General features: G+C 42.2%; 2 protein-coding genes, 1 long non-coding RNA gene, 1 other non-coding gene and 1 pseudogene across 8 annotated transcripts; 4 read left to right on the forward strand and 1 right to left on the reverse strand.

Annotated features, from left to right (window-relative positions):
* Positions 1-1,241: 1,241 nt before the first annotated feature.
* GRHL2 (grainyhead like transcription factor 2) lies at positions 1,242-171,630 on the forward strand. Of its 4 annotated transcripts, none has more exons than XM_053896592.1 (16): positions 1,242-1,339; positions 51,436-51,631; positions 58,389-58,456; positions 63,383-63,776; positions 75,618-75,673; positions 78,790-78,946; positions 83,210-83,321; positions 108,014-108,108; positions 126,918-127,076; positions 134,249-134,336; positions 134,806-134,945; positions 139,883-139,914; positions 151,712-151,806; positions 155,862-155,947; positions 166,465-166,529; positions 168,645-171,630. In XM_053896592.1, the coding sequence occupies exons 2-16, from the start codon at positions 51,464-51,466 to the stop codon at positions 168,757-168,759; spliced, it is 1,830 nt and encodes a 609-aa protein (XP_053752567.1). In that variant the 5' UTR covers positions 1,242-1,339; positions 51,436-51,463; the 3' UTR covers positions 168,760-171,630. The 4 variants fall into 4 exon arrangements, with proteins under 4 accessions (XP_053752567.1, XP_019323514.2, XP_053752566.1 ...); XM_019467969.2 differs by lacking the exon at positions 1,242-1,339 and adding an exon at positions 1,442-1,542; XM_053896591.1 differs by lacking the exon at positions 1,242-1,339 and adding an exon at positions 1,442-1,542 and having other exon boundaries at positions 151,715-151,806.
* Positions 127,648-133,440, forward strand: LOC109278060 (26S proteasome regulatory subunit 4-like; annotated as a pseudogene).
* Positions 171,631-177,039: 5,409 nt separating the features above from the next.
* On the reverse strand, positions 177,040-449,494 carry NCALD (neurocalcin delta). Of its 2 annotated transcripts, XM_019467962.2 has the most exons (5): positions 449,442-449,494; positions 335,233-335,319; positions 196,029-196,425; positions 182,818-182,923; positions 177,040-179,767 (listed from the first exon to the last, which is right to left on the reverse strand). In XM_019467962.2, the coding sequence occupies exons 3-5, from the start codon at positions 196,404-196,406 to the stop codon at positions 179,670-179,672; spliced, it is 582 nt and encodes a 193-aa protein (XP_019323507.1). In that variant the 5' UTR covers positions 196,407-196,425; positions 335,233-335,319; positions 449,442-449,494; the 3' UTR covers positions 177,040-179,669. The 2 variants fall into 2 exon arrangements, with proteins under 2 accessions (XP_019323507.1, XP_019323508.1); XM_019467963.2 differs by lacking the exons at positions 335,233-335,319; positions 449,442-449,494 and adding an exon at positions 257,186-257,338.
* Positions 200,943-201,027, forward strand: TRNAR-UCG (transfer RNA arginine (anticodon UCG)). Its single transcript has one exon. It is a non-coding gene; the product is annotated as a tRNA-Arg (tRNA).
* LOC109277989 (uncharacterized) lies at positions 287,889-289,979 on the forward strand. The gene is made up of 3 exons (XR_002085440.2): positions 287,889-288,123; positions 289,060-289,190; positions 289,872-289,979. It is a non-coding gene; the product is annotated as an uncharacterized LOC109277989 (long non-coding RNA).
* Positions 449,495-576,716: the final 127,222 nt, after the last annotated feature.

The following is a 576,716-nucleotide window of genomic DNA, read 5'->3' on the forward strand; positions in this document are numbered from 1 at the left end:
TGAAACATGGAACAACCAAACCTTGTCTCATGATGGAATTCTCAGGAAATATCTGACCCATAAAGGTTAAAACAGAAGTTGCGTATCATCTCTGGCAACCTAGTATTAACTTGAAATAAAACAGGATATGCCTTCCATGCCCTCTTTATTTTTACTATTCATATGTATGGACTGGATTTCCTGTCAGAACTTTCACAAATATTTCTTTAGGAACAGTGGTTATAAATTAAACCTTTGGTAATTGGTGTTGTTCCCAAACAGAAACAGCACCACAAAAAAGTCAGTTTCATCCTGAACTGTTTCCATAGCAACCATATTAAGCTGGAAGGATAAAGCACCTTTGTAGTCGCTGCTTCTATTGAATTACAATGTAAATGTTGATGCCTGCCTGGGAACGTCAAATGACAACAGGCTTACAGAAGGGGTTCAGTGGTTGTTTGCAGCTCTGGAATCCCAGACTAGAGTTGCCATCGAAGAGGCAGGCCTGGGCCATCTTGGCGTCTATTCACCCCAAATCTCCTCACCCCATCAAAACCACGCCACTAGCCATCTGGCCAGCTCATGAAAGGATGCTCACCTATGTGAAAATCTGTAATCTACCTGGTATCTTTTACACATCGGGACACGGAAAGTGTTTGCTCTGGATAAGAATGTTAAAAATGCAATTACACAACAGACTCGGCAATCTTTGTGTTTTTCCCCCCTCGGCGCAGAAAGTAAACTTCGGTCCCTCACTCTTCCGACAATGTCAAAAGTCCTCTTCAAGTGTGTGTTAAAAGCCCTGCGGTTGTGCTGCCCATTTGATTCCGGTTCGGCTGGCCTGGGGTACCTGGGTTCAGCTCTCCTTTAGGCCTTCCGTTCGACCCACAATCCCTAGTGGTGGCAAGTGTTTCTTTTTTTCCTGCCCCCTCCCCCCCCCCACCCCCCCGCCCCCACGCGGCCGGCCTCCGGGAAGAAGGAAAGCGTGGCGTGAAGCCTACTCCTAGCAAATGACCCTCAGCTCCCACGGGCTGCAAACGTGCCGCCGCTCCACTCAGGTAAACTACGGAGTGAGTTACCTGCACTTGGAGAAGGGCCTTACCTGAGCGCGCCTCTGCCAATGGCAGCTCACCTGAGGGAGCTTTGCAGCCAATCACGGCGCAGCTCGTCCCTCGGGCTTGTATCCTTTAGTGAAAGAATTCAGCTCCTTGCGAGAAAGTTACCTGTGGCCGCCCAAGTCCGCCACTTTCTGCTCTGTGGCTGCCCATTGCCACCTTCCAGGAGGACTCCGCGCCGCCCGGCCGCCTCCGAGCTCGGGCCCCATGTGAGGGGCCCCCCCTTATCCCACCTTTCCGGCTAGGTGAGGGCGCGAGCGGGCGAGCGAGCGAGAGTGGTGAGGGGGGACGGAAAAGCAGAATTACCTGTAGCTCTTGTTCTGCCATCTCGGGCGCTCTCACACACCTTCACCTGCACAGACTTGAAAGTCCAGTTTCACCAGAGGCTGAGGCTCCAGGAAAAGGGGAGCGAGTTCATTGGATCAAACATGTCACAAGAGTCGGACAAGTAAGTGGATCACACGCGCCGGCTGCTGCTACTACCACTTTGGGCTGATGGCAACTGGTTTGTTATGTTTTTGTTTTTGTTTTTTAAGTTGCTGTTGTTGGTTTTTTTTTTTTCTTTCTTTTTTCTTTTTCTTTTTGGTGTATCCAGACTTCTCCAGATTGTGTTTCTACCCTGGTTAAGGGGAGAAACCCTACAAGAATGTGAATGTTTAATCCCCCCTTGGGGCCTTGATAGTCAAAGTAGGTTTTCCTCTTTTCTTCCTCCCTTGCGAATGGTCTCACCTCCCGTCTCCCAGGGCGAATACTTGCATATTGACAGAGGTTTTGGTAGATGAGGGCGGGAGGCCTGTTATTCCCCCCTCTCTTTAGTTGCTCCTACCGCTTTCAGGCTGCTAAGGCCATTTGGAAATTCAGCCGAGTTCCTGCGAGGTGTGCAAAGGGCCTGCGAGAAGAGCGGGTCTTGGCCGCTTTTGTGTGCGCGCAACAAAGAGCCTTTATCCTGGCGCAGAAACGGCCATCTTCCCGCACTGGGGCAGGAGAGTGCGTGTGTGCGCGCCCGCGTGTGCGCCCCTGGGCCGGGGCGAGGCGCGGGGTCGCGGGGCTCCAGCCCCCGCCCCGTCCCCCTCCCCCACGCTCCCGCGGTGTTTGGCCGCCTCACGCAGGTGCGGGAGGACCGGGCCCTACGGAAATGAGGGGAATTGATTTGAGGCCCCGATGTTGCACTTCCGTGGGGCGGGAAAGGCCGCCTGCGACTTGATTCACCCACGTCCGGACGGCGTGTGCACGCCCCTGCGAGCCCCGGGCCCTGGCGCGGCCCGCCGGGCCCTGGCGCTCCACGCCGGCGGCCGCCACCTCTGGGGTGGCTGGCGGGGCAGCGAGGGTCGCGCCGGGCCTTCCTGGGGGGCTCGGAGGGCTCGGGGCGGCGGGGCCCGGCTTCCCGCGCCTCGAAGGCAGGGCGGGCAAGCGCGTCCTTTCCGTCCGGGACGGGAACTCTGGGCTCGCCCGGGATCGGCGGCCTGCGCGGCCCGCGCCGCGGGTAGCCGGGCCCCGGGCCGCGGTCCAGTCGCGTCCAGGCGGCCTCCCGCAGGCCTGGCCCCCGCTTCGGGGACGGCTTTGTGCTTAGCAGGGGGAGGTGGGGCCGAGGGCGGGAGCGGGAGGGAGCCGGAGGTGGGTCCCGCGGCCTTTCTTGGGATTAAGTGGCGACACTCCCTTCCCCCTCTCGGGCGCGTCCCTGGCTGGGAACTGGCTGAGTCCTCTTGGAAGTGCCTACGGGCCACCTTGCTGCCTGGTAACTTTGCTCTGGTGTCGTGGCCACCCCAAGGAGACCTTCCTGAGGGTGTCTCCGCCGGGGCCAGGGCGCCGGGACGCCGTCGGACCCTCTCCTGACGTGGCCCGGGGCCAGTCCCAAACTGAGGGACCCTGAGTGGGCAACAGGAATGCCCGGAGGACCTGTCCAGAGGTGGAGGGGCGGTCCATCTTCAAAGTAAAGCCGCTGGTAGAGTAGGCGTATCGAACAACACAGGCTGTCATGCTTAAAAATAAAAAATAAGCAAAACCCAAAACAACAACAAAACCCTACCAGATATTGGTACCGCTTTACCCACCAACGAAAAGCGGACTGCTGGCTGCACAGCGGACGGGAAGAACTCCTGGAAACAAACGCTGGAAGAGGGTAGGAGTGGGGGTAGGGATAGGAAGGTGTGTGATTGTGGGAGTATTGCCCACCCCACCCCCGCCACATTTTCTCTGTAGCCTCTGAGAAGTCACTACTCGAGCTTGAAAACTCCAGTAGCCAGAAGTCGGAGATGACAGCAGAACTTTTTGGATTGTTTTGATCTTCGTGTCAAAAAAATGGTTGCAAATCGGAAAAGACTTACTGCAGTTCCTTAATTAAATCACACGATTAACATTTGGTTGCACTGCTTAGTTTTGTATTACAACATGACTCAAAATGAGTTCCTAATGAAAACGGGTCGATGTTTCTTTTGCCCTGTTAGACCTAGCGCCAAGAAACGATGTATTTAGTATTGAGAAAAGTTCAGCACAATGCATTACTTAATTTTTATGGGTAATAACTATTTGGGGTTACTTATATTTAAGGAAAATAGCTTTTATCTAATCCTAGTTTCCAAGACATAATTTTGTAGCCTGGGAAAAGTAATACTAATAAGAATGATACCCATAAAAGACTGCTGCAGCCCAATTGCCTCTCTTTGCCTGGGCTATTGAGAAATGCTTGAAATTAATAAACGATCGTTGGGATCAATTTTGGGAACTATAGCCTTTGTTTTCTTAACGTCCTCCTCTAGCCGAGGACCGGCAGGGGTGGGTCCCGGATTCGCCGGCCTGAAGTTTATGCCATTGTGTGTGTTAGTTACGTGGGGTCGGGGTGTGGGCGCTAAGAAAAAGGACAGAAGAGCCAGTTACTGGGGCTTCCTGCTACAGCAAGCAGAGTCCTGAAGCTTGAGCTTTATCGGCTTCATGGGAAAACCACCTAGGAGGCATGTTTTCTAGAAGTAACCTAAAAGAATACACACAGGATATTTTCCCATAAACCCCATCAAAGTGTAGGTAATCTTTTGGTTAGCAGAGGAAGATAATTCCAGTTAGCAAGTCTGAACTGAAGTAGCATCATCTTTTTTATGGTTGTGGACTTTTCAGATTGAAACGTTCTGCTTTTTATGTTCTGTAATGTTGATGCTATCACTAATTAAAACAAAGTATTTTTAGGACAGCTTGTCTTTGTACATATTTGAAGATTCTCTGTTCCCTCTTAAATTTTATGAAGATTTATGATCTTTGTCAACAAGCTTGTGTATTCTAGCAAGGCAATGATAGATTTAGAAACTTTTTTTGCTGCCAAAACATACAAAATATATTGAGGATATAATATTATATATATATGTATATAATTTTGATATCCACAGGTATTTTTCATTACACAAATGTTTTCTGATTACCAGCTATTTGCAACACATTCAGACAGGCATTATAAGAGAATAAAAAGATGTATAAAGATGAGCCACGTCCTCCAGGGGCTTACATTCCCGTGGAAGGTGAGACGTGAGCAGACATAATTGTAATTAAGGCAATACCTGGTAAGTGCCTAAAAAAATCACAAAGAAAATATAATAATGTATTATCAGATCATGGTATATCAATCCTCCTTCTTACCTCGTTTTTGTCTAGGACAATTACTTTTAGGCATTCAATGTGGTTTAAGGAGTCTGGCCATTATTCCAGAAAAGAAACAGAAATTGCTCAAAGTTATAGATATCTCATGTGGTATAAACTTTCAAGTAATGGGATAAAACATTTTAATTAATTTTTTTACTCTTTAGTTTTATACATGCATGTTTGTTTCCATTTGGCTATATAAAATGTATTTTAAGATCATAAACATTAAGTAATCATATCTTCCTCAAACCACTAAAAACCGTTCATTTATTTGACAAATGTATCTTGAGTGCCAGGCATTGATCCTGGCATTGAGACCCACTAGTGAATAGAACAGAGTCCTTGCCCTCATGATGCTTACATTCTAGTGGGGGGAAAAACAGACCATCAATCAAGAAGGAATACATAACAAAATAGAGGTTGATAAGTGATATGAAGGAAAGCAAAGCAGACCGAAGAGATTAAGAATAATGGGAGTTATTTTATATAAGGTGGTCAGGGATGGCCTCTGATGAGATGCACTGGAGATACCTGGGTCAAGAGTACAGGTCCATGGAAGAGCAAGTGCAAAGGCCCTGAGGTAGGAGAGTCCTTGGCATATTCAGAAAGGAGCCCATAAATCAGAGAGGTAGAGAGATAATGGTAATGAAGTAAACTAACAGTTCTCTCCTTCATAGTCCAGATATCTGTATATTTAAAAAATAGGCAATTATAAATGGTTCTGGCAATGGAGAGGTGAGTAAATAATAAGCTAATAGCATCAGCCTTATCTCTTTCCCCAAGTAGCACCAGTTTAATGGTTAAGCTCTAGTGTTCTCTTCCCTACAATGGATTAAATTCTATATACTCCTTAATTTAGAGATGAATAAGTTCACATATCCTAGAAGATTCCTGGAAACTGGAACAGAAGAAGAGGGACCAAGGACAGCTGGTGCTTGCTCTCTCACCCTGCTTTCCTGCCTTCCTCTTGCCCTAATCCAGTGCAAACTTGTATCCTTTAGGAAACAAGAGTTATCCACTGTGTTTGGAAGTGAGACACTCCAGTCTGCTTTGGTTAGCTTGGTAGCTTCAATGAAGTAAACTAATATACAGGCAAAATTAACATATTGAAAAATAAGAAAATGCTAGACAATAAGAATTTGGATTGACTTAAAAAAAAGTTAAATTACATGTGTGCCTAATAAATACACTATTGTCTTTACGTATATTGTGTTTAATAATAGAAATCTCTGAGAAATCCTTTAAATCACTGCTTTCCAAACTCATCTGATTCCAAAAATATCACCTGAGGCATTTGGTAAAACTACAGATCGCTGGGTCCCACCCCCTAGCTATGGAATCAGAGGGGCCAGGGCATCTGAATTTATAAATTGTCCCAGGTATATTTTATGTACATTTATGATAGTGTCAGTGAAATAATGCTTTAAGTGAGTACTCAACATTACTTTAAATAATAAATTCAGTATATATATATATATATATATATATTTCAGTATATATATATATGCATATATATATACACATATATATACACACACACACATATACACACACACACACACGCACACACTCAGGTGTATATCCACTGTGTCAGTGAAATGAAACCTGGGAGCTTTATTTTACATTCTTTGAGCTACCCTGTTTAAGCAACTTCTGATACTATTTCAATTTGGTTTAAGAATTCTTTGGCCCCCTGTCAATTTTGTTTGCTTTCGTTGTTTTGCTGAACTGCCCCTTCTGGAAGAATGGGATCCTTTTGACAGGTCATATATTTCCAGAGCTGCTAAGGACCTCATTTGGAGTGATGTCACCCATGTGGGTCTCTGCCAGGTTTGTAGCTAAGTGTCAAGCTCAGATTTTAGGCTGGAGTCTACTCACCAGGGAGTTAGGTTAGAGTTAGAAGGTCAACCTTGACCTTCTGCACTTTCACATTAGAACCTGAAACTAGTGCACCTTTTTCTAGGCATAGTCATTGAATTTAGAATCTATTCGGTAGCACAAGGTCAAAGATAACAAGTTCGAATCTGATGTTGTTCCTGGTGAAATGATTTAATGGGATGATGGTTGCAGTTTCATTTCTAGGGCTAAGGGTAGCTTTAAGTATTACCTGATAAGATGGTAGTATACTGTCTATTGTCCTGTAAATAGGTCCTGTTTTAAACTGACCACCAGGATCAGGCCACCCAAATGGGCCCAGTGCCCTCTGATTCAAGGAGGATTAGAGTAAGTGCTGGAGCAGTTGATGAAGCACTATATCTAGCAATTTCTATTAGACTCTGCAGTCAAAAGGAGAATTTAAACAAGTAGTCAGCAAAGTCCAACATACATAGGCACATTTAAATAATAATACTCAGTAACCTAAGAAGTATTTGTTTGAAATCTATAGATAATTTTAAAAAGATTATTATTTTGATGTTAGGTTTTTAAGTCTACTTAAAATTTTTTTAGTATTTATTTACTTATTTATTATTATTTTTTTTTTTTGAGAGAGAGAGAGAGACAGAGAGATAGAGTGCAAACAGAGGAGGGACAGAGAGAGAGGGAGACACAGAATCCAAAAGCAGGCTCCAGGCTCTGAGCTGTCAGCACAGAGCCCGAAGCAGGGCTCAAACCCATGACCTGGGAGATCATGACCTGAACTGAAGTCAGTTGCTCAACCAGGTGCCTCAAGCAAATGCTTTGGTTCCTCTTTGTGACTTTGATATAACTGGGCATACATTTCTGGTTAAAAAATGAACAGTTGGGATAAAGAGTATTTTCCCTCTTACTTCCTCCTCCCTAGTCTGAGCCAAATTTGTACCCCTTCCTTCCCTCCCTTCCTTCCTTTCTTCCTTAATCTGTCTGCTGATACTGCTTTCTTGATTGTTTTTTTCCTCTTATAGTACTTGGTGGAAATGGACACATGTATAGCGTCTATGCATTGAGATACATGTGAATCTGGTTTTAGGTACTATTTTAGTCAGTGAACTTTACTGCATTCTCTTAGCATTCACATGGAGCATAGCATCCCATCCTTGTACCTGAGCCAAGAGTTAAGAAGATGGTAGTAGAAATGATGTTGCCTTATTTAAGTCAACTAAGTTTAACCTTGGAAAATGTTTACTTTTGAGTTATTCTTAGCATAAGAGAAACCTTATCCTAAGTCACTTAGAGTCTCCACTCATGATCCCTGGCTTCATATCAGGATGTGGACCATCTCTTCCTTTTCAAAAGGGATTCAAGGATTCCTGCTCAATTATAACAACTAAGTCTAAGCTAAAATTGAGTAGTGATTGGCTTGGCAAACTTGTTCAGGAAAAATTCCTTAGCAAGCAGCAACAGGTTGAATAGGAATTTTTAGTTTGGCCCAGGAGGACTAGTCGTTGCTCAGTAACAACAACATGTACCTGGGAGTCCCTCAGACAGCTTCACAAGTCTTCAAATTGAGGCCCCCAAAGTTCGGGTTAACCTTCTCCACCTGGCCTGCATATTTCCATCCTTTAGAGAAGTCCCAGCTCCTTGGTTCAGATCTGTGTATCCATCCATCCATCCATCCATCCATCCATCCATCCATCCATCACTAGGAAATTATATTTTATGCTGTAAGTCTTTTAATGGTAAATAGTAAAAAGGACTGGACTAAAATGGATTAAATGGGATAGAAACAAGAAAGTATCTATCTCTTTGAGGATCTACCTCCCAACCCCCACCCCATCCCACCCATTTTTAGTAGGAAGAGGATTAAACAGTGTTTAACTTGATGTGTTTTGGTGACTACCAGGATTAAAGTAACATTATTTCTAAAAACAGCATGTTTAGAATTGCTATATACAACACCATACAAGTACTCATTTTTAGAGTTCTTTGGAGACTCCTGGAAAAGCTGGTACATTTCAGGGGATTTCAATGTACATTTCAACAATAAGTAGGGTTATGGAGATTGTTTATGCATTTGAATGGGCATTCAGTGGAAAGCAATCGCTGCAGGGATGAAGAGCCTTATTTTACTTTGTAATGAACATGGCAATGAACTTTGTGGGGAGCACTTTTAAAGTGATCTGACTTCACATTCACTCGCAAGGAAATGCTTCCTTTACAAGTGTGAATGCAGACACCCTCCAGAGTAGAAAAAGACAGCAAGATTTGCTTGCTGTTTCTCTTTACTTTGGTGCCCGCCTTTCATCTGAACGCTGGATGTACAAGTATAGCTTACCCCCCCCTTCCCGCCCCCACCCCTTGCCACAGTCTTTTTTTTTTTTTAAGGTCTCTGAATTCAGACTGGAGTTTTAGAAAAGACAAGTGCAGTAAATGCAGTAAAGAGAGGAAGAGAAAGAGAGCAGGAAGAAACTGTTCTTTAGTTACTGTTAGAGTTGCCAGCATTTTCTTAGTAGGAGGAAAGTTGCTGCGCTACCTGGCTGAGGTTTACTGTGGGATGGCGTGTGGCTATTTATCCTTCTGGGGAACTGATCCTGACTTTAACTTGAAGCCTGGAATCCTAGAGCTAGGGAGGGCTGTAGAAATCACATAGGGCATGTGAGTACCCAAGATAGGATTTGGAGCTAAAAGTTTGGTGTAAGAAGTAAAGTGCCATACACTCTTAATTCTGTGTTGCATGTTGAGGTTGTAAGTATGGGTTGAAAATTGGACATTTTGATTAATTTGAAAAAAATACGCTGGCTTTTTGGGGAAGGGAGATTGGGAACAGGGGAGGCATTGCCTATTTACTTTTTAAAATAGGAACATGAATACATGAAATGCCTGTTTAAGGTTCTGATAGTATTAGTGTGAGTTAGAATGGACCTCCCTTCCCACACTCACCCCAAATCATTGTTTTTAGTTCTCAGTTCAGTGAGCCCCATAAAATAACTGCTTTTTGTACTTCTTGTATCTAACTTTTCGAAGAAGCGCAAGGAACAAAGGTAGCTCTTTTTTGCCTCTTTCCTGAATTGCCAATAAGATAACATAAGATCCAAGAACTCTTTTTTCATTATTTTTCATCTGTAAAATAAAATTGAAATAAATGAGCTCTGAGGATAATACCTGCTGCAAAATTCTGAGTCTCATTTTCTCCCTGCAGAGGGTTCTGGGCTGGTGGCGACTCACAGGAACTGTAAAGGGTGTTAGCAAGATAGGAAAGTACTGGGCACAATGGGACTTGCTTCCACTCCGAAACCACCCTCACCCCTTTAGCAGAATAAAAGGTGGTCTGACTAAGATGACAAAGACATCCGGCAGGTGGGAGAAATTCAGAGGGACACGTGGAATTCAGATGGGCAGGTAGGAAGTAAAATCAATGGGTTACCTAGAGGAGCCCCGCACAGCTTCGCTAGAATGATAGATAAAAGGTACAAGAAAATCAGATAAAAAGAGCTGGTAGGTACTCTGAGAACTCTTTCCAGAGAGAGTCTAGGAAGTGGGTTCCCCTGGGCAGGTTTGAGTGAGAATGAGGCAATATCAGAACAGATGGAACATTCAGTAAAATGTAGCAAGCTGAGAACCTTAGGCTAATTGGGAGAACCTCTCTCTCCCCTCCTCCCCCTCTTCCCCCTTCTCCTTTCTTCTTCCTTTTTCTTCTCCCCTTCTCCTCCTCTTCCCTACTCTTTTTCCTCCTAACAAAATACAATTCAGGGACACCTATTGCCAGACAATATTACCAAGCCAGTAGTTTAGTCAGTGTTCAGGAAAGGTATTAAATAATAGAAGGATAAGAATAGTATCTGTGGTTTCACTTCAATTATTAGGTAATATATTATTTCACATCAGGCATACATAATGACCATTCATTTAGGTCTGGAATAAAATCTCCTCTGGTATCCTATTGTGTGATATGTAGGATTTAAGGTCTCTGAAGTCAATTTTCTCAGAAGTCAGTAACTGCTAACCAGGACAAAATGGATAATGGATTGTAGCTCTTGGAAGATTTTCATGTTGGAGGACTTTTTCTAGGTTACAAGTCCCTTTACATACATTTTTCTTCCTCTGCAGACCACGATTTTTTTTTTTTTTTTTTTAAGCTGCTTTGGAGTCTTGGTGTCTCCTTTTAAAAATATGTATATCTTACATATCTTTGAAAGCATTTTAATAAAGGACAGATGCTTCAATAGAAATATGGTCAAAGAACATGAGTAGATAATGCACAAAAGTTATAAAAAACTGGGTTTGAGGAAAATACCTTTCTAGGAGGATTATAAATTATTGTAAACTTTCTGGAAGGCAGTGTGGTAAAACCGTTTGAAATGGGCCTACTTGTTGACAGGACACCTGGATTCCAGTTGTAGGGATTTGTCTTAAAGAAATAATCAAGGCTATTAATTGTAGCATTATTTTTGAAAGCAAAACATCAGAAAATCCCTCTAGCGCCTAGCTCCAAAGGATTGGTTTCTGTGCTCAGTGAGATGGTGCGATTCTCTGCAAGCATAATAAATCCTATTAAGAAAAATATTTAATGGCAGGAGAAAATGGTCATGACGCATTGTGTTGGAAAGTTTACAGACAGAGAAAATAAAGCATCAATAATAACAGCAGTAACCCCACAATAGGTTAACAGTGGTTTGCTCTCTGGAGAAATTATAGATACTACTGTCTCTTACTTGTGTTTCTAGTTTGCTTTAGTGAGCTTGCACTGCTTTTGTGATAAAAGAGAAAAATTTAAAGGTTACATTGTAAAATAGTCATTCCACCAGGGAGACATTTGAAAATAACGCTTACCTAGTCTACACAATGGAAAAGCCCGCCTGCTTGCTTGTTCCGGGTAGCATTTATCTGCTCTCCCCCCCCCTCCCCCCAAAGAAGTCCCTGCCTCTCAGTACACTTCACTGCTGCTATGCCTCCCTCACCTGTAGCTTTGTTGGGTTTATGTCTCAACAACCTTGTATTTTTGAATTTGCCCAATTATCGGCTTCCAGCTATTTTTCAAAATAGAACAAATGGGTGTAGGAGTTTCCAACCCTCGTATAATTTGAAGCTGGGGAATGACTAAGAAGGAGAGAAACTCCTTCCACTCAGTAGGCTGTAGGTACCTGCATGGTTTCCCTTGGAGAAAATTCTCTGTAGAGGAGGCAGCCTTGACTCAGACTCTGCCTTGAGTGTTCTTGGGAGAGACTTGGTGATGAGCCCAGTTGTTTTTAAGCTATAGGAGGAACACGGAGAGCACAGAATATGACTTCCTTTAAAAATAAAAAGCAGTTGTCGGCAAGTTTGAGTTTCTGTTACTTTTTAACGACAATTTATTTTTTTCCACAATTTATTTTTTTCCATAACGTAGACTTGCATTTTCCCTGGAGGGCCGAGCGAGTGACTCATCTACCTGCTTCTACAAGCTGGTACATAGATCATGCCAGACGGGCGCTGGAGTCTGTTAGTTAAGCTGTATGAGATTGCATCACTGGATTTCCTGCAGGCTCTTTAATGGAGTCTTTGTAGAAAATATGAAATTATTTGCTTATCAACATACCCGAGAGCATCCACAGTAGGGAACAAAAAGTACACAATATGAACTTGGGGGAGAAAATGGCCTTACAGAATCACTGCAGTTGCCAAACTTCTGTCAAGGAAAGAAAAAAAAAAAAAAAAAAAAAAAAAGGACGGGCGGGGGAAGGGTGGAGGGAGTTTTTTTTGAAAATGGAAATGAAGTCTGTAAATAGGAGCAAACCAAAGCAATGTTTGGCTATGGGAATCAACACAAGAGTTTGAAACAGAAACTCATGGTAAGTGTATCTTTTGGTTGTGGATTCAAAAGTGAAATTTGCAATTGCCCCTTTCTCTCCCATGCCTACCTGGTTTCCCCTCCCCCATATGTTCCTTCTTATAGTGCAGAAATTCATCAGACCTCAAATACTGTATCTTACATTTTCAAAAATCGTTATATTCTTTGAATGTTCAAAGTCTAAATAAAAGCACGTATTCTTACAGGGCTTGTGGGAGCCAGGAGCGAAGGGCTACAGTTTGTCTTTTTATTCGTATTTGTTGTCAATTTTAGTAAACAGCCTAACCGGTGTGGTTTGTATTCTGTTCAGCCACGTGAAACCACAAATTTGCTTTTTGAATTTGCCCGCAAATCTCGGTACACGATTCATTGATCACTTCTAGTATCCTGAGGTTGAAATAGACTGGGGTAGTGATTGTTTCTCTCTTTACTCATTTAAAAGACCCGTATGCTTTTTTTTTGTCTTCCTGATCCTTCCTAAACAATGAAATACCTGTGTGGTAGATACCTGGGATACATTTAATTACAAGTTGCAAGTTTTTCTATTGCAGCATACCCATGCTTGGCCAGGTGAAAATTGAACACACCACTGAGAGCTTTTTGGACTAACTAGATTTTGTTGTTGCACCAGTATTCCTAGACTATGGAGGACATTGAAAGGTTATGATTCTGAGATTTTTGTACTGACCCTAGGCTGGACAATTTTGTAAATCACTGTTTTGCAGCCTTTCTGCATGATAGGCTAAACTGCTTCCAAGGCCATCTCCCAGGCTGACTTTCATCGTAACTATTTTATAGTGTACTTCTGCATTTTCACGTGTGTGTGTGTGTGTGTGTGTGTGTGTGTGTTTAAGTGCCATTTTGGGTGGAGACTTTCTGATTATGAACATAATATATGGTCATTAGGAAAAACTGGAAACTAGAGAAAGTTATAGAGGAAAAATCATTCATAATTCCAGGATCCTAACACTGTATATTTTCTTACAGTGTCTAGTAAGTGCCTGCATATGAATGTGGTTATAAAAGAATATATAAATTATTATCCGCCCTTTTTACAACATTCATGCCATTCAGGGCTTTCCATTTAATGCTCTATTATTAGCATTTTACTTGTTTCTTAAGTATTCTACATAACACTTAAAGATGAAATCAGCCATCTTCTATTTTTATTTAGGCTGTTTTTACTTTTTCATTATTATAAATCATGCTTGTATATAAATCTTTGTATCTCTGGTTATTACTTCAGAATAGGTTTCTGGAAGTATAAAAATGAAAAGACATAAATATTTTTAGGTTCTTGATTTGTAATTTGAAAATGACTGCTAGAAAGAGTGTAGAGCCTTTTCTTCCTCCAGTGGTGGAGAGTGTCTTTTGCACATCATGTCCTCAGTAAATGAGAATTACAATTTTTTTGTCAACTCGAGAGGCAAAATAAAAGGGTACTTTTGTTTTAACTTGCAGTTTGGTAATTAAGGAAGTTAACATTTTCTCAGATGTTTATTGGTCATTTATGTTTCTTTTTATTAAAGATTTGGCTCTTGCCCTAGCTACAGTTGTGTGGTGTCTTGGATGAGGGGACCTTGGGGCTGAGTTCCAGCCATGCTTCCCCTGGGCCTCTGCCCAGGGAAAAGGGCACCTTCCAACATCTGTACAAATGTACCATATGGGTTAGCAGGGCCCTCTTCTTATTTTTTCACTCATTAAAAAAATAAAAAACATCTATGATGCTGACATTTTTATTATTGATTTGTGAGGGCTTTTTACACAGTTATAATTATTAACCCTTTTATCAAAATTCTGGCTATCGTTTCCCCAACTTCCTGTTTGTCATTTAATTTCATGATGTAAACAATGTTCAGAGCTTTACATTTCTCGGTGACAAATAGTACAGCTCTTGTATGTGTGTGAGTACTTTCATGGCTTTCAAATTGTGATTTGGGAGTTTGAGATTAACCTTTAGGGACTTGTTAAAATCTTTTCTTTTGGTTTAGCCTTAGTTTTAAGGTTATTTGAAAGACCCTTGGGGGGGGGAAAAGACCCTTGATAAGGTAATTAATTCATAATTGATTGTAAAATCATTAGAATATACGATTTCTTTCAAAACTACCACTCAGTGGGGCACTTGGATGGCGCAGTCAGTTGAGCATCTGACTCTTGATTTTGGCTCAGGTCATGGGATGAAGCCCTATGTCTGGCTCAGTGCTGAGCTAGAGTCTGCTTGAGATTCTCTCTCTCTCCCTCTGCCCCTCTTGCTCACTCTCTCTCTCTCTTAAAAAACAAAAAAAACCAAAATACTATTACTTGGAGATGTTAACACTGCTAACACTTTGACGTGGATATTTTACTGTCTTTTCCATGTATGTACATACAAATATACTATGTATACAGAGATGAGATAGTAATTTACATACTGTTTAATAACATGTTTTTAATATTGATCGTGGATAGCTTTCTATGATAAATAGTAAAAAAATTTTTTTTAATGTTTATTTATTTTGAGGGACAGAGAGAGACAGGGTTGTGAGCCCAGGAGGGTCAGAGTGAGAGGGAGACACAGAATCGCAAGCAGGCTCCAGGCTCCGAGCTGTCAGCACAGAGCCTGATGCAGGGCTCAAACCCACCAACCACTAGATCATGAACTGAGCTGAAGTCGGAGGCTTAACTGACTGAGCCACCCACACACCCCTCATGATAAATATTTTTAATGGCCCATGGTTTTGCATGGAATGGAGACGTCCAAATTAAGCAGTTCCCTGTCATCATACATTTAGGTTTTTTTTCTCAGTTTTTTACTATTAAAAGCCAATATTTGAATGATTATCCTCAGAGCTAAATCTTCATATACTTCTTAGTTATGTCCTTAAAATATGTTCTAATGAATAGACATTCCTGATCAAAGGTATGCTCTTTTTAAAGACAATTTGGTTCATATTTCCAAATTGCCATCCAGATATTTTCTTCTCATTAACACCCACCAACGGTGTATCTGAGGGAGTCAGATTCCGAGTTCCTTCCCCAACAATGCATATTATCCTCTGTTTAGTATTTGCCAGTTTGATAGGGTAAAAGTGGTAAGTTATTTGGGACTGTGTTTCTTTCCATTTACTCAAATTGTCTTTTTTGTCTCAGGAGAGCTTTATGTTTTGATTTTAATATATATAGTATTTTGATATCTTAAAAGCTCCTGATGGGGTTTTATAAAGAGTTTGGCGCCACTAGGAAGAGTCAGCAGAATGTCCAGCCATGGTCTCTTGTCTCAGGACAAGTCACTGGGCCTGAGAACTGTCCCTAATTCACAGCCCCCATCCCTTGGCAAAGAAAGCAGTGACCCAGGTCTGCGCTCAGTCTCCCTAACCAAAGACCACAAGTTCAGGGAACTGCATCAAGGGATCGGGAGCCTATATCTCCAAGTTGACTGATGATGACTGAATACAGGATGAATATATTCGAACAACAAATAAGTGGTCACCGCACACATCTACTCCAGCTTGTGATTTATTGACTGCTTATAGGCCAGGCACAGAACTGGGCACCATGCCAGGTGCTGAGACCACAGAGATGAAACAGACTGCTAGTTTAAGGTCTGAGAAACTTAAACAATATAATTAGGGGAAAAAAAGTAATTAGAAAAAAAATGCACATTTACCTCCTATTTTGGAGGTAATTAGTTGTGGGAAAATTGGAGGCAGGAAGGGCCAAAATAAGACAAAATATTGCAAATCTTCGAATTTTCTGCTTTATTTTGATTTGAAAAGTCCTCTCACTGTTTTTCATTTCTCAGGCTTTGGTTTGGTCAGGCTTTTATCCATTGACATTTTGGGGGGGTCTATTATTATCGGTTTAAGAAACACTTTGGTTGTTTATCTAAATAGTAGGGCTATTTAAAATGGAGTCACTTTTCAAAGATAAATCTCTAGGGCTCTGTAATTAAACCTTGTATTAAAAAACTCTTCTAGAGCTATGGGGTTAAAACATGTTTCCATTCTCTGTCATGTGCATGTAGCTTGTAGCGTTAAAGGTGACATCTGTAGAAACTGGTAATTTATGGAAGTGACTTGGTACTTTTCTAAACATCTCGGACAATTAGAAATTTATTTTAAAAGTGTTGGGGGCATTATAGCCAGCTGCATTAATAAGGAACTCATGGGGTGCCTGGGTGGCTCCGTCGGTTAAGCGGCCGACTTCGGCTCAGGTCATGATCTCACAGTCCGTGAGTTCGAGCCCCGCGTCGGGCTGTGTGCTGACAGCTCAGAGCCTGGAGCCTGTTTCGGATTCTGTGTCTCCCTCTCTCTGACCCTTCCCCGTTCATTCTCTGTCTCTCTCTGTCTCAAAAATAAATAAACGTTAAAAAAATTTTTTTTTTCAAAAAAAAAATAAGGAACTCATAATCTGGTTTGTGAATTATTGAGGCTTGTTTTCTTCAATCTTCTTATCATTAAACTTTTGGATATGTAATTTTTTCCGCCCTAAAGACCTAACAAAGGCATGAAAAGGAAAATTCAGCTTAATTTGTTTGGCCACTGATTAAGGAGAAAAAAACATTTAATTCCAGTAGACGGTAGAATTCATTATTTTATTTTAATTTTTTACTTATTTTTATTAAAAATTTTTTTTATGTTTATTCAATTTTGAAAGACAGAGATAGAGCACAATCAGGGGTGGGGCAGAGAGAGAGGGGGGCACAGAATCTGAAGCACGCACTAGGCTCTGAGCCATCAGCACAGAGCCCGACACAGGGCTCGAACTCATGAACCGTGAGATCATGACCAGAGCCAAAGTCAGATGCTCAACCAACTGAGCCACCCAGGCATCCCTATTTTATTTTAATTTTTAAAAAATGTTTATTTTTCAGAGAAAGATACTGTGAGTGGAGGAGAGGCAGAGAGAGGGACATAGAGAATCCCAAGCAGGCTCTAGGCTGTCAGCTCAGAGCCTAATGTGGGGCTTGAACTCATGAACTGCGAGATCATGACCTGAGCTGAAATCAGGAATCCAATCAATGCTTCACCGACTGAGCCACCCAGGAGCTCTTAGAATGCGTTAATTTAAATATATTCTTTGATTTTCCAGGATTTCATGTGAACCATGCTGTACTTTCTCTTGTTATTTAAAATTTTCTTAAAGCCATACATTTAAGAATTGTTTTATTAGGAAGTCTACCATTTGCAAGGTACAAATAGTGGCCTTCCCCCATGAAAACTATATAGAACTATGTCATTGAAGGGCAATCTTTAGTCATATTGCATATTTTTCTCTTGTTTCCAGTCTGACCCTGGAATAAGTATTTGTTCATGATTTTATGATTTCTTTGTAAATATTTTAATGGCTACAGAGCATTACCTGTGGATTTACTCATTGACTTAAATTTAGGTTACATGTAGGTTAACATAGTTCTCACTGTATAAAATCATACTTTTATAAAAATTCTCAGACATAAAACCTTTCAAGATTTTTAGATCACTTCCTAGAATAAGTTTGTATGAGTGGAATTTACTGGATTAAAATATGTGAATATTTTTTAAAAATTTCATCACACAATAACTATACGTTTAGGGAGGAAAAAGACAAATACACCTTCTATAATTCTCTCCTACCATTTTCAACAGAATCTTGACAGTTTCTAGATGTGTTTCTAGGTATTATATATTTATTACATATGAATGTGTATGTATTTGAGAATTTTAAAAATTTTCATTTTTTCTACATAAATGATTTTATACATGTTATAATTTTGATTTTTCATGTCAATAATACAGAACACCTTCTTTTTAAATGGTTGTACAATATTCCACAGTATGAATATATGCGTGGCTAAAGGATGAATTCATAGAAGTGGGTTAAAGGCTAAGCATATTGAAATCTTAGAGTGTTCCTCAAAAATGCTACTTTAATATTCCAATCAATAATATTTGGATATACCCATCTGCCTACCATCAACCAATGGATCTTTTCAGTCTCCAAAATTTTTGCTACCAGGAAAATTGTATCTATTCTCTTACTTTACATTTCTTTAATTCTTTTCATATATCTAAAAGCCATTTTTATTTATTTTTTCCCCTGTGGACTGTTAATGTTCTTTGCCTATTCTATTTCATTGTTGGCCTTTTTTTTAAAAAAAATGGCTTTGTTGAGGTATAATTAATGCATAAAGAATTGCATATATTTGATGTGACATATTTTGCACGTGTCTTAATGTACAATTCAGTGAATTTGGAAATACGTAAGCACCTGTGATACCATTACCATAATCAAGATAATAGATATATCCAACACCTACCAGAGTTTCCTGTGTCCCTGTGTGGGTGTGTATGTTAAGAACACAACGTCAGATTTACCTTCTTAGCGAATTTTGAAGTGCATAATACCGTATTGTTAACTACAGGGACTAATGTTGTATAGCAGCTCTCCATAATCTATTCATCTAGTATAACTGAAACTTTAAACCTGTTGTATAACAACTCCCCAGTTCACCCTCTCCCTAGCTGCTGGGGAATACAACCCAATGTTGTATTCTCTCCTTTTATGAGCTTGGCTACTTTAGACAGCTCATATAAGTCCTAGAGTATTTGTCTTTCTGTCTGTATCTGGCATATTTCACTTCACATAATGTCCTCCAGGTTTATGCATGTCGTTGCAAATGGCAGGATTTCTATTTTTTAAAGGTGAAGTAATATTCCCCTGTATGTATACACCAAGGGAATTCCTTATCTATTCCTCTGTTAATGGACACTTGATTATTTGCATATCTTGGCCATTGTGAATAGTGACATGATGCACAGTGAAGCGAAGATATTTCTTCGAGATCCTGATGTTCATTCTTTTGGATATATACCCAGAAGTGAGACTGCTGGTCTTTTAACTATGTTGTGTTTTTGGCTCCGCAGAGATTTTTAATTTTTACGTAGCTGAATTTATCTGTTTTCTTAAATGGCTTCTAGATTTTATCCCTTGCTTAGCAAGCCTTTCTCTATTTTAAAGTTACAAACAACCCCTTCCCCAACACTAATTTCTCCCAAATTTTATTCTGCGTTCTCTGCCTTATGATTTCACATTTCTATTGAAAGCTTTGATCCATCTGGAATTTACTTGATGAAGAAGTGAAGTAGGATTCATACTTAATTGTTTTTCCAGATGGCCACTCTATTGTGCCAATACCACTTATTGAATAACACATACTTCCCCTGCTTTTTGAAATCACATATTAAATATTTATGTGTATTGGGCTGTTTCTTTTTTATTTTTAATAAAATTTTTTAATGTTTTTATTCATTTTTGAGAGACAGAGAGAGAGGGAGACACAGAATCTGAAGCAGGCTCCAGGCTCTGAGCTGTCAGCACAGAGCCCGATGTGGGGCTTGAACTCACAGACCATGACATCATGACCTGAGCCGAAGTTGGACGCTCAATCAACTGAGCCACCCAGGTGCCCCTTATTGGGACTTTTTCTTAACTCTTCATTCCTTTCCATTGATCTATCCATTTATGCTTCAGAAGCAACGATGTACCTATTCACTTATCTTTATAAAATGTTTCCATATCTGAAAGGAATGTGCCATATCATTACTTTTCTTTTAAAACATCTTCCTGGTTATTTTTTCCTTCTTTCTTTTCTATTTTTTTTTTTTTCCATTTTCATATAAACTTCAGAATCAGCTGCTGTAGTTTTCAAGAAATCCTGATTTGGGGTTGGGGAAGAAGGAAGGGAATACATTAAATTTTATGGATACCTTTGGTATAGAGCTGATATTTTATTAATATTATAAATTTTTATTAATTTTGTAACTTTTAGTAATTTTAATTTTATTAATATTGTTAATATTGTATCTTACTATTTAAGAGGAGAGTATGTCTTGCTTCATTTATTTCTTTAATGTTTCTCATCAAAGATGATAGATCTTGCATCTTTACTGTTAAGTTATTTAAAAATAAGTTTTCTGGGATGCCTCGGTGGTTCAGTTGGTTAGCCACCCACTTCGACTCAGGTCATGATCTTGTGGTTCGTGAGTTCGAGTCCCTCATCGGACTCTCTGCTTTCAGCATACAGCCTTCTTTAGATCCTCTGTCCCCTTCTCTCTGCCCCTCACCTGCTTGTACTCTCTTCTCTCTCTTAAAAATAAATAAATATTTAAAATATTTAAATTTTCTCAAAAGTATATTATCTTCTTGGTACTATTTTAAGTGGAGTCTTTTCTTTTTTTACATGTTTTAGCTGTGTTTTTTTTTTACTTAAAAATTTTTTTAACGTTGAAAATATATTCCAGTTAGTTAGCATATAGTGTAACAGTGATTTCAGGAGTAGATTCCTTAATGCCCCTTACCCATTTACCCATCTCCCCTCCCACAACCCCTCTAGTAACCCTCTGTTCTCCACTTTAAGAGTCTCTTATATTTTGTCCCCCTCCCTGTTTTTATATTATTTTTGCTTCCCTTCCCTTGTGTTCATCTGTTTTGTATCTTAAAGTTCTCGTATGAATAAAGTCATATGATATTGTCTTTCTCTGGCTGACTAATTTCACTTAGCATAATACCCTCCATTTCCATCCACATAGTTGCAAATGGCAATATTTCATTCTTTTCGATTGTCAAGTAATAGTCCATTGTATGTGTATACCACATCTTCTTTATCCATTCATCTACCGATGGACATTTGAGCTCTTTCCATACTTTGGCTATTGTCAATCGTGCTGCTGTAAACATTGGGGTGCATGTGTCCCTTTGAAATAGCATACCTGTCTGTATACCTTGGATAAATACCTAGTAGTGCAATTGCTGGGTCATAGGGTAGTTCTATTTTTAATTTTTTGAGGAACCTCCATACTGTGTTCCAGAGTGGCTGCACCAGCTTGCATTCCTACCAGCAGTGCAAAAGAGATCCTCTTTCTCCGCATCCTCGCCAACATCTGTTGTTGCCTGAATTGTTAATGTTAGCCGTTCTGACAGGTGTGAGGTGGTATCTCATTGTGGTTTTGATTTGTATTTCCCTGATGATGAGTCATATTGAGCATTTTTTCATGTGTCGGTTGGCCATCTGGATGTCTTCTTTGGAGAAGTGCCTATTCATGTCTTTTGCCCATTTCTTCACCAGATTATTTGTTTTTTGGGTGTTGAGTTTAATAAGTTCTTTATAGATTTTGGATACTAACCCTTTATCTGATATGTTGTTTGCAAATATCTTCTCCCGTTCCTTCGGTTGCCTTTTAGTTTTGCTGATTGTTTCCTTTGCTGTGCAGAAGATTTTTATTTTGATGAGGTCCCAATAGTGCACTTTTGCTTTTGTTTCCCTTGCCTCTGGAGATGTGTTCAGTTAAGAAGCTGCAGCCAAGGTCAAAGGTTTTTGCCTGCTTTCTCCTCGAGGATTTTGATGGCTTCCTGTCTTACATTTAGGTCTTTCATCCATTTTGAGTTTATTTTTGTGTCTGGTGTAAAAAGTGGTCCAGGTTCATTTTTCTGCATGTCGCTGTCCAGTTTTCCCAGCACCACTTGCTGAAGAGACTGTGTTTATCCCATTGGGTATTCTTTCCTGCTTTGTCAAAGATTAGTTGGCCATACGTTTGTGGGTCCATTTCTGGGTTCTCCATTCTGTTCCATTGATGTGAGTGTCTGTTTTTGTGCCAGTACCATACTGTCTTGGTGGTTACAGCTTTTGTAATACAGCTTGAAGTCTGTAGCTGGTTGTTTTTATATACCATAGGTATTGATTTTTAAATGTTATTTTTCATCCACCTACCTTACTTTATTGCCTTTTGCTTGTAACAGTTGTTCCCCAGATTATTTTGGGTATCAGTAATGAGGTCATATTGTGTGTAAATGATGTTTATTCATCTCTTCCAGTTTTTCCATCTTTTATTTCATTTTTATTTTTAAGTGTATCAGTCTATAACTATAGAACAGTATTAGCTAATACTAATATGTGTGAGAGTGGATATCCTTGTCCAACACCTTCAGGGTTTCAGCATTAAATATTATCTACTCTTTGAAAAGCTCTTGGTTTTATGTGCTCTTGTCTAACTGAACTTCTCTACTCTAGTATCTATCTATCCATTCATCTCCTCTTCTCCTCTCTCTGAGTCTCAAATTGTCTTATGTTATCTACAAATAATGATTATTTTTTCTCCTTTTCAGTTTTTCTGTTTTCTTAAATCTTTCTCTCTTGTTACATTGGTCAGGATGTAATGTATGATGTTGAAAAGCAGGGTAGCAGAGGACATTCTGGAAAGGAAGTGGTTTTAATGTCTCATTTTTAAGCATAATGGGACTATAGTTTTTTGGCTATCAAGAATGATTTTCATATGAAGGTTATTCTCTTACTATTCTGATATCCATTAATAAATTTCCTACTTTTTTGGGGAACAGTGTTGTATTCCTGGGATAAGCCTTTTGTGGCCACAATGTGAAAACATATCAATAGATTCAGTTCATCAATATTACTTTGAGGATTTTATTTTGTATTCACCCCATCCTCAGTACTTACTGGAATTATGGCCTTTGTGACATGGGGAAGTTACTTCATCGCTCCGTGCCTCAGTTTCTCCTCCAGAAAACTGGAATAATAGTAAGAGATCTTGCCTCCCAGCATTGGGGTGAAGTATATAAGTCCATGGTATATGGTAAATCTTCAGTAAATGTCAGCCATCATTAATCATTGACACTGTAACTGATCCTGTTCTCTTGTTACTTGTGTGTGTGTGTGTGTGTGTGTGTGTGTGTGTGTGTGCGCGCACGCGCATGTGTGTGTATGGGTCTGTGCTGTCTTTTGCATTTTGATCTCCATGTTATGCCAGCTGATTAGATTGAGTGGGGAAACTTGCCATGTCTTACTACACTCTGCAATAATTCAACAATGTTAGAATGATGTATTGCTTGAAGGTTGCTTGTGCCTGATGAAAGTCCTTGATGAACTTTTCAATTTCTTGTATGCTTCCTTTGTCTATTCAGGCTTTCTATTCAAGGCCAAGGTTTAGCATTTGTATTTTCCAGGAAATCATCAGTTTCTGATCTCTCTCTCTCTCTCTCTCTCTTTTTTTTTTTTTATCAGTGGTATGTCTTCTCATTTCTCACTCTTTTTTTGTTACTCAGATTTTACCTCTCCTACCATTACCTTCATCCCTGCCCCACGCTCACACACACACACACACACACACACACACACACACACTCACATACATACACAGACGCACACAGAGGACAGCTCATCATTGCTGTTATGGATAATTCAACTAGAAAAAAATGGGGCCACAGGAGAAAAGAGTTGGGCAGTGGTTCATGTAGATAGACTGTTGTAAAATGTAAAAGGAGACTTTTTATCTCACATCAGACAAATATATATGTAAGATTTTGGCTCAGTTTATGTGTAAGTTAATTCAGAGCCTCCAAGAAGCTGTCACTAAGATGAGATTAATTAAGCAAGGACTTTATGAAGGGAATGCTTTATCCCAGGGTCCTGTGAGGAGCGGTAGGGAGGGCACTGGGTAAGGCTGGGAGAGCCCTAAGCCTGGAGGCAAGTGTGGCCCTGAATGTGGAAGAGAGGGGGGGCATTGGGTGGAAGCCTCTTACCTGCCCAGCAGTCTATGGGAGCTTCTTCAGAGCCTTAGGAGTTCGGGTTAGCTCTGCACCTGCTTTAGCACTTGGGCTGAGCTCAGTCATTGGCAGCGGGCCGCTTAAGGGAGGCCTGGCTTCTGTGGCAGCTGTTCCCTGTCAGCTCTGTCTCCGCTGCTGGAGGTCTGCAGGATGCATTTGAGTGACTGTCACAGAGTAAAAGCTTCCCAACAGTGAGAACTTCCTAGCAGTGGAATGACTGCAGAGACTAGCTACTGCAGATGTTTAAGCAGAAGGACGTTGGTTGCAGGGGTGGTGGGGGTGGGTGGGTTACTTAGGTTTGAGGGAGTCTCAACCTTCAAGTACCAGTTCTGTCCTCTTGCCCCCCCCCATCCCCAACCCTTCCTTTTCTCTCTCTGGTTCTTCTCCTCCCCTTCTCTGCTCCCTGCTCTTAACCCCGCCCCCCCATCCTTCCCATCCTCCTTCTTTCCTCTTTCTTCTCATGTCTCTGTCTTTCTCTCTGTCCACATACACACACACACACACACACACACACACACACACTCACATGCACGCGGTTGGGGTGTGTGTTATCACTCTTCCTACTTCTTAAGCTTTGTTTACAAATAAAACATTTCTTTTAATATTGAAATTAAACACCTCAGCACCTCCCTGCCTTCTCCCTTCCCTCAAACTGTCTTTCTCCCTCTCCTCTCTCTCTCCCAGGGCTTTGTCTCTCCATTAAGTTAAAGGATCTTGCAGTTGACTTGGTTTCAGTCCCGGTGTGCAACAGAGTCAGGGAAATAATACTGTGAAATGGGGCCAGGGAGCTTCTGTCCTCCTGTCCTTACGCTCCTGCTGTCCTTCGGAGTCACTGTTGAAAACCAAGGTGTATTGTTCATTGGTGGTTACATTTTCAGGTTTTGATGGGAGGCAGTTGAAGCGTTCTTATGTACACCCTTTTAAAATTTTTATGTAAAAAAATTTTTTAATGTTTATTTATTTTTGAGAGAGAGAGAGAGAGAGCACAAGAGGGAGAGGGAGACACAGAATCTGAAGCAGGCTCCAGGCTCTGAGCTGTCAGTGCAGAGCCCCATGTGGGGCTTGAACTCACGAACTGTGAGATCATGACCTGAGCCGAAGTTGGAATGCTTACACCCAGGTCCCTCAGCTCACATACACCCTTTCTTCCCACCCCCCCCCCCACCCCCAACATGCCGAGGGGCACCCATAGTGCTAGAGGCTGGGGCAGGGGAGACTGCCAATGTCAAGTAGGTAAGGTGTCCAGGAAAAGCTGCGGATTGCACCCAAGGCATCAGCCTGATGGTCCCTTCTGCTGAGGCTTCCATTAGAAACTCCTAGTATCTCTTGCCAGCCCACTGGCGTCCTCCAGGAATGGCTGACTAATTTTGAACCTTAAAATGTTAACGTGACTAGCTAATGTAGGTATACTTACTGTGCCACAGGTAGTGGTCTCAATATGTTACATGTATCAGCTCAATTCTTTCTCAAGTCACACCTCTGAGAGTTGATGAGAAAATGGGGTACAGAAAGGTCAAGTGGTGTGCCCGGGTCCCAGAGCTAACAGGCAGGAGAGCTGGGATTGGAAGCCCTCTGGTCTGATTCTTTCTTCTGAATGTAATCATCATGCTTCCTTGCCTTCGAAAGGGAACAGGCTAGCGGTCCTGATCCCCTTGTCAGGAGATTCCCGCGCCCACCCACCTACTTTATTTCACCAGAAACTTGGTAGTTTAGTGAGTGACAACTGGTAGTCATGGGCTGCCTCTGGGCCGCAGACATGATTCATATGACCTGCATGGTATTTTTGTAATATGTATTTTTATTTGTCTCAAAGAAATGTATTTAGCTTAAAATATCTAATAATACTAAAAAGGTTTGTGAAAAATAGCTGTTTCCTGAGATCCGCCCTGCTCCTTGGATTCTGGTCTCCAGAGGCAGCCGTGCTGAACTCTTTTCCTTGGTAGCCACCTTTGTATGTCTCAGTAATAAATACTGCTATTTCTTCATCTATCCATGTTAGGTATTATCTATTGACTTCCAACCATGGAGGGTTTTGTAGGTTTGTTTGTTTGTTTTGCCAACCAAAATAAAAAATAGTGTTATTCTGGTATCTCTGAAGCACAGGGAGGGAGGAAAGAAGGAAGGAAGGCTGGAAGAGAAAGAAAGAAAGAGAGAAAGAAAGAAAGAAAAAGAAAAAGAGAGGGGGGAAGAAAGGAGGAAAAAGAGGGAAAGAAGGAAGGAAGGAGGAAGAAGAAAGAGAGAGAGGGAAAGGAAGGAAGGAAGGAAGGAATGTAGGAAGGAAGGGGGAAAAAGAAAGGGTGGGGGGGAAGGAAGGAAGGAAGAAAAAAAGGAAAAGAAACTATCCCACATTTTAGCCCCACCTCCAAGTCAAGAGGCTGCCCCTACAGTCAGAGCAGTCCAAGGGCCAGGTCAGTCCTGCCCAGGGCTCCACGGGGGACCAGCCCCTGGGTTTGGTTCCTCAGGCCTGACTGGGAGGCTGTCTGCTTCAGTTTAGAGAACCCAGGCTCTGGACTAGGGAGGAGAGACAGAGGTCAAGGTCAGAGGTCTAGACCACTCAGTTCTGGTGCTCCAGAGGCTGTAGCCAGAAGTCAATGTTAAGATGTGGCAGCCAAAGCCACCCAGTTCCATGGTGCAGCGGAGAGGGCCAGAGGCCAGGGGCCTGAGTACTTCATCCTGGGTTGGCATCCAGAGGGCACTAGACCGCTCAGAAGGGATGCTCCAGCAGGGGCTGGGCTTTGTGCTTCTCGGCAAGGGCAGGCCACTCTCAGGAGCACTGCTGTCTAAGCAAGGACTGTCCTGAGCTGCTCTAGGAGGTGAGGCACTGGTGCAGATACCTGGGCTGAGGCTGAGGGTTAGGGGCGCCTGAGGTTTTGGGGATGCCCCCTATTGGGGCTCTCAAGGTTGGCTCCCCTTCAGATTCTCCCAGCCCCTTCTGACCACTCCTCTCCCCAGGCTCCACTTCCCACTGGGACCCTCAAAACTGAGGAGACCAGGGTCAAGGGCCTTTGAAAGCCGGGGCCCCTCAGTGGGGGCCAGAGAAACGGGGAGCAGTTCAGGGCATCGAGGGGCCGCGCTAGTCACCAGGGCCGTGCAGGGAGGAGCGGTCACGAGGTGGGGTGACTGCAGGCCGTGCACACGCTGCTGCCCTGTGAGTCCTGTGACCCTGGGCCTGCAGCGGCGCCGCTGCCGTGCTCCCGGTTTGGTGCTCCCAGTACAGTCCTCCCGGTATGGCTCTCCTAGTACGGAAGCGGCGCCAATGCCCTGCTCCTGGTGGGGTGACCCCTTTGCGATGCTCCGTTTGCGATGCTCTGTTTGCGATGCTCCATTTGCGGTCCTCCTGGTATGGTGTAGTGCTCCTCGGAAGCGGCGCCGCTGCCGTGCCTCAGGTGGAGTGGTGCTCCTCGGAGGCGGCGCCACCCACTGCCCCTCCCTTCCCCTCCCGCCTCCCCCCCCCCCCCCCCCCCACACACACACACTGTCTCCGGTGGCTGCAGGAGAAGGGGTGCAGGAGTATAGGTAACGTTTGCAAGTCTTGCCTGTCTTAAGATGTAGTTTATCTGCCATCGTAGCTGACTGATAGTTTGGTTAGATACGGAATTCTTTTTCCTCCGAATTTCAAAGGCACTGCTTCATTTGTTGCCAGATTCCAAAGAGGCTGACCCCTTGGCGGGTGACTTTTTTCTCTCTGGAAGCTTTGAAAATCATCTTCATATCCTTGATTTTCTGAAGTTTCATAATAAATGCCTTAGTCTCATTCTCTCTCCCCCTTCTTTTGTAGTAGGCATTCCATGGACGTTTTGATCTGGACATAAAGATCCTTCTGGAGAATCTTATATTATTATTTCTGTGAGAATCACTCTCCATTAAGTTCTCTTTTCTCATTAGGGAATTCATACTATTCTCACGCTGGGCCTGGTAGATTCTCCACTTTGCCCACGTTTTCCCTCCTGTTGTCTATCTCTTTGTCTTTTTGTTCTGGTTTCTGCAGGTGCCCTCGCCTTTATCATCTGACATTTCCATAGAATTTTTGACATTTTGGGGCGCCTGGGTGGCTGAGTTGGTTGGGCATCCAAAATGGCTCAGGTCATGATCTGGTGGTTTGTGATTTCCAGCCCGTGCTGGGCTCTATGCTGACAGCTCAGAGCCTGGAGCCTGTTTCGGATTCTGTGTCCCCCTCTCTCTCTGCTCCTCCCCTGCCCCTGCTCTGTTTCTCTCTCAAAATTAAATAGACATTTTTAAAAAATTAAAAAAAAGAATTTTTGACATTTTAGTCATATATATATGTACACACATATATGTATATATATTTTAGTTGACAAGAGTTCTAACTTTCTTATTTCTAAAACTGTTTTTAAGTGTTTATTTTTGAGAGAGCATGAGTGGGGGAGGGGCAGAGAGAGGGAGACAGAGGATCCCAAGCAGGCTCTGCACTGTGAGTCCACTATGTGGGTCTGGAACTCACCAACCCTGAAATCATGACCTGAGCTGAAGTTGGACGCTTAACCTACTGAGCCACCCAGGCGCCCTGCCTCCCTCCTTCTTACTCCATAGATGCAATAACCTCTTCTTATCACTCTGACGATACTACATTTATTTTTCTCCAGTTTCTGCAGTGTCTCTCTTACCTGAAACTTCTTGTTTGTGTTTTTGTTGTAGCTTACTTTTGTTTTGACCCTCATGATTCTTGTCTCTCTGTGGAGCTGGTCACTGGTTCCATATTGGATGCCTGAGAACAACAGCTATTCAGCAGCTGGCTGGAGGTGTGTGGGGGTGTGGCAGGGAGGGCACCAGTGGGCGGGCTCCTCGATGGGCTCATTTCTCTGGAAGGTGATCAGGCAGTCAGTGCCTTTTCTTTGGGCTACCCCCAGAAGTCAGTGTCTCTAGGCCTTTCCTCTGGGGCCAGTGATTGTTTCCAGAGAAAGCCCTCTGCTTATAAGCAAGGAGATGGGATTTTGGAAACTGGTGGGGTGAGGGGAGTTTCATGGCTTATTTTGTGGTCTTGTCACACAGTCTCTTATTTTCATTCAAGGGTTTTATCTCTCTGTGGTGCTTGGTGCTCCCCAACCCGGGGCCTTTGGGGTGTAATATTACCAGAGAATTAGCCTTCCGTCCACACAAGGATGTGGGAGAAGTAGATGTTGGCTGCTGGGGGTGGGAAAAAGATCTGGGGAGGGAGGTTTCATCTATGTACTTTTGTTTTTTTTGAAGAGTGCAAGCAGGGGAGGGGCAGAGAGAGGGGGACAGAGGATTTGAAGCAGGCTGTGCACTGACAGGCAGACAGCAGTGAGTCCACTGTGGGGCTCGAACTCACAAACCCCAGCCCAAGTCAGATGCTCCACCAACTGAGCCACCCAGGTGCCCCATCTTTTATGTACTTTTAATCAATCTTCCTGTTTTCAGGCATTCCCCACGCTCCACATTCCAAGATCCCTAGTGCTTCCGATTCCTTAGCCTTTCGGGTTCTCTGGTACTATTTGACTTGCTTCTTGACCTGTTTAGCTGCCATTTTAATGGGGTTTCGGATCATGTGCCGAACCTGCCGTATTTAACCGGAACTCTTGCCGTACCTAACTTTCAACACCTTCCCTCTTCTTCATTTGGTGTTCTACTTCTGGGATATTTATTATCTCCACATTTCCTCCTCTTTGCCCCTGATTATCTGTTATCTAGTGACTCTAATTCCTGCTTCCCTTTTGTGTTCCCTGTGATGTCGCAAGCCTTTCCTCCGTCATTAATTCCATTTTCAGTTCTGTTTTTGTTCTACTAATGCTGTTGTTTTGGTCCTCTCTTTTCCTAGCTCTGCAGTTTCCCTTTCTACCTAATTCTGTTGCCATCAATTTCGTACATTTGTTTTACTGAGTTCACGTTCTTATTATGTTTTATAGTAGAAGGCAGCTTCTGGGCACTGTATTCTTTTTGGGGGGAGGGGCTAGTTCAGCTTTCTTATGCATGCTATGTTCTTTCATTATTTATTCAATATCCTGTGGTATTTTTTGCCCTGTTTCTATGCCATTTCTTTTTGACTTGTTCATGCTTGGTATGTTCTATTCATACCTTGTTTTGTTATATTATAGTCAAGATGAATGATTTCTTTAGTGTCTTCCCACCATCTGAGACCGGTTTCAGTGCCGTTTCAAAGCCAGCTTGAAGCCTGGTCATTTGAAGATGGGGCAGGGCGGAAAGGCTCAGCTTGGCCTCGTGTCGCCTGTGAGTGACTTGGTTAAGTGCTGTGTGGTGTTGATTCCACATCTGCAGGAAAGCGTCCTCTTCCTGTCTGTGTGTGGGGGTGTCTTCGGGTTTTAGGTGAGACCCCTACTTGGCCATGGACTGCTGGGGCCTCTACGTCTGATGGAGACAGTCATAGTAGTTGTTCACACCTCTCATTTCCTTTCTCACTTCTGTCCGTCACTTGGGTTAAAAGAAAAGGGTACCTGAGAGTATAGGCACCATCACTAATAATTCACAGTGGAAAATTGTCATGAAACTTCATCTAGACCTTTTAATGGTCTCTCTGCCCCTTCCCCAGTTTTTCCCTCTTTCAAAGAGTCTTACTGAATTTGGCTACCATTTTGTTTTCAGTTCTGCTAAATTCTTCTTCACTGCTGGGAATATTTAGCACTAGCTCCTTCCTCCTCTCGGCCTAGCCTCTGGCTAGACCAGGGCTCCCAGGACAGCCAAGTCGACAGAGAAGGTGTTCAGACAGCAGCCACAATAATGCCAGCAAGTCACAAAAGCCACCAGGACAAAGGGTGGTGCTGATTGGCACTCCAGTGACCTCTTTCTGTCAAAGAAATCAGGGTGTGCACTGTATTTGATTGAGGTCTGCAGGACGCCTTTATTGGGCAATACTCTAACATTTGTTGGGGAATCTGTGTTTTTTTTTTTAAATGCTCACTTTCCTCGGAGACAAGACAGACAAGATGAGGTTTTCTTAGAGGGTCAGATAATATAAAAATCACCACACTGACATTTGTCTTTTCTTCAGACTTTCAAGTGTATTTGAAGTAGTCTGTTACAAGCTTCACAAACATTGTAATTAAGCAGCTACAATTCCTAGAAAGCTTTATGTCTCCTGCAACCCCACCTCTCTGTCTAGCAGGCTTAGCACACGTTTGGCTAGCATCTGCATAATATGACTGAAGTTGGAGACGTTTTCATGCAGCGGGGCTATCAGCTAGAAGAGGCAAGGCAGCTTGGATTCCCCAACGCCTTGGTGTTTTGTTTTCCTTTAAAAAATTTTTAAAATGTTTATTTATTTGTGAGAGCGAAAGAGACAGTGCAAGAGAGGGAGGGGCAGAGAGAGAGAGGGAGACACAGAATCCGAAGCAGGCTCCAGGCTCTGAGCTATCAGCATAGAGCCGGATGCAGGGCTCGAACTCACAAACCGTGAGATCGTGACCTGAGCCGAAGTCGGATGCTTAACCAAATGAGCCACCCAGGAAACCCCACAACACCTTGCTTATACACACTGACCCTATCGCGTGACCAGCAGAAGAGTCGATGTGTCTGCAGAGTCCTAGATGTTCTAGAGCTTCCAGGCTCAAGATGATCCTCTTTATTCCTAATGCAGGTTTATCCCCTGTGATTTCGTGCTTTGTCCGTAATAGAGCAGCATGCCCTCCCTGAGCCCTCTGGTACGTCTTCCTTCCGAATGATCACTTATTAATCTTCGTGTAACTTTTCCCATTATGAAAGCATACTTGCTAGGGCACCTGGGAGTAGTGCCCGCACACTCTTCTCCTCCCTTGGTGGGGCTCCACCGGAATTCTGGTCTCTCCTCATGGGTTTGGTCACAAGCACATTACCATTTTACAGGCTGCTGATCTTTATCTCAGGTATTTCTGCTAGTACCTCCCTCCTAGTTACTGAAACAACTTATCCTTCTCTCCATGTCCCTTCAATACAGAATGATTCACTCTTAGCCAATCACAGTTAACCTATAGATGGCTGAGATCACTCCATTTCTTTTCCTCTTTTCTCCCAGACTAGAAAGACCGCAAGTTCTTTTCATCTCTGCTAAAGTCTGTTGGTGGAGGTAATAATTTATCTCAAAAGGTTTTCCCAAGCTGCTATTCACCTGTCTTTGGGCCATATTGGGGAGATAACTAGTGAGAATGCTCCATAATTAGTTGCTTTAACTTCTGTCTCCTCTATTGCTCTAGGTGAGGCACATATGTGCCAGAACCTTCTGTGTCCTCTGTTTAGCACCATCTGTTGGACTGTATGACATGCAGTGTCCCCCTTCACTGTTTGGTGAATTTTTGAGACATACACACAGACATGCTATTTTTTGTCCATTTGTGTTAGGTCTTCTGGGAAAGAGAGTTTGTATTACAGCCTCACTTTGATATGTTCAACCTGAAACCCCTACACATTTTTACTGCTTCATTTACCAAAGTTATCTCTTTTTTCTTCATAGATTCTTCCATTGTTTCTGTGTTTAACAAACTCTTCCCAAATCCAAGAGCAGATGAAAGGTTCATTTACATACTCTTCTGTATGTTTGTATGTGCAATTGAACACTAAATTGCACTTAAAAATTGTCTGAAATTTATTGTAAAGGTCTCCAGTAAAGGTCTAACTAGACAGACACACAAATGAAATGAAATACCGCACTTGGTTGCCCCAACATTATTGATTGGGAGAGATATTCTTTCAGTCCCCTTCCTTCCTTCTTGCCTCTATCCCTCTTTCCCTTTTTCTTTGACTTTCCGTTTTTATTTTTCTCCCTCCCTTCCTTTAAAATTTCTTTACGTGTATATAATTTTATATACAGACGCAATTTGCATAAATGCACAGTATAATTATTACATAGTATTTTTGGTGCCTTTCTCACTGTCCTTTTCTTGCTGCTTCTTTCGACACTCCTACCCTTGACCCACATCACACACACCCCAACGCTAAGTGTGTGTACGTAAAGATACAGATGTATATATACATGTGTATATTCCTATTCATTCACATGACATGTACAGTTTTAAAATTAGAGTATCTTTACAACTTCAAGCACAGATCTAAGGCAGAGGAATAACTGAGTGAGTGCCTCTGATAATTGTCCAGAAGAGGAAAAACAAGTAATTGGTCTTATTTTTCTGATTGTGTTCTCAGAAGCCCGCCTGAATTCTAAGAAGTCAAACCAGAGTTTCACTGGTTTTTATTTTTTCCAGCATTTTTATTTTAGGTGAATCTTACTACATAGGAAAGCCCACTTATTTTCCCTATTTTGTTTTAGGGGAGGAACATCTTGTGTAATCAGTGCGTTTGGCATGGACTTTGTATGGACTTTCCCATTACTTCCGTGTATAACATTTATGGGTCTGTAATCTTTCCTTATCTATTAGGGATAGAGGTGTATGCTAACGTTTTTACCATTGAATGTTTCTGTTAATTTTGAAGAATATGAACTAATTCACATGCTGTGTGAGATTACAATTTGAGTAAGATGGGATACCCATGTGTGCAAAGCTGGTGAAAGTGAGGACCTGCACCTAAATCAAGAATAAAGCACAGGGGCACCTGGGTGGCTCACTCACCTAAGCGTCCAACTCTTGGTTTCGGTTCAGGTCGTGATCTCACAGTTTGTGGGTTCGAGCCCCATGTCGGGCTCTGTGCTGACAGCTCAGACCCTGGAGCCTGTTTCGGATTCTGTGTCTTTCTTTCTGCCCCTCTGCCACTTTCACTCTGTCTTTCTCTGTCTCTCAAAAGTAAATAAACATTAAAAAAAATTTTTTTTTAATTTAGAAAGATTAAAGCATAAAATATTGAATGCCTTGAGATAAGGAAAAGGGCCATGGAATCTTAAGGGAGACCCTATAAAATGATGTATTTCCCCATTAGATAGAAAATAATTTTTTTATGTATTTATTTATTTTTGAGAGAGAGAGAGAGAGAGAGAGAGAGAGAACGCAAGCGATAGAGGGGCAGAGAGAGAGTGGGAAACACAGAATCTGAAGGCTCCAGGCTCTGAGCTGTCAGCACAGAACCCGATATGGGGCTCAAACTCACAAACCATGAGATCATGAACTGAGTTGAAGTCAGGTGCTTAACTGACTGAGCCACCCAGGCGCCCCGAAAATAATTCTTAATTTATCTCTTTGATGGACCATTTCAGTAGCCTCATTCTTGATTTCCTAGTACCTCTTTTCTTTTCCATCCATTTACTGCAGCCCCAGTGATCTTTGTTAAAATGCACATTTGATAAAGTTGTTCCATTGCTAAAGACCCTGCCTACCTCTTCCATGCACTTAGAAGAAGTCTTAAGATTCTTAAATTAAATTACAGCTCCTTACATAATCTGGGTGTTGCCTGTCTCTTAAGCTTCAGCAGACCTTGCTTTCTTCCTTGTTGAAATGTTGTGGTCCAGCTACACCTCCCTTGATTTAGTTCCTCTGTTGGAGGAAGGTCTTTCCTGCCTCAGAGCCCTCACACATGCAGTTCCTACAACGCCCTCCTTCACCTCCCCTTTTCCTTTTTTTCCCCATCTGATTTTTCCTCCCTCAAGCCTCACTTTGAGTCTCCGTTCCCCAGTAGCCCAGTCCTAAATGGCCCACCTCAGTCTAAAGTAGGTCCTGTGTTAGTCTGTAGTCCCTGAGATGACGACTCTCGGATGGGATTAAACATGCGAGGATTCCATTAGGGCAACCACCCGTGAGAAAAAAAATGGGGAGGGAGCTGGCAAAGATGGGAAGGGCTACCAGACCCCCAAACAAATCCGGCCTCCTGGGAAAGAGAGGGGGAAAGTATGTTGAGCGGAAGCCTGCAAGACTCTCTTGCATTCTCAGGAAGCTTCCCCAAGGCTGCTGGGGGGGGGGGGGGGGAAGGGGGCTTCTAGCCACAGTCAGCCATAAGAGGAACCCCCTGCCTTCCAGGGCCGTGCACCGGGATGGACTGGGAGCAGCCCAGGAGGAAGGTATGGCCTCCACATAATAGATTTCAGATAGATTTCACATGATAGATTTCAGAGCTGACAGCAGCTTCCTTGGTCACTCATGCTTTCTGTAGTTGGAGGACCGTGAAGTGAAGTGTTTGTGGCCACCACAGGATCCACGTGACATAGTCTCTCATTGCACCGCGTGCTTTTTCTTCATTAACACTTGTCACATCTGCAGTTGTGCCAGGGCAGAGACTGGGTCTGTGTTTTTCGTCTCTGTGTCCCAGTAGTCAGGGAAAACCAGCCCCTCATAGACACTCAGTTAAGCCTGTTGATCAATGTAGTCTTCATTTCAAGTTTGTAAGTAGAAGTGACTCTGTATATGAAATACATGCCTTCCACAATCCAATTTTTTGTTACAACTTTATACCTGTTACTCCTGTATCTAAGGGTTGGAGCCAGTTGTGCAAAAAGGGAGCTCAAAGTGTGAGCACTGGGATTAGATTTCTGTTAGCTTCTAGGGGAAGCTCTGGTGATGAGATAGATCTTGGAATGAAGGAAGGAAGGCAGGGGGAGGGAGAGAGGGAAGGAAGGAAGACAGGAGAGAAGGAAGGGAGGGAAGGAGGAAAGAAGGAGGGGAGGAAGAGAGGAGGAGGGGAAGGGAAGGGAAGGGAAGGGAAGGGAAGGAAGGAAGGAAGGAAGGAAGGAAGGAAGGAAGGAAGGAAGGAATAGCAGATATTTTGTCTCACTTGGTCAACACTATGTCCCCTGCACCTAAGTCAGTGCCTGTTGCACAGTAGGAGCTCAGTTAAGGTTTATTCAATGAATTGAGAGAGGGCAGGGTGTGTGTGTGGGGTGAGTGGGTTGATGGAGGAGGGAACCTTTTGCCAAGCATGCATATCATTTTTACTTTATCCTCAAATAGAAGAGTGTTTATGTGTCTACAAAGCACACCTACAAATTAGCCAGTAGTGTATGTATCTTCCTACAACTTGTCCTGTAATCATTTTGATGTTGATAAAGATCCCTGTGTAGTCCCAGAGAAGTGGTATGATCCTTCTGGACCTCAGTTTCCCCATTTGTAAAACGAGAAGTTTGGAGTCGGTAATGATGAAGGATTCTTTCAGCACTTACATGCTATATGATTCTCTTCACAAGCACGGAAACAAGTTGTATGTCAGGCCGTTGTGAAATACACGGACGTATAGAGTATATCTAGTTCCAAGGAGTTTTGGAACACATTTCATAAAATATGAGATGCTTTTCCAATTTTCATTTCTCTTCTAAGTAGGCCTTTTGGTCACAAACTGGGAGGGTTCACAGAGTAGAAATCTGTTCTTGAAAGGAATCAGTGGGAGCTTTTCCATTTATTTGGGTGAGGAGGGAAGGGTGCACAGTCGAAGCCTCATGCTTCGGAGCGACGAATCAAATAAAGGTTGCTGTGACCAGCTTTTATGTGTGAAGCAGAGAAAAGGAAACCAGGAATTCTGAATGCCACAATGAGGAAAATGCCCAACTTATCAGTTCCCTCAAGCTAATTCCTTCAGTCCCGTACTTCTCTCTCCGCTGGATGGTCTTTTCTTCCATCTATATTCAGTTATAAAACAATATTAAATAAAATCTACTAAATCGAGACATCACTCACAGTTCCACCAGCCCATGTTAATTGTTTTTATTTTTCTTTGTTTTGCTGGTTCATAACCTCATTTACTTACTCATTGACTCACGCTTACTTGTTTAAACGCTGTTGATAGGATAGTCAATCAGTAGTCAAGTCCTTAGCAGAATGCCCCTCCATTTGGGTGTGTCTGCTGTTTTTCTCATGATTAGCCTGGGGTTATGGGTTTTAGGAAATAATACCACCGAGGTGAGGCATCTTTCTCATCACATCATGTCAGGCTGGGCATGATGTCACTAGTTATGTCAACCTTCATCACTCGGTTAAGGAGCCGCTGACAGGTTTCTCCCCTGTGAAGTTACTGTTTTTCTCCTTCCAAATGATTGAATCAGTTTTGGTTATATTTTTCTAGAAATGTTTCCATTTTGTCTAAGTTTTCAAATGTATTAGCATTAAGGAATTTGGAAATTCTTATTTATTTGTTTATATTTTTTAATTAAAAAACTTTTTTAAATGTTTATTTTTTTGAGAGAGAGAGACAGAGCATGAGCAGGGGAGGGGTAGAGAGAGAGAGAGAGAGACACACAGAATCTAAAGCAGGCTCCAGGCTTTGAGCTGTAAGCACAGAGCCTGACACGGGGCTCAAACTCACTAACCACAAGATCATGACCTGAGCCGAAGTCTGACCTCAGCTGAAATCTGACTGAGACACTCAGGTGCCCCCAGAAGTTCTTTTTGTACTTTGAACTACATCTGAGCTTATGTCTTCTTTTCTCTTCTAAAATTTGATTATCCTTGCCAGTTTGTTAGTTTTGTCATTTCAAAGAACACACTTTTGATTCAAATTGTCCTTTTTATCATGTCTTCATTAATTTATGTTTTATCTTTAGTAGATCCTTCTTCTTTTTTTGGAGTAGTTCTATTATTTTTATTTTTTTATTTTATTTTATTTTTTAATGTTTATGTATTTGAGAGAGAAAGAGAGAGAGAGAGAGAGAGAGAGAGAGAGAGAGAGAGAGAACGAGTAGGGGAGGGGCAGAGAGAGAAGGAGACAGAATCCAAAGCAGTCTCTAGGCTCTGAGCTGTCAGCACAGAGCCCGACGTGGGACTCGAACTCACAAACCATGAGATCATGACCTGAGCCAAAGTCTGACGCTCAACGACTGAGCCCCCAGGTGCCCCTATTATTATTATTTTTTAATATTGTGTATACTTACTTAGCTCTTTAGCTTTTATTCATGTCTAGTAAAAGCACTCCAAGCTATAAAATATTCACTGTTAGGTGCTGATTTATCTATACTGGCAACATGTAAGATGTATTTTATCATTTAGTTTTGATTTTTGAAAATTTCCCTTAAGAGCTATTTTTTGGCCTCTTAGTATCTGGATGAGTATTTTTAAACTTCTAATTGTAGAGTGTTTAAAATCCATCTTTGTTGTTGTTGATTTAAAATTGGATTATGTGTGGTTAGAGAATTTAGTTTGTGTTGTAAGAATTCTTTGAAATGGGTTGTCTTGCTTAGTGGCCTGATACAGTGTCAATTTTCTTATGAATCATGGGAGCTTAAAAAAATACTGGTTTCTTTTTTAAATTCAGTTTGAAAGCATCTTTTAAAGGCAGGGGTAACTCATTATCACTTACTGTAATTGCTGATGTGTTGTCAGCTTTTATTTTTCCCACATTATGTCATCATTTTTATTCTTATTTTCGTTTCATTGAGGATATATATTTTTAAATGTTTATTTATATTTTTTGAGAGAGAAAGAAAGAGAGAGAGAATCCCAAGCAGGCTCCATGCTGTCAGCGCAGAGCCCGACATGGGCCTCAGTCTCATGAACTGTGAAAATCATGACCAGAGCTGAAATCAAGAATCTGACGTTCAACAGACTGAGCCACGTGGGCACCCCGAGGATATTTTTTTTAAGTAAGCTCCATGTCTAGTGTGGAGCTCAGTGCAGGGCTTGAAATCACGATCCTGAGACCAAGCCCTGAGCTGAGATCAAGAATCAGATGCTTAACAGATTGAGCCACCCAGGCACCCCAACATTGAGGATATTTCTTTTTCTATTATTTTTCTCTAGTGATTTTCTAGAATAGTAGTTCTCAAACTTTTTGTTCTTAGAATCCCTTTACACTCTTAAATTATTGAAGTTCCTGAAAAGCTTGTGTTTGTGTGGACTTAAGTAGATAGATATTGATACTTGCCATATTAGAAATTAAAGATTTATGACTTAATTAAAATCATAGTTGTAAACCCATTGGATATTAACATAAAATGAAAAATAAAATTTTCTGAAACAAAAGGATTTAGTGAGAAGAATGGTATTGTTCTATATTTTGCAATTCTCTTTAATACCTGGCTTAATAGATGAAGGCTGGAGGGGTCCCTGGTCCATCAAATGTGCTATTCTTGATTTCGACTCGGGTCATGGTCTTGTGGTTTGTGAGTTCGAGCCCCGCATGGGGCTCTGTGCTGATGGTGTGAGGCCTGCTTGGGATTCTCTTCCTCCTTCTCTCTCTGCCCTTCTTCCCTCTCCCCAAAATAAATAAATCAGCTTAAAAAAACATTAAAAAATAGATCAAGGCTGGATTCTCATCTGTTTTATTCAGTTTGTTGCAGAATGTTATTTTGGTTGAAGTGTATGAAGAAAATCCTGCTTTACACTGATAGTTGGAAAAGGAAAACATTTTTATGGCCTTTTCAGATAATTGTAGATATTCTTTGATATGGCCTCAAAATTTGACAAGTTAAAGGATAGTTGCAGTGTAGAAACTAAAATGATACAGTGAACTTTCTGTACTCTGTTACATTAAAAATCCTGGGCTTGACTTCTACTGTGAATGGATATTTGACCTGTGTGTGATTTCATAACGTCATGCATTGGCATTTGGAAATATTGGTTGACTGAGTTATTTAGATCTTCCAACTGTTACCGTGTTCATGATACGTTAACAAAAAGTCACATCTATAAATATCTGCACTGATCTCTTTGGAAATCCTTAAGTATTATGAAGTTATCAACAATGGTAGATGCAAGCTTTCAAAAATTATACTTTTTGTTTGAAAGCTCAAATTATACCATTGACAGCAAATACTGCCATTTGTTTTCCTTGAAGTGAGAGTCACACTTGGTTTCTTTTTGAGAAAATGTCGGCCAAACACTCAAATCTGAAAGCGTCGTTTGTCTGTGAAAAACAAAAGCAGCTCCTTCCGTTTCCACTTACCGATTGCACAAAGGCTTCTCCTCGAGGTGATCTTTGTTCTTCAGAACGCAGAAGGGCTTTGTAGGGAATGCCCACTTTGACATACACAATATTGGAAAGATGTGTATCCAGAGTTCGAGATTAATAAAATTAATATTTTATACAGCTTTGTCAAGGACATTCCCAAATAGTACTTTTGTTTGTGTGCTTGGTTGGTTTGTTTTTGTTGTGAGTGTGCATCGGTAAGAGCACAATGGCTCAGGGACAGTTTTATGTCACTGCCCTGATTCAGGTCAGGAATAAGAACTTTCACCCACCATTAGTGGGTACCATCAGTGCAAGTGTTAACATAGTGAAAAAGACAAATAATGTCTTAGAATTATTATGAAAACGATTTTGACCTCATGAGCCTCTGAAATATCTAAGAGACCCCATAATATTCTCATTATGAGAATTGCTGTCCTAAAATTTCTACATCCTATTTTTATCCTAGTAACTATAACCACTGGGTTTTTGATAAACCTATTTGAAGTTAATATTTTATTTTTTTAAAACTTTATTTGTGTGTGTGTGTGTGTGTGTGTGTGTGAGAGAGAGAGAAAGAGAGAGAGAGAGAGAGAGAGAGAGAGAGAGAGAGAGAGAGAGAGAGAGAGAGAGAGAGAAAGTGGGGCAGGGGCAAAGAGAGGGGGGGAGAGAAAATCCCAAGCAGGCTTTGCACGGTCAGCACAGAGCCCGGCGCAGGGCTTTGTCTCACGAACCATGAGATCGTGACCTGAATGGAAATCAAGAGTCGGATGCTTAACTGACTGAGCCACCCAGGCATCCCCTAAAGTTATATTTTCTATTAATACCAAGAATTAATCATTATCCATTACTCTTCCTCCATACAAAGCAAGATTTTCAATACACCTTTTTAAAAAGCCACTCTCCTATTCTCAGATATTTCCTTCTAATTTGGTATTATTCTTTTTTTTTCTTAGCAAAATGAGCACTACCTCAAATAATCCAAAGTGATAAAGTAATAAAATTGAGTTTTCTTACCACAAAGATGTTTTCTCAGATAAACTTTTTTTTTTTAAGTTTTTATTTAATTTCCAGTTAACATACAGTGTAATCTTAATTTCAGGTATACAGTATAGTGATTCAACACTTCCCGACATCGTTTGGTATTATTCTTAACAATCCTTTCTTAGTGGCATAAATTTCATTTCCATGAGCAGAAATTATTTACGGTGAATTTCACGTTTTACTGGCGTATCTGATAACTGATTGCTATGTTACTTTTCTTCCCTCCCCATCAATGTCTTTTTACGCTTCAAATTGAGAAATAATTCTTTCAAAAGGGGCGGGTGAGCAGAAGAGGTTCTGAGTGTTTTCATGGCGAAACAGATCTTGATTTTGCCCTCACACGGAATTGAAGGTTCGCTGTGTTCACAGTTCCACCTTCAGACCCCTTTCTTGTCTTGCAGAATTTACTGATGCAGATGAAAAGTGGACTGGTTGACTGTTTTCTTTGTTTTTTTGTTTTTTTTTAAGTGACTTAGTTCTTTTTCCATTTGTAGAGTTTTTCATTTAATTTTTAACATAGAACTTTTGCAGGATTGGGTAGACATGTTGTTTTTTATTACCCCTTCCAGCTCTCTGGAGCCTTTCGGTCTCAAGACTCAAGTTTTTCTTCAGCTGGAGAGCATTTTCTTCTATGATTTCTCTGATTATTTGCTTTTCCTTGTCATCGTCTTCATTGCTTTCTTCTGTTAACTCTTGCTAATTGAACATTATACCCCTAAATCTATTCTGTGTGCCTTTTACCTATGTCTTGTAGTTTTCTTTTTTTCTTTAAAAGTGGCAAAATTCCTTGGTTCGACCTCCCAGGTTATTTATTTATTTTTTTCTCTTTTCAACTTAACCCTCATACAAAAATTTTTTAAATTTCTGACCTTTTTATTGTGTTCTGTGATGATTTCCTTTTCACAGTAACCTGCATTTTCCTTATAGATGCAGTATCTTGTTTTCAACATTATTTTCTGCGTCCAACATTCATTGTTTTCCTCGTCGGCAAGCCGTTTTATTCATCTCGGGGCTGCTCTTTAATCCTTGTCTCGTTTCCTAAAATACCTAATGATTCTTAGCTGTCCCATCAACAGTGAAGAGTCTGACTACTCGTCTTTTAGAGCTGGCAAGGTTTGTCAGCCGAGCAGCGCACACTCTTCCCCGGGGTGTGCTCTTGTCTTAAGTGGAAGGAGTGGCCACAGGTGCTGAGGGTACCTGGAAGATTCCTTTGCGTTTGTACAAGTGAGGTCCAAGGGAGTAAGGTGGGGATTGAATACCTGAGAAGACTTTCCTGTTTCAAGCTGAATTCTTTTCTTTGTTCTCATTTGGGAGAGTGAAATTAACTCTAGGCATTTCACCAAGTTATTTCCCTCTCTGGTCCTAGGGCCCCCCAAAGACTAACTCCTTGTGTATTTAAGAAGCAAATGCTCTGTCTAGTTCCGCTTGGTCATGGATGCTGAAGACGCTGAGTTTTCTGGGCTCAGTGGGAAAACCAGTTCTCACTCAGTAACCCCTCCTGCACCAGAGCTGGGGTGCAGCCTTCTTGATTTTGGTTTCTCCTCTAATCCAGTCTCTCTTGCTTTCGCACTAATATTTCTGTTCCCATGATTACTTCTCCCACTTCAGGGAAACCTTTGAGATAGAAGTCCACACATAGAAGTCTTCACATAGAGATGGAAGTCTGTCCTGCAGCCTTTAAAGAGGCTTTTGTGGGTTTGTTTTGTTTTGTTTTTGTTTTTTGCTAGAGATTTGAGCCTGTTAAGTTCCTCCGAGGAACTGATTCCCTTTTTAACTTGTAAAGCTAATATGGCTTAAAAATAATTTTTTTCCTGTAGAAATGGGTTATTTTTGGTTGCTGTCTACATACAGTGTTTCTAATATGTTCTAATAATTTAATTTCTATTTTTATCATGTCAATTATTTAATATTTTTCGCAGGCCATTTAAAAACAGATGACGTCTAGCCACGTCAAACTAAAGGTGAATAAGGGGGAATTTCTACCCTTCCCCACACCCCTATTATTTATTTGTGTTGCTTGATAGGATATGCAGCCTGCAGAATATTTTAGCACCTTGGAATTCTACAAATAATTGCAACGTGTTGTCTGTGTTTTCAAGGACTGTGTAGTCTTCCCCTTTTGCACAATTTCTCTAGAACTCTGAATTTGGACATCATCTCATTTACTTCCATGTAAGAAATCCCCTGTCATGTTGCACCCTTGTAACCAGACTGTTTTCTAGTTCCCTCTTTTCAAGTGACTTTTTATTTTCTGATTGTGATAATAGAGCATAGTCGAGAATTGGCAAAAGGGAAGGATGCTTAAGAGCTCAGACTCTGGGATGCGGTTCTGGTCTAAGCTGATGGCCCTGTGACCCTGGGCAGATTACTTAGCACTTTCTGCTCAGTGTGTTCATCTGTGCAAAGGGCATTGTTACCATTCCTGACTTTAAGGCTATTGTAAGAAATAAGTGGTAACCCGTGTTTGGGGCTTAGAAAGCATATCTGGCATATGGTAGGTGCCCAGTAAGTACGTGTGACTCATTATCATTGAACACATTGATCTTTTAGGAACACTATTTGAAAAATGTAAAAATTGAGGGGCTCCTGGGTGGCTCTGTCAGTTAAACGTACAACTTCGGCCCAGGTCATGATCTCACAGTTTGTGAGTTTGAGCCCCGCCTGGGAGACTCTGCTGTCAGCACAGGGCCCACTTCAGATCCTGTCTCCCTTCCTCAACCTCTCCCCAGCTTGATCTCTCTCTTTCTCAAAAATAAATAAACATTAAAAAATATTTTTAAGTATGCAAGCAGAAGAAGCAAATAAAAACTCACCTCCAATTGTTGTTAACATTTTGAATTTTGATTTACATACACACACACAATTACCAATTTTAGTTATACCGTACATTGAGGTCTTTGCAAATTCTTTTCATTTTGTAATTCTTTCTTGTCCTCTTCCTTCCACTTTCCATTGTGATCTCTTTCTCCTTATGGTGGTTTCTAGTGCTCTATGATGTATGTGCCTTTTCTGTTTCATTATTTCCCTTATCCTCTCAGTCTCGTTTCTGGATTACTTAATAAGTGGACTCTGGGCACTAGCAAAACTGGGGCACCAATGAGAGAGAGAGAGAGAGAGAGAGAGAGAATGAGAGAGAGAGTAAAAAGTGTGGGGTGGGGGAGAAAGCAGGGAGGACGTGGGAGGGACAGGTATTATGTGTCAACCAGTTAATCAGCATATTTTGCAATGAGTATATCTAAAACGGCACTATCTTCATTTCAATAAACATAAGTTTTGTTTTATAGTTTATTGTTTTTAAAAACTATGCATTTTATGTGGCGGGAGGCATCATAATATTTTCACTGAATTAGTTGGATCCTCTCTTTTTAAAACATAACAATCATCAGTGTGAAGATTATCAATATCACTCCAGGCTTCTGGATTCATTTCATTTCCCTTGAATTCTATCTGGATTAGGTCAAGAGTAAAGGTTAGTCATTAAGAACAAGTGCTCAGTGTGGAGACTTCCTAATAAATTTCAACTCTTGCTCTAACATGGAAACTCTGTGCTATCTCTTGTGATTTGCCTCTAGCAAGGACCAAAAGGAGGGATTACTGAAGGTGGACAGCAGTGAAATGACTTAACATTGTTGGCATTTAAATCGTGACATTAATGCTGGCTAGGATGATGGGCTCATCAGTTTCCATTTGCAAGTATTACTCTGTTAATGGAGAAAAATGCCAAGACTCCAGAAGAAAGAATAATCATCACTTCTTGAAACTTTGCTCTTAAGTCTAGGGTCTGACTATGGCTAAAGTGATTATATGCCAATAATCAGCTACAAGATATTGAAGTAGATGAAGACTAAACCCTGAGTGCTGAACACTCAGTATAAGACAAGATATTCTATGTGGAGAACAGATAATTCGTATTATCTCAAGATAAAGGCACTGTGTGTGTGTGTGAGAGAGAGAGAGAGAGAGAGAGAACAAGAAAGAGATGTGGATGGGGGGATGGAGGGGGAGATTGAAGTAGAGATTATAACATGAAATCCTGTGAATTATATAAAAACTTCATTTCTTAGAGAAAAGGAAGTGGCTTGTCCAGGGTGGAAAAATTCTTTCGCCTCCAGCTCAAGTCAATGTTGAGAATGATGGACAACAGGTAGGAGTAAAGGCCCGTGAGTTTCGGACCTTTGCTGATTGGGTTGTATCCTTCCTCTTGTTTTGCCTCAGGTCTCCATGTAAATCTGCTTGGTTTCCTAGTGATGTAGCTCACATTTAAGGAGAATAGAAGAATGAATCCTCAATTTGTTTAATTTGAAGGTGAGAATTAGGAGGTGAGAGAAAGATAGTTTAGATATGATCAATAGTTAAATTAGGTTTACAATTAAGGCAGGGTTCCCGGGTGGCTCAGTCCACTGAGCAGCCGGCTTTACAGCTCAGGTCATGATACTATGGTTGGTGAGTTGGGGGGGGGGGGGGCCTGGGGTGGGGGGGCCCGTCAGGCTCCGAGCTGACAGCCCTGAGCCTGGAGCCTGCTTCAGAGTCTGTGTCTCCTTCTCTCCCTATCCCTCCCTTGCTCATGCTCTGTCTCTCAAAAATGAATAAACATTAAAAAAAATTAAATTTACAATTAAGGCAACTTACATTTGTGTAGCACTTTTTTTTTTAATGTTTATTTATTTTTGAGAGAGAGAGAGAGAGTGAGAGAGAGAGAGAGAGAGGGAACATGAATGGGGGAAGGGCAGAGAGAGAGGGAGACACAGAATCTGAAACAGGCTCCAGGCTCTGAGCTGTCAGCACAGAGCCTGACGCGGGTCTCGAACCCACAAACCGTGAGATCATGACCTGAGCCGAAGTCGGGCACCCAACCATCTGAGCCACCCAGACCCCCCTTGTGTAGCACTTTATAGCTCACCATCAACTTTACAAATATGCTATACGTTGATTTTATGAAAACATGAAAAATCCAGCTCCTGTCCTTCCCCCATTCCCTTTATAGTACTTGAAACTACAACTTGTATATACGGAAATGTTCCAGGAAGACGATTCCATGGGGCTGCAATACGGATTGAAGAGGGGAAACTTGAAGGACAGGGAGACTAGCTGGAGGTGTGAAGAGATAGGACTTAAAGCTGGGATGATGGATATGGTAACTGACTCTGTATAAGGGACAAAGAGAATTAACAAGAGCCAGCATGTACATTGCTTTTACCCTGCGTCTGTACTTAATTCTGACAGAAATACTAGGGAATGCAGATTATTTTACTTCATTTGAAGTATATCTCAGTTTTACAGGTGAGGAAACTGATGCCCAGAAAGATGAACTTGTCCAGGGTTATACAGCTAGTAAGTAGTGCAGCCAGGATTCGTACCCAGGCAATATGGTACTGAGTGTATCTTTTCAACCAGTACAAAAGACTTGCTTCTAGACGACCAGGGACAGACGATGGCGAGGAGTGCCCGGCTGAGAAGTGATGATTAGCTTCGTTTTGGACCTGTTGAGTTTAAGTTGACAACAGAGCATCCGAGCAGAAAGTGCAGAACTGGGTCTCTGGCAATACACATGTGTTTGTCATTGAGGTAGAAGATCAGTGAAAGTCAGTAGAATCAACAATGGACATAAAAGAGAGAAGCCTTCAGGATCATATAAAAGGAGAATTGAGGTGGAATACAAACTGGGAAAGAATGGCCGCAGAGGAGAACCACTCTCCCACTGTCTTGGAAACCAGGCAAGGCAGGATTCTACAGATGTAAGAGATGGCTGAGAAAATTCAAGGAGATTAAAAACTGAAAACAGACTGTTGGATTTTGAACAGAGGTCACTGATAGAATCAGTTCTAAAGAGAAGTCATACTAATAATATCATTATATATTATTATATTACTGTTCATAAACTATTATTTCTTGAACTATTTATCTGTAATGTGCCAGGCACTTCATTTATAAATATCCGGGTTATTCCTTTAGAACAGCTTTAAAAGATGGATATCATGTTCCAGACGAAAAAAATGGAAGCTCAAAGAAGGAAACTAACTCATCTAAATTCAATAATTGACAACACTGAAATGAAAACTGAGATTTAGGGACTCCTGGGTGACTCAGGCAATTGAGTGTTGAGCGTCCAACTTCGGCTTAGATCATGGATCCCATGGTTTGTGAGCTCAAGCCCCACTATGGGCTCGCTGCTCTCAGTGCAGAGCCCGCTTCGGATCCCCTGTCCTCCTCTCCCTCCTCCTCCCCCACTCACTCTCTTTCTCTCAAAGATAAATAAACATTAAAAAAAAAAAAAACACAAAAAAACTGAGATTTATTCAAATCTGAGATTTATCCAAAACCATCCTCCCTCTGGATTGAGAACCCCTCCCACAACAAAGTAAACCAAAACAAAAAAGACAAAAATCAGTGTTCTCCAAGAGTTATGAAAGAAATGGAGGGTGAGAAATGGATCAAAAGTGATAATTTGTGTGACTATGTCACGTCCTCAGTTTTGTTTGGGGTCTGAAGTGACATGGGTTTGTGTCTGGATTTATTGGCCATCACTACACATCTTTTTAGAAGGTAAAGATATTCGCTGTTCCGTGTGCTTCTCCCTAGCACGGCATTCCTGCATTAGACTCTTGGTAATGCTTGTGGGGGTTGGTAGATTGCCTCTGGCAGAATGTGATCTGGAGCTTTTCCCGACTCCTCCTTGTGATCTCAGTCTCCGTCGCATGACTGCCCCACCTCTTTCGCTGCTTCCGCTGATGACTCATTTTAACTGTTCTCCCAACATCCACAAAGCAAAGTAGTGGCTTGAAGAAAAAAATGAGCACAGATATATGTGCGATCTAACACTGCCTTTAGCCTGGCTGTGAATGCTGTCAGGTATTAAACTAAACTTCTCTCCAAAGAAGGCCCAGGGATCAAGTTTATAGTTGCTGTTTACAGTTCTGTGTTTGAGGCTACCCAGAACATGCCATACCAACAGCTACAAAGAGACTATTTTCAAAAGTTGACCAGAGCTGCAGGAGAACTGCCCTTCCAAAAGAACAATGAGGAAAGTCAGCTTCAGAGTTACCAAACTTCGGTAAAATCTGCTCTGTGAAACTTTTCCTTTCTTTACGAGTCTGCATCTTTGCTCAGTGTACCAGTGATCTGTTTTTATTAAACCAGGCTTTATTCAACAATGTTCTGTACCAGAGAGATTATAATCTATGAAGCCAAAAAACAAAGTCATTCCTCAGTTATAGGAAAGACCATAAAAAGGCTCCTTTGGCCATCAAAATGTGAAAAGAGCCAGCTAGTAAAGTGCTTTCCCAGGATATTTCTTTCCACGAATCATGTAAGGATTCATCAACCGTTTCATCATAGGGGAAAGGCTGATGAGTCTAAATTTATGAGTGAAAATTTGTGCTAGGAACCAATGAAGTCGGCAATCCAGAAGACCCGGGAGGAGGGAGGAGGGAGGAGGGAGGAGGAAGGAGGGATATTAAGAAGGAAGACTGGAAGAAAAATCTCTCCAGTGAATCAGGACACCACTTAGTGTAAACTAAGAGTTGGCTCTTACCCTTCAGCCTGGCACTTCCTGTTAAGTTTTGGAAATTAGCCAGTGTTGTAATTAACACCTTTCTCCTCCCAGCAATGTATGCTTCTCTCAGTCATCAAAGAGAGTAAGATCCAAATCTTTTTCAATGATGAGGTCACTGCGAATAACATGAAGCTCTTCATTCATTCCTGTAGGACTGAGCATTTTAGGTGTTTAAGCATTTAAGTGAGTGTGATGGCTGGACCCTGCTGGACACAGATTAGGTTTCAGAATTTGCTGCTTCGTCCTCTAAGTGGTGGAATCAGCCAGGGTGGTCCCAGCTGAACAACCTTGGAAGAGGTGATGGTGGCATTGCCACATCTGGGCTCATCACCTCCGCACTCTTGATTCTCCCCAGAGACCTCATTTCCTGTAGTGACAGACCCTTAAGTTGTCACCAACATTTCTGTCCCCAAATCCAACCATATCCTATGTAAGTTAGTAATTTTTGCAACACGAAAATGCTATTTTAGTATTAGATTCGAAAGTATAAATTTTTCTAGCGGACTCCAAAATGAATACAAGTGAGCTCCTTTTGTCAGAAAATTCCATTATATTGAATTACCAAAATATTCTTCACTTTAAAAAATATTTCCCATATCTGCCCATTTCAACATTGACCAACACATTCCCTCCCTTCAGGTCTTTGTAGACACTTTAGTTCCTCCTCGATCCTCCGAATAGGTTGGTCTCCTCTGTCATGCACCCTTTCTCGGGCTCATCGCTATTTTAATGCTGGTATTTTCTCTCCTCCACTGGACTGCAAGCTGTGTGGGCAACGGGACGGGGTCTGTTTTGTTTGTCACTGCATCCTCAACGACTGGCATAAGGCCTGGCATCCACTAAGTTCTCAATAAACACTTCCCTCTAATTAATGATTATCTTTAACACTTTTTTTAAAAAAAGTTTATTTATTTATTTTGCAAGAGAAAGAGCGTGCGAGTGGGTGAAGGACAGAGAGGGAGGGAGAGGGAGAGAGAGAATCCCTCTGACAGCGCAGCTCGATCCCACGACCCTGAGATCGTGACGTGAGCCAAAATCAAGAGTCAGGCGCTTAACAGACCAAGCATCCCAGGTGCTCCTATCTTTAACACTTTTAAATTATAATTGACTTTTCCAAAAATTGGTGCACCTAGAAACTTTACAGGAACAATGAACGGTGCACTGATTGTAGTACGCGTTATTTGTATAGCAGTGTGCTGTTTACAAAGCTCTATTTTATCCATTTTTTATCTGCTTCTCACAGTCACATTGTGCGGTAAGTAGGGTGGGCATTGCTGTCTTTATTTAAGGCACGGAAAGCTGAAACTCAGACGGTTTTCTACCTCTGTAAATGGTGGGCAAGGACTCCCTTCCAGCACCCATGCCAGTCCACGCCACCACACTGCCTGATGGTTAGTAAACCCTTCCACCAGGGTTTTTCTCCTTTACTTCTAGATACACCATTTTACCATTTTAATCCACTTCATTTGCAGTTGGGTCAGTATCCCTTCTTTCTTCCCAGCCAGTTGTTTGGCCAAACCACCAAAGTAGAGTTGAAATCAGGGGCCTGGAGACTATCTAGCCTAGAATTCCACTCTGCTAAATGTGGATTTCCCACCCTTACTCCCCGATAGAGCTTACCAATGACAGTGTCATTTTCTGATCTTACACCAGTGCGCGGCACCACGTCAACACAGAAAGGGCCCTCAGCACAGCCTTTGTCGAGAGTGCGCAACGTTTCTCTCTCACAAAGTGAGCTGAAAGACCATCTACCATTGGAAGGTCCTATAGGAGTGTCAGCCAAAAGGTACACCCTCTTTTCGAATTGAGCGACCATAGAGGACCCACGGTGGCTAAATTTCCATCTATTAATCCAGGTGTTGCCCTCACCAGTCTTGTTGCTTGTCCATGTTATGGTATTATGTGTTACAGCTGTTATTGAAATACAATATGTCATCCTTACATTTTGGTTCTGTTTCAATGAGCAAACGACAGAGGGCCAGAAGACAAGTGCCAAAGCCTTTCTGGGCTCCTGTAGCTTGACAACTGGGGTCCTGGCCCAGGGAGCTGCGGAGGACTGTCATGGTATTTGGGTGTTTGAGTCACTGTCACATCCTCTGTAAGAAATTACCGTGTCAGTTACCAAGTTTGGCTTGGTTAGGGTTGATAAATGAGTCCAATCCCTTTCTGTCTCTGTTGAAAATTCTCCAGGGGCACCGAGGTGGCTCAGTCGGTTAAGTGTCCAATTTCGGCTCAGGTCATGATCTCACGGTTCGTGGATTTGAGCCCCACATCACTCTCTGTGCTGACAGCTTAGAGCCTGGAGCCTGCTTTGACTTCTGTGTCTCCCTCTGTCTCTGCCCCTACCTCACTTGCACTCTGTCTCTCTCGCTCTCAAAAATAAACGTTAAAAAAAATTTTTTTTTTTAATTCTCCATATACTCTACTCACTTTCCATGAGGATTTTATAACCTGGAACTTCTATGTCATCGAAATATAGTAGGATCCTGTGGCCACCCAGGGTTCACATGGAGTCTGTGTCATTACTGTTGCTTCGTATGGGTATTACGCAGCGTGTCTACAATATGTCTTATTTACAAAGTAGCTTATACTGCCATTTCAATGAAGAGATGTGGACTGGTGTATAATTTGCAAGCCATTTCATTTTTTTTAATGTTTAAAAAAAAACTTTTTTAATATGAAATTTATTGTCAAATTGGTGCAAACCATTTCAAATGTAGATTCAACCAGATAAAAGTTTTTAGTCATCGTTAACGTATTGATTCCATTTAATGCATTGCACATATCTATTTACAATTAGAACTCAGAGGTTTAAATGAAACCTGCTTCCTCACACAGTCACATGCATTCTAATATTCCTTAATAAAGAGCAATCAAATAAAAATGATTTGGCTCCTAGAATGCCAGAAGATGAAAAGCCCAAGTGCGAAGAGGCTCAACTTAATCCTCATACAACCTTGTAAAGACCATTATTAGTTCTCAGGGGCCTAGGGGCTTTATAAATGCGATGTGGCAGCCGCTTTAGTGTTAACCTGCCCTTCTCCACTCTGGGGGAGTGCAAATTAACCATGTAATGTATGTAAATTTGGTGGAAAAGGGATCATTTCTCTGATAATGAACCTCACATTTCTCTTGCTTTCAAGTACGAAACGACTGGTGGCCTTAGTGCCCATGCCCAGCGACCCTCCGTTCAATACCCGAAGAGCCTACACCAGTGAAGATGAAGCCTGGAAGTCGTATTTGGAGAATCCCCTGACGGCAGCCACCAAGGCGATGATGAGCATTAATGGTGATGAGGACAGTGCTGCTGCCCTGGGTCTGCTGTACGACTACTACAAGGTAGACCCCGCAGCCCTGCCTGCTCCTCTTCAGGTCCCCAGAGAACGCCCCCCCCCCCCCCCCCCCCCCCCCCCCCCCCCCCCCCCCCGGTTGGTGGGAGGAGTGGAGAGAACTTACTAGTTCCGAGGTCACATTGGAACTCACTCAGCCTGTTCTGTTCTCCTTGCCTCCCTGCTTTCCCATCGCTGGAGCAGAACTTCACCACCCACCCACAGGAAGTTTTCAGTTGGGGATAATGACTTCTGTGGCCTCTGTTCACATGCATGTAACTCCTACTTCATACCATATTGCAAATACTTCCTTGCTGCCATTTTCACTTTATGATTTTTGGTCAATAAAAAGATGACAGGGGCGCCTGGCTGGCTCAGTCTGTAGGGCAAGTGACTCGATCTCAGGGTTGTTAGTTCAAGCCCCACGCTGGGCATAGAGATTACTTAAAAAAAAATTGCATTGAGTGCTCTACTGTAATTTAGTCATCACTCAGTTTTTGGGCCTTTAGGTTGCTTTTAGATTTCTCATTTTTTAAAAATAATAGAAACATTTTCTTTTTTTTTTTTTTTTTTTAATTTTTTTTTCAACGTTTTTTATTTTATTTTTGGGACAGAGAGAGACAGAGCATGAACGGGGGAGGGGCAGAGAGAGAGGGAGACACAGAATCGGAAACAGGCTCCAGGCTCCGAGCCATCAGCCCAGAGCCTGACGCGGGGCTCGAACTCACGGACCGCGAGATCGTGACCTGGCTGAAGTCGGACGCTTAACCGACTGCGCCACCCAGGCGCCCCGAAACATTTTCTTTTTAATTTAAGTTCAAGTTAGTTAACATACAGCGTGGTCTTTGCTTCAGTGATTCATCTCTTACATATGACACCCACTGCTCATCCCAGAAAGTGCCCTCCTTAATGCCCATTTGGAGTTTCTAGATTATTGATAATTTTAGTTTTATGAAAGGAATATTCCAATGAGTGCTTTTGCAGCAATTCCAAAACCCACTTTTGTTATAACCCTTGTTTCCATGTGTTTTGATGGGCACTAAATATTTATTTAGAAAAATCCTTGAAACAAAATGAATGTAATTCACTTACCTTACAAAAATACCTGCCGTGTAATACCTTCAAAATAGGACTATTTCAGGAAACGAAACAGGAAACCGTGGTCTGTTTCTTACGAAGGGATGACCAGTTCCCTTAGCGCTGGTGAAGTGTAAAAAATCAACAAGTATTTACCGAATGAGAAGATTTACTGCCAGCTTTGATTGTAAACACCGTTCCTGTGTAGGCTGGGAATTGGCACAAAGGTGACAATGGCTGTGTTTATGTTGCTAGTCGGGCACAGTGAACGCTTTATTTTTGAACAAGAACTGAATCCCCGCCCCTGCCCCCTCCCATCATGAGATCACCCAAGAGGAACAATTTTCCTTTTAGTTAGCTTTAATCTCTTCCTCTTTTCCTCCCTGTTTCTTGCTCTCTGTGTCCTTCCACCTCTCCACTTTTGTACATTGTGTTGTTTCCTTTCTCTGTCCTAAACCAGAGTTCTCATACTCTCCAAAGATCTCCCACCATGAAGAGTGACCCTGATGTAATCACTTGGGTCATTACAGCTTCCTTTTATAACTATATTAAGTTAACATGTTGATAGTTTGGTAAGACATTGAAGAACTATACTAAGAAATGTCTTGAAGTAATATATTCTCATTTTTTACAAATAGATTTTATTCCATCCCGTTGTGGTGGACGTCATTTCAGATAGCTGTATTAGATGGCAATTCCTTTGTATTGATGAAAAGAGAAATATACCTCAAAACCAAATAATTAGTAATTTATAAAAGCAATGTATTTTATTTCCCATAGGTTCAGAGGATAATTATTAGTAAATGTGGTACCTAGTTACCTCTCCTCTTGCATATTCTTAATATTTAAAGGAAAGTTGAAACATTGCTGTCTGTAAATATGTTGAGATGTAGAGTAAGGATTTTACATAAAACTCAATTTGTTGTCAAGTCTATAACTCTACTGAATTAACATTTTTCCTGATTAATTTATTAATTTAGGATATAAACATTTTTTAAATGTTTTTATTTATTTTTGAGAGAGAGAGAGAGAGTGCATGTGCAAGCGGGGGAGGGGTAGAGACAGAGAAGGAGACACAGAATCTGAAGCAGGTTCCAGACTCTGAGCTGTCAGCGCAGAGCCTGGCGCGGGGCTCGAACTCACGAACCACGAGATCATGACCTGAGCTGAAGTCGGACGCTCAACCGACTCAGCGACCCAGGCGCCCCTAGGATATAAAACTTTGAAATAAAATGGTTTCTGAGACTGTGTGGACAAGTAGAGTTACATGGCTCCCTTTATGTCACACAAGCTTGATTGTTTTTGCTTGAAACATTTTAAACGTTGAAGAATTAGTCTTGTTTCCCAAAACTGTGCCCAAGTGGTTATTTTCAGGCCTGAGATCTCTGACATTCACAACTTATATATGCTGGTATTAAAGATTAACAGAGTTAAATCTACTTTGAGGATAGACCTTCTTTCTGTATAAAGTAAAATATTAATGAAAAAAAAGATTCTGTTTTTTGAGTTGTAAGCTGTGGAAAGTTAAATTATTGTAACAATTGCTGCCGTTTTGTCACTTAAGTTTGATAGATTTTTTTTATACTGTTTTGGAAGTGCTAATAGATTCTTTTTGTAAAATACACCATTTTTCCTCATTGCTAAGGTTGGACCACATCACCCCTCAAGGGACAGTAGTGGGCTTTGTCACAGAGAGGAGTGTGTGATACCCAGCAGGCACTCAAGAAATGGTGATCCCTGTCCTTGGAAACTGCAAAGCCATATCTTGGTATAATAGTTCACACATTTCAAAGTCTTTTCCTGTACATTTTTAAACTGTCACCATAGGATCACTGCAGTGAAGCCCATCAGGTTTTATATTTTATACTTCAAGCAACTAAGTGGGATTTATTCAAGGTCAAAAGACAATCCTGTAAATTTCCTAATATCCATTCTATTACACTGTCTGTATTAGTCTGAGGGGCTGCCATAACAGAATTCCACAGACTGTGTAGCTTAAACAACAGAAACTTATTTTCTCAGTTCCGGGGGCTGGAAGTCCAAGATCAAGGGGCTGGCAGGCTTGATTTCCGGTGAGGCCTCTCTTCCTTCCTGACTTGCAGATGGCTGCCTTCTGGCTGTGTCCTCATATGGCCTTTTCTCTCTGTGTATTTCTTTGTGGTCTCTTCTTTTTCTTATAAGGACATCAGTCTTATTGGTCTAGGGCCCCGCTGTTATGGCCTCATTTAACCTTAATTACCTCCTGCAAAGCCTGTCTCCAAATACAGTCACGTTGAGAGTTAGGGCTTCAACACATAAACTTTGAGGGGAAACCATTCATTCAGTTCCTAACACTGTCCACCACTAGAAATTGCCTTTTTTTTTTTTTAAATGTTAATTTTATTTTTGAGAGAGAGAGAGAGAGAGAGAGAGAGAGAGACAGAGTGCGAGCAGGGGAGAGGCAGAGAGAGAGGGAGACACTGATCCGAAGCAGGCTTCATGCTCTGAGCTGTCAGTGCAGAGCCTGCTGTGGGGCTTGAACTCATGAACCATAAGATAATGACCTGAGCAGAAGTCAGATGTGTAACTGACTGAGCCAACTAGGTGCCCCAGAAATTGCCTTTTTTTTGAACCCCATTTAAACATGGGTTCAAATTTTTAAAAATCCATTCAAAGCTTATTAGATGGGATTTATTAAAAATAACCAAATTGCAGGGCACCTGAATGGCTCAGTCGGTTAAGCATCTGGATTCAGCTCAGGTCATGATCTCACGGTTTGTGGGTTCAAGCCCCACATTGGGCTCTGTGCTGACAGCTTAGAGCCTGGAGTCTCTTTCAGATTGTCTCCCTCTCTCTGCCCCTTCCCTGCTCACACACACTCTCTCTCAAAAATAAATAAACATTAAAAAAAATTTAAAAAAATAACCAAATTGCTAGAATTCTCAAAATTTAGGGGCTCAGATATTAGCCTAGTTTTATATCCAGTTCAAGCTACTTATCAATAGCAGCTCCAAAGTCAAGTGTGAACTTTTGATGAATTTCAGGCATGACAGAAAAACATAACAGATTCCATTAGTTAGTTAATTTTAAAAGTGGTTTGACTCACTTTATCTTCATTCTCCCCTGAAGGAGCTGGTGGTTCATATTTATCTGATTCCAGCTCTATGTAAATAGCTTCTTTGGCTAGTTGGTTCCTAACTGTTCTGTTGACTGTAGAGTGCTGGAAACCAGTCTGTTGACTGGCTTGTTGTCCATTTATATAGCCACCTATTTATCCATCCATCTGCATATCCATTTGTCTGTCCATCCATCCATCCATCCATCCATCCAACAAATTTTCACTAGCTGTGACCATCCAACAATGATGATAACTATGGAGGTAGAATGGGTATCCAAAGGCAGAGAGGACTTTGATGGCTCTGCTGAAAGAAGGAGCATTGCATGTTTGAGATACAGTGTGACTATGTACATGGCAGTGATGGGGCCACCCAAAACTGAGGTGGAATGTTTTTTGCAGCCATGTTCTCAAGAGTAATTGGAAGCATTGGAGAATTTTAAGTAAGAATATAGTGGGATTAGACTTGCTTTTTTTTTTTTTTTTTTAAGTTTATTTATTCATTTTGAGAAAGAGAGAGAGAGAGGGAGAGAGAGAATCCCAAGCCGGCTCCACACCCTCAGCACAGAACCTGATGCGGGGCTCGGACTCATGAACCCGTGAGATCATGACCTGAGCCGAAATCAAGAGCCAGACACTCAACCGACTGAGCCACCCAGGTGCCCCTAGACTTGCATTTTAAAGGCCAGTCTGGATCTTCTTAATGGATCCAGAATGGATTTGCTGGGACTGAGTGACGGAGAAGAGAGACCATTTGGCAGGCTGATGCAGCAGCCTAGGGAAGAGATGTTGGAGGCTGAACCAGGAGGCAAGCGTCCAGAGGAAAGTGGGTGGATTTGAGTCACATGGGATTTAGCATAAATGTCTTCAAGACTCCTATTAGAGCATGTCTCAGAATTTCCTTTCTTTTTAAGGCTGAATAATATTCCATTTTATGTATATACCACATTTTGTTTATTCATTCATCTGTAGATGGACATTTGGGTTGTTTCTAGCTTTTGGCTATTGTGAATAATGTTGCTTGAACGTTTATGTTTTTATGTTATCTGTCATCCTCAGTTGATAATAGGAGATATGTTTCATTCGCCTCATTCCTTCTTTTTTTTTCCTAATATTTATTTATTTTTGAAAGAGTGTGAACGAATGGGGGGAGGGCAGAAAAAGAAGGGGACAGAGGATTAGAAGCAGGCTCTGTGCTGATAGCAGACAGCCCTATGCAAGGCTCAAACTCACCCAACCATGAGATCATGACCTAAGCCGAAGTTGGACGCTTGACCAGCTGAGCCACCCAGTTGCCCCTCATTCACCTCATTTCTATCTACAGTGTAGACTGTAGACCCTTGACAATGGCACGTGAACAGAAGACTTAAAATTGGCTTATTTTTATTTAACAAATATTATAAAATATTAGATACTCCAAGTACTTTGAAAAAAATTAACTCATTTAATTTTCCTGAAAAACGCTCTGAGTTATAGTACTGCCATTGAGCGTGGTTTACCGATGGGGAAAGTGAGGCAGAGCTTAGTTACTGATAGAGCTGAGATTCGAACCCAGACAGGTCTGTGTCTTGACTGGTAGCCACCTTGCTATGCTGTCTCCTTCATCCATCTGACTGGCTTGCGTACGTATCCAGGTGAGTGGAAACTGTAAGAATTTCTAGAAGAATCCAGAAGAGGGATGTTTCTCATAAAAGCTCTTTTATGTCAAAATAGTGAGGGCTGCATTTGAGTGCAAAGGTGTTTGGCTAGCACGAAGGTGTGGAGATGTCGCAAAAGAAAACAAAACAAAATATATAAACAAACAAAACATTCATCCAACCAACCCACCAAATCTAAACCCACTATTCATATGTTTGGAAACTATGGCAGAGATATGTGAATGACCCGTGCTGCAGTAGGGTGATTGGATGGTGGTCAGAAATGCAGCCGGCAGGAGTTTCTTTTCTCTAGTAGTACTTTTCAATAACCTTTCAGGTAATGTGCTGGCATTGTGGTTGCAAAGACAACACTAAAAGTGCATTAGAAGAATTTGGAAGCAAAGCTACAAACTCTATGGGGATGGTGGTTAAAGGCTGGCCCAGGTATATTAGATGCTGCTCTCCCATTAGATAGTGTAGCCCCACGTCTGGTTTGCTGCCCTCCGTGTCAGCACCCAAAGTCCCTCATCAGAGTGGCGGGTCAGCCCCTGTTGTTCAACAGGATGCTTGTTAACGCATGATGATGTGGTTTGTGAGTTCTGTCTGCTTCAGCGTCCAGATTCCCCGTCCACACCTGGTGTTCCTTTCCCTTCATTCACTTCCAAGGTGGGGAGGGCTTGGGCGGTGGTCGGAGTCCAGGCAGAATTGCCCCTGTCAGCAGTGCATAGCAGAATCATGATCATTATGGCCTTCTGTTTATCATCACCCCCGTGTGTCTGATGCATTGTCATTGCCACTCCGGGCTACTCGCCTTTAACCATCACCTGCCTGTAGCAAATTTGCCACCTCTTCCCGGAGAACATTCCACCTCATTTCTTTGCTTCTGCTGGTCTCTAGCTCTGCACATAGGTCACAATTGCATCTACGTGAATCTCACTGATGGTTGGTGATATTTCTAGGTTCCTCGAGACAAGAGGCTGCTATCTGTAAGCAAAGCAAGTGACAGCCAGGAAGAGCCGGATAAAAGGTATGGTATTATGTAAAGGGATATGTCTGGCTCCCCAAATAACTCTTTTTCGGTGTTTTTGAAAACCATAGTATTCAGCTATAATTTTTGTTCTTAAGGGAAGATGGGACCAAAAAGTTTAGCCTCTTCTCTCTGTCTTTGAAGAGTCTTGACCAAAACTGGATCTCTCAGTAGGGACCACAAATTGCATCCAAAGGGTCATCAGCAGGCTCTTGATGTACCCCCTTCCTGGAAGCCTGGATATCCCGAGTTAGAGGTGAAATGCTGGCAAGATAGCGTACTGCCGGGGTCAGCTCTTGTGATCGATCCCATGGCTGGGTAATTACGATCAAGCCCTTGAGGGAGTGAGCCCTGTGGAGATTGCTTTTGATGAGGGGGAGAGGAAGGAGACTGGGCTGTTTCTCACTCCAGGAGGCGGTTGGTAGAGAACCAGGCATGGCAGCACATACTGTGAGGGGGCAGGGGCAAGACAGATGTTAGGAGATCATTATATGACCCCCCCTTTTCCTGCGATCCTGAATTAAGAACCGATTGAAACACAAGACACAGACAGATTGAAAAGGAAAAAAAAAATTCAGTTTTCTTTCTGATTAAGCCAACAGAGAATGCCATTTTTGAATCTGCAGCTTGTAACATGTCAATCCTGACTTAGGTATGTCTACTCACCTAGTCTCAGGCAGGACTGCAAGCCTCCCTGAAGGGACAGGCCACTGTGGTATGGCAGGGGTGACTGGACTCCTCTCTGTATGGCCGGGATGAGCCAGACATAAAGAGGGAACCAGAAGGGACTGAACCACCTTACTCAGCTACTTCTCCCAAACTCATTAATCAGATATATCCCTTTCCTGCAGAGGAATAGGGGAGAAACCACAGTGCTTTTCCTTTGGTGTTTCTTCCTAAAAAAAAAAATTTTTTTAACATTTATTTATCTTTTTGGGAGACAGACACACCTCTCACACACACACACACACACACACACTCACTCACACACACACACACACACACACACACACACACACACACACAATCCAAAGCAGGCTCCAGGCTCTGAGCTGTCAGCACAGAGCCTGATGCAGGGCTCAAACTCAAGAACAGTGAGATCATGACCTGAGCCAAAGTCAACTGCCCGACCAACTGAGCCACCCAGGTGCTCCTGGTGATTTTTTCATATGGAAATATGAAGTCAGGAGAAATGAAATCCCCTGCTAGCTCATATATCCAGATCTTACTTGGCCTTGATGGGACCTGCTTATGACACGAACGGCAGCAGGAACCACCCCACCAGCCAGCAGCCCTGGGCTGTGTATCACCTCCAAAGTACACCCTTAGCAAAGGTTAAGGCTGTCTGCATCTGGTGTGCAGTTTTCAAGGAATCTTCTGATGCTGCACGCTGTCTTGGGGACCCTAGTTGGTAGCAGTGATGACAGGGAGAAGGAGCCTGATACTCTTCAGATCTTGTGACTTTTCCTCCCATTAGCCGGTATTTATTAAGCCAAGCAGGTGCAGTCTGCTAAATCGTATACCAGTATTCATAGAAGGGTCAGGGAAAAACATGTCTAAAGTATGTGCTGCGTCTGCATCATAATAGACAGAAGAGACCATTTGTCGTTACAGCATCTTTTAGAACAACATCGTATTTTCATGGTTATTTTGTGATTTCGGTGGAGCAGCTTCAAAATAACTGGCAGTGGGGTACAGACAAAACTACCTTGTGTAGACTAATTATGACCTCGTAGACTTCAGGTCGAATGTAATTTGGAAGGATGTCATTTGATCTGCAGCATATTCAGGAATTAAGGTGCCATGTGCTTGCATGGTGTCATTATAACTGTCTGTATATAGAAGTTGGTACTTGGAAAAATAACTGAAAGTCCGGCATGACCCAGATTTTTTAAAAAGCATATTTAATGTGCCGTTCGTAAGCCTTGCGTTTTTTCCCTCCTATTGCAATATTTGGTTCAACTTTAAATTCTATTGCGGGTGAGCCAGTAGCTCACGATAATTCTTACTTTGCTATAATCAGCCACTTTTTGGATGTCTTTCTAAAGTTCTCTAGCTTCTAAAACTACCACTGTTCTGCAGAGGCAGTTACACATTCTAGGATGACGCTGTGTCTGTTATTTCCTCATCGTGTGGTAATATCGATGGTTCAATTAGGTTTATAGTTGATAATATAGGTTTATTTATATTTATTTACAATATAGGTTTATACGACTCTGTAGTTCGCTTGTGTTGGCTTCTAAGAATGCCCCAAATATTTTGACTTGTGTCTCTTGTTTGGGATTCGTGTGTCTTGCGTGGATTAGAGAATTAACAAATTTAGCTTGAAATGGACTCTAAGCGCAGAGGAGTTGGTTAGCTTTGAATCTGTTGGCGAAGGCAGTAGGTGTGTGCTTATAAAAGTCCAGAAGAGTAGAAACTGGACACTTGCTTTGGTAGCTAATCAGTGTAGACCAACCAGCCCTTGTACATCCAACTCACAGGACGTTATCCACATGTATTATTAGTTAATCCTCCACAAAAGAGTCTGGGGTAAAATTAGTTTGGGAAATTCCGGGTTATAATTAAACAGGCGAAGGAATGCCTGGGAGCCTTTTCTGTGTTCATGATGTTTGTGACCCACCCAGGCTGGGTTTGTTATGGCAGTTTTTGTTTTTGTTTTTTGTTTTTTTTGAATACTGATTTTATCACAGACTCCTGTCTTTGAGGACCATCTGTTAACATTCCATGCAATATTCTAAACAATGGAGTTTTAGGAAATGCTGACATAAACGGGTGGTCTGGGTTTGGCATCATCTAGCTAACTGGACTCAGATTAAACGTAATTTCTAAATTTCACCGTGTCTTATATGCAGATTCACTGTATTGCTCTGACCACGAAAGCAGGTCAAAGCCAGAATGTAGCCTTGCAATTTTATTTTTTTTAAAGAATTACTTTCTGGAATGATTTCTACAGATTTGTGACAGACTCAGAAAAGTTTAGGTATTTTTCTGGTGTCTTTATTCATGTCGGAGCCATTCTTTCCTCAAGCTTCATTCACTTTGAGGTTTTGTCTGAGAAATCAAAGCCAAAAATGCACAGTCCTGCTGGAGAGCTAGGCAAGCTCAGAGGGGCCAGGAGAGGTCAATTCTGGGAAGAAGCAATTTTATTCAAATAGTTCTCTCTCTATGAGAGATGCCAGTTAGCCCACACTAGTGGGCTAACTAATTTAAAGCACACGCACACACTCATACACACACACACGCTAGTTAAAAACAAAACAAAACACAGACATTGGAGATAGGGCTCCATGCAAAATATGTATTTTTTTTTCCCTCCATATCATTCAGAATAATCTATAAATGAGAGGTGCCCCAAATTTTACTGACCACAGGGACTTTGCTAGTAAAATCACCGTGCTATCCACAATACCCTTCCATTGACGAATTTCTCTTTGCTTCTGCTCTCTCCCAGAATTCTGTAGTATAAGTGGAAAGTATTTTATCCTAGCCTGGTGAGAATTAATTTTCCAAATCCTTTCCTTTCTCTTTGTACCAGTCAGGAGGTCTGAGATCTGAGAGAGCTTGTTTTACATAAGCCCAGTGATGCCACTCTCTGAAGCTCCAAAAGTAATTCAGTGCTAAGGGTATCAATGAGCTCGTGTTGTTTCTCCATTTAGTGAAAATATTTTAATGATAAATTCTCATAGCCTTTTGTCTTTCCTGCAAGGAGGTTAGCCCACAGAACAGTGAAATATATTCTTCCCACTGCCCCCCTTCAAGTTCTTGTCCCGCCCCCACCTTAAAAAATTTTTTTTTTAATGTTTATTTAGTTTTGAGAGAGAGAGAGAGACAGAGCATGAGCGGGGGAGGAGCAGAGAGAGAGGGAGACACAGAATCTGAAACAGGCTCCAGGCTCTGAGCCGTCAGCCCAGAGCCCGACACAGGGCTCGAACTCACGGACCGCGAGATCGTGACCTGAGCCGAAGCCAGACGGACGTTCAACTGACTGAGCCACCCAGGTGCCCCTAAAAAAAGCTATTTTATAACTTTTTCTTTTGAAAGTTTTCAAACATATCCAGGGATAAAGAGGACAGTATAATGAACCCCCAAATACCCACCCCATTCTCCAGGCTCAGCAGTGGTAGCTTTTGGTTACACCTGCTCCATGTCTACCTTTTCTCTTTCTCTCTCTCTCTTTTTTTATTGCAGTAGTCTTTGAAATAAGTTCCTGACATCATGTCATTTCATCTCTAGCTGCTTCTCATTTATATCTCTAAATAAAAAGGACGTTTTATTCCATAATCTCAAAATCATTATCGTAACTAAATGAACAATACTTCCTCAATAATCACCTCACTTGAGGTCCATAGTCAATTGCCTCAAAGATCCCATTGTCTCAAAACGCCTCTTTGGCTTTTCAAATCAGGATCCAAACAAGATCTACTCATCCTGTTTGATTGTTATGCCTTTCAAATCTCTTACTCTAGAACAAGCTTCCCACCCTCCTTTCTTTTTTTCATGCCTCTAACTTATTGAAGAAACCAGGTCAGTAAGATGTGTTACATTCTGTTTGTATGATTGTTTCCTTTTGATTTTGTTTAAGTTATTCTTCCATCCTTCTGTATTCCCTGAGAGAAATATAGAGTTAGATCTAAGGCTTGCCTAAATTCAGGGTCAACTTTTTTTTTTTTTTTTTTTTCTTCCCCTTTTCCCAACTGCACTTTATAGGCGGGGTAATTTGCATGGTTCCGGGAACAACTGTCCTACCTCTAGTCATGCGAAGATCCACTGCATTCCCTTGTAAAGTTCACCATCAGCTTTTTCCCTAATGGCATTAACATCCACTGGTTGTTGCTGGCACCCATTATTTTATTAGGAGTCGCAAAGTGGTGATCTTTCTAATTCTGTTATGTTGGGGGGGGTGGGGGGGGTTTAAACATGCAGAAACTGCCTTGGCACCAGTGAAGCCCAGAGTAATCTGACCGGAGGAGAAAACCGAGTGCAGGTCCTAAAGACTGTTCCAGTGAACCTTTCCCTAAATCAAGACCACCTGGAGAACTCGAAACGGGAACACTACAGCACAAACATCTCCGAGAGCCCGGCCATCATCCCGGTGTCCGGAATCACGGTGGTGAAAGCTGAAGATTTCACACCCGTGTTCATGGCCCCGCCCGTGCACTGTCCCCGGGGAGATGGCGAGGAGCAACGTGTGCTTATCTTTGAACAGACCCAGTATGGTGTGCCCTCCATGGCCAGCCATAGCACCTACCTCAAGGATGACCAGCGCAGCACCCCCGACAGCACTTACAGCGAGAGCTTCAAGGACGGGACCGCAGAGGTGAGTCCCTGGCTGTGTCCGCAGCAGCCAGAACCTCAACCCAGAACCCCCAGCTAGTTTTGTTTCTGTTTGCTTTTGGAGTGGGATCAAGTAATTAAAACTGTGAGTTCAGAGTTTTCAAAACGTGTTTGTATCTGTATAACAAGGTTTTAGTGGCGCCTGGGTGGCTTCGTCAGTTAAGCCTCTGACTTGATTTCCGTTCAGATCACGATGTCATGGTGAGATCATGCCCTGAGACAGGCTCTGCTTAAGATTCTCTCTCTCTCTCTCTCTCTCTCTCTCTCTCTCTCTCTCTCCCTCTCCCTCTCTCCCTCTCTCCCTCTCTCCCTCTCTCCCTCTCTCTCTCCCTCTCTCTCCCTCTCTCTCCCTCTCTCTCTCTCCCCCTTCCTCCCTCCCTCTCTCTGCCCCTCCCCTGCTCGTGCGTTCTCTCTTCCTCTCAAAAAAGTTTTTTTTAAAGTTTTCATTTGATTTTTTATTTTGAGAGAGAGAGAGAGGTAGAGAGAGAGAGAGACAGAGAATAAGTGGGAGAGGGGAGCAGAGAGAGAGAATCCTAAGCAGATTCTGCACCATCAAAGCAGAGCTTTGCATGGGACTTGAACTCACAAACTTTGAGATCACAAACTGAGCCATAGTCAGATGTTTAACCTACCAAGCCACCCAGACACATGTATTTTAATAATTTTCTAGACCTCGTCTAGTTTGTAACCTTCCAAAAGGTAGCTAAAGATGTTGCCTGTGCATTTTTTGAAACAGTGTGACTCTTTAAGACCTAGTATGATTGAATACTCAAGAAAGAATTTGTATTATCAGCAATCAAGTGTGTATATGCATGTACATTTTATACTTTACAAGTAGAGACCACATATTCTTTTCATGTGCCTGTAGAACTTACAGAAACAAGGTTCTTTGCTCATTTGTTTTAAATTCACCAGCTTGAGGGGTGCCTGGGTGGCTCAGTCGGTTAAGCGTCCAACTTCATCTCAGGTCACGATCTCGCGGTTTGTGAGTTCGAGCCCCGCGTCGGGCTCTGTGCTGAGCTTGGAGCCTGGAGCCTGCTTCAGATTATGTGTCTTCCTCTCTCTCTGCCCTTCCCCTGCTTGTGCTCTGTCTCTCTTTGTCTCTCAAAAATGAATAAATGTAAAAAAAAAAATTATTAAATTCACCAGCTTGAAAATTGTGGTAGTTGTATCAGAATCAACGTCAGAATCAATAGGAAAGTTCCCTCACCCTTAAAGTTTTCTTGAGCCCCTGTATTTGAAGCCTTCTCCTCTCTCTTGCTCTGGGCAAGCACTAACCTGCGTTCTGTCACTATAGTTTCAATTTTTCTTTCACTTGAGATTCTTCTATTTTGTTGCTTTTGTTAATCGTTTATTTACTTGCTAAATAGTATTCCATGGTAAGCATATTATCACAATTTGTTTGTGGTATATCTGTTCACCAGTTAATGGACATATTTTGTTGCTTCTGGTTTTGGCTATTATGAGTAAGTAATGCTGCTGTGAACATTCACATGTATGCTTTTTTTTTTTTTTTTTTATGTTTATTTATTTTTGAGACAGAGAGAGACAGAGCATGAGCAGGGGAGGGGCAGAGAGAGAGGGAGACAGAATCCGAAGCAGGCTCCAGGCTCCGAGCTGTCAGCACAGAGCCTGATGCAGGGCTCGAACTCACAGACTGTGAGATCATGATCTGAGCTGAAGTCGGACGCTCAACCAACTGAGCCACCCAGGCACCCCTACGTGTATGCCTTAATGTGGATGTATGCTTTCATTTCCTGGGTAAATACCCAGGACCAGAATTGCTAGGTCATGGGGTAAATATATGTGCAACTTTATAAGATACAGCTGTACAGGATGGCCATGCCATTTTCATTCTCACCAGTAGTAGATGAGGGTTTCCATTTTCCTCATCCTTGCCCAAACTTGGTATTGTCAGTCTTTTTAACATGAGCTATTTTAGTGGATATGTGATGATGTCTCATTGTGGTTTGAGTTTGCTTTTCTCTGATGTCTAGTGGTGTTGAACATCATTCATGTGCTTCTTTGCCCATTCTTACAACTTCTTTTGTGAAAAGTCTGTTCAAATGTTTTGCCCAATTTTTTTTTATTTAAAAAATTTTTAATGTTTATTTATTTTTGAGAGACCGAGAGAGAAAGACAGAGTGTGAGCAGGGGAGGGGTAGAGAGAGAGGGAGACACAGAATCTGAAGCAGGCTTCAGGCTCTGAGCTGTCAGCACAGAGTCCCATGTAGGGCTCGAACTCCTGCACCGTGAGATCATGACCTGAGCTGAAGCCAGCTGCCCAACCGACCAAAACACCCAGGCTCCCCTCACCCAATTTTTAAATGGGGTTACCTGTCTTCTTCTTTTTATTTTTTATTTTTATTTATTTAATTTACATCCAAGTTAGTTAGCTTATAGTGACCTGTCTTCTTTTAATTAAGTTGTTAAGAGTTCCTTAAATAATGTGAAATCAGTTATATGTTTTACAGTCGGTAGGTAGCCTTTTTTGTTGTTGTTGTTTTAACCGTGTCTTTCAACGAGCAACAATATTTAATCTTGATCAATTTTTTCTCTTCTAGTTTATGCTTTTTATGTACTTTTTAAGAAGTCTTGGTATGACCCAATGTCACAAAGATTTTCTTTTGCTTTTTTCCCCTAGGTTTTTAATAGTTTCACCTTTACATATAGGTTTATCATCCATTTTTGAGTTGACTTTTGTAATGGAGTAAGGGAAGTGTTGAGGTCCATTTTTGTTTTTTCTCCATATCACTCTCCAGTTGTTCCAGCACCATTTGTTAAAAAGACATCTTGTCTCCATTTAGTTGCCTTGGGATCTCTGTAGAATGAGTGTAATTGTGGGTTAGTTCTCCAATTTTTGACCCAAGATATTGAATGCATTTTTTTTTTTCCTATTGGTTCAGGTCAGCTTTTCCAACATTTAGGAGCCATGCCCCTGTGTTTGAGATGATGGTCATTGGCTTCCCATTTTTCAGTCTGCCCAGGACAATAAAAGACCGTGGCAGAAGGCGAAACAGACGGTTTCTAATTTCCTAAAGAGGAGTCAATGTCGTGGCAGTGTGCCAGATGCTTGCAGCCTGCTGCCCGTTTAGTTGCCGCTGGGACAAAATGCCACCACCTGAGGCTGAGATTGCACCCTAAATCATAATATTTGAAAATAATAAACATTTGATGGGCCTACTTACTATGTGCTCTGCTCATTTAATCCTCACCCAAAGCCTATGAGGGGTGTACTATTTTTGTCATCTTTGTTTTCCAAGTGAGTAAACTGAGGCACAGGGAGCCGGCCTATGCCCATGGTCATACTGCAGTAAGTGGTAGAGATGGGACTCATCACGGGCTGCCAGGCGTCAGGACCTGTGTGGGGCCTTCCAACCCTCAGTGGTTCCATTCCTAAAGACAGGGAGTGACTCACCCCAACGTTTTTTTCAAAATTCCGTGTCCTCTGTCAGTGTCATTAGCGGTATCTTATCTTTCAGAAGAGCCAAAGGGACTGGCTCTCTGCAGTGTCGATAGGGAGTTAGGTGGGCAAGTTGCTCTGGTGACCCTCTGTCACCACTGAGTCCCTGCTGTACTGTGTGAAATCGGGGAAGAGCAGAGTGAGACATGATAAATCCCCTGCCCTTAAGAGGCTACCATATTTCTTGAGTTCTGGTAGCTTTATAGTCAAACTTTCAATGTCTTTCTAATAAAAAATAATGCCTTAAAGTTAGCTTCCATAGTTTTCTGGGCCATATTGCTTAAAATAGTTAACAGACATTTTTTTTTTTTTAACTGAACAGGGATCTTGTAAGCTTTTTGGCATTATTGAATATTTATGATTTGCCCACAGGCAGTTGGGATGTTTTAGCGAGGAAAGCAAAAGCAGCTTACTTCACATGGGAATGTCGGTCACATGCTTTTTCATTAAAAATTTGCCACTGAGGTTTTTCTCAGCGGGTGTGGAAATCTCCCATTAGTCACATAAGAGTCCACGGAGGTGGCCCAATGTCAACAGAACCATGATGCTGTTTGGGGGTGTATGTTATCAGTTGTGTTTGTGTTGTAGATAAGGAGGCTTGTGAAAGGAAACTATTGTATTTCGGGTTTTATTTGGAAGGGAATGAGAAAGTAACTTACATGAAACTCAATGTGAAGACTATTCTCATGACATTTGGCGTAGCTGCCCTCCTAGTCTTGGAAATCAGTGTTTACATTGTATATTGTATTTAAATATGATGTAAATTAAATGGAGTCAGATCTGTTGTTATCTTTAGTCATGGCATTGCTAACTGGTTCTAAGATTAGGTGAGTAATTTCACCAGGTAAATTTCACTAAGAAAAATTTGTCTAAAATCTGGTACTTCTTTCAGGAAAACTATTACAATGTTTGGGACTCTTGTTGAATTAGCAAATTTTATTTTATTTTTTTATTTTATTTTATTTTATTTTATTTTATTTTATTTTATTTTATTTTATTTTATTTATTTTTTAAAAATGTTATATAACCTAATTGAGAAATTCATAACATATAAGAGAGGGGGTTTACTTTTTTTTTTTTTTTTAAATTTTCTAGCGTTTATTATTGAGAGACAGAGCATGAGCACAGTAGGGGCAGAGAGAGGGGCAGACATAGAATCCAAAGTAGGCTCCAGGCTCTGAGCTGTCTGCACAGGGCCTGACGCGGCACTCGAACTCACAAACCGCAAGATCATGACCTGAGCTGAAGTCGGACACTTAACCGACTGAGCCACCCAGGTGCCCCGCAAATTTTATTTTTTAAAAATGTTTATTTGTTTTGAGAGACAGCACACATGTGAGTCGGGGAGGGGCAGAGAGAGAGAGAGAGAGAGGGAAAGAGAGAATCCCAAGCAGGCTCCATGCTGTCAGCACAGGGCCCCGATGTGGGGCTCCAGCCTACTAATTATGATCGTGACCTAAGCCAAAATCAAGAGTCAGATGCTTAATTGCCTGAGCCAGGTGCCCTACAAATTTCATTTCTTATTAGAGACTGATTCTTCTGTATGTGTGTGTGTGTATGTGTGTGTAGGTGGATATCAGAGAAGTGAGCCGTTTGGCTCAACTGAGGCTGGGAGCTTTTTAAGACAGTGGTAACATTAAAAAGTTCTTCAATGGATTGATTTTAGCTATTTTATTGTGCAGTCCCTTTGTAAGAACATTTGGTAAATATTTACTTCTACTGGTGCTGCTTTGAGTTCTGTCCTGTAGAAGCTTACTATTGGTCTATAAGACATGGAAAGAAGAGTTTTTACAGAAAAATTATATGTACAGTCATAATAAGAATCAAAATGGAAAGAAGAATTTGCTTATTCTGTACTACAATTTTGTGCCAGTTAAAATGAGTCTATCTACCTGTGTGAATAAAGGAGCACCACAGTCTTAGTGATTTAATACACTAAAAGTTTATTTCTTATTAGTAAGAATCCTGATACATGTCTGCAGACCTCTTTCTAATTAATGACTCAGGAATCCAGATTCCCTCCATCTTATGACATTCCTGTCTTCATATGTGGCCTCTGGGCCCCCCTGCTTGGGAAGTGAGATCATGAAGATTGCAGACTGACTTGTAAATACTATGACCTGATAGTGACATGCATCACTCCCGTTCATCTTTCATTGGCTAGAACCAGTCACATGGTCTTAACTAACTGCAAGAGGGCTGGGAAGTTTAGTTCTGCCATGTGCTTAGGAATGAGAAGAACTATATACATGGGCAAGCACCAGATATTTCTACCATGTATTTCATAATTCAGTCCTTGGTATGTTACTTGTCAAATTAACATAGTTTGCAGAGAAATCCTGAAATGAAAGCAAAGAATGATTATTTGTCATACCCAATAGATCTACGATGGTTAGTTAGTGATTTTATATTCATCTGTAGACTGATAACTGGAAGTTATCCTGAATCTAAGCCCTGTCCAGTAGGATTAATTGTTTTTCAGTTTTTTCTTAATATTTATTTATTTTTGAGAGAGAGAGAGAAAGAGCATGAACAGGAGAGGGGGCAGAGGGAGAGGAAGACACAGAATCTGAGGTAAGCTCCAGTCTCTGAGCTGTCAGCACAGAGCCCAACGTGGGGCTCAAATTCATGAACCACGAGAACGTGGCCTGAGCCGAAGTTGGACGCTTAACTGACTGAGCCACCCAGGCGCCCAGCATGATTAATATTTTAACTAGGAGCTCATTTCCTCCCACACATTTAAAGAACAATACTTTAGTAAGAAAGAAAGAGAGAAAGATATGTATATCTTGTATACACACACACACACACACACACACACACACACACACACACACACACCATGGAGTAATAATCCATCACAAAAAAAGATGGGATCTTGCCATTTGCAACAACCTGGATGGACCTAGGGGGTGTAATGCTAAGTGAAATAAGTCAGTCTGAGAACGACAAACACCATATGATTTCACTCATTTTGGAATCTAAAAAACAAAACAAATGAATAAACAAACGAAAAGCAGAATTAGATCTATAAATACAGAGAACAAACTGTTGGTTGCCAGAGGGAAGGAGAGTGGGGGAGATGGGCAAAATGGGTGAAGGGGAGTGGGAGATACAGGCTTCCAGTTATGGAATGAATAAGCCATGGGGATAAAAGGCACAGCATAAGGAATATAGTCAATGATACTGCAAAAGCCTATGGTGACAGATAGCAGCTACACTTGTGGCGACCGTAGCATAATATAGAGAGAAGTTCACTCACTATGTTGGACACCTGAAACTACTTTAGCATTGTGTGTCAACTATACTCAAATAAAAAAAAAATGTTTTTTAAGGATAAAAGTCTTAAAAGTGTTGAATCAAGTACTAAATTGGAACATAGTTTCACTTGTGTTTAATGCACTTGGTTTTACTATGTTTATTTTAGACATATTGATATAATGCATGTGGTACCATCAGATTTCTATCCTTTTATTACATCCATTTGTTTCTGCATCAAGCAACATTTTGGAAAACGCTTAGCATACACATTTTATACTTGAGGAAGATTTCGGTTTCTCTGCGTGTAGTCGAATTTGCTGTGATTGGATGACCCGTTATTCAGATTGATAGCAGTCGTCTTCCCACCTCCCGAACACAATGGCCATGGAAGCCCTTGTCTGTTACACCTGGTACTTTGCAGCACCATTTGATACTTTGATCACTCTTTCCTCTTAAAAATGCTCTTGGCTTCATGCCCGCAGCTTCAGTTGTCACGTATCTCTAAAGGCTTTCACATGTTTTCCTCCAGTCCAGCTCTCTCTTCTTTGCTCTAGACCTTCATATCTAACTGCGTATGACTCTCCATCTGTCCTGAATCTGACCTGTAGTCTTTCCTTGTGTTTTCCACCTTAGTGGGTAGCACCACCATCCTGGTTTCTCAAGAAACTAGGATATTTCTTGATATTTTGCACCCCCCCCCAATCCATTATCAATTCTATCAATATTTCTAAACATTTCTCAAATCCATTTTTCTCCATTCTGCTTCCACCATGCTGGCCCAATCTGTCAGTTTCTCTGGCCTATAATACTGCCTGCTTTTGTACACTGTACCAGGGATAGTGTTTTCAAAATGCTTATCTGATTATGTCACTCCCCGCTTAACCATCGCTTTTAAGATTGAGATATAAATCTTTAACGAGTATACAAGGCATTGCATATTCTGCTTCTCTTCTGCCTTTCCCACCTCGTCTTCTACCTCTTTCCCCCTTGTGCTCTCTGCTGTGGGCTCCATTCGGTTCTGTGAACCTGAAGTACTTCCTCTTCCCCCAGGACCTTTGTGCATGCTGCTCCATGTTCTAGAAGTGTGCCGTGTAATGCCATAGCCACTAGCCACATGTGGCAATGAAAATTAAATAAAATCAAGAATTTAGTTTCTCAGTCCCACTAACTACCATTTTAAGTGTTCAATGTGACTTGTGGCTACTGTATTGGACAAAGAAGATATAGAAGACTTCCATCTTTAAACTAAATTCTCTTGGACAACACTGTTCTAGAACATTCTTTGCCACCTCCCACACCCTTCCTCCTGTGTGGTTTCCTCAGGAAATCCTTCCCTGCCCTCTTCCTTCAGTTTCTAGTAGAGTCAGTTTTCTTTGTATCTAAGTCTACCAGCAACTACCGTGAACACATCTGCAATCAAAGTTACATTTATTTAGCCTGCTTCAGCAGGGGACCCTTAGGAACAACTCTGTAACATAGACTTGGGAGTTGGTCTTCATAGTGTTTGGGATTATACCGGGTAAGTGTAAAGAGGGATTACGGAAGTGACAGCCAGCTCTGGACTGGATATGAGAAGTCACTGAGGCAATCTGGAAATTGGGTAACCATAGTTCAGGAGATGAGATAAGCCAAGCAGGACTGAGGATGCGTTTGCTAAGAAAGCAGCAGTTCCTTAGAAGGAAGACGTGTGATTCACTTTCGTAGCTGTGTTCCTGTCTTCTGGGCTTCTGTTGGAAACGTTGTTGGTCTTGTCCGTGTGCCACCGGAAGTAGTACACAAAGGCCGATTGTCAGTGGGACTGATTTTTACTCTCTCAGTCACGCTGTGCTCTCCTAGAACTCTGCTGCTCTTCTCCAGAGTGCTGGCACCAGTTTGTGATTATTTGAATGCATGGTATTTTTAATGAATATGTTTCCTCTGATAGACCGGAAGTTTCATGAGAGCACACACCTCTTCTCTTTTTGCTCACTTTGGTACCCATAGCATCTAGCACACTGCCTGACACGAAGCAGATGCTCAGTCTTTATTGAAAGAGTGGATAAGTGAATAAATGAATGATAAGACCTAAGAAATTGGTGGCTGGTCAAAGACACGGAGGCAGAAAGTATCTGATTTTCTGACAGTTGACGAATCATTTGTCTTTTTCCAGTAGACTCGTAAGCAGACGTCTCCTTCCTCCCACCTAAAAAAATTGTAGAATTCTAATATCCAAAATTTAAATGTAACATTCTAGTATTGCCTGATATCTTGAGTCCTTTCAGGGTCGTCTTTAAAATATACGTTACCGTACCTTTGTTACTCTCCTTTTTCTCAGTCCAAATGATTAAGAAATGTATAGATGCACACATCAAATCACAGTAAAGTACGGTGTTGTTGGCTGTCTGCTTGCCTTTGGGCATTCTACGAATTATGTGAAAAGATTTCCAAACAGTTGTGGAAACTTGGTAACTATAACCAGAATGACCCAAACATTTTGGGTATGACTCTCCATACTGAATCAGGTAGGGCTGTAATGACCCATCAATGTGATCAGGTCTCATGAAGGATTATGATGTTTTCCAGGTGGACCACACATTTAATTTTTTAATTATAAAGACAATATAAAATAATGAAGGATGAAGTTGTAAGCTTAGACATTTTGGCAACATGTTTACTGTCTTTATTTTTTCATAGTTCTTGTTCACATGTGCCTTATTAGGGTAAGATTCTGTGTTTTAGTCAGCATGCAGTCCCTTTGAGTCTGAACAGTCGTAGTATATCACACCTTCTCACATCACCTGAGGGGTTAGAACCACAGAATTTATAAGTTTAATGTGTTTTAGTAGGCTAGTCTGTCCTCAGGTTTCAGAATTCTGCGGCATGAACAATGAATTCACTGAGGCCTGTGTTTACTAATGCTGGTCCACCAGAATTAGTTGTATTCGTATCGTTATGGGTTACTGCATATTCCTTCAAAGGAGACCTTGGAAATGCATTTCCTCTATCCCTTTTTTAAGTGCCCTTTTCATCATGCTACCCTCCTACTCCAAAATTTTCTAATTCTTAACTATACTAAGTATAAATACCTTTTCGTAGATCAGCCCTGGCCAATAGAACTTCCTACAGTGATGGAAATTTTCCTGTATTCGCTCCAATATGGTAGCTACTAGCCGCATATGGCAATTTTGTACTTAAAATATGGCTGGTTGCCCGAGAAACTAAACGTTTAACCTAGATTTTTAGGTCCTCCCTTCATAATCAAATCAGGCCCGTGTCCTTGTCCCCATGTACACTCCACATTTGTGCCATCATTTTGTCTTGACTCGTGTTGGTCTTCTCTCACCTGGATTACTTTTCCTCAATTCCTTCAATTGATCCAGCTTCTCTTTAGCTTCCATGGGTTAGAATAGTCTCCACAATTTCTACGAAATCGTCCTGTCATCTTGCTGACCTTCCTTTCCTGGCAACGCCCATTATTTGCTTTTCCAGCCAGGACACCTGAATGGATGGATGGATGGATGGATGGATGGATGGATGGATGAATGAATGATTCAAAATAGACTTTCACATTTAGTCATTTGGTCTATTTTACTTTGATTTGTTGTGGTTGCTGTTCATGTGAATTTGCCCATCTCTTCAACCAACTTTCGGTGGAGCCCCAGAAGATTCCCATTGAATGCTTTGTTGATTGATTGATTGATTGATTGATTGATTGCAAAAGAAATGCAAATCTGTATCTTTGATTCTTTGTCACAATTATTGAACCAGTCAACAAGCTCCTAGGATGCACATAAATACACTTTGATGACAAAACCCATTTTCTTGGATCCAGGGAATTTATAAGACAACATAAAAAGAAGTATCCTGTATATTTTACTTATAAATTGTGAATTCTAGAGATGGTGGTTAAGGATCGTGAAGAAAGTTTGGAAAATAGCTGTGAGTAACCCTTTCCTATGAAGGAAACTGGTGAACTGTGGTCAAAGAATGGAAGCTTATGGCTGAGAAAAGAGAGGCAGGAAAGTTGTTATTTTGAAAGAGACACTAGAAAAAAGTCACATTGGGAGGAGCAGGCGTGTGTGGTCAACCAAGTGCTTTTTCATCCTGTTATATTCACTTCAGGATCAAGTGGGGGTGTTTGCACAACTACTTTTGAAAAGGTTTTAAAATGTAACCAAGTGCTTCCAGCTGGCACTAAGTAACAACTGGATATCCTTGGATCCAAGCTTCTTCACGCATAATACTAGGCTTTAGAGTTTCCCTCCAAAATGTACTCTTAAAATATTGTGATAAAGATGATCTTAGAGAAGGGCACTGAATATGGTCAAGTGATTACTATAGAATAGAATTTAATACACATATATTGAGTTCACCATGTACCGAGTACTGTACTTAGTACTTTATATCTATTAACACATTTATCTGTCTAATCACTGTAAATAAGCATTTTGCAGATGCAGGAAACATGGCACTTGCCTCAATTTTATACAGGTAGCCGGTTAAAATGTTAGAATTTGGGACGCCTGGGTGGCTCAGTCAGTTAAGCTTCCAGCTTTGGCTCAGGTCATGATCTTGCGGTTTGTGAGGTCGAGCCCCTTATCAGGCTCTGTGCTGACAGCTCGGAGGCTGGAGCTTGCTTAGGAATCTGTGTCTGCCTCTCTGTCTCTCTCCCTGCCCCTTCCCTGTTCATGCTCTCTCTCTCTCTGTCTCTGTCCTTCCCTTTTAAAATAAGTAAATAAAAAAAGAATTTATGATTTTTGGAATATGCATTGGCAGTGATAGAAAATGGAAGAGATGTTTTTATATGTTTGAAGAAACAGGTTCCAGTACCTGCAGACACTTTTGCAACACCTGTGGACATGTGAATATGGACATGTGAATAATATGCAAAGCACAAATACCCTTTCTGTCCAGCATAATTCTCAGTGTGCAGGTGATATGTGAGTTCTGTGCGCAAATGGCAACTATTTTCATTGTAGTTGAAAACACAGTACTAAAAAATGTGTTACTTTCCTTTCTGAAGTGAGGATTTAACGGTTTGGATACATTTGTCACTTTTTGTTTCTTTTGCATGATGACTTACCTATTTGTTTTAATTTTGATGACTTGTAAATTTTGCAGAAATTCCGGAGTGCTTCCGTTGGCGCTGAGGAGTACATGTACGACCAGGCATCAAGGTAGGCTCCCGGGAGATGCCCCTAGAAACTGATGAACTGCTAACACTTGAAATGTATCCCTACGTTATACTTTTGAACCTTTAAAAGAAAATTATTTTCTCTATTACAATGACTTCTAAATTGCTGTTTCCAGTCTTGACCTACATTCTGAGGCCCGTACCCTTTCTCTGTTCTTTTGGTTACATATCCCCTCTTGGGTGATCCTCTAAAGCTCAGACGCATGGGCTCCAACACAGCATGTGAATAAATGGAACTCTTTGTCTCTTTCTTTGTCTTTTTTTTTTTTCTTTCCTTCCTTCTCTACTTCTTTCATTGGTCTGCTTTTATTTCCTATCCTGGCTAAGGATGGAACCATCCTCCAGCTACCCACTCTAGAGGGGTAAAGATCTGCCTGACCTTTCTTACTACACTTTCATCATACTTGCCAAGTGCCGAATATTCTATTCTCCCTGTCCTGTCCCTTGCAACTTACTCTTATTCGAGTTCTGAACTATAAAAATATAAGTGAGCTTTCTGCCAGCACTTTCTTCTTCCTTCTGTTCCACTTTGCACGTATTTAGCTACCAGGTACCATACACTCTGGTGCCTTCTGTGTACAAGCCATGCGAGAGGGATGGGGATAAGATACACCCTCTCCCTACAAGAGGCCCGTAGACTTGGAGGGGACAAGTGTAGTGATGGACAATTGTAATACAAATTGTCAGTGGTGAGTCCTGCCACGGAGATACATAAACAGAAAGCTGAGAGGACCTACAGGCCTGTGTGTGTGATGCGGGTCGGGAGGAGTGGGGGGTGGGCCAAAGCTTGCAGGAAGGGGCATTTGAGCCACATCTTGAAGGACTGTTAGCAGGAGTTTTCCAGGGAAAGAAGGAGTATTAAGAACATTCTAGGTAGAGGTGCCAGATGTTCAAAGACCTCGGTCGTGATCATGTCTGTAGATAGGAGAAAAGGGCAAGAAATGAATCTCTCTCCCATTTATAAAACGTACCAGTGATTTCTGACAGAATTAAACACAAGTTACTCATGAAGGTAGTCAGAGCCCTCTATCTGCTGGTCCCTTTACTTTAAACCTTGTCCTCTACTGTATTGCTTGCCCCTTTTGCTTTTATGTGTGTGGCTCTCTTCTGTTCTCTCTGTTTCCGCCTAATGTCCTCCTCATCCTTCAGGATCTTGCTTCAACCTCAGACTCCCCATTTGGTCTCCCCAGATCGTCCAAGTCAGAATTTGGGTGTGTGGTGTTCATGAGGGGAAGGGGCATGGTGGGGAAGATAACCAGAGTTCCAAATAACCTTCTAAAATGTGGAAATACATACATAATTTACATGCTATAAGCCCAAATCACCATGTAGTCAGCTGTCTGGTTGGTGAAAAGAACATTGACCTATCAGTCACTTGACCTGTCTTCTCTTTCTGCTGCTGTCGTTGTCCACTGGAGTGAGCAAGTTTCTCAGCCTGTCTTCAGCTGTGAAATGAGGAAGGTGGTTTTTTTTTCTTATGTTATGAATAGACAGGCTTAGGGGGCATGAACTCCCCAAAATTAGATTCAAAACTATTTCTGTTCATATGTGCTTTTTTTCTGGAGAGAGGGTTCACAGCTTTCTTCATTTTTTTTTTTTTTTTTTTTTTTTAAACAAAGTCTGTGCCCTAGACAAGTTGCAAATTGCTGGTCTAGGTGATTCTTAATATCCTGTCCAAGTCTCAAATTTTATGATTCAGTGGCTGTACTGAAATTGCTTTTTCTAAGCAAAATGACAGTGAAATTGGTTCTGTCTTGAATGATTTATTTCCTACCTAATTCTAAGACACATATTCCGGAATTTGCTTAGTTTATCAGTTTAAGCGTAAGGTTTTTACCATGAAATGAGGAATATTGTTTTGCCCTTCACATTTCTTTCTCCTTACAAAACTTACAAAAAATTAAACATTGCCGAAATGTTTAACATAGAAAGTAGGGGTCCCCCATAATCTTGTAAGTAGGTCATTTTAAGAGGTGAACTTTGACACGTTTTTACATCCAGCTTTTCAAAGACTACTGAATTAAAGAGCTAAGAAAATAATAGGCCCAGTGAAGAGCTTTTGATGATTAAAAAAATACACAAAACATTGGTTATTGGATTATCACTATAGGCCATCCAGCAGTGTAGGAGAAAGAAATATTTCTGAATGGACATCTTAAACAAAAGAGATTGTGGTTCATACCTGTTGTTTACTTTAAATAATGGATAAATTCTCCAAATTTGGGAAAATCAGTGTTTTTATTTTATTTTGCTTTTATATATTAGGGAAATGAGTTAGAGCAGCGATCTGCAAACTTTTTCTGCAATGGGTTAGATAGTAAATATTTTAGATTTGGCACACCATATGTCACAAGTACTAAACCCTGCTGTTATGAAAGTAGCCATAGACAAGACATAAATGAATGAATGTAGTCGTGTTCCAATAAAACTTTATTTACAATAATAGGCAGTGAGCTAGATTTGGCCAGGGGACCATTGTTTGCAAACTCCTGATTTACAGCAGTTACCCTTTCATGAGTTCTTTTGCAGTCTTGAAAACAAACAAACAAAAAACCAAAAATAAAAAACCCAGTTTCTGCTATGGAACTAGATTCTCAATAGTGAATGTTTGAGTTTCATTTAGGTTTTCACATTTCAAAATGTTTTCAAGTGGGACATAGCTATTTTGCAACATCTTGGTTGTACAAAAAGAGGTCTAGGTACAGGTATGAATTAAACAAAACCTTTCACACATTTGGCTTGTTGTTGGGATAAAAGTGGCAAATGCTATCAGTTCTTAAGCTTCAGGCATTACTGATTGCCATCCAAGACCTAACAGATTCTTCTGGCACAACCTTACGTAATTGGACAGGCTCTTTATGGACTTTTCTCTCCTTCTAAACCATCTGGTTTATGGGCCACTATTAGAAATGCTCTATACATTGTATTAGCAATGACCTTTGGTCTGGTCTCATCTCTTTGCCATATGTTGTGTTTTGTCTCTGAAATGGAGTAAATATTGGTTAATATTCCTACAAAATGCTGTCAATGTGAAATTGATTAGGAAGGCAGAAATGTCCAAGTGAGTGAATCTGACCACTGTTTGTTTTCTGTTCACAGTGGCACATTTCAATACACCCTGGAAGCTACCAAGTCTCTGCGTCAGAAGCAGGGGGAGGGCCCCATGACCTACCTCAACAAAGGACAGTTCTATGCCATAACGCTCAGCGAGACTGGAGACAACAAATGCTTCCGACACCCAATCAGCAAAGTTAGGGTATGATCCTTATTTCTCAAATAAAGCACAGAGGGATCAGATGAAGGAAATTGCTACCTTCCTTCATCTTGCGGGAGGGTGTGGAAAAAATTCCAAAATAAATAATTCCAGAACAAATGTCAGAGAGTTGGAGCAGGACAGAACTTACTGGCTTACCGTTTATCATTTTAATCAGTAACCAATAAACCCCAGGGAGGGACATGGTTGAGACATGCTCTCTGGCTGTATCCAAGGGATTTTCCCAGTTTCCTTCATTACCTTTATGCTACCTAGTGGTTGTTCTTGTGTTCAATCAATTGATCTTAATTTTTCAAGCAGGTAGCTGTAAGTCAGAGCTTATTTGTGGGCAAGGAAAGAGCTGCGGCTGTCTTCTGTGAGGGAGGCTGCAATTTATTCTGTGTCCCCGGACCCTTTGCGACTTGCTTACAAAGCCCTTCTGCAGCCCATTGCTTCCTCAGGAGTAAAGTGAGGCATGACATGATCCCTACCAGGAGTGACTCGGTGGAGTTTTCACATTCATGAGTATTAGTTCCGTTTGTTGGAAATGGAACTGTGCCGGAAGCCTACCAGCTTCTGGCATTCTCGCCGCAGCCAAGAAGGGAGGAAACTGGTAATCCTTTTCTCCTGAAAAGGAAAATCATAGCAGAGCTCTCTGAAAAGAGGTTGAAGGACTTTCCTGCCCGATTGTAAAATGATTTGTTTTACATGCTTTGTGCAGAGTGCCACCCCACCTTATTTTACCCATAGCTACCACCTCCTAAGCTCTTTAGTACATTGAGAAGAAAGCCACGCTGTCCCTAGAGAGAGCATAGTGACTTTGCCCCCATCCCAGATGCCCGTGCAAAGGTAACAAATGAGGGAGAAGAGAGAGAAGAGTATTTGGGCACCTGCTGGCCAGCTTGTCTGTTACTAGTTTTAGGTAAAATCATTGCAGTGGTGATCTCTGAGTCAGCTGGGTTTTGTGGCTTTGTTTCAGTGAGAAAGATAAGGAAGGTTGCTGGTCATTTCTCAGGCCAGCAGTTCTTCTTCCCTGTAAGCCTGTCCCAGTCCCAGATCAGAGCTGCGGGAGGCAGGGCAGCTGGGAGTGAGAGAAAGATGTGGAGCGAATGTCCTACCCAAGGCTGAGCCCGTTGTAGGCGGAAAGGTGCCTGGTGTGTTCCCTACCCTGTGGTCAAGGCTGTGGCAGAGGGGGGCCATCCTCCTCCTCTTCATAATCATCGTAATGGTGGAGGGATATAATAATAATATTAATGACGACAACAATGACAGAGAGATGCCATGATACTAACAAGCGCCACAACGTCACAACTACTATTTATTGGGTGGATCTTCTATGTGCCGGGCACTGTGTTAAGTACCATATATCTAGCAATCCATTTATTTGAAACTAACAACAACCCTATGATATAGGCACTATTTTTGTAATCTTACAGATGAGGAAACGGAGCCTTTTAGAGACTAGTAACTGGCCAAGGTTACACAGCTAAAATGTGAGGGAACCAGGATATATCCCAGGCAGTCAGATTCCTGAACTCATTCTCTTAACCACTAAGGTACACTGTGTTGAGTCACATGGAGGGCTAAAAGCCATAATAAGCGTTTTAGCCTGGGACCCACCTCTGGATATATATGCTAGGCTTCATACCCTGTTACCCCCACGTGTGGATAAATTTACTCTGGATAAATTTACTTTTTAAAACACAATCTTGTAAATTACCAGCGCACGTGTAACTCTTTTAGATTGTATAACTCTATAACCAGTATGTATATGCACCCTCTTAACAGCACCATTATCTTCACCCTGAAAAGATGGTGGATGGTTCACATTCTAAGGCCATGACTATTGAGTTTATTTATTTATTTTTTTTAAACGTTTATTTATTTTTGAGACAGAGAGAGACAGAGCATGAACAGGGGAGGGTCAGAGAGAGGGAGACACAGAATCCAAAACAGGCTCCAGGCTCTGAGCTGTCAGCACAGAGCCCGACGCGGGGCTCGAACTCACATACCGCGAGATCGTGACCTGAGCCGAAGTCGGACGCCTAACCGACTGAGCCACCCAGGCGCCCCTTGAGTTTTGAGTATAGACACTCTTCCAAGAATTCTACTTCATTGAAACTGTGGAAATTTAATATTTAATTTATTTCCATCTGTTCATTTTGGCTAGAAAGAGCCCTGCTCTCTCACGGACTTCAGTCTAACACCCTTGGAGAGTTAGAATGGTGCCTTTCAGAGGGATCTTTCTTTCTCCTCAGCTCTGGGAGAGCAAGCAACATGGAGGAAAAGAGGGATGCACTTGGAACCCACCAGCATTAATTTTGGAGAACAGTGTCATTCTGAATAGAAGCATGTATGCTTGTTAATAGCATTTTCAAACTGCCTTTCTCTGTATTACTGAAGAAATAAGTTTCCAGACCAAGAATATGCCATTATTTAGGCTAACGTAGTCATTTGCTACAAAAAAAATTACCTGCTATCTTTATCTTGGAACAGAAAGAGATAAACACCAGGAGACCACTCACTGAACTTTTACATATACGGTAGTCCTTGCCCTGTTATGTTTGGGGGACACATTGTAGGTCCTCCCCACCCCCGCAGTGGATGCCTGAAACCATGGATAGTATGTAGCCATTTATATGCTATGGTTTTTCATTTACATACGTACTTATAAGGTTTAATTTATAAATTAGCAGAGTAAGAGATTAACAGGAATAACTAATAATAAGATAGAAGAGTTTTAACAATATACTGTCATAAAGGTTATGTGAATGTGGTATCTCTGTCTCTAAGTATCTTACTATACTCCGCTCACCCTTCTTTTTGTGATGATGGGAGATGATAAAATTCCTACATGAGGAGATGAAGTGACACGAACGATGTGGGCACTGTGACCGTAACGTTACGCTACTGTTGACCCTTGGATGAGCTATCAGAAGACGCTTCTCTGCTTCTAGACTGGGGTGCCCAATTGTGGGTAACGGAAGCCACAGTTAAGGGGGGACTATTGTAAATGGCGAAGTTTCAGGAAGTGGAAGACAGATTCAGGAAGTGGGAGAGAGAAGAATGAAACGCTTGTGGCTCTTAGTTCCACCAGAATGGCCAGGGATGCCCCTTCTTGTCATCTCTCCGGACCTTCGAGGGTCATGCTGCTTGTGAATCCGAATAATATAGATATTTCCGAACTAGTGTTCCTAACAGAGACCTGCTTTCCTGTGTAACCAATGTTCACACATACTTTGGGAATCAGCCCGATTTGGAGTTGACGGTACAGCCGCAAGCATGTATTGTGTATCTCTTATTTGCCAGGCACCAGGACCACTGTCCTTGTCCTCTTTGAGTTGGAAGCCAATGGGAAGACATTGCCATCGACAGAATAGTTATAAATAATTAATGAAATGACTACAAGTGTGCAAAATGCTACAAGGGAGAAGTTATTAAGGAACGAGAATCAATGAAATATTCTGCAATAGTAGGAAAATGTCCAAGAAGTATTTTGGTTATGGAGGGAGGAGAGCACCAGTATCCCTGATATTGCAGTTAAAGGGATTTGGGGTTGTTTGTGTTGGTAGGGTCTCATCTCGTAAGTGGCAGTGAATTAACGTTTATTTAGTTTAATGAGGATTTTTATCATTTAGGACTCAAAGGGGTTTTGGATTCTTATTTCTACAAGATATGATTAGTTTTCCAAGAAAGCCCATCCAAATTGTGTTGAAATAAATAAAACAGTTGGCCTCGTAGCTTTTGGTCTGTAACTTAGACCCCTGTTCATCAGTATGAACTCATCTTGTAGTATTTCTTTCATTACCTTAGTATTTCTCTCATTACTCCACTATTCCAGCCTGAGGCACTTAATTAGGCTAGAAACAGGTGCTTGCTTCTTTATAAATGGTACCAAATTCTATGTTTCAGAATACAGAATTTCAAAAATGTGTTTGTTTTCAGTACCAAATAGACTTTTTTGGTATTCCCACTCACCCCACAAGACAACAAATGTGCTGTTCATTGGTTAATTTGGTTGTTTATGACTCGTGGTGACGAGGAGGTAGGATTCTTTTTTCCTATGTACGGTTCTCATTTCCCAATCACTTTTTGAATAGGCCCATCTGTAAACAAACTAAGCTGCACAGCTGAGCTTGTCTGGGTTTTGTAAAGCAAGAAAAGCAGCCCCATGGGAGCACACCTCTGGCCGGACTGCCAGAACTGGAGGCTGACGCATCAGAGGCCCTGGGCAGAAAGTAAAACCTGTGATTCTCCCCTCTGCAGAGCGTGGTGATGGTGGTCTTCAGTGAAGACAAAAACCGAGATGAGCAGCTGAAATACTGGAAGTACTGGCACTCTCGGCAGCATACGGCGAAGCAGCGGGTCCTTGACATTGGTAAGTTGACCTTGACCTCTCCGTGTGGTCTTTGGTGAACCGCCCTGTTGCCGTGATGCCAAGGAGAGCCTGGCACACAAATCAGAGCTAGGACCCACGCAGCTCTTCAGGAGAAATGCCAAGCACGAGTCTGTGCACTTTGTCAGTACATTTGGTACAAATCAGGCTGAGAAATCAAAATCAGGCTAAGCTGGGTGCAAAGCACTTTTTGTTCTATGGAAGTCAGCTGTGCCTCATATAATAATAGTGATACATTTGGATTTGCAACGACCGTGTCAGTTTCTAAAACGTATTTCCAGGCCCTCCTGTGTTTGGGTCTAACGGCCAGTCGGGCCGACCAGATGAACTCTTATCCTGCTGTGACACGAATAACCTCAGGATCATTTGACTCTAAGGTACTTGTGAAGGTCACATGACTGGAAAGTCAGTTCTGGCTCTCTGATTCTCTGTCTAGTGTCCCTTCAGCTCCAACACATGCCTTCAGCTCCAACACATTAGGTGGTCTGGCAAATGACACCTTTGAGAGAGCTTTTCCAGCAGGAGGAACGAATTTGCCAAGTATATTTCCTGGAGTTTGTGTATTCTTTTTTAATTTTAATGTTTATTTATTTATTTTGAGAGAGAGAGAGGGAGAGAGAGAGAGGGCACGCGTGTAGGGTGGGGGCAGAGCAAGAGAGAGGAAGAGTGAGAGAGAGAATCCCAAGAAGCCTCCGCCCTGTTAGCCCAGAACCCAACACGGGGCTTGATCTCATGAACTGCAAGATCATCACCTGAGCCAAAATCGAGGGTCAGACGCTTAACCAACTGAGCCACCCAGGCGCCCCTGAAACCCGTGTATTCTTAGACACGATGTCTGTTCTCTAGAGACAGGTAGTCCCCTGGGTGGGACTCAGGATTCAGCCAGGAAAGCAGAGTCCATGCCAGATGGTCCCACGGAGGGAATTTGTTGCAAACATTGGGAGGGCTGAAGGCACCGGGAGGCATTCCAGAGATGAGCAACAGCAGGAGTCTGCTGCTGTTACCTGCAGGGCTGGAAGATCAAAGGGAGGAGGTTGTGGGTATTGGGAGAACCACCCAGCAAGAGCTGGAACCATAGTGGGGGCTGCCTCAGCAGGAGCTGGGGCCACAGAGGGAGCAGCTTTGCAAGAGGAGGAACTACGGAGGAGTCACTGCCAGACACACCTCTTCAAAGAATGCCAACTGGGAGGAGGGGACGGAATGCCCTGTCTTCTCCCTGTCTCCCAGCCTCCCACCAGTGCTTCCCAAGGGCCGCACTTACCCTGAAGCCATTGGCACAGCCTAGCAAATGCAGTTTGTGGGAATCGACCTCTGGGATACAGAGTAAGATGGGAAGTCAGGGATCGGATCTTAAAGTTTCTAGAAGGTACTTCAGGATGCAGACAGTAATATATGTGTTTCTAAGTAATTATAACACTGCATATGCTGTTTTTATAAGAAATAAGTAATTTCTCATCTGTGGGCTTTCTTGCCTCATTTTGCAGCAAAGAGGATGCAGTCGCAGTGAGTGTAGGCAAAGTGAAGGTTGCCATTGTGTTGGGTTTCAGAAGGTATTACTGAACCATTGAAAGAAAGGCATTACTGAGCCATGGCTTTGATTTCTTACACACTGCAATGATGGATGTTTAGACATTCCATCTCACCCTTGCTAAGGTCTCATGACCAACGGCAGAAAGGTTAGTGACTAGGTTAGGGTTAGAGACTCACAATAGAACCTATGGAACTACTTGCTGGTTTATCCTGCAAGATGGTTACACCCCTCCTCCCCCCAGTGCACACCAGCATGCCCCCCCCCCCCCCATACGCCTCCTACTAGTCAAATGTATTTATAAATGCTTAATAATAAATAATAAACATAATAACTTTAATGAACCAGGAAACTGAGCCCAGAGAGACCCACTGACCCACTTTACCAAGTGACTTCTCAGATAATTAGTGCAAGAGCTAGGATGAGACAGTGTTCCTCACCCAGCCCTTACATAGAAACTCCAAGAGTGATTGACTAGGACACGGGCTTGGGGATACTTGCCTTAACCTGCTTTGTAGCCAGTCTACATGGAGCAGAGGAACAATTTTATTTTATTTGAAAAGTTAGCCTTATAATTATTACCCAAGAAAATGAGAGGAGCAATTAAACAGAAATATGGACTAAGTCCAAATAAGGCAAATAATAAAAGCATTTTACTGGCTTACCTGCTGGTTCAACTTTGATAGTGTTGCAAGGTTTACTTTTCTTAGACCAGAATGATTTCTCAGCTCTCACAGGACTTCAGATCTTATCTTTCTTCTTATCACCTCTTGCCTGCCTTCAGACTTTTCTCTACAACCCTTTACACACGCATGGGCACACACACGCACACACGTGACTTATCTTTGAGATTTATGACTTTTACTAAGAAGCTTTGTGGCTTACTTGGGCTACTTGCTCTGAACCTGAACCTGAGGGGTGTTAATCAGTCCCTTAGCTTCAAATGGAAAATGGATTTTTCTCGCCACAACCTCAACCTGACAGCTGCTCACATAGGATGAGGAAATATGCAAAAATCTTATATAATTCGTTCTTTTACTAGATTAAAAAAAGATCAAACCGCGCACTCCTCTGCCAGTTGATGGCTAACACCATCTCCAGTATAAAGGGAGGGCCGAAGCCGCGATCACGTGTACGTCTGTGTGTGGTGCCCCGCCATCAGCGGGAGCTCTGGAGTGTGGTGCTGAGAACATTGTGAAGGCTCTACCTTGGTTCCGCCAGGGGAGTGAGCAGTGCCTGCTGAGGGTGAGGGGAGGCTGAGGAGCGCATGTGCCGTGTAGTTGCCAGTTTGGGTCGAGAACCTTCTGGTAGCCTAAAGAAGGAAAGGAAGAATCCAGCGTTTAAAAATGTTTTACTTTGCTTAACCTCCATGAAGCTGGAGGTTATAGTCAGGGCTCCAAGGCTGCCGTTTCTAAATCTCCACCAGCCACCGTGGCCATCAGGTTCCACCGGGCCCTCTGGGTAGTGACCTTGAAGTTGGGAGTTCGAGACTGAGATAAGGCCCCTTTCGCTAAAGCAGAGATTCATAACCTGTGGTCTTCAGAGTCTGTGGATGGACTGAGGGGAACCTCAAACTCCTTAAACACAATTTTGTGTGTAGAGGCATGCAGAGTCTTTCATCTCATTTTTCTGGAGGTTCCCGGGGTAACCAGCCGTCCTCCAGCTCTCTGCCTCTCTACCTCCACTTCAAGCAAAGCCCACTGAAGCCTCCGCCTCTCTTTGTATCTTTCCTTATTCCGCATCCCCTCAGCACTCATACGCAAGGATTTCTCTCTTGTCTCTTGTACCCTGTAATGATGGCTGGCGAACATTCTACATCTTTCCTGACGTACATTGATCTCACTTGGGTTAGAATGTTGGTTGCTCTCCAAGGCTGCTCCTCATCCCCACATACTTCTGGTCCTCTGAGTAGCCCCTCAGTGCTGGTCGCCTGCTGGGGAGAGGACTCTCAGTGTTCCCGATGGAGTCCTTTCTGTGGGTCCATGCAAAGGAGAGTGGGAGCCCGAGGGCCCAGGGCCCAGGGAATGAGGCTGCTCCTCAAAGCACATGATGCCTTGGCTCCCAGGTTCCCTGTGTCCTGATTGGAGTCGCCAGTGGGGCTGCCCTGTATCACACCAGGCACAGCCCTCCTTGGGCGGATACTTGCCCGTTACATGGTTTGTCCCATCACTTTTTGCCTGTTGTCACCTTATCAAAGAGACCTTCCCTGTCACCTTACCTAAACGGCATATCCTCATCGCTCTCCAGCCCCTTCACCTGTATTTTACTGCAGAGCGTTTATCACCCCCCTACATTCTCTTTATGTATATATGTTTCTGTTTCTTCTTGTGTCCCCCCTCCTACTGGAAGGTAAAGCCCATGAGTGCAGACACTTGTCTCTTTTAGCACAGGGCCTGAGACATAGTGAGTCGTCAATAAATATTTCCTGAATGAATGAGTGAATGGACGAATGAATAAAGAAACGTGTGGATTAAACTCTTATTACACTGACAGAAGGCAGGCCTCTGGAAGGACTGAACTATGTCTTAATTATATCTCTCATGTGTTCCCTGTCTTGTGTGTCCCAGGCTCATTCATATATAAACATTTTGCCCTTCATTCCCCAAAACAATTCTAAAAACTGAGGTGGTGAATGGTTGAGAATTTTCCCCAAGGTCATGTGCTTGGTAAGTGGTGTAGGTGAGGTGGAAACTCAAGAATGCTTGAGTTTGCACCACTTGTGGGGTTTTTCTTTATTCTCTGTCCTCACTCCACTGTATATCATCTTTGGATCTCAACCCCTAGGTAGTTCGTGGCCCCAGCAGGCCCTGATTACTTGTAGAGTGACTGCAGACATCCATTGCCTGACCTTGCTGATGTCCTGCTTCCCCTTTCTCAGCCTTCCTCTCCGGACATGAGACTGTTTGGCAGTCTGGGGCATGGGACTCTTGGCTGCTGCTAGTTCTGGTGTTTCTGAAAGCCAGTTCAGATATGTGGTTCTTGTACATTAGGCCATAAACTATTTTGCGGGGGGCGGGCGGGGGGGGAAGGAAACATTAGCAATTAGTTCTTACTTGATAAAAGTAAAACAAACAGACTTCAGCCCAAGCGGCTCCTGCTGCTTTTCAAAGCATGCGAGCAGAGTTCTCTAAGCCTCACAAGTTCTTTCTTGTGAGCTCGTTGAACGAACAATTATTCCAGGTCATAAATGAGTTTACATTCTGCAGCCCAAGGAGCTCTTCTGTGCCAATTATACCTGAGGTCTCCTGTATGGAAGCGGCACTTGGATTGTTTCTGTTGTTTGTTTATCTCTGATTGTGAACGTCCCTTTATAAGGATGCGGAGTTAGTGCTGGCCCCATATTAGTTGCCACTGGCTTGCAGAAAGGCACGGCTATTCCTTATTCATTCAGCAAACATGCCAGACCCTTTGTTAGGAACTAGTGATTTAGAGGTAATTAGGACAGAGCCCCTGTCCTCAAACTGCTCGAGCCTGGGGGCAAGAAGATGAATGGCTAAGATGTCACACAGTGAATGGCATCTTGGAGGAGCACTTCCCGGAGGAGGTGTTTCTGAGACCCCTCAGAGAGGATGACAAGAACATACCAGGTCGACGAGGTGCCATACGAGTGCGTGGCAAGCCAAGGAAACAGCACATGCATACCCAGGAATCAAGGCAGAAGAACCAAAATGAGATTGGCAAATTATTTTATAAAGTCTGATAAAAGTGTTAGCAAAGATGGGAGGGCCGGAAACAGACCTACATACTAGTAAGAGTGTTCATTGATTGAACTAATACAGACAGTAAGGTGAAAGAAGGAAGTCCTGAGGAAATGAGAGAGAAGGGCTTGGGAGCTGGGGAAAGGCTTGCCTTTTAAAGGAGAATCTTAGGGCAACAGGGATGTGTAAGGTAGATGGGTTTGCTCGTCTCTCCGAAAGGAGGCCTGGGTAAAGCGGTTTCCATGTGGTCCAGGCCAAAACTCCAGGCCTCCCGTAGAGGCTCATCAAGCCCGGCAGAGTGTGTGGGGGTCCAGGCCCCGGAAGGCTGTAGGTGTTAGAGGGCCATTGACTCGTGCCACCTGTGTCCCAGTGGCAAACCTGACCTGCAGGGAGAATGTTGGGGAAATGCTACCCCAGGGGCTTTGCAGAAGGGCATCACCGCAGCAGATGTTGAGGGTCATGAAGCTCAGAGTTTTTCATCCTCTGCTGCTTTAACACAGTCTTGGCTTCATAAAGTCTTGTTGCACAGTTTTGTTGGGGAGATATTCAAATGTGTGTTTGTGTGTCTGTGTTTGTACTTTTTTATACTGAACTGTAGCATGCATACCTTATTTTGAGTTTTGCTATTATTGAACAGAGTGGAGTTTAGAGATCCAAGAATATGCAAGAGAGGAATAATAAAAATGATACCTACGTATTGTCATTCATCCAAGTGGGTGCATTCCATTTGTACCTCAGTCGTCCCAGATTGCTGGTAAGGACAGATGGAGGGAAGGGTGCAGAAATAGCAAACAAATAGGATAATGTAATGCCATGACATTTCTCTTTAGTGAGTTGTAGTACTTGAACTCAGAGCCTTTGGATAACCATTGAGTGTTTTTAGCAGCACTGTCATGGGATGATACCTGTATTTCAGACAGTTAATTCCAGGTCAGCATGGAGGATGGGGTGAAGTGAGGGAGAGACCGGTAGTGGGAAGACCAATTATAGCCGGGTGAATGGTGGAGAGCCCCCCGGAGGAGTGAATTGCAAAGGGGAGATGCAAAGTTATCCCAGGACCAAGAGACGGATTCTAGAACTGATAGATCCTCCGTGATGACTGGCTGTGGGGATAAAGGAGAGGGAAAAGATCACAGAAACAAAGCGTGGCTTTGCTAACTAAACGGGTGCCCTGCTTCTAGGTAGGGGTGTCAAGAGGAGCTACGTAGCCAGGAAGTGCAGGCTAGCCAGGTGCTGTGTTCAGCCAGGGGCAAGACGACTTTGAGGCACCGTCTACACGCGGAAGTTCCCCGGGACTCATTTGCACAGTGGCGTCACCCAGTTTTGCGCAGCGCGAGCCATTTAAAAATATTTTACGTGAACCACAAATGACAAAACGAACTGGACTACATCTCAAGCTTACTCAAACCATGGATAATTCCACGACCGCGTTCTGGGGAAGGCACATATTTCTCTTTGCTCCCTTTCATGGAGGGAAGGAAAGTTAGAGGAGGGTCCAGAGCTGAAATTAACTTTACGGAATGAGAGCCAGAAGCTACAATAGATAAATTGAAGCACATTCACATACAGTTTCTCTCTACTGGACAGAATTAAGAATTATTTTACCACCTTACCATGCAGATGTTCCAAAATAAAGAACACCGTGGTTTTTGCATTTTCACAGCGGGTCACGTGGATTGTAATGACAATGACACTGTAGTGCAATGACACTGACTCCACAGGCACATCTAAATATGCCTCATTACTTTGTAGTCACATCCAACAAACCATTATCAATATAACTTAGTGGCTAATTGTGAAACCAACAATTTGTTCTTCGTTCCCTCTCTGTCTTCAATTTCAATCAGCAGTCGTCTTTCCCTGTATCGGGATGTGTCAGTTACATTGTTAATATTAATCCTGTAGTTCTCCATGGTTAATAGCAGCAGGCGGTTGTAGTTCATCTTTGATTATTAGCATGTGATTATGGGATTTTCATCTGTCCCTTATGCAAATCCATCTTTTTAGCGCCAGTTTTTAAATGCCCCTTTTATGTCAAGGTAAAGCTTTCTTGAAAGCTTAAGTCCCGATGAGGTGGAAATATTTCCTGAAGTTTCGTTCTCAATAGTTTTCTTTGCAAGTTGAAGAGAAGCCTTTCGGAAGACTCTCCAGCTCAGAATTATCCTGACCTTGGTGAATTACTCCACTTAAGCTGTTCTTTCCAGGCTTCAGAGCTCTCTTCAATCTGGAATCATATTCCACTTTCAAATAGGAATTGTGATTAAAATTAACGTGATTGTTTTTTTTCTCGGAGTTTTCTAGAGGAAAGACCAATACCATATGATTTCATTCAAATGTGGAATTTAAGAAACAAAACAGAGGAAAGAAAAGTGACAAACCAAAAAACAGACTCTTAACTATAGAGAACAAACAAATGGTTCCCAGAGGGGAGGTCGGTGGGGGATGGGTCAAATAGGTGAAGGAGATTACGAGCACACTTACCTTGTTGAGCACTGAGTAATATATGGAATTGCTCAATCGCTATATTGTACACTTGAAACTCATATAACACTGGATGGATGTTCACTACACTGGAATTAATTTTTTTTTTTTTTTTAATGGAGGTTAATCTTAGTGGAACTTGGGCAGCTGCAGGAATTGGGTTTGTGGTTCAAATTTAATGAAAGACAATTGAAGTAAGGATTGATAGTTCTTGTAATGTGTCTGTGTCCTATACCGCCAGCTACCAAAAAGTCATTTCTTTTGTTTGATCAGAAGGTACTGCCCATTTGATCAGAAGGTACTGCCCACGGTGGCCAGTCTGCTGTAATCACCTCAGACCTGCAAATGGGGCTCCCGTCTCCAGCACGACAGCCCCCAACATTTTCCCACCCTTGATGATACTTCCAGACACTGTTAACTTCCCAGTTAAGCCAACGTTGATTTATAAAAGAGACCTGAACTCTTTGTCAGATGATGGTACTTGATCCTTCGTGAGAGACTTGAGAAGTGCCATTCCATGAGAGGACATTCCAGTCTTCTCTCGAAGACCCATTCTAGTGCCTAGCAGCCTTCATTGTCAGCAATAAGCTTCAAATAGCCAAAGATAAGTACGTACAATTGTACTTTTGAGTTGCAGATTGAAGAAATTCAAACACACGCTTACACGTGTGAGTCACCTTCTGCTTTTAGGGAAGTGCTGTAGCCACAGTTACTGAAAATTCCTCTTCGCCATCAACTTTGGTTAAAAAACATTTATGTGATAAAAGTGTGGTAGGCTGTTAAGGTTATATGTTTTAAAACATTATAAGGGGCGCCTGGGTGATTCATTGTGTTAAGCATCTGACTCTTGGTTTTGGCTCAGGTCATGATCTCACGATTTGTGGGTTCCAGCCCTGCACCAAGCTCTATGCTGACAGCATGGAGTCTGCTCTCTCTCCCGCTCTCTGTGCCCCTCCCCTGCTTGTACTCTCTTTCCCTCTCTCTCTAAGGTAAATAAACATGAAAACATGGTATAATGCAAGTACTCTTTAAAGTTTATTCAGGCAGAGCCTGTTGATTTTCAGTAATCATTGAGCCACTGTGGGTTTTCATTTACTGCATTGCATGTCTCAGCATGCATGCTAGAAGCTCGTTCTGTTGGGGACAACAGCTCTGGGGAGAGTCACTTCCTTCTCAACATGTGTACTTAGTGTGATCCAGCGGTTCCTCCCCCCTTCCCCCAGCAAAGGGTCCAGAACAGAGCCAGAGCTCATATATCCAGGCCCTGATTCTTGGAGACTTCCTTTTAAACTATTGCTGGGTCTTCCTCTTTCCTTCCATTCTGTGTTTCTTCAAAATGGCATCCACTAGCCCATATCCTACACTGCTAGTGTCTCTCCATCCAGTACAGTCTGTCTTTTATTAAAAAATCTTTTTTTTTTTAAGTTTACTCATTAATTTTGAGAGAGAGAAAGAGCGGGGAAGAGGCTGAGAGAGAGGGAGAGGAAGAATCCCAAGCAGGCTCCACACCGGCAGCACGGTGCCCGATGTGGGGCTCGAACCCATGAACTGTGAGATCATGACCTGAGCTGAAGTTGGATGCCTAACCAACTGAGCCACCCAGGCTTCCTTATTAAAAAATCTTAGTGCCAAATCTACAGGTCCTTTTTTGCCCCTCACTAGTTTTCCTAGTTGCTTCCAGCTTCTTCTTTGTTCCTCTCTAGGGCTCTGCTTGCCTAGAGTGTCCCTCCCTCCCTCCTCCACCTGGCAGACATTTCACCCCTTAAGACCTTTTCCTCCATCCCCACTTGGGTGGGATCTTCCTAATCTTTCCAGGCAGAGTCAGCTGCCCCTCTGTGGGTTTTGGTTTATATCTAGTCAATGCCTATGTTTTAAATATTCCTATATTTTAAATATTAATCAATTATACTATAGCCTTTTCGATGAAAGTAGTTTAATAACTAATTACTAACATAAAAATAGAATACATACACTAATACACCAAGGGAAATGACTCATTTTTAACTTAACTAGAAATCATTACTGTTTTGTGGAAGCAAACACATAGGAAATTGTTTCAAAGCAAACTTTCAAAAAAAAAAAAAAACTAGCTAGATTTGGAAATTAAAAATTGTAAGAATGTGGCCCTTAGTTATTTTTCTTCACTGCTCCTGAGAAGTATGTTTACCTGGTTCCAGGATATTATTGTTGACCAAACCTTTCCCTGCGAAGGGTTTCCTTCATGCTGACAATTTAAAAGCCCTGAGTGGTTAACCAGAAGGAATGTTACAGAGGGGATTAAAGCATGGCATGGATGCTTAGAGACCCCTCTCAGAATCTTAATAGACCCTCTATACTTAATACGGTAAAATGCTTTATTTCCTGTTTTATGTCCCCCCTCCCCCCACATTTCGTGGGCACTATACCGTCTTTCCTCTGCTTGATGGGACCTTTTCTGTATCTTTAGCTGTGGAAAACCATGCTTTCGTCTCAAACATGTAATCTGCGCTTTGATTTGATTTCATCTTTTTTGTCTGAGGCTTGTTTCTTTTCTTCAGAGATGCTTTTAATGAGACCCCAGGTAACCTGATAGTCTCACATTTTGTAGTATTCCTTGCTTGGCTTAAGAGTTACAAAAAATATGTGGAGATACACTCTGATAGTTTCGTGAGGCTCGTCTGTTGATGGAACCAAACCGCACAGCCACCATCGTCCGCTGTCCTTCAACATTGACTAGAAGCCTCTCTCTGGCTGCACTTTGCAACAGACACAAACGTGCATCTTTGCCACACCCCCGAGTGCGAAATTAGGCAAATCTAGAGTTTTCCTTCTTCACTTACACAGCCTAAAACTTGCCAAGAGAAAGTCTTTCCAAAATTAAATTAAGCTCTTTGAGGTTGTAGAAACCCAAGTGAGGGAAAGCTGGTCAGAAGAAACGTCTTTGAACAGGCTCCCAGGCATGCAGAGCCACCTCAAACGTTTGTGCTTTTGAAAAGACAAGTATTGAAATAACTGAGTGCTACATAAGTAGCATACATGCTACATAAGAGCATGATCTTGTAGGGTAGGTGCTGCTATTATCTGCATTTCACAGATGGGGAAACCCGCTTAGAGCAGTTATGCAGATTTCCTTAGGTGGCTGCCGATCCTGTTGAACTTATCAGGACAGTCCCCGGATGCCGTGGTCAGCATTACAAATGGAAAATAGAAACAGAAGCAACAGCTTCCCTCCTGTGAGAACAAGTTTGTCTTATGGACGATAAATTTATATTTTTATATATATATATATATATATATATATATATATATATATATATATATACACACACACACACACACACATACACATACATATTTTTTTTTTCTTTTTTAGAGAGGTGGGCGGGGGCAGAGAGAGAGGGAGAGAGAGAATCTTAAGCCGGCTCCACGCTCAAGTGTGCAGCCCGATGTGGGGCTTGATCCCACGAACTGTGAGATCATGACCTGAGCCGAAATCAAGAGTTGGACGTTCCGCCGATTGAGCCCCTCAGGTGCCCCTCGAATAAATATATTTAAGAGAATTAGAATTTCAGTTTTGAAATGTTGTCTAAATCCTCTAATAATTGATAGAAAATAAGTAAACAGGAATGGCAGTGTGAGTAATTCAAGTAGCAGGGAATGTAGAAATCACTCGTGGAACAAACAGGAGTAGCTGGTGCCGTCCCCCCACCCTGCACCCGTCACGTACAGACTCACCTTCCTGTGTCTGTTAATCAATGTGGTGTGTGTGATGGGGCAGCCGGAGGCAACTGGGGAGGTTAAAAGTGGAGGTGAATCCAGAAGAAATGGCAAATGTTGGTGAGGATGTGAGGAAAAAGGAACAGTTGTGCACTGTTGGTGGGAACGCAAACTGGTGCAGCCATTGTGGAAAACAGTAGGGAGGTTTGTCACAAAATTAAAAATGGGACTACACTATGATCCAGTAATTGCACTATTGGGCATTTACCCAAAGCGTACGAGAACACTAATTAAAAAGGATACATGCACTTCCATGTTTATTGCAGCCTTATTTGCAATAGCCAAATAATGGAAACAGCTCAATTGTCCGTTGATAGATGAATGAATAAAGAAGATGTGGCATATATATATATGCATATATATACATGTACATATATGCAATAGAATATTACTCAGCCATAAAAAAGAATGAAATCTTGCCATTTGCAGCAACATGGATGGATCTAGAACAAAATAAGCCAGTGAAAGACAAATACCGTATGATTTCACTCAAATTAAATTCACCGGAATTTAAATTTTTTTTTTTTTTTCAACGTTTTTTATTTATTTTTGGGACAGAGAGAGACAGAGCATGAACGGGGGAGGGGCAGAGAGAGAGGGAGACACAGAATCGGAAACAGGCTCCAGGCTCCGAGCCATCAGCCCAGAGCCTGACGCGGGGCTCGAACTCACGGACCGCGAGATCGTGACCTGGCTGAAGTCGGACGCTTAACCGACTGCGCCACCCAGGCGCCCCAAATTCACCGGAATTTAAAGAACAAACCAAACAGAGGAAAGAAAAGTGACAAAACAGACTCTCCCGGACTTCAAGCTGTATTACAAAGCTATAATCATCAAGACAGTATGGTACTGGCATAAGAACAGACACTCAGATCAATGGAACAGAATAGAGAACCCAGATATGGACCCACAAACATATGACCAACTAATCTTTGACAAAACAGGAAAGAATATCCAATGGAATAAAGGCAGTCTCTTCAGCAAGTGGTGCTGGGAAAACTGAACAGCGACATGCAGAAGAATGAACCTGGACCACTTTCTTACACCATATACAAAAATAAACTCAAAATGGATGAAAGACCTAAATGTAGGAAGCCATCAAAATCCTCGAGGAGAAAGCAGGCAAAAACCTCTTTGACCTTGGCCTCAGCAAACTTCTTACTCAACACGTCTCCGGAGGCAAGAGAAACAAAAGCAAAAATGAACTACTGGGACCTCATCAAAATAAAGAGCCTCTGCACAGCAAAGGAAACAATCAGCAAAACTAAAAGACAACTGACAGAAAGGGAGAAGATAGTTGCAAACAACATATCAGTTAAAGGGTTAGTATCCAAAATCTATAAAGAACTTATCAAACTTAACACCCAAAAAACAAATAATCCAGTGAAGAAATGGGCAAAAGACATGAATAGACACTTCTCCAAAGAAGACATCCAGGTGGCCAACCGACACATGAAAAAATACGCAACATCACTCATCATCAGGGAAATACAAATCAAAACCACAATGAGATACCACCTCACACCTGTCAGAACAGCTAACATTAACAACTCAGGCAACATCAGATGTTGGTGAGGATGTGGAGAAAGAGGATCTCTTTGGCACTGCTGGTAGGAATGCAAGCTGGTGCAGCCACTCTGGAACACAGTATGGAGGCTCCTCAAAAAATAAAAATAGAACTATCCTACGACTCAGCAATTGCACTACTAGGTATTTATCCAAGGGATACAGGTGTGCTGTTTCAAAGGGACACAGGCACCCCAATGTTTATGGCAGCATGATTGACAATAGCCAAAGTATGGAAAGAGCCCAAATGTCCATCGATGGTTGAATGGATAAAGAAGATGTGGTATATATATACAATGGAGTATTCCTCGGCAATCAAAAAGAATGAAATTGTGCCATTTGCAACTACATGGATGGAACTGAAGGGTATTATGCTAAGTAAAATTAGTAAGAGAAAGACAAATACGACTTCACTCATATGAAGACTTTAAGATATAAAACAGATGAACATAAGGGAAGGGAAGCAAAAATAATATAAAGACAGGGAGGGAGACAAAACATAAGACTCTTAAATATGGAGAACAAACAGAGGGTTACTGGAGGGTTTGTGGGAGGGGGGATGGGCTAAATGGGTAAGGGGCATTAAGGAATCTACGCCTGAAATTATTGTTGCACTATATGCTAACTTACTGGGATGTAAATTAAAAAATAAATTAAATTAAAAAAAAAAGGAATAATGGCCCTGCAGGAACTTGGGAGATGTTTTTTTTACAGACTGTACATTACATTAAAGGGGAAAAAAATAAAGGGAGAGACAGAACCAACTTAAAAAGCATTTCTTTGCCAGTTAAAGACTGGATCAAATAAAATCGCATTTTTTTTATAAAGAAGAAAAAAAAAACCAGATTCTTAATTATAGAGAACAAACAGATGGTTCCCAGAGGGGAGGTGGGTGGGGGATGGATGAAAAAGGTAAAGGAGATTACGAGCACACTTAATCTTGCTGAGCACTGAATAGTATATGGAATTGTTCTATCACTATATTGTATACTTGAAACTAATATAACATTGGATGTTCACTACACTGGAATTAATTTTTTTTTTTTTTAACGGTGGTTAATCTTGGAACTTGAGCAGCTGCAGGAATTGGGTTTGTGGTTCAAATTTAGTGAAAGATAATTGACGTGAGGATTGATAGTTCTTGTAATGTGTCTGTGTCCTGCACCACCAGTTACCAAAAAGTCATTTGTTTTGTTTGAATTTTTTCAGTCTGCAACTCAAAAAAGTACAGTTGTAGGTATTTGAAGCTTGTTGCTGACACTGAAGGCTGCTAGGCACTAGAATGGGTCTTCGAGAGAAGACTGGACTGTCCTCACATGGGATTGGCAATTCTCAGGTCTCTTACTAATGATAACGTACCGTCATCTGACAAAGAGTTCAGTGCTCTTTTATAAATCAGAGTTGACTTAACTGGGAAGTTAACAGTGTCTGGAAGTATCATCAAGGGTGGGAAAATGTTGGGCGCTGTTGTGCTGAAGACGGGGGGAGCCCCGTTTGCAGGTCTGAGATGATTACAGCCGATTGGCCACCATGGGCAGTACCTTCTAATCCTGTATACCTATAACTTTTTGTCCCCAAACGTACCCCTAAGAGTGTTGGTAAACTAAGTAATAAGATGAAGGATGGAAAACTAAAGTTGGACAGAAGTAGTTCACACAGGATACAAGAATGAATTACTTACCAAAGCACTATGCATGTCTTCATCATTCATCAAACTGTCAGAATGTACCAGGCACTATTTTTCAAGAGACGAAATAGTTTCATGAAAACATAGACTGAATCTAAATCTCACTGAATAACATAGACTAATGAGAAGAGCTTAATTTCAAGCCCATCCAAGTTTATTTAAATTCAGAGCTAGAAGCCATGGTGCATATAAGGTACCACATGCACATGTGTTTTTGGGTCTGAACAAAGGGTATGACTTATTCTGTATTTGAAATCAAGTTTACAGCCAAGACCAGCATTCTTCAAAAAAAATTAAATCAGAATAAAAAACACTAGCATACACGGAACACCGTAATATGTTACAGTGTAAAATGCTTTTCTTATTTGTTAAGTTTATTGTCACTACAATGGAAAGCTAGAACATTGGCTTATAAATTCCTTTGCTAGAAACAGGAAGGTAAATCAAACACAAATAAAATATTAGGAGAGAATTCCAAGAAAAGGGAGAATTCCAAGAAAGATTCCCTCTTAAATGATGTGTGTGAAGGTAATATATTCAACCATGAATAGTAAATAGGAAAAATATTTATATCCAGCTTTCATATCAAAGTCACTCTATATTGGTCACATCCTATAAGTAAGTCACAAATTATGTCTTCATAATTTCAGCCATTCTTGTTCTAGGTTGTGTATGGAAAGGCACTCATTTGAAAGGTAGTATGTCACAGAAATCAGAGGACTCTGGCTATGTATGTAGGCAGAATTTCTTAGGTTCCAATCCCAACTTGACCACTTAGAAGCTAAGTGATTATCTGGGAGGGGAGGTAGTTAACATTTTTTTGCCTGTTTCTTATTCTACACAGTAAGGATAATTTAAAAAGCTACTGGTTACAATTGTGTGAGGTAATGTTTGGGAAGTATGTATATTTAGCACACATTCGGCTCTCAAAACTGGTGGCTGATTCTATTATTTGCTCAGGGGTCAGGACCAAATGATGGAAATACATTTAGAGCCGTTAAAAAGCAGCTCAAGTGTCAACACACTTAAGAAAAGCCAACCTCCGACTAGGGAAAAGCATGATAATGGATATAATAAACTCATTCACCTTCTTAGGAGTCATCCAGGCTTTAAGAAGCTACTTCTTTGATTTTGAAAAACAAAAAAAAATCTCAAAACCTACTTGGACTAGGGTTTCTTTATTCTACCTATTTTAAGTCAGAGTGAATACTTCTAGAATGACTCTCAAGTGGTTCCTGAATTTGAGCTGATTCTATGTGGTCTTTACAGACAGAGGGAAGCAAATGTTTGAGGACAGGTTGATAGGGGAAGTAGGGGCCAGTGTTGTTCCCCTCACCCACTGAAGGGTCTGTTTTTAGATATTGTTTCCCTTTTGTCGATGAGATAATCACGTTCAAAGAGGTTCTGTAACTTATTCAGAGTCACAGGACTTGTTTAGAGCAGGACAGAAATTAAATTTGGGTCTGTGTGTCTCCACCCCCAATGTCCTTTCTTTCTATGCTTTGGACAGCACCCCATAAATCGACTCCTTGTATGGTCTTTGCCTTTTTTTTTTTTAGAGAGAGAGAGAGCACAAGTGGTAGAGGGAGGGAGAGAGAGAATTTTAAACAGTCTCCACGCTCAGGTTGATGCAGGGCTCAAACTCACAACTGTGAGATCATGACCTCAGCTGAAATCAAGAGTCAGATGCTCAACTGACTGAGCCACCCAGGCGCCCCACGTCTTTGGCTTTTGTTGTTGTTGTTGTTAAAAAAAACAAACAACCTCTTCTTAGGCTGCAGGGGATTCACGCTGAATTGGCAGTGTGCCATTTTCAGCATTCCAGGGCTCATTATTTCACTAGTCCAGACAGAATCCACACCTTTCAGAAGAGAAACAATTTTTATATTAATTATACCATTCCTTTTAATCTCCACAATATATACAAAAAATAATTTAAAAAGATGGTTATAATTTACCAAGCACGTGAAGCTTAATTAAGGTGAGGGAATTAACAGTTCCTTTGACGGCATTCCAGAATCACGCTTACATGTACAGTTTGAGGAAAACTCAGCCTACAAAATCTGCGTCTAAAAACTGATGAACAGACCACCGATTATATGCAAAAAGTAAAAGAATAAGACGGCAAAAAGGACTCACCTCATGCTTTCCACAACAATTAAAATAGAAATGAATCCCATCATTTCTCTGCAGAATGTAACTTGCCAGAATTACATATGAAAAGCACAGCTTGGGTCGCCTGGGTGGCTCAGTCAGTTAAGCGGCAGACTTCGCTCAGGTCATTATCTCACAGTCTGTGAGTTCGAGTTCCACGTCAAGCTCTGTGCTGACAGCTCAGAGCCTGGAGCCTGTTTCAGATTCTGTGTCTCCCTCTCTCTGACCCTCCCCCATTCATGCTCTGTCTCTCTCTGTCTCAAAAATAAATAAACGTTAAAAAAAAAAAATTTTTAAAAAAAGAAAAGCACAGCTCATCTGCCCATGCTCAGAAGTCCTTCGCCAAAACACTGTAGTTGGCCATCATTCTTCCTCAAACCTCTTGTTTTCTCAGAAGGGCTAACTTTTGAACTTTTCTTTCCATCTTCATGGGGCCTCATGGAACTTACCCAAGTGCTTCTCGACTAGCTAGTTGCCATGTATGATGTGCTGTGATTTTTCTCTACAAGGTATTCGTATCTGGTGACAACTTACTGTTTAATTTTGCAGGATAAATGTAGGCAGTGATTAATAGTTTGGCCTTCGGCAACGGCCAGACCCAAATTCAAATCACAGGTTGGCCTGTTACTAGCCATTTGATCTTCTACGAGCCACTTCTCTGTAGGAGGAGGATGCTAAGATCTACCTCACAGAGCAGTTGTGAGGATTAGATGAGCTCGTGTTGGTAAAAGACTTGGCACATGCTTGGCACTCAGTAAGCTCTTGGCTTATGGCAGTTGTTATTATCCCAATAGTATTTGCATTTTAATGTCATGAGATGACAGTATCTGTACCCAAAGGAATGGATGTTTCGGGATGGGATTGCAGGCATGAGAGCAAGCAGACATCTCGGAACGGGTGCTGTTCAGGTCTGACCATTTAGGTAATTGCTTGGTTCTCCTATATGCACGGTTTTCATCCACTTGAGGGGAAATCGTTGTCACGTGGATCACATTGATAATTGGTATAGGACCTCACTGACAGATGTCGCTTTTTCTAAGACCGCACGTGGACTGAATCAGGTGCACCCAAAGGAGTAGTCCTTTCAGTTTGCCACAGAGCAGTACTACCCAAAGTGTAGACCCCAGACCAGCAGCATCAGCCCCGTCTAGTGGGAGCTGATTAGAAAGGCACATTCTTTGTCACATGCCAGACCCACTGAATCATAATCTCTGGCAGTGGGCCTAGACAACTACATTTTACCAAAGCGCTGCAGGCAATTCTGATGCACCCCAACGTTTGAGAAGCACTGTTATGGAACACCAACACAGGCCTTTAAGCTTTGGGAAACCGGAAATCTTCACTCTACATCTTTGGGGAGCCTCCTACAGACCCTAAAGAATGTATATGGCTGTGCATTCCCATACACTTCACTCTGACATTCTAAGGACATACATAGCCTTAGAGAGGACCCTGGAAAGTTTGACTATCACTAGCAACGTGACATTAACAATGAGATCAACTTCATTCTTATTTCATTAGATAGAGTCCCATTTCTTTCATGGTTTCATTCTTTTCTATGCTTCTGATTAGTTGTGTACTTTAGGGTTATTCTTTTGTGTATAAATTATTGAGATTAGTAAGGACGATCTTCAGGGGCACCTGGGTGGCTCCCTCAGTTAAGCGCCCAACTCTTGATCTTAGCTCAGGTCTTGTTCTTAGGGTCATGAGTTCAAGCCCCATGTTGGGCTCCATGCTGGAGTGAAGCCTATTTGAAAAAAAAAATTAGTAAGAACTACCTTTAAATTTCAGATTTAAAAAAAGGGGGGAGGTGCCTGGGTGGCTTAGTCGGTTGAGCATCCAACTTTGGCTCAGGTCATGATCTCACGGTCCGTGAGTTCGAGCCCCGCGATGGGCTCTGTGCTGACAGCTCAGAGCCTGGAGCCTGCTTCAGATTCTGTCCCCGTCTCTCTGCCTCTCCCCCACTCATTCTCTGTCTGTGTCTCTCTCCCTCTCTCTCTCTGTCAAAAATAAATAAACATTAAAAAAAATTTTTAATTCAGATTAAATTTGCATAAAATTTTTTAGGAATCTGTTTCAGCCAATTATAATTTTATTTCAACATGCTGATTTTTGGAAGCATCTAATCCATTTTCCCATTTATATCCTCATTCTTACTAAGTAGATGTTAGTACTCTATAGACATTTGCAACCCAGGTACCAAACATGTAGTTTTTATTTTGCCTTGTCTTCTTTTAGAGAAAAAAATCCATTCAAAATGTAATATGTTCAAAATTAAGTGCTTTATAATTTTTTTTTTTTTTTTGAGTGGGTTGATTACTTTTCAGCTATGGTGGCTATCATGCAAGAACAAGCCATACACTCAAGTCACCTGACTTCTTGTCATAGAAGGGAATTCCAGGTGCAGGAGGTTGAATGGTGACCTTCAAAAACTGCTGTGTCCATGTCCTAACTCCCAGAATCTATAAATAGGACCTTATTTGGGGACAAGGTTTTTACAGATGTAATTAAGTCAAGGTTCTCAAGATGAGACCATGCTGGATTAGGGTGCGCCCTAAACCCAATGACAAGTCCTTAGAAGGTAAGAGAAGAGGGAAACAGACACAGAGACACAGACGAGAACACCATGTGAAGACAGAGGCAGAGATTAGAGGGATATGTCTATAAGTCAAGGGACACTAAGGATTGCCAGCAACCACCACAAGCTAGGAGAGAGCATGGAACCTATCAACCTTCAGAGTCTCCAGAAGGAACCAACACCGCCATCACCTTGATTTGGGTAGTCTGGCCTCCAGCGAATAAATTTCTGTTGTTTCAAATTACCAACATTGTGGAATTTTGTTGTGGCAAGAAACTAAGCTTCTTATGCCAGCTCATTGACAATGCCTTTTACTAATCGCAACTATCAACATTTGCAAAATTTGCATTTAAGAAGCTTTCTTGAGGAAAGGCTTACCAACAGGTTGCTGAGTTTCTATTTCTATACTATGAGCCATAAACCCTTAGGCAAACAACAGTTACACAGTTTTCGGAAATGAGAGATACAGCTATTAGCGTTTTATTCATTGGACCAAAAAAACATGTGGACAAGCCAACATCAATGTGCATAAGCTGTTTAGTCTTAGAAAACTTTCCTAGTCACAAATGATAGCAGAGCTATTTTACCATCTGTAGGAACGGCTTAGAGACTAAAGATAAACAGACATTTCTTATATTGCATAAGGTTAAAGAGGAAGGTGTGAGATCAGTCTCAGTTATATATTTGGTTTAGAATGCTTGTGGATACATTCATTCACTTACTCCATTGTTCAACACATTTATGGAGTGCGTCTTATCTGTATGATGTTAAGCACTGAAAAAACAGCAGCGTTTAAGATAAATTCCTTGCCTGCATAGAACAAATAGCTAATGGGAAATGTTGGTAATAAATAAGTAAACAGATAAATAAAATATTGGCACATGGTATGAAGGAAATAAACAAAGTAATGTAACCACTCAGTAAAAAGCAGCCTTACCAGTGTTTTTGGGTTTTGTTATTGGCATAAAAAAGCATATTAAATGTAACTGTGTTGTTCATTTATTTGTCTACTTATTTATATTCTCTCCTTCTGGACCGTAAAAGCCACATGATCAGGGACCTAGTCTTGTTTCTTGCTGTCTCCCCAGTGTGAAGACACTGGCTGGTACATAGTGGACACACGGTACATATTTGTTCAATATATTTATTTGGTGATGAAGTGAATATGATACAAACTGACAGAGGCCCTATGCACGATTAGGGGATGCAGAAAGCATTGTATTTGTATAGCATTCGTATTTAAGATCCTTAGTCAAAGTGTTTGACCAAACTGCTTTGGTTTGTCTTTATTTCTAAATATGACTTTTGGGTTTTAAACATTACAGTTGACCTAAAGCTGTTAAAAAATGCTAATCAGGGCGCCTGGGTGGCTCAGTTGGTTAAGCGTCCGACTTCAGCTCAGGTCATGATCTTGCAGTCTGTGAGTTCGAGCCCTGTGTTGGGCTCTGTGCTGACAGCTCGGAGCCTGGAGCCTGCTTCAGATTTTGTGTCTCCCTCTCTCTCTGCCTTTCCCCTGCTTGTGCTCTCTCTCTGTCTCTCAAAAATAAACAAACTTAAAAAAAATTATAAAAAAATATATTTGCCTTGGACTTGTTAATTTCACTTCTGAGACTATATCTTATTGAAATAATGAAGTATATGTGAATATTTAGCCATAAAGATAATTACATGAAGTACTATTTATGGTAGCAAAGTATTGGACGTCATTTAAATGACCAACAAGAGCAAAATAAAGTTTTGGCAAAGTTATTTTTAAAATTCAGTATAATAGTATTTTGCAATTACACTGAATTGCATTTTCCACAAGTTTATTTATTGACATGGAAAGATGCTGAAGAAGTATTAAGGGGGAAAAAAGCAAAGTAAAAATAATTGTTACAATACTGTATAAAAATATTTACATACTGTGGAGAAAGGGAGACAGACTGAGGGAGGAAACAGGAAATATTTACACAGACATGTTTTTTGTGGTTGTTTGTGAAGTAGATTGTGGTCTTTATGATGAATGCTTTTGTATTAAAGTGTGTATGCTTTTTTTAAAACGTAAAGATAGGGACGCCTGGGTGGCTCAGTCAGTTAAGCCTCTTGCTCTTGATTTCAGCTCAGATCGTGATCTCTTAGTCATGAGATCAAGCCCTGAGTCAGGCTCCAAACTGGGTGTGGAGCCTGCTTGAGATCCTTTCTTCCTTTCCTTCTGCCCTTCCCCCACTCATGCACACATGTTCTCTCTCTAATAATAATAATAATAATAATAATAATAATAATAAAAATGCAAAGATACATAGTTTTGCTTTAAAGTTTCCCTGGGGGAACCAACAGAAACATGGACAAAGGCCATGAACAGGCAGTTTATATAAGCAAACACCTGTTCAGCTATCCCGGATGTGAAGAGATGCTTGAACTCACAAGTGGAAGAAGAAATGCAAATGTTACGTCAGTAGGATACCACTTTGTACCCATTGGATTGGCAAAAAAAAAAAAAAAAAAAAAAAAAAAAGTTAGAAATTGGGTGAGAAAAAGGGGAAATAGGATTCTGGTGGAATCTAGATTGGCACAACACATTCTAGAGAATGGGTCTGGAGGGCCATTTTGGAGGGCATGTTAAAAAGTAGGTTTTTCTGTGATTAACCCTCAATACATGTCCTGGTAATAAAGAGAAAACCAAATCAAACTGACTTTATTTTATTATGGATTAATACGGACTTATTATTATTATGGACTTTGTTTTATTATAATTTATATCACGGATAGAAAAGGCAAATAGGACCTACTGCTTCTCTCCGCCTGATTCATACAAGCACGATGGGTTGTATTACTGTAAGAAAGTGGTGAAAATCTTGATAAAGGATCACGTGAACTTGGACTTTACAATAAGTGAGGAGGAAATGGATAAAAATGACTGGATATGTGAACTTTAGGAAAGCAGACTTCAAAATGTCACAGCATGAGCACAGGTTGTTAAAGCCTCGAGAAGCCACCAGCCCCGGAGTGACACAGCAACCCAGAAGGACACAGCTTGAAGAGATGACCATTCAGTCAGAATCATGTCCTATTTTGTAGGCAACGAACACTTGACACATCCTGGGAATTCGTCATAACACCCAGCTTCTGTCCTAGTGCAGCAAGAAAAACATTCATAAAGATTTTATTTATTTATTTATTTAAAAACATTTTTCTAGTGGCACCTGGGTGGCTCAGTCAGTTAAACGTCCGACTTCGGCTCAGGTCATGATCTCACGGATTGTGTGTTCGAGCCCCGCGTCGGGCTCTGTGCTGACAGCTCAGAGCCTGGAGCCGGCTTTGGACTCTGGGTCTCCCCTTAGAGAGAGAGAGACAGAGCATGAGCAGGGAAGGGACAGAGAGAGGGGGAGACACAGAGTCCAAAGCCGGCTCCAGTCTCTGAGCTGTCAGCACAGAGCCTGATGCGGGGCTCGAACCCACAAGCCGCGAGATCATGACTTGAGCCGAAGTCGGACGTTTGAGCCGCCCAGGCGCCACTAGATTTTATAAACAAAAAGACGTCTTCTCCTGGCCCCCACTGTGGGCTTGAAGTATGAGGGCACAGAGAAGTGTCCAGTCCCGATTGTGAAGGACATGATAGATCATGGTATAAATTTTAGCCCTGAGAAAAATTAGAAAAAGCACGTGATCTGACTTTCATTTCAGAAGAGTCATGATGAGACCTTTGAGAGAAAGAACATTTGTGATTAGGTGACCACCCTGTGAATGATCCAGACCTCGAAGGAAAGCAGATGGGCCGTGGACCTTGTTGCCATCCAGGCAGGACATGGCCGATGTTTATTTAGTACAGAATCAAAGTAGGACACAAGTAGGGGGAAATCCAGATGGTAAGCATAAGCTCAAACACTCAAGACATAGTGAGGATTAAAACTAGGACTGTTGGGGCACCTGGGTGATGCAGGTGGTTCAAAGTCCGACTGTTGATTTCGGCTTGGGTCCCGATGTCACGGGTCGTGGGTTCCAGCCCCGCATCAAGCTTCAGGCTCTGTGCTGACAGCGTGGGGCCTGCCTGGGATTCTCTGTTTCCCTCTTTCCCTGCCCCTCCCTCCCTCTGTGTCTCTCTCTTTCTCTTTCACTCTCTCAAAAATAAATAAATAAACATAAAAAATTAAACAAACAAAAAAGCAGGAACATCATGTCCAGGCCTTAATGCCAAGTACGACGGTGACAGTGGAGAGCGTGGGTAGTAGGGATCACTTGCAATGTAGTCTGTGTACCAGAAAGCTGGAGACCACTCAAGGGTCCATATCTGGGGAGAGCGGATAAGTAAACAGTGGCTGATGCTTACCACAGAATTCTCTACGGCTGCTGTTAGAAATAGGCATGCCACCAGCAATGTGATTAGAGACCCGAAGAGGTTCCTAGCTAAGGCTGCCAGATAAAATATAGGGTGCCCAGTTCAGTTTGAATTACTGGCAAACAACAGATACTTCTTCAGGATAAGTATATCCCAAATAACTGCTAGATCTGGCAAGTCTAGCCATAGCACAGCACAAGTTCCGGAAATAACAGCTATGCACACAGGCAAATCAACCCAACGTATTTTCTAAGCACACGTAGCAAACACCTCGATAGCTGTTGCGTTTGTGGGAGAGGATAGGGAAGAAAAATGAATACGTAAATATTTACATAAACACAGAAATAAACGAAGAGAAGGCCTCAAATGGACAAGTGGTAATAGGGAGGTGAAAATGATTAACTCAATTCTCTGCACCTAAATCTAAAAGGAAGTTAAAAAAAAAAAAAGTTTCCTTGCACTCTCCTGGAATCTCTCCCCTGGGTTCCCGCAACACTGCCTGGCTGATAACCAGCATATTGTTCTACCAGACCGTCCCTACAGATGACTCTGGCACCTTCCAGCACAACTAAGCTACAGGAATGTGAGAAGGTGAGGGAGTGGATAGGTGTCCAGGGATTCAGGAGGGAAAAACACTAATAATTCTGTAAACCTCGTAAAAAATGAAACCAATAAGCAAATCTCTTAGGAACATTGCTTCACCTAGATTTGCTCTCCTAATAGCAGAACATTCTCATAGAGAAAAATATTAGTAAAAGAAGATGTGCGAGCACAAATCCTTAACTGTTGCTAAGGGGTAGCCGGAAGAGTAGGCAAAGTTTAAATCTCCTCATTGGAAAATGACATTTAAGTACATGTCATCAAGTAACTCTTACTCTCTTAAAACTTTTTCTTTTTTAACGTGACAGCTGATTACAAGGAGAGCTTTAATACGATTGGAAACATCGAGGAGATTGCATATAACGCTGTTTCCTTCACCTGGGACGTGAATGAAGAGGCAAAGGTGAGTGAAAAAGTAGCATTGATTCATTTCTCGTGCCTTTTAAATAACGTCACCGTTCCCTGCAGATGATTCTTTCACAACAGCCTCTATAAGTAGGGAAAGATTTGTTAACTGAAGCCGGGGTAAAAAAAAAAAAAAAAAAAAAAAAAAAAGGAAATGAGCTTGTTATCTTTCTCTAGAAGTTACGCACATTCAGTTACGTGCAGTTAAATTGCCTTTTGGAGGATAAAGGAGAAAAGGGAGTGTGTGTGTTTCTCTGTGGCCTCTCGTGGGATGGGCCAAGCTGCATGCCCCTCCCCCGTCCTCCAGCTCCCTGTGCTTTATTTTAGCACATGATGCTGGCAAGGCTCGTCCATAAAACCTCGTTCACCTATACTGCAGATTCCCCTAAACAGCCCTGACTACTGCCTTCTACAGAGGCAGGAAAGTGTTCAGAGCTAATGTGTCCATCGGTAAGTGACTGGGCAGGCCTTCTGGCCCCATGACTCCTTCCAGACAGAGCCTGCTTGAGGGACGGGTACAGAAAGCACGACTGGGGGTCTCTGACCTTCATTCCCTGTGGTAGAGCTGGCACCGTTGCATTGAATCCTGTCTTTAATCCTTACTGCTTCAACTTTTGGTCTTTTTTCCTGGTCCCAGCATGGTTAGGAAAGGCAATGGTAAAATCTCCGGCGAGTTGTGCCCTGAGGGTAGATGTCCATACTGCACTGATTTGGGTAAAAAAAAGTAAGATGCATGGCTACTCAGGTCTGTCTGCCAGACATGAGTCTCTTTGATTTTATGAAAACTACAGACTCTGCTTATGCTCACTCTTCTTTCTGTGTTGTTTAGCTTCTGATCCTTGATCCTTATTTTGCACTTAAGAGAAGGTTCCAGATGAAACCTAAGCTTGTTTTCTGCCTCAGTTATGTACCATTTAGGAGGGTGTTAGAAGACTGTCTTCAAACTAATGAAAAGATCAATGTAAACAGTTCCCTTCAATGCTTTATTGTCTTCGAGCAGGGGGAAGGCTGGGTGAGAAAGGAAGCTGGATGGGAGTTTGTGGGCATGAGTTATGTACAAGATGAATTGCTCAGTGTCTCATTTCACTCAGGTATGAAGCAATGTAAATGAAATTGGCTTTAGGCCCAAGAAAGGTGACCCAAATGGGTGAGTGGCAACGGAGTGCCAGAACAGCCTGGAGAATGTTCCGGTGGCTCAGTGCATCCAAGGGGAGGAAGTAGGCCTTGCAACAAATGGATGGGAGGTCAGGTCCCACACAGAACTGTGGGGAAAGTTTGTCTTCTACGGTTCACTCCGCCTCCATTTAAAGTTCCTTGCTCAAATCTTGTGCTTCCCGTTCATAACTCCATTCCCTTAGCAGCTACATTGCTGGGGTAGATAATGAAAAGGCCATCTGGGCAATGGCACCATGGAGTGGGGGTTGAAGTCCTCAGAGAGTCATCTGACCTCCCTGGGCCTCAGTTCCCTCCCACATACAAACAACAGCACTTTTCCAGTGGTCTCTGCTGTACCACACATTGTGCTGGGATTATGACGTGGGAAGATCCAGGGCTCAGGCAGAGGCGACAGGGAAACCAATAACCCCACAACAGTGGGAGGGGTGAGAGGCAGGCCAACTATATAGGGAGCACAGGGATCAGGAAGACAGTGGGATCCTATCAGTGACAGTGTCTTGTCAGGGGCGCCTGGGTGGCTCAGTCCGTTAAGTGTCCGACTCTCGAGACTCTTGATTGCGGCTCCGGTCATGATCTCAAGGTTCGTGAGATTGATCCCTGCTCTGGGGTCTGCGCTGACATCACAGAGCCTGCTTGGGATTCTCTCTCTCCCTCTCTCTCTGCCCTTCTCCCCCTCACGCACGCGCGCGCGCACACACACACACAGTCTCTCTCTCTCTCTCTCTCTCGAAATAAATAAACATTAAAAAAAAAAAAGAAAGTGCCTTGTCAGTGTAAAGCAAGCTATAAATGTGAACTGTGATCATAGCCCCAGTTTTCATTATCAGGCGGTCTGTGATAATGAGTGCTAGTGGGTGAATGTGTCAGTAGGGACCTTTTGAAGAACGTGCCTAATCAGAGGCGATGGCTTAAATGATGGAGGCTCTGCAGTGAACTAGCAAGGTAGGTAATTTGGGGTTGAACTGACCTTTCTTTTAGCCTAGTGGAGATGATATCATTCATTTCCCATAGGTAGGAGCTCACTTTTCTTCTTGAAATGTGTGTGGTTGTGCATGTGTGTTGTTATGGGCTGACAAGTTTAAGCTCACATAGACCTTGACAAAGGGCAGTGGAGGATATTTCAGATTGCTTACTGTGGCAAAATGTTTGTTTAACATATATATTTTAGTGACTATAACTTGGTTGTTGCCATTGTATGCAGTCTGGGTTGATCAAATAAGTAATAAAAAAAAAAATAATAATTTTCCCCAAACTACTGGCAGAATTTTCAAAGAAAAACCGTAAAAGTTAAATTCACTTCATTCAGGAGGCTGAGAATATCTTATTGTTCAACCTGTGTACCCTAAGGTATTTCTTTAAAATATTACTGATTTTATAATAAGCAGATTGCAAAACAAAAAACAAAAAGCAAAGTTGTATGACTGTTGAGAAAATGGTTTCCATAAAGCAAGAAGTAAAAACATCCTTCCCACAGCAGAATTGTTTGTGATTTTCATGATGTGGACTTCTCAGGAGCCATTGACCTTGCCTTCAGGTTCCTATTTGTAACATCCACAGAGAAATTTTTTGTAGGTTATGAGGCCGGGGCCCCATTCAGTGTCCTACATTATTTTGGTTTATGTGGCCAGAGGACACAAAATTATGACCTCCAGCCTTTATGTGGGCCACAGAATTATATGCTGTGTTGTACCTCATGCATTTATGTACTCCTATTTCAAATTAAAAAAAAAAAATTTGCCCACATTTCATAACCAGGAGATTATAATTATTATTTTTTTAAATCTAGACTTCTGGATTCTTTTGGATAATTAAAGATTCTGGCACCCATGAGTCTAAGCATTTGCAAGGCCACGAGTGGCTCTTAGGAGATACTGGCTGTTCTTTTTAGTAACATCCTTTTCTCTAGCCTTTTCCATTCTGGAACTTTCCCTGCCTGGTCGTTGGGGACACGTGAGTTCTTAATGCCTCAACCACACCCTCTCAAACTACTGAATATGCAGTTTACATCTTCACTGGCTTTCAGTGTTGGGGAAGGTAGTGACACAGTGGAGGTTGCCAGCATTCCCGGGTGCCTTGGCCAGGCTTTGGCAGCCGGCCAGAGGTCGCCTTGTGTTAGCTCTGTTCAAGAGAGTTGCTGTGACCTTTTGAATGCCCACAGTGGTGGTAAATCTTGATCTTTGAATATGTTTAAAGAAAAATATCAGAAATTGGGGCGCCTGGTGGTGGGGGGGGGGGCTCAGTCTGTTAACTGTCCCTACTTCAGCTCAGGTCATGATCTCACGGTTCGTGAGTTTGAGCCCCGCGTCAGGCTCTGTGCCGACAGCTCGGAGCCTGGAGCCTGCTTCGGGTTCTGTGTCTCTCTCTCTCTCTCTCTGCCCCTCCCCCCCCCCCAAAATAAATAAACATTAAAAAAATTTTAAAAAATAAAAGAAAAACATCAAATCGCCTGGGTCCAAGTCTGAATACGTATCGACACATTTGATAATACCACTTCATGGTTAAAAATGAGATTTCCTTTGTGAAAGACCAGCTTTAAAGACAGCAATGTCAGAAGAGACATTACAAACATACTTTGAGTCACAGCAGCATCATTTGAGAAAACCATATGTCTTCCTACGATAACTATGTTAAAGAAGAGCTTTTATTTGGACGTTTAAGGTTCAGGGCGTTCACTAAAAAAAAAAATAACGGCCTGGTATTTGGTAGTCTTAGCACATATGCATAATCAAGACTCGATGATAAAAAGTTTATGCATTTTTCGAAAGCACAGTTCCTACTCTTTTCTTTTGTTGCTGTCCTACCTTGCATTTCTAGTTCTCCTTTAGCACAAATAGAAGAATGGCAAGGATGTGAAACTCTAATCGTTTAATCTAACGATAGGAAAAAGTTGGGCCAGGGAAGGTGTTAAAACTATTAGTTAGAATGAGGCCTGGGGATTAGCTGCAGATTTTCGGTCTCAGTTGCAGCACGGTTCTGGCAGAACTGTCAGAGTTCTTCTACCCAGAACCGGTTTTGCTGGTTGTGCCACAGCGTCCCTCTGTGCAGTGACACAGGCAGCAGAAACAGTCTGCAATGGGACATTCTTCTCCCCTCAGGGTCTGTGCTGTCTGGAAGCTCATGTAACACGAACTGGTGTCCCTGGGTCCCTGGGAATGACTCGGTGATATCTGGGTGGGTGAGGTCCTGAGTGTCCAAGCTGTCACAGACTGGAGATTGATGGGGGTCTGAGCACAGGGTGCTAGCACCGGAGTTCGGGCAGTCAGACACTCGTCCCGGCCCCAGAACAGCTGGCTTTGTGAATTGCCCCTCCCGAGCTGAGGTTTCCTCAGCTGGCAAATGGCAGGAAGAGGTGACAGAGAATTAAGGTCCAGTCCATGCGATTCTGTTGGGAAGGTCACAGTGCTTCATTCTTTCACATGACTCCCGTTTCCAAGGTCCTTTCACTTTTTCTTTTTTTCCCTTAGCCAAACGCTGGTACCTACAAAGTAGATCTGTTGCTCGCTAATCCCCAAGATGAGGAATTCCCAGGCAAGACCCTATTGAATTATTGAAGAGCGGTGAGCTCAGATTCCTGGCACCGAGCACTGCCTTTCTTCAGGCGATGACATCACCCCCAGAGCCGAAGGGCAGCAAACCCTAATTACAGACTCCCCTTTCTCCCAGATTTCTAAAGAGATTCTTGAAACCGGGCCCCTTGTTTTTGTCCGGTGCCGTTTTCTCTGTTCACAGTGATTTCAAGAAACCGCGATGTGCTACAAACGCCTCTCATGTGACCACAGAGAATTACGTGAGCATTAAGATGCTACTTGGTGCTCTGAGGAACAAGTTTCCTTTCTGTGTATTTTCTACCGGAACACCATAGCACTGTCTCCCCCATTTCTATGCTTCATTCTTTCTGTGGTGTATAAGCTAAGACGAAGGAGGCTTCTTTCCATGAAGCCGTTTTTAATCCCTCTGCATCCAAGCCTTTTGGAATGATCTTGATCCAGTAAAAACGTCCCTCCTCCCTTAACTACCAGCACTGCTAAATAACCAAGCAGTTAGATAAACCCACTACTACTCTGTCTCCCATCCCTGGTTTTTAAAAGAATTTATTATAATTCAATAATAGGAAATTCTGTCACTCCTGGGTTACTCTTGGCTGCCTGTCACCTGTGCCTGTGTGCAGAAGCAGGGATGACCCTCCAGAGCAATGCCTACCCCGTCCCTCCCCTTCTCTGTGCTGAGTTGCAGGAAGGGGCTCTGGGGGGGTCGCTAGTCTAGCTTCTACTCTGCCGTATCAGCAGTGAATGTTCTTCCTGCCTTTGGGGGTTCAGGGAGGAACTTTCCGAAAGGAAGTTGTTGCAATTTTAGAAAGGGTCAAGGACACAGATAAGCCGTATGTTTTTATCCCTGTTAAACTTTTGTGCTGAAATTGGGGGCGGGCAGGGCTGAGACCGGGTCAGGGTGGGGCAGGGAACAGAAGGGTGGTGAGACGTTATAGATCATTTTCTTGTGTATCTCAGATTCTGATTCCATTAAATATCGACTCCTACGTAGCAGGCACTGCAAGATTAGGCAAGTAGACAAGGTGGACTTTAAACATATATCCTCCAGAGTCCATGCTGTTAAACATCCCATGAGAGGGAAATCTGCATTTTTTTTTTAGACAAAAGCATACTGTGATTTTTCTTCTCAAAGCAATTTATGGAGTACAGCTCCAGAGAAAAAGAAAACAAATGGTTGGCCCCATCTCCTTGAGTAAAGCAGTTCAATCAAGCCACCATGATTTTGTCACTCTGTCTCCTTACTGCCCACCAGCAAGATGGGTTCGCTGCTCCAACACAGTCTCTCTCTGTCCACGTCTTTGGTTGCCCTGGTACATTTTCTATTGATATTATGCATATTATTGATTAGAATGAATATGGGAATGAGGACTGTTCAGCTGAGTGTGTGTGTGTGTGTGTATTAGCCTTACATTAGTGATCTCATTTGCACGATTGCTAACTTTGTATTAATTAAAGATCGGTGCATGCTTTGTAATGTAACTCTGAGACATCCCAGTGTTTTCTTCACCACAGTGATATACATTTATACTCCTCACTTCTCTCCAGCTGCTTTCCTTGGTATCCTGAATTTCATTTTCATATTCATGTGCGTTATTTTTGTACACTTTTCTTTTACGCTTTTGTTTCTGTTGTGAACAGTGGTATAATGCTGTTATGAACCGTGAAGACTATTCTTTTCTCTTTTTTGCAATGCCATGAGGGAAGCACAACATGAAAAAAAATTCAAGGCAAGAGTAATGATTATCATTAGAGAAAATAAAGTTTACAGGAGGCACACAACGGTTTTTAGCTTTATGTTTGCAACTTGAGAATAATCCAATAAACGAAAGCCCACATTTACCGATCTAGTAAATTCAAAGTAAATATTTACACATAAGCAATATTCATTTTAGAGATATGTTCCTCTAACTTTGTGGTCCCTTTGGATGCTTTAAATGAGTTGGATTTATGGAAGAGATTCCCATGTAATTTTTTAAATTGTAAGGAAATTCAGGGTGAGGGGGGTACATGTTGATATTTCTTCTGAGCCCTATTTTCCTTAATGTTTGTACCTTTTATTTATTGCATTTATATCTGATTTTGCTCTGATCCCAAGGAGATATTACATGAGAACTGAGACCCGGTTTGAGGGAGAGAAACATGGATGTGCTGAGAAGAGTCAGCTGGCTGGCCTGGAAAATCAAAATGGAAGTTGGGAATAAAAAGTGTCCTATATTTGTAAACCCATTCTTAAAATAGAAAATGGAGGGGCGCCTGGGTGGTTCGATTGGTTGAGCGTCTCACTCTTGGTTTCGGCTCAGGTCATGATCCCAGGGTTGTGGGATCGAGCCCTGCATTGGGCTCCGTGCTGAGTGTAGAGCCTGCTTAGGATTCTCTCACTGTCTCCCTCTGCTTCTCCCCCAATCGCACATGTGCACTCTCTCTCGCTCTCAAAATAAAAAAATAAAAGAAAATGGCGTTTGTTTAATGTCCCAGCATGGCCCTATAGCTGCCTTGGACTAAGGACGTTTGATGTGGCCTGTGTCATGAATTCCTTCACGTTGTGAGATGTGAGGAGAGCTGTCGTGGGGGGTGACTTACTCTGTCCCCATGTACTCCAGGGTGCTTCCTTTTCTCGATGCACGGGTTAACCCTTTCTCTTCCCAGTGCTGTCTTTTCTAGGTACAGCTAGCGGTCGGTAAGCTAAGCTTAGCTTTTTGCTCCATCAGCTGCTAATGGATGGGAAAGACAGCTTTTCTGTCCTCATTATCTCAATTTTAGTAGCTTAACAGACAGGCTGGTGGAAACACCAGTGCTTTGATCAGGGCCTACGTAAAAATACTAAGTTGGCGAAAATGTAAGTGTTCTCACCGCCTTGTACACTGCAAATTATCCAGTCTCTTTTTGTGGGAAATAAGGTTATGCTAATTGAAAGACTGGCTTGAAATTCACCAAATCATGGTGAATCTGTTAAATCATCCCAAATTTATTATATCTCTCATTCCTTCTCTTTCCTTTCCAATACTTCTTTTTGGTCTAAAATAGTTCATCAGTTCTTATTGGGCCACCTCACAGCACTTAGAAAATTATGGTCTCTGTAGTCTTGACAAATCTCACCTTCTGATGGGATGCTTCTAAATGGACTGTGTTCTCTCTCTGCCACACTCCAGTGCTGGATCCCAAGGCAGAAGACAAGATAATGTAAATATTGGTTTTCAGGGTGAAAAAAGAAGCCAAAGTACTGGCTAAGGATAGCCATACTCCTGATGCCCCATGGGCTCATGACCTGGCTCATTACCCCAACCCCCAACTTCCTGCCAGCAGTCTGGGGAGCTCTCCTTTTGCTTATAAGACAGTCTGGGATGAGATGAACTTGATAGCTATTGCTGAGTAAGAAAAAGTTACATCCCAATTTTTCGTCTAAGGAGGGCCCAGTTTTAAACAAGTCATCTTGTGGAAGGTTAGAGAACGTTATAAGGCATCTTTCATGGTCTCAAAGGTATAAGGCATCTTTCGTGGTCTCAAAGGTAAAGAAAGGCTTGGGGGAGGCTCCGGGGTGGGGTCGTGAAAGGTCCAGATACACACTGCGAAGCAGGGCAAATGGCATTTTTATGTGTTTGCTGGGGCGTGGTGTGGGTGAAGGAAGTTTTAGAAGGGAAAGGTAAACATTTGCTGGAGTCTTTGGTATTGAACTTAAACAAAGCCATGCCTTTGTTCCAGTTTTATAAGGTAATGGTTGGTAGGAAAAGCTCTAAAGCTAGAGTTAATTCACATATAGAAGGAATAATCTGTGGAAGGCATCTCACTGAAGATATCAATGGCCTGATCTTTTGTTAGGTTGTGGAGTATCCATGGTTTCTGGACTGAATTCTGCTCAGGGCTCTGTAATTTCCATGCATGAATTACTGTATGTGTGCCGAGAATTAAATTACAGATTTGGATTTCATAGACCGATGGCGGTGCGTGTGTATGTGTGTGCGCGCGTGCGCTCTCATGCACACACATGCACCAAGGTTAATATTTATTCAATGATTACTACATACTGGGCACTCCGCCAGGTGCTTTATGTATATTACGCAATATTCATATCTTAAGTGGATAACACTTTTCATTTAAATAATGAAGACTTTGAAGCCCAGAGAAGTTAGCCAGCTTAATGAAAGTTGCACAGCTAACGCGGAGCAGAGCCAGAACTCCCACCTTGGGCTATCTAAAGCACGTACTCTTTCAGCACTGCCGTTTTGTATTGAGGAGGATCGAGCAGGAACATATCCGACATTATTTCTGGCAAAGGGGCGGTCACTCCTTCGAAGCAGCTTGCCTCTTGCATATCATGCACTAGGCCAGGCAGTGGAAATTCACGGACAGATAAGCCAGGCAAAGTGTCTGCTCTCGGAGAACATTTTGGCCAGGCTGAGAAGTAAGACATAGCTGTAAATAAATGTAATATGAATGGAAGAGTGACAAACATTCTTATGAAAATAGAGGTAAAGTGCCAGGAAAGGTCTGGAAAGGGAGAAAATTCTTTTTTTATTTAAAAATGTCCCCAACTTTTTCCTTAAAGAAGTTAGAGGGGTGCCTGGGTGGCTAGGTCGGTTAAATATCTGACTTCTGCTCAGGTCATGATCTCAGTTAGTGAGTTCAGGCCCCACATCGGGCCCTGTACTGACAGCTCAGAGCCTGGAGGCTGCTTCGGATTCTGTGTCTCCCTCTCTCTCTGCCCCTCCCCCGCTCATGTTCTGTCTGTCTCTCTCAGGGATGAATAAACGTTAACAATTTTTTAAAAAAAATTACAAATGAAAAGTTGAAAGAATAATACAATTATCGCCACATACCCTTCACTGGGATTGACTCATTGTTAATACTTTGCCAGATTTCTTTTATCTTTTCTCTCTCTCTCTCCCTCTGTCTCTGTCTCTGTCTCTCTCTCTCTCTCTCTCTCTCTCACACACACACACACACACACACACACACACACACACACACTTCGCTTCTAAATACTGTAGCATGTAGAGAGATCACCTTTCTGTGGGATCAGGGAAGACATGGGAGGATTTGGCATACGGGCTGTGTCGTAAGGGTCCGTTGTAATGTAAGCACATGGAAGTTGGAAAGAGGAGCACGTCAGGTGGAAGAACAGGATGCTCGAAGGTGTGGCGTGGAGAGCGCAAGAAGAGCAGGGAATTTGGGGCAGGAGAGCTGTTAGGAGTTGTTTGTAAAGAGGGGAGGACAGAAGTCATGGGAAAGGATGAGATTCAGACTCACCCCACTGAGGCATGTTGGAGGAACCAGACAAGAAAGGGGTGGTCAAGAAGGAGACTACAGAAGAAGGCAGAGAGGCAGGGGATGGAGCCGGGGAAGAAGGAAGAACTGGCCAGTGAAGTCAGTGCAGTAGGTCGTGGTTTCTCAAAGCCTGGCCTTCCATGTGTGTCATCCACCTCAACTTGGGTTAGATGTGCAAGTACTTGGATCTCTCACCTCGGACCTACTGATTGGAAACTCTGGGCATGGGGCCCTGTAATGCATATTTTACCCAGACCTCCTGGATGCCTACTAAATAGGAAAACCCTGGCTTATAAATTTGCTATTGAGTCCTCAAAGAAAGCAATTTCAGTCAAATTGTGAGGACAAAAGCCAGATTAAAAGTAGTGACATGGGGGGTCACCTGGGTAGCTCAGTCGGTTAAGCGGCCGACTTCGGCTCAGGTCCTGATCTCGCGGGCCGTGAGTTCGAGCCCCGCGTCGGGCTCTGTGCTGACAGCTCAGAGCCTGGAGCCTGTTTCAGATTCTGTGACTCCCTCTCTCTGACCCTCCCCCGTTCATGCTCTGTCTCTCTCTGTCTCAAAAATAAATAAACGTTAAAAAAAATAAAAAATAAATAAAAATAGTGACATGGCCTTATATACTGTGAAAAATTTATATGTGCATGTGTGTACGAAATCCATGTTGAAAGACACACGTTGCATCCTCGTAAGATGAAAAGACTGCAAACAGCCCAATGGTAAAGAAATTATTACTCCTTATTTCACAGTTCTTTAAAAATGAAAAGGGCTATCTTCAAAATTTATTTAGTAAAGCAAGATGCATAACTATGTTTACTGTGGTACCATTTGTATAAAAAAGAATAATGATATGTATTGCATGGCATATTTCTAGAAGGATACACAAGAAATTATGAAAGATCCTCAAGAGACTGTTGGTTGTTTAGAGAACTATGCAGGGTGGGGGGGAGGTGTTTTCAGTTAACTCTTTTGTGCCTTTTGAATTTTGTGCCATAGCATTACAAACTCAAAGCAAGTTTTAAGTATTAAACATGAGCCAAAAGGATTCATATAACAACAAATGATCAGAAAGTTGAGTCACTGAATCTTTTCAGTCTGTATTTACATCCTTCCTCTGACCGGGAGCTCATTATTTATGAAACAGGCCACCCCACTGTGGTATAAGGTCCAAATTCTTCCTCATCCTGAGATGCTGTTTCACAAGCTGTGTTCAGGTGAGGGGCAGTAAAGGTCCTGCCTGAGAGATTTCTCTCTTGCTCTCTCCCTGTCAAAGCCTGTGACTCCACCCTTCTAGAAGTGTTGTGCAGAGAGTGATTTTCTGTTGTAAAAATCAGTTCACTTCAATTAAATATCTTTTTGCTCAAATTAATGTGAATCCTAATTAACCTGCCTTTGAATCATTTGGCGATAGCGTCTCAAGATGCCTTGAGAGAGAATCGAGGGAGGAAGGAGGGCTTGAACTGGGGGACTGGAGGGGACACAAAGAACTAGCCTTGCAGGGGGAGCAGCTGGGGGTGGGGGGCAAAATGGGCGTGGCTTTGTTGGCTGTGCCATCAAGGTGAGGAAGGGCTTGGGGTCAGAGAAAGGAGCAACCCTAGAGACCACGGTGATGAGGAAACTCCCTTAGATTTTCACAGCACTGTACAGTTTCAGACCTAATCTCATTTTATTTTTTTAAACATCTATTTATTTATTTTGAGAGCGAGAGAGAGAGAGTAGGAGCAAGCAAGCAGGGGAGGGGCAGAGAGAGAGAGGGAGAGAGAATCCCTGCTCTGACAGTGCAGTCCCCGACTCAGAGCTCGAAGTCACATACTGTGAGATCGTGATGAGCGCTGAAATTGAGCTGGATGCTTAGCCAACTGAGCCACTCAGGCGCCCCAGACATAATCTCATTTTAAAGTGGCGCACTACTGAGGTAGAGATTGTTGTGCCTATTGAAAAATGAGGCAAGTGAGGCTTAGAAAGGGCAAACAATTTGTCCAAGGCCACAGGGCTGGGATTTGCATCAAGTACCTGACTCTGAACTTCCTGTACATTTTTTTCCCTCGCTGCACTTTCCCCTCATTTGGCTTCCAGTTTCCAAGAAAGCTCTGTCTTTTTTTCTTACATAACTTCACTTTTGAGTCGATCCTATTTAATCCTTGCTTCCGAGGCTCTTAGGCCCCCCACTCCACCTTTCTGCAGCCTCTGACATTCGCCTTCTCTTAATGTGGGAACACCTCCTCCATCTTAGAAGAACGCCTCTGCGTGGCCGTCCTGTCTGCTACCTGCTTCCCCTATTCCTGTTCATCCCACCTTCCCCCACCACACTCCCCAGCTGAGAAGCCTTCTGTCTGTCTCCAAGTCTTGGCTCACCCCAGCGATCTAGCTTTCTGCCCTTCCCTCCATTAGTCGGGCCTCTCAAAGGGATACAGGACCTCTTTACGTCTGAATCTGGTGGCCTTTGCTCAGCCTTCACTCTCCTTGTCCTCTCTGTGACTTGAATGTTGAGTGCTACGGCTGGAGTTCTATCTGTCTTGGCCCCGATAATACATAACTTGACCTCATTAGGTGTTCATGACTTGATCACAGTGACATACACATCGTGGTTGGCCTCTTCCCTCACCAGGCGCCTTCCTTTGGGCTCCACCTTAACTTCCCCCTACACCCTCCTCTCCCACAAGGCTTGCCTCGTTACTCTTTTCAGAGTCAGCATCCATCTGTCTTCCAACTCGTGACACCTATACCAAATCTTCCCTGGCTGACTTGCCGATTTCTCTCCTTTTCATCAAGTCTTACAGAACTTATAGTCTGGGATAGTCAGTTTAGTATCTAATTCTCTACATTTCACAATAGCAAAAACTGTAACATCTCTCTTCTTTCTTGAGGATAGAACTGTACCAAACACTCCCTTATTTCCCATAGCATACATAAATAGCATCATCCATGGCGCACACACACACACACACACACGTACGTATGTATGTTCATCCAGAGTATATAGTTGGTGCTCACTTTATGTTTGTTGATATGCAAGCAGGTAACAAATTTTGAGGATAAATCTGATCAGAGCAGCTCATTCTGCTGTATTATCTTGATGACTTCAGCTACTCAAAGCAATCTTGGCTCCTAAGAGGTTCGGCTAAAATGAAGGCAAGAGTATGGATAAAGAGGGAAATGTGTTTTTAGAAGGGTAATTTTCTCTTAATGCATTAGACAAATATTTGTTGAGTATTTATCATGGGACTGGCACTAGGATTAGAGTGACCTTGAGGCAGACAAGGGCCTCCTCTTATGGGCTTGCAACCCCGTGGAGCAGACAGGCAATTAGGCACTAAACAGAAAAACAATAAGATAAATCCAAACGATGTCAAGTACTATGAAGAAAATAGAGGAGCAGCGTTATAGAGTTTGCTTCTGGTCCTGGGCTGAGGTGGGAAGAGGAGGAGGAAGATAACTCTAGACGGGGTGGTCAAGGCAGGTATTTGAAGAGTTGGCACTGGACTGAAATCTGAATGAGAAGGAGCTGGCAATGTGCGGGACAGTGTGTGGGGCAGCACTGGAGATCGAGGGCACAACAAATAGCAAAGGCTGTCAACCGGGAACAAGCTTGGTTTGTTGAAATGGAAAACGTTGAAGACTAAAAGAATATGGAAAACTATGGTAGACTCTGTGAATAAACCTAATGTGTACGTATGTATATGCAGACATACCCAGAGTATCTGTAGGAGAAAATAAAGAATTATATTATGAGATTTTAAGTAATTCCCTAAAAGTGCTATATAAATGGAAGTGTCAGAAAATCTAAATTTCTTAGGTTCTCAAGAAAATCACAAATTCTCTCATTTTTTAAAAATGTTTATTTATTTTTGAGAGAGAGAGAGAGTGAGAGAGCAGGGGAGGGGCAGAGAGAGAGGGAGACATAGAATCCGAAGCAGGCTTCAGGCTCCAAGCTGTCAGCACAGAGCCTAACTCGGGGCTCCAACCCATGAACCATGAGATCATGACCTGAACTGAAGTCAGATGCTTAACCAACTGAGCCACCCAGGTGCCCTTATCTCATCATTCTTGAATCCCACCATGTAGCATAATACCAGGCACAGACAGAAGACACATGATAAATATTTGATAAATTAATGCCTGAAGGCAATGAATGAATGAATGCCTAAGACCGAAAGGTTATGTGTTCATATTGTCTACTTTTAGGCTGTCTTTCTGTCTTAATTTGGCATTGCCTCTGCACCCAAATACCATCATATAAAATGGAAGAAAAATGCTGATATTTAAGAAAACCACCCATATGGTCTTTAATAATTCTAAGAACCAAGAGGAAAACAGAGTGGGGAGATTGGCAAGAGCACACTTATGTATTTATATATTGTTTGTGTTTTAGAGGGAGAATGCTGATTTCTTGTTGTACGCTATGTCGCTCTAATCTGGAGGCTAATGCTTCTGCAATTTCTTGGAAAAGAGCTCTTCACGTCCCAAAATAAGGAAATAAGTAGCTGTCTTCATCTTTAATCAGAAAAATCTTAAAATGCAAAATACATTGTTTAAAGAGGAAAAGATAAATGTTTTCCATCAAATCATCGACATTATGATTTTTTAAATCCCAACTTGCGGGGCGCCTGGGTGGCTCAGTCAGTTAAGCCTCCGACTTCAGCTCAGGTCATGATCTCGCGGTCCGTGGGTTGGAGGCCGTGTCGAGCTCTGTGCTGACAGCTCAGAGCCTGGAGCCTGTTTCAGATTCTGTGTTTCCCTCTCTCTCTGACCCTCCCCCATTCATGCTCTGTCTCTCTCTGTCTCAAAAATAAAAATAAATGTTAAAAAAAAAATTAAAAAAAAAATCCCAACTTGCTTTGTAAATCAAAGATAGACCCATTTATTTTAAAAGCAAGCTCTTGAAAAAATCTTAGGGGTTAATAATCGAGTTAATGTGGTAATTCTAAACCTCATTGATTTGTATTTATTTTGAGAAATCTTACTATATGCTTAGTGCACAACTGAGAGTTATTATATTCTGGGCAAAGTCACTTGTCTTTTGTAGGAACTACAAACTGGAAATTGTAATTCACATGTAAAAAAAAAAAAGGGTTTATTAAGAAATGTCAATTGTCATGAGACTGCCTCTGTTTCTGGAAAGGTCTTGGTATATTTAGAACCAATCTTTCTATCTGAATCAATTTTTGAACCAGTGACAAAATTATAATACTATCTATTATCTGCCTAGATACACTTGATTTAATTATTATTTTTCTAAAAAATAAATTACGTACTGTCAGAATTACAGGAATATTAATAGCTGAGGTTTTGAAAGCATTACATGAACGTATATAATATTCATAATTATTGGGTGACATACCCAATTGTTCATGGCATTTATATGCTCTTTACATAATCAGGGCTCCTACTGGAGTGAAAAAGAATTTTCTGTGCTTGACATTTGGATGAACGTTTGGTGGGGAGAAAGCATACCTTTTCCCTAAGTTTCTGTAGCACGCATTTGCAAACAGTACTTTGTAGATAAACTTCCAAGAAAATGGCTTTCACATTTGCCGGCTGTGCGTGGAGCTGGGACATGTTTGGGTTTGCAAGATGAAACAAATAAATGCTTATCAGTTCTCAAGCCAGGGTTTTAGTTAATGTCCTTCCATCCCTTCCCATCCCCTCCAGTCCCCAACTGCAGTTAAAGTTCAACCATTTAGGTTTTAAGTGCAGCACAGTGAGACTATGATTGATACCATGGGGCACTGAAACTGTGCTTTACTATTGGGTTCAGGCAGCCAGGCAAGAGGAGAGCGGTGCCAACTCTATTATAAAATCCCTGTTAAGATAGTTTTGGGAGCTGCCAGCTCAATGTAGCAGAGAAGGCAGAGTCTCATGTCGTTTAGTTTGTATGGGATCAGGAGGCCATGAATCAAAAAGAGCCCATTGGACCTTTACTAAGAATCTCTCCCATTAAAAGGACCTAGTCTAAGTGTGTCCAGGTACAGTCTCGTGTGTTGTAGCTCATTTGACCTTTAAAGACCTTCTCTACCGGGTGGCTGACCGCTACAGCTCCACCAGGGAGGATTTAGTCTATTTATCGTAGTATATTGCCAGCGGATCTGTCCTACTCAAGCGGTCCTTGTAAATATACACATTCCATCAGCCCAGCTCTCTTAGTTGGGACTTGGAGCTGACAAAGGCCACAATTATCATTGCATCCTGCCTGAGTGTGGTCCACTGTATGTGATGTATGGGTTAATTCACTGACCCAAGTGTGAACCCTAATACCTTAGGAAATACACATCAGAACACTTTTCTCTTTTGGATTCTGTAGTACTAGGAAGGTTTTATGAGGGAGTAGAAAAGAACCAGTCTGTACTGAGGCCCCCCGTGAGTTATAGTCACTACAGAAAGATTTCTGTATGAAATCCATGGTCAAAAATAACGGACAATGGCATAGTTCCCCAGAGTGGTCATTGATTTGCTGATAGAAAGCTGTGTTTTATACATTCTGGCCAAGATAAGCCTATTGTCAGTAACAACAATAACAATAGAAGAAGTCAAGTGTTCCCAGGAAAGTATACTTTTATTTGTTGGTTTGACCTAAAGATCAGCATTTGACGACGACGTTGTAGTCTTTAGAGCTCCATCATGTTGCTTCTCTCTCCCCATCTGGCCTCTGACTTCCGTGATTACAGGACTACAATTGGTGCATCTGTCCTAGTCCCTAGCACAGTCTCAGGAACATAGTAGGTATTTAAAAATATTTGTGGCACACATCAATGTTCTCTGCAGTCAGGGCATCTCCAGGAGCAGCAGACTGCATTTGCTGTCTACTTTTACCCTGAAAGTTCAGGAGGAGAGACAGGCCTGGTGTAGTCTTTCTCAGTGGTCTTTATCACTCAGTTCCCCTGAATCACTTGACATTTGAATTTTGAGTCCTTTTTCTCTACCATTACTAAATAATGATAGTCCATAGTCTCATCCCAGTGTCTGTGAGGGCTTTGTTTCACACATGTCCTCCAGGTTCAGTGCCGTGTTCTGTGTTCTCATGACCTCTGTACTTGACCACCCTGTGTTGGTTATTACTGGATTACTCCTCTGTCCTCCCCTTGGACCGTTCACTACATGAGGCAGGGGTCTGGCTTTGTTCTCTGTCCTCAATGTCTAATGTTGTGTTTGACTTACATGGGCTTGTGTTGATGTTTATAGGATGAATAATAAGAATGAATGAATGAATGAATGAATGAATGGAAGATATCCATGGTTACATCATCTCTAGGCACTTGTTTTCATATGATGGCTGGAAAAGTGAGGGTCTGTGGCACAGTGCACAAGGTTGTTGTAATTAGCATGTCACTAAGACATTTCATCTTAGCCTTATTGTTGATGTGGTGCGTTATCGCTGTGTTTCTCATGACCAAGTAAGAGGCTCAGAAATAAAATTAAAAAATGATCTTTGTATCGATATAGCACTAAAAATGAGATATCTGCTTGTATAAATTACCAAAAACCTACAGGTAATAGAGCTTAAAATGATTTAGATCAATCCTGGTAGTAAAATCAAAGATTTGAACGGCCTTTAAAATGCAGCTCATGCCAGCGGCTCTTTGCTTTTGCAGGACTGTTCTTTTTGATGTTGCTGTGACACAAAAGGTCAAGGGTTTGAGAGTGAATGACAATTTTCAGTGGGACCAAATAAAACATGGGTCACATAATGCATCTATGCAGTTGTTTTCAGAATATTTAATAATTTACATTTTCATCCTTCAGGGAAGGATTTTAAAAATAATTTTAGGAAAAAAGTTGAAAACCAAAGACAATAAGTGACTTGTCTGAGGTCTCTTAGCTGGTTAATGTTGGAGCTAGAACTAAAACTTTGGGCTTTTGGGGGGAGCCTGACTGGCTCAATCTGTGGGGCCTGCGACTCTGGATCTCGGGGTCATGAGTTTGATCCCCACATTGGGTGCAGAAATTACTAAAAAAATTAAATAAACTTGGGCCGCCTGGGTGGCTCAGTCGGTTGAGCGTCCAACTTTGGCTCAGGTCATGATCTCGCGGTTGACGAGTTCGAGCCCCGCATTGGGCTCTGTGCTGACAGCTTAGAGCCTGGAGTCTGCTTCCGATTCTGTGTTTCCCTCTCTCTCTGCCTCTCCCCCGCTCATGCTGTCTCTCTCTGTCTGAAAAATAAAGATAAACATTAAAAAAATTTTTTTAATTAAATAAACTTAAATAAAACTTAGGGGTTTTTCTACAGATAAACTTATTGATGGATTCATCACATGTTTATTGAATGCCTATTCTCCACCACACTCTACATTAGGTACGCCTAATACAAAAATAGTAAGAAATGGCCTCAAATCTCAAAATTAATAGTCAAGGAGGAAAAACAGATATATAAACAAATAACTATTTCAATGCAGTAGTGTGCAAGGGGAAATGTTCCCTACTTTTGTTTTTGGTTTTGTTTTATCCCACAGGTCAGAGATTTGAGAAAGTGATGTAATATTAGAAGTGACAGCTTTAATACGTTGAAGAGATAGCTGTTTACACATCTGATTTATGCATGTTTGAAAAATAGGTAAAACTTTGCTGATATGCCTAAAGGAAAGCATCAATTGTCTATTTCAAGATTTAATAGGAAAACAACAGTTTTTATATATTTAAATTATAAATTGCGATATATATAATGTTTCATGTGCTCAGCATGTTCTTATTTCAGCATATCCAAATGTTCTTCACTTGTCCTTATAAGATTGTGTAGTGTTGTGATTCCAAGTCTTAGGCTTATGCATTTTTTAATAGATCCTTTTTATGGTGACTTGTGACCTTTTCCTTTCTTTCTCCCACCCTCAGATTTTCATCACTGTGAATTGCCTGAGTACAGATTTCTCGTCCCAGAAAGGGGTGAAAGGACTTCCTTTGATGATTCAGATTGATACATACAGTTATAATAATCGTAGCAATAAGCCCATTCATAGAGCTTACTGCCAGATCAAGGTCTTCTGCGACAAAGTGAGTAAAGATCATAAAGGTATCTTTGTTATTAGATACTACTTTTAATGACGTTTCCCCCTTGTTACCTTCTCTTGTCTGATGGTGTCAAATTAATTACCTTATCACACTGGGAGTTGTAATCTGTCATTTTCAATTCCTGTTAGATATCTAGGGAGTCATCAGTCAACTCTATTCTTTTATTAGTCAATCAGTTTCACCACTAATTTAATGGCTGATTGATACTGCACTGTACTATCAGTTTAATTCACTTAGATAACTGAAATAATAGATTAATAGTTTTTACCGGGTATAAGCCTGTCCCAGAGCATATCAGTATAAGCTGTATTATTTTATGGGTTAAATGGGGTCTCATTTAGAGCTTTTTGGAATAGAAATGGCACCTATAAAATAAGCTTATTAGTAAACATGCACTCAGGAGGAGATACAGTTTTTTTAATCACTCTGAATCCCACTATAAGAGATACAAGAATTAGAATAGCAAAGCTTAAAACCCTATGATTATGTGACATGAGATCCTTACAAATCCCAAATATGAGTGGCAATAAGCAACAACAGTTTTGAGACCCGTATGGTATCAGCATCACGAGGAAAAACAGTGGGGCTACTTGATAACCAAAGAACCGGTAACCTACAAAATCGCCCCCAGGTACTCACTAGAGAGTGAAGTGTGCCATCTGAGGACTGTATGTGAAACTGGGGTGGGAGGGTACAGATTCTGTAGACTCCAATTTGCTATTGCTGTTGGGTGCAAAGGGATGGAACATTGAAGTGTTTGGGGCTCTATGAACTCCAGAAAGTTATAAATTTAAGTTCCCTTCTAGGGCAAAACTCTGCACTGAGAAAAAGCTGCTAGGAGTAGAATCCAAGTTGAATTGGACTCCTCCCATTCCTCCCCCCCCCCCATAAAAAGGTATAAAGTAAAGAAATTCCAAATAAAAAGGGTGAAGAGAAAGGATATGGAGTAGAAAGATCTCAGGAAATACAAGACTGTTTTTTTTTATCACTTTGTGAACACATCTGAAGAGAGAGCATGAGAGCCATGAAGCTAGCAGAACTATCCGGGTCCATTCATTTCACTTAAAAGTGACCATCAGGAAAGAAAAACAGCTGAATCCCAATGGGTATCTCATGAAAATAGAGACTGAGATCGCACTGACTTCCCTGTGGACCTACCCATGAAACGGGTGAAACCTATAGCTTAATGTTCCAAAATGAGCTAAATGCAATTAAGAAACACACAGAAGTCAAAAAAAAAAAAAAAAAAAAAAAGAAACACACAGAAGTCATGAAGACCAACATAAATCACACACAAAACTCAGGCATGACATGTCTTGAGAATAGAGTGATTTGAAAAGAGTTGTGATAGAATTCAGAAATAAACAATTAAAATATTTCAGAAGTAAAGACTACACTAGAAGCAAAACAAGAGTGAATAAATATACCAGGGGATGCCTTAGGAGAAATATGCAAGTTGGAAAGAGCAAAATTTTAAAAATCAAAAGAAAAAAAAGAGAGATGAGAAAGAAAATAATATAAGAGAGTGGTAAAGAAGATCCAATATACATATAATAGGCGTCTTTGAGGTAGAAAACAAAAACAATGGAACAGGGTTTCAGTGGCAGAAGCAAGATGGGTGAAAGAGTGGTGGTCGTGGCCCTGGAGGTGGTAAGAAGGATGACAAGGACCAGAAAATGAAATACGAACCTCCTGTGTCAACTAGAGTGGGGAAAAAGAAGAAAACAAAGGGACCTGGTGCTGCCAGCAAGCTGCCACTGGTGACCCGTCACACTCAGTGCCGGTTAAAATTACCGAAGTTAGAATTAAAGACTCTCTTCTTGTGGAGGAAGACGTCAGTAGAAATCAGGAACAAATGAAGACTTTAGAAGAAAAGCAAGAGGAGGAAAGATCAAAGGTGGATGATCTGAGGGGGACCCCAATGTTGGTAGGAATGTTGGAAGAGATCACTGATGACAGTCATGCCATCGTGTCTATGTCTGTGGGCTCAGAACACTACGTCAACATTCTTTCAGTTATAAACGAGGATCTGCTGGAACCAGGCTGCTCAGTCTTGCTCAACCACAAGGTGCATGCTGTCATAGGGGTGCTCATCGATGACACGGATCCCTTGGTCACAGTGATGAAGGTAGAAAAGGCTCCCCAGAAAACCTATGCTGATATTGGGGGGGGGGGTGGACAACCAAATCCAGGAAATTAAGGAATCTGTGGAGCTTCCTCTCGCTCATCCTGAATATTATGAAGAGATGGGTATAAAGCCCTCAAAGGGAGTCCTTCTCTACGGTCCACCTGGCACAAGTAAAACCTTATTAGCCAAAGCAGTAGCAAACCAAACCTCAGTCACTTTCTTAAGAGTGGTTGTCTCTGAACTTATTCAGAAATTCCTAGGTGATGAGCCCAAACTGATGCCACTGGAACAAAAACATATGACTCAAATTCTGGTGGTGAGAGAGAAATTCAAAGAACAACGTTGGAACTGTTGGACCAGTTGGATGGATTTGATTCAAGGGGTGATGTGAAAGTGATCATGGCCACAAATTGAATAGAAACTTTGGATCCAGCACTTATCAGCCCAGGCTGCATTGACAGGAAAATTGAGATCCCCCTGCCCGATGAAAAGACTAAACAGCGCATCTTTCAGATCCACACAAGCAGCATGACACCGGCCAATGATGTAACTCTGGACGACTTAATCATGGCTAAAGATGACCTCTCTGGGACTGACATCAAGGCAGTCTGTACAAAAGCTGGTCTGATGGCCTTGAGAGCACGTAGAATGAAAGTAACAAACGAAGACCTCAAAAGTCTAAAGAAAATGTTCTTTATAAAAACCAAAAAGGCACCCCTGAGGGGTTCTATCTGTAGCTACCACATTGGCCTTCAAGGAAATGGTGGGGAGTGTCCCAGCTCGAGGAGGGATGAGGCTGGGGAAGTTGCCCAGAGGGACCCATGTTCCAGTTGCCTTCATGTGTTGGCCACGTGCAGTGCTCTGCCCCCAATAAAGCAGGCTCCTTCTCAATAAATAAATAAGTAAACAAACAATCAAATAAATAAATTAAAAGACAGTTGAACTAAATCAATGCCAAAGATGATACATTGGGAAAACTTAAAATATAAACTATATGTATAAATAAATCTATGTATATTTAAACAGACTACCAGCACGTACTTGGGAAAACTGACGCAGGAAATCAACACCGAATTGTTAATTTATTAGACTTTAAAAATATTCTTGGGGCATATAAGTAGAATAGAATAGAATAGAATAGAATAGAATAGAATAGAATAGAATAATTAAAAAGTCACTATAAGGAAACCTTTGTCATCAAACTTTTCAATACCACTCTCAGGGACATTTAGGTAGCCTCCCCAGTAGAAGGGCCAGTAAGTCAATAGACACGGTTGTATAAATGAGAAAACAGTGGGTCAGCGGCACAGGTAACTTGTCTAAGTCACACAGCGAAAAAGTAGAGAGCTGGATGCAAATCCGGCCTGATTGCAAATCCATATTCCTTGAACTGATAAACAACCATATGCATAAAAAGCCAAAATGACAACTGAGGATTCAAAGCCTCGACAAAGAGCCAAGGTAGCCTGTTAAAAACAAAAGAGAACAAAGAAAAATCAGTACATATCTTTAATTCAGCATACTGAACATGGAAAAAGCACATCCAAACGATGTGCAACAGGGAATTTTTTTAAAGTACAAGTGGGATAGCATTTAAATAATTTGAATTCCCTCACTGTATTCCAGATATTTCAAGGGAGATTGTAGAATTCCCCCCTCTGGGAATCTCCTTCTTAGAGGTGAGGAGTAAGATTAGGGACAAGGAGAAAGGAAGGGAAGGAGTAGAGACACTGGGCAGTCCAGTTACCCTTACATTAGAGCTGGAATTGACAGTGGGAAAGAGAGGCCTCAAGGGATGCTCATATAATTAGTTTTGTCAACAGTGTCGATATGATAAATACTACAACTCAAAACAAAAGAAAAATGAAGGATGAATAGTGTTGTTCACCCATGTCCTAGGACTCTAAGAAACTAGTGATATAAAGAGTTTCCAGGGGTAGTTTTTAGCTTACTTCTCCTGTTGTTAAGGATAAGGAAGAAATCTCAAGCAGAATGTATTAACCTTACCTGCTGGTAATTTTTCTAATAAGCTAGATATAAAATCTTCTGTAGTTTGGCATATATGCAGCTCTAATTTCAAAACCCAGGCAAAACTTACTCCTGGGAGATTGAAAAGAGAAAAAGTTTAATTTTTCCACTTTTCAAATGGGTGCGCAAATGCAAAGGATTCATTTGAATTATCCTCTAAAGCAAAAGAGCTAAGAGCTATTCCATTTTAAAATATGATTCCCAATCACAGTTGAGAACGCTAAACAGATGTAATTCTGCACTATTTATAGTTCTCCGGTTTGATTTATGATTAACACACCTGTGAGATACAAATAAAGACCTTCTCTAATTTATTTTTGATATTATGATACTTCTTTGAAATACATATGTTTATGCATTAAAAAATTCGGGATCTGTCTATATATCTACCTATGTCAATACCTATGTCTCTGTCTTTATATCTGTATTTAATTACTCCCATTATCTTTGCTGAAAAACAAGAATTGTATTACTGTAAACAGTAACTATGCATTGTGTAAAACTTGAGAAATGAAGCCATGTTCTTTTTTTTTTTTTAAGATTTTTTTTCTCTTTATTAATTTTTGTTTGGAAAGATCTTGGAAGTGACAATTGTTGAAGATGATGAAAAGCTAAAGATGCCCCTGCAAACTATCTTGGTACCTTGGCCAACTTTCAATCTGTTAAGGACACATTCTTAAAATAAATTCAGGGGAAACAATTTAAGTGTCAAATAAAACAAGGATAGCCATCACCCCTCAAGAAGTGGCCACAGTGATCACAAAATAATCAGGAAATCTTCAGGCATATTTTTCAAATCTCACACTCCAAAGTGAACATTTAGGCAGGGGAAATTATTTTCAAATGACAAATTTGGTCTTCATAGAAAATTGTACTGTTCTGGAAGTAGACTTTTTGCACTTTGATAAGAGTGGAAAGAATGTCTTAGAAGCTTCGGTCACAGATAATCAAAGGAAGGAAAGGAATTCATGGAAGGTCATGTTCAAGGAAGCTTTCTTCATCTTAATTAAATGTATCTAAGCTTTTCTGGGTCATTGTGAAGTCAACGGTTGATTTTAGAAATGGGAACTAGAAATGTTTGGATGCCATCAGACTTGTTATTTTATCGTGCCGATATCTGGGCGTTCTGGGCAGGAAATTTCTTATATTGACATGGCAGCAAGACTGGGCTCTATGGGGAGCCACTCTTATGTTTTATGTTAATCCATTTGGTTTGGCACATCAAAGAATGCCTGTAAAATAATAAGCAGGTGACTCTATTTCTTAAAAATTGACATTGAACATATATAAGTCTTGAAACAGATTAATTCCAGACCTTTTTCTCATAGTAATAGTACCAAATAAAGCACTAATTTAGAAATACAACTGCCTGACCAACCTTAGGGTCTATCTTCAGTGAGTTGTAATTTATATAAAATTTCACACTTTAATTTATGTTAACTACTATATTGTACATAACTCCAAGTACATAGAAAAATGTCTGATATGCACCTAACAAAAAATGAATAATGGGAGACTTTTGCTTATGTTTCACACCAGTTTTGACAAGGTGAGGTCTGTACATTTAACACTTCATTATCTACATATAAAAACTGTACAAAAACTTAATATATCTTGAAGAAACTTCCAAAGGGTATATTTCTATATTTTATTTCCCTTTTGATGTGAATTTCCATGATGTATAATTATCCATGACAATTCAAAACTTAAAAGTGAAGCACTATAAAACAGTTACTCCCTTTTGGTAGTGAGCAGTTTTTTGACATAAACACATATTTAAAATATCTGGTAAAAAAGGGATGCCTGGGTGGCACAGTCGGTTAAGTGTCCCACTTCGACTCAGGTCATGATCTCACGATTCGTGAGTTCAAGCCCCACATCGGGCTCTGTGCTAACAGCGTGGAGCCTGGAGCCTGCTTTGGATTCTGTGTCTCCCTTTCTCTCTGCCCCCTCCCTCCTCGAGCTCTTTCTCTCTCTCTCAAAAATAAATAAACATAAAAAAGATTTTAAAAATACCTGGTTAAATTATTAAATCTGTCCAGAATCTATGTAAAGCTCTTAGAACTCACCTGGCACAGAGTAAGTGCTATGAAGAATGGAGAGAGGAAGAAAAAGAAAACTGTTGTAGCATCTGTATTTGGAAGAGTGAGAAGAAAATGAGTTGGCAAAGCTGACAAAGAAGAGCGACTAAGAAGAAGAAGAAGAAGAAGAAGAAGAAGAAGAAGAAGAAGAAGAAGAAGAAGAAGAATCAGAATCAGGGAATCTTTGAAGGCCAAGAAGGAAAGAGCTGTAAGGTGATGGTCAACTGGTTAAGCAGGGTGGGATCTGGCAAGAGAAGCCAATGAAAAAGTCAGATTACCAGGAACAGAGGAGCCCCAAGGAGGTGAATAGACCAAACTTTTTTCTGTTTGGTTGAATGAGCACCATCCCCAAGCACTTCTGCACACATTAAAACAAAAACCAAAATCACCCTCGTATGTGCAAAATGATCTTACACTTAGTTTCCTTAGCCCTCCCCTCATTTCCATTACTGTAATGATTTTTAAAAGTTCCATGACAATGGGCAAAGGGGAGGTTTTCTAGGGAATTCACACTCAACTTGAATGCTCTCCCTGTGCCTAGGAACCATATTGATAGGGCAGCGCTTTATCTTAATGACATTTTATTATAATCACTAAAGTTACCTAACTCCCCTCCCTGGGATAGGAACCTGAGTCGGGTCGTTCTGTGTGGATTCAAAATTGAAGTTGTATAGATAGACAGGATTTCAAAAAAGGGGGCAATCTGGAAGAAGTGGGATCACTCAGAGGTGAAAATATGCTACAGACTGAGGATCTGTCTCCGCCTGCAGAACCGAGTCCTGACCTCGCCAGAGGAACAGAAACGGGGCTGCCTGCTCTCCCTTCATCCTCGTTTTGTGTCTTATCCTAGAGGTTTGTATGCTGACAGTATTTTTGCATGCTCTGATAACATGCCTGGCATTGTTTTTCCCTGTCAGGGAGCAGAAAGGAAAATCCGAGACGAAGAGAGGAAGCAGAACAGGAAGAAGGGGAAAGGCCAGCCCTCCCAAACCCAGTGCAACAACTGTGAGTGTTGCTGAGGAGGGGTGGGCTCCAGCCAGGCCAGGTCCACTAGGGGAACAGGTGGAAGGAAGGGGGTGGTGGGCAAAACTGTGGGTATGTGAGGGGTGGCTTGCGTTTCCCTAGCCGTAAAGACTGGGTGAATTTTCTCTGGGAGAAGCAAATGGAATCACATGATCACAGATTGTTTGTGTTGGGAGGGACTTTGTAATATCATGGAGACCAACATCCTCCTCCTCCAGACAAGGAATCTAGGGTGCAGAGAGGAACAGGAGGGCCCGAGAGGTGCGAGCCACCTCAGGAGTGCTCACCCGAAGTTCACGCTCTTTCCGTTAGTTTGGCAATAGGAGAGGGGGAGATGGTAAAGAGTGTTCACCTCTGTGGCTTTTGGGAAGCTTCAAACGAGAAAACAGAGAACTCAGACTAGGGCTCACAGCTAAGAGTTCTTAGTCACGTGTAACCCTCTCACGTCCAGCCTCTGATGGGAAGTTGGCCGCAATACCTTTACAGAAGAAGAGTGACATCACCTACTTCAAAACAATGCCTGATCTGCACTCGCAACCGGTCCTCTTCATACCCGACGTTCACTTTGCAAACCTGCAGAGGACAGGACAGGTAGGACCTATCTGCTAATATCCACCTGCCACCCATCCACGGGGCCGGTGGAGCCTTGAGGCAGAATCACATCAGGCAGTGTTGACCTTGAAAATAACCCCTGCACTCCATGCCTCCCATGAAAAGTCAGTCATTTTGTAAGAAAATGGATTTTTATGGAAAGGAATGTCTCAGGAGAGGAAGCTGAGGGGAAGAAGGGAATGAGCTGATATTAGTGAAGTGTTGACAAAGCAGTGAAAGAGGAAGAACGTAAGGACACTGATAATCTGAGAAAAAGTTGTGTGCTGTCCCTGTGGTCTTGTGAGTTTAGCCTGATGCAACAGAGCTCCACCTCATGGTGGGAAATTAAATTGCACCTATAACTTCAGAAGGTTGCCCAAGAGGAAAACTTTATCGATTAAATAAAACCATATCAACAATTTTTCCCTTAGTAAATGAACAGTTCCCATTGACTAGGTAGATAATTTCACACCAAAAGAAAAAATGAGATTGTAGACATGCCTTTTTAAAAGTAATTTCCGTTTTCTCCTTATATCTACAAGTGAAATTAAAGAACTAGAATTAAAATAGCATAAACACCCAATAATTAACTCATTATGGTAGCTCAAGTTGATGAAATATTATGTGGCCACTAAAATTATAATTACGGAAATTATGTGGCAACAGAAGAACTAGTTATGATACTATTCAGTGCGAGAAAAAATTAGAATACCCATTTGTGTCTATACTGTGATCCTAGGTATGTACCTGATCTTGAAGGTAACAAGAAAATTGCAACCCTTGATGAGGCGGGTTAAGTGATGGATGATTTTTTTCTTTCTTTAATATTTTTAGGATTACTTATTTTATGTGGTAAATTAAAATTGGGTGGAAAAAAAAAAAGGACTTCCCTAGCATTCTGCAGGTTTGTCTTTCACCAAATCAAATAGCTCTTAGTGAATCTTGTGTGGGTTAGTTTTCTTTCAAACTCAAAATCCTCTGACGAAAGGTTTGTTTTGAGAAATAGGGCCATACTGACACACTCAAGTTTTTCTTCCGTTCTGAGTGTTCAGACACTCGGTGGAATTCACCTAGAAGGAGAAATCATTATTAGCTCAACTTTCTCCTTAAGAATCTATTGTCTCCCAACCCCCAACACACATGTTGTTTCATTATAGGTATGAGACAAAGCAGTTATACAGCCGGGGTTCTTTGTTGCTGGTCATGACATAGCATGGTAACAAAACACTTCATAGTTTTTTTCTTAGAGTACATTCCACTAAAAACTAATTTAACATTCTTGTCTGACTTGTTTGATAAGAACAAGGACACAAAGGGGAAGGAAGAATGTTGAGGTTTATCAAGCTATGAGCGCCAGCACCTCATTTCATTCATTTGTTTAATTCCCAAGAACAACGGTGATTTGTATATTTACGGTCTTCGCCCCATGGGACTTTATGAAGCTGGGTATGCACACTTTCCAGAAGAAGGGATAATTGAGTTAAATTGTTCTTACTGTTTACTGTCATGATTCTGGCTTCGGCTCTGTGTCAAAGCTGACAGCGTGACCTGTTCTCTTGGGAACACGTCTCTGAAATAGACAAAGGTATAAATGAATCTTCAGAGGAAAAGACCGAATCTGGCTGCTCACGGCTGTCAGCCCTCTGGCCGCACTTGGGCCTCCGTGTCTGAGCTAGGTTCCTAGCCTGTGACCAAATCAGAAGGGAAATGTCACCTCTAAAGTTTGTTGGTTGTAGCAGATGCAAAGCAGCTCAGCACCCGCAAGTTATTGGCGAAGTTAAGTTCTACAATCTGGGGCCACTTTTGCAGAGCCCTCAGGTTTCCCCTGTGGCCTCGAAGTCAGAGTTAGAGGGGTCAGTGAGGGAGCCTGCCTGAGCTTTGGGCAACAAAGGAACACAGTCAGCTGTGCTCTGGGACAATGCGCGAATATTCCATGGTTGATCAACTTACTTGGCCCAAGGACAAGAGCGCCTACGGTGGCTGCCTAGGGCTTAAAAGCTGCCTTGCCTTGGAACAGCTAGAAAGCAGGAAGATGCATCCAGAGGTAGGAGGGAAGCCGGCAGTGCCAACGCCTGAGAAGTTGGCGTGGTGGGGGTGGAGACCGGCTTTGCCCTGCAAAACAGGATCTAGCAGTGGCCAGTTAAAATATGGACCGGTTTCACCATAAATGGGGACTTGGGTAGGGGAGGAAGGCAGGTGATGGTGTGCAACTCAGGAATCACTGCAGACACAAGCCTTGTCAAAATCAGCCACGTCAAAGCCCTGTGCAGCTGGAAAGTGGGGAGCTCTCCAGCTCTCAGGGTCGGTGAGAGACCCCCAGCCATGTCGAGGGCTCATCAGCTATGGCATAGCAATTCCTAGTCACCCGAGGACACGGACTGGGGAGTGGGTATGTTCACTGTCAGCCTACGTGTCCCCTCCTCCTCCTCCATTACCTCATCGATGCACATGCGGATTGGAATCTTCATCAGACAATTATCAAAAAGTATGAGGGAATGAACCCAGTGTGCAGGCACTATGGAGATCTTCTCCCTCGCCTCACATTAAATACCAAATGGTCACTGTGGCTTTTCTCTGGAATGGCTTTAGAAACAAGCAATAAGGGGAGTTTGGGAGAAATTGTGAGACACAGAGGCATCGTCTTTCCAGATAACGCACACTTTGCAGGCATCAGCCTTCCTCAAGGCACCTGAACCCAAGGATCACTGCACTCCTCCTCCGTACCCTCAAGAACAGTCTTTCCAGTTGTCATTTGTAAACAGCCTTCCTCCAGACCACAAGAGTGCTTGATATGAATTCAGGTTCCCAAATTCCATCCCATGTCTTCTTTTTTTTTTTTAATGTTTATTTATTTATATTAGAGAGAGAGTGAAAGGTAGCATGGGGGAGAGGCAGAGAGAGAGAGAATTCCAAGTAGGCTCCATGCTGTCAGCACAGAGCCTGATGTGGGGCTTGAACCCACGAACTGTGAGGTCATGACCTGAGTGGAAATCAAGAGTCGGACACTTAACCGACCGAGCCACCCAGGCGCCCCTAGTCCAAGTCTTTTGCATTAAAATCTCTGAAGAGGGTTCTGGGAATTTGCCTTTATGACAAAGGCTCCAGATATTTTTTATGCACTCTAAAGTTTGAGAAACACTGTCTAAAAATTAAATCCATGCGATAAGCCCTACAGCCAACAAGGAAGAAACAGCAAGGTCGTTGCGTGAGAGAAGAAGTGACAATTCAAGGACAGTGATAGGGACAGTGTCACAGAGGCTATCCAGGAGGGCAGGAAAACACTTAAGAAAGGCTGCTTCATTTTGGGGTCACCAATCAACTTTTCAGAGAGCTGTCCATGACCCTGTCATATAGACAGACAAGGCACATTTAAAGAAACTAGCAAAAAACAAACAAACAAACAAAAAAAACAGGCCAGCATCAGGAACTTTTTCCCAAAAGTCCAGTTGTGTGGCCAGTGCCATGGCCCAGGCTCCCTCACTTACGTGGGTCGCTCTATATACACCCAAATAGACAGTCTCATTTCTAGAACATCACCGTGACAGATCCTCCAGAGCCACACTGAAACTTGGGGGAGGGAGGAAGAAAACATCTTACCTTTGCTGGTTTCTGTTAAGAAGAAACAAAATATACAACAATAGACATAAAAATTTTTAAGAGGAGGGGCACCTGGGCGACTCAGTGGCTCAGCGGTTAAGCGTATGACTCTTGATCTCAGCTCTGGTCTTGATCTCACGGTTGTGAGTTTGAGCCCCGTGTCGGGCTCTGTGGTGGGCGTGGAGCTTACTTTAAAAAAATTCATAAAAAAAAAAATTAAGAGGAAAAAGTTCCTTGTGGAAATCTAAGTAATGAGTAGAATGACTCGTGCCCAAAGAGTTGCAGGTAACCAGCCTTGTCGTGTAGGAAATCTGGGCGTGGCAGCATCCCAGGAACTGCCAAGAGCCTTTGAGAAAGTTTGTAGGGAAGGCGGCAGTCTAGGCGAAGTGTAGGCGAAGCTGCTTTTCTCCCAGGCAGCTGGGGGAGGGGCGGTGACCAACCCGCATTAGAACCGGAAGTGACTTTTGAAGTTAAACATGTAAATGTCTGATACTAACTGGGGGTATTGTTCTTCACCCAGACACAAATGGTCCTGAAGCACACAAAGAAAGCTCAAGAAAGGCCTGCAATTAATTTTTATAAATAATTGGGCCGAGAGATACATCCCACATCCCCTCTGGATTTCTGTAGTTTCATAAAAGAATATGGATGCTTCATAAATTCTTTAAATCTGATACTGCCTGCCACCATGCTGACCACCTAAAGAAACCTGTTCCCAGAGGTCTTCTGGCCAGGAGCACCTCCTAGAGGCACATGATCTTTCCCCAGCCTGAAGACGGTTGACCGCTAAATGGCTGTGGTTGCGGGACGCCAGAATAACCCAGGCCTTTTCGGGGAGCCAGAAGAGGCCCGGGTGATGTTATGGCTGCGCGGCGTGGGACTCTCTTGCTCCCCTCTCTTTGCCAGAGCGCAGTAGCCGTAGGCAGCTCACCTCTGGACCCTCTGGGATCGGTTACTCACAGGCCTTGCTCCAGAGATCCTGCTAAAATATTAGGTCCTGCTAAAATATTTCTTTAATATCAAAAGCCAGATTTGGCTTAGAGCTGTAGGTAATCTGATCAGAATGACTTGAGCTAATAATAATAATCAGATTTCTAATTTTACTTCCTTAAAATCCAGGAATTAATCCTAGGGAGAATATGAGGTTAAGTCTGTATTTCCTTGGGGACACACACACACACACACACACACACACACACACACACACAGCATCATTAAACAGATTTGTCTTTTGTCTTCTTTAAGAGACAGTGTAAGCCTAGGAAAAGTTCTGTGCATCACGTAATAGATTTCCATTTCTTGTGTCTGACCTATAGTAAGCCTATTGTTTTGTTTCACAGGTGTATTACAACACGGATGATGAACGAGAAGGGTAAGACACTCCGTTCTTTCACTTTACCCCCAAAGTCCGTTCATGTCAGTAGAAATGGCTCTTAGAGCACTGGATAACCATGGGCTCAGCGCTGAGAAAGGCTTGACCCTGGGCACTGAGAGGAAGGCTGGGAAATGCTGCTCTCCTTCTAAGCCTTTCTTTATCTCTCCTTCCTATGATCTGCCTTTGAATAACGAGCTATTTTTCTAAGTGGCACATCTCTTTGATTCCACCTTTTCACTGATAATCCAGTTCCTGAAATCTTTTGCCCCAACACAGGATCGAGGTGAGCTTGAGGTGGCAGCCAGGCAGACATCCTGCCCTGCTGAGTACTGGGGTCCCCACATGTACCTCTTGAAATGGGCCTAGTGTGCTAACGGTGAGGCTGGTGTGAATGAAGCCAGGGAGGCTGAGAACTTAGTCACTGTCCATGGGATTGTAGGTAAGAGAGGGTTTACATGGGGTCCCTAAGGCTCCCAACTGTCTTGCACATCAAGTTTCTGCATGGTTCTTTCTATGCATTTACTCATTGTATAGACTCTAGAATTTTTGAGACAAAAAGGAACCTTCGAGGTCATTTAGCTGACCCTCTCTCCTAGGCAATGTACCAGAATATATCACATTAAAAAATTTTTTTTTAATATTTATTATTTTTGAGAGAGAGACAGACCTTGAGCGGAGGAGGGGGAGAGAGAGAGAGGAGACTGTGTCCAAAGCAGGCTCCAGGTTCCAGGCTCTGAGCTGTCAGCACAGAGCCCGATGCAGGGCTCCAGCTCGCGAGCAGCGAGATTATGACCTGAGCCGAAGTCGGATGCTTAACCGACTGAGCCATCCCGGCGCCCCGAGTATACCACATTTTTGATAGGTGATCAGCCAGCTTCTACCTGAATATTCTCACTGTATGTAAGATAGCTCATGACACCGTGGGACACTGAGAAAGTTAGTTTTGTCTGTTGAACTGATGTCTACCTTCTTTTGACTTCTACCCATTGCCTCTAGTTCTCTCTAGATAAGCCTCATGCTTTCCTCCTCATTCAAACATAGTTTTACCTTTCAGCATCCCCACTCCAGGGGACACCACCGAATTTGTTAATAGTTTCCTTAGAACTGGCTCTCAGAAATAAACATCTGTCCTCAACCACGTGAGTGGGAGGTTATACTGGGATGATTTCTTGTGACCCGGACCCTATTTTCCTCTTCAGTATCTATGTTACATTACATATGTACAACTCAAGTCTTGGTTTGCATTATGCATGTATAACTGGAATCTCTAGATCATTTTTTTCAGAGCTTCCCTATGCTTATGCAGTTTATATATGTACTTAGAAAACATTTCCAGGCAAAGTAAGTGGAGCAGATATTGCTGTGTTCATTTCCTAGAGCGGAGTTGGGCAGACTGCAGTCTGAGGACCAAATCAACCCACCACCTGTCTTTGTATTGTCTCCGAACATTTTTAAATGGAAAGAAAATCCAAAAGAAGCATGATATTGTGCGACACGTGAAAATTCTATGAGATTCAAGTGTCCATAAAGTTTAATTGGAACACAGCCGTGTTAATTCCTTTATGTCTTGTCTGTGGCCGCCTTGTGGCTACACCAGCAGAGCTGAGTCGTTCCAACACAACAGAGCCCCGTGTAGGAGAGCCAGGATGTTTGCTAATCTGGCCCTTTACAGAAAACGTGTGCCATCCTCTGGCCTAAAGGGTAAAGAATCTCAAAGGGGTCATTCCCCAGCTGGTTAGTAGCTGGACCTTGTCCATCCAGGATCTGGCCTCTAAATTCTGAGTTCTGAATTTGCTAAGTACCAAATTAGATTGTTCTTTTTATCTTGGCACATAGGTAATATATTCGCCGTGGCTGGAATGAACAGAAAGATTAGCGCTATCGGTTCTAATCTGTTACTCACATATTTCACAAGGGACAGTGTGGCGTCATGGAAAGAACAGTGACTCTGAGCTTAAGGAAGCCCACATTCTACTCCTGGGCCGTTGCTTACCAGTGTGAGGCCTGGGGCTGGCTCCTTGGTCTCTGGGCTTTGGTTTCTTCAGCCGTAGCCTGAGGATTTCGCATGAGGTGATCTTCGAGGTCTCATCTAGCAGTAACATTCTTCCCTTCTCATGGGAAAAGTTAGCCTCCTAAGTGACAAGTGTCTGAGACCCAAGTGCTGCTTCATGCGCAGACCTCACCTGTGAGTCTACCTCAGCCTACACGGTCCTTCCTTGCAAGTTGGCAGCATTGAGGTGGCCAGTTGACCCACTTCTAACTCGTGTGGCTTGGCTTCTCAGTGAGAGTTACCCTTTGTTATTGTGTAATCGTGAGGCCTGAGGCCCAAGTCCGTGTCTCTCATACATCCAATTAGAGTTCAGTTGAGCAATGCGGGTGGCTTTGGAGCTTCAGCGTTAATACGGAGTTGGTAGTTGCCTATTGTTATATGTAAAAGTAATAAATAACCTTCAGTGGATATGTTGGCTAGGCACCGTACTAAGTGCTTTCTATGCATTGTCTCATTGAACACTCCCCGCATTCCCATGGGGAAGGTGCTGTAATTACCTCCACTTTAGAATGAGCAAACTGGAACTTTCGAATTGAGAAACGTGTTCCAAGCCACACAGCGGGCAGTGGTAGAGGGTTGGAACCCGATCTAGCTGCTCTCCCCCGTGGCCTGCTTTTAGCCATCGTGTCCTGTCACCCAACCCTCTTAATTCTTGATCTGTGACTGCCAAAGAGGCATAGAGACGGGCCCTCACCGTGATAGCTTTCTGGCCGTGGCAAAGGCACATCCTCGGCTCATCTTTTGGGGTACGGGACCCGCGTTGTGACGAGCCCGGATTCGTATACCTGGCAGAGGGGGTCAGCTCACCGAGCCCCGAGGACTGTCACCGTCCCCGGCACTTGCATAGCCTCCGTCAGGGCTGTCTCTGGCCACTTCTACACTCCCTGCCAGGCACAGTCAGTCAGTATGAAGGCATCTGATTAAGAGCAGGATTCACAAAGCCACCAGCGGGAGGAGGCACACCAGAGCCCCTCCCCCAGCAGCTCCGAGGCCAGCGTGCTGGTCAGACACAGGCTCGCTCACCAGTAGAGCCTGTGGCCTGACGTGCTGGTAAACCTGAATGAGATTAAAGAGGGAAACCAGAGAAAACGCAGATGAGGTGGGATGGGAAGCAGTCATCAGCCAAGGGCCTACACAGAACAAAAAGAGGAACACCTGCCTGTTCCTGCCTCCTTGTCCGATGATAAACGATGGTTTGGGGTGACTTCTCGTGTGAGTTTGGCAAGCAACAGACCCCGTGCAGATTTGTTTCATAGGCAAGGGTACAGGTTAGATACAGAGGCTTTGGGTACCACTTCTCAGCAGCAGGCCTCTTGTTGCACTTTGGAATCACCTTGGGAGATGAAAATTATGGGGATTTTTATTTAATTGGTGTGGGATGCAGCTTAGGTACAGAGACCTTTTTTTTTTTTTTTTTTTTTTTTGTAAGTTTATTTGAGAGACAGAGAATCCCAAGCAGAATCCATGTTGTCAGCACAGAGCCTGACACAGGGCTCGATCCCACAAACTGTGAGATCATGACCTGAGCTGAAATCAAGAGTCAGATGCTTAACCGGCTGAGCCACCCAGGCATCCCAGTAGGGAGACCTTTTTAGAGTCCCCAGGTGATTCTAAAACTCAGCAGTGTTTGAGAACCACTGCTCAGGAGCCTGTCGGCCATGATTGGAATCAGGCTTTTACAAGCTCTGTAATTTAATAGAACAACTGTTTGGAGTCTTACCTAAAAGTAGCAAATAATAATACCTAACTGATAGACTTATAAGCATTAGTATCTCAAATGTCCCAGCCTATGGAAGGTGCTTTCAAAAAACAAAACTCATGGCTATTATTATTATTGTTAAGGTTCCTTTTCAGGCCCCCAGTAAATGAAACTTAATTGGGAAATGGAAAAGAGGGAGATGAAGCAGAATGGAAAGAACAAGCCAGACAGGAAGAATTTCCTGTGGAATATGGGCCCTTAACCAGGGATTCATGAATGGCTCTTATGGGGAAGAGGGAAGGGCTTTAAACCCCCTGAAATCATATGTAAATTGCTATGAAATGTCATGCATGGTGGGAAAGTCTATTCCGTTACTTTTGGGGATCTGGCCTCCATCCCCATCTGACCTGTCTAGTTCCTGGAAAACCCTTCTTGCCTTACTCTCTTGTCCACAGTCGTCCGCACAAGAGTGCCCCCTATTCCTTCCTGCCGTGAGGTCCCTTCAATCTAGCAGTTCTGTAGCTTTCGCACTGCATTTGAGGCACAGGAACCCTTGGCTAGTTTGGGTGGTCCTGTGTCTGGAGGAAAGTGATTTTCCTCCATAAATCTTCCATTCGTTGCCTTGGTGCTGCTTAGGATCCTCAGACCACAATCCTCTCCAAAACCTTCTCTTATCTCCTCGCTCATTCTCAAAGAGAAGAAGCCCCATTGTATAATCTCCTCATGAAACTTAGGAAAAGCCAGAAGACAAATGTTGGGCAGGGCAACCCTGTAGATTGGTCCCATACCAGCTCAGAGAGACAGCTCCCAGAGTGACTTCACTCTTCATGCTGAGTGCCGCCAGCAGAGGGCCCTGCCATTCCTCTTGCCAGAAGGAGAGTACTTAGATCTTGCCAAACCAAACCATGAGCTTGGTCACAGTGTTGCTGAGAAAAAGAGGCAATTCTGGTAGTCATCTACCAGCCTGAAAACAAAGGCTTTGAGTAAAACTCAATACCTTTTGGCCTTTGGGGAAATTAGAGATTATTAACCGATCACCAGGGAGTGCATTTAATATTAAATTTGAAAAGTCATCACCATGTGTTCATCAGCACAAAATAAAATTCTTCTAGAATTCTGCAATACAATTTTTTTGAGAGAGAGAGAGAGAAAGGCAGAGCATGAGCATGTGCACCAGCTGGGAGGGGCAGAGGGAGAGGGAGAATCTTAAGCAGGCTCCAAGCCCGGCTCCGAGCCCAAGGCGGGGCTGGATCTTGAGCTGAGACAAAATCAAGAGTTGGAGGCCTAACCAACTGAGCCAGCCAGGCACCCCTGCACTACTTCTTTTAAAGGGGCAGTTTCTCAGAGCTCCAAGTATTTGTCTTCGATAAGGTTCTCTTTGATAAGGGATGCTAAGCAAACCATGAAATGTAGGGTATGATAGGCTTTGTTTTACCACAAAAACATGAATACAAAGGTGATTAAAAGCAGAGGGCAATTGGGGCTCTTGGGTGGCTCAGGTGGTTAAGAGTCCAACTTTTGATTTTGGCTCAGGTCATGACCTCATGGTTTGTGAGATCGAGCCCTGCATCAGGCTCTGTGCTGACCGTGTAAAGCCTCTCCTGTCTCTGCCCCTTCCCAACTCATGTGCTTGCATTCTCTCTCTCTCTCTCTCTCTCTCTCTCTCTCTCTCTCTCTCTCAAAATAAGTAAATAAACTTAAAAAAAAAAATAGAGGACAATTTCCTTAATGTCCCAAAGAGGAAATGAAAACATAAATTAAAGTTTGGGAGCCAGTTTGAGTAGTGAAACTTTTACAGCTATCTCCAGAAGCATCAATGATTTACTGACACTTGCTGTATTGATTTAGTTAACCTACATTTAAAGAATAATATATTATTTAGAAACCTGTCACATTTTATGAAACACTTTTATTCAAATTCTTTTATTTTTATTTTTTTATTAAAATATTTTTGAGTTTATTTATTTTGAGAGAGAGAGAGAGAGAGAAAGAGACTACAAACAGGGTAGGGGCAGAGAGAGAATCCCAAGCTGGCTCTTCACTGTTATGAACCGTGAGATCGTGACCTGAGCCGAGATCTAGAGGCCAACATTTAACCAACTGGGCCAAACAGGCGCCTCTTTAAATTCTTATAATTCATCTTGACGTAGTGTCTTTCTCATTACTAAAGTTACATTTTAGCTCATCTCACACCGTTTCTCAGGGGAATTCTTTGCCACTACCATCAAAGTGGAGATACAGCGCTTTTTAAATCCGTATATGTGAGATTGTCCTTGGAAATTTTATCCCAAGCCATAGATATTGATTCTCATAACATGAGAAATAGCTACACAAGTGACTGCCGCTGTGTTGCCTCCCATTTTCAATTCTGTTTTTAATTGAAATTTTTATTTCAAGGTAATGGCAGATCTGTATGTAGTTGTAAGGAGCCCGCCTGCTTTTTGATTGATACATTTTAATTTTTTAATGTTAGATATTGAATTTAAAAACCCACCCAGTAGTACTCAAATCTGTATCAGATCGGCAAGGGGAGTTTTAAAAAAAATATTTAATATATTTTCATCAGTTTCTTACATTAGTACCAGTTATTCATGCTTGTATACTACTTTGCTGTTTTGCAAACTGGAAGATTTAAACTAAAAACTCCTTTTGTAAATTTAACCTATATTTACCCTTGCCACTGCTCTTCATTTCTTCCTCGATTTCTCTGTTTTGCCTTGGGATTTTTTTTTTCCTGGTGCCTGAAGAACTCTGTTTAATATTTTTCTTGTTGAGCTTTTGGCAAAGAGTTCTCGCATACTGTTTGTTCATTGTTTGCTTGTTGTAAGTGCTTTTCTTTCACAGTCACTTTTGTAGGATAGTTTTGCTAGATACCAAATTCCAAGTTGTCAGTTGCTTTCTTTCAGTTTTGGTTTCCATCATTACTGTTGAGACGTCACAGGTCTGTCTTATTGTTGCTATTTCACATGTAATTGTCCATCCTTCCCTTCCCTTCCCTTCCCTTCCCTTCCCTTCCCTTCCCTTCCCTTCCCTCCCTCCCTCCCTCCCTCCCTCCCTCCCTCCCTCCCTTCCTTCCTTCCTTCCTTCCTTCCTTCCTTCCTTCCCCTTTTCCTTTCTTCCCTTTCTTATTGTTTGAGGAGACTGCTTTAAAATGTTTTTTGGAATTTTCATTAAGATGTTCCTACATGTAGGTTTTCTCTACTTTTTTCCTGCTTGGTATTTTATAGCACTTATTGAATCTGTGGGTTGATGTTTTTCATCAGTTTGGGAACATTATTGGCTATTCTGTCTTCAAATAGTGCTTCTTATGTGTTCCCTCTCTCCACCCCTTTGAGATCATAAATGGGTATTAGAACTTTTTATTGTGTCCCTATGCTTTTTATGTGCTTTTCTCAAACCTCTGTCTTCTTTGCTCACCAAGCATCAGCCTGGATATTTTCTATTGACCTAACTTTCAACTCTGTTAAATTCATCTACTGAGTTCTTAATTTCAGGTATTGTCCTTTTTAGTTCTAGGATTTCCATTCAATTGGTTTATTTGTTTTAATAGATTCCAGCTCTATATGTCTTGTCATTTATTTTCATGAGCACAATAATTACAATTATTTTAATGTTCAAATCTGGTAACTCAAATAATAATATGCTAGAAGTGTGTTTTCTGTGGGCATATTTCTATGGTCTTTTTTTCCCTCGGTCCTTTTTATTAGTATATTTGATAAGCATTAGTTGAATGATGAACAATATATGTAAAAATTACGGAAGATCTGGATGACCATGTTTTTCTCTTGTGAAGGTTTTCCCTGTCCTCTGGTGTGCAGCCTGCGTGAATGCAGAACACTATACCCCAGTCAGGGCAGAACTGACACTAAGCTGGATTGCAGCTTGTATATTAGCCTCAGACTACCTCTAATTTATCCTAACCCCCAGACTGTAGCTCTGAGGAAATTTTCTATGGGCCTTCCTTCTTGGTGGGGTCCGGAATCCGATTTTTGCCTCTCTAGTGTGGGGAGACTACCCAAACATCCTCTATGATTTTCAAAAGCTCTCTGCTTAATTTCCTAGTCTCCTGTCCTGTGCAGTTTAGCGACTTGGCACGTGCCTTGGAAGGAATACTACATTGTCTGGCTCACTTCTCTGTGCTTCCCTACTCTCTGGAAGTTTTCCCATAAGCCTTAGATATCTTTGCAGCACCAAACACCAATTTCCGTTTCTCTAACTTCATAAGATTGCCAAAAGCTGTGCGTATGTGCCTTTGTCCCTGCGTATGTGCCTCTGCTCGGATGATCACCCTCTGCTCCCAGTCGAGAACTAGCTCTGAGGGAACAGTGGCTCACTGATCACCAGCTCACCTTCTTTGTGTTCTCTTCCCTGAGATTTCTGCTCCTGAAGCGCTCGCTGGCTGCCCCATCAGCAGTCTCCAATACCTTCAAGAGGTCTTCTGTTTGTTTTTTTAAATTTTATACAGTTTCACATTGTTCTTGGCTAGAACACTGGCTTGCCACAAGCTATAACATCTTGTCAGAAACAGGAATATCTGTATTTCCGCTTCAAATAATCCTTTGGGGGCCTACCGACCTGGTTTTTCCTTGCATTTTTGAGCTCGTAACTCCAGTAATCATTATGAAATCTAGATGTGGGTTTTGTTTGTGTTTTGCTAATTCGGTCAGATGAATTCTGTCACTGCCCCAAACTAGTATTGATTAAAGTCATTTTGGGATGATTACCCAACAAGTCATGTGTTATTGAAATCAATTGAGATCCTACTCCATCCTGTAGGAGACCTTGTAAGGACTTGAACATAAGAGGGCCTCCTCTTTTCTGAGGGGAGGAAGCTCAATTCATTTGAGGCAGACATGGTAATTAGCACACATAGACCATAAGCAGAGTTGTGAAATAGACAAACTGTGTCTCCATGGTGGCTGCAACTCATTTCTGCACTTTATTTTGCTGCCTCCTCACTAGGGGCAAATGGCTAGTGCACCTCAGCTTGTCAGGTGTGGCCAGAGACCCAGGCCTCAGAGCTGAACACCTTCCCAGATTTTTTCTGATGAGACTTAGCAGTTTGTGTGTACCTCAGCGACTTTCTTTCCCTGAGATTGACCCCACAAGGCAATGGCTTCATGGGCTGCTAAACCTGGGGTCACTCACAGCCACACATTTGCCAGCGAAATAGAGGTTGATGTCAGAGGAAGCACCTTCTTCTGTTTCTCTGGTCCTTCTCTGGTACCGCAGTGGTACAATACAGCGTAATTGGACAAGGCATTAGGAGACCTGGAATTTGTGTCTTTTCGCCTATTAAGTGAGTCTGTCATACCTGGCCCTCTTTTCTTGCCTTTGAAAATAAATGAAACATTTGAATCCAGACCACACAAACTGATTGACTCCTGCTGGGTTTATTGATTCAAAAGTGTGAAAAAGCACTTTTTTTTGCACTCCCAAGAGACATGTGGTTTATCCAAGATGTTATTTTAATGGCAGAGTTTGTCATGGCTCAGAATTGGGTGCTATCAAAAGTCAGCAGAACTGGAGAAACATAAATAGATCTTGCTTGGTGAGAAAAAGAAAATCACTGGTTTAGGAACCCTCACACAGCAGGAGAGCATGTCTGGTGATATTTCAGGCTCTGTACCTGTTACTAAATATCACCAGACTGGAGCTGTGTGAATAGATTTTTAATCATCTGTTCCCAAGGTCACGGTCACTCCATTTCCAAGACAGTGGAATAACATGACCTGCTTTTATGATAACAGAGTGAGGTGAAGACAGAAGAAACAGTGCCCTAACAGTTTATTACTGGCATGAACTGGGACTTGAGTTTGAGTTTTCCCTCTAGTTGTGTTCGCCATTTGGCTTACTAGGGAATAAAAGAGAATGCTGACTCTTAATATCGATTTCTCATACCCTCACTCATCATTACCTCGGATTCTGAGTACCTTTATCATGAGTCGTCCCTCAAAGCCACATTCTCTAAACAGTCTGTTTTGCTTATTAGCTGCATTGCCCTGTACTTATTCACTAAAATAGGGATAAGATTACACCTTGCCCTGGCTGGCTCACACAGGGTTCATGAGACCTAACTGACCAACAAGATGAAAAGTACTTTGTAAAATATGAAGTTATTTAAAAAAATTGATAGGCCTTTTTGGAACACTTAGAGTATACGATGATAAAGTATTGTTGGTTTAATAATTTAAACTATTAGAGTTAATAGAAATACTTACTGAGATGTCCATACTTTTGTACCACTTTGTACCTCTGGACCCCACCACTGGCTTGACTTGAGAACTGATAAATAGCTTCTTAATGACAGCAATGCCAATGGGGAGTTGCCTTTGAAGCAGGGGTTTGTATTATCTTGGAAGTTTGGTATTGATATAATGTCACCCTGCCGTGCAGGAAGCTTTTCCAACATGGGTCCTAAACTTGGACCAAAGTGGACTATTTGTTCTCTGATGGTACATGGAAACTTGGATGTCTTTCAAGGTCTCTGCCATATTTATTCTTCTCCATCTCTCTCTCTCTCTCTCTCTCTCTCTCTCTCTCTCGTCTCTCCACCTTTAATCATCATTGTCCTCATCATCTCTAACAAGTAGCACTTATAGGAGGCAACCTTGTGTGTGCTCTCTGTATGTCGAATTTATTTAATTCTTTCCACAGCCTCCTTTTAAAGACAAGGAATCTGAGACTCAGGGCAGTTGAGGAACTTGTCCATATTCCCATAGCTAGTAAATTGTAGAGCAGGGGTTTAAACCAAAGTAGTCTGGATCCAGAGTTCACTTCTTAACAATTCTACTGAACTGCCTGTCTGACATTGCTTCACGTGCCTGGTTCCAGGCATCTCCAGAGACAGTAGAAATTTCTCAGTGTCTGTCTACTCCCTTGAGGGCTTGAAGAATACCAAGACTCCATTCAGGAGCATTTTCTCCATGTCTGAGCCCGTTCAGGCTGCTATAACAAAATACCATAAACCGGGTGGCTTAAACAACAGAAATGTGTTCTGGAGGCTAGAAGTGTGAGATCAGGTGCCCGTATGGTTGGTGTCTGGTGAGAACCCTCTTCTGGCTTGCAGATGGCCCTCTTCCCGCTGTGTCTTCACAAAGCAGTTCTTTCTTATTAAAACGCTTATCCCATCATAGGGGCTCTGCCTTCATGTCCTAATTACCTTTCAAAGGGCCCACCCCTGAATGTCACCTTACTGGAGAGTGGGGTTTCAGCATATGCATTTGGCACACACCTGCAGCCCGCAGTACCCAGCATCACTGACTTCTCTTCAATGACAGTCTGTCCTTCTAATCTCCATTCCTCTCAAAGAGCTCTCCCTTTCCTTAAAGAGGCCAGAATGGTCAGGAACTTAGGGAGGAAATGCAGAACCACCAGCACGGCTCCAGTGGGGACATGTGGGGACCCAGCACCGTATGGGATCCAGGGAGTGAAGGGAGGGGATCCAGGGGAGGAAACGGCTGGGCAGCCAAGGTCTGGGTCTCTCGAGAACTTCCACCACTGCGGTCCCATCTACTTCAGCCAGACAGAGCCATAGATGGGCAGAAAGTCGGGGCAGCCTCAGAACTGACAGCCAGCCAGGCGAGCCCATATCATCTCCATAGCCCCCCCCCCCCCCCCGCCACCCCGTGCCCTCAGGGGCTGGCAAGAAAGTGCAGGACACTCAGGCCCCAGCTAGATGGGAGGGGTTGATAACTTGGAGACCACAGAGACCCCAGGGCTCACTCCTGCTCTCCCCACCCCAGCCCCGATCTTTTGAGCAGGAAGGAGGTTAGGTGCAGGATGGAGTGGCTGAAACCCAGAGGTCTCATCTTGGGTCCATATTCAGCAATGAGGAGTATGTGTTTGGTCCATGCCCCAAAGACATTGGCACGTGTGTTCTACCCCTGGGACCTGTAGGGGGAGGAGGGAGGTTGCTGAGTGGATCCAGTTGTGGAAAACTAAGGATGACATAAGCAAAAGGAAAAGCCCCAGAAACGCACACGTGAACCTTTCTTTTGGCCCCCTGCATGCTTTACTTAACAATTTCTGCCCATCTTTTCTAGCAGCAGTGTCCTTGTCAAACGGATGTTCAGGCCCATGGAAGAGGAGTTTGGTCCAGCACCTTCTAAGCAGATGAAAGAAGAAGGGATGAAGCGAGGTATCTCCTCACTGGCATTGCCAAGGTTACCCACCCTCCCATCATGAATGGTGGGGGCGCTTCTCGGGGACCCATGCAGCCCTGCCCAGGCCCTGTGCTTCAGGGCTGGCCTGGGGATTGTTTCTTGACACAGGAAAGTCCACAGTCTTTTCCTTCACTTTCAGTCCTATCCTTGTAAGCACCATAAGCAAACATTTATTCTTTCTGGGCACTGGTTCTCTCCTTTGCCTTGGGAGAAACGTAACCAGTGAGGTCAGAGGTTAAAAAGAAACTTGTGCTGCGTATGTGACAATAGCATCTCAGAAGAATCGTTCCGTAGATGCAAAGGATTAACCTCGTACAAATACATGAGTTCTGACCTCACAACTGACTTTCTCGCAGTCAAGGATCTTACTCCACTTCATCAAGAGAGTAAGAAACAAAGCGAGAGTGTGTCAATGTCTTGCTCAGCATGTCGAGGCTCTACGTGACTCACTGGCCTTCCTTGGAGCAAGAGGAAAGTGTGGGGAATGGCCGTTTCCCCCCATATCCTGCTATAGCCAACACCAGGAGCTTCCAGAGATCTTAGACATATGGTACCAGAATTTCAGTGAGTCAGGTTACCAGGTTAAATATGTTCGCCGTCCACACAGGCTTGAGTTGTTTGCTAATGAGACATTTTCTTTTCTGTTTGTTGTAATGGGATTTGCATAATGGTCAAGAGCATCCCCTCTGTAGCCTACCTCAGCCCTTCAGAGTTGTATGACCTTGGGAAGAACCCCCTGCCCCTTCAAGTCCTCATTTGTAAAACAGGGCTGACAAGAGTTCCTACCTTTAGAGTCCCTGTGAGGACCGGTGAACTTTAATGTATGTAAAACACTTAACTCAGGTGCCTAGCACATAGTAAGCACCCCGTTCACTATTGTAGCTGTGAGTTTTATTATTAGGTCTGCATCTAGTTACGGTCTATTCATCGTGAATAAGTAATTCGTGTTTTAAAATGGAAAGAGCATGAATACCTGGGTGGTGTTAATTACATTAGCAACATTTATACCTTTAAAAGACTGGCTGATTTCACAGGCTTACCATCAAACATTCAAGGGCATTTTGAGCACCATTCCCGCGTGCCTTTTATATCGCATACTTCAGAATGAAGGCAGAATTATGTGGAAATGAAGAACCACACAGGCAACAGGAATTGTAGCTCCCATCCATATCTAGTGCATGCTGGCTAGTCCAATGGTTGTGTTTTTCAGATTAGTTTGAGACTGTGAGGTCAGTACAAAAATTGCCACTGGGAATTTTATTGGGCTGTGACAAAAAAGCAAGTCTGCGGCCTTCGAAACATCTAAATCATAGAGACACATGAGGGCGCTGCAACCCACCAGCAATAGAGAAATGCTCTCCTGGGAGTGGCTTTTCTTTGGAAAAAGGACAGTGGAGTTCCTGAGCCCCTCGCCTGGAGCTCCCAGTCTGAGCTGGTCTTTGACAAACAGGAGGAATCAGGGTCAGTGATGGTTGCTATTGTTTATTCCTTGGAAGTTCTCCAAGGAGAGAAAATGATCGTAATTATCACCAGTGCCATTCTTTGTTGTTCTGCCTTGGTAGCTACTTCTCTGGGTGGCTCCGTGGGAGTCACTTGGAGCCTGCCCCTGTGGCCGTCTGCCTCTCCTGTGGTGTCTGGGATGCAAGATGGTCCTTAATGCTGTCGTTAATGGAGTTGATTATTTGAGTGTCCTCCCTCAGATGCACAGTGACAGAAGCGGACGCCCTGGGGCAGGCTGTGGGGGTGTGCTGTGAGCCCAGCGTGCCCTGTGTGACTGTCAGCATGCCCAGCCGGGGTGGGGGTGGGGGGACGGTGGCACGACCCTGTTTCTCCCACAGCCCGTCAACACGCCTCCATCCCGCCTTTAACCCCTTACGGTGACACTTGGGGCAAGAGTATCAGCCATGCTCTTTCAAAGACAATGATTTTAAAAGAAGAAGTTTATAAACCCAATGGAAGCAGTACTCATTTTAATAGAATATGTTTGGGGTTTCCTTAGTGTCAGCCTACATTTTTCTGTTGGTGGCTGCAGGAAGAAGTTATAGAAGGTTCGCTGTAACAGCCGCCATATTTTAGAATTTAATTTTCCTCATCTAGTTGTACCTGGGGGGGGGGGGGGGGCCTGTGGTCTAATTGTTTCTCATTGTACTGCTGACGCTGAGTCCTCTTACACCGCCGTTAGGTCACCAGATCATTTTAGATCATTTTAGCTGAAATGGAAACTATCAAATATTCCTTCCAAAGGACTAAGTTTTGACATCTTTGGAGACACGCTCAATGTGTTTATTTAATTGGTAGTTTATTTTTATACTTGGTAAGGAGAAGAAACTTTGCAATACTTCAGGGTTGTTTTTTTTTTTTTCTTTTTTGTCGTGCACAAACTGAACATCTGCTGTCTACAGAAAGAAAATGTAGGCAGAACCCATGTACATTCACGTAGACTCTGCCTTTATAAAGCAAGCAGCTTTAATGACGTCCTTGGGGACTGGGGAGGGGTGGGAAGAAGGGGCAGGAGTTTGAGTTAGAGTGGGTTTCATTTTCTGGCTCCAGCTTCATTCTTTCTGGTGGTGACCGTAGCTCTCTTGGTATCTGACTATGGCCAGAGGCTCAGCAGAGTTTCTTTTTTCTTTTTCTTTTTTAAAGTTTATTTCTTTATTTTGAGAGAGTGCGTGGGAGGGGCAAAGAGAGAGAGAGAGAGAGAGAGACAGAGCTCTGGTGTGGGGCTTGAACTCCCGAACCATGAGATCGTGACCTGAGCTGACATCGAGTCGGACGCTTAACTGAGTCACCCAGGCGCCCCTCAGCAGGGTTTCTTGACTGTACATTCTTCCTGGAATAGCCAGGTGCAGAGGGCTTCAGTCTTGGCCTTGTCCTTCCCTCTGAAGTTAGAGCCAGAACCCACATCATTGGGAGAAGGAGAGAGAAAGCGCAGTCAGCTCAGGGGGCTGGAGGGTCACATCGGAATGATGTCCCCAGTGTTTCTGGGCCACGCCCCAGGGTAGTGGGTGTAGGGAAGGGTCTGCCGTGGCAGAGTGTCTTCTCCTCTCTGATGGTGTCTGGGGTCCCGACCATCTCTCCTAGTCAGCGCATCAGCAAACTGGGACTGTTCCGTTATAGACAAGTGAACACAAAGCTGTGCTTACCTCCACTGAGGAACCTAGAACCGCGACAGGTGCTTCATCGCGGCATGTGCCGAGGGTGGACCGGTGCTCACTGGGTGCCGGGCATGGTGCTAAGCGCCCCACGTGGGTGCTATGCATTTAAGTCTCATGGCAACATTATTATCCCCGTTTTCCAGGGAAAATCAACGCTTGGAGAGGGTAAGTGAGCAGGGCCCCACAGAAGGCTGAACTGGGGTCAAAGCCAGGCCTGTCATACTCCACGTCCTCCTCTTCTCCCTTGGCTTGCCTCTGACAGGCACTGGCTACCTCCCGGGCCTTTGCACATGCTGGTCTGTCTGCCTGGAGTTGCTCTCCCTGCCCTCTCCCCCCACCTCCCCACCTCCGAGAAAAGCCCAGGCCCTGTAAGCACTCTCTCGTGTCTTTTTCCTTCTGAACTCATCCAACCCCGGATGGCTATCTGCTTATTTGAGGAATGCCTCAAATTCTTGCCTCCCTAAGTGACTACAGATTCCTTAAGGGCAGACCATGCCTTAATTCAGGGCTGCACCTCAGCTCGTAGCACTCAGCCTCATGGGTATTTGCAATATTTGTTGAATGATCAGATGAATACATAGGAGTCAAAGGTCACAGAAAGAGATGTATCATGGACATGTGAATAGTGTGGGACAGCATCACAGCCTGCTAAGTGTAGCCTAGTTGTCAGTATACTCCATTGAGGGGCCTCGGCCCCCTGGCTGCTGATCATCTGTGGAGGTGCGTCAGTCACCCTTGTAGGGGTCATCAGGGTCCGGGGTCCGCGACCTCGCAGATACTGTCAGCCTCTGGCAGGTGTGTGTCAGGAAGTGGCCGGGAGTGGTGGCAGCTGTGTGGGCTCCTGGGTCACCGCCTCGCCTCTGCTTCTCTTTCAGTGCTTTTGTACGTGCGGAAGGAGACAGACGACGTGTTCGACGCTTTGATGTTGAAATCCCCCACGGTGAAGGGCCTGATGGAAGCGGTAAGCAGGGGGACCCGTCAGCCTCTGGGAAACCTGCTTGTGTTCTCCTGAGCTGGAGTCCGTTCATTAAAATGCAGCCTTCCAGATGGCTCCAGAATGAGCTTTATAAAGAAAAAAAAAAAAAAAAAAAAACAGATTTAGGGAAACACTGATCTGATCTCCATCACTGTCAGGGCCTCTTAACATCTTAAGGAGAAGGAAACTTTAGACAAACTGCCAATTCCTGTCAATTTAAGGCTAATCAGAGTAAGATTGCTGTACAGGAAGGTTAATCTGCGAGTTTCCATTGGTCTCTGCATGAAATCAAATTAGATACGTCTAACTTCCAAATATGCACAGAAGAAAAACAATTAGGAAGTGTCTTGCGAGCTGTGATAGTGAAACCCAAAATAAAAATATGACCTCACGTATATATCTGAGGTTACTATCTGAGGTTATCTAAGGTGATGTATGTATATATATCGGAGGTAAGAGATATCTGAAGTCCCTCCCTCCCTTCTCATCCCTAATTTAGTCGATCATGGTGGAACCTGGGCTCAGGAAAAGTTATTTTATGTTTTATCCATCTGAATATGACTTTAATATGACTCTACTTTGAATATGATTTCTCACCGCCACTTTGTTTTTGTTTTGTTTTGTTTTGTTTTTGTTTTTGAGTACAACTGTGTTATAGAGGATCTGGGTTTTCTATGGTGACGGAGACACTGCCAGGGGACCGTCCCAACTCATTTGTCGGTCTGCAAAACGGCTACAGCATCTTGGGTTGTGAGGCAAAACGTTAACATGTATAGGATAGTGGAATCTCTAAGTGGAATCATACAATATGTGGTCTTTTGTGGCTGGTTTCTCACACTCAGCATAATGTTTCAAACATGGTGTAGTACAATTAGGACTCCATTCTTTTTGATGGCCGAATAATATTCCGCTGTATGGATATACCATATTTTGTTTTTCCAAATTCATCAGCTGTTCGATTTTTGGAGTTTTTCCACCCTGTGGCTGTTTGGAATAGTGCTGCTGTGAACATTCATGTGCAAGGTTTTATTTGAACTTTTGTTTTCACCCACTGAGTAACCTCTGCCAACCCTCCCCCACCATAGGAGAGTTGAACTTCTGATATCTCACAGGGGAGTTCATTACACATTCCTTGCTTTGCTTGGCTGGGGGTATGGGGGAGAGTAGTGCACGCAGAGGCAAAAACGATTGGCAAACATGAGTGACTGGGCGCCTATCATGACTGTGCGGTCTCACAAATGGCACTCAGAGTCTTTTGTTTCCTTCCTTGTAAACTGTGGACAGTGCCTACCTTGGAAAATTGTTCTATATGTTTGTACTGCCCTTGACCTCTCACTATCTTAGAAAGAACTCTTGATCACAACAAAGAAGAATGGAATTATTGTTCAACCTGTGTCATATTGGGTCGCTTTTCTTCAGAAGTGGATAATTCTTTTACTCATCCTGAACCTCCCACACCTTCATTTCAATGCCGTGATATCATTATACATACAGATGTAGACACCTGGATAGAAAAAATTAGTTCTCTGTCAGCAGATGTTACTGAATGCCCCCATACTTGGTGTCATTTGGATAAAATAGAATATTCCTCTTTTCATCTGCATATTTGGTATCATGTCAACTAAGCCATCTGTGTAACTTCGGTGATTCACTTGGGCTTCTTTATTCTTACAATTAGGTTTTAAACTTGATTACAGACAGAGATTTTGTGATGACGATGGTGGTAGTGGAGTTGACATGAGTTTTTAAAGTTTTTTGGTTTTTCCAAGTGATTTGACTTAGTAATCCTACAAATGAATCTTCAGCTGCGCAGCCTCCTTGCTGGTCTCTGAGTCCCCTAAGGCCTACTCATACCTCAGGGCCTTTGCACCTGTTGCTCCTTCTGTCAGGAGTGTTCTTCCTCCATGTGGACGACGCTCACTCACTCTCTTTTTTTTAAGTTCATTTATTTATTTTGAGAGAGAGTGTGAGCAGGGGAAGAACAGCGAAAGAAGGAGGATCTCAAGCAGGCTCCATGCTGTCAGTGCAGAGCCCACGTGGGGCTCGAACTCACAAGACCGTGAGATCATGATCTGAAGGCTCACTCTCTTATATTCCTCGGGTCTCTGCTTACATGGCCCTTGCTGAGATGGGCCTGGCCATACCACCTACAGAAATGGCTTTTCTATCGCTGTTCTCTTACCGTGCATTGTTTTACTCCATATTTAACATATTTAACATTTGCTAGACGTTTATTTTTTTTCTCCTCCCCAATAGAGTGTAAAGCTCACGAGCACAGGGACTTTGTGTCTTCTGTGTATCCCCAGATCCTTGAGCATAAATATTTGACTGAACTGAGCACCTACTATATACAGGCCATCATGCTGAGTGCTGTGGGTGGCATGGCTTCACATGCATTGCTTTATTTGGTCCTTGCAATACCCCCTGGGAACTTGGCATCATCACCATCTTACAGAGGTGGGGACTGAGGCCCAGAAAGGGGGTCTCCCAAGGGCTGATAGCTCCACAGAGTGGTGACGCCGACTTAAGCCCTTGAGTGGCTTACGTCCAATTAGAGAGATGTCCACACATGAAAAGCTACTTCCAGAAGAATAAACTTTCCAAGTCATAGCTCACAACAACTGAAGGAAAGAAAAGGAGGCAATAATAAACCATCAAGCAAAAGTACTATGTGTAGGGGTTGACCCCACACAGTCAGGTTCAAATCCTGGCCCTGACACATGTGAGTGATGTGACTTTGGGCAAGTTACTCAACTTCTCTGTACCCCAGTCTCATAATTTCTGAAATAAGAATAATAACGTGGGCCATCGTTATAAGGATAATGATATAAAATGAGATGTAGAGTTGTGCTGAAGATTAAATGAGGCCACATACATGGCACCTAAAAGTAACACATAGGGGGGTGCCTCGGTGGCTCAGTCGGTTGAGCGTCCAACTTCGGCTCAGGTCATGATCTCACAGTCCGTGGGTTTGAGCCCCGCGTCGGGCTCTGTGCTGACCGCTCAGAGCCTGGAGCCTGTTTCAGATTCTGTGTCTCCCTCTCTCTCTGCCCCTCCCCCACTTGCACTCTGTCTCTCTCTGTCTCAAAAATAAATAAACATTTAAAAAAAAAAGTAACACATGGAAATACTCTATAGATAGATAGATGATAGAATAGATAGATAGATAGATAGATAGATAGATAGATAGATAGATAGAGGATAACTGTAAGTACTATAGGGTAGGGAGGTGGACTGAGATTCCTCCAAGCCAAAGGGGCTAGAGAAAGGGGTAGGGATGTTCTCTGTTGTTCAGTTGGCTGATGCACACAAGGGAAGGGGTTGTTCAGTGGACCTGGTGGCACCCTCTTCAATTCAACCGAGTTGTTCACGCATGGCGATAAACGCCACTGCTTCCTGATTCTCTTGACAGGTCGAATGCAGCCACCGAGGAAGTGATCTGCAAGCCAGAGTCTCCTCCTTTTTAAATGTGTTTCTTAGAGCCCACACTGAATAGTTTATAACGCCAAATAGAAGTCACTGCCTTCCAGAGCAGGCTGTCCTGTTGGATGTCTCTAGACAAGGCAGACTGAGTCCTACATTGGTGGAAATCAGTGGGAGTCTCTAAGTTCTGTTTGTCACATACCTGAGGTTTCTGGGCAAAGATAATACTCTACAAATTAAAAGTCTAAAAATTACAGCTCATCAGGCAACCAACCAATAACACATTGATGAGATATGTCCAAGATCTAGAATCCTCCAGGGTGTAAAGGAAGTCTTTGGGGTCTTTAAAAATATTAATGATGGGTTTTTAAAAATTATAGAAGTGGATCATCGTGGGGGCTCCCAGGTAGCTCAGTAGGTTAAGCGTCCAACTTTGGCTCAGGTCACGATCTCACGGCTCGTGATTTTGAGCCCCACGTCAGGCTCTGTGCTGGCAGCTTGGAGCCTGGAGCCTGCTTTGGATTCTGTGTTTCCCCCTCCCTCTGCCCCTCCCTCACTCATGCTCTCTCTCTCTCTCTCTCTCTCTCTCTCTCTCTCTCAAAAATAAACAAACATTAAAAGAATAAAATTAAGAAAAAAAGAAGTGGATCACTGTTGCAGGTAAATTGAAAAGCACAGATTAAAAAGCAAGCACTCTTACTAACTGCTGCCTTCAAGAGAACTGTCGTGCAGCACATCTTTTCCTTGCATAGAGAGTAGAGTTTAGGGGTGACATCATCCAGGGCCTGGGCAGAAGGAATCAATCCTTCTATAACCCACTGACAGATGGCCAGCTTCTTCCACATGATATCCTGCACAGTCCCACTTCTTTCCAGGGTTTCTGAACTTGCCAAAACATGCTTCCTCGCCTGGCATGGAGGCAGAGGACGTTGTGTCACTGTGGCCTATTATCAAGCTGCCACTCCCTCTGCCTGTGACAGTTGTGTGGAGGGCAGACATTTGCCCTTCAGTCTCTCGTATGCCCATTTTCTCTAAGAGTTCAGAATCTGAAACCGGACTGCCAGATTCTTACCTTTGAAACCTGTCTCTGCCACTTATTAGCAGGGCAAATTATTTAATGACTGTCAGCTCGAGTTGCCTCACCTGACCAACAGGGCTCAGAGAGGTACCTATTTACTGTAATGATGGATCTGATCTGTTGGATCAGAGTGTTATGTGCCCCTATGATAGGCACTTAGTAACTACTCAATAAATGCTAGCCGCTGCTGCCACTCCCAGCAGACCCAAGTCCAGACTGGAATTGTGCTGGTTTTATGCAAATTGCCTAGTTCTGATCCTTATCCACTGATTTGTGAGCCGAGGTATTTGCATTCCTGCTCTGGGGCATTGGGAGTCAAACCTCTGAAAAGACCAAGAATCAGAATCACTTTTCTTTCACAAGAGAGGAGTCTGATGGCGTTGGGTAGAAGCATGTCCCTATTTTATTTTAAAAAGAAGTTCCAAACGACACCGACCAAAGTTAAAAAAAAAAAACAAACCCTTTCAGGCCAAGCAAGTCAGAATAATAATCAGGTACAAATAACACATGGTCCAGCCGACAGCAAGTTCTCACGTAGGGAACGCTGATCAGAAATTCTTCCCTTTTTGTGCTGTGGCACGTCTTTGGTAGTGTGATGAAGTCTATGGACCCTGCTCTGAATGAAGTTTTTCAATGTACAAAATAAAAAACACAGGATTACAAAGGAAACCAATTCTATCGATCACATTGAAGTCCTTAATGAAAAATATTTGTGCTACGGGAATATATGCACTCCTTATTCATGCATTATTATTCATGATCTATCCATGATCTATGGGTGGGACTCCTAACTACTGTACTTTCGAAGTCTGATGGATGAACGTAATTGATATTTCGAGATCTGTGCCGTAATTCTAATACGACATGAGAATATCTGTGACTTCCATTGGTAACAAAACTCAGTTACCGCTAAGACTATTGTATGTTCCTGACTGAGGGGAAGGTTAAATTGAAGTCCAAGGTTAGCGAAAATAAAGATGTACGCTTTCCCCACCCCAGTTCATGTGCGTCCTCCGGGCATCTGCAGACCCCAGGTTAGGGAGCGCTGGCTGAGACCAACCCGGAAGTGCTCAGGGAGTGGCGGCTCCAGGACCGATGCCCAGGGGACCCGCTCCTCCAGCACTGGTTCTGTGCACCAGCTCTGTTGACTGGATGGGTTTGGAGCCCCATGGGGTGGGGGCCACGGTGAGCTCACTCCTGAGAAACGGCCACACCTCCATCCCTCAGCAAGGCCCCACTCGCAGCGCTCTGCTCTGGGTGCGAACCAGCGCACGTCAGCGTTTCCTTCTCCGTTGGCAAGTGCAGGTGTGGACGCCAGGACCCGGCAGATAGTGCAGGTGCCGGGCTTGGGAAGATGAGAGGAAGGAAGTAGAAATTCTCCCAAAGGGCAACGGTATTGAGCCTGGGGAGGAGTGACAAAATCTGTGCGCATCCTACCTTATTCAGACTATCTCCCCGCTTTGGAAATAGCATGACGATGCTCAAAGAAACTTGCTGCTGTTAGAGCTTCTTGAGATAGCTATAACATAGCATCTTCCCCAGACGGTTGCTAAAGGAACTGGAGAGTCTGAGGAAGGGGTGCTGAGCTGTTACACAGCCAGGGTTCTGGGGCCCCCTTATTCCCAGTTTCGCTTTTCCGCGGTGTCACTTACCTGTGGTCAGACGTAGTCCAGAAGCAGATGATCCCCTGATGATCTTTGGAGGGTCAATAGCCTGACGCTCAGCTCATTCGTGTGGCTTCATCTCGTCACGTAGGCATCTTACCAGCTCACGTTATCACAAAAAGAAGGGTGTGTCCAATACAGTAAGATATTTTGAGAGAGAGACCACATGCACATAACTTTTATTACAGCATATTGTAATAATTTTTCTGTTTTATTATTAGTTATCAATCTCTTACTGTGCCTAATTTATAAACTTTCTCATAGGTATGTATGTGTACGAAAAAAAACATTTTGTGTGTGTGTGTGTGTGTGTGTGTGTGTGTGTGTGTATACATACAGGGTTTGTTACTGTCTGAGGTTTCAGGCATTCACTGGGATCTTGGAGTGTATCCTTATGGATAAAAGGGGACTGCCCTACTTCCAAATAATTAAGCATTTGTGGCAACTTTGAATTTTGCATTTCTAATGAATTCTGATGTAATTTGGCTTATCTTTGTGACCCAACACATGATAGATTCTCTTTAGGAGATGTGTGTGTGTGTATATGAAATATTAAATCTAGCATAGCGACTATATTATTCCTTTGTTCTTACTTGCCTTAGTTGTGTCCAACTCTTAAAGCAAACCGGGAGTATGGGCGACTCCTGTCCTCCTACCGTACTGTGCTTGTTCATGTGGTGAAGTCTCCCGCGATACTTGTTTTTCTTTCAAATCTGCCCACCATCTTGTACTTTGTGCTCAAGTGCTGTGCTGTTGGAGCCTCAAGTTTAAGATTGCTACACCTTTTCCTACACTGTGTTTTTTATCATTGCATAATATCCTTTGTAACCTCATCAACCTTAACGCTCACCTTGTTGTCTACAAATGTCCTCACCCCTGCTCTCCTTTGTTTGCTAGCCCTCCAGCCATCCCCTCTTTAGCCTTTGCCTCTGGTGTTTTTCTGCTAAACATCCAGCTCGTTCTCTTTCTTTCTCGTCCTTCTTTTAACTTTTCTTTTTTCCCTACTCTGACACTCTGGCTTTCGATGGAAAAAGGCAGTTTGTTCTCATTTGGTATAATGACGGATAGACTGGATTTTCTGTTGTCTGCATTACTTTTTCTTTATTATTGATTTTACTTTGCAGTTTCCTCTTGCTGTCTCTTCTGCTTGGCAGACTTATTAACGTGCTGTTTTCCACCTTTTCTGGAAAGTTACTGTTTACGTTTCCTCAGTTATTTCGGTCCCTCCTCATTTCTCTGTGATTTGAAGATGAAATTCCAGCTATGTTTTGCACCAACGCTGTGTATGTAGCTCCCCCCAGCACGAGGCGAGGCCGTGAGAGCTTTCGTTTCTCCCTCTCCTGCCGCCTTCTCTTGCTTAGCCGGAGTGCGTCGGGGGTGCTCACCCCTCCGTCCCCACAGACTCCCGACTTCTTGGTGTTGCTGAGATAGTTTGATGCTTTCACTCTAACAAACGATGAGATTTGCTCCCTTAGTGTGTCCTTTTTACTTCGAGAATCTTTGTTTGGCCCTTATTTTGCACCCCCATTCCATCTAAGTATGTAAACACCCACACACAGTTACATCCTGATAGATAACTGTCTATCTGTAGTTAAGTATATATCAATATAATATAGATAGATGGAGAGAGGGTGTTTGTAGAGTTTGTATACATTTAAAAATGTATTTATGGCACAATGCTAGTGGTTTGTTGTCTTCCCCCTTCGCCTGGCCGAAATCTCCCTTCTGATGCATTTTCTGTTTAGATAATGTTCTTTTGTGGGTATGTTCCTCCTGGAGTATTTGGGTGAAATGTTCTCTGAACTTTTGCATTTCCTCGATACCATTTTTTTTCACCCTGATGCCTGAGGCATAACTTATTGGTGTACAAGGTTCTTGGGGTGAAGTTCTTTTTTTTCAGTAGTCTATAGAGGTTACTCCGCTATCCTTTGGTTTCTAATGTTGCAGATGGGAAGACCGAAGCCAGGTTTATTCTTCTATTCCTTTTTTTGGAGGGGGGTGGTGGTGGTAACTTGTTCTGGAAGGTTTCAGAATGTTTTTATTACCCTTTGGAGATCTGGCACTTTGTTCAGAATGGCCAGATGCGTGTCTTTCCTCGTTGATTTCTCCCGGGATTCAGGAGCCCCCCCGCTTTGTCCAAAAACCTGGGTCTTTCTTCTATTATTTGTTTAATTATTTCCTCTTCTCCATCAGTTCCTTTTTCTCTGTCTGGGACCCTGGATAGTCACATCTTCTGTGGCCTACCTCTGTTCTTCAAATCTCTCTGTTCGCTCTTGTTTTTTAAAGCTGCCTTTTTTGTTCACGAGTTCCTCTATGCTCCATGTCTTTGCTCTGCTTTTGAACTTGTTTTTCTAATTGATCTTTCCAAATACTGTTGGTTTGCTGTATTGACTACCAGTCTTTCAGTTCATTTACTGAACTTTAGAATGTGTTTAGTTCAGTAATCGTATTTTTGGATCAGAATTTTGCATGTGTGTGCAATCTTCATAAGTGTTTTTTTAATGTTCTGTTCAAATGGATGCCTACAACACAAGCACCGTTCATCCTCTCCGCTGCCCCCAGGCCATGTTATTTTACATACTGGGCACATTTAGGCTCTGCTGTGGGCACAGGGCGGTCCCATCAGTGATGGAGCAGTGACGAGTGGCAGGCAGGCTGCTGGTTCCCCAGGCTCCTGTTGCCCTCTCAGCCTTCTTTTCTGCTCCTCTGGGCTTATTCTGGGGGTGAGGAGTCCTTCCTGTGCAAGTGGAGGGGTAAGAGGTGGGAATGTGTGCTTGTATGTGGGATAAGCTCTTCTGGGGATCCAGAGCTGTCTGCCTGTGCCCTAGGGCTCCTCAGCCTCTTTTCAGAGCCCCCGTTCCACTGCCCAGCTGCCCCTGTCCCAGAACTCACTTATCCTAGCTGGCTGTGAGTCCCCCCCAGCTGCTGGGCTCAGAAGAGGCTGGTGGATTGGATTTGGGACAGAGAAGGCATGACAGACATTGAGGGGAGGTCTCTCCAGAAGCCATCTCCAAACTCTGATTGCTTTATATTTGTAAAAGTGAATCACAATCATTGTCAAAAGGGGGACGGGGGGAGGGCAAGCCACTACAGAATGGTACAAAGTGAAAAGTAAAAGAGTCTCGTTTCTGTCCATTCTCCCAGGGTAGCCGCTGTTAATAGATTAATAGATTGGCAGGTCCTTCACATATTTTCTATTTCCTTACATACTTATTTCTTTAAAAACATGAATGGGGTCACACCATATATACTGTTTTGCAATTTGTTGGCTTTTTCCCCTTCGTGTGTTAAGGACCTTATTTTTCATATAGGCTTGTCACATCTTTAAATGACTGGATGGCTTTCGACTGTGAAGATACCAAAACATACTTAATGAGTGCTTGTTATATACGGTTTTCTCTATTATGAACAACGATGCTTTGAAAAGCTTTGCGTACGTCTGGGCGTATTTCCGTAGACCAAGTTACTAGCGGTGGAATCTGTGGGAATATGCTTTTTAAATTTTAAGACCTTTTCCTAAATTTCCCCTCAAAAATATTCTCTACCTATGGAATACGAGATTTGACGTTTTTCACACTCTAGCTGACACCATATTATCATTCTTCTAGTTTCTGTGAGCCTGATAACATAAAATTCCATCCTACTGGTTTAATTTGAAATTTTAAAGTGAGGAGTGAGGTGGTACATTTTTTCATGTACTTACTGTCCTCTTGTGCTTTTCTCTGTGAGTTACTTCTTCACGCTGGATTCTTCCTTTTCCCATTGACAAGAAAGTTTCATAGTATATTGTCTGTCTTCCGCTTCTTATGGCGGATTTTGCTCTACCAGTATTTGTAATGCTCTGTTGTTTGATCAACTTTTTGACCTTGTTTCTTCAGGTTTCATGTCTTCATTGGAATGATCCTCCCTCCTTGAAGATGACATCAATACAAAGAACTGACCCATGGTTTCTTATACTTTTATGGTTTCAGCCTTCACATGTAAATCTTTGCTCTATCTGAAATTTATTTTGATGTCAGAAGTAGAGAAGGGATCCAGCTTAACTTGTTGAATTTTTTCTATATGGCTACTTATTTAACCCAACATCGGGGCCGGGGTCCATTTTCTTTCCGGCTAATCTGAGATGATACCTTTATTGTAGATTAAATTACCACGTGGCTGAATCTTTTGTTGAATGACTCAAGGTTTAGGCACCTGAGAGCCTTGCAGCTGAGGCATATTGGGAGGATACAGGCACCCAGGAGAATCTCCACGAGACTGAGAGCAGAGGTTTCTCTCTTGCCTCTGCTTAGCCTCCCCTTCCATGCTCATCTGCCTTTCTGTTATTGGTGTTACAGATATCTGAGAAATACGGATTGCCTGTGGAGAAGATCGCAAAGCTTTACAAGAAAAGCAAAAAAGGGTAAGAAAGAAACAACTTAAACTGACTTCCAAATCAGAGAAGTCTACATAGTCCCTTTAAAAAAAAAAAAATGGTGTCTGCCTTTTGTTCTGTTTCCACCTTTTATAAAAACTGTGTGTCATCCTTACAAAGGATTGCTGAGCAGCTTGCAAACGCAGTGCATTTTGAAGATCTTTAATAAGATAGGGAGGGAGGGAGACAGTGCATTGTCATGATGCCGCCTGAGATGTCCTATTGCAATGTCAGAGTGGTGGAATAGAAGGGTCTGGAAGGGGTGAGGACACTGGGGAGAGTGGCAAAGTCAGCTCTGCCAAGTGTGGAGTGTGTAAAGAATCACATGCTACTCTGGGGTTGGTTTCAGGGTGACACATGAAGAACCAGAAGCGCTCAGGGTATAGCGAATTCTTCTGAGGTGATATTAACAAAATGATCTAAATGACCGTTGGACCTGCTTATTCTCAGCGTTAAGAACAATAACTCATTTATGAGGCGTTCAGTAGGTTCTGGGCCCCCTGCAAGTGCTTTATATACACTGCTCTTGTTATTCCTCCCCACGCTACCACCCCCCAGCCTTCCTAGGGCTTCCTGCGTATGAGGGTCTAAGAGTAGAGGCTGCGGGAGCTGGATTTAGTCCCAGGAGAGCGTTTCCACTGAGTCAGCTTCTGGAGTTATTTTCCTACAAAACACAGAAAACGGGTCTTTAAACTCTTCTCTGAGCCTCTGTCATAAAGGAGATTGATTTGCTGAGACGCTCAGGCTTTCTGAGTGATGGGTCTCTTGGTAGAGCAGGAGTCAAATGGGAGACCTTTTCCACTGGAGCCCTGTTGGGACGCTCCCTTAAATGTATGTTACAGTTTTCCTCACAGTCAGTGCAATAGGCTGAGTGTATTCCTTTGAGGATGAGATTTGAGTGGTGTCTCAAGGTCTTACTGCCGAGCAGAAATCCTCAGTGCAGACGTACAGTCTGACGGCGATAATGTTTCACTTCCATCGAGTGCCATGTTAAGCCCTGCGCTAAAAACTTTAATCCTTACGACAACCGTCTAGAGAGGAGTTGTTTTTCTTATTTTTGCAGAAGAATAAACTGAGGCTCCTAAACTTGCCAGATGACACATAGCTGTCAAATGAGTCAGTTCTTCGATGGCAAACTGAGATCTGTCTGATTTCCAAATGAGGGAGAGACCCTGGAGGTTGTTGGTTCTCTTAAAACTAAATCCACTTGGGATAGTTGACCATAGGCCACACGTGGTGAAGGGCGAGCTTCAGAGCCAGGCAAAGCCAATTTCCGATCTAGCTCAGCCAGGAACCAGCTGGATGACCTTGGGGAGCTGATTGACCTTCCCTGCACTCAATTTTCTCATTTGCAAGGTGGTGATGGTCACGCCTACCTTCAAGACTGCTGTGAAGAGTAAACACAAGGTCTCTGAAACCCTGAAACACATTACATTCCCAATGGGGTAGCCACAGTTCTTCATCTTCCTCTTCCTCTGACTATGGAGTACTTTTTTTTTTTTTTTTTTTGAGAGAGAGAGAGAGACCACAAGCAGGGGAGGAACAGAGAGAGAGAATTCCAAGCAGTCTCCACCCTGTCAGCACAGAGCCCAATGTGGGGCTCGAACTCACGAACCCTGAGATCATGACCTGAGCTGAAACCAAGAGTTGGATGCTTAACTGACTGAGCCACCCAGGCGCCCCTGGAGTACTTTTTTAAAGTGTATTTTCAAGAGGCAGTATGGTTTAATGCAAACGGGGGACCCGTGTAGGACCCGGCTCTGTCACTAGCTTACTGTGTGATTTCCGGCTCATCTCTCTGAGCCATAGTTTTCTAATCTATAAAGCAAGAGGGTTGGGTTGAATGCCTCCGGAGACCTGTTTAATAAGGAGTCGTGAGGTTAGTTCTGACCAATCGAGGCTTTGGGTTCTTCAGACTGGTTTCTGTGGGAAGAAAATATTATGAGGGTCTCCTTTTCCTGCCTTACCTCCCCTCTCCTCCACCCTTCCCAGCCTCCCTTGCCAAAGAATGGCTAGGGGAGCCCCCAGCCTGGGTCGGCCCTTGCCCACCGCTTGCTGTTGATGGCATCTTTGTTTCTTACCCCCCACCCTCCTCCCCGACAGCATCTTGGTGAACATGGACGACAACATCATTGAGCACTACTCGAATGAGGACACCTTCATTCTCAACATGGAGAGCATGGTGGAAGGCTTCAAGATCACACTCATGGAAATCTGAGCCCTGGTCTCGGCGTCCCCTCAGCAGGGGCCCTCGGTGCATTCCTCCCTGGGAGAGGTGGAAGCCCCGGCCCAGAGCCCTGCCCCCCCCCCCACCCCCCAACCGCTGTTACAGACTGTGCTGGGAGCCGGGCGAGGCACAGAGCCCCGTCCCTTACCAGTGTGTCTGGCCCATCCCCTGGCTCCTGCTGGAGCTAAATCCTGAGCCCCTCAGGAAGGCGTGCTGGGCCTGTCAGACGCTTATTTATTGTCCACCTGTTTCTGGAGCCCCGGGGTCCAGGCCTGCCAGGACTCTGCAGGACACTGCTGGCCCCAGGTGAGACCGTCCAGAGCCCCCCCTCACCTTTCAAGAGAAACACAGCCAATCTGTTCACCCCGAAGAGCCCGAGAACGCCTCACCTCTGCTTGCCCTGAGTGGCTGGTCAGAGCGAGCTGCCGCCCGCTGCCCGGGCGCGGTCAGAGGTGGACACCCGCGTCCTGGTCACAAGCCTTCAGGTGTCTCTGGGGAAGGCCGTCCTGCTAAACACGTCTGGGGGTTTCCAGCGAATGGCCGCCAGGCCTTGTACAGGAAGACATTCAGCTACCGTGTAATTAGTAACCCAGAAGGTACGCCTGGCTATTATGTACATAGTGTTTATAATATGGCAATAATATATTTTACCTGCGGTATGTGGGCATGTTTACTGCCGCTGGCCTAGGGGAGACGCGTGGCTGAGGCTCCGCTTTCTGCGAGAGGTTTGCAGGGGACGCGCTGGGACAGGGAAGTGGCCTTTGGGCTGTCCGGTGACTGCAGGGGTGCCAGCGGGCACGCCCGCCCTGTGGGCCGCCACGCTTGCCTCCCGGTGATGTGCTTTCCGGCCTCTCTCACTCTCTGAACGGTCTCGTCAGCGGGAAAGGTCGGATCGTCTGAGGCCCCAGCTCCTCCAGCTTCGGTGAGCTTTCCAGAGAGACTGCAGGGGGCTTGCGGCTGGGCCCCGTGCTGGGGCCACTGCAGAACTTGGTGATCATGAGGACCGGGCCTCTGTGCAGCGCCTGACAGTTGACAAGTGCGTCTTTCATCTCAAGTGGCTTCCCCAAAAGCCCAGCTGCAGTTCTGAGAGTGATGCCAACAGCTTAGCTCCGAATTCACAGGCCGGGGGGCTGCTTCCCGTGGCCACCTCTGCTCCGGGCTGCTGGATTCGGGGGGAGGGGGGTGCCCCCAGAGCCTCCTGGCTCTTCCGAAGGGCAGCCCCTGGAGGAGGACTGGGAGAGAGAAGGCCTGGTCCTCCCGTACATGCTCTGGGAGACGAAGAGTAGAAAAAATGCTTCCCTAAACACTCGCGAAATCATGAACCGTCCTGGGCCGCTGTTCTCTCTGAAGGGACAGGTAGGTGGCCTGGGGGTTTGCGTTCGCCCTTGTGGGTTGAAGCACTGGCCTTCAGGTAGCCAGACACGTCCCCAGCCCCAGGTCCTGCACTAGGGCAGGTTCTATGTAAGGGCCCAGATTTGTTTGTAAAGCACTTTGACGTCTCACCCAGGGAGCTCTCTCTCCAAGGGCTCCCTGCCTCGCACCCCACCTGCCCCTGAGGCCCAGAGCAGGACAGAAGGGCTGCTTCCAGCCCAGCTGTTTCTCCTTGAGGCTACAGACGATTTGGATGGAACGGAGAGCAGGTGCCGCGCCGAGGAAGATGTCCGGGTGATGGTAACGGGGCACCTTTCTGTGTCCTCTGGACACGTTATCCCTTCCTGTGGTGCCAAAGGTTTGCATCCCGGATTCAGTTCTGCTCCCATCTGTTCCCTCCTCCCTCGCTCTGGCTGCCATGCCCTGGACCAGCAGCGTGGGGACCCTCCTGGGTCCTGATGAAGCTCTGTTCTGTGACGGACAGATTCAGTGTTGAAAATGTATGACGTACTCTGCACTTCGCGTGCTCTTTGCCTCAGAGGTGGATTGGAACGTGACTGGCAGACGAAACGGCAAATACTGTTGGGCTGGGGCAGAGACTCCAGAGTAGGGAAAAGATAAGATTTGGGGCGTCTGACACAAGTTACCCTACCCTTTTTTCTCTAGTCTCTTTGGGGAAATGTTTGCCGGTCTTCCCCAAGGCAGAGGATGATCAGAGACGCCTTTGCATTTGTTTCCAGTCCCTGAGCCATCAACGTGGTGACCCCCCACCTACCAGAACAAAGAATGTGAGGCCAGTGCCACCGAAGGGTGGTGCAGAGAGAGCATCACCTCCCATCTGATCTGCACCCCCATCCTTCTCCTGCCCCCTCTGCATTCTCAGAGTGTCCATGGTCTAGCTTGGATGTATGTCAGCAGGGCTTTGATGAGCACAATTTTCTGAGCAGAAACACTCTAGAAAGATAGGAAGACTTGCCTCTTCTCTTGTCCCTTCAGTTTATTACACTTAAACAAATCTGCTTCTCTGAAAAAAATCCATGTAAGATGAGGGACACGTAAAACAAGTATTTTTCTTACACATACCCACACTGCTTAGACTTAATGGGTGTCTGGAGATTGGAACCAACAGAAAAACGCAGTCAGATGTCATCTTGGACTTGGATCCTGAAAGACTAAGGCACGTCCCAGCCCAGAAACTTACGAGGCGTGAAATGAATCAAACATTTATTTTCCTTCTTATTTAAAATTAGGAAAATGCAACAGAAACAGAGGATTTGTGCCAAATTCTGTGAACGGCCCTTTCTTAAAAACAAGCAAGGGAGATTGAAAGATGGACAATTTGCTCTCGTGTTTTAAACAAAAGAAAAAGGCAAATGTAACTTAATAGTTTTGTAAATGGGAGAAGGGGAATCTATAAACTATAAATACAGTTATTTTATTTTTTGTACATTTTTAAGAGAAAAAAATAAATATTCATAACGTCAGAGTCAATGACAGTGTCTGGTGCTTTCTGTGAGGTGGGTGTTGGGGCTTCTTTGCCTTGTTGGAAAGAAGCCGCAGTGTGGCCTTGGGAAGATTCTAGGCCCCCTTTGGACACCTTCGGGTCCTAGACTTCAACACAGCAGGCACGTCCTCTGCCTTGTGCTCAACCCCACGGTTACAGGAGAAGAGGGCTGAAGAAATCAAGACGCCTTCACTGTGCCGCGAAGAGCCACCAGGGTGGTTATTCTTGGCCGGCTCCTCAAGGCAGGGAGAGTAGGTCCTGTCCACACGCTTTTACCTTCCTCACCGCCTCGCTCACGATCATCCCCATGTAAGTTATCACAGGAACTTTCTGGCTCTTTAGTTCATTTGTACCAGCCCCTACAGAGGCTGAAACCACATGGCTAAAACTCCAGTTCCATCATGATGGTCTCTTGCCCCCAAACTCCCAGGTCACTAGGATCTGTCAGCTCAGAGGCACACAGCCGGACTCAGGATTCCAGTGTTCGTTAGCGCTTCCTCTGCCTGCCTCCCCACTGGGCCACCGTGCTCTTCAGCCGTCATCCACGCTCGACTCCAGAGAGCCTCTGAACAAGCAGCATTTCTTTCTTTCTTTCACAGTAAGGTAAGTTATGAAGCTACGTTATTTATTCCAGAAAGCCTTAATACTTTGAAGCTTGTAGGGTTTTACAGTTCTTAGGCATCAATCAACTAAATCTGATGAAGAGACCTATGCTGATTTGTTTTTCTATTTCCTGACAGTGAAATATACACACCCTAGATACCCGAATATATATTTTAAGCGCAAATGTTTCTATTTATCTGGAGTCACCAGGATGCTCACAGCCTGGGAGATGTCACATGACGAGCCCTCTTGAAAATAAAGAGCAGCATACAGCTCTCGCTTTAGCTTCTCTCCAGTCTTGCCTGGAAGAACCCAAAGCCACAAGATGGCGAGGCCTAAAATAATCATTGGTGGTCTTTGCAAGTCGGAGGGAGGGGGCAGCGTGAGTGAGGGATACCAGCGCTTCCGGTTCAGCTCTGAAGGGAGGATGGGAGGCCAGGGGCTTTCATCTCTTTCCCCCAAGCAGAAGTCTCATTCTCCAGAGGACCCCTTTGAGTGTGATGACTTGAAGGAAGATTTCACTCGCAGCGTCATGTCGACTCAGCATTTGTTAACTCACACGGAGAAGACACCACAAACTTCTACGGAAGAAATCCGTGTGTGCGACATCCACGCGGCAAAACCTTCAGTCAGTGGTCTGACCACAGATGACGTGAGAGAAGTCACCGGCCGATACTGTCCCTCGTAGTCCCTGGTGTCGCCTAGTCCATCGCTCCCGAGGGCACACGTCCCTGGGCTAGCTCTCCTGTGGACCAGCATTTCTACATCCTTCTGCATTTCACACTGTCCGCATACACAGCTTTCAAATCTTGGCTAAAAATTTGCCTCAAGAAAGTCTTCTCTGATGGCTGCAACCCCAGTGGCACTCCCAGCAGCTGCTATGCCGGGACCAGAAGGCAGGGGAGAGGAGGCTGGGGGAGGAGCTGAGGGAGGAGGCTTCTGGAGGGATTAGCAATGGGCCACAAGGCCTTTTTGCCATGATCCATGGCCTCCATGGGTGGTCAAGTGGACCCACAGGTCTGAGTAGGTCATGTAAAGGATATAGCTGGTCTCCACATCTGTCCTGAGGCAGTCCCTCCCTTGGCCGGTGGCAGCCAAGGTGCTGGGTGTGCCTCGCCATCCCCCCCACCCCCCCCATATGGAACTCTGGTCAGGTAGGTGAGGATGACCAGTTGTCAGGGCCACAGGGTCCCGTCCCGGCTCTTGCCTTTCACTCTGTGCTAATTCAGTTCATTACTTTGCCCCATGCTAGGGACAAAGAGGCAGGTTAGATGTAGTCTGCCCTCCGAGGCAGTGATGTAGGTGCAAAGTGATAGTGGCCTGGCATCAGCACAGTTATAAGGGCTCATCCTGGGAGAGCCAGGGTTCTGTCATCACCCCAGTTCTAAGGCATAATATAACCCCTCCTACCCCGAGCTCTTGTACAATGTAAGGAAAAGTCACCAATGTGAAACTCACTTTGGGAAGGCTGCCAACTCAAGTGTCTGAGCCCATTGTGAACTGAGGGTCAACAGGAATGGGTAAGGGATGGTCACTGTGTCAGTTCAGGTCGTCCAAGAAGCAGAAGCCAGGATGGGATCAGCCATTCAAGAGATTTATTGGGGAAACTCATGTGAAGGCTAAAGGGGTAGTGAGCAGGGGGAGATAGGGAGAGCGTGTGGACTGACCCCTGTGAAAGGAAAGAAAGGAAGGAAGGAAAGAAAGAGGGAAGAGAGAAGGGGGAGGGAAGGAGGAAAGGACGCTTGCATAAGAGGAGCTTCAGACTGCCTCAGCCAGGCCCCTGAGGAGTCCTCGAGTATAGGTCACCTGCAGGAAGAATCTGTGTGGGGCAGGAATGGCCCAGTTCTAACACTCCACCATGTGCGGTCACTGGGAGCAGCCCCAGAGAATGTGGCCTCAGAGTAAAGGCTAAGGTGGTTCCAAAGACTGCAGCCAGAGCCTGTCAATCAGCTAGCAGGGCTCTCAAAAGGTAAGATCTGAACAGCAACCCCCCCTCCGCCCCCGACCCCGCCCCGGTGACCACAGCCAACTCCTTCTAAAAGGTCTCCCATAGAGATTCACTGGGGCTCTATTCTTACAAGTAAACATTCACCGAGTGGGGTTTCTGGTCTACCAACTTAGTATGCTGTACCTTTTTTCCTCAGGGTCCTCCATCCCCACACTTCTCTGAGCTCTGCTAAAGGGGTGCATGGGTTAATTTGGGGGACTCAAATTCTAGGAAACACAGTGGGGGGCCTCTGATCAGCCAGAAGCAGCCAAAGAGAAGGGGATGTTGAAAGGGCACTAAAGGCAAATGTTACCAGCTTGTTCCCTGGGTAGCAAACACCTCTCCTGCACCACTCAAGAAAGAACTTGATGTCTGCTCTGCCATGGACATAGATGTAGGTTACTCTGTGATTGTATTCAGTGTGCTGGACAAAACTTACCAGCTGAACTGTGAGCTTCTTTGCTAATCACTCCTACCCCCACTCTCCCAACATACACACGCCTTCAAGACTATAGTGCCTGGTACTGTGTTGAGTCACCATTGAACACTCAGTGCCAGCTCAGTAATGTGATTAAATACTGGTATTGGGAAGATAGAGTCTGTCCATCTGTCTGTCTACATGTGTATGATATACTGGTGGTAGCTGTTGGTATTTAAGAAGGGTCGGCAGGCTGAGCTGGGCAGAATTTTGAAGTATTTTCACCATCCTCTCTAGAACTCTTAAGATGCCTTCTCTTTCCTGGAATAGTGCTGGGAAAAGAAGGCATGAAATAAGACTCTCTGAGGCTCTTGCCCCTTCTGAGCTGCCTTAGGGGCTTAGCTCCACACCATGGAATGTTCTCAGAGTAACCACTGGTTGCAACCCCAGGGATGTCTGGGACCGTGCATGGCGCATTCACACCCAGTGCAGCAAGCACCTGAGACCTATCTAAGTCTTGGTCAGCATTCAAGTGTAGAGAAACCTGGGGTGCCTGGGTGGCTCAGTCGGTTGAGCGTCTGACTCTTGATGTCGGCTCAGGTCATGATCTCAGGGTCATGGGATCGAGCCCCAGTCCTGGTCCACACTAAGCATGGAGCCTGCTTGGGATTCTCCCTCTCTCTCCCTCTGCCTCCCCCCCACCCCCCATAAACATTTAAAAGACAACAACAAATGTAGAGAACCCTGTTTGACATTAATGTACCATTGGTTACACCCTTGGCCTGAACATCTTTTCACTATGCAACAAACCTTTCTATTTTAGGCAGATTTGGCTGATTCTCTGCTGCCTTGGGAAATACAAGGCTCGATGTTCTTTTTCTTGTTTTTCTTGTAGCTGAAGAGCCACCTCAAAAAACAAGAGTGCTGAGCATACTCAAGCCAAGAGAGGCACGTGTGAAGTATCGACATTTCTTCCAGAGACAGTTCTCGGGATCTCTTTCCCATACTTAGAGAACTCTCAGACGACTCCTCAACGGGCATGCCCCCTCCGTGCCTGGACTAGGCTGTGAGGGGATCCAGTTGAGTTGGGGTGTTAGGACAATGCCCTGAAAACAGGAGCCTTAGTCTTGGAAATTTGCTGGAAAGTGCCAGGTTGGCTCCAGCAGGTGCAGGAGTGCAGGTTCCTGATCTGTTTGGCAGCTGCCAGCCACCTCTCCATCGGTGCCATGAGCAACAGGCTCAAAACTCGAGAGTATCGTGACCATTGCTGGTCCGTAGGGACAAACGGTGAAGACAGAACCCCTGCAGGCCAACTCCATTCCCACAGGAGGTCTGGATGGCCCACGAGGCACCTACTGTAGCTGACACTCGGTCCCTTTTTTCTAGGTTAATGGCCTTCTGTGCTGGAGGCAGGGCCAATGACAACGACAAAACACACACACCCTGATCCGAATTGCGTGGACGGTGTGGGGTCTGCATCACGTCATCTTTTCTACGGACTCTTCTCCAGACTGAAAAGGTTAGAGGGCAGAGAAGAGGAGATCAATCTGCCACTGAAGAGGAAGTTGCCTTCCATTGCACTTAACGTTTGGACTAGAGTTTGCAGCTCCAGTTGTGAGGAAGGAGAGGAGGTGAGAAGAAAGTGAGGGCCAAGAAATGGTGAGTGGAGAGAAGTAAGCCCACGTGCAGACCCAGGATGCTTTCGGACAGGGCTTTGGGCTCGCCACCTCCCCATTCCCCTCTCACAAACCCTGGCTCCCGTGTCTCTAGGGCAGGAGCCACACCCAGTGGGGGGAGGCGGGTATCAGCACCTGGACCCTCAGGCATATTGACCTGAGGCAGCATGGTCAATGAGGCACAAAACTCTTACGTCCTAATCAAGTGCTTGAATGCCAAGCTAGCGAGACAGAAAGTCAACTGATATAGGGGCCTCTCCACATGATGGGATCTATGAATATATATAGATGATCCTTGAACAACATGGGTTCGAACTACATGGGTCTGCTTATATGCAGATTTATGATACTGTAAATGTATTTTCCTGTGACTTTCTTACATTTTCTTCTCTAGCTTGCTTTACTGTAAGAATACAGTGTATAACCTATATACAAAATAGGTGTTAATCAACCGTTTATGTTATCAGTAAGGCTTCTGGTCAACAGTAGGCTATTAGTAGTTATGTTTTGGGGGGTCAAAAGTTATGTGTGGATTTTTGACTGCATAGGGGTCTGTACCCGTAACCCCCCCATTGTTCAAGGATCAACTGTAGATTATTAAATCCATTTGTGGAAAGTGCCCCCTGGGACATAGAGATGGGATGGGACAGCACCCTCCACATCCCTTCCCCACCCTCAACAAGGGTATGAACGGATAGTCGGCCACTCTGTATCATCCTTCAAGTCATAAGCCACTTTATTCCAGTCCCTTGAAATCACAGACTGCCTTGATTTTAGACAGAACAGACCATTTCCAGAGGTCCCTCAACACAGTAATGACAATAAACAGCCCAGCAAAGAAGTGACATAAACTTTTAGGCATTCAACCTTCCGGGTGCTGCAGAGTCCCTTGGCCAAATTTAAGTGCATTGCATTGGACATACAAAGCCCTTCCTGGGAAGGAATAGAAGAGAAAAACAACCATCGAGAAAATACAGACAGGGTCAATGGCAGGCCAGGACGAAGACTATTTCTGTGTATCTCAGGCATGTCGGTGTTCGTCAGCCATGCATCTGGCTCTGTTTTCTCTCCTAAGCAGCTGGAGCCCCTCTCCCCTCCTTCTCACTACAGCTCTCAGTTCTAGGGAACTGGATGAGTCTGGCTCAACAAGATGTCCTGACCGAAGGCAGAGCCCAGGCGGACTTGCCCAAATATTAACTGACTCCCCACCCTCTTTGAAGAACTGAAAGGGAAGAATTTGGTCTTCAGTCCAGAGCAGGAAGGGCTTTCCCCCCCAACCCCCGCGTGGGGGAAGGATGCACCTCCTGAACACGACCAGCAGAGGTGCTAGGTCCCTCACCCCCTCTGCCCTCTGCCTCTTAGGGTAATCCCCTGGCTTTCAGACCCAGATCTTACCACTCGGCCCAAGGAGGAATTTGGCAAGTCTCAGGGCTGACCGACTGGGAGGAGCTGACACTTAGAGGGAGATAAAGATTATTTTACCAAATCTAGGCCTCCAAATTTCATTCTGCAAAGTTGGTTCATTTTGGCCAACCATACAAATTCAGATTTTTGCTACCAGGTAAAATGGACTCAAGTAACACAGAGGAATCTAGAGTTAGAATGGACTCAACATCATCTCCCTCATGGTTATTTCTGTCTTTCTGTGGGTCATGATCTTCAGGAAGTAGCTTCAGTGCAGACAGACCCACTAAGGACCTCTCGGCCTCCTCCTGGGGCAGGGTCTACCATGTACATCCTTGAGGGTTTGGACTTCCCCATGCCTACTGCTTGGGAAAATGTGACGGACTTACCTGTGATCAGCAATTTTTACTCTTAACTTTCAATTCCAATTAGTGTGCGTGAGATCGCCAGACCAAACAGCGACGCAAATTTGCACTGTCACCTCTCAAAATAGAAATCTGCATTCAAAGAACATGGTGATGGAAAATACTTTGGGATTCCCCACAGCAGGCCCTGGAAATCACAGACGCACTGGCCCGTGCCTTCTTCATGATGAGTCAGCCGGCTGCCCGACCTCTGATTGTTTGAAGGGCCACTGGGGGCATGAAAAGGTCAGTATTCCAGATACAGCTCCCTAATCATACATGTGGCTTAAACCACTGGGAAGTCCCAAGAATTTATGGTATATATATTTTTTTCAGGTCTAAGGAATATTGATCTATTCAGAAGAGCACCACACTTCCAATCTAATACCACTGAGCTGCTGGGCTGAGTGAGCTAACCATCACCTCACATCTCTCACAAATATTAACCTTCTGGTGGCTCCCAAGGACGTGTCCCACTTAAACCTGCCCTAGTCTATTCTCCAGGCACAACCACTCTGGAAATGCATTCGAAATTAAGGTTGGGCCCTAGTCATGGTGACTTTGTACTTCTCTGGAATATATAAAATATACCTGTTGATTGGTGCATTTGTGCAAAGACAGATATGACTTTAAAACAAGACATAGACATTCATTATAGTTGGCTTACTTCACATTAAGCTACTAAAAACAGTCTTCTGTAATAAGATTGTATTAGTGCTCACTAAACATGCATTTCATTTAAACAAGGCAAAACACTTAATTTGGTCTGCAATACCCAATAGTTTATGTACAGCAGTCTTTTGTCTTAATCACAATAGGCAACAAGATGGGTCTGGTTTTGTTATATAAGTTACCATTTGTGTTTAATTTCCAAAGAAACTCATCTTAGCTCAGCTAGTGTAAACGCCGTGAGAAAACAGCTGAGCCATCATTTTCCTCTTCTCTACGAATTTACCTTGACACGTTCACAGCTTAGACACTACAACAGCCTGCTGGGGAAGAGGGTGGAGTGGACGCCTCCACGTCCCTTCTATAGCCTGGCCCCAGAGGGTTCCTTGTCCTTGTGGAACCCAGCACATGGCACCATCACCCCGAGGGCACGGGCGACTCCAGACCCGGGTGGGGAGTTTTGTTTTTCCAGCAAGCCCCTGGAAGCTTGTGATTGAATCACTGGACCGAATTGTTTTCCCTTCTCTTGCCTCCCCGAGTCTTCGGTTTCAGAACAGAGACATTGGAATCGGAAGAAAAATGACAATAATAACAGCGATGGAGAAATCATAGAACAACGAACACCACAAGGTCTGTGCAAGACAGCACTGTCCATGCTCGGCCACAAGCGGTTGGGGCTCCGGGCATTCCCACAACAAAGGAAGCTGAAGGCGTCACGGAGGAAGGTGCATCTGACCTCACGGGGGGCAGCATCACCATCAATATTGTTTGGCAAAAAAAAAAAAAAAAAAAAAAAAGACAAACTTGTTAAAAAGGAAGATCGAAAGGGAACACAAGCAGCTCTACGATCCGTAGGGCGCGGGGCTCAGAACTGGCCGGCACTGCTGGGGTCACACTGCAGGAGGCGCACTATGGACGGGTCGCTCTTGGCCCCTCGGATGAATTCCTCCAGGGACAGTTTTCCTAGAAAGCAAGAGGACAGGTGAGCTGGTGGCAGCTGCAGGGCCTTACGGTCATCCCACTGCATCTTGGTGGTGGCGACCGCTCACCTTCTCCCCTGCGGTCGCACCCTCTGCCCTTCCTGCCTGAGACCCATGGGGCAGGGCGAGGCTCATCACCGCAAAGCTAGCACCTAGCACGGCACCCTGCTTCCTGGGAGCCCATCGCTGACCTGGTGGCAGGTGGCCCTGACAGGACCCCTGCCCTCATGGCTCTTCCAGCTCCAGGCTCCCAGGAGGGGGTGGGAGGTTCTCATTCAGTATTGGTGAACAGTTATCTGGCCTTTGTATTATTATTATTATCATTTTAGAGAGAGGGAGAGAGAGAATCCCAAGCAGGCTCAGCGCTGTCAGCACAGAACCCCCGATGCTTAACAGACTGAGCAACCCAGGCGCCCCTGGCCTTTGCATTTTTAGGAGAATGAGCTGTGCTCTAGCAGCACCAAAGCCATCGCGGGGTTCCCACGGTTCCCAGAGCCTGCTGGCCTCCTTCGGGTACACTTAGGTCTGCTGCAAGAGTCCCTCTGCTTGCATGTGAGCAGAGGGGCCCTCGCAGACATCTGGGGGGAGGACCTTCTTTTGGACAACATGGGAGGAGGCCACCCCTCCATCCAAAGTAAGGAGAATAAAGGGGTGTTCGCACGAGGCAGACGGATGCCCTGCCGGGTCCTTTGGGTCAAACAACAGGCTAGAGGAGGGACACCTGGCCTCCTGCGATCCCATTCCTATCTGTGTGTCCCTTTTCTTTCTGAGTAAGCTGGAATATATATTGAATTCCCCTCTGTCATACTGTTGTGCAGGGTGGGGGCGGCACAAAGCTTCTCCACCATTGCTGATGCTTCCAGAAGGGTCCCTCCTTGGGAAGAGCTGCTGGGCCTGCTCTTGATAGGAGCTCCCACAAGGGACCTGCTCCCCCTGCCCCCGAGGACAGCCCATGCCCACTGGGGCTTCCTGTTGCTGTGGGTCTTGTCCAAATGCCCTCAGGCTCTCACACTAGGCTCTAACCCCCCCCCCCCCCAACAAAATCCATCCTCAAGGATTGTCTCTTACTTCTCCACTCATTCCAGACCCAGACAGGAAGGATACTGCCTACGGAAGCCTTCACCACCCCGTACTCAGAGACGTCAACAAATACGTCTTCCCCTTCGTCACAACCCCCTCCCCCAGCACCTAGTTCTCATTTAACCAAATCTACTTTAGCTACGAGGAGGAGAAAGGTGGGCTTTTATGCATCTATTTATTTTTAATATAGAGCAAGCCGCCTCTAGGCTTTGTGTCCTGCCCCTGCTCTGGCAGTGGTTACAATGGTGATGACTTGTTAGGTTTGAAAGGCCGGCGTGAGCAAAGGCAGAGGGCAGTGGCCACTTGAACACTTGAGGATCTCCAAAGGTAAGCTCTGGGAACCTTGGACCGGGAGCAGCGGGGAACACCCAACATTTCACCTCTATGTCTGGGTCTCTTGGATTGACTCCCCGTGTGCTTCTGAGTAGACTCCAGGGCTACGTTGCCTGTGTGTCCTGACTTTTCCAGTCTGAGGCCTGGGGCTCCACGCAAAGAGCCTCCACCAAGAAGAATCTAACAGTGGGGAGACTGTAGGTGAAGCCTCTGCTCCAGGCTCCCACCCCCTCCCCACTTTTGACCCTTAGGAAAGCACCGGGCTTCTGGCAGCGGGATGTGTTCCGCGAGTGCTGCCCCAGTCAGGACCCCGTGACACCATTATAGCGAGCCTCTAACTCCCTGCCTATGAGCTGCACACACGGAAAGTTTTGTCCTCCAGCACCTGCACCTTCGCTCATCCTATAGCTCTCTTCCTGCCAGGGGGCTGGGCCCTAGAGCAGGACACAAACCCACCTGTGCTCCCCTGGAGCACCAGCAAAACGTGCAGTTGAAAATCAGCAAGTTCGTTAACTGTCAAACAATCCCATTTGTTTTGTCTTCGCAAAACAATCTATCTGCCGTGAATTAAGGTGCGTAAGGGGAAATCGGATGTGATAGCACTTTTGTGCAGGAAGCAAAGCAAACAGATTGGTCCGCACCCTGCAAAGCCAGATTCTCGGGCAGCTGGTGCCCCAGAGGCGCGTGGAGTAGAAAGAGAGGCTCCCTGTACTACAAAGCCTCCTGTCATTCTGTCCACCAGCACCATTTGGGGGATACAAGAGCGTTCGCACGTCACGGACAAGATTTGCTGGGGATGCCCAGGGAATCAGGGGAGCTGGTAATAATAGCAAGTGTTAACCCTGCCTGACGCGTGGGTTTCTTATGTACCAGATTCAGCGCTCAGCGCTTTAAATTCAGGTGTCCCATCTAAATAGGGTGGCCAGATTTGGCAGATAAAATACAGGATGCCCAGTTAAACACTGAATTTCAAATAAACAAGAATTCTTCTCATATAAGTATGTCCCATATATTTCACAGGGCATACTTCTGGAAAGAAAATCATTTGTTTACCCAAAATTCAGAGTTGATTAGGCCTCCTATAACTTATGTGGCAACCCAATATCTAAAACCCACTGTCCTTGAGTTTGAAATCCACTCTTCGTTTTCACTTTGGATTGTTCTGATTCCTCTTGTTGGGTCTGAATTGTGGATGAAACCCTCAGGGGGGAAATTGTTGGCCACTTCCCTCCCCTCCTCCCCTTCCCCCACATCGGCTGGGGAAGACCAGACTCCAGGAAACCAACACCTTAGGGCATGCGGAGAAGAGCCCAACCTCACCCCCTGGGCAGGCTGGGGTGAAAGGCCAGGGTCTGAGTGGAGTAGCACCAAGTCCCTCTCTGCTTTCTGATTAGCTGGCCTGCAGGGATCCAGCCTGCTGTGGTTTAGGCCTGTTCCCACCTCGGTCCTTCTCTGTCCTGTACTACCAGGGAGCATGCGGGACGAGCCAGTTTCACAAAGAGCTGAAAGCCACGTCTTTGCGGCCAATATCTTGCCCTCGGGTGGCATTGCCCTGCCTGGGTGGCCCCAGCCCCTCCAGCAGCCCCCACTGAGCAGAGGAAAGCAGCCTTGGCCTCCTACCATCTCTGTTGGTGTCCATCTGGCGGAAGATCTTTTCTGTCCTTTTCTCTGGGGTTGACTCGTCTTCAGGCATTTTCATTACGGAGGAAACCATCTTATAGATCGCCTGGGGACAGAAACAACGTATAAGCCAGAAACATAACAGCCTTATTATTAAACCTCCCAAATGTAGGGGTGAATGGGACGTCCTCCATTAGCCCAGGGAGCTAGTCCCATTCCTGCCGATCTGTTGTAGAAAACTGATGTGCAGTCACTACCGAGGGATGCCTGGCCAGCAGAACTTGCTTGCTCCAGCAGTGAGAACCTGGCAGGAAGACCCACTAGACCCCTGTGTCTCAGACTTTCTTGTGCATATGAATCCCCTGGGGATCTTGTGAAGATGCAGAATCTGATTGATCAGGGCAGGGTGGGGGTAATGGGGGCCTGGGATTCTGCACTTTTTTTTTAAATTTTTTTTAAATGTTTGTTTATTTTTGAGAGAGAGAGAGAGAGAGAGACAGAGTGTAAGCAGGGGAGGGGCAGAGAGAGAGGGTGACACAGAATCCTAAGCAGGATCCAGGCTCTGAGCTGTCAGCACAGAGCCTACCCAACACGGGGCTGGAACTCACAAAGGGCAAGACCATGGCCTGAGCCTAAGTCAACACTTAACTGGATGAACCACCCAGGTGCCCCTGGGATTCTGCATTTCCAACAAGCTCCCGTGTGATGCTGCTCAGCTATCCTGAGAACACCACTTCTAAAAGCAAGGCTGTGGATAACAGTCCTCAGGTCAGAAAGACAGGTGGGTCTCTCCACCTTGGTCCCTCAAGCATAATAAACCCATGATGGCCTGCAAATGTCCGCGCATGTCTTCTCCCAGGCAGACATTACTAATCCATCCCAATCCTCTCCCCTCCCCCTGCCCCCATATGTGGCAATCACCTCACATTCCTTTCCAGCAAGCTCCTGGGCATCCCCAAGATGGAGGCAAGCTGCCATCCAAACTTTGTATTAAATAATTAAGCAGCTCAAGGCTTAAGATAAATTGGGTAAATCTGATGAGCAACAGAGGGTTTGACTGAGTTTCGTATGCAATACTGAAGCTGTCTCCCCCACCATAGTGGAGCCTGCGTGGTACTCCGTAAAGGCTTGGAATGTGGCAGTTGTCAAATGTAGATTTGATTTGGAAATAATGTAAAGTCACTGTTTTTATCCCCAGGCCATGACTTTGCTAATCAGATTCACTCTGGGGACTTTAGTCTGGGGAAGCAGTTTTAGAAAAAGTAGATTTTGCAGGAGGGTGGGCATAAAAAGAATCTGGAAAGTTCTGGAGCTTCAGATGCCATGGGATAGTTGGAGGGAGGGGAGAAAGGAAGCCAGCTGAGAGAAAGTAGTTTTCCAATGAGAAGTGTGTGAGAGAAAACAAATTGATACTAAAGGCTCAACTTAACTTGCTTTACAGTCTTTTTTAGGATAAACTCTGCCTCATTCTGGAGGAAAAGGCGGCGAATGTTCTAATCCCAATCAATAAATTAGGAATGAAAAACTGACTCACCCAGGGTTCACCCTTGGGCGGATTCCACACCATAGGGATCCCTCTGGCCAGGTTCCCTGAGTCTGTCTGAAACCCCCCCAAAGCCCTTGCTCAACTCCAGGGTGGCCTCCACAGTGATTCTGCCTGGGAGAAAAGTCAAGCTCAGAGTTACAGCTCGGTCTCAGATCGTGGGTGTCACTGGGGTAAACTTGGCCATAGTCAGCTCCCTCAGGAAACGTTCACGGAAGTGTGCGGCGAAGGCATGAGACAAACCACACTCTGTCTTCCTCCTGGACCCCTACTTGCTGTCCACTCTAGCCCGGGTCTACACCGCCATCTGTGCTGGGCCTAGAGTGCCAAAATGCCAAGCCTCTGGGGACACCTGACTCCTGGAGGGAACTAGAAAAGCCCATAAAGATAGAGTTCTTTTTACAAACAGGAAGACAGGTGCTGAGAGTTCCTGGACCAGGTGAACATTTGGTAACGGCAGCAGAGAGCAAAAGTCCTGTCCAGAGCTCGACAACCTGCCCAACACCCACCTTGGTTTCCTGGACCAGCAGCAGCTCTGTTTATGCTCTTCCCTTATCTCAGTGCTCACCTGGCCCTCTCCCTCTCCCAAAAATCCTACTCATGTGTTAAGGGCAGGTTGAAATGTTACCCTCCTCCAGGAAGTCTTCCAGGGTCTTCCTTCTATGTGTAATTTCCCTTCCTCTGTGCTAGCAAATGGCTCCATTCAAAGCCTCTCTTGGATCATTCCATCCCATTTACTTGAACTGTAGTTACCAACCACATTCTCCTCTTAGACGGATGGTGGCAGTCTGATCTGGCTATTCATTGAACCCCTGACAGTTCCTAACACAGGGCTTTGCACAGACTTGGGCTCATAAGTTTGAAGGATTCATTCAGGAATAACTGTCCCCAGCCCCCATCGCCTCCTCTCAGGCTCTTCCTCTACTCTCAATGTTCTATTCTGCTTCTCGTTATAAAGTTCCCCTTTCTCCTCTTGTTATGCTTTTCTCAGCTTCCCCTTCTCTTTTCTTCCTCCCTTTCTTTATATAATTAAACATATTCATGTGAAACCCCTTAAAGATTCTGTTGGGGAGGGAGACTTTCCTCTGCCCTTCAAAAGCCCTCTAATTGGACTAAGACTCAAGCTGACAGGAGACAAACAGGAGGAAATCAAATTTAATATTGTGCACATGGGGAATCCACACAGATATCAAAGATTCCAAAGACAGTCGAAATGAGGCATGTGTGTCATCCTGAACTAAGGAGAAGGGGACAGGAGTCTGGGACTTCAAAGGGAAAAATTGTAATTCACAGGAAAATGAAAAGGAGTAAATGTTTGGTAAACAAATGTGTCCTGGGGACACTTGGAAACCATGGGACGTAGAGGACTTTGATCAAACAGGCCTTGCTAGGTTCCTCCCTGTCTACCACACCTTGTTCATACCATAACATAGCTCTTTGTGGTGACAGCTCTCTTCCTGGAGCAGGTCCTCTACCTAAATTCTTTTTAGACAGTTGTGGGGGAGGCAAAGAGCTTTCCTTGAATCTGCTCAGTTTCAAATGCTCATTTAAAAAACTCAAAAATAATCTTCATGCCTAAGTGGCCCATCTTGGGCACCCTGCCCTTGGCCCCCACAATTTTTCAGTCTATCAAAAGCTACGGGCTCTCCGCTCAGGAACCAGGCACACATGCTCGTGGATCTCCACTCACTGTTACAGACAGCTTCAGGGGCTCATGGATTCAGGAGCCCGTCCACGGACTCCAGGTGGGGAAACCCCTGATCTCAATTTACCCCCTCTCCTTTTCTCATTCATCCATTCACTCAGTCATTCCCCAACTATTTGTCAATCAGCTATCACATACCAGGCCTATCTACCCCATCCCCGCCCTCAAAGGTTTACTGTTAAATAAGGCAGACTGACATTATTTGAACAATCAAAGAAATGAGTGTAAAACATTTGTTGAGGGAAGTGCTACAAAGGAGGGTGCATGGTCTTATGAGATGTTGTAACGGGGGAACACTCCTTGCCGGGAGGATGAGGGCAGTCTTCCCCGAGGAGTGAGGAAAGCAAAAAGATGAAGGAAGTGGGCAGCTTACAGAGAAAAGAGACAGAGGAAACAGGTGCATAGACACCCAGGTAGGAAGAATGGCAAGAAGGCTGAGGGAGTGTGGGGGATATGGTACAAGATGTGGCTCTGGAGCAGCTCAGGACAGACCACTGGGGCCCCGATCAGATGAGGGTATTTGTATTTCTCCAATAAGCAATCAAAAGAGAGAAGCGATATTAAATTTGATTCTATTTGCACCTACTCCCCAAATCCATCCCTACTCCCTTACTTGCAGGCAATGGTGTTCAGAGAATTTAAAAACTGTCATTAATAATTTACTCATCATTTATTGAGTGTCTACTAGGTGGTGGCAGTCAACTATCAACACGACCGATATGGTCTTTCTTATTGTGTATCTCACCAGTCCTCTGGTAGAAGGCTAGGGAGACACCATATTGGTGACCCAAAGCACCATTTAGATGGGTGCAATGATTCCAGTGATGTCTTACTGTTACAAAAGCCTTCACTTACACCACCTCTGGTTCCCATGATGGTGAGTAAACTCACTGGTCGGGAGCATTCCTTGGAACTCCCAGCCTCTAAGAGCTGGGGCTCATGAAATTCTTCTCCTTCCTGGAATTCTGATGGGAAGTCAACTGTGCAATAATCCAGAGATTATTCCCTTAATACTCTTGGTTGAACAAACGAAAGATCAAATGAACAGATGAATTTGTGTTAGAAAACAAGGTTCCCACACTCAACAGAAGGTCTTGAAGAGATTTAGCCTTTTGCTATTAGGCCAAAGGAGTGGGGTTGGAACAGAGAAATAAAGATGGGTTAATATAAAAACCAAAATCCAAATCAAAACAAAGCAATGAAGAAAGTCAGGATGCCCTTACCTCAGTATATTTGCAAACAGGACTTCTGGAATTGGGCAAGAGGCACAGTGTCTGAGCATATTGTAAAGTTGAGGAGGAAGTGAGGGCTCCTTCGAGAGGCTCACATTCCAGACAGCTCTTTCATGGCCCTAGATTAGAATTTTTTTTTTTTTTTAATGTGCATCAACTCACAGACAGGGGTTAGTGGATTGTTCACAAAACCAGGTCTCTGATGTGTGTGGCACCAGAGCAGTGAGCAAAGAGCTGAGGTGACAAGTCCCTGTGGTCCCAAGAGTGAGTAAGTAGATGGCGACCAGGCAAAACCACATTTGGGAAATCGTCTGTCCCCTTCCCACGGCATCAATAACCCAGAGCTGATTGCATTAGAACTTCAGAATCTAGGACTCCACAGCACAGGGAGAAAAGACACAATGCCAGACAGCAATCTGAAACAAATCATGTCTCTTATTAGCTCTACTACCCCCCCTCCCCAAATTTAATGGGATTAAACCATGAAGAGGCCAGGCTACTTTCCTGCTTATTTTTAGCAATGTCAATGAGAGGCCCAGCAGGGACATCCTGTTTTTAATTAAACTTGAAGAGCCTTATTCTCAAATCTGGGTAAACACAGAGCTATGGGTTGCCCAAGAGCCCAGCTCTGGCTCTGCCCCTATATAGGCTTGGGACAGTTTTCTGCCCTGCAGCCCGGGGTCTCACCAGCTTCCTTGTGCCCTATATTTTTCTTCCTTTTTTCCTCTGAATGAACCACTTCTTGGAATTCTGGAAAATTAGGAGTCACGTCTGCACTGATAAAAGTTGTAGGATTAACGGAGGGCAGGCACAGTGCCAAGAGTCAAACTTGACCTCTCTCTAAAGGAAACCAGACCGTCTTTTTTCACCAGATGGAGGGTCTTCTAACAGGACATCCAAGGCCGCGTGACAACTGACCAAGGGCAGAAGAAGTTAAACGGTACAGGGTGGGGGGTTGCTTTGAGATTCTAGATAAAGAACAGCACCCCACTTAGAAGAATATTGCACATCGGGAAATGAGGGTGGAGAGAGGCCGTGAGGATCTTTCTTAGAAACACTTTTGAAATAGGATCGAAGTCTGTGTGTCTGGAATGGTGTCAGTGGTTTCTTGTTCAGAGTGAGAACACCTGAAGTCAGTAACTTCCCTAATGTTCTATGCAGGTGCTGTAGGTACCTTCACAGGGAGAGGGTGAAGGGAGAAGACCCTGTCCCTTTTCAACCAAAGCCACTCCATTCCTATTTTAGGTTCCATGTAAGATTTTACTTGAAAAAAGCAAACTCATTGCCCTCAAAATCCTGTGTGTGTGTGTGCGCACGCACACACACACACACACACACACACACGCATGTGAATAGCCTTGCCATCCACCCTGTGGTGCAAAGACATCTTTGGCACCTCTCTGCCATCTATCTCCATTTCTAGGACCCAGTGAATCTGTCTCCTTAGTATTTTCTTAAATCTATCATTCCTCCTGTCACTGTCCTCTTTTAAGTCAGCAGTGATACCCATCATTCTTAGATATGGGCAATTAATATTTGTTTTCAATCTTACATTAAGTGCAATGCAAAAGCAGCTTCAAAGAGCCCCATCCGAAGAGGCCTTTTATTGTCCCTAACAGACATTCCAGAGCTGTTGTATTCTAGGCCTCCATGTTTGGGGGGTTGGGGGGCAATGATGAGTTTGATTCGGGAATACTGACCTTCAAGTGCCAGTGCAACATCTCGGTGGAGATGTTTACTAAGATTTGGACGTAACAAAGTTGGAGATCTGGAAGTAATCAGTTGTTTCCTGCATAAATTGGGGCTAATAAGGTTGGCATGAAGATTCAATGAGATCATGCACGTGCACTGAGTTGAACAGTATCTTGCAAAACTTCACGTCTACCCAGAGCCTGGTAAGGTGACCTTATTTGAAAATAGGGTCTTTGACAATGTAATCAGGTAAAATAAGATCATGCTGGATTCGGACGGGCCCTAATCGATCCAGCAATTCAAAGGAAGGAAAGTTGGACACGGACACACAGGAAGAATGTCATGTGATGATGGAGGCAGAAGCCGGAGTGATGCAGCTGTGAGCCAAGAAATGCCAAGTGTTACCAGTCACCACCGATGCTAAGAGGCGTGAAACAGATTACCCTCCCCACCGGAGTTCCCAGAAGGAACCAACCTTGTCCCTACCTTGATTTTGGACTCTGGCCTCCAGAACCCTGAGAGAATACATTCCTGTGGTTCTACGCTTCCCAGTTTATGACAGTTTGTTATGGCAACCCTAGGAAACTACCACAGCGTGGAAAGCACTCATCATTATACTCAACCCACCGCAAACACTGATGAGAGGAGACTTCTTGGAGGGAATGACAGGAAATAAGGGCTGTAGCTGGAACTCTGAGAGTATCCATGTTCAGGGAGCCGAAGAACGAAGAGCAGTCCACAAAGGACATTGGAAGGGAAGAGCCAGAGAGGGCTGCCTCGCTCATATTGCCAGATGGCATACTGGATGCTAAGAGTTAAACTCTTGTCGTAAGATTAATCCCCTAATAAGAAAGGGATAAACCAAACACAACTGGTAAGCGCGAAGATTAGTCCTGAGAGGAAGCCACTAGCCGAAGCAGTTGCTTTAGAACTTCCTCCAGGAAAGAAATCGAAGGTGCACGCCAGGGTCATATCCGTGGTCCACATTCATAATTGAGAATTAGGTGAGGGTGTGGACCTGAATTCCCAGGTACCATATCAAAATAGATTAGAAGCTCTTGTCTCGCCCCTCTTTTCCCCCCAGAATCAAAAGAGCACAGTGTTTTAGGTCTCCAGGAATATATTAAAATTGACCTAGTGTCTATGACACCAATTTAGAAAGATGATCGGGAGGAAAAATGCAAGGTGCCACTCAGGAAGTGGCTCTTAAAGAACGTAAAGAAGGTTTCCTGGTCCTGACCTTGGTCCTCTGTGGCACAAATACTCACAAGCTGGTTGTGTGAAAGGTCACAGTTGGTGATCTTGCAACCAGCTGGGACTAATCTGTGCGTTTGTGTGGTGCTCCTGGAGGGCAAACCTGTGCCCAGTCCCCCTGCTTGGGAGTCTCTCTGCCCCTCCCCCGCTCATGCTCGAGCTCTCTCTCTCTCTCAAAATAAATAAACATTTAAAAAGAAAAAAATTCCAATACTGCTAAAAGAAACAAAAATGTATCTTCTGTGATGAGCTGCCAATATACCCCCAACCTCCTTCCTTCAGGTCTCATTCATTCAAAAGGTATAAAAAGGTAGACTAAGGGTGTCCTGAAGTTCATTTGCCTTCATCAAAAATGCCAATTAACCCTGAATCATAACTAGGAGGAAGGGTCTGATTCCAAGACAGCATTCTCTCCCTGGGAGTGCTGTGGTCCCACTGATGGATCCTCAAATTCAGTGCTCTCTTACCCCCAACATCCCAGGGAAGGTCCAGGCATTCATGGCCAAATCAGCAATGCCACTCTTTGGCTCACTCGGCCCCTTCCTCGGCCCCTGTGCTGTGAAGGGTGTAGGTGTGCAGACCTATCTCCACCTGGGCTGAGGCACAGACAGGAAGCCTTCTCCCCGCTCTTGTGGCAGAGGGCTGACCCTAGCTCCCACCCAGAGGAGAGGCTCTGCTGTAAAATGGGGAAAAGTCAGAGCTGTGGTCTGGCTCATGACTCCCGAGAGGCAGTTTTGATGCAATAAAACACTGGGCCTAAATCATGTTCCTAAATTTGTCACTTAAAAAAAAAATAAGCATGTGAATGTAAAAATGTTCAAGACTCTAAAAATAAATCTGTGTATGTTTTTGCTTGTTCATCCAGATGTTGATATAGCACAAAATTATTTTTTTAAAAAAGGAAAATATCTGCATTTTAGTATATGTGGCAGAGTGAATAATGGTCCCCCACAAGATGTGCCTGTCATAATCCCTAGAACATGTGAATATGTTACCTGATATAGTAAAAGGGACTTTGCAGATGTGATTAAGTTAAGGACCTTGAGATGGGGGACCAGTCCTATCTGGCTGGTCTCAGTGTAGGTGCAATGGTCTTTATGAGTAGAAGAGAGAAGAGAGTGAGATGCCCACGAAAACGCTCGTGTGAGAAGGACTCAATCTACTATTGCTAACTTTGAGCGTGGATGAAGGAGGCCACAAGCCAAGAAATGCTTCCCCCATAGGTTGCATCCCATGGACGCCTTGATTTTGGTCCAGTAAAACTAATTTCAGACCTCTGACCTGGAGAACTGTAAGATAACGACCCCGTTGTTTTAAGCAACTAAGTTTATGGCAATTTGTTACAGCACCAAGAGGAAACTGCCACAATGCAGTCAGTGTGACAGAGACCAAAGCTTGTCACCGTAAGCCATTCTGTGGACTCTGACGCCTAACTGAGAAGCAACATCAGGGAAGAAAAACACTAGAAAATGTAGGCAATACTACACTCCATTCATTGTCAAGCCTAATTATAAACTTGTTTGGACCCCAGTCTACACCCCGCCCGGTTTTAGTGTCTGTAGGTGAACAACATAAATTTGCATTTTATTAAATTGCTTTGCATTGCTGAGTCTTAGAGGAGCAGAAGTTCGGTCAAGAATTTATATATCGATGCTTGTCATCAAGCTGTAGGTTTTACTCACTTTAAGAAATAGGACCTTAATTTGTGAATGCTTCTGCTGGCCTCCGGCCTGCTCTCATCTCCTCATTCTCTACCATATATTTGCCCGCATGCAAAGCAGAAACCCAATGGGACAGTGACTCTCTGAAGTACAAGCACCCCTGCAAAGGTACTTCCTCAATGGTGCAGACCAGCTGGAACCAAAAAAAGAGAGAGAGAGAGAGAGAGAATCTGTACACAACTTCTTGGGACAGGGACAGGGTCTGGAGTGTGGGCTTCCAGAATGGGGTGAAAAAAGAAGAAAAATAGAAAGGGAAGTTTGGCAACATCCTACACATTCCAGTTCATCCACTGGAAACTTGGGATTAGCATTAGAATGAGACAGAATACATGAATCGTCAGTTTGCAAAGTAGCAGAATAGAATAACATAGCCCTTAATAGGAAAATGATTCTAAGTGTAATTTAATCTCATCGGCAATTTGGAAGTCGCCTCAAGGTGCCACAGTACTTCCTCCCCACGGTGGGGGGTGAGTCGTGAATGTCAATCCTCAGGGTGCTGTAGGAAACTCCATTTGCAGGCTCCGGAAAAACCCAAGTGCTTACCAGCACCTTCTGCACATTCTCTGCAATGTTCTCACCCTCCCTTGCAAACCAGAATTCCTCAGCCCAGGGAGAGTGTATTCCTCCCCTACTATTTATTCCCAGCTACTTAGCAGTGCTTCAGGGCAGGTGTGAAACAAAATGGGTGCCGGGTTTGATTTTCAGAAGCCCGTGGGGTCCAGAGGGTTCTCCTTGACTGGGGGTCAACATATTCATTAATACTGGCCACCACATCATCGACCAGGAGAACTGTGCAAAAAATGTTAAACGGGAGCTAACACAGTGGCTAACAGGATTTTTTTTTCTTAGATCCCAATCAGGAAGTAGTTCTCTTCAAAAGGAGAATGTACTCGCCCCTTTTTCTGCAGTGAGGCAGAGGACATGGTGGGAAGTCGGGGGGGGGGGGGGGGGGGGGGGGGGGGGGGGAGCAGAGCACAGCACGATGCCCAGATAAAAAAGGAGAGAGAAAATAAAGCTAATGAAAACGAGTCCCATTTGAAATTTAAATTTTTGTTTAATTAGCAAAGATTGGGAAAAATCAGAAAAGTGCAATGACCTGGGACGCCCTTCAGTCACTCAGGGAGCATGTTTGGAAAAACAATTTGGCACAGCGTCAAGTGTCTCAGAAATCAATGCTCCTTCCCTTCGGCTCAGTGATTGCAATTCTGGGAATCCACTCGAAGGGAATAGTCCCAAATATAGAAAAAGCTTCATGCACAAGAATTATCTGTTATTTTATATTTAAATGTTACAGTATCATATATAATAATAAAACGTGGAAACAACCTAAATATCCAACAGTAGGGGAAGAGTAAGTAAACTATATCGTATGACTATTATGCAGCTATTAATGTATCATTATTGGGGCACCTGGGTGGCTCGGTTGGTTGAGCATCAGACTTTGGCTTAGGTCACAATCTCATGGTTCGTGAGTTCAAGCCCCGCGTCAGGCTCTGTGCGGACGGCTCAGAGCCTGGAGCCTACTTCGGATTCTGTGTCTCTCTGCCCTCCCCCAGTCGCGCTCTATCTCTCTCAAAAATAAAAGAAACATTAAGAATAAAATATCATTATTAAAACTTTTTATAACATGAGGAGCGCCTGGGTGGCTCAGTCGGTTGAGTGTCTGACTTCGGCTCAGGTCAGAGCTTGGAGCCTGGAGGCTGCTTCAGATTCTGTGTCTCCCCTCTCTCTGCCCCTCCCCCCACTCATTCTCTCTCTCAAAACTAAACAAACATTAAAAAAATTTTTTTTAAGTTTTTATAACATGACAAATGCCTGTATTACTATGTTGAGTGAAAATGGCAAGATGCAAAATTTCATATGCATTATGAAGTCAGTTAGATATTTTTGAATGCATGGAAATGAGAACAGAAAATATTATTTTCTACTATTAGAAAATTATTAGCAGTGATTCTCTTTGTGGGAGGAGTGGGATTATGGAAAATTCTTCCCTTTTGTTTTTATATTTTCCTATACTCATATTTTTACAGTTGAAATTATATTTTTCATGCATTTATCCTTGGGGGAGGGGAGAAACCCTTTATTCTTGCTTAAGATCCCGTCTCTGAGGGATTAATTTAACACACCGTATTCAGATAGTGGCTGCTCTGGGTGAAGGAAGAGGCACAGAAAGACCTAGCTGGCAGATCTTGGAGAGTTAACTAGTACAAAGGTCAGTGGGATTCCTGCTCAGCACCCGGCTCTGTGTGGACAGAGCACCTGTCCTCTCTCACTGCCCATGCAGGTCCAGGCCCCCTGGCCCAGGAGCAGACCCCAGGCCTCAGCTACAGTAGCTCAGTAACAAGTCAGTCGCGTGGGTCTCTTTTGGCTCTGCCCTTAGTTTCTGTAACCGGGTCTCCGGGGTTCCTTGAAAGCAAGTGCCCCTCTGCCTCCATCCTCAACCCCACCAGCACCTTTCCGGCTCCTTGTGTTATATGCCACCTCCCTTCCAGAGCCCCACCTGTTCCCCCAGGGGCTGCAGATCTATCCCTGAACCCGGACGTCCTGGAATGAGTGCTGGCTTCTGAGACGAGCCCTCCAGGAAGCCAAATGCCCACTCTCTTGGACCGCTGTCTGCTTCCAGATGCTTCCCTCTTGGGCCCGTTTGCCTGCCAAGATGGTGAGTGACGGCCAGCCCTCCCCAGTGCTGCCCACCCACCTAGTCCTGCTTATTGCCTGCAGCTGTCCTGATCCTCCCCTGAGCTATGTCCCAACCTCCTTAAGCTCCTCTCTGGGTCCCACTCTGCTGATCAAACTGTTAGTTACCATGACCATAGCTCCTTATGCCCCTTCCCAATCTTCCCTTGGGGTCTGACAGGGAAAATGTGGCAGACACCAGGCCCACTCTCCTGTTCCACTCAGTATTTACTCTGGGTGAGTGATTTGGAGGACTTGACTCTTTACGATGTTTGTATCTCTGATGAGACAGAACCTGGTCTAGAGATCCCGGCTTTCATTCAACAGTCTTAAGAAAGTTGGGGGCACCTGGGTGGCTCAGTCGGTTAAGCATCAGACTCTTGATTTTGGCTCAGGTCGTGATCTCAGGGTTTGTGAGTTCGAGGCCCACTGACAGCACGCAGCCTGCCTGGGATCCTCTCTCTCCGCAATCTCTGCTCCTCCACCACTCATGCTCTCTCTCTCTCTTTCTCTCTCTCTCTCAAAATAAATAAACTTAAAAAAAAAGAGTCTATGAAAGTTGTAAATTAATGATGGTGGTGATGATGAGCTTTTCTATATGGCTGGCGCTGTGCTAAGCACTGAACATGGACAGTCACATCTAATCTTAAAGTAATCCCACAACATGGGTGGGAACCACTGGCAGTTCTATTTCACAGATAAGCACACTGAGGCTCACTTATTGGTCAGAGTTACAGAGGTAGTGACTGAAAGAGGCAGGGTTTGAAACCCGGGCCAGAAATTGATCATCAGACACCACTCCAGGGGATAAAACCCCAAAGGTTCGAGGGGTGCCTGGGTGACTCAGTTAAGGGTCCAGCTTCAGCTCAGGTCATGATCTTGCAGTTCGTGAATTCAAGCCCTGCACCAGGCTGCTTTAGATCCTAGAGAGAGATCCCTTTCTCTTTCCTCCCCTGCTCACATGTGCTCTCTCTCTCTCTCTTAAAAATAAATAAACATAAAAAAAAAAAAAACCCCAAAGGTGAGAGGTCCAGGCAGGTCACTGGGATGGGTGGATGGAGGGGCCGCAGGGAGAATGATCACCTGAGGAGTGTATGTCCATTTGTATGGTGGGGGTCACCACAAAGCACCAGGGGAGTAAGGCCAGGCAAGATTGGGGGCCCAGGGTTGCCAGATCTGAGTTTTCAAGAGATGCCAACCAGTGTGCATTTTTGTGTGCAATCTCCGTGTTCTAAAATATGGGTTCGACATTTTCAGAAACACTGGGTTGGCCACATCAAAGCCTAGATGGGCACCAGCCCCCACCCCACACAGTGCTACACTGTGCACCTCCCAGTCCTTACCTGTGACTCCTGCTCTTCTCTTTGTAAAGGGTGAGGGCTACGTACCTGCACAATCTCTAGCATTTCTGCCTTGCTGATGTAGCCATTTCCATCCAGGTCATACATGCTGAAGGCCCATTTCAGCTTCTGTTCCAGCTTCCCCCTCGAGGTCACACTCAGGGCTATGATGAATTCTCTAAAGTCTATCGTCCCATCTCCATTGGCATCAAAGGTGCGGAAGACATGCTCTGCAAATTTGGAAGCATCCCCATAAGGGAAAAAGTTCCCGTAAATTTTCTTAAACTCTTCCATTGACAAGTGTCCACTGGGGCAGTCTCTCAAGAAGCCTTTATACCATTCCTGGATCTCATGCTCTGTAAAGTCTGTGCTTTCCAGCAAATCCTGCATGACCTCTGGGCGAAGCTTGCTGTTCTGTTTCCCCATCCTGGCAGCGAGAATTCAGCTGCAGATAGAGAAGAATATAAATCATTTTTAGACCTGTTCTTTAGAGGCACGCTTTGTAATTTGTGATTGTTCCTTTGGAAAAAAAGAAACAAACTCTTTTAGTCCAATAACATTGTCTAGGATTTCCAACTCAGCCAAACAAAATGGTAGAAAGACAGACAGAAAATGCAGAGCAGAAATACCACTGCCCAGAAAACTGTTCATGTCTTTCGTACAGAGTCACTCTTGGAAACTGTAGATACATAATGAAAGAAAGAGGGAGAAAAGGAGGTGGGGGAGAAGAGAGAGACAGAGAAATTGGCTACTTATTTCCACCTTTTCTATTTGCAAGAGGTCTACTCTGCCATTAAGAAGTCTGAGGCTCTAACACACCCAATCAAAGTATTAGTAGGGAGAATTTAAGAAGAACTTGGAGAGAGAGAGAGAGAGAGAGAGAGAGAGAGAGAGAGAGAGACAAAAGAGGTAATTTACCATGTTTTACTGCTAGAATATTTCCAAGGCAAGTGCTGCTTAGACACCTTCTGAATACTATAAACACAGATATGAGTAAGGAAAGTAGAAACCTTCTAACACCATTAAATGCTACCAAACTAGGTCAGTTATTTAAATTCGCAAGGTCAAGACACTGTCAACATTAGGTTCAGTTGGTAAAGATGAGGCTTGTTTATGTGTATGCTTCTGGAAGAGGCCAAACTTTCCTTTTTAAATACAAAGAACTTCATATTCTCCAATTATAGCAGTAGCTCACATCCATAGCAAAATAGTAAAATAGCACAGCAATGCTGGAAGAAAAAAGGTAGCATCATTTCAGATCTTAACGCTTCGAGATAGCCCTGCTAGCATTTTGGTGTGTGTCCTTCTAGATTTCCTATATGCAAGTTTATCTAAATGTACTATTGACATATACTTTAATACATCTACTTTTCAAAAAACAAGGATATATTGTGTTACCTATTTTTAAACTGAACATAGTGTGGGGGACAAAGACAACTTTTATTAGATGGGAAACAAGCCTATAATTACCATCTTCCTATTCACAGAGCCATTCAGCATTGATTGGGCACCGTGTACTGGGCATGTGTCTGGTGCTGTGAAGGCAAAGAAGACTGAGGTGTGGCCCCTCTTTCTTAAGGGGCTCCCTGCTGCCTAAGTTCAAAAGCAGGGGTGGCAGTGAGGGGACAGTGTATTCGAGACCCATTCCCGGTTACGAGGGGAATGGATATGGTGCAATGACAGGACATAGAAAGGATCCCTGAGCCAAAAGGGGGCATCGGTGCCATCGGGAATGTCTTCTTGGGGAAGGTGATATCTGAGCTTAGTTCCCATCTGCAAAGTCTTAATAATTTGAGCAGTTACATTTTGCATTTTTCCTATATTGGGAAAAAAAAAATCCCGAAAGTAAAGCTTGGAAAATTATGGAATACATGAAACACAACACATACCCATTTTAATCATGATTCCTAATTTTCTCTGAGATTTTCTTGTGTGGTGTTTATTTGTTAATGTCTGTCTCCCTCCCTCTGTAAGGTCAGCCCCTTGAGACAGAGTCTCTACTGAGGTCACTTTGTCTCTCCAGGGCCCCCACAAATAACACTTGGTGAGATAACGAACAAAGGAGCGACCGGCAGACAGATAAATAATTACAACAGGGAGGTGCGTAGTAATCTTCCCAGAAAAGGAGTCTTTCTGTTACAGTGGGGAGGCCCTGGCTGTCAGAATGCTATTTGAGTCACTCAAAATATCTGGTTAAGGCTTGGTTTTGGAATGTCTTTCTTTCCCCCCATTTTATTGAAATATAATTGACATATACATTGTATATATTTAAGAGGTACAACGTTAATGACCCACTACTACACCGATCATCATGGTAACTTTGGTTAACATCCATCACCCACATAGGAATGATTTTCTTTTTTTAAAGTTTTTCTTAAGTACGTTTATTTGTTTGTTTATTTAGAGAGAACGTGTGTGGGGAAGGGTCAGAGAGAGGGAGAGAGACCCAAGCTGATAGTGCGGGGCCTGACACAGGGCTCGAACCCATTGACTGTGAGATCGTGACTTGAGCTGAAATCAAGAGTCAGATGCTTAACTGACTGAGAGCTACCCAGGCACCCCCAATTTTTTTTCTTCTGATGACAGCTTCTAAGTTCTCACTCTCTTAGCCACTTTCAAATATGCAATACAGTATTGTTAGCTATTGTCACCAGGCTGTGCATTATAGCTGTAGGATTTATTTAATAACTAGAAGTTTGTACCTTTAGCACCCCCTAACCCAGGTGCCCCTCCCCCACTGTCTGGGATCTCTTACACTGAATTGCCTGTATACCTGTCTTTTGCCCCCACTAAAAATAAATTCTAGAGGGCAGTGTTTGCACCTAGCAGGGCTCAAACTTCTTGTTTATATCCATAGTCCAAGAACAACACCAAGCAATCTTAGTAATTGACGAGTTGACTGATTTTGTTTCCTGAGTTCTGCACTGGAGGCAGGACTGGCCTCACTCTCGCTCTTAGGCAGGGACCCTCGGAAGGGTAGTGAGAACAGGGCACCCGTCCTGTTAACAGGACCAACAGGTGCAGGAAGGTCCCCTTTTACGTGGAATCTGGCAAACCCGATTTTATGCAAGAGCAAAATCAAACTACAGCTCCAAACAAAGTACAGTTTACAAACAAACTTTCAGTAGCTCTCATTTCCCTCATGTATCTCCTTTTTCTGGAGGGAGAAAAACAAAGCCAGGCTGGTTCCTATTAGAATTTTAAAACTATCATTTAGTTGCTAAGTTGGCAATTTGCCTGAGGCAAGAACTCAGAAACATGAGGTAATGCATAATACATGGGTTTACAGAGCTCCGAAACATTTTTATGAAATTTATAAGTAATTTCACGTTTTCCTCTTTGGAGGGGGGTTCTTTAGAGTACAGCTCTTTGGTGTGGTGTTCAGTCAAATCACCATCACTATTCTCTGGTTCTGTGCAAATCACCATGTGCCCAGCCCTAGGAAAAAAAATACCATTTTGATATTTAAATCTACTTTCTTAAAGAATGATTGATTTTTTTGGAGATACAAAACACTGCTTCTTCACAACTAAAGTTCCTTCCCCAACATTTAAAAAGTACTTCTCACTTATTAGATGTTTTTGCCCTAGAGACAAATTGCCTCAACATTTTGGCTAAGTCTCCCATTGAGACTGATCTGTGTGCAGCTATTTTCCAGTAAACAGTAATTAAGCCACATTTACAAATTCATTAGCACAGAAAGGCCATCACACAAACAAGGCAGAAGAGCATGGAATAAGTTATTTGGGAAGCTGTGCTTGCAATTTAGTCCAGAATTTGTTTCAGTAGATAACTACAAACACTTTACCAAGTATGATGGCTGAACTTGAGAAAACCATCTGGACTTGGTTAGACTGTACAACGAAAATCTCAGGGGACATACGATAGAGTCTCTTTCCCGGGGGGAGGAGGGGAAGAGAGAGGAATGCCTGAAAATACCTTTTTCTTTTGGAAGACAGGAATTTCTGCCTGTTTGAGTTGAAGAGGAGATAAAAATACCGTCACAGGGAAATGCTGCATTAATGAGCAGTCCCGGAAAAAATTGTCTGGAGACAAAAGTTGCACGGCAGGTCAAATCCTTTTCATTACTCCATTTGGTTATTAAAACATTAACTCTGTGCTGGTAGAACACAGTGGGGAAAAACTCAGGCCCTGGAATAAAAATGCTTGGGTTGAAAGCCTGGCCGAACTGTTGACTAGCTCTTGGGTAATTCGCTTAACTTTCTGGGGTGCCTCAGTTTTCTCGTCTGTAAAATGAGTTCAGTAGTAGGAGTTCATATCTCACTGATTTGATGTGAGAGTTGAGTGAGGCAGGCGTATGTGTAAAGCACTGAGTCGGGGCCAGACGCTGTGGTAAATGAAAACCATGTCTTGTCCTTGATGGCCCTTCATCCATTATTGTGTTGAAACTTCGAAGCAACACTGAGTGAACAGCTTCCTCCATTTTATAAGCAAAAAATGAAAACTCAGAGAGGCCGAGTGACTTACCCCACGTCACACAGCTTGTGAGTCAGACAGCCAAGTGGTAACTTCGGCCTCGCACTTGGCTGTCCACTGGTTTTACCACTACGTTCTACTAACTCTACTAACTCTGTGGACAGAGCACAGAGAGAAATTAAGACAACGATGCCATAAAAAATCAGAAAGAAGTAGTTAAGAGAGAGGACACAACCTCCTGTTAGCACTCATCCATTTCACAAATAGGGGCTAACTGTCTCCTAGGAGGGAGGCACAGCTCTAGGCACTGGGAATTCATCACAGACACAACCCTGGTTACAGTCTGGTGGCATGAGACATACAATAAAAAAGATAAATAAGTGAAATGTTAGAGGAAACTGTTCCATGGAGAAAAGTAAAGAAGGGAGGGGGTGGAGGAATACCAGGAGTGAGTGGGTAGATGGGTGTCAAAACTGTGAATAAGAAGCCAGAGAAGGCCCCATTAAAGTGATATTTGGATGGGGTGCCTGGGTGGCTCAGTCGGTTAAGCGTCCGACTTCGGCTCGGGTCGTGATCTCACGGTCCGTGGGTTCGAGCCCCGCGTCAGGCTCTGTGGTGACAGCTCAGAGCTTGGAGCCTGTTTCCGATTCTGTGTCTCCCTCTCTCTCTGCCCCTCCCCTGTTCATGCTCTTTCTCTGTCTCAAAAATAAACAAAAACATTACAAAAATACTACAGTATAAAGTGATATTTGGAAAGGAAGAGACGAGGTGAAGGGGGTAGCCATGGAGATCCTGGGAGAAGACTACTCCAGGCAGAGAAAACGGCAAACAGGAAGGGTCTAGACAGGGAGCATGCTTAGCGTGTCAAGGATGCGTCTGGAGCGGAGGGCGGGAAGGAAAGCAGATGAGACCAGAACAGTAACAAGGGTCAGGTGACGTGGGACCTGCAGGTGACCTTAAGGGCTGTGACTCCCACTCTGAGTGAGACGGAGCCACTCCAGGATTTTGGCTTATATTCTAACAGGGTCTCTCTGGCTGCTGTGTTGAGGATAAACCAAAGGCGGGGTAGTGCAGAGGTGGGGAGACAGCTGGGAAGCCACTGTGATGACCCAGGCAAGAGCCAATGGCGGCCGGTACCAGGGTGAGGAGAAGGAACTGGAAAGGGAGACCGAGAGGGAGACCGAGGCAAAGGGAAAACACAAAGCTGACGCTGCCTGCTTGGCGGCTACGTCCTTCGTGCCCAGCTCAAGGCGGCACCGGGAAAGCATTTGGTGCAGAACAGAAGGAACCGTGGCTCTTGTTCCCTCTCTGAGTGCTCCCCGACCCGCCCTGCATCTGTGGAAGCCGCCATCTGCGGCCCAACTGCCCACTCCAAAGCCAAGGGACTCCTCTGTCATTCCTTTTGCCTTTGTCCCCAAACCTGTCTCAAATCCATTACTTCTCAGCATCTCCATCGTCACCACCTCAGTCCAAACCGCCATCATCTCCGGCCGGCTGTCCGGATCGCTCTCCCCAGTGGGATGTCCCTCTTCACCCTGTGCTCCCTCTCCCCACTCCCGCCCTGCCCCAGCCTCTTCCCCACGGGTCCCCAGAGTGACCATTTAAGAGCACACAACGGACTCTGTCACTCTTCTGTGTAAAGCTCTAGGAGGGCATTCCCAACACACTTTGAATAAAATCCAGACTTCACTCTTGGCCCCTCAAGGCTCTGTGCGAGCTGCCCAGGCCACCTCTGACTAATCTCTCAGTCCCCTGTGCCCCCGACAGGGCCCATCTTTTAACTATAAGCGCCTTTGTTTCAGCGCCCTGAGAAGACCTTTAAATAGTAAATATATCTCAGCCCTTTAATGTATATGTCTATATATGCAAATCTTAAATATATAGAAGATACATAAAATACATATATTTACTAAATATATATTTATATATAACATGTATATCACATATATCTTATAAATGTATAACTCTTTATATACCCATATATATTTATACATATTAATTGTGGCTGAATCTGTGCTGCATTTCATTAAGTGAAATGCACACCAACTCTATTCAACATCAGCATTCTGTTCTTCAGTAGTTTATGCTGAGATGGGCCACGTGGCATTTCCCCACTTATTGTGGGTCGCATCCAGTCTCCCAGGGTCCAAAAAAATAAATCTGGGCTTAATACTGACCACAGATGAGAAAGGAAAAATACACAAGATGAGAAGACACCAAAACCACCAGCAAAGGACCATGACCAGGAATCTAAAATATAAAGCGAACCCTCCATTTAAAACGAAGAGAAAAAGGAACCACTCCTAAAAACGATGCCATGGAGAAAGGAAATGGCGAATAGTGGAAAACCTTTTGGAATATAGTGCTTCCTTTTTTGTATTTTGTATCCGTGGAGTGAAAGATGGACAGCATTTCATTTCTGTGATTCCTCATGCGGCTTTACACACTCTGGCAATTAATTCTTGAGAGCCCAGAGTTAGACGTTCCAGATAAAAGTCCAACTGACCCTGGAGAGCCTGGCTAACTTCACAGAAGTCGCAGGGCAAAGTGCACAGAATTTGCAAGATGCTAGAAGCTGACATCGGGTTTAGCGGCAATGAGGAACACGGGACCTGCGGTGGTTCCAGAAAGAGACCAGGTTAATGAAAATGTTTGCCTAGCTGGCACGTGTAACCTTGACCTTCAAGGGTCGCTGTGAATTTTCAATCAATGGAACGTCTGAATGATGAAAACATAACCAGAAAAAGTGTCCTAAAGTGTAAGGTAGGAAATGATAAAAATTATAGACGAATGGGAACAAGTGTTCATTTACCACGACACCAGGTATTGTAGCCATCTGAATTTTGTAGGTGGCTAAAATCCAGCAAACACATTTCTGGGGCAGTTGTCCCTGATTTTCACTGAAAAAAGAAAAAGTGAATAAATAAAAACCTGAAGAGCACACTGCTCCAGAAATTTCCCTTCAATGAAACTTGTCTCTCAGTGGGAGTTTGAAAGGAGAACATATATATATAAGTGGACAGGGGACATAGTATATCTATATAGCTATATATCTATATATATGGAATATAAGCTGATATATTTATATACAGTGGACAAATTAGGAAATAAAACAGTGGTGCAGAAAGGGAAGAATTAAAATGTGAAAGAGGGAGGATGAAGTGATAGAACAGTTTCACTAAACTCGTTTCATCTTGCCCAAAGAATGTTCTCTCCTCTGGCCTCTGGTAAGATTAGCTGAGACCTATTTCCTACAAGCTCACATGCACAGCAAAGGTGGCTTGGCTGAAACTACCTGAAGGCCTATGTCCCGAGGCTTGCAGGATGGTCTTCTTCCCTTGAGGATGGGCACCTGGACCCGCACCCGTGACTCCTGGTCACACACCTGGCACCTGCTCCCCTTGCAAAGAGGGGACAGGGTTGGAGATGAGAACTGAACTGATACAACAATACAGCGAGCAGGAGGCTCACTAGAGACAGCCTTGTTCTTCTTTCTGCTTTCCCTCCGCTGTGTGGTAAAGCCCAGGAAACACAGTTGGTCTTCTCAGCGTGAGCAGGGCTTACAGTCTCCGAATTAATCTGGGGCTCTTGTTCTATAGACTCTGCCTTTCAGACTGCAGAGGAGCTGGTGTTGGACTCTTTTCCAAGTTTTATTTTTGACAGAAATAAAGGGCAACCACATTCCTGCCGATAAAGCATATTTCTGATAGAACCTCAATAGAGCATTATCTAACAACAACCCCCTCCCCGAAATGGAAATATCATTTTTGGTTCTGCTACTTACCAAAGTAATACATCATTATTGTAAAAAATGCAAGTAATCAGGGGATATAAGAATGAGAACATGAACACTCTCACTGGGATCCAATATAACTCTACAGAAGATAACCACTATTAACAGTTGTATTTGTATATATCCTCTTAAACATTTAAATGCATATATATGAAATCCGTATACTCTAACCACAATGGGATCACACTATCCTATTCTGGAACCTTCACTTTCACTTCAAAGTATACTGTGGGGGCTCCAGGGTGGCTCAGTCAGTTGAACGTCCAATTCTTGGTTTCAGCTCAGGTCATGATCTCACGGTTCGTGAGTTCCAGCCCCGCATCGGGCTCTGTGCTGGCAGCAAGGAGCCTGCTTGGGATTCTCTCTCCCTCTCTCTCTCTGCCCCTCCCCTACCTGTACTGTCTCTGTCTCTCTCAAAATAAATAAACTTAAAAAAAAAGTTTGTTAAAAGTAGACTGTGGATATTCTTTCATGTTAGACATATGGATATATCTCATCTTTTTAAATGGCCGAACCTTCATCAATTGATTCAATGGATGGTGTTGAGCACTGACCTTGAGAGCAGCATTGAATTAAGTAACTGACAAAGTGTTTACTAATGTCAGGCTTACAGTCTTTTGGTATTCGACTGCATGATATTATTTAATCCCTCTTGATGGACATTTAGGTTGATTCTGCTTTTCTTTCATTCCCTTGGCATTTACCTGAGTCCTGGTTCTCTAATTCTTTGGGTAATATATATTATAAAGAGGTTCTTGATGTCTTAGATAAGTACCATGATCTCTAGACCCTCTCTTCGAAATTTTCCAACAAGCCATTTTCCCTGGAGACTTTACATCTTAATTGTGACTTTTGCAAGAGTCTGCACAGCAACTAGTATCAGACTTGAAGGAGCGCTGGAAATGGACTTGGAACTCCAGCCCAGCCCCCCTGGTCTGCCTGTGTTACAGGCACACACGTGCAAGTTTAGCCTTTCTTATTTCTAGCACATAGGAGGGCATGCTCACCCTGCTCTTTCAAGAGTACATGACTATTAGCATGGAAATACCCACTTCTCTACTTTTGGCTTAAAGACATATTTTGCCCAACAGCATCCTAAGTGCTCTGTTGCCCGATGCTCCCCTCCTGACCTTCACGTCCACTCTTCTCCCTGCTACTTCATGTCCAACTAATGGCTAACTTCCCACCACCCCCTCCTGGACGGCCAGCCATTAGAGGTGAACTTGCATCATATGCTTAAAGTGCCCTTAAGTAAGTGGACAGGGGCCATACTAAATGGTCACCTTCCAGGCCTGCAGAAACTACAAAGCTATCTCAAAGAAAGTAATTGTTAGAGGGGCCGAAGTCGAGGGCTTCAGACAAAGTTAACCTGCCTGCCTGGGCTACCTTGGAGCCAGGTGCCAGGGCAATGCTGACAGCAGTAGTGGAAAGAGGGGGGACCTCTGGGGGCCCTCAACACTCCTCCAGGGTTGCCAGGGCTAAGACCATACCATGGTCAACTTCTGTGGAATTCTGATTGCCATAAACATCTACTTAACTAAAGGTATTAAAGAGTCTCTTATTTAAAAGATAGGAATTATTGGAGCGCCTGGGTGGCTCAGTTGGTTGGGCATCCTACTTCAGCTCAGGTCACAATCTTATGGTCTGTGAGTTCGAGCCCCGTGTCAGGCTCTGTGCTGACAGCTCAGAGTCTGGAGCCTGCTTCAGATTCTGTGTCTCCCCCTCTCTCTGTGTCTCCCCTTCTCTCTGCCTCTCCCCTGCTCGCACTCTGTCTCTCTCTCTCTCTCTCTCTCTCAAATATACATAAAACATTAAAAAAATTATAAAAGATAGGAATTATTACCTTGGGTTTTGATAAAATAATGAAGGGAAACAGTGAGCCATCATGGGCTGAGGAGGACAAATAGATTAGCCATAGGGATCTAGGCCTCACACTTAACCAGCAGCGTGAGGTACCAGAGGAGCTCCGCTCCTCATTTTTAGACATCCTCTAGGGGCCACAAATGCATTTAGCTAATTGATACAAGCCCCTCCATCGAGTCTAAGAATAGTTCGTAATTTTTAAAAAGTTCATTCAGCAAACACGTGTTTAACATCTCCCGTTTCCGGGCTTAGCGCGAATATTCTTATTTAAAAACTAGCATCCTACCTGGGATAACAAAAGGAAGGGAATCTGGGATTCCACTTGCAGGTCAAAGCAATTTCGTTAATATTTATTTTCACAGTTGCGCTGTAGAATTGGTGAGATGGTTATTGCATCTTCGTTTTACCCTAAGAATGACGGGTTCAGAGAAGCTAACTGTTAAGACAAAATCATTTAGCCTGTGGCTGTGGAGAAGCAGGATTGGAAGTCCCCTTCCCATCCCCCACACCCTTCACATCCCTGGCTCCATCACCTTTGGTGTTTGAAGGGTCGTTTCCGTTGGAAAGTACAGATCGATCATGATCACTTTCTACCCCAGCCAACATGGCTCAAATATTAATGTTTGTGCATCAAACATACGTCCAGGTGAGAAGGCCATTAACTAACAAAAAGACTATGAAGTAGCGTCTTTTAAGTTCTTACATCTTTTGCATCCTCCAGCAGGGTGCATGGAAAGGGAATTGGACTTGGTAGCAGAGGAACTAAATTGAAGTCCTTATTATAGTACTGTGTTTTGTGACCTTGGGGAGGTCATTCGACCTCTCTCGGTTTCATCCTTCTTCAGAAAGTAGGTATAAGAACACCTTTCTCCTAGGGCTGTCTGAAGGACTAAATGAGAAAAAGGAGCCCGAGTGAATTGGGAAAAGTTCAACATCGTGTCTTATATCCAACAGGTGCTTAATACACGTTGACTATTAATCTACATGAAATAAGGGCTTGGTGGGTTGTTTACAAAGATGAGCCTTTCAGATTTGGGAACACTCTCCCCCATGCTTTAATGGAGAATTAGAAAAACAAGAGGAAGACAGTCAGTCACATGAGGGGGTGAGCTTCCAACCTGATTCACCTCCCCGGAATCACTTGCCCAATGTGAAAGAATTTGTGGATTTGCACCCAGAGAGGACTCCTGCCAGACCTCCGTGACTGAGTGTTTTCCCTGGTGGAAGTTATTACCTTAACTTGAAAGTAAGCAAGAGATCCCATTAGAGAAGAACCTGATGGAGAGCAGGACACTGTTTCTTTCTTTGGTCTTCTGTCCTGAGGCTGGGGAGGGCTAAGGGGGGTTTGGGCAGAATCAGAGCAGGCTCAGGGAAACCCCACAGAATTTGCCATCCTGCTCTGGGAAGGTACTAGTGTTAAAAAGTGGACTTTAATCCAGGGTCTGGCTGGACAAGACTGGTGTTTTCAGAACAAATTGGATATACGATACCATTAACAAACATCAATGATTGATTGAATCAATTCTTTCCTACCTGGGGAAAGAAATGATTCAGTTGTTTTATTGCTTTTTTAAACCAGGTTTTCACAAGAAGATCAGAGGTGAAAAGGAGGAATAAACTGGGTTTAAGAAAAACCCCAAACTTCCATTCATCGTTGGGGGGGAGGGAAACAGCCACAGAGAAATCCTTGTCTCTCAATTTTATTTCTTTAATGTTTATTTTATTTTTGAGAGAGGGAGAGAGAGAGAGAGAGAGAGAGAGACAGAAAGATAGAGAGAGAGAGACAGAGTGCGAGCTGGGGAGGGGCAGAGAGAGAGGGAGACACAGAATCTGAAGCAGGCTCCAAGCTCTGAGCTGTCAGCACAGAGCCCGACGCGGGGCTCAAACTCAATGAATGGTGAGATCATGACCTGAGCCGAAGTCAGACACTTAACCAACTGAGCCACCCAGGTGCCTCGACTCAATTTTATTTCTAATTATTGCCCAATTTCTTAACCCAGGCCTTCATCATCTCCCACCTGAGCTCAGAAATATTAACTGCTCTCCGTCTTTAACACTCTACCCGATCATGTCATGTTCCTCAAAAAGCTTCCATGTTCCCTACTGATGATAGATTGAGGACTAAACCCCATAGCCTAGCATTCTGGGTCCTTCAAGGTCATGCCCAAATTCAGAGGAACTGTCAAATTCTTCACTCTACCCTGAACTTGTACACATGCTTTTATTGACACTCTAATCCCCACAATGGTCCAATGAACAAAGCTCATGAGAGAATAAACATAAAACACTTTGTAAACGTAAAGCTGTTTCCTTAACTAGTCAATATTATAACTGTGACTCTCTACTTATTGAATCTTACTTGGTGTTCAGATGGAGGTTATTACTTCCCGCATTCAGCTGTCCTTCCTCTTCCAAGAGAGCATTAAGCATATCCATGGTGTTTTGTTGGTACATCTCTATACAGCTCTGAGAAGGACGCTGAGCCTTTTTCCCCTTGACTGTAGATGGTGTTACTTTCCTTGTGTCGCTTTTAAGAATTCATGGGGCACCTGGGTGGCTCAGTCAGTTGAGCGTCCAACTCTTGGTTTCCGCTTGGGTCATGATCTCATGGTTTGCGGGTTCAAGCCCCGCATTGGCTCTGTGCTGACAGCATGGAGTCTGCTTGGGGTTTTCTGTCTGTCTCTCTCTCTCTGCCCCTCCTCTGCTATCTCACTCTCAAAATAAATAAAAATAAGCATTAAAAACAAAACAAAATAAAAGTATTCCATGAAGCAGAGGGCAGCTGGAATATTTATACGATTTTGTGTTAGGCGAATAGTAAGGTGGCTGGCAAGTATTCCTGGAGATTATTCAGTTGGTAGTAACCAAAGCTGACGTGTCTGGACTTCCCAGTGAGTCTTTCTTCTACTAAGAATGTCTGGGGAGCTGATATTTTCTTTGTCTAAGGCCAAAGTTTATCAGGGATAGTATTAGGTTTGGTTTTTTCCTTACATTTTGTTTTGCCTGGGAAAGAGTGGTCTCAGGGGTAGTAGAATAGCAGTCTTTGAAGGTAGCATAGTCACTATAAGCTAGCGAAGGAAAAGAAAAAGTCCCCCAGAATATAACAACAGATACTCTTTGGGGGCTGATCTTACACAGGAGGGGTGATAAAGCACAATGGTTAAGTACATGGGCGCTGGAATCAGAGGGCCCTCAGATCCAATCCTGGCTACAAGACATACTAGTTGTATGGCCCTTAGGGACTTGTGCTTCTTTGAGCATCAGTCTCCTTAAGTGTAAATTTGGGTTTTTGTCAGGATCAAGTAAGATATGCAGTAGAGCCTGGCAAAGTAAACACTTCCCCCTCCTCCTCCTCCTCCTCCCCCTCTCCTCCTCCTCCTCCTCTTCCCCCTCCTCCTCCTCTTCCTCCTCCTCCTCCTCCTCCTCCCCCTCCTCCTCCTCCTCCTCCTCCTCTTCCCCCTCCTCCTCCTCTTCCTCCTCCTCCTCCTCCTCCTCCTCCTCCTCCTCCTCCATCACTGTTGTCATCATTACCATTATCATCATCATCATCATCATCATCATCATCATCATCATGTTATTGTCTCTCTGGCCATATATCCTTCTATCTCCACATTCCTTCCCTCCACTTCAGCTTCCCTGGTCTCCTTCCTTAAACATGCCAGGCATGTTCCCTCCTTAGGGTCTTGCACATGCTGTGGTCTTGGTCTCGAGTGTCCCTGTGCCCCTGTATCTTCGTGGTTCAAATGCTTCCCATATCCTCATGGCTCAAATATCTTCCCATGAGCCCATGGCTCAAATGTCACCCCCTTACATCACTATAGCTTGATAGCTTGAATGCCTTCCCTCACATCCTCATGGTTCAAATCCCTCCCTACCCATATCCTCATGCCTCATTCCTCACCTCCTTCAGGTCTACTCCAATGTCACCTTCTCAGTGGCCCCTCCCTTATCTCTTAGCAATAATTTTAACACCTCTTTCCCTACTTTGCTGACTGCCTTAACACTTATAATACACTATCAACGTCATCTTGTTTATGGTCTGTCTTTCCCCACTAGAAAAGAACTTTCACCAGGTCACAGATTTTGGTATGATTTGTTCACTACTCTATGCTAATGCTAGTGCTGAGAACAAAGCCTAGCATATAATAGTTGCTTAGTAAAAATCTGTTGAATCAACAAATAAATTACTAAATTCAATTTGGTCTCAATTGTAATTTAACCTATTTTTTCTTTGCTCCTAATCTCACAATACAGATTATAATTTTTAAAAATGTTTTAATGTTTATTATTTATTTGGGGAGAGAGAGACAGACACAGCATGATCAGGGGAGGGGCAGAGAGAGAGAAGGTGACACAGAATCCAAAGCAGGCTCCGGGCTCCGAGCTGTCAGCACAGAGCCCAACGTGGGGCTCGAACTAACAAACCGTGAGATCGTGACCTGAGCCAAAGTTGGACGCTTAACCGACTGAGCCACCCAGACACCCCCAGATGATGAAAATTTTAAATAAAACAGAGGACAGTGTTTCTGGCATCATGTGCAGCCCTTCCGTGAACCCACTCCCCCTTGCTGCTAACTTACTGCACTCCAAGTGTATGTAGGGCACTATACTGGCTGCCCAAGGCCACAAATTGAAACAAAGCATAATCTCCTCCTGCATGAGTTTACAGGGCTTTCACATAGCCTATTTCAGTAAATCCTTGAAATGCTGTGAGAAAGGAAGGGGCAAGATTAATTACCCCTGCATTAAAGCAATTGGGGGCAAATGTCAAAAGGTTTTCCCAAGGTTACATGGCTGCCAAGCTCCAAAGGTAGACTAGAACCAGATCTTCATACTTCGTCCACTCAGCAGCCTCACAGGAGAACACACAGCAGTCTCGGGGAGGATGTTCCCAAGTGTTCGAGGATGTGTGTGTGTTTGTGTGCTTGAGCAGAGCCTGCCTGCCTAGCTATTTACACTCAGGTCACTATTTCCATTTCTTGTTAAGAAAAAATGAAAAAGGAAGCTTAATCTGAAAAGAGAGAAGGTGAAAACGCATCTGCAAAGCGAATAAAATACAAAAAATCTAAACAAAGGATCCCCGCCATCTCTCACAGAGAAAACTGTGTATGGTAGTTCCTGTGAGTTTACTCACTTAACGTCTCGCACACCCACCTACCCCCTTCCCAGCAGGAACCACCTAACACTTTTCACTTCTAATGAGCGACCTTCTCTTTTCTTGTCCTTATGTTACAACCAACACTAAAAAACACCATAGCACTGGGCGCCTGGGTGGCTCAGTCAGTTGAGCATCCGACTCTGATTTCAGCTCAGGTCATGATCTCACGGTTCATGAGATTGAGGCCTACGTCGGGCTCTAGTAAAACTTGGACTGTATGGATGGGGTTGGAGCAAAAATGATTACAATAAAAAAATATGAAAATTTCAAATGTATCCAAATAGTTTCATTGAAGAAAAAAAGCAAAAAGAAGTGCTGTATTGTAGGTAGCTACTCTATCTGAATAATGGTGAAGATAAGTTTGCCAGAACTTCTCTTTCCCTTCATTAATGATTTCTGAGGTGCACCAGTGTGTGAAATGATAACAATATTATTCCAGTCCTCTGAATCAATCACTTGTTTCTTTAAGAGCAGCATTTTCCCTTATAAGAAAATTATGCAAAAAATAGGACAGAAAATAATAATACAAGAACACAGAAGCACAGTGGAATTGACACACTTCAGTGATCAAAACTGAATTGGATTCATTTGTACATAAAAGCCAAAAATATCCATTCGTCAGTCTAAGTGTCCATCAACTGATGAATGGATAAAGAAACTGTGGTTTATATACACAATGGAATACTACGTGGCAATGAGACAGAATGAAATATGGCCTTTTGTAGCAGCATGGATGGAACTGGAGAGTGTGATGCTAAGTGAAATAAGTCATACCGAGAAAGACAGATACCATATGTTTTCACTCCTATGTGGATCCTGAGAAACTTAACAGAAGTCCATGGGGGAGGGGAAGAAAAAAAAAAAGAGGTTAGAGAGGGAGAGAGCCAAAGCATAAAGGACTCTTAAAAACTGAGAACAAACTGAGGGTTGATAGGGGGTGGGAGGGTGGGGAGGGTAGGTGATGGGCAATGAGGAGGGCACCTTTTGGGATGAGCACTGGGTGTTGTATGGAAACCAATTTGATAATAAATTTCATATAAAAAAAAAGCCAAAAATAAAAATTTTAAAAGCTGAATTGTAACTATGGTACGCATGTAGCTTAAATCACTTCTTTCCTTTGGGTCACGTGGACTTTACCTATGCATTAAGAGGCATATCTTTAAATGCTTAAATCTGTCCCTAATGCATTCAATAACAGGGTTGAAAAGTTAGAACAACACCATTCCTACCGTAAAACTGTGAGCTATGTGCTACAGGATATAGGAGAAGCTTGGAGTAATGTCTTCATTCCAGGAGCTCCCATTTCCCTTTAAATGGTTTCACAAGAATTGCCTGAGAATGTGCTGTATACCTAGGGCGGGGCAAGATTATCACGGTGGATTCAGAGGACAGAGGGATTTAAATAGGATGGAGAGGCAGGGAAGACAGGTCAGCTGGCAAACCAGAGAGATGGTCGCTCCACATCAGAGACGTGCTGTCTATACTCAAGGAGCAGAAGTACCCAAGGCGACGACACGTTACACATGAAACAACGAGAGCAGGAGTTGTTTTCACTACGACTTTGGGTTCAGGAGTGGCTTAGAGTCTTGGAGTGTGTGTCCCCACTTAACTCCTGAGAGAAGGTGCAAAAAACCCCGAAATACAGAGACCCATGGCACTGACTTGGAGGAAATCCCCCATGTGACTACCAAGGAGAAGACAATTTGTTGGTAGAGGATCAAAGACGGACCAAGGCTCAGGCCCTGGGCCATCACCCTATTTCTTTCTTTTTTTTTTTTTTTAATTTTTTTTTCAACGTTTTTTATTTATTTTTGGGACAGAGAGAGACAGAGCATGAACAGGGGAGGGGCAGAGAGAGAGGGAGACACAGAATCGGAAGCAGGCTCCAGGCTCCGAGCCATCAGCCCAGAGCCTGACGCGGGGCTCGAACTCACGGACCGCGAGATCGTGACCTGGCTGAAGTCGGACGCTTAACCGACTGCGCCACCCAGGCGCCCCACCATCACCCTATTTCTATCAACCCTTTCTCCCTCTTCAGCTCCCACTGTGCTTGGCACTCAGGGTCCTCACGATCCTCCTCGAGGACTCCAGCCCAACCCCTCTGCATCCACCCAGGCTGCTTTCTGACAACTTTCTTCTGCCAGTGCTCACCGACGGAGGCAGCGCATAGCACTGTGGCTGGGAGCGTGGCCTTTTTTGGACAGACCTAGGTGGGAACGTCAGCTCTGACTTGCCAACAGAATATCCCTCACGCTCACCCCCACCTCTTCCCAAAGCACACACACACACACACACATACCTGTGCATGCGCACACACACGCATACACATAATTTAGTTTCTTGAACCTACAGCATTTTAAACATCTCCATCCAAAAAGAATCATGGCTTCACATTTGCATAATTTAAAGTTCACTTGGGTGTTTTTCCTAGTCAAGGAAAGAGCCCCAAAGCAATAGAGAGGTCTCCATCTCTAACAAGACCCATAGTGCTGGCAGATTTTTAAGTGACTTTTTTTTTTAAAGCTTCTCTCTGTCGAGGTTTAAAAAATCTTACAGAGTTTCAGGCTTAGCAGGGATCCTGTTTCACTAGTTTATCCGCCATAGATCTTCACTATTCAAGTCAGGGTTGGTCAGGAAGCTAGCTACCTGTGAGAATCTACTTACCGTGCATTCCTATTGTGGTGATGGGCACAGCAAGTGTTTTATATACAAGGTGACATCATCCATGCAGCACCCTGGGGTGGGTGGGTGAGGGTGACCAAGGCTCTAGGAGACCTGAGGGCTCCTGCCACCTGCAGGGGGTGTGTGAGACTTGTTGGTGCCACAGTGTCATCGTTGTGCAATGTGGGTGTGTGGTCTCTTTTGCTCCGTTCACTCTGGAGCGTGTGCACACGTGTGTTTTCTGTATGCCGGGCATCTGTGTTAACCGTGTGGCAGCATCTTGCCAGCTGTGTGGGCTAAACTCTGCGGGCTTTTCCAGTCTCCCCAGTGAAACTCGTCAGAGCTACTGCTTTGTCCTCGGACATTCATTTCCAACCAGGCTTTGACTGTTGATTAGAAAGAAGCCCTTAAAATAATTACATTAGCCTGAAATAAGATCACTTGTCTTTTCCTTTGGAAAACAATTTTCAGGTTATAATCACCTCAACTGTTTCTAAATCAAGCTTTGGGAATGGCTCTGCAGAATGGATGGTTTCCACAGGCAAAGATGCTTCAAAAAGAACCAAGACTCGTGATCGGAACTGACCTGTCACAGAAATCCTAGTCCACTCACTGAATAGGGTTAGCAAGAGGACCGACTGAGGCAAGTGTGGTAGGGCCTTGTGGACCTCTTTCTGAGACCAAGCTTGATAAAAGGAATATTACGGAATAACTCTTAGATCAGAGGCCATGGGATCCGCATCCTGCTCTGCCAACTCAAGCGTATGGCAGGCTGTTTACGCACACTCCCAGGTCCTCGGTTTTGTCACCTGCAGAATCATGATGATGATGAGTGCGTAGTGCCTGTGGCTGTTATGAAGGAAACAGGCATAAAGTGCCTTTGCCTACACAAGAAGAAGGAGGGAAATTTGCCCTCCCCTCTGCCTCTATTCGGGTCACTCCTCGGGAAGCACTGATGTCACTGGGTAGGCGTCCAGGTTACAAATTTGCCAAAAGCAAGGATCACAGTTAAGGTTAAGGTTCAGTACATTCCCTTTGCTTGTCTCTTCCACCTGGCTCTAGAGATAAGCAGAAATCTCTGGCACTTTCCCCCTTATCCCTTCTGCTCACAAGTGGTACAGTGACTCTGTCCTCCCTGGCTTAGCAGCCGAACGGTGGTAACACTGGCATCTGAATTGAGAGGGTGGAGGAGGGCTCCGCGTGGGCCTTGAGCCTAAACCATCCACTCCAAGCTGCTCAGTGCAGAGCCTGCCCTGGTTGTCTGGCTAATGATAAGAGACACTTTGATTTCCCGACATCTGTGTGTTTATAGTTCCCAGTGGGAAGAGGAGGGGACTGGCAGAACAGGGTTTGGCTATTTCCGGATCTCGGTACAACGTCAACGAACACTACCTCACGGAATAAAATGGTAGCCAATGCACACCAAAAGGAAGCTCTGCTCTCCGAACACAGGCTGTATGCAACCCTCCTCCAAGATGTTCCCATTCTAGAGACAGGGACACTTCCACTCCCCTTTTAAAAATTCCCTCTCCTGCACTAGCAACCAGGTAGACCTCAGCTGGAGCTTTCTGTCAGAACCTCAGCCCTGGCTGCCTAGGCGTGGATGGTGGGAAGTGAGCAGCCCGGCATCTCATCTCTTGCCAGGGGATGAGGCAGGGCTGCCTTTTCTGAGGGGTGTTTGCACTTGGCCCTGGGAGATTTGAGCTGTAAAGATGACATCCTTCCGCACGGCAGCCTCTCTTTTCCAAGCAAGGAAGGCAGAGTAGGTTTCTTTTCTTCATCAGCAATGGATCCATTTCTGATCCATTCGCCACAATGGAATGTGTCATCACTTATTTTCATGCTCTGTTAACCACCCCCCTCCCCCACAGCCAAGGTGAAAACAAAGCTAATATCCATCAAGAGACCAATGGATAAACAAAATGTGGTATACACACCCCATGGAATATTATTTAGCCTTAAGAAAGAATGAAATTCTGATACGTGCTACACCATGGATGAACCTTGAAAATATTATGCTAAGTGAAATAAGCCAGACATAAAAGGACAAATGTGGCATGAATAGGTAAATTCAGAGAGACAGAAAGTAGAATAGAGGTTACCAGGGCTAGGAGAAAGGGGGTGAACAAAGAGTTAGTGCTCACTGTGTATAGATGTTCTGTCTGAGGTGATGAAAAAGTCCTAGAGATGGATGGTGGTGATGGTTATACAACATTGTGAATGTACTTAATGCCACCGAATTGTGCACCTAAAAATGGTTAAAATGGTAAATTTGATGTTATGCATATTTTATCACAAGGAAGGAAGGAAGGAAGGAAGGAAGGAAGGAAGGAAGGAAGGAAGGAAGAAAAGAAAGAAAGAACCACCCAGCAGTCCTGGGATACGAACTCCATGGAAGAGAAGGCTCCCAGAATTCCATCCCGATTTCCCAGCATCCACATGTCACTGAGGCACAGCTTTTCTGAGTGGCCAAGACAAGATCAAAGCCAAAGGAAACAATGTTCTTCACAAGACTTGGCAAACAGCACTTATTAAAGCAGTCCCACTGACAAAATAATGGACTCCACGATTGTTTCTGTTCATCCAAGAGGACAGCATGCCCCAGAGGCAAGGAGAAGCAGGCAGCATTCTGCTTTCAAAAGCTGCTTCGCCCTTTGACCAAATAATAACCAAATAAGCCTGTTGTAGTCTCCAGCACATGATTTATGACCATAGATATTATTGATTGCCAAATTAGAACTGTAAATTCTTGGGGCGTCTGGCTGGCTCAGTTGGTTAAGCATCTGACTTCGGCTCAGGTCATGATCTCATGGTTTGTGGGTTCAAGCCCTGCATGGGACTCTGTGCTGACAACTCAGAGCCTGGAGCCTGCTTTGGATTCTGTATTTCCATCTCTCTCTGCCCCTCCCCTGCTAATGTTCTGTCTCCTTTCTCTCTCTCAAAAATAAGTAAACATTAAAAAAAAAATTTTTTTTAAAAGAAGTGTTATTTAAAATAACAAGAGAACTGTAAGTTCTCTAGATATTTCTGGAAAAAAAAGATGATTGCTCTCAAACAATGGCATTTTTTTGGCTACCGTAACTACAAAACTTAATTCCCTCATTTCTGCTCATGAAATATAAAAAAAAAATTTCTGATTTTATTATGCCATTATAAATAGATTTCCTCCTACATGTTTCTAGAATATGTTAATTTCTTTGGCCTTCTTAATAATCCTGGCTAAGAATATAATAACTGGTAAACAATATATATATATATATATATGTATATATATATATATATATATATATATATATATATATATATATATATAATTCTTTTATCCATGAAAAAAAAGCAACTGCCAACTATAGTTCAGTGGGGTTAAATATAAAGAGCATAATTTATATCTGCTTCTTTATTCCTAATAACAATTGTAAAAATAACTAAAATATTCTGGACACTGTAGTCATGGAGACACTACTATCTCCAAAACGTAAAATATAATTTGTTGAGGAATGTCTAATAAGACAGAATGAAAACTAACAGAGGCAAGCAAACCTAATCAAAATCTTGGTTTCAGTCTAATTAGAACAGAGAAAAGAAACCCACGTGTCAGAAATCCAGAAGCAGCAGTCAAATAATATGAAGTCATCCTGTTCTTTCATCTACGAATGGAGTTGTGTTACACTTTACTTTAACCAAATAAAGTGTTTTGACTAGATTCCAACTCTGATGGACCCTGAGGTAGGGAAGGAAAGCTGTGTGATGAATAATAGATAAATAAGAGGCAGCCCCTACTCTCAAGAGCTAGCAGTCTAGTGCACCAACATACAATGAAAGCTACAAATGTGAACCCTGTAGATAACTTAAAATATTCTAGTCATCACATTAAAAATTAAGAAGAAACATGGGGCTCCTGGGAAGCTCAGTTGGTTAAGCGCCAGCTTCGGCTCAGGTCATGATCTCACGGTTCATGAGTTCGAGCCCTGAGTCAGGCTCTGTGCTGACAGCTCAGAGCCTGGAGCCTGCTTCGGACCCTGTGTCTCCCTCTCTCTCTCTGCCCCTTCCCCACTTGCACTCTCTCTCTCTCAAAAATAAAATAAACATAAAAAAATTTTTTTAATAAAAAAAATTAAGAGAAAACAGGCGGAATGAATTTTACTCATATATTTCATTTAACCAAAATGTACTCAAAACATTATCATTTCAAAATGTTATCAATTTAAAAATTATTAATGAAATATTTTATATCCCTCTTTTTTTTTGTCATTGTTCTAAATCTTTGAAATTCCAAGTGTATTTTGTACTTACAATACATCTCAGTTGGGGCCAGTCACACTTCAGATGTTTAATAGCCACATGTGGCCAATGCTACTGTACTGGATGGCAAAGATAGTGGGAGGCAAAGAAAATATGCAAAGAGCTCAAAAGCAAGACCATCCTCATCAGGGCTATAAAAGAGCCATAAATAAAACATCTGTAGTATCTTCAAAGAGGTGGTTGCATCTGAATTGAGTCCTGAGTTAGGAAATGGTATATTCAGACTTGCATTATATAAAGAGCTGACTGGTGGCTGAAGGGAAGATCAGATGGTTGGGACAAGGATAGAAGGAATCAAGAGTCTAGAAAAGAGATGCTGGAAACTAGGGCAAAGGCCAGGATGGACTTAAGAGCTATTTTGGAGGCAGAATTAGCAGATGTAGTAACTGACTGGAAACGGGAGTGACACTGTCTGTGGTTACCCAGCAGCCATTTCTCTGACCTTCCCTGTTTACAGAACTGATGTTGTTCAGGTGTTTTGCGCCCTCTGTAATGCCTCCTTTGGGGAGAAGATGAAAGAAGTCCTAGCCCCAGGAAGGTGGATCTCGTCAAGCATAAACCAATTACAGTTACTTTATTTATCATTGACTACCTTAGGAAGGAACATGAAATCCAATTTTGGCCAATGAGGGTTGTAGATTAGTATGCAAGGGTGAGGATGGGATTCTGAGAAGAGCTTCTTAGATCTTAAGAAAAGATACAAGGAAGAGATAGTCTCTTTCTACCTCTAGTGTGTGGTGTGGTAAGGATGTAATTAATGCCTGGAACTACCACAGCCAGTGTCATCCTGAGGTGAGTCAACCAACATCTGAGAATGGCAGAATGGATGTAGAGACTCTTGGTGACATCATTAAACCATGGAATTAACCAACCCTGGAAATGCTCCACCTCTGGGCTTCTGGTTTTGTGAGAGAATGTATGTAGGGATTATTTCAGATATATGGGGTCATCCCTTATTTGCAGGTGACAGCATGCTAACAGATAAGAAAAGGGAAGAATCTAGATAATGCCCCAACCATTGGTAGTAACTATGACTTTCCTTTGTTCAGTATGCTAGATAGCATAAGAAGCTCTTTCAACTCATAAATCCTCCTAAAAGTCCAGGCAGGTGTTCAAGCAGATCGTCTTGTCTGCTTTTGCCTGCACAGGATCCCTCTCCCCCATTCTTCCTTTGCATTTCTACCAACTACTATAGTAGTTGGGATAAAAAAAAAGACTCCTCTCATTCCTTGAGCTTTTTCTATGTGTCAAAAACTGTTATATGTTTTATACACAAAATCTCACGTTATTTCCTCATTCACACTGGCTTACAACAGCTCTGTGAGTGAGGTATTATCACCATTTAACAGATGAGGAAAATAACTGAAGGACAGAGGGGTTATATTATAAATTCAAGGTCTCAGTTAGGGACTTGAACCCAGAAATGTCTCTCCGTAAAGGTTATGTTCTTTACCACTATGATACAATAGCACAGAGTAATTCATTGTTTATCGAACGAAAGAATCAATTGATTGAACAAAATAAACAGGCACTCAAAGACATTAAGTACCTTGCATAAGGCCACCCACCTAAAGACAGGTCCATGACTTGACAAAAGTCTTTTAATCCAAAAGCCATTGTCCTTCCTACCACATCCTATGACATCATTTTCCCCCCAGCTTTGTTGAGGTATAACTGACAATTCATGGCTATCATTCATTTGGCACTTAGTTAGACACCACTTTGAAGGGTTCCTGGACATCTCTTTGTGTATGAGTCTCGACAACCAGATTATCAATCCCTTGACGTAGCATTGCTTTTCTGTGGCTCTCACAGCAATCAGAATAATGTATTTTTCCCAGTTAAGAGCTTGACTTCAACATACAGTATCCTCAATATACTAATGGTAGAGGATGACCATAACTCCTGGTTTGCCTGCAATACTCTTGTGTTACATCTGTTGCCCCAGCTTTATTATTACTAGATAAATATTAATAATCTGAAAAGTAATCCTGTTTGGACAATAAATTGTATAGTCATCTTAATCATGGTACACAAGAGCTTAGTTTGCCCTGTTCAGCTATACTCTGTCAACCGTGCCCAGCACAGATGCTTCTGGATGGAGGTAGATCCAACAGCCATCAAGGTTCATATTCAACACTGGAACACAGAGAGCTTTCACGCAGAGAGCCTACCATGCCTCATCACCTCTTTGATCCACCATTTGTCCCATATTCTTCTGCCTCTCAAAATCTCTTCTCCTTTGTATCACTGGTTTCCCTTCCAGCAGCCTCTTTCCAGCCCTCATCTCACATCCTAAGGCTTGCCGGCAGAAATGGGGTAATAAGTTTGAAAAGCCAGAGAAATGCATTCTAACATTGCTGTAACTGTCTAGCAACTATTTGTGGCTGAAATCTTCTCAACTAAAGCTCAACACTCCTTTGTAAACAGTAAGATAGGAAAAAGCAAAGCTTTTGTGGCTAACCATCTACCTTTTGGCCTTTATGTCATATGTGAATGTGTGTATGTCCTGAGAATATGGGGTCACGTGGTAAACGAGACTATATATAATATTTTAACCAGCAAAAATGTATCGTGGTGGTAACAGGAGATTCCCAACAGGTTAATGCCATTGTGAGCTCAGCTGAAAGTACTTTAAGTTCTGGAATTATGACTAATGAGGTGGAGAATAAGAAACAAAATAATTTTTAAACACACTATGCATATGGAAGTATCTTATCAGAGGGGACCTACCAAAGATTAAATTTTTTCATGAAGACAAATGGCAAAAGTGAGATCTATGTGGCCTCATTTATGAGTATAAACGTAGAGCTAGTGGCCCTGCTGTCTACAGAGAGAAATGTTTCAAGATCCTTTATTCTGAGGATTTCATAGACAGCTGGTTCACTGTGTTAAAAACCTTGGGAAAGAGATTCCATGAGTTGGCAGATGCTTTAAGAGGCCTTGACTCAGCACATGTGGGGCTGACCTGCATCCTAAGAAGTGGCTATATAGGAGAACTCTCTTGATTGGGACGTCCTCCTGCCTGACTTGTCAGCATGACCAGCTAGGAGTCCCTGTGGCAATGAACAAGCAGTGACTGTCAGACTGCACAGGACTAGTGTCCAATATCACTACTGTGTGATACTGAGAAGTAAGTATGGGGTAGACCAGGAAGACCTTAGCAATTTAGGCTAGGCACATGGAGGTGAAGGGCTATTTCTGAAAATAAGCCCTGGAGATTGCTGAACAATTAAAGGAAGGATGAGACCAAGAGAGATATATTGGCCTGCCTGCTTGTAAGATATATAGGAATTCTGAAGATTTAACTAAAAAATAAGAAAGATGTCACTTCACTTGTACCCCACGTTGTGAAATAGTTCCCACTAGTTGGAACTCCATCTGACAAGAGGATCTGGCTGGATGAGATTGTCCTGGTAAGAATCTGGCTCTAATGCACACTATACATAGTGCATCTTGTTTCATGGTTACTAAATTTGTCTTATTAGAATCGCTGCTATTCAATGTGTACGTTATTGACTCTTATTCACCCTGGCAATAAATTATGCCATGGCCATCTTTCCAACAAAGGTGTTGCTGATAACTTCTGGAGGGATTAATGCAGTCAAAGGCAATAGTGGCCCCTTCTCAGTTGCCCATATCTCTGTCTTCTCTTTAAGATAATATTATTCCTTTATCAACAACATCTTTCCAATAAGCAAATGACCTCGCACTGTAATCCTTTTTCCCTTCCTTGTTTCCTCCTGGGCTCCATGTCAATATTTACACATCACCACTAACTCCTACTGTTTGCCTACAATGGCCTTCAGATCCTGTCCTCAACCTCTCATCAAATAACCTCAGATTTTCCATTATTTAATATTGTTTTGCATAACATTTCCACTTTGACAGGAAAACAACTTTCCAAAGTCCAGTACTAGCTTCTCTTTTAAAAAGCAAATTAGTTGAACACTCAACCATGGTGAGCCGTGAGAATATTGTCCAATGCTGTTTGCTAATTTCTCACTGTTCACTCAATTTTCATTATCTCTGTGGAAGCCAATACAGACCATGGCCCAACTTCAGAAGGCTGCTGGACCAACTGCTCAGTGGGGCTTGCCATCAGTAACTCCTGTGATTTCTCTTTCCAAAGAATAAGAAAAAGGGGTAGAAGAATGGTGAGAAGAAAAGTTGGCCATCTTTCTTCTTCCTTTCCAGAAGTATCTTGAATTTCAAGAAGTATCTTGAATTCCAACAGTCCAAAACAATCTCATTTTCCTAGGACATTACTTTTCATTTATCCTTTGTCACCCCCACTTCCAGACAGTCACCACTTTTTATCTCTTCTATTAACCCCATACGTCTACTGCCAATCTCAGAAAAGTTTATTGTATTGTTTGCCTTTTCTCCATCCCTTGCCCACACTCCATCTTCATTTGTTTCTAGCAAAATCCCCAGACACAATCGACTTTCAATAGATACTGAGAGAGTGAACGTGAACATAATTTCTTGCTTGCACTAGGGTATTCATTTTTTGTTATCTAGTCTCTCCTCCAGACAATTCCTCACACAGCTCATAGAGAGGCCATTTTTAAAAACTCACATCTCTCCACACCACTTTGTTGCTTGCAAACACCAAGAACATTCCATTGTCTTTGATGTCAAGTCTAATCTTTCAGTCTGACATCACAAATTGCCGCACAATGTCACCCCAACCTGTCTTTTCTAAAGCTCTTGACCCCCTCTCCACTCACTCCTGCTGCAACCACAGAGAGGGGAAGGTTCTTCTTAAATGGCCATGAGCTCTTGCCCCCACTGCCCTTCCTCACACGGTCCCAACTTCTACCAAATAAAGGCTGAATCAATTGCTTAGTCTCCAGTTACAAATGATCATTCATTGAGCATGTTTTAGGTGCCAAATGCTGTCCTGAGCACATTATATACTATTTAGGTATTTTTTTTTTAATCCCAGTAATAACAAAGAAAGTTGGGCATTCATTCATTCCCTAACTTGTGCGCCTGTTTGATAATGCCAGATCCAGGATTTAACCCCATACATCTGCCATCAAAGACAGGTGCTCTTACCCACCAAGTGTGCTGTCCCCCACTCCACCCCACCCCCTTGCCATTTGTCTCTAGCTGGTGCCCACCACATTATAGGAGAGTTGCTATTGACAGGTGAAAGTTCCCTGGAGGGATTATGAACAACTTGATAGCAAGGCTAATTCTTATATATCTGCATACCTCTGGTACTCAGCATAGCACTAACACACAGGGAATGCAAAACACTTTTTTTAGGTAATCAAATTTGAATCTATGCATCCAATAACAGGAAAAACTCGATCTTCGTTGAATCAGATAGTTGAGCCACCTGTAGATCTCAAAGCTCTTTTACCTAGAAAGAACAAACCCGGTGACTCAATTGGATAACGAAGTTGAATCTCCACTTCCATCTCCAACCTACTCCATAAGTTATTATTTTTAATTCATCAATAGGAACCTGGCATTGTAATACACATGGCAGCCATCTGCGATCCAACCAGCCAAGCATACAAGCAGAAACCTCCCACATTTTCAATAACAGCATTGCCTAATCTGAAATGCTTTTTGGAAGACAAAGAAGCATTCATAAAATGAAACAGTAGTGAATGTTGATAATGAGAAAGTTTTACAACAAAGTGTCTTGCTGATTTATACAGTGCTTCCATGCCAATGGCTAGAAGAAATTTTTACAAAGATTCTGTCTTCTAAGCCTAGGCGACATGCCAGAAAGGTTGTCAGTGTCTTTAAAGACAAGGAAACTGAGAGAAAGAGGAGGCGAGGGGGAAGGGGGAGGGAGAAAGAAGCGAAGGAGGAGGTGGAAGAGAGAGAGAGAGACTTGCCTTTAATCCCCTGGTACAGAGCGGAAACTGTAAGCAGTAAAATGAAAACAACAATCATTTCCCCAACGCCCCCCTCTCTGGAAAGAGCGCTCATCTGAATTCCAGGTTGGTCTTGAGTGTATCCCAGAATGTGCATACTCTCAGGGCTGGGGAGGGCTATGTTTTCTTTCCTACTCTTGCATCAGTTCAGCCACACAACAGAGTTCTGAAGAGCAAGGAGCAGGGAGCCATAAAGCTAGACATACATCCCCAAAGAAGACCAGAAAATGTCACCAGAGTTTCAGGTTTCCTGACTGAATTTCCAAGGGCAGCAGTCACTATGATTTTCTTCCCTTGTGTAAAAAAAAAAAAAAAAAAAAAAAAAAGAAAGAAAGAAAACGAAAACAAAAACGAAAACGAAAAAGAAAAAGAAAAAGAAAAAGAAAAAAAGTGAAAATGTAAGCTTCTCCCGAAGCTTGACTGAGGTAGCAGTATCTGATGCTCAGAGTGTTGGATAAAGATGTATCAATAGCTCACATCAGAGGAAAGGCTGGCCTGGTCCATGATTAAACAACACCCCAAACTTAATTCTCATAATTAAGTAATTCAATAAAGGTCAATCACTCCTGCATTCTGCCACTGAGTTTTCAAGGCCATACCAGACCCCAAGAGGTTAGTCAAGAAGGTGGTCCATAAACAAGCTGGCCCAAGGCTATGGCTCCAGCCCCATTAGCCTGGTTCTGACAAGACTCTCCAAGAGCGACCCGCTGATAATACACAGATTAGGCCTGGTTAGAGAACATCTCATCCCATTTCTCCCAGTGGAACACCTCAGATACTGACAGTCTGTCACCCCAAGAACACATAGCCCAGATTTCCCACTCCTCCCATGCTGCTTGGCTGGCCTGGCCAGCACCAGACTTGATTTTTACAGTGCTTATCACTGCAGCTTTACCTCCAGGCCAGTGGGCCTTGAAGCAGCTGGGAACAAGAGCCAGCTGGGGGCCCAGCTGAGCAGCCAGCCATTTGGAGCCTTCCACACTAGGAGAAGAAAAGGATTGGCCAAGGGCCATCCCACTAAATATACTGGGAAGGACAGATGACAACAGGAGGGGGAAGGGAGCCCGTTCATCCTAAAGCAAATGCAAACCGACATGTGGATTAGGGGTAGCCGAGGTTCTGAGAGAGCATCCAACAGTCTTTACCAGATGCAGCAAACTCCTTGCTAATTCAGAGAAATGAACAAAGGCCAGTGTGCATTCGTGAAATTCCAAACCCACAGAGCAGAAGCTGTTTCTTTCAAGTTCATAAAGCAACTCAACTTCATTTTAACCCCAAGTTTCAAAGTGAGGTGCGGCTGTGCCCTCTGCGACTTGAATCTGTGTCTCATTGGGCATAAGCAGCGGCCATTTAAATTCAGTAGCTCATGAAATCAAGGCCTGCAAGGTTGGCTCTCATGAATATGATAAATATCATCCCTTATATTCGTGTTTACCATATTTATTTACCCAGGCTGGCCTTCCTTCAAAGGCATCATAGAGATAAACCCAGAGCCGGTTCAGTTCCAATGATCGTAAATTGCCAGTTAGCAGAGAGCAAGCGGATGAGGTTTTTCCTTTATAGCTGGAAGCTTTGTGCTCTGTCCCTTCCTCATGGGAGCTGTGAAAAGTTTGAACAGATGTTCAGATTCAAGGGGAGGGACGCTTTACTGCTGCTCTATTTACTTCCTCCAGCAGGATCCGTTTTCATTTCCTTATGGACTAGAGAGAACAATTCTACCAGCCTAACAGCTACCTGGGGGAGGGGAAGTCTGGGATCCCGGTTCCCATGAAACATGATGATTTGAGAAAGGAATGCAAGTATGCCATGAAACCACACTTACCTCTGGCTTCTGGGTCTCAACATCCAGCCAGCAAATTTCCTGGGACAGCAGCTTAATCTGTGCGTGCATTCATGAAGCAGACCATCAGCAGGAACACGAACCCATTTAGCCTGCCTTGTGTCTGTTTTACCACAGGCGGCCCCTCCAGCTTAGCATGAAGGGGTATGTAGGTGTATAGAGAACCTACCTCTGACAATGTTCCCCTCTGACATTTATTTTCCTTCACTATTTACCCTGGGATTAAATAGTGTTTGTTTTGGGCATTATAATAAGAATTCTCCATAAAGTCTCTTGGATGAAAGTGCATTAACCAAACCACCCAATCAACAAATATTTATTGAACACGTTCAATACGCAAGGTGCCGAGCATAGAAGAAAGATAGAGCTCTGCCCTTCAAGACCTAATTTAATTGGAGGTAGCAAAAAAATTCATAGACACGGCCAAGTAGGGACTTTCACTTCTCTCCCAGTGTCAATCTCGCCTCCCTTTAGGTAATAGAATTTCCTAAGCTGGGCATGTGGCTCAAGATGGAATTGCTTGGTTTGTCTTCAGTACGGTCATGAGACTAAGTTCTGTCCAACAGGTATGGGATAGGAGTAGAAGTGAGACGTGCAGCTTCTAGGTCATAGCCTTAAAACAAGTCACTTGCTTACTTCTCCTACACATCCCCCTTTCCCAGAGCCTAGAATGTGTCTGTGGGAATGTGAGCTAAATTCTACCATCATGAGAACACAGTAGAGAATGGTGGGTAGCAATATGGAAGCAGCTGGGCACGAGATGACCCTGGGAGACTATCTCCTCTCCCTGATTGCTTAGCAGCTAGAGACAGAGAGAGACAGAGAGAGAGGATCCTTTTGTCTTGTTTAAGCCACTATTATTTAGTTTCTGTTAAAGCAGCTGAATCAATATCCCAACTAACATATACCTATTTTCCCTATTCGACCGGGAATTTCTGGAATCTTCTTTATTTCCCCAACCCTATCACAGAGTCCACACAGAATAAGTGCTCACCTCATATTTGTGCATGAGGTTACAGAGATATAGTTAATAAAAATGCTACTCTGCTCTTGTGAAATACTTCGATACCAGTATACGTATTATAAGAAAATAAAAAGATTAACTTATAAGGAAAACTCCAGAGTGATGACTGGCTTAGCTTCTTAAAAGCATAACAACAACAACAACAAAAAGGCACGGGGAACATAACATTAACCTGTTGGTGTATGAAAGGTGAAAATATTTCATGAGGATTTTATCACATGACTGAAAGGCACAGAGATAAGAATAAGAGAAGAACCTTTTCCTATGGTCAAGCATAATCGTGTAAGTTAGCACAGGTCTACAGACACTGCTATCTGGATAAGGTCTCCTTTTAATAAAAAATGGAAAAGAAATGCCCAACAGCAGTACTGCAGAAACTTACCTAACATCGGAGCTTCTTGCCTATGACTGTTAAGTACTGTTCTAGAACCGCTTTACTACCTATTACCTGTGTCACCTTGGCAAATTCTTACTTCCTTTAAGCCTCAGAGTTTCCTCACCTCTACGATGGCAATTCATTCAACTGACATTTACTGCATGTATTCTACATATCAGGCATTGTTCTAGGCAGTCTAGAGGCAGAAAGAAAGACGACAATCAGAATGAATAAGGAAATTATATGGCCTATAAAAGGTGCGAAGAGTATATTATTAAGAGGATGAAATCAAAGGAGAGCAAGACAGCTGGTGGCAGCAATTTTACATATACATATTTTAATCTTTATTTTTGAGAGACAGAGAGACAGAGCACGAGTGGGGGAGGGGCAGAGAGAGAGAGAGAGACACAGAATCTGAAGCAGGCTCCAGGCTCTGAGCTGTCAGCACAGAGCCCGATGTGGGGCTCCAATTCAGGAACCTTGAGATCATGACCTGAGTCGAAGCCAGAGGCTTAATTGACTGAGCCACCGAGGTGGCCCTAGTGGCAGCAATTTTAAGTATGGGACTCACACAGTCCTCTGTGAGCAGTGCCGGTGGCTCAGGTTAGGGTAGTAGCAGTGGAAGTAGCAGGCTGTGGTTGAATTCTGGATATATTTTGGAGGTAGACAGGAGTTTCTGACAGGCTGTATGTGAGATGTGAGATGTGAGAGGAAGTGAGGAGTCAAGGGTGTCTCCAAGGTGTCTGGCTGAATACAAACTGGAAGGATGTAGTTGTCAACCCATATCACAGGAAAATGTGGGTAGAGTAACTTTTGTCCTAAAGATCAGTAGTGACCACTAGTGTGCCCAAGTATCTTGGCAGTTGTAACCACTATTCTGGGTGTTTTTGTGAGGGTGCTTTTGGATGAAATCAACATTTGAATCAGTACACTGATGAACGCAGATGTAGGTGGGCCTTATCCAATCAGTTGAAGGGCGTGAATAGAACCCACAAAGGCTGACTCTCCCCCAAGTAAGAGGAGGATTTTTCCTGCTTGACTGTCTTTAAACTGGGACATGAGCCTTTTTCCTGCTTTTAGACTCAGGCTGAAATATCAGCTCTTCCTGCTTCTTGAACGTGCTGGGTCTTCAGACAAGAACTAAATCATCGGCTCTCCTGGCTCTCAGGCCTTTGGCACTAAACTATCAGCTCTGCCTCCTCTCCAACTTGACAACTCATCCTATACATCTTGGGACTTGCCTGAATCTTTAATTCTTATAATAATAAGCATGCATGCACGCACACACATACATACATACATGCTTAGGTACATCCTATGGGTATATATATACATCCTATTGGTTCTGTTCCTTTAGAGAACCCGATTAATGTGTGGTGCTAGATATTCAAGGGGTGAGGTCCCAGTTAGGCAGTTGGATAGGATGTCTGGAGTTTGGAACTGAGTGTAGGGCTGGTAATATATATTTGGGAATCCCTGGCAAAGACAGTATTTAAAGCCAGAAGACTGGGTGAGATCACTGAGGGAATAAATACTGATAGAAAAGAGGAAGAGTTACTGAATCCTGGGTCCCTGCAATGTCTAAACATGAGGGACCTCAGCCATGGAGATTGAAAAGCGAGCAGCCACTGAGACAGGAGGAGGAAAGCAAGGAAGTGTGTTGTCCTGAAGCCAAGGTGAGAAATCACAACAAGGAGGAAAGAGTGTTCTCTTCTATCAAATGCTGCTCTTCTATCAAATGTGATGGCATTTAGCAATGGCAGTGGACCACCAGTGGCCCTGACAAGAAAAAAAGCATTATAGAAGTGGGGGGTCAAAGCCTGGTAGAGTGGGTTTAGGAGGTAAACATGAGGAAGGGGAAAGTTGGAGACAGTGAGTATGAGCCCTCTTTGGAAGAGTGTTGTTCAAAAGGGATGCAAAAAAAAAAACAAAAAAACAAAAAAAACAGGACAGTTGTTGGCAGAGGAAAGGGGGCCAAAAGAAGGATTTTTTTTTTTAATTTTTAGATTTAATTTTGAAAAGAGAGAGAGAAAGCACACGAGCATAAGTGGGGGAGGGACAGATAGAGAGGATTTGAAGCAGGTTCTGCGCCCACAGCAGTGAATCCAATGTGGGGGCTTGAACTCACAAAACTGTAAGATTATGATCTGAGTCGAAGTCGGACACTCAACCGAGTCACCCAGGAGCCCAGCCCCCACCCCCTTTTTTAAATGGGAGAGCTAACAGCATGTTAGTAACACCATTAGGTGTCATTTATGGAGCACTTGCTGTGGGGCTAGGTGCTTTACATGTGACACCCTATATAATCCTAATGGTTTTGTAATGCAGATGCTAATACCTCTTTCATGCAAGGAAAATAGATATCAAGGGAAAGGTGAGGCACTTTATAAAACCACATTCAGTAAGGGGCTGTGTCAGGATTTAATCCCGGGTTGTTCTAAATTGAAACCAGGGACTCTATCACTACGGTGTATTTACTGCCTCCCGTAACAGAGCCTGCTACTCAGAAAGCCTCAGATCAGGCCTGCGAGGGCCCCAGGCAAATGTTAGCCGTCAGGACTCTTCATGGGCTAGGTAGGAAGCTCCTAACTGTGCCAGAGCAGTGTAGTGTGCAAAGCGATTTATAGCCTTCTCTAGTCCCAGCCTGTAGGAAGGCAGCGTATAACACAGCATCCTTCCACGGACTTCTATACACAGCACTCCGTGAAAATGGCACTTCCATCGCACCCAAGGAGAGGAACAGACAATCGTGTGCAAATTCTATATTTCAGATTAGGCAGTGCAGTGGCGAGAAGTCCTGCCCTTTCTTGCCTGGCACACTGGTATGGATCCAGGGAGCTTCATACATATCTGCTGCTTCTACCGTTGCCACATTGAGCTGAGGACGACACTGTTCTGGGAGACGGGGGTGCTATGGGAAGAGGCTCACTGCTACCCTTGACAGTGAGAACTCCTGGGAGTTCTCTGGCTATTGTCAAGCCCTAATATGTCCACAAATCCAATTTAATCCAAGATTAAATCAGGCTGCAAGATTAGATTCCTTTTAAAAAATGCATAATTTTTTTTTTTTCTTAGCAAAAAGTAAGTTGCTCCTGGAATCTTTGTTCATGCTCAGAATCAGATTGGATTATACAGCTCTATGGAAATTCACGGCACTGAAGAGAAAGAGGCTGTATATGTGAGGGAGAGGGAGGGATGAAGAGAGACAGCATCTGTCTTCCCAACCCGGTGCTACTGTGTAAGAGGACAATCCAGATGCATCAACTCCAAGCTACAGCAAGAGTGACCAGGTAAGAGCTTAAGGAAACCCTCAGTCAAGACAGGACGCCCTGGAAACAGCCATTTTCAATTAGTGCCAGACTGGCTTGAAGTGAGGGATTAAGAGGTCATTTCAAACTGTAGCTCAAGATTAGTTTGTGTAGCTCCTTTCCCCTGTAATGTAGCACTAACCTTGATTCCCTCTTCCCATGAGGTTCTTACAGAGGCATAAGTTACTAGGCACAAAGGGGGCTTGAATTCTCACATCAAGAGCTCCACCGAAAGCCTTCCGCATCCTTCTTGTCCATGGTGTGGAGAACGCTGATAATGCTTTCAGAAATGCCCTTTATGGTTCCACCCACACTTACTTTTTTTCAGCTATTAAGCTTTGATGAAAAGTGGTTGTTTTGTTTTGTTTTTGACAAAATAGCCCATATGTACTGCATTCACTATGCATCACAAAGGAGTTCTTTTCCAGTTTTTCAGCGGGCTCTCCGTCATCTCTGCGTTATGACACAAACATTGGAAACCTGGTCATCGGGAGAAAACTAAGCAGCAACACTTCCACCTTACGTTGGAAACAACTGAACTTCATTCATCATCTTCAGCATTTTTTTTCTTGGTTCTAGAAATAACACGTGCTCTTCACTGGAAACAAATTCAACCAATACAGACAAAATTAAGGGATAATGTGAAAATGTTCTAACAATCCCATCCCTCAAAGAGCATGAATTAATAATTTATGTATATTCTTCCAGACTATTTTTTATATGTAATACATATATGTTAGAGATCCCTGGCTTTTAACTTCTTAGAGTTGGTGTGAGAAAATTTCATGAGTTTTCAAAAAAGCTCAACAGTAGGTATAAACACGTCTATACCTAAAAATAGACATGTGTGTAAAATAGACATGTATGTAAAAAATACATATATTTTATATATGCACACACATATATATTTTAAATATACACATAGATACATTCCTATTTAGTTTACAAAAATCAAATCATAATCTGCATAAAATTCTGCAACTCATTTTTTTCCATTTATGGATATTTTTCCATTTTAGAAGTAGTTGTTTCTGATAGCATTATATTTGTCACTTGGTGCTTCTCCCTCTAAGTGCCTGAATTTGGGACCTGGGGACAGAAAAAATCTGGATTGGAGTCCTGGCTCCACCATTTACAAGTTCTCTAAGTGTGGCAAATTACTCAGACTTTAGGTTTGTCATCTGTAAAATCAATGAGAATTATAACAGCATTATTGCAAGTTATAAATAACGAAGACTATTTTAGGCAGCTAGCACTATGCAGTGTCTGAAGGAGAGTAAATATTCAAAAAGCATTAGTGCTTTTAGTAGGTAGAATGCACTTGGTCCAAATTGATATACCTAACAACATCTGGAGGCAGAGTTTTTAAAATCGAGATTTAGGATGACAATAAAGTGGATTAGTGAGACTAAAGCTGAAGCCACATGCTGGAATAAGATGGTATTATCCATCCTGCAGGAGTAAGTCAGCAAGCAAATGATGATTTGTACAGCTATAAATGTGACAAAGGATCAGGTGTCAGCCATGGTCAGCCTGTCTAGCACGGTTACAGGAATTGCCTAAGGACTGAGCTGTTTGGGACCCTCTGGGATCCTCCTCTTCTGCGACGGTGAGAAGGTCATGATCCATATTACTCTACTTGAGTCCATTGGGTTTGCCTTCCCATTTCTGGGTCTTACTACTCAGCTCTCAGACTGCGTCTGCCAATGTTGCACATTCAATGAAAATGCAGCGTTCCCCTGGAGAGCTCGGTCAGTTCAGCGTCCAACTCATGGTTTGTGGGTCCGAGCCCTGCATTGGGCTCTGTGCTGGCAGTGCAGTGCCTGCTTGGGATTCTCTCTCTCTCCCTCTCCCTCTGCCTCTTTCCTGCTCGCTCTCTCAAAACAAACAGACAGGCAAACAAAAAAAGACAATACAACATTCCACTAGCCCTTGCATGATGCTGGCAGCCTGTCTCATTCATTAGCACGGAATGGCTTTGGCCTCCCAGGCTCTCTGCACTGCCTGCGTCCACTCTTGACCTCTGGTGTACTCGGCAGCCCAGAGCTGGGCAGGCCACCATGACCGCTACTCATTGGGAACAACCATATGCTGGGCATACATGCCTAGCTATATGCTGGGCACCAGAGCCCTGGTGCTTATTTGTTTTATAGGGGGTTTTTTGGTTTCTTTTGTTTTTAATAAGCTCTATGCTCAATGTGGGGCTTGAACTCGCGATCCCAAGATCAAGAGTTGCATGCTCTACTTACTGACTGAGCCAGCCAAGTGCCCCCTAGAGCCTTGGTGCTTACGAATGTTCCACCACAGCTTTTGTGTAATAAGTTACATGATACATCTGCAAGACTTCAGTGGAAAAGGACAAAACACCAATTTGGTGACCACTGGAAGTTTCCCTTGGACAGAGCAGATTCCACAGCAGGCTCTCTTCTCAGAGGAGAAGCAGCATGATTTCTGCAGCACGGCATGTTCAAATTCACAGTCCACCCCTGCAGACCATAGCTGCAGTGAAAACTCCTTCAGCTTCCCGAGAAGACCAATGAGAAAACTGATAAGAAAGGGTGTGTTATTTTACGTGTGGTAGGCAGAATAATGAGCTCCAAAGACGCCTGCGTCCTAATCTCTGAAATCTGGGAATATATTGCCTTATAGGGCAAAAGAGGTTTTGCAGATATGATTAAGGCAAGAATCTGGAGACAGGAAGGGTGTCCTGCATGATCCAGGTGGGCCCAATGTTATCTCAAGGATGCTCATAAGAGGTCAGAGGAGAAGATGTGACAGCAGAAGCAGAGGTCAGAGTGATACAGGCAATGTCTATATTCTAGAATGTCTAGAAACTAGAAAAGGCAAAGAAAGGAACTCCCCCAGAGTTTCCAGAGGAGAACTCTGTTCTGTTGCCCACTTGAGGCTTCTGACCCAGAACTGTAAGGTAATAAATCTGTTGTTTCAGGCCACTGCCTCTGTGGGGATTTGTTACAGCTGTCCTAGGAAACTAATACAACGTCCATATCCCAAGTGTCTTATAACAATACTGTCCAGCATAAACCAGAGTTCCTATACCAAATTATTTGAATCCATAAGATTCATGTTTCCTGGTGCCTCAAAGAGCCCATCGGTGAAGTTCTAATTGATCTGGTTCTCCCTCTTCATAAAGAAAATGAATTATATTATACTACCTGTGAGCTTTTAATTGAACATTGCCTGTAAACCCTACATATTTCCGAAACTTAACAGTAGAAGGCCATGTTCCTTTCCCTTGGAAAATAGCATTGGCACACTACCCTCTAATTGATAAACATTCATTCACTGATCCACAGCTTTACGAATCTACAAGGGGCAGGCATGGTTGAAAGTGGATGCAAATTTCCTTTTTTGCCTAGACGCCTGTGAACATTTTCCACACCCACCTACAACAGCAACTTTCATCAGGTCTATTGTACAATGGTTCAAAAGTCTTCCTAATTTTGATTCACATAAATGACTTGAAGAAAAGAGTGTCCCTGTTTGTTTACAAATACAAATTTAGAAGCACTGTGAAATCTCAAAATTAGCCACCAGGGAGAAAAGAAATCAAACAACCTAATTAACCAAGGCTGAGCCCCTTACATTCATAGGACTCTGGATAATGCTGGCCAGCCGGACCGAACAGAGAACAGACAAGCACTGATGGAAGAACCAGCAGCCCAGGAATAGAATTCAAACCAGCAGAGTGAAGATCATTAGCAGATTGATGAGGCTTCTGTTGTCCCAGTCACTGAGCATGAAAAAGAGCCCTGTAGCTCTGGAAGCTTCCTAACTATCGGCATTGTTATTTGAATAAGCCAGGGAACATCAGATTTCAGAACTACATCCCTTTGTGGCCATACGTTTCAGAGAGTAGGCTTTGGTTTTTGGAAAACCTGTTGGCTATCCCTGTGCTTTCCAACCCAGACATCACAATAATTGATGTTTCTGTGTTGAAACTAGACTGCTTGGAAATAGCTGAAGGAACACTAGTTGGTTCTCTTGTATTATTCATTTCTCCAATCAAGAGCTCCAAGCAGCTGTATGTGCCTGGCACACGAGGCTAAGCCTCTTAAAGAAATCTCATCTGAAGCTGCCATCATACTCGTTAGGCAAAATTTTTGTGATTATTTTCTTTTTCTGGATTTTCCCCATTACCTATGGTCCCCTTGTCAACAGGCTCCTTCTTACTCTCTGATGGTAACAATTCACACCAAACAAATGATTAAAAATGCCAGAATCACTACACAAACGTGTTGCTGCTTTTCTGCAAAGAAGCAGGCTGGCAAATAGTTGCTATTTCTTTACCAGGAAAAAATAAAGTTAGACCGGTGGCTTGTCTCTACGTGCCAGCTGTCATCTGGGACGACAGGGACTCTTGACCCACTTGGCAAACAGCAGAAACTTCCCAGTCTCTTTTTCTCCCCCAGAGCACAGGGCAGAAACAGTCACAGCCCAGATTTCCCAACAGTCATGATTTCAAATAATTTTATTTTCAACACAGTGACTTGTTTAATCTAAAACTAAATGTGGTTTAATCCTTACACTGGTTGAAGTCTATTAATATAAATGTTTTTTACAAAAAGATAAAATTTTTAGACTCTGTGTTATTATGAGGCAGGGTTAAGATCATATGGTCACTGTATTTTTATACATTATCATGTCTATTAATAAGGTTTAAATTTAACTCCCCGAGTCAAACATAACTTACAGTGCACAAGAGTTCAAACGAAATGAGCTTTCTTTCCTAGTCATTGCAGCCTATGGATCTGATGTAAGTTCCAGTTCCTTCCTATCAAATTGCTTGCTCTCCCTCTGCCCACCCTCTTCAAAAAACAAAAATAAAAAGTGAACTGCCATTCCTTAAGTGCAGGTGGGTGAAACACACAAGCAATCACAAGCCCTGTCTCTGCACAGCAGTGCTTTAGTTAGGCTGTCTGATGTGACCCTCTGCAGAGTTTTAGCAGGAACTACTTTAGCATCATAATACCTCCAGAGGAGCAAGTCAAGGTGGGTCAGCCTGGGTGAAAACATACAAAAATGCATCATTCCTGGGATGTAGTTGCACGAAGCATAGAGGAAAAGCTTTTCTTATTTGGGAAACTGCTGAAAATAAATGCTATCCACTATATAATAATCAAAGAAAATAGCCCATTCTTGTTCCATCTCTCTTCTCCACTTAAACTTGCAAAGCCTCTGGTTATAAAACACACTTGGGGGTAGCCTTTACTGCATACGCCTGGATTTTCAGAAAAGATCAGACTAGTTACCTTTTTAAAGGGCCTAGGAGAACATGAACAGATGGGTCTAATTCCTAAAGGAATCATTAAGATTGTATTTTATATTTGTGAAGTTTAATTTTTGCAAACTACTCCCATGGCTGTTTTGAAGTTGGATGGCAAGATTATTAAGAAGTCATTTTGGATAGGTGGAAAAGAATGGTACCATTAAAACTGTAACTCACATCTCCTGATTTCTTGGTCCTATTAACAAAATAACACTTGCCCCCAACAAAGAGTGGGTCAGTTGAATACCTAACCCTAGGCACTTTCTATGGTAGTAAATGGAATTAGAAATAGTAACTAAATTGTTTCATTCATTCATTTAATGAATAATCATTCTACAAATAGGTACTATTTGAGTCCCAGCTATGTGCCAGAGAGAAGAAAAAGATAGGCACGAGCCTGCCATCATACAGTTCATAGCCTCATCTTACTCCTTTATGGGAATGGTAGAGACCAGGAATGAGGCCACAGAGGGTTCTACACACCCCTGAGAAGTGAGGAAAGGGTGTTAAGGCAAAAGCTTCAGGAGTTAAGATGGCAAAAGAGCCATAGGAGTTAGTTTCTAAGAAGAAAGTGTTCCACGGCCAAATTAGTTTGGGAAATACATCTTACCATATATTCCCCTTAGACATTTACAAGCAAATTAAAAGCACTGAAAAGTCCTCTAATTAAGAAGCATGCTAAATTTCCTTCACCCAGCAATTATGTTTACTGTGGAACATCCCATAGAACCCTCCTTCAAACCTTCTGTGGGTTCCCCTGTGGGAAATCGGATAGGTCTCGTCTTCTAGCAGAGTTAGAGGGCTCTGACTTAGAACGCACATTTTCCTAGCAGTATACACGCTTGTCAGAAAGGCCTGCTAAGATACTCATTTCCAGAACCTACTTGGCTTTGAGTAACTTTCCAAGGAGACAGAGAACAAAGAATCTCTGCTGGTTCCAGACATGAGCTTTGGAAGGCTATTCCTAAAGCCACCTCCTTCAACATTAGGCACTTTCCCTGGTTTCTGGATCATGGATTGTATTGGGGCTGGGCTCCATAACTTCTGACTTTGGTAGCTGTCCATTCTTTTTGACCCGAGTCTTGTCATAACCCCACTTGGCTTCCTGGTACTTGTTCTCACTCTTTGGTCTAAGGACATAGACTGACCCTGGATCCCACAGCCTTACTCTGCAACTCTGAGCCCAAGGGGCTCTCGTGTAAAGCTTTATACATGAACTCTCTTATTTCAGAGTCAACATAGGACTCACTACCTTACATCTAACCTTGTGCTGCCTTGTGAGAATTAGTTACCTGGAAGGCAAAGGTAATGGTCCACCTCATTTTAATCAAGAAAATTTCACAGTTATCTAGTTACCTTAGAAAGTTTAGTGGCAGGGCACTTACGTATCTTATCATATATTATCTCATTTCACTGTCCTAACCAATGATGAGGTAGTTGCAGTCTTTACCTCTGTTTTCAAAATCAGGAAACTCATCATTTGAGAGACAGTAACTTTCCCAAGGTAGATACATTCTGATAAAGACACGATTCGTACCCAGGCAGTCTGACTTCAGAGTGCATGCTATTCTGAGATCAATAAGCCTGCCTTGATCCACCCCTCTACCCTAATCAAGGTCTCCCTGTTCCCCTTCCGGAACCACTGCCCAGGAGAATGGCACTCTTATGTGGTTCCCAACATCACCCCTTCCTCACCAGTCTGGTCAGTACACAATACCCTGGGCTTGTTTTCCTCTCCCTGTCTTTCTGTCAGAGTGATGCATTTCTAGAATTAATTACTAAATCACTCTGTGCAAATGTTCCTTTTCTGGTAACAAGATGCTTTGAAACCAGGCTAAATCTGTATGTCTCCAGAGACTCCACATGCTGAGACTCTACTGGTAAGATAATAGAGACCTACCATCATCAGGTCAGATTTTAAACTTCAGCATCCCTTGAGCCCCTGCTTACTTTGCCTGGGCCAACACTGCCAACCCTCCCTGCATATGAGCATCTTGGAAGCTTTTTTTTTTTTTTTAAACAAACAAACAAACAAACAAACAAACAAACAAAAAAAACAAGAAACTATGCCTGGGCCGCACCCTAGACCAAATGACTAAGAGTCTTCAGGAGTGGGACCCTAGCACTGGCATTCTTTAAAAGCTCTCTAGATGATTCTTGCATGACACTAGAGTTGAATATTCTTTTCCCAAACATAGGGCTATGTTTGTAAGTGGAAACACATTTTCTAAATTTGGGTCTTTGTACATCCCACTGAGGCTGGTGAAAGATGAAAATCTGCTTACTCGGAGGAGGGAAGGGGGGTTTTAAAAATCACAGGCCTGACTCTGATCACCATGTGCTTTTGAGTCAGAATCAGCTTCTTTGGGGTTTGGTTTTCTCACCCAATAATGAGGGATTAATACTAACTTACCTCAAAGGTGGGTAATGAGAAATGATTAATTCAGGTGGCCATCAGGTACTACTTAGGCAAAGTTAAAATGCTTCTCTAACAAGCAAGGGGATGTGAGGGATTTTCCTCTTAAATATTGGCAAGAAAGCCCCAGTTATACATGCGGAGCCGGGGTGGATCGCAGTGAAGCAGACAGCACAGACCCACGGATCACCCGTAGATGGCGGCTGCTCTTTCCTCCCATTAATAACTGTCCTCCAGATAGCAAGTGGGGAAAATAAATCAAAAGAAAAGAACACAGGTTCTTTGGCACACTCCCAGAAAACTGATGCTGTCTTGCTGACAAACTGTTTCCTGGAAACAGGTGTGCCCTGACTCAAAGAAAGTGGGGGCCTACAATGAAAGAAAATAACCAAAATGTTCTTCCACTTTACAAAGCTTTCTTGAAATAGAAACTTCCCTTGTGCATAGTTCATTAACTTATTGCTCTTGGGGAGAAAAAAAAAATCATTCCAAAGTGGAGATGGAACTCTGAAACGATCATGTTAACCACTGGGGAAATAGGATTTAATTTATAAAACCTTTACAGTAACTCATGATATTTGGAGTGAGGTTTACTCCCATGAAGCTAGAAAGAGCTTGAAGAGGAAGATATATTTAGGTTGCAAGATACAATTTTCAGCCCCCGCCAACCACCATCTCAGGTCAAGGTGATGGAGAGGCACTCACCGCCATGGATGTGAGGTCTCCCTGGGGTTTATCAGTTCTGCTAGCCAGGCTCTCTCCTCCTACAGCTCCTAAGAGGCCAGCACCGAGGTTAGCCTCGTTGGAATAAGAACGATTTAACACTGATTCCTTATATATTATTATTCCCTGAATACTATGCACCAAGGAAGGCAAAGAGAATAAGGCATGTTCCCTACCCTCTACTCTTGTCAACTTACTGTGACCAGATATCCACATTTGAGAGCCTTGATCTTTTGGGAAGTGTCCCTAAATGGCTTAGGGATAGGGCTGTCGATAAAATATGGGAAGTCCATTTAAATCTGAATTTCAGATAAATAACAAATCATGTTTGAGAATAAGTATGTCCTAAATACTTGATGGGATATACTTATACTAAAAAAATCTCAATGTTTCTCTGAAATTTAAATTTAACTGGGTGGCTTATATTTTTTACTTGCTAAATTTGATAGCCCTACTTAAGAGATATGTAGGTTCTGTTGTAAGCTTTGTGAATTGGTCCCACCCTTAGGTTGCTCCTCACTGATAGGGAACTTGGGAATTGTTTTCTAGTTGTGGTAGTAATCTGGGCTGATAACTTCTTATTTGCATCATACCTCTTTGTGATCAACAGCATATATCCACCACAGGAGCTTTTAGGAATGTTAGTGATGCCAGGTGGTCATGTTGGGTTGAGAGTGCAGATTGCGGCTTCATAATTTACTGATCCCTAAAGGCAAGAGTCGGTTTCAGGGACTAAAGCAGTGCCCGTATTCCAGAATCTCTTGTTAAATCCAAGGGCACAGCCATTTGCAACAACACGGATGGACCTAGAGGGCATTATGCTAAGTGAAATGGGTCAGACTGAGAAAGACAAATACCGTATGATTTCGCTCATAAGTGGAATAAAAAAATCAAATGAATAAACAAACAGAAAGCTGAATCGGACCTATAAATACAGAGAACAAACTGATGGCTGCCAGAGGAGGCAAGGGGTGGGGCAAAATGGGTGAAGGGGCATGGCAGATACAGGCTTCCCAACAGAATGAATAAGTCACGGGAATAAAAGGCATGACATAAGGAATATAGTTGACGATATTGTAACAGCGATGTATGGTGACAAATGGTAGATACACTTGTGAACACGTATAATGACTCACTTTGTTATACACATGAAACTGATGTGTGATTGTGTCAACTATACTCAAATAAGAAAATAGAATAAAAATAAATACACACCTACATATATAAATACACACATATATACAAACATAGGATCAACCCAAGGGCACAGAACTTGCCTCCTCATGTTATGTGCGGACCAGCAGCCACATGCTTAACTGAAATTCCTGGTGCTGGGCAGTCTGTCCACAGCAAGAGACCCTTGTATAGTGAGAAGATTAGGAGGTGCTGGTGACTGTCAAGGGTTAGTTGCTGCGAGTTAAGAATCACCTGGAAAATGTAAAGCAGATCCCAAGCCCCAGCCCTCTAAATTCTGACTCCAAAGTCCAGAACTCAGCCTCAGGAATCTGCATTTTTTAATCACACCACTGCAGTTCTGACCCCAGTGCCAGACGCCTGTGTTTAGACCCCTCTCAGGCTCCCGGGAAGATCTCAGCTAAGAGCCCTTGGGGATCAGTTGGGCTGGTGCTCCCATCCACTGACCCAGCAGCTCAGATCCAGCTGGGACTCTGAATAATGAGAGGACTTTAACTTCTCTGCCTGTGTCATCTTCGTTTCTCTCCTTAGGTCTCCAGCCCTGACTACTGCAAGAGCTGCCAAAAATGTGTCCCTTTATGCCAGTCACTTTATACCTTTAGCATTCCCAGACCTTGTTTTCCTATTAGCATAGCTTAGGATTTCACTGATGGTTGCCAAGGTAGTTCCTGAGTCATACAACTGGAAATGCCCTGCTTTATACTGTCCCACATTTAACAGAAGACTGCTGGGGGGCCCACATAGTTTCACCTTTAAAAACAAGCCCAGTGCGATGCTGAGAAGTTGGGGGTGTGATGGACGTGCCCTTTGAGTCAGGGTCTCTGCCTCGGCAGAGAGGAGCAAGCCCACAGGAACAGCATACTCCGCAGACAATCCTGTATTATGAACAACGTACAGAGATGTCTTCAGTGACAGTCTAAATCCTGGAGTAAATTAGCCCCAAAGACGAAAGATGGATGATGCGTGCAATATGTCACGGAAACGAAATGGCTGAGATGGAAGGAGTAAATGGCCTGCAATCAAAAGCAGATCCCTGCACTTACCTGGGACAAATTCCAGCAAATGTGCTCCTTGAGTCTAATTTCAGAAAAGGCAAACCCAATCCCTCTTGGATTTCATTCATTCTTCCACTCATTTGACAAATATTTATTGAACACCTGCTACGTGGATAGAATAACACATCTTGAAATGAAAAGACTCATTTTAATTAACCAGGAATTAAAAGCCTACTTGCTCTGAAAACCAGTAGGTTTTTTTTTATTAAGTTATCAGAAACAGGAAGCAAGCCTCTCAGACTTTTGGGGAGCACTTTTAGGTGCGGACTGGAGTCAGAGGCATTGGAGCAAGAAAGTTCTGCCAGGTAATTGCGTGAGAGGCAGAGCTCTGCAAATGAGGGGCTCATGTTTCACCAGTTTCCAGAAGGCTACAGGAGCCCAGTAGGGCTTGGAAGCCCCATTGTCAGCTGTCTGTGGTTTCACACTGTTCCTGTGAAGTGAGGGCACAATACAGTTCATGATACTTAAAAAGAGTGTAAGCAGATCCTTTAATGTAAACTTGCAAAGAAGACTGGTGCAGGTTTTAGGTCATGATTATAAAGAATCAGGAAGGATCCTTTATCAACACCTAAGGAACTGAGGAGCTAGCATTTATACAATAGTTCTAATTAGACCTTCATTCACTGAACTGGCAAAAATTGAAGAACCTCGTAATAAGATTGCCACTCAGCACAAAGGACACAGCAGAGATTAGGGATCGTATCTGGATGAACCACTTATCTACAGCCACTTTGGGAACAACCTCCACCAGTTCCCCCAAAAAGCCATATCCCAGTTTGCCTTAAGCTTTCTCCATAATGCTCCTTCTGCCTGAAACAGCCTTCTTAAGCTTCTCCTGACAATCAGGAGGTCAGTGGTCTTGTTTTCAGCAAAGAAAGACAACACACTTGTTTCCAAAGTCAGTATCAAGCTTGCTCATTCCTTTGTTCATTCATATAGTTACCTGGTTATTTGACCTGTATTGGGCACTTAATGCATGCCAGCCCCTGTGGGGTACATTGAGGATACAGACATGAAACAAAGCATCTCATTTACCCTCAAGGAGCTTAAGGTTTAATGGAAGAGACAAATAGGAAGTTGTAGAATTGTGTGGTTAGTGTTATAATACGGGTTTGTATTATGCAAGAATACTGGGGAAGTCAGGAAGGCTTCCTAAAAAAGGCAGGGCTTGAGTGGAGTCCTGAAGGATGATCTGTTGGAGGCAGGTATTATGAGTCCAATGATGGAATCAGCTCATGTGATCCATCTTCTTTCACTTTGTTCTCTGGATAAAGGATCCATTTTGATCACATGTCCAACCTGGGTTGGGAGTGCTGTCTGGGGTCATGAAAGAAAGAGAAATGGCCTCGTGGAGAGTAAGCCTTGTGCCTTGGTCCCATGCACTAACACACTGGAATAACCATGCTGAATGTTAATACAACCTCACTCTCAGATGGCAGAGTAAGCATACAGGTTTCTGTATTCTACCTCCAAAAGTTCCGATGAAATGGCAGAAAATATGTGTGAAAAAGAATGATCTATAACAAAGATGGAAATCAAAAAAGGTTACCATCTGTAGACAGAATTTTTTTTTCCAAAATTCCGGAAAACAGCAAACAGACATGGTTGGATTGAGCCAATAAAACCACCACATAGATTAGGTTTCAGAGAGAGCTGATAGAGAGGTGAGAGCTGTTCTTCCCAATAGGACTCCAGAGAAATCAGGTCTGGAATCAAAGGGGAAAGGAGTATACAGGGTAATTAATAGAAGGACTCTGCCGAAGCTTTTTTCTCCATCTTTTTGCACCTCACTCCAAACTCTGCACAAAAGGGCAATACACCTGTGCAGTTCATCCCTCAAAGTATAGTCTTCCTGGTGTGGGCATTTGGGGCAGTCATAAGCCTGCCTACCTGCTTCTTATTCTCAAATGTGCCTGCCATAAGCCTGCCTGCCTGCCTGCTTGCCCTGCATGAGAAGCATGGTACAAAAACATTCCTGTATAACTGCTAAGGAAGTCCCATCAACCACCTCTGCTAGTCAACCCAGTATTTCGTTTATAAATATGATTGGGCCAGTCAAAAGCCAAGAGTTATTTAAGAAAAACCAAGAACATGAAAGAGAAGGATCCAGAAGAACAACAGAACAAGTGATGCCAAAGGAAACAGAGTTCAATCAGGACATAGAAGAGAACTTAAAAAAAAAAAAAGTGTTATTACTGTTTTCAGGGAAATTTGGGAGAATACTGTATCCATAAACAAGAGGATGCTGCTTTGAAAAAGGAGCCATTAAAAAACACAAACAAAATTTTTTGTAAAAATTAAAGATTTTAAAAAGACCTGAGTAGAAAGGCTGAATTCAGCCTTTCTGAATGATATGACGCAAAAATAAATATGAGACCTGGAAGACAAATTTAAGGAAAGTCTAGGAATGTACATAAAAGAAAAAAGAGAGAGAAAATATGAGAGACAATTTAAGAACATAGAGGAGAGAGATCCAAGATCTGAAAGATCTAGTATTGCATGGGGCTAAAAGCCATAATACCCCTCCAACAATAAAAGCTGTTGGAAGAGAAAACACAGATGACAGAGAAAGTGAGTATTTCAAAGAAATAACAGGATATTTTCCTGAACTGAATAAACCTTGAATGTTCAGATTAAGACAGCCTAAAGTGGAATAATGGAAAAAAAGACATACCTGGACACTTCCTGGTGAAATTTATGATCTCCAGATACAAAGAGAAAATCCTGAAAGCTCAGTGAGGGAGTAAAAAAAGTTACCCGTAAGGAGAATGGCAGCAGACTTTGCATCTTCTTTTAGGTTTGCTGGAAGACAATGGAACAAAGCCCAAAATATTGTGATGGAAAATTGTTTTGAATCTATTTTTCAATTATAAGGGCAAAATGCAATCTATAAGGAGTTAGCCATGTTGATGAAACAACTCAAAAATATACTCTAGAAAAATTGAAAATGAATCCAAGACGTAGGAATACCCAGAAACAATGGAAATAATTCAGTTCTGATGGAAAGATATCCTAGTGGAACAGCCTATTTGGTCTGAATTAGAAAACAGGATAGTGAAGAACATCTTCAACAAACAAAAGTTTGTATGATAAGCTGGGTATTTTTTTTAAATGTTTATTCACTAGTTGAGAGAAACGGAGAGAGAGAGAGAGAGAGGTGAAAGAGAGTCTATGCATGAATAGGGGAGTGGCAGAGAGAGAGAGAAGGAGAGAGAGAATGCCAAGCAGGCTCCGTAATGTCAGTGCAGAGCCCAACGTGGGGCTTGATCTCACAAACCTTGAGATCATGACCTGAGCTGAAATCAAGAGTCTACCGCTTAACCCACTGAGCCACCCAAGCGCCCCATGACCAACTGGATATTTAAGACTCAAAAAGTCAACTATGACAGGACACATAGGTACTTAAGAGTTAAGTGTCTTCAGGTCAACCAGAGAAAAGAAAGATAATTAGAAAGGCCAGAAAGATAAATATACATAAAAAGCAATCATGATCTAAATATGAAGCAAACTAAAGTATAATTTTTATTCAAACAATGAAATATAAAAAAAGCACTGATGTCTGAAGCACATAAAGTTAAGTCTCTGTGGTCCGGGGAGAGGATCAATGAATACAGTAAGTTCCTCTAAAATCTCTGAGTTCTAGTTCAGTGGTAAAATAACTGCTTCCTTTTTGTATGATTTATTTTCCCTTTTGGAAAGGATTTGTAACTTCATGGACTGTGTTTCTTACAGATTATGCTTTTTATCTAGTTCCCCCCGCCCCAGGAGAATATTCCTAAAGGTAGAATTAAGTTTCAAGTTCTGGTTATAAACCTTTTATTTCCCCAAAGGTATTTTTGTTTGATTATCTGTGGCCTTTTCTGATCTTCATGAGACAGTTAACTAAGATCCACTAACTTAAAATATAAACCTATACAATTAGAAACAATTAGTTTTTAAGATATGCCGATTCCCCAAACTCACTGTGTTTGGTTGATTTGAAATTTTTAATTGGCAATTTCAATTTCATTAGAATCCAATAATTCCTGCTTTAAAGAAATTATTACCTTAAGTTCAAATTCTCATTTCAGAGCTCTTTTTCTTCTGTTAAAGTAAAATGAATTATAATGCTTTTTAATTTGAAAATATTAATTGTGGTTGTTTTAGGCAGTGGAATTTTAAAGTGCGGTTTATCTTCTTCTTTATATTCTTCTGTATTATTCAAATGTTCTATCATAAACATGTACTGTTACATACTTACATTATTTAAAGGGAGCATTAATAGAAGGCTAATATAAGACTATTTGAGTATATCACTGGGACCAGAAACTCTCAGGTTCAATGCCTTACTTTTTGACAAGCAATTATATGAGCATTATATATATATATATATATATATATATATATATATATATATATATATATAATTTATATTTTTACATAATTATAAATATGTATTTTATATATATAATTATGCAAAAATTATACTGATGAGTATTTAAGTAGGTGGTTTGGAAAACATGTTTCAATCCATCATCTCCATTGTGTGTCTGAAATCTCTATGTCTTGGAACTCTGCATAAACTTTGCCCACTTGTAAGGGACGCCTGGGTGGCTCAGTTGGTTGAGCATCCGACTTTGGTTTGGGTCATGATCTTAGGGTTCTTGATTTCGAGCCCCGTGCCAGCTGTGCTGACAGCTGAGCGCCTGGAGCCTGCTTCAAGTTCTGTCGCCCTTTCTCTCTGCCCCTCCCCCACTCACACTCCATCTCTCTCAAAAATAAATAAACATTCAAAAAAAAAAAAACAAAAAAACAAACCTTTGCCCACTTGTCAATCCAAGAAACTTCCAGTTATCTGGGGACTTTTAACAGGGATTTTACTAATTGAAGAGTGTATACAAGAGAAAGAGAAATTATAGGTTTATTTTAAACTTCCTTACAATGTCCCTATTTAAAGAAAGTAAAATGGTGATTACCAGGGCCTGGGATGAGGGGAAAACAGGGAGTTAGTGTTTAATGGGAATGGAATTTCAATTTGGGAAGATGAGAAAATTCTAAAGTATGGCAGTAATGGTTGCCACGAATATGCTTAATGCCACTGAATTATACACTTAAAACTGTTAAAATTTTTTAGGTTAATTTTATATTATGCATTTTATCACGATAAAAAAGCCCTTCTTCTTAAATCCAGACATGATTTAATGTGATTCAGTGAGACCTCTCCTTTTTAACAGTATCTCAATATTAGTTACCTTTTTGTCAACCTGTAGCAAGACTAAGTTTTGTGCCTTTTATAAGACACTTCGTGATTTTAACAAAGTAATCCTCCTGGCAAGGATGCTGACAAAGATCTTGGTCAATCTTGGTATTAACCCCTAGGCTGTTTTGAGGGCCGGAGGAGGAAGTCAGTCCTTTTTCAAAGAGCAACGGATTGGTTGGAAGTTGCCCAACAGTTTTGGAGGTGAGCATATCAGATTTTAATGATAGTTACTTTTACAAAATGGAATTTAGACCAGAGGTTGCATCTTTCTTAAATAGCTTCTATTTTTGTGAAAACATCTTCTGGAGATGCCAGAAAATAATTTCATGAAAACTATAACTTGCAGTTAAATTTCTGCTCAGTGTCTCTGTAAAGAAATCCCCCAGAGAGTGAATGGTTTGAGTTAACTGCCCTCAGCAACCGGCCTTGGAAGAGAGAGCTCAGGGATCACCAAGCGTTCGGTGGCCATTCACTGATAAAGAGTCAGTGGGTAGCAAGAAGTGTCAATGCACACAATGGGGCCAGTAAACAGCATCGATTTCCAAACGTGCACAATTTCCAGCAGCAGTGGTGAGTCACGTTCTGTAAGCATAAAGCACAGCCTTTACTCTCTTTCAGAGGTGGAGATAACCCACTCTCTGTCCTCCACTGCTTTAAAATCCTTATGTCTTTGGAGCCTTGACAATTATATGACAGAGTCAATTCCTGGGAGGCACTGGACATTAGGGACAGTACTTACTTATTTATATATAATATATATACACAAAAAATATATATCATAATCACATCTGCATGTATAATTTACAATATTTTTCCTGAGAATGGGACATTCTGATTAAGAACATTCTGATAGTTGCCAAACACATATATTGATGGCCAGTTTTCAAAGACTCAGATATGATGAAATACAGTTGCAACTAAAATTTCACTGAATATAATTTAGTCTTTCAGTGATGACTCAATCAGAAGACTTACCAGGATAATGGAGCAATGTCGCAGGGGTTTTATTATAAATATCAATGATCACCACAGTATAATTCTATGGAAAATGTTATAAAGGCTTCACTTTTTCAACTGGTTTGGGGTTTACGTGAATATGACTTTGCTAAAAACAGATTATAGTTTTAAAACTATGAAGTTGCATAACTCTCCCTACAGATATCACCCAGCTAAAGTTAAAAGGGCCACTCACACATCACTGATAGCAAAAGATAATTCCCATTTTTTTAACTTAAAAAGTTAGAACTTTTCTATGAGAAAAATAGAGAAACAGGAAACAACACATATTTGGGACTTTAAAATAACTTGGGTAGGGGCGCCTGGGTGGCTCAGTCGGTTAAGCGTCCGACTTCAGCTCAGGTCACGATCTCACTGTCCATGAGTTCGAGTCCCACGTCGGGCTCTGTGCTGACTGCTCAGAGCCTGGAGCCTGTTTCAGATTCTGTGTCTCCCTCTCTCTCTGCCCCTCCCCTGTTCATGCTCTGTCTCTCTCTGTCTCAAAAATAAATAAACGTTAAAAAAAATTTTAAAAATAAAATAACTTGGGTAGAGCAAAAGTAAACAGGGTTAATAAATATTACAACACCATTTAACACATACATCACTTACCTGCTCCCCAACTTTCACAAGCTTCCTGCTGTCTATCTGATCAAATCTAGCTTATCTTCAATTGATAAATTCTAGATTCTCACAGACCCACCCTATGTATTGTATGTTTTTTCCTTTTCCCAACTTTTTTCTCAAACCCAGATGGGTGAGGGTCAGTTTCTGTTACCAGAAGGTACCCATGACGTTTGTTACTCATGGCCAGTCCTCTCACTTCTGTTGGTCATGCCAAATATTCTCCCTCCTTCAAGACCAGTTCAAGGCTTCCTTCCTCTCTGAAGTCATCTCAATGACACATATCCTTCTAGAGTTAACCTATTCATTAATCACTTACCAAGAGATTTAATGAGTAGATACAATGTGTTGAGCACTACACTAGGCACTATGAGAGGTTGTAACTGAGACATAGCTCTTCAGTCTCAGATGCATATGCTGTCCAGCCTTCCCATTTAGACTATAACCTGTATAGTTATTAAGGTTGGTTGGTCCTGGTCCTGTATTATGAGTGTAGTATCCTACTTCGTTGGAACATCTGGAACGAAGTGGGACACATGCTGATTTTTGAAACGTCTGGGTCACTGGACCACAGGTGCCTGGTGTCAATGGTAAGCAAGTGAGAGACAACTGGAGGAACCATACCAGTACTTGGACACAAAAAATCTTTTCATAAGCCTTCAACAACAGGGTCCGCTACATGGAGTTAATCAATGTTGAATAAACACAAGAATGAGTGAAAAAACCAATTAACCTTCTAAAGGGAAGGTGGGAAGTCCATCTGGAGAGGGTGACATTTAACTAAATAAGAAGAGAATCAGGGGTATTGACTTCTCTGCAGCAGAAGAGACAGAGATGCCTCTTTGAGTGAGGACATAAGGGCTACATTTCTGAGTATTCCAAGTGCTGGGTTTGACCAACACATGGAGCCACAAGCCAGTGGGACAGTTGCCATTTTGGCAGCTTTGTAAGACAACTTTGCTGAATGAGCTAAATGTTACCTGGCCAAGAGGAATTCCCTAGCTTTAATGCAAACCATTAGAGCAGAAAAATAGGCTTAGAAGCATTGGAAATGAGCCAAAAGAGAGTATCGAGAAGACAGCCCGATCTAACAATAGAAAACTAGGCAGCAGATTAGACAGAGTAGGTGTGAGAAAGGGAGACAAGAGCTGATAAGAGGACTAAACTGTGACCAAGGGAGAACAGCACAGGTACTGCTGTCCACACGGACTCTCCTGCACAGAGGGTCCCAGCCAGCAGAAGCAATGAGGGAGATTTTACTAAGACATACAGTCAAGTCTCAGTGTAGCCCAAATCTTCTAGAACGAGCAATAGCATTACTGTGTAGGGCACTGTTTTGAATTTACAAACAAGATGTGTACCTAATGCCCAGGTGTAATTTGGCAACTGAAATATACTTTCCTCCAGAAATTATTTTAATTAGGTAAGGTACTTATCTTAAATCACAAAAACCTATTTAATCCATATGTACTAAAGTTTAATCCCTTTTACAGGTATTTCAGTCAAAGCTAATTACCCTATATGCTCCAAGTACTCTGATTGCTTAAGAAATAATGCCAAAATTTGTGTACTTAAAACAGTAATTTTTATTTTGTTCATGAATGTGTAATTTAGGGCATTCTACAGGAATAGCACATCTCTGGTCCACTTGGCAGGAGGAGGGATGGGGAGACCTAAGGGCTAAGGCCTGGCATCCTCTGAAGGCTTGCCACTCATATGTCTGGCTCTTGATTGAGGTCTAAGCTGGAGGTGTTGGCTGAAACCCCTATACATGGCCTCTCCATATGGTCTAGGCTTCCTCACAACATAGTGGTTGATTTCCAAGAGCAAATGTCACATGTGAGAGAAACAAAGAATAGCCCAGAGACAAAGCAATTGTAGCTTTTTATGATCCAACCTTGGAAGTCACCTAGCACTGTTTCCCTGAACCAACTGAACCAATCACAAGCCTATGTGCATTCAAGGGGAGGGCAAGGGATTCCAGCTTTTTACGGTGAGTGGCAAGATTCTAGAAGGTGACGTGGGCCATAATTAAATGGCCAATTTTGGAGAGCACAATCTACTACAACATATTACAGGGAAAATAAATATATTCCACCTTGAAAGGCAATAATGTACCATAGAGAATTCAGAGCCACGGCTCTAGGACCAGATACCTAGAACTCTGTTATATACTCTTGTGTGATGCTAGGCAGTTTGCTTAAGCTCTCCATACCTCTGTTTCCTCATTTATAAAATTGGGATGCTGTGAAGAAAAAACAGTTATTGTGAAAAGAGTTTAAAAGCCTATCTAGCTCCCTAAACATTAGCTATTATTGTCACCTAAGGGAGACACCTGCCCCCACTTCAGCAGTGGTACTTCATGGTTTCTGGGGAAATGGTGGTGGGAGCAGCATTACCAGAGGTAGAAAATTAAAGAGAACATGGGGCACCTGGGTGGCTCGGTCGGTTAAGCGTCCGACTTCGGCTCAGGTCACGATCTCACGGTCCGTGGGTTCGAGCCCCGCGTCGGGCTCTGTGCTGACCGCTCAGAGCCTGGAGCCTGCTTCAGATCCTGTGTCTCCCTCTCTCTGTGACCCTCCCCCGTTCATGCTCTGTCTCTCTCTGTCTCAAAAATAAATAAACGTTAAAAAAAATTAAAAAAAAAAAAAAAAAGAGAACAGCTCACATTATTGAGTACCTAATATCTGTCCCTTACTATGCCACAACATAAGTTGACTTCAAAACCAATAAGATAGGCACTAATATTATCCGGGTAAGCAAACTGTGACTTAGGTAATTTGCCCAAAGTAACACCTGCAAGTGGTGGACGCCAGGATTTCCCCCAGATTAGTTTAACTAGATAGGAGAAGTCCGAATTCCTGTATATCTGCATGGAGCAGAACCTTTCTCCTAAATCTGATTTGCAGCTGAGTAAAACATGAATGGTATTATGCCACTGGGATTTAGGGTTATTTATTACAGCAGTGAGCCTACGTTGACTGGATTAGTACAGGGAAAAGACAGACATACAGCTGACCCTTGAACGACAGGGGTTTGAATTGTGCATGGGTCCAGTTATATGTGGATTTTTTTCTGATAAATACAATACTGTATTTTCTCTTCCTTATGATTTTCTTAATAGCATTTTTTCTCTAGGTTTCTTTATTGTAAGAATACAGTATATAATACATATAACACAAAACATGTGTTATTGACTGTTGATGTTATTAGTAAGGCTTCTGGACAACGGTAGCCTATTAGTAGTTAAATTTTCGGGGAGTCAAAAGTTCTACATAGATTTTCAACTGCATGGTGGCCCTCCCAACCTCCAAGTTGTTCAAGGGTCTACTATACTTGGGCACCAGTAACTTGAGGATTCCTTAAAATAAAATGGCTCCTTTATTTGCAGAAGACAGCATATTTGCCTAAAAGAAAATCATTCTTTAGGTCACTTCCTACCAGTCTCATTTTGCTTCTGAATTAGAAGACAGACAGCCTTTGGCCCACCAAGAATAGGGCTGGGCGTACTGATTTGGAATCCTTGGCACTGATATGAACAGACTGCTCACAAATTAGGTTGGCTGTTCACCAGCTGAAGAATGCTCCTTCTAAGTTTAACTCAGGTGTAAAATCTTATGCCTCCCAGTTGTTTGCTTGTCTCTTTTGTTTTGATGTTTGCTTGTTTATTTGTTTAAACATTTTTTAATGTTTTTTTTTTGTTTGTTTGTTGTTTTTTTTTTGAGAGAGACAGAGCACCAGCAGGGCAGGGGCAGAGAGAGAGGGAGACACAAAATCTAAACAGGCTCCAGGCTCTGAGCTGTCAGCACAGAGCCCAAGGCAGGGCTCGAACCCACAAACCGCTCCAGATCATGATCTGAGCGAAGTCAGGCACTTAACTGACTGAGTCACCCAGGCACCTCTGTTTGTTTGTTTTTAATGATAATTCTCATTTTGGCTATACTGGCCAGCATTAGGAAGAAACTTGGGTGTTGATATATATAGGTTCCCTGTATAAGTAGACTCTAAGTTCCATGATGGTAGAGACCTTGCTTGTCTTGTTCACCATAGCACCCCTGGTGTCTAGTCTAATGCCTGGCACACAGTAGGTGCCCGAAACTTGTTTGAATGTACAGAAGACTGAATGTTTGAATAAAAGCTCAAACAAAAATCAGAAGTCCATAAAGTAACCTGGGCTCTTTATGCCAGTGGCATATATCATTCAAAGACCGTGTTGGGGAGGAGCCCATTGCTTCCTATAATACTGTGGATGCAGTAGCCAGTTAATAAACCTTTGCCTCCTGTAGCACTTGATGCCTGGGAATGCGTAGGATGGGCTAACTTTTGTGGGATGCTATTTTTTTTTTTATCTCCAAGGATGTTGTAAATATGGTTGTCACAAAATTGGTTGTGGTTTTAGTTGTATGAATCTGTGGGAGTCAGCTGAGCTGAGCTGAAATATAACATTTCTCAACATGTACCTCTAAATGGACAGGGTTTAAATTCATAAAAGTAAAGAAAATCTAGAATCATACTTTAAAATTCATCCTTGCATAAAAATGTGCAGCTTTGGGTTTCTGGCAGTCATTGGGACAGAATTCAGAAAATGTGAACAATCCTTGCATTAGGACAAGCAGCAGCTGAATATCGTTCAGATTAGAGATTTCTTTCCTGCAAATCAAATATAGAACTTTAATGTTAGCTGAGTATACTGCTGCACATTGGTGCAAACTAAATTTTAAAGAGATTCTGTGTCTCTTAATTAAAGGCATTTATAGAAATATGTCCAAAAAAACTAAAGTTCACTGCAGAGATAAAAAGAACAGACTGCCTTGAGTTTGGAGAACACGGCTCCAGTGAATTTAAATATTTATCATATAATTTTTATATCAAAGTCTTAATGAGCACTAACTTTTATGGTATCACTTCTGGAGACAATAAAAAATACTATATTTTGGACTGCTATTTCTAGTTGGATTCCCACCATGGGGCACCATTTAAATAATAGATGATTTCATGAAAAGTAAAGGCACATTCCTTCCTGAACTTAAAATTTCAAACACCTGCCATCAAAGAAGCAAACAGTACAGCCGGGAGTCAGAGATTTTAGACCTTTTCCAAGTTTCTCTATCAAAGTTGCCTCAGAGACTCAAAGTCCCCAAAGCAGGTGTTCTTTTCTTGTCCAATGAATTAAAAACATTTGAGAAAAAAAATCCTCTTTCATAATTCCCCCAAGAACACACGAAGAAAAATTGCTAAGCTTCCATTTCAAATGTTAGGGATTTGGATTGAGTTTAGACAACAGCTTGCACAAAATGTCATAGCTCCAACTCTCTTACGCCGACGTGGGGGGTGCTGATGTAACAGAAAGAGTGGCTTTGGACAATTGAAAGGCAGACTTGGAAAGGTAATGATACCTGACATCAGCCAACCTACTGCAAAGCTATCTAGAAACTTGGGCAATATCTTCCACAAATTCAGAGTGACATGAGAATGAGACAGTTGTCTACATAGTCTCACGAAACAATGACATTAACACCTTCTGGATTGTTCTTAAATATCCAATAAGTCAAATAAGATTCTGAGTTTAAATTACTTGGGAAGTGTCTTTACTCCACATTTCATTTTGAATATGGTCCATCCTGGGGACCTCTGGTAGATAAGCCAGCAGGCTCTACCCTGTGTAACGAACTAATGTTGCAATTTACCAATTCAACGCAATTATGTGCTTTACATTAAAAAGTTACATAAGTTCTTTTTTTTTTAATGTTTATTTATTTTTGAGAGAGAGAGAGACAGAGCATGAGTGGGGGAGGGGCAGAGAGAGAAGGAAACACACAATCTGAAGCAGGCTCCAGGCTCTGAGCTGTCAGAACAGATCCCGAAGCGGGGCTCAAACTTGTGAACCGCGAGATCATGACCTGAGTCGAAGTCGGACACTTAACTGATGGAGCCACCCAGGCGCCCCAAAAGTTACATAAGTTCTTTAATGATCTCATATAATATCCCACATTGTTCATCTAAGTACAGCTTATTTTCTTTGAGTGGATAAAGGTTGCATTGTAAATAGCTAAGGTCTTACTTCCATGGTCCATGGTTTTAACTTGCATAACTTGCATTAATACTGAGTGAGTCCTTCCCCTTAACCCCTATCTGATGAGGTAAGAGTTCCTCAGTCCGTGTAACATAAGAATGTTTACAGATTTCACGGAGGAAAAATAAAAGAAAGTTATAGCTTGGTAGCTGTCTGGATATATCATCCCTTTTCATGCAGAAATTAGAGAACACTGTGAAATTCACACATTCAGAGAATAAAATCAGATGTGGAACTGAATGTGGAAATGGTGGTGTGGGTTTTGTCCGATGCAGTTCTATGACATTTTGGCATCACAAGCTTACACGCCATTTAACTCTGGGGTGAATAGAATTCAAAGGGATCCAGGAACTTGGACGGGAAAAATATTCTACTTTTAGTTTTACCAGTCTCAAGCTGAAATTTAGTATTTCTTTTAATCAAAATGTAGGCTACAAACCACACAGTACCTGTGATTTTGTTGCCAAGAGAAATCACGGATATTCTCACATCACATTACAGTCGGTATGGATTTTTCTGAAATAACCTTTTACACTCATCACAACTTCAAAATTATGGTATTTATACCTGCTGCTAGTTTGTATTATTTAATAATAGATTATTAATAAAGCACATATCACAATTTAAAAAAAATCTGGTTAATGTATTTCAATAAGAGTGGTTTCCTTTGTGGTACTGCACACTTTATCTTACGCATTTAAAAGCATCGTTCTGAGAAGTCTAGAGGCTCTGCTAGGTTGCCAAAGAAGCCTATGACACCAAAAAGGTTTTAAAAACCCCGAAACTCTACCAAGTATCTAATAATTCAACAGCGGGCTTCAGAGTAAATCATTCCTTGCTGCTATCTTGTGAAGCTGAAACAAAGTTGACCTTGAAATCAGCACAGTCTCATTGCTGTAAATAGGCAATTGTGAGGAAAGTCATTTTTTAAAAATTTTGCCGTAAGAACAAAAAACCTGTAGATTTTAGAACATCTCTGCAATCGTGGCAGATAGGATGCTCTCTTCTGGTGATAAATGTGATCACTGACATATTGCCATCGACACTGACTTGTTCTCATATATTTCACACTGCTGAAATCCAGGGCGTTTTATAAGGGCATTGAACACAATCATTTTATAACTTTAACTTAAAGCATCACAGAGGGAGCACTAGGAAAATCTTTGCTATATCTTTGCTATCTAAACTGTAATGATAATTCCTTATTTTTCATAAAAGAAGGAACCATCAAAGTACTCCATCAAAGATACTGCTATTAAGTCACAGTGCTACCAGTCCTATTCATGCTCATTTGAAATGTTGCAAATCAATTAACATATTTCTAGGGGTGTTAAGAATGTGGCCTCTGAGTTATTATAATCATGAGATAAATCATATGGTGACATGATGCCTCAATAGATGTGTCTTGATTTAAGCATATTGGACTTTTTGGAAAATCCTCCATGGGGACTCTGGCCAAAGAGAAACTTACCAACTGCCAGTCAGTTAAATGAATTTTCAGTCATTGAAAGCTATTGAAAAATTATTGATGCACACACAATTATTCACTTATCACGGACTGAAGCGAAATACGGTTCAAAATCCTCATCTCCATCTCCAAGAGTAAAATAAATGCAAACAGAATTCTGAAACTAATTAAGAACAATATATTCTTGCATTTCATTGAGATATAATTCACGTAAGATACATACTATTCATGTACATAGTTAAACCATTATTATCTATCCATCAAAATAGTAGGTATATTACATGTGCTGCTCTAAAATCTGCCTATTTCTCCTGTTGAATTTGTAAGATTTAGAAACCTGATCATAAATGTAGACTTCGATTAAATCGATGTCAGAGGTTGTTTTTTTTTTTTTTTTTGAATTATCAGCTGCAAAACCATCCAACCTGTGTGCAATGATAGAAAACCCAAAATTACTAAACTTGGGAAGAAAATGAACTACAACAATGCACATAAAACAATTTGCACTGTATACTGTGACAGGAATAAGGAGATAAGAGGCCTTATTAATCACAGTTATCAAATTATTCATTCAAGACCTGGAGCAAAATTTTAGTGACTGTTTATATCTGTATTTGCATTAAAGTGACCCCTACCAATGATAATTTAGTTTTAGGGCTATTATTTTCTTCTATGGGTAATATTTCAATTCTTAAATGTAAGAACAGCTTACATGACTCCTTCCTTAGTGAAGAGCATCCAATGCCACTCTCCACACAGCTGAATTTTCAGAGGAAGATACTGAAAATGTACACTTTGCTCTAACAACCAAGAAGCAACTGCATGCACACAGACGTAAGAGGTTCCACCCCAACTTCCTTGGCATATTCCAGATTATTTTTCTCTAAACAGGAAGCTGTTGACAGTTTCTCTGGTATTTTCAGAATACCCTATTTACAAGAAAAGTCCCAACTTTTGTTTCAAAGTATAATGTTCTTTCCCCGCTGTGCCTATTGTTGCTAATTATGCATGCTGCAAACAAGATAGAAACCAAATTCCAAACTATTCCAGGCTGATTTAGAATGAGGAACAATTGTTTAAAAAAAAAGAAAAAAAAGCAGCCAGCAACATATTGCAAGGCTATGCTGGAGTCTTTAAACCCAAAACAATGCTGAAGGGAGGATTCCTGGAATTCAACGGGAATATTTGGCTCAGCTGCAAAATCCGTATCTCTGAATAATGTCATGCTAGCAAGTGTTGAGCAAGAAAGGCTATTATATTTTAACTCACTTCAGAGAACGTTAATCCAAATTTAACCAAATTCCGGAGACTCTACACAAAATTAGCAACTAGAAGCCGCTTCCCATTTTTTCCCCCCTGGTACAACAATAATTGCTCATGAAGACAAACTTGTAGGAGGTAAAAGAGACGGGAAAACCACAATAAGCTATAAACCATCCAAGTACTGTATATAAAGCAGACGAATTACCTCACACAAAAGAAGTGCAAGATTTAACAGTCCATGCTCTGCAGCCCCTGGAAAGCAGCGGTGCGGCGTGGAGAGCAGCAGCGGTGGCAGCAGCAGCCAGCATCCACCAGATTCTCACAGGCCTTTGACTGTGTGGACTCAGCCACAGACTCTGCCTCCAGCTGACGTCAAAGTCCCTGTCACATGGCCAGATGAAAGCCAAGAGAGCATTGGTTGTCGTAGCAACCACAGAACAGCTCTGAAATTATTTCAATAGGTCATCTGTCACTGTGGGGTGCATGTGTGTGTGTACAATGTGTGTACACACACACACACACACACACACACACACACACACACTCACGCACACCACAGTCATCACGGACAGCTCCCGGACAACCTCGGCCCCTGAAGTTGTGACTCAAGCTTGCCTACAACTTTCCTCTTTAAGACTTTTATGTCTGTTTTCTGACACTTCCTCGCAGGAAAATGCATGCCACTCCGAAGTTCCCACTGGTCTCGTTATCACCAGCACAAAGCGTGCATCTCTCTTTATAGAACAGAAGGAAAGAAACTGAAAAATTCTGGAGGCGGGGGGGTTAGTTTTCTGAGCTAATTAAATCTATTTGTAAGCAAACGGATACAAACTGAAACTCAAGGGGAATTGGAAGAAAACAGATCTTAAAAACTCCCTAAGAATCCACGTCGATGTACTGAGACCATGTTAGTGATGGAAAGAAGAACAAGAAACATGGGGTAGCGGCCCAGAGTCAGATGAGAGAATCCAAGGACCCCGACAGCAAGTGGGATGGGGGAAAACGGCTGATGGAATTCCAAAGTCCGGCAATGTAAAATGTCTATGCAACAATGATGACCAAAGTTTCAAAACAGCACCACTTTAAAACGGCCTTGTGAGTACATCGAAAATACTTTTAGACCTTTGCTTTGAGGCCGCCATACAGGTGCCAAATCCTCTCCTCCTAAATGCTCTCCTCCTAAAGGCTATCATCTGAGCCCCTCTGGGGCTCAGTGTGGAGTAAATGGGTGAATGCCCCATGAACGCCAAGTGCAGTGAAAGCCTACAGTCGCAGAATAAAGAACAGTCCTGCACGTTTTCTAACTTCAGCTTTATTTCCTTTAGGACAACCCCGCGTACTTCTAATTCAGCACACGTGCTTATTTCCTAGTTCATTCTCCTTCTCAATTAACAGGAAACCAATTAAACAAAATGGAATGAGGCCCACAGGAAGGACCCTGAAAAAATACACGCAGAAAATGTGTACTCATTCAAAGGGAAAAGAGTTAAAAGGTAGGGGAAAAGAGATTGCTTGCAAAACCCGAAGGACCTTTCCATGCTAGTGTTATCAGGATTTCTACTCTGGTTCTTAAAAAAAAAAAAAAAAAGGCCAGGGTGGGAGTGGGGGTGTAGCTCTGAGGTGCTACAAAATATAAACGGAAGCTAAACCAGCTGAGCAGATTACATTTGTGTCACTCTAAAAGAATGAAATTTCTTCAGAGTCAGAAATTACTTCTTGTTGAACAATAAGACTAATGTCCAAACTGTGGCTGTAAAATCCTTCTATTCCTTCTTCTTCTTCTTTTACTTCTGTCCCAGCCCCAGCTGGGAGAAAAGACATATTTGTATTTGAAAAGTTATTTTCCTGATGCTATTAGCTACAGCAACGCAAAAGTAAAATCAAGCTGCAGTGCTACGATTTCAGAGTTATGACAGATGAGAATTTACCTGTTCGCACAAGAACAATGAGCTTTTTGAGCCCAAGTCCATCTGAAATAGGTCGAGATGTCTCAGCAGGGGCAGATTTCAGCCACAATTCACAATTTTGCAGTTTGTTACAGTTATGGTTCTGGGTTTCTGTTCAGAAATGCACATCCTAGTAATGAGCAGAATGGGAAGAGAGGAGACAAAGTATGTCTTTGTAGACTTCACATGTCCTCTGAGCTGCCTGCCGTAACACCTCCCTGACTCTGGATCCATGGCTGACTTATCGATCAGCTCTTTCTGTAGCTTCAGCATCTGAGTAAAACTGCAGTACCAAGCTCTGCCAATAGGTGATGTCCTCTGAAACAAGAAGTTCTTGGTAATGAAAATTCCTAAAACCCAGGGCTTTAACCTGAAATTCAGCAAACTCGGACATCTTTTCATTTTGAATTTTCCATCATTTTTTAGACTAAGGACACTTTATACTGACTTGGGCTTAAACTCATTATAAGTCAAAATAATCAGTGGACTGACCTTCAAAAAGAAAAGTGGATGCATGCTTTCTCTTGCGTACTTTCAAAATGCTATCACTCATTTTCCCTTCGCAAACTACCTAGGATTAAGAGATTCTTCTTACAGCTGAAGAAGCTTCCAGTCACCTGCAGGGTTGGAATCATGGTGACTGATCTCACTGGTGCTCAGGTTTCTGCCAATTTGGCTAATTAATCCAAATGTAGTTGAAAATATCATGGGACATACAGATGTGGGTTTTTCCAATCACAGCCCATCACACTGAGAGAGTATGTCGTTTAGTTTTTAAATGACAACACATTTTTTTAAGGTGAACATGATTCACTGAATTTAAAAATATCCACTCAAAAACAGTTCTGCACCACAGTTTTCACTTGCTGTATGAATGCCAAGGCTGTCTATTATTAGTCTGACCACTTTGCCAGAAATAACTGATAAATACCCAACAGGGAGTCTGACTTGGGTTCACACACCTGAACTAACAGGTCCTTTGGGTCATGAACAGACAACTAGAATCAGCCTTTCTAGGTAAAAATGTTCCTATCTCCCCATCTTAACATTAGTGGGAAGGCCATGGACGTATTTTTGGAGACACTGGGTTCAAATCTCATCTGGGCAAGTTATTTAAGTCCTCCGATCCTCAGTGCCTACATCCTAAGGTTGTTGTGAAGGTTATAAAGTTAATGTTTTCTAAAAGTCTGACTCCCAGCCATAGGGTAGATGGCTTAATGTGTATGTCACTTCTGGTTTATCTTTCTGACTCTAGTAAGTCTACAAAGACTTTTGGGGAAAGGAGACTCTTATTCATCTCCTCAACTCCGTGTTTAGCACAGGGCACAGAACATGATGAGAGCTCAAAAAATGTTGAGTGACTCTCCTATTGGGAAATCACTGCTGAGCAATAGAAAAAAAAATGGCTCCTTTTTATTCTCACTAACAGAGAAGAGAATAACCCCTCAACCCCAAAAAAGGCAACGGAAGGAAAAATAAATATTAAAATGTAGACTTATCACAAAATTTTCTAACAAAGAAAGGGTTCAAATAAATTTACCAAGTAAATCAAACTTATCTCTACTAAATTATGAAATAAGTTATATGCCGATGTACTTTATGGCTATTGCTGTTGATGTTGGATAATCTTTTTTTATTTAAAAAAATTTTTTTTAATGTTTTAATTTATTTTTTGAGAGCGAGAGACAGAGTGTGAGTGGGGGAGGGGCAGAGAGAGAGGGAGACACAGAATCCGAAGCAGGCTCCAGGCTCCGAGCTGTCAGCACAGAGCCCGATGCAGGGCTCAAACCCACGAACAGTGAGATCATGACCTGAGCCGAAGTCTGACGCCTAACTGACGAGCCACCCAGGCGCCCCTGGATAATCTTTTATATTAACTTACATTAATTGAGCACTGAATACATGTAAAACATTGTTCTAAGTGCTGTCAAGATATTAAATTATTTACTATAATAATCCTATAAGGCAGGTACGATTCTTTTCCAGATTTCACAGCTGGTGAACCTTAAGCATAGAGATGTCAAGTAATTGGCCTACCTAATGCATGGCAGAGCCAGAATCTACACTCAGGAAGCCTGGCTTCATCAATTCTGGGAAATAATTTACATGTGATGCATTTTTAGAAAGAATTGAATTATTTCTTATGTTCATTTTATACTTGAGGATTGTTCTCTATTTTTAATTTCTTATGAGGGAGAGAAGGCCAACTTATTTTTTTCTGCATCTGGGAAGTCTAGTTATCTAACCTAGCTTTGGCCTAAGGAGTGATATGGCAAGAAAAATCGAATCACGAAGATTTGAATCAAAGAGAACGGGCAAAGTAAAGTAGTGAAAATATCCTGAATAAAACGGTGCCCAGGTTATTAGAGTTTTCACTGAAGCAACTATTTGGATTGCACGGGCTTGGGCAACTTCTGTTGCCCACCATGGTGGAGTTTCGTGTGTTCAAACCAATACTCTCACTGAGATAATAGTAAGAGCTGGATTTTTAAAAAAGTGGTTGGAAGACATCAATGAGTAGTAAAGGCAGAAAAATCTGTAAGTTCCAAGATCTCAGATAAAAGGAAAATATATTGATATAAGCCCAACATTCTCTACCTGCTGCTTTTCTCCTCAAGTTATTTGATATGTGGTGTGGCGCTTCTGGCATTCTCAGAGACTAGGGAGATAAAAATTAGAGTACAAATATTCAAAAGCACCCAGGAATTGGGGGATTGAGTCCTGGCTTAAAAAGAAAAAGGTATCATAAAGAAGTGATACTAAGTTTCTGAACTGTTTTCCTCTTGAAGTGTTTGCCAATTCCTAAATGATGTTAGGCACTAGAACAAGAATTAAAGCAAAAAATGCAGCAAAGAGCATAAGAACGTGAAGGGAGAGGTTAGCAGTCTTGTAGTCCTAGGGAAACAAAAATTGGAGTTCAGGATCCTCCAAGGAGTTGGAGCTGGTAAACACCTTAAGTTTTCAGGTCTCACAACTCAAAGGCAATGCCACAGAAATCATGAAAAACAGGGAATAGATGCATCCTCAGAAAACCCAGGATCCATTCTAGATTTATTACAGTGCCTAGTTGGATCAAGGTAATTTGTCTATATTCTAACTATCTTCTAGAAAAAATTAACCCTCTCTAAAGAAAAATGACATCATACAATTTTTCATACACCAATTCCAATTCGATGCAAAACTATTAATCATGCCAAGAGATAGGTCTAAATCCAAGAGGACAAAATAGAGAGAGATCCACTGGTGAGTCACCTTTTGTAGTTATCAGACAGGGACTTAAAATTAACTGTAAGTAGGGGTGCCTGGGTGGCTCAGTTGGTTAAGCCTCTGACTCTTGATTTGGGCTCAGGTCATGATCTCACAGTCATGGGATCAAGCCCTGCATCAGGCTCCATGCCCAATGTGGAGCCTGCTTCGGGTTCTCTCTCTCTCTTCCTCTGCCCCTTCCCCCTGCTCTCTATCTCTTAAAAAAATAAAAAATAAGATAAAAATAACTGTAAGTAATATTTTCAAGAAAATAAATGGCAAGATGGATCATTCCACCTGTAAAAAATTAAATCTATGAAAAAAGAACTATTGAAATTTAAGAACTAAAAAATCCAATAACTGAAACTAAGAACACAACAGATTAGTTCAAGAGTAGAGAAGAAATGGGAGCCTAGGTGGCTCAGTTGGTTAAGAGTCCGACTCTTGATTTTGGTTCAGGTCATGATGCTGAGGTCAAGTGGGATTGAGCCCTGACTCTGGCTCTGCACTGAGCACGGAGGCTGCTTGGGATGCTCTCTCTCCTCTCTCTGCCCCTCCCCAACTTGCGCATGTTCTCTCTCTCTTCTTCAAAATAAATAAATAAAACATTAAAAACAAAAAAGAATAGAGAAGATATACCAAAGAGAAAAAGAGTGAAATGAAAAGTAGATTAGCAGACAATATCTAGAGTGAAGTATAAGAAGAAAAGAAGAATGGAAAATACAGAATCAATGTTTAAGAGACATTCGGGACATGATGAAAGGCTAATGTGTGTATTTGGGAGAGGAGAGAGAGACAGGACAAAAGCAATATTTGAAGAGAAGGGGCTGAGAAATTTCTAAAATTTATAAAACAACAGATTTAAGAAGCCCTTTATATCCCAAACAGGATAACTACAAAGAAAATCACACGTAGACACATCATGACCAACCTGCTGAACACTAAAGACAAAGACAAAATCTTAAAAGCAGTAAGACTGTAAAGTCATATTAAGTCTAAATTTTTTAAATGTTTTTATTTATTTTTCAGAGAGAAAGAGAGAGAGAGACAGAGTGTGGACAGGGGAGGGGCAGAGAGAGAGACACACACAAAAAATTTGAAGCAGGCTCTAGGCTCTGAGCTGCCAGCACAGAGTCCAATGCAGGGCTCAAACCTGTGAACCGCGAGATCATGACCTGAGCCAAAGTTGGACACTCAACTGACAGAACCACCCAGGCACCCCATAAAGTCATATTAACTCTAAATGCACAACAGAAGATTTTTAACAGTAAAATTCAACAGTAAGACAAACAATCCAACTAGAAAATCAGCAAAAGAGAGATATTTCCCCCAAAGAATATATACAGATGACAAACAAACACATGAAAAGATTTTCTAACATTATTAACCATTAGGGAAATGCAAGTTAAAAAAAACCATAATGAGATATCACTAGACATCTATCAAAATGACAAAAATAAAAAATTGCGACCATATTGAATGTTGGCAAGGATACAGAGAAACTGAATCACGTATACATTGCTGGTGGGATTGTAAAATGATACAGCCACTATGGTGAATAGTTTGGCAGTTTTTCAAAAGTATTATACATGCAACCACCATATGACTCAGCAATTGTGCTCCTGTTATTTCAGAGAAATGAAGACTTATGTTAACACAACAGCTTGTACGTGAAAGCTTCTAGCTTTGTGATGACCGCTAATTTGATGCTTTCAATGGGCGAGTGGTAAATTTTAGCGTATCCACACCTGGGAATACTATTCCGTACTAAAATGGAACAAAGTACTGATACCCAAGAAAACCTGCATGAACGTCCAGAGAATTAATTCCTGAGTGAAAAAGCTACTCTCAAAAAGTCACAAAACTATACGATCCATTTACATACCATTATTGATATGGCAAAATTATAGAAACAGATTAGTGGTTTCCAGAGAGTAATGTGTCGGTGGGTGGGAGAGAAGTACTTATGTTGTTAAAGAACAACTGAGGGATCCTTGTGGTGATGAAAACTTCTGTGTCTTGACAGCTTCTGTATCAATGTCAGTATCCTGGTTGTAATATTGGATTACAGTTTCACTACCTTTAAGGGAAAGTGGCTAAAAGATATTTGGATTCTCTCTGTGTTGTTTCTTACAAGTGCATGTGAATCTACACTCATCTCAAAATATAAGTTTGATTAAAAACATTTTAAATGGAGATAACATAAAACATTTTCAGTCAAAACCTGAGTGAATTTTTGCTTGAAAAGAATTACACTAAATTTCTAAAGAGTTATTTAGGCAGAAGAAAACAACGTCAGATGGGAACAGAGATACAGAAAGGGCAAATATATACATAAGTCTAAATGGATACTGATCTTATAAGATTATGACTTGTGGGGCTTAAAATATGTATAGATTCAAAACATAGGGCAATATTAGCAGAAAAGGGAAGAAAGGATGGATAGAATTGAGATGTTCTAAGATTCTTATATTCTGGTAAAAGTACTAATTAATAAGTCTCTAATAAGGTAAGGGTACACAGTGTAATCCTTGTATCCACTAAAAGACTAACAAAAGAAGGAATAGCTAATAAATTAATACATCAGAAAACTCATTTTTAAAATTTCTTGATTCCCCAAAGAAGCAAGAAAGGAGGGGAAAAAAGAAAGGAAATGATAGGAGAAATAGTAACATCAAAGACTTAATCTCAAACAAGTCAGTATTTACCAAAATACGTAAACTGATTAAATATTCCAGTTAAAAGACAACAAACATCAGATTATATTAATAAGCAAATTCTAACTTTACTAGATACAAGAAATGGGAAGTGATATATAAACTACCTAGCAAAAGCTGGTGTAGCAACATTACTATCAAGAAATAGTAGCTGGTAGTATTATAAGCAAGAAATACTGCTAGAGGGGCACCTGGCGGGGGGGTGGGGATCAGTTGGTTAAGTGTCCAACTCTTGATTTCTGCTCAGGTCATGATCTCACGGTTTGTGAGTTCGAGCCCTGTGTCAACTCCATGCTAGCAGTGCAGTACCTGCTTGGTATTCTGTCTCTCTCCTTCTTTCCCTTCACCTCCTTCACTCTCTCTCAAAATAAAAAACTTAAAAAAAAAAAAAAGAAAGAAAGACTACTAGAGATATAAAGGAACACTTCATGATTTGCCTTTCTAAACATGCATATGCACCTAATAAAATAGCACCAAGATAAATAGAAAAAAATCATAGTCATAGTATTGATTTAACATATCTTCCCAATAACTCATAGAACAAACAGAAAACAAGTTAGAGATATAGAATATCTCAGTGACAAAATTAACCAACTTGGCTTAATTAGCATATGAAGAATAATCTAAATTACAGAATACATATTTTTTTTCTAGAATGTTTTTAACAATATTGACTACATGCTGGACCATAGGAATGTCTCCAACACATTATAAATGACCAAAATCACAGAGTATACTCTTTGTACACAATGGAGCACAGCTAATAATCAGTATTAAAAAGACAAATAGAAAACCTCTTAAATCGTTTTTAGGTGATACATTTCTAAGTGACCCATGGATTAAAAAAATTACATTGCAATTTAGAAACATTTTGAACTGAACAACAAGATACAATGCATCAAAACTTGCATGTGCCTAAAGCACTATTTAATGAAAATGTGTATATATGTTAATTAAAACACACACACACAAACACACCTTCTCTTTTAGAACGGCACTTTGAGGAGCTCCATGGACCTGTTCCCCCATACAACAAAAATAACTAGTGAAAAATACTTTAAAATATCATAAAGTCTCTGAAAATCTTACTTAGGGTATATAGCCAGTGAAGAAACCCTTATTCAAGAAAAAAATACTAAAACTTCATAAGAACATTGAGAGTCTGTGGCACTTGAGTCATGATCCTTCCTAACCCCTTAGCTCAGTTTGATGGAAGCTAAATGCTAGAAAGGTGTGAACAACAAGACTGGGTTCCTTCTCCCCTCAGCTCAAAGGATACACTGCCTCCCTGGAAAAGGCAGACCATCAGCATTTCTCCTGTTTTGGTGTCAAATTCCTGGTGAATACAGCCAAGATGGTGGGGGCTCCCTTCGTCCACCTAGCCCCCACTCACAGAGCAAACAGGTTCTACTCCAGGTACAATAGGTAGAGAATGCTGGGGCCTTATTGCTCTCAACAAGTTCACTTGTAGGACAGAGATTCTATATCAGAGACAGTCTCAGAAGACTGGAGGCTACCACCATAGTCCAGTGCCCAGAGTAGTTACTCAGAGCTTTTTTCAGAGAGGCAGTCCATAAGAAAAGAGAGCTCTGAAGATCTACCCAAAGGAAATGACTATTTGAAATAGAGTGTGGAGAAGTTCAAGTTTAAGGGTGCTCTGGAAAACAATGGAGATTTGCGTGGTAAAAATTCAGAGGAGGCTGACAGAAGAGCAAAAGCTAACCTGCAGACCAGCCAGTTTACCAGAGAGAACGAGGGAAAGAGCTAAAAAGAGCCCTTTTTTTGGGATCAGAACAAACCTCAAAGACCTTAAAGTGCTTCAAAACCCCTTTGATAAACGTAATTGGTTGGCATAGAAGAGATCAGGGAAAGAGACAAAAAGAGCCATACTAAAACTAGTCTTCCCAGGGTGACTGGGCAGTTACTGAAAAAGTGATATGAATAGCACCTTTGTATTGTGCTTTATGGTTTACTTTCACGATTCTATTCATTTGACCCTAAATTAATACAAACATTTAATTTTTTATAAGGCTGAATATCCACAATCTAAGTCTCCACCTCAAGTAGTGGGGAAAAAACAAAGTAAAACAATGAAGGTAAAAGGAAGGGAATTATAAAGAGAGCAGAAATTAATTAAATTGAAAACAATGTACAATAAAGAACACAAGAAATCCAGAATGGATTCTTTTTTTTTTTTTTTTCCAACGTTTTTTATTTATTTTTGGGACAGAGAGAGACAGAGCATGAACGGGGGAGGGGCAGAGAGAGAGGGAGACACAGAATCGGAAACAGGCTCCAGGCTCCGAGCCATCAGCCCAGAGCCTGACGCGGGGCTCGAACTCACAGACCGCGAGATCGTGAGATTGTGACCTGGCTGAAGTCGGACGCTTAACCGACTGCGCCACCCAGGCGCCCCTAGAATGGATTCTTGAAGCAAAATAATAGAATTAATAAACACCTAGAAGAATAAGCAAGAAAAAAAAATCACCAATATCTTTAATTTAAAAAAAAAGGGTATCATCGCAGATCCTACAGAGGTTAAGATGTACTTGGTTTCACAGGTTCCTGGAATAGAAGATACCTTAGTAGTCCTCCAGTCCTATCTTCCCTCCAGTGGAGAAATCCTCTCTATACTATGTCTGATAGATAGTAAGCACCTGCTGCTTGAATACCTCCCAGATGTAATGAGCTCTCCACTACAAAATGTCAAGACATCCATCGTACAATGTTCCAGCTGTTAGAAAGTTCTCTCTTATGATGAACCAAATGTCTCCTTCCCATCACTTTAAAATCAGGCTCATGTTTTGCTCCTTGATGTTACAAAGAGTAAATTGAATGCTTTGGTTCACATGATGGCCCTTTAGAGATCTAAAAGAGCAGCTATTATGTCTATAGCTGCTAGTTGTCCCTCAATACCCATTTTCTCCTCCATAGAAATAGAATCCTTAGGTGGGAAATAGCTGCCCAGAATAAAGACATTTTCCAACCTCCCTTGTTGCTCTGTGGCTTTGTGATTAAGGACCAGCCAATTAGATGTGAACAGATGTCATGTGTAGCTTCCAGGACCTTCCTTAAAACCCAATGAGCAAACAAACTTGTCTGAGCCCTTATACTTTTCTTTTTCACTCCATTTACCATCCTACTGCTTGGGAGCATGGATGAGACGGCCACCACTGTGGACCGTGGGGAAGTGGGCTATTCACCCTAGAGGTGGACGGTGGAGATGTGAGCTGGCAGAAGGCTGGAATCTGAAACCTTCATGGAGAAAGCTGCCATTCTAGTCCTACTGTACTTCCCTCTGGGTGTGTGTGTGTGTGTGTGTGTGTGTGTGTGTGTGTGTCTGAGAGAAACAGAGACAGAGATAGAGAAAGACAGAGAGAGGGGAAAGGGAAAGTTCTTATTTAGGGCATACTTTGTGCATATTAAACCTATTCCCAACTGTTAGAGTTTCTACCATCAACATTTGGGAACTTTATGGGGCACCTGGCTGGTTCAGTCAGTGTAGCATGTGACTCTTGATCTCGGGGTCATGAGTTCAAGCCCCACATTGGATGCAGTGTTTAATTAACCATTTTTTTTTAAGTTGGGAACTATGTGCAAGTGAAATGCCACATGTTAAATAAGCTAATGGAATTTCATGAAATTCCCAGAATCCTTAGAGAATAAATTGTAATACATCCAAAAGTATTGCAACATAAGTGCTATACAACAGCTCTTCATTTATCCAAATAATTAAACTAGTACCCTTTAAGCTATAATATTCACGAAAGATTCCTTAAAGTCTTTCTGGACACTGAGGAGTCACGTGGGTTGAAGATAAAGAAAAAGGAGAAAAGAGACAACAAAATCATTCAACGAATAAAAATGGCCTCTCCTACCATCCTGCCTGCCTTTTCAAAGATTGAACGAGAGAAATAAATTCTTTTCTCAAAGAGAGAGAATTTCTCACAGGAAACTAAGGATTTTGTTTTGGAGAAAAATCTTCCACATATCATCTCTTTGTATTTAATTTCCCATACAAAAGAAAAGCTGCAAAATGCCACTTTCCCATCGGCAACATCTAGTACATTTAAAGCAAATATTGTAATAAGATCTTTGGTTTTGCCTTTTTGGAAAGATTGCTTTAGAACCATAACTCATCCTTTGCTGTCAGACTGACACCATTGCACATTTACAAATCACAGATCATCAAGGATTCTATCACTTCCTACTTCCAAGGGATAAGGCAATAAACCCCAAAAGAGTAAAGAATCTAGATGTTTCCCTGGTGGTGGCTGTGTTGAAAGTGCAGTTCCTATAAACAGGAAGAGAGAACCAATCCTGAAATTCATCTTCAGCCCAAAGTCATACATTTTGTTGAGTTTTTGTGCAAAATGTTGGCATTAAGGACTCTTGCTGTGTTAGAATGGAAAGGATATGAACTTTGGGGTTGGGTACACTCAAATCTAAATGTAGGCTTCCCAAACATGGACTTTTTATATCTGTGACTTTGGACAACGTACTTGACCTCTCTGAGCCTTGATTTTATTATCTGTGTAATGGAAATACTAACAACTACCTTGCAAGGTGGTTATAAGAATGATGTTCAAATTAGGAATGCATCTGCTACAGTTAAGGAGATGGAGCAAATATTCATACTTAATTAATAATTAAAAATGTGCTAATTAAGGTCCAGTTTACCCTGTTACTGCTTTCTGAAAAACAAACTTACATAAAATGTGATTTTCTGTTTTCATTGAATTCCTTAGAGAGCAAATTATAACAGTTCTTAATATCAGCAGAACTCTGAATTTATATTTCCATAGCCTATAAGTCCATTTAATAGCACTTATGACAGTTAAAACCACTGCATAGAATCCTATTTAGCCTATTAAATTATTTATTCCTTATAAAAAAGGGAAAGTAGGACATTTAGTTTATTAGGTTGCTGATATTAGCTTCTTTTCTAAAAAAGCCACCCCTAAAAAAGCACACACCACATACTCCAAGAACTGCAAATCTATAGTTTTAATGCAATTTTTTTTTCCATAATAACCCTTACACAGATTTCTACAAAACGAATGTTCTAACACGGTAAAAGAGGTGAATCTTGCCTTAATAAAATCAAATGTATATAAATCTTAGTGTAGCAAAACAATCAATTAGAAGATTTAAAGCATAAATACTTCCTCTGGTACATATAAAATGCAATCCAATTATAGAAAAAAAATGATTGATTACTTTTCAGAAAAACATTTGACTAAAGGAGGCAGCTGTCTTGACTATTGTCCCAATAATCAGAATACTTATTTCACTCATTGTGTTTGGGCAACATGATAGACAGATTAATGCTCTCCGCTTCCTCCCCCACCCCCTACCCCCAGATGTCCCTCTTCTAATCCCAAGGAGACTATGAATATGTTATCTTACATATTGAAGGTGAATTAAGGTTGCCAATCAGCTGACCTCAAAATAGGAAGATTATTCTGGATTATCTGATGAGCCCAATATAATCACAAGAGTTCTTAAAAATGGAAGAGAGAGACAGAAAGATGGCAGCATGAAAAGGTGTTGGCCCAATGTTGCTGGCTCTGAAGATGGAGAAAGGGGCCATGAGCCAAATGTGCAGGCAGCTTCTAGAAGCTGGGAAAGGAAAGGAAAGTGCTATGATTTGAATGTTTGCGTCCCCTTAAAATCCATTTGTCTCGAATCTAACCCCTAATGCTATGGTATCAGGAGGTGGTGCCTCTGGGAGGTGACTGGGTCATGAGAATGAAGCCCTTACAAAGAGGGTCCAGAGAACCTTGTCACCCCTTCTACCATGTAAAGATACAAGAAGTTAGCAACCTTGGAAAGGGCCCTCACATGACCATTCTGACACCCTGATCTTTGACTTCCAGCATCCAGAACTCTGAGAAATAAGTATCTGTCATTTATAAGCCACCCACCTTATGATTTTTTAAAAATTTATTTTAGACTGAGAATATGAGCAGGGGAGAGGGGTAGAGGGAGAGAGAGAGAATCTTTAGCAGGCTTCACACTCAGCATGGAGTCCAACATGGGGCCCAATCCCATGACTCTGGGATCATGACCTGAGCTGAAATCAAGAGTCAGACGCTCAACTGACTGAACCCCATTCCCCAATATGAGTCCCTGATATTTTTGTTATAGCATCCCGAATGAACTACGATAGAAGTGGATCCTGTCCATCGTGTCCTAGAGCCTACACAAAGGATCACAACTCTGTCTATATCTTGAGTGAACCCCAGTGAGACCCGTTTCAGATTTCTGACCTCCAGAACTGTTAGATAATAAATCTGTGTTATTTTAAGATTGGGATAATTTATTATAGCAGCAATAGGAAACTAAGACAGGCAAGAACCGTGTACTGAGCACACCTTCGAAGCAAGACTTGATGGAGGAGATAAATAATGAGCTCCTCAAGGAGCTAACAGGACAGAAAAGGGGAGAGAGCAAACAGCCTAGGAGAAGCACAGCAAAGTGCCATATGGCCTCGGGGGAGGGAAATGTCCCTCCCAGTTGGGAGTACACCCACTGCTAGAAAACCTGCTGCAGTGTCTTTACAGCAGCCTTCCCAGAAGGCAAAGGCCTGCGCTAGTTGAACTTTGGTCATTCCATCAAGTCCTCTGATTCTAGAAATTCTATCTACAAAAAGACTTGCATTGCAAACATGGTATTTTCAAGAGCTGGCCTGAGTGTGGCTGAGGTCAGAGAACATGCTGAATGACAAGCAAGAAAAGAAACCAAGGGAACACACCGCTCTCTCGCTATCATCTACAGTTAAGATCTGACCCAGCATTACAGGAAAGGGTACATTCTCAGAAGGGCTGGAATGAGATGGCTCATATCTAAAGCTACCTGGACGCCTGTCCTATGAAACCTGCCTTGAGGTTGTCTTAGTTTCTTATACTCTTACCTGTGGGAAGCCACAACGGTTTTCATTATGGTACCAACCAAACAACCAAAGTGTGAAGTTCTCTCCGAAGAGGCACAGTAACCACTAAAAAGGCACTGAATGGAGACTCAGGGGCTACACAAATCCCAGCACCTCACCACTACTACCAAAACAGTCTATGAGTCAAACTCATCACCAAAGCTGTTATTAGGGCTTTGACTCTTTTACATGTAAAATGAGACGTTCGATTATTGAATTTCCTACAGTGTTAAGTTGCCAATATCCTTGGAGTTCAGCCCAGATATCAGCAACCTCATCAAGAAGAAGCGAGAGCCCACAGTGCCCGGAGGCACTTGTGCCAGGGCTAGAAGGAATCCAGAAACAAGACTTCACATTGGCCTTTTCTCCAAACGATTTTTTATAAGGGATTTCACCATGAAATCCTCAATTGCCTAAAAATTGATGAAGCAGGGATGGGAGAAGCAATGGCTGTGGGGTAATGGCAGGGGGTGGTGGTGGTGGGGTGGTTACCCTTGCCAAAGGAGAAGAATCACAAGTCAAGATGAAAGGAAAGTTACTGACAAAGCTGTCTGCTTCGGAATGAATAACAGTGGGAGCTCCAAAAGAATGAAGAGAGGCTTGGAGTCAGAGTCACATAGCAAGAGTCCCTGGTTACAGCCTCTGAGCGACCCGGGGCCTCTCCAGTTCCTAAAGTTACCCTACAGGCTCCAGGAGCCACTTCAGCATCATATCAGTAACTTTGCTTTTTGCTGAGCCAGCTTGAGTGGGTATCCCATCCTCTGAAAGCAAATGAGCTCTATCTGATACAAACACAATCAGCACATCTTTGTCCTCCACTGAATTAGTGCCATTGATTTCTCAAAACTGAAAAGGACCTTGGGGATTTATGTACCTCAATTCGTTCGTTCATTCATTCAATTGTTCATTCAAAAACCTTCGGTGAGTGCTCTCTGTGTGTCAGGCACTGTACTAGGCTGGGCGACTATAGCAGTGAATAAGAAAGACACCGAAGTTGGCATGTACAGTTATGAAGAATTACAACATTTAATAAGTAACAAGTGACGTAGAATGGGAGCTACCTGGTGCTAGCCCAGGAGGACCTAACTCAGCCTGGCGTTTCATAGAAAAACTCCCTGAGAACATGACGCAGGAATGAAGAAGAAAGAGACGAGGGAGACAGTTGAGGAGTTGTGAGATAGCAGTGAGTTTGAAATCTTGGGGCTGAGAGGTAGCCTGGCACATTAGAGGAGCTGAAAAGAGGCCAGGATGGCAGAATGCGGAGAGGAGTAAGCAGCGCACCATGAGTGAGCTGACTGTGGGGCAGCGTATGTAGGGCTTTGCAAGCCAATGTAGCAAGGCGACTGAGTCACTTGCTCAAGGACACACAGCTTGTAGGCGGCACAGAGGAGCCTAAGTCATCTAAGCGCTAATATAAAGACCAATTAACCTTTTAAAGTAATGTTCTTTTAAGATTTCTTTTCTGGTTCTAAATGCAACACATGCTGATTATAGAGCACACTCAAAGTGGCACAAAGACCACCGTGGAAATGGCCCCTAGGCGTGTGCGTGCAATACACACCTTGCATCATACGATGAACCTGGGCCAATCCATTCTCCCCAGACACTGGACACCTTTAGAAAGACTTAAATTATCAGATTTGTCCAGACTGAGCCATAAAAAAAGTCTCAGGACTAGGGTTCATGGCGAAAATCTGTCCATTACACAAAGGAGCCCATGCCCTTCCCCGTATGTCAGCTGCTTGCCCATTTTTACTGCATAAAACTGTAGACTTGAAGATAACCTAGTGATTATACCCAGAAAAGTGTCTCGAAAAAAATGATATCCACACATCCCCCCCATTTCTTCATGGCTTCGTCTCCAGGAAATTTCTAGACATTTCAAAATCAGAAGATGCTGTTTCTATCCTCCGACCACAGAAGCCATTTAGAATGCCTCTGCCTCTCTCCCCACTCCTGGCTGCTCCGGTTCCTTGGTCAAACCCAAACTGAGCGTTTATGGTAAGGATTCACGCAGCGGAATAGAAGCCCCCTGTTCTTCCTCCTGGGAAGGTGCCCTGCAAGCCTAACGGAACCAGCGTTTCCCCCCCCCCCCCCCCACCAGGTGGCATGGCAAGCGACAAGCCCTGGGAAGCCTGGGGAGCAGATAAAGCGCTTGATTAAGATGCCATCCTCTTCACAGCTAATTGGTAGATCGTTTTAGGAGTTCATGCCTTAGAATTTGTTCTTTCCTGATTGTCATTTTGTTTCCCTGCCACCCATTAAACGAGTCTCTTTGCCTGTCCTAGCGGTTCCCAACCCAATAATAATTATGGTTCCAGCCTCTTGCCTTGAGTTTCTGACAGCATAAATAATGCAGGTGCACAGAAATAAAGTGTAGCTATGCTGGCTTTTGCTTCTTTAGCCAATCAGCTACCCCCACCCCCCCCCAAATAAAAGTAAAGAGACTGAATTGATAGATGCATTTGACCGTCCAGCTGCCAAGAGGGCATTGCCAACAATGAGGATTTCAGAATAATAACCCTAAAGAGAGAAGGTTCAGAGCGTCCCATTCACTGTGGCCGCGGGCCTCCTGAAAGAGGCATTGTTCTCAGCAGGTCAGGTAGAAGAGCCCTCCCATGAATGCAGCATTCTGAGGAAACACGAAGCCATCCTTTTTTTTTTTTTTTTTAACCATCTGACACCAGAAATTTCAAACGTGATTTGGTTCTTAGGGAACAAGACTATACCCTCACAGGTGTGGAATAATCAGGCATCTAAGAACAGCAGTTTCTCCGAAAACAGCTGCAGAAAGGATAAAGATACAAGTTGTCCATTTTCAATCTGTGCCATGGACTCCCCAGCTTAATGTCTGCATTCTGAGAGCTGGGGGGAGGGCTGTGAAATCGGGCTTTCCAGCTGCTGGAAAGAGGAGGGGCCCTAACATGAGGGCGTTGCCTTGTGCCTGAAATACAGTTTTTAAAGTGCCCAAGTTTTAAGAGGATAGAATGTGGCACAGTGAAATGCTCAAAATAAAATATTCACCCGTTCCATGATCCCGCACAAGCCCTTTCCCCCATTCGCCACCCCCCACCTCATGTTTTCTTCTAACCTTTAATTTGACAAAGAAAAAAAACAAACATAGTGAGGACTTTGGGGGCTTGTTTTACACTTGGCACTGTGCTGAGTACTTCATGTAAATGATCTCATTTGATCTTCACAATGGCTGCTTGAGGTAAGGATCATTACAACTAACTAGGGAAAACTCCATCTAAGGAGAGTGGCCATCATTTGCCTGAGATGCCTGACCTAATTTGTGCAGTTAGACAGTTCACACAAGAGCTGGCACTCAAAATCCAGAAGCCAAAGGTTTTCAGAGCCAAAGGTTTTCCCTTTTTTCCACTCAACGTGGGCTAATGAATGCCTTCTACAAGCCTTCAAAGTCTCCATATATATCCTTTTCAGTTGCTATGCAAATGCCAATGAATGGATACGGACGGTATAGTTAACCATTCCCTGACTCCCGCAGAATTCAGCTACTTCTAGATTTTCCCTATTATAAATGGCACATACAAACATCCTCACACGTTTACCTTTTTTTCCTTTGATTTATATCCTGAAGAATAATTCTAATGAGAGTGATTACAAAGTCTTAGGTATGAAAATTTTGTGCCTGTTGATACTATTTCTGTTCAGATTTTTAAATAAACTAATTAAAAAAATTTTTTTTAATGTTTGTTTATTTTTGAGACAGAGAAAGAGCATGAGCGGGTAAGGGGCAAAGAGAGAGAGAAACATAGAATCTGAAGGAGGCTTCAGGCTCTGAGCTGTCAGCACAGAGCTTGATGGGGGGCTCAAACCCACAAACCACGAGATCATGACCTGAGCTGACACTGGACGCTTAACCAACTGAGCTACCCAGGTGCCCCAATAAACTGTTTTAACTGCCAGTAACAAGAAGCAAATATACCACTTCTCCAAAGCTTGTCAGCACTGTTATTAGATATATACGTTTATATATATGTCATATATATAATGATATATATTTGTTTATTTATTGTTCTTAGTTTAATAAGTGCCACATAATAACGTGTCATCATTTGGATTTTTATTGCCTGACCGAGCGGACAGGTGGAACATATTTTTACATATGTGTTGTCATTTGTGCTTCCTTGTCTATATGTTATATTTAAGACCTCTGGTCCTTTATTCACTGAGACCCAGATTTCGATCCCTCACCAGACATCGCTTGGTGCATTCCAAAACTGATCTTTCTCTCCCCTATTCCCAACCCACCCTGGTGAAATGATGATGATGATGATGATGATGATGATGATAATGATGATGATGATGATGATGATATCACCTCTATGTTAATCCTACCTAAATCCCTTCCTTCCTCATGGGTTTTGCCCAAGACAATGAATACTAGAAAAGACATATAGAACCTCGTGCTATAAAGAGATTCAAGCAAAGAGCTCTAGAAGTTCAAGATGGCTATCTCCACCCGCTGGAGAGTACAGTTTCTTGGAGCTAGCAGTAACATTACAGTGGGAAATACACCTTGGCAACATATTCATAAGTCTTATTCTCTCCATATCCAGGTATTCCCTGGGTTGTGAGTAAAAAATCCTTTATGTTTTTGAGGAGAGAAGGCCACCGTGTGCTGGCTGGAATGTGTTGGGTGGAGTTCTTGCCCCAGCTCTGGAAATGAAGAGCTGTGAAGCTTTTTCTGGGATACTGCTTTCTAGGGGGACAAAAGTAATTCCTACCTCATAAGGTTGTTGTAAGTCTTAAATGAGAAATATTTGTGCATCACCTGGCATCTCTGTAAAAGCACGTCAAACGGCAGTTGCCTCCCCCCAAAACTTTCTAAAGAAACAAATTATAAAAGATAAACCACAGAACGTATTGCTTGATATTTTCCAGTCATGCCCTGTCCTTAAATATCAAATAAATGAAGCTATTTAGAATTTAAAATCGTTTAGAAACTTTAAAGAAAGCCGTGTGAACGTGTAGTTATTGACACACTGGGTTGTTCCTTGTCAGCTTCGTCTAGAACATACCTCAGCTCTGTGTGAAGGACAGAAGTGAGCTGGTCACTGGCCTATTTGCCCTTGACTCCATTCCTTCCCTTCTCTGCTCAGCTCTGTTTTGCAGGGAGTGGACCCTGCAAGTTCCACTCTCCGGAATCCTGCCAGCTGACTGCTAACTAGATCCAAGCAGTGGGAGACACTGGTGTGTGTCCGGAGGGGAGAAGCCATCGCTCCCTTCTGCTTCCGGCCACGCATCCAGCAGGGTGGGTCAGTTCCGACAGGGGCCACAGCAGGTGGCTCTGGGCTCCAGTGGCGCTGACTATTCAGCAGCATCAGGAGGCTTGGCAGCAAAAGCAGACTCCAGCAGCTGCCACGAGCGTGCGCCTGGGCTCCGGGATGCCACCGCCACCCTCGTGTCTTCCGGTAGCAGCTGATTCACACTCTCATCCCTGAGTTAACCCACCTCCCCTTTTTTGTTCCTTCGGGCCTTACTTTTAAAATCAGTCCCATTTTGGGGCGCCTGCGTGGCTGTGGGTCAAGTAACCGACTTCAGCTCAGGTCACGATCTCACGGTTTGTGAGTTCGAGCCCCGCGGCGTTGGGCTCTGTGCTGACCGCTCAGAGCCTGGAGCCTGCCTCAGATTCTGTGTCTCCGTCTCTCTCTGCCCCTCCCCTGCTCACACTCAGTCTCTCTCTCTCTCAAAAATAAATACACATTAAAAGAAATTTTAAAAATAAAATAAAATTAGTCCCATTTTAAATCTCCTTTGACATACTTAGTTTCTATTTTCTTTCTTTTTTTAAAATTTTTTAAAAATGTTTTTATTTATTTTTGAGACAGAGAGAGACTGAGCATGAACAGGGGAGGGGCAGAGAGAGGGGGAGACACAGAATCTGAAGCAGGCTCCAGACTCCGAGCTGTCAGCACAGAGCCCAACGCGGGGCTCGAACTCACAAACCATGAGATCACGACCTGAGCTGAAGTCAGACACTTAACCGACTAAGCCACCCTCGCGCCCCAGTTTCTATTTTTCTAATTAAACCTTTACTGATATAATTAGTCAAAAAGTGAATGAGAAATCCCTTTCTGATGACCGAAATCATACTTGACCCAACAAAGCCCATAACATGCAGTCTAGCTGTTTTTATGAACCTTGTGAGGATATAAAAATGTCCTTTGATATTTTGCATTTCTGTAGAGTTCAAAAGTTTTCTGATGACAAATGGTACCTCCTCACAGAATGCCAGAATCATTCTGGTAAGTAGTTATAGTTTTAGGAAATTAAAAAGACAGTGAGAATGTAAAACGTTAAAAAAAATTTCCTGATGTTAGCAAGGCCATTAAATTTTCTACTTAATCAAACGAGAAGAAAAAGAGAGAGCTTAGAACTGGCTGAAAAACTAGGTCTTAGAACTCCTGTTTAAAAAACTGCAATTCTGGGGTGCCTGGGTGGCTCAGTCAGTTAAGCTTCCGACTTTGACTCAGGTCATGATCTTGTAGTTTGTGAGTTCGAGCCCCGTGTCAGGCTCTGTGCTGACAGGTCAGAACCTGGAGCCTGCTTTGGCTTCTGTGTCTTCCTCTCTCTCTGGCCCTCCCCAACTCATGCTCTCTCTTCTCTCTCTCTCCCTCTCTCTCTCTCTCAAAAATAAATAAACATTGAAATTGTTTTTAAAAACACTGCAATTCTATGAGGTACCCACATGAAAAACAAGAAGAATCCTTCAATGTTCTTCCTTCAAGTCTAAGTTTCCACATATAAGGCCTCGCCATTGGCAAATATCAGTCCATCCGACATCCTGAGTTTGGTCCAGGATAATTTCAAGAGCTCTTTAGGACAAAGGTATTAACAATATTTGTGACCAATCCAGACAAGACTTTGAGCAGATACAAATGTAAAGATCATCAGTCTCCAGGCTTCTAATGGTCAACAGCATGGAGAAAAAAACATTTCTAGAAAGAAGGAACCAATGGATGTTTACAGGTCTGATAGGTTCTCAAAATACTAGAAAATTCAGACTGTACTCAGAATGTGCTGCTCTTTAACTGGGGGTTAAGATCAGAATGCAGGCAAGCCCTAGAGAGAAGCCATAAAATTCTCTGAGTGTGGTAGAAGAGGACAACCACCCACTGTCGAAATAATTATATAGGGCAATGCCAATGGAGTCAACTGAAAAAGAAAATTCTGGAAAGATCCCTCAGTCCGCCTTCCAAAATCCTAGGAAGAAAATTAAATGTAGCAGCTTCCATATTGATCTACATGGGGCCAGTTTGCCTTGCAAATTTTTATTTCCCTTTGATCAGCTGTCAAAAGAAACAATGTAAATCCTACAATTATCTTGAACAAAATGTCATTTAATTGTCACGAAACGTCTATATTCAGTCAATTGTTTCTTTGTTCTGATCTCAAAAATAAGGGAAGAAAAAAATACCTTCTGTCAGTAGAGCACAGAACCTATGCTCTATTCTAACTGTGATCTTGGCCTGCTCCCAGCCTCTATATAGAAGCTGGAATATGTTATTATTACTGGCAGTATTTATTACTGATAAGTGCCAACTTTCCTATCTATTGAGCACTCTCCATTTCCAGTGGCCTTTTGTACCATGGTCCTGATGGGGCCCATGGCTGTGTCCATGAAGGAAACATTCCCATTACTATTCTCACAGGGTGATAACAGCTTCCAAACTACGAGTAAAACCACCACACTAGGGTACAAATATGCAAAGATCCTGTTTTCCCTTAACAACTCATTAGAAATTTATCTTCTTGTTTTATATAAATCCTTACTTTTTTTTTTTTTTTTTTTTGCTGAACCACTCTTCAGACAGTGGGTTCATTAAATTTACTTCTCTCCTTCATCAATAAGGCCAGCTGAAAAGGGCAAAGAATTGAGCGACTACTGTTTGCCCAGTAGTGTGGACATCTTTTATGTTACCTCTTTTACTTAATCCTGACATGCATGCTGTGAGTTGAAAGTCTTATCCCCTCTTACAGGTGACACAACTGAAGGTAATCAACTTGACACGAGTAGAAGTAGAATGAGATGAACCTGACATTTGAACCCAGGTCTGTTTGACCTGCAAATGTAAGCTCTTCTGAGTGTGCCACACTATGGTAGTCCGACTGGACAGAGGTCATCATCATTCCATACAAACTAATAATAAGTCACATGATACCAAAGAGAAATCTCTAGGTTCTTAACTGCCAGCGTCATTCATAGTGAACTTTCCTTCTGAAACGTGATAGGGAATCTTTTCCAAGAGGCAATTATATTGACATCATTTCCCCTCCTCTCCCTTCTTTGTGAAGTGTCTCCGCTGACTACGCCCATAGATGCAGCCTGCAGAACTTGACAGTCCCATCCTACCCTGCAGCGATCCCTCCAGGTTTAGAGGCCACACTGTCTTCCAGCAGCACTTCCCAAAAGGCAAGCCTCAGATCACTTCCTGCATCTGTTGTCACCTCTGAGCAGAAGGCTGGGTCATCCAATTAAGTCAGCACTCAGTAAGGGTGCTCCTCTACCTGTAGTGTGCACAGGACAGTGTGCCAGGGCTCCTTGCCTAGAGGGCTTGTCCTTGAGGATCCACCAGTCACTGCATTCGTACAAGGAACAGCCTGAGGGCTACGGAAGTGTGACAACATCTATAAAGACACAGAGGGGCAGCCCCAACAGAAGGAAGATTCTTGAGTAATCTCGTTGGATCTGGGCCACCATAGAATGTGGATAAATAGAGAGTAATATGATCCTTAGGATGTGTTTTTCCACCATGACTACGACAGCTCAAGGAAGAAGCTAAGGTCATTCTGAATTGGATCTCAATCATACTTGGGCCCCCAAGTTAAGTCAGACTCCCTCAAACCTCTGGAGCTAAGTGGAAGGTTATCCTATGGCAGGATAATGTGCCAAGTCATTAATTTCAGTTCTGTCCTTGCTATGCTTTCATACCTCTGTTTAAAAAAAAAAAAAAAAAAAGTAGGCAGGGACACCTGGGTGGCTCAGTCACTTTAGCGGCTCAGGATTTTGGCTCAGGTCATGATCTCATAGTTCATGGGTTTGAGCCCTGGGTCAGGCTCTGTGCTGGCAGCACAGGGCCTGCTTGGGATTTTCTGGCTCCCTCTCTCTCTGCCCCTTAATGACTCACTCTCTCTCTCTCCCTTAAAACAAAACAAAACAAAACAACAGTAAGCAGAATCTGAGTTCCCTTGACTGAGAGCAGGGATCTGCAAACCTGTAAAAAGCCAGATAATAAATATTTTAGGCTTTGCAGGCCTATCTATCTTTGTTCAAGTACTTAACTCTGTTGTTAACAGCAAAAAAGCAGCCCTAGACAATAAATAATGGTCATAGTTGCGTTCAAATAAAACTTTATTTAAAAGTTAAACAGGAGGCAGGCTGGATTTAGCCACAGGTCATAGATTTCTGACTCGTGACTTAGAGGATTTAGATCTCAAGGCCAAAAGATATTAACTAAAGACTATCTCCCTTATGGTTTTTGTTTCCAGAAATGTAAGCTCATGAAATGTGATCAGAGGAGAGGAGAGGAGAGGAGAGGAGAGAGTTGAGGGCCTTTGGAAGTCAGAGAAAATCACTGAATTACAATGATAAAATATTTCCAAGGTTCATGGGGTTCTATTAATAGCTGGGACCAGCTGCTACCCCAGCATCTAAAATAAATGGGGATATGGTATGACCCCAAAGAGAAATGCCTTCATGGTCTACCCAATAAGGCTGAACCCTGGGAATCAGGTTATTTATCTTCGGTAATAAGTTCCATTCCTAAATGGGGCATGGTAGCAAAAAAACCCAAAAAACAAAAAAACGACAACAACAAAAACCCACAACACTTCAGGAGACTACAGGAATTTCAGTAATGAGCATTTATTTCAGCTAAGAGCACTTTACCATCCCGAGTGTTTTGCTCTGCAAAAGACTTCCCGGATCTTCCCAGGATTCCTAGGTTGGAGGGTCAGCAATATATCTGGATGAAGAAAGGTCAAGTAAAGCTGAGATGAAAATCATATTTAATTAGATTTTTCATCATGTGTAGTGTAAAATCATCTGCTACGTGCCCAATAGTGCAAATTACTCTTGCTCTTAATTCTTTCAGGGAAAGAGAGAGGGGGAAAGAGAGACAGAGACAGACAGAAGGGGAGAAAGAGAGATAGAGAGGGAGATGAATATGCATGTAGATGCTTTGGAATCTTTGGATAGATCAAATTTTAACCATAAAGTAAGTAATGCAAGATGGCTCAGTAGTATATTTTCCTTTCAACTACTGTTTACTATTTATAAAAGCACTTATTGGCAAACAAACTTTCACAGCCTAATTTAGAAGGGTTTTTGGTTAGCAGTTGAGCAGATATTGGGGTACCCCATAAACCATCTTGCCTCGGCTTCAAAAGCACTCTTGTGCAGAGTCATTGCTGAAATATTCACAGAGAAATTTCAAGACCACATAACTGTTCTTTTGGTGTATAAATAGCTATCCAAGAAATAGATTAAAGCTTAGTTCGCTACTCTGTTAGTGTATTAGTTTCCTGCGGCTGCTGTAACAATATTGCCACAAACTTGATGACATAAAACATCAGAAATTCACTCTTTTAGAGTTCTGGAGGCTACAAGACTGAACTATGTATTTCTGGGCCAAAATAAAGTTGCTGGCAGGGCCAAGCTCTCTCCAAAAGCTCTAGGGGAGATTCTGTTCCTTGCCACTTGCAGCTTTCGGTAGCTGTCAGCTTCTTTGGCTTCTGTCAGCTTCTTCTGTCACTAAAGTATCTGCCCTGTGTCACCTTGCCTTCTCTTCTGTGTCAGATCCCCCTCTGCCTTTCACTTACAAGGACACTCACGATTGCAGTTAGGACCCACCCAGATAACCCAGGATAATATCCCACCTCAAGGTCCTTAACTTAATCACACCTGCAAACACCCTTTTCCACATCTGGTGGTTCTGGGGGTGAGGACCTGACACTCTTAGAAGCTACTATCCAATTTACTGTAACTATCCAGCCTAACAAGTCCTGGAACCAATAGTATTTAAGATTAATATTTACGATTACAGCTTCTGCCTTGTTTCTGTGATCATGTGGACCTGTGACGCCCTCCAATGGCGGGAGAACTTCCAGAAGATACAGATACATAGATACCCATAGATCATCACCACATTGTGCCACTCAAAGGATCCATGCTGCATTCGGTGGGAAAGGCATGTCTTGGAATTGAGCAATACAGTGGCTCTGAGTATTACATCACATTGAAACGGTTTCATGTCTGACCCAAATACCCAGAGCTGTGCTGGGAAAGGAAGGATTCCTTTAAAATCAGCCTCTGGGACCAAGAATATACTCCCCCAATCATCCTCTTCCTCATAATAACACACTGTCAACCACTAAATTTTTCCTTTAGTTCTTAAACAAATTGCATCTTCTATTTCAACCACCTTGTATTCACAACTTGAGATGTAGTTCTGTAGAACTCCCCAGATGGGCACAATTTATTTCCCGAAAGGAGATTTTATGATTTTCCCCTTTTATAAAAATGTGTATTTGTTTTTGAGAGCGTGTGCACACGCAAGAAGGGGAGGGGCAGCGAGAGAGGGGGACAGAGGATCCGAAGCAAGCTCTGTGCTGACAGCAAAGAGCCTGGTGCGGGGCTCAGACTCATGAACCCTGAGATCATGACCTTAGCCGAAGTCAGACACTCAACCAACTGAGCCACCCAGGTGCCCCTTATGATTTTTCTGAGTGAGCATTGTGATAGGTGCCGGGAATGCAATGGGCAGGTGGAGGAGACAAAAGTAATAATAAGTAGATGATTTCAATATAACATGGCGACTGAGAACTAACTCCACCACCTTCCACCACCCCCACTCGGACCTTTTCTCACCTTGATCACTGCAATGTCTCCTAACAGGCCTCTACTTCTGCACTGGCCCCATGTTATGGCCTGAATGCTTGTATAGAACCCCCCTCCACCCAAACTGGTATGTTGAATCCCTACCCCCTAATGTGATGGTAGTAGGAGGTGGGCTTCACGGGAGGTGCTCAGGATGAGACGAGGCCTGAGAGAGGAGCCCTCCTGAAGGCATTAGTGCCCTTATAAGAGTCCCAAGAGTGCTCGCTTCCCCTCTCTGCTCTCCACAGTGTCAGGATAAGTCAGCAGTCTACAGCCTGGAAAAGGACCCTCACCAGATCCCAGCCACGCTGTCACTCTGATCTCAGACCTCCAGCCTCCAGAAATAAGAAGTCAACTTCTATTGTGTACAACCCACCCAGTCAGTCTCTGGCACTTGGTCACAGCAGTCGGAACAGACTAAGACACCCCACTCAGTCTATTCTCTGTAACACAGCCAAAACAATCCTGTGACAACCCATGTCAAACCAAGTCGTATCCCCTGCACAGAACCTACCAGGGATTTCCCATCTCACTTGGAGTAAAAGTCAAAATCTTTGCAAGCCCCCCGAGACTCTGTCGGACTGCTATTGCTAGCCCTACTCGCCAGCATTTCACCTGTCTGACCTCAACTACTTCCTCTCCTCCTTAACTAAACCCAGAGCACAATCCTTCCTCAGGGCTTTTGTCCTTAATGTTCCCTCTGTGCCGTAAGCTCTCTCCCCAGAACCTGCAGGACTCACGCTCTTAACCTCTTTATGATGCTGACTCCAGCATCATTCTCAGTGATGCTTCCTCTGGTTGCCGGATTAAAAATTGCAGTGTATTCCCTGCAATGTACAACCTAATATGTTTCTCTCCTTTGTTTTTTCCCGTAACATTTATCATTGGCCAATTTATTATATGTCTTACTCGTTTTTTAAAGTGATGTATTTTCCCTGTGTACGATGTAAGTTTCCTGAGAGCTGGGATTATCGATGGTTTTGTTCACTGTCTATTTTGTATACCCACTATCTAGAATGCTGACATCGAGTAAATGATGAACACATATTTGTTGGATGGAAGGGTGATGAATGGCTGCTGGATGGATGGCAGGATGCATAGATGGAAAGATTGGTGGATGAATGGGTGGATGTCTACACAGGGTATTACGGGAGTGAAAGATGAGGACACACAACCTAGCCGGAGGCAATGGGCTTTAGGAAGGCAAATACTCCACTCCCCTGGTCACACTCTTCATGGGTTAATTTGACAATGATTATTATGTCTCTTTCCCACTTTCATTCTTCATGACAGTTTTAAGTGTTAATTTTAATTTTTCCACAAGCTATTTTTCTAGATAGCATAATTGTCACTGCATAAAAGGTCAGCCTATTGGGTCTCATCTTTTAATAAAAGAAAAATGAATAAGTCATCTAGAGTCCAACAATTCCTTTAATATTTTGACAGAAGATAACTTAAAGGATTTACAGGGAGCCTTTACACATTGCACAAGATTTTCATGGTCACTATCCATTTTATTCCACAGTGTTATAAAGACTCCACTATATTTTACAGGTCTGGTTTTTATAAAGTTAACCTATGTTAGTTACATCCTGTAACATTTTGTGTATTTCTGGCATTAACTGTTTGTTACAAGGGCTTTCCTCTGTATGATTCAGCGAATGAATCATTTGGTCCTATCTTTATCTCGGTGGTCATATTCACCTCAAGTTTTCCATAAAACACTTTTTAATTAAAGAAGCGATTTAATTGTTGAAGATATATCATTCCCAGTGCATTTTCCTCTATGTGGTACACACACATGCACACACAGGCGTACCCACACACACATACAATGTAAAGTGGTTCTTTAAATTCTGAATTATTAAAACAGAATCTAGCAAATACTCTAGGCTGAAACATATTGACAGCATACATGTTTTTATACCACTACACAACAAACATCCCACACTGCATCATCTGTTCTGATCCTTGCTTCTTCAGACATCCTGCAATATTTTCTTCTTCTATTCCAATAGTATTAGCTCACCAAAACAAAGGTATTTTGTTTGTCACTATATATACTTTTTATGTATTACTTCAACCATCTTTAACAGCATCAGGAAGAGCAAGTATTTACCCAGTCATATGAGGCTTTTTTCTTTTACTAACAAGTAAAAAATCTCAAAAGAGGCTTTTTAAAAAATTTTTTTCTAATGTTTATTTTATTTTTGACAGAGAGAGACAGAGCATGAGTGGGGGAGGGGCAGAGAGAGAGGGAGACACAGAATCCGAAGCAGGCTCCAGGCTCCCAGCTGTCAGCACAGAGCCCGACGCAGGGCTCGAACCCACAAACCGCGAGATCATGACCTGAGCCGAAGTCGGACGCTCAACTGACTGAGCCACCCAGGCGCCCCTCAAAAGAGGCTTTTAAATATTTGTCAGTAAATTTGGCAAACATTTTAAGTACTGTTGAGGGGCTCCTGGCTGGCTCAGTTGGTAGAACATGTGACTCTTGCTCTTGGGATTGTAAGTTCAAACCCCATGCTGGGCGTAGAGATTCCTTAAAAAGAATAAAATCTTAAAAAAAAAAAAAAAAAAGTACTGGGGCACCTGGGTGGCTCAGTCGGTTATGCATCCAACTTTGGCTCAGGTCATGATCTCACGGCTCGTGGGTTCGAACCCCACGTTGGGCTCTGTGCTGACAGCTCAGAGCCTGGAGCCTGCTTTGGACTCTGTGTCTCCCTCTCTCTCTGCCTCTCCCCTGCTCATGCTCTGTGTCTCTTTCTTTCAAAAATAAATAAACATAAAAAAAACAATAAAGTACTGTTGAGAATCACACGTCTCTACCCACCACTGGTGGGGGGTTGGTAAACTGTAGAGGTTTGTTTCATGTTCTAGATGTTTAGTTTTTAAGTGAATTATTAATCACAGTAACTTCCTAATGTCCTTGAGCTTATATTACAAGACACAATGGATACTTGGGTGACATTCATCATCGAGAATAGTGAAGGTAATTCACTTTGCAAAAATGTTTTGGCAACTTGCTAACTTGGAAGAGATTGTGGTTGTTTTTGGTATTGTATGATGGCTGACAATGAGCATACACCAGCAGTAACAGAAACATCGCTTGGCTGTTTCCTGGGCTCGGTGCGTGCTCGCGTCACTAGCATTACCCCCACTGATCATTTCTTTCCAAGAATCATTTTGGAAGTTGCTTGTTCACTCTGTCAGAGGAAGGAAGACAATGAAGTCTTTAAGTTAAACAAGGGGCAATGTAAAGCAATGTGCTGAAAGTGGACAAGCAAGCCAGGGGGTCTCTCTGCCCCTCGGGGATGTGGGCAGCCCCTCAATCCTCGGGAGACCACATGGGGAATATGTGATGCAGGGATGCCTGACATACAAAAAAATGACAGAATGGGCTAGGCTCAGTCCATATTTAAAATGTTGGTAAAGTTTAATTTTTTTTTTTTTGCTTTTTCACTTCTTCTTTTTCATTTTTTAGAAAAAAAAACTAAATAATTTTCTTTTTGCAAGCAGTAGATTATCTTGTGTACTCTCTAGAGTATAGTGGGCCACTTATTTTAGAGGCCACTGATCTAGTGGGAAGAGTACTAGCCACTTAGAGGGAAATTCCTCATAAGCCTGCCAAGAGAATGGTCTGTAAACTAAAAAGCCACAGCAGTGAAATAAATGATTATTACTGTTCAGGAAGATCTATCTACCTGTGTCTCTTAAATTATCTTAACCTAAGTCCATTGCCTTTTTGTGCACTCACTCTCAAATCGATCCCCAATTCCCTAGAGAATCAGAATTGCGATAACCTGATAGACGAAACTTACCAATGGATATCTGAAACCCTGAGTAGATGACTGCTTTGTAGCCTTTTCCGTGAACCCCGAGAACCACCTCCTGAGGTCACAGACACCACACCCCCTCCCCCCAGACATCTTCTCTTCTGCCCCAGGAGTCAAGCCCCACTGAGCCCTCAGCACAGCCCGCTCAGTGGGAACTGCCATGTACTCCTTCTGACCTCATCTAGAATATTGCAGAATTAGATGACCAGTCATGGTTCACAGTGGGCTCCACTCCCATCATTTCAGCCTGAACCCACAGAAGCCCTAGTCCTTGTCAAGAAGTCCAAATTTCTCATGACTCCAGAGGCATAAAGATTCTCACAAAGCAGCCCTGATTCTTAGAGTGTCTCTTTTATTAGCAACAATGGAAACATTCTCCTTTATGTTTGCCAGTACAGATAAAGTCCTGTTGAACAAAGAGTCCTCTTGAACAAACCAGATCTGCCTCTAGGTTTTGCCAGGGCTATCTCCTCAGCACAACTCTCCAGACCAAAGAGGAAAGAACATATATGGAGTGGTTCCTATATGTCAGACTTCTCCATCTGGTCTGCATTTGAAGGTAGGTTATATCTCATTTACATGCACTCCACCCTCAATAACAAAGAAATGCAAATCCTCCTTTCTCTACCCCCTCCAGTGGAAAGAAACACTCCTCTCCCCTTCTCCCTCCTTCTCACTCTTCAGGCCCATAAACCCAGGGGCCTCCTATGGGGTCTCTAATAGCCTGACCCTTGTGCCTAAGGCAGGGAGTTCGGACCCATACATGTGACAAAGCATCTTCTTTCTCTGCCCTCAAAAGTACATCGCATTTTATTCTCTTTATCTTGATTTCTACAATTTTTTTTGAGCGAAAAGGAGAGAGAGAGATAAAGAGAGAGAACCCACCCACGCAAGCAGGGGAGGCACAGAGGGACAGGGGGAGAGAGGGAGAGAGGGAGGGAGAGAGGGAGGGAGAGAGGGAGAGAGGGAGAGGGAGAGAGAGAGAGAGAGAGAGAGAGAGACAGAGAGAATCCCAAGCAGGCTCCACACTGTCAGTGCAAAGGTGGACGTGGGGCTCAATCCTATGAACTGTGAGATTGTGACCTGAGCCAAAATCAAGGGTCAGACGCCTACCCGACTGAGCCACTCAGGCACCCCGCCACAATAATTGTTTTTATTGTTTCCCAGCACATAGGAAGTTTGACAATCAGAAACAATTTCCTTTTTATAATGACAGTAAAATGTTAGAATCAATACATGGGTGACCAAGTCTATTGAATTTATGGTTCTATTTACAGTGAAAATAAAATCTAACATAGCCCCCAAAGAACTAGGCTGCCTCAGGTAGCAATTGCATCAAACCTGAAATATGAGAAATAGGTTATGTTTGTTGTTTTAAAGGAACACCTGACTCCAGGGGCCTACTCAACAACAGACATGTTTGAGATTAATGAGGATTTTTCCTTATATAAACAGTGAAAACTCCAACATAAATATTGTGCATTCTGACCTCCAGATTCCTTGTAGACAACTGTGTTCTTGTCACCCCTGAGAACCTGGTCACGGCCAGGGGTCTGAATAGATGGGGACTCATCATTTACCTGCCAGATCTGAAATGACCAGGTCAGCCATATCTGTCCTGCAGAGGTAAGTCTTTCACTGTTATTTTTAGAAAAGTGCCCAGCTTGGCAAACCATCGGTTTTCGGCCACCACCACCGCACCCCCCCACTCCACAGCCTGCATCAGGAGAGACTACAAGGTCATGGTAGCTTGCTCTTAAGATTCTTCCTTGTTACAGCTTCCCCTTGCACTCTGAGAATCTGCCCGGGGCCTCAGTTTCCCCATATGTCAGATGAAGGAGTCAGACTAGCCAAGTGCAGCTCAGATTTTAATGCAAGACACAAATCCCCTGGGGATCTTGTTGAATTGCAGATTCGAATTCAGTAGGTTTGGGGTGGGGCCTAAAATTCTGCATTTCTAGCAAGGTCTCAGGGGATGCTAATGCTGCTGGCCGTTGCATGGACACACTTTGAGTAGCAAGCAGTTAGATGACTTCTAAAGAAACTTCTCGTGCAGCAGTTTTTTCCTATTCAAAATGGTGCAAAAAGGCTAAGCAACAAATGCTGCAACATAATACAGAAAAGCCAAATATCTAAAGAGTGAAGTCTCTTATCCTTAACCCAGTTCAGCAGACTGTCTAATCTGCTTTGGCCAGGACTGTTAATAGGTTAGTTTAACCAAGCACATAGGATCTCCAATGTCTACATATTTATTTACCTTTTTTTCCCCATGACTAAAAATGAAATTGTTTTGTTTTTTTTTTTTAGAATGCTGTTGCCTCAGGAAAATTCAACAATTGGCCCCCAACTCAGACATCGTGAGGCTGAACTGTTATCCAAACTGGAAAGGAGAGAGAGAGAGACAGACAGACAGGCAGAGAGGTATTTGAAGGTGGTGAGTATCCCAATTTAAAATAAAATTCATAATTCTCAAAGAGTGAGGAAAACCGTCCCCCTTCTCTTACCTTAAGTTTGGGCTGAAAGGAATAGTTAGCAGAAGAGAAAAGCAACTGATCTGAATGAATCTGGGAGTGGTAAAGCTGGCATTCAGCTTTCTCATTCTGGATGAGAGACTGGCTTCTGTGACTTGTAAGAATTTACAGGAAGTTAACCACCTGGGACAGATGACCATTGTTTTGTAATAACCCCAGGGAAGGTAAGTCCACTCTTCCCTCCATAACTGGCAAGGAAGAGGTAGAAAGGGACGTTATTGGTGTCTTCTGGGGAGGGGGGAAGATTTGTAAATCCTGGAATGGTGCCAGGGTCCATATGTTCAGAACTGGCTGGAGGAAATACAGGGAGCATGGAACAGAGGGAGGAGGGTGTATAAGTGTATGCAAGAGGCATTAATCACCACATGTACTTCACAGCTTTCTCTAGAGTCCACCTGTCTGATGTGTGAGGACATGCCAGTGCCTCCCTGAGAGGACGAGTGTCACCCAGATGCCCAGGAAAAGCCTGCAGGCTTAACATGCCCAAAGCCTGAGCTCATGAGAGCCAGGCTTCAACTTCTGCTGGAAACATCTTTTCCACCAGCAACTAGGCTTTTTCCGTGCTCAGTGCACACACCAGGTGTGGTTAGGCCACCTGCCGGGCCTTCAGTTTCCCAGTTTCCTGGTTCCTCAGTCCTCTCCTTATCCCAACTGGAACTCCATGCTGGCCCTGCTTTAGGTACTGATCTGCTCAAAAACCCATTTGAAAGCCTTCCCCATCCTTCTGGGCTGCTGACTAATGCAACAGAGGGATCTAAACTGATGGGTAGCATGTATACAGCATTATCCCTTCTAGGAATAGCTTGCATTTGAACAAGGTCTTTGAACAGTGGGGCAATGCCTTACCCCCGAATAGTAACTCCAATGATATAACACAATGAACCCATAGAAGAAACGTGATGGGGAAAATTAATTGAAGACACTTTATCTACCCATCCTTCCTAAAGGACTAGGTTGATATCAGCCCAGGTTCTGGCCAAGTTAAACTGTACCAAGGGTTTTGAGACAGTGCTCCTTTTCAATATGGCTGGTTTTATCACTTCCACCTGTTGTTGATCGGAGAGGGTTAGAGGTGGGTGAATGCAGTGAAGGTGCTGGTCAAAGCATCTGGAGGCCTGAGTCCTGAGCTTGCCTCTGCTTCTCATGCGCTGTGAGATCTTGGACAAATCACCTCATTTCTCGCTAGCCGTGACATCTTCCCAGAAACAAATCTATGCTACACAAGGAGGAGCCTGAAGAGTTGGTGAACAGCTACCTGTCTGTCACCCAGAGTCTCCTCAACTGAACATACCTGGTGACCAAAGATGACAAATTATAGAACGATATTGAACAGTGGTAAGGCAGAATCACATTAGGCCTCGCTACCCAAAGGCTGGCATCACCTGGGGGTCTACAAAGGACCCCTGGTGTTCATAAAAAGCATGGTGAGAGCCAACCTGCACTACCTACTGGATGCCAGAATCACATAGAAAGTCTCACACAAAGACATGGAGTTCCTCCTGAAAATAATAAATCCATGGATATGATATAAACATTATTTATCCGATGTAGAACTACATTTCATATTGAAAGGAGGAGGCCGGGCTATGGCTCATGGAAGCTTCTCTCTTTCTATTTGAAGAGCAAAGATGAATACAGTCAAGTACAATAAGGGGATTAAGAAAGACACACTGGATTTAACCTATTTCTCTCTTGGCCCAGGACACAGCAGTCATTCTTTTCCACCGTTACTATCACTAATCAGACAGTGACCCAGTTTCAGAGAACATAGGCATTTAGAAACACAAATGAAAAGATATGCAAATTGTGTTCAGTTTTCGGAGGAAAGTTCAATGAAATAGGTCAAAGTATCTGAACCTACACCTATTTCTGCTTCTGAGCAGTACTCACAGGGAGATTTAGTTATTTTCCTGGGCATTGGTGCCTTCACAATTTGCCCATTGCCTGGGCAAATGTAGAAACAGGCCTGGAGCAGTAGTTTCCAAACTGTGTCCTGGGGAACCCCTTGTAGACTCAAATGGAGCAAATCAATGGACCTTAGTCCTCATATCCAACTCCACTTTTGTCTCTCTGACATACCACACTTCAGTGTAAAATTTTGTTTAAATAAAGGATTCTTCGGCTAAACAACATCTGAAAACCCCCGGTAGACATCACCGCTCATTTCCAATTCTAACATTTCATGATTAGTCCTCATGAGTAGAACAATCTCAGTAAAAGCCTCCATTCATCCCACAGTAAGACACTTTTTCAGCTCTAAATTTTAAATTACCATTAAGAAAGCAAAACTAGGTTGGCCCAATCTCTTAATTCTCTGTATGTGTCTATCAGGAAGTATTTAAGTCTTAAAGTTAGTCTCAGTCGTGTTGAAGAATATACAATGAAATTCTTCATGGCCCGAAGAGAAGAATCTTGGTAGATTCAAAATAATTATTAGTTAAATCAAATTTTTATATATCAAATGTAGATAACCCTAATCTCAAAAATCTCTAATAAATTTGATTTTTAGTGTGACCTCTGACAGTTGTTCTCAAGCCCAGCACCTGCTTTGTCAACCCTGCTGCTTTGATAGAGTTAAGGGATCCTTCTTGTACCAAGATGTGGGGGAACTCTCCATTGCCGATTGCTTCACTGAGATGTACTTTTACAACACTCCAGAGCAACAATAATCTTATTTTCCCATTAGTAATCAAGATATGCTTTCTCACGGTTGCTATTCTTCCTGTGATCTTGAACCTGCATGCCCTGTCTTTGGTTGATGCCATTCCTGAGCTATAAACCCGCTGAGAATAAAACAGAACCTTCTCAGTATCTAGCATGGTTCTTTGTGTACAATAGATACCCAATAAATAAGTAAACATTAGTGTAAGACACACGTGACAAAGACCAATATGTGTAAATCAGACCACTTAATTCTATTACCTGCTAACACTTGGATATCTATGCAAGTCCATCATATGTTGTTATATAAACAAAATGTGCCTAGGAACTCCCCAAGTAGGAACTTTGGCTCCAATTTTCAACAGCAAACGTTACTTCCTACTTTTTTTTTTTAAATCTGGACACAATCACTGCCACTGGGGCTCCCACTGGTGTTCACCCCCTCTCATTACTGATAGGCATCACCATTCTCCTCCACAGACAAACCACTGAGATTACAAATATAAATCTTTTCCCTTAGCCAGCATTCCCACCTACCCGCAAAAATACCCAAAATAACCAAGTCCAGAGAGATCACTATGGATCTTCATCAAAACCCTGATCCCTGCCACCATAGCATGCAACTGGCCCTTGTCTGGGTTATGATAGTCTCTCAACCCAGTGATGGAGACTTCATTGGAATGTCAAGTGAGCTGGCAGAGGTGGCTAATGTTTTATGGGCTGGTAAATGTCTCAAAACAGAAACATATCCCCTGCTGCAATTCTTTGTGCTACTCTGTCCCTTCTCTCTCCACATGAGGACCTTGAGGCAGGAATCATATCTATCTTGTTCAGTCTTAGGTGCCCAGGTCCTAGCACAATGTCTAGCATGTGGTAATTGTTGAATGACTGGATGGATAAAAGGCATACAAAGTCAATTGGTGAGCCATTGTTGGTATGGTATGTAGCCATTTTTGTTGTGACAACAATCTGATTCTCTAATAGAGTTTAAAAAAAGGTAATGTACTTCAAGTTCATATAGCTTTCTGTGGTCATTAGTATTTAAAACTTTCCCCCCAAAATTAACACTTTCAAGAAACAGGAAGAATTCTGGAGAAGTTCACACTAAATGATCTAGGGTAAGATCAGTGTACTGCAGATGTTTCGTAAGTGAAGTCACCCCTCATTCATTCATTGAGATCAAAATCTGACAGTAATATTTGGTGTTTCATTGGAGGGTCATTGGATGGACCACTGCTTTACTTTGTCAATATGCATGTTTTACTTAAAGAGCATTACTTCAGGGCACTTTTATAGGTAATAGAACATGGATAATATTGGAGCTCAATGTAATAATTTATGCTCACAACAAGATTCCTAAGTCAAGAAGTGAAGTACATTCTAGGCCCTTTTACTGAGGCAGGGATATACTTAATGTTTTTTTATCCAGAAAATGGTTCAGCACGTATATGCTTATGTTTTAGCTACCTGTTCACCAGGTTACTGGGTAACACCTCCTTCTACATCAATGCTGGTAAATATAGAATACCATAGTAACAGTGAGAGCTTAATGCAACATGCCTCTACTGAACACCAGCCAAAAGCCAGAAAACATATAGGGCACTGGTGATATCGAAGTAAGTAAGATAAGGTCCCTACCTTCAAAGAGCTCACAGTCCAGTGCTGAGGAAAGCTGTTTGTTGGACAACTAGAATTCTGTGCCAGGTCTGTGGTGACCAGCGGAGTGGAGGAAGTGTTGTCAGCACACAGGAAGGAGGGTATAATTAAGTCTGTGTGGGGAGGGTTGAAGATGATTTCTCAGAAGAAGTGGGGTTTACACAATGAGAGATCACTTCATGAGCATTAAAATGGCCTCCAAGGAATGCTGGCGAGGATGAACAGAAAAGGGAACCCTTGCCCACTGTTGGTGGGACTGTTGACTGGCACAGCCATTATGGGACACTATGGACAATCCTCAAAAAATTAAAAATAGAATTATCATATGATCTAGCAATTTCATTTCAAATTCATAGAAAAAGAGATCAGATTTGTGGTTTCCAAAGGCAGGGGGTAGGAGGAAGGGAAATTTGAGGAAGGTGGTCAAAAGGTGCAGACTTCCAGTTTTAAGACAAATGAGTACTGGGGTACTAGGAATGTGATGTACAGCCTGGTGATGACAACATATAACATGCAGTAAAGTTGTTAAGAAAGTAAATCTTAAGAGATCTCATCACACCAATTTTTTTCATTTTTTTCTTTCTTTTTTTTAATGTTTATTTTTGAGAGAGAGAGAGAAAGACAGAGTATGAGTGGGGGGTGGGCAGAGAGAAAGGGAGACACAGAATACGAAGCAGGCTCCAGGCTCAGAGCTGTCAGCACAGAGCCCGACGCAGGGCTTGAACTCATGAACCATGAGATCGTGACCTAAGCCCAAGTCACATGGTTAACCAACTGAGACACTCAGGTGCCCCTCTTCCTCTTTTTATTGTATCCACATGAGAAGATGGATGTTAACTACATGTACTGTGGTAATCATTTCACAATATATGTAAGTCAAAACCACCATGATGCATATCTTAAACATATACAGTAAAGTGTATCAATTCTATGCCAATGAAACTGGAAAAAAAATAAAAAGAAGAAGTAGAGTTTAAACTCTACTTTTGGTAGAGGGCCTAGGTGGTGGGGGAGGGGAGAGAATCTAGACTTTGGAATTCCCAAAAACTAAGGAACAGAGGAAAAGAAAAGGTTGTGTGTCCTGTTCATGGAATGGTCACAAGCCCTGTGCAGTTGTAGTTTAGCTACATGGAGGGTTGGGGTGGGCAGGACGATGGGATGTAAGGCTTGAGAGATATCATAATGATATTATAATGACATAATGATGATGATATTATAATCTAAAAGGCCATACTAAGATAATTGGCCTTCGCTGGCAGCAACAAAAGGGGCTTTCCATGAGGAGAATGACCAGTGGCTCTACTAAAGGGTGACTCAGAGGGCTTGATACTCCTGTCCCCAATCAAATAGCTGTCATAAAAAATACAGTTGGTATCATACACGTTCGCTCTGCAAACATGCATTCAAGACAAGTTCCTCAGCCTTCTTCTCTATTGCGGTCCCTAAATATGTAGAAATTCAGGAGCCACCCCTGAGGGCTTCCATATTCCACAAGGATGTGTATGCATAAAGTCAACTATATCTAGAATATAGTCAAAGTGAGTGGCTTGCCTTCCTTATTTCAGTCATGGCACTGTACCAAAGGTAAGTTGGAGTAATGAGGAATGCTCAGGTTGCTGAGAGGAAAATAGAGACGCTTGACTTGGATTCAGTCTTGGAGGGCAGGGATCTCGCCAATTAGCTCCAGACTCCCTGTGGCACAAGCTGTACATGTTGGCAGTCAAATAACCGAGAACCAATTGTGTCACCCCAGGCAGTGTTAAATTAGATGTATAGCATATCTTCCACAGCTATTAATAGTAAAGAGCCTAGAGCCATTAGAAATATGCCCATGTAATAAGGAAATGAAGTGCTCTTAAATGTGTAAAACATCATTATCTGTCATCTATAGGCAACTAAATAGAAAAACACAGCTTTAGAGCATCTTCAAACTTAACGAATATTCCTGTGAATACCATAGGTCTATAATAAACTGGAGACTGAATGAAATCCTGGTTCTGGCTTCTAGACACTGGCTAAAAGAAAAGAAGTAACTGCAAAAAAAAAAAAAAATGTACGTGAATGCACAGGAGCACGTACCAATGAATACATTTGTGGTGATTCTTTAAAAAATGAAGTTGGAGGCAAGCTGTTTGTGACTGTTTAAGCAAAAGCGACACTGAGTAGACCCTGTAAAGTGCAGCCTATAAAACAGGAAACGCCTTGCAATTTAAGCTAACTATGGACTTTTTGCTATATGCAAAGCTAATACATTATAACATACATAAAAGTAAGTACATGATCACTTTTAACAAAATCAGACTCCATGAAACTGTAAGCCAATTTGGCTACATCTTCTATATCACTTCTTTCATTTTTATTTGAGGAAAAAAATGTGATCGTATAAACAGCAGCCATAAAGCAAACGGGACAAATTATATATTTGCAAAGGAAACTGCAGATCACAATATTGATTTGTTTAAATCTAGCTACCTTTTGTAGAAGCAAATGTGCCTATCATTCACATTTATAAATCATATTTAATGTTTGCAAAGAAGTTTAAAAGTTGTTGAGGTATTATTTAAACCACAAATATATTTTATTATACCATTTATTACGTATGGTAAAATGTCACATGGGTGGATATAAAAACCTCATCATTGATTACGATGCCTAAAGAGCTACTCTGCAAAATTATAAAAGTAATTTAAATATATACTAACAATATGCTAAAACAAGGTCATTAATGTCTTTTATTTTATTTTTTTACAGATTTTTTAAAGTTTATTTATTGGGTGGGGGGAGCATGAGTGGGGGAGGAGCAGGCAGAGAGGGAGAGAGAGAATCCCAAGCAAGCTCCATGCTGTCAGCACAGAGCCCTGATGTGGGGCTCAATCTCATGAACCAAGAGTTCATGACCTGAGCCAAAAACAGGAGTCAGACTCTTAACCAACTGAGTCACCCAGGCACTCCTCATTACTGTCCTTTAAATATCAAAACCCATGAATTCAACACAGTGACTAAGGCATTATTATAACCGGAGTGGTGAAATTCAGTGACAAGAGTGACAGACTACCATATTTTTATATTCTTAGTTCTGTTTATGTGTCGACTGCAGTCTCAGAGGTTCTAAAAGGGCGTATTCAAATTCATTTCCAAAGCATCATTTGTTTTTTTCTCTTTTCTAATTTTAGTCTGTACAAATCTTTCTGGTTCACTCGGGCCTCTGACACACAGGTGTAGACACGGGGCCAGCTGGCCAGTCTAATCAGATCAGCTTCCAACCCTCAGGGGCGCTGCAGTGGGCACCCAGCTAGACTCACAAGGAGGTGCTGCACACGTAGTTCCATCCACTACAGACACTGCTTCTTGCCCCCCACCCCCCACCCCTCTTCCCTTCTTCTAACATAGGGTTCCTCAATCTCGGCACTGTTGGCATTTTGGCTAGATAATTCTTTGTTGAGGGGACTGCTTTGTATGATGTTTAGCAGCATTCCTGGCCTCTACCCACCAAATACCAATAGCAACTCTCCCCTCTGGCTCCTAGACTTAACAACCAAAAATATCTCCAGACATTCCCAAATGCCCCTTGAGTTAGGGGTAGGAAGGTGAAATCACCCTGGATGACAACCACTCTTCTTCCGGGACCCTGTTTACGATCTTATCCCCATCACTCTGTGAGCATCTACAAGCTGTAAGGGAGGTGGCCTCTCTTCCCAGCCAAAGAAGGTAAATCTTTATTGGCCCAGATCAATTATGGTGGTCCCATTCCCGTTCTCAGCCCTTGGTTTATACAGGGACATGTGACACAACTCCGGCCAAGGAGACATGAAGAGAAATCTGCAGAGGGGCCCCGGTGCAAGGGTTCCTCACTCTTGGGTGTCCCTTGGGTATACCACACACACACACACACACACACACACACACACACACGTATCCACATACACCTCTTGGGGTATATGACAAATAAAGAAAAATAAATAATAGAAATAATGGAGTGAAAAAAGGGGAGGAAGGTGTGTATTAGTTTGCTAGGGCTGCCATAACAAAGCAGCATAGCCTAAGTGTCTTAAACAACAGAAATTTATTGTCTCACAGTTTTGGAGGCTAGAAGTCCAAGATAAAGGTGTCAGCAAGGTGGTTTCTTCTGAGGCCTCTTTCCTTGGCTTGTAGATGTCCATCTTCTTCCTCTGTCTTCACAGTGTCTTTCCTCTTTACATCTGTGTCCAAATATCCTCTTTTTTTTTTTTTTAAGGACACCCATACTGGATTAAGACTAATGACTTCATTTGAATTTCATTACCTCTTTAAAGACTTTATCTCCATATCTAGTCACACTCTGACTAGAGGTTAGAGCTTCAACATACGAATTTGGGGGGAGGGATGCAATTGAGCCCATGACAAGGCAAGAGACAAAGAAGAAAGGGAAGCAGATGACAAGAAGACAAAAAGAGAGAAGTGGATGTATCTACTGGGAATTATTTCCTCTGTAGGTGATAGAAATTACCAGTATTCAAATAAGACTGTGCTTTTCTCACTAATATTACAAAGTCTAAACATACATAGTTTGCTAATACTGGGTCAGCTGGTAAAAAAAAAAAAGTCACAAAAAAACAGGCTCTTTCACTATTTGCAATCTACTACCTTTGGATTTGGCATCCTAATGCTTGTTGCCTCCTGGTCACAAAATGGCTATTACAACCCCAGACGTCATGTCTGCCTTCAAGGCAGGAAGACAGGGAAGAAGGCTGTACCAATGATCTTCCTCCTACTCCTGTTCCTTTTATATAGAAACAAAATCTGTCCCAGGAGGCCCCCAGTATATTCCCACTTATGTCTCATTGGCCGTAACTGGGTCATGTGGCCAGCCCTGGCTGCCATGGAATCTGGCAGAGCAAATATCTGGCTTTCCAGAAACTTTGGTCACAGGCAGCAAGGAAGCAGGTGATTGAGATAGCTATTAGATTAGTCAATCAACCATATTTATCCAGGGGAAAGAAGGAGAGAGGAGAGAAAAGAATAGGAGGGGGCTGAAGGGAAGACAAGAAAGGGAAACTTATCTACAATCATTATTAATTACTATATACAAAAAAGCAAAGTCTTCATATACCACTCTTTCCAGGGTGTTCCCCTCGCCTGTTGATTGGCTATTATAACATACAACAGCTTACCTCAGCATCTAAATAATTTCCCATCTTTTGGCCTAAACATGTAAAATGTAATTTTAACAATTACTTCTTGATAAGGAGTTGAAAGTGGATAATAATAAACTGCATGTCTACCACATGGAACATAGTCCTCAGCACATAGTAGATACTTACTAAACATCGGTTGAATGAATGAACTCAACCAATCCAGATCAATGCAAAAAGAGCACATGGCATCTACTCCACAAGGAATCATTAGGATTTCTTCGTTGTGAAAACTTATTAGGAATGCAAATTCTTAGGCCTCACTCCAGACCTACTGAGTCAGGACTAGGTAGAGTCAGCAATCTGTGTCTTAAACATTCTACAGAGGTGTGGAGGCATGCTAAAGCTTCTGAACACACACACACACACGCACACACACACACTCAACTATCTCTGCCCATAATTTTAGGGCCATGGATATTTTATTCACCATAATTTCTTTTCTGTGTTACATTGATCATCTCAAGACAATATTCTGTTCTAAGGGTTTTGTTTAAATTTCTTACATGTTATGAAATATTAAAACGTAGAGTACAGAGAAAAATACAAAACACCCACGTACACACTCTTAGGATTTAACAGCTGTTAACATGTGCCATGGTTGTTGCATGTCTTTTTAAAGTTGTGAGGCCTGGCACTGTTCTCTCCCATCCTTCCAACCCTCTCTGACAGATGGTCTCTGTTCCTAAGCATCCTGACCTTTTCCTGCTGCTTCCTAAATCCCAGGCTAAGAGAGGCAAGCATGTGATGGAAAGCGCATGGTCTCCGGTGTTCTCCCAGAGGCCTGGTTAATAGCAATTTGCATCACCTGGAGCTCTATTACCTCGTCCCTTAGGTTTTTTTTTTAATTTTTTTTTTTTTTACTATTTATTTATTTATTTTGAGAGAGACAGAGCATGAGCAGGGGAGGGGCAAAGAAAGAGGAAGACACAGAATCCGAAGCAGGCTCCAGGCTCTGAGCTGTCAGCCCAGAGTCTGACGCACGGCTCAAACTCACGAACCGCGAGATCATGACCTGAGCCTAAGTCAGACACTCAACTGACTGAACCACACAGGCGCCCCAGTCCCTTAGGTCCTGATGACAGATACTGATACTGGCTTCATGTTCAGACACCCAGGAGGGAGGTTGAGAATGAGCTGAATTACCAATATCACGTGTTACTGGTCCGAAGTGCAACGCTAAATTCTTTTGTTTCTTGTTAAGTTTAAGAGCAACGTTCTTTCACAGGAGACCCACCATCAAAAGAGAAAAGAGAATAGCAAACTCAGCTAATGGCGTCGATGCTGGGAGGAGTGAGTTCTAATTCTGGCAATATTGTGCAGGGTCCTTGTTCCCTGTGCACTGTTTACTCCACACGATGGAGGAAAGAAAATACTACCTGATTCTTAAATATAAGTAGGCTTATAAAGTACTTCCACGCATACTTTCCCATTTGATGACAAATGATATCCTTGTTGCCCATGGTGGCCCCAGCACCCAGCATGGTACCTGCTACACTGTGGGCCCCAACCAGGTGTTTGTTAAATGAACGACAGAACGATGACTCAAGTGACAGGTCCAGAATTTCTGGGAAGGAAGGGCCTGGGTGGTTATCTTGCTGGACTTGAGCCATTAGAACAGTGCTTCTCTAATGATTTCAGGAGGCGAAGAGCCTGTGTCTGGGTCTAGGGACCACACTTAGAAAACTACTTTTTTGGGTACTCAACAGAGTCCATTTACGGGGGGCTTTCCATCCTATCCAAAAGCAGGAGTTTTGTATCCTTCGCTTGGTAAAGACTTCAGGCTGCCTACCAAATGTCCATGATCTCTTTCACCTCCTGGAAGAATGCCAATTTTATTGAGAGCAATAACATACCTAGCTTCAAGAACACTGTATTTTTCAGAGACCTTTCAGCTACAAATGTCCATGTGACAGTTTTACCAATGAAATGTAGGTGGAAGTCAGTAGGTGGCCCTTGTAGGAAAGCCTTTGAAAGGGGATAGGCTGAATGTTTCTCTGTTGGTATCTTATACCAACCAGTCTGTCCACCAGAAATTTCCCACTTTCCTCCTTCTTTCCTGGAATGTGAACATGATGCCTGGAGGGGTTCGGCCACATGGGGACCACAGGTGACAAGCAAATGCTAAAAACGCTTGAATGGACAAAGGTGCCTGGGTCCCTGATGACATTATGGGCTATTGTGCCAGCTCTGGACTGCCTACCTCTAGACCTCTGATTATGTGAAAAAAGGAAAACCTGTAATTTATGTAAGCCATTGTTTCAGGATCTGTGTTATTTGTAGCCAATGAAATTCTTTCTTTTTTTAAATTTATTTTGCGGTGGGGGTTGGGGTAGAGAAAGAAGGAGAAAGAGATTCCGAAGCAGGCTGCATGCCTTCAGTGTAGAGCCCAGCACAGGGCTCAATCCCACGAACTGTGAAATCATGACCTGAACCCAAACCAAGACTCAGACGCTAAACTGACTGAGCCACCCAGTGTCCCTGAAGCCAACGAAATTCTTAACTAAAACACCTACCATTTTTAAAGACCCCAGTGCTGGATGTGGAGATGGCAAATATAAGATATGTTTCCCACCCTCATGGAGCTCACGGTACAGCTGTGGAGATAGGAAATAGACACTGCTCTTGGGTGAATGTGAGACACAAGAGGCTTGAGGGTTAATAGCAGCCAGAACACCTCTCAGGCATTCTGAGAAACTGTTTTAGAAAGATTTAGACCAGGGAGTACTGGGGAGAGTGAGGTATGTGGTTGAACTTAGAAATCTTGAAATAAGAGGTCTATTTAAGCTCATGAGAAACAGTGATCCTACAAGAAAAGAGGATGCTGGGAAATGTTCTGGTCCATACGAGGGATGTAAATAGTAGAGAATTATCCATGGTACAAAAGAGAAATGAGGAGGAATATGCATTATAAAAGTCTAAGAAAGGCAACGTCTCAAGAAAGAAGAGAAATGATCCAAAGTTGATATAAAGAGACTTTGGAAGTCAGGTAAGTGATACTGCACAAGATAAGCATGTGGTTTTTCTGGTTTTTGCAAACAGTTTAAACCCATGGAGTCCTTATTTTAAGAAAGCATCATGGGAAAAACATCCCCAAATGGAGCTATTCTGGTGAAATAAGTCATAGAGAATGCAAAGGGTCAGCAACCTCCTTTCTCCTGTTGTATCCTGGGACCTCCACAGAGCACCAGGGAGCTACAGGGAACAACTTATGGGGGGATGGAAATGAAGGCACATGTGGAAAACTGACTGGTTTCAGTACCATGATGCAACTCAGAGATGAAGGAGCAAGAGAAAACTTGAGAAAAAGTACTGTTTGGGAATTCAAGACATCCTGAACATGTTCTAGGTTTGCTGAACTATTGACATAAGCAAGCTGTTAGACCCCTCAGAAGATCCATGTTCAAGATGCTCTCCAGACCTAAAAAGTATTTTATCCTAAGTTTGGGGAAATTATGTTTAGAAAAAAAGTGATGGCTTCCAGAGTCTATGGGTTTGCATGAAGAGTCACACTGAAATCATCCTAAGATTTTTAGCATTCAGCTGCTCTTTGCTCTTGAGAGTTAAAAAGTTTCTTTCACTGAGCCCCTTCTCTACTTTCTGTGCTAAAGGAGTACGGTCTATGATATTGACTTTGAAGTTTTACCTGTGTCTGACATTAACAAAGATAAGAAAAAGATAAAATCCAGCCTGAAAAATACTGTTCTGCAATATTGCTTCTAAAAATTGTAAGACGAATGAGTGGAATTTGATATCTGATCCCAAGTGGGCTGAGAATTTGTGACCATTTTGGTGTTTTGTTTTGTTTTTTTATAAAATAAAAATATATGTTGATGCTCAGCCTGGATATAAAGCTCTTAATTTGTAAAGTGCCCCGTATTAAAGTTTTTGTCAATTATTCATAATGTCACTCTGCAAAAGGTCTTCATTTTCCTGCTCATTTTCCAGATAGGAGACCAGAAAACACGTCAAGGTGAAATTCACTAACTATAGTTTAATGACGCTAGCAACTTGCCTGGCTACATTAGCATAGGAACGGAAGTCTCCTGCATTCTAACCTTTCTAAAATTAGCCAACACAGCCACTATGATGGAAAGAACCATTCATTTCATTTCGTAAACCTGCCCTGGACAGAATTATAAGTGAGCAAAGACAAGTTCATGCCAACTTTTATCTTTGCTACTATGACTGACATGGAATTTGAAAGGAAGAGCAAGACAAAAGGCGAGGCTCCGAGCAAAGCAATGTAATACATTCATATTAAAGACAGAGACACTTTCTTGTGGCTGCCCAACTGCCTGCATAATTCAGGAAGTTCTTCTACATTAAATAAAACTAATAAAAAGTTTAAGTTTTTTTTTTTTTTTCCAGATGATATTTAAAGTACCTTTCAAATCCGATTAGCCAAACCCTTGTCATGACTGAAAAGGTCTTCAGACTGAACATGTACACAGTCCAGCTCTGGTGGGTGTTACTCCGAGGGACCTGTCACTGAAGAGGCCCTAGGCTTCCTAGAGCCACAGGAGTGCCACAGCCCCTGGCATCAGCCACCTGCCCTGTAAAGGAAAACTGTATCTGAAGTCCTATGTCCTCTGGGCTAAGGCCTGGAAGCTCTTCTAGGAGGCATAACCCAGATGAACCCTGAGTCAAAGCACTTTCAAGCTACTGGGACATAGCTGCCCACATACAGACAGGACGCGCCAGCTGCCCTGCTATGTAAATGGACGTAACACGGAACTAAATGCTTCCTAAGAGGTCATATTTTCTATAAGTAAATGATGAAAGAGAAGTACAAATGTGTGCAGAGGCTGTGAGGGAAAAAAATGCTATACACTTGTACTAAAGTAAAACTTGTACTGGGCTAATGCTTTCCCTAAATGCAAGACCACTTGGGGAAGAAAAGGAACATGTGAACCTATAGGTTATTGGAGAACTCTTGAATGTTTAAACAAATTAAAACAAAACAGTATCTCGAGCCATCACAAGATATAAGATAAAATGATGAAAGACTTGAAACAATTTCTGTGTTTGTTGTGAGTTTTCTCATTGCATAGCCTTATATCTTCAAAGATGTGTGAAGCACAGAGTAGAAGACATGTTATTCTGATTTTCTTTTTTTAAGTTAGGTCTTTGGGAGTTAAGATACATCTATAAACATAGAGTGTGACACCTTCAAGGAAAGCAGAAATGATAATAATCAGTCCAGTTCCAGGGTTAGGAAGTCATTTAATGAGTGGACCTAGATGAACAGTCCTCCAAGTGCACTCAGCAGACTGTTAACAGGGTTTACATCAGAAAGGAAAACTTCCACGGAAAGTTGCATTTGAGAAATACTGGATTAAAAGGTTTTTGCTTTTTGTTTTTTTTTTTAACTTTAAGGCAGCTCAAAGCTTTGTGTATGTTTTCACATTCGTAGCAAATCTCAGAGCAGGAGATAAAGCATGAAGCATTTTCCAAATTTATTTATAAAGCCATTTTATTCCTGGAATATCTGGTGGGATTAGTGTTCCTTGGTTTACATTTTAGGAAATGCTGAACTAGATAAGACTTGTGAATTGCTATAAAAAAAGAAGGGAGTGAGGGGAAAAGGGAGAAAAGAAATGAAAAAATGCAAAATCTTAGGTAATTTGAGGTCACGTGCATCTGACAGACTCACTGTCTTTGCCATATCTGAAGGTGTAAAAAGAGAGGAAAGTGTATGGCATTCTAACTAAACTTTTTAAAAAATACAAATAGTCGTGATAAGACAAACAAACAAACGAACTTAGGGTCATCACCCATGGATCTACCATAGCTTTCTCTTCTGGCCCATTTTCTTTTGAAAATAAAACTAAATATAAACAAGAAATTAAAAATCAAAATAAAACACATGGTATCAAACCATGTTTAGGTTATGAGTAATCAATCTTTATCATGGATTTTCCCCTGAGAACTCTCTGGACCCCACCCACACCCCAAGAAACTCCTCTTCACTTCGGCAAACTGCAAATGCTCACTAGTATTCTCAGTGGTCACTCAGGACCTCCTGGGTGCTTTTGGTTACCATGGATCATGCCAGGCACCATACTCAACACTCAGAGCACACTGTTCCATGGACGGCCTACAGCAATGCTATGAGGCTGGGGCATCAGCTTCCTTATATGAATAAAGCAGTGTAAACTCAGTGGACATTAAATAACTTTTTCAAGGGAGTCATATCTTCTTGACTTGAGTGCCTCCTCTGTTGCTACCTCCTACTGAGTTCTTTTCACTTTTTTACTCTCTTAACTCCCGTGCACAACTCTGAACTTGTTGGCTCTGTGATGCCCTTCCAGACCTAAGCCCTGTATTAGCCTTGGAACCTTGATTTTCACTACTGGAGGCAAGTTTGGCACATCCTCTGTTCCAGCTCACTGTGGGCAATCAACTCATGACATCAGCCACTTGGCTAGAACCTTCTCCAGAACAACGGGAGTTTGGGACCCCAGGCCAGAAGGAGTGACTCACTTCCATTCAGTCTTTATCTTTGGGACACATAACAGAACTACAGTTACAGGAAGAAATGAGGACATTACGAATCCAGAAGACTGAGGAACACATTTTGGAACTGGTCCCTGATGTATTAGAGTGGTGTCCATACACATAGCAGTTAAAATAGAGGTCACAAGCTCACAAACTTGTAAGAGCTTGGATGCTATGGTCTATAGTGGTGGAGACTGTGGCAAACTGGTATGTGTGTGCCTTATCCATACAGATAATTGTGGCTCAGTTGTTGTGGCTGAGTTGGAAACATAAGCTTAATAATGTCTGGCATTCCCATTTTCAAAAGAAGTAAAAAAAATCCAGATTTCTCTGTAAATTTTCTAAACTTTTGGGTTGTGAATGGGCCATATAAAACATATTCATGGGCCAGTTTTCATCCTCTGATTCTAGAACATTGATTGAAAAGATAAATAAGCAACCTGAGAGACAACAGAGCGTAGTAGTGAAAAAATAAACTCTAGAGCCAGATTTCCCATGTCCAGACACTGGCTCCATCACTCACTAGCTCTCCTGCAACCTCTCTTTGCCTTAGTTTCCTCCTCTGTAAAGTGAAAATAATATCAGTACCTACTAATGGGGTTTAATGAGCATTAAATTAACATCCAAAAAGTGTTTTTAATAGTAGCAGGCATTTAGTTAAGCATTAAGTAGTGTTTATTTGAAAAGTTCTCTGGATAATGAAATCCTGCCATTTGCAGCAACATGGATGGAACTGGAGGGTATTATGCTAAGTGAAATAAGTCAGGGAAAGTCATATATTTTTACTCATATGTGGATCTTGAGAAACTTAATGGAAGACCATGGGGGAAGAGAAGGCGGGGGGGAAGTTACAGAGAGGGAGGGAGGCAAACCATAAGAAACTCTTAAATACAGAGAACAAATTGCGGGTTGGGGGGGTAGAGGGGAAAGTGGGTGATGGGCATTGAGGAGGGCACTCGTTGGGATGGGCACTGGGTGTTGTATAGAAGCCAATTTGACAATAAATTATATTTGAAAAAAAATTTTTTAATTAAAAAAAAAAAAAGAAAAGTTATCGGGATAGAGCCCAAATGCCCATTGGCTGATGAATGGATAAAGACGATGTATATATACACAATGGAATAGTACTCGGTGATAAAAAAGAATGAAATCTTGCCATTTGCAACAACGTGGAGGGAACCAGAGGGTATTACGCTAAGCAAAATAAGTCAGTCAGAGAAAGACAAATATATGATTTCATTCATATTTGGAATTTAAGAAACTCAACAGATGAACATAGGGGAAGGGAAGGAAAAATAAGATAAAAACATAGAGGAAGACAAACCATAAGAGACTCTTAAATACAGAGAACAAACTGGGGGTTCCTGGAGGGAAGGATGGTGGGGGATGGGTTAAATGGGTGACAGGCATTAAGGAGGCACTTTTGGGGATGAGCATTGGGTGTCACATGTAAGAGATGAATCACTGGGCTCTACTGAAGCCAAGACTACACTGTATGTTAACTAACTTGAATTAAAAAAAAAAATACCAACAGTAAGAAGAAAGAAAGAAAGAAAGAAAGAAAGAAAGAAAGAAAGGGAAAGAAAGAAAAGAAGCAGATAGAAAAGAAAAGAAAAAAGAAAAGAAAAAAAAACTTCTAGAAAACATAGCCCAAGAAAACCTGCCCCGGCCAGCTTTGGAAACTTCTGGATGGCAGATACATTACAATTTCTCACTCAGGCTTAAACTCACCAGGATGGAAAGACATTTTGGAATAAGAGATTCTATAAAACAGGTGGGGATAAATGAGGACCCTCAGTATGACATATCTGGTGGCAGTGCATAGAAGACAGAGAGACTTAAATATCCCAGCACTAAAATCTGGTGATTTTATATGGAAATGAGGTTTTAAGTTGGTAAGAATGTATTTCTTACTGGTCTTAATAATCATCCACAAGACTTGGGCAGTTTTGAAAGAGAGAACGGAAACGGTCTCTCCTACACACAGGGAGTAACAGGTAATTGTTTAAATGTTTGAATCTGGACTGAACTAAGTTATTCTGCAGGTTTGGGTGGGATGCAGCGTGAAGTCAGGTCCACTGGCTGGAGAGCTGGTACTCGTTCCCTGCTAACAGGCAAAAAAGGAACAGCTCCATAGCTTCCTCTCTTCTCAAGAAGACAATGAACTTCAACTGTTAAACCTCCCCAGGGGACCCCGACATCCCATTTAAACTCCTTTCCACCAACCCAGTGTGAAGTTAAGAAAACCAAACCCATTGGAAACACTAACACTTGCACACTGGAAGTCATGGGAGAGGCCTGGTTGACCTACAGGTCACCCCAAGAGACACAAAGAAGCAAAAAGGGACTTTTAGGAAAGACTGCTGTTTCGAGGATTGAAAGTCAGAGGCTTAACATCTACTTTGACCCAAAACCCAGCTTGAGCCCCACAAGATGAGAAATATAAAGCACATTAAAAAAATGTAACCTTTAGTTCTTACTTGCAGCTTACTCAGAAAGATAAAAGCATTCCCTTGTGCAGAGGTCTCTGTGAGTGGGTTGAGCTAGGGGAGCAGCTGCTGCTTGGGGGTCCCTCTGAGGTCTGGACTTGGAGTATACACAAGCTGTCGGCCCTGAGACGGGTGTTGGTCCCTGGGCACAAGAAACTTCCTTTAAACAGATCAACTGATTCTCATGATGACGAGCCTGGAGACACTCTACTTCCAACCTGGTTTCAAACAGTTCGGTTATCTGCAACCCAAGATACCAGACAGCATTTGGTGGGAGAACTGCAGTCCTGAAGCTTATGGGCAGGAAGCTCCTACACTCCCTTTTCTAGTGCCCATTTACCTTTTCTCTCCAACTCCCTGCCGTTCCATTTCCCCTCAACCGGCATCTTCCTCTTCCACTAATTTCCCTGGTCTCTCCAGTAAGCCTTTTCTTATTCTTGACATTTCATTCAATTTAGCACAAGACCAGCAATCAATCAATAGTTTATTTAAATTGAAAACTGTATTTTCCTACTGAATAAACATAGGTTTTCCAGTCTGCCACCAAAGAATACACGGACCTGATGTTTAAATGCAGGGTGCTAGCACAGCTATTATCCTGGAGTGTAACAGCATGTTTTGATACAACATATGGCTTAAAAAAAAATTCACAACATACTAGATTAAGACTGGGTACCTGAGTCATTCTTTTAGTTATTTACAACATTCACTCATTCACCTTATACAGCAAGCCTGAATGAGTACCTCGATGTACCAAGTACTATTAGTATGGGGGATACTGAGCTGGTACAACTGGGAGACTGGCAAGTCCTATACAAGCTGAGCAGTGAGAGTGGGATGGGTTGAAGGTCAGCACAGAGTGCCTTGGAAACATGAGTCCGAGCCTCCTGAGGAGGCTTCTGGGGATGAGGGGGAGTGGTTGGAGAAGACACCTGGAGACAGTGCTCAAGCTGAACATGAAGGATGGGTGACAGGCAGAGTCAGAGGGAAGCACATGGCTTCATTCAAGATCTTCTAGCTACTGGGTCTGGCTGGAGTAGGTTAGGAAAGTGATGAGAAATGAAGCTGGGCAGGCAAGTCTGCATGAGTCAGCTCATGAAAGGTCACACTGAGGGAAGAGAGTTTATAATGAAGGAGATGGGAGCCACTCAAACACTCTACATCTCCCTGGAGGCAGTTAAAGAGTGGATGGGAACAGAACCAAATGAGAGGCAGGTGCACCTACTAAGAAATTATTGTTGTAATTTAGGTGAAATAAGGGCCAAAATGAAGGCAGTGGTGATGGGGATAAAATAAAGAGATGACTGGAGGAGATATATTTAGAGGGAATGGGTAGCAATGACACTTGTCTATGTGATTGATCCTATGTAGCAAGTGAAAGAGAATTCAGTATGATCCTAACAGTTGGGTTTGGTAACATGAAACTTCTATTAATCCCCTATATCTGGCTTCTTTTTCTCCTCTAGACACATAGGACAGTAATACCAAATTCTCTTGCTGCTGAGTAGGACATGACTAGGTCTAGCCAATGGACTGTGAGCAGAGTGATATATGTAATTTCTAAGCCGGATCATTTGATGGGCAATATGAGATCCTCCAACTTTATCTTTCCTTGGAAGCATATGCTGATAAGAAGTTTCCATAAGATGAAGAGCAGCCTGGAATACTGAGCCAACACATGAATTCGCTACCCAGGAGAGTCACCTGGACCCATGATAGATTTCACACAGGTGAGAAATAAACTTTATCTGTGGTAAGCCACTGAGATTTGGGGCATTGTTTTTCATAGCAGCATAATATAGTCTATCCTGACAGATACACTCAAGAAATGGATGCTCAGGTTTATTTTTAATTATTTACTTATTTTTTTAGTTTAAAAGGTCTATTTCTTGGTATTATTCCCATACTTATTTCATATTTGTTTAAAGTTTTAACTTGTATAGACTGTTTATAAAACAACTAACTTTTATGAATACACAGATGATTTGGTATATGTATACATCGTGAAGGGATTTTCACATCCCCTCACCTATTTACTTGTGTGTGTGTGTGTGTGTGTGTGTGTGTGTGTGTGTCCTATCTCCATTCTCCTCTCTGTTTTCATTTGTTCAATTTTTTTTTTCAGATCCCAAATACAATTGATACCATGCAGTACTTGTCTCTCTCTGTCTGGCCTATTTCATTCCATGATGGCAAATTTTTTTTTTTTCCTGTAGAAAAATGCCACTGGAATTTTGATAGGGATTGCACTGACTCACTAGGTTGCTTTGGCTGGTATGGACATTTTAACAATATTAGTTTTCCAACTGATAAGCACAGAACATCATTCCACTTATTTATGTCTTCTTTAATTTCTTTCATCAATGTCTTATAGTTTTCAGTGTACAGCTATTTAACCTCCTTGGTTTAATTTATTCCTATTAATATAAAATATTAATTTTGGGGGGATGCAATTGTAAATTATATTGCTTTCTTAATTTCTCTTTCCAATAGTTGGCTGTTAGTGTATAGAAACACAACTGATTTTTGTATATTGATTTTGTATCAGCAACTTTACTAAATTTCTTTATTCTAACAGTTTTTTGGTTAAGTCTTTAGGGTTTTCTATATATAATATCACATCATGTGCAAATAGATCTTCCTTTACAGTTTGGATGACTTTTTTTTTCTTGCCTGATTGCTCTGGCTAGGACTTCTAGTACTATGATGAATAAAAGTGGCAAGAATTGACATCCTTGTCTGGTTCCTGATCTTAGAGGAAAAGCTTTCAGCTTTTCACACTCAGTATAATGTTGGCTATGGGCTTGTCACATATGGCTTTATTATGTTGAGGTACATTCCCCCACTACCCACTTTATTGAGAATTTTTATCATAAATGAATGTTGAATTTTGTCAAATGCTTTTTCTGTATCTACTGAGGTAATCGTATGATTTTTATCCCGCATTTTGTTATGGGGTGTATCATATTGATTGATTTGCAAATACTGAACCATCCTTGCACTCCAGGAATAAATCCCACTTAATCATGGTGTATAATTTTTTTAATGGTCTGTTGAATTCAGTTTGCTAACATTTTGTTAAGGATTTTTGCATCTATATTCATCAGGAATATTAGCTTGTAATTATCTTTTCCTATAGTCCTTGTCTAGTTTTGGCATCAGGGTAATGCTGGCCTCATATAAAATGAGTTTGGAAGTGTTCCCTCCTCTTCTATTTTTTTAGAAAAGTTTGAAAAGCATTGGTATTATTATTCTTTAAATGTTTTGTAGAATTCACTAATGAAGCCATCTGATCCTGAACTTTTCTTTGCTGGAAGGTTTTTGATTACTAATTCAATCTCCTTAATAGTAATTGGTCTGATCAGATTTTCTACTTGTTCAAGGTTCAGTTTTGGTAGGTTGTATATTTCTAGAAAAATATCCATTTCTGCTAGGTTATCTAATTTGTTGATGTATAATTGTGTAGAGAGTTTCTTATGATCCTTAGTATTTCTGTGTTATCAGTTGTAATGTGTCCTTTTTTGTTCCTGATTTTGAGTATTCTCTTTTTTTCTTAGTCTAAGGGTTTTTCAACTTTGTTTATCTTTTAAAAAACAAGCTCTGAGTTTCATTGATCTTTTCTATTGTTTTTTTTTTAATCTCTATTTCATTTCTTTCCCCTCCAATCTTTTTATTTCCTTTTTTTTCTGTTGACTTTGGGCTCCATTCTTATTTATCTAGTTCCTTGAGGTATAAAGTTAGGTTGCTTATTTGAGAACTTTCTTGCTCCTTAATGTAAGCATTTATTGCTACAAACATCCCCCATCAAAACTGCTTTTGCTGTATTTTTTTCACTGTAAGGTTCTGTGATAGATAGAAGACATAATCCTTGCTCTCAGAGAACTTATAACCCCTTGTTATCTCATAATTATATAACTTTCATTACCAAAAAAATTCCTTAAATTTGCAGAAGGATTCATCAGCAGGCTGTCCTTAACTAGTAAACAAGACTGTATTTCCTAACGCCACAAAATATTCTTTCACAGGCTTTTAATTACCACATCTGACAAAGAATTAGAAATTACTATGAATTAGACTCAATCGGAAACGATGTTTCACAGATATTATAATGTAAATTAATAGGTAAATGATTTTATAATTTATAGATGTGTTGTAGACACAGTTAGTTGTTCAGAAACATTAGGTAGGTTAAAGTATATCTATATACTAATTAATGCACTACTCTGCAACTGTGACATTTTCTGGGACTTCGTGGATTTCTCCTAACCAAGTTATCCTTTTGAGGCCTTAGGCACAGAGCCTATAACTTGGTAGCTGGTTCCAAATGAATAGTGTTTTCTTAATTATGATCCACGAAGCCATGCTTAGGCTTGACTTTTCTAAGTCTTGGACAAACGTTAGAAAATGTTTAGCATGTACTTTATTGTACTTTTTCTAAAAGCAATCTATTCAAATTACAAGCAAATATTAACTAGTGGTTAATTTCTAATAGCATAATAAGAAGGAACACAATTTGCATAAACATTTTTAAAATGAGAAATACCCAAGTACAGCTTTGCACACTTCTCATAACTTTGACTACTGTGACTTAGTGTTTATTTTAACATTAGTTTTCCCTAACAGGGACAAGTAGAAAATCCTTTCAGTATTTTGGGAAGAGTCAAAGTCTGGTCACATGTCTTGCTCCTGGCTCCCTGAGATTAACGCCAAATGACTAAAATTTTTCCAGCTTTCTCTGGTAGTTCATACTTCTTTTTTTAAAAGCCATTAATAATAGATGTTTATTAAGCATTTGCTATTTCTCAAATACTCTGCTAAAACTTTTCCATATTATTTCCTTAAATCTTCACAACCTGATATGGCAGGAGCTCCTGTTCTCACCTTATAGATGAGAAAGTGAAGGCACAGGAAGGAAGGTCAAGTCTGTAAGTCTTCATCGCTGTTCGGCAGTGGTGTTGAGCTGGAATCCAGGCAGGCTGCCCCTGGAGCCCGCTACTCCACCAGCCCATGCTTGGCTTCTTAAAATTCCCACCAAGGTTCCCCAAACACCCCTCACTCCAATAGCCTTCTCATCACCTTTCATCAGAGTGTGAGGTTGGAAGAATGGAGCATGTCTGTCATTCGTGACTATTTTTTTCTCAACTCTGAGGTTTTTCTGTGACCAACCAGATTTATTCACTCAATCTGGATATTGGTTCCGTAACTGTAGGAATGAAGTTTCTTTCCATTTGTCGGCTTTGCCTCTGCCAAAGACTTGCTTTGAATTTTTAGAAAGATTGGATTTTCTCCCTCCTTTTTTTGAAATGTCTTAAAACTATGTTTCTCACTTAAAAAAAAAAAACACAAAAAAAAAACAGGCTTCCTCTATCATCTGCTTCTTCCCACCAGCCAGGAGGATTTAGGCTAGCATTGCAGTCTGTGGTGGGTATTCTTAAAATAAATAGGGTTTGGAAATTTAGGGATAACACCTTAAGAAGGCACGTTCCTGTTCCTCCATAGAAATGGAATTAAATTCCTTATCATTCCACATGTATTAACATCATGTAAGGTAGCCATTAAATGCTTTGAAAAACACAAAAGCATTTTGAGGAGATTGAGGTAACTCTAACATGCAGGAAGACAGAAAACTGAACTATGTTCATCAACAATCAGAATGCCCCCTTAAATTAGGCAGTATTATATATTTTTGAAAGCATTTTCACATACTGTAATCTCAATCTCAATCAACCTTATAAGACACATGAAACAAGTCTACTACTGCCATATGGTGGTTCAGGAAATATAGAGCTTTTTGCTTCAAGTCACTTGTGAAGGCAATTCTAAGTGTTCCAGTCTCTTTACAAGAGGCTAACACAGCGAGTGAAAATGTATCTACACTTCATACACGAATATCAACAACCAACAAGCAAACAGAACCATGACCAATAAGAACCACCATGCATATTAGGTGCTGAAATGCCAGTGCTGATTAGGGTGAATGGAGTTAATTATGAACACCTGCATGGAATACTGCACTCTTAGATACTGATGGAAGAAACGGGGCAAACAGGAGACAGGTGAGCTAGGCATTTTAAGATAACAAGAAACAGCTTCTTTATGAAGTTTTGACAAGAAAACCAATATTGTATATGACCTGATAGGATTGTTGTAATTTCCTAGAGGGACAAGGAGTACTTGTAATCTTTACCTATCGCGAATGGAGGACTCCAAATAGAATCATTCAAGGGTTTGTCACAAAGATTGGTTAGAGTAGTATAACTCAGTCCCTCCCAGAAGCAGGTGTGAGTCAAGGACTCGGCAAGACAGGGGTTCCTGGGTTCTCCTTGATCATTGGCAGACCTGTACACATGTCCATATAAGATGATATGCATCAATACTCCACACCCAGTTCTTGATTTTCCAGAATAAGAGAGACTTTGAAGAATGAAAGCTTGCTTGTTCCTAATTCCATCTTAACCAATGAAACTTTTTATCATTGTTGCCAGAGAGACTTACATCAAACAATCAACCAAATACAATGGTTTGAATTTCCTTTCCTATTGTGTTTGTTGGGCGCTTGGAGTATGGAGGTCAAATCCCTCTTCTTCTGACTTGATGTGTATGGAAGGACTTCTGGAGGAATATTCCTAGCTTCTCTCCTCCCTGCCTCACTGTCCTAGGGGAGAAGCAGTGTTTTCTACAAATCTAAGCTTTGAGAATAGAAAGTAGGCATGTGTAGCCTTAGCCCTGATTTACTCTTTTTTTTTTTTTTCTCTTTGGGATGCTAACTCCCTACAGAAAGCACACACTCTTATATGTTCTCAGCATATGCTTAGGAATACAGGGTTTACCCCTGTGGGGATCTCTCTCACTCTCTCCCTTACCCCTCCTCTTTCTGATGGTGATAGTGGGTATGTATTTTTCCCATTAAATTTGAATTCACACGTTATGATCTCCAGTATGGTAGATGATAGACTTACTGGATTCTGGTGAAACAAAAATTAAGATTTTCTCATCCAGTCTCATAGCTTTAAATAAAAATCTATATACTGATAGTCACCAGATTTATATCTCCAGCTTGGACCCTCTCCCCTAAACTCCAGATCCATATGTTCAAATGCCTGCTCATGCACTTTTGCAAGTTTCACTATCTTAGATACAAACTCCATAAGGGACTGATTTTTTGTGTTTTGTTCACTGCTCTATCCTGAGTAACTAACACAGTTCCTGGCACATTGGAAAAGATCAATAATTATTTGTTCAAAGACTAAATGACTGTGAGGTAATGTCTCAGAAATTTCTGAATTAATTTTGAACTGAAGTCATTTTAAACCTTAATGATTAGAACTTTGATTTCTTTGGACTTTAACTCTCAAGAGCAAGTGCTTTTGATTTTGGACCTTAATTCTGTTGGACTTTAACTCTGGAGTTTTAATTTATAGACTTTTTCTCCCTGAAATTCATAATGGGAAAAAGTTTACGCCAAATTGAAGGCATCACCAGCTTGTGCCATTTCATTAATATCTATCTTAATATTGTCATTTGATCTTCCAGCTAAATTTCTGATGTGACTATTGGGCACTGTGGCACAATTAAGGACAGATTTTCCAGCTTTGAGTAATTTAATTAATGCATCACCTCTGAACTTAGCATTGACATTCACTGTTCACTCATACAATGTAGTGTTGTCTATTCCTGGCAGTCTGTACTTTTTTAACTAGAGGGCAGTTGCAGATTGGAGAGCTGAGGGGCTCCTCTGCACTTTTTTTTCTTGCACAGTGTTTAAAATTAAAAAAAAGATTTCTACCTTTGTCCAAAAGAATTAAGAGATGCAACCACACTGGGCCCCCTTGTGCTGCTTCCTTTAGAAGGGGCAGATGGTCTCCATGTTACCACCATCCACCTCCACACATTCAGTTATGTCACCCATCTGGCTGCTGAAGGCAAGACTGGCCCCTGCTCTGAGCCTCAAACTTTAGAGGCCTTCTTCTGGCTGCATTCCTCCTCATGGGTCAAGGAATCCACAAGCCAAGGGCATGTGCCCCCATCAACTTTGCACTGACCTTCTCCTAAGTCTAGACTACATTTCAGCCAATGATCCCAGAATTTCCTGTTCAACTGGTCTGAGCCACTTCGAGGACTTGTGTGAGCCCTTGCCTGGGGCCCTTCTCCCTTCTCCCAAGGGCAGAATAGCAGTGCTGCTGCTGTTTTTAAGGGCAGGCAGGACAGGTGTGTGTGTGTGTGTGTGTGTGTGTGTGTGTGTGTGTGTGTGTGTGTGTGTGTGTTGGGATGTAAAGATGGTGCTGGAAAATGCAGGACTAGAAATTTCACGTATGTGGTAGACTCCCCCGCCCTCCAAAGAAATCCACATCCTACTTCCTAGAACCTGTGAATATGTTACCTTATATCGTACACATACAAAGAAGTTAAGGATTTTAGGATGAAAAGACTACCCTGGATTATCTGAATGGGCCCAATGTAATCACAAGAGTTCTTATAAGAGGGAGGTAGGAGGATCAGAGTCAGTAGAAGAAAATGTGATGAGGACAAGAGGTTGGAATGATGAGATGAAGGGGGCCATAAGCCAAGGAATGAAGGCAGCCTCTAAAAGCTAAAGGAGGCAAGGGAATAGATTCTTCCCTCAGGACCTCCAGAAGGAAGAAGCCCTGCTAAGAACTTGAGTTTAGACTTCTGACCTTCAGAATATGACAAGATAATAAACTGGGGTTATTTTAAGCCACTAAGTTTGTGGCAATTTGTTACAGCAGCTACAAGAAACTGACACAACATGCTTGCATGGGAGGTCTGTCAGAAGGGCTAGAGATGGGAGGGGAAGAGAAGGTGAGGGGCCTTCCCAGCTCAGGCTTCCATCTGTACTCTTGCCCCCGGCAGCATCATATACTAATTTGTAGTAATGTAGGCTCAAAAGATACTGTTTCCATCAAAGACTTAAACCACAGTCCACACATATATTTTAAGTTTCACATGTCATATCTGCGCAGTGGCCAAAATGCCAGGCATTGATAGCACAATAGTATTCAAGTAATCCACCCACTTACATATTAGTTATAACATTATTCAGGACCAGGCTACAAAGAATAACCTCATCAAATCATGACAGACCAGATATGAAGAAGAACAGCATTTTATTGGGCTTTCATGCATCTTTTCCACAAGCTTCAAACCAAATTTCTCTGTATCAAATTTCTCAAGTATTCACTTGTGTTTCTGTTCCTAGGAAACAGACATCATAATATGTTTTTTTACCATTCAAAAATTCAGGAAATTAAAACCAGAAAATACACCAGGTCATCAGCATGGGCACAACGCTTATTCACGAGGAGAAAGGAAGGCTAAATTGGATGTCTTGATCTTTTCAACTCAGACTCCCCAAACTCTCCTCAATTCATATACTTAAGAAACATCTTCGCCATCAGAAATATGATTGCTTCCATGGCTTAGGTCTAAAGAACAATGACTCTTTTTCCCACTAGAAATCGGTGTTGGAAATGAGGGTTTTGGAGGACAGGCAGAACAAATACCTAATAAGTAAACATTTTCTCCACAGTTTCTGCTTTATCTCAGGAGATTCTCTTCAACTTTGATTTGGTTGTATATGTACTCTCTACAAATCACTTTGTTTATGTAAAGTTCATAAGAAATAAACAAGAATCAAAATCACATGAAAGAATCTACTTTTTTTTTTTTTTTTTTTTGGTGGTCTGATGATCTAACTTGTTACTTTGTTTGAATCATTCCAGGATCTAGCCAAGGTCCGTGAGCTAAGCTGTCAGAGGCCCATTACCTCAGTGGCTCATACCATGTGATGAATGCTCTTCTGGAAAAGGCTGACTCACTATGGTGCTGCTGAGATTCACAGGCTCTATACAAAGGTCTGACTTGGTCAAAGCCTTGACATAGTCTTGAAAATTCTGAAAAGTCAAGGCATATGCAAAAGTACTTTTGGGCATGTTCGTTCTATCTCTCTTGCTCTCGCACTCTCTCTCCTTTTGGAGGGGAAAGGCCTGGAGAAATAAGACTCTGTCCAAGGGTCTGCCTCTAAAAAGAGCCAAGTATAAAATGTAAAAGAGAAAATAAATAATCAATAGGGAGAGAGGAAAGGGAACTTCCAGGTACAGTTCTCTGACCAAAAGAGAAAAAAAAAAAAAGAAAAAAAGTTTTCCTGAGTTATCTGAAGAACATCTGGCAGAAATTGACCAGAAAATGTAATTTCAAATGAGTGTTCTCTCAAGTCTGGAAAGAAACCAAAACCTTATTATAAATATCCTAGTTGAGGTTTTGGAAGAACAGTATATGAGGCTACATTTCATGTACTTTGAGAGCAATTTAATTCTTAGGTTTTTCCTAATTTCATCTCAGAAAAGAGTAATCAATAGCATTCTTGGCTCAACTTAACAAAGAGCTTCTTGTCTTGTGGCTGACTCTGTTTTCTTGAATGCATGAACCATACCCAGTATCCTCAGAGCCTCTCAGTTCCTGTCCTCTTTTAGAAACGATAGAAACCGTATCAGCACTCCCTCTGAGAGAGCACTATTTTTAAATAGAAGAATCTGGAAAAATACAAAGCAACACAGAAATTTTTCCTGATTGGCCTTTTGCGCAGTTGATTTGGCTCTTAACATACCCCTCTAACCCCACAAACAAAATTCTATGGTATTAGGACTCAGCAGCTTTTACAGGAGTCCAGTGCAATGTGTGTTGGACCCCAACACCATGCACCCACACACACACGCACACACAACAGGGCTGTGACCATCTGCAGGCACTTACTTCAGCTGTGTGCCAGGGGAGATGTTCCCAAACACAGATATTTTAATCCTCTGGAATTCAGATTTTTTAAAAAATGTATTTACTCTTCAAATATGACTAACCCTTGCACATGTGTGTTTGAATCAATCAGATCTGTATTATGAGAAAGGCCAACAAATGTCCTTCCCTCTCTTTATTAAGTGTGAAAGGATGCTAGAGAAAATCTAGACTCTTCTAGCTCCTTCTGTCTGGTAGTATTAAATCCATCTTTCCTGCCAAAGCCACGTGTCAAGGAGGAGCTCACATGTTCAGAGCATGATCCCACTTACAGCAAGTTTATTGAGGAATACTATTTCTTTGGCCGTTCAAGTTGACCCTCAAGTGTATCTAATCAGTTCTCACATCATGAATGAGAGTCCGAGAGAAAAAAAGAGGATCTCTACAAGGTCCCTCACCTTTCATTTCATCCTCTGATTCCATGAGCAACTGCATTTTCCTCCAGTATTTTCTCCCACCACCCCTTTGTTTTCCTGCTACTTTATCTTATTCCAGTTAATTACTTTCTCTCCATTCCTTTCCTATGCCATTCATTCCCATCTTTTAAGTCAACAAAATACCTTTGTTTCCTCCTTCCTGCTTCTTTGGGCCTCTTCCTCAGAGGGAAGGCTTAGTCACTTCTGTACTTCATTCCAAGCCAAAATAAAGTGAACAACCCCCAATGTCTTAGAATGGGATCCCCAATAGTTTCACTGAAAGGAATGGCTTTTTATATCTTCCCAAGCTCTAAGATCACTGGAGGAGGGACACTGACAAGAGTGAAATCTCCAGGGCCCTACCCCTCCCCTTCATGGAGGTGTTTCCCAAAGTGTGGAATGCATAACACTAGTGTTACTTGAGACAACTGTAGGCAGTGCATAGTTGTGGCAGATTTCAGTTGTTTGCTTGTATTGTGCATTATAAAAAATAGAAATCTTTTTATAGAAAGTTTATAATGAACTTTCTGCAAGTTCACCACTATTACTGCTTGGGGCAAATGTAGTTCAAATACAAAGAGGGGGTGTTTTAAAGAGAGATACTAAGTAGAAAATAGTATAGATGGAACGTGTACACAGTAAAAATCAGGAAGATGGGACATGAGTGACTAAAGCTTGGGAAACGCTGTCTGATGGAAATGATTTGAAACTAAGAAGAACATGGCGTGATGTCAGCTTCTGGCCATACTTCCTCCTTCCTTGCAAAGCCCTGAGCTCAAGGCAGAGGCTGGGAATGCAGCTGTTACCCAGAATGGGATTCACAATTTCACACCAGGGACAAAAATATGTAGAAATGTTTCTGAATGGATAAATCAAATTCATATCCTGCTATAGCCAAGGATCACATTACCAGTGATTTACAATTAAAAGCACTCTGATACAATCCTTCCAGTTTAGAAGCTAAAAAGCCCAAGGAGGTCACATGATTTAGTTAGTGTCATCCCAGTGAATAGTAGCAGAACTAGAACTGGAAGCCCAAAGTTTTCTCATTCTAAATCCTTCTACCACATTATTGTTGCCAAATGAGTCTTTCTGACACCCAAGTCTTACCTATTCCTGGTTATATCTAGCTAGATTTAAGAGAGTAGCAGGAGGTAAAATCAGAGAGGCAATATAAGGTGGTGGGGGAAGACTTTATCAGGACCTGGAGACCAGTGTGAGGATTTTGGGGGGATTCAGCCAAAAGGTGGAGCTAATAGTTGTATCCCCTCCAGGCAGAAGAGCCAGAGGAAGTGACGTAAGTAGAGAATTGTCTGTCACTAGGGCAAACTGATAATATTGCTATAGAGTCCTTTTCTCAGAGCCCTCTTTTAAAATGTTTTCTTTGGGGGAAAAAATGTCTTATTTTAGAATAATTTTAGTTCACAGAAAAGTTGCAAAGTCATATGTACAGACAGTTCCCATATACCTCTTACCCAGCTATTGCTAACATTTTACGCAGCCATGGTGTAGTTATCAAAACCAAGAAATTAACACTGGTACAGTACCATTAAGTAAACTACAGGCTTTATTTGGATTTCCTCAGTTTTTTTTTTCATTATTTTGTTGTTGTTCTAAGATACAGCCTAGGATACCACACTGTATTTTGTCATCAGGTTTTCTGAGCCTCTTCCAAGTTGTGACAGCTTCTGGTCTTTCCTTATTTTTCATGACTTTGACACTTTAGAAGAGGTCAAGGATTGTGCAAACTTTCCTTCAATTTGGGTTTGTCTCATGATTAGCCTGGGATCAGGGATTTGGAGAAAGAATGCCACCAAGGTGAAGTGCCCTTCTCACTGCATCATATTAGTGGATACGTGCTATCAGTATGATTTATCAACAGTGACATTAACCTTCATCACTTGCTTAAGGTGGTGTCTGTGAGGTTTACCCACTGAAAACTTTCTCTCTTCCTTTCCATGCTCTGTTTGTTAGAAACATGCCATTAAGTCCAGCCTACACCCAAAGAAAATTAAGCTACACCTCCTAGATGAAGAACTATCAAAGAATCTGTGACAAACATTAAAACTACCACAGTAATTAGTAAATATTTTGAGAGAGATATGTTGAGTCTATGCAAATATTCTCTTTTCTCCTTAAAAGTTTGCCCACTGATCTTAGGATTCACCAGTGGATCTTGCCTGCAGCATTATTGCTATGATGTCCTAATGATGATTTTCTATTGCCCACATTTCTTCTACACTTACAGTTTAGAATTCATCTGTTAAAAAAAAATTTCCTTCTCTTCCATTTATTTATTTAATCATTTGTTTCTATTAGTATGAACTCATGAATACTGATCTTTGCTTTTAGTTATAATCTAATACTATTATTACTTATGTTTTGCTCAAAATGTCCCAGCTTCATCTATAGAAAACTTTCAGGTTGACTTCTATATCCTTTTCACATGCTCTATCCTTAAAAAAAAATACAATATTTTTAGCACTTTCAAACTTTCTAGCATTACAAGATGCTCCAAATTTATCTTGCATTTTTCTTAGCTTTATAATCAGCCATTTCTCCAAGGACCTCTGGTTTCTTTGATTGGAGAATGGTATTTAGAAACCAAGACGTGGGATCTGAGTGTGCTCATTGCTACCAGGGTATCATTTGTTTCTAGGTTCTCTCAATAGGCAGCTAGAGAATATATGTATTTATATGAGCCCACACATACACACATATCAATATTAATTTCTGTGTGTATTTGCCTGTATGTATATATAAAATATGTACATATATGTATACATATATATGTATGCATTTGTGTAAATGTTCATATATATATATAAATATATATATTTATACTGAATATGCCCGCAGAAGACATGTTGACATCTTAACCCAAAGTACCTCAAAATGACCTGATTTGAAAATAGGGTCATCGCAGATGCAGCTATATGACTAGCACCCTGCAAAGAAAAGGAGAAGACAGAGACATGGAAGAAACACAGCCATGTGGATAGAAGTAGGGATTAGATTTAAACTGCCATAAACCAAGGAATGCCAGAGGCTATCAGAGAGGGAATAGACAAGGGAGTATTCTTCCCTAAAGCCTCTGGAGGGAGCATGGTCCCACCAACACCTTGACTGCAGACTTCTGGCCTCCAGAATTGTGAGACAATAACTTTCTATTGTGTTAAGTCACCAGTTTGTGATACTTTCTTATGGCATCCCTAGGAAACTAACACAGCACCTATATATTTGATAGTATTTCCTACCCTTTATAATCTGATAACACACAAATTTATCCACTTTACTCCAAAGGCTATCTCAGTTATATCACATTTAAGCCCATCTGGATCCTTCCTAGACCTCTGTCCTTGGTAGCAAAGACAGTATCTTATTTTTTGTTACATTGCTATCATCTGCTTCAGTGCCAGGTACAAATGCTCATTAAATGTTTGCTGACTTGAATACCTACAGGCCTCCTCTGTCCACCTGTTAGACTAGCCAGGAGAGTCTTCTTTCTAACACCTTTGTTTCCCCCCTTTTTGGCCTCAAGATCTTCTGGGTAAAGTTCATTTACCTGTCTTTCCTTCCTCCCTCCCCTCTTTCTTCCCTTTTCTTCATTTCTTCCCTCCCCTTTCTTCCTACTGTCCTTCCAACTAACATTCACTGAACACATACCATGTGCATAGATTAGTTTTAGACACCAGAGAATTAACAGTGAACAAAAGAAACAAAATCCTTGCCATCTTGGAGGCCTACATTCTAATGGGGGAGAAAAATCTAGAATTTGAACTGCAAATTACCTATGTATAAATGGCAAATAAGTAGTGGCACAGAATGATAGAATGTACTTTGGGAATGATTTCCATGTGTTATTTGGCCAGTTGTGGTCTGGTAGCCTCCTTCCCAAAACCAAAGCCCCCAGCTGAACAGCCGTACTTTTCTTACTCAATTTCTAAATTATTCTCCTCTCCCAAAGGGGAGGAAGGAGGAGGCAGAAGGGGGCAAACAAATTGGCTAGAAAAAAAAGTAGAAAGGAAGGAACAAGAATATGGATTCTCCTACAACATATTTTAACGCCAACTCTTCCTGAGCTGTGTCAGGCTGAGTATCTTACCTATGTTAATGTCTTTGTTGTTATTACATCATTAATTGAAAACACAACCTCATGATGATAATGGCTAGCCAGTACTGAGAGTTCGCTATGTGCCAGGAAGTGGTCTAGACACTCAACCAACTTGATCCTACTTACTCCTCACCACAATTCTATGAGACAAGTACTATAATTTATCATTTCACAGATGAAGAGCTGAGTGCTCAGAGAGGTAAAATCATTTGCTCCAAACCCCACAGTTAGTAACTAGCCAAGTCCAGACACAGATGTCAGTATGTCAGACTTCAAAGTCCTGACTCTTCCTCCTGTTTTCAGGGAACCCTCCCTCTCCAATAGGCAGCACTGGCTGGCCAGGCCTGCTACCCAACACAGCCTTCAGACAGAATTCTTTCCATGAAAATGTTCTACTTAACAATGGCCCCTCTTGCTGACCCTGTCCCTTTCACCACTTCATTGTGAGGGTTTTTTTTCTCTAACTCCTCTGTCCCAGGGTTCTATCTCCCTTGGTTACTGGGGTAACATATCTTGGGTGATATTTGCTGGATTTCCTATGGCCATGGCCCCTTTATCTTTCCCAGCACCTCTGAGCCATTTAACGGTCTCATTATTTAAGCCAGCTTGGAGCAATTTTCCAAAACATCCAATTAGCAAGTGCACAGAAGGAACTGGGTCCATAATTAATTAGTGATTCTAGGACACAACAAAGCAAAGGCAAAGCCAAGGATGTGGAGAGCCCTGAAGAAGCTGCGGGAAGAAGATACACACATTCCAGGATCCTTCCCCACAAAGGGCAAAGAATCAAACAAAGTGCTCACTAATTCAAATTCCAAAAGCCCTCCACACATTTTGGGATTGAACAACATCAATCACTGGGTGACAATCCCAAGTGGAACATCTCCCCTGCCAGGATGAATGGCTGCTTCTGTTTTTTTTTTTTTTTTTTTAGCCGAGAACTGATTCTTTCCCCATTGTTTTCATGCAGAAGGTTGGCCCCTCTTTCCTCCCACAACTGTTCAAGCCTCTTCAGAGACAGTCTTTCCTACAAGATGGCCCGAACCACTGGGATTTTTTGTTTGTCATCAGAACAGAAGCCAAATTAGAACACCAGGATTTAAGAGACCAAGCTAGGATGACTGTGGCGGCCAAGGAAGGGGAGACAATAGAAGAATGCCAGGATTCTCAGCTGTACTGGTACTATTCCAGTTTGAAGAAGAAAGGAGGGCTTTGGAGGAAGTTCATCCAGATCAAATTTTTCCCAGACACCGACTCATTCTCCAACACACATGTGAAGTGTAAATGACAGGGGACTGCTAGCACTGCTATTCGTGAAGGTGTTACCTTTTCATTAGGAGGAAATAAAGATTATTCCTTTGGAGTTTTTTGGTTACCTTTTTCTTAGGAGGAAGTAAGGATTATTCTGTACACTTTTTGGTTATTATCGACTCTCATTATTGCCCAAAAGGCCAGAGCCAACAAAACAAGTAGTCTGAAGAGTATTATAGCAAGTTCCCACATCTCACAGGATGACATCACCATCACATACTTGCCAGCAGTGAAAATAAGAAGACTTATAGAGAACGTTAGAGTTGTAGGAATCTTTCACTACTTTTTCTTACTTATAGCCTAATTTCCTTTCGGTTCCAGATTCAACCAATAGCCAGCTTTCAGGGCTGATCTCTATAGTAAGGGACTATACCTAAGCCCACCCATGCCCCACCCCGACAGCAAGCCACAGTCTAAGCACTTTGATTAATACCATGGCAGTGAATGCAAGCAATGTTAAATGAAAAGGAAAATGAAAATAGCTGCTAAGACATTTATAAGACAGACTAGTTACTGGTGCTGCTGCTCAAAAGAATAAATAACCATGATGCATGTTGCTAAGCAATGTTGCATTTTCAGTCCTTAATAACTCCATTAGTAACAAAGGATGACAAACTATACTTTGAGATTGATGAGATGCTTTACCTTGCTTCTGTGAATAATCAGCCTCAGCAACCATGGCTTCCAACACAAAGCAAAAATGATTACCCTTTGTCTCCTGGCTGGGATGCATATTAGAACTCAGTGGTATATGTCCGATTGGAAGGTCTAAGGGCTCTCTGCTAACCCCATTTATCCCAGTGTCTTTAAGTCTTAAATTAAAAAAAGAAAAATAAGTGAATTGATAAATAAGCACACACTCTTCCCCCCACCCCCAAATTCCTCTTCTTGGTTATTATATATGTATATGTAACAAGTGCTTGAAAACTGTGAATTTTAAATACCATATCCTTAAAGATTTGTAATACAATGGTTCATCCTTCTGATTCAAAGATAACACTGCTTTGGGGAATTCTGTGCAAGGTGGCCAACTCTGCAGACCAGTCCCAGGTCCTGGAACTATCGATGACAACTACCCCTTGGTTTAGAGATGCTAGGAAGTTGCTCAGAATAAGCTGACAACTAATGGCTTCTTGCCCTTTTCTCCCAGTTACCCAGCATTCTCTGGTTACCCAGAATTCCCAGTTACCTAATATTCCCCAGTTACTCAACATTTCCTAGCTACTATTAGGCAGAAATAGCCTGCAAGAAAATAATCTCTTCCACAGGATTCTACCAATGGAATATTGGAACTTTTCATCTCCTTAGACAAGCACACTGCACAAGAGACACTATTATCGGATCGAGCAGAGTCTGGGGCCAGACTTTTTCAGGTAGATCTCAACTATGTAATTTCCCACTGAAGTGACTTGGAGCAAAGTAATATCTTCCTGCCCCTATTTGCAATGATTAACTAAGTGGAATATGCAAAGTGCTTAAAACAGTGCCTCCTTCTGGCATCTTTTGGCTCTGGAGCAGAACTATATAAGCGTTTGCAAAAATCTTCAAATACCTCCCTGGTCAAAACAAGCAAATAATTCTGTTTCCAAAAGGAGAAAAAAGCTGACTCCAGAATTCACCCTTAGGATCTTTATTTGCTGCTTTTATATTTCAGAGGAAGCCACTGATCTAAAGAAGCTAGGAATTGCCAAAATATGAATTCCTATAACATCAAACTGTTACTAATTATGGTTCTGGTCACATGCCATATGTTTCCCAGAAATAACAAACGTTCCATGGAAAAATAAGTGGCTAATAACGGTGGGAAAAACATATAGTAAATTTCCTTGTTTTTCTTGGCTGTTAACTTTAAAATAATGAAATAGTCAATAAAAAGTATGAACATCCAACTGCAGCCACTTTTTACCACTTGAGAAAGATACTCTTGAACTACTGAAAGTTAGAAATCTTTGTTCAAAAAAAAAATGGAAAGAAAGAAATAAAAAGAAATCTGTGTTCCAAGATCACTGTCAAGTAATTTATTCTGAATCTCTTACATTTTAAATTTTGAAGAAAAAAAAAGTTACTCATGTCCCAGGTGTTTTTCCCAGTAGAAATTACAGTGGTGGATGTTAAATTAACTCCATGTGATTCTCATTTTCAGAAATAGAATTTTAAACTGCTGAAGACTTTCAATGTGCCCCCTTGAGCTGCATAAAAGAAAGGCTTTAAATATAGTTTTGTTTTTGTGGGGTTTTCTCTTCTAGAAATACATTTCTCTCAAACAATTTCTCAATATTGCCATTTAACAGGCTAAGTGTTTTAGATTTCTTTTAAACTCCTTTCATTTTTACTTAAGTAAATTTGAATGCAGCGACTTTTTGCAACTATCCAGTGAAAGAAAATTAAATTATTGATCAAGTAATCTTCACTTATAAAGGCCATACCAGCGGTAGGAGAAGGAGGTATGTTTTATTTCAGTAGCTTTTATGTGTTTAATTTTTTTAATGTTTATTTATTTTTGAGAGAGAGAGAGAGAGAGAGAAACGGAGCATGAGCAGGGTTGATGTGTTAGGCAGAAAGAGAGGTAGATGCAGAAGCTGAAAAAGCTCCAGGCTCTGAGCTGTCAGCACAGAGCCCGACACAGGGCTTGAACACACAAACCATGAGACCACAACCTGAGCAGAAGTCGGACACTCAACTGACTCAGCCACCCAGGTGCCCTTATTTCAGTAGCTTTTAAACTAAAGAGCAATATTTAAAATAAACCAGTCTGATATTCTCATTCATTCCTATTTTCTGATACAAGTAAGCCATGATAATCCTGTAGGTGCTAAAAACTGATTGAGATCTGATCCAAGTTACTTGGGAGACAGGTGCTGTTATCTATAGCATGATACTTCCACATGCAATAAATGTGTTTGCTATGTGACAGGCAATGCCAGGGGCTAGAATTATAATGATGAAAAAAGCAGACCCGGGTCCTGTCCTCATGGAGTTTATAGTCTGGGTCAATGCTCCTTAAAGTGTGGTCTGTGGACCAGAGCCACCCCCATGAACTATTCTTATCAGACTGAAACAGGACAAGTACAGATATTGCAAGTAACTATTCAGACATTTTTTACACGAGTTGGACATTGCTGCAACATCCAAATAATGTGTGGTCAAGTGGATGCATCTCATGGAATGTGGTATAGATGGGGTATATGCAGAACTTGGGTAGTTAAGTTTCACATGGAGACATCTAAGCACTAGTCATGGACAAGAGGATACATATTGGCATGTGATGAATAGGAAATTTTAAAAAGCCTAGTCATCCCCATAGATAGTTTGAAAAGCACTAATCTAGTGCTTTCCAAGCATTATAGGAAAGAGAGAAAGAGGGATGGAAGGGAGGGAGGGAGGGAGGGAGGAAGACGGGGAGAGATAGAGAAAGAAAGGGAGAGTTTAATCCCAACTGAGAACATTTGAGAAAGTTCCATGTAAGACATGATTCTTAAGCATGAATTCGAATTTCAGGGGTTAGAGATCACAGCACAAGAAGAGCTATGAAGGCAGAAAAGTGCAAGGAGATGACCATCCTGTTACTCAGGCCACCTAGTTCATTGCTGTCAGAGAGTGATATGGGGACAGGAGCAAAGGGAGGTAAAGCAAATGAATCTCAGGAGGCGGACTGCAGCCAGTTAGTAGAAAGCTTTGAGCACCATGAAAAAGAATAAGAACTTTCTTTTTGAGAAATTAGTAGTTTTTAAATATTCCTGAGGGGGGCCTGGGTGGCTCAGTCAGTTAAGCGTCCAACTTTGGCTCAGATCATGATCTTGCGGTTCGTGGGTTCAAGCCCCACTTTGGGCTCTGTGTTCACAGCTCTGAGCCTGGAGCCTGCTTCAGATTCTCTCTCTCTCTACCCCTGCCCCACCTGCACTCTGTCTCTCTCTCTCTCTCTCTCTCAAAAATGAATAAACATTTAAAAAAACTTTTTAATATTCCTGAATACAGTAGTGACAGGAAACAAAGCTCTATTTTACAAAACAATATAGTGGTCTCACTTGAAATATATAAAACATTTTGAGGCAGGAGGCCTTTAGGTAAAATAAATGATTAAGGCCCCTGGACGGCTCAGTCTGTTAAGTGGCCGACTCTTGATTTCGGCTCAGGTCATGATCCCAGGGCTCCTGAGTTCGAGCCCTGAGCGGAGACCTACATCAGGATCTGCACTAACAGTGCAGGGCCTGCTTGGGATTCTCTGTCTCCCTCTCTCTCTGCCCCTCTCCAACTCATGATCTCTCTCTCTCTCTCCCCCTCTCCCTCTCCCTCTCTCTCTCAAAAATAAATATATAAACATTTAAGACATAAATAAAACAATAACAAAAAGGAATTTAAAAAAAATAGTTCCCCTAATGGTGCCATGTATTAGTTACATGTCTAAGTAAATTTATGCAATATTAAGTCTTCCCAGGCACCATAGTGTAGTAAAATACCACTTTAGAAGATCTATTCATGCATGATTACGGTAATTTTCGAATGTCATTTCTTAGCTGAACAGTGGCAGAGAGAACACACATTCTTCCATGTTCAGAAACATTGATTAAACCACAGATATCAAGGGAACATTAAACCAATACACTATTGTAATAACTTACACTAAAATGTTAAGTGCCAGCACCAAAGGACAGAAGAGTGGCACTTTTTTCTCTCTGTTGTTCTCAGCCTCCCATCAAACTAGAATTGAACTCATTAAATGTGCCTCATTTAAGTTTCTATGTGTCCCCTAGAGGCTCTTAATTCTTGCAGCTGAATGAGTTGGAGTCTTTTTAAGATTCCCATAAGCGTATCTTTTAAAAAATCAGGTGATCCACCAAGTAAGTTTTAAACTTTGAGGGTAAAATTTTATAGTTTTAATAAAACAATCCTCTCAAAGTGTAGGCACCCTCCCCCACAGAAAAACGTATTACCACGTTAGAATTTCACAGGTTTGGCTGAGTAAAAATCTAATTGGTTACCCTTCTAGCTCAGGTTTCATAATATCATTTTTAATTGTGATGTAGGAACTACAGAATTACAAAGACACCATCCTGTTAAACTGAAAGCTATGCATTTAGGATTGCACATGTTTTCTTTTTTTTTTTTTTTTTTTTTTTTCAGCGTTTTTTATTTTTTTTTATTTTTGGGACAGAGAGAGACAGAGCATGAACGGGGGAGGGGCAGAGAGAGAGGGAGACACAGAATCGGAAACAGGCTCCAGGCTCCGAGCTATCAGCCCAGAGCCTGACGCGGGGCTCGAACAAACAGACCGCGAGATCGTGACCTGGCTGAAGTCGGACGCTTAACCGACTGCGCCACCCAGGCGCCCCGAGGATTGCACATGTTTTCGATACAACTATAATACCAAGCTAGAACACAGGATTGGGAACCAGTGACTATGATATACTTAAGCAGTGGTTCTCAAGTGAGAAAGTGAGTTTGCCCCTCCCAAGAGGCATTTGGCAATACTAGAGATGACTGTCATGATGGGGGGGGGGGGGGGGCGCAGGAGGAGATAGTATTGGTACCAGAATGCTACCAAACATTCTCCATGCATGGGACAGCCCCTCACAACAGAATGATCTGATCCAAATGTCAACAGTGCGCCTGAGAAACCCAGTACTAAAGGAGCACATGAACATTTCCATTACTTTTGGCCTATATGGGAATAATAATTTTGATTCATACAATCTGAACATCAAAAGTCAGGAAGTTCCTAGGGACTAAAACAGATTATTATTAGGCCTCCCTTTGCTATAATGAACTCTCCTCTCAGTTTTGCAAGCAAGACCCGAAGGTGACCCTTAGAGGTGCCCTGGTTTAGTTCCATCAATGGTGATACTTTATATGCAGATATGCAACGCTGTCATCAGGGAAGCTTCAAGGAGATCTTCAGAAAAGACAGGCATGACTGAAAATTCGAACAAGGTTCCAGATGTGTATTATTTTCGGAGTCATAAGGCACTGATGATTTTAAGATGGACCATCAATTAAATAACAGCTTTTGGGAATGTGGCAAAGAAATACCTTTTCTTAAATGTGTACATTGATTGTAGGATGTGAATCTTTTTTTTAGAGACGGTAAATGTGCAAAATTTACAAAATATATTAGGTGTGTAATAAGATGTACTGAGTTCTTTTTGTAAAAAGAAATAGACTGAAATACTCTCTCTTAGATGCTTCTCGATCAATGTTAGCTTCCGTTGTTTTCATTTAAATCTTTGTATTGCTCCCCTCCTGCTCCCTGCACAAGTCCAAGAAGAGGAGGTAAGGTGCCAGGTGGGCTGTGGTATCATGAGATCCTCAGAAACAAGAATACAAATCTCACAGCTTCCCTCTCGTGGAGTTTCACCCGAGTCTTCAACTGTGAGTTGAGTACAATGAAGAACACCCGTGCTAAGCATGGTCTTAGCGCTGCTAGAACATATAAACTTAATGAAACAAAGGAATAACTACACTTGGATGCAATACAATAAATATCTGAAATTATTTTTAAAATTCCACCTAAAAACTACCCACACCACTTATACACAAAAACTTACCATAAGACCTATATATTATTTCCTTATTGGCACATTATCTGCTTGTTCCACTAGAATTTAAGATCCATGTGAATAGGGATCTTGTCTCGTGTTTATTGGCTGAATGAGTGAATGAATGAGTGAACATCATCTCCCAAAGAGCAGAGTCATTATAAAACTGCAAGTTTCTTTTATTTTCACACTAGTGACACAGGTCAATAGGACTCACTGTGTATAATAAGCTACTCACATTCATTCACTCATGTATTAGTCTCTCATAATCTGTTCCTGCCACCTTTCTAGCTTTCCCTCTTTCTCTCCAGCTACACTGCCCTTGGTTCAGTTCCCAGTAAGCTCCATGTTCCCTGCTACCTGAGGGCCTCTGCCCAGAACACTCCCTTTCATGTTTGCAATCTCTTCAAATTTCTTCAGGGAAGTCATCCCTGATCACCACTTACCTAGATGTAGTGCCTGTGTTTTATGGTCTCAGTTTCCCATGTTTGTTTGTTTGTTTTTTCCCATCATAGTAATGGTCACATTTGTAAAATGTGTGCAATTATTTCATTAACATTTCCCTCCCATCCCACACCCCTCAACTACAGGCAGAAACCATACCTATCTTGTTCCCCATGAATATTGCCATCATTTAACACAGGGCCGTCACATAGCCAGTGCTCAATATTTATCGGGTGAATAAATGAATTATGTTTCTAGGAATATTATGTTACCAGATATACAGGTCTAGGATATACTAGATCATTCTCCACTAGGACTCAAGTTAGTAGGTACTTAATCAACACTTTTGGGCTAAATGGAATCATTTATCTACTGTCATTGAACTACATGCTCCTAAGTCTACATGATACTAATGGAACGTATTGCAAAATTGTTGAGAAACCAACTGCTCTCTTTCTATTCTGTTTTCTACACACTAATAAAAACGCAGCTTGGTTTATTTATTTTTTTTTTCAATGAATTTTTTTAGCTGTTTTGCATTAAGAACATGACTGCGTGGAAAGTAGTTGTCAGCGAATCAATTATTTGGATGATCAGTATCTGTCTCTATTTGAAAACAGCTGGAAGCATACTTTAATTATCCCCTAGATATTTGGTGTCTTCTACTCTTGGGCTCAGAGATAATTTCTCCCCATGACTGTTCTTGAATGATAGATATTCTGTTGACACAATAGGTGGGGCGTTTTTTTGATAGAGGAGAATTTATAGGTAGATATTCTGTTGACATAACAGGTGGGTTTTTTTTTTTGATACAGGAGAATTTATAGGAAATTGACAATAAAGAGTGGTGAGCTCCCAGGCTAGAAGGATTAAAATAATATTTGTAAGAGGAGAAGGAAGGAGGTGTCTAGTGCAAAAACTATAGAAAAATAGAATTCCATGTAATATCGTATAACTGAGAAGCCAGTTACATAGAAAGCCTTGGGGAAGATATGATTTCTTGGGGATCCAGACAAAATGACTCTAGCCTCAAGGAGCTAAAGAGAGACACCCAGATGACAGGAAATCAGAAATAATTGTAAACCTGGAGTCTATTCATATACTTCACTTTAAAATAGTTTCTTTACATGTATCTTTCCTACCTATTGCTATCAGGATCTCTGTCACTAGGTAAGGTGACACCTGAAATTCTTGAACAAATTCCAGAATGCACAAGAAATGGGGCAGTATTTGCTAACTTAGGCCATCCATTTGGAAAGTCCCAGTTAGAAGATTTGGCCTCTATTCCAGAGGTCATCCTTATCCCTGCCTTGTCCACACCTCCCTCAAGACCACAGTAGTCTTGAAGCAGGAAGTGGCTCCTTCACTGCCTCAAGACCTCTTCTGTCGATTTCTCATCCAAACTGTCCTCCTCTGAATCTGGAAGATGCCTTGAATCTGCAGCATCAACTTCAGCGGCCTAGCCTTTCTCTGCTCCACATAAACCAGAGACGAAGTCGAGCCTACCTGGGGCTCACTCACACAGAGAATCTACAGTAAGGAATCACCTGTCTCTGAAATCACAGAAGAGAGACCTGCACACTTGAGGAAGGGCAGGAATGTCAGAAGCTAATCGCAGGCATATGGATTCTCCACACCTCCATGTCTAGGGGAATGGTTGCATCACACTCCTGCTTTGCTGTCTTTTGGCCAAGAACACATATTTTCCTATTACTCTTTGGTTTGACGTCAGAAAGATCCAAGGAACTAATGCAATGGCTACTATCATGTTTATGGCTGTGATAGCCATAGTACTTCAACCAGATTATCCCAAGACGTAAGAGCCTCTCACTACCAACTTAAATGCTCAATTCTATTTTGGCTTCCACGAGCAATATGCTGGAGTTGAGGCTTAGTTCTTGACGATACGAAGAAAGAAAAAATTAGTTTGCTTAGCATGACCTCAAATACTTTATTATTGTCCTATGTATCGCATTAAAAGGACTGGCCTACCAGAGTTGGATTACAGACCTTTCCCTTTCACATTCTTATTACATCCAGATAAGCCATGTTGCTCATCTAATGCCTCAACTTAATGGGGACAAAGGAAGTGGGATGAAAAAAAGCTGAGTACATTTAAATTTCATTTTGCATCAACTTATTTCCCTTCCCTGCAACACCAGGAAAATACACTTGGTTTTGTTCTTACCCACATTTGTTTTATGTTTGCCATTTATTCTTCGTTTAAAACTGTCTGGTCAAGTAAACGTCAGGTTAATATTCACGCCTTATTTACAAACAGCCACAAAAACTATTACCAGGACCTAAGCCATATTACCTTGCCTATAAATCTTGGCTTGGCTCTCATCTGGGGCCATTAGCATATCTTGAAAATTTTCCAAGAACTTCATATATCAGTAGATTTCCTTTCCTGAAAAGCCAATTTCCTAAATATTCAATGAGATGGCTTTCGAGACCCACATCAACAAATTAGGAAATTAATCATGTTCCTAACTTAACAGGAAATCCACTATTGCTGGTACTGCCGTCCTAATTGTACCATAATAGAATTTCAAAAGAATTGTTTCTGAATTAAAAAAAAATCCCATCTACTTGCTGCACAATATCTTCTTCAATTTTCCTTACCAAAGAGTAGATGTAGAAAGTAAGGAACGGCACATACAGGAAGAAAGTCAGGTTTTTACTTCATGATCATGTCCCCTATTTGTTTTTTTTTTTAAGTAAATTTCTTACACTTAAATAAGGTTCCCATTTAATCAGAGTCACCACAGAAGAGATTTTTTTAAAAAGTAGAAAGGGTGCATAGTTTTCTTGTCACTAATACACAAATTCATCCGGAGTTCAAGTAGAAATGTACACCTCATGACAAAGCTCTAATGGCAGCTAATAAGCCAGCACGTTTTATTTACCAGACAGCAAACATACAAACCCACAATAGCCTAACTAGGATGCAACATTTTGCCTTCTGAATCATAATTTAATAATAATCACAACTTAAAACCCAGACATTCAAGAGGTTAAAAAAAGGAACTCACAATCAGCAGTCAGACAGCGCCTCGGATTGCACAGCCTTCCACAGGATCACGACAGATTTTATCACCAGCAGCTCCGTGGCCCTGCAACTGAGATCACTCATAATTAATGAATATTTTATTTGAACATTTGACAGCTCAGTAAGCAGTTTATGTAAGGCCGTTACTTTTATTTCTTCTGTAGTTGCCTTTGCAAACAGGAAACAGGAAACACACCTTCAAGAACACTGACATATCTCAGCCTAATTGGTCTTTGGCTTAAAGTACCCAGGGGCGAGTCTTATACCACAGGGGAGATAAGTGCAGTCCCCAAAAGTATGAGACTCAGGTCTTAGCACTTCACAGTTTAAAATCATTTAGACAGATGCTGTGCAGTCCATTTATAACAGAGAGAAACTGGCCTTCTCAGTAACATTCAGGCCTCATGGCCTTAATCCTGGAAGGACTATAAACTTTAGAATAAACTCATGTATATACCAATATATATAATATGTACACATATTATATATAATACACACATATGTGTTTACATATGTACATAAATATATACTATATTAAGTAATGCATTATTTAAAACATATATATGTAATATATTATTTTAAATAATATATATTTAAATAATATATATTAAATATAATATAGTTATATTGTTATGTTATATTATATTATTATATTTATATACTTATAAATATATATTAATAATATATTTATTATATTTATATACTTATAAATATATATTAATAATATATTTATTATATTTATATACTTATAAATATATATTAATAATATATTTATTATATTTATAAATATAAATATATATTATATTTATATAACAGGATTTCCTGTTAAGTTAGGAACATGATTAATTTCCTAATTTGTTGATTATATAAATTAATATACATTAAATAATATATATTTAAATAATATATTTAAAATAATATATATATTTTTGCCTAAACCATATATTGGAAACAATCACTCAGGAATCTTTTGGCTACAAATAACACAAACCCCACCTCAAACTCACTGATTCAAATAAATAACAAGACAAGGAACTATTTTGGTTCATTGAGCTGGGGAAAAAAATGTCCAGGTGTATGGTTGGTTTTGGGAAAACAGAGGTTCACCACATCATTTGATTCTCTGGAGTTCTCTTGGCACAGGTATTCTCTGTAGATTGATTTCAACCTCAGGCTGCCTCCTTTCATGGTACAAAAAATACTAGCTGCAGCAATTCAAGACCACTTATGTATCTTTCAAGAGGATAGTGTTAGCACTCTGGCAGTCCCAAATTCTGAGGTCACTCAGATTGCCCATCACTGAATCAGTCACTACTACTTTGCTGAATGGCTTTAAATTAATCAAGGCTTATCCCTGGAGGTGAGGGTAGAAACATTCCAAAGAAAAATCGCATGGGAAGTCACTCAAGATACTGGAAGGGAAAAGGGATTATTATGGAGGAAATCAACAAATGTCCAGCACAACAATCTTTGGCAGTAACCTGAAGATTGGTATTTGAGGATGTGCATCCATGAGAACACTGTGTTCTCTAAAGATGTCAACAAGAGAATGAGCTGAGGTTCAAGAGATACTGATTACCCAAATCTTTACATTCAGGTGGGCTTTCTGTTAACATTAGATTTGCTCTCTAAAAACATAGGTCACGAGAGGCATCTGGGTGGCTCAGTTGGTTAAACGTCCAACTCTTGGTTTCAGCTCAGGTCATGATCTTGTGATTTGTGGATTCAAGTCCTGCGTCGGGCTCTGTGCTGACAGTGCAGAGCCTGCTTGGGATTCTCACCCTCTACCTCCCTCTCTCTTTCTCTCTTTCTCTCTTTCTCTCTTTCTCTCTCTCTCTCTCTCTCTCTGCCCCTCCCATGTGTATGTGCTCTTTCTCTAAGTAAAATAAATAAAAAAGCTTTAAGAAAAAGAATATAGTTCAGGATATTTCCATTTTGTTTATGAAATACATTTTATAGTGTATGAAGTGCTCCTGCATTTGACTTTGATCTTCCATTTTGACCTCCAAACAACTCTGTCGGGGATGGGGGAGGAACAGGCATTCCTAATGGAAGTTTAGAGAATGGGGCAGACACTGCTGGTTACCTATCCAATTCCCAGCATACTGTTTTTCTTTACAGAACCTTGATTTTGTTCAGGGCAGCAATTTGCCCTGTTAAAACCACAGCTAAGGATGGACAGGTGGAACAGCTTGGACCCTGGAGGTGTAAGCTAACATTACGGCGTAGGCTTCCTGGAAAAGCTCTTTTAAAAAAAAAAAAATGTTTATTTATTTTTTGAGAGAGAGACAGATCACGAGCAGGGGAGGGGAAGAGAAAGAGGGAGACACAGAATCTAAAGCAGGCTCCAGGCTCCAAACCATCAGCACAGAGCCCGATGCGGGGCTCGAACCCAAGAACCGTGAGATCATGACCTAAGCCAAAGTCAGATGCTTAACTGCCTGAGCCACCCAAGTGCCCCCTAGAAAAAGCTCTTTAAAGAGCTCTCCACTTGCTTTTTGCTCTTTGCGCTTCCTCTTCTTCATGCCTGAAACATTGATACAAGGCCAGAGATAGAGACATACTTTGCAGTCATGAAGTGACAAGCATGAAGACAAGAGCCACACGCTGTGAAGCCTAAACTGAAAAAAGGAGCCACTACACTAGTCCTGGTTTTCCTGCTCCCAGGCTGTTATATGAGGGGAACAAAACAAAACAAAACAAAACAAAACAAAACAAAACAAAACAAAAAACACCTTTATTTGGCTAAGCTGCTGTAGAAGGGTTCTTGTTACAGGAGCTGAACGTACTCTGGATACAAGAAGCTTTTGCAACCACGTAATGACAGATCAAGGCTTAACTCCAGGCTCCTGATTCCTTGTCCAGCAATATTTCCCATAAACAGCAGTGCCTTTCCAAAAGCAGAATCTGTACTCTGAATACCACACAAACAGGCATGTTAAATTTATGCTTTCTTTCTTAACAAATAGCTTATTTGAATGATCTGAGTCATAGTTCAAATGGTGAGAGGAGATTCATTGCTTTTCATTGCTTTTGTTTTTGGTTTCTTTAGCTTTTTAACACGTGACACTCAAGCACTTACAAAACCGCTAAAGCAAGAATGCCTTGGCTACAGTAAAGGAAACCCATCATTTGACCAAAATTTCTTTCAAAGTTGCCTAAAGGAGAATTGGCCATCTTCCAAAATCTCACCATGGTTGAATTTTCTTCCTGGACCTTCTCATGAACTCAGGTATTAAAAGACAAAAGAGGAGTAGGAACTTGGAAATCACCACTCTGTCCTAACAACAAGTAGAATTCAAGAACTCCTCTTGGAACACGTTAAGAGAGGGAAGCACACAGGGCAAACTGCTGTCCCCCAGATTAGAGAGATGGACGGATGGCTTCCCTGAGCAGGGACTTACCAGCAGCAACTGCTGTAGGAAGTAGTGCTGGGGTAGGAAAACTTGAACTGTAATTTCTGAATTGCTGGAATTTCTGTGGGGACAACTCTGAGAGTTAAAAGCTCTGGGGGCACCTAATCAAAAGGGAGCTTTCCCAATACTGTGAGATTTACTTGCAGGACATCTACCAGATTCCCACAGTAAATATCAGAGAAAAATCCCCTCCAGCTTCCAGAATGCAGAGGGCGAAAGGAACCATTTTGAAATATGCCAGAGCACTCTGTTCTTTTTCTTTTTTTAAATTTATTTATTATTTATTTTGAGAGAGCAGGTTGGGGAGGGGCAGAGACAGAATCCCAAGCAGGCTCCGAACTGTCAGTGCAGAACCCGACGCAGGGCTTGAACTCACGAACCGTAAGATCATGACCTGAGCTGAGGTTTGACTGAACCACCCAGGTGTCCCAGAGCACTCTGTTCTTAGCAAGGCACACCCTCTGGGTAAACTAGTTAATGAGAGCCTAACCTGCTAGAGTATTATGAGAACCTAACTGACCTGGGAAAGGGAAATACTGAAACCAGTCTCCTCTAGCCTTCAATGTGGGAGAAAGCAAATACTGAACTTCAGTCCACTCCAGCCATCCTGAGAAAAGGGGGAGAAAAAAACTGCAACACTGTGATGGTCACAGTCCAGAGGCACAGGCTTGCTAAAAGGCTGATCACAGAATGCGTAAAACACCTCCTCTCTCTGAGAACCTCACCACCACATTACTAAAGATCTATTTATAGCAGTTCCTTTCACCTGGTACATTGTATCTGGCTAGCAGGAAAAATTTACAAGGCATACCAAAAGAAAAAGCGCCCGTGCGCGAGCGCCGCGCGCTGCGCGCGCGCACACACACACACACACACACACACACACACAACTTGAAGAGACAGAGCAAGCATCAGTAGCAGTCAAGGCTGGGAAGTTGGAATTAAAAGACAACAGAGCTCTCACAAAAGGTTGAAATAATTTACTGAGCCAAAAGTCAAGGAATCACACCCAAAGATCAATTCCAGAGGGATTAAGGACTTAGCTGTAAAAAAAAAAAAAAAAAAAAGTTATAATGCAGAAGAAAATATAGAACATCTTTCAGACCTCCAAATGGGAAAAGGGTTCTTAAGGCACAAAACTGTTTATTGCAGAAGGAAAGATTGATAAATGTTCCCTACTATAATATTAAGATCTTTGTTTATCAAAAAGTACAATAAAGAGGGACACCTGGGTGGCTCAATTAGTTGAACACCGAACTCTCGATTCGGCTCAGGTCATGATCCCAGTGTTGTGTGGTCAAGTCCTGCATTGGGCTCCATGCTAAGTGTGGACTCTGCTTAGGAGTCTCTCTCACTCTCTCCCTCTTCCCCTCTCCCCCATGCATGCATTCTCTCTCTCTCTCTCTCTCTCCCTCTAAAAAACAAAAACAAAAAAAGTATGATAAAGAAAGCAAAAAACTTGCCAACATCTGCCACAAGTTTGCAGCAAGTAAAATCAACAAAAGGCCAGTTTTTAGATTATATAAAGAAATGTTACAAATCAGTAAAAGACAACATAATAGAAAAATGAGCAAAAGATCTGACACATTGTCACAGAAGAGAAAAACAAGAATGGTAAATGTACATATAAAAAGACAAGCAACCTCATTTGTAATCAAGAAAATGCAAATTTAGCTGATGGTGGGTGTATTAGTTGATATAAGCCTCTCAAACAATTTAACTTTAACTCATGAAGTTGAATGTTTTCCGTGCCCTCCAACCCAGCAAACACACGCCTACCTATATTCTCTAGAGAAATTCTTGCATAGCAGCACTGGAAAACAGGCACAAAATGTTTACAACACCTTTCTTAAAAAAAAAAAAAAAAAAAAAAAGCTATATTTAACACAGATGCCCACCAACAGGTAAAGAAATAAACTGAATTACATACATATAATGAAATATTAGACAACAAGGAAAATGAATAAATCATAGCTACAGGCAACAACTTGGGTGAACTGTAAAAGCACAAAGAATGAAAAAAAGCAAGTATTGGTGACTTGTTTTTATAAATAAAACCCAAGAAGAGCACATACAAACAATACTTTTGTTTAGGTAAGCCTATATCTAATACATTTTTATAGTTACATTTCATTTTAACACACGTGAAGATCTGTGTAACCAGCACTGCAATCAAGGTACAGAACTATTTATCACCACACAGAACAACATCCTACTACCATTTACAGCCACACCCATCCTCTCAGCTCCCACCCCTTATCCCTCGAAACCACAAATTTGTTCTCCATCTTTATAATTTTGTTATGTCTAGAATGTTAATAAGTGGAAACATATAATATATGACCTTTTGATGTTGGGTTTTTAAATTCAGCATAATGCTGAATTGAGATCCCAGGCACTGCCTGTATCCAAGTTGTTATTTGTATCAATAGTTGGCTCCTTTTTATTGCTGAATAGTATCTCACCGTTTGCATGTATATTTAACCACTGTATATTTAACCACTTTTGTAGGACGTGTTGGTTGTTTTCAGCTTTTGGCTTATTACAAACAAAGCTGTTGGGAAAAATTGTCTATAAGTTTTTCTGCGGACGTAAGTTGTTTCTCTGGGATAAATGCCCAGGAGAGTGACTGCTGGGTCTTATGATTCAGTTTAGGTTTAGTTTTTAAGAAACTGCCAAGCTATTTTCCAGAGAGGCTGTACCATTTTAACCACCATCAATGAATAAGAGATTCAATTTTGCCACATCTTTGCCAGCATTTGGCATTATCACTATTTATTTCAGGCTATTTTACTAGACGTGTAGTGATATTTCATTATGGTCTTCATTTGCATTTCCCTAATACCTAGTAATGTTGAACATCTTCAAGTGCTTATCTGCCATCTACACGTCCTTTTCAGTGAAATGTCTCTTTCTATCTTTTGCCCATTCTCTAATAGAACTGTTTCTTTTTTAACTAAGTTTCGAATTCTTTATATAGCCTAGATTTAAGTCCTTTGTTAGGTACATGTTTTGTAAGTTTTTTCTCCCCATCTATAGCTTGTCTTTTCATATTCTTAACAAAGTCCTTCATAGAGCAAACATTTTTAATTTGGATGAATTTAATTTTTTTTCTTTTAGACATTATGCCTTTAGTGCCATGTTTAAGGACTCTTCACACAGCCAAAAGTCCTGAATATTTTCACCCATGTTTTCTTCTAAAATTTTTATAGTTTAATATTTTATATTTAAAATTTTTTTAAGTTTATTTATTTATTTAGAGAGAGACAGAGATAGCATAAACGGGGGGAGAGTCAGAGATAGAGGGAGAAGATAAAGAATCCCAAGCAGGCTCTGCACCATCAGCACAGAGCCCGATGTGGGGCTTGAACTCACAAAACTGTGAGATCATGACCTGAGCCAAAACAGAGAGTCAGACACTTAACCGACTGAGCCACTCAGGCGCCCCTATATTTTATATTTAAATGTATGATCCAATCGGAGTTAAGCTGTGGGGTTTTTAGGTTGAGGTTATCCGGCTGCTCCAGCACTAATGCTGAAAAGAATATCTTATCTCCATTGAATTGCTTTTACATACTCCTCAAAAATCAGTTGGCTGTATTTATATGTGACTACTTACAGGTCTTCCATTGAGCTATGTGTCCATCCCTCCCTCTGCTATTTCCACAGTCCTCATTATTGTGGCTATAGAAGTCTTGAAATCAAGTAGAGTGATTCCTCCCATTTTATTCTTTTTCAAAACTGGTTTAGACATTCTAGTTCCTTTCCCTTTTTGTATAAATTTTTATTTTATTTTGTTTTGTTTTTATCAAGTTTAAACATTTTTATTCCAGTATAATTAACATACAGTGTTATGTTAGTTTCAGGTGTACAATATAGTGATTCAACAATGCTATACATTACTTAGTGCTCATCATGATAAGCACTATTTCTCCATCATCTATTTCTCCCTTCCCCCCATCCATCTCCCCTCTACTAACCCTCTGTTTATTCTCTATAGTTAACAGTCTGTTTCTTGGTGCCTCTCTCTCTCTCTCTCTCTCTCAAACTTATTTATTTATTTCGAGAGAGAGAGCAGGGAAGAGGCAGAGAGACAGGGAGAGAGAAAATCCCAAGCAGGCTCCCTTGGTGTCAGCAAGGAGCCAGATGCTTAACCAACTAAGCCATCCAGGCACCCCATCTCTCTTTTTTCCCTTTGTTCATTTGTTTTATTTCTTAAATTCCACATAAGAGTGAAATCATATGGTATTTGTCTTTCTCTGACTGATTTTATTTCACTTAGCATTATACTCTCTAGCTCCATCCACATTGTTGCAAATGGCAAGATTTCATTCCTTTTTATGGCTGAATAATATTCCGTGTGTGTGTGTGTGTGTGTGTGTGTGTGTGTGTGTGTACCACATCTTCTTTATCCATTCATCTATTGATAGACACTTGGGCTGCTTCCATAATTTGGCTATTGTAAAAACTGTTGCAGTAAACATGAGGGTGCATATATCTCTTTGAATTAGTGTTTTTTTATTCATTGGGTAAATACCCAGGAGTGCGATTACTGGATTGTAGGTAGTTCTATTTTTAACTTTTTTTTGAGGAAACTTCATACTGTTTTCCACAGTGGATGTACCAGTTTGCCTTCCCACAAAAAGTGCACAAGGATTCCTTTTTCTCCACGTCCTTGCTAACACTTGTTGTTTCTTGTGTTGTTCATTTTAGCCATTCTGGCAGGTGTGAGGTGACACTGTAGTTTTGACTTGCATTTCCCTGATGATGAGTGACATTGAGTATCTTTTCATATGTCCATTGGCCATTTATATGTCTCCTTTTTGTGTAAATTTTTAGAGTAATCTTGTCTATATTTACAAAAATCTTTTCTGGAATTTTTGTAAGAATTTCATTAAACCTAAATATCAATTTGGGGAGAGTTGACATATCCACTATGTTGAATCTTCCAATCCATGAATTAGATTCATAGTATGGCTCTTCATTTATTTAGATCTTCCCATTTGATTTCTTTCATCAGCATTTTGTAGTTCTCAGCATACAAATCCTACATGTTATGTTAGATTTACATATAAGTTTCATATGTTTTTGAGCTATCATAAGTGATATTGTACATTTAATTTCAATACCCATGTATACATTGCTAGTATATAGAAATACAGTTGATTTTTGTTTCTTTTATACCCTTCAACTTAGCTGAACTTACCTATTAGTTCTAGTGTTTTGTAGATTCCACTGGATTTTTCTCATGCCATCTGCAAACAGAAACAATTTTATTTCTACCTTCTGATCTGTATGCCTTTTATTTTCTCTTCTTAGTTTATTGTACTGTGTAGAACTCCCAGTAGTATGTTGAATAGTTGTAATGACAAAGAACATCCTTGTCTTGCTCCTGATATTATGGGGAAAGAATTCAGTCTTTCACTATTAAATATGCTGTTAGCTGCAGGTGTTTGATAGATATTATGAAATCAATTTTAGGAAGTTCCCTCCTATTCCTATTTTTGAGAGTTTGTTTTTTTTTAAATCATGAATGGGGGTTGAACTTTGTCAAATACTTTTTCTGCTTCCATTAGCATGATTGTGATTTTTTTCTTTAGATTGTTTATATGGTGGGTTATACTGCTTGATTTTCAAATATTGAATGAGTCTTACATCCCTAAAATAAACTCCACCTGATCATGGTATATACTTATTTTTATATAATTATTTTTATACATAGCTGAATGCTATTTGCTATTTGTTAAGAAATTTTGCATTTATCTTCATGAGAGCCATTAGTCTCTAGTTTTCTTACATTGTATTGTCTTTTTCTAGTTTTGGTATCAGAATAGCTTCATAAGATGAAGCTTTTCTATTTTCTGGAAGAGAGTGATAGAATTGATGTAATTCTTTAAATATTTGGTAGAATTTTCCAGTGAAACCAACTGGATCTGGAATTTTCTGTTTTGGAAGGACTTGTATGAAATGGATTCGTTTCCCAAAAAGCACAAGCTACCACAACCCACACAACAAATACAGATAATTTGAATAGCCTTATACCTAAGAAAATTTAATTAGTAATCTGGAAACTTCCTTCCAAAACAGAAAATGTGTAGAGTTGTTTGAAGTATTCCTTTATTTTTCTTTTGATGCCTGCACATCTATAGTGATGGTTAGTCTTTTTGATTTCAGATACTGGTAATGTGTGTCTTCTCTCTGTCAGTGTTGTTGAAGGCTTATCAATGTTGATCTTTTCAAAGAATCAGTTTGGGCTTTAATCTATTCTCTCTATTGTTTGTCTCTTTTCAATTTTATTGGTTTTTGTTCTTTATTATTCTTTCTTAAGCCTGCTTTGGGTTCATTTGCTCCTTTTTACAAATTAAAAAAAAAAAAAACTAGTTTCTGGGGGCACCTGGGTGGTTCACTCAGTTAAGCATCTGACTTCAGCTCAGGTCACAATCTCACGGTTGGTGGATTTGAGCCCTGAGTCGGGCTCTGTGTTAACAGCTCAGAGCCTGCAGCCTGCTTTGGATTCTGTCTTTCCCTCTCTCTCTCTCTCTGCCCCTTCCTCACTTCTGTTCTCTCTCTTTCTCTCTCTCTCTCAAAAATAAATAAACTTAAAAAATAGTTTCTAGAGATGAGAATTTCAATTATTAACTTGAGACTTCTCCTCTTTCCTAACATACTTAGTGCTATAAAATTCCCTCTCAGAACTGCGTTAGCTGAGCCTCACAAATTTTGTTATGTTGTATTTTCATTTTCATTTACTTCAATGTATTTTTAAAAATTCCCTTAAGAATTCCTCTTTGACCCACAGATGTTTTAGAAGTTTGTTGTTTCAGTTCTAAGTATTTAGAGATTTTCCTGTAATGTTTCCATTATTGATTCCTGGTCTGATTCCGCTGTAGTCAGAGAATACACTGTATGATTTCGATTCTTTAAATTTGTTGAGGTTTGTTTTATGGATTATGGCCTATCCTGTCATATATTTTGTGGCACTTGAAAAGAATGTCTTTTCCCCTGTTGCTGGGTGGATTCTATAAACATAAATCAGATCTGGTTGACTGATCATGTTTCTGTGTTCTCTGTACTGGCTGGTTTTCCATCTAGTTCTATGAATTGTTAAAAAAAGGTGTGTTGAGGTTTCCAACTCTAACTATAGAGTTGTCTATTCTTTCAGTTATCAGTTTTTCTTTCACATATTTTGCTCTGTTTGGTACATATTTAGGATTTGTGTGCAAAATATTATGTTTGCTATGTCTCTTTGGTAGATTGACCCTTTCATCATTATGTAATGTCCCTCTGTCCCTGGTCTGTTTTTTTTTTTCTTTTTTCTTAGAAGTCTTCTTTATCTGATCTTAATATAACCATTCTTGCTTGCTTCTGATTAATGTTTGTATGATATATCTTTTTTCTATCTTTTTACTTTCACTCTCCTATATTGATATATTTGAAGGTAGTTTCTTGTAGACAGCATCTAGTTGGGTCATTTTTATTTTTATTTTTTTTTTAATTTTTAAGTAAGCTCTATGCCCAATGTGGGGCTTGAACTCACAACCCTGAGATCAAGAGTCAAATACTCCACCAGCTGAGCCAGCCAAGCACCCAAGCTGGGTCATTTTTTTAAATCTATTGTGTCAACCACTTTCTTATAATTTGTATACTTAGGCCATTTACATTTAATGTAATTACTGACATGCTTAGGTTATGGTCTGCCATTTTACTTTTTGTTTCCTGTTTGTTCTTTATTTTCCCTTTCTTTATTTTCATTTTCCAGCCTTATTGTGGATACTGGAACATTTCTTAGAATTCCATTTTTATTTATCTATAGTTTTTTTAGTATATCTCTTTGTATGGCTTTTTAATGGTTGTTCTTCATATTACCCTAAATATATGTAACTTGTCAGAATCTATTATTTTTTTCATTTATTTTTATTTTTTTATTTAATTTTTTAATGTTTATTTACTTTTGAGAGAGACAGAGAGAAAGAGCATGAGTGATGGATGGCAGAGAGAGAAGGAGACACAGAATGTGAGGTAGGGTTCCAGGTTCTGAGCTGTCAGCACAGAGCCCAAGGCAGGGCTCGAAGTCACAAACTGTGAGATCATGACTTGAGCCAAAGTTGGACACTTAACAGACTGAGTCACCCAGGCACCCTGTGAGTCTATTGTTTTTAATGTTATACCAGTGCAATTAGATTCCTTAACTCCCTTTACATCATTTTACTCTCCCTCATTTATAAAATAACTTTCTTTTTTTTAAAGTTTATTTATTTGAGAGAGAGAGAATGTGAATGAGTGTATGTGGGGGAGGGGCAGAGAGACAGAATCCCAAACAAGCTTTGCACTGTCAGTGCAGAGCCCAATTTGAGGCTCGAACTCTCCAATTGTGATATCATGACCTGAGCTGAAAGCAAGAGTTGATGCTTAACTGACTGAGCCAGCCAGGCACCCCTAAAAAATAACTTCCTTAAACATTTCTTCTACTACACTGAGTCACATCAATGTTAAAATTTTTGTTTCAATCATCTAATTTAGAAAACTAAGAGGAGAAGGAAGCTTATTGTATTTATCCCTATTTTTACTCTTTGTTTTATTCTTTCTTCCATACTGATGTTCCCTCTTCCATCATTCCCTTTTTGTTTAGAGAAATTTCCTTTAGCTATTTTTTTAAGATAAGCCTGCTGGTGGCACATTACTAGGTATTCCTTCAGCTGAAAATGTCTTTATTTCCCCTTCATTCCTGAAGGATGTTTTCATTGCTTGGGTTGACAGTTCCTTCAACATTTGAAAACATTCTGCCACTTACTTCTGGCCTCTATGGTTTCTGATGAGGAATTCATTATCTAATTGTTTCTCCTTATAGATAAGGTCTCATTTCACTCTCACTGCTTTCAAATCTTTTCTTTGACTTTATTTTTCAGAACTTTGACCAAGATGTATCTTAGTGTGGATTTTTTTAGGTTAATCCTGTTTGGGGTTTTACTCAACTTCTTGAAACTATAGATCTGTGTCTTTTACCAAGTTTGGAAGACTTTCAGCAATTCTTTCTTCAAATACTTTTTTGGTCTCATCTTCCTGTTTCTTTCCTTCTAGCATGCTGATGATACACATGGTATACAATTTTTATATCCCTTTGGGCCCCCTAAGGCCCTGTCTCCCCACCCCCACCCCCCCAATTTTGATTCTATTTTCTCTGTTGTTCACATTGGGTAATTTATTATTTTTTTAAAATTTTTATCTAGTTTTTGAGACAGAGACAGAGAGAGAGAGAGAGAGAGAGAGAGAGAGAGATGGAGAGGCAGAGAGACAGGGAGATACAGAATCCAAAGCAGGCTCCAGGCTCTGAGCTGTCAGCACAGAGCCCAATGCAGGGCTTGAACCCAGGAACTGTGAGATCATGACCTGAGCCAAAGTCAGAGGCTTAACCTACTGAGCCACCCAGGTGCCTCAGATTAGGTACTTTCTATTATTTTATCTGTAAGTACACTGATTCTTTCCTTTGTTTCTTGTATTCTACTGTTGAACCCACTCATTAAACACTTTTTACTTCATTTATTATATTTTTCAATTTCTAGGAAACTGAAAAACATAGCAAAATTTAAAAAGAACACAAAAATCAAGCCAAAACATTTTTTTTGATGTTGCAAAGGGAAGCAACTCTTTTCTGCTTCCTAAGAAATGAATACATTGATGGGGAGACAAGGGGTTGAATGACCATGCAGATTGATATGACTCGCACTTGGAAAGGTCTTGCTTTCATTCAATATCTTTCTCTAGAACATGTCCTGGGAGTTCCTCTCCAGAAAAATGTGGCTGTTCTGGGCATAACTGACTCCCAGAGACAGGGCAGGCAGTTGAGGCAGGAACAGGCAATGTTTCACCATTAAGCTGTAAAATACTACAGTACTGGGTGCTACAGAGCTTTCTTCCTCTGGCCTTTTCTTTTCTGTTTTTATGTATGTATGTATGTATGTATGTATGTATGTATGTATGTATGTATATTTCAGAGAAAGAGAGCTTGAGCAGAGGGGAGAGAGGGGAGAGAGGGGAGAGAGGGGGAGAGAGGTGGAGAGGGAGAGGGAGAGAGAGGGAGAGGGAGAGGGAGAGGGAGAGGGAGAGAGAGAGAGAGAGAGGGAGAGGGAGAAGGAGAGGGGTGAGAGGGAGAGAGGGAGAGAGGGAGAGGAGGGAGAGGGAGAGAGGGAGAGAGGGAGAGGGAGAGGGAGAGAGGGAGAGAGGGAGAGGGAGAGAGGGAGAGGGAGAGGGAGAGAGGGAGAGAGGGAGAGGGAGAGAGAGAGGGAGAGAGGGAGAGAGAGAGGGAGAGAGGGAGAGAGGGAGAGAGAGAGGGAGAGAGGGAGAGAGAGAGGGAGAGAGGGAGAGAGAGAGGGAGAGAGGAAGAGAGAGAGGGAGAGAGGGAGAGAGGGAGAGAGAGAGGGAGGGAGAGAGAGAGAGAGGGGAGGGAGAGAGAGAGGGAGAGAGGGAGAGAGAGAGAGAGAATCCCAAGCGGGCTCCATACTCAGCACAGAGCCCAACACTGGGATCATGACCTGAACTGAAATCAAGAGTCCATCACTCAATCAACTGAGTCACCAGGTGCCCCTTCTAGCTTTTTCATTCCCACCCTACCACTTCTTATTTTAACCCTTCAGCTCCCTCAGATCCTTTAATCTTTGCATATATTTTTATACTTTTCTCTCCTCTGGCATCATCTTCCTCTGGCATCCTGCTTGTTCACCTGGTCGCCAACCCTTTTTGTGTGTATTATGGCATTTTGTTCATGTGTTGCTTCTCTGACCCAGCTCCTTGACTGGGGCTCTTGACCTGGCTAAATACCACCTACACATTTTAATGGGTTCACTTTCAACAATGCTTATGTTGCTCTCCAAAGCTAATGGAATACAGATCTTTCTTTCTTCTCTTCAAGGTGGGGGTGACGGAGACTGATTTTCAAGGTCCATAGCCTCCTCTCTCTAGGAGATGTTTCTATGTGATCACCAGCTGCTTCTTGTACACGCTTCTTCCATACCCAACCCAGCACGTGGAGGCAGGAAGAGAAATGGGTAGGAGGACAAATTAACACTGAAAAGCTTGATAAATACTAACAGCAAATACTAAAAATAACTAGGCAGAAGTAGTCTACTTTTAGGAATTTCATTTGTGCCTTTGTGTTGGGGGCGAGGAGGAGGGAGAGAGAGGGCTGTGGAAAAGGGACTGGAAATGTTAATGTTCTCTGGAGGTGGAGGCACTAAGAATTCCCCAGGCAGACAGCACCACCCCACCCCCTCCCTGAAATAACTCTTTCTCAGCTTTCTCAGGCTTCCACAGCTCTGCAAATGGCTCCCTCCTTGTGCTGCAAATGGCATGCCTGTTTTTGACAGCAGAGAGGAAAAGCAGCTAAGAGATTCCGGGCTGCTTTGCTCCTCAACTTCACCTTCTCACTATTGTAGAATAGCCTGGCCATCTTTTGACCTCAGTCCCAGAGAGCAGAGGGTAGTTGGGAACAGTGCGTGCCCCCTGTATGTCTCTGAGTGTCTGGTGTGCTGGGTGTGACATGGCAAAGCTATTAATCCCACATGACACAATCTGCATGGTAGATCTCACAGAGTAGGAGTTCCACACGTCCCCCATAAAGGCTTCTGCTGGATACCCCTACTGCCCCCTTCTAAGATTGGAGACACAGATAAACAATCTGATCCTTTCATGGCCAGGATCTCCTGGTCTAATAAAATGGAGGAAAGTGAGTCTGTTCAATTCTGTTTCTGTCATTTTCCCCTCCTTGGTGAGAAATTCAATTACACTACGAATTAATATGGATCACTAGAGCTGAAGGAAGATACAACACGAGGAAAAGAAATGGTTCCCACTTAGATGAGTTACATGCACTTTTGAGCTCTTCATCATATCTGTCCCATGCAAGCAGCAAAGAGGGAGTATCTTGAGCCTGAGTCTTCCCCTCCTCCTCCCCTAATCCCTTCTCCATAACATGTACTTGATAGCACAGAGAGCAAAAAGAAATAAAAGCCTTCCTTCTTCTTCCCTACTTCCAAAATCTCCACATCTTTATCTCCCCCTCCTTCTTTCATGGCTTGGATGAAGAGGGAGCATCCTCCATGCAAAGGTTAATCCCTCCATTTACATCCTGATTCTCCCCCTCCAGCATCATCCACAACTCACTCCATCCCTTAATCCCATCACCCCTCTTACATCCTCAGGATGCCACTACCCTGGGCTCCTCAGAGGCTGGCAAACAGCCTCGGCCTCTCTAATCCTGAAAACCTGCCTTCCATTTTGTTATTCTTTACGATCTCATATCTCTCCTTCTGTTCTCCATCACAACTCCTAAAAGAGAGATCTACGCAGATTACTTCCATCTCCCTTACTTTATTTACTCCTTAACCCGTTGCAACCAGACCCCCATCTGCTTTCTCTAAGGTCCCTAATGATTTCCACGTAGCCAAAAGCAATGGCCTTGACCTTCTGTTCAGCTCTTCTGAAAACACTCTGCCTTTGGATTCCATGATAGTACAATATCCTAGCTTTCCTGGGTCCTATCTGTCTCTCCCTAGGCTCTTCTACCATCTATTCCTCTTCTGACCATCCCATAATTATGGGCAATCCCCACAGGCAAAGATTGCTAGATTTAGCAAATAAAAATACAGAATACCCAGTTAAATTTGAATTTCAAATCAACAACGTATATATATTTTTTAGTGGAAGTGTACCTAAATACTGCAAGGAACATTCTTCTACTAAAATATGATTCTTCGTTGATCTGAAATTCAATCTTAACTGAACATCTTGTATTTTATCTGGCAACTCTACCATAGTTGTTTCTTCAATGCTCATCTCTTCTAACTTCCTCTCTTATGAGGTTTTTGATGCTCAGGCTTCAATGATTACCTTTTGTCAGGTAACTTCTAAAATTTCATCCGCAGCAGTTTCCCCTCTCTCCCTCCCTCTTCTCCCTCTCCCTCTGCCTCTTCCTCTCCCTTTTCCTCTCTCCCTCTCGCATGCATTCCTCTGTTCTCTCCTGGGTATTTTATAGTATATTCAATTTATTTTATATAAAGTCAAACTTATTATTTTTGACCCCAAAACCTTTTCTACCTGGCTTCTCTATTTCTACTAATACCTCCTCCACCCTCCCAGCCACCTCAATTACGAATCCAGCAGTCCTCCCTAATCAAGTGGCTGAATATTGGTTAATGTTACTACTCTCACTGGCATCATCAGATCTTTCTTCCCATTAACATGAATACTGCTAATAGAGGCCCCTGACATCTCTATAGGACTTATATAAATCATACTAGGCTAGTGAAATCATCTTCTGATTAGTCCCCCTACTTCTATTCTCATTCACCTTCCACTCTTCCACACTCAGTTCATATCCTAATTAAAGCACAGGTGTGGCTATGCCATTTCCTTGATCAAGAAAGCTTCTACTGGCTCCTGGTTAAAATTCAAACTCCCTAGCCAGCATTCAGGGCCTCCCATAAGTTGATTTTTCTCCTCTTTGTCTCCCTGTCATCTCCTCTATTCACCCCAAAACTCAGACACATCAGAACACTATGTCTGGGGGTTTCCTATCTCTGCTCACACTCAAACTTAGAAGTAGACTACTTTGAGCATGACTCTTACAATTTCTGCATAAATGGGTGTTCACTAAACACTGTTGAATTTGTGAAATCAGCTCTAAGTTGTCCATATTAACAGAAATTAAGTAATTAAAGCCACAAACCATATATGTGATAAAACAAATGAATTCACTTTTCCACAAACCCATTTTTTTTCTTTCTACCAATTAGGGGCAATGTCAAGCTTGTATAAACATCTCATGCCTTGTGATGTCAAGTCACAGCTGGACTCTGATAGAGGACCTGCAGGGGCACAGACAGACAGAGATCTCACCTACTCTCTGCTGCCTCTCTTGACTTACTTTTTGAACTCTGATACCTTCTCAATATCCCCCAGTTCTTACAAATGAAAGGTAATATTCTCTGTAAATGTACTTGAATTCTCTGTTACACAAATGACAGTATATTCTAAACTGTCGCCAACCCCACGTACTGATCCAAAAACATCTGAGTGCTTTGATAAGCTGAATCAGAGGTCTACATCAGACCAGACAGTAAAGGTTTTCAGCTTTGCAAACCACGTGGTCCCTTTTGCAACTACTCAACTCGGCCATTGTGTCCCCAGAGCAGCCACAGACAACACGAAAACAAATGAGCAGGTCTGTGTGCCAACAAAACTTTTCCTACAAAAACAGGCAGCTGGACTGTGGGTCATTGTTTGCTGACCTTCTGACCTCAATTAAGTTCCTGATGAACCATTTACTTCATGTTTTCTTTCCAAACTATATCTCACTATGGTAGTCACTTGGTTAGAAAGAAGGCTGGAATTTCATATGATATAGTCTTTTCTTTTTTCACAAAATTATACTTAAACCAAAGCCAGGACCCCAGAGTGGGTGAGGGGAAACAGGAAGTGGGGACCTGAAGCCCGCTCTGGAACTCTCCTCCCAGCTGAGTGGACACCACCCCAGGGAGGGGGCAAGATGAGGCTAATGGAATGGGTAGCACACTCTCCTTGGGCACAAATCTTACAAAGGCACCAAAAAACTCAGCAATCAAAATAAATAATACTTTAATGCAGTATTTTTGAAAATCAAAAACATCTACAATAAACAAAATATCAACGGTTTAAATAAAGACAGGATGACAATTACTGATTTTTTTCTTTTGTCTCAGGCTCTAACATGACTGTGCACAACACTGTTTCTGATCTTATCTTTATGCGAAATGTTGATAGTGTGTTCATCATGATTTTTTGCATGAATTTTAATTAAAAAATATTGTATTTAACATTATTCACCTTGATTATGGAGTTCTACAGTGCCCTCTTCAATTTTGTGCCGAAGTGAGTGCCCCATTCACCTCCCTCCCCACCCCTTCAAATCAAGCCCATGTCACCTTTTGCACTATCAGAATCCATGCCCATTTTAGAGAATGACAAACATCTCTCTAATGTTACCTTTAAACTAGATCATTCCTCTTGGCTGCTTTGATACCACCTTGATTACTGGATCTGCCACATACACAGGGAGATTTGATGCATGTGGAAAATCTTGTGCCAGACTCTCTAGAGTCACTTTTTTTTTTTTAACATTTATTTATTTTTGAGAAACAGAGAGAGACAGAGCGTGAGCAGGGGAGGGGCAGAGAGAGAGAGGGAGACACAGAATCGGAAGCAGGCTCCAGGCTCTGAGCTGTCAGCACAGAGCCGAGTGCGGGGCTCGAACCCACAAACTGTGAGCTCATGACCTGAGCTGAAGGCAGACGCTTAACCAACTGAGCCACCCAGGCGCCCCTCTCTAGAGTCACTTCTTAAGGGATATATTAAGATGAGAGGGGATAACATTTTATTAAACACATACTAAGTGCCAAGTGGCACTATGCTAAGAAACTTTACACCCATCATTTCATTTAATCCTTAGGACAATCTCATGAGGTTTGATTCTATTCTTTTGCCTTCATGATGAAACAGAGGCTCAGATAAAATGAGATTATCAAAAATACTAAAGCCAGGCTGAAGCTTTCTGCTACCTCACATTATCTGTCAAGAAGCTGACATTTTGGACATGATTAAGGCACTTTATTGCCTTCCCACCTTACACTTGTACAGAATCACTCTCATTTATAAAGAGCTTTCAAATGCTTCATCTCATTTGAGCTTTACAATAATCCATGAAGGTAAAAATCTCATATTTTTAGATATTCTAGCAGGAACTCATCAAGTACATTTTATGAGTGAGAACATAGAAACTATAAGTAACATAACCCAAGGTCACCAGCTAATAAGTAGCAAAACTAGAATTAAAAACCCAGATCATCTGAGGCTTGGTGAGTTTTCATTACCTCTTTTCCACTCCAGAGGAACACACCCAGCATAGGTATCTTTGACACAATACCATCCATGTTCATATCACAGTGAGCAACTTGAGGAATAATATCTGAGAAATTTTGATCAGAGGAAATCAGCATTTAAGGGAAGGAGGCTAAAGTATGGAGCACTGTCTACCCTAATGAGGAAGATCTGAGGAAAACAGAGGCATCAGAAACAGAGAAGGATACCTAGGGAGTGGGGGGTTTAAGGGAGTGTAGAGGGTGTTAGAAGGATGGCACCATGAAGAGGATCGGAAGCAAAGCCAACCTTGGCTGGCGTCACCTCTGACAAAGGTCATTTCCTCTTGGAGCTTGGAGCCATTGTAATTATAATCAAAGCAATTGTAACCAAAGCAACTTCTGTTCAAACCCCTAACCTTTCTGGATTCCATGCTTCAAGAAAGCAAAGGAACAATTTCCAACTTGCAGTTGTCCCACATGCCGCCATGATTTTGTCATCAAGAGGAGCATCACACAGAACACTGTGGAGACCATTCAGATGGGGGAAATAATCAACCCAAAGTGAGGACAGGATGCAGGAACAGAGAAGAGCGATGCAAGACATTAGGACATCATTTCCAACCCAAAGCTGGGGAGAAAATGGCAGGCACTCTATTTTGGAAAGAAATCACATTTCATATTATTCCAGGCAACTTCCAAGGAGGCATCAGCTCATGTGACAGGTCACACCTGATATTATATCTCTGTAACAAGATGCACAACAGGCAGTCTCAAGTGTTTAAAATAGTTGATTTTGCAAAATTTCACAGTCAGTCACAAGTTCATAAGAGCTGTGTGCCTCTTGCACTGAGGAGATGCCACACCATGCTGGGATTCCACAGGGCAACATGGCTTCTCCATTCTTCAAAATAGAGCAGCTCAAACAATCCTCTGGCAATTTTTAACTACACAGGAATAGAAACACCCCAGGCAGAGTGTGAGAGACCAATCTTGTAAACAGCAGGATGGCAAGGTATAAACAAGAATCAAGGAAAACATACAGATTAAAAAAAAGTCATTGCTTTTGACAAGGACAATAAGATGGGAATAAATTCGGGCCCAAATATCATGGAACAACAAAAGCTCAGAGAAGTGCTAAATCACAAGCCAGGTGGCGGCAGGAATTTGCAATGATCCATTCCAATCTGCCAACTCGTCCCTTTTGGCACCAGGCTAGATTGCACAGACTCCTCTTCCAGTTTCACATGCTTAGGGATTGTTTTTTGGTTTTGGTTTTTCCTTCCATGAAGCACAACCATCGTTTTCAAGGCTGGTGCAACTTTCCCAAGTCACATCTTTCTTCTTCCCTGACCCCACAAACAATGTTGCTTTGGAGAACCACAAACCACACTAGTCCCCTCTTTCATTTGACTGAGTCATTTTCTTGCATGCAGAGAAAATATGTTCATAAACTTATATTAAGTCTTAGTATATCTTTTATACGATCACTTGTGTAGTACAGCAAAACACCAGCATCTTCTATCCTTTCCATCACTCTACCAATAATTAAGCACTGAGCTCATACTCTCAACAGTGGCCTGGGGATAACAGAATGAGTTGGGTCCTGGCTTTGAGGACCACACAGTCCAATGGAGGAGACAGAGTCTGAAACAAACAATTCAGAGAAGGGGTGAAGTTACCCTACCCATCCTCTGTACAGTAACAATGTTGGGAACACAATGCATGGGTTCCACTGATACTTTTTCCAGTCCCCAGTAGGCTGCTTCTAAGCCAAAAATGCCTCTGCAGGCGAACTGATCAGAGGATTATGTACCTAAGGCTAAGTAAGCACAGACAGACACTGAACAGCACTCGTTTTCCTGTGAGGACAGGAAGTCCTTTCTAGGACGTTCTCCACCTTCAATACCTTGCTCTACATACTTGTTCTCAGCCTCAGACCTCCAACAGCCTTGGTTGGACTTACAATCCTCCCTAGCTCTAGTTGTTATCATTATTATTATTATTATTATTTTAAATGTTTATTTATTTTTGAGAGAGAGAGAGCACACAAGCAGGGGAAGGGCAGAGAGAGGGGACAGAGGATCTGAAGTGGGCTTTGAGCTGACAGCCGTGAGCCCAATGTGGGGCTCAAACTCACAAACTGTGAGATAACGACCTGAGCCAAAGTCAGACGCTCAACCAACTGAGTCACCCTGGCACCCCACTCTAGTTATTATTACTGATGGCTCCCATGTTATGCATGTTTATTATGTGCCAAGAATGGCTATACTGTAGCTGGTTGAACTTTCATAACAACCTTGGGATGGGTTTTGTTTTAATGTTTTTAAGATTTTATTTTTAAGTAATCTCTGCATGCAATGTGGGGCTCAAAATATAACCCTGAGATCAAGAGTCACATGCTCTACCAACTGAGCCAGCCAGGGGCCCCTCGGGATGGGCTTGGTTATCCTGGTGTTACAGATGAAAGAAATGAGCCTCAGAAAATTTTAGAAACTTGCACAAGGCCACAAAGCTGATGAGTAGAAAAACTGAGATTAGAAGCCAGGACCATGTGATTAGGAAGGTTCTTAAGCTATATGCTAGTCTGCCTGTAGGCACATGTAGTCCAGCTCTCCTGCTAGGTTATTCACACTGTAAGGACCGAGGTTAACATTTCCATTTTTTAAATAGTCCCTAGGCAGGGTGGGAATGGGAGCAGAGTAGGCATCTACCTGTGTGATGTGACTCAAGGGAAGCCAGACAAGAATGGGTTAAAAATATTCCCATTGTTCCCTATCACAGTGCCTGGAATTTCAACACTGGAGGACATCATTTGGGGCCTTGAAGTCTTCCTCTATAAGAACATGATTGCCCTAAGAAAAGTCATACTTGGCTGAGACCTCAGTGAGGTTGGGGCTCTGGAGAATGAGTCATAGGAGAGATGCCTGGACAGGAGCCTGGCAGCTCTGGGAATGGGCAGAGGGGTCCAGAGAGGAGAATGGGAAGGTCTGAAGATGGGAGTAGACATTTGGCTTGACTGACCCCACCTTTGTGACTCCCAGCACAGAGTGAGGCAAATAGAAGGTACAGAATTCTCTTGATTTGAGGAAACACTTTTTGATCAGGCATAAGAGTTAGAGGCATGGGACATGGTGACAGGTAGGCCTCAAGTGCTGAGGGCCATGAGCCTTGTGAAGGCATAAAACACAAGAAACCCTTGCCCTCAAAGAGCTTATAGTCTCCTTGTAGAGAAAAATTGTCAATAGCGAACAATGGGTGAGTAAGACAAGATAGGAATGACCAGGCACAGAAAATATGTGTAATAGGAAACTCAGGAAAAGAAGAGCGCAGTGTGGGAGGAGGTAGTTTCAGCTTCACGGGGGTACATGCGGCCCCAAGAACAGTACCAAATAAAGAGATAAATTGGTAAATGCCTGGCTTATGTCAAAAGAAGACCAAGTTGGCCACAACCGATTGCTACCTCAGCACTCACAAACAAGGAAATCCAACCTGGATTCAATCACCATGATGCAAAATAATGTTAAGATGGTCTAGAAACCAAATCTGAAGACAGAGCATACAGAGATACTATTTAGAAAATAAGCCCAGCTTTTTAAATGAAAGGATCTAATGGTTGCTCCAATCATAATAAATAAATCCAGAATTTCAGTAATAGGTGAAAGCATCTAGATTTATATATTAAAACTGATGGCAAAGGCAAGCCTAAGCCCTTCTAATACTGAGGAAAAGAGATCTGATGACTACCATGGGCCTAAAACCTTGGCAAATTCCAAGACCTACCACTAAATTCAGCTCTGATAAAGAATGGCTTTATCCTGTGACCTTCAGTAAAAGCCAAATTCTCTTCTTCTGGGCTTTCACTGAATACTTCCTTCACAATCAGGAAAGGTTACTTCTATTTACTCTAACATATTTGGTATTTTTTTAAAGATCCCTTTATTTAATTCCCACAAAGAAAACAACCCCGAGGAAGAAAGCAAGTAAGCTTTGACCTTTATATGCTAAATGAGTTATTTTACCAATAGCTACAGGTGAATGTACCCTTTGTACACCTTGCACAAGAGAAACCAACAGCTTACAGCCTAAGGCTTAGTTGTGAATGAGCAGTGAAAACAGAAATGGAGGTAGAAAGAGACTTGAAAAAGAGGTAAAGGGTAAAAAAGGAGGAGCCACAAGAAAGCCTTCCTCTTTTGAGTTTCTTCACTGAATTATTGCAATATATATATTTCCTTTTCATTTCAGCTTTGTTGTTAATAAGCCTCATTTCCACAAGTTGCCTATTTTCTTCAAGGTGGCTACATATCTGAGATACAATCGACAAAGGTCTCTGGTTCCATCAGCTAATAGGTTTGTATTATCTCTGTGGAGATGTACAGATACAGTGATCACATTATACAAACCCACAATTAGACACAGGGTCTAAAAAACGATACCTGTGCTTTATTTCCAAATGCAAGCAGCCATTTGGCAAATATTGTTCCAATGCCTAAATGTTAGGATTTCTGGAACATTTGGTGTTATAAGAAGCCATCAGAAAAAATACATATATTTTTGAGTTCCTGAAAATCTGGGTGGTGACTACAATACTGGAGCAAAATGACGACACCAGTATTTCTGTATTTAACAGTTTATAAGAAAAGGATTCAGAATCCATAAAAAGAAATCAGTGAAAATGAATATTTAATATATTTAAAACACACAAATTTATAAGCAACATGTAAAATGTAAAAATTATAACCTAAACAGTATCGGACTATTAGTAATTATCAGTAGACAGAGGTGCCTTGGTAGCTCAGTCAGTTAAGTGTCTAACTCTTGGTTTTGGCTCAGGTCATGATCTCATGGTTTGTGAGTTCGAGCCCTGCATCAGGCTCCATGCTGACAGTGCGGAGCCTGCTTGGGATTTTCTCTCTCTCTCTCTCTCTCTCTCTCTCTCTCTTTCTCTCTCTCTCTGTCTCTGTCTCTCTGTCTCTCTCCCTCACTCCCTGCCTCTCCCGTGCTTGTTCTCTCTCTCTCTCCCTCTCTCAAAATAAATAAACTTAAAAAAAAAACAAAAATAAGTATCAGTAGACATAATTTAAAAACCTAAGTATTAAAACACTAAACAGTCTCAACAATGAAAAAAATTAAGTCATAAAATGTTGAAAATAAGATCATATTATTTAAACTTTTATGAGACTTCTTAAAATGCAGAAATGTTGTCAAAATTTTGTCCAAATTGCTTCACTGCTAACAAAAAAGAAAACACTAGTTAGGAAAATGGTGATGTATTTATGAGCTATCTCCAAATATTTTTTTCTGGCTCCTTCGTCGTAAATAATTATAAGTCTCATTTGATAACTTTGATGAATATTTTTAAACTTTGAGGAGTATTTTTAAACATAATTTTGTGTACGGGGGTAGGGGTGGGGATGAAATTTATTTATTTACTTCAAGCTACAGTCTGCCTGAAAACAAGAAGCCAGCATTTCCAGTTTGTTCTCCTCTTTAGTTTGCTCATATATGCCTGGATCTGTTTCAAAACTCTCCTGTTGTAGTGGATATATGCTAAGGTGATCCCTAATGAGTCAGGCCCTAGCATGAGCCTCTCCTCTTTTTTTTCCTTTTAATTTTTTTAAAGTTTATTTATTTATTTTGAGAGAGAGACAGAGAGAGCAAGCAGGGCAGGGTCAGAAAGAGAGGGAGAAAGACAGAATCCCAAGCAGAATCTGCTGACAGTGCAGAACCTCACGCAGGGCCCGACACAGGCGCCCAGACTCACAAACCATGAGATCATGACCTGAGCTGAAACCAAGAGTCAGACACTTAACTGACTGAGCCAACCAGGCCCCCCAAGCCCCTCCTCTTGAGTGCAGGCATAGCCTGTGACTTGCTCCTAGCCAACAGAATACAGCAAAGCCAATGGGAGAGTCACTCTCTTGGTAAGGTTACATTATGGGACCTTCTTAGGGACCTTCTTAGGTCCATCTTAGCTGACTGGAGTAAGACATTCTCCTACTGGTTCTGAAGTCAGCTGCCATATTGTGACAGGGCCTGTGAGAAGCAAGCAGCCACATGGCCAGGAACTGGGAGTAATACCTAGGTGATGAGAGCACCCACATGACAGCCAGCAAGAAAACAGGGTACCTCAGTCCTACAACTCTAACTGAATGCCACCAACAACCACATGAACTGGGAAGAAAAAACTCAAGCTCCCAAAAGGACCAAAGCACAGTCAACGTCTTGATTATACCTTTATGAGACTTGAAGCAGAGGACCCAGCTAGGATGTACCTAGATTCCTGATCCAAAGAAACTGGGGGATAATAATTATATGCTGTTTTAGGTCACTAAATTTGTGGTAATTTGTCATGCTGCAACGTATAACTAATGCACAAGTCATAATCCACGTTAGCTCCGAAAACAGTTATTCTTGCAAAAAAAGGTTTGTGTTACCAATTGTTATTTTCTGTCTCCATTTGAGGACAGCAGAAATATAGCAGAAGGCTTTAGATATGTGTACACCTTTAATCAATTCAAAACTTCAATGCAGAATATAATTCTCTATGTATGAGTCTCGAAATATAAATTAAATTCAACATTTTTCAAAATATTATTTTGGTACTTGGAAAATGGAAAATATACCTCCAAACTGGTTTTTTTTCAATATGCACACTTCCTTATTTTTTTAAATAAACTTTTTATTTCAGTGTTAGATTTGCAGAATTATTATGAAGATAGTATATACAGAGTTCTTGTATATCCCACACCCAGGTTCCATTATTAACATCTTACCTTAGCATGGGACATTTTTCACAATTAATGAACTAATATTGATACATTATTATTTACTAAACTCTATAGTTTATTCATATAGCCTTAGTTTTTACCTAACGTCCTCTTTCTATCCCAGGATCCCACCCAGGATACCACATTACAGTTAGTTGTCTTGTCTCCTTAGGCTTCTCTTGGTTGTAACTTTCAAAATTTTTTTTTTAAATATTTTTTTTTAATTTTTTTTTAACGTTTATTTATTTTTGAGACAGAGAGAGACAGAGCATGAATGGGGGAGGGGCAGAGAGAGAGGGAGACACAGAATCGGAAACAGGCTCCAGGCTCTGAGCCTCAGCCCAGAGCCCCACGCGGGGCTCGAACCCACAGATCGTGAGATCGTGACCTGAGCTGAAGTCGGACGCTTAACCGACTGAGCCACCCAGGCGCCCCGACTTTCAAAATTTTTAATGACCTTGACAGTTTTGAGGAATACTGGTCAGGTATTCTGCAGGGTGTACCTCTACTGAAATTTATCCTATGTTTTTCTCATGATTAGACGGGGGTAATGTGTTCTGGGGAAGAGGACCAGAGGTAAAGCACCATTCTTATCGCATCCTACAGGGATACCCACTATCAACATGACATATCACTGTTGATGTTAATCTTGATTACCTGGCTTGAGGTAGTGTTTGTCAGGTTTCTCGATGGAACATTATTCTTTTTTTCCCCTCCCTCTCCCACTTTACTCCTTGGAAGAAAATCACTATGTGCAACCCCCATTGGGAGTTATAGTTAATTTCACGGAAAGCAGAGTATCTACATACAGTATTTGGAATTCTTCAGCATGGGATATTTGTCTATTCTCCTCATATATTTATCCAATTATTTATATCTGAATAGATATTTATTTCATGCCTTGGACTATACTACTACTTTATTTTCTTGCTCAAATTGCTTCAACTTTGGACACTGGGAGCACTTTTAGTTGGTTCCTGTATCCTTGTGATGCACTGTGTGTTATGCCATTGTGAGGTGTTTTTTGTTTTGTTTTGCTTTTCTTTTTTTTTTTCTTTGAGCACTACCTTACTTTCTGGCACGATAAGATGCTCCAGGCTCATTCTGCATATTTCTTGCCCCGGTTCTAAATTAGCCATTTCTTGAAGGAGCCCTGGATCCTTTTTATTGGCAAATAGTATTAAAACCAAGATTTGGGTGATCGGTGTGTTTATTGCTACTGAAGAGTCATGGCATCTAGGCCAAACCAGTTTTTCAGTCTCTAAACATGGGACCTTAGAATGTCCCTATACACTTAACGTATTTTAATTTATTCAACAAACATTTTTACAGAGATTACCATATGTCAGGCGTTATTTTAAGCATTTTGCACATATTAACTCATTTCATCCTTGTAATGAGCTCATCACAACAACGAGAAAGGTAATGTTAGTAGTCCCATTTTATGGAGGGAAAAACTGGGATCCTGAGAGGCTTAGACATGTGGCCGAAGTCATTCAGCTAGTAAGTGGCAGAACTAGGAATTGAACCCAAGCATCTGGCTCCACATTTGGGGGACTAACCAGTACACCACATTGCCTCACAGTGGTAAGGAACACACAGAGCAGAAAATTGATGAATTAATTAACCCACCTACGTTCGTTCTCCAACAAATATTACGTGCCCCTTAGGTGCTAAATTCTGTGCTAGACATTACTTGGCTTAATGCCATTTGAGATACTTTCTTGGGCTACAGCCCAACTTAAAATGAAGGAAGAAGCTATTGTAATATGCCCCTTGAGAGGACTCTGGCAGCTGCCTGGAATGAAGATGGAAAAATCAAACCACTCAGCTCAGTAGCTGCAAATATACTTTATTAAGCTAAAGGTGATATCCAAGGGTGATAGGCAGTGTCTTACTTATTTTATATCTATCTATTATCCTTTCCACAAATTTTAAAGAGAGGGTTTGGTTATCTTTTCCTATATATGAAACTCCCAGTCATTATGCCACTGTTTGCTGATAAAATATTTGAGTGAAACTGTCTTTTGTGAAAGTCATTAAACAAAACTGAGATTTCCATTTACAGCTGACTGAAAGACAATTTTAAGTGTCCACTTACTTTTTGGTACAGTCACTAGTGGGTGGTTCCCGGAGACCAAGCCAAGATAATCTAAAGGAAAACAGGCAAAATAACCACAGTGAATGAAAATATCTTCAAGGACCGCAACGTCCTCCATCCCCACAGATTTTAGTGGCAGAGCTCTAGGAAGCTTCCCATGGTGTGGCTTTAGTTGTCAATAACACGTTTTAGGAATGGGAGATGGGCTGGGCAGAAAGGACTCACCTAGAAAAAGGAGGCAGAGGCTAACACAGTGGGGACTCTGGCATTGACCTCTTGCTGATATTTATGAACTCCTTGGAAGAGGATATGGATTCACGGGAAGGGATCGTCAAGAATATGGGCCTTAATTTTTCAGGTCAGAGTGAGCATTATATGAACCAACTTCTAGAAATACCAAAGTTTAGGGACATGCCAGAAAGAATTAGCAAACACAGTGCCTTAATGCAATAATAAGGAATCACAATAAAATAGATCCATAAATGGGAATAATGTGTTGATTAGATTCATAGGTCAGAGGAAAGGACTAATCAAAGGGTTTAGCCTGTGAGGAGCCTAGCCAAGCAGATTTGATTAAGAAGACTTCAAGGGAGGGCTGTGATCTATTGAATCCCATTGCCAATGGACATGGGAGAGGGGTGCTCTCTCAGATTTTATTTCTGGCATTTGCAACCTCTCTCTGAGGAAAAAAAGTGCATCTTAGTACCTCTGGGTGTACCAGTCTAGAAAATCTAATTAATCTAGCTAATATAGTTTCAAAACCAAACTATCAATGGGGTCAAAGCCCTCTTAGGAAATATGTAGGGTAAAAAGTCCCAACACATATCACTGAATTCTTAAATATCAAGTATCACTTTTATTAGGAATAAAATACCAAAATGTGCAATTGTTTGAGTTTCTAAATATCCTCCCACTGTTATTTAAAAAATTATAATAGGGGCGCCTGGGTGGCGCAGTCGGTTAAGCGTCCGACTTCAGCCAGGTCACGATCTCGCGGTCCGTGAGTTCGAGCCCCGCGTCAGGCTCTGGGCTGATGGCTCGGAGCCTGGAGCCTGTTTCCGATTCTGTGTCTCCCTCTCTCTCTGCCCCTCCCCCGTTCATGCTCTGTCTCTCTCTGTCCCAAAAATAAATAAAAAAAAAATAAAATAAAAATAAAATAAAATAAAAAATTATAATAATTCAAGAAGAAAAAGGTGTTCCAAATGACATGGTAGAAAAAAATACAACATTCTACCAATTTCTTTGTATTTGATGGTATACCAATCATCGCAAAATATATCTCAGTCAATACACCAAGGACTCCTACTCCTCCAAGCATTTAACAGAGAATTAAATATACAAAAGCAGAAGTAGAAGCTTTACCAAAGAGTTAATATAATTTGTCCCTTTTAACATACAATATTGTATGTTCATACATATCGCACGTCCCTTTGACATACAATAAAGGCTATATATCTCAGTGGTTGCTTCCCAACACTAGGTCTCTTTATACAGAAAAGTACATGTAATAACTCTAAAATCCCTGACATCCATTTCAAGTTGGTCCTTTCTTTTCCTTTAGGATCCCAATCAGGAAGTTTATGCTTTATGAGCAAATAAATACAGCTGGCCAAATTTGTTTTTTCAGAAGCCTGAGGCAAATCCTTTTTTTTATGGTGTCAGTGCTTAAAATAGTTACTTTATATATTTTGGTTTGCATCTAAAAATTTCAAGGTTTATGATATGAAAGTCTGAGCGCATTCAGATACAGACTGCTTTGAGGTGTTTTACATGTTGTATGAGGATATTGTTTAGTTATCAACACCACTATTTCTAACCATCCTATCTGTCAGCTATACCATCCACTCATGCTAATGATGATTACAATGGTTTCTGGTCTCAGTGTTGATATCTAGTTTTTTTTGGATGCCAAAACATACCATTTTCACTGAGCAGCAAATTCTGACAAGGACTTATAAATAGAATCGAATAGCCCTTTACATGTTCATTTTCATTTGATTTAATAACTCTAGTAATTTGAATATCAGAATCCAACCCTAACCTTCCTCAGGAAGTGGAAAAGGCTTAATATTTATTCATCTGGAAAAAAAAAATGTGCCATGCTCCAAAACACAATTAAACTAGGAACAGATGATATTCATCTTCTCAGGGGCATTTAGGATAAGCTAAATATATTCACGACACAGCTGACCGTGTATAAATACAGCTACCACTGCAACCAGAGAGTTGTGTCAATGGCAGATCATTCATGGTTTAAAGGGAAAAGCCACGAACCCTGCTATGGTGGAGACCACCTCGAATCATGCCATCAGTGCTGCTCTATTTTACACAAATGCTGAATAAGAATATTTTAAAGCTTCTATTGTCTTGTTTCCTGCTTTTTAAAAAATATTTATTTTTGAGAGAGAGAGAGAAACAGACAAAGCATGAGTGGGGAAGGGGCAGAGAGAGGGAGACACAGAATCGTTAACAGGCTCCTGGCTCCGAGCCCAACGTGGGGCTCGAACCCATGAACCACGAGATCATGACCTGAGCCAAAGTCGAACACTCAACTGACTGAGCCACCCAGGTGCCCCTCTTGTTTCCTGCTTTTAGACTGGGTATTTAAATGAGGATTAATCTAGTTCTCTCCACTTTAGCAAATATGGAAATCAAGTATGGAGGGAATAGATTTAATAGGATACTAATTTCCATTAAAGGATCATTGCTATTGCCCTTGTTCCTCATAGCCCAACCTCACTTATGCTGGGTGCTCTCCTAAGCTTCTTTCAGATGCTATGATTCATTCTGATGCCATGATTCTGTGACTCGAGTTGTGAGAAATAGGTATTTTTTTTCATTTCTTGCTCAAAGCTGGTCTTAAATTCAGAAAGCATGATATGACAAAATAAAATCAGTAACAATAAAAAGAAACAAAACTGATTCCAGGGAAGAGAGATTGGATAAATGGGGTTAAGCAAATGCCTTTCTAGTCAACTGGTCAGTCAGCAACATTTACAGAGAGCCTACAAGGGCAGAGCCTAGATGGAATCATCCCCTCTGTTCAGGCCGCCTGCAATGCCCTGTGTGGGAAAATGGCTGGCTGGTTCACCAGCAGAAAGATACAATCAGGCAATAGCCATACTCCAAGGGGTGTGTTTATCCATTCCTTCAACATTTATAGAGCATCCACCATGAGGCAGGGAAATGAACAACATGACTTCACCTTTAAGATGCTCACTCCTAGAGGGGAGAAGTCAGCTAGTCACTTATGACAGACAAGTAAACAAATAAAATCACCAAAATGTGAACATTTGGATGACAGACGCACAGGAACTTGAAGAGCTGATGTGAACAATACCTGCACATACACCTTACTCTTTCCTTTCCCTTCTGATGGTTTTTCTCTCTAGCACTTGGTCATTCGCGCCATCCTCGCCTGATGTCATATATTTGTTTATTTTTGCCTGTCTGTCTCCTCCCACTAGAGGGTAAGTCCTTGAAGGCATGGGATTTCTTTGGTTCACTGAGGTAAACAACTAGTAGGTGCTCAACAAATATTTATAAGTGACTGTATGAGTGAATAATCATTATAGAAGTCATGCAAAATCAGGAATGATTACCTGTAAAGATGGGAGGAAATGATGTTGGGTTATTACAAAAGGCAATTACATTTTGACAAAGAAGTCCAAAGTCAAAAGATATTTGCTTCGCAGGTCCTTAGGGACAACTAGCAAGAGGTCCATGGAGTACAGGTAATCTTGTCTCTCCAGTGTTCTGACCTTATAGAACTGTCCCCTAGCTCCCTGTGGCTTTAATGGGGCAGCCAAGCCCAGACATCTACTCCTCTGACCACAGAGGAGGGCCCGAGCCAAGCTAGGACAGCTGGTTCTCCCTCCTGGGCATTTAAACCGACAGCAGACAAGACTAAGAAGGAATGGAAGCTGTGCTCTCCGGAGCAGCAGCATCTCAGAAGGATGGTTTATGTATTCTTGCTTCTGAGACCCCCAGTTGCCCCGGTTCCTGTCTTCCCCAAAGCCTGTTTGGCCAGCTCTTCCCTCGGCTCTTTAAGCTATTAATATCCTTCCAATAAACTTTTTATTTTTTCCTGGCTCTGGGAGTCTCAGTTTATTCCTGATGATTACATTCAAAGCTCTCTGTGACCACAGGGGCTGATTAAAGGACGAATGTGGTTTGAAAAGTCTCGGAGTAAAGAATTTTTATTGAGCACTAACCATGTGCTGGTACTGAGCTAAGCTCTTCATAGGAGTCATCCGATTTAATCTTTGAAACCATCTCCATGAGTGCCTATTCCTATTTTAAAACCCTTAAGGACAAGCCTTAAGGACATCCAGGCTTAAAGAAGTTAAATAACACACCCAAGCTCCCACTCTACCAAGTGGCTGAGCCAGCATTTGACTCCAAAGACCTCGGCTTTAATACCTCCCACTGTCCTCCTGTGAGCCACAATTTTGAGTGTGGGATAAATCATTAAAAATGCCACTGGTGTCATCGCCAGGTTAGGTGGGTTAGGGTTAGGGATTCGGTGGAGACAGAGATCCTTGGGGAATGGATAGAGTTAAGGGTAGTGGTGCTAGTTTCCACGTTCATAATCCAGGATTCCCACATTCCGAACTGTGTTATGATTTATTTTTTCCCCCTATACCATGTAAAGAAATAAGGGGAGTTTCCCCGTGAGAATTGCTAAAACGAGTGCCTGGAACAGATGGTTCCAAAGTCTGAAAAATACCTTAGCATAATCACATATTTTTATTAACTAACCACCAGATATATGTATACATGGAAGTGACTGTAAACCACATAAATATATCTTATTAAACTTTAAACAGAATGCATCCCCAATTCAGCTTCCTCTTAGACTGATCCTAAAGTCACCTCTGGCTACACCAGTGTTTTCACACATGAGGGTAAATGCAGTCGTGATGCGGAGACCATGACTCTTAACCAATTATAGTCAAAATCTCCTTCTCCTGAAAATCTTGCAAGAACGTTTGACCATGTGGGCCAAATGGTAGGGTTCCAAGCTGCTGAGCTCACAGTGCATCTGGCCCTGTGCGTTCCCATCCTTCAAGTCTGCCCTTTCCCCATGATCAGAGGGTCCTCCTCCTCCTACATCATGCTAAATAGGAAGCAGAAGAGGGTCCATGCATCTGGTTTAGGAAGTCAGGAGAAGTCAAGTCCCCTGATCCAGATTCATCAAAGTGTGCCACCTCCCTCAGGGAACACGAAAGCTGTGCAGCAGGATGAATTAGCACCATTCAGCCCACTGAGTTTTATGAAGTCTTGGCTCTACACTATCTCCCTGAGACAGAACTCAAAACAGTTGTCTCCAAACCATCTCTCATTGGTACCAGTGTGTGAGTATGTGGGGGTATGAGTGAACGTGCCCCTCTGTAGCCAGGATATCAGTTGCCTTGGTCGTTACTTTGAATTTTTCTACTCCAGGGAAGTGGTGATATTGCTGCTCTGGTATTTGTTTCTGTTGCAGATCTTTTGCGCCTCCTTTTTGGGGGATTTTGCCGGTGATTTTGCCTTCTGAACTAGAAACTCCTTAACAGTGTCATAATCAGGAGAAGGCTGTGGCCCCAGCACCAGTGTTTCTGGCAAAGCTGAGCTTGAGGCCAGCCTGGACTGTTCCACCAAATTACTTTGTGGGCTGCAAGGTCAGCCAGTCTATGGCAGAGTAAGTATGAATTATCTGTATTCCAAGGACCAGTAAACAAGCAAAATCCATCCCAAGGTAAAAATTACTGCCCAGTGGTGATTTAGACTTTAAATAAGAACCTGGCTGTTGACCTATAACAGTTCACTTATCCTTTGGGTGAAACACCAACACACCTCCAATGGATGAGGGTCAGGCCTTTGTCCTCAAGGCTAGTCAGGTCATGTTGGCAGCCTTGAAGCGACCCTGAGTGGAGAGAGTGCATCTCAAGTCAGACGCTCTATCAGAGGAATACCAAGGAACTGAAGTGGGAAGCAAAAGAGATCTAGACTCAGGACTCTAGTGAAACATGTGCAAGACTTTGTGTCCTGAGCTGTGAGATAGTCACTGACATTATTTAGCAAGAACTATGAACATGCGTGGCTTTTCTTGTAGCAGATGCCTCAGGTGACAATTAATATAACCTTTCTTTTCCCTTCCTTCCTTCCTTCCTTCCTTCCTTCCTTCCTTCCTTCCTTCCTTTCCTTCTTTCCATCCTTCCTTTCTTCCTTCCTCTTTCCTTTCTCCCTTTCTTTTTTCTTTCCTCTTTTCTTTCTTTTTTTAAAAAATGTTTATTTATGGGGTGCCTGGGTGGCTCAGCTGGTTAAGCATCTGCCTTCAGCTCAGATCATGATCTCGCGGTTTGTGAGTTTGAGCCCAGCGTTGGGCTCTGTGCTGACAGCTCAGAGCCTGGAGCCTGCTTCAGATTCTGTGTCTCCTTCTCTCTCTGTTCCTCCCACACTCACACTCTGTCTCACTGTCTTTCTCTCAAAAATAAATACAGAATAAAAAAATATATTTATTTTTGAGAGAGAGGGAGAGTGCAAGCGTGGGGGTGGGCAGAGAGAAGGAGACAGAGGATCTGAAGTGGGCTCTGCACTAACAGCAGAGAGCCCAATGTGGGGCTTGAACTCACAAACCGCGAGATCATGACCTGAGCTGAAGTCGGACGCTTAACTGACTGAGCCACCTAAGTGCCCCTTCTCTTTTCTTTCTTTACCCCTCTCCCTCTGTTCTTCTCCCTCCCCTTCTTCTTCCTCTCGTCTCTTCCATTTTCCTTTTAGCACAAATACTCTCATTTATGGGTATAGACATATCCTAGTCACCATGCAAAGCACTTTGCATATATTACCCCTTTTACTTGACATAACAATCTTCAAAAGGAGAAACTGTTCTTATTTTACTATGAGGAACGGAGGCTTGGGGAGGTGACAGCTATATTAATGGAGTGTGACCCCATAACTGCCTCACTCACAGCCCAGTCCTGTTCCATTAGGAAACTTGACATCTTTCTCTTATTAAACAGATGGCCATCACAGGGTCCTCAGGGCATACTACCTAGCGTTTGAGAAGAGATTTTTCTGTAGCTCTTGTCTTTGGCACCCTGCTCACATCCTGCCTGCCTTCTGCTTTCAGTTATGGCTGGAAGGCAGATGGAGGGGAGTGCAGACTCCTCTGGGGCTGGCAGTGCCCCCTTAGTCATGCCCCTGGGTGTCTTCTGACTTTCTGCTGCCAGGCCTTCTCCAATGCTACAGAGATCTACAGTCTACAGTAGAGCACGGAGCAGCCAGGGAGCACGGAGGAGAAAAGCCCAGGGATGGTTCTTGGCCATCTTGATTCTTGGCCAGTGGAAGTTTGGTGTTGATGGCTAAATATGTGGCTGCCTTCTACACACAACTGTAGAACAGGAGACATTCTAAAGTAATCACATCCGTATTTGCCTACTCAAATCCAGATCCCAAAATTTGCTTCTCAGGAGAAACTAAACTTAGACATCTTCCAATGACTCTTTTCATTCCATTTGCCTTGTTAGCAGACCATCTACTTCAATGTATGTGCATTCTCTGTAGTCATCGAGTGTCTCAAATGAAGGAATTTCTACCTTTGTTTTTTCACCATTAACACGTTATTTCCTTTAACCACAGCTCCCTCTAAAGAAAAGGATGCAACAGAAAAAAGCATGCTATAAACATCTCTCTCTTCTTTGCTCAGAGTCCTGAAGCCCAGCTTCAAAGCCTCTGGCTTTGTGAGAGTGAGGACCAGACACCCGAGCACACTGTTTTAAAACAAAACTTAAATGATGATAGTGTAGCCAGTTAATTAATTGGAAAATATTATTTTGCCATCAGATATTTAGGCATAAATCATAGGCAGTTCATATAAGTGACTCTAAGGTTTATTACTCTCATGCAAAAAATGATGTAGAATTTTTCCTTTTGACATTAGTTTTGTATTATCTAGATGCAGCACCGATAGCAACTGTTTTTCTTCTAGGACATCCCCCTCTCTACACACACACACACACACACACACACACACACTTTGACCTTCACACTTGCTAAAAATCAAGGATTCTGCATCTCCTTCCATTGCAGAAACACTCTTGCTTCTATCTCTACCCTGACTCAGGACCACATGGTAGGCTGAATAATGCCCTTCAAATACGTCCATGCCCTAATCCCCAGAACCTGGAAACGCTACCTTATACAGAAAATGGGACAGCACCCATGTGATTAAATTAAGGATCTTCAGATGGGGAGATGATCCTGGATTATTCACATGGACCCAATGTAGTCACAAGGGTCCTTATAAGAGGGAGGCAGGAGCATCAGAGTTAAAGCAGAAGGCAGTGGAAGCAGAGATGCAGCCAGGAGCCAATTTTCAGCTAGGAGCCTCTAGAAGCTGAAAATGGCAAGGAAATAGATTCTCCCCTCAGAAGGAACTATCCTGGTTCCACTTTGATTTTAATCCTTTAAAACTAACTTCAGACTTGAGACCCCCCAGAAGTGTACGAGAATAACTGTGTTTTGTAAGTCTCTACGTTTGTGGCATTTTGTTACAGCAGCCACAGCAAACTGGTAAAACCCCCTCTCACCCTGCCACTGCTTTTCTATGCTGACCTCACTAGCACCCACCTTTGCTCCCCTCCCCCAGCCTACACACTATATCCAAATGAGGGACTTGAAAGTAGTTCCCGTCTCCTCAACAATGAATAACTTGTCCTGGGTGTTGGAGACACCTCAAGGCACCAGAAACTCCATAGCATGAGGATAAGAAATACTTGCATGCAAGGGACAGGAGGTACAGAAACACTCTGGGACAGCACAAGGGCTGCTTAAAGGATTTAGGAGCCATCATATAGGTAGGTGATGGTTAAAGTCAAACCATAGCTGGAGCATGTAAATATATGATAGTGACCTTGACCGAATTAGGAAATGGATCAAAAGGATTTAGTTTGCAAATGAAAGGCCTATGAGAGATACCATAGAAAGTTAACAAGAGAAAAAGTGATCTAGAATATAATTTTTAAAAATCTATCTTGAGTTGAAGTTCAATCTCAGCTGGATGATGAAGAGGGCTGCACCTCACTCAGAGAGAAGCTTCAAAGAAGCTCTTGAGTTCTATATCAGGCACAAGCGTACAAAAATACGGTTCCTGCCCTTAAGGAAATCACAGATAATTTCTTTATAATGTAATGTGTGCTGTGATAATGGCGTCAACAAGCGTACTCCAGGGGCACAGTAGAGGGGACGGTTTGTCAAAGGATGGACTGAAGAAAAATCTCCTGGAGGAAGTAGTAACTCATTTGAAGGATGAGTAAGAGAGAGAAAGCAGGAGAGCATTCATGGTAGAGGAAATAGCACAAAGTCCTGGGGAGGGGGTAGTGACATGAATAAGAGTAGGTGAATTCCCCCAGGATGAAAGATTATGCACAGTGAGAGGAACAGAGGAGGAAGGATGAAGCCTGGAGAGGAGTAAGGGTTAAAGAGACGGCAAAGGAAAAGAAGCCCACAGATTAGTCCAAAAAAGAGCAAGAGGACTGCAGGAGGGAAAACTCTAGAGAAAATGGCATCATGGAGTTAAAGAGGGTAGAGAGCTTTGGAAAGGAGGGAGTTGAGGGAGAGGAGTACTAAAAGGAACAAGAGAGAACCAGAAATGAATTTTTCTCAGAGCGGGTTCATGAGATGATGAGAGTGAAAACCAGATTGCAAAGGGCTTAGAAGAAGACAGGAGTAATGAAATGGAGGCAGCATCCTGGGACTGCACTTTCAAGTATCTTGGTTGAGAAGGGAATGAGAACCATGCCTATTTGTCAGGTTTTTAAACTGTGGAGACAAAAATAGGCTTTACAAGCTGCCTCTAAAGAGAAGAGATAAGGTTTAAGTACACATTAAGAAGATAAGAATCAACTTGGACCTTTTTCCTCAAACTTAGACAAAGCTAAAGTAAGTGGAAGTATCACCACAAGAACAGAGGGGCGAGCTGACTGGGAAAAAGGAAACCATTTTTAAAGTAAGATTGGGGCACCTGGGTGTCTCGGTCAGTTAAGCATCCGACTTCGGCTCAGGTCATGATCTCGCAGTTTGTGAGTTCGAGCCCCGCATCAGGCTCTGCGCTGACAGCTCAGAGCCTTTAGCCTGCTTCAGATTCTGTGTCTCCCTCTCTCTCTGCCCCTCCCCCATGCTCGCTTGCTCTCTCTCAAAAATAAACGTTAAAAAATTTTAAAAGTAACAGACTATATACATAAAAAAAAAAAACTTGTCGAAGTCTCAAAGATTTCTAAAAGAATAAAGAAGATCTGGAAGCAAATGAATTAGAGAAATGGGGAGAGGGGAGAAGTTAAAGATGCTTAGACCAAAGAAGTGGACCCACATCAAAGAAGCAAAATTAATAATAATTAGAAAAAATCTTATGAAAACTGCAAGATAGAAAAAAAGTGAAATAGGTGAAGAATTTCAGACAACTAAGGCATAATGATAAAGTAGGAGATAGAGGACGATTACAAAACCCAATTTCCACAGTCACCCCCGAATTTAACAAACACTCCTTGAGCACCGACACAGGGGGACAGGACTATATTTACTTAACAGCAATAAACACAAAAATAAAAAATTTTGCTTAAGAATGACATTAACGTGTTCTTTTCATGAAGCCAAGGGGTCAGATAAGATTTTGATGGGTCTAGCATAAAACTGAAGAGTTGAGAGTTTACAACAGAATTCAAGTAATTAAAATGACAGAGGGGAAAATGTTTTTAATAAATAAAATGATAGAGGAAATTTAAGAAGAAGAAGAAAGGAATGATTGGCTGTGTCAAACACTGTTACAAAGTCCGGTAGGATGAGTATTGAGAACTGATCATCAAGAGGTCACTGAAGGTTTTGGGAGCTTTCAGGTTATATGTATTTGGATAATATTGTGAAGAAAAGATCAAAATTGCAACATCAGGATGAGCAGACAAACACACAATCCAACTCAGTCCTGCCATTTCTAATCGTTTCTTAGCAAAGGAATAATTGTAAAAATTTGCAAGTGCTAATAGAAACATGTAGTAAGTAATTGCATCCTGAAAACGTCTTAATAATGACAATGAGCTGTAGTGTATCCTTAAGCCTGAGGCTGAGGTCAGACTTTCAACCTGTGCAGAGCACAGGCACATGACCCTACAGATCCCCGGTAATTACCTAGTGATCACCCCCCATCCCAAGTCTGTCTGACCTTGCCAAAGGGTGAGGTCATTCCTGCATTCACTTATGGATGTCAAATAATTAACTCCTGTCTTGTCCTTATTCATTGAAAGGATAGAGTAAAAATGTGCATGAGAAGTCATTTTTCAACATCTTGTTAAACCTGCATCTATCAGTGCTTAGATCTGATCGAGACTTGCACACATTCACTATTAGAGAAAGCAAGCTTTATCTCTTTCACTGATGCCAGAAGAAAAAGTCTTCTGTTAATGAGTGCCAGGTCACTGACTGACTGTCAATAAATATTCGATGAATTAATGAAGGGTTAGGAAATGGGAGTACAGCAATAATTAGCATAAGTATAGTGTAAAGTAAATGCAATGTAAATTAGCATTAGTGAATGAAGGTCTTTCCCACAGTTTCAGGATGGATAGATAGCACTTTACCTTGACTCAATGTTCCATTTCTGCAGTGTCAGAGAAACTCATGGATTCAGATTAATTGAAAGGAAAACACATCTTAATTGAGGAGATGTCTGAAATACAGACTAGTTTTAATGAGGCATGCCTTTGTAAGACAGAAACTAATTGCACACGAATCAGTGGCAAGCAACACTAAATAGATTGTCTCCCCAACCCTTTCAATGACTTAGATAATGGGTGTTTTTAATTAATTCTTTCTCTTTATTGCAATTTTTAAAAGCTGTAAGTAGCTTAGATTTTCTCCCTATCTCCATTCCAGTTGACAGAAAAATTTGCTCAGCAAATCCCTTCTTAGTAAAAAAAAAAATAATAATAATAATAAACTTTTGCTCAACCCTGTCTAAACAGCCACAAACTCGGATTTTATTAATGTGGTTTGGTAATAATTAAATGGAGTCTACTTGTCACCGTATAGCATAACGGTCGCATTACATTAACAAGCCCAGCAGAGAGAAACCACACTGTGGAATAGCTACCATTTGGGAAGTATTTTCCATCTGAAAATGTCATTTGATCTTCATGACAATACCATGAGGCAGCTACCATTATCCCCATTTTACTGATGCTGAAACTGAGATTCAGAGAAGGGACATAACTGCCTTAAGATCGGACAGGCAGTAAGTGACAGGAGCCAACATGACCCTAGGGCAGTCTTACTTTAAAGACTTACTTTATCGTAAGTCTTACTTTACTTTAATGAGTGTTTTCCTCATCATATTGTTAAAAAAAAAAAAAAAAAGACCCAACTCTCTCGAAGTCAACTCAGTGCAGAAATGGAGCTTTTAGGAAAGTGGTAGTCAGCATGTACTTACTGCTATTTTTTAATCCCTTGATATTCTTTTCAAGTTTGAGGCTGTGCTCTTTGAACACTTATCGACATCTTGAGCCCAGGAAATTCTGCTGCATTTGCAATTTTGAGAGGAGGAACAGTACCTAGATAAATGGTCTGGAGTTGGCATGGTTGAAATGAATCTCAATTACTTTTAGAAAATTAATTATTAAGGCAGAGACACAGAGAAAATCAGTTGCTTTGGGCAGCAATAGGAAGGAATTGGGTTAGAGATGAAGGAGACCTTCCTGACCATAAGACAAGATATGAACCGAGGACATTTAGCGACACCCTTGTGTGAAGATATATATGACAAATGGTGATCCATCATCGGTCACAGGAAATGTATATGGAAGCAAAAGGATAGTCAATTTTATTTTACTTTTCGAAGTTTATTTATTTATTTATTTATTTTTGAGGTGGGGGGAAGGGAGAGACAGGAGAGAGGGAAAGAATCCCAAGTAGGGCTCCATGCTATCAGGGCAGAGCCCGACGCCAGGCTCAATCATACAAACCATGAGATCATGACCTGAGCCCAAATCAAGAGTCAGATGCTTAATGGACTGAGCCACCCAGGTATCCCAGGATGGTCAATTTTAAATGACTCCAACATGTGCCCCTCAAATGTTGACACTACTGGTGAAAATACAAATTGTTCTGTGCTGTTTTGTGTGATGGTCAGTCAGTGTGGCCATAAAGAGCAGACACAGGAGATGTTCAGGAAAACAAAAGTTTGTTATGCTCACAGGTCCTGGCCATACGGGGCCACGTGGGGAAGCCTCAGGGTGTTCAGGAGGCACAAAGCAGGAGTGAGGGGGAAATCTAGGCCAGAGTCTTTATTGGGGTTTCCATGGGAAAGGCAAAGCAGGGCAGAGTCAACAGTTTAGGACTGGCTCGTATGAATAATTCCAGTGGGCCTTAGCCTATAGCAGTGGTCTCTCATTGCCTGGTACTGGGCCCTGGGGTTATTGAGGGCAGGAGAGATGTTGGTTTGGTGTGAATGAGCCAGATGGAGGAGATGTGCCTCTGGATAGGTGAGTTTTCTCATCAAAGGCATGTTCCCCTAGAGTCCTTTGCTATCTCTAAGAACTGGCTCGCCCAGGGAGGGACAGTCTCTCCCTAGCCAGAAAGGTTTTTTTGTTTTGTTTTTTTTTAAGGTTTCAAAATATCATAACATAGAGGAAATTAAAAATACAAGCCACACACAAATGTACTAAAAACTGGCATCAAATAGTAGAATCTGGATAGAACCCCAGCATCTGTTTAATCTGCCGTATGACAGCCTTTCTCCCACAGAGCCTAAGCAAACAGCAGTAGGCACAGCTGGGTTGGGGAAACTCAAAGGGCCAGCACGGTACAATGAGCACAGCTGGTAGACCAGCAGACAATCCAAACCCAGAATGAGACAAGCTCTAGGTTTGGACAAAAGATATTATAAAGCATCACAACATACTGGCTAAACTGCACAGAAGCTAATTGGTCAGCTGCTGAATGCAAAACACATAAGCCTGAATTTTCTGTAAGTTAAAGGCACATCCCCCAGAACAGCTAAATCTGCCACCGCCACAGAGAGCATATTTGGATGTATCCAGAGGCTTCTGAATAGAACCCACCAAAAGCTATAAATACTCTAAGATAAAATTAAGGATGTTTACAAATGGTTTTTTTTAAGTTTATTTATTTATTTTAAGGGAGAGAGAGAGCACAAACAGGAGAGGGGCAGAGAGAAGGAGAGACAGAAACCCAAGCAAGCTTTGGGCCATCAGCACAGAGCCTGATAAGGGGCTCAAACTCACAAACTGTGAGATGGTAACCTGAGCCCAAGATCAAGAGTGGGACATTTAACCAAGTGAGCCACCCAGGCGCCCCTACAAATGCTTTTTAAGAAGAGACGAAGAACCAACTTTTCACCAACAAACAAAGCCAACATATTTAAGATTTTAATCTAGTCTGAAATAATAAATATAATGGAGAAATTCTACTGGAGAAATCCCCCTCCCACACGCAGTGTAGGTTATAATACATCTTAAACCTCAAAAGTAACCTCAAAAGTAGTCTATGCTTCTCTTTTGTCAGAAATATAACATTCATTCATTTACTATCTATATGAACTCATGTTTACGATTATTCCGATGTATAACATACACTTATGACCCAGACTGCAAAAATAGCGTCTGTGCACCCTTCCAACTAATATGACAACCACGAACTCACATGGGGCATTTCGCGGTGCACTTGTCATGTGTGTGCACCTGCAAAGATGTTTACCAGCAAGTCGGAACGACAGGTTGACACGGAGTGTTGACTGAAACCATCATTTCAGCCAAACTACAGCAATTTCTGAAGTAAATCATTGTTTGATGTCAATTCTTTCACAGTCATTAACATATCACAAGCACAGGCCAAACCATTTCATGTCAGACAAAGCTATATTTCTTTTTACATCAGGAAAACCAAAAACTCTACCACACTTTGTGGTGGTAGAGTTCCAACTTGAGTCAAGGGTATGAAAACTACAGTTGAAACCAAGAAAAAGGCTTCACATAAATGGGAGCAAAAAGGAGAGGCCCCAAGTCTCACTCAACACCATTCATTTCAAACACTGCGTCTAGCTTACCTAAAGAATAGGGAGAGACCGTCTCTCAGCACCAGGATTCATGTTCAGACCACATACTTGGTAAACCATAGGTGCTAATGAGCAGAGACAGATGCACCCCAAACCAAGGTCAATCCATCTGCTGCTGGCCTCTTGCTGATCAAAGAATTTCCACTGACAAGGTACCAGTGTCAATCTCGACTAGCTTAGCAACAAAAACCTTACCAAGGTATACCAATTTTTCACATCAAGCAATTTCAAACATTTACTTATTAGTTAACCCTTGCCTGTAAGGACCACATAGTCCAATATGGAAGACAGAATCCAAACAGCGATAGTGTGAAAAATGCTATTAGAGGTATGATGTCTATACTGTAGGAACACAGGAGGTGGACAGCCTTTCCCTGACATGTTGGAAACTACTAAGAAAAGTGCAACATAACAACCACCACCATCATTTACTGACAACTGACTTTGGGTCAGGCATGATTCCAGTGCTTTACATCTTTTACTTAATCCTTACAATTCAATGAAAGAGAAAATAATAAAGTACAACATTCATTAAACATTACCATGTGTGAGGCATTGCTCTAAAGGCTTTTTCTTTAATGAACTCATTTAATCCTCACAGCAAGTCTGTGCGGACCTTATGACCTCCATTTTCCAGATGGAGAGACTGAGGCACTGAGTGGTTCACTAATTTTCTCAAGGTCATCTAAATAGGAGGTGGTTGAGCCAGCATTTGAAACCGGGCAATCTGGCTCTGCTGCCTACATGCTTCACCACTAATATATGCAGCCTCCACCCAATTACCATCCCATAGTTACAGATAAAGACTCTATGGCCCAACTAATGAGTGGCTGACTGGATAGAAAGTGTAAGTGATCTGACTACAGAGCCTCCCCTCCTAAGCTCTATCTCATGGAACGATGCATGTGAGCTGAGACTGAAGGATGCAAATTTCACAAGATGGAGAGAAAGAGAAAGGGTGTTCTCAGGAGGGAAAAGGATATGCAGAGAACCATCCATCGTGGAGAGTTCCAACACTGGGAAGTGGTCCGGGATGGCTCAGTAACTCCTCTGGTGTTGTCCCACTGATCTGTCCTTGAAGAGGTGACTCAGAAGAGACTCCCCACCAGGGAGAAATGGGCATTGGGACAGAAGAAAATCCCCGCCACCAATCAATCCAGGTGGCCACCCTGAAACCTTACGAACACACAGTTGCTGTGATTTTTTGTAAATTCAACTTTCAACATAATCCAAAATGCCAGGAAACACTCATTTCCTATTCGCAGGAGGTTTTGCAGAGCTGATTAGGAACAAAGAGCATCATGCCCTGTTCCTTTTATCAGGAACCTCATTGACAGAGTCATTTACTTTTTATGAGGACAAATGAATATGGGTAGTCTGATTAGAAGCAGAACAACATGAGCTCATAAACCAGACTCTGAACACAACATCTGGGACACAACAGCTGTTGGGAGAGGAAGTTGAAAATGCATCACACGAGAAGAGACACCAATGCCAGGCACATTTGGTGTATCCGACTGACAGAAGCAATTGGTTTTGTGTTAGTAGACTCTAATGGTGAGCATTAGCTAGTCCCTCTCAACAACCTAACATTGATATTATTATTCTTTATATGGAAGGATGGTCACCTTGGGGTGGAAGTGGAGTGACAATGTATTGGGCATGCAAGGTGGCTCCCAGTCAAGCCATTTCTTCTCACAAGTCTATTACCCACAACCTTTTTTGAGAGATCCTTCACCATAGACCAGCCTGCTTTGTAACTAATCGAAGCAGAGACAAATGTGTAACCCAAAGGCAGGTTTTACAGGCTGTCCTATGAGTACTCTATCCAATACTAGAGAGTGACACCATCAGATTTTCTTTTGAAGAGTTTAAAAGCTAGACATATAGAAAAGAGTAGACCATAGAGAGGCAAAAAAGGCAGAAAGACAGATGAGTAAATTAACGTCAAGAAACAGCAGGCACCATGATTGATGTGGGTGGTGGGGGAGCAGAATGACGTTGGCGACAAGCAGCCTCTCTCTGTTTAAAGAAAAAATCACTTACTGACAATAATGGTACATACCAGCTTTCCTCCTGCCCCCACCCAGATCCATGTCCTTCCCTTCTATGCCCCAGGAGGCTGATCTCTACAGATTATATCACCTGAGATCCCTTGCTTTCTGGTTTCCTGTTGAGCTGTGCCAACTGGAGACACAGCAGGAGATCAAAGGGTGGGAGGAGAGAGTTTGGGGCATTTCTGCCCTTTTTTCTCCCCGCCTTGCATCATGCCTTGACAGTTATCTGTCTTTCGACAGCTACACCCCTGTCAATGGTCCTTTCCATTCCTCCAGTGCTTGCCAGCTCCAGCTTTTACCTTCAGGCTCAAGAGTGAGTCTCACTATTGTCGACCCTGGCTGCTTCAGCATCCGCTTTGGCTCACCTGCTCCTGTCCACCCACCTATAAACAATCCCTTCATTAAATTATCTTTCAAATGCCAGCCTGGGAGACTTTCTTTCCAGCGGGGCTGATTTGTGGAAGAACACAAAATAGAGGGCAATGAGACAAGAATAAGTGGAATGAGGTCTGCTGAGAGGCTCTTTACTCTTCCCTGCACCTCTGTTAAATAAATCCTTTCACCTGTGCTGGACTCTGGAGAACCTTGGTCATCTATGGGGGAGTTATGGAGTCATCTACAAGCCTTTTCTCATTATGACATTCACTCAGCCAGTGATTTCTTACACAAGCATTTATTGGGCCTTTACTATGTGCCAGGCACCATGCTAGGCTCTGGGGATCAAGTGGCAAACAAAATAGGCACAGTCTTTGCCCTCAAGTATCTTACAATGGTCGGGGAAGTAGGTAAGGCAGGGGTTTAAGTAGTGAATGGAGCAGACAGTGAACAAATAATCATGTAAATAGGCTTATTATTACAAACAGTGACAAGTGACTCAAAAGAAAATTGGAATCTAAGAGAATCATAGAAAATCTCACTTAGCACATCAACTCTGTTTAATGCCTAGAGCTGCTATTGGCCAAACTACCCATCTCATGGATGAAGAGACTGATAAAAAGTGAATATGGAGAAGACTGTGAGATAAACACGTTTAGATAAAAATACCTGGGCTGATAGGGTGGAACCATGTCACCTCCAACACCTCCTTTTGCTACTGAGAGCAGATGAGGCTGGGTTTTGATAAGTACGTTATGTGGAGAAGTTTTGTGGTGGCCAATTCAGTCCAGACACTGTCCTCAATCCCTGCTTCCAAAATTTTCTGTCTCCAGAGAACCTGTCTCCAGAAAGGCAAGAATTTTATTGAAGAAGTGTGAAATGAGACCAAAAGGGGTGTCAGTCGCTTCCTTTGTTCAACTTGGGAAAAGGTTTTCATCATTGCCCTTTTTCTGAGGGCACAAAGCATTTAGAAGCACCTCCCAGAAGACTCCTCAACACCACATTGCTTCCCTTGGGGTATGAGTTATCTGACTTAATGGGGTGTCAAAACTTCTGGGGGAAAAAGAGGAGGAAAGTCCTCCCCTTACTTTCTTTTGTCCTCCAATGCCTTAGATAACTAGTAGTGAAGATATGTCTTCAGTTTGCCTTTTATGTGGTAATCCATTAGGGACAAAAGAACATTGAATTTGGGGGGTCTTATTTGGGGACTGTGGCAATTTACAACCTTTGATGTTTTTATACAATATTCATTTAATAGTCAATGAATAATTATTAAGTTCCTATTATGTGTCAGACATTGTGCTAGTCTCAGGGGATACAGTAATGAGTTAGACTTACATGGTCCTTGCCTTTAAGGGATTTCTGGTATGGCCTGAAAGACAATTAGCAAGCAATTGCAAATAAATTATAGTTAAGTGTTACACAGGGTACTTATAAGGAAAGCACTTAATAAAGACTAGAAGAGGAGTGCCTGGGTGGCTCAGTTGGTTGAGCATCTGACTCTTGATTTAGGCTCAAGTCATGATCTCACGGTTGTGAGATTGAGCCCCACGTTGGGCTGTATGCTGGATGTGGAGCCTACTTAAGATTCTCTTTCTCCCTGTCCCTCTGTCCTTCCCTTGCTCTTACATGAGAGCCTGCACCCTTTCTCTCTCTCTCTCAAATACATACATACATACATACATAAAATAAAGACCAAAAGTGCCAAGGAAGGCTTGAAAACTGTCACTTTAAGTTAATTACCTAAAGGATGAATAGTAGCTGAACAGAAAGGTTTGGTGGGTAAGGGATTGGGACTGTTTTAGGCAAAAGAAACAGCTTCATGTGCAAAAGTACTGAGGTGAGAGAGATACATAGGGACATTATGAGTGTGATCAAAGGTCACTGTGGTTGTAGGAAGGGATGCAAGAAAAAGAGAGATGGGTGATAAGAATGAAGCTGTTGCAATTGGCTGGGTCATGACCACACTTGGGAGCCAAGTTAAAGGTTTTGGCCTTTATCTTAAGGTTTCCAGGTGTCCCTTGAAGAGTTCTAAGCAAGAAAATACATGATTAAGTTTATTTTTTGGAAAGATCATATTGATTCAATGTGAGATAAGGGCTAGAGCATTCCAAGACTAGAGGTGAGGGATGGTTTAGGGAAGATGTGGCAACAATCTAAATGGGGGATGATGCTGGCCTGGACTAGAATACTGACTCAACATGCAAAGCCACAATTATCATCAAGCTTGAGTCGAGCTTGGCTGTGTGAGTTGGCAGGACTTATGGTGGACTGGATGGACACAGGTGAACGATGAGATTCGAGGATGACCCATGTCTCTCACCTGCCCATCTAGGTAAATTGTGCTGTCAGACTAAGAGCGAGCAGGTTTACTGAACAAGAAGGAAAAATCATGAGTAAATTTTAGTTATGAAGAACTGGAGGTGATTTCAAGGTATCTGAGTGAAGACACTTAGTAGGCAGTTGACTAAACCCATCTGGCACCAAGAGAGAGATCTGGCTGGACCTGAGGATGGAAGTCTTTAGATACAGAAGGTAATTAAAGCCATAGCTATAGCAACTGTTCCGGGAGAGGGTAGTGAGATGAAAACGGAGCCTGAAGGAGAACCCCGAAGAACATTTAGTGGACCACCAAAGGAAGAAGAACCCAGAATAGACTGTCTAAAGAGAATGGGAAGGACGCATGGAGGCCATTCCACACCTGAGTTCGTATGGCAGTTACCGGACTCAAGCCAGGCTGCCTGGAGGTAGGTCCTCGCTCTGCTAGTAAATGACATGACATTAAGCAACTTACTTAACTTCTCTGGGCCTCAGTTTCCCTCATTTTAAAATGGTGACAAAAGGGGCGCCTGGGTGGCTCAGTCGGTAAGCGTCTGACTTCGGCTCAGGTCATGATCTCGTGGTTCATGAGTTTGAGCCCCACACTGGGCTCTGTGCGGACAGCTTGGAGCTGAAGGCTGTTTCGGATTCTGTGTCTCCCTCTCTCTCTGCTCCTCCCCCACTTGCACTCTGTCTCTCTCTCAAAAATAAACAAACATTTAAAAAAAAATTTTTTTAATGGTGACAATAACATCTACAGAACCTACTTCATAGAGTTGTTCTGAGGATTACATGATTTAATATGTATAAAGTGCTTAGAGGAGGGCATGGCTTTTACCAAATGCCCATCACGTGTGAATTATCATTAACCGTACCTTCTAGTGAAAACTTACAGAGATAGTAAACAACTTGCTTAGTTAATTCAGCTTGCCAATGGTGAGGTATTCCAAGCAGTGGAAGGTATAAAGAATGGATACCTTACTAACTACCAATCTTGTATTAACTACTTACATTTATAACTATCCTCAAATAAAACTTGAATTGGAACAGAACTTTAATTTGGCAAAAAGCTTGTGTTACCTTTCATTTCCCCAGTAATGCTATGAGCAAGAAGGCTTGTTTCCTCATCCAGGAGAATAAGAAAACTACCCAAGGGAATACAGAATATACAGAATCAGGGTTTGAACCCCAGTTTTCTGGCTCAAGGTTCACCAGTCATTACAGGTCGGTCTCCCTTCTTCCCCTGCTTGGATATATGTTTGTAGGTCCCTGTCCCTATAGCACTCTAAAATGTTTCCATTCAGTTTAGAGATGGTTTTCACCTGCAGCAACCCCTTCTGCCACCCAGCACTGTTAGAGAGGCTTATGGGTCAAACGATTTAGTACATGAATATTATTACTACTACAGCATGTAGTCCTCAGTCTTCTCATCTATCCAATGGGACGCTCCACTGGTCAATCTGCATTTGGTAAACAAGAAAGAGCTGATCAAACTCTGAATTACAGGATATCCCTCCTTCACCTCCATTATGAACTATCATAATTCTATCAGTGAACTTATAGGTAAAGAACGTAATCAAAATAGAGCAGGTGGTTGCATTTTGTATTCTTTTGCATTTCAACTTAGTATAAGAAAATCCAGCTTGTTATTACACGTGTGCACCCATGTGTGTGCGTGTGTGTGTGTCTGTATTCGACTAAATGATCCCTATGTCTCAGGTTCAGATCAAAAACAGTGATGCTGTATATTCAAAACGCTGAGAGGTGGATGATTTCTTCCACCGCATCTGTGTCTATGGACACAACATTGAGTCAGAAAGGGTTATCCTGCAGCTCACATCGTGTTCCAACAAGCAGCCAGACTGTGAAGTGAGTCACCACCCTGTCAGGCCCTTCCTCAGAGTTCCTCCACTGGGTTGTCTCCGGGCAACAAGGGGCTCTAAGCAGTGCATAATTAAAGCCAGAGTAGCTGGGGAGGGAGAGAAGGCTGATCATTAAGGTGTCAAGAAAGAGCCAGGTGGGAATGATGATGGATTGAAAACATGCATTTAGCCTTATTCTCTGCCCAAGCCCCATGGAAATAACAGTAAAAGGGCTTTATTATAGGCATAAGCCCACAAGGACAAAGAAAATGTGAAAAGAGACAAAAGCAATGAAATTTTGGAAGCTGGAAAGCAGATGGATAAGTGGTAACTGACTCAACAAACCTGAAAATATGAATCCTAAGGCGGTAGTGGGAAAGGCAAGAAGCAACCAGATTTACATAACCCCCCAAATGGCTCAGGAATTGGCAGGGCCAGGTATTTCTAGAAGAAGCAGTTGATGTTGGGGCTAAAAAAGCAAGAGGATTAATTGAAAGTCTCCTTAGAGACTGTCAGATCTCCAAATATCCTCCATATGCATCAGGATAACTGTATATTATAGATTTCATTATCTCCTCAATTCCTCATCCCTCCCTTTGGCATGTGATTTTGTAGGTGCAACCACCAGAAACAGAAGGTACATCTCCGCCTCACTGATGTTGTGTTTGGCCAGTGCAGCGAGTTCTGAGCCGAGACTTTAAAATACCCTGTGTTTCCACTTGTCCCTGTTGTAGCTCTGACATGGCCATGGGAAGACTCTGCCCCCAGGAACTGCTAGTCCATGCAACACACCTGATCTAAGCCCACAGCCTGGATCCAAGCCCAACCCAGCCCAGGTGACCTGCAGTCACATGAGCCAGGAGCAGGTGCTTGTTGCTATGTATGATATGCCATTCAAATTTCGTGGTTACTTTCTGCACAGCATCGTTGACTAAGATGCGGTATGTCCACACAAGTGGAATACTGCCCTGACAAAACTCAACTATGTGGCATTGGCTTTCGAACAGGTCACAGGGGGTAATATGCATATATAAATAAATATATGAATACATTCATATCTGGCAACATACATTTTGAGAGACTAAAAAATGATGAAGAAAACACCATAAATGACGAAAACTGGGGTGCCATGTTTTGTAATGCAAAACATTTGGTATAATTGGAACCTATGGTAACTTGGAAGACAGAAAATATACCCAATGAACCCAAAGCTTTGAGCAAGGAGATTTCCAGGTAGAATGTTGACAAAGAGGACTAGGACATCCTCGGCAACCTCAGGCCAACACATGAGGAGTGGCCACATGTGTAAGGATTTAGAGGGGAGGCCTTGCTCCATAGATGTGTGGCAGGTAGCACATTAGACAAAGGCTGGACTCAGGGCACAAGGCTGAGCGCAGACCCCATACTTCTACCAGCCTCCGCTGGGGCTTTGATGGTGTTTCCCAGCTTGATTTGGAAGCATCTAAGTTTGCAAAGGGTTCTGCGCCTGCCACTGGGCATGTTGGAACCGGTGGTCCCTAAAGCACATTATTCATATTTTAACATTTCTCCTGGTGCCTGGTACTCAGCGAATGTTTCTTGAACAAAGAAATAAATGATCGTCAGTCACTTAACCCACTTGACTTCAATTTTCTTGGTCTTTTCCAATGCTAGGTTTCCACAATGGATATCTGTCCTAATTCTAGGTTATAGTGAGGCCTGGGAACGTCTGGGATCTGTTTGTTCAACTTCAGGCTGTCCCTCAGGCATCTGCCGTAGCAACCAAGAGAGATCCATCCCCTCCACACTGAGTCCTTGCTTCTCCCAAAGTTATCACAGCCAAGCTTGATTAAACAAGAAAGAAGAGAAAGAAAATTCAGTTTATATGTTGTTTAAAGACCATGGTTCTATTTCAGCTGCCAAGGACTTTTTTCTTGTCATTACTGCAAAAAGGAGCAAGTTCTTCAGAGGGCAGTGTTAGATCTAAATGCTTCTTGGCATCCCCAGAAGATGGTGGGCAGGAGGCAAATAGGAACTGGCTGCTGTATGGACCTAGGAGAGAGCCCCAGACAGTTGCCCCTCATGGTCCTCTACCCCTGAGGCAGCTGAGGGCACCGGGTATTGTCCACGCGAGAATGCAAATGTAAGCTACATGGGATTCTGGGTCCATAAAATGAAACTTCTAAAGAGCTCACGTCTTCACATACTCATCTCTTAGGCTTCATATGCTCATCACACTAGACCAGCTGAAAATCAACCAGGCTTACAAACTCCTTCTCTTCGCCCAGCTCTGGCGTCTCTTTCTGATTCCAGCATCTCCCTCTCCCTGTGACGTCATCCTCCCTGGCGGGCAGAACCGCACTTCATTTTACCTGCTGATTTCCCTGGCTGCAGGCAGCGGGCAGGGCCAGGCAGGTAATGCCAATCAGACACACTTCAGCTCCCATTCCAGGAAAAACATTCCCAACGTTGACCCCCACTGTGCCCACTTGCCCCGCCCATCTCCGATCACAGCTGCAGAGCCTTGTCACCAGAGGGCTCTATATGGGGACTCTTCATCAGCTCTAAAGAACAAAGAGGCGGGGCGCCTGGATGGCTCAGTCGGTTAAGCGTCCGACTTCGGCTCAGGTCACAATCTCACAGTTTGTGAGTTCGAGCCCCGCGTCCGGCTCCGTGCTGCCAGCCTGGAGCCTGCTTCGGATTCTGTGTCTCCTTCTCTCTCTGCCCCTCCACCACTCTCTCTGCCCCTCTCTCTGCCCCTCCCCCTGCCTCTCTCTCTGTGCCCCCACAGGCACTTTGGTGCCTGTCTCTCCAAAATAAATAAAAATGTAAAAAAAAAAAAAAAAAAAAAAAAAACCAAACCAAAGAGGCTGAAGGCATAGCTTAACACCCTAACATGCCTGGCACAGGAGAGGCAAAAGGAACACGGAGGGCAGGGGAGGCACCTGACATGCATGTCGTGATGATGAGAGAGATCTAACCATGGATGGCACTGAGAGGTTTCCTGGGGCTACTTTTTCTCCAGGATGCTAAGGGAACCAAGAGATCTCCATGAGTCAAGATGAGAGTATAGATCTTCACGGACTTGATGCCCATCAGCTGAGCACACATGTCTGACAGAACGGGCTGTCAGGAGGCAACCGCAATACTCTTCTTTCTAGGAATCACAGCTTCTCTTTCCCCATTTCCCTTCTGTCTTCCTTCTCTCCTTCATCCCCACAGGTATTGAGGCGTTTGGGTGGCTGCATTGCCTGGACCTCTCAGATAAGCCTGGATGTCCTTCAGGAACCCTCCTGCAGCTGGCCCAGGATATGAGTCTCTCGCTTTAGTGGAGGGGAACTGTCAGGACACTCATGCATCTCCATTTGGAAGAACGACAGCATCTCTTTCAAACTGAAGTAGATATGGGGCAATGGTTGCCCCTCTGTTCCCCACTTAACCTGTCACTAGATGAAGAACAGCCACTGCTGATGGTGATATGGTCCTCAAATTGGGAGTATCTGACTGCTGGCTCTTTTCCCAACTAAAGAACATCCTAGGAAGCATGAGACTGCCACAGTCCCACTGAAGTTGTCATGATGTAAACCAAGGGTCAGCTGATGGCTATTAGGACCTCACCTTAATTCAACCATGCTTAATTCATTGTCTGTCTTGTCTGCAATCTGGGGAGACACGGAGTATAAGGCAAAAATCTACCTTGCACTAAATAATTTGTAGAACAAAGATAGCAGTGCAGTTATCACTTGCTCTTCACAAGGCACAAGGAAATCTGCTATCTTGAAACGAAGGATCAGAGACCTCAGGAGGTCCTGCAATAAAAACAGTTTATGTGGGGGGGGGGGGCGCCTCGGTGGCTCAGTCAGTTAAGTGTCCGACTTGGGCTCAGGTCATGATTAGGTCCAGTTCAAGCCCCACGTCAGGCTCTGTGCTGACAGCTCAGAGCCCGGAGCCTGCTTCAGATTCTGTGTCTCCCTGTCTCTGCCCCTCCCCCACTCATGCTCTGTGTCTCTTCTCTCAAAAATAAATAAACATTAAAACATTTTTAAAAACTCTGCTTATGTGGAAGACAGGACTTGGCCCAGAGCCTTGTTCGTGAAAGACACTAGATGCGTGCCGCATCTCATGAGCTAGAAGGAGACTCACTCAGGTTGTTTATGAAATGTCTGTGAATTAAAAAAAAATTTTTTTTAATGTTTTTATTTATTTTTGAGACAGAGAGAGAGCATGAGCAGGGGAGGGGCAGAGAGGGAGACACAGAATCCAAAGCAGGCTCTGAGGTGTCAGCACAGAACCTGGTGTGGGGCTCGAACCCACGGACTGTGAGATCATGACCTGAGCTGAAGTCAGACGCTCAACCAACTGAGCCACCCAGGTGTCCCTGAAATGTCTGTGAATTTTAGAGGGCACAGCCATCTTTGCCTGACAGCATTGTGACTGGCTTACCTTCTGTTTGGATGCAGAGGGTCTTGGAATAATCATACCTGGAGAACCATTTGTTAAATGCTTCCATTGTACCTTCTCTTCTAGTCAAAAACCTTCAATGGCTCCCTACTGCCAGTGGATTTAAGCCCTGGCTACTCAAGGCTGTCCCTAATCTGACTCCATTGGCCGCTGGCTGCCTATTTCCTCCTACTTTCTGCTCTCCCTCATGTTGAGTCACATTAACAGCAGGTTAGCCAGATGTCCAGTCCAGAAAAGGTACATAATGAAAGATCTTACTCTAAACAAATGCAAGCAAAATCTGCATTCTCAGTATAAAGCCATTGGCATTCAACAAGAGAGGATTCAGCAGAGGCTAGGAGACTACAAGTTGGAGTAAAGGACAGAGAGGCCCAGCGAGAGACAGTCTGAGAAGGGAAGGCCAGGCCGAGGGTGGGAAGAGGAAAAAAGGGAGAGGTCATCCAGCAGCTGCAAGGTGGAAAAGCAAGCTTGAAAGAACAGCCAGATCCTTCCAAATGAAATGATTCAAACTTTCTCTCCTTCTGCTTTTCGAAATGGCAGGAGAATGATACCTGGTTACAATGTCCCATAAATAACATGGCAGGCAGTGCTGTAAGTGACTTGCCTATATAAGCTTGTTTAGTTCACATAAGCCTATGAGGGAGATACTGCTGTTACCCGCATTTTGCGGACGAAGAAACTGAGGTACAGAGTGGTTTATCCGAGGTCAAACAGCTAGTAAGTGATAGAACCAGTTCCAGCCCTAGACTCCAACCTGTTCTGCCTTTTCCATCCACCTTATGTTGCTCACACATTGCTACAGACTGTGGAGGTGGAATTTTGTTTTGGAGATGACTAGAGAAGGGAGAAAAGGGTCAGGTAACACATGGATTAAAACATGAAGGAGTAAAGAGTTATTAATAGGAAATTCTGCCCTCTCCTGTGCCCTCTCCACTTTCTATCAGAATCTTCCCATCATCTGAGCTCACTCAAATGCCACCCTCTCTAAGCACTGTGGACATGAAGTGATCGCCTCAGACATGGCACCATTTCTACTAGGTCTCATTTTATAGGTGTTTATAGCTTCATCTTTTTTTTTTTTAGAACAAACAATGCTTTCTTGAACACTCCTACTATATAATAAAGAATTTGCCTTTGACACTGGTTCCTAAAAGGGACCCTCTCAATCACTGGAATTTTCCAATTGACAGCAGTGTCCTTGTTGCTCTTGGTGGTTCCTTGGACCACACCTGAGGTTATGCTAATGAGGTGGCTAATGGTACCCCCTACCCCCTGAGATAGTTTCAGGATAGATGATGGCCATGCTAGAAAGACCAACCATGTGACCAGAGGGCTGGGGCCTTGAGCCAGGTGATAGCAGCCTGACTTCCAGGGAGGGGAGGGAGGTTGGAGGTAGAGTTCAGTCACACGGCCAATAATTCAACCAATCATGACTATGTAATGGAACCCCAATGAAAGCTTGGCATACCAAAGCTCAGTCGAGTTTCTGGCTGGTAATACATATTGATGTGACAGGAGGGTGATGCCCCCTGAGGACAGGGAAGCCTTGTGTGGAGGACCACCCAGACCTTTCTCTGTGCATTCCTTCATTTTACTGGTCCTCATTTGTATCTTTTATAATAAAACTATGATCTTGGGCACCTGAGTAGCTCAGTCAGCGAAGCAGCTGACTTGATTTCAGCTCAGGTCATGATCTCAGTTTGTGAGATGGAGCCCCGCATTTGGATCTGTATTGACAGCGAGGAGCCTGCTTGGGATTCTCTCTCTGTCTTTCTCTGTCTCTCTCCGTGTCTGTCTGTCTCTCTCTCTCTCTCTCTCTCTCTCTCTCTCTCTCTCTTTCCCCCCACCCCCACAAAATAAATAAACTTAAAAACAAAACTAGGATGATAAGTATAGCACTTTCCTGAGTCCTACAAGTCATTCTAGCAAATTATTGTGACTGAAGAGGTAGGGGAAGCCCCAGATTCGTAGCCGTTTGGTCAAATGTGCTGGTGGCCTGGAAATCCCAGAGCTTGTGCCTAGTGTCTGAAGCAAGGGCAGTCTTGTGAAGACCTGAGCCCCTCCCCTGTGAGATCTGACCTAACTCTAGGTAATCAGTGTCAGAACTGCATCGCAACTCCCAACAGACTCTGCAGACATCTGGTGAGAAAGAGACACACAGACGCTGGCCCCCTTCACAGGGCTGAGTCTAGCCAGGAAGGCAGAACCTGACAAAGCATCCATGAAGCGAGGAAGCTTTATTTGTTTGAAGTGCCCACAGGTGAGGCCTGTGGCAGAGAGAGCCTCAGCACCTAAAGACATCAGGAGCAGGACTGTCTCTTATTCATCCATATTGTGCAAACAATCAGGATGATGATTTGGATATCCCAGGTACTCAATAAATTATGCCTAATTAAAATCAATGGAATACAACAGCACTGTGTTCAGATCAGAACATTTTCTACCTTGGAAACTCCTTGGTGAGTGACCCCCTCTCACCTGGCCAGATGGGTTACACAACATGGAAACCAGAAATATTCCCAGTCCTAAGGGCCTCTGCATCTCCCGTGGCTTGCCTAACCTCTGTTTTGATTTTCCTGTTCAAGGCACTCCTTCCACGTCCCCCCTTGCCCTCCTTCCCTCTCTCATAAAAAAAAAAAAAATCCTTACTTGGGGAGGAATAACCATCACCCTCCTTCAATCAGAGGGCTGGCTCAGTCGTTCTGCAATAACCACCACTAGTGATTTGGATGTGAGAGGAGAAGAAGAGAGGAAGAAAGGAGAGAACTGGGGCCAGAATTCTCCTCCCAACCACAGTGCTCCAGGAAGGCCCTACAAAGTGATCTAGTTAACACCTGAAATGAAACCTGCCTGCCACTCCCAGCAGCATAAATAGGTTCGCACCCTCAAAATGGGACTATAGAGAACACGGAAATGAGAACTGTCATCATCATCATCATCATCATCTAAATAGCCACTATGTGCCAGGCAGGGTTCTAGAGTAATAATACATGTTTTCATAAATGATTATTCCAGGAAGGTTAACCCTTGCTCTAGTAAGCGGCAGAGTGAGGAAAAGGGGTTTTATCTCTGAGAAAGCCTATGACTTCACCAAGTCCTTGATTCTGTCTGAGCTTCACTTCCTTATCTGCACAGGAGAGCTTAGACCCACGTCCAAGGTCATGCAAACAGCCAGTAAAGGAGACAGGACTTGCTTACTCGGATGATAGTCAAGAAATAATATGGACAATCAGTTAAACTTTAGTCTCGTACTTAACCTTACAGAACTGAGCAAGGAAAATGGCTGGAAGAAGAACATACTTTAAAAGGCTGAATATCCTTTTACCTAACCGACAGCATCATGCCTAACTAGAAGGGTATAATCATGCAACAATTACAGGTTGCTTCCATTCTTAAAATACATTTTACCCAAAGTTCATTGTGCAGCTTAATAAAATGTAGAAATACCAACTGGGGAAAAGTTGAATTCTGAACAAGTCATACTTAAATAAAAATTTAATGCTTCCCTCTACCCAAAGAAATCAATGAAAACAGGAAAGATTTCTTCCTTAATGGATCTCAGAGATAAACACAGATACTATCATTAACCCACTGGGACTTATGAAAGTAATTTTGATTCTTGCATTATTGAAAGGGATCTAGTTCTGGCATACTCTAAATTCTAATTAAACAAACAAGGAAGAAGTTTTTAAATGAACAATGCAATCAAATATAGACATTCTATTTAGACACAGTAATGTTAGCATAGCAAGTGAGTTAAAAAAAGAAAAGGGAAAATAATTATTAAACAGATGGGTGGTGAAAAGTTTGTTTTTTTTTTTTTTTTTTAATGCACAAAGCCTTAATCTGAAGCCAAGCAGAGATGAAGATAAACAAGAACTTGCCCTCCAAGGCCAAAGAGCATAATACCCAGGAAGTCAAATGAAACCAGTCTACAGTACTGCCTGCAGTTAATATGAACTTATCATCCTGATGCCAAATGAAATATTAAAGCAAGTTCCCTATTTTTAGGGCTTTGTATCTTGGTGGTTGTATAATGAATAAGGATGTGTCTTGGCAAACTTGCCCGTAGCCTGGAGAATATTTGTTTTCTGACCAAAAATAGTTGGAATCTCTTTAACTATGGGATGGACACGAAGTGATCAGAGCTCTTGAATTTGATTCAACCATTGAATCAGAAAGATCAGTCAGGAGCTCAAGACTAAGGGCCTGATACCTTGCCTGGTTATACAAGAACCTACTGGAACATAATGATGGCAATCAAAAGTTTAGGCAGCACTTTGCCTATGGTGTGCGAGACACATTTTATACAGATCTCTTGTGAAAAACTGGAGGCTTTCCAGAGCTGAGAGCTTTTGCAGGCTGTTGGAATGGAGCCCCCAGTTTGGAAAGTAGCAGGGCACCCCCACAGCAGAGTCCCCACTTGGAATCTGGCCAGTGCCTACCCAGACACCTGAAAGATGTGCATTTCTCCACTAGAAGAGCTTTTCTCCTTCTGTTCTGGGACCCCAGCATTGCCCAAACTACTTTACCTCTGTGTCAGGATGTCTCCAAAATCCAATTCTATGAGCATACCTGGGGCATCCTTTACCTCTCTGCGCCTCAGTCCTCTCACCTATAAAATGGGAGGATTGAACCTGTTGGATTCTGGAAGTCCTTTCCAGTTCTGCAAATGAAATCACAATGAAAAATTCTAGATTCCAAACCCCCCAAAATTAACTTTTGGACTTTGACAGCCTTGGCCATAGCTGCTAGCAATGGACATGTTTTTATCTAGCCAAATATCACAATTATGTTTACTTGGCCAAAGATGGGCCAACAGTCTCCCAACAGCTCTTAGAAAGTCTACAACTCTGTCACCATAATCTCATAATGTTTGTGTGAATTTACTTTCAGAGCATAATCAGCCATATAAACTGGAACTTAGTTATAATACCACTGAACATACAAGGAGTCCAGCACAAGGAGTTCTTGGAGCTCATTCAAGGGAGTTATGTTGTTAAAGGACTCTTGATAAGTTACACAGATGTTTTAAAAGCTAGAAGAAGAAAGAGGAGGAGGAGGAGGAGGAGGAAGACGAGCAGCTGCTAATATTTGTTGACTGTTCACCATATGCCAGGACCTGTTCCGGGTCTTTGCATGATTATCACTAAAATCTCCTCTCAATCCTATAAAATGGGCTATTATACCCCATGTGCTCAAATAGATGAGAGTAATGGGCACCAACAGGATAAATAATTCACCCAAAGACACTCAGGACTAGAATTTGAACCCAGACAATCTGGTTTCAGAATTAGCACATTTCAAACAGTTTCATTTTAAATACAGTGGTACAGCATATGAGGGACATCAGTCCCTATATCTGCCTTTACTTAATTAAAAAAAATTTTTTTTCTTTGCAAACAATTCCAAACATACAGAACAGTTGAAAAAACATTTGAACCATTTGGAAGTAAGTTGCTAGTAATCTGCCTCATCACTTCTATGAAACCTTTAGTGTATTTATGCTGCAACCAAAACACAACCATCAAAATCTAGAAATTAACATTGAAGCACTGGTATTATCTCATCCTCAAACCCCATCTAGGTTCATCCATTTGTCCCAACTATGCTTTTTCTAGCAAAAGGATCCAGTTCAAAAGTAACATATTGCATTTAATTGTATCGCTATTACTCTCCTTTAATCTGCAACAAGCTAGCTTCTGGATCATTCCTTGACTTTCGTCACCCTGGCAGTTTTTAAAAATTACAGACTAGTTATTTTAAAGAATGGCTCCCAATTTGAGGTTTTCTGATGTAGCCTCATGATTAGATTTGAGTTTTGACCTTTGGCAGGAATATCACAAAAGTGAAGCGGTGTTCTTACTGGACTTATTAGATGGCATGTAATTTTGATGTGTCCCATTACTGGTGATGTTCACTGGAGAAAACTAGCAGACCCATCGATGTAAATTCCTAGTTTTTCCTTCGAAATTTGTAAGTTTTTCATTAAAAAGTACTTTGAGGCTATAAATATCCCATCCCTCAATAAACTTTCAAATTATGTATTTATTTATTTATATTAATATGGACTCATATATTCCTTGTTTTATTCATTGGGTTACAATCTGCACATTTTTTTAATGCACAAAGTATCCCATATTTGGTTAAGTGGGAGACCCTGCAAGCCAGCTTCTATGCTCTGTTAATATGTTCCATCATTCTTCAAGTACCTTCTTACTTTTTGGCACAATATGATGTTCCAGGTTCATCTTGCACTTTCCCTGCCGTAGCTCTGGAATCAGCCAGTTCCCCAAAGAGCCCTGATTTCTTTTAGTTGAAAATGGTATTTAGAAACCAATACATGCGCACTGAGTGTTCTCATAGCTGTTGCTCCCTGCCCCCCACCGTAAACATCCTTTTTACCCCTCTCTGGCTTCAATACCGCATAACTGTGCAGACAGCGTCCTCATCCAACTTGGACTCCAACGTCCTACCTGAGTCTCTTCAGCATCCCTCCTCTGTTCCCTCCTCTATGCACACTAAATAAACACACACTTTGCTCAGCCCTATCTAATGGCTTTCGGACTGGATTGTTTGGGAGGAACAGAGGACGAGGATTTGGCCTGCCTTTAGATCACCCTTGTTTACTAATTCCTTCACAAGGTCCACAAGAAAGGAACACTAAAGAACTTCCACATTATTAATTTCCACTTTCTGTATATTTCCATTGAGATGCGCCAGTGCCCACCATACCATTCTGCTGCTCTGGCCTGGTCAGTGTCCAAACGGTAATGGCAACACCAGAAGAACAAAACTCATTGAAGTAGCTGCTAGAAGACTTTGAAACATCGGAATCTATCTAGGGAAAAAATAAGTTTCTTCACTCCTTTAAGAGCAGAATGCACTAAAGCACACCGCCTCTGACCCATTTTTTAGGAAGAAAAATTAGCTCAATCACTTAAAGTAAACAAAAACAAAGGATGGATGGATGGATGGATGGATGGAAGGAAGGAAGGAAGGGAGGGAGGGAGGGAGGGAGGGAGGGAGGGAGGAAGGAAGGAAGGAAAAGAAAGAAGGAAGGAAGGAAGGAAGGAAGGAAGGAAGGAAGGAAGGAAGGAAGGAAGGAAAATTCATTTAATATACTAGTATTACTGTTTTTACATGTAGGAATAGTATAAGTATAGTGGAAAAAATGGAAGACAATATAGCATGGGATCTGCAGGTGTTCAATTCACAGCTGATGCCACCTATGTCACTAATAGCTGAAGGGCAAGTCACAGAACCTCTGTGTGCTTTGGCATCTCATTTGTAAGATGGGAAAGTGATAGAAAAGGACCAGTAACAATCATAAACTGGATCACTTTGCTTCTCTGCTTTTTAATCACCCCCCAAGGTTTCTGACTTTTCCAAATTCTGTATCTTGGCCTTGAGGACTCTTCATGACGCCTATCATATTTCACTTTTACCCTCACCATATAATCTGATCAACCTGATGTGATTCCTATTCTTTGAACATATCAAGCTCCTTCCCTCCTCTGTGCTTTGCACTTGCTGTTTCCTCTGCCTGAAACCCATCTTGACACTCAGATATCAGCCCACGTGTCACCTCCTCAATTTAAAGCCATCTTCTTCAACCTCAAACACTCTCTATTGTACTAACCTGTTTTATTTTCACCACAGTACTCATCACTATCTGAAATTATCATATTTGTTGGCTTACTTAGTTATTATCTATTGCTCTTACTAGACTATAAGAATATGAGTGCAGTGACTTCAGTTGTATCCCCAGCACCTAGGACAGTGGCTGGCACATAGTAGGTATGTAAATAAGTTTGAATTACACAAATGAATGAATGAATGGTAGTTATTTCATATAATTTTATGAGTATTGAGACAATAAAAGCAAAATATTTGGCCTAGAACCTGTTACATAGTAAATCAACAATCTGTGGTATAATTTAAAAAGACCAGGATACCAAGTTCTAGTCTTGGCTCTTTCTCCAGCTAGCAGGATACCTTTGGGCAAGCCATAAATTCCCCCCAAGCCAGGGTGGGTTAGAGCAGCTCAGAGGTCTCTTCTAGGATTAAAATTCAATACTGTTGCATACATCATGGTCAAAGTTTCCAGCATTGCCCAATGGTAGGTTAATTCTTCACTGGTAAAAAGTGAACTACTGTTGTCTTAGCAGTATCTCAGAAAGGCTCATTTTAGTATTGCCTGGATATTCCAGTTTCCATTTGCTAACTATACTTTTAGCTCAAGTTTACAAGGGGTTTCCAGGCAACTTTGCAGAGTTCTTGCATTTTCCACTGCACTTCCACTCTTTTCCCTCCCCTAGTTTCCAGATACAAAACAGAGGCTGGTTTTAGCCTAACAGTCATTTGGCCCGGCCATAGGGAAAGATTCATCAAAACAGAACCCAAGAAAATTTCAAAAAGATCAGTAAAGATTGGTGTTTCTCCCAGATATTCTTCGTGGAATTTCTGGATCTTGGTTAGAAATCTAGTCCTGGAGACATCAGTTTACCTCCAAAGAGAGAGTTCCTGGAAACGCTATTAAAGCAGAGAACCAATCTGTGGATCATGCATTTTGATGTTTCCAAGAAAACTGCAGAAGCCTATACTACCCACACAAAAGCTCATCAGTCTCCTCCATGACCCTGAACTCATTGGCTTAGCAATCATCCACCCTTGAAAACCATTCCTGGGCAACAAGGTCAAAAACAAAGCAATGTGTCTCACAGACAAAGCTGTGTTGTGGCAGAGTCTGCCAAACTCAAGCTGGGAGCCTGCATTCATCTTTTTACCTTGATAGTCCAACAGAACATTCGATCTACCTACAACATAAAATAAACACAAAAGAAAAAGGATAAGCATCTCCTTCCATTCAGCTTGCTCTCGTTCCTTGATTTGTTTGCACCAATCAAGCCAATCTGGCTGCTGGTCTGCTTGGTAACTAGCATCAATCAAATAATTTTTAGTACTTCCAACCGTCTGCTCCATAACAACACCCGCCCATGAGTACCTGGAAAATCTCCTTCCATTTAATCAGTTTAACTAAAGTCAGTTTCCCCAGCAGATCCAGACATGAAAAGAATAGTTCCCTGTCATCATTGCAAAATGTCACCTGGAGAAAGGACTCCTCTGATCTAACACTTCTGTTATATAACAACAGTCTCACTTTCACCCTTTTCTCCTGATACAGACTTTTAAAATTAAGGGTTGAAGGCTTGCTACTCACGTCCCCAGAACAGCAGCACTACCTTCAGGCTTGCTAGAAATGTGGCATCTCAGACACTTCTCTAGATCTAGTGAATTAGAATTTATATTTACAGGATCTCCAGGTAATTGACATGCACACTAGAGTCTGAGATGGAGTAAGTTAGAATAACGTCTTTGAGGTATCTATTTCAAAGGAAATAAACTTATTCCTAACTTGTCCCTATTCATCTGGGAAGAAGGAAAATAGATTATTAGGCTTGTTTATCACAGAGCAAGAAGTGATCGTTTACCTCATAAAGTCTTTTTTGTGATATTATTTTGGTCTTAGAATTTATTTTTCCTTTTTATTTGGTAGGATTTCTCATAATCCTGGAGGAGATGAATTAAGCAATACCAATGGTATGCTAGTAAATTGGCTTTCCAGAGAGGAAAAGCCCTGGTTTGTACTGTTTGCCAGTTTTGATGGTATAAATACTCCATAATCAATTTCAAGCTACCAAGGATTTAACAACTGTTTGCAACATTCCAGAAACTTTAATAATTAGCTTTTACAAGATGTCGTGAATTACTATGAACTACTCCAACACATCACTAAAAGACCCTCAAAACAGAAACTTATTTTCAAGTCATGGCTACGCCTCACTCAAACCTATTCAAAATGAAATAACATCAGGCTAGGCCTCCTAAACATATTTTTCATTATGCCATGCCTCTGCCCCAGAACCTAAGAAGCTTCCCTATTAATTATTTAGCATATATATCTAAGTTTATCTTCCTGTTTTTTCAAAACTACCACTCATTCCTTATACTGAATTTATCCACTTCACTTTCTAAATGTTTATTTATTTATTTTTGAGAGAGAGAGAGAGAGAGAGAGAGAGAGAGCGCGAGAGGGAGAGAGCATGTGCACAGGTGGGGCAGAAGGAGAGGGAGAAAGAGAATCCCAAGCAGGTTCTGTGCTGTCAGCACAGAGCCTGACACAGGGCTTGAACTCACGAACTGTGAGATCATGAATTGCACCGATATCAAGAGTCTGATGCTTAACATACTTAGCCACCCAGATGTCCTGCCACCCTTCACTTTCTAGATGTCCTTAACATACACCATATTCCCCACTTTGGTTTCCTGCAACTCACCAATTCTTGAGTCCAAGACTGAGGAAGCTTGTCACTCCAGTGATTGCCATCTAACTTCCAACAATAAAGCCAAAACTGCCACAGGATAGAACCAGTAATGCAAATGGCAGATGGTGAGATGGACAGAATCTGGGTGTTGACAACATATTTGAGTTTCTGAATCAATCTTTGCTGAACTTGCCCATCATCTTACGGACTTCCCATTATATAAACCAACAAATATCCAAACAAATTCCACTTACAACTGAAAGCAAACCTAACGGTGGGCCTGGAAGAAAGTTCCTTGATGGAATAATAAGCCACATCACTGTGAAATCAAATAGGCCATCATAAACACAAGCTGTAATGGTTTCTACCAGTCCTATAATCCTAGGAAGAGAGAAACTATTTGGAATTATATATAGATCCACTAAGGAGTTGATCATGATAACAATATATTATAGTAGTTCATAGTCTCATTGAAACTTAGCTATGGAAAGGATCTTAATGGTCTTACGATTCTACTTCCTACCAAAGGAATCCATGACAGGCAATTACCAGCCTCTTAAAGTGAATGGGAATTCAAATTCATGTCCTTCCAAGGCAGTACATTCTATTATTCTAAACTCTTTGTGATGAGGGGCACCTGGGTAGCTTAGTCAGTTAATCGTCCAACTCTTGGTTTTGGCTCAGGTCACGATCTCATGGTTCAATGAGTTTGAGCTGTGCATTGGGCTCTGTGCTGGCAGTGCAGAGCCTGCTTAGGATTCTCTGCTTCCCTCTCTCTCTGCCCCTCCCCTACTCACTCTGTCTTTGTCTCTCTCAAAATAAATGAAATTTTAAAAAGTTTTTTAAACTTCTCTGTGATGAGCTAAAATATGCCTTATAATTTCTAGTCACTGGTCATAATTCTCCTCTCCCAAAGCACACCCAAAAAGGCCTTGAGATATATGAAAATATTGATCATGGTTATCTTCCAAGTACCTTTTTGCAGTTTCCAGATATCTCACCACTTCTTAGCTACAGAAAGGACAGAGCCCAATGGTATACCTCTAGACGTATTCCTACACATTGGCATCAGCTTGCATGAATCTATTTTTTTTCACATAATGTTTCCATCTATTACAAATCTAAATTTTCTCTAACTTGACCACCAAGGATATAGTATTAGTTGAGGTAACACCAGTTGCTGCAACCAAATTTCAGTGGCTTAATCCAATAGTTTATTTCTCCCTCACAAAGATTCAAAAGCAGGATTCTGATTGGTTATGACTCATGGTCCCAGGAGCTTTCCATCTTATGGCTCCACCAACTTTAATACCTGGCTACCAAAGCTACCATGGAAACAGAAAGAATGTGGAGGATCCGGTACAAGGTGTGGTTATAGCCAAGTTTGAAAGTGTATTACATCACTTCTGCTACCATTCCATTGACCATAATCATAACCCAGTGATATACAATACTTGACTAAAAACACACGCCTGAGAAACATAGTTGTATAATCAGGAGAAAGAAGATAGAAGCTTGATGAACAGCCAATCTCTGTCACAAATACCATATGAAAACATCGAAACATTTGTCTAAATATCTAAACACTTACAGAAATCCAAATTATCCATAAGAACAGTCAAAGGACTTGCCTAACTTTGAAAGGAGAAAAGGAGGGGCACCTGGGTGGCTCAGTAGGTTGAGTGTCCGACTTCAGCTCAGGTCATGATCTCACGGTTCATGAGTTTTAGCCCCGCATCAGGCTCGGTATGACAGTTCAGGGCCTGGAGACTGCTTCAGATTCTGTGTCTCCCTCTCTCTCTGCTCCTCCCCTGCTCACACTCTGTCTCTCTCTCAAAAATAAGTAAAGATTAAAAAAAATTTTTAAAGAAAGGAGAAAAGGAGAGTCCCACAGGAAAATAGGACTGGAACACATTTTTTATATTTCATAAAAATGGAAATATTTTGGCATGAAATAGGAAACACCTGAACAAGAACGCTTCCAAAAGTTTTCCTAAAGAGTATATTAGTAAAATTCATTTCCTCTCTAGCATAATAAAAGAGCAACAGTAGGTCAAAAGTAAAAACATTTATTTTTAGAAAAGATTTTCTGTTGTCTGATTGTAAAGAACAGTAATGCTGTGCTGTTATTCTCACATGATTGTTAATACTTATTATTTAATAAGATGAAGTACATCATAAAGGATACATTGATAGATTTGACTATGTGAAAATTAAGGCTCCTGTATGTAAATAAACACTGTAAAATTAGGAAAATATTTGCAATGATTGTGACAAAGAAATAATATCCCTAAAATATAAACAACTCTTGCAAATAATTAAATAACGAGAAATAAATTCTCTGATGGAAGAAACAAAGAACATGACTAGACAACTCACAAAATATAAATTATCAGTATAATAAAATAGTACGACTCAGTAGCAATCAAAAGAAAAAGGGGTAAGAGTTACCCATACTTTGCCAACTAACTTGCTAAAAGATTTTTAAAGGTTAGTAACCATATTGACCAGAATGTGCTAAACCTACAACTCTCATTTAGAACTGTTTGACAAAGGTATGAGGAGGCTTAAAATTGCTTTCTGATCCAGAAAGTTCACAGTTGGGAGCCTACCTTAAAGAATAATCAGAGGGGGCGCCTGGGTGGCGCAGTCGGTTAAGCGTCCGACTTCAGCCAGGTCACGATCTCGCGGTCCGTGAGTTCGAGCCCCGCATCGGGCTCTGGGCTGATGGCTCGGAGCCTGGAGCCTGTTTCCGATTCTGTGTCTCCCTCTCTCTCTCTGCCCCTCCCCCGTTCATGCTCTGTCTCTCTCTGTCCCAAAAATAAATAAAAAACGTTGAAAAAAAAAAATTAAAAAAAAAAAAAAAAGAATTTCTATTTGGGGAGGATCTTAGATTTAAAAAAAAAAAAAAAAAAAGAATAATCAGAGGAGGTCACAGAAATTCCTACCTGAGGATGGTCACCATAGCATCATCTTTAATAGTGAAAATGAAAATATCCAATGTTTGTAAAAGTTGCTTAAATAAATTATGGCACATTTACACAAGAGAATACAATGCATCCAGTAAAAGTCAAACTTTTAATTTAATATTATTTAATATTTAATAACAAAAAATACTGCCTGATAAAACAAATTAGGGAACAAAATAATATATACTGCATGATCCTAATTTTATAGATATATGTGTTCAGTAGTATATAACACATCTATGATAACAACTAGTGGGAACACTTGATAAAGAGAAGGGGATAGAGCTTTATACACAGTGCTGAAAATTTCTGGAACAAACTAAATTCTAATTATTTCCACTTCTTATCTATTTGTTGGTGATCACATAGTGCTTACTTACGATGTGACCTTAAAATCTTAAAAACTTTGCAATTGATCCATCAACAGTGTTTAACCACAACAGAGGCTGCCAAGGAAGTGTGAATTCCCATTTCCCCAAGAGGAGGGAGAGCAAACAGGATCAAGGAATTCAAAGACGTCTTATTAGGAAACCTAAGTGCTTCTTCCGTACCTTTTGATGTGAAAACAATATGAGTCCAGGACTATTCCCTCTTTTGGTGAAGTCTTTCTTCCTGAGGAACCTCCGTCTGGATGAGACAAGAATCTAAGGGACCCCTATTCAATCCAAGCAGTCAGATGTGATTCCTCTCCCTTTGCAAAGGAGAAGGACAAAATTTGAATCCGCTGGTTGATGTGCCCCATTCTTTGCCACTGTAGGCAACCCACAGTGATACCACTAAAGGTAGCCTCTACCTGCAGCACCAGAGCCTGCCAACTAGCGATGGCTCAGAACCAGGCTTCTCGATGCTAGCAAGAGCAGGGAAACTGAGGCCCACTCCATGGCCAGTAAGACAGCCAAGCGTGACGATTGTCTCCCAGCCTCGCTTTCTTGGACACTCCACTCCAAAACAGGCCTGGGGTCCAGCATTAGAGCCCCCTGTTGCTATAACATTTACAATTTACACACACACACACACACACACACACACACGCACGCACACAGCTACGTTCAGGCCAGACCCTCTGCCAAGACAGGTTATTCAGAGGAGTTCCAACATCAGAATCTCCCCTCTAACGCCTCCAACTTAGTATGGAATCCACATCACTAGCTAAGAGCAAGGGTTAGATCCTCAAAGGGAAATAGAATATGGAAGGTTGCCCCTGAAGAGGCCTTATGCAAATCTGCCCAGCACTCTTCCCAGACACCTTTCTGTTCTGCATAATAATGAGTTTTGGAGAACTTACGACCATGTCTGTCCCTCTACAGAGCTCCAGTTTTCTCCAAGCCTCAAACTCTCCAGTTATATTCAAGGAGTAGTGGGTGGGTATTTGCTTTATATCTACATAGCCAAAGGGGGCTCTGCAAAGTAAGTCTTCCCAGAATAAGGAGGTTTTGCTTCCAAAAGAAGAAATCCCAAAAGCTGGAAATAGAAACAGTCAATACCCTTAAAAGACAGTTTGTCTTGCTTAAAAGAAAAAGAAATAGATTTAAGTTCCACCCCACCAGGCCCCCTATACCTCAGAACAACCTTCTGTATTCAACGAGGAGATCAATACATAATTTTTGTGACTAATAGGTTTTTCCATGCTGCAATTTTAACCATCTAGGACTAAGTCATGGTAAGCAAAGATCATCTCTTCGAACTCAGTGATAGAGACCAAAGAACTGCCTGGAGTGCTTTGCTGTTGAAGTTTGGTCTTTTTATCTGTAAAGTCATAATGCCACCCGTCTTTTAGGACGCTATGAAGAATGCATGATGCAATAGCTACACGGTGTGTTGGACACATGATATAATACAGGCACAAGAATCTGGCACCAAGAGAGTGCTCAGAGTTTCCTTCCCCACTCTCCACACAACACCCTTAAACCCTCCACACCTTTCTCAAGTACAACAAAGAAAAAACAAAAATAAAAACCAAAAGCAAAACGTTAATCCAAGTGGCATGCATGCGCTTTCTACATTGTGCTCTTCGAACTGTATCAGTGATTTTCCCCCTCCAAATAAAATCTCAGCAAAACTGCAAAATGTAAACAGAGAGAACTGATGAACATATTCCTCAAGCAACTTCCTGAAAACTCCGTTGCCTTGCGAAAAACACCTGTTAGCAAAATTCAATCTACGCATCTCGGCAGACTCCCGGGTTGCTTTGGAATACGGTGCCGAGGGAACTGTCATCGGATGCTCCTATGTTCACAGAAGGAAAAGCAGGTTAGAGCTTCCATTGGCTCAGTCACTTAAACCACCTTGGAATCTGGCAACACCATCGTTCTCTGCATGTGAGGAAATCACCCAGGGCAAAGCTGGACACACCACCTGTCTCCATTAGATCTGGTGACACACAGAACCATTTGTTCCTTGCTGTTCTCAGCACAAAGCTAAGGATATTTTTAATTAAGAAAAACAATATGGTGCCATCCAAATGATGTCTTCATTTTTATCTAACAAGCTCTGCAGGCCTATTTTCACATTAAGGGTAGAAATCCCCCACCCGCGTTAGCCGGTGGATACATTGCTCAGAAGAGATGGAGAGATCTGGATGGTTTCTCCTACTCAAGATTACCTCCTTCTGTCTCTGAACAGCCTCAGTCAAATTCCCCCCACACTCAGCAATAAGGATGACACTGTTACCCAACATAAATTTTAACTTTTCAAAGCCCTTCAACGCTGATTTCGTTTAAAAAAATTTTTTTTGAGGTTTTTATTTATTTTTGAGAGACAGAGACACAGCACAAGCAGGGGAGGGGCAGAGAGAGAGGGAGACACAGAATCCGAAGCAGGGTCCAGGCTCCGAGCTGTCAGCACAGAGCCCGACGCGGGGCTTGAAATCATGAACCGTGAGATCATGACCTGAGCTGAAGTCAGATGCTTAACCGACTGAGCCACCCAGGCACCCCAACACTTATTTCATCTGACTGAAAGCCATAGGTTGGGGGGAAGTATTAATTACATTAATTATCATCTCTTAATGAAGTCATAAGTAGAACCCAAGTATCCTGACTCCTCAGTGGGCCTACTGCCCACGAGAGCCCAGGATCACTTCTACCTGGCAAAAAAAAAAAAAAAAAAAAAAAGCTTAATGTTTCGAGACAAATCTCAGAAGGACTTTTTAACTCTTCCAATAGGAAGTTTCATACTCGATAACTACCACTAGTTAATTGATGACATTTCATTATATTTTGTGACCCATCTAGAATTTACCAAGCCCTTTCACACATTTGATTAAATCATATGAAATGCTGCTGTTCTGGCTTGTTTAGACTTAAACAATTTCCTGTGATTTAACCTCATCCTTTATAACTTTCAACCTTCTGTAGAATAAATAGGTTCGAGTTCTTAGTTTTATCTCAGGTCTGGGAAATGTACAAAGCAGAAACAAATCTAATTACGTGTGTGTTTATAGATAATAAAGCATAAATTGTTCGGCTTAGCCACTGAGCTACAGCTCCCAGTGTGCTATCAGAAGAATAGCAATTTGTAAATAATCAGTAAATAAGTAAGTAAATAAACTGTAAACATTAAGTACCTTGCCTCTAACTGAACTCTTATTAGCTTTATTTTTCCACTCAGTGGTTGGTTTCTGTGGGTAATTTAGCTAACACAAACCATTCACAAGCCTGAGTCCCTACTTACTTCGGCCTGTACTCTCCACATACTGAGAATGGATGTAATAATCTTCTGTATGCCTTTTATTTCTTACTTTAACAAGGAAATGATGGAGTTTTGTTCATTTACTTAAACTGCTTCTGCTGACTTCTCTTTCTTTAATATTTTTATTTACTTTTGAGAGAGAGCGAGCGAGAACAAGCTGGGGAGGGGAAGGGGGATGACAGAGGATCCAAAGCGAGCTCTGTGCCGACAGCAGAGAGCCTGACGTGGGGCTGGATGAACTCACGAACTGCGAGATCATGACCTGAGCCAGAGTCGGACACTTAACCAACTGAGCCACCCAGGCGCCCCTCTGCTGACTTCCATTTTTCCTTCCAACCTCTTTTTAGTCACATGAATACTTTCACTGCACTACTGTATTGCATTGTAATAGTATTGTAATAATCAAATTTTTCCATGCAAATTTCCCATCACTGGTGTTGCCTGCCCCCTCCTTGCAGGGGGGATTTCTACCATTCATAGAAACTGAACATTTTGCAGAATTTATGTGGCCCCAACCAATAAATCTCTATGTGCCCCCAAATTGTTTTATAAGATAACCACATTCTAGCAATATGTTACTCTATACAGTTGTTAAATTTCAGGGTTCAAAGTGAACATGTGGTTTAACATAAAACCAGGCTCTCTTTAAGAAGGCATATGACGGAATGCTACTTCTGCCACTGTTGTATTAGGCTTAGGGTTTTGTTTTTTGTTTTTTTAATTTGGAAGAAATTCATAAACCCACTATGTTGGATCTACTGGGCCTGTTGCATTATTATATTTCTCCCCCTGCTGAGATCATTTCCCTGGAGGGTTCCAAAGATAAAAAAGCAGAAGGCTTTGGTGTCTTTCAGGGTCTTCAACTTAACTTCTGCCGTCTTTGCAACATCACCCCTTCCTCCAGAGTGCAAAGGTTACGTGACGGCCCACGGTGGCACTGGATCCACACTGGGCACTGATCAAAAACTTGCTTTTGTCAGGTTGTTTCCTTAAATGGTTGAATAAAAGACTAAGACCCCAGAAGGACTGACCTGGCCTCCGGACTCTGTTTTTCTCCACCTGGCTGCCCACCTAATCCCAATAATGCTTCCTTTCCCCTCCAGCTTATAGCTATCATGTCTGAGAAAGCTAGAAAAGGTATGAGAAAATATGTAATGGATCAGAAGACGGCCATGCTATCTTCTGTACTGGAGAGAGTGGGCCCTGGGACTTGTCTTGGGTAGAAGAGACTCCGATCCAAATAGCCTTTCCTGGTATTCTCACAGAATCCCCAGCAGGAATCAACTTATTCATGTGAGGAGGAGGAAGAGGAGAATGCGGCTGAGGACAAAAACCCATGTGCAAAGTAAAACTTGCATCTCTGGAATGCACTGGCAACAAATAAAAACACAAGTCAGGGACCTGGACAAAATCAAGTCTTCCAGTGACAGAGACAACAAGCCTGGTGGAGGGGCAGCGTGAGAAGGCAGCACAGAGAGAAGAGGCCAGACTTCACAGGCGGGCAGCACCGGGCTCCAGACTCAGCTGGGCCACTCACAGGCTGCACCACCACACGCAAGGTCATTCGCCTCTGCTTCCTTGTCCACAACAGGGGCAAAAATATCCGCTCCAAAATGTTGTTGCAATTAAATGAGATAACCTACGTACCGCTCCAGAAATGTGGGTCTAACCATTATTTCCCCCTTTCCTCTTCTTTTTCTTGGGATGGAATGGAGGAGAATAACATGGATCAGAATCCACTTGGCAACCTTAAAAGAATTTCTGCAGGAACAATGAATTTTGAAAGCTAATGTGAAATCTGCTACTCACTGAATTCAACTTCTCTCCAGAGCATTCATCAGTAAGCACATTTTTAAAGTATCCTCGGCATTTTTTCCCAATAGGCTTACAAGGTTTAGAAATATTTCAGTGTTAAGTTTTAGGGGTGGGGAACACATGTAATCAATACTGAGAAAAAGTCTTGAAAGAGGAGCAAACCCTTTTCTCCACAATGAGCACTGATGTCCTCAGTGCAATTCAGCTGCCCTGGTCTAGGCCACACTGAGAGACTGTGACCCCAGAATCCCTAAGCCTGTGTAGGGTGAATGGGATCAGTGCTAGCCACCAGCTCTCAAACAGATCGCATGTTCATTTGCAGATGGTAAAAACAGCTGCAACTTCAAGAGCAACTGATGAGCTAGGGCGGAACAAAGAACTCCGGAAGTACTCCATGAAAGAAATTAGCGATGATTAGGCTAGGGGGACAACATCTAGAGGTGCCCCAGAGCAGGAGAGGGACGAGGAGAAGGGATATGGAGAAGCAGGACGCCAGGACAGCGCCTTAACCAGGAATACAAGAAAGAAAATTGGCAGAGGGAAATTTTCTGTTCCAGGTATGTGACTGGGGACTTTTAAAATTATGATTATTATTAGACTTTATTCTTTAGGATAATTTTAGATGTATGAAAAATTGAACAGAGAGTGAAGAGAGTTCCATATACTGTACCCTTTCCCCACATAGTTTCCTGTTATTAATATCATACATTAGTATGGTACATTTGTTACAGCTAATGGACCAGTGCTGCTACATTATTATTAACTCAAGTCCATAGTTTATTATGATTTCCTTAAGTTTTAACTTAATGCCCTTTTTCTGTTCTAGGCAATGCATTACATTTAGTTGTTATGTCTCCTTAGTCTCTTCTCAGCTCTGATGGCTTCTTAGACTTTCCTTGTTTTTCATGACCTTGACAGTCTTGAGGAGTACTGGTCAGGTATATTATAAGATGGCCCTCTACTGGGATTTGTCTGATGTTTTGTCATGATTAGACTGGGGTTATGGGGTTTGGGGAGGATGATCAGAGAGATGAAAACGTACCACATACAATCAATATTTTAAGACTGCTGAAGTTGACTTTGACCATCTGGTTGAAGTAGCATTTGTCTGGTTTCTCCAATGTAGTTCTTCTTCCCCCACATTTCTACACTGTCCTCTTTGGAAGGAAGTCATTATGTGCAGCCCAAACTTAAAGAATGGGAAGTATTTTTCCCCAAGAGAATTTTTAAGAATAAAACTAATATTTTAGGGACACCTGGATGGCTCAGTCAGTTGAGCATCCAACTTCGGACTTTGGCTCAGGTCATGATTTCATGACTTGTGAGTTCAAGCCCCATATCGGCTCGCTGCTCTCAGTGCAGAGCCCACTTCAAATCCTCTGTCTCCCTCTCTCTGCCCCTTCCCCACCTGCACTCTTTTGGAAATAAATAAAAACATAAAAAAAGAACAAAACTAATATTTTACCCTAAATTATCTACGTGCTACTATCCCCCAACCAGTATCTGTAAATAGTTAAGAGACGTCTACTGGGCACAAATTGCCAGGTATGAATTGTTCGGGGGAACCAAGAAGAGGCTGGAAACTGCATGTGGGTCCACACAGGGCAGACAGAGGAGAATGGATGAGCCACACACGTGAGGAAGAGCTCGGGAGCAATCAGAAATCAGAGCAGGCATGGGCTGTGAGACCATAAGCCTCCAGGATTTCAGAGCACCTGGGATGGAGTTCAAGTCCAGTTTATGTGTATTCCAAAGAGCAAGGTGATCACAGGTAACATCGGAGTTACACGTTTTTCTGCACTTCAGGTATTTATTTAACAGCTACTAGAAGGTAGGCACTGCACTAGATGCCAGGAGCTAGGGACAGAGACGGTGATGAATCGAACACTGCTTCTTCTCTAAAGAGCCTTAAGGAGATCTAAATGCCAGCAGCTTGATAACACTCCCATTCTTGCACTTGCTCAGTTCTTCCATTGGCTTATAATCTTCACTCAGCGTCACTCAGAAGCTGTGTCAAGAAGCGGCTGGTGGCAAAAACTTTGAACCTTCATGCCTCGATAACTTCTCCCCCAAGGCCAATTCAAATATTTTTTTAAAGAATATTCTTTGATATAATTAATCACCATTTTACCTATTCTCCATATACTATAAATAAAAGCATCTTTGGAAGATTTTTCTAATTTTATGGATTTTGATAAACAAACTGAGAGAAACAGTATGTGCTCGCTTTACAAATTTACCTTCAAGACAAGTAAATCCTTATCCCACTATCCACCCCCAGCAACAAGAGTACTGCCCCCAACCCTCTTCCAAGTAGAAATTCTAACATCCACCACATATGATATTGTAGGCAATATATTATTACGGTTTTTTTGATAAATAAGAAAATGCAAGCACAAAAAAGATGGGTGACTACCCAAACTTTGGGGTTTGTAAATCAACTTCAGAGCCAGGATTAGAACAACCCTGAACCTGTCTGCTGAACCATACATAGCACTCTCCATTTTTAAATATTTAATAGCCTAAGGCACACATGGACAGCTCAGGCATGTGAGATGATGTAAGAAGAAACCCAATGACACTTTCTGCAAATGCTTTGTGTTCAAAACAGCAGGAGTTAATACAATTTAAGGACATTCTGCCAAGAGGTAACCACCATTCTGAAAATCACACATGTATTCAGGATAGAAAGGTTCATGGGCATGCCTCTTTAGCTATACCACAAAGGACAGGAAATGGAAAAATACCAACTATGGCCAAAAGTTAATGCAAATATTTTGAAAGAAAAGAAAGTACACATCTATGTAAGCTACATATTTAGATTCCATACATACTGAGTCAATGCAATGCACACAAACACCTAGCACCCCAGAACATTTGAGCAAGAGGGAACCTTGGATCACCTCAAAGGTAGGGTTTTCAAATGCTTCTGAAGCCTTAGAATCCTATGGTCAAATGAGATACAAAAAATACATTTATCATTTTAGTTGCATGGATTGGCCCAATGATCCCCTGGGCTCTGAAGAAGATCAGATAAACACTGTTTGAAAACCATTTCTTTAATCCAATTTCCTTATTTTACAGGGCAATTTGAAAATATGCCAAGATTAAAATTGTGTAAGCAGCAGTAGTGTGTGTGTGTGTGTGTGTGTGTGTGTGTGTGTGTGTGTTATTCACAGCCCTGACCTTATATCTTCATGATCCAAAAGTTTGTAATATCTGCCAAAGCTTCTCAAATTCAAGCCTGCATAGGAATCACTGGGAAGCTGATAAAACACAGATTTTTGAACCCTAACCCCAAACATGCTGATTCAGAAGGTCAGGGTGTGCTCATGGATTCGTGTTTCTAACCAACCCCCAAGTGCTGCTGGTGCTGCTGGTCTGGGGCCCTCACCTTGAGCATCTGCACTAAAGGACGGTGTGCAGATACAGCCTTGCACTACTGGGAAATGGGGGCACACAGAAAAATCTCCCTTACAAGCTCTCATGCCCAACACACTGAGGTACTTGCAAATATTTGCTGAACAAATGACCAACAAGTGAGACCTCTAGGATTTCAGGTCAGCTGCTGCCACCTAGCAGCTCCATGACATTGGATACAACACGTCTCAACATTGGAACAGTGCCCAGGTTGACCCTCTAAGGCCCTCACATGAACAGCCTCATTCCGTTATGTTTTTCATACTTTCCAGGCAAGTTTCAGTGAAGGAGGCACAAGTTGTACCTTCTATTTTCTTTGACCTTACTTACATCTTCTCTTTGCACCCCACATTCACTCTCCCCCTTGTTCCACCATGTTACTGGCCCTGCACAACCCACCCTATGGACTCAACAAATGGGTTTCCTTATCCTCTGACTTCTGTACCCATAGAAGGCACTGGAAGGAGGTCAGAGGTGGCCGAAGAGTGAGGTAACTTTGCATTCCCCAGCCTCTCCCTGCCAAGATGTGCCAGGTGGGCCCTGTTCACTTACCAAAGGGCCCAGCTCCTGTCAGAGGGCTATCTTCTGTCAGCTACCCTCTTTGGGTTCTGGTAACTCTCCATCCTCCCCCTTCCCAACTGCAGCTGGCCCTGGGCTACTGCACCACCAACAGTTTCTATAAACACTACGTTCACTTTAGGAAACCATCATTTGATTACACTCTCCTCAAACTGCCAGTTCAAGAATGACTTCCACCCCCTGCTGGGACCCTGACTGGTACCCAGGCATGTCTCCCTGACTGCTCTCGTGAGAGACCCTGGCTTGGGGAACCAATCTCACCCCCACTAATGACTTACTCTCCCCATGTGAGTCCCAATTTAGTAAAAATATCCACCCCTTCTCCCTCTCACACAGGGATAACAAGATAAAATAGTCTATTTGAAATCAGTTCACACTTCCAGAAACTCAAATGTTCATATCCAACTTAGTTGTAGCATTTGATGTATGCCATGGCTTACAAATCCAAAGCTATATACAAAACAAATCTCACACATGGATTGTTTTAGACTTTATTTGCCTGTTTGCAAGTATTTTGCAATAAGACCGATCCTTTCATTAGCAGGCTGCCTGTCATTCAATAAATGTTAGCTATTACTAGGCAATGTAAACTGAGCTCTACAAGGCACCAGGCACTGGGCCAGGCCCAGTGCACATGAAGGTGAACAGAACAGTCTCCTCTCCTGCCTTCATGGAGATTATAGTCTGGCAAAGGAGGGAGATACTAAAAACTGAGTTACAGAATTTACTCTTAGCTTACTATTGTGATAAGTGCTGCACAAGCTCAGTGCTAGGAGTGCACCAGGCAAAGGGGCAGGATGGGGATGGGGAGAGGGAGTGGGAGGTGGGGAAAAGGCAGCCTGACCTTGCAAAAGAAACAACAGGTTTCCATGGACATACTTCATCTCACAATGGTCTTTTCTGAATCTTTTAATGGAAATTTAAGTTTAAAGAAGAAACAAAGACATAAGAAATACAAGTACTTTGAAAAAGTAGAGGTGAGGGGGGGCACCTGAGTGGCTCAATGGGTTAAGCATCTCCTTGATTTCAGCTCAGTTGCTGATCCCAGGGTTGTGGAATTGAGCCCCACATCGGGCTCCATGCTGAGCTTGGAGCTTGCTTAAGATTCTCTCCCTCTCTCTCTCCTCTCTCTCTCTCTCTCTCTCTCTCTCTCTCTCTCTCCCTCTCTCTCTCTCTCCCTCTCTCTCTCTCTCCCTCTCCCACACTCACTCTCTTTCCCCCACCAAAAAAAAAAAAAGATGAGGGAGGGAACTCAAGGAGGGAGAGTAGGGGAAACAACCGACCAGCATGAACCATTATTCGGCAGTGGTTAAGGTGAAAAAAAAAAAAAAAAAAAGACAAGTATTGTGATTATTACATGTGTTTTCACACCCAGAGAACAAGTTTCTGTTTTCTATTTTTGGCCTAAACTATTTTTATTCCATAGTCACACTCTACTAAGTTTAGATACCTCTGCTGAAAAATTCCAAGTATTCTAAGAGAATGGGGAGATGTTTTGCTTTCCTTTAGGACCTTTTGTTGGAATTGTGGTGTAAGTTGCCCAAAGAGTCATTCTAAGTGCTCAAATTACTCAAAAGGCACTAAAAAAATGAACCAATTTTCAAAGAAGCTGAATTTTTCAAGCAACAAACTTGGTGTTAATGGATCTCAGCGTGGCCCCTTGGACCCTCGCGTGCTCTGTACCTCTTTCAGACACCCCACTGAAGGCCACACACATGGGAACACTGTTCACAGGCAACCCCACTGTCCTTTCACTTGCATTCGTTCTGCCCTAAGCCTGTCTGGGGTCTTCTCTCATGCAGCCCCTGGCTTCAGTGCACACAGGTACCCACCTTCCCATTTCAGCAACAGACTCCCTCCTTCTGACACACAGCGGTCCTCCCAGAGTGTGATACCCAGAATTTCCATCTAGTCAGCACAGGGCAATAGGGCATATTACTCATTTCCATGCAATTACGGAAGGTCCTGGTACTTAAGATGGTCTTCAATTATTTAAAGATAAGGCTAAAAAAGCTACAGGCAAGTCATGGTAAATAGAGCAGGAAATGAGAAAGCCCAAGGGCTGTGTCTTCTCTCTTCCATCTCTCCCCGGCTCTATAGCTCCTCCCCAACAAGCCCCTTGTCTTCTCTCAGTAGCATTTCTGTTACAGCAGATGTGTGGCCCATATACACAGCGGCCAGTGGCCCAGGTACAAATACTCTGCCCCCTGTCCAAAGAAGTGTATACACATGCTTGTCAGACTACATGGGCTGATTTTTTGAGCTCAGAAAACACGGCTTCTATACTGATATGTAAGTATGTTTACCTCCTTTTCTTTTTTTTTTAATTTTTTTAAATGTTTTTATTTATTTTTGAAGGGGAGACAGAGCATGAGCGGGGGAGGAGCAGAGAGAGAGGGAGACACAGAATTTGAAGCAGGCTCCAGGCTCTAAGCTGTCGGCACAGAGCCCGATGCGGGGCTCAAACTCACTAACTGTGAGATCATGACCTGAGTTGAAGTCAGACACTTAACCGACTGAGCCACCCAGGCGCCCCCCTCCTTTTCTCTTTTGTCAATTTACACAAATCTTATTGTCTTCGGTCAAGCAACTGGAGATTAGGAAGAGCATGCATATCATAACCAAGGTCAAACTATTGCCAAGTGCTTCATCCGGGCTCCCAGCTATTAGCACCGTCCTCATTCTCATTTCCAATATTTATGAAGAGTCAGGTCCTGTCCAAAGTGCTTTATTTCAATTGTATTTCATTTCATCTTCCCGTGAATTGTATTTCATTTCATCTTCCGTGAATATGGCCTTCCCGTAAGGCCACATTAGCGTTTTCCTTATTCGTCAATGAGGAAGCTACAAGCCTCAAGAGATGAAGTTACTTGCCCAAGTTCACCTAATAAACGGAAGACCTGGGATGCCAGCCCAGGCCTGTTTAATTCCACTGATCAGTCTCCACATTGTAATGACATTTGTGAAAATAGAACTTAACCCTTTAACTGAAGCATATATTATGTGGTGGTGATTGCAGGGGGGGAGCATTTTTTAAACAGTAGTCTCTAATAAACATTCCTGATTGTAAGCTCCGAGAGGGCAGGTATCCTGCTTATCACATTTACCATGGCATCCCCAGAACCTAGCACAGAACTTGGTACGTAGAAGGTGTTCATCAAAGGCCTACTGGAGAAAAACAGGGAGAAGGGGGAGAAGAAGGGAGGGAGGAGGTAAAAGGGGAGGGAGGCAGGCAGGCAGGCTCATAAAAGAAAATAGCATGTTTGGTAAAGAAGCAGACAGAAATGTCTAACTGTCTGAAGATCAATTCGTGGATGTGAATTCTGTGGCCCTTAAAAAAAAATGGAGGCAGTTTTTCCATGGTTTGGGGAGAGAACAGAGTAATGAACAAGACTGAGAGCAAAATATTTGCCCTATAGTAAATGGGGCACTCAGATCAATCTGTTCAGGAAATGGGCAAAAAATACTCTAAGAGCAAAACCCCAGGGAAACATACTGTAGTGGGCAACCTTTCACTCCAGAAGATCCCAGGAGTGGAGGTACACAGGTGACCATTGGTAGAGGAACACTGGGACCCGTAAGTAACCAGGAGGGCACCTTTCCAATCGCAGTCATTCTGGAAATTTTTCTTTTTGCTAAAAGCAAACAACATCCATAAGGCCACCCGCACTCCAAAGTATGGAGAAGAAGGTATTTAACATCAAGAATGATGTAACTCACATTAATTCCACAGCTACTCACTGCATGTCTACCACGTAGGGATGGATGCTAGGGACAGATGAGGAATCAAGACAGTGTGTCTACTCTTATGCAGCTTCCAGCGAATCAGCAAATCGACATGAGAAATATCAGGAAGTGAGAAGTGCTGTGCAGAGAATTAAAATAGCATGTTGGAAGCTCTCACAGAGCCTACAGCAAATCAACAGCTAAATAGGAGCAATATCCGAATGGGATAAGAGCTCTGCAGAGAAACCATAATAACAAATAGCCACAAATAACAAAATTAAAAACAGGAAGTCATTCTGAGTTTTCTCAGTAGAGCCAAAAGCTACAGTCTCCTCTTCTTCCCTGAATTTATAGACAGACTTCTTTCAGAATACTGCAATAAGCATGCGGAGTGGGGTAGCAACTCAAATTATTGTAAGACAGAGAGCAAGATCGGCAAACAGAAAGAAGTGAATGACCCTCAATGTCTAAGAGTGTTGAGGATACATTCTGCAGGCCTTGGTCAGCTATCTTTCCAGGAAACCCTGTTTTCCCAGCCAGTCTAAATGCCACGGAAGACCCCGTTAGCTTCAAGGAGCAGTGAAAATCAAAAACTCGGCCAGCCTCGCCTTTGCATTACCTCAGGGCCTGAGGGCCCTCATGAGTTCACACTCAGCACCCGGGGGGGTTTGGCAGCTGTGAGGAGCAAGACACGCACTGGGCTGAGGCCAGAGCAGGAGGGAGGCCTGGCAATTCCGTGTCAGCCTTAGCATCCCCGGAAGCCACCATACAGAGGCCAGGACAACAGAAGTGCAGTACTTAGAACAGCCAGGCAATGGCCTTCCTCCCTCACCAGAGTAAGAATACCATAATCACCAACCCACATCCCCCATCACGCTCCCACCCCCACCAAGAATCTTGTGCCGCATTAGCCAAATCCACTCCCGGGGAAGTGGCCCAGCCGGGGGGGAGGGGGCGCAGGGGGACACATTAGATGTTGCATCACAGTTACACTGCGTCTTCCGGTTAGGGTGGCATTTTACAGAAGCAGGGACATGATGCAAACATTTCTGGCTCCCAGTGGGCAGCCATGTCGTAGGTACCAGGTACCCAGCGGTCTGTGTGCATTCTGTGGGCACAGGAGAGCCACTGAAAGATTTTCAGTAGTGGAGAGACCAGATCCGTGCTCTACAGGAGAAAGATGTATTGGCAAAGGAAGGGTCTTGAGATACATAGAGAAAAGCTACCAGGACGGCAACGTATCTGGAAGTAACGAAAAATGAGAAGCAGCCTAAAGCCCTGGGGAAGAAGACGACTTAAAATAGTCCCCTCAAATCCTTCAAGGGCTCACATCTGAAGAAGGATTTAAATTTCTCTGTAAGAACTCAAATGGAAGTTAAAGAGTTGGAATGAGGAAAGGCTATACATTTCACCTGAAGACCAAACAAAAGAACTTTCTGGTGACTAATGCTGAGCAAAAATAGAGCAGGTTCCCCATGATGGATGTGACTCACGGGAGGTATTTAAGTATAGTCCAGATCACATGACCATGAGGCTCCCTGTCCATTTTAAGATCTATTATTTCATGATTTCCTATGTTGCCCAAGGCCCTTCGAAGTCTATCTAGCCCTACCCACCCTAAAAGCCCTAATGCAGGCTCCATTTCCAAGTCACTCCTGGCCTTTCGATAATCCTCTCTCCCTTTTCTGAATAAAGCACTTGTTACCTGTGCCATTTATCTGGGAGATCAGCACAAACAACTCTGTGGCACTGTTTCGATTGAACGGTTATTTATTTCTTGCCTATCAATTACCGTTCGTTCACAGGTTTTATCTCTGCAATTAGACAAGAGCTGCTTGAGGGCTGTAACCTCACCTTACGTTTCTAGAACTAGCCCTGTGCCTTGCACATAGCAAATGCCCAAGACTCCTCAGTGCCTACTCTGTAAAATCGTAGAACTCGGTTCTACAGCCATTCAAGACACCTTATGGGCTCTTTCAGATGTCTGATCCTCGTTATTTTATTTCCTGATTATACTGTTATATTTTAGTTTTATTGAGCTAAATATTTCTTTCAACTAAAATAGTATTCTTCCACAGCATATTTTTAGAGAAGAGGGGAAAAAAAGATTGACACTTTTAATTAAAAACATTTTTAACATTTTTTGCCATCACAAAATAAAAGGAAGGGTTCAGCAGCAGAAAATGTCATCCAGAAAACCAGCCACTTATGAAAGGATTAATTTTTCTCATGGTTGAATTAAGCAAGTGCAATTAACACTACTGATTTATTCTCCCACACAGAGACTGCCTTTGTGACTATTTGAATTCAAGGCCAATAACAAATTAAGGTGACTTTGAAACTGAATGACCATAATGAAATTTTTAGCCCTTTGAGTCTTCTTCACATGGCTACACTTGCTGAATGTGGATGCTCCAAGGACTATATCCTATTTATGTGAATGTTTCTTTTTCTAAGCAGAGCCTTTGATGTATACATATTCCCAGTATTGGAGGACAGTCCACAACCTTATTTTTTTGGAGCAGGAACCAGCTTCATTCCAAAGCCTAGAAGGCTGAAATTGCTTTAAGATACTGCTTTTGATCAAGCACCATGAGCTTGCCATATATGAAGTCATTTTGCTCCTTTGGGATTAAGGCAGATTAAATGGAAAACACCACAGACCCACTTTATGTGTTGAAAACCACTGTACATGTAGTCAGGTTTCTTAAAAAAGCTTATATGGCCTTTAAAATGCCTATGATTTCTCTATACATAAAAAATCCCACGTACTGTTTCCACGTGATGTATTTTCCCACTAGCATATGTTGGAAAGTGTAAAGGGCTCAGTAGACATATGCACTTTCTTCTATCTTGCCTGACCCTACTGGGTAAGCAGAGTGTAGGCAATTCCATTTGCAAATAAGAAATAAACCATGATGTGGGGCGCCTGGGTGGCTCAGTCGGTTGAGCGTCCAGCTTCAGCTCAGGTCATGATCTCATGGTCTGTGAGTTCAAGCCCCGCGTCGGGCTCTGTGCTGACAGCTCGGAGCCAGGAGCCTGCTTCGGATTCTGTGTCTCCCTCTCTCTGACCCTCCCCCACTCATGCCCTGTCTCTCTCTGTCTCAGAAATAAACATTAAAAAAATTTTTTTAAAGAAATAAACCATGATGTGAACAGTGCTAAACTTCCAAATATCCGGTTTCTACCAAATAAACATACTTCTGAAATACAGGTGGGACACTTCTCAGAACTTCTCCCTTTTGAGCACATTTATCACAGTTCACCTGCCTCTGAGGTCCTGTCCCTCTGCCAGCAGGCAGTGAGGGGTGTTGCAATCTAATGGACTGAAATGTTTCCTCCTTATCCCTGTACCTGGCCCTCCCAGGAGATCTGCTGACGGTTTATTTCCTGGTACAGAACCAGTGTCTCCTTTCCTTTAGGCAAAGTTAGTTCCAGCTACCTCTGCCATCTACCTCAGAACGCCACCATCACACCATGGCCTGAAGAAAACCAGAAATATGAAGTCTCAAACTCATTTTGTCCCCAAGCTCATGAATTTGGTGGGGAGTGCGGGGCCGGGCTGTGCGGTGAGGAGAAGGTAGATTTTATACAATCTGAATTTTCACCCGTATCCTATTTGAGAGAAGCTTATGTTAAATCCATCATGCAGCTAGGCCAACCCAATAAGCATGTCTTTGTGAAAGAACAGCAACTAACAAACCAAAATTGTAGGGTTGTTTTTATCTGTTGGGATGGACATTTTCCATTGGCCCCTTCAAATCCACTATTCATCCTTCTCCACCCCGCTGCTCTGTACCCGAGAAGGCTAAATTTTACGGAATGTAGCAATGGACCTCTTGCCCTCTCTCTGAGTTTTGGTTGGGGTCTGCTAATAGAAGGCCTTGGTAGATGATCAGAAGGAAAGAAAAGAGAAGTTGGAGGGTTTACTCTTGCAGTCTTGCTCCTGGCGGGTGGATGTGTTCCTCTGCCAAAAGCACAGCCCCGGCCAGTGGCCTACCCCCTCACATCTAAGCCTGGTTCCCTCCCTATGCCCCTTCCGGCCAAGGGGTGGTAATGGCTCCCCAGGGTGCTTCCTTTGTTCTTTGTTGGTAACCATGCCTACACTTTTCTAAATAGGTTGTTCCTTAAAGTCTCACACCTACCTTGCTTGAGTGTGTCATCTGTTTCCTGCCTGGACTCTGTAACATTACTTTCAAACTACCATTGCCCTGAAATACCTTCACCTGAGGTTTCTACCAACCATGAGCACCTAAGGAATCGGCGAGAGGAAAGAAACCAAGTGGTTATACACTGTTTATAAAAATGACTCATTCCTGGGGTGCCTGGGTGGCTCAGTTGGTTAGGCATCTGACTTTGGTTCAGGTCATGATCTCGTGGTTTGTAAGTTCGAGCTGCACGTTGGGCTCTGTGCTGGAGCCTGCTTCAGATTCTGCATCTCCCTCTCTCGCTCTGCCCCTCCCCCTGCTTCTCTCTCTCTCTCTCTCTCTCTCTCTCTCTCTCTCTCTCTCTCTCAAGTAAATAAACATTAAAAAAACAATTAACAAAAAATGACTCACTCCTTATTCTTTGTACAGTTCTCTATTTTTAATTATTTAAAGTTTCTAAAGATTTTAAAGCCAAAAAACCTCTCCTTAATTAAAACATCATATACCACAATTTGAAGCTCTGCATCCACGAAAATTAATCAAGCTTCTGCTCCCAAAACTAATGATATAGAGGGAGCTCTCTGCCAGCATATGGTTTCATGACATAGTCTTAATAAATATCAGTATACAGTATATATCATTATGACGGCAGATAGTATTATTTAGAGAAGAAATGGTCTAAGCCTTTAAGAATAAAAACCTGCTCTACAGGACAGCTGATTAAATTTTGAAGCTCTTAAGTGAAAGGAGTTTGGAATTTAATACAGAAATTGTTCAGCTATTACTAAATGACTCAAAAACAACCCTCAGAAACCTGGGAGATCGACAAGTACTGAAGCATGTTCTTTCCATCAGTGGAAAGGGCTTAAAGGACTCTCCAAATAACATCTGTGCGCCCCCATATTTGAAATTAAAGACAAGCCAGAAGCTATCAAGTAGAACGTTAGCCATGCAGAACACATCTGAAGAAAACAGTACACTAACATTCTCTTGATTAAGTTTCCTTAAGAGCAAGATTAAGGGAGAGCTGAAAAACAAGCACTTGACTTCCAAATCACAGAAAATGGCATTTTATGATGGACTCTGTGACTCTCCAAGACAAGGCCACTTAGGGAGTTCCCACCATCATCTCAGATCATGTCTGCGACGCAGCTTCTCATCTCTGCTGAGAGCTCAGGCATCCCACACACTTTGGGGGTTGGAATACCTCAAATAGACACCAGCCCTCCAAATAACCTGTGACAGTGGACACCAAAGTCAAGGACATGGATTTTATGGAAGCTAAAGGGCCTATGTAGCTGAAAGACCTATCCACAGATTATCTACTTTGGTAGACCACAAAATAGCTCTGAACAAGGTCAATCCCATGCCCCCTTTAACCCAGCATTCTGCCCCTCCCTGAGAACGGTTGTTTAAATACCAGCTTCAAAGATGAAGGACATCCTCTAAAAGCATGTTTCCATTTTTTAATGTTATTTATTTATTTATTTATTTATTAATTTATTTATTTATTTGAGAGAGAGAGAGCGCACGTGAACAAGCAGAGGAGGGGCAAAGAGAAAGAGGGAGAGAGAGAGAATCCCAAGGAGGCCCCAGCACAGCACAGAGCCTGACACGGGGTTCAATCTCAGGACTGTGAGACCATGACCTGACCCAATATCAAGGGTCAGTCACCTAACTGACTGAGCTACCCAGGTGCCCCCAGCATGTTTCCGTTTCTGATCCATCAAAGATTATTATATCACTTGCTATTATTCTGCCCTTAAAAATTATCAAGGAATATTTGTAGACCCCACCCCCCCTCAAAAAAATCAAGGAGACTAATTGGACGACAACGACAACAACAACAACAACAACAACAACAACAACAAAACCACTCTTTTAGTTTCTTTCATCTAGCCAGAGGTTCTAAACTGGTGGCCTCGGAGGTTGGGTCCGTCTGCTTTAGGAGAAGCACGTTCTTTTTCTCCTTTACAACACCACCCCACTTCACTTATCTACATGACCTATCTGGCCCTGTCTGAGATATTCTAGATTCACTCCTATGAACATTTAGAGATATAATTAAAGAGAGGGTAAGATGAACTGAAAGGGTGGGGTTGGGGATAGAATCCTATAGATGCTATGGTGGTTTTAAAATATCTTGGCCAATTCTAAAGAGAAATTAAGAAAGCAATCTCATTTACAATTGCACCAAAAATAATAAAATACCTAGGAATAAACTTAACCAAGGAGGTGAAAAACCTGTACTCTGAAAACTATAACACTTTAATGAAACAAACTGGAGATTATACAAACAAATGAAAAGATATTCGGTGCTCATGGCACAGAACAAATATTGTTAAAATGTCCATACTACCCAAAGCAAACTATAGATTCAATGCAATCCCTATCAAAATACCAATAGCATTTCTCACAGAACTAGAACAAACAATCCTAAAATTTGTATGGAAGCACAAAAAAACCTAAATAGCCAAAGCAATCTTGAAAAAGAAAAATAAAGCTGTAGGCATCACAATTCCAGATTTCAAGTTATACTATGAGGCTGTAGTAATCAAAACAGTATGGTACTGGCACAAAAACAGATACATAGATCAATAGACAGAAAGTCCAAAACAAACCCATAATTATACGGCCAACTAATCTTCAATGAAGGAGGGAGAAGTATGAAATGGGAAAAAGACAATCTCTTCAACAAATGGTATTGGGAAAACTGGACAGCCACCTGCAAAAGAATGAAACTGGATTATTTTCTTACACCATACACAAAAATAAACTCAAAATGGGTTAAAGACCCAAATGTGAGACTTGAAACCATAAAAATCCTAAAAGAGACCACAGGCAGTAATTTCTCTGACATTGGCCATAGCAACATTTTTCTAGATATATATCTGAGGCAAGGGAAATAAAAGCAAAAATAAACTATTGGGACCACGAGAAACTGAAAACCTTCTGCAAAGTGAAGGAAACAATCAAAACTAAAAGGCAACCTATGGAATGGGAGAATATATTTGCAAATGACATACCCAGTAAAGGGTAGGTATCCAAAATATATAAAAAAACTTAAACAACTCAACGTCCAAAACACAAATAATCCAATTAAAAATGGGCAGAAATCATGAACAGACATTTCTCCAAAGAAGACATTCAGAAGGCCAACAGACTCATGAAAAGATGCTCAACATCACTCATCATCAGGAGAATACAAATCAAAACCACAATGAGATATCATCACACACCTGTCAGGATGGCTAAAATAAAAAACACAAGAAACAAGTGTTGTCAAGTATGTGGACAAAAAGGAATTCTCATGCAGTGCTGGTGGGAAAGCAAACTAGTACAGCCACTCTGAAAAACAGAATAAAGGTTCCTCAAAAAATTAAAAATAGAACTATCCATGGGACACCTGGGTGGTTCAGTCAGTTAAGTGTCCAACATTGGCTCAGGTCATGATCTCACAGTTCATGAGTTCAAACCCCGCATCAGGCTCTGTGCTGACAGCTCAGAGCCTAGAGCCTGTTTCGGATTCTATGTCTCCTCCCTCTCTGCCCCTTCCCTACTCGCACTCTGTCTCTCTCTCTCTCAAAAATAAAATAAATATTAAAAAAAAAAAAAGAACTATCCTATGATCCAGTAATCACAACACTGGGTATTTACCCAAAGAAAATGAAAACACTAATTCGAAAAGACATATGCCTCCCTGTCTTTATTGCAGCATTATTTACAACAGCCAGATTATGGAAGCAGCCCAGCTGTCCACTGATAGACGAATGGATAAAGAAGATGTGGCATATATATACAATGGAATATTACTCGGCCATAGAAAAAGAATGAAATCTTGCCATTTGCAACAACATGGGGGGGGACAAGACAGTATTGTGCTAAGTGAAATGAGTCACAGAAAAACAAATACCATATGATTTTACTCATATATGGAACTTAAGAAACAAATGAGCAGAGAAAAAAAAAGAGACAAGCCAAAAAACAGACTGTCAACTATAGAAAACAAACATATAGTTACCAGAAAGGGAGGTTGGTGAGGGGATGGGGAAATACGTGATGGGGATTAAAGCGTACACATATCTTGATGAGCATAGGGTGACATGGAAGTGTCGGATCACTGTATTGGAACCCGGAATGAATAGGACATTGTGTGTTAACTATCCTAGAATTGAAAAAGAAAATTTTTAGTAATAAGTAAGACATGTTGGCAAATTCTGTGACATTTCTAGCATTTAGAAGTAGAGCTGAAACCCTTCTCCTTAAATATGGGATGGCTTACGTTACTCACGCCACCAAATAAAACATGGTGGTAATTTAAGTCAAAAGAATGACACAGCTTCCGCATGGTACTCTCTCTCATTCAGGCTGTTTGCTCTTGGAACTCAGCCACTGGGCTGCCTGGAAGCTGGGCAGCCATGGAGAGTCCCATGTGAAGAGGAACCAGGGCTCTTCACTCCAGATCACTGGCTACTCCACCCTTCCACCCAAAGCTCCCAGCTAATAGCCAGAACCAGCTTGCCAGCCATGTGGGTGCACCTTGGAAGTGGTTCCTTGAGCCTTCAGTTGACCCCATCCCCACCTCCCAGCTGACGCCGCATGGAGCAAAGACAGGCCTTCCCACCCAGCCAGGCTCAGATTAGAGATTCATGAAGAATGAAAATGATGGCTGCATTAAGTCCCTAGGCTTTGGGGTGATTTGTTATGCAGTAATATATAACCAGAACAGATGCTCAGACTCAGAAAGTTTTACTGGTAATTCCAATGTGAAACTTTTTCAGTATGTTCTCATCTAGTGAGAGGACAGAGAAATAAGGGAGGAGGCAGATTCTATAACTCTCATATTTCTTAAACCCATGAGAACCTAAATATAATGGGGGGAAGAAAAGGACCTGTGACCTTTTATAATTTGACATTTTACTCACTTTTAAGGGCTAGAAAAATTAAGAGAGGCGTTCAACATTAATGTTGCTAGGGCTGGAGAACCACACACGAGTGGGCATGCCGATCCCTGACCCTTCACTTTAAGATCCCTCAAACATTTCCTTTTTCTTCCCAAGCTGCTTATTTTTACTGGCAAGATTATTTATAGTCAACCCTTCTCTCTAGAAGGACATCAGATCAAATTCCAAAAACACACATTCACTAACATGCAAGAGGTGAAGGCTGAAACTCCAAAGATTCAGGGGTTGTTTTCCCTGAGGACTATTTGGCACGCCCCTGCCACACGAAGTTCCCGAAATCTGTCCATCAGCATGTCACCCTCTCCTTCAAGAACAAATGATCATCCCTTTTGATTTACCGTATTAAATCTAATTTTCTTTGTCCATCTTCTGTGGTACCACGGCTTCACCTTATATATGTGACCGTATCCCGTTGCGCCTTGGTTATTCCCACCTCTAAGCTTTGACTCACGCCAAACCATAGCCCCTTCTCTGTATCTTTAACAGTCAACTGTCTTTCGAAGCCATGTTCACGCCTGCTATCAATTTTTAGAAAAGAAAAAAATCCCCTAAACATGGCAGGTAACCACAATTCCTCTCCCTGTTTGAACTCTTACAGCACTCACAATCCACAGCGCTCGGACACATGTGCAGATTTGCCCATTTTCCACCATTGCTTAGAGGTCCCTCAAGGGGAGGACCATGTCTTTATTATCTTTACATTCCTCCCCGCCACTCCAAACACACTCAGAGCCTCACTCAGTACCTTGAATACCTTCTGTGCTAAATTACTGCTTATTAGATTAGGTAAATGAACTAAATAATAAGGCAAATAGCTTACAAACCTCCTTCTAGGAATATTTTTTATTTTCACCAATGCCTAATCCTAAGGAATGAGTCTTTAATTGGCCAATTTTGAGTCTGCACCTGCCAGTTAGGATCAGTAAGTAAGTGTCTGGGGGAAGTGGGGACGCTCCCAACATGTGTTGCTACACATGGCCCAGAAAGCCCTTGAACCCTACCAGCACAGAATGGGCAGGATGTTTAAGATTATCGGGGCACCTGGGTGGCTCAGTCGGTTAAGCGTCCGACTTCGGCTCGGGTCATGATCTCGCGGTCCGTGAGTTCAAGCCCCGCGTCGGGCTCTGTGCTGACAGCTCAGAGCCTGGAGCCTGTTTCGGATTCTGTGTCTCCCTCTCTCTCTGACCCTCCCCCATTCATGCTCTGTCTCTCTCTGTCTCAAAAATAAATAAACGTTAAAAAAAAATTTAAAAAAATAAAAAGATTATCTAGCACAGAAAATTGTCTTGTGTTTATTGCTTATGAAGAAGATGTGAAAATTAGTGTAAACCTCATTTTATACATGAAGACAGTAAGACTCAGAGAGGATAAGTAATAAGCCCCAAAGCAGCTGGTTATCAGCAGGAATGGCCTTGACCTCAGGTCTCCTGACTCCTGTTCCAGCATTCTTTCCACCACAGAAACCTGGAGGACCATTGCCTTTTCTCAATGAACATTCATTCCTCTTTGAAGAGCAAAACTTTGGGCAGTGTTTCAAAGTGAACATTTGAATGATGGTTTTAAAGCCAACTTTTACTATGAAGGGTGACCCTAATTGCTAGACCTTTTCTTCTCAAGCAAAAAATCCAAAAACCCATTTTCCTCCCTCTGACTGAGAAAGGTGTGTTCATGTATCTAATTTGCAAGCAATTTTTCCAAAGCAGAAGGGGTCTTTTCTGAGCACTGCATCACACATTGTCTCTGGGCCGAAAACAATGAGCCAGATCATGTAATTGGCCTATCTGAAAGAAAAACACAAAAAATGAAAGCCTGTGCATTAAAAACTTAGGCAGTATGTGTGCATTGACTTGACAAACTGATGAAAGTAACTTAAATTGTGAACCCTATTCTATAAGAGGCTCAACAATTGCTCCCATCAGTATACAAGCAAATCCTTTTTTACTACATTTTATATTCCAGATTCTAAGATGAATTACATCTTTCCACTGACCTTGTCAACATAGGTCTTTCTCATAACAAGAAGTAATAAAAACAACTCCATGGTCTAGATCAGACAGGTAGGCTGACACAGCAGCATAAAGTGCCCAAGCGATTTTTAATTTAAAAAAGTAACTGGTAAGAAATGAGCATTTCACTTTATTTTCAAGTTCTTCCTTGATATTTCGATTAAGGAAAAATCACAGATCCTATGTACAGATATAGATATGTAAATCCTATGTATGTTAAAATTTAAGGAGTTTAGTACAGTAGTTAAGAGCCCATACTCTACAGCCAGACCACGTAGTCCACAAACCCCAGCTCTGTCACTTACTGTGTGACATTGAGAAAGTTACCTGAAACACTTTCTAGTTCAGCCCTACATCTCAGCCATAGAATTGATAAGATTTTTTAATTCATAAGTTTGTTATAAGGATTCAGCGGCAATATATGTAAAGGACTTGGACCAGTGCCTGGCTTGTAGTAAACATTTATAATATTAGCTGTTATTATCTGTGACAGGGACAAAATTATTGATATGTGAGTATACACGGTCTTCCCCTTTCTCCTCCTGCTTCTAAGGAGGATATATCTCTTGATTGTGGGGTCAGCTCTAGGGTTTTCTCTTGCACGAAGCCTGAGTCGGGGTTTGAGCAAATCTACCAGAGAACATTCAGACTGTATTTCTCAGGGGAGGTTCTATGTAGCAAAAAGTATTGCGTGTAGGGTGTGTGGGCTTCTGGGAAGATGGCTGAATGCTTGAACTAACTAGTATGAATGCAGAAAGGGAACAGAGAAGACTTTAGACATGAGATAGCAGTGTGAAGAGAGAAGGAAAGGCTTCCAGCAACTGTGCTTCCAGCATATGACAGAATTGAAAGAGACATAGTTGTATAAAGAAACTCCATTTAAGGGGCGCCTGGGTGGCTCAGTCGGTTAAGCATCCAACTTCGGCTCAGGTCATGATCTCATGATTTGTGAGTTCAAGCTCTGCATCGGGCTCTGTGCTGTCAGCTCAGAGCCTGGAGCCTGCTTCGGATTCTGTGTCTCCTTCTCTCTCTGCCCCTCCTCGACTTGTGTTCTGTCTCTCTCTGTCTCTCGAAAATAAATAAATGTAAAAAAAAATTTAAAGAAACTCCATTTAAGTTCTTTAAGAGATACAATAAAGATAGGAATTTTCTGTAGTGGATTTGATTATTGGATATTGTTCCTTGAATGTGATGTGCTGAGACTGGAGTCCATGAGAACCTAGATTTTATATGTATCAAACAATTTGGAGTACGTGGTGTTAGACTTCAAACAAGAGCAGACTAACACAAAGTGGTAAATGTCAGGAGTAGAGCACACAGCTTTCAAAGGAGCTAAAATATTCCCTAGATGTCTTTACTGCAGCCCTTTAAAAAAATATTTTGGCAGGAGGTATCCAGAGCCATAAAAATATTTATCCTGTTAGACGCAGAACTAATTCATCCTAAAGGGGGAAAAAAATGTTTGTACACAAGAAAATGCTCGTGGCAACATGATTTATACCAGTAGAAAAATGGAAACAACCAACAAACTAACCAAAATAGAGCATGTTGATTTAACAGAATGATAGGACTTTGTTCAAAATGAGAATATTGAAACTTGGGAAAAAATTTTATGATATCATATTAAATGATCAAAACCCAGAGGAGTGATAGCAATCCTGGAGCTGTCTATACCCAGCTTAAAGGACACAGAATAATAACATACCCTTAGAATTACGGGCAATAGTTCAGCTTGCAGATGCTTTCTGGCCAACCCAGGCTTCTCCAGGCTTGCACAACTCCTTCATTTTCCTCTAAATGAGTTTATAAGAGTAACCCTCGTGCGACTACACTAATATCAACCACTTCCCCCTCCCCAGCTTAAAGAGATCCGGGCCTGGCCCCTCTAGCCCTCCTTTAGTTCTGGTACGAAATAGAAAAAAATATTTCTGGTACGAAATAACGAAAAAGAAAAAAAGGATACAACAAACACTTTTGTACTTATTCTTCTGGTTTTAAAGCTTTTTAAATTTCACATTCTCTGACAATTGAATCCAGAGGGTTGATAAAGGCTTTCACAGCACATTTCTTAAAATAATTGTCCCAGCATGCCTGAAACAGCAAGTAGAGAACCAGGAACAACGCTTTTTTTGAGAGCCTGTGTGATCCCTTCCACACAGGCTGTAGAATTACACCTAGTTGTTTATTTAAGGAATTTGCAAAACACGATGGAAACATAACATCTTAACACCCCTCATTCATTCACTCATTCATCCCACAAGTGAGCACCGACTATGTCCCAGACACCGTGTTGGGTGCAGATGATGTCACGGTCCCAGTTTGCAAAAGATGCACGGAACAGGTAATTCTCATAAAATGTGATGAGTGGCTTGGGAGAGAAAGTAGATGGAGACCAAGGAGGAGGCACACAGCTTTAAGGAAGTCACAGAAGCGAAGATAACATGCTCCTTTAGTTCAATCCTAATACGTTCAAATCAATCATGTAGGCAAGATGAGCAAATAGGCCTCATTCAGACTCTGTCTTCTTGTTTCTGAGTCATAGTCTCTCAGACTGTCCAGGCATTAGGGCGAGTAACATTCTCCCAAACAGCCTCCAACCACCACTTCAGTAACAGACACCATAAAAGAAATTTGCGGAACCAATTCCCGTCAGCAAACAGCAGATGAGCTAGCATTCTCCAACCCCCCACTGTGGGCCAGGCCCTCAAACCAACTGCCAATCTTGCCATTTTGATTTTCTCTGTCCTAGATGAAAATATTCCTTCTCTCCATCTGGCTCTGTGAATGACAGGAGTAGGAAGCAGTTTATTTTGGGTTTAGGAAGTAGAAAAGAAAACATATTTTGTTTTTTTTTTTTGTTTTTTTTTTTTACGGTGGCAGAGAGCATACTGAATCATCTTCTCTTGCCTGGCATTGTATAGACAATATGCTATTTTTGTGGAAAAGATTCCTCTTCTCCAATGCTGATGGTGTCCTGAACAGCCTCAGTGTGATAAGTCAGAGAAACCACACACTGACACCGGCTTGTCACAACTGCCATAATTATCAGGTGCCCCTGAATCTCTCATGCAAAACCCATTAATGCTACTTGTTCCCACGAGGCTGAGACCCTTAGAGCTTCACACAGGATGAGAATTAGAGAAGAAAGGGATTCAACACTGATCTATCTCCATAGTAATCCTCCTAATACAAAACCCCTAACCTTGAAATAGTCTTATTGTTGCCCCTCCAATAAAATTTCAGGAGAAAAAAAATAACTTTAAAACATGCAGAAGCTTGCAAACGTTATCCTCTTGACATAAATGGTCCTAACTTGTGTGCCTGAGTTCTTCCCCCACCCCACCCCCAGGCTTGTAGAAGCCAAGGAAGTTCAGGGAGGACCAAGAAGGGCAGAGGTTTGGATGCCAACCAAGAAAAAGGGCCAGAGAGACAGGGAAAGAGCTCAGCAACCCATCGAAAGCAATGGGAGTAAAGTGGGAGGAGCCGAAGAGAAGAGAAAACAAAGGAGAATGAAACAAATCAGGAGGTGCTTTTTATAGGATGTCTGTGGACAAAGCAGGCGCCACAGAGAGTCCAGACCATCTCAGAAGGCACAGTCAATATGTTAAAACACTTACTACGCTTCTGACCTCTCACTGCCCATCATCCAGGCCAAATGAGGTCTCTTAAAGGGGCAGTTGCCTTGAAAGTCCTTCAGGAAGGTGTCTCATGGACCTTGCCATACCATTTGTCAAAAATTCCAGCTCTGCAACCGGACAAACCAGTTGAAATCTTGGCTCTACCCACCTCCCCTGTGTGACTTGCCAAAATCCCGAGTCCTCTGGGCCTCAGTTTCCTCCTCTATGTCGTTGGGACGTGAACAGTGTATCTACCTTCTAGGACTGATATAAAGATTAAATGATGTCAGCTCCCAGCATTTCATAAACAAAAGCTAGTATTAAGGACTGCGAGTTGACTGTGACTGGTGACATATTTTTTTCTTTGACTTACAAGGACATTCAAATGAATGCTCTGTTCTTCAAAGCAATCATCTTGAAGTATCTTCAGGCAGGATTTTTTTTCCCCCTAAAGTTTCCTTTGCTTAATACGTTTCTGGAGAACTCCTCCTTTGGAATTGCCTCCAGCGTGAGTAACTTTGGTAACAACAAATCTCTCTGCAGATGCATTATGACCAGAATGGTCATTCAGAGCCAAGTGCACTATTGAGAAGAGGAGCATCTTTTTGATCAAACGTGAGGAGTGACTGTAAAGTCCCACTGTGGTCCCAGGACATGTGTCCAGCTCTATCTGCTTCCACCACTCTTCCATCCTATGCCCTCAGGATACCACAAACCTCACCATTCCCCAGACAAGCAGAGCCTTTCCTGCCCCCAGAGCTCTGTGCGGGCTACTCCTCCTAAATGGAATGACACAGCCTTTTCTCCCTAGTCCATCCAGAAATATCCCACTTAACCACCATGCCCCCGCCACATCAACCCTGCTATGAAGCTTTTCCTCTGTGCATGAAGCACAATGAGATAGCCGTTAAGAACACAGAGGTGAGAAGCCAAAGACAAGGACTCAAGGAAAGCATCAGACAAGACAGTGACATGCATGGACATGGTCACAAGCTGTGATCTTAGATGAGTTGCTTCACTTTCCAATGCTCAGTTTCCTCGTTAGTGAAATAGGATGGAGAGCAGTAGCGACTTGAAAGGGCTATTTTGGAGATTATACAAAGCACCTCGAAGAGTATCTAGCAAATGTTTGTTTAATAAAATCCTAGATATGTCATCTCTTGGCTTGGTGGCCTTAAGTGGGCTATTTAACCTGTTCCACCCCTCAATTTCTTGACTTTAGAATGGGGATAAGAAAAAGTAGCACAAATTTCATACGATTGCCCAGGATTAAATAAAATAATGTACATAACTTGCCTAGTATATAACATATGTGGAGCTTATGTATGTTAGGATTTCAACAAAATGAGCTTTTTTCTTGAAGTTATTTCTTTTGAACTCCATAATACCTTATTTATATCTCTACTATGGAACATATAAAATTGTAACAACCTAGACAGAGAACATGTTGAGGACAAGAACTTTGTCATTATTCTTCTGAAAAAGAGAAAACCAGTTCTGCTGGCAATAGGAGGGGGGGAGGAGGGTTTGAGAATTGAAACAGAAACCACAACTTACAAAATTGTACTGTGACTCACAAAAATAGAAAAACTGTACCAAACCATGACATGCAAGACAAACCAAGTTCAGCCTCTTTAACACTCACTCTTTCAGACCCACGGTGTTCTAAACAAGGCCACAAACAGACTAGTCTAAGAATAATGCCAGTCTTATGTCCTACAGACAAAGACTTTTTAACGGTCCACTGACTGTTCCAGCAACTTCAGAGTTTATAAATTCTGACCAATCTCTAGCCAAGACCATCCATGACTAACTCCAGCTTTACAAACTCTTTAGATATTCCTCCCTAATTTCCATCTCCACTCTGTTGAAATGCCCCACAACCCTCCATGGTGTGTGTTCTCCCTTGCTGCCGCAGGCCAATAAACCTAAGTTTGTCTGACTACGGTGCGTCCCTGGTCGTCTTTGGTGGATTCTAACACATCTCACATGCCAAGGGCTTGGCACAGAACCTGGTACTAAGCAGGCATTCAGTAAATTGTGTCTTCAACAAAAGAATGGAGTAATAAGACTCCTGCTTTCATAGCTTAAGAGTTCAGAAGATAATTCTAAACAGTTTCAAAAATATTAGGCGCCACATCAAACAGTCTTGAGGGGCCTATGCACATAATTTTCTAAGCTGCATATCTTAAAGAACCATCCTCAACTAAAAATATGTAATCAGGAACGCTGATGAGAAGCCAGTCTCGCTGCTATGCACTTAATACACATCAAACATAATTCCTGCTTGATAGGAAATGATAAACTAACTGAAGACACAAGGTGAACAGGCAAGTGGACAAGGTCTGTGCTCCCACAGCACCAGACAGAGAGCTTGCCCACAGCAGCTGCTCACAGAAATTTATGCATTGGTTACTGACAAGGATTTTACTCTGTAGGTGATAACTGGCCGAGAGTTTCTGAGCAGAGGCAGATCTTGATAAATATGATGGTCTAGGAAGCTTCCTTTCTAGGAGCACGTTAATACTAGGAGCTGGCGGCCTTGCAAGAGGTTATCTCAATAACCAGGCCATTAGGAAGGTCCTTGCCTATTGAGATAACAGTGGAAAGGAAATGAATCTCTCTTGCAAAGCTAGCACCATGGTGACTAACTGATTTTGAGGGAGCATGGAAGGCACCAGAGTTAAAGATGCATCAGTGTTTACCACCACAGGATCATGGGAAAAGATCCTGACACAGACTGAAATAGCTGCAAGGCTAGAAGTGATATTTACATCAGCACTAATGCCCGTTACCCTGGGTTCAGGTTCTTAGGTTAAAGCAAGTAGCGTGGCCTTGCACTAACCACCACCTACCTGCTCTAACACCTTGCACAGGTCAGATCAATAAGGGCAAACTGGGTCTTTGTATCCACTTAGAGTAACTATCAGCAGCTTATTGATTCTAGCTACTCAAAGTGATGACATTCCCTTCATAAGGCATGATTGACAGATTTTTTTTCTCTAGCTTTGCTCAAAATTGCAATCAAACTCATTTAAGCTACAAAAGACCCTTGAACTTTATTTAGAGGTGCCTGGGTGGCTCAGTTGGTTAAGTGTCCAACTCTTGATTTTGCTCAGTCATGATCTCATGGTCCGTGAGATCGCATGGAGTCTGCTTGGGATTCTCTCTCTCCCTCTCTGTCCCTCTCCTGGTGTGTGTGTGTGTGTCTCTCTCTCTCTCTCTCTCTCTCTCTCTCTCTGTGTGTGTATCTCTGTCTCTTCTCTGTTTCTCTCTCTAAATAAATAGATAAACTTAAAAAAAAAAAGAAAGACCCTTGAGCTTTAAGCCAATCCACCACTAGAATGAATAACTTAAGACCTTTTTTTTTTTTTTTTTTAACCTTTTTACTTAACATTTTCATGATATAAAGGCATCAGCCACTGTGGCCAAAGACAAAGCCAGGCCAGACATTCTTCCAAGCTAAGGAAAAAGGAAACACAGTTGAGAATGATACTGTAAACTAATTAACATATATAAGTAAATAATATTTTCCAAGAGCACGATTTTATTTTTTCCTGGAACCTTTTAGATGCAGGTAGCCCTGCCCAATAATCCATCACAAATGCGGAAAGAAAAAGGGGGGTTAAATAGAACAAAAATACCACAGAAAATAGGAGACTGATAAGCTGTCACTGCATCACACTTTAAAGATTTGATATAAAGTATTAAAGAGAGATAGTCCACAAGGAAAAGGAAAATCAAATATGAATTTCTTTTCCCAATAATACAATTTTCTGGGCACTGCTGATTTGTCACTCACTTAAAACCCTCAGCTAAAGAAAACACATTTTCAGGTCCCTTTACTGAAATTGCTGCACCCAGTCTATTTTCAGCTCTATTTCTCTGAGCCTCCAAAAAAAAATTCTTAAATCATCCCGGGGCCAGGTTTGGTTCAAGTTGCCAGAAGCCTTTATGATGGTTTTGTTACTTTGTTTTTATTTTCCAATAATCTCCAACTGGGGGTATGGGCTACAGTGAACATTTTTTCCCAAAAATGAGCCTTTCTACCATTTGGGTATCTAGGTCTATTTCCATTAAATAATCCATGCACGAATAATCAATGAACAACTGCAAATGATTATTTAGTAATTACACTTAGCTCCAAAAGAAAAAGCCCATTAAAACAGTAAGAACCCATAGTAGTCCCCCCTTATCTATTGGGACTATGTTCCAAGACCCTAAGTGGATGCCTGAAACCACAGATCATATTAAACCATATATATACCATGTTTCTTCCTATACAGACATACCTATGATGAATTTAATTTATAAAGCAGGCACAGTAACAGATTAACAATTATAACTGATAATAAAATAGAACAATTATAATAATACACTGCAATAAAAGTTATGTGAATGCGGTCTCTCTCAAAATATCTTACTGTACTGTACTCCCCCCTTCTTGTGATGATGTGAGATGATGAAACATCTACATGATGAAATGAAGTCAGATGAATGACACCAGCACTGTGCCATAGGGTTAGGCTACTACTGGCCTTCTGATGATACTCAGAAGAAAGATCATCATGTTTCTCATGACGTCAACATATTCCTCACTACACAGTGAGGCTAAGAAAACTTGAGAAAACAGGGTCTTTATGCACTAAAACTTCAGAACAGCCTAGGGGAATAGTAAGTTTTTAAAGTACTAAGACCGGCTCTATAGAAAATTAATTTGCTCATTAATTTAATGCATCCGCTTTGCATATTCTCCAAACCCAATGTCACAAGTAATCATTTTGGGGGCTCAACAGCAACAGACCGTTTTGCTGGTAATTCCCAACCCCTTCTCTACAACATCCCCAACCGTACTCTACCTCTCCCAACCCGAGGATGATCATCCATACTGCCTGGCCCTCTGGCTTCCTGTTGGGTTTGACTAATGGGGGAGCACCAGCCAAAAATGGGAAGGTGGGAGGAGAGCAGTGTGCCGTTTTCTCTACTCTCTCCCTGTTTTACTGCAGTGTCGCACAAGAGTTCTGTCCCTTCACAGCTACGCTTTCCATCAAGGAGCCCTCCCTCCATGATTACAACCTTCCCTGGACTCTACTATCTGTTCCTCCCGTCCTTTCAGCCTGGGCAATGGCTTCCCCTTTGCTGTTAGTTCTTGGGTGCTGAACCACCCCTTGTTTGATCCTGTCACATTGCCCACAGGTCTGCAACAGCCCCGTCATTAAACTCTCTTCATTCAAACCCTCTGAGTTAAATTCTGTTTCCTGCCAAGATCCCCATGCAACCACTGTGCAAAATAAATATAGAAGCACTTGTGTCCTGGCTGAGGATGGTAAGCAAACATAAAAGGAGACCAATATCTATGAAAAACATGCATGAGCAAAACAAACCTCCATCACCCTTTCTGTTTGGGCAAACAAGACATTTAATGTCAAACGTAATGTCAAAAATGGCAAAACACAGCTAATATTCTTCCTTTCTAACTTCTACTCCTTTTTTTGAAATGAGGGGGGAAAATATAATTCTTTTATCCCCACTATCAATATTCTCCCATTGGATAAATTCTAGGAAAGCCAGTTCTAAAGACTAGAGATTCTCCATAAGTCATATGGATGCTTGAAAAAGATGAGATTTGTATCCACTCCTATCTTTTGCAGTTAGGAAACAACAACAACAACAACATTGTCTGAATCTTTTTCTTGGGTGCCCAGAATTCAGTTGAAGAGTGAATTCACTATACTGTAGAAAGGTGATGATAATGCCTTTCAAAAACTAGGGCCAAGTAACAAAATAGAAAAAAAAATTTTCTTAAAGCACTGTTTTATCCAAATTGTACAAGATGGTATTTGACACTTAAAATTCATTATCACTTCTAAGACTATATTTCAGATGGTACTTCTTTTTCTTCAGTCTGGATATTTATTTACTTAGCTGGAGGCTACTGTTCTCTTTAGATCATTAACCCACCAAAAGGTTATTTGCTGAATTTGCAACATGCTGCTAAACTGTACAGTTTCCAAGGCTAAATGTAATGTTTTTATTGGATCCTTTTTTTTTTTTTATTAAGCTATTGGTCCCTAATGACATAGTAGCTATGAATTAATAAGCAGAGCACATGTGTTAACTCAGGCACAATGAACTAATCAGATTCTCCTGCATTTTACTTTACAGAGTGCTGGTTCTTCCCACCTCAAGCTCTCTCTAAATCTATTCTCCAGACCATTCTCCACCCATCCTCCCTCCTCTGTGCCCAGGAACTAAGTCACCCGTCCCCTGCCCTCCGACTCCTTGTAGAGTTCTGCCAATGGGAGGCACCAGCAGAAGACCAGGGTAGAGGTGATTAAGACCCAGGTCAGGCTTCCTCCACGTCCTCTGCACGTTGGAGTTCACGGTTCCAGAAGTGACTGGCTCTCCAACTACACATCCCTGATCACTGCTCCACCTGGGTGGCCCCTGCTTCTCTTGCCCGTGTCCCAAAGAAAGTAAAAACTTTTCATTACTAAGAGTTCCTGGTTGCCTTACAATCCCTTATATATTCCTTTCACTCTGTGTCTGTAGATAGTACTTCTGCTCAATTCTCCTCAGACTCCTTCCGAGTGTGCCTTTTGTTTCCTGCTGGATTCCTAACTGATAGGAATATGACTTGAAATGAAAACCACCAGGTTCCCTCAGGCAAGGGGAGGTCCTCCTAGACTGAACAGGAAAAAGGACATTAGTGCAAAACCTGGTGAAATTGGAATAAAGTCTGTAGCTTAGCATTATCGCACTGATAGTAATTTGTTAATTTCGACAACTATCTTCTGGTTCTATGTAAGAAGGTTAACACTAAGGGAAGACAGATGAAGGAAATATAGAAAATTTCTGTACTATCTTTGTAACTTTTCTATGAATGTAAAATTATTGCAAAATAACATGTTTATTAAAAAGAAAAAAAAAAAAAAAAAAAAAAAGCAGACTCCCAGACCCTGTATCAGACCCCTGAATCAGAATTTCAGCAGAGGGACTGAAGCAGGTGGTTTGAAGACCAAATCTTAAAAGAGCCTCACCCCTTCGGGACTTGGAAACTGTTAGTTCCGGTTGAGATAAGGATGGAAAGACTTGTTTACTGATGCCAAATTACAGCATAATTACTAGACTATTTAAAGAAAAGAGCCAATTGAAGCTTTGTCAAAGTTCGCCTTCTATTCCCAGTTAATTAGAATGATTCATCCCTCGACCAGTCTCTGTATTTAGTTTCTTGCATAAAAACCCTTGAAAAGGTACAGGTAATTATAGAACCAAACAAAGAACGTGACAGTGGAGTTCTTCCACTTCCTCCTCCCTCTGAGATCAAGGTTTTTTGCAACATGTGTCCTTTTTATTTCCCCCAACCGAGTTTCCAAGGGGGCGGGGCCAACCAACCAGACTGCGAGTGGTTTTCTCCATCTTGTCCAGGATGGGTTTCTCCAAACTTGCTTTAAGTTCCTGAAGGCAGGACCCATATTTTCAGCATCTTCTGTGTTTTTCTATAGCTCAGTTCAGTATTCTTCACCCATTACTTTGCTGGATTGACAACCTGCACTTCCCCACTACATCCACATCACTATTTATTTTAGATTGCCTGTAATTCTTATATTCAACATTTTCTGTGCCACTGGAATTGTGTAAGGAAGGAAGGTAGAGGTGAAAATGATGGCATTGTTATTACTTGTTTATTAACAAAAATGTTAGCTGGGCAATTACTATGTGCCAGGACTATTCTAGGCACTGGAAATCTAACAATAATAAAATAATTCCTACCTTCAGGGAGCTTAAAGTCAAATCAGGGAGACATATGATTGAACAGGTAAGTGCCAAAATAGGCTCATAAGAACTGATTTTAAAGGAGGTATAATCTTTCTCTCAATCCCTCCACTCAAAACAAAACAAAACAAAAGAAACAAAAAATGGGAAGAAAAAAAATTTCTCTCTGCTTTGTAGGGGTTGTTACCCACCTCAAATAACAAAGGATATAAACATTCTCTGAACATTGCAAAGTGTTATAAAAATGTCAAGCAATTAGAAATTAATGATTTAAACAGTCCCTGTCCACTAACTCTAAGGCAAAAAGACAGTGGTTCAGTGGCTTTTTCCATTAAGCAAAAATTTCAGAAAATAAGATTTTATAAAAAGCAATCCTTTCAAAGATCTAAACTCTGTTGCTGTGGAGTCAGCAATTAGTGAGAATTAGATTAACATCAAAGAACCGTATCAGAGGGGAGAAGTCTCCTATGAGGAAAGCAGGCCTGCCATTTTATTCACGGTAGACCCATTTTTATTTCACTCTCCCTGAATAGGAGGGCTCAGTTACCTAGACTCTTCTCTAAAATTGAAAGGGATTTCTTAGCAAGAGCCATTCACATTTCTATTTTATTCAAAAAGAAGTTTCCAGATCAGCGATAAAAGAAAATCTGTTAAAGTCAGTGCTAGCACATAAACCTGCAAGCAGTTTTCAGCAGATATCTTATAAAAGATTATGCTTGAGAGAAGTTTCAAAAATCAGATTTGCTGTTGCAGATAAATATAGTGTCTATTCTCAGCTTCTAAGGTAGAAAATGTTCTATTGGAGCAGTTTACCATCTTTTTCTCTGCCTGGAAAAGTCGATGAGCTTCTAAGGGCTCTCCGGATACCATGGTAACCGCAGGATTCTGATCAAGTCTGTGGTGTCTGGGGTGCAGGTTAAGAAACCTTAAAATGCTACCTAAGAAAATATCCATTAGCGACGCTGCTGGTATGTTTGAACTGGACATACGACCCATTCACTCCAGGTGCACATACAGCTGTGAGCCTCTACTGAGCCCTAGCACTGAACCAGCACTCAGGTAACCAAGTGAATATAAGACACCATTGAAAAGAACTCACAGTGGGTGTGGTGCCCAGTGAGCAGCAAGTTAACTATAAAATATTCAAGAATGTTGGGGCACCCGGGTGGCTCAGTCGGTTAAGCCTCCAACTCTTGATCTCAGCTCAGGTCATGATCTCAAGGTTTGTGAGTTCAAGCCCCGCATGGGGCTTGCTTGGAACAGAGACTGCTTGGGATTCTGTCTCTCCTTCTCTCTGACCCTCCCCTGCTGTGCTCTCTCTCTCTCAAAATAAATAAATAAACTCAAAAAAACTTTTTGAAATATACAAGAATGTATAGGAATTATATCGTAAAGTTTTAGCTTTTATTCCAAATTAAAATTTTATTCTCCAGTTTTTATTGTAACTTCAGTTGTGAAAGTCTTTCATGAAGAGCACTTCAGCTAAGTATAGACCCAAGAAAAAGCTGAATGTTGAGCAGGGGAAGAGTAAGAGGGTCAGAAAGAAGTTACGTTGTTCTCTGGGGCTTCAAATGCAATTAGCCTGAAAAATTATGAAAAGGAAAAGGAAAACTATTGGCCTATAAAAAGAAACGGCATTTTTTGGCTTTCCCAGTAAGGCAAAATCACATCTGGCATGTGGGACTCTGTGAAGTCCCACAGTACCTAGGCTGTCTCCCTAGAGATAACATTTTCCCTTCACCCAACAGTAATGAGCCAATGTCAGATGACAGAGACTTTCTTTCACTGTAGCATATGTGTGCATGTTCACACCAGTGTCAGATTATACCAGGAATCACTTTGGGGCTCACCATAGACAGGAACAAATGAGCACCTCAATCATTTTCCTTATGTGTGAAAGAAATTTGGTCACTGACCCAAATGAGCTTCACAAAGCCCGTGAGTGAGCTGAATTTTTTCAGGAAATATTTAGGAAGTACATCCTAGAGCATCACAGTGAACCGAGAGCTAAAAGAGACACAAAAGAAATGCCAGGCCTGGCCCCTTTTTACCCTTTGATTGAAGAGATAAGACAGACTTGCAGGAAATAGGTAGCATTTTGTTCTATCTCTCTTGCCCCGTAACACTCTCCATTTCTTCGTTGACCTCATGGAGTCCTTCGTCTTGGCATCCGCCCACCCACCCTATCCATTAATCACTTCCTCTGTCTCCAGGATCCTCCCCACCGATCCCCACTCCCCCACACCCTTTGGTCTCCTTTCCTTCTGCCCACAATCTGAAATGCTCGTGGTCTCTTCATAGAGCCCTCAGTATACGTGTCTTCTCTTTTTAACCCTGGATCCAACCTGTATTCTGCGTTCTCTGCTCCAACACTTAACACTGCTGGAGAAAAAACACATAATCACAGAGATGCCTTGAAGAAGCCATGCAGAAAGGGCCACCGGAAAATGTTAATCCCCCAATTAGAACATAAATTCTTCGAGGACAGGAACTGTGTCTTGTGCCGTTTCGTTAAGCCTAAGGGCATCCTAGCAGGTTTAATTATCCTTGTTGCAAAGGAGTTAATACCAAAACCAGAAAGACTGAGGACAAGAAAAGGTCCATACTCATTAGACAGATAAACTGATTTTTTTAAACTTTCACACATAGTTTATGTGAAAATAAACACAGCTATTCCAAAATAAAACATTCAGTAAAGCAGCTTTAGAAGGCACTGATAGTTAAAAAACAGCTGGTAAAAGTTATTCTGTGGATCTCAGTTATTCTGTGAAGAGTTGTAAAGCTCTTCAAACATATTTTATAATTCAGAATAGTTTCTAACGTAAGCTTTTTCTTCCTGTTAATTAAAGCAATGTAGTAAGATCTCACTTACTATACTACATGGCAAAGCACCTCTAAAACTTCACCAAATAGCAGCCATCCTTGGGTCTTATCTGTATACCTCCAGGGGAAAATGAAAGCATCTTCCCATGTTAGCCAGAAAGGTAAATATCAAAGGAATCCTGAAATAACTCATCGCAGAGAGGAGAGAGTCAGCATCCTATCAGGCCAACAGCCACTATGAGGCATAAAGTTTCAGCGTGACATTGCTGAGCCTGAACAGGGGGTCCCACGGAGTCTTGAGTACTCTGAGTCCACACTGCAAATGTAAAATGTTCTTCCCTCACACCAGTGGCGAACCTGTCTCAGAGCCGGGTGGGGGTCACTGCTTTGCCAAGCCAACTACAACACAGGCCACGACCCTCATTCCAGCTTGGCAGGAACAAACCCAAATGTTGCCTGATTCTCCTACAAATGTAATAATATCTAACAAGAGGCTGATTGGACAGCCCAAGATGTCATTTCCTCTAATTAAGGAATGCTCGAGAAAAACCAAAATAGCCACAAAGCACTGTCAGCAAAGCAATCAGCAGCGACAATTAGCTGTCAGCTCACAAGCTTGAGCTGAGCCTTGTGCAGGGAGCAGGGCTTGTAGCTGTGGCTTTCCAAATCAGCATGACAGCAAGAGTCCAGAATGACAAGGCTGCGGAGAGGGTCCAGAACCTGCTGCACACCGATGCGTGAGAGGAGTGGCAGCAGCTTGTTGGTTGGTGGGTTGCTGTGTGGCAATGGAGGGAGACCCTATGAAGAATCCTACAGTGACCTTCCAAAGTAGCTGGAAGTCTGCTGGCTACAGGCCATGCTGCATTCGCTACGAATGACCCTTCTCTACCTGGAACGATGCTACCAACTCTTGACAATGTATAAGCAGCCTGTCTGCATCTCCCTTGTGAGGAATTCACAACTCCAGGGCACGTGAGCTCTCTCCCTTCTCAACTCCCACAGCCGATTTCTGTCTATACTACAAGGTCATTAACAGGAGGAGTTGAGAAAAGTATATAAAGAAGCAAATATAACACAACTGTGTCACACTATGTAATAATACATAAGATTGCCGGGGGGGTGGGGGGGGGGTGGTGGGAGGGGCGCCTGGGTGGCTCAGTCAGTTAACCATCCAACTTGAGTTCAGGTCATGATCTCACAGTTCATGAGTTCCAGACCCGTGTCAGGCTCTGTTCAGAGCCTGGAGCCTGCTTCAGATTCTGTGTCTCCCTCTCTCCCTGCCCCTCCCCTGCACAGACGCGTGCTCTCTCTCTCTCTCAAAAATAAATAAACATTAAGAAAAATTTTTTTAAAAGATTGTGTGTGTGTGTGTGTGTATGTGATAGACATATATGTATATACAATTATTAGGAGGAGCACCACTGTCTCCTCCCCCGCACCTCTGCCTGGGCACATAAAACTGTTTGTCTTCTTAAAACTACTGGAAAGTAATTTCTACCCTTTGCTGCATCCCTTCTCAAGTTGCTCAAGTTGCTGGGGCCAAGTAAGGAAAGGGACTTGGAGGTCTGGGCACCCTCCCTTCTACTTCTGGCCTCACACTTTCCCATGAAAGTGTATTTTACCAACAGAATAATAGGAGACCTGATTATAGCTGACCCTGGCCATAATTTAAGCTCATTCTCAATCCAGCATCACTGGGAATAAAACTGATGTCTTGCTCCCTGTCTGAAGTTTGCATTTAGTTCTTCACCCATAGCAAACCCAGCCTTGATTTCTTTTGCAGCAGCAACATGTCCAACTCAAAGATACATTTCCCAGACTCCCTTGCAGCTAAGGGTGACCACTGACATTAAAGCAAAATTCACTGGCCTCAGGCAACTGAGATAACTCTTTGTCTGGGTTGGCTCAGCTGGGAGGCATGACCTTGGGCTTTTCTGGAGGGCTTCTCTATCTACTTGCTGAGAACAAACACATACATGATGGTCCCAAGTTGAAAAAGATATGTAAAAATAATTTAATAATATTGCCAGGACTCTTTGACTTCATGTCTCTCACTAAGGGGAAGGAAAGGTAGGCCTGCAAATACCTGGGTACAAAAGCAAAAGGAAAGACGAAAGGAAGGCAGGCACTATGATAATCCAGTGATTGTGGCTGGCTTTTTTATGGTATCAAAGGAAAGAGGACAACTTGAGAATTGGGATGAATGTAAAATTAACTTTTATCGAAAGATGGGGAAAAATGAAGAAAACTAGAATTCTGGCAGCACATTCTCATCACTGCATCACAAGGTACTCAAAGTTGGGAAGATTCAAAAGCTGAGGGCTCTTGGCATGGGTCTCCACAGAGGGATGGGTCCTTGGCTAGACCTTGGCTTTGAAGCCTCAATAGTAGCTTCATGTAGGAACTGAAACCAAGGTGGAGAGGAAGGCCAAACTGCCCCTATGAGGCAGGCTTCATAGGTCTAAGAAATACCTTTCTTTATAAGAGGAAGCAACAGAAAATCCCTGCTACCAGACAGAGAGTCAAGGGTTTTGAGCGCTAGGGACCAAAGCTCAAAAAAGAGTTTGAAAATAAAGGCATTAAGTATGCATATCAATCATTATTGTTCAATGAAATCCAATAATTTAACTAGACAATGCATTTAAATGCCTTAATTCTGTGCACTATGTCCCAATTTATTCCTAAACTGGATTACCTTCACAATATTTTGACTTTGAAGGATTTTAATCTCATTATTAAAAGCACAGTTGGCTAAAAAGGAAAAGAAACAGTGATTATGTAAAACACCACTTCTCAAAGATCCAAGTGCGTAAGAATCCCTCCGGATCTTGCTACCTTGTTAAAATGCAGGTTCTGATTCATCAGGTCTGAATGGGACCTGCATTCTGCTAACAAGTGCTCAGGTGATGCTGATGCTGCTGGTCCCCGGGCCACTAGTGGATTAGCAAGGATGTAGAGGGTTAAACATATCCAAGCTGCAAGTCAATGTGACTGTTCCTGAGATGACTGGGGAATCAAGATTTGTCTGGAATCGTCTGGAATTATGATACTGCACTGCTTGGCACCATGGACATCTGGCGTTCTTCAAGATACTGCACTCTACCCCTTTTCTGAGAAGCTGCAAACCTCCAGAATGCCTGCTTGCTGTCCCTTTCTTGTCTTCTTTTAACTTGCTTCCCTTTCTCCTCTTTTCTCATGAAGGCAACTAGAGAAGGGAAAGGCAATCTTGCTCCTTCCCTCACCTCGGCCCACAGAATCAAGCTATTCTATTGTGTGATTCCCATCCCTATACGCAGTTATTTCCTGAGAAAGACAAAAGAAGGCCAAGTAGAGCCAACCCAAGAGAAGAAGAAAATTTAAATCCTCTCAGTGCTCCCATTAAGTTTTCAATTGTGGTTTTACTGCCTTCCTTTATTTCAGCCTTCGTCCATTTCTAGCTGGCATTTTTATTTACAACCCAAATTTTCCTTTATTGACAGTGGCTTTAAAAAGCTGCAACACAGTTCTGCATCCACTGAAGACAAGACCGCCACAGAAAATATCACTTCCTAACAATGAGAAAAAGCTGCATAATTCCACAAAATCACAACTTGTATCGAGCCGGTCGGACAGCTAAGATTACAAGGCAACCAGGTGGACTAATTTAGAGAATGACATGGACCTCCAAGGAGAGATGGGACACACAAACTGTCACCTCTGACAGAGTGCTCTAGGAGGAAAGAGCCATCATAAAAGCAGGGAAGAAAAAAACAGCTGAAATGTTAATGAATCCTAAAGGGCAAGTATGTGCTAGCATGGAATCCCTGGGAGCCTCTCTCAAGTTTCTTTTCCCATCGGCTTCCAGTGGGTACTCATGAGAAGGATGAAGGGAAGGGTCTGAGACTGAAGAGTGATTCTTTATTTGGGCACAGGCAAGAAACCCATCCTCTTCCCACAACTTTGTTCCACATTAAGCAAGAGCTTTCAACCACTGGGAGGGGAGCAGAAAACCTTCCCACTCCCAAGATCCAAGCAAAAAGATCCATGGATTCTTGAGAAGGGCAGAAGCAAAAGCTATCTACCCCTGATGGAAGGACAACAGACTCAGGCCCAGAATCCAGTGCTGACACAAAGAAGAAATCTGCTGCCACTCAGCGAGGGGCAGGATGCTCTCTCCCACCAAGACACCCACAGACACAAGGCAGAGATCGGCTGCTGTGAAGAGGAGCAAGGAACCAGGACAAAGCCCAGGTCCCAAGGTGTGGACCCACAAGGCCCGCCCAAGACTGAGGCTGGACCAGGAAAGCTGACGACCTCACCACCAAAGCGACCACATTACACCGAGCACCGAGCAAAATGAGCACCAACGTGGAGAGAGATCCCCTCAGCGGAACAGGTGCGGCACGTCTGTCAAAGGCTAAGGACGGGGTTTAGACAGTGGGAAAACCCTCTGGAACACCAGGCCAACTAAGCATAAGGTGACTACGGTCCACCACTGGACAACGCTGGAGTCTGGCGGGCTGAAGGTAACTACAGCCACCAGGAGCCCAAACCCCCCCCAAACTCCTTATCAACAACGGTTCCTGTCATCTGCTAACAAGCTTACTCGAACCCTCACATCGATGACCTTACAAAAGAAAAAGTGTCCAACATGAAACCAAAATTATGACGTATTTTAAAAACTAAGGAAAAACAACCCACTGTCAGGATAAAGCAACTTACAGAACTAGACAGCTATGACTCACATATTGGAACACTCAGACTGAGATTTTAAAATAGCTATGATTAATATGTAAAAGGTGCTCATTAAAAGAAGAATAAAATGCAGGAAAAGATGGAAAAAATCATGGAAACTGTAGGAAACAAATTCTAGAAATAAAAATGTATATCAGAAGTAAAGGTTTCCTTTGATAGGCTGATGAGGAGATAGGATACATTTAAAGAAAAGAATCCGTAAACTTAAAGACTGGTCAAAAGAAATTATCCAAAGAGAAAGGAGAATTTTTTTTTTTAAGTATCCAGGAACTGTAGAACAATATCAAATAGTCTGATATGCATGTAATTAGAGTACCAGAGGAGGAGGAGAGAGAAAAAAGTGCCAAGGTAATTAAAAAAGAAAAAGGATAGCTTTTTTAACACATAGTGCTGGAAATTTAGATGTCCATATAAAAAAGTAAACCTTGACTTTTACCTCACACCAGATACAAAAATTACCTCAAAATGTGTCATATAACTAAATGTAAAGCTTAAAACTATGTAATTTCTAGAAAAAAAAAAAAAACAAGAACATATTTGTATTCTTGGTTTTAGAATCCTGACACCCATAAGAGAAAAAAATTTGATTAAGTTGAATTTCATGAAAATTAAAAACTTCTGATCTTCTAAAGCACGTTTGATAAAAAGCTTGTATCCCCAATATATTCGATTATAGATCAATAACAGAAAGATAGGTAACGTGAGTTGAAAAATGGGGGAATGATTTGAACAGACATTTCACCAAAGATACACAGACGCCAAAGAAACACTTGAAAAGGTGTTCAACATTAGGAATCACTAGGGAAGTGAGAATTAAAGCTACAAGAAGGTACCACTATATACGAACTCAAATTGCTAAAATTACAAAGACTGATACTAAGTGCTGATAGGCTGTGGAATAACTAAAACTTTCCTATATTGTTGACTGGAATGCAAAATGGCACAGTCACTTCTGAAACAGCTAGAGGGATTTTTCTTAAATAACGTTAAGCATACAGTTGCTATGCTTACCACGTGATCCAATAATCCTACTTGTAGTAATTTACCCAAGGAAAATGAAAATATAAATCTGTACAAAGACCCATTAATCAGTGACTACAACAGCTTTGCTAATATAGCCCAAAACTATCGATAACCCAAGTGTTCATCAACTGGTGAATGGATAAACACATTGTGGTACATCCACACGATGGAATTCTACTCAGTAATAAAAAAGAACAAACTACTGATATGGGAAAAGCAGGCAGGAATCTCAAAGACTTTATGCTAAATGAAAGAAGCCTGAAATGAAAGTTTACATATTGGACAACTTGATTTACATACTATGAGAAAAGAAAAACCCTGGAACAGAAATCAGATCAGCAGTTGTCAAGGGCTGCAGGTAAGGAGAGTCCAAAGGAACACTCTTTCAGATGTTGGATATACTCTGCATTGTGACCGTGGTCATGGTTACATGATTGTATACAGTTGTTGAAATTTATTAAACCATAAATTTCAAGAGAGTGAATTTTACTGAGTATTACTTACACCTCAGTAAGCCTAACCAAAATAAATAAATAGATAGATAGTACTACAGACAGCTTACTTGACAACTATATCATAAATAAATATTCATTTAAAAAAAAAAAGCTGCTCAACTTAAAAAAAATAGTATTACAGCAAAAGGAATGTGCTTGGTCAAGTGTGTATCCACATAGAAAAAATTAATCTTGACCCTTTACTTCACATCATACACAATACAATCAATTTCAGATGTATTATAGATCAAAATGTAAAAATAAAATCATACAGCTTTCAGAAGAAAACAGAAAACATCTTTCTGATCTTGGAATAACGCCAAAATTTCTTAAATAGAACAGGAGTGCCAACCACAAAAGAAAAAAAATGAATAATTTATATCATTTTAAAGGAATTTCTGCTCATTAAAAACTGGAAGATAAACCACAGGAAAAAGAGGAGATATTTACAATATATATAACCTGGCAAAGGCTCAAATCCAGAATACTTATTATTAAAAATGTCTACAATTCAATAAGAAAGACAATTCACTAAGACAACCCAATTTTATTTCCAAAAGACTTGAATAAGCACCTCAAGTTTTTTAAGATTTGAAAAGGATTTTCATAAACAAGATATACAAATCGTCAATTAATATATGAAGATGTACCCAACTTCATTAGTCGACAGGGAAATGCAAGTTAAAACTACAACTTGATATTATACGCCTACCAGCAGAGCTTAAATTAAAAAAACAATCCAACAAAAACAAAAAATTCCTTGTATTGGCAAAAATATGGAAAATCAGAACTATCACACACTCCTGATTGGCAGTTAAATTTTTAAATTAATGCAACCATTTTGGAAAACTCTTTGATAGTATTTGCTGAAGCAGAACATACACCTACCCCAAGACCCAGAAATTCCCCTCCTGCATACAAAGCCAACAGAAATGTGTCTATAGAGCCACAAACAAAACTTACCAAAACTGACTCAGGAAGAAATAGAAAACCTAGATAAATCAGAAGTTAAAACACAGGGTAAAAATTCCTCCCTCAAAGAAAACAACATGCCCAAACTGGTTCATCATTAAGTTTCATCACACCTTCAAGGAACCAGTAATTCTAATATTTTGAAAACCATTCCTGAAGAGGAAAATACCAGACAGGAAAATTTTGGCCAATCTTGGGACTAAAATTTAGCAAACTATATCTCACTGAGTATAGAAAGGATAATGCACCATGATCAAGTTTGGTTTTATCTTAGCAACGCAAGCTAGCTTAACATCCTAAAATTAATTAAAGTCAATTACCATGAACAAGATTTTTATCAAGGGATAACAATCATTTGATCACCTCAGTAGGTTAGAAAAGCATTTAATAAAATTCAACATGCAGGTGAAATAATTCACTTTGAACAAACTAGGAATAGGAGAGAAACTTCTTAACCTGATAAAGAATATTATTAAAGTAACACCATCAAATCATGTCCCATAATTGATTTGACACAACTTAACTACTGTTGCACGTTTAGATTCTTTCCTCTTTATTTGGCTATTATAATTTGTGCTGTGATAAACAGCTTTGTGCATGTTGATAAAGTTGCCTAACCTCCCTGTGCCTTAATTTCCTCATGTGCAAGATGAAAATAAAGCAGCACCTGACTCAGAAGGCTATGGCAAGGCTCAAATAAGATGTTGGATTTAGGTCTTAGGGAGTCTTGGAAGAAAAGTATGGCTTATAAATCTGAAAAATCTTATTCTATATTTACCTGGTGGCAGATTTCTCAAAGCACACCGTAGGCTCAAGTCAGAAGAAGTCACTCTGTCAAAAACAAATAAAGTTATTGTCTTAGGTTATCAGGAACCAAGGATGTAATATCTGAGGAATGCAACCGACGACGGGAAATACCACGTGCTCCGGGATTCCCCTGCACCATTTGGACTTCTGCCCATCCTGGCTTCCTTCCCCCAGTCAAGTGAGGATGACTACTATCATACTCTTTTCATCTGCCCTTGACCTACAGCACTCCATTTCTGCCCAGCAGCCAGAATGACAATTCTAAAATTTGAGCATGGCACGCTATACCTCTCCTGGAACCCCTTCCACAACTTCCTCTTACTCTTGGGATAAAGGCCAACCTCCTTGCCATGTCTTCTAAAGGCCCTTCATCATCTGCTGCCCACCTACTTCTCTAGCTTTGTTTCTCATCTCTGTTACCACTGTCTGTGCTCCAGCTACACTGGACTTCCTTCAGCTTCTCCTTCGTTGCCACCTCCCTGCTTTTATACACACGGCTCTCCCTTTCCTACTCCCTTCCCCACTCCCTCCCCCTTCCCCACTCACCTCCACATGACTAACTCCTACTGGTCCTTCCATTCTCCACTCAAGTGTCACTTCTTCAGCCAGGCCATCCGCTCCCCTTGACTATCTTAAATTCCTCTATTTACTCTCCCAAAGAAGCCTGCACTTTTCTCTAACATCATGCATGCAACTACTTACTCAGTATATCTCGTCTTCTCTGTGAGCCCAGGGATCACAGTTATTTTGTTTACAGCTATATCCTTATGCCTTGCCTAGCACTGGTCTCACAGTAAAAACTTAATAAATATGTATAGAGTAAAAGAATTACTAAACTCCCTCCTCATTCCTGAGCTTTCTAACTCATCTTTTGATTCATGCTGCTAATTTAACAGACTTCCTCGTTCACTACCACATACCATCAATTGTTAAGGTTCACTGATTGTACAGACAATGCTGTTTTATAGAACAGTAAGAAAAAAAATGGCTGCAAATTAAATTGTGATACAATACTAACATTTAGAACTTTTATTTTATACTTATTGAAAGAGATCTCTATTAGACTTATGTAATACCTGAGTTTTATTATACCCATCAAAAAGGAGAGTATGAAAATGTAAGTGAAATAAATTGGTTAGGTATGCAAATTTACTTTGGTTTAGGCATTCAGTTGGAAGCCACTCTTCAAATGACAGTTGACATAATATCCAATGAGTGTGTTTTCCCACACAATATTGTCCTCTATGCCACCAAAGCCTTTAGTAACGCAGCATTTCCTTTTTTTTTAAAGTTTATTTATTTTGAGAAAGAGAGAGAGTGCATGCACGTGGGAAAAGGGCAGAGAGAGAAAGAGAAAGAGAGAATCCCAAGGAGGCCCCGCCCTGTCAGCACCGAAACCCACGTGGGGCTCGAGCTCACGAACCATGAGATTATGACCCTAAGCAGAAATCAAAGAGTCGGACGCTTAACCAGCTGAGCCACCCAGGCGCCCCAGCAATGCAGCATGTTTTAAAAGTGTTCAAGTATTGTATCTGGGATCTTCTTCTGAGCTTCGGATGCTTTTCCACAAGTGTTGGTAAGAAGGTCTTACTAATAGATACCAGGAGATTTCAGTCAACACCTAGGACTTACATTCCTTTCGCAGATGGTCATCAAATGGATCGCTGACTGAAACAATGAGGGGTTTCCGTTGTCTTGTCCTGCTACCAGAACTACCAAGTTCACACGTGCCCAGGCAATGCAACTACAGCACAAATACCACCGGACCAATTGCAACAAAAGATGCATTTGGTTGTAGACACATTCCGGTATCAGAGTCTCAAAATGTGAGAAAAATAAAACTCGACTCAGAAGCAATGAAACATGAGAGGTTAAAAAAAGACTCTTCAGAGAACTGAGGAAAGTCAATAAAGCAAGAATGCAAATAAATAAAAGGAATAAAAGTCAATAAAAGGAAAAATGCAAATTCTCTCTCTCTCTCTCTCTCTCTCTCTCTCTCTCTCACACACACACACACACACACACACACACACACACACACACACACAAGCATGATCAGAAATTTTGACTTCTCACACACTGAAGTATGGAAATGAGTGCTCAAGGCACTGGCCTGGGAAGGCAGGGGGCAAATTTGGCCCCACTCCACCAGCCAGGTCCTGGCACAGTTGCCTCCACCCTGGAGGAAGAAGGCAATTCCTGACTTTCCACCAGCCCAGCCGTGCCCTCATGGACAGAGTCCTCCCCGAGGTGTGTCCTCTCCCTAACTACTTTTAGCCTCTAACTTTTTACCTATTAAAATACTTTTTCTTCCCTTATTCTGTGTGTATGATTTTTAAAAAACAGACCTGCCCGCTTAAAGTTTTAGCTGTATAATACAGTGCCATTAACTATAGGTACCATGTTATATGGCAGATCTCTAGAAGCTGTCCACCTTGCATGATTGAAACTTACATCCATTGAACAGCAACTTCCCTTTTCCACCTCCCCCAGCCTCTGGCAACGATCACTCTAGCTTCTGCTGTACGAGTGTGACTGCTTTAGACACTTCTGATTAAGTAGAATCATGCAAGCCTGGCTTATTTCACTTCACATAATGTCCTCAGGGTTCATCCATGCTGCTGCAAATGACAGGATTTCCTTCTTTTTTAAGGCTGAGTACTACTCCATGGTATGTATATACCATGTAAAATATCATTTTTAAGGACACCACTTTTAAGTTAAAGGAAAATCCTTAGAAACGTGCCATCACATTAGAGCAGAGCAGACTATAGTGCCAGGGGTTTCCTCATCCCCAGGCCAGTATTCTAGGATCTTGGGGTCTCAATTTGTGAATGCTCATCAATGGCAGAGAAAAGGAGGAAAAAAGAGACACCACCAAATAAGCCAGTGGGCGTCTCTGTGCCCCAGTTTCCTCACCTGTAAAATGGTCATAGTCAGGGTTCCAGGAGGAAAGAGATTACACACTCGAATGGGCGTTTTTTTAATATATGAAATTTATTGTCAAATTGGTTTCCATGCAACACCCAGTGCTCCTCCCAAAAGGTGCCCTCCTCAATACCCATCACCCACCCTCCCCTCCCTCCCACCCCCCATCAACCCTCAGTTTGTTCTCAGTTTTTAACAGTCTCTTATGCTTTGGCTCTCTCCCACTCTAACCTCTTTTTTTTTTGAATGGGCGTTTTAATGAAGGGGATTATTTACAAGGCATGGACAGGGTTAAGGAAACTGCCAAGGGATAAAGTAGGTACCTCCTATTGACCAAATCTGAAGAGAAGCCAGAGGGCAGATAAGCCCATTGATGTAATCCCTGGAGATGAGAGTCCCAAGGCTAAAAACAATGTTGAGAAGGAGATGACAGAGAATTTGGGGATGGCAGAGAATAAACACCCAGCACACGTCATCTCTGAGTTCCCATAGAATTCTAATATTCTGTGACCATTCTGGTACAGAATTAAGCTTTATAACAGCAAGAAAAAAATTCTGTTTACTTCAAAGATTTGAGGATAATCCACCAGGATGCATTTTTTCATCCCTCTGTCTGCTTAGCCCAGATAACGGCACTCATTTGCTGCTCCTGGAAACAGCTCATATTAAGAACATCACACTAAGCAGTCCCTGTTTTCCTTTAACTGAGCTCTTACAAATGTAGTGGGATTCCGTTTGGAGCTAGTAATTGATGTTCCTCCTCCTCGTCTTAGCCCCTGAGACCCTCCCCTTTTCCGGAAGGAGGATCCTGTAGCATCCACGACCTCACAGATGAGATGTTCCAGCAGGAGCCGAGAAAAGGCTTTTGGCTTTCTAAAGCCCAGCACTTAGTCTCAGAGCACAGACAACAGAGCCAGAGCAATGTTTACCACCTGCTCCAGCCCCCAACCCCACACCCAGACCAGAAGATTATTTTGTGGGGAGAAAGTGTAGAGAGAAAGGACCGAGCAGACATTGTGGTTCCTGAGCATGGGGCTCCCACAGCCTTTCCCCACAAGCTGAGACAGTAAATGGTTAAGTACCCCATGGGTTATTTCCCTCTTCTCACTCACAACTCATTTTCAAATCTCCCCTGCTTTCCCTGGCTGGGCCAGGCTCCAGGTACCACCTTGCCCACCGCACGCCCACCCTCCAGCAGCGGCGAAGGCTACAGGCCTCGGGAGTCACGGGGTGTTCAGTCCTAGGACACAAGTGTGAGATTTCTAACTTCAGAAATCAAGGATCCTTTCAAAAGTCTCATCTGGATCAGTGGTTGCTTCTAGAGAAGTTCCTGGTATCACCTGTTTTAAGGACTCAGGCAAAGGTGCTGTCCAGTTTCTAGCATCTGTCCTTTCCGGCATTTCGAGGCAATGCCATGCTCCAAAGTGCATGGGGTTTTGCTGAAACTGTTCTACAGATGTCCAGCTGGGCGGAGGCAGCCATTAGAGAGATGTCACACAGTGGCGTGAAAGCTCTCTCAGAATAGAGGAGAGTCACGCTGAGTTAGAATGAAAACCCATTTGGAAAAAAACAGAAATACGTGTTCTGAGAAAAACACATCTTTCCTTCTTTCAAAGGAGTTAGGTTATTTCCAAGTGGCTTCATGATGTGAAAAAAGACTAACTTCTGGCAAACAAACTAAAAGCAGGAGGGAGGCTGCCATTCTGCCCATTTGAAAGGGGGAGTCTAGGTGGGCTGGAGGGTTCAATAATTATCTGATTGACTGTGGCCAAATTGCCTCACCTCTCTGTGTCTCGTTTTCCTCATGTGCAAAAATACCAGGGGTCTGGATTAAGAGAATTACTGAGGTCCTTTCCAACTCTAAGAATATATGACTTTCGAGCTGGAAAAGAGACTTTCCAGTTCAGAGTCCAGGGATTTGCTATTGAAAAATGAAGCAATGTAAGAGGAAACGCCATTATCAGCCAATGGGCTGTAGTCTGACAAATAACAGAAAAGAAATGCTCTGTGGAGCCTGTCACTTGACACGTTATAGCTGCATTCCCAGCGTGGATGATACCATACAAATGGGTTATTCCATGCATCTCGAGAATGCCCCGACCATATTAGGAACTCTCCTAAGTGGCTCCTCTCCTCTGTAACATTACACAGTGCCGTTCCTGACATGGCCATTTCAGTCAGCTTCAGACTCAACTCTAGATGAAAATATTACAGTTGGATGATTTGTCAAGTGCTAAGTCTAATCCTTGCAGCTCTTTTTCCAGAGTCCTTAAAAAGAAGAGTGCCAGATGTTAGACTTGTATATTTAATGGGAAACTGAATGGGGAAACAAAACAAAACAAAACAAAACGCAGCAAGCCTCGTTGTAATATTTAACTGTTTTTGAAAACCCACCATCTAAACAAACCAAAAATAACATATTTTCAAAACTGTGACAAAGTCAAATGTCTCTTAAGTACAAAAAATAAGTCTGTCATGGGCCATTCAGAATAAAGCAATCTGTCAGTTGTAAAATGCGAGCACTCCTTTATAAGTAGTTTGCATGCTTCCAACTCTCTCAATAAAAACCATGTTAACATATCAAAAATATCCAAAGAGAATTTCATCAATGTCAGAAAACACTAGCTAATCAGTTACTTAGGTGACATCAGGCTGGATCTCCCACAAGCACTTAGCACTTATCAGGGATAAATATAACTCATCATCTATTGCCCAAGCTGGTCCCCTTCTTGCTATCCCTTTCCACTCATCACACCAGCCAGGATACTGGACATCATTTAATACTCCTCTCATTGATAACCAAGTTCTATAGATTGCACCTGCTGAGCGTCTCGGTCTCCTATCCTCGTCCCTACTGTCCCTCCCCAAGTCAAGCCTTCACCCTCTATCTACTGGACAATTTCAAAGTCTCTTAGCCTTTCATGTCATCAATTAATTCATCCATCCTCGACATTTATCTTTTTCAAAGATAAATGACATTTGACATGTCATTTCCCTGTCCATACCCACTCTTCAATGGGTTACTTACAGAAAGAACCTAAACTTCAGCATAGTGTCCCCCCTCACACCATGTGCTCCAACCTGGTCACAACTGCTTAGTTTTCCACTGATTGTGATATCCAGATCTCTGTGTCCTAGCCAACCATCTCCTCCCCATCCCACCTCCAAAAGGGTCCATCTAATAATTCTGCTTCTTGGGAGATGAAAACTCCTCCCTGGGCCTGTGCAGTCCATTCCCTCCCTCTCTCTTCACCTGACACTGCCCTCCTTCACCGCTGCTCAGATCCGGCTGTCCCAGCCCTCTGTAGGGTCTGCCTCGCTCCTTCAGGCAGCCATTGGTACATGTTGAGGCCCTTTCCTAACTACTCTCCACTTGCCTAACATGAACTCATTCTTTGGCTCTCAAGGTCAGTGTGATTTCCCCTGAGAGACTTTCCCTGACCTCTCAAAAGAAAATCTGGTTCTTCTGCTGCATACTATGCAGCCTACTATTCTTTTCCCCTATTGCAGTTAATCACAACCAACGGTTACGTGTTCATTATCATGGTTATTAATTCCAAACCCATCGCCCTCCATGGACACCGACCTCTATGAAGTAGAGACACCTCAGGTCCAAAATTTCCCCCCAGAGGCTAGCACAGTGCCTAGCACACAATAAAAGTTTTTAGACCAATTCATGGTATTGCCAGCTTCACTTGCTTTGCACAAAGCTCCTTTCACTCCTCCCCGAGTCCCCACATCTTCAAGCTACTGGGTTGGGTGGGCTCTAGGGAGGGAGTTTGGCCTTTCTAAAGCCTCAGGACCAACTTCCAAAGCCCCCACCTCTCCTCCCACCTCTCCTTTACTCCAACCCATTAACTCATCTCAGATTGTTCATCCTTCAATTATACAAAGCAGGGAGCAAATCTGGCAAAGGTGGAACAATCTTTAGAGAATCAAGGAGGAAGAAGAAACTTAGTGGGTAAAAGCAAAATTCTCTGAGGGGGAGAGGAGCGGAATTTCATACCCTGCATGTTAACGGTATGTGTTGCTTGTGCATACACACGTGCACCCACATACAAACACGCAGGCAGAGAGACTATGCATGATTAAAAGAGGTGGAAGAGACAATGGCTCCAAAACCTATTTAAGAACACAACAGGGACTGTGTATTAGGTGGTTTAGGAATTACTGTTAATTGTCTTGGGTATAATCATGATATTGCGGTTATGTGGAATAATGTCCCCATTCACTTGAGAAGTATTTGGGGGTGACGTATCACGGCATTCTCAACCTGTATTCAAGTGAGTCAGAAAAGAATGTGCACATTTATAGAAAAAACTTGCTTAAACACAAACTTCATCCGATGTGTGTATATATGGAACAAGCAAGAACGAGAAAGCGCGTGTAGCAAAATGAGATTGTGACTATGTACTATTCTGTCAACTTTTCTGTCAGTTGGTTTTAAAAATAAAAACGAATGAAAAATAAATAAATAATAAGTAAGGAAATAAAGGCCCTTTCACATGTGCACTAAATATCCCCCACAACGCCAAATATTCTTATAAGCTCTCGCTGCACTGACCTGAGGGGGGAACAACACCCACAGCCCTTCATGTTGGGAGCGATTATTTACTAAGCCCTCAGGGAACGCAGCTTTCGGATGGAAAAGTAAGAGCTTCTGGGCAGTGCCTGGAGGAGGACTAGCCCTGGAGGAATCAAGATAACCTCTTGAGCATTTCCTGATGGCCTCAGCACAGCGGCCCCTGCACAAGACAGTCTGCCTTCTTCTTTGCCCTTATACCTCCCCTCCTGATAAATGACCAAGATTCAAACATGAATATGACGCAGCCCCAATCCTCCAGTTATTTATTCCAAGAATGCCTGCTTAATTTATTGTTCAAATGAAGATACTTTTCAGAGTGAAAGAGGATGCTAACCAGACAGGGTGCTAGGACAGAGCATATACTGGGGCTGTCCCAGGAAATCTGGAGCTGTCTTAGGAACATCTGGATATATGGTCATCCTATTTATTTTCCAGGAGTGGGTATATTAGACACGTAAAATGCTGGCAACAACAATGTTCATTTAACTATGTAACAAAATAATACAAAGCAACTGCCATCGACAAATTGCCTGGACGTTCAAAGGTAGGATAAAGTAATTTCTTTGGAGGAATCAGGAAGAAATTCATGAAGGAGGGCCATTTCACATTGGTCTTAAAAACAAGAATAGTATTTCTGTACGTAGAGATGGAAGGGAAGGGAAGGCCATTCCAAATGGAAATAATTACATGAGCAAAGGCCAAAGTAGGAAAGCATGAGAGTTTACCAGGGAAATTGAAGCAATCTAATGTAGCTGATCTGAAGGGGTGTCCAAAGGAAAAAGAAGAGATGAACCTAGAGAGGTAAATTGGAAGCACAGTGAAAAGTATATACTCAGTCCAATAGGCAACAGAGAGTCACTGAGGGTTTTTGAGAAGGACAGTAATAAGGCTGCAGAGGGCCTTGAATGTCAAGCTAAAGACTTAAGGCCCTCTAAGTCAAGCTAAGACTTAAGGATCAGATAGATCTTTTGTAGAACAATCTTCTACAATAAAACACCCATAAGTATCAACCAGTCTGCAAATAAGAATGATATAAACCAAAAGAAAACTGTCACAGAATGAGAGAAGCTATTTGCAAATGACGTATCAGATAAAGGGCTAGTATCCAAAATCTATAAAGAACTTATCAAACTCAACACCCAAAAAACAAATAATCCAGTGAAAAAATGGGCAAAACACATGAATAAACACTTCTCCAAGGAAGACATCCAGATGGCCGACACATGAAAAAATGCTCAACATCACTCATCATCAGGGAAATACAAATCAAAACCACCATGAGATACAACCTTACACCTGCCAGAATGGCTAACATTAACAACTCAGGCAACAACAATTTTATTTCAATAAATAAAATTTAAAGAAAGTATCTTTTAGGGAAATACAAATCAAAACCACAATGAGACACCACCTTACACCTGTCAGAATGGCTAACATTAACAACTCAGGCAACAACAGAAGTTGGCAAGGATGCGGAGAAAGAGGGTCTCTTTTGCACTGCTGGTGGGAATGCAAACTGGTGCAGCCACTCTGGAAAACAGTATGGAGGGGCCTCAAAAAATTAAAAATAGAACTACCCTATGACCCAGCAATTCCACTACTAGGTATTTATCCAAGGGATACAGGTATGCTGTTTCGAAGGGACACATGCACCCCCATGTTTACAGCAGCACTATCAACAATAGCCAAAGTATGGAAAGAGCCCAAATGTCCATTGATGGATGAATGGATAAAGAAGATGTGGTATATATATACAATGGAGTACTACTCAGCAATCAAAAAGAATGAAATCTTGCCATTTGCAACTACGTGGATGGAACTGGAGGGTATTATGCTAAGTGAAAGTCACAGAAAGACAAAAATCATATGATTTCACTCATATGAGGACTTTAAGAGACACAACAGATGAACATAAGGGAAGGGAAACAAAAATAATATAAAAACAGGGAGGGGGACAAAACAGAAGAGACTCATAAATGGAGAACAAACTAAGGGTTGCCAGAGGGGTTGTGGGAGGGGGGATGGGCTAATTGGGTAAGGGGCATTAAGGAATCTACTCCTGAAATCATTGTTTCACTACATGCTAACTAATTTGGATGTAAATTTAAAAAAAATAAAAAATAGAATTAAAAAAAAAACAACTGTCACAGACACTGATGTCATAAGCTTCTCAAAACCACCTTTATTCCTTCTGATGGGTGGTTCTGTTTTTGTGTGCTAGGTCAAGTATTACTTCTGGCAAATTTTCTCAGGAGCCCTGTGGCCAGAAAGCCAGTGTCACAGAAACAGAAACGAGAGAGTTAAAATGTTCAGAATTGTCCAAGCTTGAGAAGATGAAAAGAGAAAGCACAGCACTTGAACTAAAGGAAAAGCAGGTTACCAACAGGGGAGGGATGTGATAAATTTCCTTTGAAGATCGGAAATTATGTTTTGAAGGCAAAGCTAATTTTAATGCAAATTCTTCTACCCCCCACACACAAAAAAGCCTAGGCAATCTCACATTTAATAAGATTAATTATAGTTTTTCCCAAAGGTTAATTTATAGATATGTATTGGATTACATGGAGAATTTTACGGGGAAAAAATTAAGACAGTGTTTTGATCATTTTTAGTTTTATCCCAGATATCTGACAAGAGCACATGCCTCATAGACGAATATGTTATTGTAGAGAAAACTATTAATATCAAATCTTTTCAGCAAAGCAATCTCATTTCCAGAAAGAATGGCCTGACAGGAAGCCAGTGCTCTGGTCTCTAAACACAAAGCCCAGAATATTTGTAAACAGAAAGCACATATGCTCTTTCTATAGAGGGCGTGCCCTGTTCTACAAACACTATTCCCTGGTCAGCTGAGGCCATAAAAGAATGAAGAAAAGGCTGATCTAGAGAAGTAGTTCTTGAATTTTCGATCCATGGAGTTTTATATCTACAAGGACACCCAGGAAAAGTAAGCAGGAGCCAACTTGAAAAGGCTGCCACTGGGCTTTGAGCTTGCAAAATGATAATTGTAACTAAATGAAACCCATTATATGCTTACATCCACAAGGTCACACACGTATATATACCTTTGGAAGATGAAAGGGAACAAATTCATTATTTTGAAACCTGATAAACAAGAAGATCCAAATATTTTTCTTGTCTCTCCTATTATATGAACTATATACCACTGAGTGACCAAAAAATAGAGGGAGGTAAACAATTCTTTATAAAAGTATTCCACCTGATAAATTAAAAAAAAAAAGTCTAAACTAGAATGTCAACTCCAGGACATAAGTAATTCTAAGCACTGAGCATCAACAATTGTTAAGTTTACAAAAAGAGGGATCAGGCAGATATTACACACTTCCTGAACACTCCTTTAAAACTGCCAAAAAAAAAAAAAAAATTCTATCTGAATCTAACCAAACCTTGAAATCCAGCTACCAAGTTGCAGGAAATATGGAAGACAGAGGAACACAGTGAAATGTCTCAGGAGTATGCAAGCGGCAAAATCCACACTATGAGCAACTCTACTAAGGTCAGAAGGCTGGATTTATCCACGCATAAACTATACAAAAAAGAAAAAGATGGAGCAGGACTCTATATTAAAAGAAAGGTGCATCAATTTTTTAAATGAGTGAATATTTTAAAAAGCATTTTCGGGGCGCCTGGGTGGCTCAGTCGGTTAAGCGGCTGACTTCGGCTCAGGTCACGATCTCGCGGTCCGTGAGTTCGAGCCCCGCGTCGGGCTCTGTGCTGACAGCTCAGAGCCTGGAGCCTGTTTCAGATTCTGTGTCTCCCTCTCTCTCTGCCCCTCCCCTGTTCATGCTCTGTCTCTCTCTGTCTCAAAAATAAATAAACGTTAAAAAAAAAATTAAAAAAAAAAAAAAACATTTTCTAGGGATACACATTTGGGTGATTACTATAAAAGTCTGAATAATGGTCACTTATGAAGGAAAGTAGAAGGACTATAATTGAAACCAGGCATGTGGAAGAGGTGTCTGGGGTGAGGGGCAAATTTCTATTTCCTGACTTGGGTGGTCGTTACAAATGTTTTAGCCTTATGGGTATTTATTAAGCTATGTATTTGATTTGGAAGGGGGGTGTCTTTCTGTGCTTTGTTTTACAATAAAGTTGCTTAATTTAAAAAAAAGAAGAAGAAGAAGAAAGAAATGTCCAGCAAACTCCTTAGAAGCATGAAAAAGCATCTAAAGAACCACCCGGTATTTTCCAAATTTGGCGGGGCGGGGAGGTGGGGTGGTGTGTGATAGGTAAATAAGGCAATGATTCCTATTGGGGGAAGGTGAGTTAAAATATACTCACTACATTTCTATGATCGATACTAGAAAAGGGTCAACTAAAAAAACTTTAAATTTTTTTTAATGTTTATTTATTTTTGAGAGACAGAAAGAGACAGAGCATGAGCAGGGGAGGGGCAGAGAGAGAGAGACAACAGAATTCGAAGCAGGCTCCAGGCTCTAAGCTGCCAGCACAGAGTCCGACACAGGACTTGAACCCACGAACCACGAGTTCATGACCTGAGCCGAAGTTGGCCGCTTAACCGACTCAGCCACCCAGGCACCCCCAACTAAGAAAACTTTAAAAGAAAGATATGTTCATTGATATGTAGAACTTTCTGTGGCCTCCATTCCCAATGAACCTCCCCGCAATCCCCAAATTGTGGTAGCCCATCTTCCATGTACAAGAAGATATGGTGTAACAAGCCAGGGGCAGGCCCTATATAAGAATCACAACTTAGAATACTAACATTTTGGAACAAAACCAGCCTCTTCTGCAAATTTTCTCCCTCTGAGAAATAGCTGCTGAGTTCTCCCCTTAAAAGCCAGTTCCTAGGCTCTTGTGGAGACAGGACTTCTGGCCTTGGACATCTGATGACCACATGACCTGAACTGCCCGGTGTAAATTAACTGTGTCACTTGATCCACCAAAATCCACCTGATCCATAAAAATCAGGTAAGTGTAGCCACACTGTCACCGAGTGGAAGTGAAACGTAAGATGTGTCTGTAGCATGTCCTAAAGGTACAAATATTACCTTTAGGTGATTAGGTGACTCAGATTTCCACAGCCACCTCCTCCTGCTACACTGCTTTCTCTCAACCCACACCAATGGCCTCATGAGGAATTCCCTGGAATCAGCTCATGTTGAAAAAAAAAAATGACTCGGGCATATTTTACAGATGATTCCCCATTATACATCAGCACTCACTGGAAATAGATGTGGCCCTGAAAAAATAGTGGAGAAAGAAAAATCTTCCCAGTTGGTAGAACTCTGCAGTACCTCTGGATATCCATTTTCTCTAGACTGAAAGATGGCCGGAAGTACGAATCTATAGTAACTCATAAATAGTGGTTAACGATTTGGCCAGACGTTCAGAGGGAATACAAAGAACAGAATTAAAACACTGGTTAAAAGGAGGACTGAGGAGTAGGTATATGGATGACCTTTTGGAATGGGCAAAGGGTATGAAATATCCATATCCCATGTGCATTCCCATAAAAGAGCATCTACTACAGGGCAGGTAGGTAGACAAGATAACACATTCTGAGAACATCAGTCAGCATTCTTTTCCCAGCTACCCCAGGACTTCTCTTTACAGTGTCCATGGCAGCAATCAAGCAGGTTACACACAGACTGACCAAGGCAAATCTGACTCCTACCATTACTGAGTTTTCAACTCCCCAACAGCAGAAGCCAACAATGAGCTCCGGTGCACTAGCTAGCCACCTGATGGGGGTTGATTTACATTGGTTCCCTTCCATCATGGAGGGGACAAAGATTTGTCTTCGCTGGAGTAAACCCATTCTGGATATGGGCTTACCTTTTGCAAGCGCCACCATCCACATACTTACACAATGCCTTATTTTCCATCATAATCCCCCTCCTATTTCTTCTGGCCAAGACAATTTCCCATAAAAGAAGTCCAGCAACTGGCTTAGGAACATGAAATTCTATGGTCTCGCCACATACTCCATCATCACCAGGAACAGCTGGCCTGACAGAATGGTGGAACCATTTACTGAAGGCTCAATTCCCTTACCAACTGGGAGATAATACCTTGAAAGTTTATGGCACTATCTTTTAAAAAAAAATTTTTTTTTAACGTTTATTTATTTTTGAGACAGAGAGAAACAGAGCATGAACGGGGGAGGGTCAGAGAGAGAGGGAGACACAGAATCCGAAACAGGCCCCGGGCTCTGAGCTGTCAGCACAGAGCCCAACGCGGGGCTCGAACTCACAGACTGTGAGATCATGACCTGAGCTGAAGTCGGACACTCAACCGACTGAGCCACCCAGGCGCCCCTATGGCACTATCTGAACAGGATGCAGTACACACTTTGAATCAACCGCTCATACAGGACGTTATTTCTTCCATAACTAGAACACGTTAAATCTGGGAACCAAAGGTTAATGTTGGAGAATCTGCTTTTATTACTACACCTAATAAGCTAATCACAACAATTTTGTTTCCTGCCCCTGAGATTTGGGGCTCTGCTGGTTTAGAGTTATCAGTTCTCAAGGAAAAATATTTCCATTGCGGCCACAAGAATGATTCCACTGAACTTCAATTTAAGACTGCCCCCTGGTCATTTTAGACCCTCATGCCATTGAGCCAATGGCCAAAAAAAAAAAAAAAAAAAAAAAAAAAAAATTTCTACTGTATGAACTGGGATGATTGGTCTCAATTATCAAGATGAAATAGGCTTGCTGCTAAAGAACAGAGGCATGTCTGTAATCCAGAGGACTCTCTGGGGTTCCATTTATTGCTTCCATGTCTAGTAGTAAAGTTAATAGAAGATTTTACCAGACCAATAAAGGAACGATGACTAAGGGCAGACTCTTCAGGAAGAAAGATTTGTGTCCAACCACCAGAAAAAGAGATCTACAAAGCAAAGAGCTAGTTAAGGGGAAAGAAACATGGAAACAGATAAGGAAAGAAGGAAAATACACAGCTACAGATATGTAATGTAGGTCCTATGTCTATAGATATAAATACATATATATCAATATTGATATATGTGTATATATCAATTATTGCTTATGATCGGTTACAAGAGTGAGAACTGTGGCAACTAAGTTTATTTTCTTCCTTAATTTTGTATATAGAAACCCTTTCCCCCTTTTTCCTTTTGCCTATATCCTATAAGGAACGCTGGTTGATAGTTCACTCCACAAGTTAGTTTTCCAGGCTATAACATAAACGGGATTTTGGCTAACCTATAAAAGAAATTAACATCATCCAAATACGGATGCACTGACTGTGGAACTTGGCACCTCCCTTATCAGGGAAAGAGTGAGTATGTCTTCATTTGTGAAAAGGATAGTGGCATCTGCAGAAGCATTATAATGCAGCCGCTGCTGTGTAAGTTTATAGGGGGGCAGAAGGCTGTGTATGGCTCAGAGGAGACAAAGGGGGGACTTTGCCTAATAGGTCCTGCTCTTACTCAATTCCACATTCTTTCTTCTATGTGCCCTCCTCTGACGACACACCGCATTTCTCAGGCTAACTCACCCCTGCCTTCCTACCGGGTTCTCTCATTTGGGGCACTAGCAGGAGAATGGAAAACAGGAAGAAGGGAGAAGCAGTGGCAGGAGCAATGATGACATCATGGCCAGCACATGTGGGGGCCTGGGCTCCTGCTCAGGCATTTTGGTAACAGAAGTGTATGCAGGGGCTGTCTTCTACTTCTGTGCTCCTTAAAGCTCCTAGCCTAGGGCAAAACTCAGAGTAGGCACCTGGTTGTTCTGTTTTGGTTTTGTTGTGGTTAAAACACACACACAAACACCCCATAAAATTTACCATCTGCAGCATTTTTAAGTGCACACAGTTCAGTAATGTGAAGCATATTCACATTGTGAAACACATCTCTAGAACTTTTTCATCTTGCCAATCTGAAATTCTATACCCATTGAATAACAACTCCCTTTTCCTCCTCCCCACAACCTCTGGTAACCACGACGGTACTTTCTGTTTCTATGACTTTGACTACTTTAGATAAGTAGTCACAGGATTTTTCAAAAATTGACACAATTGTAGACTCTCAGAGTTGAAAATTATCTCAAAAGTAATCCAGGCAAAGGCCTTGCCCTGGGCATGGATCACGCCTCTTTCACCCTAAATTCAGTAAACCTCTATTTTTTGACCAACGGATCTCTGCTGAAAGAATCCCAGTGACCGTCTTCAAATGGTGAGCCACGCTCTGGGTGGGCACTTCTTGTGAATGAATGAATGAATGAATGAATGAATGAATGAACAAATAAATAGATAGATAGATAAATAAATAAATAAATAAAAGGTTCTTCCTTACATTAATCTACGACGTTGAACTTTTACCCACTGCTCTGGGTGTATTCTCCAGCGTGGAGTACATTCCCTTCATCTTCCAAAGGTTCCCTGTCTTTCAGCTGTTTTACAAACATGTTTTTATCAAGTATGTTTTAGCCTGCCATGAGACAGCAAGATCTGCATAAAGAGAGTCAGGAGAATATCAAGTGCTGTTGATATCCAACACTCAGCAACCAGAGTGGCCAGAGGGAAGGCAGCAGAATTCAGAAACTAATTAAAACAATGAATCCTGCTTGCTCCTGGGGTCTGTTACACATCCAGGCCTTTAAAACTACATATTCCACCACATGTTCACAAGATTACTGACAGTTTCTCATTAGGTGACTACTTCGCAATTTAATAAACCAGAAGATTCTCTCCCAGATAGTCATAATATTTGCCACGATGCAAGGACGAAAATGATCACTAATGAAATTTCACTGGCAAAAACCTATCTATTCAAAGTGATTTCTGAAGGTGCAGAGGCAAGACCTCATTCTTGCAATGTTGCTAGAAACATTCATGGCAACCTTTCCCTGAATAATGGGCATAATACATTATTTACTTATATCACAAATTCATACGGTTGTTATAGCTGCATAACCAAAAACCAATAATAATAAAGAATATGAAGAACCCAGACACTATGACAAAACATCTCTGATGGAACATCAGAGGCTGGACCAACTTTGCACAAAAACTTGACTCCCTGAGGCTGCTGCCTCTGCTGCATGTTATACACACCTTGGGCAACTGTCTTCACCAACTTCATCTTCATTGGTGTTAAATGCACCCAATGTGATTTGATAAGAAGCACTTAATGTCACTTCAAAAAGAAATGTAGGAGCGCCTGTGTGGCTCAGTCAGTTAAGCATCTGACTCTTGATTTCAGCTCAGGTCATGATCTCACAGTTCGTGAGCTTGAGCCCCGCATCGGGTTCAGTGCTGACAGTGTGGAGCCTGCTTAAGATTCTCCCTCAATCTCTCTCTCTCTCTCTCTCTCTCTCTCTCTCTCTCTGCCTGGCCCTCCTCCACACCCTCTCACTCTCTCAAAATAAATGAATAAATAAACATTTTTTAAAAGAGCAATAATTTATAAAGAATAAATGTAAATTGCAAATAAACAAATGGAAAAATATCTAGCTTGTAATCAAAGAAATGCCAATCAAAAGAATGTAAGACACTACTTTTGGCTTCACAAGTGAGGATAAGCGGAAACAGACACTCTTAGTACTGCAGGTGGAAATGTACATTGGTATAAACTTTCAGAAGATTAATTTTGCTAATAAATAACAACTTTTAAAAGATTCATGCATTTTGGTGTGGGTTTTTTGGGGTTTTGTTTGTTTGTTTAGAGACAGAGCTCAAGTTGGGGAGAGTGGCAGAGGGGAAGAGAGAGAAGGAGAGAGACAGAGAGAGAGAGAGAGAGAAAGAGAGAGAGAATCCAAAGCAGACTCCACACTCAGAGAAGAGCCTGATGCAAGGCTTGATCCCACAACCCTGGGATCATGACCTGAGCTGAAATCAAGAGTTAGATGCTCAACAGATTGAGCCACCCAGGCATCCCAAAAGATTCATATATTTTGGTCCAGAAACTTCATTTCCTGGAAGAAATGATTTTTTAAATGCGCTATAAAGCACAACATAGGGAATATAGTCAATGATATTGTAATAACTTCGTATGGTGACAGATTGTAACAAGACTTATGGTGATCACTTCACAATACATATAAATATTGAATCACTATGTTATACACCTGAAACTAATATAATATTGTATGGCAAGTATATACTTCAGTAAAACAATAAGTCAAATAAAAGTTAACTAAAAAGTAAATAAAATGAACACATTCAAAAATGAGTAAGAGTTTCATAATTTATAACAAGAAAAAATTGAAAACACCCAAATATCAAACACCCAATAAATTCAATAAATTATGGCTCACCCAGAAGATGGAATTCTCTGCAACCATTAATAAAAGGAAACATTGCATAGTATTACAATGTAGCAGGTTCTAATCTAACCGTGAGATCATGACCTGAGCCAGTATCAAGAGTCAGAGGCTTAACTGACTGAGCCACCCAGCCACCCCAAAAGGACCCAATTTTGTTTTAATTTTTTATTTTTTTAAGGGAACCCAACTTTTGACACAACTGCTTGGAATAGACTTACACACTTCACATCTGTTTATCTCCTACTTGACCATGAGTCACTGTTGTTGTTGTTGTTGTTAAATCTTCATGAAAACTAAGAACAAAAGGGGCGCCTGGGTGGCTAAGTCAGTTAAATGTCCAACTTCCACTCAGGTCATGATCTCGCGGTTCGTGGGTTCCAGACCCACGTCCGGCTCTGTACAGACAGCTCAGGGCCTGGAGCCTGCTTCGGATTCCATGTCTCCCTCTCTCTCTGCCCCTGCCCCTCTCACACTTTGCCTCTCTGTCTCAAAAATAAACACTATAAAAATTAAAACAACAACAACAACTAAAGAACCAAGTATCCTGACCTGAATTGATAGCACTTTTAAATAACATCAAAGATTTTTTTTAATTTCAACCCTAAAAGTTTTAAAGCACCCAACCTGTGTCCAAATAAAGTCTTTTTATTCCCCACCTCCACCCCTAAGTCATCTGAATTTAGATATCTGTGCAGATATTTAACTTCACGAACAAAATGCCCAGCCTGGTGAGGACAGTGCTGCTTAGTATAGAACCTTCTGGCCCGTGACTCATTGGGATTTCCTGCCGGCCCTTGCTTCGCTGTACTAGACTGACCCTGGAGCTCCTCCATGGTGACTCCTGACTGAATCAGTTTTGAGATTTAAATTGCCCCAGGAAAAGGGCAAGTGAGACGTGACAGAAATTAAACCAGCACCTTCCCACACAGACTCTGCCCACACTCTACAGAAAGGAAACAACTACGTGCGGGTCAGTGGCACAGAGGAAGTAATTATATTCTCCCAACAATCTCTGCTCTGGAGAAGAAATGTTTACTGTGGAATAGTCTGTGTGGGGCTTGTAGACTCTGTAAGAAATTGGGTGAGCCCTGGAGCCTCCAAGAGCTGCTGCCTCAACTTTCACCAGGATCAAGTCCGCCAACTACCAGGCTGATCTTCACCACCGCACATTTGGTGACCTTGACCGCTCTCATGGCAGCAAAGCCCCTAAAGGCCCCAAGTACACAGGCTCCAGATTCTGCAGCACTAACCAGAATAGCACATGAATACTATTTGTATTTGGCGACATATCCATATTCATTAGTAACCCATTCACAATCTTCTCATACTTCACTTTAGCTATGTTGCTGAGACCCTCTCATGGGCTCCACAACCACAACGACTATAAAGGGAAAATTCTAGACGGCTGTCAAGACTCACCCCCAGGTACACACACCTTGTATAACTGCTTCCCCTTGAGTGTGGGTAGAACCTAGGAATATGATGATATAGCCACTTCTTCAATTAGGTCATGTTACATGGCTTATGGTGACAGGAGAGCCACTCCATCCACTAACCAGAGAGATGGGAAGTCAGAAGGATGCACTCCAGCTGGCCTGAAGAAAGCAAACATCTGTGCTGCAAACTACCAATGGGAGCTACTTGGAAAGGAACTAGAGGTGGCCTCCAGGAGCTGAAAGTGATCTCAGCCAACTGCTAGCAAGAAAACGGAAGCTTTGGTCCTCCAACATCAAGGAAATGAATCCTGCCAACAACAGTGAGCTGGAAAGATGACCCTGAGCCTCCAAGATCACAGCCCCTGCTGCCACCTTAACTTGACCCCGGGCAGAGGACCCAGCTAGCCTGTGCTAGACTCCCGATTCCCAGACACTGTGAGATAATATATTTGTGTTGTTTGAAGCCCAGGTTCCTAAGTTGTGACAACTTGTTACACGGCAATAGAATACTAATACGATGACCACCTATGACATTGTCAGAACACATGCTGATGTTCTCTCTCATACTTCCAGTCTTCAGAAGGAATTCACGTCTGTCACACTCACCCCCAAGGGGAGTAATAACTGGTATATATATCATAGTTTTTAGATTATTTAACTTTCAGACCAATCTCATCTGACTATTACATCATTAATCTGAGCAAGTTCGGGCAGTGGTGATTAGGAACAAAGATTCAGGGGCCGGGCCTCCTGGATTTGAATCCTTCTTCTGCCATTTACTCACTGGATGAGCTCAGGCCAGTTCCTCAGCCTCTCTGTGCCTCAGTTTCCTCACCTGTAAAACAGAGATACAATAATTCCTATCTCCTAGGCTTTTGAGGATTAAATGATTTTACATAAAGTTCAGCTCCAGGTAAGCGCTGGACAAGTATTTATTGTTACCGCTATCCGTGGTAGTACCTAAACACATTAGGAAAGCCAAGTTAGCTTTGTTCTCTTCCCAACATAAGATTCTGCAGGAATCGCAGCCTAAGGTTTTACCAGGTTGTACAACAGTGAGCTTGTGTGTCATCTTGGAGAAGGGTAACCCAAAGCGGGGAAAGAATGGGTCCCCACCCTCTAGCACATGTTCTGAGTAGAATGGGGGAAGCACACGCAAGAAAGAATGAGTTTTCTGCATTCCCCAGAAAGGACCATAGATCCAGTGGCAAGCAGGAGTGTGATGGCTTCCTTAGGTAGCTTGTAAACAGAACCTGGTTGCAACAGAATTCTGGATTTGACACAAGTGGGTTCCTGCCACTGTGACTGGACTCACATGGCCTGTGCCATCTGCATTCTGAAGCACAGATGGGCTGGCTGCCTGTGGTCTCATGCCATGTTGGTCAGGGCCAGCAGGTGTTCCTTCCAAGTGGACATGGTTACAGTAAAGCCATTAAAAGCGTCTCCCCTAAATTCTTCTGGCCAGTTGGGGTGGACCCAGGAAGCCTGGCAATGCCTCCTGAGGTGCTGCCAGATCCATAGGTGACAACGACAATAGTGGCCTCATCAGTGGGACTGTTCCAGGGGAGATGCCTGGTGTACCCACCTTCATAACATAGAGACAGACTCATAACAGGACACTTTCTAGTTCAAAGAGTACTCAAGAGTATCAAAGGTATGTTTTCCCTGTGTGGCTTTTGTCCCATTAAAGTACCACTGACCAAAAGCCTACCTGGTCATGTCTCATCTGTTTTACTAATTTCTCAATTTAAGTTTTAAAGAACTCTTGGCGTGTGTATGGGGGCGGGGGGGGGGAAGTGGTGGGGATACGAGCATCTGGGTAAATATCTAATTCTCTCTCCCTCTCTCTCTGTTATAAATACCCCTCTTTTGTGCCCAGCCGTCACCTGTACAGCCGTCATGCCACATAGAGAGGCATGCCTGGCGTCCCCTTTCTATCTTTTCAGTACTTCCCCATCACTCCTCCTCCCCCACAACAAATCAATCATTGATAAAGTAAATGGAAAACTATAGCTGAAAGCACTTTGCTTTACCTCCCACTTGCACAAAAGCATATTGGTTTTATGTCAGAGGCTTTTACCTTAATTCATACTGGAAGACGTCCTAAGAGATCCAAAAAGAAGGAAGAAAACTCAAGTGCCTGCACGTTGTGTGCAGTCAGCACACAGGAACAGAGTATAATCTAAGTTAAAATGAGCAAGCTACATGACTGGCCTTTTACTACACTGTGCAGACCTAACAAAACACCCAAACAAAAATCTCACAAGTGGGCCATGTATGGCCCTGGGGCCACTAGTTGGTAATGACCCCTGACCTAGAGTGTAGGAGGCTCTTACAAGAGCCAATTTGATCCAAGGAATGCAAACCTCCAGGCAAAGACACGTGGAGCTCAAAGAAAAAGTCAAAGCAACTAAAACTTTCTGAAAATTGCCATTCTAGTTGATTTGTTAGCTCTAAATTCTCCAGTTGGCATGGCCAGAAGTCCAAAGGAAGGCTAGAATAATACAGCAGACTAAACACAAAAGGCCACAATCAAGAAGAAATGCCTCAGCTGCTGGCATCCAATTACCCTTGATATCTTGATGAAAGAAAACCGTTTCCTCTTTCTAATTAAAAAAAAAATCCAACCACCTACTATAGTAGGGTGGATTTCAAACCATTTAGCAGCAAGCTCCACTACTCGAGGCATTCCCTATTGGTAGAAGGTCTGTAAATGCCTTTCTCCCTGGGAGGAATTCCCAACTAACATCCCTAGAGAGAACACTTTGCCCCAGCAAAACTTGGTCTAGAGTTAGTCTTTTCATTATATGTATAACAGAATGTCAGAGTGGAAAATTTCCTCTCAATTTAGAGATAATAATCTCAATGCAGAATTTCAAAGTTAGTGACCAAGAACTAGTCAGAGGACACAGAACCCCTCAACTACCGCAAGAATATCAAGGTCAGAGATAAGAGAAAAGGATTTGTGAGGATGTGTTCGGAGACAGCTGTATGTTAACCCATGGGAAGGGGCAAGGGTGTCTATTCTCACGTCAAGCCTGGTGAAGCGAAATTCAATGGGATCACTCAAAGAGCTGGACATGTGACTCCTGCATTACAGAAATCACGGTGAACTGAAAATGCTCCAGGACAGGAGGTAGACCCGAAGTGCGAACACAAGTTCAAGGAGAAGCATCTGTGTTGGAAATTGGGTGGGGCTGCACCCAGAGCCCATCCACACAGAAGATGCCTACATATTTCCCCTGATGAGGTAGAGACAGGGCCACTCACAGGAGTGTTGGTATGAAGTCACATTAGGTCCTGTCTTATAGGGTCTCCCGGATGCTTGACAAAAGCTGGAGATGACTCCAGATTCCTTGGGATGAAGAAGGAGTAAATGAAGAGCCAGAGTAGAGAGAGTATGTCATCCGCATCAAGGCAGCTACAGATGAAAGGGTCCCAATGATTAGGGTGGCAAATGGGGTGGCAGTGGGGGTTAGAGAGTGGATAAGTTCTGAAAAATCCACAAAAACATCCAAGGGGGAAAAAAAGTTAGCCTTAAACACCTGCCAGGCTCAGAGAGTATACAGCTATCTAATGGCAGTGATAGCAGTAAAAATTTTCGTGGCTTCTCTGATCTTTCCATCCCTGTGGGGAGGACTTGGACACAGTCACAGGGATGGGCAAAGTGAACACAGGTGAAGGAGCCAACCACACTCCTTCTCCATGAGTTCTGGCAGAATGCCACCCCGACAAAAATATCTCCTGATATTTACCTTAGATTTGCTGTCATCAGTGTGTTCACAGCAAAGTATGGATGCACCTCTCACACAAGGAAGTCACATCAGTCACATCTGCTCATTCTGATTTTAACTTTGTCTTAGATAATTGTGGGCAATTAACTGGATTCTCCTATTAGTATATGACTCACATGAGTTCTTTACCCATTTCCATGAGAGGAGAATATTTCATACAACCTGAAGCTTTAGAAACTCTTATTTAGCAGGGAAGGGTTTAGAGCTTGGGTTTTGTTTAGCGGGGTCCTTTTGGTGTTCTTCCTGCCAGTTTCCGTAGTTGTTCCCATAGAGCGACAGCCACTTGTGCTCATTCCAGTCACAAGTTATCAGCATTGCTGATGAAACACGAATAGGCTGTCCCAGGTTGAAAACCTGGATGTGAGCAAAATGCCATAAAAATAATTGAAGGCTGAGAATTTGGGGCTTGGAGAAGGAAAAGTCAAAAGAGTTGAGACCATTAGGAAATGACCTGAAATTGGACTGAAAGGATAAAAGACAAAATGTTAGAAGGTTAGCAAGCAGCTGTTTTCCATCACCATTATAGACAGAAAATGAGAGGAGAAAAAAAAGAAGAAGAAGGAGAAGAAGAAGAAGAAAAAGGAAAAAGCTACATATGTTGTACTAAATCAGGCTGGAGTTAGAAGTGGGGGTTGGAAGAAGAACATTTCGTAACTACTCATTTTCTTTGCTTTCCTGTTCCTACCTGAAGTAAAGGCCAAGCCAGAGAGAAGACATCTGGTAGGTACTCCTAAAGTTCTCGAAAGTTACATCTCTACTGGGAAGAAAAACAAGTTGAGCATTTGTCCAAAGAGGCTAGTTTGCCTCAAAGGACTGAAACCAGAATGTTACCAGACTCCCTGAGCACCAACACTTGACATTTTAACGTATTTTCACTTACTTGCAGCCAGTCATGGCCTTCGTTTGAAGCAGAACATATTAAAAAGTTGCTACATGAGTTAAAAATAATTCTTTTTAAAGAATTTAAGCCTGATAAATATGATGATTTAAGTCTCATAAAATACTAGATGAGGCGGAGAAGAAGAATTTGAGAAGACAGCTGGAGAGGCTGTGAAGTTATGATACATAACTGGAAATAATGAACAAACTGATGGAAAAAAAAAAGTTTATCCTTGCAAGGGAAGCTGAGGATGCATAGAAATGGGGGTCCAGGAAGAGAGGAATATTTGGGAAGTTGTGGACCTAGGGAAAGGTCTACAGGCACAGGAAGGCACTTTAACCTCGCTAAAATGGAGACCGGGAGTATTACGTGCCTACCTTACCACGCTCACCAAGGCGACAGCAAAATTAGAAAATTCTTACATTTTATCCTTTATTACATAACTTACTACATATAATTACATATAGCACTGTTACATACATTTTATATAGCATTTTCCAGATTAAATGTGATTTTTGTAAAAAACTAAAAGCGTTGGCTCATGATAAACATTCAAAATTTAGCTATTCTTGTCATCATTATCATCACCAACAAGGCTCATCTACACAGAGGATACCTGAATTGCCTTGATACCATTGTCTTTTAAACACTTTTCTTAATGTTTGTTTATTTTTGAGGGGGGAGGGGCAGGAAGCGAGAGAGGGAGACACAGAATCCGAAGCAGGCTCCAGGCTCTGAGCTGTCAGCACAGAGCCCGACGCGGGGCTCAGATCTCACAACTGCAAGATCACAACCTGAGCCAATATCAAGAGCCGGATACTTAATGGGCTGAGCCACCCAGCGCCCCTTATACTCTTTTGACCACAACCCATGTAGGAAAAAAAAAATTCATGGTGACTTAGTATGTCCATACATACATATTTGAAGCCAGTATTTTCCAACACGATATTTTTTTCTCAATAGATACAGCATACTCTGGTATTTTACATTCTATTTCATTCCATTTATTAAATACTGGTGATGGCCCTCTAAATTGACACTATTATCATGAACTGGTTAGTTTAAACAATGACACATTGCACTGTTCCTGCCAACTATTTCCAGGAACTCACAAAGACGGCTGAGTTCACTAATGTTGGTTGAGCCTATAAAGTGCGAAACATCAAATGCTTAGATAATTCTCAAGTTATTCAATCCACTCCCCAAACTATCTCCTCATATGTGATAAAAAATACTCTGGCTACCTGATACTCATATGTGATAAAAAATACTCTGGCAATGCTGATATTAATTTTGCTTTCACAGATCATACTTTACTTTAGACCCGGTCTACCAATTACATTAAAATAACTGATTGTTGGGTAGATGCTCCCTGATGTTGCACCAAGTACCTATAAACTGCACTTCACCAATCGGGAACCATGAGTGATATATCCTCCTCGAATCTGAAAGGATCCTCCTCAACAATGTAAACCTAGTCTGTTACCACAATGATATTGGTCTTTCTTGTCTCTGTCTTGTCTCCCCGTATCTGTTGAAGCTTCTCCGTCAGAATCACATACTCTTAAGTACTTCCCTTACACGTTCCTAAGCAATGTTCACGAACCAGAAGAGTAAAAGCAACGCATTCCATTGCCAGTAAGTTTTCCAGGTAGATAAATACTGAATCTCTGGTCACATTTTATTATTATTACTATCACTACTACTGTTATTATTATTATAGCTTTGTCCAACTTCATCTCATGAGTATTTTTTAAATGTTACAGAGGTCATATTTGACAGTGTTAATTAATTCGCTGATATTTGAAAGACTCTTAAGTAGCGCTATGCAGAACTTTCTTGGATGATGGAAAGTTTCTATATCTGCACTGTCCAGTAGGACAGCCACCAGCTACACGTGATATTGAGCCCTTCAAATGTGGCTAATGCAATGGAAGAACTAAACTTTGTTTTATTTTAATTACTATAAATTTAAACAGTTGCATGTGGCTAGTAGCTAGTATATTAATGCAGATGTAGAGTATTTATCATAAGGCATAATAATGATTGTGATGAGAAAGAAAATAACAATAAAAGGAGCCATTTATTGAGTATTTATCAGGGACCAGGCATTAGCCTCAGCCCTTTTTACCTACATTAAATAATTTGCTTCTCAAAACAATTCTACCCAGTAAGTACCATCATTATTGTGTTTTGGGTTGAAGAAAATGAGATCACATAGCTGGTAAGCCATGGAGCTGAGGTTCAAACCCAGGTCTGCCCCCAGACCACAGAGCAGAAATGTATTCCTTCTTACAATAGCTACTGGCTGTGTATGTGTGATTTCAATTTAAATTGATAGGAAAATTAGCTGTACGTGAGACTTGAGAATACGTGACTTTTTCTCTATCCTTTAAAAAAAATCTCCTCCACTCAGTGCCCAAGACTGGCCTCTAAAGAAAGGAAAATCCTATGACTGAGGACTCTTCCAGTTCTAAAAACAAATGTCTCTGTGATTTAAATAAAAGGTTTAGGATCAAGAGGTAAACTAGAATTCAAATTGTATTTATGGTTTGGAGAATCTCTGCCCACTTGAGGCTATGAAACTATTTTTACATTTACTTGAGATTTATTCTTGCCTGCTTCTGAGAGGATTGGGCGGGGGGGGGGGGGGGGGGTGGCGCTTACAGATTAAACTGTGCTAAAGATATTTAAGGATCATAAAAAGCAGAGATCATTTGGAAAAACATTAATGTAAGAAGGTTTTTAAGCACCCAATTTCTGAGAGAGGATTAATTAAAGCTTTCCAGCTAAGACAAAAAAAAAATTAATAATAATAAACAACTAATAAAAATGTGCACATTAGATTGCACATAAAATCTGTTGTTCCCCGTTTTTTTCCTTGACAAAGAAATCAAACTGATGTGCAGTTTAAATTAAAGATACAGCATACTCAAGCACTTCCCAACTCTTCTCCTCTATAAAAGCAGACGATAGTGCAGCAAAATTAAGTCAGTAAAGGCTACTCTCTGAGAAGTCCTATAGCCCAGGAGCTCATCTTTTGAGAGCATGTAAGTGTCCTGCCCATACAGCACCAACGCAGATGTGGCTTCCCTGCCTGGTCCCCTCTGAATGGCCTCTTCTGTCCATTGTCGCTGCTGATCACTCAGGCACCGGAGTGGGGGGTTAGCAGCCCCATCCAGCAGAGGAGAATCGATGGGGCACTTGGCTCTATGAGTATGCTCTCTCATGCTAATGTGGGAAATCTTTATAAGTGAAGAACTGTCTATTGTCATTTACTTGCAACTGAGCTGAGTGTGTGTGTGTGTGTGTGTGTGTGTGTGTGAGAGAGAGAGAGAGAGAGAGACAGAGACAGAGACAGAGACAGAATGACATTTCATTAAGTGTTTTAAGTGTGTGGGTTTTGTCTCCTACTTTCTTCTCCCTATTTGGAGAAAAGAAATAATCACACACACACACACACACACACACACACACACACACACACACACACACGCAATTTCTACTTTGAAACAATTAATTTTTTAAGGGGATTTTCTAAGGAGAAGTGATTTGTCTTTATTAGGTCAGACACTTAAAGGACTTGGTTGCCGCTTACCCTTTAGCACACAGCTGCCTCTAACTCAGCTTTGTCCTCATTACATTCTCTGAGCTGGTGGTGAAGGGAAAGTTAGGTTAAAGAGGATACAAAGCCTTTGACATCCTTAATGTGTGCCTCCAATTCCACTGAGAGAAAAAAAGGAAATGTTTTTTTCTAATTTGTATGCTTACAACGTATGGGCTGCTTTATATGCCTTAATTTAATCCTCACAGATCCATCAATAGCAGGCAGGATCTTTATCCCCATTTTATAGATGGAAAACACTGTGTTAAATCTTATGTCCAAGGTCTCACACGTGTCAAAGCTGGCACCAAAACCCAGACTGTCCACCCCAGATCTCATGACTAAAGTCACCAGGCTGTTAGTCCTTGAAGGAAAGAATCATGTCTGTATTGAATACACATGTACTAGGGCCTAGCACACGGTAGCCTTCAACAAATGTTGGCTGACGGACTGGCTGAATGTTCCTTATCCTCACTTCCTTTGGGTTACACCACAACTGTCCCCTCAGAACACCTACAAAGCCTCAACAGTCTTCTTTTGTTCTAAGTAAAATGGGGTTCACCAATCTTCTCCATTCATTCTTCTATCCCATTCTCACTCATTCCACTCAACATGTATTTCAGTACAATGTGAGTAACAGTGGAAACATAGCCAAATTACTTGTGTAAGAGCAGGTGAACTGCTGTTCTTTCATAAATGGGGTTGAGAGGAGCGCCTGGGTGGCTCAGTTGGTTAAGCATGGAACTTCGGCTCAGGTCATGATCTCGCGGTGTGTGGGTTCGAGACCCGCATCAGGCTCTGTGCTGACAGCTCAGAGCCTGGAGCCTGCTTTGGATTCTGTGTGTCCCTCTCTCTCTGCCCCTTCCCTGCTCATGCTCTGTCTGTCTCTCTCTCTCTGTCTCAAAAATAAATAAACATTAAAAAACATTTAAAATAAATAAATAAATAGGGTTGAGAGTTTCAAAAATTAATGAATGTTAACAAGAAGGGCAATAGATTAAAACCTAGATGTTGCTATTATCCCTGTTTATTTGTTTTTAATTAGACCTTATTTTTTTAGAGCAGTTTTAGATAGAGTTCCCATATATATCTCCTCCTCTCCCACACTGTTTCTGCTACTATTAACATCTTACATTAGTGTCGTACATTTGTTATAATTGATGAGTCAAAATTGATAAATTACTTTTAACTAAAATTCATGATCTATACTAGATTTACTCTTTGTGTTATACATTCTATGGGTTTTGACAAATGTATAATGTATCCACCATTATAGTAACGTACAGAATAGTTTCACTGCCCTGAAAATCCCCTGTGGTCTCCCTCTTCCCTAACCTCTGGCAACCCCTGGTCTTTTTTACTATCTTTATACTTTGGCCTTTTCCAGAACACCATAGAGTTGGAATCATATAACACGTAGCCTTTTCAGATTGGCCTCTTTCACTCAGCAATATGCATCCAAGGCTCCTCTGATCTCTTCATGGCTTCATAGTTCATTTCTTTTTATTGCTGAATGATATTCCCTTGAATGGATATACTACAATTTATTCATTGATCTATTGAAGGACAGCTTGGTTACTTCCAAGTTTGGACAATTATACATAACGCTGCTATAAACATTCATCTGCAGGTTTTTGTGTGAACATATGTTTTCAATTCATTTGGGTAAATACGAAGAAATGTGATTGCTGGATGGTATGGTAAGAGTATGTTTAGTTTTGTAAGAAATTGCCAAGCTACCTTCCAAAATGGCTGTACCATTTTGCATTCCCACCATCAATGAATGAGAGTTCCTGTTGCTCCATATTCTTTGCCAGCATTTGGTGTTGTCAGTGTTTTGAGTTTTAGGTGCATAACGGTATCTCATTGTCGTTTTAACTTGCAATCCCTGTGCCACATGATGTTGAGCATACCTTCACGTGCTTATTTGCCATCTGTGTATCTTCTCTGGTGAAGTCCGTCAGATCTTTTGCCCATTTTTTAACTGTTTGTTTTCTCATTGTTGAGTTTTAAGGACTTACACTCAGTTGTTTCGTTGTTTTAAACACAGAAAAACCTTCCTTTCTGCTCCATAATTCTCTTCCTCTTTTTGCCAATTAGGTACCGAAACTCACCTGCTGCTGTTTTTCCCAATGCTGCCGAGCTCTACGCTGGCCTCTGGGTTAACACTGTTATTCAACAGCACTGTACTCCAAAGGTCAACAGTGATAACGCTGAAGGAAGAAATTATGAAACTCTCTCACTTAGAGCTTGAACAGTCTTGGCCCAATGACCACGCATCCAAACACAGAAGTCGAAAACCACCGTGTGCCATGCAGACTGCAAACTACAGTGTATCGAGTTAGCACAACATTCCATTATTTCAATACTTTTTAAACATGAGACTCCTGAAAGTTCTCATTTCTCTAGGGTGTTCACTCTGAACAATGAGGAGGCATCTTGAAAAAAGAATTTCAGGGGCTCCTGGGTGGCTCTGTCAGTTAATGTCTGACTTCGGCTCAGGTCATGATCTCACAGATCGTGAGTTCGAGCCGCACATCGGGCTCTGTGCTGACAGCTCAAAGCTTGGCGCCTGCTTCAGATCCTGTGTCTCCCTCTTTCTCTACCCCTCCCCTGCTCGCACTCTGTCTCTCTCAAAATTAAGCAAACATTTTTTGAAAAATTTATTTTAAAAAGGAATTTTAAGCAAAAATTAAATGTAGGTCTTCAAATAGGCAGAAAAATGAACATTTTTAAACTTGCTGCAGGAAAGTATATCCATCAGAATTTTTCTATAGAGAAAGAAACTGTATTTAATGTTCTTTGGATTTTTATCAGCAGCAAGGTAAACAGGAAGAATCTCTCAGAAGTGCTTCATGGAGTTATACAAGAACTATTTTTTAAGCATTTTACGGTTGGCAGCTTAAGATAATTTTTTTATTTTTATTTTTAAGGAAAGGATTTCTTGGTTCTTCTGACAGGTTGATAACATGTACCACAGATCTCAGTAATTACAGCAGATAAATTCTGATGAAGCAGTTGAGAAGATTAGAGCCTAAGAATATCGGAAAAGAAAAGGGAAAACACTGCCACTGGGGTATGTCCTTTTCATCGAATACATTTGGCCTGAAACGTTACAGATTACAGACCTCTATTCATAGACTCCTTCTTGACTGCCTAAGTAGCAGGCCCACCTGCCATGACAACCTTTTGATATCAACTGTGAAGGCATTTGCCTTTCCCTCACACACTGCTTCTGAGGGCCTGCACACGCATTACGTCAGGAGGTCAGGAGGACTTGAGGGAGTTAAAACCACACACAACCCAGGAACGTTATCTTTTTTACTTAAAGTCTTCTCTCTCTCACCTCACCTGCTAACAGTCTCCAAAACGGACAAAGCTGAATCTTGCCTCCTTGTTTTCCCACATTTAGAACTGAACAGATGTCAGCAAAAACCTCTTGCAAAGGGCTAGATAGTAAACGTTTTAGGCTTTGCAGGCCATACAGTCTCTATCACAACTATTCAGCTCTGCAGCTGTATATGAAAGCAGCCATAAACACACAAAGGAATCAATGTGGCTGTGTTCCAATAAAACTGAAATTTGAATTTCATATACTTTTTGTATGGTATGAAATATCGCCTTCCTTTTGGTTTTTGTTTTCAGTCATTTAAAAATGTAAAAACCATTCTTACCTGGAGGGCCATACAAAAATGAGCACTGAGTCAGATTTAGCTCATGGATCACAGTTTGCCTTAGAAGAAATCTCAAAACATTAGACAGTCACAATAGAAACAGGAACCAGATGCTTCTAATGCAATTACCCATGGAATCCTATAAGGAGACAAGCTTCCAATTTACATATATAAGAATGCTTTGCCCTGGAAATATTTAGTACATATGTCTAATGAGTTCCCATATATGTTATCTCATTTTATATGTGCTGTGAAATCCAAACCTAATGAAGAAATCTTTAATTCTTCATTTTTTTATGTAAATTTTCTTGTTAAAAAAAAATTTTTTTTATTTCTTTTTGAGAGAGAGAGCGTGTGAGTAGAAGGGGGCAGAGAGAGGGAGAGAGAGGATCCCAAGCAGGCTCCGGGCTGTGAGAGCAGAGCCTGATGCGGGGATCGAACTCATGAACCAGGAGATCATGACCTGAGCTGAAACCAAGAGTTGGACACTTAACTGATGAACCACCCAAGCACCCCAAGAAATCTTGATTTCTTTAAAATTTAATTTAATACATCCTCTCAAAAATTGGGAAAGTTTAAAATGTTAAGTATTTAAATACTAATATTAAATATGGTTTTAATATTTTAAACATTAAATACTTAAAATTGGGATGTTTAAAAATTTCTCTATACTTAACTGGCTATTAAAAGTGGCATACTAGGGCACCTGGGTGGCTTAGTCGGTTAAGCGTTCAACTTCAGCTCAGCTCATGATCTCGCGGTCCGTGAGTTCGAGCCCCGCATCGGGCTCCGTGCCGACAGCTCAGAGCCTGGAGCCTGCTTCGGATTCTGCGTCTCCCTCTCCCTCCGCCCCTCTTCTGCTTGTGCTCTGTCTCCTTCTGTCTTTCAAAAATGAATAAATGTTAAAAAAAATTTTCTAAGTGGCATATTAAATGCTAAACATGAAGAGAGGTGTTAATGAATAACACTACTTGACCAGTTACTGTACAGCGGGCACTGGATTAAGCATTTTCCACAGGGAATTCCTTCAACCCTCATAGCAACTCTAGGCGCTGACCACTGTTATCCCCATTTTACAGTGGAGGAAAAGGAGGCACAAAATTAATGAACAGTGGAGCCATGATCCAAACCGAGACAGACTCGCCCCAAAGTCAGTGTTGTTAACCACCCAGCAATACTGGCATGTGTCAGACTGGTTGAGTGTCATTTCCCTTTGACTCCGAATCTGTAATCTCTTAAGATTTAAATGGATTCTCCTTCCTTTAAGTATTTATATTTACCTTTTACTGCCACGTGAATGCCTATTTTGTTAAGGACCCTCATTCTTAAAGTTGCAGATTCACCAATCAAGGTAAAATACATATAACCACCTAACCACTCACAAAAGTTTGTTTATTCACATACAAGTTATATCCTTCCCAGTTCCATCAGGAACATCTTTCTAAGATATTAGAACACATTAATTATGATTTTCTCACCCTCATGGCATCCCTCACAGGTAAAGAACTAAGTCACATCTTTCTTTCAGCCATTCACTCACACTCATTCCAAAACACTTGTACTGAACTGTGCTTACTATGTGTGAGCTATTATCTGAGGGACAGGAATGTCTAAAAAAATAACGTCCAGTAATGGTTAATTTTTTGTGTCAACTTGGCTAGAACATGTACCCATTTGGTCAAACACCAGTCTAGATGTCACTGTGAAGGTACTTTTATTTTAAATTTTTTTTAACGTTTACTTATTATTGAAATACAGAGAGAGTCAGAGCGTGAGCAGGGGAGGGGCAGAGGGAGAGGGAGATACAGAATCTGAAGCAGGCTCCAGGCTCTGAGCGGTCAGCACAGAGCCGGACGCAGGGCTTGAACTCACAAACCACGAGATCGTGACCTGAGCTGAAGTCGGACACTTAACCGACTGAGCCACCCAGGTGCCCCCACAGTGAAGGTACTTTTAAAATGAGATTACCATTTCAGTCAGGAGACTCTGAGTAAAGCAGATTACTCTCTATAATGTGAGTGGGCCTCATCCAATCAGTTGAAAGCCTTAAGAGAAAAAGATTGAGGTCCTCCAAGAAAGAAAAAATTCCGCCTCTAGCCTGTCACTGCACTCCAGCTGTAGCAACAGCTCTTCTCTGGGTCTCCAGCAAGGCAGCCTGCCATGCAAATTTCAGACTTGCCAGCCTCTACAATTACATAAGCCAATTCCTTAAAATAAATCTCTCTCTCTCTCTCTCCCCCCCCATATATATATTTATGCATAAGCATATATATGCTTCTAGACATCCTATTGGTTCTGTTTCTCTAAAGAACTCTGACTGGGCAAAAGATGTAAAGTTCACTGACTGCTGAGATACGGACCAAGTGAGCTCTGGCACACTGCTGGTGTGAGTGTAACCTCTACAACCACTGTGGGATGCAATCCACTGAAGTCGAGTAAAGATAAAGGTGCACTCATCCCGTGACCCAATCACAGAAGAAAAACCACGTGGCGCCGCATAGCCAGACCCACTGAGAATCACTGCTGAGTTGACAAAAATAATTCCCAAGTTTCTTAAAAAAGATTGCACTTAGTGTGAAAGCTTCAAAACTATCTCAACCCATTCAAGAAAGACAGACCTAAGTCACACCCATTCACGAGAAGCTAAAAACGCCAATGGAACCACTCCTAACACATCTGGACCCCGCTGCACCCTGAGACAGTAGCGGCAGCTGCTCACTTTAATCAGCCACCCACAAATGGCCCGTTGTTCCCACACCCCGGAGTGAAGAGCCTATGTTAATGACAGAAAGAGAAGAAAGCCCCTAGAGCGCTGTCTGCATATAATAAGTGCTTGATAAACATTAGCTATTATTAAGAACATAAAAATACACATTTCACTGTTTTCATTTTAAGTGACTTGCTAAAAAAGCACCTGCCTTCCCCCTGGGACTTCTACCCCCTTTATGGGGGGACCAAGTGAACCCTTCTGATAGAATCACCCCTTTCTGTTGAATAGTCACTTTGCTCAGACATGGCTGGATTGATTCTTTTTTCAGCAAATTAATGAAGAGTGAAAAGTGGTCAGTCATCACTCTGTCAGCTGGTGTGTGAACGACACAATCCTTCCCTTAAACACATAATACTCCATCATGTGAAACCTCTCAGTGAATGGCTGACAGAACAAAAGTAAACTAAAATCTAATTTCTCCTTCAGCTTTCTTGTTACTTTCTTCTTACTTCCTAGTTAATCTTGGTGAACACCAACCTGTTATTAGAGCCTCATTTTTTCCACCCCCTATCAATGTAAATCAAAACAGAGTCCTTCAAAATCTGCACAACGAGGACATGGAAGGCACAGAACAAACGCTGAGAGGTGAATTTCAGTACAGACTTAAGTTATCTTTTGGGGACACGTTAGTATGAAGAACATGCATTTTTATTTATTTTTTTTAATTTTTTTTTAACGTTTATTTATTTTTTGAGACAGAGAGAGACAAAGCATGAACAGGGGAGGGGCAGAGAGAGAGGGAGACACAGAATCTGAAACAGGCTCCAGGCTCTGAGCGGTCAGCACAGAGCCCGATGCGGGGCTCGAACTCACGGACCGCGAGATCATGACCTGACCTGAAGTCGGACGCTCGACCGACTGAGCCACCCAGGCACCCCAGAACATGCATTTGTAGAAGGTGATTTGGCATGCTTCCAGGAGATCAGTCTTCCAGATACATTTTAAAGCTTTTAACCAAGCACTTTTATTTCTTAAAAAATTATCCAAAAGGAAAAATAACATCACTAAATAAGTGGAAAGATTTAACAGCATAGCTTATTTTCTACAATTTCTACAAAGAATTTTTTCAACTGCTCTCATAAGAACAATAAGGCTTATGCTTGTGCTTGTGCTTGTGTTTGTGTTTGTTTGTTTGTTTTAAGAGCATGAGCTTCAGGTGAAATAACCTTGAGTCAGACTTCTAAGGCTGCTCCCTTAATAGCTACATGACCTTGAGGAAGTCACCTTCTTTGAGTGCCAGCCTTAAGATCTGTGAAATGGTAATAATATACACTCTCCCAACCCCCAGAGGATTTTGTGCCAATCTGAAGAGATAAAACTCATTATAGAGCTTGCACACTTACATTTCACCATCAATAAGTGCAGTAAGTGTAACTTTGAAAGAAGGGGTGGATATGTGAGTGAACAATCGAACAAACAATCCCAGAGTCTCTATGCAGGGCTGGTTGGTCATTGGGAGGAAGCCAGGCTGTTTCATGGGCTAGAGTCCTCCACCTTGACTGGACACTCCTGCACTGAGGGAAACCACGAAGACGGTATGGCTCTCACCCTCCCTCTCTATCATACCAAAGACCTGTTCCCTTGTCCCACCCTGGCCGGTGAGCCTTAAAGACCTTTTAAGGAAAGAAGCCTAATATTGAACACCTACTGTGTACCAGGCACTTGGTGAAGGGCTGGGCAAAGCCTGGTCAACGAGATCGATGTGACTCTCATGAAGCAACATTATTTCTTCTTCTTCTTTTTTTAAGCTACATTATTTCTTAAACATTAGGTGAATATAGGATTTACATCATTGACTATTCATGCTTAGATACAGTACCAAGGACAATGGAGGCATCAGTTCAAGTGCTTGTTTATTTTTGAGACACAAACTATTAATTTATTGAGAAGAAAATAGAGTGTGACTGTAGTCGTTCACCAAGAGCCATGACAACAGTCTTTCAAAGACTCCCTAAAGCCCTTAGAATCGGGGCGCCTGGGTGGCTCAGTGGGTTAAGCGTCCGACTTCGGCTCAGGTCATGATCTCATGGTCTGTGGGTTCGAGCCCTGCGTCGGGCTCTGTGCTGACAGCTCAGAGCCTGGAGCCTGCTTCAGATTCTGTGTCTCCCTCTCTCTCTCTGACCCTCCCCCGTTCATGTTCTGTCTCTCTCTGTCTCAAAAATAAATAAACATTAAAAAAAAATTTAAAAAAACCCCTTAGAATCAAGCGAAAACTCATGACATGACCTGCAAATCCCTTGGTAATCTGCCCTGCTTATTCCTATGGCCTCATTTGTGGGCATCCCTTGGTGCAGATACAGCAGAAAATCTTTAATTCGTCTATCCCTCCCTGCTCTCTCTCACCTCTGGGCCTTTGTACATGCTTGGCAGTGTGTCCAGCCCTTTCTACAAATTACCTGATTAGCTCCTCACAACAAGTTTATGAGGTGGCATGAGGCTGTCATGGGGCTGGCAAAGTTGAAACTCACAGAGTTACCATCAACCACAGGCAGAAGATAATACGTCACCCCTGACAAAGGAAAGAACACAGCACTTTACTGCATGAAGGTGGCTTCCAGAGCTGGAGTCTCAGCAGCACACCATGTGACCACCAAAGACCCGGGAAGGTACCCTTCTATCCTTCACACCACCGGACGGAAGTGAGGATCTCCCCTGATCCATCCGGCTTCTCCACCTGGCCCTAGTTTCCTAAAAGAGGTCTTTATACCTTTGTGTCAATTTTCACTATTCCCTGCTGATCTGGTACAGCCAGGTACAAACTCTAAATGAACACTACCCGAGTACAAATGCACACTGTCTTGAAAACATTCACCAGTGAGCTTATGTCTGACCATTCACATTTCAGAGTAGTCCCAGGATGTGATACCAGAGACCAATCCCGGGTGCCCTTGAGATCTGACCATCTAAGTAACTGGCCTCCATTACAGCCCCCAATAACCCCCAGCTTCTAGTATCCACACCTCTGTGTAATTCTCTCCCATATTAGACAGGGTTGGTCACCATTTGTTTCTGTAACCAATAAGATATAACAGAAGGGATGAGCTATCCCTTCTGAGATTAGATTATAAAGGAATACAGCTTCCATCTGGGGCTCCCTCCTCTTGGATCACACATTCTGGAGGAAGCTATATCATAAGCAGCCCTATAGAAAGGCTCCTCGCGTAAGGAACTGAAGCCTCCTGCCAACAGTCAGTGAACTTAGAAGATCCTGTAGTCCTGCAGCAAGATTCCGGTCCCAGCCGACACCTTAACTGCAACCTCATGAGAGACCCTGAACAAGAACCACCCAGCTAAGCCACTCCTGGATTTCTGACCCTAAGAAACTGTAAGATAGCAAACGTTTGCTATATTAAGATTCCTTGGGAGTAATTTGTTGCACAGTAATAAATAACTAACACAGCATCCCAGTGGAAGGAGGCTTCAGACTTCAGGAAGTATTATAATTGAATCTATTTTACAGAAAATGACACACAGGTACAAAGAAGTTAAGTGACTTTCTCATGGGCTACCCACCTAAGAAGGGGTAATGTCAGGATTTGAACATAGTTTTGGCTGAGTCTAGAGTCAGTGCTTTTTTAACCATAGCAACAAATACTTCTTCTACTTCCTCCTCACCAGCCTTGAGTCTGGGGGATCATAGCCCTGCCATTGTACTCCCATGTGACTTCCATAGCACTCCGTATTTCCTGTATCACACACAGTCCTTACCACGCTATATTTTAATGTTCTGCTTAAGAATCTCTTTTCCTCCCACTAAACTGTAAATTCCTGGAAGGCGAGAACCTGTCTGTGTTCATGCATCCATTTGACAAATGTTTATTGCCGGGCACTGGGAATACAATGACCAACATAAATAGACACGACTCCACCCTTGGACAACTTAAAGTCTGGTAGGCGAGACAAGAATCCATAAACTAAATATAAAATTCCAAGTGCAAAGTGCTACCCAGGAGCTCCGAGAAACATCTGACCTAGTCAGGAAGGGCAAAGAGGACTTCCTACAAGGTGGCCGCTGGGAATGAGGCTGAAGTGGGAGCCACAGTGGTTATCCAGTGAAAAGGGGAAAGGTGGGGCCCTCCAGCAGAGGAAACGCACACTCCAAGTTCTCCAGAGGAGGAAGGAAGAAGACGGACACAGCAAACCAAAAGGAGGCCAATGGGCAGAAGCACAGAAGCTGAGACACCTGGAGGGAGAAGAGGCTGGAAGAAGGAAATGGGGCCAACCATGCAGTGTCACCCTGTAGACCACATTCAGGAGCCTAACTTGCCCCTAAAAGCAATGGGAGCGGTGGCAAGGGGTGGGATTACAGAGGTAGAAAGATTCTATTTGTGGTTTAAAATTTTTTTTAATGTTTATTTATTTTTGAGAGAGACAGAGACAGAATGCAAGTGGGTTAGGGGCAGAGAGAGAGAGGGAGACACAGAATCCAAAGCAGGCTCCAGGCTCCGAGCTGGCAGCACAGAGCCTGATGCGGGGCTCGAACCCACAAGCTGCGAGATCATGACCTGAGCCGAAGTCGGACGCTCGACTGACTGAGCCACCCAGGTGCCCCAAGACTCTACTTGTGGTTTAAAAGGGTCACTCTGGCTGCACTGCAGGGAGAGCCTGGAAGGAGGCTGGAGTGAAGGGGGACAGATCATTAGAAGACACTTGCAACTGCCAGCTGAGAACTTGTCCCCATCGGAACCCCGGTGCCTTGCACAGTGCCTTGCATAGAGTCAGCCCTCCATAAGGGACAACCGAAGTGAAATCCATGTTGAAATGGACAAATGGTAACCTGCTGTAAGTAGAACAAGAGAAATAACAGCACAGAAGAGCTCTGAGACCTTCAGTGACTCAGAGGTCACAGCCTCAAAAGGGAAGAAATAAGGTGTGAGGCACTGACAGGTGGAAAAGCCGTGCTAAGCTTGCCTCATACAACATGTCAGCCCTCATCTATCAATTTCCTTTTCCAAAACTTATTACATGGAAGTTATCCCTCCTGATTACACCCCAAATAAGAAACAAATAAAAGATTGTTTGAGACATGAGACATAGCCTGGCTGATATTTGAGCTAGTCTAAAATCGTATGAGCGTCTGCAGCTCGGTAAGACCGCTTCAGAAACTATATATTTTTTTAAAGAGGAAACAAAACATGAAACCGTACAGTGCCCAGGCAACTCTACAGTTTACAGAATTTTGTGACGACTTTGCTAATTTTATCCAAGTCACAGCAAAATGAAAAGAGAAGAGTAAGCTTTAGAAACTTGATTTTTAATTTTCCCTTTAAAAGCGACCATTCCACAGTGATATATATAAGTTATTTCTAAATCCTTATCCCTTTAAATAACCTTCAATGAGTCTTGACCCCTAAAGGGGCCCTTGGTCTGCTGAGCAGCGTGAAGCATTTAATTTTACAAGTTTACAGAAGATTGGATTAAGCAAATTCTGACAGAGAAAGATCTGGAAAGGGAGGGAAGGGTGGTAGAAGGAATGAGAAGAGATCCAGTCACTGATAGGCTAAAACCAGAGACTTAGGTGGCTTAGTCGGTTAAGTGTCCAACTTTGGCTGAGGTCATGATCTCATGGTTCCTGAGTTTGAGCCCCACATCAAGCCTCGCATGGAGCCCTGCATCGGGCTCCACGCTGATGGTTCGGAGCCTGCTTGCAATTCTCTCTCTCCCCAATCTTTCTCTCTCTCTCTCTCTCTCTCTCACTCTCCCTCTGCCCCTTCCCCAACTAGCTCACTCTCTCTCAAAATAAATAAACTTTAAAAAAAAGAAAAGGAAAAACAAAGTTTAAAATCAGAGACTTGGGTGAACTATCTAATGGGGATTTTAAGTGGAGAAAAGCTATAGGGTATGCGATATAACTCCCCACCCCACCCCCAAACTTCATCATGAAATCATCAATAAAGTCTAAGGGCTGCCCTGAGACAGCAGCAGTATGAGTTATTCTCGCTGAAAGAAGCAGTGACTTATCTGGTCGGTAGCTGGGCAGCAACAGCCCCATGTGCTCTGCCCCTCTCTCCTTTCCACAGACCTGCAAGCTCACAGTGTATACATTCTCGAGTCCCCTTGTCTCTGCCTTTGAGGTGCACATATTCTCATTCTAGCACTACCGATGGCTGATTCAGGGGAAGGAGCCACAAACCCACTTAGCCTCACATTTAATGCCTGAAATAAACTCGATTAAAGAATGTGACTTTAGACGTGAGGTTAAGTGGGTTTTTAGAGATATATATATAAATACACACACACACACACACACACGTATATATATATACTCAGTCAAGACCACTCAAGACCTTTTTTTTTAATGTTTATTTGTTTTTAAGAGACAGATAGAGCGAGAGCAGGGGAGGGGCAGAGAGAGGGGGAGACACAGAATCCAAAGCAGCTCCAGGCTCTGAGCTATCAGCATAGAGCCCAACTCAGGGCTTGAACTCACAAACCACGAGATTATGACCTGAGCTAAAGTTGGATGCTTAACCAACTGAGCCACCCAGGCACCCTAAGAGACCATTTTTTAAAGACCAAACAAAACATGAAACCATAATATATAATTATATAATGTAACATATGATATATATTATAAATACATATAATTTTATAAAATAAATATATTTATAATTTATATATAGTTTTTCACTGTCTGGCTCCTGTATTTCTTAGTTCTGAACTCAAGCAAGAGAGTTATTTATAGAATGTTATTTATAGAATATATTATAGAATGTTATGTTATTTATAGAATCCCTCCACTTATGACCCCAACATCTGTAAGTATACTGAAGCAGGTTTGCAAGAATACACTAGATATTTCACAGAAATTATCTCTGTGTAAGTAAATTTGATTAGATTTTATGGTTTCCCTGTTAAAAACATGTATTGCTAAAATCTTCAAACTCTAGCCCCTACTTAAAAATAAATGCTTCATTTTACATTTCTATCTGTCTTGATGAGGTAGGATTTAAATCCAAGTCTAATCTTACCCTGTTCTACTGTTCCTCTCAAGGTTAGGTTAAAATTACTTCTTTTGACTCCACTTCCTCCACATTTAGTTCTCAGATCCATCTAGCATTCACCATCTGACTTCCTTCTCTCTTATCTCTCTTCTCTCTTATCACTGCCCGAAAATATTTGTGTATTTTTTCACAATGATTATCCAAAACAGGATAGTTTTGCGGCATGAAGCAGTTGGTATTCACCAAGTTCCTACAGTCTGAACTTTTAATATAATAAAGCATTTGATGGAGACTGGATCAGAGAATATACAGTTTATGGCCAATTTAAAGTCCATAATTGCTGATAAGTATTCAATAAATGTTGGCCGATGACCACTTGAAAATGCATTCTAGATCATACTAAGAAAGCTGATTTCCCAGCTTAGGCACCTCAATGTTAGGAACTTTAAAACAGCCAGTAAGTTCCCTTTTTATGATACACCATCTTTAACTTTGAAAGCAGCTAAAAGAATGAGGACACAGGTCAAATGATGTGGTTAGAAAGGGAGGTGAGCAAGATTTACTGTTATTTCAGTGCAAAGGGACACTGTAACCTTCAGGTACTGTGAATATAAAGTTTTGGTTTTTTTTAACTATAGCAATGCAATGCTTGTTTTTATTGAAGAGAAAATCCTTATAACTTTACCGAAACTCCTGTGATTCACAGTGGCTTACCCATTAAATTTATGGATCAATGACTGAGACAGACACATAAAGTAAGAAAAACTAGAAAAAGAAGAAATGGAATTTCTCTACCTACCTACACCTGTCCCTGTGGCCGATATCCATTTTTCTTCTACAAAGAAAGGGATTATTTTTCTAAAATAGTCAACTGAGTTAAGCTAGCCACTAAAACTCTTAAAACCACTAAGAGCATCTCTGTTCCATTTTGCCATATATACATTTCCACAGCTCCACAGCACTTTCTTTCTCACTCCTGGCAACAGCACAGCTACACAGAGCTTTCTTATTCTCTCTAAAACAGTCTCCACACTATCAGGCATCCATACTTCTGCTGTGGCAGAATAATAGTACCTGAAGATGCTCTAATCCTCACAACATGTGACTATTTTACCTCACATAGCAAAGGAACTTCGCAGATGTAATAAGGTTAACAACCTTGAAATCGATAGATTACCCTAGATTTGTCAGGTACATACAGTCTGATCACATGGGTTCATGCAACCAGATAGATGTCAGTGTGAGAAGGACACGATCTACTGTTGCTGCCTCTGAAGACGGAGGAAGGAGACCACAAACCAAGGATCACAACCTCTTTTACCTGGAAAAGGCACAGAAAGGCATTGTCTCCTAGGGACCCATGGAGAAACGCACCCTGCCAACACGATAATTTTAGCCCATTTAGACCCATGTCAGACTTCTGATCTACGGAATATTAAGTAAGTTTGTATTGTTTAAGCTACCAAGTTTGTGGGAATTTATTACAGCAAATATAGTCCTATATGTATTTTTGTCACCTAGAACATCCTTCCCTGCCTTGACTACCTGGGTAAACATTTCATTCCTGTAGGTCTCTATTCAAATATCCCTTTCCCTGTGAAGACTTCCCAAGGACCACACTTCTATCAGGTTCTGTGGGTCACTCCGTCCTCTTTGTTCCCAAATCTCTTCATATTCACCCCAACTGGGCATAGTGTGATTACTGTTATAAACAGAACTCTATCATCTCTCTATACTACCTATCCATGATGGCAGAGGACATGTGTTTTCATCTAAGTACCAGGTCTATCTTGCACCTAACAGGTACTCCACAGTATTTGAATGAATGAATGAATGAATGAATGAATGTTTGAAAAAAAACTGTGGTCGCAGGCTTCTAAAAGAAGTCAGGGAAAATATGAAATCAGACTATACCAAGGTAAGACTATTAGTAAAATATTGGGGTGCCTGGGTGGCTCAGTTGGTTAAGTGTTCGACCTCAGCTCAGGTCATGATCTCACGGTCTGTGAGTTGGAGCCCCGCGTCGGGCTCTGTGCTGACAGCTCAGAGCCTGGAGCCTGCTTCGGATTCTGTGTCTCCCTCTCTCTCTGCCCCTCCCCTGCTCATGCTCTGTCTCTCTCTGTCTTAAAAATAAATTAAAAAACATTTAAAAATTAAAAAAAAAAAGATTATTAGTAAAATATCAAAATATGATCTAAACATCCATTTTTCTAAGTTTGTAATCTGCCACGAATCACTGCTACACTAATGCAACATTTAGGGGGGGAAACGAATGAGTATTTAATGAACTCTTAAAATTCCCATCCTGCTAAATTTAACTATTGAGTAGGAGGGAAAAATTCTCTTCTGTGATGAGCCCTGCAGTCTCCACCTCTAGTCATGGCTGACAGATTTGGGGTTCCTGGTACCCTTTAGCTCTCCTTAGGGTGTGGTTCCCTAATTTAGGGTTTCCTAGAGGACTTGTTACAAGTCGTCGGGGGCCCTACCCTCAGAGTATCTGATTCAGCAGGCCGGAGAGGGGCTGTGAAGTTGCATGCCTAACAAATTCTCAGTGATTTGGAAGATGCTGGCCAGAAAACACACTTTGAGAACCACTGATCCAGGGCAAGGCTTACCCCAGGCCTCTGGTTCTGACCACTGCCAGCTTCTCTGGACAGTCAGTCTAAGAAGACCTCACTTCCGCATCCGGGCACCGGCCAGCATCCCTTGGCCCAAGCCCCAGGTAAATAATGATTTCCTTCCTCCCCTCCCCAAGCACACAGAGATCTCTCTTATGGAACCAAACTCTCCGTTTCCCTTCAGTTTCCCCAGAACTAATCCTTTCCCACTGACATTGCAACACCTCTCCCTTGACTGGAAATCAGAAGCCTGTGGGCTTAGAACAGACCAGCCACAGCATGGAGGCCCTGAGAAACAGCGTGTTATCAGAGAACCCAAGGAATCCAACAGCCTAGAGAGCAGATCTGATGAGATCACATTACAACTGGGCAACTGTGTCCTGAATGCTTTGAGCTTAACTCAGTCAGAAAAAAAATGCTAACTTCTTCATATAGAAATCAAATGTTTCTAAATGGGTGAGCCGTTTACACAGAAATAAAACATTTCTAAATGGGTGAACTATTTCTAAAATAGAGCTAAAAATTCCCTCCCAATTCTGCCTAGTGGCATTATTTACATCTGGAAACAAAGCAGTAGTAATCTATTCCCCTCATTTCTCACTGTTTAGACTGACCGTGTTCAGGATGGTCAAACTCCTCCCCCAACAACACACTCCACACCCTTGCAATTCATTCCCCTGCACTTCCCCCCACCCCCGCCACTGCCACCCCCCACTTCCATTGCCCCAAACAAGCCAACCAGCAAAAATGGTGAGATATCGCACAGGTTCTGAGAAAGAACAGGGAACATTGTCCCAAAGATTATGGTGGGTGGAGCCTAGGGAGAGATCTGCACGAGCACGACTACCTACAGAATGGCCAGATTCTCTCTGAGAACTACAGACTCCTTACCAATGCTCCCCAGGGTGGATGGATAAAGGTATTTTATGGCTCCGGTGGACACCCAAGTACTTCATGACTGTGCCATTAGGGTTAGACCACCAGCCCTAGACTACTGACATTTGAGGCCTAGACATAAGGAAGCTGGGCATCAAAGCTAAAAAGTTCAAATTTCACCACATTCTAAAGTCCAATAAATCCTTTTTCAGACTGGCTGCTGTTTGTTGTCACCTAACCAGCACTGACCTGGGCAAGCAAGCCTTAACTTCCTTTGAGTTAAACCTGAAGTGGGCCTTACAGCTTTAAGGCCTCCGAGAACTGAAGATTTACAGCTGCATTTCAGCCCTGCTCTCCATGAAGTAAGAAATGTGGATTTTTGCTGCTGATTCCCAATAGTCCTGAATTCATAAAACTGAACTTTGCAGTCATTTGAATAATATTTTTAAATGTATTCAACATTACATTCAAATTCCCTTCCCAGGATGATGTTTTCATTCCAGACCAGCCGCCACCGACCTCCACAGTCGGCAGAATTTTCAGACATGCATAAATATAAGTGCACACACAGCCATTTACCCTGGTGAAACTTCACGTACGCATGGAGATTATTTTTAGTTAAGGAGCCCAGTCAAAACTTTGTATAAAGCAAAATCAAGCAAGAGCAAAATTGGTAGACAAAGTGATGATGTTCTTATTTTTTTCATCTATTTTTAAATTCTTTTCTAGACATTTCTAGACATGAGTCAAGAGCTGTAAATGCCATAGTGAAGACAGTTTTGATGATAATGGTGGCAACATCAGTAGTCAAGTTATTCCCTGACTTTTTCGTTCAATATAAAAGCCATATGTAGACAAGATCACATCTATCCAGATAACTGTCACTTTCCAAACATGTCAGAGAAAAGTTAGTTTGCCCGTTTGGAAAAGGGAAAAAACAAAGCATTCACCAGATACATATGTAGTCAAACAAAAATTAATTGATTATCCACAAGATCATACACTAAGGGCTGAGACTTGGTCGTTTTGCCTGCTGTACTCCTAGCATCTACAGCAATGACTGGCACGTAGTAAATGCTCAATAAAATCCAAGCTTACACACTCCAGTGTATGGCTAACTAATCACTTTGTCAGCTAATCAGTATCAATCAGCTATTGCCACAGTAAGCTATGTGGCAAACAACCACAGATGGTACAGTGAACATTCTTTCTTTCTTACTCACACATCTGTTCATTGGTTAGAGATTAGCTAATCTAGGTTGGGTTCAGCTGGGTTCTGGTCAGCTATACATGTCTGTCATATTCTCCAGGACCAAGAACAACTGAGCCATGATCTTCTTCCAGAGACAGAGAGGAGTACAAGAGGCCAAGCCAAATCACAAGCTCCTTTCAAGCTTCTAGTTTCGTGTCCGCTAATATCCCACTGGCCAAAGCAAGTCACATGGCCACACCAGCATCCCCCAGGTGGGGAAGTATACTCTTCCCACAGAGGCAGAGTGGAGAGGAAGCAAGTGTCTCCCATAGACCAGCGTTTCCAAAACTTGAATAAGGTACTTTCCTTTTATTTTAAAGAAAACAAAACTTGAGTTGCCTTAGTGGCTCAGTCAGTTAAGCATCTGATTCTTGATTTCAGCTCAGGTTACAATCTCATGGTTCGTGGAACCGAGCCCTGTGTCAGGCTCTCCTCTGACAGCACAGAGTCTGCTTGGGATTCCCTGTCTCCCTCTCCCTCTGGCCCTCCCATGTTCATGCTCACTCTCTCTCAAAAAAAATTAATAAACATTAAAAAAAAAATAAAGAGGGGCACCAGAGTGGCTCAGTCAGTTAAGTGTCCGACTTCGGCACAGGTCATCGATCTCACGGTTTGTGAGGTCAAGCCCCACATCAGGCTCTGTGCTGACAGCTCAGAGCCTGGAGCCCACTTTGGATTCTGTGTCTCCCTCTGTCTCCCCCACCCCTGCTCTCTCTCTCTCTCAAAAATAAACATTAAAAAAAATTTTTTAAATAAAGAAAACAAAATTCCTCAAGGACCTCTAGGGTTGGCCAGTGATTTTTATTATGATTCACTTAAATATATAGAACTATAAAGTGACATACCTGTCTTGTGCTGGTAGTCTTATACCACTATTAAAGCAAACGTACAAACTAAATTCAGACGAAACTGCAAAGCCAATAAAATTCAAAAATACCATTAGTGCATGTAAAAGATTAGGTTGTTTTGCTGAAACTACATTGCTGCTTTCAATTTGACTATGGTGCTGACTTCTATGGCCCAGTTTCCTTTGCGTTCATCATGCCTATGCTGCTACATGCCATATGAAGACCCCATTTCCCAAACACTTTTCTCTCTTCTAAAAATAGCACCCAGTGATATCATTTGGTCTGCACTTGATGCAAACACATTATTTTTATATTAAGCCTGCTTCTATTTTTTTCTCATTAGACCATGACAATTAATGAATTTCTATTCAGAGCCAATGCTTCAAAAAACCCAGTGCACCAAAAATAAGAGAAGGATTAATGCTTGCCGTGTTAAGTATCATCAGATGACCCAGAATAAGTACATAAATGGCCATATTTTTAAGACCATTATTTAAGTGAAACTTCAAAATTTTTAACTTCTCACTGAAAATCCCCAGGAAACACAGACCTCGGGGAGAGAAACACTGAGAAAGCCTACCATCTCCAATCTCCGGCTTTCTACCCACAGTGCATTATAAGGCCACTCTGAGTACAGCCTCACATTCTGGCCTCCACAGCTCTGTCTGCTGCCTCTCTGTTGCTCATTCAGAGTTACCAACATGTCCACTACAACCCCAAGCCATGCTCTAAAAGCTCAAAAGCACTTTTGATAGACTATCTAAGACTAAATAGCCAGAAAGATTAGGAAGAAGAAGGCCTGAGAAGTACACTGTCATTTCTTCACCAGGGATGGACATCTGTCCGTGTCTGCCTTCCTAGCATCCACTGGAACTATCCTCCTCAGCTCCCTGCATTCTGGCTGGGACTTCTGTTAAGGGGACATGCAAAATGACCCAGCCACCTTGCTCTTCCAGGAATTTGAATCTCCAGGGAAAGAATGTCCGGATGGAAAACAATTGCTCCTGATTCATCCCGATGTGAGTCCTCAAAAGTCTGTCCCTTGGTTCCCCACTATAAAGAACCCCTAAACTGCCCAACTTCCTTTCTGAGGCCAAGTCATATATCATTCATGCTTCTCCTTCAATTCTGGGAGCTGCATGACAGCCTTCCAGTGGATTCCTTTTTGGCTTAAGTAACCAGAGTTGGTTTCTGTACCCCAACTGATAAATATTCCAACATGAATTTCTAAACATAAACAATCTCAAACAAGGCAATGATTACACGAACAAATGCAACTGTGTTTGCCTTTAGGTTCCCAAAACAGAAGTGATCTCATCCCCAAATGCTGTTTATGCTGTATAGTCAGCTGCTGCAGCCCTGGGGTTAACTCTTCCTCTTCCATCCTCCAGCTCCAGAGCTCTGGGAGCTCCCACCGACAGGAGAGAGCACTGACAAAGGTCACTCCCCAACGTTGTCAGGGTTCAGGGCAAGGGTCACTGGACACTTGTGTGAGACAGGTTTATGCTCCGCTAACCCATCCCCAGACCCTCAAATGGGTGCAGCAGGTCAGGGAAAGCTGAAGAAGGACCAGTGGATGGCTCCCTACACCTCCACAGCACAACTAGATTCAAGTCTTTCAAATACAACTAATACGTGCTAAATCCATTTATATTCTTTTATTCTTTGTATGAGCATTGTTCCCTTCCTTTCTGACACGTGTGGAGCCTTTTCTGCTTCTACAATTGATGCAGGTCAAAAACAAACACCATTCCACAGACAGAGAGTCCTTTGGGGATAGGGACTAAATCTCATTGACTTTTGAAACCTCAGGGTCAAGCACAAGTCTGCATGTAGTACGTGCTCAGTGAACTTGTTCGTTGTGCTGGATGATTGAATCAATTACTCAGTCAATCCCAGAATACACACAGGCACTTCTGGATCACCACCACCACCACCACCAGTATCATCATCATGACCATAGCAAACACTGATAATAGCATCTGCTCTGTGCCAGGTACTGTTCTAAGAATCTCCGTGTATTAACATTTAATCTTATAACAGCTGCAGGAGGTAGTTACAATCATCATCCCAATTTTACAAATTGAGAAATGGCGTAGAGATGTTAGGTAACTTGCCCAAGGTCACTTGAGTAGAAAGTAGCAGAGTAAGGATTCAAAAATAGGCTGTCTGGCCACAGAGTCCCTAATCTCGGCCACTATACTGCACCGTTATGACAAGAATAGGACAGCTCAAGTCCACTTCAATGCCTGAAGAGTGGAGATCCTGCCTTTATCGCCCACAACACCTGCTACAGCAGGTGCAGATTAAATGACCGGCTCAAGATGAACAGGATTCACTCCTATTCCTTCCAACACCTGCTACAAAGAGACTGCAGCAACAGTGGAGGAACAACAATCACACATGTACTTTAAATATATTGTATCCTGAGGAATTCGGGATACAATATATTTATGTTTTATGTATTTATTATATTCAGGATACAATATATTTAAGTTTTATCCACAAATTAGAGCTATTAACCAAGCTCACAGAGAGGCACTTAAAGAAATGTAACACACATTAAGCCAAAGCTGAAGTCACTCTTAGAACAGCTTATTTCTGGATGACATGAGAATATTTATTATTTTTAATTTTATATCTAAAAATAGACAAAGGGAAGAAGATTAGACACACTCCTATAAGACGATGATGATGATGATGATGATTTTGAGAGGGAAAGGCTTTTCATAAATTGCGGCTTGAAGATGAGAACTGAAACAGAAACTTCAACATCCCTTACTGTCATAAATACTACAACTAACCAATTAAAGGAGAAGCCAAATCCAAAGCACTCAGTGCAAGTAAATAAACAGACACATTTAAGAGATTAATCCTAAGATAATTCAACTTAGCAAAGTGAGCAAAGTTGGCTCTTCCTTCTAAAAGGAAAAGAGGTTTTTTTTTTTTAATTTTAGTGTTCCCTAGAAACAAAATATCGACATTAAAAACAATTCTAAATATTTTATTTTATCCCTTGCATGGAATACCAGAAAGAACCTGTACTTCCTTGTTCATGAAATGTAATTCAACAACTTATACAAGTTTTATCTCTCCCAGTTGTCCCGTCCTGGTAAAGAGCCAAACACCTGCACAGGCGCTCAAGCCAGCAGAGGTACAGAGGAGGGAAAAATCACTCACACACACACACACACACACACACGCACGCACGCACGCACGCACAGAGGCCTTAGCCAGCTAACCGCTGTCTGTGACAACTAAACCAAGTTTTTGCTATACTGGTGCTATGAAATGCACAAAATTACCTGCCACACAGGAACACGACCTTTCTGTCATGGATGTTTGAGCCAGTGTGCAAAGTTAACTGGTGTCCATAGGAAGTGCCCTTGCAAAGTGGCCAGGACTGAATCAGGCCCTTAATAGAATTTCATACCTTACTCTTTATTTCATGCTTTGTTCTTCTGTATGCGAGTCCTCATCTGCCCATGCACCCACTCATTCAACTAGTATTTATGGAGGACCCAGGCCTGCTTCAGTTTGAGATCGCTTCAGTTAAGTCCAGCCTATAACAAAATACCAAGTACAACAATTCTTCTCAGCCTAGCAAACAATCAAGAAACCCCAGGCACTGGACTCCATGGCCCTGGAAAAATGAAAAAGCTAACAAGCAGAAGAAGGGGCTTTGGGGCCTGAAGGGGGAGTGGAAAAAAAGAAACAGTTGGAGAGATGCTCTCCAGACCTAAAATAGAAATGCTGAGAGGTCGCAGCAGATTTCAATCTGCTAATCTGAAGAGTCACATTACTTTGTTCTGATACGAATCAGTGAGGCATTTTTTCATATCCGCCCATGTATTTCCATTGCCCCAGACACAGGCACCACCTCCTGACGAAGTCCATGTGCAGGTTACCTGTCGCCCACCCTGACCCCTGGAAATGAAGGGGCAGGGACAGAGGGGAGAGTGGGCAGGGTGGGGGTGTGAACAGCTCGAGACCACTCCAGCCCCTGCCCAGCTCCTGGCAGATCCCCAAGGAATGTTCGTTTCCAACCTTTGTGAGGTTATCCTCTGTATTCAAATGATAAATACAATGCTGAGGCCTCTCCTGTGATGGGAAAGGGGAAACACTAAAGGCAGGGGCTTCAGCTTTTGCCCCTATCACCTGCAACCTCCCTTCTTGACCTCATCCCCAATTTTAAACTCCCCCTGAGTTACAGGAATTATCTACTGGAGTACTAATATTATAAATATCACCACTACCCTCCCTCAAAAAAAAAAAAAAATCCCAGTACATGTCCACTCCACCACATTTCCAAGTAGATGGTGTCATGAGCTTTTTCCTGACAATGTTAAATAATTTTATAAATATACACGGCTCTCAATTATTCATGGGAAGATAGATAAATAAGTTTTGAGAAAACCTACCAGGATTCTTTCAGCTATTGGTTTCACTTTCCTGCACCCAACACAGAGTTGATAACAAGAAGAGTCACTTTTCGTCACATTCCCTTTCTCCTAATGGTCAGGCCAATAAATACCGCAATGATCAAAGTGCAGGCAGCACAGAGAACTCCAAAAACAAAACAAAAAAAAACCCCACAGGTCACGTCATCTGGAATTATCATGAGGACACAGAACCACAAATAAGTCTTGCCTCATGAAGGCCAACACTCTCCTCGCTCACTGCTCCTGAAATGTGTTTTATGTATTGGGTTGTGGTACCCTAGGACCTTATTCATTCGCTATGAAGACCAGTTTAAGCTTTTTGCCTAAAACGAGAGGAGGTTTGTATCTCTGATACCATCTTGCAGTTAATTAGAGCCTTGTTCAGCAGTTCCAGAATCTTCATTGCGCTCCTAGTCTGTAAGCGGCTCTGGACCTCCAGGACACAGCACAAGTGAGACACAGTTCCACCTTTATGGGGTTTAGGACATAGCTGCAGTCCTTAAAGACATAAATAGCCACTTGACTACAGTTGTGACATAGTTTTTTCAAAATACACCTTGTGAAAACCATTTCCTTTCAAGACTTGCAGTGAGGAAGGAGAGAGAACATCAGCAGTGAGGCAGGCACATGCACACAGGGTAACATATCACTATGGGGCCTGTCTGAAAAGGAACCTTCTACCTAATTCTTTTTTTTTAAGTTTATTGATTTACTTTGAGAGAGAGGGACAATGCGTGCACACAAGCAGGGGCGGGGCAGAGAGAGAGAATCCCAAGCAGGCTCCATGCCATCAGCACAGAGCTCTACACGGGGCTCAACCCTATAAACCGTGAGTTCATGACCTGAGCCGAAATCAAGAGTTGGATACTTAACTGAGTCACCCAGGCACCCCTAATTCTTTCTTGTACCCTGAGAAAGTAACATGAGTTTTGTATCCCAAGGCACCTATGCCAGATGCACAAAATTGTTAAACCAAAATATTGTAGAAAAGTCTTCAACCATCGCACGTTTCAGTGAGTCCCCCTGTGCACAGCCCCACATTATGAAGGAGGCATTTGGCCTGAGGCTTGTCCTGGATGTCATCCTTCTGCAGCTCCTGTCAACACCTTGTTCTAACCCCCTCTGACGTCCTCCAAGCTCTACCCACCTCCACCCACCACTGGACACCTACTCCCAAGCTCATTTCTACGAGGATTCGAGGAGGATTCCAGGAGACTAAGAGAAATCTTTCAGATTCTAGAAACTAAAATGATAAAATGATGTCTGCTTGACCCAACAAACCCTGCCTTAGGTACAGAGACCTCCAAACTGTTGTGCAACCCTAGCCCATGGAGAGAAATGGGTCCACTTTCTGAGTTCTCCCTCACATGTGTGCAACCTCTTATTTCTGTCTGTGCTTATTTCTAGCACACTGGCCTCTGGAAACACCTAAGGTGACAGGGAAACATGTGAAGCTATTTTATTTTATTTTATTTTATTTTATTTTATTTTATTTTATAGTCAAAAACTTTATTTTAAAAATCATCATAAGCAAAATTAAGTTGGGAAAAAGAATTTGTAGTATACGTGACAAAGGACTAATAAAATAAGGGGGAAGTAGGGAAAGGGGCCAAGGGTATGAAAAGAACTCAGAGGAGAAAGAATAGCAGTTAATCAATAAATATCTTGAAAGATGCTCATTCTCAGTATTGATTGCAAAATAACTTAAACTGTGGCACATCCACACCATGGGATACTCAGAAGTAAAAAGGAATGAGAATGAATTCTCAGCACATGCAATAATCTGGATCAATCTGCGGGGAATTATGTTGCGTGAAAAAAGCCAATCCCAAAACGTTGCATACCTTATGATTCCATTTGTGTAACATTCTTTTTTTTTTCCATAGTTGTATTGAGATGTAATTCACATATCACACATTTCATCCAAAATGTTAAAGCCAGCGTGGCTTTTTTTCTTTTTTTTGTATATTCACAGTTTCGCAACTATTACTGCAATCTAATTTGAGAATATTTCCATCACCCCAAAAAGAAACACTACCTATTAGCAGTCACTCACAATGACCACCCTGCTGCCCAAGCCTTAGACAACAACCAGTCTACTTTCTGTCTTTATGTGTTTGCCTATTCTGGACATTTCTTGTAAATGGAATCATGCACCATGTGGTCTTTTGTGATTAGCTTCTTTAACTCGGCACATTTTCAAGGTTCCTGCATCCTGTGGCATGCGTCAGTACTTTCCTTTTATTACCATTCCAAAATGTCATATGTAATCAACAACCAATTCTCTAATTCTCTGATCTTCTGATACCAGCTGGGTATACTACAGTTCAATTCAATTCTGACACTAACTACCCAAATGTAGCATTTGTGCAGACTCCACAGGTTTTTATTTTTATGGATGTACTGCCATTTATTTATTAAGTTTAAAAAAATTCTAGTATAATTAACATACAGTGTTATATTAGTTTAGGTGTATAATATAGTGATTCAACAATTTTTTTTTTTCATGTTTATTTATTTTTGAGAAAGAGACAGAGAGAGAGACAGAGCATGAGCAGGGGAGAAGCGGAGAGAGAGGGAGACAGAATCTGAAGCAGGCTCCAGGCTCTGAACCATCAGCACAGAGTCCCATCTGGGGCTCAAACTCACGAACCGAACCGGGGGATCATAACCTGAGCTGAAATGTGATGCTTAACTGACTGAGCCATGAGGTGCCCCAGTGATTCAACAATTCTATACGTTACTCAGTGTTCAGCACAATAAATGTAGTCTTATTCCCCTTCACCTACTTCACTCCTCCCCTCACTCACCTTCCCTCTGGTAACCAATTTGTTCCCTGTTATAAGAGTCTGCCCTTTTGTTTTTCTCTTTTTCCATGTGAAGCCATTTTAAAAACCACATCTAAATCTGCAGCCTCTGCCAGGACACCAAACTCAGATCACAGATTTTTGGAAAAAACGTATTCATTTAACTCTGCTATGGCTTTCTTCTCATCCTTCGACTGGATACTTTAAAGTGATACAGAATCAGGGGCGCCTCGGTGGCTCAGTCAGTTGGTTAAGTGTCTGACTTTGGCTCAGGTCGTGATCTCGTGGTTCACGGGCTGAAGCCCCACATCGGGCTCTGTGCTGACAGCTCAGAGACTGCAGCCTGCTTCATGGATTCTGTCTCCCTCTCTCTCTCTGCCCCTCCCCTGCTCATACTCTGTCTCTCTCTCTCTCTCAAAAATAAATTAAAAACAAAAAAATTTAAAGTGATACAGAATCAGTCTTGTCCCATACACACACACACACACACACACACACACACACACACACTCACTCACTGTCCTTATATGACCTTGACATGATTTCCTTTTAACAAAGACTCTCCAGGAAGAGAATCTAATAAGTACCATGAGGCGTTATCTTCTGGAATGATCACAACTGCCTCCTGATACCATAGGACGCTGGTATTTTGAATTGTGAAATAATGTAAACCAGATTTTCAAAGTTAAACATACACCTTTCAGGCAGCCTAAGCGGTATCATCTGTACCCTCTCTTCCTAATGAGAGGAATTTGTAGCTCAGGACCTCATCCCACACATTGTCGTGTTAACACGCGGCAATCCTGTAGCTGGAAGCAGGGACCCAATGAAAGAGGGGGCCGAAATACAGAATAGAGAACTGAACTGAATCACATCTAGCAAACAGACTTCCCCTTTCATGTTACACTGGCGCCTGTTGTTCCTGTCCTTCTATCTTTCCTAGTGCAATAATATTATTTTCCAGCAGGCCTCACGGTGCCAGAAACCTTCTCATCACATGCACATCTTCTCTGTTCTGCAGACTTGCATTTACATTTCCCATGCTCCAGTTTTACCAGTCTTGTTCTACACAGTTGGCTTTATCTTCCTGTGTCACCCACAGACCCACACGAGAACTAGTTTTGTGATCTACCATGCTCCAAAGCGCAAAATGTTTAAAGGAGGAAGGGATGACACTCCATGGAGTTATATGCCAAATATGCACTGGAGACGTCTATCAGCTTCATCAAGAGTCTGGACACCAAGTGAGGCGCCAGACCAAGAGTGATCAGGAAGATCTCATGCTCCGACTTAAACCCACTTGTGGCTGCCCAGTGTGGCCAGAAAAAAATTCCACTCCTTCCATGGCCTACAACCCCTGCGTGGCACGGCCTTTACCTTCATCTCCAGTTGGAGTTCACATCATATATCATTTCTCTCTTCATGTTCAAACCACTCTGGCCTCTCCCCTACTCCTTTCACATAAGCTAAGCTGTATCTTGCCTCAGGGCCTTTGCGCTTGCTCTTTTCTCTGTCTAGAATGTTCTTCCCACTGCTTTTCAAAAGGCTAGGGCTGCTTTTGTCTTGGATCTCAGCGATCCCCTGGTTACCCAGTCTGAAGGTGCCTCCCTACCCTAACTCAGTTACTCTCGATTCCATCACCTTGCTGATTTCCTTTAGTTTACTTATATTCCTTTTTTTTTTTTTTAACATTTATTTATTTTTGAGAGAGAGAAAGCACAAGCGGGGTTGGGGCAGAGAGAGAGGGAGACACAGAATCCGAAGCAGGTTCCAGGCTCTGAGCTGTCAGCAAAGAGCCCAACGCGGGGCTCAAACCCACAAAACCACGAGGTCATGACCTGAGCTGAAGTCGGACGCTTAACCGACTGAGCCACCCAGAAGCCCCTAGTTTACTTATATTTCTGAAATATTATAGTTTTTTTTCCATAGTAGCTGTATAGTACATATTTGCATGACAATTAATTGCTAAATTAACTTGTGTTTCTTCTCTATTTCTCTTTCCCTTGTTCCATAAAAGTAGCCAAGTCAAACTCTTGCTTTTCAAATCTTTTTTTTCAAAAATTTTTTTTTTCAAAATTTTTCAAAGTTCAAAGTGAAGTTTCTAGCAAGATATTTTCCTTCCTGATGTTATTCCCTAAAACCTGAGTTCACTGAAGGTATTAGCTAAGTGCCCTTAAAGACAACAAAGGGATATAGGTAAAAATTAACTGACATTGGCAAAAAGAGATGGAATGTGGCACAGATAGCTGACCTGCCACCTAAGATTCGTATTCCTTTTCCATGGTGTAGACGTGGTGCTAGGAAGTGGCTGCTTAGCCAAGAACTCCACTTCCTGGACACCCTTGCACCTAGGCAAGGCCATGTGAATAGTTCTCGTCAATAGAAAGTGAGAGGAAGTATTGCGTGTCCCTGTCTGGCCAAGGGCTTCATATTCCATGCTCTTTTCTTCCTTCCACATGGTGGGGAGCAAAGGACTTTGAGTCCCTGGAAGATGGTGAATTTGTAAAATGGAAACAGCTGGGGGCCCTGAGTCAGTGCCTAGAGGGGAAATGTCCAGCCAGAATAAATGCATTCAACATTGCAGGAGGAAAAAATATATATTTATTATGTTAAACACTGAGATTCATGAGTGTGTTTCAATAGCTGTCCACCATGGCAAGTTGGGTGAGCCTGGGAGACACAATGAGAGTGGGCAGGACTCACCATCCCCAGGTGACAATGTCCTGTGGACATGGCAAGGCAAGGTGTGTGTGTGTGTGTGTGTGTGTGTGTGTGTGTGTGTGTGTGTTATAGCTAGAAAGTCTGGGCTTTATGCCCACGTCCCACTATTTGCAATTAGAGGCCTTTTACTGGTCTTCCAAGTACCCTAACCATAAGCCTTCTCCATTCTGGTGTAACCCTGATAAGGAAAGGGGCTCCCGAACAACTGAGATTACATTGCCAGTAGTCTGGAAGATGAGAGCTCCAAAACAAATTTAAATTAATTTTTCAAAATAAACATATAATATTCTTTACTTGTCTAAATTTTTGGACTGAAATTTCTATCTGTTACATCCGTTGAATAAATGAACAATTCCATAGTCACAAAGACTAAAAAGCAAAAACAAAACACTCTTAACCAAAAAAAGTATAAAATTAATGAAATTCAGCTCATCACCACTCATCCAATGCCACAGCAGGGAGAATCTGCTGATTTAAGCAATCATGTTGGGGCGGGGGGGGGGGGGGTGTGTGCAAGATGGCGGTACAGGAAGATCCTGAATTTACCTCCTTCCACAGACACACTGAATCCACAGATACACACAGAACAGTTTCCTCCCGAAACCTAGCTGAGCAGCTGCATCATATCAGCAAACAACCAAAGAGCTACATAAAGGTAGGTAGGATAGGCTGAGACCCGGTATTACCATAAACCCCACCCATGGTTAAGCAACCCTCAATTGGGAGGGAAGTCAAAACCCAGAACTATTCCCTGCGAAGTGAAAAGTTTGTACCCCATGTTGGGCACTTTGTAAGACCTTCACCTGGGAGACAAATCCCCAAAACATCTGGCTTTGAAAACCAATAGTACACACATCCGAAGGACCATCTGGAAAGACCGAAAGGCTATAACAAACTGAGAAATGCTTCTTAAAAGGCTTGCATGCAGACCTACTCACCCCAGAGCCCAGTGCAGGAGCGGCCATTTGAAAAACAACCAGACCTTATGTCAAAGAGATTCACCTGCTGATCTTAAAGCCTCTGCCTGAGGGGACAGAGCCTACTGGGATACTGTCTGGGATGGAGGCCCAGGCAGGCACCATTTTTTCCTGCTCTCCCTCTACCCTACTAAAGCCGGTGGGGCTTCTTGCTTCTTTTTTCTTTTTTAATTCCAGGCTTCTTGTTTTTCTTTACCTTGCAAATAGCAGGTGCCACCTTTTTTTTTTTCTTTTTTTCTTTTTCTGCAGAAGCTTCCATCTTCATGCTCTTCCTCTGACATGCTCCACAAAACCAGTATCTCCTCAAGGGGAGCTTTTACACATGTCTGGTGACCCCATTTTTGAAGCTGTAGCTAAGGGGACACCCCTTATCGTCTGACTCTGGAGGTGGGGGGTAGGGGTTTGTGTTCCTCGGTCCCGTGCAGCTACCGCCCCCAGGGCTCTGCACAAAGGGCTGAAACACACCCTCAGTCTGTGCAAGAGGCCTATTAGCTTGTCCTGGAGCTTCAGACTGAGGGGCCAACTTCAGGTTTGGCACACAATCTGGGGGCTACTGAGGAGAAAATGCAGACTGGCGGATGCCAGCTTTGTGCTCTCCCTCTGCCTTGCTACAGCTCACAGGTGTCTCTCAGAAAGGAGCTTCTATGCTAATTTGAGCCCCACTTTTTGTGACAATAGCCTAGCGGGTCTAGTGGCCACAGGGCTTACACTTGTTATCCCACAGGGCTGTATATATTTGCATACTTCAAAAGCTATTGCCTGAGAATCTGGCTTCCAAACAACCCGAACCTAGGTGCTGAGATCCTCCCATTTGGGATGTGGTCAGGTTTGGGCATATCCTCAACAACTGGGAGCTATTAAAAATAAAATAGGCTGCTTAGACAATCACAAGGATTCAAGAAACAACCAAGAACTAGGGCAAAGTTGAACAATACGTTTCATTGCCTACATGAGACCACTCTTTCGAGACTGGGAGAGGGAGCAGTTTCATCTAATACATAGAAACACAGAGAGTCGAGCAACATGAAGAAACAGAGGAACATGTTCCATCAATCAATCAATCAATAAAACAAACCTCAGGAAAAAAGCCTTAATGAAATGGACAGAACTGATTTACCCGATAGAGTTCAAAGTAATGGCCATAAAGATGTTCTCCCAACTTGGGATGAGGCAAGTGTATTGATGTCTTTTAAACATCTTTATCTGTATGCCTGACACACACTATGCAATTATTTAACAAATATTTATGGGGCACTTCCTACCTGCCAAGCACTTCTTTACAAGTTTGTGCAAAGCTAACAACAATACCTCCCCTACAAAGCTTACACTCATACAATAGTATTGTTTTTAGAATAAATTGAAGTACAGGGGCGCCTGGGTGGCTCAGTCGGTTAAGCGTCTGACTTGGGCTCAGGGCATGATCTCACAGTTCGTGGGTTCGAGCCCCGTGTCGGGCTCTGTGCTGACAGCTCAGGGCCTGGAGCCTGCTTCGGATTCTGTGTCTCCCTCTCTCTCTGCCTCTCCCCCGCTCATGCTCTGTCTCTCTCTCTCTTTCAAAAATAAATAAAAACATTAGAACAAATTGAAGTACAGAACTGATAAGATGATAAGACTTGGTTAGATCAGTAGTAACTTTCCAATATTACATAAAAACAATCCATGTTACTTTCTAATCATGAAGTAAAAGCTCTAATTGCCAAATGGAATGTACTATTTGTGTATAAATAAAAGCCAAACAAGACCTGTAGAAGAAGTAAACATTAAGGAAACTTGACATAGACAACATGAATTGTTGCTGCTGTTAGGTACAATAAAAATAAAATACATAAAGGGAAGCACATTTTGAAGACCGTTTTGATGGGGAAAAAAGTAAATGAAAAATCTCTGTTATAAAAAGTCAGCTTTCTTTGAAGTGCAGAGTTTGTACCCCACATTGGGCACTCTGTTCTGAGGGGGGCTGAGAATCCTGTGTCAGTTAAGAATGTTTCATACCAAGGCTCTACAACCGCCAAAAGGGGCAGGGGTCGGGGGGTGGAATGTCCAAGGGAAAATCAACCAACCTTTGCAGAAGGCCAAGGTCATGAGTGTTCACAGTAGACCACTCCCAAAGGGAGAGAAAGGAAATTTAAATCAAAGCAGAAGAGCCCTGGGAGCAGAGCACAGCAGCCTCCAGAGTAAGAAGGTGTCTGATTAAGAACAGAAGTACTTTGATGGGGTACCTGGGTGGCTCAGTCGGTTAAGTGTCTGACTTCAGCTCAGGTCATGATCTCACAGTTCGTGAGTTGGAGCCCCGCATCAGATTCTGCGTGGACAGTGCAGAGCCTGCTTGGGATTCTCTCTCTCTCCCTCTCTCTCTGCCCCTCCCCTGCTCATGCTCTTTGTCAAAATAAATAATTAAACTTTAAAATATAAATAAGTAAATAAATAGTAAAAAAAATAAAGACTTCTAAGTCCACAATCTGACCAGACCCCCATGCTGAGACCAAATCCAGATTTCCAGATCGGCATCTCCACTTGAATGTCTTACACACATTTATCACATTCAAAACGGAGGCCATTATCTTCCCCCACCTAACCTGTACCTGTACCTCCAGATGCTTTCCATCAGTAGCCTCACTATCCACCCAGAAACTCGCAATTAACCATGATATCTCCCCTCTTATTGCCACTTACATAAAATCAATGCCCAATTTTAGCAATTCTTCCTCTGAAATTCCTTTAATACCTGCCCACCTCTCTTCATCTCCACAGCCAACACTTACCCAATAGAGGCCAAAATTGCCCAACCCCACCACACCCCAGGTTACCAGGGCTCCAAAAGTCCAAAATCACTTACTAAGTCTATACTGCCCTACTCTCTTCTAGCTTCATCATGTTCTGTCCCAGCCTTCTTCAGGTTTCTGGAAGGTCCCATTTTCTTGTCATCTCAAGCTTCACTTATGAGGCTCCTGCTGCACTGATTTCTCCCCCACAACCATCCTCCCTAACTGGCCAACCCATTCTTCTGTCTCGGCTCCCTGTCCTCTCAACACACATCAGATGAGGTCTCTGTACTATGCTTCATTGCACACTATACTTTTCCTCCCTAGCGCTTATTATAATAATTCATTCATCGTGTATTTGTTCATTGTCTGTTTTCCCTGATAGCACGTTTTAACGTTTATTTATTTTTGAGACAGAGAGAGACAGAGCATGAACGGGGGAGGGTCAGAGAGAGAGGGAGACACAGAATCCGAAACAGGCTCCAGGCTCTGAGCGGTCGGCACAGAGCCCGACGCGGGGCTCGAACTCACAGACCGCGAGATCGTGACCTGAGCCAAAGTCGGACGCCTAACCGACTGAGCCACCCAGGCGCCCCCGATAGCACGTTTTAAAAGGGAAGAGACTATGTCTGTCTTGCTCCCTGTGTGACACACAGAAGAAACGTGATAGGTAACTAAAGAATGAATGGATAAACAACTTCATTTTCACTCACTCTGGAGGATTCTCTTCTCTCTGAACCTCAGGTCTTGGCACAGCCTGTCCCCTGTGATGGCAGCAGTCCACCATCAGCACTCCATTAGTAACAAATTTAAACAGACCCTCCATGAATCCTTACAAATTAACCCAGAACCAATCACCACCCCACATAACCTCAGACCAGGAGTCTGCTCCCTCATTTGGATGTCCATCTCCTGAAAAGTAATTTACATGTAATCCATGTATACAAAGTCAGTGTTAAGGTAAGATGAACCTTCTAACTCAAAATAATGCTTGATAACTATATGGTGTTGCATACACTTTAATACATTACCCACATCCTCTAGCTTATTATTCATAAGGGCTAAATGGCTTGTTCAAGACCTCAAAGTTAGTGATGGAGCTGGCACTGGAGTCCAGTTTCCTAGACTCCCTGCCCATGGCTCCTGACAACTGGTTGAGTTAGCCCTGTGCTGAGGTCTGGGGGAAGGAAGTTTACCCAAGAAACACCCTACAGAGTGAAGAGCTCAGATGCTTAACCGGCAGAGCCACCTAGGCACCCTGCACACAGGCATTTTATTTTTTTTTTAACGTTTTATTGATTTTTGAGACAGAGAGAGAGCATGAACGGGGGAGGGTCAGAGAGAGAGAGACACACAGAATCTGAAGCAGGCTCCAGGCTCTGAGCTGTCAGCACAGAGCCCAACGCGGGGCTCAAACCCACCAACTGTGAGATCGTGACCTGAGCTGAAGTCGGACGCTTAGCCGACTGAGCCACCCAGGCGCCCCAACACACAGGCATTTTAAACCAGAGTTTGTCCTAACTCCCCACTCCTTGGTAAGTTCCCTGAAGGTAGGAGCCATATCGATCTAATTGCTGGAACCACAGTTTATCTCACTTGCTCAAAGGCTACAGTGTTCTATACATTTTGCAGAACTTAATGGAATTCTAACCCCTACATTAGGAACAAGTTACTAGCATAATATGCATTCATGTGATATGAAATTACAGCAGGAACCCACAAAAATGAGCTGTCGAACTAAGCAAGATCATCTGCTTCTGCATATTAATGTTTTAAAATGTTGGGACTTCTTGTTCATTCATTTTGACATCTGCTAGCGCTTGCTGGCGGAATAAGCCATAGTAGTGACTGAACTTAATTCCATTCATTAAGTTAACCTCTTCAGCATTTGGAAAACACCATTCTTTAATCGAAGCTGGGAAACAGAAAAGTCCAATTCATGAAATCAACATTCTGAGGAAGCCTACTTTGGGATTCACAGCTGTGGAAAAGAATCCCCTGGCAATTCACCCATCAACAGCTCCATTTTTGTTGGAAGTGCTCAACAAAGCCTTCTGAATGCTGTGGAAGCCAGCAGGTGACCAGAGTATACTGTATCACATACCTGGATCCCCAGAAGGAACCCTTCAAAAAGAATGATAGGTCCATGTCCTAGATTCAAATCCTAAGCAAAAAGCAACAATGTTACGGTCTTAAGTTGTTGACCAAGTAGGTTCCACCCACTTAAAATGATAACCTCAGTCCACCCCAGTTAGAAATTCTTTTTTCCTACAGGATAAGTGATCTTCTAACCATAGGAAGGTGTGAAATTAAAGATAGAGATGAAATAACTCAAACTTATTATACTTTTATGTTAAATTTAGGATTAAGTTTTATAATCTTCAGGATACTCTGGATGCATTTGACATTTAACTGTAAAATTTAAGACTGTCTGGCATTTAAAAAATCTGATGGGTTTTTTTTTTTTTTTTGTAATTTCAATTTAAGATGGATATGACTAGACTTAACAGCCTGAAGGTGAATGTGCACCATTTAATTTAGCATTTATTCACTTCTTTGACAATTATTAGGCACATTCTTTGTACCTAGAACTTGAAGACTGCAAAGGAGTTAATATAGCATTTTAAAGCTGAAAGGGTCCTGTTCTAAAGAAGTTTATGTACTGGTGTTATGGGTTGAATTGTGTGCCCAAAACTTCCTATGTTGAAGTCCTAATGCCCAGTGTCTCATAATGTGGTCTTATTTGGACATAGAGTCGTTTCCGATGTAATTCAATTAGGATGAGGTCACACCAGAGTAGGGTGGGCCCTTAATCCAATGTGACTGGAGTCCTTATAAAATAGGTAGTACCTTAATCTCTGATTTCTAGGCTCCAGAACTGTGAGACATTAAACTTCTGTTGTTTGAAGCCACCTTGTTCATGCTATTTTGTTTTTTGCAGCCCAAGAAAACAAATACAACTCGTTCTTTACCCATTGCCACTTAGCTCCAAACCCAGCATTCCCTTTTCTGCTCTGTGCTGCTGAAGCTGGGACTGAATTTTTTTTTCCCTTACTCCCTTGTCAGTAGGCATCCAACATAGCTGTGCCAACACAAGGCATTAGGGAGAAAGTGGAAGGTAAGAAGAGGGAGAAAGGACTTCCTTCTGGTTTCCAGTTTCTGCCAGCATCATACAAACAAAAGCACAGGCTGGCTTCAGTCCCCAGCTTTTCTCTACACTCCCAACACCAGCCACACCCATGCCCCCCTCTGAGGTGCTGGTAGCTGGGCCACACCAGCCTGGCAGAGTGCCAGCCTCTGCAATCCCTCAGCAGCCAGGCTGCACCCCACCCCAGGCACAGCCCAGCCCTGCCAGGCCCCTCCCCAGAGTTTCTGCTTCTCTTCATTCTACCTCGTCCCTGCTACTTCCTGTGAGTGACTTCACCATTTCCTCTTGCTCTTTCAGGTTTCTAGCACGTGTAGAACCAACTCCTTGTACAAAACCCCTGCTATCTGAATTACCTAGTGTGGCCTTGGGTTTTCTGACTTGATCCTGACTAATTAGTTTACAATCCCCATGAAGAGACAAATGGACAAAAATTTGAAAATATAAGCAAGTCAAGATTTATAATAAATATTGTTGGTCATGGCGCAGGTAAACGTTCTCAATTTGATGTTGCTGAGAATATAAATTAACTCATATTTTCTGCAGGGAAGTTTGGCAGGATAGATCAAAAGATAAAATATACACAGTTTGAGCCTGAAAATCCCACTTCCAGAAATGTATCCTAAGAAACTAATCAGATAAACGCTCAAGATTTATATAGAAGGATGCTCACTGCAATGCTGCTTAAAATAGTTTTAAAAAATCTAAAACAAAAATATCTATCAACAAAAAACTTGTCAGTTAAATTGTTTAATACATGCATCACGCACATGCACACACACGCGCACACACACACCCACACACACACATACACACACACAATGTATCCTGGGTAGCTGTTAAAATAATGTAGCTCTGGATTTCTTGACATGAAAATATACCCATGTCTCTATAGATTAAGTGGCAAAAACAGATTTCCAAACACCAGTTATAGCATGAAAACAAAATATGGAAATTAATTGTAATTATTTTGTACCAAATGATGACTAACAGTAATTATTTCTGGGTAGTAGGAATTTAGGTGATTAGGCAAAGTGCCCATTGCTGGGGACAAAAAGAAGTGTTCTATTAATAATAGTCACAGAAATACTTAGAACACTGTTTTAATGTCAACATGTAAAACTTTAAGAGACCCATATATATAAAAGTTGAAAATTTCAAGTATTTAGAGAAAAAAGTAATCACCTTGCATTTATATTATTTTTTTTTCAACGTTTTTTATTTATTTTTGGGACAGAGAGAGACAGAGCATGAATGGGGGAGGGTCAGAGAGAGAGGGAGACACAGAATCGGAAACAGGCTCCAGGCTCCGAGCCATCAGCCCAGAGCCTGACGCGGGGCTCGAACTCACGGACCGCAAGATCGTGACCTGGCTGAAGTCGGACGCTTAACCGACTGCGCCACCCAGGCGCCCCAACATTTATATTATTTAATCCAAATTTACAAGGGCATGCATTCTATGATTTTCTCTTTTCTATTTCTCTGTCACTTTCATTTTTTTTCAAGGTGATCCTTATTTACTCAACAGCAAAAACATAATTAGCTCATCCATATGCTAGTTCTTTATTGATGTGTCTAATTTGATAGAAAAAAAATGTCAGCTAAAGGGGAACAGAGAGCAGTCCCTGTGGCCTGGAGTCAAAACTGCCTTAAAACACTTTACCAATCTACTGATTAAACAGCTAACAGTGTATCTGCAGCTTGGAAAGAAACAAAGAAACAATGGAATGAATTACCTCCTTAGAAACAAACTCCTCAAGCAATGTAAGAGACAACCTCACCCAGCCACATGGACAATGGAATCTATAAATGATAACTGCAATCAAAATGCAAAAATGGGTATATCAAAGTCCAATGAGTGCTTTTGCTCCTTCCCTGGGTATCTGCAGATTCCAGGCTGCCACTTCTCGGTCCTATGAATCCTCAGAATGGGCAAGAGTGCCTGCTTACTGGGAAAAGACCACCGCCCCCTTATGTGAGCCCTCATCCTCGCTCCTTAATACCATTTCACTCACAAACCCCAAGTGTATACTAGAAATCTAAAAATAGCATTGCTCGTTGGAATTTAAAGGCTCAAAACTGAAAATTTCCCAGGCTTCACTCCAGTAATATTGAAAATGCAGATTCTTTTTTCTACACCAACAGAAGCTTGGGGAATTGGGACTGAAGGCAGTGAGGTCCAGGAATCCATCTGCCACATGCTATCCTGGGCAGAAGCAGTCACTGCTATTTTGGAAGTTTCAAAATGCTTGGCAAGAGTCCTATAGAAGAACCCACTGAATGCTAACATAACACCAGAGAGATATCCAGGAACTGAAAACCACAAACCAGGCAGAATGACCCAGAGAGTCCTCAAGTCACCTGTAAACAACCTTTGCAAATCAAGATATGCCAACTCACAAAAATGGGTTTTAACCAGAATCCTTTTTCTTGGTGGTAATTCACTGATCATATAAAAGAGTAAATTACCACTTTAATTCATTATTTTCCCCATCATAATTTACACAGTCAACCAAAGTTCTCTGAATATCTCCCATGTTTAAAGCGTCGTGGTAAGGCTTTGTCTCAAAAGATCTTGCCTTACAGTTTAGTGGAGGAGGAAAGAAATGCACAGAAAGTGTGCAATAAAGCATGAAAATAAAATAAATAAAAGGAAGAAGTAGAATTTCCTTATTAGCAGATGACATAATTATGTTCCTAGAAAATTCAAAGGAACTTATCTATTAACAACGATGAACAACTATTATGTCAATTAAGGGGAGAAACAAGATACAAAGTTGGTATATAAAAACCGTTGTGCAGGCACCTGGGTGGCTCAGTTGGTTAAGTGTCTGACTTTGGCTTAGGTCATGATCTTGTGGTTCGTGACTTCCAGCCCTGCATTCAGCTCTCTACTGTCAGCACAGAGCCCACTTTGGATCCCCTTTCTCCCTCTCTGCCCCTCTCCCACTCATGCATGCTCGCTCGTGTTCTCTCTCTCTCAAAAATAAAAATTTAAAAACTAGTTGTGCTTCTACATACTAAAAATCAACAACGAGAAAAAAATTTTAAAAATAATACCATTTATAATGACATAAAAATGAGATACACAGGTCTAAATTTAACAAAATACATGCAAGAAATCTAAACTGAAAATACTGCTATTGAGATAATGAAAGGAAATCTAAGTAAATGGAAAGATATACCATATGCTTGAATTGTTAAGACACAAATTCCCCCAAATTTACCTATACACCCAACAAAGTCCCAGTTAAAATCCCAGCAGGTATTTTTTTTTTTGAATTGACAAATTGACAAATTCATTCTGAAATTTATATGGGAATTCAAAGGACCCAAAATAGCCAAGACAATTTTGAAAAAGAAAAACAAAGTTGGTAGGTTTAAAATTCCAGACTTATGACTTAGTATAACTTGAACAGGCACTTTGAAAGAGAAAACATCCAAATAGACAATAAGCATATGAAAATATGCTCAACATCATTGTATTCGTCATGGAATTAAAACCACATGCTTCATTAAAATCACAATGAGGGCGCCTGAGTAGCTCAGTCGGTTAAGCGTCTGACTTCGGCTCAGATCATGATCTCGCGGTTTGTGAGTTCAAGCCCCGCGTCAGGCTCTGTGCTGACAGCAAGAAGCCTGGAGGCTGTTTGGGATTCTCTGTCTCCCTCTCTCTCTGCCCCTCCCCTGCTCATGCTCTGTCTCCCTCTGTCTCAAACATAAATAAAACATAAAAAAAAAAATCTTTTTTAATCACAATGAGATACCACAATACATTCAATAGAATAAAAAAGATGTGTATCATCAATGATACCAAGAAGGTAGATCAACTCTCATATACTTCTGGTGAGGATGTAAAATGGCACAACTCCTTTGGAAAATGTTTCGTGGTTTCTATGAATGTTGAACATCTGCCTAGCCTATGCCGAGCAATCCATTCCCAGGTACATGTGCAAGAAAAAGGATTTGTTCAAGAATATTTATAGCATCTTTATTCATAATTGTGAAAAACTGGACACAATTCAAGTCTCCACCAGCAAGAGAATGTATAAACAAATTATTATATATTCACACAATGAAATTCTACACAGCATTTAAAAAAATAAAAAGAACACGGGCACCTGGGTGGCTCAGTCAGTTAAGTGCCTGACTTCGGCTCAGATCATGATCTCGCAGTCAGTGAGTTCGAGCCCCATGTCAGGTTCTGTGCTGACAGCTCAGAGCCTGGAGCCTGCTGTGGATTCTGTGTCTCCCTCTCTCTCTGCCCCTCCCCAACTCACCCTCTGCCTCTCAAAAACAAATAAACGTTAAAAAAAATTTTTTTTAATAAAAAGAACAAACTACTGAGAGACATATAGCATGGATGAAACTCAAAAGCATTATGTTGAGCAAAAGTGGCCAGATACAAAAGGAGTACGTGTTGTATAATACCTTTAATCTGAAATCCAAAAACATGAAAACTAATCCATGGTGATAGAAATCAGGAGGAGGCACCCTGGTGGCTTAGTTGGTTAAGCGACTGGCTCTTGAATTCGGCTCAGGTCATGTCTCACAGTAGTAAGACTGAGCCCCACATCAGGCTCTGCGTGAGCAAGGAGTCTGCTAAAGATTCCCTCCTCCTCTCCCTCTGCCCCTCTCTCACTTGCACGAGTGTGTACACACACGAGAGTATGCTCTCTCTCTCACTCAAAAAAGAAAAAAATCACAACAGTCATTAATTACCTCTGGTAGCTGACAGTGGCTATTTGCTGGAAAGGAGCATAAGGGAACTTTCTAAGGTGATGGAAATTTTCTGTGTCCTGATCTGAGTGGTTGTTGCAAAGCAATATGCAAATATGAAAACGCATCAAGTTGTACAATTAAAATTTTTGCATTTACTATATGTAAATGATATCTCATTATAAAAGAAAGTACAGAAATAACCAGATGGTAGGAGGAGAAGGTTCCAGAAAAGATGTGCATATAAAAGGCTATCGGAATGGTGAAATCTCAATCCAAGGTGGCAGTGAAGGATGGGGAGGAGGCAGTGATCAGTAAAAGCTTTACATTTAAAATGACCCTTGAAAGAGGGAAAAGATTTCAATCTAAATAAATGTAGTATGAAGGTGAGAGGAAGCAAAGTATATTGTGGGAGAGAAAACATTACACACTGCTATGATCTAAGAGTTTATATTTCCTCCAACAAATTCATTTGTTGAAATGCTAGCCCACAATATGGTGAGACTGGGAGATGATAACAAATGGGATTGGTGTTCTTATCAAAGAGTCCCCAGAGAGCCCCTTGCCCCTCCACCACGTGTGGACACAGTGAGTAAGCACCCTCTGTGAGGAAGCAGGCTCTCACCACACATTGAATCTGCTGGTGCCATGATCTTGGACTTCCAGCCTCCAGAACAGTGAGAAACAAATGTTTGTTGTTTATAAGCCATCCAGCTTATAGTATTTTTGTTATGGTGGCCCCAACAGACTACAACACACATTAAGTAATGAGAATCTGAACTGAGGTAGATACAACAGGAACAGAGACGATGTGAGTAATATTGCAGAGCCAGAGTGGGGCTGACTTGGCAACTCAAAACACAGACACCAGAGCTCAGAAGAAAGATCAGAGCTAACAATGGTTAGGGAGTCCTCCTTAGTGTGGTGACATGTTACATTTGGTTAATAAGTATTTGTTGGGTGGATGGATGAATGGACAGGCAGAACGATAGACAGAGAGAAGGAAGGAGATTGAATCAGATTATCAAGAGACATGTATCAGGCTTAGCCATATAAAATTGCTGGTATTTTATCATTTTTTGACCTTCTAAAAACTGCAGTTTCATACGAGTCAGTCTAAGAGATAAAGAAAAAATAGGGATCAAGGACAGCTCTTTAGGCCACTCCTCCATTTAGGGAGAAGAAAAGCCAGAGAAAGCAGACGGGAAAACACATAATAATAAAAATAATAAAAGGCTCTATGCATTTTGGCAAATATATTGCCTTAATTTAAAAATGTCTCACTGGAAAAAAACTCTTGTCTAAAGACAGGAACTGACAATTTACAGAAGATACACACAGCCAAAATGCATATAAGAAATGTTCAGCATCACAACAGAGAAACAATCATTAAAACCACGGGATACCATTCCAAAGGTTTTTTAAAAAATAATAGTATATATTTCTGGCATGGATTTAGGAAAACATTCTCACATATTTTCAATAGTCAAAATTCACAGAGACTTTCTAGAGAGCCATATATCTGTATGTATAAAATTCTTTAAGTTTTTCATATCTTGTGACTCAGTAACTTCACTTCTAGGAATTTGTCCTAGAAATTTATTATGTGCATAATAAACAAAGCACATTAAGATATATGTACAAAGATGTTTACCATATCTTTATAAAATAAAATAACCCAAATGTCTAATGATAAGTTAAATGTCCAATAGTGGAGAATTTAAGAATATTATATAGTTATTTTTTTTTAAAAAATCATCCTTTTGGGGCGCCTGGGTGGCTCAGTCACTTAAGCGTCCGACTTCAGCTCAGGTCACGATCTCATAGTCTGTGAGTTCGAGCCCTGCGTCGGGCTCTGGGTTGATGGCTCAGAGCCTGGAGCCTGCTTCCGATTCTCTGTCTCCCTCTCTCTCTGCCCCTCCCCTGTTCATGCTCTGTCTCTGTCTCAAAAATAAATAAACGTTAAAAAAAAAATTTTTTTTAAATAAAATAAAAAGTCATCCTTTTATAAGGATATTTAATGCTATAGGAGAAAGATCATCATAAATCTAATCTTCAAAATAACATTTTGAAGTTGTCCCTTTTTTGATGATGAGAAATAGAAATATATATATATATATATATATATATATATATATATATATATAAAGAATATCCAAAAGAAAATACACCAAAATCCCCACATGGTAGGATTATAGTAAATATGGCTTTGTTTTTATTTATTTATTTATTTATTTATTTATTTATTTATTTATTTTGCTCTTTTGGTTTTCGTTTCTGTTTTTAAACAGCATGGATTGCCTATACAATTTTAAAATAAACTAAACATTATTTAAATTTTTTTTCTTAGAAACAGAACGAGTTGGGGGAGCTGGGGAGAGGAACAGAGGGGGAAGGGAGGGGGTAGAGGGGGAGAGGGAGAGGGAGCGAGAGACTCTCCAGCAGGCTTCACACTCAGCGTGCAGCCCCATGTGGAGCTCGATCTCACCACTGACCATGAGATCATGACCTGAGCTGAAATCAAGAGGCAGTCACTTAACCAACGGGGCCACCCAGGCACCCAAACATTATTTATTTTAAAAAAACACATGGCTCTCCAGCTGTCAGCACACCAGGCAGCCCAGAGGGCATGCGTCTGTGCCACAGGCACATCTCTTTAAAGGACTGCACAGAGATAGGTTTACCATGAAGCCAAAGAAGCACGGACACATTCTGAGGGCACACAGGCTTTTCTGGAAGTCTAGGAGGGAGCCTAGTAGTGTGCCTACAGGCCACTTGTTTTTGTTTTTACTTTTGCATTTATAAGCTATAGCAGCAGCAACGGGTTCAAACCGTGGTCGCCTTCCACCGCCAATTCTCCTCCATCATACTTTGTCTCACAGCAGGTGGCGCTGGAGTTGCCCTGCACATTTTGGGGATCTGAGTAAGAGGAAATTAAGTTGCTACACATTTAGTCTGAAGCTTCATAGGGCACATTAGTGAGGTCTGTGATCATTTCCAGGTATAGCTGAGTTATTGCTTGATGTCCCAGGGGAGTTCTGGTTGTCAGGAATGTTCCTACCACCCACTGTGCCGACTACCCAGTATCATTTCATAAAAGTGCAAGGCCAGAGGAGAGGAACATGTCCTGAAATGCGAAGCACTGGAAGAAACAAGGTTTGAAATGCACGGAGGCAGAAGCTCGTCTATGGGAAAGATCTTCGAATCATCCGAGGTGTAGCAGATAGTTCACCTCTCATTGACATCTGTCCTCATTTTTCAGGATTCTAGAAGACTACAGAAGTACCAAGGTAGAGGGTAAACTAATTAAACAGATTTAAGTGGGGAAAAAAAAGGCAGCAGAAGGACAACCTGAGGTCCACAGGTTGCTTCCCGAGTTTTGATTCACCCATCTGGACAAATTCCTGTTCCAATCTGTAATAGTTCTCCCTGTCTATTACCTCAGAAGTTCCTGACCTACGTGTGACAACCCTGAAACCCTAAGAGTCTGACCTAACTTCCTGTTTGGCACATCTACTTCCTTCGAGATCATAATCCTTGTACCCCAAAGCTAGATCGGTGAACTGTCCCCTTTCTCATTGGTCTCTAGGTCTCACGAATTAGACTTGGCCTTCAACCCTCATTGAACTTTATCAGCAACTGTCATGGCAGTTCTGCAAAAATTCCTTAACCTCTGCCTATGGCATATTGACTTCCACAAAACATTCATTATCTATGTGTATGTAGACTTATACCTATCTCTACAAACGACTTGAAGAAGCTTATAAAAATATATTCAATAAACTAGAATAAGGTCATTTCGTCAATTATGGGCATAAAAGCTGTGAATCTTGTTTTACTACTTCACCATTCCACATGCACGGCTTTCTTCCACAGGTCGTAAGATGGCTGCTGTATCTCTACACATCATGGTTACATTCCAGGGAAAGGAAGAAGGGAAAGATATAGCACCACAGACTTCTGCTTATCTCTTTTGGGCAGAACTAAGTTCCATGGCCGCCTTTAGCTGTTAGGTAGCTGAGAAATGGAGTTTTTAACTGGGCCCACTGCTGCTCTGAAAAAAATCAGGGGTCTGTTAGTAAGAAAGAAGGGGGATGCATAGTAAGTAGGCAACTAATAGCAAGTGCCCCCCCAAGAAACCAGGTACAAACCAGGTAGATGTCACCAAAAGTTTGTATGGTCCAAAAAATCTTTCCTTATGTTATGAATATGTATATAATATTACATATTTATATAATACTATATGATTATGCAAGCCTCCTAAAAAATTAAAATTATAATAACCTAAATAATTACTTACAGAACATCTTAGGGCTCTCATTTTCTTCTTTATTTCTCCCTTCCGAAAGTTTCCCCTCCTTATTTAAATCAATAATAAACTCTTAACGATAAACTTAATGAAAATTTGGCAATGTGTATCAAGACTCATGAAGATGTTCCTGGTTTTTTTAATATTTATTTATTTTTGAGAAAGAGAGACAGAGAGACGGAGCATGAGTGGGGGAGGGGCAGAGAGAGAGGAAGACACAGAATCTGAAACAGGCTCCAGGCTCCACACTGTCAGCACAGAGCCTGACGCAGGGCTCAAACCCACAAACCATGAGATCATGACCTGAGTTGAAGTCAAACGTTCAACCGAATGAGCCACCCTGGCGCCTCAGAAAGTGTTCCTGTTTTGACCCCCAATTAGGGTGGCCAGATTTAGCAAACAAAAATTCCGAATACCCAGTTAAATTTGAATTTCAAATAAAAATGAACACTTTTTAGTATATAAGTATGTACCAAATATTACATGGGACATACTTATATTAAAAACCTATTCATGATTTATCCAAAATTCCCATGTTGCTGGGAATCCTATGTTTTATGTGGCAATCCTATCCATATTACTGCCCTAAGATTTTATCCTAAGGAAATAACATTAAAAAAAGGACAGGACCCCTGCAGTGACAGAATAGTGGAAAACTAGAAACAAAGTAAATGCTCTGAGAGAAAAGTAAATAAACCGTAGGCATTCTAATCTATGGAATAGTACTCAGAAAAATAAAACTATTAAATTATTAAAAATTATAGAAGAGTATGCAAGTTTTGTGTATGCTAGAATGAAAATTCTAAAAATGCACATAAATAGTAGAAAGACCAAAAAGGAATATAGAAAGAAAAAAAAAATGTGTTTATTAGGAAAGATTTGGCTGGTTTCCCTCCTTCTCAGCTTTTAAAATATCTTCATAATCATTGCCAAATATTCTGCTAGGAGAACCCTGGTGAATTATCAAGTTAAGCTGAGTGACCGGAGAGGTTTGCAGATGAGGAAAATCAGTCTCATTTTTCCCAGAACAGTGCCGAGTCACCTGCCTTCTAGGTCATTGCTTGGCTGGCTCAAACAGAATGCCTCCCTGAAGAAAAATGTAGGGGTTGGAGTGGAGAAACGGAATAAGATTTGAAGGGCCGTGTAGCATTTGCCACATTTCAAGGGCATTAAACTCAATAATCTAAGTGAGAAAGGTCAACTCTATTATCCACAGTTATAGAGAGAAATAGAAACTCAAAACAACTTGCCAGGGAGAATATATCCTCTCACAGGGAGGAGAATCGAGGGGATGGGCATGAAATAATACCTGCATTCATCTAAGAGGCGTTTGTACTGAGTAAGCACTTTGGCTGTATTTCTGAGCATGTCCCTCTCACGCTGGTGAACAGGTAACTGTAATCATATACAACGAAGGGCACGCTTTCCTTTTTCAAGAATACGTGCTTTGCAGTTTTTCTAATGGTGATGATAGGTTTGTATGATCACCTACACAGTTCACCCCGCTCTGCTTGTGGCCCACCCACAGCTCACATCTGCACAGCTGGCCAGGAGGGAAGATTCAGGGCACAGAGTGAAGCAATGCTAAACCAGTTTCCCCAAACAAGCCCCCCCCCCCCCCCCCCCCCCGCCCGCGGCTTCCATTAGAGGGCATCCCTGAAATCACGTCAGGTCTCTTAATCAGCATCTGCTCACAGCATTCCTGAACTTAAGTAACACTCTCTACTCCTTCTCTCTCTCCTTTGAGGGCAACTGTTCATCTAGACTCCTAGGATGCCTTAGCAGTATTTGGGTGAAAGACTTATTCTGCCAATGTACATGAGATTGAAAGGATCATTTCACCACTGCCTGGAGAAAAGTCAACTGGTGATGGCCCCATCCTGTGGTTCTTCCACAGGATGAGTTGGGGTTATGGATGCTGGATTGCATCCATGAATGTGGACATGGAAAGGAAACTTTCAGGCTGGGCCAAGAAAAGGAAAAAAGACAGAAACATGGGAAGAAATACAGGTCCTGGTGGTACTAAGAGCCTCTAAGATCCTTTGGAAAGTAAAAGGTAAGATAGACCTAGTAATAAGCCTATAAAAATGACATAAATTAAAAGAAAGCTATCATAAAAGAGAAAGGGAGTGAGAAGCAGTATCTTTGGAGTCGGTCAACAAAATTTCAGTTACATTTTAGGCAGGTTTTAGAATCCCCACCCTGTCCTTTCCCCTTCTCAAGATACCGGACTCTGCCCACAAAAGTCAATGGACCTCAGCACGCTTCACACCCCATTCGCTTTGGCCGCTACTGATTGGGCCAGGAGTACTTGGCAAACTTAAAGGCGACCGACTCGTTGGTGGGCTTGATATGAACTGAATTCACGATCTTGGGTATTTGGCCTCCTCAGGCTTCTTAGCTGGCTTCCCCCCACTACCCCACCTCTAGGTGTCAGAGTGCCCTAGGGATTAGTGCTGGGCCTCCTTCTCTGCCCTAGCGATCTCAGCTGGACCCCTGGTGAGAAGTAGCTCCAAACTCAGATCACCAGTCCCCACCTCTCCCATGCTCCCGATTTAAATATTCAAGCAACTGCTCAATACCTCTATCTGCATGTCTAGTATGCACGTCACAGCTGAACACGTCCCAAATACACATTTAATTTCTCCCCTCAGACCTGTTCCTTTCCCAGTCCTCCCATGGTGGCAAAAGTCAATGCCACACAGCTAGTTCCTCTGGAAAAAAACTTAGTCATTAACCTTGATTTATCTCTTTCTCAACACCCCACAACCTGCAATGTCCCTAAACGGTCACTTCTCGCCAGCCCCACCACCACCCACCTGGCCCAGGCCACCACCATCTCTCATTGGATTCCCGCAGCAGCCATGTGCATGGTCTCCTGGCTTCCACGCTGGCCCCTTTACATTCTGTTTTGCACACAGCCACCTCAGTGATCTTTCAAAAATGTGAATCAGATCATGTTAACTCCGCTTAAGACTCTTCCGATGGCTTTCCATCTCACTTAGAAAAACTCCAAACTTCTGACTAAACTACAAGTCCCTTGGTGAGTTGCCCCACTCCCCACCTCCCACCACTTGACCCCTCATTCATTAACTCCTGCCACTATGGCTTCTTGCTGGTCCTTTTACCCGTTGCTTTCATTTGTGACCCAGGGTCTTGACACACGCTGATCCCTTTGCCTGGGCTCGTGTCTCCTAAATCTCGACCTTGCTGGCTCTGCTCCTCATCCAAGTCGATTCAAATACTACCTTCCCCCCTTTCTTTAAAGTGGCCCAACATCTCCCATCTCCATCACCCTCTATCCCATCATCTTATTTTTTTTATTTTTTATTCGTTCATCTATATCTGAAAAGGTACTGTTCATTCATTCATTTGCTTGTTTCTTTGACTGCTGTCTGACCTTCCCGCAGGGGACAAGACTTAAAACAGGCTCTGGAGCACAGTAGGCACTCATTAATACTTGTTAAAGAGATGCACGTGACTCTTAGAGCCCGTAGACAGTCAGTGGTAACTGCTAGACTTCATGGGTCATAAATGCTCAAGGTTGAGGGCCTTACTGAACCTAGGGGAAGAAGTCTCAAAGGTGAAAGGAGCTGGGCAACTCGACCACAGCTTCAGCTTTGGTTTCCAGTCATTTTCCTGCAGCGGCTCCCAGGTAGCCTGGCTGCCTTCCAGTGCCTGTGTTTGGGAATTCACCTGTTGTATCCTTCGCTCCTTTACCTGAGCTAGCTTCAGGGAGCATCAGTTTCTTGCACACAAACTGCACTGAGTACCAGCTTAGAGCAGAGACTGCAATGCTGCAAGCTGCCTGTCATTTGTTCCTTTTCTAACCCTACGTAGGTAAATCACCCTCTGAGGAAGTGAGCTGGACAGAGAGGATACTCTCCACAACCGCAGCATTTCTCCATTTTATAGGGAGAGAAACGGAGAACCAGAGGTGTAGGCGTCTTTCTCATGACAGCCAGCTAGTCCCTGGCAAAGTTAGAATTTCAATATAGGAAGGATTAACTCCTCCTCTCATGAAAGATGATCTCCAGGGGCGCCTGGGTGACTCAGTTGGTTGAGCGTCCGACTTCAGCTCAGGTCATGATCTCACAGTTCATGGGTTCGAGCCCCGCGTCGGGCTCTGTGCTGACAGCTCAGAGCCCGCAGCCTGCTTGGGATTCTGTGTCTCCCTCTCTCTCTGCCCCTCCCCTGTTCATGCTCTGTCTCTCTATCCTTCAAAAATAAATAAACATTAAAAAAAAATTAAAAATAAAATAAAATAAAAAAAAAAGAAAGATGATCTCTATACCTAGTGCATGGAGCCCACTCTTCTGAAGACGATCACAGCATGACAACCTTCGCTTTCCACAAAAGGGGGTATATAAACAACTCTGCCATCCTGAACGCAATTTTCATGAAATAAGGCGTTGAAGTTACAACTGTGCATTCTTTGAAAGGTTAGGAGCGTAACAGCAAAGCGCCCTATCTATAGCAACAACCGCTGCTGTTTTAACAGCCCTTTTCTCACACACCTCCTACAGCTAATCCCTTGACAGCTTTAAATGATTATTAACTGCAGTGCATAATTAATAAATTGGATTACTTTCCCTTTGCACATCTGAACATATAAAGCAATCTGCCAACATTTAAGGAAATCCCGTCATGCCACGAGGCGTTAAATCATATTTAAGGAAGTGAGAAATTAAGACACAGGATAATGGCAAACTTGCCCAAATATTATAAAGCACATCCAGCAAAGTGCCACAGCAACGAGGCGGGGCTACCGATTCTACTGCCGCCAATTGTTCATGCCTTGTCAAACAATGGCAGAGACCTGATTGCAAACACACAGCCATTCCGGGGCACTTCTCAAGCCTTTTAAATAAAAATAGATCCCTGCTGCCACCCACCTTCTTTAAAAAAAAAAAAAAAAATCCGCCCAGGAAACATAATTCATCTCTCTTCCAATGACTTCACACAAAAGGTTAATGGCACGGTGTATTATCAGCAGTCAGCAGCGTTTGCTATTTTCACTTCTCACCTAAGAGTTCCATTATTCCGAACAATCCCAAGCAAATACCTTTATTTAAGCCACCCCCGACCGACCTTTATAGCCTAATACTAGGTTCATCTTGACAGCTTCATTTCAAGGCCAGCCCGCAGAATTATCCAGAAACAATATACTATGTCACACCATGGTATTCTTTCACGTAGCACAAATGGAGGGTGAGGCAAGCCAAATATCTCACTGAGGATTTTAAGGGTTGGCTCCTGAGTACATTATTGTTCTATTCCTGTCGGAGCTGGTCACGAAACTGCAGGGGACCTCAATCCCATTGGATTAAAGTATTCTTGGTAGAGGCTGAGTAGGAGAGGGAATTTCACAGGTGTTCCCATGATTCAAAGAGAAAGCCTTGCGAGTTTCATTTTACTTGGAACAAAGACTCTCAAATAAAAGGATGGGCTCCGCAGAGCCTCTGGGGGATACCAAAATTCTGTGACCACTCCACACGATGGGCATGAAGGGCTTGGAGCCTCCACAGAAACTGTAATTATAAGGAGATGTAAGGACTGGCATAAGTCATACCTTACCAATGGTTCTCAAATTATTTACTACCAGTGGGTTCTGAGCCACTCTGGCTAGTCTATCTAGGTCTCCAGCCCACTCATTAGGCATTAAGGCCAAGCTTCTTTTTGTCTTTTTCTTAAATGTTTTATTTATTTTTGAAAGAGAGAGCACGCGTCAGGGAGGGGCAGACAGAGAGGGAGGCAGAGGATCTGAAGCAGGCTCAGCGCTGGCAGCAGCACGGAGCCTGATGCGGGGCTCGAACTCACAAACCACCGTGAGATCATGACCTGAGCAAAAGTCAGACACTCAACCGACTGAGCCACCTAGGCACCCTAAGGCCAAGCTTCTAAGAGCACGCTAAGGCCTAAGGCTTTGATACATGGGACAAGTTTTGGTGCTAGAGAAAGTCTGAAGGAGGAGTTTTTGTGTGATTTGGTTTGGCGTTTTTTTCTACAAAGTTTGATGCTTAGACCATATGCAGCATGATCACCTGTGGCATTGGTTAAATGTTCAGATTTGTGGGCCCCTAGCCTTTTGTTCTGAATCTGAGCCCTGGTATCTGTATTTTGTGGAAGCTCTCCAAGTTTGAGAACCACTCCCTTAAGAGTAGAAGCAACGAGGCACATCTGGGTGGCTCAGTTGGTTAAGCGGCCGACTTTGGCTCAGGTCATGATCTCGCAGTTTGTGAGTTCGAGCCCCACATCGGGCTCTGGGCTGACAGCTCACGGCCTGGAGCCTGCTTTGGATTCTGTGTCTCCGCTTCTCTCTGTTCCTCCCCTGCTCACAGTCTGTCTCTCTCTCCTACAAAAATAAATAAACATTCAAAATAAAATTTTTTAAAGAAAATAATAGAAGCAATGAAGGGGGTCTTTTATGATCTCTTCTCCTGGTGGTTTGTCTCTTATTGTCAAAAGAAAAAAAAAGTAGAACAAAATATTCATGCTTTCAATAATGTTAGAAAATGTACTGTTTACCATAATGTCAATAAATCACACGAATACCATATGACCAGCCTACAACTGGGTCTGCTTAGAATTCAAATGGATTAGCACATTATTTTTGAGGTTAAATCTCTAATGAGTCCTTTAGTATTCACTGTCTCAACAAAGCCCCTCTCATACAGAAAACTAGTCTTTAATAGCGCTGCTGTCATATGGACGAAAACAAGACTATGCCTTGGCACAAACTGTCCCTGAGCTTAAAAAGCTTAGCCCACTTACGCCAATGATTGATTGAATGTTGAGGAGCATTCAGATAATGGGAAGGTAAAAGCCCAGTGGTTCCCCTCACATGTATGCACGCTTTCTCTCCTCTTCCGAATTAGCACTCCTTTCCTATAAATTCTCCCACTGGTTTGGCCAGCCAGATAAAGTACTGTGCACATACCATAGGCCAGACATCATACTGGTATTTAGAGATGATTCCTTTTTCATCATAAGAGGAAAAATAAATATAGAACATCGTTATGAACAGAATATTTATGTGGCCCCAAAATTCCTATGTTGAAGCCGTAACCACAATGTGATATAATTGGAGGTGGGGCATTTTCAAGGGGATTAGGCTTAGATTTGGTCACGAGGGTGCAGTCCTTTCGTACTTCGTAAGATTAGTACTTTATAAGAAAGGAAGACAGAATCTCTCTCCATGTTCACGCACCACACACACACACAGAGAAAAGGCCCTGGGAGCACACAGCCAGGAATCTGTCTGCAGGCCAGAGAGTGGAACCTTGATCTTGGACTTCCCACCTCCAGAACTGTGAGAAATAGGTATCTGTTGTCACCCACTCTATGGCATTTTGTTATAGAGCCCCAGCTAAGACAGAAATCATTTAATAAACATATTTTAAAAATTGAAGAGCTCGGCTACAAGCCCCTTACGAGGCATTGGAGAAACACTCTGCTGGGCATGGCGGGTGCTTTCACCAATACCAAGCCTCATGGAAGCCACCATCCTAGAGGCAACCTAGAGCCAACAGTTTGGTCTGTTTGGTGGGAAAGGAGTGGCTGACGGTCCTATGCATGTGATCGTAACCCACTGCTTTGCCTTGCAGCAATCACATCACGAAAGGAGCAGACCTGAGCATTGCATTTAAACTGCCTTCCTAACCCACACTCTACACTCCCTCCTTGAAGATACTAATACTACCATAGCTAAGTTAGCTTCTTGGGTTCCACCTTGAAGAGTGCAAAAGGGAATAAAAAGGCGTCAGTATTTGTCCTAAGACACTGTCTCTTTGTGTTTATTATTTTCAGGTAACAGCCCTTTAGACAGTAGCAATTTGAGAAGTAAAGCTCTCTCTGGAGATATGACTGACACATGAGCTCTCCGTGCCTGACAGAAATTGATAAAAATTAAAAGGCCTCTTTAAATTGCGTCTGCTCCCCAAATTCTTCTCCAACTAAAATAGATGTGGAGGATTCACCTCCCCCCAACTTCCATTCCAAATGGTCTAAACATGCAACTTCCATAAATGTCCCACAAAGAAAACACCCCTATGTGTTATTTAATATTTGAAATTAGTATTTCCTCAGCCACGGCTAGAATCATTGTTTTTCTTTCAGATGGAGGTCATCACTAAAGAACTCTCCAGCTTTAACCAAAAAAAATGAGAGGAGAGAGTTTTTAAGATAACACATGGTTAAACAGAATCCTATTCTGTTCAGAAAGCTTTTTAGCAAAAGAAATTGAGCGCTCCCTCCCAGCAGGGTGCATTTGTAATGGGGCTGTGAATGCATGTGAACATTTGGCCTGCCTCTCCAATGCTGGCTGAGGCCCTTCTACCAAGGCTCTGATCAGATCACTCTCCAGTCCGTGGGTGAATAGTGCAATAAAAGGACTCAAAACAAAAACAAGAATTACTACTGAGACGTGACCATCTCCTCCCCCTGCTTCCAAAAAGCAAAAGAAAAATCAATGTATTTCACTTCTTGTGTTTATTAACAATGATTCTTTTTCTTCTGGGGTATAAGGATCGAAACAATAACTGCAGGAGGCAAGACTCTTAAAAAAAATACGACCAGAGTGTCTCCCCTGCTGATGAGTTCATCAAGTCTGACTCAACCTTAAAATGGCAACCAGTGCAACTTTGACTCTGAAATTGTCTAATTGAATCTAAAAACCCAGAGCAAGAAGACACTTTCCTTCAATTCAAACAATCCATGAATAGTATTTCAAACAAGCTCAGCATGGTTTGGACTTAAACACACTGTTCTGGAACCCCTTACAGGCCTTCCCATAACCAGTCACAGCATGATGGCTACTGTCATGAATATAAAAGAAAGGTGTAGTGCCCTGTGGATGGGGACAGTGACCCTTTCTTGTGTAGCACCTTGGATTCCAACTGGGTGATCCAACATAAGGCTAAACAATTCCTTTATTCCTTTTATCTTTATTTATCTTGTTTTTTTTTAATCAAATAACACATGTAATTGTTTTAAAAAGTCAAATCGCACTATAAAGCTAAAAGGAAAAAAGAGCAGCCTGTGACCCCATCCCTTCCCACCTCCCAGGCTCATTCCCCACAGGTAACAACTCTTAACTCTTTTTAGCTATTTCCTCCCAACATTAACCTCCATATTTTTATATTAAATACTTTATTGCTATTTCTTGATTTCTTTTCCCATGTGGACATTATCTACCACTTCCTACGGTCAAAGATTTGAATTTAGCAGTTACATTACTTCCTCCCATTTCCCCACCCCACCATCGCATCGAGAGAGCAGTATCACTATTTTGAATAAAGCAATACAGAATTTACATTGCTAGGACGATGAGCCCAGACTGCCTTGGTTCTAATCCAGCCTCCAATGGGTACCAGCTATGTGGCCTCGTGCATCATTTCCCATCATTGTAAAATGAAAACTGTATCCACACCTACTTCATGAGTTGCTGTGAGGCTTAAATGGATAATTATGTGCACTGAAAAGAGTGCCTGGAATAGAATGAGTGCTCTCTAAATGCACAGTCAGAATAGATATCCTTTCTTGTTCATCCTCTTTTCTTTGTCTCGTTTTTCATTTACTCAATTTTCTATATAACTTTCACTATGATAGCCTGAAAACTCCCAGAACTCCCTAAAATTCCTCATTGCTTATATTACAGTATGTACTAGCTGTTTGCTTTCCTTTCAAAAAAAAAAAAAATCTTTATTTTGAGAAAGAGAGAGCAAGAATACACGCACACCCACGTGCACACGCTCTTCAGCAGGGGAGGGGCAAAAAGAGGAAGGCAGAATCCCAAATAGGTTCCGTGCTCAGCACAGAGCCCGAGGCAGAGCTGGACGTGGGAACTGATCTCACAACCAGGAGATCACGACCCGAGCCAACATGAAGAGTCAGATGCTTAACCAACTGAGCCACCCAGGCACTCCAAATTTGTTTGTTTTCCTTAAGGACATCCTCTTGGAGTGCCCCATCCTCCCGTTACAATCTGCCCAAGCTTCATGAGCCTGATGCACACTTTAAACCAGGTATTCCCAGGGCGCCTGGGTGGATCAGTCAGTTAAGCGTCCAACTTCTGCTCAGGTCACGATCTCATAGTTTGTAAGTTCAAGCTCTGCATCAGGCTCTGTGCTGACAGCTCAGAGCCTGGAGCCTGCTTCAGAGTCTGTGTCTCCCTCTCTCTCTGCCCCTCCCCCACTCGTGCTCTGTCTCTCTCTCTTTCAAAAATAAACAAAAACGTTAAAAAAATTAAATCAACGGGGCACCTGGGGGTGGCTCAGTCGGTTGAGCATCCGACTTCGGCTCAGGTCATGATCTCGCAGTTTGTGAATTCAGGCCCCACATCCGGCTCTGTGCTGACAGCTCAGAGCCTGTAGCCTGCCCCGAATTGTGTGTCTCCCTCTCTCTCTGCCCCTCCCCTGCTCATACTCTGCCTCTCTCTCTCAAAAATAAATAAACGTTAAAAAATTTTTTTAAATTAAATCAGGTATTCCCTTCCCCATTTACTGTGTGGGTCCTTGACCTGATCCCGTGTCTCCTGTTTTCCTCCTTCTTGATTTATATTCCTTTTTGATGGTGCACATCCTCCAGCATATTCCTAAGTCAAGATACATGGAAGTAAATTCCTTCAGTCGTACAACGTTGGAAATGCTTTTATTCTACCTTTACATTTGCCTGAAGTTCTGCAAAATACAGAATTCTAACTGGAAATTATTTTTCCTCAAAATGTTGAGGGTAATGCTCCATTATCTTATAGTTTCCGATGTAGAAAAGTCTAGTTCACCTCTGATAGCTGATTTCTTCTCATCTCTAATAGCTCCTAAGATTTTTCTTCATTCCCGATATAAAATTTCATGGTGACAGGCATCTCTTGTACTGGGCACCCAACAGGCCCTTTAGTCTGGAAATTCATACCCTTTGGGGAATTTTCTTGTATTTTTTTTTCTCTTCTAATTTTCATCATGTTCTTTTTGGAATCCCTATTATTTGGATGTTAACTTCTTGGACTTTCCTCCATTGCTATCTTTTCTCTCCTATTTCCCCATCTCTTGGCCCTTCTGTTCTACTTTCTAAGAGCTCTTCAACCTTACTTTCCAACACTTCATTTTTATTTCTACTCTCATAGTTTTAATTTCCGATAACTTTTGTTATTTTAAGATCCCTTTCTTGTTAATACCATAATGTTCTAGTTTAAGAAGTGCAATAGCATCTCTTATCTCTCCAGAAATACTTTTTTTTAATTTTTTTTTAACGTTTATTTATTTTTGGGACAGAGAGAGACAGAGCATGAATGGGGGAGGGGCAGAGAGAGAAGGAGACACAGAATCGGAAGCAGGCTCCAGGCTCTGAGCCATCAGCCCAGAGCCCGACGCGGGGCTCGAACTCACGAACCGCGAGATCGTGACCTGAGCTGAAGTCCGACACTTAACCGACTGAGCCACCCAGGCGCCCCTCTCCAGAAATACTTTTAATGTTAATGTTTTCTTCTGTTGCTAGCATTCTTTTCTTCTAGTTCCTCTTTTTTCTTCTTCATTTTGTAAAATTTTTTTAAAAGTTTACTTATTTATTTTGAGAGAGACAGAGAGTGCGAGTGGGAGAGGGGTAGAGCGAGAGAGGGAGAATCTCAAGCAGGCACCTCACCATCACCACAGAGCCCCATGTGGGGCTTGAACATACGAAACTGTAAGACCATAACCTGAGCCGAAACCAAAAGTCAAACACTTAACCAACTGAGCCACCCAGGCTCCCCTTCTTCATTTTTAACTCTATTCTTCATGAAGGGACTCTCCTCGACTATCTGGTGAGATTTGGCTGTCTGTTCATAGTTAAGATGGTCTCAAAAAGATGAATGGAAGTTCTGGGAGAGTGGGTACAACTTACGGCGAGTGATCGGCAGGGTCCTGTCATATTGTTGGGAGATTTACAGATGTCAGTATCTTCGTCTTTGCCACTCAACTCCCCAGCAAAGACATTCTTCCATCTCCTGTACTGCCTGTGCATGCACATGTCTATGTTGGGTAAGGAGGCACAGAGTCTCACCCCAGATTTTCACGTAACTCACAGTTTCTCAACCTCAGCACTATTGACATTTGAGGGCATATAATTCTTTGTTATGGGGGCAGCAGTCCTGTGTATTATAGAATATTTAGCAGAATCTCTGGCATCTACCCACTAGATGCCAGTAAGAAATTTCCACCAAGTTGCAACAACAAAAAATGTCTCCAAGCGTTGCTAAGTATCTGTTGGCTTGTCCTACAGTCTGGGAACTCCCAAGTTCATCCTCTCTAGACATAAACTTATCTATGCAGAGTGGAGGGAGGTACTTGTCTAGCATCACCAGGGGAGGGAAGGAATCCTTTTTAAACTAACTAATGCTCCTATCAGCCCCACTTTCAGAGGTATCTAGTGCCACCAATATCTGAGCCTGCCTTTAGTTTTGTGACACAAAGCCATCTTGCTTGTTGTTGGCTATAGGCTTTTAACCAAGTAGGAAAAGCTAAAACCCAAATCAGTTACCATTATTCCATCTACTTTCCAAATCTCGAAATGTAGTTAGCATCTCTTGTATATAGTCATCTCCTTTCCTATTCCTTTTGTCTTCATTGAGCTAATGCTACATAATCCTTTCTCTGACATTTTAGTGATATTAGGAGGGGGGACAGCCAACAATAAACACTGCATTTGGGTGTCATGTTTTTTAACCTGAAACCTCTCAATTCTTTAATTCTCCGATTCTGGTAAATGAAGAAAGTTAACTCTCATAGCAGCAAGGAATACATCATCTAAGCATCTCTCATGACTGTACAAGAGCATACATACAGGTCTTTCATGTACTTTTTGTCAAAATCCCAGAGTTGCTGTTTAGAAAAATACACGAAATAAAAAATACTGCACTAAGACCAAACCAGACCAAATCTCACCTCAACCCAGGGCTGGTAAAGCCTGGGTTATTTTGCAATTGAGCAAATCTCTGGAATAAAATCCTGTTAATATCAATAAATCTACTGTAACCACTTTCTCTTTCACATTAAAGATGCAATTCTGTACCTCAGAAAGACACAAGGAACATCGGCAGCCTTCACAAGTCAAGCGGCCCTAAGAAACTACATTTGTCCTCCTGAATCCATCTACTTCTTTCCACGCCTACAACTACCATCATCCTGCACCAATCCACCATTCATCACTTACCTGTACTCCTGTCTAGTCTGTCACTATTCAATTCAGTCCAGTCCATCCTCTATCCCAGTGATCTTTTCAAAGAGCTAGTATGTTCATTTCACATGCCCCTAGCCCCACTCCACCTTCAAATTCAGTGACTTCCCATTGCTCTTGGGAGGAAGACTGAAATCCTTAACATCCCCACAAGGCTAGTCCTTGCCCACCTCTGTAATCTCCTGGCCTGATGTGCTCCCTCTTGCTTCCTGTGCTCCAGTCACACTAACTAGCCTTTTTCCATGCTCCTCCCACCACTGGCCTTCATTTGTACTATTCTTTCTTTCTGGAATGCCTGGAATTCCTGGAATGCTATTTACCCACACAGCCCCTTCAACCAGTTATTTCCTACCCATCCATCAAATTTCAACTCATCCTTGGAGTCAAGAGCCTTCCCTAACTCTATAACCAGAGTGTTCCTTTTACAGCACTAAAACCTGTCATTTTTTTGTCATCACATAGGAATCCTTCATTTCTTTATGTGCTACTTTGATTCATGCTCCTCTGCTCTTCCATTAGACTGTAATTAGGAGAAAAGGAATTATGCCTGTCTCACTCATTGCTCTGTCCTCAGAGTCTCGTACCTTCCCAGACACTTAGGAGACACAAACAACGTACCACTTGTATAAATGAACGATTTCACTAAGTTTCCATGAGTTAAAGAATTACCCTATGTGCCATAGAAAAAAAAACTACTCTTTAGTTCTTTATGAGGGACTCTTCAGTATGATTGATAATTGTAGTTGGATAAAAGGAAATGTATTTTTATCATACAGGGTATGATCACATGATTTGAGGGAGTCGAGTCAGAGATTGCTAGCTGCCAATGTATCCATTCTCTCCTATCTATATTTTTGGGTGGCAAAGTGCCCTACTAAAAATATTTGCATTTCCCTAGCCTCCCTTACTGACCAGTATAATTACCAAGGTTGAAAAAACAAAACAAAACAAAAATAAAACGGAAAGTAGAGTTTTGAGTAAGGATCTTAAGAGGGTTGATTCAGCTGGGGGTTATGGCCCTTTGCCTCCTCTTTTCTCCATCTTTCTACCCGGAGCATGGATGTGATGGCTCCAGCTCCAGCAGCCATTTTGGACTATAAGGCTATCTTTTTTCTTCCAGCTTTATTGAGATGTTAACTGACTATATAACATTGTACAAGTTCGGTGTACAACATGATGATTTGATATACATATATATTGTAAAATGATTATCACAATAAGGTTAGTGAATACATCAATCACCTCATATAATTACCATTTTTTTATGTATGTAGTGAATATTTTAAGATTTACTCTCTTGGCAACTTTGAAATATACAATACAGTATTGTCAACTATAGTAACCCTGCTGCACATTAGACCTCCAGACCTTACTCATCTTATAACCAGAAGTTTGTACTCTTTGACTACCTTTACCCATTTCCCCCACCCCTGGCAACCACCAATTTACTGTATGTTTCTATGAGTTCAGTTTTTTAGATTCCATATACAAGTAAGATCATACAGTATTTGTCTTTCTGTGTCTGACTTATTTCACTTAGCATAATTCCATCAAGGTCTATCCATGTCATTGCAAATGGCAGGATTTCCTTCCTTTTTATGGCTGACATACATAATTGTTTTCATGTCTTGGCATTATAAACAATGCTGCCATGAACCTGGGAGCATAAATATCTGAGATCCTGATTTCATCTCCTCCAGATATATACCCCGAAGCAGAATTGCTGGAACATATGGTAGTTACATTTTTAATATTTTAAGGAAACTTCATATTGTTTCCTATAATGGCTGTACCAATTTACATTCCCACCAACACTGCACAAAGGTATGTTTTTCTCCACATCCTCATCAGCATTTGTTATCTTGTCTTTTTTATCATAGCCATTCTAACAGGTATGCAATGATACCACATTGGGGTCTAGATTTGCATTTTCCTAATGATTAGTGATGTTGAGTATCTTTTCATGTACCTGTTGGCCATTTCTATATATTCTTTGGGAAAACATCTCTTCAGATCCTTTTCCCATTTTTAAATTATTCTTATTATTTTGCTTAATTGTGTCAATTCCTTATATATTTGGATATTAATCCTTTACCAGATATATGATTTGCAAATATTTTCTCCCATATAAGGCTATCTCGAGAACAGAAATGTGCACTAAAGATAGAACAGAAAACTAGAAGAGGCCTGGGTCACAAGATGCGGCCACACTTTCCCTGGACTGACTGCTTCCCAATATTTGTTGTAAGAAAAAATAATAAATCCTCAAGCCACTGAAACTAGCTCTGTTCCCAGCAACCAAACATAATTCCTAACTGATGTGATAGTTAATAGCAAGGAACAAATCTTGCCCTTAAATACCTCACAAATTGCTGAGGATAAGATAGATGGCCCAGAGCCACAAGAAATCATCAGGGCTAATCAACTCCAACCAAATTCCTAAGGCAGTGGTTTCCAATGGAACCAAGGTATTTGATTATAAAGTTTCCAGGGAGGGACATTATACTACTCCTTTCATGATGAAAAAGCCATTCCCTACTCCATTTCCAAAATTATCAATCACACCCAAAAAGAGTCACTCTTAAAATACAAAACTCAGGTAATGCTCAGACTGGTTAATAATCTCATCATGAGCCATGCATTTATAATAAATTCTATGAAGAGTGCAAAGAAACTTACAAATCCATTTACATGACATCAGCTTGATTTAAAAGGGAAGTGAGGGGGTGTGCCTGGCTGGCTCCGTCAGTAGAGCATGCGACTCTTGATCTCAGGCTTGTGACTTTGAGCCTACTTTGGGTGTAAAAATTACTTAAAAATAAAATCTTTTAATAAGTAAATAAATAAAATAAAAGGGAAGTGAGAGCATTAATCAAACAGTCTGTATCAGGCACTGAGCCAGCTGCTTTGTGTAACCTACGTCATGTGAACCTCACAACAGCTATGTATGATAGAGGTTGCGCTCATTTTATAAATAAGAAACTGAGAATCAGAAAAACAGTATGTGGCGGCGTGTGGGTGGCTCAGTTGGTTAAGCGTCCCACTACTGATTTCAGCTCAGGTCACGATCCCAGGGTCATGGGACCAAGTGCCACATTGGATTCTGTGCTGAGCGTGGAGCCTGCTTGGGATTCTCTCTCTCTCCCTTCCGCTGCCCCTCCCCCACTCTCTCTAAATATAAATAAACTTTAAAAAATCTTCAAGAGAAGGTAAGTGACTTGCCCATGGCTTCTCAAACAAGCAGTGGAGCTAGGATTCAAACACAGTGGTCTCCTTTGTCCACAGAGCATACATTCCAAGACCCCCAGTGATGCCTCAAACTGCGGATGGTACCGAGCCGCGTATATGCTGTATTTTCTCCTAAACACACGTATCTATGATACCTTTTAATTTACAAACTAGGCACCGTAAAGGATGAACAACAAAATAGAACAATTATAACAATATGCTGTAATAAAAGTTATATGAATGGGGTCTCTCTCAGAATATCTTAGTATATACTCACCCTTCTTCTAGAAATGCTGTGAGATGACAAAATGTCTGCCTGACAAGATGAAGTGAGGTGAGTGACGAATGATGCAAGCACTGTGACGGGGTCTTACGCTACGTCTGAGCGGCTGATGATTTGTCAGAAGGAGGCACGTTTTCTTCCCTGCAGGTTGTCCTGGGAAAACTGAAACCTTGGGAAGCCAAACTGCCGCAAGAGGAACCTCAGCTAAGAGGGGACTATGGTACTCCTGCCTCCATGTCCTGTACTGTTTTCACTACCCCATGCTGCCTTGTGGGATTGTGATTTGTATTAAGAAATAAATGTTTGATCTTCATTCCAGTCCCTGGCAAGGAGGTCCTAAAACCTTTGGAATTTTCTAAGGTTGAGAGCAATAGAGATGTCTTTTGTTATGCTAACGAGGTGACTTTTGGGAAGTCCCTAGTCATCACAGGATGAGAGCTGATCTCTGCCACAGAAACCAACCCCATGATAAAAGGGCTAGAACTCAGTCCCTTATAGACCTCTGGGAAGGGAGGAGGCTGAAGATTGAGTTCAGTGGCCAATGACTTACTCAGTCATACCTATATGATGAAGCTTCCATAAAAACCCAAAAGGATGGGGTTCAGAGACCTTCTGGGTTGGTAAACACATGGAGATGTGGGGAGAGTGGCATGTCCAGAAAGCACAGAAGCTCTGAGTCCCTTGCCACATACCTCACCCTATGCATCTCTTCCATCTGGCTGTTTCTGAGTTCAATCCTTTCATGATACATTGGTGATCTAGTAAATACAATGTTTCTCTGAGTTCCGTGAGCCACTCTAGCAAATTAATGGAACCCAAGGAGGGGCCTGTTGGAACCTCTGATTTATAGCTGGTCGGTCAAACGCACAAATGACAGTTGGACTTGTGATTGGCATCTGAGTGGGGAGAGCAGACTTTAGGACTAAGCTCTTAACCTGTGGGGTCAGTCAGTATCTCCAGGTAGATTATGTCAGAATCGAATTAATTGTTGCTGGTGTGGGGAAAAAAATACATGCTGGAGTCGGTATCAGAATCGAAGCCTGAAAGCCAGCAATTATTATTATCCTGACTGTGTGGTTGACTTCACCAAGTCTTGTTAATGAGCAAATGCTCTTCTTCACAGGATTAATCAGTAAGAAGTTCTCATGAGTTGAATTGTGTCCCCCACAAACATGTGAAGATAATGAAGTCCTAACTCTTAGTACCTGTGAACAAAACATTATTTGGAAATGAGATCTTTGCAGGTGAAATCAATTTAAGTTCAGGTCATACTGGTCTAGGGAAGGCCGTAATTCAATGGCTGGTATCCTTAGAAGAAGGAAAACTGGACACGAAACACACAGGGAGGGGAACATCATCTGAAGACACAGACCAAGATTGGAGTGATGTGTCTGAAAGCCAAGAATGCAAAGGATTGTGGGCAACCACCAGAGGCTAGGAAGAGACAAGGAAGGACTCTCTCCAGAGCCTTCAGAGAGAGCATGGCCCTGGCAACATCTTGATTTCAGACTCCTAACCTCCAGAACTAGAAGAGGATAAAATTCTGTTGTTTTAAGCCACCCAACTCGTGATTTGTTACAGCAGTTATTAGAGGAAACTAATATAGAAGTTGGCCCTGACTTTGGGCTGTTTTGGCCTTAGCAGGAGCATATGTTTGGCTGAGTATAAAGTTATGTCCATGTCATGTGATGTGGGAGTGAGGCACTGGTCAGATGAAGCTAGGAATGTGTCTAGTATTTCCTCCTGCCCAGTCCAGGAAGGCAACTGAAGAGGATGGAAGAGATGGAAGGAGGGAGGCAGAACCAAGTGTGGTGAGAGGCTTGGACTCAAGAACCAAGCTGGGCCAGTGAGATGTGAACAAATAACAAGTATTCAGGATGGTGACTCAGGATCCCTCCTTATCCAAAGACTTGAAGGACCTCATTTTTTCCACTCACCCATATTAGGGCCACAAAAGGTAAACCAACTTAGTCCTGTGTTTAGATTTTGAACATCTGTTAGGTTTGGACCAGCTGAAACCCAATGAACAGCAGCTGGCTCCAACGTTATATTTTGTATAATGCCAAAGATGTTGTTAGTGGGTTCATTAAAAGGTTCAATTAACTGAAGCCAATGCTTAAAATCATTGGGGAGATAATTACTCAAAATGTACACCCTGAAATGTATAGAATTACTAATGATACAAACACAAGCCAAGAAAATATTCTTGTTAAAATGAAACGGAGTAGGGGGTAATGGAACTGAATGGTGTATAAACTCATTTTTCATTATTAGGCTTGTTTCATGGTGGAAGTACCCATTTCTAGATGGTTTCCAGGAAAAAAGAAACATTTCAAAGACCATAATTCTCCTATTTGTGACATTCTCTTAGACCAGTCACCTTTCAATGAAGCCAGTGAGATAAAAGAAATAAACGTTGCCAAAACTTTCCTTTTATTAGGGTGACCAACTAATTCCAATTGGCCTGGAAATGTTCTGCATTTAGCACTGAAGGGCCCACATCCCAGAAACCCCTCAGTCCTAGGGAAACTGTCTGTCACCCTACCTCTGATAAATGAGAGATGGTCACGTGAGCAAGCACCTCAGGGTAGGAAAGGGATGAAAAGATCCAAAACTTATATTCAAGGAAAAATCTTAGGAGTCAAATATGTCTAAGAGATGGATCCAAAATGAAGCCAACAGGCTGAAAATCAAAGGCCACTTTTCAAGTTTACTCACCTTGGTAACCTTTGGCTTCTCACTGACCATTCCTCACTCTCCCTCTCCTCAGCCCTCACTATTCCAGGGCTCAGCCATGGACCCTCTTTTCTACACTCATACCCCAGGTCATCCCAACCAGTCCAGGATTTAAGTACCACCTCTAGACTGACAACCCCCAAATCTTTCTCTCTCTGGCATTCATGCCTCTCCAGGTCCACACATCCAATTGATGACTTAACATACCCACTTGGGTCCAACTGGCACCTTAACTTAACATGTGTAAGTTTGCTAAGGCTGCCATAACAAGGTATTGCAGTCTGAGTGGCTTAAATGACAGATACTGATGTTTTCACAATTCTGGAGGCTTGAAGTCCAAGATCAAGGTGTCAACAGGGTTTTTCCTCTAAGGCTTCTCCCCTAGTCTAGTAGATGGCCAACTGTCTTCTCTCTGTGTCTTCACATTGTTTTCTATCTGTGTATGTCTGTGTCCTAAACTCTTCTTATAAGAACACCAGTATTGGATTAGGGCTGGTATCCTTTTCTCCTACTCCATTACTACAACTTTTCAAACCACCATCATATCTTGGGTTACCGCAAAACCTAAGGAGTCTCCCTGCTTTAGCTTCTACTCCCTACAATCCATTCTTATCAAAAGCAACCATTGTTTAAATGTAAAAAAGAACATGACACTTTCCTACCTAAAGCTCATCAATAGATTCCTATTGCCTTTCGAACAAATCCAGACCCACTGCCCTGGCCTCCAAGACCCTGTGTGTCTGCGTAGCCTTATCTTAAGCATGTCTCTTTTGCTGTCTAGGCTAAACCCAATGACACACTGACCTCTCTGCTCCTCCCACACATCAAGCTCATCCCCATCTCCAGGCTTCTGCACCGCCCATGCATCCATCTGGAATGCTCTCTTCGTTATTCTTGTGACATATTCCTTTTTGTTATTCATAATTCAATTTCAATCCTCTTTCCTCACAGAGGTTTTCCCTGACCATCTAACAAAATATAGTCCTATCATCATTCTATTCTATATGAGTGATCATATAATTCTACTTTAATTAGAATTCTACTTTAAGATTTTATTTTTAAGGAATCTCTACACCCAATGTGGGGCTTGAGCCCACAACTCGGAGATCAGGAGTCTCATGCTCTACTGACTAAGCCAGCCAGGAGCCCCTAGAATTGTACTTTTAATTCTCTTTAATTCTACTTTAAGTCTATTTTCTTGAGACCAGAACCCTTACCTGTCTTTTGCAACCCCAAATTCCTAGAGCCTAAAAGGGTGGATGGCACAGAGTAGATGCTTGATAAATATTTATTTCTATTGAAACAAATGAGTTGCACATTCAAGGAAGAGGTGCTACCTTTTCTCCAGGGTGAAGATGAACTAGACACAATGGGTTACTTCTCTAGTGATTTCTAGAAATACAATCACAGCCCTGAAAACATGGGCACAGCCAGAAGTCATGGATGTGTAAGGACTTGAGAAGGCTGGCAATTCCCAGGTAACTGACCTATGCTTCACAGTCTTAACTCACCTAAGTCCTAGCCTATCTAAGCCCCATAATCTAAGATATTACAAAAGGGTCAACTAAGCACTAAAGACCTGAAAGCAACTAGGACAGGAGAAAAAAAAAATGAAGAAAGGCAAAAAAATTGGCCCACTCACTACATCGAATGTTCATATCACACTTGATAGTCTGTGCTTATTTTTCAGAGTTCTTAGTCACAACCAAGGGGACCCCACACCAAGATCCAAACCCAAGGGTGCTCAAGCAGGAGGTGATTTTACTTTATTTTTAAAGTTTATTTATTTTGAGAGAGAGCACATGAGCTGTGGAGGAGCAGGGAGAGAGGCAGAGGGAGAGAGAATCTCAAGCAGACTCCATGCTATCAGCACAGAGCCCAACACAGGGCTCAATCCCACAAACCATGAGATCATGACTTTAGCGGAAATCAAGAGTAGGACACTCAACCAACTGAGCCACCTAGACGCCCCGAGGTGATTTTATTATCCTCTGCTATTGTGTTTGTGCCTTCTGTGGCTCATAACTATAACATGTTTATTCCAGATCCATTACTCCTGACAAGGTCATCACACACAGATGCTGTTGCAACAGAAGTTGAGTGAGTTACAAAGGCCAAGGCCATGAGTTCTGGATGCCCACATGAGGCCGGATAGAGCTTCTTTGTTAGCATCCATTCCCTGGCAATACTCAGTAACCTCTTTTCAAAGTACCTCCTTATTCCGTGCTCTCATCAACTTATCCCATCATTTTTACCACTGAAACCTTAGTCTTCCTGCTCTCTGCCCTGACAGCACCTGTCTGATAATCAGACAAAACAGAGTCTGCAGCCCTGACAGGTACGTAAGTCATCATTTTCAAATTGGAAATTACGGCATAATAAACATTCACCCTATCTCTTTCTCTCGTTTTCCCATGGACTCTCCCACCCTCAACCCCACCCCCAGCCCCCCCAACCAGCCAACACAATTCAGAATGTACTGCAAAGGCAGGGCCACAAAGCAGGCCACACACTGCACAGTTTCAGAGCATACCTTTCATAGGATGTGAATGGCACTCTCCACACAGCCCCAGTCACTCCCTGGCAAAGGCAAGTGGCAGGAGGCCGTAGAATAAGTAGAGTCTGTGCTTGGGGTATGAGTCATAGGAGGTGCATGAGTACATCTAAGAAGATCTGCATGAGGGCTGGGTCGGAAGAAGACCAAGAGTGAGAAAGAACACTGAAATAACCTCTATTCGTCCTTCCACATCCCTGGAGACTGACCTGTGTGTGCTAACCTCCTGGGACTCTCTTGCCCTCTGGCTTCTAGATGGGTTCAGGCAATAGGAAGCACAGGAGAAGACTAGAATTCAAGATGAGAGACAGAGATTAGGGGATTTCTCCTCCCCATTTCTTCCCCGCCAGGCCACAGTTTGGTACATTTCTCTGCCCGAGGCCTTGGCTCCCGTCAGGCCTCTCTCTCCTCAGCTACTACTCTCTCTGCTTCGAGAACAATTCCTCCCCTTAGCCCTTTAGGTCTGAGGATCCTCCCACTTCTAGTAGTTCCTGGCCCTGAGGTGCTTCGCCATCCCTCAGTGGTTTCCCTAACCTTCTTGACATCCTATAAATACTTCTTTTTTTTATTTGGGGGAGGGGGAGCACAAGTGAGCAAGGGGCAGAGAGAGAGAAGGAGAGACAGAGGTGGGACTCACCCAAAGCAGGGCTCGAGCTCACAAACTGTGAGATCATGACCAGAGGCAAAGTCAGATGCTTAATGACTAAGCCACCCAGGGGCCCTATAAATAATTCTTAATTAAACTCTCCTCAATCACCCCTTTTATAGGTTCATTTACTCAGTGATCATTAATCGAGCAACTCTGTTAAGGCCTTTGTGATATGCTGTAAAAGAAATAAAAATGAATAAAACTGGTAGCTCACTGTAGAGAGTCTGTCCTGGGCATCTTTCTTCTTCTTCTGACATCACACCCTGCCCTTCCAATGAGGAACTCATTCCAAACACTTAACTTGAAGGGATTTCCCCTATGTCTTAAATTTAAATGTATTAATTAGTTTTAAAATAAGTTTTTTAAAAAAGGTAGATCTTTTATCGAAAGGCAGTAAGTCTATATCAAGATACAGAATTGATCCTTGAAATACGATTTCATGACTAAGCCCATTTGAAGTGAAAAACGTACCCATACACATTAAGACTGGCATGTTTTCTTAAAACTGCAAGCTCATCGAAAATAATAAAAAGTAGTTATAGCAGGAATTCAGTAATTCAGATGAAGGTTTGCTGCATTAATTTAAAAGTCTAGGTTACAAAACACTCTTAAAGAAATGCAATCATAAAGCTTTTAAGAAAACACGAAGCCTGGAGGCTCTAAAATCTTATGTAGTAGAAAAACAGCTATGAGGAGGGGACCAGCTTTAGTGAAGGGACTAGGATTTGAGATTTGCATCTCAACTGTAAACTCTAACTTCTTCTGGAAGTACTTAGAAGCAATCTGTTTCTTAAAGAATTTAATTTCCTCTATGCAATGTCAGTTGCACTCTTGACTTCATAAACTTACGTCCACAACTGCATTAGTCCAAAATGGTAAATACGTATCAGCAAGCCCAATTCTAGTGCAGTGCCTACCTAAACAACCAAAATTCCAAACTGACATCAAGATTTCGTTCACAGTGTTATAAAATGGAATTGCCATATGCCTAATGTCAGATAATGATATTCAGGCTGATGTTATCATTAACAAAAAGTCAGAAATAGCACTCTGTCAAAAAGAAGAGCAAAAACTTATCTGACCTTTCCATTTCGCACTCAGTGGGAAAAAAAAAAAAAGCACTTTCCCATCTTAATGCAACCTGAAAACTCAGACATAAAATCTAAATTATTTTCACATTTCCCATTTATCAACACCTACAAGAAAAAGGTCTGATTAGCATACGCAGCACACCAAAGCAAGATGAACAAGCTTTGTTCGGATCAAGAAAGCCAAATACATCGCAAATTTCTTCCTCAAACAGGAGCTTTTTATAACTAAATTCAAGACTGAATAACTCACAAGATGGTACTTCCAGATATTTTTATTAATATGATATTAAGTTTTGAAAATCCCACAATAACCAGTTTTTACAATTTTAAAGAATCTGAGTTATTTTTATGAGATGTCTTGAAGAAGGTTTTTCAAAGTGCTTCCGGAAGAAGTTCATTTAAGCCAAAGCCTAGTCCTGGAGGGCTTTGCCTCTAGGAGACCAGGGGAAGAAAGCAAAGCTCACACGACAAGAGCATAGCTGGGAAACTGTCAAGAAAATTGTCCCCAACTGCAAATGCTTAAGGATTCAAACAGATATGTGTGCCACTGTTAATAGCGACATTAGTCCCAATAGCCAGAAGGTGAACAACCCATGTCCGTTGACAGGTGAGCAGATAAAATGTGGTATATGATGAGGCAAGATGACAGGCCGCAACACCTCCCCCCCCCCCAACCAGGTGGGATATATGTGATATTCCTCAGGCACTCCTGGCTACCCAAGAACAAAGAAAAGGGGGGAAACAAACGGTTAACTGATTGAGGTCATAGTCCTGCAGGACCTAAGTCTCCATCACCCCTCCATAGTGATGTGGGAAACAAAGGCAGAAGGAAATGGCAGATAGAACTAAATTTCCTTACAACCTGCAGCCCAATGACAAATACTTGAGGCTGGCAGAGTAAAACGTTTCTCCAGGAATACTGTCTTAATGTGAATGCTTCGCTAGAGGGAAAAACCACCTTAGCTTGACAACAGCTAGGCCTCCCGAATCCTGGGAGTCTTCTTAGCATATGAAAATCTCACTGGAAACTTCCCCTGGACTTTACCTCCCCCAACCCCATAGTATATAACCAGCCTCTCCTCATGGTCCCCAGGGCAGCCCTTCCTGCCCACGGGTCCTGTCCCTGGGCTTCAATAAAATCACCTTTCTTGGTCATCGGCTGTGGACCCACAAGCACCACCGTCACCCCAAGAACCTCATCAGTAGATACGTACAAATGGGCTGTTATTCAGCCTTCAAAAGGAAAAAAAATTCTGACACACGTACAATATGGAGGAACCCTGAAGACATGAATACCAAGTGAAATATGCCAGTCACAAAAGACAAATACTGTATGATTCCACTTATGTTAGGTACCTAGAGTCACCAAATTCAGAGACAAAAGTAGAATGGTGGTTGCCAGGGGCTGGAGGGAGGAGGGAGTAAGAAGTTATTTAACGAGTACAGAGTTTCATTTCAGTTGGGAAAGATGAAAATAAGTTTCGGAGATGGATGGGAGTGATGGTTGCACAATATGTGAATATACTCAATATCACTGACCTGTATAGTTAAACTGGTTAAATGGCACATTTTATATTATGTATATTTTACCACCAAAAAAAAAAAAAAAATGCTTACAGGGCAGGCAGGCCTAAGGAAGGGGGGGAGGAAGTAAAAGTATAAAAAAGTAAGTTTTAGAACAGCAGGAAGAGTAGAGATTCTGGCGAGCAAGGGGGCATGTGTCCTCTCTAAAAAGAACAGATGTTTGGGGCGCCTGGGTGGCTCAGTCAGTTAAGCATCCGACTCGTGGCTTCAGTTCAGGTCATGGTCTCATGGCTTCATGGGTTCAAGCCCCCCATCAGGCTCTGCGCTGACAGCTTGGAGCCTGCTTAGGATTCATTCTCTCTCTCTCTCTCTCTCTCTCTCTCCACCCCTCCCCCACTCACACTGTTTCTCTCTCTAAAAATAAATAAATAAACCTAAAAAAAGAAAGTGAGAGAGAATGGAAGGAAGGAGAAAAGGAGGGAGGGAGGGAGGGAGGGAGGGAAGGAAGGAGGGAAGGAAGGAAGGAAGGAAGGAAGGAAGGAAGGAAGGAAGAAAGGTGTTGCTTGACTTGCCGATTGCTGCCATGTAGAAACTGAACCTAGTATTCTAGGTAGATATTATGATTTTTCAAGAGAAGTCTAAAATCCACATTTTTATGAGACCTCTTCTATTTTCTCTTTTTAAGTCGGCAACAAATTTTTTAAAGTTCAAAAAAACCCTACAGGTCAAATAAAGCATGTGTGCAGGCCTCCAAACCTTTTGGTTTAGACAGCGAATTGACATCATTCTCTTTAGGAATGAAGGCCACATGATCCAGGGAAGCGGGCGGAGTCCGGAACAACATCAGCTCGCGCAGAGGAATTATTTCCAGCCGGTGTAGTGGACCTAGGCACCGAATGGAAAGCCTACAAATGTATCACAAGCATACCCTTATTCTAGGAAGCTACAAACAAGTGGAAATGGGGTGTTTTACGTGTGTTTAGTTTTGCATTTGTATGCCTAAAATGACAGCCTTTAGAATTCCTGAACATGTAAGAACAGACTGTTCAGTTAGTGGCCAGTTTAACAGATGCCCACGGTAGTCTCAGATAAGAAATGAATGTGCCATTAAAGAAAGGGTGTAATAAAATGTGGGCAGCATTTCTCCAAATGACATGAAGGAAAACTCAGCAGTATTAATACCCCTAACTCTTGCAAATGGGGCTGTGGGAACCTGAATTCTAAAATAAAATCCGTGGCTTAATCTTCTGTCTCACAAAGTTGGGAGACAGGCAGTGATAATTTCAAAATAATAAAACATCTTAGAATAAGCTAACATCTACCAGTAAAAGTCATTGTTTGAAAAATACAACTCTGGAACAGAATTAATAGCCCTTAAAATGCATCTTCCGTTCCTCAAAATAGCGAATTTTATTTTTTATGTTTATCCTATTATTCTTGTTTGATAGATGAGGCAAATAATGTCTTTAGGGTAAAAATGCAATCTGAATTCATTGATTGCTAGGCTGTAATATTCAAATAAAATTCACAAGTGTTTAGTGAGCACATTTTGTATGCTCAGTGTTGTAATGGGCATAGAAAATACATAAGGATTGTGTCCATCTGCCTTCCCCACCATTAACATTCCCCCCAAACAAGCTACCTTACATTTCAAATGGGGCAACAAGGAAAGCAAACACAAACGAGTGAGAGGTCAGGAGAGGGCAGAATCCATCCTGGAGCTCCCCTGGGGTCCACACGGTAGAAACATTTTGTGCTATAATATCCTCAACCCTTGTTGAGAATCACCTTTTTTTTTTTTTAAGTTTATTTGTTTTTGAGAGAGAGAGAGAGCAGGGGAGAGGCAGAGAGAGAGGGAGACACAGAATCTGAAGCAGGTTGCAGGCTCTGAGCTATCAGCACAGAGCCCGATGTGGGGCTCAAACCCACAAAGGGCAAGATCATGACCTGAGCTGAGGTCAGACGCTCAATCAACTGAGCCCTCCAGGCTCCCAGAGAGTCGCCTTCTTAAGGCATAAATATCAGAGTTGGAAGAGACCAGAGGACATTCAGCTATCTTCCACCTTCGGTAGGTAAGGATTTTATCTCCATTGCACAGATAAGGCATCTGAGGCTCAGGTAAGGGATTTGTCCAAAGCACATAGTATGTGGGAGAAGGGACCAGAACCCAGACCTCTGCTTCCAAGGCATGACCCCACCTGTCCCCAGTCTACTGCCCATTGCATCACCAGCAGCAAATACTCTTCACTCATGCAAGAGGCATTTAACGAGTGTCTTCCTTCAGTGTGGCAAGCTCTACCCAGTCCCACCAGATGTTGATGCTCAGCTTGTCACATTGTGAAAGTTTAAAGGCAAGAGCAAGGGGGAGGAGAGAAGAGACAAGCTCTCTGTGTTCGGTGGTGCCTCACAATGTCTGCACCTCTGAGGGGTCACTACAGGTCCATTCCTGGTCTGCAGCTCTGCAAATTCAGAAATTTGATTTTCTCTGTTCCTTCAAGGGTGATGAAACCCTGGGGGACCGACTCACGCTCAAGACACAGACTAATAAACCAGAAGGCAAATTTACTTATGAACCATGAGAAATGGATTGTTTTGGTGGGCCAACATATGCTTCTATTCTGCTTTGCAACCCCTTTGGGGAAACCAAATCAGGAAGAGGAGATGCTTCAGAAACTACAGACTCAAAGAAAGAGGGCTTTGGTGGACGGGGCTTCAGACAAACCACATAGCTACTCACAAAATGCCTGCCACATCTTCTCTCCAGTGTCTACCCACGTCTTCAGCCTGTGATTGCCACCTCTCTTCCCCAACACACCCTGTCCCTTTCTCTGCAGGCTAAAATAATATTAACAACTAGCTAATATGAATAACTTATTGAATGCCTACACAGGCTGAGTACAGGTCTAATAGTTTAACATGCATGATCTCATTTGATCTCCCCAGTGTTGTAAGATAATTTTTTTAAAGGGAGAATAATGACAGAAACTAAGACTCAGAAGAGTCAACTTTCACATAGTCACACAACTAAGCAAACCACTGTCAGGATTCAAACTCAGCAAATCAGCCCCCAGACCCCATGCTCTTAACCATTATGCTACTCTGCCTACAGGTACTCCAATTCCCTCAGGGGCCATTTCATGCGGCACTGCCTCTGGTAAAGCCTTTCATGATCCCCTGACCAGATGTGGACTCACCCTCCTCAGGCCCCGTTGCTCCTCTAGCTTTTGCTGCATTTGTAACTACCATCCCCAGATTTAAGGCAACTCTATTTATATTAGCCTACTCAGGCCACCAGAACAGAATATCACCAGCTGGGTGACTTAAACAACAGATACTGATTTTCTCACAGTTCTGGAAGCTGCAAGTCCAAGATCAAGGTGCCATTAAAGTTGGGGTTTGTTTGTTTTTGCTGTTGAGGTGCTCTTCATGGCTTACAGAGGGCCACCTTTTCCCTGTGTCCTCACAAGCCTTTTCTCTGTGCATGTAAAGAGAGAGATCTCTGGCGTCTCTTCCTCTTCTCAGAAGGACCCCATCAGATTAGAGCTCAACTCTTATTTTTATGGCTTCATTTAACCGTAATTATCTTCCTAGAAGACCAATCTTTAAATACAATTACATCGGGGGTTAAGGTTCAATACATGAATTTGGGAAGAGTAGGGGAACACAAGTCAGCCCATGGCAGCATCTAATAGCGAATTATACTATAAAGAAAATCATATTATTGGAACTTTCCAGGAATGCCTTTAAGGCTTTCATTTGCAAATAACTCAGAAGGACAGTGTTGAGGGTCAGCAGAGGTCCATCACGCACCACTGATGAAGAAAACCCTCAAGTTTCCAAAGGCAATATTGCAGAGTAGGCTCTGGAGACAGACTTGGGTTGCATTCAGTGATGGCAGTGTGGCTCTAGGCAGATGGGTTACCCTCTCAGAGCATCGGATGCCTCCTCTTTGCTTTTTAGACCTGTCCCCTGCCTTTGTACAGGGAAGGGATAAAGACTGATTTAGCTGATACTGATGAGGCAACCAAGGGCAGTAAAGAGGCGGGTGGTATAGGAGGTAACTAGATTTCTGCTTAATTAAAAGTAATGAATATCCTCTATGGCATCAGGCCAGGGGGTGCTTCCTGGGGTCATTCAAATCATATACAGTAGGGAAAAGCCCTACTACTAAGAATGGTAATCACTGTTTTAGAACAACAAAGTATCCAGAGATAAGACAAGACCTTTTTCTTCAGGGTGTGTAGGGATTTCTCATATTTTGTGGCCAAACGGCATTCTTTGGAATACTCCTCCACATTTGAGAAACTGCCTACCTTGTGAATCCTCACTTCCCCAAGATGGAAGTCAGGAATTTGCCTACCCAGCCTGCCTTGCACCCAAGGTGCAAGCATGTGACCTTGGCTCCACCAATCAGCGGCATCCATGCAAAAATTCTTTTCAGAAGAGTGGGATTAAAGAAAGAGGTACCACGTGGAATTCACTGTAGTGGGGATTGGTGGAGTATGGCAGAGAAATACCCAGTTTGCAGAGGCAACAGTGATGGTATCCCTGGGACCCCACCAGGAAAAACTTACTCTCTGGTATGAGCAGAGGGACCTATGTTCTTTGGTGGTCACACTAGGGTCCCACTGGAGCCACTAGTGGTATAATTTGCATAGTGTTCCCGGCTGCATGCCCTCCAAGGCTGACTCTGGTGCTCCCAGAAATCCTTTGAGCTCCTTAATATCCTTTAAAAAGAACTCCCTTCAGGGGGCGCCTGGGTGGCTCAGTTGCTTGAGCATCTGACTTTGGCTCAGGTCATAATTTCACGGTCCATGAGGTCCAGCCCCGCATCAGGCTCTGGGCTGACAGCTCACAGCCTGGAGCCTGCTTTAGTTTCTGTGTCTCCCTTTATCTCTGTCTCTCTCTGTCTCTGTCTCTCTCTCAAAAATAAAATAAAAACATTAAAAAAATAATAAATTAAAAAAAAGAACTCACTTTCTGTGTAAACTAGCCAGAGTGAGCACTGTTGTTTGCAACTGAGAACCTCAAACCAGCATAAAACCAAATAACAGTTGTACAATTAAATGAGTCAAGAGAAAAGAAACACATTTTGGCATATGAGGGGGCTTTTTAAATCCTATAAATATAAAATGTTAAAGAAGTAAAAGAAATTAAGGCAGCTGTCTACAAAACTTTGATAGGCAAAGGAAGCTGATCGTCTGTTGCAAAGGACAGCTGGACCATTGATGTGGTGACTTTGTCAGCACACCTACACACAACCTACTACTACTCAAGACTTGAGGTTGCATAGATTCAACCTGTATCTGTGAGCACGAGGACTTGCTATTTTAACCTCTCCTGGACTCGAAATTCCTGATTTACGAGACAGTTAAAAACAAAGCTATTACTTCCCAGTGGGTATTAAGATCAGCGATATCTAAACAGGGCAATTTAATCATTACCTAGATAAACTGGGTCTTAAATCCTAGACTCTGAGAAAAGTTTACATAAAACCTTTATGTAATTCACCAAAGTCATTTCAATGCCAGAACAACTTAGACTTGAAACAGAGGGCACCTAACAAAAGACTTTCAAGTCTTATCACCATGCTTGATCAAAAACTGAAGACAAAACCATCCTGCAATGGGCTTTCTCAAAAAGATACAAGTCTTAATAATAATTTCCTTTGGTTTAATAACATTCTCTTTCAGGATTAATGACCTAACAAATGAAGATGTAGGCCTTTCCAAACACTTTGGATTTCCTAGGGTTTGGGATTTATCACACACAAATAAGATAAGGTCAGTGACCCAGACTCCTTACCTTGAGTCCCAAAACCTTGCTTATGGATATCCAGTTATTTATAATATATCAGAAAGTATTCCAAAGTAGACATGGGTTATTTTTTGCCTGGGCAGCATCCATTCCCATTTCTTTGAGTACTAACATCTCCACTGTCACTGGAGACCATACTCCCTCATTTCCAGTCCATGTGCTTCAATAAGGAGGTGGTTTAACCCCTCTCCAGAGGTCAGCAGCCTGGCTGCCATGTTTGATTGAAAGACTGGCATGTAATCAATTTAGGGCAATGAGAATAAAGAATTTTGATGGAACTATAGAGAAAGAGAAGCTGCTTGTTGGGGTGTCTCATCTAATAGCCTTAGAGCTTCTGATTAGTGTCTTGGTATCATGGAGAGCCTGCTTGATGATGAAACCAACCCAGAAGAATATAGAGCAAAGAGATGGCAAGAGACAGATTTCTGACAATATTGTTTGAGACATGGATCCAGCCACACCTTTGCCTTTACAGTCACGAGAACCAATTAATTTGATTTTTTTTTAAGCCCCTTTGAATCAGGTTTGTAACATTCGCAACCTGAAGAGTCTTAACAGATACACATTCCTTTAAACTAAGACTTTATAAAGATAGCAGAAGCGTTAAAGTATTTAGCTTCAAATATTAAAGTATAAAATAAGCTTGTACCAGAGATGTTAAATCCCTGCTATGAACAACTTCCCATTCCAGCATGAGCTGCCTTACCCACAATCCCCTGCTCAGAGAAACGGTGCTGAATAAGTCTGTGCACAAAGCAGTCACCAATGGACCTGGAAGGAACAACCAACCCAAAGGTAGCTAATTATTTTGCTGGCCAGGCTCCATTGATTGTATGGCCTGGCTCAGTGAGCTGGACCAAACTCTCACTTATGAGTTAGAGCCAGGAGATACTGAGGTCTCAGCCAGCGGCTTTATGGGTTGGCGATTCAGAGGCCAAATGTAAAATGAAGCAACAAAAGAAGATAGGAAAGAAAAAGAGAGAAGCCAATTGAGCAGAGACCACATGACCTCGGAGAAAGATAATTACCCCATTCCCAGTTTTCCTGTCTGCTGTTTTGGCCCCCATGAGCCCAGCTATACTGTTTCACAGGCACAGAATCCTTTCAAGGGGCAGTGTCGTACATGAGTTAGAGAGTATGGCTCCCAAGTGACCACCTGGGCGTGAGTCTTGACTCCTTCTGCCCACTCACATGCCTAAGGCCACATTCTCTACACCTGCCCTTCTACTGAGTAGAATAGGGATAATAACACCCTACCTCCCAGGGTATGGGAGAAAAGTCTATGTGATAATATACTCTGGATAATGTAATGATAGTAGTAGTCATTGTCACGATGAGCCCCTTGTACTTGAATTAGTGTAGTGATATTCTAGTCCTTGACAACTGAGAGGGCCCAAACTAAAGCAATGATTCACTAAATGATTAACTTAAATATAACTCTATTTCTACACAACATATATAGAATTGTCAATGTCCAGATATAATTACAGTGTAAAATCCTCTTTAACAGGGGAAAGACTTAGCCATGAAAGTGCTGAGCTGGTAACACTTGAAAGAGAGTACGATGTTCTCGTCCTCTTTCTGTATCATGCCCTGTTCTTCTTGGGTCCCACACTGACCCCCAGCACTAGTTAACTCCATTTACAAGGGCTGATAGGCCAACTCCCGAGACTTCTCTGTCTGCAACTGCTTGCAGCTTACCTGGGGGTGCATTGTGTGTGCCCCACAAAAGATGCAGATGCTGCGAGAAACAGGAGAATGTCTATAGACTGTCCTGGCTTTTCGCATGAAGGAAACAACTAAGCCAAATCCAGAAGCCTTCTCTCATTGCTCAAACGACTGTACTGTGATTACTTCCTGTTTTGAGCAGGCCCACTCCTTCTGAGGTTGGAAAAACATTCACCTAGTGGCTGAGGGTTTTACTCTGTTTTGTCCCCTCCTGTGAAAGCTACACAAACAACTGTACAGACTTTATCATTCTGAACTATCGATCCATGCTTTCCGGCCTTAAAAAAAAAAAAAAAGATTTTGCTAAAGAAAGATAATATAAATCTGGGGTGCCTGGGTGGCTCAGTTGATTAAGCATCTGACCTCAGCTCGGGTCATGATCTCATGGTTTGTGGGCTCGGGCCCCGCATCGGGCTCTGTGCGGACAGCTCAGAGCCTGGAGCCTGTTTCAGATTCTGTGTCTCCCTCTCTCTCTGCCCCTCCCCTGCTCACGCTCTGTCTCTTCCTCTCTCTCCCAAAAATAAATAAATTTTTTTTATGAAAAAAATAAGAAAGATAATATAAACCACCTTTCAAAGATCCTTTTTTATTTAGAAAAAAAAAAACCCTCTATTTCCACAGCAAAAAATATATGTATATATTTTTTAAATCCACACAAATATGTTTCAAATCTGTTCCCCAACATGCATTAAGAATAAGAGGCATACAGGAGCCCTGAGAAAGGAACAGAAGTTTTTTTCTTAAGGAAAAAAGAACTTTTCGCAAAGACCCTGGTGTATTGGGTTTTGCATTCTTGGCTGAAAGGTAATAATCAAAGGATTAAATCTATATTCCCTAGGTCTTTCTCTCTCCCTCCTTTTGGTAGACTCAGGATGTGAGTTTTTGAGAACAATCACTACTCTAAAAATCAGAGAACTCGTGTATTCTTACAGCTGCAGAAGAGGGCCAAGGGAGAGAAGAACTGAATGTGTCAGAACCCTCCAGTGTTTCAGGCTAGAAGACATTTCCGTGTGGGAATAAGCCACTTTTTGACTCTACAGTCAGTCCCTTGACTTACAAGCTGATCATGTTCTAAGTTTCTGATCAAGGTCCAACCTGGAATGTTTAGAATCTAGAATGTCTTCTCCCCTAACAACAATGTTAAGCACTGACTATGTCACCCTAAAACAGCCATTCTAACCCCAGAATTCCTAGGGGATTACATAGTTTTGTCCTGTGGGTCCTGCACAGTCCAGACATAACTTGTGACCCTCCTTTATGAAAATGCGTTCAGAGTTCCAAATAAGACATAGTGTTTCAGGGCTTCTGACCCTACAGGACTGTCACCAGTGCCAAGACACCAGTGGTGGCCAAGGCCTGCCCTCCTTCCTCTCACCCCACCCACACTGACCAGCTAAGGGCACCAAAATGGGTAAGGGTAGGAGCAGGAGGGGTCCTTCTGGTCCCTCCTTCTGGTCCCCCCTTGGTCACCAGCAGAGAAGGCAAAAAGCAGGAACTTGAGGCCAGCAGGGTGAATGCCAGGGCCACAGTGTGCAGGAATTAGGGGGGAGGGGAGCAGAATTCTCTGAGGCTTGGGCTGGCCCGTTCCCCCAGCTCAGCCAGGGACTGCCTGTGCTCTTAGCTTTCATTTCCACTGTTGGTTGCTAAGTGCTCTACATAATGCAAAAGTAAATAGTTACACAGCGCAGTTTGGAATACACAAAAACACACATCAATCAGCCACGAAAAAAAAACCTCTCAAAGTTTCTAGGTTTATTTTTAGATCCTGGTTGGCCAAATGAGTAACCTAAATGTCCAAAGGAAGAGAAGCTGGGGCTGAAAAGTGTATTTAGAAACAGGAGACACTGATACTGCAGGTCTCCAGGCCGTCTTAGCTTATAAAATATGCATCAGTCAAGTCCTCAGGTGTTTTAAGTACCTCACAGCAGTGCTTGAATAGGGTCCGGGATCCAATGCACTCACAAGACTTGCTCAATAGAAAACATCATCCCCTGTCATGGGGTTTCAAGACATTACAGTGAGTGTAACATAAAATATTGATATCCTTTAGTGAAGGACCCAATTTAAGAAAAGTAACTAAAACAATGCTAAAGTAATGAGTGTAAATCCATTAAGGAGAGTAAAAAGTGTTTATTCACCTTATATTTCCCATGACATCTGGCAGAGTGCCTTGAATAGAGCAGACACACAACAATGCTTATTAAATAAATAATAATACTCTTGGAAGAGCCCTTGTTTCTAGGCAAAACCATTATGACCTCCCTGAGATTCTCCATGTGGTGCTCAAACTAGCCAACCAGACTTGAAGTTTCAAAGATAAATTTATCACTATAAAAGGAAATCAGAAGAAACAACAGAACAACAGATAGCATAATAGAAAATAGCGAACCGTCAGATTGAAAAGCAAGAATAACCCTGAGCAACTCATTGAGATTTGCTTACTTCTTCACCTGTAAAATGAGATTATATTTGTAGCCCGACCACCATGTGGCATCGCAGTAGAGATGGATGAACAGGTGCACTCCAGCCTTCTCAGACAACACCCACAAGCTGCCAGGTCATGTCCAAGTTACAAGGCAAAATCTGGGCCCAATGGGACTAAGTTATTTTCAGTGTAACCACCTCATTCTAGGAAAATGAAAAATCATCCTTCCCTTAGAAAAGACCCTTCTGATTATAATGCCACTTGTTTATAGTTGGAAAAAATGCACAAGTAAAAAAGAAAGGTCATTTGCTTTATGGAAAGTTTTAAAAAACACACACACACACAAAGCACCATTCAGTAAAGGGTGTTGGGACAACTGGTTCGCAAGTTAAAAGAGAGAAATAATCACTTTACCTCCTCATTTCCTCCTTGCTCTCCACCAAAATAAATTATAGTTGAGTTAAATAATAATACGGGTTTTTTAATGTGAAGAATTCTTTAAAACCCGTAGAAAACAGAGCTGATTATTTATCAAACCCTGTGAAAGAATGCAGCAGGCTGTCCTATCAATGGAAGAAATTATGGTGAAACATTTACCCACTTAACAACAGAAAAACTATAATCAATGGGCAAGCAATAAATACACTGGGGAAATAATCATAGCAAATGTGTCTGAAGATATTTTATTACATATTATTAAGGATCTTATGCCCATATGTTTTAAGGGAAAAACAAAGCAAGTTTACAGAAAAATTTGTATACTACGACTGTTTTGGTAATAAAAAATGAGCCCCTTTTGTATTTTAAGAAGACTGTATTTATATGCTCCAACAAGGAGAAAGGGGAGGAGACACAACTCAGGCCTTTAACACTGGCTACCAGGGAGGCATGGGAGTAAAGGCCAGCCAGGAAAGCCCTTCCTTTGTGTGTCTTTGTCCTGAATTGTAATTTGAAAAAAAAAAAAAAAATTGTAACTGATGAGAAAAACATCTAAAGGCAAAGAATATGTAACAGAAAATTAGGAAAAGAAGAAATGCAGCTAGTATACAATATGAAAAAGAAATGTTCAGCCTCACTAGTAATCGAAGAAATATAAAGGCAAATAAAGTATTTTTGGTGACCAAATTAGAAAAAAAAATGTCAAAGTGATGATATCCAAGGTAAGAGAAAAGTAGATGAAACCCACACAATCATACAACACAAACTGCTTAAATTTCCAAATTATTTTCCAAATTTGCATTTAGAAAGCAAATGGCAAAGTGAGTCAAGAGTTTTTAACAAAAGTTCAAAGATCCGGGGCGCCTGAGTGGCTCAGTTGGTTAAGTGTCAGACTTCGGTTTAGGTCATGATCTCACGGTTTGTGAGTTGAAGCCTGGCATCTGGCCGGCTCTGTGCTGACAGCTCAGAGCCTGGAGCCTGCTTCAGATTCTGTGTCTCCCTCTGTCTGCCCCTCCACCACGTGTACTCTGTCTTGCGCATTATCTCAAAAGTAAATAAACATTAAAAAAAAAAAAGTTCAAACATCCAACCTACTAAATCCACTGGAAATATATTATAGGCTATAATCTTATATAGAGAAAAAGATTTTGTGCAAAAATAGAACAAAAAAACTATTTAACATTTTGACCAAATGACCAAATGGGACGGCTAAGTAAACTGAGGTATATCCATTCGACGGAATATTACATGCCCAATTAAACACTGTCTACAAAAAACATATAGCAAAATATAAAATTCTCATAGAAGCAAAAACTTCCATCTCTTTTACTCTCATTTTTTACCTCTGACACGAATGTGTGGGTTTTGTTTTTTTTTTTTCCCCCACACCAACAAATTCTTCAACTCTCCGGATGCCGACTGTGTCCTATAATCCCAGAGTTAGCGCAGACCCCACAGACTGGGGGGCTCAGTCCCACAAGACTGCCCCCCAATTCAGATGCCAGTTGTAAGTCTTGGATACTTGTACTTCTGACCAGCTGGCTATAAATCAGGGGTACCTATGATGCCCTCCTTGGATTCAATAATTTGCAAGAGTAGCTCACAGAACTCAGAAAAACAATTTACTTGCTAGATTGCCAGTTTACTGTGAAAGGATATGATTCCAGAACAGCCAGATGGAAGAGCTGCATAGAACCAGGTATGGAGGAAGGGGTGTAAAGCTTCCATGTTTTCTCTGGGCAAGCCACCTTACCAGCACCTTGATGTGCACAGCAACCTGGAAGTTCTCTGAACCCCATTGTTTAAGCTTTTTTTTTTAAGTTGTTACTTAAATTCCAGTTGGTTAACATGCAGTGTAATAGTAAATTCAAGTGTATAATATAGTGATTCAACACTTCTATACAGCACCCAGTGCTCATCACAAGTGCGCTCCTTAATCCCCATCATCTCTTTAACCCATTTCCCCACCCACCTACCCTCTGGTAACCACCTGTTTTTCTCTATAGTTAAGAGTCTGTTTCTTGGTTTGCCCCCCTCTATCTTTTTGGCCCTTTGCTCCTTTGTTTGGTTTCTTAAATTCCATATGAGTGAAATCATACGGTATTTTATGGAGGCTCCATTATATAGACACGATTGATTAAATTATAGGCCACTGGTGACTGAACTGGCTCTCCAGCCCCTTTTCCCTCCCTGGACATACTCTTCTTACCCCTATCACTCAGAAATTCCAAGGGTTTTTAAGGAGCTCTGTGCCAGGAACTGAAGACAGGGACCCAATATACATTTCTTATTATATCACAATATCACAGCTTAGGGTATATATGGCAAAATAGAAAATTAATTTTTAAATTACACAAAAATATGACTAGGTGACTAAGAAAAATATTTCTTTATAAAAATAATGAAAAGAAATGTTCCAAATATTAACCATGTTTGCCTTTGAATATTTGGGTTATGGTAACATTTTTTCCTTCCTTCTAATTTTCTAAAGTATGCAGATCTTATTTCATGACAATGCCTTACTGTTGTTATAATGACAAAGTCGAGGGTATGGAGGAAACAGTGCTCAAGGTCTAGGGAACATATACTTTAAATGACTGCATTCAAAAAAATCTAAGGCACAGCCTTCCTGTTGCTCTCTCAAGACACTTCAGAGGCCAGAACTGCATTCTGATTCTCACTGCTTGTCCTCTGGCCTGGCTTGGAAGTGACTGTCATGTCTTCCAAAGGGTGAGGCAGTGGGAACTTAACATCACAGGATTCCCACATCCCAGACCTTCTCTTCGGACAAGTCCCAGTGCAAAACCCTATCAAAGAGCACTTCCTGTAAATGTTCTACTAGAAACTTTAGATCACATGTCTAAAGAAATGTGTGTATGTGTGTGTGTGTGTGTGTGTGTGTGTGTCTGTCCATCTCACCTTCTCTGTCCTCAAGGGCACCAAGCCACACTGCAGGACAATGATGCAGCAGTCTACCTCATTTATCAAATGGTTAATCTAAGTGATAATGATAAATCTATTTACCTAAATAGAATAACATTGCAAAAGAGTGAGAACCATAGGACCCTGAGCCAGGACTGTGCCCCAATATTAAATTATTTTAAATAACAACAGATTAAAGTCCATCTCTCCTCTCACACTTGCCATACAATCCAAAGTAATAGCTCAGATTCCTGGTGCAGTATTTCAGGCCCTCTCCCTAATACTGAGTTAGGCTAAATATTTCCCCTTCAGGTGCATTTAATGGTCAGATAGACACTCCAAATCCCTTATTACATAGTACTTCAGAGATACGTATCATATATATCTTTACATAAAAATAATGAAAGAATGGGGATCCTGGCAGGCTCAGTCAGTTGAGCATGTGACGCTTGATCTCAAGGTTGTGAGTTCGAGCTCCACGTCGGGTGCAAAGTTACTTAAAAAATAAAATCTTTAAAAAAGTAATGAAAGAAAATATTCCAAATATTAACACTGACTTATAAAAGAAAATCTTAGTGAAAGATTTTTTTTTTTTTTTTTGAGAGAGAAAACAAGCGCACGAGCAGGGGAGGAGCAGAGAGGGAGGAAGACGGAGGAAGACGGAGGAAGACGGAGGAAGACGGAGGAAGAGAGAGGAAGAGAGAGGAAGAGAGAGGAAGAGAGAGGAAGAGAGAGGAAGAGAGAGGAAGAGAGAGGAAGAGAGAGGAAGAGAGAGGGAGAGAGAGAATCCCAAGCAGGCTCCACGCTGTCAGCGCAGAGCCTGACTCAGCGCCCGAACCCATGAACCGTGAGATCATGACCTGAGCCGAAACCAACAGTCAGATGCTCACCCGAATGAGCCACCCAGGTATCCCAGTAAAAGATTTTAGTAAAAACAAAATTTAGTGAAGAAAATAATGATCCCTCCAATACATCTCCTTAGTAAATTCAAGTATTTGCAATATCTTGCGTGACATTATTTTCTGAAAGGTGGTACACTTACACCTTTGTTAATAAAGCATAACTTCTGCATGTGAGATGTTGAGATCATGCTCACATGTGTTACACACTTAACCTTCTCAACCCTCACAACAACCCCAGGAAGCAGCACCACTGTCACCCCAGTTGTTACCTAAAGGTACAAGCTCCAGGAGGTCACGCAGCTAATACCGGACAATGCCAAGACCGAAACCAGGCTAATCCAGCCCCAGAGTGGATAGGCGCTTTCTGCTATAGCACTACAGATTGCATGCACGTTCTTTTTTACTTCTACCAAAAATATCTCCTGCCTAAGGCTGGCTTGGACGATCTGTGAGAAAAACAACTGGTATCAACTAGCCAACAGAATCGACTATCAGTACAGATTTAGTAATTCTGAATGAAGGAGGTACTGAATTACTACATCAATTTTCCAAAAGCTACAATCCCCAGATCAGAACTGGAAGAAGGAAGTTATATGTGGCCTTCCAATAATGGAAACGGGAGAAATAAACCAATGAAACGGGCTGGTGGGGAAAAAGAGAGGTATAAAAGGGACTAAAAATAGTTGCCATCTTATCTCTGCTGTAATAATAGCAGATTAGCACACGTTCTCTTGGAAATGTCACCTAGGCAACCAGAAATACAAAAAGATGCTCAGAAAAATACATGTATACACATCTATTTTTGCCATCTCTGAACATAAATGATCACTATTGCAAGAAGGACAATCATTAGACCATATATGGAAAAAAGAAAAAAGGTAGGCACACAAGAAAGTTGTGTAAGTAGCTATCCAATGTAAAGTAGGATAGTAAGATACAAAGGTAGGTATCTAACTGTACAAGAAGCCCGGACCCTTGGGGTGCCTGGCTGGCTCAGTGAGCGGAGTACACGGCTCTATCTAGGGTTGTGAGTCTGAGCCCCACGTTGGGTGTAGAGATTACTTAAAAAAATAAAATCTTGGAGGAGAAGGAGAAGGAGGAGGAGGAGGAGGAGGAGGAGGAGGAGGAGGAGGAGGAGAAGGAGGAGAAGGAGGAGAAGGAGGAGAAGGAGGAGAAGGAGGAGAAGGAGGAGAAGGAGGAGAAGGAGGAGAAGGAGGAGAAGGAGGAGAAGGAGGAGAAGGAGGAGAAGGAGGAGAAGGAGGAGAAGGAGGAGAAGGAGGAGAAGGAGGAGAAGGAGGAGAAGGAGGAGAAGGAGGAGAAGGAGGAGAAGGAGGAGAAGGAGGAGGAGAGGAAGAAATCCTAACTCATTGCCTCAAATTTGGCCCAAAAATCTATTAGGAATGTTAAACATACCTTTCCTATGTTTTTTAAAACTCATGTTTTTATCTCATAAACCAAAAGCAGACTAATACAAAAGAGTGTCGGCTGGCAAATTTTAAAACAACATTTGGAAAACTATCTTAAGTCTCACTTAACTAGAGGGCCTCTGTGGCCCGGTTTGCCTAAAACCGCCCCTGCTTGTCCCTCTTGTTTTGGTGTAATTATTAAAAAGTGCTCCTCCCCCACTTTCAAAGGCTTCCTTTGAAATAATAAACTATATGGCCTTATATTTAACCAAGACATATTTCTTGACCAATTAACAATGTGCTGGCAAACAGGTTGAGAACTTAGATCAGTTCAAAAAAATTGCATGAGATAAAATCCCTAACTCCCAGATTACTACAACCTAATGAAGAAGACAGAAGTAATACCCAAAACAACAATGAAGCAGTGAAAAGTTGATAATCATCGGTGTAATCCAGGCAGTAAGTGCTGCAGTTCTGATCAGAGACAGAGTATAGACAGCGTATCCCCTCCGGTGAGACACTCCATAGAAACTGTGTAAAAACACCCATGCTTCCAGAGCACTTACTGTATACCAGGCATCATGCCTGGTGATCTCACTCCATGCTCAAAACAACCCTAGAAGTGAAGAACTAGCATTATGCTCATTTTTATAGGACTCGTCCCAAGTATGACCTGAGAATTCAAATGCCTGACTCCGAAGTGTGTGCTCCCTGCCACTGTGAATGCGGACATATGGCTTCCTGCTGGCCCAAGCTTACCATGAGTTGGCGCAAAAGTCAGTTACCAGAGCCATCAGCTTCTCCTGCTCTGTAGCACTGCAAGGTATGGCCCAACCCTGGCAGAGGGCTGCTGAACCAGCTGAGGCCCAGGTAGGAAACAGAGGGTGCTTTTTAATCCTACTGAAGAGTCCTATTGGAGAGACTACTGAGAAAAGTGTAATGAAGGGTGTAGAAAAGCAGGGAAGGCTGGCAATAGCAGGAAGTCATTACCATCCCTACGCCTGAGTGCATGACTGGGGGTGGGGGATAAAGGAATTCCAAAGATGGAGGCTGGATGGAGAAGACCCCTGGCATGAGCTGTGGCCTTCAGCATACAGAAGAAACCAACCTGCAGTATGCAACCCAGCAGGAGGGAACGCACCCTCCCCCACTCTCCTCCCACTCTCCCAGGGGTGGGCTGGATCCACCATTGGCCAAATTATACCAGAAATCAAAGACAAAGATTGCCCTTGATGCGTCTCAGGGCACAGAGCAGGTGGATACAGGAGGAAAGAGGACATGGAAGAAAGAGCCAACAAGAGATGTCTACCCTGGGGCGCCTGGGTGGTTCAGTCGGTTAAGCATCCGACTTCGGCTCAGGTCATGATCTCACAGTTACTGAGTTCAAGCCCTGCATTGGGTTCTTTGCTGACAGCTCAGGGCCTAGAGCCTGCTTTGGATTCTGTGTCTCCCTCTCTCTCTGCCCCTCCCCTGCTTGCTCGCTCTCTCAAGAATAAACATTAAAAAAAAAATTTTTTTAAGGGATATCCAGCCTGCTTGCCATGTCCTTGTTCCTACATAAGAGTGTGTTCCCACTGAGGCAGAGTAAACTGGCCTGGTCAGTTTACTGACCTTTGCAGGAGCATGTGAGGTGCTATATTAGTAAGAAGGGGTCTAGCTCGGCATATGTGTGAGGCTGGTGCCAGTTCATGGGCAAGTGCCCTAGGTAGTTAGTTACACTAGGCCCCCTGCTTGGAAGGGCCCCACACTTGGTCTAATGCTCTGCTGACACCATTTTGAAATTCTTGATAATCTTTAAACCAGGGCCCCACAGATTATGCAGCTGGTCTTCGGGAAAGGCAAACCATTTTCCTCAGCTGGTAAGACTAAATTCTATAAGTATCACAAGACTCCAGGTATAATTATTCAAAGCAGACAGACCCAAAGTTAATATTAACCAGAGTCACAATGATACAGCAGAATACATAACACAATAAAATGAGGGAACATTTTACCTTTTTTTTCTTTCTTCTTTCTCTTTTGAAGTCAAACTGCAAAGTGGCTGAGAAACCCAAGTAAGCTGCCCCCTGGAGAGAAACGGAACTTAACAAGGGCCTCTCCACAGCACGGAGGGAATGGATTTTGGCTCTTTATTCAGTTAATGTGATCAATGCAGACAAATAAGCAGAATAATTTATGCCCTGGGGTGGACTCTTGATGTACCCCACTTGATGGGATATAGTCTTCAAATTAGCCAGGTAATTGCCAAAGCTACCCTTGACCTTGCCTTGTTTTCCTGGTATACATAAGCCCCAGTTTGAGACAACGTATTGAAAACCCACACATAGAAGGTTCATTGATGGGTCAGCAAAACTTACAAACTATATTTCTAAACTGATGCTTTCCGAAAGCCTAGAAACTAGAGCCTATACTGCTTCTGTTTCCATTTCCTGAAAGATGCCAAAATCCTCAGCCTTCCTCCGAGCATCGTTTTGAAAGCATCTGGGAAAGCCTCAGGTGAGAAGCCAGAACAGGGTCAGTGTCTCTCTCCCATTCGTTTCCTCGAAGGCCACTGGGCAAAGCAAAGCAAGGAAACTTCCATCTGAGGCAGGGGTCAGACTGGTTTTTGATAGCCTCTTTGGTAGATTTTTAGCTGTCTTGTTTGTTTGGTGGTTTAAAGTTACAAAAAAATTTCAGTAGGTCAAAAGTGTTTACAAAACCCCTACTGTGTCAAGGAACCTAGAACCCAAGCAGTAAATCAAATCTAGGGGCATCATGACAGAATCCAGCCACCAGCCCCTGGCATGGGCGAGCAAAGACTTCTCCCCCAAAGCCTCTGGAGGCTCAGCCGTGCTAATACCTTGATTTTGGACTTCTGGCCTCCAGAACGGTGAGAACAAACATTTCTGTTATTTTAAGCCACCCAGTTTGTGGTAATTTGTTACAGAGGCCACAGGAAACTAACATAAGCCCTCAGCCACATCTCTCACCTATGGCCTCAGCCTCACAACCTCCGGGAATGGAAAATATGAGGCCTTCCAATGCAGCCCATTTTGTTTGCACAGGGAGCCTACTTCTGAGCCCAGAATAAAAAATAAAAAAATTTTAAAAAAGCACAGAGCTTTTTCTGGCTAGAAAGCTCTTTAGTCATGCCTTGGGGGAGGTGGGCCCACTAGTGACCCCACACTAGACATTGCTTTCTTTCTCCATTCACTCCTGCCAGGATAGCACAGAGGGAAATACCATCTCCCTGGTACTGGAAACTCTTCTATAATGCAGCCCGAGGTCTCATTAATGTTTAAGAGGCCAGGTTACACTGTCAACTCCTTTGGAGCTTTTCGCTAAAAGCAAAACAAAACAAACATATCTTTCTCACACGGGTTTCAAGGACTTATTGTTATCCCCACCAATTACATAGAAAAGATATTTTTTAATGCTTTATTTATTTTTGAGAGAGATAGAGGCAGAGTGCAAGCAGGGGAGGGGCAGAGAGAGGGGGAGCCACAGAATCTGAAGCGGGCCCCAGGCGCTGAGCTGTCAGCACAGAGCCCGATGCAGGGCTCGAGCCCACAGACCACAAAATCATGACCTGAGCTGAAGTCGCATGCTTAACCAATTGAGCCACCCAGGCGTCCCAGAAAATATTTTTTTAATCTCAATACAATCATTCAGTTATGACACATATGAAATACGTGTTGTTATTTAGGGGGGGAAAGGGGGAAATTCTGAGCAGTCACTTCCTCTACATTTTGAGAGCCAAGCTAAATTTGTACAAATCAGATTATTCCCAAAGAATCTAAACACACAGGTCTGGGGGAAACCTAACATTCCAGATCTGACTGGATGTATAGTGGAAATATTCCCTGGGTTTGAATCCCAGCCCCATTAGTTATTAGTGACCTTGAGTAGGTCATTCAACCTCTTGATGCTTCAGTTCCCTCACCTGTGAAATAAGGATCATCATAGCAGCGTTCCTTCCTGCTGGATCCTCTCTGTTTTCCTCTCCAGATCCAGCCTCACTCCACTCTCAGCCCTAGGAGGCTGATTTCTAGATACAAGGTAGTCCTTACATCAAGTTTTCTTGTCCTCTGGCTTCTGGTTAGGTTGACAGGCAGTTGAGAGGCACCAGCAGAAATCAGAGAGGGAGAAAAGAGTGGTTGGGGACCCTCATCTGGATGCCTCCACATCAGGCCACAGTTTGAGTGTAGCTATATTCCTCTACTGAAGAGTAATTCCAGAAACCTCTCTCTCACATCCCCTTTTCAGGGCTGGGGTAGTAAAGATTTACATGCATTGCTGGCCACTCCTGGTGATTTCCCTTAACCCTGCCCACATATTTATGGGGCGCCTGGGTGGCTCAGTCAGTTAAGTGTCTGACTTTTGCTCAGGTCACGATCTCACAGTTTGTGAGGTCAAGCCCCGCATCGGACTCTGTGCTGACAGCTCAGAGCCTGGAGCCTGCTTCTGATTCTGGGTCTCCCTCTCTCTGCCCCTCCCACACTCATGCTCTGTCTCTCTCTCTCTGTGTCTCTCAAAAATAAATAAACATTAAAAAAGAAAAAACCCTGCCCACATCTTTGTAAATAGTCCCTTCATTAAACTTTCTTCAGTTATACCCTTTGAGTATGTCATCTGCCTCCTTAGGGGACCCTGGTTGATAAACCGTTGAAAGGATTTATCAGAGTCAATTAATTAATTAATGTTTAGAACACTGCCATGTTCACAGAAAGTGCATAAAGGCATTTGGAATCATTACTGTCATTATTAGCAACATCAGTCAACTTAACTTGTCTGTGGCATCTTTGGTCATGAGATATCTCGGTGCCACATTTACCTTTCCTCCCCAAGTCCAATACCATTTAGTGTGGCAATAAATGTAATATCCACAGTTGTATAAATGTGGAGAAAACTATTAGGTTCTCTTTCATCTGAATAATTAAAATAACCCCCTAACTCTTCTGCTGTCTTTCTTCTCTTCACTCTCTCTTTAATGTGGGAAAGTGATCATGCTCTTGCCACAAATACTCAATAGCTCCTCCAAATGAAATTCAGATTCTGCTACCGTCCCTCACAATTTGATCCCAACCTACTTTTAATACTATACTAAACATTTCACACCCACTAGGACGGCTATTACATATTTTTTAAAATACCGAAAACAGCAAGTGTTGGCAAGGAAGTGGAGGGATTGGAACCTGTGTAGACTGCTGGTGGGCATGTAAAATGGTAGCTGCCGTCGAAAACAGTATGGCAGTTCCTCGAAAAATCATATGATACAGCAATTCCACTTCTGGGCCCAGACGCAAAAGAATTGAAAGCAGGGACTCAAACAGATATTTTACACATCCATGTTCATAGCCACATTATTCACAATAGCCAAAAGGTGGAAGTCACCCAAGTGCCCACTGACAAATGAATGGATCAATAAAATGTGGTCTATCCATACAGTGGAGTATTATGCAGCCCTAAAAAGGAAAGAAATTTGGACACATGATACGACATGGATGAGCCTCCAAGACATTATGCTAAGTGACATAAACCAGTCACAAAATGACAAATACTGTACGATTCCACTTAACATAAGGCACCTAAGGTCGTCAAATGCATATAGACAGAAAGAATGAATGGTGGTTGCCAGGGGCTGGAGGGAGAGTTGGGGGCGGGGCGAGTTTTTATATAATGGGTTTAGAGTTTCAGTTTGGAAAGATGAAAAAGTTCTGGAGATGAACGGTGGTGACAGTTGCACAAGAATATGAATGTACTTGATGCCACAGAACTTTACACTTAAAAATGGTTGAAATGGTAAATGTTGTGTTATTTATATTTAACCACAATAAAAAAAATAACATTCAAGAAATGCTTATCGCTTGCCTATCACACAAGACACTGTACTGGGGACATGTCAGCAAAACACACTGGAAGGTCACTGTCCCCACCAAGGGGGCTCTGCTCCTGCACCTCCTCCCACATGGTCCTCCTTCTAATGAGTCTGTCCCCTAATGACGTCTTGCAATTTCATGTTGAAATCTGAACTCCTTAAAGGTAGGAGACTAGATCTTATTCATCACATATCACTGGTACTTAACACAGTGTTGAACATGTGGAAACTGCCAAAAGATATTGGTTGAAAATGTGAGTAAAAATCCAGCCAAAGTAGTGTATGTCTTCCTTTTCCTCCTATCTTCTAGCCAGCCAGCCAATACCTAACATTTCTTGAAGTTAGTTAGCTATATTTTCAGAAATAAGAGGTCAGAGCTTTTTACTAAACTCACTTCAAATTGTTCCGTTAATGGAACGCCTGGCTGGCTCAGTCAGTGGAGCATGAGACTCTCAACCTCAGGGTCGTGAGTTCAAGCCCCACGTTGGACATGGAACCTACTTAAAAAAAAATTGTTCTGTTCACAAACAATTCTACTAAGGGTAGAATAATTATACTAAGTGTAGAAATTGTGGGTTGCAAGTCAGAACTCAACTGTTTACTAGCCATGTGTCCTTGTGCAAGTTACTGAGTGTCCCTAAACTTGTTTCCCTCATCTATGAAAGGGGGATACTAACAGCACTATAGTGGACATCTGTTGCTTTGCAATCCAACATCCATTGGCCCATCTTCTGGTGACAGTATAACAACGTATTCTAACAACGTTCTTCTGGAAAATGACCCCGCTCCTACTCCTTAGCCTATGGCTCAAAGATAAAACCTGTGACCAAGCCCAAGCTCTACTAGTAAATGGCCCTCCAGCCACAGGAAGAGGCACTGGATCCTATCAAAGCCAATAAAGTCACAGCTAGTCATTGCAAGCGATGCTTGGAATAGAGGCTCTCACTTCCTAGCTGGATTTAAGCCCACAATGGTTTAAATGGAGCCTAAAAATGGTGCCAACTTCAAAAAACAAATCAAGAAATGGAGAGAGAGACACCAGGTCCTGATAATGATGCTTAAACCCTGGATTAAGCCATACCTGAAGTATATTTCTCTGGACTGAAGAGTTATAAGAGACAAAATAACGTTCCTTTTTTTTTTTTTAAAGTTGTTTGACACTTGCAACAGAATTGAGTCCTAATTAAAATAAGTATCTCCTGAAAAATTATTACAAAGTTTAAATGGGATCCTCATGTACATACATAGTACACACTTGATAAATGGAAGCTACTAATATTAACTATAGTGATAGTTTATGGTAATGGTAGAAATTTCCTGGCTTCTTCTAAGGATGAATTTAAAAAAATTTTTTTTAACGTTTATTTATTTTTGAGACAGAGAGAGACAGAGCATGAACAGGGGAGGGGCAGAGAGAGAGGGAGACACAGAATGGGAAGCAGGCTCCAGGCTCTGAGCCATCAGCCCAGAGCCCGATGCGGGGCTCGAACTCACGGACCGTGAGATCGTGACCTGAGCTGAAGTAGGAGGCTTAACCGGCTGAGCCACCCAGGCGCCCCTAAGGATGACTTTTTAAATTGGTGTGCTCTGTCCCTGACATCTGCCTTCATTATCCTTCAATGATACTCTCTTTCACGGTGACACAGATAGAGGGGTGGTAAGGACAAAGATTATATGCCACCACTTTCTAATCCCACACCCCAACAGACATCACTAATTGACCACAGCACTCTTTCCTGCCGAGCCTGGATTCAGCCTTGGATTCCTATTCAGCCCGGGTCTCTAGGCAGCCACTATCAATCAATCAAAGATGATATGAGAAATGAAACCTAGGGTCTCAGCTCCAGAACAGCAGTTGACAACGTTTTTCTATAAACCAGTAGGTAGTAATTATTTTAGGCATGGTCTCTGTTGCATATTCTTCTCTGTATTTTGATTTGTTTTGTTTACGGCCCTTTAAAAATGTAAACAAGCATTCTTGATTCCTCAGCTATACAACCCCCCCCCCCCACCCCCACGCCCGTTCTGGAGCCTAGAAATTAGACTCAGGCTGTTCCAGAGAACTGGGAACCACCTTAGCTCCCTCTGCATGGATCCCGGGAACCCGGTAATGGAACGCTTGGAAATGCTGCCTCAGTCAGAAATGCACCCACAGAACATACTGAATCACCTGAAATGTAACAGAAGAACTCTGCTCTCTTCATACCAATTCCAAATCGAGCGGAAATCCACACTCCAGGGGAAGCCACAATCCCAGGAAGAGCTACAAAGTCCATGCATGTGGTAACATTCACCTCTGCCTCCAGAACCAAATTCACTGCACGACCTCTTCAAAGCGCTAGACCTCTATCCGTCACAGCCAAATGTGAGATCCCCCACCTTTTTACGAGTAAAGGGAAGAGTTCAAATCACTACATCTCTCCATTATTATTCTGACCCTTTATAATTTAAACAAATACCTCTGAAATGGTGACAAGATAGCATGCCCCACTGCTTTTGACCAACATCTGATTCCTTAGTTATTTCCCAATGTTTTTTATTGTACGGTACTAAAGATTGGTTTTGTCTATTATTCTCCATGTTTGCTTCTGGCTTTAGTGAGAAGAATTAAACTTTGTTTGACCTGCATTTATTTATTCATTCAACAAACATTTTCTGAGGCCCACAATCCACCCCGCAAGGCACCTGCAGGTAGGGAAGACTGATTGATGTGTAGATGATGATGCAGGGCGCCAAGCAAGGGCAGCACAATTAGCTGGGAACGTGGGGGTGGGGGCAAGAGGTCTGCTGGTAGGCAGTAGGGAAAAATTCACAGGAGTTGCCCAGACGAGGAAGGGTGAGCCCAGCTCAGTGCTGAGCTGAAGCTACACGAGGAGAGGCTTGGGAGATGAGGCTGGTGAGGAAACAAGAGTGAGGTCATGAAATTCCCTGGAGCCCAAACTCTACCCCGAAAGCCACAGAAAACCTCTGAAGGAAATTAAGCAGAATGACTGGAGTCAGATTTTTGCTTTCAAAACGAGCATTCTAGTTGCAGTTCGGAGAATGGACTGGGGCAGGCGCGTCCTGATGCAGAGCAAGGAGCTGGTGTGAAGGCCACTGGAGCAATTCAGGCAAGAGATAAGGTCGTCAACTAAATCAGTGGCAGCAGGAAAAGGGAAAAGGGGGCATAACAACAACAAACGACGAGAGCTCACATTTGTGCCGCACTTACTAATGACAAAGCACTGTGTGAAGTGCTTTCCGTGTATTAATTCATTTTATCTGCCCAACGAACCAGAGATAGGTCCGCTACCTCTTATCAACCTCATGCCACAGATCAGGAAACACAGAGAAGGAGCCCAGGGTCTGGGAGCTACTCGTGTCCCAGCCAGAACTCAGAGCCTGCAGTTTGGCGGCACAGCCCATGCTCCTCACAGCCCATTCACCTGGCACACTTACAGAGAGCGGGTCCTCAGGACTGCTGCTGACTAGCTGAAACGGGGGAGACTCCGGGGCAATTTCCAGGGGTCTAGCTGGGGCACCAGAACACTTGGGTTTCAGCTTCTCGAGCCTCCTCCTCTGACGGAAGCCCCTCCCCAGATCTGTACTCAGCTCCCAATGGTTCCCCTCCCATACGCCCACACTCCCATCACACCACCCCCTCCTCCATTGCCGCCCCTGCGTCCTGCATTTGACCCTCAAACACAGGCGTCTCCCGGGCCGAGGTAAAGACCCACAGGCATTGCCAATTAGGTCTGAGAAGCCTAGACCGAGAATCCTGCTCTTGGTAATACAGCTGCTTAAGTCTGTTATTTTCAAGTCAGACAAAGCTGGGAAAACTTTGAGCAAGCTTGTGTGGTTTCCTTCTCAGCAAGCGAGACCTTGGCAGCCCTACGTCTGTGTTTCACACCAGTTGCCCTGCGAACAGAACGCGTACCAGCATTTGGGTCCAGCGTTTAACAACAGAGGCACGCTTGACCGGCCTGACCTGCAGCCTCAGACCCTCAGGAAGAAAGTGGCCCTGGCGGGGAGGTCTTCAGAGAGCCAAAAGGCTTTCTTTCTCTGGGCTTAAAGCAAGCATCTGCAGCAAGAAACTTGTGCATTTCCTGCGGACAGGGAGACCTCCTGCCCCTCCCGGGCTGATACAACCCACTTTGCACATCCTGCTTCTCTGGAAGCTAAAAATAAATCGGTATGCACTGAAAAACACTCAAACACATCTCCCCAGCACACCCCTTCCCGAGTCCCCGAGGGCAAGAGTCGCAAATCTTTCAGGTCGGAGTCCCAAATGCATGCTACTAACTCCTCTGGGTTCAACTACCGCCTTCGGTGGCTCCCCAAGCCCCCTCCCCAGGTCCCCACATCACACACACGCCTCCTGTAGACTCTCAGGGCGGACTCTGCAGCCCCGGGAACCAGCGAGTGCCGTGGACCCCAACCCCCGCCCTGAAAGGTTGCTCCAGAAGTCCCCGGGGCCACCAGGCGCACGAACGCCCCCTTCCGACCTAGTGCGCCCCCATACTGCCTGCCCCGCGCGCCTCAGCGCGTCCGTCCGCAAAGTTGCTCTCCCCTTTCCGGCCACCCACCCTCACGGTCTTTGGCTTTGTTTTATTTTCTCTCCGAGGCACTGAGGGCAGGACAGGGGAACTGACCGGGTGAGCTGCACCGGGAATGGCTGCAGGGACCAGGTCCTCAGGACCGCGCGCTCCTCGCGCCCACCCCTGTGCCGCCGGGCTCCGAGCACGCGGGTCCCCACAGCAGCCGCTCCCGGCGCCGCCGGCCCCCGCACACCCCGCCCCGCCTGCAACTCCGATGTGCCCAGGCTCCAGAGAATCGGAGGGAAGGCACAGCGACTCACCGCTTTGGCCGCTCCCGGCGTCTGTGTCGCCGCCAGAGAGGCGGCAGCGGCGGCGGCGGCAGCGCCTTCCCTCCGCCCGCCTCCCCCTGGACAGTACCGCCGCCCGCCGCGCCCCCCTCCCCTGCCTCGCCGCGTGTCTCCCTCCCCGCCGCAGCCGACGCCCCCTCCCCACTGCGGCCCCGCAGGCGGCCTCTCCCGGGTGGGCTGGACTGCGGGGATGCAAGGGGGCCGAGCCGAGGCGCGCGGTTTGCAGGTGCAGTGGACGCCCCACCTGCCCCGGGGTGCGGCCGCGGGCATTATCCCCGCAGTGACCGCCCAGTCCCAGCCCGCGGCCCAGGCTCCTAGCTAGGCTGCACTCGCACTTTCCAAGGGGGGCCATTTGTTTGCCTGTTGGGGTCCTGGGTGGGGAGATTCAACCTACAGCACTTTCTAGTAGGCTTTAAGGAGAGCCTTGGATTCCTGATTCGAAGCAGTGAAGTTCAAGAGTACCTTGAAGGACAGGCCTGCAAGGTAGGAGGGGACTGCTCGTGCCTAACACATGTTTTCTCTACCTAGAGCCTTCTGTGAATCCTCTAGGGGAAGGACCTCTGGGGGGAGGAGCGGGGGGGGGGGGGGGGGGAAGAGAGGCGCTCTCCCCATCCCCCACACCGCACCCCGACCCCATCGCCCACTGCAGAATGCCTTCAAAGCTTCCATCTGAACTGGAGATAAGAAACAAAAGTCTTGTCACTTTAGTAAGTCTTTATCAATGGCTGCCAGCACGTGTTCCTGTCTTGCTGTTTTGACCACTCATGGCCTCACAAACCCCTGTTAACTTCTTGTCTTGTCAGCCCCAGTGACATTGCCAGGACCCACAGAAGGTCTCAATAACAACTCAAATTCATTGATTAAAAACCTTGCTGTTTTAAAAATAACAGAAAGGCCCCACTGTAAAGGCATCATGACTTGTCCATGCTTGGTGTAATGATTACAAAATCTTTTAATATGACTAGTTATAAAAATGACAGTTATGTTGAGGTCCAATCAGCCACCCACTCTGCTTTGAAAATCAAGTAAAACATTCACCTAACCAAAACATCCTTTTAGCTTTGCCTTTAATTTCCACATCATTAACTCACTGAGGCAATGGTTGAAAAATAAAAGTTATCTGAAAGGCCATTAAACCTTTACTGGATACTAAAATCTTTTCCTTGAGTTGAATTACCAGATTAGCCCAGTGGCTCGCTTCCCTAGATATAAATTGCAATCACCTAGGAAGTAGGATTTTTTGTTTGGGTTTTTACTGTTAGGCCTGTGCCTGCACCCCCCACCCTTGCCCTGAAGATTCTGATTTAACCTGTCAGGGGTGCACCTTTACATAGGGATTTTTTACTTTGGCCTCAGGAGATTCTGACGTGCTACCAAGGTTAGAAACCCCAGGATTCGCCAGTCATCAAATAGGGCCTGAGGGAATGGGATGCAAAATAAGAAAATTGTGATGCAGGGAAAGGTCTGAGCTGGCAGTGTAAACTCAGATGTCCCTAAGGGACTAAAAAGAAATGACAATGAAATGATGCAGACTGGGTGTACAGGGGCAAACTAGGAAGGGCATCATGCCCTAAAGAGGGTAGTGTCATTTTTGCACGTGGGAAATGTAGGTCCAGTGTGGCCATCAAGTCAGATCTATTTTCTCACTCTGTTTTGTTTTGTTCTCTGGAGAAGCCAGAAATCCACATTTAATGTGAACTCTTCTAGCTGTGCAATGTTGGTAACTAAGCTTGAAAATCTTTTAAATGTGCTAGGGGCCAAGAAAGAAGAGTTTGTAGGCCATGAGGGGTCCCCAGGTCATCAGCTGTTAGGTGCTCCTTGCTTACAGACTGCAGGAAGAACACTGGTTGGTCCAAGACAATAGTAGGAAGGTGGAAGTGCTCGGGGACAACGGTGTCTCTGCGATGGTGACTTAAAAACCCACTTTATTTTTCAATTTTGCTTTAATGATCTCTGCGTTTTTTTTATTTTTTTTTAATTTTTTTTTTTAACATTTATTTATTTTTGAGACAGAGAGAGACAGAGCATGAACAGGGGAGGGCCAGAGAGAGGGAGACACAGAATCTGAAACAGGCTCCAGGCTCTGAGCTGTCAGCACAGAGCCCGACGCGGGCCTCGAACTCACAGCCCTCACGGACCGTGAGATCATGACCTGAGCTGAAGTCGGCCGCCTAACTGACTGAGCCACCCAGGCGCCCCAATGATGTCTGCGTTTTAAAAGCTTTTAGGAGATATGATTTGTAGCAGACAATTCACCCATTTAAGATACTCCGCATTTAGTATACTCCACAGTTGTATAACTATTGACCACAATTTTAGAACGGATTTTGATCACCCCAAAAAGAAACGCTGTACCTATTAGCACACATTCTCTTCGTTCTCCCCAGCCCCAGCCACTGGCAACTGCTAATCTACTTTCAATCTTTACAGATTTGCCTGTTGTGACTGGTTTCTTTCACTTAACATAATGTTTTCAAGGTTCGTCCATGTCATCAATACTTCATTTCTTTTTGTGAATAATATCGCATGGTAGAGAAATAGTATCATATTTTGTTTATCCATTTATCGGTTGATGGACATATGGGTGGTTTCCGCTTTTTGCCAGTTGTGAATAATGCTGCTATGAATATTCATAGATAGATTTTTTTATGTAGATGTATGTTTTTATTTCTCTGGATTCTATATCTAGACTGGAATTGCTGGGTCACATGGTAACTCTATGTTTAACCTTTTAAGGAACTGCCACTTTGTTTCCCAAAGTAGCAGCACCATTTTACGTTCTCACCAGCCATGTATGACGGTTCCAATTTATCCACATCCTTGTTAGGACTTGATATTGGCCATTTTTTTAAGTGATACCATCCTAGTGGGTGTGAAGTGATATCTCGTTGTAGTGTTTTGATTTGCATTTTACTAGTGGCTAATGATGTCTTTCAAAGGTCCAAGTACAGTGAAATTCACTTTTTTTTAAATACTATTTTTTATTTTTTAAAATTTACATCCAAATTATTTAGCATATAGTGAAAAAATGATTTCAGGAGTAGATTCCTTAATGCCCCTTAACCATCTAGCCCATCCCCCCTCCCACAACCCCTCCAGAAACCCTCAGTTTGTTCTCCATATTTATGAGTCTCTTATGTTTTGTCCCCCTCCCTGTTTTTATATTATTTTTGTTTCCCTTCCATTATGTTCATCTGTTTTGTCTCTTAAAGTCCTCATATGAGTGGAGTCATATGACTTTT

This window comes from Panthera pardus, unplaced genomic scaffold (genome assembly GCF_024362965.1).
Source record: "Panthera pardus isolate Hobbes unplaced genomic scaffold, ASM2436296v1 HiC_scaffold_7, whole genome shotgun sequence".
NCBI lineage: Eukaryota > Metazoa > Chordata > Mammalia > Carnivora > Felidae > Panthera > Panthera pardus.

Coding starts and splice junctions, on each gene's coding strand:
- NCALD (XM_019467962.2), bottom strand. CDS start 196,406: ATGGGGAAACAGAACAGCAAGCTTCGCCCAGAGGTCATGCAGGATTTG. Junction 182,924..196,028: donor AAATGCTAGAGATTGTGCAG/GTACGTAGCCCT, acceptor TTCTGTCCCCAG/GCGATCTATAAGATGGTTTC. Junction 179,768..182,817: donor GATGGACACCAACAGAGATG/GTAGGAGGCCAA, acceptor CTTGCTTTCTAG/GAAAACTGTCCCTGGAGGAA.
- GRHL2 (XM_019467969.2), top strand. CDS start 1,523: ATGTCACAAGAGTCGGACAA. Junction 63,777..75,617: donor TCAAGGACGGGACCGCAGAG/GTGAGTCCCTGG, acceptor TAAATTTTGCAG/AAATTCCGGAGTGCTTCCGT. Junction 75,674..78,789: donor ATGTACGACCAGGCATCAAG/GTAGGCTCCCGG, acceptor TTCTGTTCACAG/TGGCACATTTCAATACACCC.